The sequence below is a fragment of the Rattus norvegicus genome, chromosome 5 (genome assembly GCF_021556685.1).
Source record: "Rattus norvegicus strain SHRSP/BbbUtx chromosome 5, alternate assembly SHRSP_T2T, whole genome shotgun sequence".
Lineage (NCBI taxonomy): Eukaryota > Metazoa > Chordata > Mammalia > Rodentia > Muridae > Rattus > Rattus norvegicus.
This window is the reverse complement of record NC_141538.1, coordinates 17,718,790-18,285,000: the sequence shown is the minus strand read 5'-3', so window position 1 is coordinate 18,285,000 and position 566,211 is coordinate 17,718,790. Positions and strand designations below refer to the sequence as shown.

The 566,211-nt window shown below is 39.8% G+C and overlaps 1 protein-coding gene, 1 long non-coding RNA gene and 3 pseudogenes across 3 annotated transcripts; 4 read left to right on the top strand and 1 right to left on the bottom strand.

Moving 5' to 3' along the window:
* Positions 1 to 78,973: 78,973 nt before the first annotated feature.
* LOC148005645 (uncharacterized) lies at positions 78,974 to 286,141 on the top strand. The gene is made up of 4 exons (XR_015620111.1): positions 78,974 to 79,076; positions 79,294 to 79,417; positions 176,226 to 176,305; positions 286,064 to 286,141. It is a non-coding gene; the product is annotated as an uncharacterized LOC148005645 (long non-coding RNA).
* On the top strand, positions 278,633 to 404,408 carry St18 (ST18 C2H2C-type zinc finger transcription factor). 2 transcript variants are annotated; one of them, XM_087660513.1, is made up of 23 exons: positions 278,633 to 278,730; positions 286,064 to 286,141; positions 301,034 to 301,076; positions 315,130 to 315,184; positions 317,117 to 317,147; positions 337,541 to 337,728; positions 343,287 to 344,072; positions 349,006 to 349,140; positions 350,730 to 350,820; positions 352,036 to 352,140; positions 359,667 to 359,860; positions 360,922 to 361,133; positions 368,695 to 368,940; positions 374,351 to 374,466; positions 376,809 to 376,871; positions 377,552 to 377,620; positions 379,500 to 379,562; positions 379,670 to 379,750; positions 387,960 to 388,181; positions 391,505 to 391,593; positions 397,378 to 397,481; positions 399,352 to 399,495; positions 401,948 to 404,408. In XM_087660513.1, the coding sequence occupies exons 4-23, from the start codon at positions 315,130 to 315,132 to the stop codon at positions 402,086 to 402,088; spliced, it is 3,135 nt and encodes a 1,044-aa protein (XP_087516639.1). In that variant the 5' UTR covers positions 278,633 to 278,730; positions 286,064 to 286,141; positions 301,034 to 301,076; the 3' UTR covers positions 402,089 to 404,408.
* Positions 404,409 to 434,578: 30,170 nt separating this feature from the next.
* On the bottom strand, positions 434,579 to 461,436 carry Rplp2l1 (ribosomal protein lateral stalk subunit P2 like 1; annotated as a pseudogene).
* A 67,090-nt stretch (positions 461,437 to 528,526) lies between these two features.
* Rps15-ps4 (ribosomal protein S15, pseudogene 4) lies at positions 528,527 to 528,944 on the top strand (annotated as a pseudogene).
* A 2,078-nt stretch (positions 528,945 to 531,022) lies between these two features.
* On the top strand, positions 531,023 to 531,848 carry Tiprl-ps2 (TOR signaling pathway regulator, pseudogene 2; annotated as a pseudogene).
* Positions 531,849 to 566,211: the final 34,363 nt, after the last annotated feature.

Here is a 566,211-nt window from a genome sequence, read left to right as displayed (position 1 = left end):
ATTCATAACTACTATTTTATAGTTATCATCATCATCATTATTATTGCACATAATTATTTATTTAATGTGTCTTAGTTTGAGTTTTATTGTTGTGAAGAGACACTATGACCACAACAACTCTTATAAAAGAAAACATTTAATTGGGGCTGGCTTATACAGTTCAGAGGTTTCATCTGTTATCCTCATGGTGGAAAACATAGTGGGATGCGGGAAGATGTGGTGCTGGAGGGGGAGCTGAGAGTTCTACAGGTAGCAAGAAGAGAACCGTGATTCACTAGACCTGGTTAGAGCTTGTGAGACCTCAAATCCTACCTCTTAGTGATACACTCCCTCCAACAAGGGCATGCCTAATTCAACAAGACCACACTTAATAGTGCCATTCCCTATGGACTTATGGGGGGCATTTTTTATTTCAACCACCACACCATGCATAGATAAAAAATACATTTCTTTATCTACTCACTCCCAATGCATCTCTCCTCGGGGAGAGTTTCTGCAAATATTGTTTTTTCCTGTAAGTTATGCTTTCTGGTTCTATGCAGGCCTTGGATTTATTGGTGCTGGTTGTTTACACTGGGCTGAATGATATCTCATGCATTTTAAGAGATAGAAAGGAACATAAAGGAAAATACATCCTATAGTGTGGTGGTACGAATGAGAATGTTGCCCGCAGACTATGGCATTTGACCCATGGCTCCCAGTTGGTGGCACTGTTTGGGGAGGTCTAGGTGAAGTAGCCTTGGTGGAGGAAGTGCCACAGGGAGCTGGCTTTGTGGCTTAAAAGACATGTGCCTTTCTCTGTTTATCCTCTGCTTCCTGGTTGCAAGTCAAGATGTGAATTCTCAGCTTCTAGTTCCAGCCACCAAGCTGTCATTCTGTCATCACAGACTCTTACCCCTTTGGAAGCATAAGCCCCATTAAACTCTTTCTTCTATACATTGCCTTGGTCAAGGTGGTTTATTTTAGCAACAGAAAAGTAACAAGTACAGCCAGATATAAGCAAACTGTCTCAGGGCTAGGCTCCTTTTTAATGCTAATGCAAACCATTGATAACACTGTCCTGGCTTACATTTACGCCTGTTGAGTTTGAAGGCCAACTGAAAATGAAAGCTTATAGTTGTGTCGGGAATTCCCCTAGCATGGGTTCTGTCTTCAGAAAGTGCTTTCTTTTTCTTTCCCTTTTGGGAAAAAGAAAAAACTCATTTACAATTATTTATTTAATGTATATGGTTTTATTGCCTACATGTGTGTCTGTGAACTATGTGCATCAGAGGCCAGAAGAGGGCACCAGATCCTCTAGGACTGGACTTAGATACGCTTGCTTTTTTTTTTAATTTTATTTTTCTTGGATATTTTGTGTATTTACATTTCAAATGTCATCCCCTTTCTCCCCTCTCCTATACCCACACCCCTGCTTCTAGCATTGCCCTACACTGGGGAATTGAGCCTTCACAGGACCAATGGCTTTTCCTCCTAGTGATGCTGGACAATACCATCCTCTGCTACATATGTGATGCTTATGAGCTAACTTGTGGGTCCTGGGATTGAACCCTGATGCCTTAACTGCTGAGCTATCTCTTTAACCCCCGGACAAGTGGTTTCTGATGACACTTAGTAAGGAAAACCACCCTAAAATAATGTTTAATAACAGCCTCGATTACTGCAGTCTTTTTATAAAGGCAGGCATCTTTGAATGCGGTCACTTTTTATCATTCCTCTTCCTCCCTACGATCTCACTCCCTGGATTTCTCACCTCCTGGTTGTTTGGCCCTGAGTGACAGAGCACATTCGTTTGGTCTCATTCCTTTCTATGAACCAACCACCCTTGTATTGTAAATTGGGCAGCACACAGGAAGCTTTTGCTGTATTCCTTTGGGGGAAAGTCACAGATTAAAGCAAAAGACAATGTTTGGGACCAAGTCATGTTCTGCTCTCTTCAGAAGCAGACAGCCTCACTAGGATATAGGTGATGGTCTTCCAGAGGGCACAACCTAAGGAAGGGAAGCTGAGTAATGTCACCATGATCTGCCTGTTCAGCCACCTCTACTGTACCTGGTTGTACCTCTCTGACTTGTTGAGTTTGGAAATGAGGGGCTCTAACAGTACCTGCCAAGGATTTTGGTGTTCTGGGAAAGAATGGCTCCTGATTTCTACCTTTGCTGACATAATGGCAGGTACATATGCAATAACACCTCATCTGCCTTCTAACCCTCACTCCATTTTAGCATGTTCTCAACCAACCAAACAACAAATCCCTGATGTGTGCCGTTAGTGAAGAGGCTCTGAAAAGAGGTCCTACAGGTGTGTATCACTGCCAGTACAAGTATCATTGCTACCTGCTGCCCCATACGACCCCTCTCCTTTGTTCCTAGGCAAATGAATGCTTATTGTTGATTTGCTGTCAGTGGCTATCTGTTTGATATACACAGGCAACACTCTGTATCAGTCTGTGTATAAGAATTCCCCTAGACAGGACACGCAAAAACGGAGGAACACATAGAGTAGTGGACAGGAGGAGCAGTCAATCTTTTCAGACTGCAGTGCACCTGGGCTAGGTAGCTTTTACCCAAATCACACAAAGGAAGGTGACAAATTGTGCATTAGCCCTGAAAAAGTATTCCTTCCTGGAATACTTAGGCCCATCAAGTTTGTTGTGGGAGAGATTTTCTGTGATAAGAGGTTTTCTTTTTTACTTAAGCAAAACTTTTCCAAAACTAAGCTCAATAGTGTTTTCTAGCATAAAATTCTAGTTCAATGATAAAATGCACAGTCTTCTGATCAAGAATTCAAGTCATGGGGAACACAGACTGACAAGTTCAACACAGCTTGTGCCCTATAGGGATTAGGCGACTTGAAGAATTTTTGTTGGCCCAATAAACTCTTTTGAGAACAGGCACCATATCTTTTGCCTCCGACTAATCCATGGGTGTCCACGCAAGTGGTTTATATTCAGTGTCTCCTAGCAACTTTTCTATTACAAAATATGCACCTGGTTTTCATTTGCAAAGGATGAAACTTAGATCATAAAGATCCTTACAACTTCTACAATATCAGCGACAGGCATATTAGTGAGTTTAATGCACTTCTTCAACAGACTCACTCTAAGTATTTCTTTTTCTTTCTAAGGAACTTTTAAATGTAATGGTCAAGAAGATCCATTAAGACTAGACTGACTTTCAATCTTCCTTTATCCTTGGGACTTGGGGTGAAGTTTGAGATGCACCTCAATCTTCACTGCAACCCAATGAGACAAGACTATTTTCACTCAGTAGTGGGGGTCACTGAGGGATGTACCCAAGGGTGACACAACTGGTGAGTTACCTATCGGCTTGGATTGATGACAGATTAAAATGAGGTGATGCGCACAGCAAAGGTTCAAGACATGGAAGTTGAAGTAGGGGCAGCAGCAGGCCCTGGCTAGGTGTAAGGCGCACAGATGAGCTTGGTACCACCCAGAGAAGATGGGCTTCTGAGTCTAAATGAGATGTAAAGTAGAGTGCTGTTAACGTTCTCAAGGCAGCCCTAAGATCCCAGGAACCTTCTCGGGAGATGACTTTTCAGCAGTTTTAGAGAATTGTTTTATTATTTTGTTTTCTACCTTATTTTATACAAAAGTGCAATGTATGTTCAGCAATTCACCCTCCCTCTTCCCATCTACCCCTTCCCCCCTCTCATATTCATATCTTGTTATTATTGTGTGTCTGTGTGTATGTATTATGTATGCATATATAGTGGTTTGAATGATAAATATCTCACAAAGGCTCTAGCATTTGAACAGGTGGTTCCCAGTTGGTGGCACTGTTTGGGAAGACTTAAGTGTGGCCTTCATTCAGAGCCTTCCCCACATGTGGTCCAAATATACACAGCCACCAACACTAGGTAAGATGGATGAAGCTAAGAAGTGCATGCTGACAGGAACTGGATATAAATCTCTCCTCAGAGACACAGCCAGAACATGTCAAATACAGAGGCAAATGCTAGCAGCAAAACACTGAACTGAGAAAGGGACCCCATTGGAGGAATTAGAGAAAGGATTGAAAGAGCTGAAGGGGCTTGCAACCCCATAAGAACAACAATGCCAACCAACTAGAGCTTCCAGGGACTAAACCACTACCCAGAAACTATGCATGGACTGACCCATGGCTCCAACTGCATATGTAGCAAAGGATGGCCTTGCTGGGCACCAATGGAAGGAGAAGCCCTTGGTCCTGCCAAGGTTGGACCCCAGTATAGGGGACTGTCATGGGGGGAGGTGGTAAGGGGTGGATAGAGAGTGGAACACCCTTATAGAAAAGGAGGGGTAGGGGTTTGGAGGCTTATGGACAGGAAACCGGGAAAGGGAATAACATTTGAAATGTAAATAAGAAATATCCAATTTAAAAAGAAAAAAAGTGTGACCTTTATGTAACTAGGAGGACTCTAGGTGAGGGAAGGGGTGAAGTGGAAACTTAAGGGTTCTTTGGAAAGTTGGTTGGATGGTGTTTTGCTGGAGCAAACATGTGAAGGAACATTTAGTTAAAGTGGACACATGTGCGAAAGGCTAAGGCAGACTCATGAAGGAAGGGTTCACTGAAGCAGCTTGCTAAAGCAAGCTCATGAAAGGACATATGATGAAAGATTCTTTGCTAATGACACACATGTATTGGTTCACCTTACACTGTGTAGTTGAGCTGCACTTGTCAGGATGCCATATAGAAAAATGGACCAAAAACCTTCTGGTGTTGTGCTGCAGTTTGTTGTTTCTTCTAAGGACTCACACTGATCGGAAACATGTGCTGAGGCTTGCTGAAGCAAGACACGTGTTGAGGCAAGACATGTGGAAGACATGATGTTTGGAGGGTATAAATAGGACTCCACAGAGTGACAGAGACAGAGCTTGGCTTGCTGGTATAGCCGACTGTGCAATGATTGTAGATCTAGAGTCTTCACTGATCTTTGCTTCCCTGAGAAAGGCACAGCTGAGAACTTCTCCTGGTACCCCTGCTGGTCCCTCCTGCTGACTTGAGCTGAGGCTGAGGCTTGGCTGTCTCTGCTAGGTTATGCCACTGCTGGTGCTAACCCAACTCTATTGAACTGGACTGCTGATTTCCAGACCACACTGTTGGGCGTTGCTCCAAAGAACCTTTCTAAACAGGTTTATTCCCCCTGCCCCCTTCTCCTTTCTTTCTCACTACCACTAATGGAGAATTCAGAGCCTGAACCAGCCATCTTCTGTAACCAGGCACATGTTCTAGTGAAGGGACTGGAACATCAGCCCAGTCATAAAACCTTCGACCTACAACCTGCTAGGGCAATGGTGGCTCAGAGATTGTGAGAGTGACCAACCAATGACATGGGAGTTCATGGGAGTTCATGCTTGTATGACCTGAAACCAGAACCTGGATGGTCCAGACACACCTAGAATAGAACCAAACAAGACTTTCAAACAGAAGTCAATGAAATGATTCCTAGTGCTATTCTGTCATATTCATAGATCAGTACCTAGCCCGATTGTCTTCAGAGAGACTTCTAGCAGCCATTGAGAGTATATGAAGAGACCCACAGCCAAACATTAGGAAGACTGTGAAAGACTGTGAGAAAGGATCGATGAGCCAGTAGGGTCAAGGACATCAAGGCAACAAGACCCATAAAATCAACTAAGCAGGGTTTAGAGGGGCTCATGGACACTGAAGTGGCCATTACAGAGCATGCATGAGTCTGTGCTAGGTCCTCTGAAAATATGTGATAGCTTAGCTTGGGGTTTTTGTAAGATTCCTAACAGTGAGAGTTGGGGTTGTGTCTGACTCTTTTGCCTACTCTTGGAACTCTTTTTCTCCTACTGCCTCTTTATGCAGCTTTGCTATAAGGGTTTGTGCCTAGCATTACTACATTTTGTTATGCCATGTTTGGTTGATATCCCTGATAAGGCTGCTCATTTATGAAGGGAGATGGAGGAGAAGTGGATCCGGTGTGAAGGGGATGTGTGGGAGAGAGCTTAGAGGACTGGAGGGAGATGAGGAAGTGGTCCAGATGTATGGAAAAAAGGAATAAATAAAAAGAAAAAAGTTTAAAACACGTGTGTGTGTGTGTGTGTGTGTGTGTGTGTGTTTTGAATGAAGTGTGATACTAAAGGTGGGTATTGAGAGTTTAAGGATGCATGATACATATATAATATATATATTATATGCATATTTGCACATATACTAGCATATATGGGCAATATGCAAATAGGTAGAGTATTGACCACTTAGGCTTTCCTCTATAGGAAACTGATCTTCCTCCTTCAGCAGGCATCAACCACCTGGAGCTCTTCAAGTGAGGGTAGACCTTTGTGAACTTTTCCCCATCTATGCTGAAACATTCACTGATGCGGTATCATGCAGGCAACTATACCTTTGAGGCCACAATGTCTCTGTCCTGTCCAGAAGATGCTATTTCAGAGCACTGCTCCTGCTCCCTTGGTGCCTCCTATTTTGTGAAATTTCCTAAACCTTGAGTATAGGGGTTGTGCTATAGATTATATAGGTCCTATTGGGGGTGGGGACTACATGGTTGCTTCCTCTTTGAACTTTTCTAGTTACAGTTCTCTGTAATAGTCTCTACCTGATGCAAAGAGAAGCTGCTTTGAACAGGGAGCAACATTTATCTATGGGCATAAGGATAAACATTTAAAAGACAGCTGGATACTGTTTCAGTTTATCAAAATGGTAGCAATACGTTGTGGATTGCCTTGGTGCTGTTTGTCTTTTGGTGTTAATCTGCCCCAGACAAGGAGCAGATCACATACTCAGGGGATTCCGTGTGAACCTGATCCCCAATTTAACTGAAAGTAAAGGGTAGAGCCTGTGATTGGGCAGTGGAAGGGAAAGGTATGGCTGGAAGTTTTAGAGAGAGACAGAGGAAGGAAAGATGACAAGACCAAGGACAGAGGGAGAAAATGGCGGAAGACAAGGTGGAAGGGAGATGAAACAGACCCACGTGACCTGGAGGAGCCCCAAGTAACAAGGGATCTAACTCATAGCTGGGGAGTAGAGTAGTGTGGGTTATATCTGCCCAATCTAGGCATGCAGCTTATAAATATTATAACTGTTTGCGATTCCTTGCACGGGCATATTGGGGTTGGAGATTTATCAATACAAATCTGACTAGTATAAATATGTCTCTAGTGTTTTCCTTTCATGGGGCTAGAGGGAGCTGAGTGAGACCAGAGTGGTTGTTGACATTCCGAGCTAGCCGTGGGGGCTGGGCGAGACCGCCGCATAGCTGGAGAAAGCATGGCTTTTTAAAATTTCACACAACAGCAGTAGGTTCTCTAAGGTCTATGCCCTCCCCAGCCATGGACTCTTGGCTTTCAATTCCTTCCGATTGAGTAGGCCTTAAGCTCAAACAGACAGCTGTTGGTTACCCCAGAGATATCTGTGTCATTCTTGCATTGCTGGGTCAGTCATTGTTGTAGTTGACAGGATTTACAGCTGGGCAGCACTGTTAATGACTTTTCTCCCTTGGCAGCCTGCATGGTACCTGTTGACATCATGAGTCCTAACCACTAGGGAAGAAGCCTCTATGTCAGTAACAGCTCGATTCTTCCTTGGAGGATTTTTGACATGAGAGTAGAAGGGCACTTCAGGCTGAGGACTGTCGGAGGTAGAAAAAGGACCACGAGGACACAAAGTGATGGCCTCTTCATTAGGGTGTGACTTTTAGAAAGGCAATGATGAGAAACCATTCTGAGAACACAGTGTAAGATTTGATTGTGGAGCCATAGCAGACTGAGTAGTCAGCTTTAACCCTACCTGTCCTGTATGAGTACCATCTTGGGAGTTTCGAGCCTGCTTTTGGCAAAGTTGGACTTAACTGTAGCTCTTGCCCAGATTTCCCTTAACCTAATAGGTGCTAGGAAGAAAATGGCTGGCAGACTCAAGCAGGAGGACAGCTGCTCCTCATAGCGCTCTAAGGACTTCCCAGCAGCTCCCTCTTTAACTCTGGCATCATTTGATAGTGCTTGCCACCTGCTGGGTGGTCTTAGAGTCAGGATGTTGTTTTCTCCCCCTCTCCCCTACTGTCACTCCACAGGCCACTTGGCTTTGTGGAACCATTTTCAAAATGTTTATAATATCTCACTATGGCCTGTTCCATCTGCTCCTCACTCATGGTGGCCTGGCTGCTTTGCAAGGCCTGGAAGTCAGACTCCCAGTGCCAGGAAAGGTTAGAAATGGGGCCTGGCTCTTTTTTATTGGGCTGGTGTTGTGTTTATGTCCACTTAACACAAAGCAAACCTGTCTGGGAAAGAGGATCTTAACTGAGGAATTACCTCCTTCAGATTAATCCATGGCACGTCTGTAGAGGCATTTTCTTTATTGGTCATTGACATGGGAAGGTCCAGCCTGATGTGGAAATACTGTCCCTGTGCAGAGGTGACTAGGCTGTACAAAGGTAGCTGAACAAGCTGGGAAAGGAAGTCAGGAAACTTCTCTGGGTCAGTTTCTGACATGAGATATCTGCTTGAATTCCTGCCTTGGTTTCCCTAGATGACACATTGTAACCTGTAAGTCAGCAAATCCTTTCCTTCCCAATTGTTTTTGCCAGTGTTGTGTCACATCAACAAACTACAGCTGCTTACTGTTTTTTATCTACCCTGCCACAGGCTGCTCAGTGCAAACCCTAATACCCAAACAAAAGAAGGAATACACTTACCATTACAGCTCAATAACTCATTAAATACAATCATTTAATTGAAGTTTTAAAATATCAACTTTGTATTTTCACGTAAAGAAACATTGTTCTTTTTTTTCCTTTTGAAGAGTATCAAGCCATGTTGCAAATATCTGCTAGTGAACATGTTTTCCTAATTTTATTTAATAATTTTTATTAAACATTTTCATATTTGCACATGATACCTATTTGGGGCTACAACATGTTGTTTGCCCACACCGTGACCAAAAAAAAAAAAAAAAAAAAAAAAAAAAACTTGAAGGAAAACAGAAGATTTCATTCTGCAGTAAAGCAAGTCCACCTGTTTTACCCTGTGACAAGAGCTCTGCCTGGTGGCATTGAGCTGTGACAAGAGTGCTACCTAGTGGCATTACTCGGGATTGTCACATTTGCCTGATGAATGCTGCCTGAGGTCTTTCTCTGTGGCTGTAGAGAGGAGTCTTTATACCAAGAGAGGCATACTCAGTTCACAAGGCAATTATTGATAACCACAGCAACCCAGAGTGACCATATGCTGTTCTCTTTCATGGACCGTGCTGCTTTACTAGGGAAGAAATCGTCTAAGTCTAAAGCTGCTCAGACGAGTAGATGAGTAAGTGAACATGTCCGGGTATGGTCCCGATATTCCTGAAATTGATCTAACAGATTTTTAAAAAAGCAGCTATGAAGAAGGATGGTTACAATTGTTTTTAGATTAGAAAAATGATATACACATGCTGGTCATTAATTCTCATAAGATGTATGTATGTATCTATGTATGTATGTATGTATGCATGCATGCATGTATGTATGTATGTATGTGACATGACTGGACCCAAACCCTCACATATGTTAGACAACTGCTCTATCACTGGTCTACAACTTTCCCCAGTACACCTGAGCCCTGAACACATCCTTACTGGTGGACTACAGATAGTAAAGGGTTACTTTTAAAAAATTACATAAAATTTAACACGAAAGCAAGGTGCTAATGTTTATAGCTTAGGACAGTACTATATGTGTGGTGTGTTGTAGTGGATTTGTTCTGACAGCGAAAAATTTGGTGAAGAAGTTGGGCAGTCGCAGTTATCAGACAAACATTCCCTGTTCTTTGCACTTTCCTCCCAGGACCTTGAGTAACTCCTTCTGGGATGTCTCTGGACCATTCTGCTAAAGTCTCATTACTGAATCTAACACTCGGTATAAAGTTCCAAACTGGCCTCTTGGTCTGTGGCTTCAAAATGCCTTTTTTTTCTATATTTGTTACAGCTTCATAGTCCTGACTTCCTTCCCCTTTTAGTATCTGTTCTTGAGCAATGAAAGTTTTGCAAGGTGAGTAGCCATAGAGTTTATCTGGGAGTTTGCCCACTGTTATAAGCAGTGAAAGGGAATGTGAAAAGAACAAAATGCAGTGACATCCTCCAACCATCGCTGATGCTTCCTTTTATCTGTCATTAAAAACATTAATTATAGTCTCTGACATCACCCCATATGTCTGTTTGAGAGAGCTTGTAACCACATTCTTGCCCCAATTATTCCTTTTCTTTTCTCTTCAGTTCTCTTGTTTCCTCCTCACCTTCCTCCTCCTTGTCTTTCTCCTTCTTCTCTCCCTCCTCTCCTTCCTCTTCCTCCCCTTCCTCCTTTCCCCCTCCCCCTCCCCCCCTCCTCCTCCTCCTCCTTCTTTTCTAGTTGGATTTTTGCAACAGGGTTTCTGTGTACAGAGCACTAGATGTGCTGGAACTCACTCTGTAGATCAGGCTGGCCTTGAACTTGAAGAATTGCCAGCCTCTACCTCCCAAGTGCTGGGATTAAAGGCGTGCACCACCACTGCCAGGTTCCAATTATTTCTTAATAGTAATTTACACAGTGCAAATGCCTCTCTGAAACAAAGCCTTTAGTTATTAACTTACCCACATCCTGTAATTCAATGAACATATTTCTATATATTCTATTACCAACTATCTTTCTCTAATTATGACACTTCCTGCTGCGTGCATAACATATTGGATGTGTATACGTTTCCTAAGCATCACTGCTTTGGAACTTGTTGGCTTATTACCACTTTCAAGGAACAAACTCTTCCATACCCACCAGTATCTGAACAAATTTATGACTTAATTGGTCCAGATGGGTTGCTAAATGTAATTAAATAAACACTGTAAAATATAATAGCATCTTAGGGTGGTCTTCATGTACTTGCCATGATTAACTCAGATGACTATTTTGTATGCAGGAAACTGTTCTGAGCAACTATTGTGACAGACTCATTTTCTAATAGCATGGTGTGAGCATAAGCACAGTGTCTGTCCAGAGATCAGGACAAGGGAAAGGGCACGCCATGGCTAACACACACAGATGGATATGCAGACTCAGTACTTTCTTTCTTTGCATTACATTTTACTTCTGATATCTTGCCCAGTGTCCTCCTTAGGTATCAGTTGAAGTTTGGGACAAGGAAATTTTTCCTAACTTCAGTGTCTTCATATTCATTGAGGTTCAAACATGAGTGTTGAAGCATTGTTAAAGCAAAGCTGCTAGGCCAGAGGCCAGGTAGAGCTCAGAGTCTGCATTTCTAACAGTGTCTAGCAGTTGCTGGTGCTGTTGGGTTCCAGCAGATCACAGCTGGAGGACCTCTGGGCTACCAGATTCCATTAGCTTCAGGCTAACCCTGCACTGTCTACATGCATCTCATTTTTCATTAATATTCACACGTCTGTGGTAGTATTTAATGTGTACTGGATTGTGTCGTTTAGCACATAATTTACTTCACTATAACCCCTCAGAAGCAGAGAGCACTCCTGACATTTCAGTAGTATATGTGTCATAATGTGTTGTTGCTCAACAAGTCATTGTCAGTATCACCTGCAAAGAGTTCTAAAGTCTGCCTGTTGACTACTCTGTATGCTAACACAGGAAATCCCAGAAACAGCATCTCAGGCATCAGAGAGACGTAGAATCTGTTCATAGGAATGTGCAGTGCTCCTCTTGAAGTAGCACTGTTTTAAGGAATAGCACTGGCAGTGTGTCGCGCGCCCAATGTCCCGCCAGCAAGAACGACGCGCGGCAACAGGATTCTTCTGCGAGCCAGCCTTTACTGTGTTACAGCTCTTCTTAGTGTTACAGCTCTTCTCAGTGTTACAGCTCTCTTAGTGTTACAGCTCTCTTGAACAGGGACCCCAAGCAGCAAAGTCGCTCGCCTTATATACACAACAGTATGCTAATTATCTCTCAGGGATTGGTGGGGCATGGATCACCCCACTACTTGTCCTCCAGGGATTGGCTGAGAATGAATCACCTCATTAGCATATTAATGGTCAACTGACACCTGGTGCATAAACCGCACATGTGCAGTACCGCTGTTCACCACTAGAGGGAGCCCTAGCAAGGGGACAAGCCTGCACATGCGCAGTAAGTTGTTGACATCCAGACAAGGCTGGATGTTGGCGCCATCTTTGTTTCGCTGCGCCGCTCTCTACAGCAGTGTAGGGAAGCTAACTGGTGCAGACAAGGTCCTTTTCTTATGCTCTTAGGGGTTCTGAAGGAGTTGTTTGGAGGTTCCAGTTCATAAGGATCATAACTCCTCCAAGCTCTTGCACAGTCACAGCAAATAGAGATCAGTTGCCTGCATTCAGTGATGACAGAAGACAGACAGGTTTTCTCCTCCAGGATTTGACCTGGGAATCAGATCTGGTTTCTCCAGGGAAACCAGACAAAGCTCAGAGAAGAAGGGTAAAAATAATCAACCCAGCTACACATTCTTTGAGCTACAATGGTGACTTGCTTGCATGATACGCTGATACACTAGTGTCATAAAAGTTGTGGGAGTAGTAAGCCACTGTCCACTCTATGGGATGGAACACGTGACCAACACCGCTCAGGTGGCTGAGAAGCTGAGATAAGATAGGTCACCAGCCTACAGGAAACCCAAATACAGCTAAAGGAACATAGCAATATAACGACTCCTATTATTTCTTAATAATAATTTACACAGTACAAATGCCTCTCTGAAACAAAGCCTTTAGTTATTAACTTACCCACATCCTGCAATTCAACGAACATATTTCTATATATTCTATTACCAACTATCTTTCTCTAATATGACCCTTCCTGCTGCGTGCATAACATATTGGATGTGTATACGTCTCCTAAGCATCACTGAGGAAAAAACTATAGTTTTTTTCTGCTATAGTCATAGCTCAGAGTCTTAACAAATACAGAGACCCACAACTGAACAAATGTGGAGAGGGAGATAGGCAGACAGACACACAGGTCACACAGGACACACAGGACACACAGGACACACACTCAATCCTATATGGGATATCTGTATCAGGGCTCAGGGAACTCTGTAGAAGAGAAAGGTGGAAAGATTGAAAGAGTCAGAGGGGAGGGAGGACACAAGGAAATGAAGCCTTCTAAACACAGCAGGACCAATGCAACATGAACCCATAGAGACTGTAGCAGCAGGTCTCACAGGGCCAAGCCAGATGGGATTCCAGCTCTGAGAGATGAAGAAAATATAAGTTCCATTCCTAATCCAGAAGCAATCTCCAACTGATAGCCACTTGCAAAGGAAAAATTAGTTTTCTCCAGAGGAGACTCACTGACTATACAAACTACACTCAAGGGTAGGCACCAGGTCCAGCAGTGAATGGCCAACACAAAATGAACTCAATAGTACTTATGGAGATTTTCTTTCTTGTAATATTTTGTTTGGGCTTTTTAAAAAACCTTATTGGCCATTTGCTTATGTATTATGGTTTCTGATTTTGTGTTTTCAGGAGAGAGAGAGAGAGAGAGAGAGAGAGACAGAGAGAGAGACAGAGACAGAGAGAGAGAGAGAGATTATGATGAGTTTTTTTCTTTTTCTTTTTTTTTTTTTTTCGTCTGGTTCTAGTCTGGTTTCTCTCATTTGTCTGCTTGTCTTTCTCTGAAGAGAAAGAAGGCTTGAAGTTGGATGGCTGGGTAGATGGGAAGCATCTGGGAGGAGACAAGAGAGGGGAAACTGATCAAAATAAATTGTAAGGAAAAAAATGTTTTCAGTTAAAAATTAGAAACTGTGCTTTACACGTGAAGGATAACAGGCACGTATACCTTTCAGATACCTCACTCAGTAGAATTTCTTCCCAGTTACATGTATTTCCCTGACAATTTCATAATGTAATTTTTCTTACAAATGAAGACATGTCCATTGAATAAACACACCACGTTTCCACTGTCAGTTGTCTGTCGGCTGATGGACATCTAGTGTCTGATTTTCTCTCCTGGTTATTGTGAATAGAGCAGCAATGAGCATACATTAGCAAGTGTCTCTACTAGGATAGAGAGTCGTCTGGGTGTGTGACCAGGAGTAGAACAGTTAGGCCATACAGTAGTTCTCATTTTAGGCGTTTATGAATCTCCAGATTAATTTTCATAGTGATTATATAAAGTGAAGAAGAGTTCCTTATTCCCCACATTCTTGCCAATCTGTTATCATCTATTTCCTGAATGATAGCTGCTTTGACTGAGATGGGATGGGATCTTCAAAGTACTTTGTTGATGGTTACCAAGCAGTTTTAATTTGCATTTACCTGATGGCTAAGGTGGTTGAACAGGTTAAAACACATTTAGTGGCCGTTTACTTCCTTCTCAAGAACTTTCTGTTTGGGCTGGAGAGATGGCTCAGCGGTTAAGAGCAGTGACTGCTCTTCCAGAGGTCCTGAGTTCAAATCCCAGCAACTACATGGTGGCTCACAACCATCTGTAATGAGATCTGATGCCCTCTTCTGGTGTGTCTGAAGACAACTACAGTGTACTTATATATAATAAATAAATTTTAAAAAAAAAGAACTTTCTGTTCATTTTCATAGCTAATCTTACAATTATAAAAGCGAAACAACAATAAATGGTTTGTTTTTGGTGTTGAGTTACTTTGTTGGTTTAGTTCTTTGTATTCTAGACATTAATTCTATATAAAGATACATATGGTAAAGATTTCTCCCTATTATGTAAGTTCCTTTCACTCTGTAAACATTTTATTTGCTTTACAGAATGTTTTAATTTCATTTGTTGATTGTTGACTTATTTCCTAATTTGATTGGCATATGAGAAAGATATTGATTTTTGTGGATTGATTTTGTATTCTGATAGTTTGCTGAAAGTATCAATTCTCAGAATTTCTAGTGCAGTCTTTCAGCTTCCTCATGTATAGAATTGTCTCATCTGCAAATAAGGATACTTTGTCCCTCTTTCCTCTTTTAGTGTTTTTATTTGCTTCTCTTGTCTTATTCCTGATTTCAATTGAAATGCTTTGAGTTTTTCTCCATTAAGTATAATGTTGGTAACAGGTTTACTGTATAAGTTCTTTTTTTATTTTGAGATATATTTCTTATATTTACAGCTTCTTCAGAGCTTTTAATTAAGTCCTGAAGATTTGTGAAAAGAAGATTTTTGGTCAGTTTCTCATCCTCGAAGTCCTGCATCCAGAATGTGAGGTCTAATCTTCAGGTTCCAGTAGGTAACCAATGGCTATGGCAATAGCCTATATAGTTGGAACCCCGTCCCCTGACCAACAAGGGTTTTTGTTAGTCTATGACTCTTTAGGTGGGGAGCATTGCCATCCTTCTATCAATTATGTATGTATTTATATATACATGTATATTATATTTTTATTTAAATTTTTTACTTTTACATAGATGAAAATTTTTGTCTACATATATGTATGTATATCATGGTATGCTTGATATAGATGGAGGTCAGAAGACAATGGAACCCATGAAAGTGGAGTCACAGATAGTTTCCAGCCATCATGATAAGTGAACTTGGGTCCTCTGTAAGAACAAGTGCTGTGAAACCATTGTGCTGTCTCTCTAGCTCTGTATGTGTATTTTAAAATAAGCTTATAAAATAATGTGTCTTTTGGAAGGGTTTGTGATCATATTCGGAGTTATAATTGAAAGTTGTATATTAAAGCAGTCTAGCCTGTCACTTTATTTCCTATTTCCCTCTTCCTTAACTATTCAAGCAAACTTACTATTTCTTGTCACCTCACTGACTCATTTGTCTTTCTCGTCCACCTGAAGGATGTCTGTAGATCTGGCTTAGTGGTTAGGAATTGCTATAGTTTTATGATTTCGTTAAGAGTCTTTTCTTCTTCATTCATGACAGATAACTTTGCTGGTGTAGCAATCTGGGCTACTAATTGTTATCCTTCTGAACGTAAACTGCATCATTCCTAGCCCTCCTGGTTTTAAAGCTTCTATTACTGTCATTCTGATGAACTTGCTAATGTGTGTAACAAGGTGCTTCTCTCTTGCTACTTTCAGGAATCTTTTTTCCTTCGGTATTTGGTGTTTTAATTATCATAGGAGGGAGTTTCCTTTCTGTTCTATATGTTCTGAGTAACTCCTGTCTTTTCCTAACTTGGGGTTATTTCCTGATATACTTTTATTCAAATTATTTTCTCTGCCTTCACAAAGAAATTTTCTCTTCTGTCTATGCTCATGATTCTTAAAGTTGGTCCTTTTATATTTTCCTGAATATTTTGCCTTCTTATAGTTAGTTTTGTCCTTGAACTGTGTGATTTCTTCTACTTTGTCTCAAGTTCAGATAGTCTGTCCCTTTTTTGGTTTATCCTACTTGTGAGCCTTTCCATGGAGATTTTTATTTTCTGATCATGTTCTCCAATCCTAATAGATCAAAATTATATTTCTTCAGTGTCTATGTGTTTAATTCTTCCTCCATTTCTTATATTAATATCGTTATAATTCAACTATTTATAAGTTTTAAATTATTCATTCAGGATCTTATTTTTTTCTTTGATTTCTTTGAATATATACATAATCCCTGTTCTGAATTGTTTGGGATTACATCTCATTCACTCTCACTAGCGGTGATTTTTGTGAGCTTAATAAACTTAGGAAAGTTATGTTGACTTTTTGTTTAATGTTACTTTTGTTTCTGCATTAAGGCTTATACATATGAGTTGGACATTAAATTAGGTAGTTGATTGAATTTATTTATTCTTAATTCCTTATTTGTTAATTTTTAATTTATGTTAAATAACCATTACTATTTCAGAGTATCATTCAAGAGGGGCTACACTGTTGTCTGGTTGTGATGTTATTTTCCTTAGTTAAACTTCTTGGTAGGATAGTAGGCATAATTTCTAAGACTCCTTTGCTATTTCAATACTGTCAGTAAAATAATTATCGAAGTACAATAAAAACAAATCTTCATTTAAGCACCAATAACATTAGGAGGTCAAGAGTCACTGACAGAAGCATGAGCACTGATATTAGTTACTTTGTGTATGAGTGGAAGGTATTAGGAAGAATCATCACCAACAAAACAATATAAAACCAAGACAGAGAAACAAACAAACAAAAAATATTAATGGTTAGTGTTGAGTTGACAGAGAAAAAGGCAAGGAGAGAAATGTATGTAGAATAGTGAATGATAGGGACATGAAAAGCAATTGTGGGTGAAACTTGACTAAAAGGAGTGAATAAAGACTTACAGGGGGGTGATACAGAGACTTTGCAAACTTCGCCAAGAAATGTTCTTTGTGAGAGAAAAATGGGAAAAAGTAGAAAACTGCAAAAAAGAAAAACATCCGAGATATTACATATGAAAGGAGTTGAGCATGTTTAAATGTTTAATGACTGCTGGATTTTGTCTTAAGTGTCAGATTCTGCTCATCCCAATTCAGCACGCCATCACTATTGGTTGAATGCCAGAATTAAATGATGAGACCCTATTGCTGAAGACAGTGCAAGGGTTGTTTATAAAACATAGAGAAATAAACCTGAAAATGAACAGGAAATCCCCCTCCCTGATGGCTACTTTTTGTAATGCAAGAAGGCACAGTGAAAATTGCTGTTGCCAACATCCTACTCAGGTACGGACTCTAGATGTTACACTATCAAAATGGCAAGCAAGATGTGACTGCAGGACAATAGTTGCAAGATTGCTTTAGATATAATAAGCCAGCTTTCTGATTAGATTTAAGGCCTGGTTCGTATGAGGGCATTCATGTCTGTTATTGCAAACAAAGACAAAAAGAAACATGGCTGTGGAGATTATAGACCATGGGAAAGCAACTAATTTTTTTTTTTTTGTTAAATGGATATGTCATGCATTTTCACCTGCCTTTTAAATATTTGTGTATAAACCTACAGATTACTAATATTTTCAGACACAATTTATCATGGAGGGAAACTTTTCTCACAATGGTGTACCCCAAAGAATCATTACCACTAATTCAGCTCCTGAGGATGAGTGACTGTTGTTGTGGCATAGTGGCCCAAGCTTAGTCTTAAATGGACATCTGTATCACCTCCACCAAGGCTTAGGAAATGTAGAAAACAGGAATAGAAAAAAATGTAAGAGCTGGATGTCGTATAATAACTTTCCCTGTTCTGAAACATGCCATGATGGAAGGAAGCTTATTAAGACCCAGGAAGCAAACAATTCATAAGCCACAGGATGTCCTTGAAACTGATAAGATTGTAGGATATGGTCCTTCCTCAAGGTTATATAACCAATAAAGACTTTAAGGAAACACAGAGCAATCAAGTTGCTAAAGATACTCTCCAACCTATCCAACTACCAAAATGTCATCTCAAGAAGACCAGAGTTCTAGCTTTCAGTGATGCTGCTGCCTTTGTCTCACTGACTTAATTAGAGTGTCTATCACTGTAAAGAGACACCATGACCAAGTCAACTTTCATAAATGAAAAAATTATTAGGGACTGACTTACAGTTTCAGAGGTTTAGTCCATTCTTGTCATGGCAGGAGCCATGGCAATATTGAGGCAGATACGTTGCTAGAAAAAAAGCTGAGTTCTACATCTTGATCAGCAGGCAGCAGAAGGAAATTGTCTGTCACACAGAGCATAACTTGAGCATATATGACCTCAAAGCCTGTCTCCACTGTGACATTCCTCCAAAAAGGCCGCATCTCCTACTGTCACTCCTTATGGCCAAGCATTCAAACACATGAGTCTAGAGGGGTTATTCCTATTCAAACCACCACACTCACTAAGTCTACTATAAGTATACTTCACCTATATTTCTGTAACAATTTCTGTAACATGAATAAACTCATCGGTAAACCTGAGTTGGATTTGAGGGTACTGTTATTACTTTGGTTTGGTCTGCTGTTGGAGTGAGTAGACACTTGAAATGACTCCACAAGAAAGTTTCACACAACTTTTGACATTCCACTTTGGCAAAATGGTTATAATATCGAGAGAAGATTCTTGAGGAAATTAGCGAGACTATAAGGAGTAAAGGCTTAGAATTGGTCAAATAATAGAGATTGACATATCAGGTCCTTTGGGAAGAAAAATACGGTTGTACATGGTTGGCCCTCTGTATCCAAAGGTTGTGCATAGAAAGTCTCAACCAAACTCACATGTAAAAATGTTCTTAAAAGATTGCAAAAACTAACTATTGTACAGCATTTACATTGTGTTGGGTATTATGAGTAATCTTATATTTTTACTTTAAAATGTATTTAAAATACACATGAGGATGTATCTAAGTTAATATAGGTATTAATAATTCACAAATTTGACCCGCGGATCCCGGCCCGCAGCAGCTCTCTGCTCCCAGACCCGGTGAGAGAGAGACCCAACCGCCTGGTCAGGTGGGCACTCCTGAGGCAGCAGAGCAGAAGAGACCACCAACACTGCTCACCCCTGCCCACATCCCTGGCCCAAGAGGAAACTGTATAAGGCCTCTGGGCTCCCTTGGGGGAGGGCCCAGGAGCCGCAGGACACCTGCCTGAGACACCTCCGGAACCTGAAAGAAACAGACCGGATAAACAGTTCTCTGCACCCAAATCCCGTGGGAGGGAGAGCTAAACCTTCAGAGAGGCAGACAAGCCTGGGAAACCAGAAGAGACTGCTCCCTGCACACACATCTCGGACGCCAGAGGAAAAAGCCAAAGACCATCTGGAACCCTGGTGCACTGAAGCTCCTGGAAGGGGCGGCACAGGTCTTCCTGGTTGCTGCCGCTGCAGAGAGCCCCTGGGCAGCACCCCACGAGCGAACTTGAGCCTCAGGACCACGGGTAAGACCAAATTTTCTGCTGCAAGAAAGCTGCCTGGTGAACTCAAGACACAGGCCCAGAGGAACAGCTGAAGACCTGTAGAGAGGAAAAACTACACGCCCGAAAGCAGAACACTCTGTCCCCATAACTGACTGAAAGAGAGGAAAACAGGTCTACAGCACTCCTGACACACAGGCTTATAGGACAGTCTAGCCACTGTCAGAAATAGCAGAACAAAGTAACACTAGAGATAATCTGATGGCGAGAGGCAAGCGCAGGAACCCAAGCAACAGAAACCAAGACTACAGGCCATCATCGGAGCCCAATTCTCCCACCAAAACAAACATGGAATATCCAAACACACCAGAAAAGCAAGATCTAGTTTCAAAATCATATTTGATCATGATGCTGGAGGACTTCAAGAAAGACATGAACACACTTAGGGAAACACAGGAAAACATTAATAAACAAGTAGAAGCCTACAGAGAGGAATCGCAAAAATCCCTTAAAGAATTCCAGGAAAACACAATCAAACAGTTGAAGGAATTAAAAATGGAAATAGAAGCAATCAAGAAAGAAAACATGGAAACAACCCTGGATATAGAAAACCAAAAGAAGAGACAAGGAGCTGTAGATACAAGCTTCACCAACAGAATACAAGAGATGGAAGAGAGAATCTCAGGAGCAGAAGATTCCATAGAAATCATTGACTCAACTGTCAAAGATAATGTAAAGCGGAAAAAGCTACTGGTCCAAAACATACAGGAAATCCAGGACTCAATGAGAAGATCAAACCTAAGGATAATAGGTATAGAAGAGAGTGAAGACTCCCAGCTCAAAGGACCAGTAAATATCTTCAACAAAATCATAGAAGAAAACTTCCCTAACCTAAAAAAAGAGATACCCATAGACATACAAGAAGCCTACAGAACTCCAAATAGATTGGACCAGAAAAGAAACACCTCCCGTCACATAATTGTCAAAACACCAAACGCACAAAATAAAGAATATTAAAAGCAGTAAGGGAAAAAGGTCAAGTAACATATAAAGGGAGACCTATCAGAATCACACCAGACTTCTCTCCAGAAACTATGAAGGCCAGAAGATCCTGGACTGATGTCATACAGACCCTAAGAGAACACAAATGCCAGCCCAGGTTACTGTATCCAGCAAAACTCTCAATTAACATGGATGGAGAAACCAAGATATTCCATGACAAAATCAAATTTACACAATATCTTTCTACAAATCCAGCACTACAAAGGATAATAAATGGTAAAGCCCAACATAAGGAGGCAAGCTATACCCTAGAAGAAGCAAGAAACTAATCGTCTTGGCAACAAAACAAAGAGAATGAAAGCACACAAACATAACCTCACATCCAAATATGAATATGAAGGGAAACAATAATCACTATTCCTTAATATCTCTCAATATCAATGGCCTCAACTCCCCAATAAAAAGACATAGATTAACAAACTGGATACGCAACGAGGACCCTGCATTCTGCTGCCTACAGGAAACACACCTCAGGGACAAAGACAGACACTACCTCAGAGTGAAAGGCTGGAAAACAACTTTCCAAGCAAATGGTCAGAAGAAGCAAGCTGGAGTAGCCATTCTAATATCAAATAAAATCAATTTCCAACTAAAAGTCATCAAAAAAGATAAGGAAGGACAGTTCATATTCATCAAAGGAAAAATCCATCAAGATGAACTCTCAATCCTAAATATCTATGCCCCAAATACAAGGGCACCTACATACGTAAAAGAAACCTTACTAAAGCTCAGAACACACATTGCACCTCACACAATAATAGTGGGAGATTTCAACACCCCACTCTCATCAATGGACAGATCATGGAAACAGAAATTAAACAGTGATGTCGACAGACTAAGAGAAGTCATGAGCCAAACGGACTTAACGGATATTTATAGAACATTCTATCCTAAAGCAAAAGGATATACCTTCTTCTCAGCTCCTCATGGTACTTTCTCCAAAATTGACCATATAATTGGTCAAAAAACGGGCCTCAACAGGTACAGAAAGATAGAAATAATCCCATGCGTGCTATCGGACCACCACGGCCTAAAACTGGTCTTCAATAACAATAAGGGAAGAATGCCCACATATACGTGGAAATTGAACAATGCTCTACTCAACGATAACCTGGTCAAGGAAGAAATAAAGAAAGAAATTAAAAACTTTTTAGAATTTAATGAAAATGAAGATACAACATACTCAAACTTATGGGACACAATGAAAGCTGTGCTAAGAGGAAAACTCATAGCGCTGAGTGCCTGCAGAAAGAAACAGGAAAGAGCATATGTCAGCAGCTTGACAGCACACCTAAAAGCTCTAGAACAAAAAGAAGCAAATACACCCAGGAGGAGCAGAAGGCAGGAAATAATCAAACTCAGAGCTGAAATCAACCAAGTAGAAACAAAAAGGACCATAGAAAGAATCAACAGAACCAAAAGTTGGTTCTTTGAGAAAATCAACAAGATAGATAAACCCTTAGCCAGACTAACGAGAGGACACAGAGAGTGCGTCCAAATTAACAAAATCAGAAATGAAAAGGGAGACATAACTACAGATTCAGAGGAAATTCAAAAAATCATCAGATCCTACTATAAAAACCTATATATAAAAACAAAATTTGAAAATCTTCAGGAAATGGACAATTTCCTAGACAGATACCAGGTATCGAAGTTAAATCAGGAACAGATAAACCAGTTAAACAACCCCATAACTCCTAAGGAAATAGAAGCAGTCATTAAAGGTCTCCCAACCAAAAAGAGCCCAGGTCCAGACGGGTTTAGTGCAGAATTCTATCAAACCTTCATAGAAGACCTCATACCAATATTATCCAAACTATTCCACAAAATTGAAACAGATGGAGCCCTACCGAATTCCTTCTACGAAGCCACAATTACTCTTATACCTAAACCACACAAAGACACAACAAAGAAAGAGAACTTCAGACCAATTTCCCTTATGAATATCGACGCAAAAATACTCAATAAAATTCTGGCAAACCGAATTCAAGAGCACATCAAAACAATCATCCACCATGATCAAGTAGGCTTCATCCCAGCCATGCAGGGATGGTATAATATACGGAAAACCATCAATGTGATCCATTATATAAACAAACTGAAAGAACAAAACCACATGATCATTTCATTAGATGCTGAGAAAGCATTTGACAAAATTCAACACCCCTTCATGATAAAAGTCCTGGAAAGAATAGGAATTCAAGGCCCATACCTAAACATAGTAAAAGCCATATACAGCAAACCAGTTGCTAACATTAAACTAAATGGAGAGAAACTTGAAGCAATCCCACTAAAATCAGGGACTAGACAAGGCTGCCCACTCTCTCCCTACTTATTCAATATAGTTCTTGAAGTTCTAGCCAGAGCAATCAGACAACAAAAGGAGGTCAAGGGGATACAGATCGGAAAAGAAGAAGTCAAAATATCACTATTTGCAGATGATATGATAGTATATTTAAGTGATCCCAAAAGTTCCACCAGAGAACTACTAAAGCTGATAAACAACTTCAGCAAAGTGGCTGGGTATAAAATTAACTCAAATAAATCAGTAGCCTTCCTCTACACAAAAGAGAAACAAGCCGAGAAAGAAATTAGGGAAACGACACCCTTCATAATAGACCCAAATAATATAAAGTACCTCGGTGTGACTTTAACCAAGCAAGTAAAATATCTATACAATAAGAACTTCAAGACACTGAGGAAAGAAATTGAAGAAGACCTCAGAAGATGGAAAGATCTCCCATGCTCATGGATTGGCAGGATTAATATAGTAAAAATGGCCATTTTACCAAAAGCAATCTACAGATTCAATGCAATCCCCATCAAAATACCAATCCAATTCTTCAAAGAGTTAGACAGAACAATTTGCAAATTCATCTGGAATAACAAAAAACCCAGGATAGCTAAAGCTATCCTCAACAATAAAAGGACTTCAGGGGGAATCACTATCCCTGAACTCAAGCAGTATTACAGAGCAATAGTGATAAAAACTGCATGGTATTGGTACAGAGACAGACAGATAGACCAATGGAATAGAATTGAAGACCCAGAAATGAACCCACACACCTATGGTCACTTGATTTTTGACAAAGGAGCCAAAACCATCAAATGGAAAAAAGATAGCTTTTTCAGCAAATGGTGCTGGTTCAACTGGAGGGCAACATGCAGAAGAATGCAGATCGATCCATGCTTATCACCCTGTACAAAGCTTAAGTCCAAGTGGATCAAGGACCTTCACATCAAACCAGACACACTCAAACTAATAGAAGAAAAACTAGGGAAGCATCTGGAACACATGGGCACTGGAAAAAATTTCCTGAACAAAACACCAATGGCTTATGCTCTAAGATCAAGAATCGACAAATGGGATCTCATAAAACTGCAAAGCTTCTGTAAGGCAAAGGACACTGTGGTTAGGACAAAACGGCAACCAACAGATTGGGAAAAGATCTTTACCAATCCTACAACAGATAGAGGCCTTATATCCCAAATATACAAAGAACTCAAGAAGTTAGACCGCAGGGAGACAATAACCCTATTAAAAAATGGGGTTCAGAGCTAAACAAAGAATTCACAGCTGAGGAATGCCGAATGGCTGAGAAACACCTAAAGAAATGTTCAACATCTTTAGTCATAAGGGAAATGCAAATCAAAACAACCCTGAGATTTCACCTCACACCAGTGAGAATGGCTAAGATCAAAAACTCAGGTGACAGCAGATGCTGGCGAGGATGTGGAGAAAGAGGAACACTCCTCCATTGTTGGTGGGATTGCAGACTGGTACAACCATTCTGGAAATCAGTCTGGAGGTTCCTCAGAAAATTGGACATTGAACTGCCTGAGGATCCAGCTATACCTCTCTTGGGCATATACCCAAAAGATGCCTCAACATATAAAAGAGACACGTGCTCCACTATGTTCATCGCAGCCTTATTTATAATAGCCAGAAGCTGGAAAGAACCCAGATGCCCTTCAACAGAGGAATGGATACAGAAAATGTGGTACATCTACACAATGGAATATTACTCAGCTATCAAAAACAACGACTTTATGAAATTCGTAGGCAAATGGTTGGAACTGGAAAATATCATCCTGAGTGAGCTAACCCAATCACAGAAAGACATACATGGTATGCACTCATTGATAAGTGGCTATTAGCCCAAATGCTTGAATTACCCTAGATCTCTAGAACAAACGAAACTCAAGACGGATGATCAAAATGTGAATGCTTCACTCCTTCTTTAAATGAGGAAAAAGAATACCCTTGGCTGGGAAGGGAGAGGCAAAGATTAAAACAGAGACTGAAGGAACACCCATTCAGAGCCTGCCCCACAGGTGGCCCATACATATACAGCCACCCAATTGGACAAGATGGATGAAGCAAAGAAGTGCAGACCGACAGGAGCCTGATGTAGAGCGCTCCTGAGAGACACAGCCAGAATACAGCAAATACAGAGGCGAATGCCAGCAGCAAACCACTGAACTGAGAATAGGTCCCCCGTTGAAGGAATCAGAGAAAGAACTGGAAGAGCTTGAAGGGGCTCGAGACCCCAAAAGTACAACAATGCCAAGCAACCAGAGCTTCCAGGGACTAAGCCACTACCTAAAGATTATACATGTTCTGACCCTGGACTCTGACCCCATAGGTAGCAATGAATATCCTAGTAAGAGCACCAGTGGAAGGGGAAGCCCTGGGTCCTGCTAACACTGAACCCCCAGTGAACTAGTCTATGGGGGGAGGACGGCAATGGGGGGAGGGTTGGGAGGGGAACACCCATAAGGAAGGGGAGGGGGGAGGGGGGTGTTTGCCCGGAAACCGGGAAAGGGAATAACACTCGAAATCTATATAAGAAATACTCAAGTTAATAAAAAAAAAATTCACAAATTTAACAAAGGCCTTGAACATCTGCAGATTTAGGTATGTGTAGCAGATACTGGAACCAATATCTCATGGCTATTATGCTGGCTAGTTTTATGTCAACTTGCTTTAAGTTAGAGAAACCCAAGAGAGGAAACCTCAATTTAAAAAATGCCTCCATTAAGATCTGGTTGTAGTCAAGCCTGTATGGCATTTTGCTAATTGGTGACTGATGAGTGTAGGCCCAACTCTTTGTGAGAAATGCCACACCTGTACTGGTGGTCCTGGGTTCTATAAGAGGGCAGGCTCAGTAAACCATGAGGAGCAAGTCAATAAGCAGCACTCCTCCATGACCTTTGCATCAGCTCCTGCAACTCCTGTCTCCAGGTTCCCTCCCAGTTTGAGTTCCTGGTTTAACTTCCTTTGATGATTTGTGATTCAGGACATATAAGTCAAACAAATTCTTTACTCTTCAAGTTGCCTTAGGCCATGGTGTTTCATCATAACAACAAAGACAGTTATGGAGGGATAGTTGAACTTATTTTACCTTTAACCAAGTATTCTCTTTCCATATAAGTACTGACTTAAAAAAACACACCACAATAGTTTTCTATTTGTTTGTTTTGAGGGGAAAGGTTTTTATTAGTTATTAGATATTAATATAAACTGGATGGGTGCAAAAGATCCCAGAGGCCTAAAGACTTAGATGAAAGGAGGGGATTCTGATATTAGCATGAGTACTTAAATAGCGGAATATGCTAGGAAGCCTGGGGAGTTGAGGTTCCAAGCTATGTCATCTTGTTAATAGCAACAACAAAACATGGAAAGCCATACCATGTTTCTTTACATTCATAGTCATTTCTTAGAATTCCAAGGGATCTCTTTTTGTGGTATAGTTATTACTGATGACAATCAATCTGTTTTTTATAAATTGATAAGTGTTTATCAAACAAACAAACAAATATATTCTTAAAAATAGCCTCATTAGCAATTCTTCTATTTGCTTTCATTAGCAATTCTTAACCATTAAGACAATGAAAGATTATCACACCTTTCCAACAAATGTACTGTGCCCATGTCAAAAAACCCATAGTCACTAGTGTTTCAGACTTGCTGGTTAAAATACCAGTTATACTTGCAGTTTACAGCCAACATATATTAGTGAATTAAAAATGGTATGAAAGACGAACATGGAGGTACATGCATACAATTTCAGGACTCAGAAAGTAGAGGCCAAAGGAGTGTAAGTTCAAGATCAGCCTATGCCTCATAATTAAAAAACAAACAAACAAAATAATCCAAAAACCAAACAACAACTAAAAATGTTACAAAATCCACCAATCAGTTCATCTACTTAATACATTTTCCGTAGTGCTTTTCAGATGTATCAGAGGAACGTGTGCCTGCAAGTGACAGGATCCTCCCGATTGGTAAAACACTGTGGGTTCTCTGTTAACCACCATTCACTTGCCTAAAGGAGGATTTCTGTGATAAGTATTGTCTTTGAAGAGATGGAGTTTGCTGGCTGGCTCCAGAAGTAGCTGTGAGGGAAGTGAGCAGAGGGAAAAAAAGTAAGGAAGGGCCACACAGAAGTGGGCACAACACAGAGAAGAATCTAACCCTCTAAGCTGTAGTTCTGAGTGGAAGGATGGCAGGGTAGGTCTTTATTTACATAGGACCCTTTGTTAAATTTATATGGGATGAACCACTGGAAGGCAATCTAGGAATGTCTAGGAGGCTTTTGTTGAAATGAGGTAAGAGGCCACAATGGCTGCGCCCAAACTATTGACAGTAGAGGTAACATAAATTGGGTTTGGTCAGTACTTTTAAAGTTGATCTGGTGGAGTTTCCTGATACATTGGAATCATGGATCCAGATATAATGAGCACAAATACTGTGAAGTACAAAGAGTGCTCCTCTATGATTGACAGGGGACAACATGGCACAGATGCTGTGGAAGAAGCCAATGTCTTTCAGAACTCGGTACAGTCCTACCATAGCATCTAGCAATCACATGTCAACATGGAGAACTGCACATAGTGGTTGTCTACTGCAGCCTTTGTTATAATTGCTAATTCGTGGAAGTGAGCAAGATGCTCTTCAGCTGAGAATAGAGAAATAAGCCATTTTGCATCCAGAAACTGGACAGAATAGGATTCAGGAATAGAAGAAAAATCAATTATGAAGTCAATGAAGCAAGTCTGCAAAGGTACTATATGATCCCAAATATACAATCTTCTAGAAAGGGCAAACTACATTGACAGTAAAGATTGTTAGCTCCCATGGTTCAACAAAAAGGAGGGGTGGGTAGAAGCACACAGAGAACTCTGAAGGCAGTGAAGCTAGGCTGTATATAAGGTGATGTCCGAGTCTTACTATTTCATAGTTATCCTACCTCAGCAAACCTAGGAAGAAACCCAAAGAAGAAAGAAACCCTCATGTGAACTACATACCTTGTGGTTATTTGTGCCCTGTTCAGGTCACACAGCTGGTTAAGTCAATATATGTTCGTTAAAACGAATGTCACACTCAGATGGGGAATACTGACAATAAGGGAGGCTGAGCATATATAAGAAATCTTTTGACTTGAAACTGTTTTGAAAAACTAAGTCTAAATATAAGTTGGATACTACTACTACTAGAGTATACTATTACTACTAGAGTACTATATTATTTATGTAGTATACTATTGTGCTACATAGAGCATATAGTATATAGTATACTATATATATTGTATATGTTGTTAGCATTCTGTCTAAGCTCCACCCCTGTTGTCTAAGCAACAGCCAACTATGTTTTGCCCCACAGTTATCTGACCAACAGCTAGGTATGCCTGACACTACAAAAGGAGCTGCTTGCCCCCTCCTCACTCTTTTGCTTTCTTGCACTCTTTCTCTAGCCTTCCTGCCCCTACTTTCTCCCCATTCTCCTTTCCCCTCTCTCCCCATGTGCTCATGACTGGCCTCTACTCCTCTATTCTTCTTCTTCTTCTCTATTCTTCTCTATCTCTCTGTGCCTACTGCCCTCTTAACTCCCCTCCCCATTCCCTGTATAAACTATTCTATACTATACTGTGGTGTGGCTGGTCCCTCAGGGAAAGGGATGGCTCAGTATGGGCCTACAGAGGCTCCCTCTTTCCCCATACCTCACCAAACCAAACCACCTCCTTTTATCTTTTTATAGACACATCATATATTATCATTAGAAAAGGTTAAATTGAATTTGTACCTACCTCTGTACATGGTTTTAAGCATGGCTTACATCATTTTTTATAGATAATGCAATTGTAACCTTATTTGATGTGTGAAGTATACTGTGGTAATGACCAAACAAGTCTTAGGCAGAAACAAGGGGCCCACCTTACAAGCCATATTCAAGTCTTTGACTTTCATCAGCCATTGGAACGGACTCTCTGCCTCACTAGTTTGTGTCACTGCCTTTCCTCTCACTACAGATGTAACCTGCTTGACCCATTTTTGGTTCTGACTGTGATCATAGTCTCAACTCGTAAACAAAGATCTGTGAAACTAGACTGTGTATGGTTTTTCTCATTAGATGGAGATGTATTTAGAAAAGGGAACAGCCATCATACAAGTAATTATCCTCAATTAATTAATACATATCGATTAAAAATTCAATCAAAGACTTGGGTGTTGGGAGAGGGAAGAGTTTGTTAAATGTCAAGTTCCTGCACTGCCTGAACCTCAGTGCAAGGAAGGCAGGGCTGAAAGAATGAGGGGATTGTGTCTCCCCCAGCAAATGTCTGTGAAGCTTGGTTTGGTGCACACCCGCTGCAGGTGTGAATAATTCATCTTTTGTTTCAGTCCTAAATGCAGACCAGGAGTCAGCTCTTTACAAATCCTCTTCTCACTGACTGTGAAAATTGTGACCAGGTGCCCTTAGTCTGAGTAATTAAAAAACTCCAGGGCAACAGAAGCCCCTCCTTGAAAGACAATGACAAGCTTGTTATCAAAGAGACTCAGGAGAAGAGGACACACTAAACTATTTTTGCAAGGCAGAATTTTCAGGTTTTCATCAATAGAGAAGGTTATGCACTCCAGTCACATGACCTTGCTCTGGGTATACTGGTCAGCAGTCAGTTCCTCCTGTTCTGGGAGATGGCTTTAGACAGGTGGGTGCCTGGGGTAGGTGCCCCTGCTCTGGGTGTAGCCGTGCTCCTGGTTTCCCTTTAGGCAGCATGAAGATCAATGCTTCAGCATGGCCTTGCACTCTCCTTAGACAATGTGTTTTTACCCTTCTGCAGGCTCTTCAGATCTGAATTTTACCTAAGCAAATGAAGCCATCTGTCCACCCTAAAGTTTTCCTTTGTTCTGTAGTGTAGTGGCTTCATAGGCAAATGAGTAAGTGTTCAGCTGCAGGATAGAAACAAGAAACCTTGCTTTCTTCTACCCCTTCCACCCTCCGCCCCCTGACCTCCTCTCTTTTCATTTTTATCTTTAAAAGTGATAACTAATTTACATCTGAGAGATAAAGAGACGTCTATAGAGTTTAAGGTAAGCAGACTTAAAGAGCAAAGCTAGAATTTCAGTACTAGTTTTTAAAAAAATTTTTTTTTGCTCAAATATTTTGTTTTGGTTGGTGTATTCAAATTTTAAATCGTTTTACAACTTAAAGATACTAGGAAAAGCCTTTTAGTTGTGTCTCTTCCCTGCGGGTCTTGATCTTGGGAGGGAATCTAACATCTCAGCTACACTCCTAGTCCACACCTATTTAAAAACTTACCCACCCATAACTTTACAGATCAAAACAAGGACAATTAAACACATAAGCAATAGCTTTCCATGCTTTGCATGGCAAATTGAATCTTCATTTCCCAGGAATAACACAGAGAAGAAAGCATGAGATCCCTACCTTGGGGTCCCCATGCAGAGCCCATGCCATTAGGGTCCTAGTGGCTCCATTGTCAGGTCCAAATGATGCTCCATCAAAAAGAGCAGACCCACTTAGTCCAAAATTGAGTCTAGGCACAGCTGGGCACAGGTACATTTCTGACAGACAAAAGCCAGCATGCCTCAGGCACTTGTAAAGTGAGTTCTGGTCTGCCAAAAGGAGTTGTTTTCCTTACCTCTGGCAAAAGGGACCTAATAGCTCTCCAATTAGCATTTCAAATCCATGAGAGCATCTTTAGCCTCACCTCTTCTCCCCACCTAAAACCCCTCCAGCTCACAGGCTGTCTTCCTCACACCTCCTCATCCTTCTTATAACCCCTCTTTTTATAACTCTCTGGGCTCCTCTCCTGCTCTTCTTGCTGTGCTTTCTCTGAACTCTAGTTCCCCTGCTACTCTCCCCTCTAGCAGAAAGCCCTGGCCATGCCTAGTCTGCTGGCCAAGTTCAGTCCGATTCATACTCTCACCACTGTGGACTTTCCCAGATGTCTCTGTCTATTCTCATACCTACAATAAAACCTTCCCATGCCATGCATCAGTCTATTGTTAATTTATACATCATGAGTTGAGTGGAGGAGGCAGTGGCAGTACTAGGCAAATGAAAAGTAGACTGTTTCTATTTTGTCATTAAAATTAGTTTTGGATAAATTTCGGTTAGATACTTATCTACATTTTAAAGAAAAATCTAGAGAAATGCAATCCTCAGAGGTGTTATTAAAAATAATTCCATTTGAAAACTAGGTTATTTTGGTAACACACACACAAATACAAGCTGTTAATATTAGCTCATGACTGCAGAATAATTGTCTGGAAAAACATCGTTACTGAAATGTCTTTTGCTAGGTATGGCTGCACACACTTGTAATTCAGGCACTCTGAAAGTAGGGTCAGCAGAACTGAGAGTCCTAGGTTAGCCTGGGCTTCCTCATAGAGACTGACTCTCCATCTCCCTGAAACAAATTACTCCTGGACATACCCACATTTAATTGGTTGCTTAAAAGTTTAGGTGTCTAATCTCTGTGTCAACTAAAAATGACAGAAGTGATTTGACATCTTTTCTAAAATTATTTAAAACTGTCAACTTTCTAAGGAAAGAATATCCAATTAAAAAGAAAACATTTTTCAAAAATTTTAATGAGATCTTTTGAATTCACCTAGAAATTTTCATTTAAAGTTTTTTTTTTATAGTCTCCCTGTGTGTATGTGTGTGTGCATGCATGTCTATGTAAGTGTGTGTGCAGATACATGTAGAAGTCAGAGAACAACTCTAGATGTTCATCAGGGGCTGCCGAAATGCTTTTTGAGATAAGGACTTTTCATTGTCTTGGATCTTGCTAAATAGACTAGTGATAATGGATATCCCAGAAGGCCTAAGGACCTACGTGTTTCTGCCTACTCATTCCAGAGATTACAAGCGCATATTAACATACCCAGGTTACTAGGTTGGTGGATTGAACCAAGGAACATTACCAAGAGAGCTATCTCTCCAGCCCCATGTTGCCAGTTTTATATGCTGCATATGAAAATTACTTGTCTGGACAGAGTGCTTTTCTATTCTATTAATATTTATGAATTTTTATAAGTTATGTTTTGTATCTTTATTGAGTTCACTATTGAATATTGTATGATTTGCTATTGAATATTGATTCTTCAACGCTCTTCCTACTGCCTTGCTGTATTTTGGTATAATTTAAATCTATTCGATCTTATTCTTTACTCTGAAAATGTCTGTGTGGCAGATGTAGGTTGGGGGTGGGTGTGTAGTTAAAGCGGGAGAGTGCCCGATTGGCTTATGTAGGTCTTCAAGTTTTATCTTCAGCAATTCAAAGGAAAATGATGTTATGATTTCTCAAATATTTTTGCAAATTAATCATATTCTCTAAGTGAGTTACATGCTCACATTGTCATTAATTCCAGGAGGAAAGTTGAAATGTATGGGGAAGGGGTCTGGAAAAGTCAAAGTAAGAGGTTATGAGACTTGAGTTGAACAGCTAGCAGAATCAATATCCTGGTTGTGGGTAAATCTGTAACCTGAAGCAATTATCTGTTCCTTTTAGCTGTTTGAATCTTGCTGCAAGTGAGCATTCAGTACACAGAATCTTGAGTTCGGAGTCAATCTCAGATGCTGCGTTGCATTCTGATCCTATCAGCTCACACTTCTTACTTACATGATCATTTAATGCACACGTACATGTTGAGCCCAAACACAAGAAGCACATTTTGCAGATCTTCCCTTCAATGTGAAATTGGCTTGGCCAGTAGAGTATGACAACAGAGCATCTTAACAATTTCAGGGACAGATAAAATATACCTCAGTTCATTAGCTAAATAGGCTAGTGACAGTTTTACCAAGTTTATCCAAATAGTAAAATATCCTGTATTCCATTACATCAGACACCCTCTTTAAGTATAGCATATTCAGTTGTCCCATGTTAGCTTCCACACTTTCTTTAAAATTTGACCATTTAAAGGTATCTCTATTAATTGGCCATTTTAAAATTCTCTTGAATCAAGAGAAAAGATGTTAAAGACTCCATTAAAAATGTTAAATTTTAGGGGTTGGGGATTTAGCTTAGTGGTAGAGCACTTGCCTAGCAAGCGCAAGGCCCTGGGTTCGGTCCCCAGCTCGGAAAACAAAACAAAACAAAACAGAAATCTGTCAAAAAATGTTAAATTTTATATTAACTAATAAAATAATTTAATTAATGTGTATGAGTATTTTGTCTGAATAAATGTTTGTGCACCATGTACATCCTGGTGCTTGTAAAGGCCAGTTCCTGCTGAAACTGTAGCTATGTATGACTGTGAGCCACTGTGTGATTGCTCTTAATTAAACCTGGTCCTCTGGAAGAGTAGCCAATGCTCTCTCTGCAGCCCTGGTAAAAGCTCCTTTCAACCATTGTGTTTAACATTTGTTTCAGGCTTACACTGGAATTTTCCTTTCCATCCATGTGGCTGGAAGGACAACTGTGTGCATGGAGACCAAGGCAAAGCTGCTCATGCAAATCTGCCCAGCGCTGCTGGAATACCGTTCTGCTGATTTGACTGTTCGTTTGGATTTTTCTTTTTCCTTGTTCTGGCTTCCTAATGCACTTGGCTTTCAAATAAATTTTGAAGGTGTTGGCTCACCTTGAAGGATCACTCCTTGATTGTAAAATAACAACTCAGTTATGCATAAAAACAATCCTAATCGAATTAAATGCTTCTCAAAATACTCTAGACAGCAGTCAGCATTTTAAGGCACATTTCAAAAATGTTTAATAGGCCGTGAACCGATTCTTCTGACAAGAAGCTATAAAAAATGAACTTTAGAGTTTGGCATTCTGTTGCTTTTCTAGTTGTTGCTTGAAACACCTGTAAGATAGTTTCCTGGAAAATCCTAATCTGGTTGTTCTGAACTAGAGTTCTACTGCTTTGGTCCTTGTTCTCTTTGTTCCTGGAACGCCAGAGCACTGGCACTCAGTTACAGACATGAATGCTGCCCCCCAGCTGGTCCCACCAAACTGCTTGACTCTCAAGCTGACCATGAACACCCATCCCAAAGTTTTAGAATGCCTTTCCATTATTCTTCTTTCCAGGATTTCATGAACAGAAAGAATTTGAAATAATGACTCATAGAGATGAAAGTATATCATTGTATTTTTGGCCAACAAATCTTGCTGTTTGATGAGAATATACCCGCACAGGACTAAAATCATTAATGGCTCTGTTCATTCTGCCAGTTTCTTGGAAACTACTTCTTTTAAATGTTGCTTCACATTGAGAGCTGTCTTGAACAGCGTGGGATCTCACTAGCCTGTACCAGGATTTTCATACCTTCCAACTGCATTGTTATCATTGTTGAATTAAGTCAGAGTTTCTAAGAACTAATTTGACACAACTTCAATAGTTGTTCTGGAAAAGCAGTCTTAGATCCTAATAAAAAAAAAACAGTCAGCTAATATCACTAGAGATGGAGATAAATATTTACCACTTAGTACCAGCATTGACACTGAGAAATAGGAGTGGACTTTGAAACAACAAAGAGAATAACTTACCTTGAACTTTTTCCACAAAGAAACTGCTTGTTCAGTCTGATCAATTTGGACTGTAGCTAAGAATCTTTACTGACATGGTCAAATTTCTTGGCAGTCTGAAGTTTTTAAACAACAGAAATTTCTTTATAGTTTTTTTCCCTCTGTCTTACAGATATTCACTTAAATGTATAACAACAATGGTCCTTTCTAAGGACAAGAGAAGAAGGGATTTCTGGATTGACCTCGTGTGGCATATTGAAAAGTAGCTTAAGAAATCACTAACTCAAGGACATTACAATGCTAAGAGATGTTTTTGTTTGTTTGACTTTCATTTTTGTTTTTCATGGATATTAATTTCTTAAAAAACTTACCTAATTTATTTGAAACCCAAATATTTAAAGTCATGTGTATATGTATAATGTTTTTGTTTATTTGTTTGCTTTTTGTTAGTGTTATTTTGTTTTAACAGAAGCTTAATAACAAGGTTAAAAATGGTCAGCTACTACACCAAAGAGGCCTCTGCCAGTATACCTCTAATGCTTCTCTGGAGGATCTTGGCAGTTCCTGCTCTGACATCGATTGATCTTCCTAGCATCACAGTTCTTTTTTTTTTTTTTTTTTTTCATTTCTCCTTTCGGGTTTTTGTTTGCTTTTGATTTCATTGAACTACAGCTTTCTTTGATGAGTTAGCTGAAAATCAGGGTAAAGGTATCAAATGTCAATTAGGAGCAGTTTTGGTGCCTCTATAAGGTGACAGATTATAATCTTTGCAGTGTGAAAAGAAAGTCATAGAAGACGTTTAATTTTTCACAGAACATATTACCTAATTTGTGACTCAGGCTTACATAGAGATGTAAATTCAAACCACCTGCTCATAATAAATGAATCCGTGGATGTTAGCATGAAAGTTTTGAATATGAACAAACAGGAGAAAAGGAGAAGTCATTACACAGACTAGAGTTGGTGTCATGTGGTTTCAAAGTTTGTGGAAAGATTTCTTTCCCCTTTTTATGTTCTCTGTGTGCCAAGGTTTTAGATGAAACTTCTTCAGCCTTGTCCGACATTTCTCTTCAGCTGCATTGGAACTGACTTTTCACAAGTAAGATTTTTAAAAAAAATTTAAGAAACTATACACTTGGTATCCAATTATATATCTAGATTAAATATTTAATTGTGGTTGCTGCTAAGAATTTTCCTCTTTCTCACTCATTTTTCTTCAGCCATTGGTGGATGAAGATAGTTTTACAGCCTGGATGAAAACGATTCTTTCTTTTGTTGGTTTGATTGTGCTTGGTGTGGATACTCCTCCCCGACCCTGCTATGTTTGATTGGCTTGTGGTTTCTTTGAAAGGGAACAAGCTATATATTTCATTGTCTAAAATTTCAATGTTCTTCAACATCCACAAACAGAGCTAGGTGAGAGCAGCTGGATGTCTATTCAAGCCTGTATCTATTGCAGCAGTGCCTGATCCACTTTGGATAGGGATAAGAGAGTACATGCACAGCTTTCTGTTAAATTTACAAAGTTCTGGAAAAATAGATATTTTCCAAACCTCGATGAGTCATTCTGTCCTGAAGACTCTCTGTGTTACTCACCAGCACAGCTGCCATTAGATTAGTAAAAGTCTCAGGTTGTGCCCAAAGATGTATCTCCCAGGCACTGGCACCTTTTCCTACTTCCTCTGGAACCAGCTATGAGCCTTCTGATTGTTTCTTTTCTACCCATGTCATTAGCATCTCACAGATATGCTTTCAACTGCTCATCTGACATGAAGAACCTCCTGGGACAAGTATCTTGTTGCCTAGATGTGCAAGTGTGCAAGCCTCTCTAATTCATCCTGACATAATTGACATAGAAAGCATTCTTGCCACACCAGTGAAGTAAGCAGTGATCTGTAGAAGATGGTTGCTCCTTTTTTAGCACCATACAAAAAACCCTCTTATATTGAGAATTCTTCTTATTAATTTGCTGGTTCACATGACATTATACTTCAGCATACATGAAGAATATACCACAGAACATATTCTATCTTCCATTCATTGTTCAAATGAAAAGGTGCTAATTAACTACATTAAAAAACAATCTACAAATCCTGTTGATAAAGATTATATGATAATCTCTAATATTGACTATTAGAAAGTCTTAAATATACTCATACTATATTTCTATGGGAATGTTATACTAATAGGTAGCTGGATGCAGGTCTTTCAATGTATTCATGTTTATTTGGATTATAAGAGACAGGAGAAATCCAATCTTCTAAAAAATCTTTTGGCAAAGTAATATGTATCAAGTACCCTTTCAAAATAACCATGGTCCAATTAAAAACCCATCTCTCCCCTTTTCTTAAAATAAGCTTGAAAAATAATTTTAGTTAACTATATAGGTGGGTTCTTAAGGCATAATATGGTATTAACTATGTGTAATGGCTTCAAATGGGGTGGGCTTGATGATCAATCATAAATCATGGTTGCTTTATTAATGACAACAACCACTGTAAGAGCTAATTTGTGTTAAAATAACTGCAAGGAAGATATGACCCCTTACAATGAAGGAAATGAGATACTATAGAGTTTAGAATGGAAAATGAAGAAAGATGTAAAGAAAAGAAAAAAAAGGCATGGGGTTTGTGAATTCAAAATGTTGTGCAGAATGTATTTCTAGCCCAGCACTGCAGGCATTAAGGTGCTTTCTTGTAACACCTTGGTCATCATAATAACCACACTTCTCATGTAAAAGTAAACCAGGCACTCAAGGTAAGTAAGGAAATTGTTTGGATCTGAAACAAAGTGAACGAAGAAGTTCAAGTACTTACAATAGAAACATTGACTAGAAACTGGGGTATAGTTCAACAACATCCTTATGTTCACATTAGTGAAATTCTTATGCATTTCTTAGAAAGAGTTTTAGTGCATGCTTAGTGCATCTTGTCAGTTCTAGGAAGGAATTTTGTACCCTTATGTCTGACAGTCTACTAAATTCGAAGATAAGTATCTTTTTTATTTAGTTTTCTTTTTATATTTGATGATGTCCTTTACCCTCTCCAAATCATTCTACATCCTCTCCTCCCACCACCCTACACATTAAAACTTCATTTTCTTCCTCCCTCCCCACCTCTCAACAAAACAAAGCCAAAATGAAAATACAAACAAATAAGAAAATAACATACACACAATACTAAAAGCAAAATAAACTTAAAGCTTACCCCCCACCCCCCCAAAAAAAACCAACCAAAAAACATGGAGGTTCTTTTCTATTGGCTAAATATTCCTTAGCATGGAGCTTTGGTTGATATACCCAGGGCACTCCATTGAAGAAAACTGATTTTTCCTTTGTGAGAAGGTTTCAATTCCATACAGCTTAAATAGAGGAAGGACTTTGTATTTACTTCCCTTTAATGCTAGGACTTTGTTTTATTTGTCCAGAACTTGTACATGCTACTACAGTCTCTGTGAGTTCACATGTATACCAGTTCTGTTATGTCTGGAAGACACTGTTTCCTTGGGGTCATCCACCACCTCTGATTTATAATGTTTCTGCCTCCTCTCCCATGTAGATCTCTGATCCTTGAGGAGGTGTTTGATGAAGACATCCCATTTAGGACTGGGTATTCTGGTCTCCACTCTGTTAATTGTCAAGGTGTGCATCTCTATGTTAATTGCTATCCTCTGAAAGAGGAAGCTTCTTTGATGAGGGATCATCAGTTCACTAACCTATGGGTACACCAATGTGTCATTAGGAGTCATTTTATTTCTATGCTCTTTTACCAGAATGATAGATGCCAGTTTTTGCCTAGGTCTATGACCTATTTAAACTAAGGTTCTTGGATGCTTCCGCAGTGTCGAAGGCATAGGTTATATCTTGTGGAATGTGCCTTAAATCAAATCAGATTCTCTCGCTGCCACACACTTTCTTACACTCAAATGGCCACATAAAAAAGACAGGAGGGAGAGGGAGAGAGGCCATGGCAGGACAATATGGCAGGTGATGTTAAGATTCCACGCTGTACCTTTACAGGTTGTTATGAATGTTTTTAAGGGATGGATGTGTATTTAAGGGATGGCTTTGTATGTTTAGGTGGGCAATTATTATCTTATCAATTGGGCCAAAGGTTATTGTGTTGTGTGTTCTTTCATGTAGTGATTTAAGTGTAAGAAAGTGTCTGGTCTGGGCCTCCACAGAGTTTGGGATGTGTGTTTCTGGCATGGAAACCTGCCTTTGGAGCTAGATAGGTAAAGGGATTGCTGCCAGCCTCAGACAGAGGCCTTTGGCAGTGAGTTATAGGATAAAGCAGAGCAAATGAGATGCTTTGCTGACTGAGACTTAAGATATCCAGCAGATATCTTGGGGCACCCCAGTGCCAGACCTAGCGAGGTAAAACACAACCATACTTTTTTACTTTTTATATTTCTACAACAACAGGCACTAGCTCAAGTGTTTTGTATTTGATGACCGAAATAGTGCTGTCGTCAGCAATAGGGGCTCACCATCAGGTTGTGGATAATAATCAATGGTTTTGATAATGGCCTATAATGTTCAAGGTCAGGTGGTCTATGGGACCCCCTTAGCCAATGACTCAATGAGATATAATCTATTCCTGGTAGTTGATCTTTGACTTGCTAGGATATATCGTCTAGTTGGGGTATTCTCTCTCTCATATACGGTGACTTCACTTAAATTTCTTTCATCTGTGTATATATTTTAAAAAACTTTGTGGTAGTTGTCTTCCATATCACTGTTCAAAAACCCTTAAGTGTTAGTTTTTTCCCTCTTTTACGCTGCTTTCCCACCCCTGTCCATTCATGCCTCTCATTCAAGCTCCCCCTTTACCTCTTTGTAACAATATACTCTAGCTCCCTTTTCTTTAAAGAATCTTTCTTCCCTGCTGGTCCTTCACTAGCTAGCTACCTAACTCTGATGGTTATTCATGTTGAAGCTCACATACAATAGTTTAAAAGCTAATATTTACATAGAAGGGAAAGCAATATAGTCTGGGTTACCTTAGTCAGAATGATTGTTCATAGTTCTATTCTTTTACCTACATATTAATAACTTCGTTTCCCCTAGTAGCTGAGTAATGCTTCGTTTGTGTAATGTACCACATTTTTGTTATCCATTCATTAGTTGATGGTCATCCAATCTGTTTCCAATTTCTGGCTATAAAGAATCATGCAGTAAGGATTATGAATGAGCAAGTATTTCTGTAATAGGATATAGAGTCCTTTGGGTATATGTCCAACTGTGGTATAGCTAGATTTTGAGATAGATCAATTTTCAGTTTTTTGAGGAATCTCCACACTGATTTCTATAGTGGCTATAGCAGTTTTCACTCAGTACCAGCAATTAATTAGTGTTCTCCTTTCCCCATATTGTCTCCAGAATGTGCTGACATTGTTTTATTGGTCTTGGGGTAAAATGAAGTTGCTTTAATTTGTATTTCCTTGATGACTAAGGATTTTAAACAATTCTTTAAGTGTTTCTATACCATTTGAGTTTCATCTTTTGAGAATTATGTTTAGTTCTATAACTCATTTTATTTGATCAGTTGTTATCTTGATGCTCAGATTTTCAGTAATGCGTTTTATGAATACCAACCCTTTATCAGATATGTAATTGGTAATTATTTTCCTTCTATTCTTTAGGCTACCACTTAGCACAAATGACAATGTCCTTTGCTGTACCAAAGTTTTTAAAGTTTAAAGCTTCCACTTATGAAATGTTGGTTTTAAGGTCGGTGCCACTGGTTTCCTGTTCAGACAGTCCCTTCCTCTGCCAATGAATTCAATTCTATTTCCTGATTTCTTTCCTATCAGATTCAAAGAATCTGGTCATATTTTAAGAAAGGATAAAGGTGTTTGAATGAATGTCCCCCACCTTCTTTTAGCAGTTAGAATAAAAAAAATGTTGTCAATAAAATATTTTGACTTACTCATGGTCTGTCTGAAAAGCAGATACTTACAGCAGACATCTGTGTTTGGCCTGTTGCCTTCTCTGGGAAGCTGACAAAACATTGAGAGTAGAACCAGAGGTTTCTGAAGACTGACTACAAATGTCTTCCTCCTTTTTTTTAGATCCAATTGATAAGATATAATTGCCCACCTAAACATACAAAGCCCAGTACCATCCATCCCTTAAGAACATTAATAACAACCTGTAAATACACAGAGTGAAATCTTAACGTCTCTTGCCATGGCTTCTCTCTCTCAGTTTTCCTCATTTTAATCATTGTGTTCCTTAAGTCACGTATGCAAAACATCTGTGCATGTATTCTTGTGTATGAATTCACTGTGTACTTAAAAAATACAAGTGGGGGCTGACTCAGTGAGTAAGAGTGTTGGCTGTTTTTAAAGGGATGTTGCCATCAAAACCCTTCCCTCACAGCTCAGGGAACACAGAGGGAGAGGAGGCAGAAAGAGAGCAAGTGTCAGAAGGGATGGAGGACACCAAGAAAGCAAGATTCTCTAAACCAACACGATAATAGCTCATATGAACTCACAGAGACTGAGGCAGCACGCACAGGACCTGCATGGGTCTGCACCAGCTCCTCTGCGTATGCATTATGACTTCCAGTTTAGTGTTATTATGAGATTCCTGAATATATATTCCTAATATATACTTAAGGGAAAAGCAGGACTATTCTAACCAGCTAAGGTACAGACTCTTCTGAACTTGTAAAGAGTTATTTAGATATTAACATGTTTATTTTTCCAAGCATACTTTTTCCCCTTTCAATACAAGTGCTCTTCACATGTTTTCCTGCATGATATTAGTATGTCTGACGCATGGCTAGTGCAGGATTTTCCAACTGTTTTCTGTGCTAAGTACTTTTATCATCTATAGGTTGTAGCACCAGACATGAGCTTCCCAGGAGAAAAAAAGAAACAGCTTATTTTTCTATCTTTAGCACTTGGCATAGTTTTTGGCTCACTCTATCTTTGGTAAATATTTGCTAATCACAATGTGCTAGTCCCTCTCAGGACATCAGTGCCATGATAGTCACATGATAGCTTCAATTTGCCAAATATCTAGGACACGCCATGAAACCAACAGTAACAGTTAACTCAAAATATAGTTTTCTGCGTATAGCAGAGGAAGAGCACAGAGTTCCCAAGAGGCCCTGGAAGATAAGGACTCTATACTGATATCTGAAGGGTATGTGTAGAAGTCATTAGGTGAAAGTAGACCCAGGATGATTCATTCAGAATGAAGGTCCAGGGTGGAGAGAGAGGGTGGGGGGGCACCAGGCATGTTTAAGGCATGTAGAGAAGCCCACTGTGCAGTCACAGAACACAAGAGAGAGGCACAACCCAGCCCTGGGGTGCAAAAGATGCTATTCTGAAGTCATGATAAAATATTCAACAGAAACAACTTCAAAAGTATTTGGCTTGGCACAGAGGGTTCAGTCCATATAGCTTGGCTCTAAGCATTCTGAAGTCATGGCAACAGGAACTTGTCAGGTGGATATCTGTACCTCATTGTGGATGAGAGAGAGGTGGAGGGTCAGGGACACAATATATATGTACACACACACACACACACACACACACACAAACAAATCTCCCAAGGACCCACACCCAGTCCCAGTGATTTCCTTCCTCTGGTTATGTTCTACCCCCTAAAGTTGTCCCTTCTTCAAATAGCATCAGTGCTGGGCTCATGTACTCAATACATAGGCCTGTGCCAGATTTCATATTCAAAACTATAACAGACTTAGAGTCCATAGCAACCAAGTTCACAAGAAGATAGAGAAATACATATGAGACCTCACATGTAAAGAAAGATGAAAGCTTGTAAATCAAACAATGAAGACTAAAGTGTGTAATTATCTCAAAACAATGAAGATCCAAATTATGCTTTAGTTAACTAAAGGAGAAGAGGGGGGAAAGGAGATGGAGCAATTATATTGTGCAAACACTTGTTCTTTCATGTTTAGAGGTCAATAGGAATAATATTTTAGATTATTATTTGGAAATAATAAACTAGAAAATAAAGAAATAGAACTGAAACATGAATTCTTAAAATGTTAAAACAATGACAACTAGAGAAACCACAGTCACATTAAGCAGGCAAACACGTGGAGGAAGAGAAAGTCATCAGTTGGTAGAATGCCATAAAGCCGTACCGACAACAATGCTTGCTTTCCTCTCTGTACCCTGGCCTATAGGAAATTCAGCTTTACAAGCTGGGAGAAAACGGTGATTCTGGTCCAAAGTGAGCAGTTGAGTCTGTCAACAAAAGGTAATATTCCTTTGAGACTGAGCCTTCCTGATAAGCAGCAGATAGAATGGGTCCAAGGTACGAAATCATTCTTTCAACTAGAGTTTCAGGAAGCTGGTACCACATTACTCATGTTGGTTATGGTTCAGCAGTTTCAGGTCTGCCCTGATCTTCTTGTGAACAGGAAAGGCCTGGAAAGGATGCAAGAATGGCAGACTTCTCTGGGACTTGTAGAGTTTGAGAGTAGACAGATGGCTTTTTTAAAAATGTAAATCGAATGACTTCTCATGATACATTAAGTAACTGATACATTGATAGTACTTCTGAAATATTATTTTTTATTTTAAACTTCTTTTGGGATTAATGATGCCAGATCAAACTCAGTACACCTATTTAAGTGTCCAAATTTCAGTTCAGTGGGACACCCAAATCCATTCGAATTTCAGACTGAAAACCACTTTTAGTTTATGTTTTATGCAAAATGTAGGACACATAACTAAAATTTATCATTATTTGTCTGAAATTCAAGTATAATATAGGTTGTCATATACTTTTATTTGTAAAATATGGCAAATTTATTTGGAGATTAAAAACAGCTATGTCGTCGTAGGTTGTTAAATGAACCTAACAGACAAATATAGAATGTTCCATCGAAACAGTGCAGATCACACAGCAACCCTTGGGACTGCCTCTAAAATCTATGACACAAAGACACATCTATCTTAAAAAACATAGAAACATGTGGAAACACTTGACATAATTTGTTGCATTCTGTCTGTCAATGTTAGAATGAAACTAGGAATCAAAAGCCAGAGAATTTGTTTAACATACATAAACTGGAGATTAACCAACACATTATTCAGTTAAGTGGTCATCAGTTAAATAAGATAAGTAAGTGGTCATCAATGAAATAAAAGAGGATATTGAAAATGTCCTGGAATCTAATGAAAATAAAACACACCATACCAAAACCTATGGCAGGGAACAATGAAAGTAGCTGTAACAAGGACACTTATGAAAACAAGGGCCTACATAACATAGAATCAGACGTCTCAAATAAAAAATTATTACAGTGGTCTACCATAAAGCCTATATGAAACAAGGGGAACTGAAACCCCAAACAGTGGGCAGAAACAAATAAGCAAGATTGGAGTAGAAATGAGTTTAAATGGCCATGAGTCAAGCAATATAATGGAACATATGATTTTTTTTGACATCATAAGCAAGACTGGCAAATCTTTAGCTAATCTAACCAAAAGAAAATGAGAAAGTCAGATTAATAAAGTCAGAGATAAAAAGGGAGCCACCATGTCAGATATCAATGAAATTAAGAACATCATTAAGATATACGTCAAAACATATATCTCATTAAATTCTAATAGAAATGGGTGCAAACAATCCAACAATCCACAAATCAAAAACATTTTTGCATAGCAAAGAAAACAGAAGAGAAAACAAAACACAGCAAAGAAAACAAGAGACGGCCCACATAACAGGAGAAAATATTTTCTAGGCCACAGAGAATTGTTATCTAGAATATACAAATAAAGGAACAAGAAATTAAACATCTGATCAAGAAATAACCTAATAAAACAGACAGAAAGTTCTCAAAGTACAAAGTACAAATAACCATTAAATACATGAAAAACTATTCAATTCTCTAGCCATCACAGCCATTCAAATTAAAACTATATTTACATTTTATTTTACCCCAGTCAGGATGGCAGTCATAAGCGGAGGGGGTGGGGGAAGCACAATAAATACTGGCTAGATGTGGGAGGAGGGGCCCTTAGATATCTGCTTGCAAAGATATAAACTAGTCTAACCGCTATGGAAATCTGTATGGTGGGTCATCACAAATTAAATATAGACTTAATATATGATCAGCTATACCATTTCTGGGCATTATCTTAGTAAGTCACCAAGTCAATACAGCACAGATACACATCAACTGTTGTTGAAGCATCATTCACAATAGGTAAGTTATGAAACCAGCTTAGGTGTCCATGCTGGTTAGTTTCTCGTCAGCTTGACACAAACTAGTATATTCTTGGAAGAGGGAATTTTATTTGTGGGATTCCTTCCATCCAATTAAGAATAGGCAAGTGGGTTGGTTTTTCTGATTAATGGGTAGTATGGGAGGGCACAGCTCACTGTAAGTAGTGCCACCCCTGGGCAAGTAGCTTTGGATGACATAAGAAAGTGATTTGAGCACGCCATGGGAAGGAAACAATGCTATTTGATGTTTCTGCTTCAGTTTCTACCTCCAAGTTCCTGCCTTGACTTCTCCCTGTGGACTGTAATCTGGAAGCCAAATAAACCCTTTCCTTCCTAAGTCACTATTGGTCATGGTATTTATCACGGAAACAAGAAAGAAACTAGAATGGTGTCCAATGACAGAGCAATGGATAAAGAAAGTGTGGCGTATGCACACAGATTTTTCTTTAGTTCTGAAGAATGATGTTATGTTCTTCGCAGGAAAATCAAAGTAAAACAACTGGAGATAATTCGAAGCAATTGGAGCCAACCACAGAAAGGCAAGCACTGTGCTTCCTCTCACATCTGCCTCCTAGATTTTATACAGATACACAAAATATGTGGGTATGACATGGAGGTAAAAGCGATATTATCTAGGGGAACGAAGGTGATTAATAGGAGTAATGGCTGACAAATGTGAACGGTAGCTAAACATGGGGGTGCACTCAACTTGTGGTGTGCACTGCTGTGAAAGTGCCTGTATGAAGCACAATACCATCTATGTGTAACACATACGAATACTTTTTCTTAACTAAAGAGAGATTTCCTCTTTTACAAACATACATAATATTTTTTCTGAAGCTGATCAAAATTATGAAATGCCTTGAGAATATATTTTCCTGGAAACATAAGTACCCTGTATTATGTAATCTGAGCCAGTCTGCTGATCTTGGGGACTTTCCTATTTCTTTTCCCCTTGTTTATTCCTCTTGGTTGAAATGATTCCATGGATGGGGGAGTAAAGCCTCTCACTTTTCCCATGACACTGGTCTAATTGCAGATTTAAGGTTCCCCTCTTTAACTCATTAGCTTTCTTATAAAATGAAACAGGTAGAGTGGGCTTAATTCTTTTGCCTCCTTTTTCTCATTTTCAGTAAGACCTTGACAGCAGAAGGTCCCTGGAAAGCTGAATGGTTACTAGTAATTGCTTTGCTTTGGATGAAGTTAGGTTTGGGGATGTCCTCCATAGATCCACGTTGGACACTTGGTTCCTGATGTGACAATACTGAGGGGTGGAGTAGCCTTGAAGACGTGGGTCACAGTAATATAATTGGGTCAGAGAAACATGGGAGAGGCTTTTAGTGTTTGGTGGCCATGGGAGAGGCTGTTAGTGTGTCTGGTAGTTGTGGGAGAAGCTGTTACTCTTAGTAGTACTTCTTATTCCAGTACCAAGTTTCCTATGTCTCTTGGCCACACTGGCTCTTAATGCTTTACCTTTGAGATTCGTGAAAGTCTTCAGCTCTTTCAGGGAATCAATTTTTTAAAAAGAAAAAAACCAAACACATTAAAAATTCCTTTTCATACCTGTTGCTGCTTCATTAACTCATTCTTTACAGTGTTGTTTTGCAGATGAAATAAAATTGTATATATTAAATGGATTTGTGAATAATAAATTCAAGAACAAGGAAAGAAAGTTCCGTGGATCATATTAGGACACTAAAGGCTTGTGTTGAAATTTAACTGAAGGAAAATGATTTTAATCATGAATCATGGCAATTCTAGGCACAAGTTTTGGGTGGTGTTTTGATAACACTAAAACAAATAAATATTAAATACCTTTGTATACTTTCTTTTAACCTTTTCATATTAGCATCCTTTTTTTTTACAAAATATAGTTTTATTGGGGTATTTGCTGTATTTTTGCTATCAGCAATTCTTACAGCTAAGGTGGCATGAGACAGTGTTTATGGTTAGGCCTGAAAGAAAAATTGTGCTAGATTTTGGGACAAATAAGTCTGAGGTGGAATATTAAGAATTTAAAGACATGGTGGTGCCTACCTTTAATTCCAGCAGAGACAGGTAGATTTCTGAGTTCACAGCCAGCTGATCTGGAGAAGGAGTTCCAGGATGCACAGGACTACAGGGAGAAACTCTGTCTTGAAAAACAAAACAACAACAGCAGAAACAAAACAAAAGAAAACAACAAAACAAAAAACAAAAACAAAACAATTTAAGAAATTTCAAATCTTTTAAGGCTAAACTTTAATATTTGCTTGCTAGGTTCGCTGTTTTGTCACTTGTAGAAGAGAAAGGAAGGCCTTTTTTTGTAGATGGATGCTATTTTATATTAATGCATGTCTCTAAGTGAGCCTATTTTTATTAAAATGTGACATTTGTTGGGGACACAGTAGACATGTGAATACAACAGGGACAGCTGTTCTTAGAAGCCTATAAGAGTTAACAACATTAAATTTTTAAAATTTAACTCACAAAATATATCTGCACACTAGTTTCTTTATGGATTGTGGAACAACTTATTTTTGTGTGAAATAGCATGAACATGAATATAATTTTGCCATGTAACATGAATATAATTATGTAATCTAAGACCTCCTTGTCGTTAGTATTTAAATACTGCTCTCAATACAGCACTTTTCCAGGTCTTCTTACTCATTGTCACCAAGATGATATTCTGAGGGAAAATTCAGTTATGACTTTCAGCCTAACCACTTCTCGTACATGGTGCTTTCTGGGACATAGATTGTTTGAGAAGGTCACAGAGCTGCTCATCATAGCACCTCTTACCTCAGGATTGTTCTCTTGTCATATTCTGACTCAGGCCGACCAAGTGTACTGGTGGTGTTGGCTTTATGTCTACTGACTTGATATTTATATTTGGATTGCAAGAGTTAATTAAAAATTCCCATGCTCATCTGAGTATCTGGTGTCCTTCCTTTCCCTCTAAAACCTTCACATCATTAGAGTTTAGATGGTGGCAAACAGGCATTTCATGCATTCAGTTTCGTATAATCTGGGTGTGAATTGCCATCCTTTGTCTTTCACGGAGGCCTTTAGATACATAAGGACTCATTGCCTTCCTGTTCTTCTGGAAGGATCCGTCAGTGTAGTTCTGGTGAAATGGGTCATGTCTCGGTGTTCTTTGTTCCGGCCTTTGAGAAGAGCCCCATGGCATGCAGATAAAATGCTAAATCCTTTGATGGCATTAATCATGACTAAGGCAAAAACTGTTTAAGGGAAGAAGGTTTTGTTTTCACATTGTTTAAAAGCACTGCCTAACATGGCTGAACCATTACAGTGGCAGGAATCTGAGGTAGCTGCTGACATGTACAATATAGCTGGTCATGCTGCCATGGTCTGGGAACGGGGCTGGAACCTGAAATCTCTTTCTCCTTTTCATTCATTCTGGGACCTGCGTCTCTATATTCCATATCTGAGGCACATGATGGAATTATTTCTGCTCTCATGTCATCCATCAGCCCTTTCTCTTCAGTTCTGCTATGTGTATATCTCTTTCCTGGGTGAGCTTCACTCTGTGCCTGCAAATTTTCTTAGGCCTACTAAGGTCCTGACTTCTGAAATCCTTGGGTCTTCTTTACAACTTAGACTTCGGTTTACCAACTTCATGCAATGAAGTTTCAGTACCTCTGCACAGAATCAGACAATCACACACACACTACCTGACTTCAGAGACTTTCTGGAATGTTCGTTCAGTCTTCCTTACTCTTTCCATGTTTGTGCCAAGAAAACTGGGACCATCTGGATGATTAACCTGGCCTTCTTGGATCACAGTTGCAAGTTGCCAGTGTCTGTGGCTGAACGTGGGTAAAAGCCTCTAAGGAGGTTGATTTGAGTTGGCAAGGCCTGGGCATCACTTTTGGTTCACATGCTCTCCTTTAAAATAAGCTCATGTTTTCACAGATTGAAGAAATCCTTAGTGGGTAGAGTCTTGTCCCCAGGGCCCCTCTTTTATTAATCCAGTGAAGGCAGAAGGTCTCCCTGTAGTGGTGTTCATCTCTGGCAGTCACAACTGCTGTCTCAGCACCCACTTTTCCATAGCTCAAACTTGCTCTTGCTCTGTATTTTTTCACCAAACTATGCTCCCTGCCTCTTTCTGCTCTATTTATTGTTCTGTCTCCCTCTAGACCTGGGTGAAAAAGCCTCTATACAGTAGGAATAAAATGTTATTCTGTCTTGAAGTTTCTTCTGCAAGAAAATGAGTATATTACTTTTGAATTTAGCTTCACTTACAGGTGGAATGCAGCCAGATTCTTTGCCAGAATATTACAGAGTGGCTTTGAGTCCTATTCCTGATAAAGTCCCCCTCTCTCCTCTGAAAACCTGAAAGGGGGCCTTTGTTGTCTGCTGCCTCAGCTTTCTGATCTTCTATATGGCTACCAGAAGAGACAAAAAAGCTGTGCATTCTAGGAATTCTTTAGCCTACAGTTCCAGACTTTTCCACATTTCACTTGCAGAGGATTTCAAAGGCCCAAGAATCACACAGTCACCTTTGTTGTAGCAACAAATTTATTCTTTTGGTACTACTTTTCTGTATTAGTCAGTTTACTCATTGTTGTGATAAAATAGCAATCTAAAAGAGATCAGTTTATATTGGCTCTAAGTTTTAGGATATAGTCCATCATGGTGGGGTGGTATGGAGACAGGTATGTGCGATGTCTGGTCATATTGATTTGTGAAGCAGGAAAAGATGAATGGTGATACTTAGCTCCATCTTTATTCAGTCCAGCGGGATAGTGCTGGTTATGTTCAGTGTGAATTCCTTCCTCAAGCACAACTGTCCTGAAACACCCTCATAGACACACCCAGAAGTTTGTTTTGCATTGATCCTAAATCCAGCCAAATTGACAATGATAATTATTGATTGATATTTCTCAAAATTATAGATGTCCAGATACATTAGAAACCCTTATAACTAGTATTGACCGGAAATGCTTTCGCAAGCAATATTGTATCTGCTTTGTGAGAATCCATTGAGGTGAGAGTGACTTGTTGCTACACAAACGCACATTCCAGGATCATTGTATGTGTGAGAGGAACGTTTAGAACTGCTGCATTACTACTCGTCTAAATACCAACTCTCACAGAATATTCTTGATGTTCCAACACAGAGGATGTTCAAGGCAGTGGCGAACATAGTGGAAAAATCTGTACAAGGCCAAATCCTCAGAAGCACTTTCTATCCAATTAAAATAGCCATGGCGATATTTTTCTTTTCGTTGGCGTTGCTGATCATTTACAATATGCAGCAGCTTTTTAGGTGAGGAAGAATGACACAAAATCCTAGTATGATGAGACAAACACACTGGCAGAAGAAAGGGCAAATAAACACAATCGTCCTTCAGTGTGAAATGAAAACTGTCTACATATATCCAGTGCAGCCACAACAGCATCTCCCTACGCATGTATTCAGGTTGATGGAATCTGCTGATGCGAAACTCGTGGCTGCTTGGAGAACATGTCACGTGGGATCAGCTCCACGTGCGACCTGTAGAGTGAGGGTGCTGTGATGTTCCAGAAAAGGTAGGAACCATCAAAGGCCTGAAGTGTGGGTATTATAGGAACAAAGGGCTGACTGAGAGTGGGAGTCCTTAGACCAAGCTAGAACATGGTAGAGCAGCCAGAGCAGAGGCAGGGCAGGCAACCAGGTAGGGGTAGAGTGGGGGCGGTTAGGGAGGGATGAAGACGCGGCGCATGGGTGTGGAAGGTCGAACACCCAGAGGGTTTGTGTAGCATCAGGCTCATGCATAGAAAGGGAACTCAAGATTTGACATCATGCACTCTTTCCTGAAGAAGCCTGGAGGAGCAGATTTTAGACCGTCTATAGCCTGTGGGTGGAGACTCGGGTTTGTACTGTGATGTTTAAAGTGCCTGTGGATTCCTCAGGTAGGGACTGTGGACCAGCATGGCGAGCACAAGTTTTAGAGTGTGACAATGAGTACTTTTGACATAGCTAATAAGCACATGGCACCTTGCTTTTATTTATTTGGAAAAATCATATTTGAGCCAATTTATACAAATGCTTATTAGGCTATGTGGGCCCTTGTTTAGACCACCATTAAACAATCCACACGAGCTCAGTACAAGTTATATTAGCTGCACACTCCCATTATTTACCCCGTCCCCTGCCACCCCTGACTTACAATGCCTGACTTCCATTAAACAACAACAACAAAAAGCTTGTCACAGCTTTTGTCACAGCGAAAGTAGGTAGGCACACAGAATGTTTACAACGATTTTACTAATGTCCCTGGAAAATAGTGAAGAGTGTTTACAAAATTCAATTTTCTTTATGAAGGTTTTTTTTCTTTTCTTTCCTTTCTTTCTTTCTTTCTTTCCTTCCTTCCTTCCTCCTCTCTCTCTCTCTCTCTCTCTCTCTCTCTCTCTCTCTCTCCCTCCCTCCCTCCCTCCCTCCCCCTCCCTCCCTCCCTCCCTCCCTCCCTCCCTCCCTCTCTCTCTCTCTCTCTCTCTTTCTTTCTTTCTTTCTTTCTTTCTTTCTTTCTTTCTTTCTTTCTTTCTTTCTTTCTTTCTTTCTTTCTCTCTGTGTGTCCAACTCATTCTTTAGGCTGCTAGCTATTCAATGTGATGTCCTCCATTTGGAGGAGGAGGAGGGTTCTCAGCACCACTGTAACTACCATCATATACTGCATGGCCTTCTATCTTGAGGAACAATGTGCATAGTAGGAGCTTTATCAGTGATAATTGGGATAGAGATATGTATATTAATTTTTAAGTGGAGTGTGTTATAGTTTAACACTCACATATTTTCTGGGTCAGACACACTGAGATTTTGGAGAATGTTAGTGACAACAAGCTGGCATATGTGTGAGAGGTGAGGAGGCCATCTTAGGTGATGAATTAGAGTTTCTACTGCTGGGACAAAACGCCATGACCAAAAAGGAGGATGGGAGGAAATGGTTATTTGGCATTTACTTCCACATTGTAGTCCATCATTGAAGGAAGTCACGACAGGAACTCAAACCAGGGAAGAACCTGAATGCAGGAGTTGCTGCAGAGAGGGGTGCTGCTTATTGGTTTGCTAGCCTGTCTTGCTCAGACTGCTTTCTTATAGAACCCAGGACCACCAGCCCAGGGATGAGCCTACATACAATGGGCTGGGCCCTCCCTCATCAATCACTACTTAAGAAAATGCTTTACACAGAGGCATTTTCTCAGTTAAGTTTCCCTCCTTTCCGACAACTCTAGTTTCTGTGTCAAGTTGACGTAAGACTAGCTAACACAGATGAGAAGATGCCAGTCAAGCAAGTTTACTAAAAATGAAAGAGTAATATATTTTAAGCTAAAAAAGAAAAAATTACCTTCTTCATGGAATTATTTTCCTTCTAAATTCTATTTTCCTTCTTTGGGAAGAGGAATGAGCAGGGCTGGTGAGCAAGGTATTTGCTTTTGAATTTATGAAATATGTTGTCTAAGTTTTTACTTAAGTCTTTAAACGAAGGTTAATATACCCAGTCAGTGTCCAGGGGCTGACCCTGTATAGCCACAGACAGCTGCTTCTAAAGCATGAAGGTAGAAGGCTTATCATCTCCGCCTGTCCATCATTATTCTACTTCCCCAACCAAAATAACATGCAGTGGTTTTGCACCTGAGATCAATTTTTATTTGAAGTCCATCCATTCTGAAATAAATATGAGGGACAGTTTGCTCCCACTCTGAAAAATTCGGTGAAGGTTAACTTATCAGTGATTCAGGCAAAGCCATATTATAAATGGTTATTCAATTGATAGAAATAGTGCCCATTAAGTTTTTTTCTGTGGGCTGCTAATTGCTATTTTCAGCCTCCAATTTTTTGCAGATGATTTGTTTGAAACCATGATTGTGGCTTCTGCTCGATCCTTTGAAATTCAGCCCTTTAATCCTATGCTATACAAATTGTTTTAAAAGTACTGATCTAATTAAGCAAATTGATGCAAATATCACTTGCCAAGACCAAATTCTTGTCTAATGGACACTCTTTGTTCACATCATATCTTTAATTAAACTCATGGATTCTGATGTGCCTCAACCATTTGTAACATTTTTGCCCATGAAACTGGATTGCCCAAGTTTCATGGCACAGTGGTGATGGGCTGGACCTCCCAGTTTAAGAATATTACAGACAAAGTGGTTTTCCCCATTCTCTTCACTGTACAGTTTTTGGAACCATGTACAAGGGTGATTCAGTGACTTATGGTTAGTTGTTAGAATGGTATATTAATAAGTACAGCAGTATCCTTTTATACTCATGTATTTTCATTTCAGATACCATGTATTTGATATACAAATTGCCTGAATGAGCTATTCCTGTCTTTCCTTCTCATTAAATTGCATTTGTAATTCTGACTATATTCTTGGAAATAAGAAACAAAACCATAGCTGTTTAGCATCTTTATTAATTCTGTAATTTTGTTGATTATGAGACTATCCTGGGCCAATTGATCTCTATTGTGGATCATATTTGCTTGTTCCTCTTCGTGGTAAACTGTAATAGAATGCTGGTTATCATTGGTCATCATGAGGGACATGATGATGTTGAATGTGGTATTTTATTGTGTTTCTTTAAATAGTTCTAGACTGGGTTCTGGAATGCAATTACTTAAAACCATTGGTATTCTCTAGTGTTTTTAAGCTTTGTTGGGTAGAGTCTAGAACAGCCTTTTGATTAGCATAATTCAGTCCTCATTCCAATGCTTTTCTGGGGGTGGATTTCAGATTTTAAGGTGTCTTTCCAGTCTGGTTACTGACTACATAAATTATTCCCTACCCCTATAACTTTCTTGGTGCATGTTCCTTTGCTTGGACAATTTCATTTCCTGCTGGGGGTTCAGTCTTCACATGAGGATTTAAGGTGTGTGTGTGTGTGTGTGTGTGTGTGTGTGTGTGTGTGTAGTGTATGCATATGAGTATGCAGGTGCACATTTGTGTGTGTGTTCAAGTAGAAGTCAGAGGCTAATATCAAATGTCTTTGTCTGTTGCTTTTCACATTCTTTTTGAGACAGGGTTTCTTGATGCACCTAGTACTCACTGCTTGGCCAGATGGATGAGCAGTGAGTGTCCAGTATCATTCTCTTTCTGCTTTCTAGCACTGAGATTAGAGGCATCCTCTGGTGTGCCTGGCTTTTATGTGTATGCTGGGGATTTGAACTCAGGTCCTCAAGCACAGCCACCACTTTTCCTACTGAGCCATATCCTCAACTCCAGTTGTTTGATTTTAGGACAGGATAGCCAAGGCTGACCTCCCATTTGCAATGCTTTTGCCTCTGTTTCCTGAGATTAAGGGCATGTACCATTAAACCTGGCACACACATGCAGTGGGGGATGAGGGCTTTAAATCTGCAGATTTGAGGAGTTCTGACAATATAATACCTGCTTTTCTGTGAATTCCATTTACCTTGTCCTCACTGATGTAGTTTTCTGTCTTTTCAACTCAGCTAAATTCTTAGGCTTCCGCCCTGGGATTTGGAATGCACTTTCCACTGTGTCACAGGCCTGCATACGATTGCCTAAATATTATTTCCTGTTTTTTTTTGTGGCTTTCTAGCTGTTTATGATGAGAAGGAAAGTCTGATTCCTGTTATTCAGTCAAGAGGAGCTTGCTCACCTGTATCTAATAATCTGTGTCACACGCTAGGTGATGAACTCGGAGGCAATTCCATGAATGCTCCCTAAGGACATGTTAAGTCCCATGAAGACTTAAAGAAATATCACAAGTTATTCTTCACTTTCTAAGATACTCAGATGGGAGCCAGGAGATATTTCATGTCCTAAGGAAGGAAACGTGACATGGAATAGAGTGGCAGGAAAGAGGAGGACACACTGACTGTGTACGGCTGTGAGAAGAACTGATATCGAAAGAGAGTGTGTACTTAGGATATGGTGGTACATGTACATGATTCTAGCACCCAGCAGGGGCACTTAGACTACTCAAACTAGAGACCAGCCTGGCCCATGTGGTGAGTTCTAAGCCAGCCAAGGCTACATTGTGTGTGTATGTCTCAGCGACAACAACATTAAAAAAAAAGTGGAAAATAACATTCCTAGTTAGGGTTTCTAAGAAAGGGTTTGGGAAGGTGTGCCAGTGCAACAGGAAAAAACCTCTTCACTGCTCATCTCCCTTCTGCACTCCTTTGCACATCTGCTCCGGGAGCCTGCCTCACTGCTTCCTTGTGGATGATCAATTTTGCCCTAGCCAGCTTGCTTACCTAACATTTCTATGAATATTTTTTCTTACCATAACTGACTTGAATCTACTATGTTTTAATATTTATATTAGTATACAAAATAGTGAGTTTTTCTTTTCTTTCTTTCTTTCTTTTTTTTTTTTTTTTTTTTTTTTTTTTGGAGCTGGGGACCGAACCCAGGGCCTTGCGCTTGCTAGGCAAGCGCTCTACCACTGAGCCAAATCCCCAACCCCTCAAAATAGTGAGTTTTATTATGGTATTTTCTAGTATATGGTCATTGCACTTCGTTCTGATTTGACTCCTCTCCCAATGCCCTCCCCTGCATTTCTGTCTCCACCCCTTACCCTTCCTTTCCTCTCCAGTGTAGTCTCCCCACTTTCTGCTTTTTCATTGAGTACTGTGCATTTCATTACCCTTGTCACCAACCGTTCCTTTTTCCTGTGTCCTTTAGCAGCCAGACACTGAACATCCTATTACAGTGAGAAATAGAGCAATACACAAATCAGCAAATATGACCTTTGCCTTTTAGTCTGCCTCAAACATTCCTTTCCATAGTTACACCAAATAAGATCAAAAGGACTTTTCTAGTTTATCTTTTGGCAGAAACAGTTACAATTAAAGATCCAAACACTACAATGTGAAGAAGTGTTTCAGAGCACTGCAGCAACTAAGATATTTTAAGTTTATGCAAAAAAGATAAATGATTTACAGAATAAAGTGGAACTCCCAGAAACAAACATGGTTTTAAAGGCAGAATTAAGACTATGTTAAGGGGGCGTTTAAAATTCCTGGGGAAGAGGCATTTTCTCCATGATTTAGTCATTTAGAGAAAAGTACATTTTCATATCTGTCTTTATATAGTGAAATCTTCCTAGGCACAAAGTTTATGTATTACAGCCAAAGAATGAACAGGAGACATGTGCCTGAATTATTCAAGAGAATAACACATGAATTAACTAGACTGCACACTAAGCTCAGAATCACAAGAACACGAAGCTGTCAGTGTGGCAGGTAGGGACCCTTTTGTATATACTCCTGAATCTTGAACTAAAGAGCTGAGGTGAAACATTTGAACAGGTGAGAAATAGGAGGGGTTTGTTCTGTGATGTTGGAAGATGGTCATTGTTTTAATGTGTGTTTTAACAAGTTGGTGCATTAAATTCTTATGAAGTGTTATCAAACTCCTAAGAGCACTATGATTTCATTTTCTTAGCTCTTTTATGAGTGTCTTTCATTTGTCTACATCGTTGACACATTAAAATAATTAAAATGTGCAAAACAAATGTTATAAAATAAAATGTGTATTGGCAGTGTTCCTAGTTTGCCAAGAATTATACATAGCTCATATTTTTTTCGTCAGTAGTCTACTAGTTCTTAGAGAGAAAGGATTATGTTTAATCATCTCATACTTCAAATGTTGGTGAGATATCTGGCAATTGAACACACATAGCTACCAGCTATACCCAAACATATCTGCGTGTGCCAAGAAGACACCAAGTAGCATACCAAATACAATCCCTGCCTTTCTTGAACCATGGTCCAGCAGGGTGGACTAGTAACTAAGGGATGGTAATCTAAGGAACTGATATTTCAATATCACTGTCAGAATGTGCATAGAACTTCCTTTGGTCTACCATAATGATCAGGAAAGAATCCCGAGAGGAGTATCATTTATCTACATGCCAGTCATGTGATTCCTATCTGTTGTCTCCTATCCTGCCCCTGATTTGTTCTTATATACTGGTACTGAGTGCCCAAACTACTATCTTGTGACAGTGGATCACTGTTAGCTTCTGCTAGTAAGGAACACAAAGACACAAGAAAGCACGATTAGCTATCCAGCCAATACTCCGGAGTGCCTCAGTGCTGCAGCCATTTCCTTTAGGAGTTGACAGAGCTAACATGGGTGTCTTCTGTTTAGATTGCATACATACACGGTCTCTCTGGATGAAGAATTAGTTGTGTGACTCGTAGAGGAAAAGTGTTTCCAGTAAGGGAAATACGTATATATAGGTGGTCCAAGTCTATTTACTTTTAGAACGATCCATCTGGCTTGACTGTTGGAAAAATCAATTGCATCAGAACAAGATGGCAATAGAAGGTTAAGTCATGCACAGATTCTTCCCGTCTTCTTAAGGAGAAAACATGGGGTTATTTCTGGATACTTTCCTTTTCTTACCAACTTTATTAGCAACTCTTTTTCCCAAACCTCTTTCTTAATAGTCTTAGCTTGGTTGAGACTTGACACAGCACTGGTTACTTAAATAAAACAAAATCAATCAGTTTGTCAGGTGACTAGCCAAGCTATCAACCGCCAACTCACAAACCAAGCAAGCCTCAACTATTCTGCAGGTGCATATGTCTTCTGCTTTGGCTCTTGGTCAGATATCCTCACACTCTATCTTGTATCATGCTTATGAGAAAGCTGTTTGTCATTATAGGATATCACCCTCAAAAGATTCTGAGGTAATTGTTCTGGAGGATGACTTCCAAACTGATGCTGGTGGTGGGCCTGGGTGGTGCTGAAGCTGCAGGCTTTGGGTACACTTTGAGAGATGCTGACGGACATGGTTAGGATGTATGTGACACCACAAGCTTCGCTCTCTGTCATCTCCCTACAATATGTTTATTTGTGGGGCCCTGAGAAAGTGCCCCTCGTGTTGCTGTTTCAAATTCTCCCAGGGGGTTTCTAGCGGATTAGAGGAAATTCAAAGCCCTTCACCACCCTATGCCTTTTTCTCCTCCTGGAGACAGTCTCTTATCAACAAACTGTATAGCGATCCTACAACTGCGGTGGTGAAAAGTGACCCCCCTCATTTGGGCCGTGCTTCACCTGCACACTCAGAGGCAATACTTGATTGTGATGAGCTTGTCCTTCCTGTCTCCTCTTATAAAGCCTGGAACAAGTTTTGCTTTATTTTCAGCCCGGAAACTCCTCGTCCGCACCATGATGTCATCTCACAAGTTTACTGCACTGCCATTATTTGATACCTGGCCATTACTTTTTAGACTGTGAGTGTATAGAAGACAGGGATATGGCAAAAGAAAGTTTTGCATTGATAATTAAATACGTAATGTATGTAACATACAAGATAGAAGCGCTTTGAGAGTTTGTTCCAGTCCTTCTTTAGAATGAGCAGTGTGTTTATTCAGGTGAAGCAATACAAACATGTTAGGATTCTTTCTGTTCTATTTATCGTCCTCTTTATAAAAGTATAGATTACCCCTTCTTTCAGGCTGACTGTGGTTCCATGTTCCTCACACATACTAAATCGTTTAACATAGCCACTCCTGTTATCGTGTTTTATAGATGACAAAACAGCATTAACATAAATGTCTACCGTATTCAAAGTATCTAGCAGAGACTCGGATCCTCTTAGCCTGTACCGGAACTATGCCTCAGGCCTTTGTTGTAGAAGTACAATAGCCCACCTTAAAGAAGTAACCTGCGGTTTCCCTGCAGGATTCCCATATAAATTAATAATGTCTTCTATATTTTGGTTCTATGTAAACTTACAGTGTTAGTGCCAAGCAGGAAGTCCTCATGCTTTCAGCAGTTTTATCATTTTGAGATAAACACAGTCATCAATCCATTTTGATGCAACTAGAACACTCAGGTGCCGTTAGAAAGCACATTGCATTTTTTATGAACCGTCTGCCATGTGCCTAATCTCTACCTTGGCTTGTATTATTAATTGTTTTTGGCCAATCATTAGTTAATGGAAGTGCTTTCAAAAATCATTCTCAATAAGCCAAAGCATTTAAAAAAATAATTTGCTCAACTTTAGAGAGGTCCAACATCTCAAGTACAAAACTGGCAATTAACGCTCATTGTCTGAATACCCCAAAATGATTAGATGCTCCCATGAGGGAGAAATTTGAAGTGGCCACATTTGGTACCAGGTGTTTGAGTAAAGGGTGTTATTTGTCTTGAGATGTAATTGGGGTCAGCTATGCAATAAAGAGGTTTAAACTTTATACCTCAGCTATTATTACTGGGCCCGCCACAACCCCTTTCATCAAAGTCTGGGTTCCATTACCATCACTAACAATCATTTTCTCACTGGGAGTTATCAATAAGATTATAGTTATTGTCAGAACCTGTTAGCCAAAAATTACTGACTCAGCATTTGGAGTTCAACAGCTGCAGACTTTATGTCATTCAGCAGGATTCCGAACAGTGCAGACAGAGACACACACAGTGGGAGGAAGGCAAGAGCAAGAGAGAATTAGTGTATCTAGAGGTGTACAAGATGATTTTAATTTGTAGTGTGTGTTACCCACGATCCACACCTCAGCACAACAAAGCCTGCTTCAAATATAGTTCTAAGTAATTGTTAATTTATTTGTGGATTTCAGAATCCCCTTATTGGTGGAAATCATGTAAATTGGCTCATGACTTCTGTTTATTTTAAAATGCAGTATAAAGAAAGGAATAAAGGCCGTTCAAAATGTAGAAACCTTATTTAACATTATTACATTAAAGTGCACAATTACCTCTGTGTCAGTTGATATGAGGCATGTAGAAGTTATAAGAATGTTGACTAGAATTTGGAGATCTACAAATTGAACAATTACACTGGCTATATTTTTGAAGAAACACATGGTTGTGTCAGCATGTATATATTAGTTCTTTTGGTAGTACTTTACCACTTCTAACCTTCTTTCTGAACATGGGATTCCTAAAGTATTTGCTATGTATCAGTTTAATTAATGGAATATAATCATCACATTGTAGATTCTCTTATTAAAGGGCCACTTTAAAATGTTGCCTAACTGCTTATGGCTCACAGATTCCTGATAGAAACTCTTTCCAGCTGTGGTTATTTTAATGATTCTCACTTTAAACTAAGTCTTCACCATCTGTTCTTCTTTTTATTTTAATTCTAAGAGAAATTAATTTAAAGGTACCATAAACCAGCTATTTTATGCTTGTGACATCTCTGTCTGGGTCCCGACTCTCAGTTTAAAAGAGCATTGGTGATTTCTAAAAACATCTGGAGGCAAACAGCTGTCCTTTGACTTCTGGCTTGGAATTCATCCCAGGAAAGAGAAGAAATCATCTTTAAATGAGTGCATTACAGATGACACCCTTGCCCCCTCTCTGCTGTTTAATGTGTTCTGTCACAATTAAACTTATACAAGAGTAGTGATTTTAGTATAACGTTATCAAGGTTTTGTAATTAAATTGTTTTTATACTCGGGACATTTTCTTCTCTTTAGTATTTTAGCACTTGAAAATTTGACTAATTGAGGACACATTTTTTCCCTAGACTTTAACACTATTTCTGGAGTATATAGAGTAGTTTTGTCAGAAGTTGGAGATTGTCTTGATTGTAGGAGGAAGTCTGAAATGCAGAAAAGTCACAAGGGAAGGGGAATTTGAGGGGATTCCCATCTTTACAGTGGGGCCAGACACTTTATGACTGTGTTGGCCAGAGTTTTATTGTGAGAACCAAAAAGGGTGTCTCCAAGGAGGTTTTTATACCTAGGACACAGCCTGTTGGTTGTAAACACCAAATGCATTGGTGGTGTGACAAAACAGTCCTTGGTATTCAGCAGTATCTATCAGAGCATGTATCCATGCCAATGTGAAGACACCATCACTACTAGCTGCACTGAGACCTGCTCCCACATTGGACTAGTAAATGGTATTGCTGGGTCTGTCTTACAGTCTTGCCACCAGCAAGGGAAAGTTACAGGATAGCATTTTAGGGGACTGACTTCAAGGTGTCAAGGACATAGTTGTCAGTTTTTTCCTATAGACTTTAACCTTATTAGTGACACTCAATTCAGTGAATTACTGTGACTTGGGGTATAACTTGTGCTACCCTGTCCATATCATGTCTTTAGCTCTAAGGCTTCCCTGGAAACAGAATGGCCTGATGAGTGAATGGTACAGACAAAGTGGGAGAGAAGATATGGATGGGGTAAAGTGGCTTTTATTAAAGAGCACCAGGTGATAACATAAAGGATTAATTTAGGATCAACCATGAAAGGAAGGAAAACTTTCAAAGGGCAAATACCTTAAATGGATAGCAGATATTTTAAAATGAACAGAGAATATACTATTGTATATTAAGTAGAAAAAATTCTAGGATCAAAACTCATCCTTCATTAAGTATAGGGAGGGCAATCCCAATCAGAAAGAAGAAAAGGCCTACTGGAAAGAGGAAGATGTGCAATATAAGGTAGGAGCAGAAACTACACGAGGAACATGCTAAATGAGTGACAGTTAGAAAACAAATCCTTAAAAGTCAGTTGTCATGGCATCACCTGTGCTGTGGACTTCTGAGTGCTTCTTGTCCATCAGCATGCTCTCTTCCCTCCCTTCCTCCCTCCCTCCTTTACCCTCCCTTCGACTCTCCTTCTCTTTTTATCTTTCTTTTTTTTTTTTTTTTGAGAAAAAAATCAAGTAGGCTGGCCTTAACCACTCTATATAGCTGAGGATGACTTTGAACATCTGACCCTCCCCTGCTTGCTTGGGTAAGGTGCCCCACACCCACTGTCTCCGGTACTGGAGACTGATTTCTGTGATAGATAAACATTCCAGCAAGTAATCTGCACCCCAGTCCACATTTTGCTTTTTGTGGATTAACTTTGTTTATAAATGCTAAGCTGCCCCCAAACCTAAACTTTCAGGATAGTAAACATTCAAGTGTGTTCAGTGGCTAGTAGGAAATTTAAATGTGTAAACCTGTGGATAGGAAAACAAACAAACAAAAAATTCTATGTCCTTTTTACTGAATTGTGATTTAATACAAACACGTCACACACACACACACACACACACACACACACACACACACACCCCATGTTGTATGTTCTTTTAATGAAGAGAAACCTGACATTTTACTTCTAAACCCACATTTCAAAATAGAGTATCCCATTTTAAATTACGATAACTTAAATTTGACCCCTTCAGTTGATAGAGAGACTTAGGTTAGTTGGTCTACTGGGTGAAAAAATCAGGTTCTCGAGCACCTAGACACAGTCTAGACAGTTTTTTCTTCCTCATGGAAGTGCGCAGTCAGTACAGGATCTTGTGCATTCTGGCAAAAGCTCTACCACTGAGTAACATCTACAGACCAAGACCCAATTTTTGTGAACTGATTTTGATGTCCTGAGATAGTGAAAATTTCTGTTTTGTTTTGTTTTGTTTTTTGTTTTTTTTACTTTTCTTTGTCTAAAATATGGTTTCATGTAGCCCAGGTTGTCCCTAACTTGCTTGTAGCTAAAGTGGCTTGGACTTCTGTTCCTCTGCACCTTCCTCACCTTACGTGTCCTATCACACTTGCCTTTATCACATATTTACATGAAAACATTTCACTAGGATTGGACAAACTTCCATTTGTAACTTTTAATTCTGCCTCAATTATGCTTGAGAAAGGAGACATTCATTGGCTAATAATGCTTGTGGATTTATTTAAATTCACAAAATTTCATGCAGCAACTTTCTTCCTTTATTCTTTACATTTCTTTTAGACTTTTAAATTCTGTGTCTGAGTGCTTTGCCTGCATGTATGTCTGTGCACAACATGTATATGCCTCATGTCAGTGGGTGTCAGAAGAGGAATTAGATCCTCTGGAATCAATCAGTTGTGGGTGGTTGGGAGCCCCATGCAGGAGCTGGGAACGAAACCCAGGTTCTCTGACAGAACAGACAATCCTCTTAAGAACATAGTGTTGCTTTATTCTATTTTTCCTTTTTTAAATTTTATTGAATTTTTAAAATTTGCATTTTAAATGTTATCCCCATTCCCCATTTCCCCTCCAGAAACCTGCTATCCCATCCCCTGCTGCATCTATGAGGGTGCTCCCTCGCCCACCCATTGACCCTCCTACCTCCCTGCCCTGACATATCCCCTACACTGGGGCATCAAGCCTGGACAGGACCTAGGGCCTCTCCTCCCATTGATGCCCAACTAGGTCATCCTCTGCTACATATGTGGATGGAGCCATAGGTTCATCCCTGTGTTCTCTTGGGATGGTGGTTTAGTCCCTGGGAGCTCTGAGGAGGTCTGGTTGGTTGAAATTGTTGTTCTTATGAGGTTGTGAACTCCTTCTAATCCTTTCTCTAATTCCTCCTTTGGGGACACTATTCTCAGTTCATTGATTGGCTGTGAGCATCTGTTTCTGTATTTGTCAAGCTCTGGCAGAGCCTCTCAGGAGACAAGTATATTAGGCTCCTGCCAGCATGCACTTCTTGGCTTCATCAATATTGTCTGGGTTTGGTGACTGTACATGGGATAGATCACCTAGGTGGAGCGGGCTCTGGATGGCCTTTCCTTCAGTCTCTGCTCCACATGTTTTCTCCATATTTCCTCCTGGGAGTGTTTTTGTTCCCTCTTCTAAGAAGGTCTGAAACATCCACATTTTGGTTTTCCTTCTAATTGAGCTTCATGTGCTTTGTGAATTGTATCTTGGGTATTCTGACCTTTGTGGGGAATAGCCCCTTATCAGTGAGTGCATACCATGTGTGTTCTTTGTGATTGGGTTATCTCACTCAGGATGATATTTTCTAGTTCCATCCATTTGCCTAAGAATTTCACGAAATCATTGTTTTTAATACCTGAGTAGTATTCTATTGTGTAAATGTACCATATTTTCTGTATCCATTCCTCTGTTGAGGGACATCTGGGTTCTTTCCAGCTTCTGGCTATTATAAATAAGGCTGCTATGAACATAGTGGAGCATGTGTCTTTATTACATGTTGCAACATCTATTGGGTCCTCAGGTAGTACTATTTCCAATTTTCTGAGGAATCTTCAGACTGATTTCCAGAGTGGTTGTACCAGCTTGCAATCCCACCAACAATTGAGGAGTGTTCCTCTTTCTCCACATCCTCCCCAACATCTGCTGTCACATGAGTTTTTGATCCTAGCTAATCTGAGTGGTGTGAGATAGAATCTCAGAGTTGTTTTGATTTGCATTTCTCTGATGACTAAGGTAGTTCAACATTTCTTTAGGTGCTTCTCAGCCATTCAATATTCCTCAGTTGAGAGTTCTTTGTTTAGCTTTTAAGAAAGGGTTATTTGATTCTCTGGAGTCTAACTTCTTGAATTCTTTGTATATATTGGATATTCGCCCTCTATTGGATGTAGGGTTGGTAAAGATCTTTTCCCAATCTGTTTTTTTGCCGTTTTGTCCTATTGACAGTGTCCTTTATCTTGAGGAAGCGTTGCAATTTATAAGATCCCATTTGTCAATTCTTGATCTTAGAATATAAGCCATTGGTGTTCTGGTCAGAAAAATTTCCCCTGTGCCCATGTGTTCGAGGCTATTCCCCACTTTCTCTTCTATTAGTTTGAGTGTATCTGGTTTAAGTTCCAAGATCCACTTGGACTTGAATTTGCAATAAGAAAGGATCAATTTGCATTCTTTTAATGCTGAACACCTGTTGAACCAACACCATTTATTGAAAATGCTATCTTTTTCCACTGGATGGTTTTAGCTCCTTTGTGAAACATCAAGTGACCATAAGTGTGTTGGTTTATTTCTGGGTATTCAATTCTATTAGATTGATCTACATGTTTTTGTCTCTGTACCAATACCATACAGTTTTTTATCACTATTGATCTGTAATACAGCTGGAGGTTAGGGATGGTGATTCCTCTAGAAGTTCTTTTATTGTTGAGGATAGTTTTCCATATCCTGGGTCTTTTGTTATTCCAAATATATTTGCAAATTGCTCTTATTTTTCAGTATAGAATAGAGTTTATTCAGGGGATTGGGAGGGGAATTGAGAGGGTAGAGAGACAGAGAAAGGCAGAGAGAGGGAGAGTAGAGAAGTAGAGGAATAGAAGAATAGAGGAGTAGAGGTCAGCCATATGCACATGGAGAGAGAGGGGGTAGGTGAATGGGGAAGGGAGGAGGAATGAGTGCCAGAGCAAAAAGACAAGAGCAAGAGAGCAAATTGCTCTTTCTAACTCTAAGAAGAATGAAGTTGGAATTTAGATGGGGATTGCATTGAATCTGTAGATTGCTTTTGGCTAGATGGTCATACTTTACAATATCAATCCTGCTAATCCATAGGCATGGGATCTTTCCATCTTCTGAGATCTTCTTCAATTTCTTTCTTCAGAGACTTGAAGTTCTTGTCATACAGATATTTCACTTGCATGGTTAGAGTCACCCCAATTTATTTTATATTATTTGTGACTTTTGTGAAGGGTGTCATTTCCCTAATTTCTTTCTCAGCCTGTTTATCCTCTGAGTAGAGGAAGGCTACTGATTTGTTTGAGTTAATTTTATATCCAGCCACTTTGCCGAAGTTGACTATTAATTCTCTGGTGGAATTTTTGAGGTCACAAGTATACTATCATATCATCTGTAAATAGTGATATTTTGACTTCTTCTCTTCCAATTTGTATGCCTTTGACCTCCTTTTGCTATCTGATTGCTCTGGCTAGAACTTTATGCACCATATTGAACAGGTAGGGAGAGAGTGGGCAGCCTTGTCTAGTCCCTGATTTTACTGGGATTGCTTCAAGTTTCTCTCCATTTAGTTTGATGTTGGCTACTAGTTTGTTGTATACTGCTTTTTTATGTTTAGGTATGCACCTTGAATTCCTGATCTTTCCAAAACTTAAAATGGAGGGGTGTTGAATTTTGTCAAATGCTTTCTCTGCGACTAATGAGAGATAATTTGCCTTTTCTCTTTGAGTTTGTTTATATAGTTGTTTACCTTGATGAATTTCCATATATTCATCCATCCCTGCATCCCTGGGATAAAGTTTGATCATGATGAATGATCATTTTGATGTTGGTTTGGATTTGGTTTGTGAGAATCTTATTGAGTATTTTTGCATCATTATTTACAAGGTAAATTGGTCTGAAGTTTTCTTTCTTTGTTGGGTCTTTATGTAATTTAGTTGTAAGTGTAATTTTGGCCTCATAGAAGAAATTGTGTAGTGTTTCCTCTGTGTCTATTTGGTGGAATAGTTTGGAGAGTATTGGTCTTAGGTCTTCTGTGAAGGTCTCATAGAATTCTGACTAAACCCATCTGTTCCTGGACTTTTTTTGGTTGGGAGACTTTTAATGATTCTTTCTATTGTTTTAGGAGTTATAGGACTGTTTAGACAGATTATTCCATCCTAATTTAAATTTGGCACCTGATATTAGTCTAAAAAGTTGTAAATTTCATCCAGATTTTCCAGTTTTGTTGAGTATAGGCTTTTGTAGCAGTATCTTATGAAAATTTTTATGGATTTCCTCTGTTTCTGTTGTTATGTTTCCCTTTTCCTTTCAGATTTTGTTAATTTGAATAATGTCTCTGTGCCCTCTGGTTAGTGTGGCTAAGGGTTTATCTATCTTGTTGATTTTCTCAAAGAAACAGCTCCTGGTTTTGTTGATTCTTTGTATAGTTAGTTGGTTGGTTTCAGCCCTGAGTTTGATTATTTTCTGCCTTCTACTCCTCTTGGGTGTATTTGCTTCATTTTCATTAAATTCTTAAAAGTCTTTAATTTCCTTCTTTATTTCTTCCTTGATCAAGTTGTCATTGAGTAGAGCATTGTTCAACTTCCACGTGTATGTGGGCTTTCTGTTGTTTTTGTTGTTATTGAAGACCAGCCTTAGTCCATGGTGAGCTGATAGGAGGCATGGGATTATTTCAATCTTCTTGTATCTGTTGAGGCCTGTTTTTTGACAGATTACATGGTCAATTTTGGAGAAGGTACCATGAGGTGCTGAGAAAAAGATATATGTTCTTTTCTTTTAGGACAAAATGTTCAATAGATATCTGTTAAATCCATTCGGTTCATAACTTCTTTTAGTTTCACAGTGTCTCTATTTAGTTTCTCTTTCCATGGTCTGTCCATTGATAAGAGTGGGGTATTAAATTCACCCACTATTACTGTGCAATTTTGACAACTTTTTGTTGAAAGATGATTTTATTTGTTGTTTGAATGGCTATGCCAGCTTATTTCTTAGGATCATTTGCTTGGAAAAATTTTTCCAGTTTTTTGCTTTGAGGAAGTGTCTGTCTTTGTCACTGAGGTGAGTTTTCTGTATGCAACAAAATGCTGGGTCCTGTTTACATGCCTAGTCTGTTAGTCTGTTTCTTTTCATTGGGAAATTGAGTCCATTTTGTTGAGAGATATTAGGGACCAATGATTATTGTTCCCTATTACTTTTGTTGTTAGGATCGGAATTATACTTGTGTGGCTATCTTCTTTTGGATTAGGTGAAAGATGATTACTTTCTCACTTTTTCTAGGTTGTTGTTCCCTCCTTGTGTTGGAGTTTTCCATCTATTATCCTTCGTAGGGTTGGATTTGTGGAAAAATATTGTTTAAATTTGTTTTCATCATGGAATATCTTGGTTTCACCATCTATGATAATTGAGAGTTTTGCTGGATACCCAAATGCTGGGCTGGCATTTGTGTTCTCTTAGGGTCAGTATGGCATCTGCCCAAGATCTTCTAATTTTCATAGTCTCTGCTGAGAAGTCTGGTGTAATTCTGATAGTTCTACCTTTACATGCTACAGGACATTTTTCTTTTATTTCTTTTAATATTCTTTCTTTGCTTAGTGCATTTGGTGTTTTGACAATTTCTTTTCTTGTCCAATCTATTTGGAGTTTTGTATGGCTCCTTGTATACTTATGGCCATCTCTTTCTTTAGGTTAGGGAAGTTTTCTTCTATAATTTTGTTGAAAATATTCACTGACCCTTTAAATTTGGAATTTTTGCTCTCTTTTATACCTATTTTCCTTGGGTTTGATCTTCTTATTGTGTCCTGGATTTACTGGATATTTTGGGTTAAGATCTTTTTACGTTTTGCATTTTCTTTGACTGTTATGTCAATGTTTTCTATGGTATCTTCTGCCCCTGAGATTCTCTCTTCTATCTCTTGTATTCTGTTGATGATGCTTTCATCTCTGATTCTTGATTTCTTTCCTAGATTATCTATCTCCAGGGTTGTCACCCTTTGTGATTTCTTTGTTGTTTCTATTTCCACTTTTAGATCCTGGATGGTTTTGTTCAATTCCTTCACTTGTTTGGTTGTGTTTTCCTGTAATTCTTTAAGGGCTTTTTGTGTTTCCTCTTTAAGGGCTTCGACCTGTTTACCTTTGTTCTCTTGTATTTCTTTATGAGAGTTATTTATGTCCATCTTGAAGTCCTCTAACATCCTCATGAGATGTGATTTTAAATCAGAGTCTTGGTTTTTCAGTGTGGTGGGGTATCCATGACTTGCTGTGTGTGGTGGGAGAACTGCTTTCTGAAGATGCCAAGTGTCCTTGGTTTCTGTTGCTTATGTTCTTGCACTTGCTTCTCACCATCTGCTTATCTATGGTGTTAGCTCTTCTTGATTTCTCTGACAGTGTTTTGACCCTCTTGTTCGTCTGCGTGTCAGTACTCCCGGGAGATCAGCTCTCTCAGCGTGACTTTGGTCCTGAGAACTGTGGCACAGAGTCAGCTCTGGGTGCAGATGCAAATCCTCCTTGCTTTATTCTTAAGAACTAGAAAACTTTCCTAGTCTGCCTGATAATTGATTTTTTTGTAGGCTGTCTCCCTCTAGTGATACCAATTATTATCCTTTATAAAACACTCTGAAAGTTGGATTCTCAGAAAGATTTATACCTAATTTATACCCCAATCTAGAAAAAGAATATGATTAGTGAAAAGTTAACATGCTCATACTTGGTTGCATAGTTGTTTTTTGAAGAGATTTGCAACTTTTATTTTTTTATGATTAAAAGTGTTCATTCTATAGGATTATGCTACCTTAAAGTGTAACTAACCTAGTAAATGCCATAAAAAAAAAAGGACTGGCAACTCATATATTAATTTGCCACTGCAAAGGATAGAAATGTGCATAGTGCCTTGATCACTTGAGCCTGCATTCCAGACCAGATCTGTCTTAAAATCAGACAAAGAGAAAACCAAAGTGTATTGTACTTGTGACTTAAATGGCATATCATAAATTTAGAGATAAATACAGGGTGTTCTTTCATCGCCAGCTTGTATTCAAGGTAGACCAGGTGAATACAAGGCTGCCATTTTGCTATGTTGTCATGACAGTATAGTCCCTAGAAAGATTCCTGATAATTCCCTGTACTACTTCAACATTCATAGAGCTGTCAATGAGTATTAGCTTAGGGCATAGTCTCTCTAGGGGTCTCTGAACTAAAGGAAATACACACATGGAAGAAGGTTCTTCTAGGTTTCAGAGGGCAGCTATGCTGGGTCGGAATACTTACAAATCTATCAACTTATTGATATCACTTGGCTCTATGACTTCAAGGTAAAGAAAGTGAAAGCATGGGTGCCCTAAGTCAGTGGGAACTGACCTCCAGGGCTGCTGACTGAGGGGAACTGTGGGACCCTAGTGGTGTTTAGTAAAGAGGCCTGTAACCCTAAGGTCTCCTGATCAAGTTTCAGGAAAACACCTCCTTTCTCCAGTATAGCTCACCTCCCAAAACTCAAAAGGCAGAGCAAGCCAGTTATCCCCTCTAGAAGATTCTATAGTGGATTCTATATGAAGAGAGACTAAGAAGGCTTATTGAGCTGCTTCATTAATGTCAACTTGACACAAACTGAAATCACCTCAGAAGAGAGGACCTTGGTTGGGAAATTTCCTTCATTAGATTGGCTTGTAAGCAAATCTGTGGGGTGCTTTATTGACTTATGATTGATGTAGGGAAGCCCAGCACATTGTGGATGGTACCCCTGGGCAGGTAGTCTTGGGTTGTATAAGAAAACAAACTCAGTGACTCCTGGAATACGATTCAGTAAGCTCTCTGTGCTCCCTGCATTACTTCTGGGTCTTCAGGTACCTGCCATGAGTTACTACTCTGACTTCCCTCAGTGATGGGCTGTGAAGTTTAAATGGTAAGAAACATTTTCCTCCTCCAGTTGCTTTTAGTCACTGTTTTATCACAGCAACAGAAGAGAAACCAAGACACAGAGAAAATGTCTGCAAATTAAAATCCTGTGCAGAATTAGCAAAATGGGGTTGGATGTCCTCCCACAGCTCCCAGGCTTCCAATGCCTCTCAACTTTTAGCCTTTTATAGGTTCTCTCAATGGCTGTTAGTTTGGGAAAGAACTAGGGATATTAAGTCAGTGTCCCTTTAATGATTTTTCAAGTGATGTGTTAGGCAGCATTTAGAGAATCAGTTGGGTGTGTATCTATTCCCATCAGGACAAGACCCAGGGAAGAGTTGATGGAGTTCAGTATTCCCTTCACATATGTCTGTTTATGTGCAAATTTTCTTAATAGGGACACCAGCAATTAGATGAAGGTCTTACTTCAAGACCTCATCTTAACTTATTTATACCTATGAAGGCCCCATCACCAAATAGTGTTATACTTTGAGGTAATGGAGTAGGACTTCAACATACGAATTCTGCATAGATCACTCAGATTGTGACATTGGTACATGAAATACTTTGCATTAAAAATAGGGCTGGTGGGTTAGTTTAGTGGTAGAGCCCTTACCTAGGTTGCATGAGGTTCTAGGTTCAGTCCCTAGTGTTGAAAAAAAGGTTCATAAATAAACTTTAGTAACTTCCCATATAGATTTTACGGTGTATTCATACGTGTACCTGTAATGTCTTAGGGACTTGACAATGACTAGTTGATTCTGTGTCAGGTTTAGTTATCATGCTCAACTTGAAGATACTGAAGAGGAAATACACTGAGGTAATGTAATAGTTGTTCAGTGGTGTCACATAAGGACGTAATGGTTCTGGAAACTGAAGCACTGGCATGCTGGCCTGAAGCAGGTAGTTTCTAGTATAGCTTCCAAAGTGACATGCTCAGGTTACTATTAGAATTCAGATCCCTGGGCTCACTACTGGATTTTCTTCTTTTAAATAAAATCTATTGGGAGTTGGAGAGTAGAGGACAACTTTTAAAAAATATTTAATTACCCTCTGTTCCTCTATCAGTATGTCTCTGTCTGCCCCCCCCCTGTGTGTGTGTGTGTGTATGCCACACCCTCACAGACCTATACATTTTATGATTGGAGGGCAACTTGTTTGAATTGGTTCTCTTCTTCCACCTTGTTTTAACAAGCTAGGTTGTGTTCTTTGCCCCCACTGCATGCCCATGCTAACTAGCCTTTCAGCGTCTGATAGAGTCCTCACCTCTGTCTCCCATCTTACTGCAAAAGTGCTGGGTGCACTATCACATCCTACTTTTTATGTGGGCTCTGGGGATTGAACTTGGTTAGTCAAGCTTCTATTATTCACTTTTACCTGCCCCCAAATCCTATTCTGTAGTTTTAAAATGACTTTTTACCCACAACCACTTTAGTGTTTCTAGAATGTTTTTATAAAGTTCATTTAATTCTGCTTTCATTTCCCAGCCCCAGTGTTTAATGGAATTGAGTTGCTTGTGGGGGTGCAGCATTTATTCAACCAACATTCACTCTGTTATTTATGGTTTTCAGTGACACATAGCTCATGGAAACAACTTAAGGGAGGGTTAACTCTGGTCTTTGGCTCACGAAATAAAGTTCACCACAATGGAGAAGGCATGGCAATGGAACCAGCTCCTATCCTTGATAGCTGGAAAGGGAGGTTGCTAATGTCTTAATGAATCAGGCAGGAATCAGGGAGTAGGGAGCTGGCCAGAACCAGGGCTTTGTGTTAGCCTCTAAGTTCCACCCCTGTAGTATGACATTGGTCATCCAGCCTCCATGGCCAGGGGTCTCTACAACTTTCCCAAAGGGTGCCAACAGGTTAGGCTCAACTTATTAAATGGATGAGCTTAGGAAGCAACTCACATTCAAATCATGGTGTTCGATAGCCAGTTTTGATAGGTTCTCTGGGTTTACAGAGGTTGAATCACGCAGGGCTTTCTGTCCAAAGATTATGTAATACTGTCTTGATATTATAGTTTTATTTTATTTGTTTACAATGAGGAATGTATATACCTTACTCTCTTTTTAAAAGCTCTTTTCCAGAAGGATGAGTGCTTCTCTTTCCTATTCTGTAATAGACTTATAAACCATGCATTTTAGATAACTGTTTTAGTTTACTGCTATAAGATGAATAACATACATAATTACCTATAGTTTCTCAAGACTCTGTTTTTGAGAGAATAGTAAATAAATAAATAAATAAATAAAAAAAATAGCTATGTGTTGCGAGCAGCGATAGACTTGGTGCTGTTCTTGGGATCTGATGACTATATTCAAGTGTACAGGGGCACACATGTTTGTCATACAGGTATCAATGTTAAAACGATCATGAACATAGTTCTTTATAAGTAAACACATCATTCTGTTCATGATGAGTGAAATTAATTTTATTAGTACTTAGTGTCTACCTTATTTGGTGGCTAGGATGTGGTTCTGGGACAGAAATGTACAGTGGCAGAGGGCTAAGTGGTTCTGTATAGGTTTGTTTTAGGCTAGTCATTTCTGTTGCATTCCCACAGGTCCCAAGGGTAAGCTCCTCTATGGTTACCATGTGTTGTAGAATTCAATAGCTCCATGAAAGCTCCTCCCTCCTATTCCCTTCCCACTTCCCAGCATTCCCCTCTCAAGTTAAATACATGGTTAGACTTCTATCAGGTAACAACTTTGCATGGGGTGTGTGTGTGTGCTATTCATCACTTCTCTTTCTATTTTTTTATTTATGTATTTACATTCTAAATATTACCCCCTTCTGGATTCCCCTTCTTTGGCTCTGAGTGGGTGTCCTTACCCCCACCAGAATGCCCCTTCCCTGGGGTATCAAGTCTCTTCAAGATTAGGCACATTCTCTTTTCCTGAGGCCAGGCAAGGGACTCCTCTGCTACCTATGTGCTGGAGGCCACAGACCAGCCCATGTATGCTCTTCGGTTGGTACCTCAGTCTCTGGGCCTCTGAGGGGTCCAGGTTAGTTGATACTGTTGCTCTTTTTATGGGTTTGGCATCCCCTTCAGCTCCTTCAGTCTTTCTCTTACTCTTCCATAGGGATCACTGACCTCAGTCCAAGTTTTGGCTGTAAGTATCTGCATCTGTCTCAGTCAGGTACTGGTAGAGACTCTCAGAGGACAGCCGTGTTAGACTCCTGTCAGCAAGTACAGCATGGCATCAGCAGTAGTGTCAGGGTAGTAGTCTGTGGGTGGGATGGATCCCACTTTGGGCCAGTTACTGGATAACCTTTCCTTCAGTCTCTGCTCCATTTTTGCCCCTACTCCACCATTCCACAAGGACATGTGCTCCGCCATTTTCATAGCAGCCTTATTTGTAATAGCCAGAAGCTGGAAACAACCCTGATGAAGAATGGATATAGAAAATATGGCTCATTTACACAGTGGACGACTATTCAGCAATTAAAAGCAAGGATATCGTGAATTTTGTGTCTCTTCCCTTAATGTATGGACTCTTTCTCTATGCATAGTTTGAATTTTGGTGGGGGTAGGGTTAAGAAAGTAGGAAAAGTGAAATTTTCTTGTCCTGAAAGCAGACCTTGCGCTTTTCTCTCTTTTTCTTTCTCAGTCTGTCTTCTCTTTTGAGGGAATGTCTCTATTGGCTTAACTTTATTCCACGAGGTCTGACATTCTAAACCTCCCTATGATGCTATTAGCTGGTGACCAAGCCTCTCCCACAAGGGCCTCTGGGGATAGTTAGCTTCTAAGCCATAACAGAGATGTTTCAGAGTCAAAACTGTATTCCTGCTCTAGGACTAGTTTCCTTTAAGGATTTGTCTGGTACAGCTGTGAGGACAGGGTGTCAGGCCAGTGAAAGCCTTTGTACTGAATCAAGGATAATAACTGAGTGTGTGTGTGTGTGTGTGTGTGTGTGTGTGTGTGTAATTTTGATTGATAGTGTGATTTTTTTATTTTGATTGATAGTGTGTCACTTGAAGTTGTGTATATAATTTAACTCCCTCCAATAACCTAGTCGGTTGGTGGCAGATGGTCTGGAATTCTACCTCTGCAGAGTTGGCAGACTCCTCCCACCCAAGACAGGTGTGGGTCTGTTAACTAATGTCTGGGTTTTTGCTTTCCTTTGAAAACAAAGGAAAAGACTTTGTTGTATAATAATTAAATACAACACACACACACACACACACACACACACACACACACACACACACCAAAAAAAAACCCATTGTATGTAGTCTTTTCCATTCTTGTTTCTTCATTCATTCATTCATCTATGGATTTGTGGTCCAGAATCTGACATGTACACTATCCCTATAGTTTCAAAGTTTTGAATGAACATCTAAACTCATCACTCTGGATGATGAAGTAGTGTTCTAAAAGGTCTTCATTAACAAAAGAGGCCTCAAATGGGAACCCCAGGAAATTTGGAACTTTTTAATTGTTTAAATGAAATGGTATCTTAGACTGATTAAGGGGACTCCTTCCTGGGTGTGAAATAGAGACATATTGCCATGAAGTGGGAAGGGGAAGTATGCACTAGTGTCTGTGTGCTTTGCTCGGGTTATCGTGATATCACCTTACTTATGAGTGGCATGCTTCTAATTTTCCACAAATATTCTTTTAGGCTCACTTTTATATTCTTAAAGGGAATTTTCTTAAATATTCTTAAAGGTGAGCAAGAGCATGGGAATCTCGTTGGCGGTGAGACAGTCACAGTCACAGAGAGTCGACTATCAGGCTGATGTGAAGCCTCTGGCAGTGGTGCCAGGCTTTGGTTTTGCACCCATCCATTTCAGCCATTGCCTTTCCTGCTCTGGACCCTTTTCACATGCCATGGGTGGGTTGAGGAAATCCTCCTTTCCAGTTAGTTCTTACTGCTTTCATTATCTCCAATGAAATATCAACCTAGAGAAGCCCTTCATAGTGCCCTAGAGAGGCACAGCCCAATGTTATTGTCTCTGTAATACTTTATGCCCCTCTTCCTAAAACTGCACCTCAGAGTTGTGTTGTATTTGTTCTTTAGGTTTTGTTGTTGTTGTTGTTTGTATGAGTGCTTTAGTAACCAGACTGTGAACTCTCTGTGTGGAGAAAATTGTCTTTTAAGCAGGAGTCCCCAGCCTGGATCTGGGAGAGGTTCTTAGGGAGGACGAAAGTGGCAGTGAGCTACACAAGTGTTTCCTAGTGCATCCCCTAGGCAGTGTCTGTAGAGCCCTGCTGCTTTGCCTTTGAAGTCTCCTCCTCCTTCTCCTCTTCCTCCTCCTTTCTCAAGCTGCATTCTATAAAGCTGTATATCACAGCTGACCCTCAAGTGTCACTGTACAGCCTCTCACACAGAGCTAAGTCACAAGCATTCTTCTAAGTAGTTTGCATTTCTTGGAAGTTGGCACATGAGCTGGTTCTTTTAAAACATTTGCTGTGTTAACAGAATACCTCACAGGTTGCATAGCGAGCTCAGCAGACTTTGGGCTTGTAAATTGATCTAGGGTAACTGGGCATCAATTACGGTCACTTGGTCCCGACAGCAGATAGGGGACGCTGAAGAGGCAGTGGTGGCAGGTGGCGTTAGCAAAGAGAGGCCCACCATCTGGATCTTGGAGGACGCACTTGCAGAGGAGCGCCTGGCTCAGCACTCCTCTTCGTACCGTCTTCTTCCCCTTTGCAGCTTCCCACTTCCCATCTGTGCCCGCCCACTGGTTTCTCAAAGAATTAAAAAAAAAATTGGCATGGCTTAAGGAAAAAGAATCAGAAATCTGTGGGCTGCCCCTTCCACAGCTTATTCAATGTTAGTGACCGGTGACAACTATGGCCTGGCCTGCGTCTCACACCCATTCTCAAGGCTGTAATCTGGTGTCACCAGCGGGGCTGTGCATTTTGCTGTACCGTGCCGTGGGGTTCCAAGTGCTAGTTGTACTTTGTAAGTTGCCAGAAAAACGTTATCTTTTTCCTTTTTATCCTTGCCAGTACTGCCTGCAGACTCCAAAAGACATTTTCAGAAAGCAGATTCCACAAGTTACAGAATCCAAGCACGAGTAATCGTTACCTATTCTGCTTGAATGCAGTCCTTTAGAGACAGCGGCATTTTCTTTCTCTCTTTTTGCCAGTAGTTATTAGGTTATCACTTTGTCACATTAACTCCTCCAGAAAATATCATTTAATGGATAAACATTAATGCAACCTTTGCTGTTCCTCAGCCTCCTAATCCAAACAAATGGAGTTTTCCAGAAGGAATAACCCACAACAACCCCAGCCTTGGGCAGCAGTTCTGAATGTAACGGAACTATATATGGTTGTTCTAAGGATAATTTGAAAAATGAGTACTTGGTAAATGGCTGTTTTCTATAGGAACACGCCCTTAGAAGAAGCCAGCAAGTGAGAATTGCACAGTACCATTTTGTGGACTGCTGTGTGGGTTCTCCCATGCACTGGAGTGTTCCTACCGTGTTCTGAGCACTTTTGATTTTGTTTTTTAGAAAGTGAGACTTCATCTGGGTGTGGGTAGACTATGTTAACTTCAGCCTCCTCTGACAGTATCCTTAGGATATTTGCAAACATCATGCTTTGTGGGTGGACTGGCAGTAAAGAAAGTGCTAGTGGAGAAGGAAAGGTGAGTTTGCATTTAGGCTGCCCAAAGGCTGTCTGTACTAGGGCGCGTCATCCCACCGCCAACAGTAAAGAAGGAAAAAGGCACAAGGTGAGAACAGGGCAGTTAAGATATGATCCCAGGAGTAAGCCTGAAGGTTGCTTCTCTGAGAGCCCCTGTTCTTAAACACAGTTCCAGTCGGAGGTTCTTCAACTTCTTTCATCAAATTTATCTAGTCCTGGGTGTCAGTCAGCTCTTGTAGCAAAACGTATCTGTCGGAGGATCTAGAATGGTTGATATAAAGGGGGCCTCTTGGCGAATGATGGAAAGGTTTGGGGAGTAAAGGGAGTGAGTGGGCTGTGCTTCATCGGCTGGGTGTCGGGAGTCGTGGCTTTTAATGCTTGAGGCACCTGCTTGCTCTTAACTCTCACCCATTCACACCTAACCTCATCTCCAGGAAGGCTCTTTACCTAGTTATTTCTGAATTATTCCTAAATCCATATTTCATCTGTAAGGATTCCATCTTTTGAGGCATGTCCCTGGGTTACCAGTTTCACATAGCAAGTGGAAAAAATTCTTTAAAATGATGTGTAGGCAAAGTTCTCATGTGAGAAATTTCGGCAGTGAAAGTTCGATTTTGCAAGTTTGTTTTGGGTGAGCAGCATATTTCCCGTGGTTGGTTCAGCAGCAATATTTCTGTCCCGTCATCTAGTTAGGGATGAATGGCATATTGTGGCTTCTCAAACTGAGCCTGCATATGCTTACCCAAACTTGCTCAGTTTGGGAAGCTCACGAGTACGCTTGCCTTTCGTTTTCTTAAAATTTAATTTTTTTTTATTCCCCAGAGATTCTCTCTTGGCCAAAAAGAAATGTCTTACATGTTATTCAAAATATTTAACCTAAATTGCAAGACAGAATAGTGAAGTAGCTAGTGAGGACTTTTTCAGAGATTCTGTGACTTGGGAAGGGTGTAGGAAGTAGAGGGAACACAAAGTCTGTTACAATGTTTGGTATTTTGCTAGAAAATATTGATGTTGGGCCACAGATAAAAGCTTCAGAATAGATATTTATCTAGAATTCTCTAAAATGACCACAATGAAAAAACTTGCCTTAAAGTGAAACAACCAAATCCTAGCTGGGGAACTAGTTGGCGACCATGGGCCAGACACTGTGCCTGGAGGTCCATAAAATGAAATGCCCTGTCTTCTTGGAGAGTCCAGTCTGTCACAAATGTCTATAAGGGATTATGTACCTGAACACTTGAAAGAGCCCAGCTCTTGAAAGAACCACCCTTCAGTTTGCCCTTGCTCTCATTTCTGTCATCCTATTTAGTGGAACCAGATTCCCAGCTGTGGGATAGTGTCCGTGATGTTCTGCTCCGGCACCCCTATTCCCTTCATGTACCAACCTCTAGGATGCGCATGGGATGCATAGCAGGAGTCAGGGCATCTGGAGGAATCTGGATGCCTAGCATCCTGCCTTCTGCTCTGATAGACTCTGCTGTAAGCCTCTGTGAAGGATTTTCTAGAACACTGAATTTGGCACAGTTCTGACAGCAGGCTGCCTCACCCTTCATTCCCATGTTCCTAGGGAAGATGCTATTCCCTTCTTTCAGATGGTCCCCATGTGTTCCTTCCTCAGCCCTGGGCATTTTGAGGTATACTGAAGCATTTTCCTGAATGGGCCTCAGATATGTTTAGAAACTCCTGCATTTTGATTACAAAAAACCTTTGGAAGTCTATCTATAGCCTCCTCGTTCTGTCTTTTCCTTCATGTCTTTTGATGTGGTCAATAGAAACAGTAAGCTTTATAATGAGACTTGACTAGTAGAGCTTAAGAGGGAGTGAGTGAGGGTGGGAGGAAAGGAGAGAGACACACAGAGAGACACAGATAGACAGAGAGAAAGAAGAGGGGGAGAGAGGGAGGAGGAGAGGGAAGTTAGAGAGAGAGGGAGAAGCAGAAGGAGAATAGATGCAAGTTAGGGGGAGACAGAAGAAGAGGGAGAGGCAGAGGCAGTGACACATAGAGAGAGAAGACAGGGACACAGGGGACAAAAAAACTGGGAGAAGGGGAGAGGAGAAGGAAGAGGAGAAGGAAGAGGAAGAGGCACAGGGAGGTTTGAATAGAGGGAGCCTGGGTATGTTTTGTTGCATGGCTCTAATAAGCAGCTAAGTTCTCTGTAACTGAAATTACTTGCTCCCCAACCCTCCAGAAGCAACTCAGCAGCTAGTCAACTAGCTTCGTTTGTCACCTTGATGACATCTTGTACCATTTAGGACAAAGGAACTTTTTGGGAAAGGGCTACTGATAACAGAAACACCCAGCAAATTAGCCCAGAAACAGGAGAGGAAAAGGAGCCCAACTCCACCTTATTTCTTTACATCTGGCTTTGAAGGTCCCAGGCTGTTCACAACAGACCCTTGTAGGATGCCTGAAGGCCGTGCCACTCAGTGCCAGCCCCATAGCCATCACTGGACCACTGGGGATATGACTGTGGCTTGGGACATGAGCCCGCTTGTTCGCTTACTCACAGTGAAAAGAGTTTTGAAATGAGTTCTGAATAGACAGCATTTTCTTTGTGTGATTGGTAAATAACACAGAGCAAAGTTAGCAAGTTGCAGGCTTCTGCATTCTGACTCTATGCAACCTTTTTGTGGAGAGAAGGGCAGGATGTTTCTCACAGAATGTAACCTCACAGGACTACTAGAGGTAAGGAGCAAGAGAATCTGATCTGAAATAACAAATGTGGTTTTTAAGTAAAGCTACAAGAGGAGAAAAGGCTTCTGGCATCATAGTACACAAAAGCCAACACCTCTTAGCACTGTACAAGGTGCCAGTCTCAGTGGTTTGTCTTCATTTAGTCCTGATTTGAAGAAAAATAAATGAACAGACTGTCTTATTATAATTTAACATTTTTCTCTTTTAGACAGTAATGAGATATCTGAATGGATCAACATGGAGAAACCCTAGGAGAAATAGCATAAGAACACTTGGAACATATGAAAGAAAAGATAATTTTCCACATACCTGTAGACATCTACCAGGTACAGGTAAGGGCAAATACTGTCAAAAGTAGATTGTAACTTACACTGGTTTGGGCTTTGGGAGAAACCCAACAGTACTGAGGTGGGAGGACTCAACTGTTGTTTCACCTCTCTTGTGCAAGCATGGCTATGGGAGCCCGGCATCAAGTGTAGCCACTGATAGCCACCGGGAACTGTTGTTATTATTAATGCCAGCTGTGAAGGAGGAGAGCACATGTGATCTGGGTGTAGGGGACACTGAAAACATCAGATTCTACAAACGCCCTGGAAAGTGTCAGTGTGTTTACATTACAAATGCTGCCTGTGCAGTATGGAATGGTACTGAGACTGACTCATTTCTATTTAGAATTTTCTTTCAGAAAAATCACTTTTTAATGGTGCTCATATGAGAAATACATCTGTTGCTTACATATAATAAGTATCAAATATGAAGATAAGTTGAATACTTGAGTGGTTTGTTTGTCGCAATAAGAGACCTAAAACATATGTATGCTGTATGTCTCTTTATTAGAACGCAGGCACCAAATTATGGTTTTCTTCCCTTGAGAAATACAATTTGGTCTTAGTGCCAAGCTTACTTGGGTTTTTAAAACAAGAATATAGCTTTAGAACTCTCGAATGGGTACTTTGACAGATGTTCAGGGGGGCAAAGATTGCATTGGCTATCCTGTGGTACTTAAGACTCTGAATGTGCTTCTTAATGCAAAGCTTAGTAAACACTAATTTGTTAAATGATCACTTCAAGTTGTGAGTATAGAACACCAGCATTAGAACAAGATTTCTTCTGTGGTGTGGGTTGAAATGAAGCTGTTGATTCTCAGGACTGTGTCAGGTCTGAGTCGTGGACTGTTGAAGCTAGTCAGCTCCAAGCAGAAGAGAATGGGGAACAAGGCCCAAGCCCACAGCAGGTGTTTCCACAGAAAAGAATTTCTGATTTCTGACTGCATACAATATAGAGCCTTGCTCTTTCCAATTAATTCATATAAATTGATGTCAGATTAACTGGCATAGTCCCTCAGATCAACTCAGATGACTACTGCAGGAAGAAGTGATTCTCCTGAACCCTTACTCATATACCTAGGAGAAGAATGGAGACTGTCCAGGAAAATTAATGCCACCTTAGGTAAATTCACAACATACGGACTTCTTACTGATTTGTATAAAGCCAAGCTCCTTAGATGGCATATTATCTTTAGTTTGTAACTGTGGAAGTCTTCTGAAAAGAGCAGCATCTCAAACATGAAGTAAAACTAAAATTAAAAATCTCAAACTAAAAAAGCTTATGCTGATTCTTTACATTTTAAACACTGAAGCTCTATCCTCCATATTTGCACATTTATGTACGAGAAGTAAGAAGGGTAGTCCTTGAATAACACCAATAACACTGGTGATGAAACGGGTTAGAGATGTGGGAGGGTGGAGGATTTTCCATAATGTATTTCTAGAAGAATAACAGCAGAGGGCAGCTTAGAGCAATAGAACTCTAAAAAAGTTTCCAACCAGTTATCAGGAAAACAAAACTAACCAACCAACCAACCAACCAAACAAACAAACAAATAAAAATATGTAAAATAAACATCTGCTTAAAATCTGTCCTTTCAGAGGGTGCCCTTTCATTAAACTATAAATTTCTAAAGTAATGAAACACCAAGCCTGACGGTCCCTCAGTGGGCATTTTGCTGTGCAAATCTTGTGGTACAGGAACATAGTGAATTTCCTGAAGCCCCCTTTACATTTTGATCTATCTTTACGTCTACCGAGTGTTAAACAATAGGATCTTGCAAGCATAGTGCTCTGGTATTGAGCTGCATCCACAAGCAGTTGAATTTCTATTTTCTTTTTTGTTTATTTGCGTTACAGGAGTCTAAATGAACTCTACATGAACTCTAATACTAGTAATGTGTACAAATTCTTATAATGCAGCTTTTTAGGGTTACTTTAGAAAAAGTAACAAATTCAAATTCATGGAGGAATCTCTTCTCAGAATATATTTTGGGGCAAAATGTGGATTAGGACAGTTTTCCTATCACAGGCATGTTTCCTCGATAGAACATGACAGCTCATTGTCCTATGTAAAATATTTTTCTCATCAGAATTGCTACAGTGAATATCAAGGCACATTTAACCAACATTGGGACATATGTTTTTGTATTGGAAATCTGAGAAGTAATCACACTCTACACACTTCACACTAGTCTACACTCTAGACCAGAGTCTTGGAAAGACTTGGGAAAGTTCTATGTGAAACCTTTATGTTTTGTTGTAAGGTTACTATAAACCTCTGGGTTAGTGCATAAATATTTAGGAAATTGAAATGCCTTTATCCTGAATGCTGGAAGTTGGCATTTAGGGTTATCATTCTTTTAGGCTAATTAAGAGATTATGCAATCTTTTTCTCTTTTCAAAAGTTTAGTTCTGAGAGCATAACACATTAAGAGTGCTGCTCCCTTTCACACAATTTGCTTGCTTGGTTTTACCTTCTATATTACTTTGGCCCATATTGACTTAAGATATTTGACATATCAAATATTGTTGCTTTCAAAGGTTTCCCAGGCAACTGTAACAATTCATCTGGCTTCCATCAAAAGTGCCCTTGAACTTGCCTCTCATTTTCCTTGTATATTGTAACATGTGCTAAAGGAAAAATACCAGAGACTTCATGTACCAGGTTACTATGCATAATTTGGTGAAGAGAAGGATGGATTTCATGTAAATTACTTATAGATTGACAAGCCTTCAGTTTCCTGGCTCCTTTTTTGTTGAAAAAGTGGTAGAGAAAGGTCCCATACTCTTAGTTGGGTTTGGTTTTTACAGTTCCTAGGCTGACTCTTGAGTGTTCAGATGGTAATCTGTGCCCTAGGTCACTACAGTGCTACACTGGGATTGACCTGATGTCTTAGACACTGTTCTATTGCTGTGAAGAGACACCAAGACCAAGGAAACTCATAAAGAAAAACATTTAATTGGGATTGGCTTATACTCTTAGGAGTTCAGTCCATTATCCTCATTGCAGGAATCATGGAAGCATGCAGGCAGACATGGTGCTGGAGAAGTCTATTATGTAACCATTAGCAGAAAGGTAGCTTTACTGTACACAGCTAGATGAGGAGGAAGGTTATTATATGTAGTGGAACAAGGAAGCAAGTTTAGCTAATTTTGGTGGCAGGTCTCTGGAGAACAGTCTACAGCTGTAAACATTGGGAGGAAGGATTCAACATTTTTGAACGCACTGTGTCAACATCCATATATAGACTGGGAAAGCTTTGCTATTTGCACAGGTCTGAAGTATTGAGATGGTTAACATGGCTGCCTTCCCATCAAATAGTATGCACTCACTCCAGACTTTTTCTTATTGCCACATTGGGATGGAGCTCTCTGGCTCACAAGGGATTTCTCAGCCCCATATTTCTGAGTGAAATTTTTCCTCTGTGCTTAGCTGGCTCTCATCTGCTGATCCTTGAGTTCCAGACCTTATTCTTGTGTAGCTTGTCATGAAATCAGCAGCAGAGTCTCATCCCATTGTGCTCAAAGGAAAGCACTGTGATCACCTCAGGAGCTCTTAAAGTCAAGAAGGAGAAAGTTTGTTGATCCTGTGGTAGCTGCTGCTGCTCTTCCTCCTCCCATGTTATATTGCATTTTCTTTAAAATAAGGAACATCACCTCATCCAATGGGACAGTACTTCACCTTCATTTTTTTATCTTTTAATTTACTTTAGCTGTTGTCTTCAAAGCTGGTTGTATAGTTCCCATACTAGTATATTTAATCTTCAGATCTCACAGTAGAACTCTTTAATGGAACAAATTGCTTTTCTAAGGCCAGAGATCTGTAAGAGTCTCCCAGTCAATGCCACATTGAATCAGTTTTCTGAGAACTCTCTTGATTATTTGGAGAGTGCCGGAAAGGACAGCTATCTTGTTCCAGTCCTCTTCTGTCCTTCCCACCCTTTCTCCTGTATTTTATATTTCGTTGCTTTTAGTGTATGTATGGGTACTTAGACATTTTATTGAACTGTATCTAAGCAGATTTTTGAAAGTCTTTTATGGACCTGCGTGGTATTTTAATAAGGACCTTTCTATGTGTAAAGGAAAGAATGTATGATGTGGCCCATGAATTAGTGTCATTCAGTTCTTATCTTTTATGGGCTTGTGGTGACTGCTTCAAGTAATCCTTGGTTTGTTAAAATTGACAAAGATAAATAAACCTTTAGAGTAGGAAATGGAGTTTTCAGGATGTGAAATAATCAATTTGAATAAATATTTGCTATTTGTTTTCATAAAAGTTTTAATCCTAACAGAGAACTCTGTCCAGAAAAAAGGATGTAGCAGGATCAGTGAAACAGGTGGTATGAGTCACAGAGCTGCTGTCATTGAGCGGATGCGGTGTGCCTTGGCAGCGACTGTGCAACACACAGGTAGTTTTAGAATTTCTTAAGCACAAATCCAGCTGGAAAGTTCTTAATTAAATGGATGTGTTTTGACCATTTGTAACCTATTTGTGTATTCAAAGCACTGATGTTAAGTTTTGGCACCTAAGTCACAGTTTATAAACCTCAGAGAGGTATATGGCTCCCGATATGTGGACAGTTATTCCCGAGCCAGGGGATTTTGTGCAAAGCTAATTTGTATAATAGAGAATCAGTTTTTCATTGTAGCAGTTTGCTATCATGTTTCAATAACTGAATGAACATTCTGAATTAATAAGCATAACGTTTGTGTAAGCTAAAGACTAGTCTAAGCTCTGCCTTTGTTGGGGGAGCCTTAAACAAATGCTCTCCCCACCCCCATCAGCTTGTTCCAAAAGCATAAACACCATCATGAGCTTGTTCCAAGCAGGAACATTAGACTAGTTAACATAGTAACTGGCTCTAAGCAAAGTGACTTGAATATGCTGTTTTCAATTGGAGAATTGGAATGAATTATTTTCTTTTTTATATGTAGATACTTAAACTATCATATAGAAAAAGTTTGACATTACAGTCAGTAGGATTTGCAATTTGTTTTTTATCTACAGCTCTAGTTAAACTGGTACCAGATGATTGGTATTTATTCCTTGAAAAAAATGCTCAGTGCACTAAGAAGAAACGGTAGCTGGTGACAGAGGATTGGCTCACTGTCTTTCTCTGCAGTTCTGCATTGTCTCTTGTTCCAGTTCATTCATATACACAGTGCTACAGTGCTGGGTTGTAAGATCTTGTCTTATTCTGCTGCCATTTCTTCCTTGTTTCTTTCCTTTTTGCATCACCTGCTTTTTCATAAATGTTGTGAAAAGGATGGTGTGAAACCAGAAAAAGACACTGGGCATGTATGCTCTCCGGCCTGGGAAGTGCTGCTCTGCCCAGCTTCAGTCCATCCATTCCTTCTTGCAAGTAGTGTGCAAGTAGTTCTTGGAGTCAAGCCTAGTCTCAACGCTCTGAATGTGCTGTCTTATTTCATCATCTCCAGAATCCTTATAGGCAGTAGTGCTTGCTTCTGTTGTACAGATGAAGAAACTCAGTTTTCTTGAGAGAAGGAAGGAAGAATGTCCAAGAACATGTCTGTATTCAGGATCTAAACAGCGAGCCTCGGCTGCCTGCTTCACTATTTTAACTACCTGGTTTTAGTACATCTGTGTTAGTACTGACGATTCAGCCATGTTATCAGTCTACTCCACAGGGCACCCTCCACCCATTATCCATCCCCTCTTCATTCTACCCTCCCTCCCTCTTTTTCGAGCTGGTGGTGACTTCCATCCTATAAGATGTGTATTTTAACTCCCAATTATGAGTGAGGACATGTGGTGTTTGTTTTCTGTGTTTGATTTATTTTACTTAACATAATGTCCTGCAATACCTTTTAATTGAGAATATTTCCTTACTCTTCTTCTCTTGTGACCCTATTGGCCTTGAAAGTTAAAATTTGCAAAATTTTCTTCTGCTTGGGAATGTCATGATCTGGTTTATGGCATTCCTGTTTTGATTTGGAATGTCAGTAATGGTGCTGGTGCTGGAGTTTCTGTTTTGCACAACTTCAGGAAGGACTGATTTGATCATGATTGTGGTTTGGCTGTTAAGACCACATCTGCTGTATTTCTTTGTTACAGAACAAACATATTAACATCGTTTAGGGAGATAGTCTCAGAATATGTATGTTATATTTTACCTGTTTTTATCTTATCAGTTTAAATATGCATTGATGATTCTTGTCAGAATCTTTTGTTATTTTGGTTGTCAAATGCTGGTGCCTGTTTTTTTCCAAGCTCCAATGTTGACAGATTCTAGTCTTTGTTGAAAGAGAAGTCTATAGCATCTAGTCTTTATCCTATTCTGTGGGTTTTACTATTAGTCTGAGAATATTCAAAAATGTCATACAACCCCTTACTTGATTTTCACAGCATGCTCAGTAGGTAGATATTACCCAAAGTCTGTATCTGGAAAAAAAAAGAATAGCAAACAAAATCAAAGCAAATCACACTAAAAGAACAACGAGCAAAGCAGTAAAATTTCCAGGAAGGATATTTTTATTTTTTGAAGGATATTTTTTAAATTATGTTTTAAAATATTGATGGTACCTCCAGTAATACAATAAAGTTTAATAATTATAAAAAGATCCAAAAGTCAGTGAACAATGATATACAATATTGTAGCTGAATTTTTAAAATTTGACAATAGTTTAAATAGGAGAGACACAATCTTCCTCTTTTCTTTAATGTTGATGTAGTTGAACGCTACCTTGAAGATGTAATGGCAGTCTCCCCAGCTTTGGGAGAAGCCTGAAAGATTGGGCAAAGCCCTGAAGGTCCAAAGCTCATTGCTTTCTCTACACTGAAAAGAGTGGAAGGGAACTAGGAAGATCAGAATAATAAATGTAACATCCACTTTAGAAGGCTATGGCGATTTAGCAGAATGGGCTGCAAAAGAAAATGAGACAATTTGTAGGGAGAATGAGCTCAGGGGACAAGGAATGCAAAGGTCTTTGGAGAATTCCTCCTCTGGAGCAATGAGGGACTTAGGACTGGAGCACTCTATTATTCTTTCCTCACCCACAAGGAGGGAGCTGTGTAACTCTTAGCAGGGAACTTGAAATTGTATCACAAAGGAGCTATGGAGCAGCTATGTCTTGTAGCTTTGATAATCTATGGGAAAGAGCCAGGCTGTCTTTAAGGATGTAGATCAGACTTAGGGTTTTAAAATAAAGACATAAACTAAACCTACACAAAACCTGACTAATTGCTCCTACTGGACAGTGCTCATTGGTGTTAGGCCAAAAGAGATGACCCACACTCTTGTTTACAGTAAGAGAGTGGCAAGAACTCAGGAAGAAGGAAACTCTGGAGGGAAAGAAACTCCTATGTTTGTTTTTTTGTTTTTTTGTTTTTGTTTTTGTTTTTGTTTTGTCCCCTCACCCAAAAATCAGGATTCCCTCAAACCTGGTATAACTGTTCTCTATAGCAAAAAGCTTGCAAAAGTCTCCAGCAACCCCTACATGTAGTCTTTACAACTGGAAACACCTATAATTCTCACACTTGAGCCCAACTTATAGACTACCAGGAGTTGACACATTGCAGTACTCAGGCGAGGGAGTCCCACATTGTGTCATACTCTAACTTATGTCCTACAGGCTATTACTGCTAGAGCATGCACATCTTGTTGGACCACTGAGGCTGTCTCATACCCCACATCCCGGTTGCTACTGTATTTTATTTAACATTAGCTAAATAGAACCTGGCTCCAGTAGATCTGCTATAGCCTTTATGGCACCTGAACCAGTGTAATTCCTGACTCTCCAGGAATGAGGGCTGTTCCTAGGAGGACAGTCATGATCTTGGCACCCACATGCATAATATACCCTGTCCCTGATTAGCAGGAGCTCCACACAGCAGAACAGTTACACCCTTAGTACCTGAGAGACTCTGTTGCCATGCCCTCTTGGCTGATCTGTGACATACCACTCACTAGGCCAAACATCTGTAGCGCCCCATCTTTGTAGATCTGGGATCAAAGCAGCTGAGGTCAGAAGCCCTCATTTCATTTCTCCCAAACCCCTAGGATCTAAGTCATAAGTGCAATGTACATTTCTGGGCCCAAACTACTGCATCTCCTCTTATAGTATTGTAAGGTATCATTCTGGCCCATCAGCCCCAGAGAGGAAGACATAGCAGCTACTGTCACAGGGGCAGCAATAGTTAGCCTAAGGCCCAGCCTGAAGTGGGAACTGAAGCTTCTCAAATCTATCTTCCACCATGTCCATGAGTACTTCTTCATAGCCAGTGCTCGCTTGGAGGAAATGAGGTATGAGTTCCTGCTGGCTGGGGTGAGAGGGACTGAAACCAGGTCAGCACCCTGACTGCATCTTCCTTCATATGCTGTGGGATTCATTCATATCTGTTGCCGCATCACAGAATTACAACTTGTTGTGCCCTCCACCTGCTCAGTGGAATCTGATGGCTCTAACTTGTTTGCTGTCTTGGAGTAACAACTTGAGTTATCATCTGGCAGCAGGCAGGCTGAGCTGATGGCTAAAGTTGTACAGAATCTGATATAGGGCTGGTCCAGAAGAAGTGGTTAATAATATATTATTTGGGTATTGTACATCTACCTCTCTGTGTTTCCCTCAAGAGGGCCTCTATAGAAGGCAGAGTGGTTGGGGATAGTTCCTATCCTAAAGTCAGTTTGCTAACTTCTTATACTAGCTTGGTTGTGGTAGTTTGAATATGCTTTCCCCAGGGATTGGCACTATAAGGAGGTGTGGCCTTGTTGAAGGAAGTGTGCCACTGTGGGGGTCGGCTTTAAGACTCTCCTCCTAGCTGCCTGAGGACAGTCTGCTGCTGGCTTCTTTGGGTGAAAATGTAGAACTCTCTGCTCCCCCCAGTACCATGCCTGCCTGGATGCTGCTGTGTTTCCTGCCATGATGATAATGGACTGAAACTCTGAACCTGTAAGTCAGCCTCAGTTAAATGTCCTCTATAAGAGTTGTCTTGGTCATGGTGTCTTTTCACAGCAGTAAAACCCCAACTAAGACACCGGCTATAGTGGCAACTGCCCACAAACAAGCTAGCTAACTGGCAGAAACAGAATCAAGACAAATTCCAACTGTCCAGTGTCAGGGATCCATTCATGATCTGGACTCCTCCAAAGGCCAGGGTCATTTTTCTAGCTCGGCCTATCTTTTCATCTTTTCATCTAGGCTCTGGCTGACTTAACTCTACTGCTACTGCTATTCTTGCTAGTCATCCTATTGTACTGGGGTTTTCTACTGCAACTAGACTACACTTTCACCACTAGTCTCTCATGGTTTTCTTCATGGTGTCAAGCCTCAACTTCTTTGCATGACACCTTCAGTCCTAGGCCTTCAGCTGCCACTGAGGTTGTACCTCCACTAATGGCCCTTCTTGGCTCTCACAGTGCCAAGAATCAGCCATTCTTCATGACCCCTTCATGCCTTCCAAAACAGTCCACCTGGTGACTCTTACATACTACCAAGTTTGGCTACTAGCACAATGTCTATCTCTGGAACACAGCTTCTTTGTGCTCTCATAAAATACTTCCCAGATGAATTTACCCCAATAATATAGGTTTCTTCTTAATCACTGCTAATTTTTAGTTCCAGCTGATCAGTATCAATTGTCCAAATAATTCCTTCTGTTCTTGACTCTAAAGCCAGAGCCACATGGTCAAAGCTGCCTAGTTCAAAGCAAGTTCTGCTGCTTGATGGGACTGGAATGTGGCCTTCTTATTCTATTATATCTTTACCAGTTTTTATGTTTTTGATGATTTACTTTATTGATGAAGCTTGGCTGTCCTGGAATTTGCTCGGTAGTCTGACTTGAACTCTGCATGTTTCTGTCTCCTGAGTGCTGGGATTAAAGGTATTTTCCACCATGCCTGGACCTAAGCATTTCTTTAATTCCCTTTTCACAAGATCTTTTTTTTTTAAGCATGGCCACTATACCTCAAGATCCAGATCAAAAGCAAAAAGCATGTACCATTCCATATCCAAGTGTGGATCACAGGTATGTCCTCTATTTCTGGATTGTGGTTCATTTCAGATATAGTCAAGTTGGTTATCATAAAACAGCCATCACAAATCCCTTGTCAATTTGATTCACAAATCATAGCCCCTTATATCTAAATAAAAACAATAACCAGGTCATAATAATGCCTAACATGATATAGCTATCCCTTGTTCAACTGTAAGTGAATGCATAAACAATAAGGTTAGATGGATGAGATCTTGCCTTGAAGTCACCATTCTCTTATTTCAACTTAATATCATTTAACAGAGAATTTAGCTCCATTCCACTTCCTGGTGCCATTTAATCTTTGAACTATACTATATTTTTCCCTTTTCAGTTTTCTACATGTGATCAAAGGCTCTTCATAAGAGCAAACCACAGGACAGAGTCTATGATAGACTATTTTGAGATTTTCATTTTCCATGCAATTAATCTAAATATCTTCACGTTAGTCTTGGGCAGACTCTTTGGACAAGGGCAAAAGCCCTTATTCTTACCAAAGTATAACAAGAATAGTTTATAGTGTGTATTGTTTAGGAGGCATCTGGAATACCCCTGACAAACAATTCTAGAAGATCTCCCACCTGGCACTCAGAATTTTATTTGGCAACCTGTGGTCTGGAAGGAATAGGAACATTACTCCTCATGGAGGTTAGCCACAGTTTAATGTATATGTGTCTGTCTGTCGGTCTGTCTTCTGTCTGTCTGTCTGTCTGCCTGCCTGCCTGCCTGCCTGTCTTAGGGTTTCTATTGCCGTGCCTAGACACCATGACCATGACAACTCTTATAAAGGAAAGCATTTAATTAGGGTTGGCTTACAGCTCTGAAGTTTAGTCCATTACCATCACAGCAGGAAGCATGGTGGCACATAGGCAGACATGATCCTGGAGAAGTAGCTGAGAGTTCTTTATCTAGATTGGCTGGCAACACAGAAAGAGAGAGGGGAGTTGGGAGGGAGAGGGAGAGAGAGGGAGAGAGAGGGAGAGAGAGAGACTGGGCCTGACTTGGGCATTTAAAAATCCCAAAACCCACCCCCAGTGACACATTTCCCCTCCGACAAAGCCAAACCTACCCCAACAAGAATACAAATACTCTTCAGATCTCTAATTCTTTTTAACATAATTCTGTCTGGAACTGGTTCCATACCCAGTCTGCAGCTTTTGTTGGCAGGTATCCTACAGTCTGGTATTTTGAATATCTTGCAGTTTCCAAGGCAATCAGGCTTTACCTTCACAGCTTCATACAATGGCCTCTCTGGGCCTTCCTGCAGAGATACCCTTGTTATATGACTGGCCCCAGTTGTTTTTCTTAGCCATGGAGTAGGATTCTATAACTCCTTTCTTGTATCCTTAACTCTAAAGCCAGAACCATGGGGTCAGAGCTGCCGAGTTTGGCTTGCTGGGCCTGGACTATGGCTCCCTCATTTAAATATATTTTCATCAGCTTTCTGTTTTTGATGGTTTCCTTTACTGCTAAAGCTTGGTTGTTCTGGCACTCTCTCTGTAGACCAGCATGGCCTTAAACTCAGAAATTTACATGCTTCTGGCTCCCAATTGCTGGAATTAAAGGCAAGTGTCACCAAGCTTGGCCCTAAGTTTTTCTTTTTTTCATGAGTTAGAAGCTTGGTTAGGTGAGGCCTTACTCTGAGGCTAGCACGTTCTGTCTTCCATTTAGTTTCTGGCTTTTCTTTAATCTGGTTATCTTCTTCAACCTAGGCTTTAGCTCCATTCTACTTCCTGGTGCTCCTTTATCTCCTCAGGCTGTACATTTTGTATTCTTACTTGCTCAACTTTGTCCTTCTCTTTATCATTCTTCATAAGGATAGCTGTGAATAACAAAGCAAGACATTCAATACTACAAAGTCTGAAAGCCTCCTTTGCCAAAGCTCTTAATCGAAAACTCTTCAATTTAGCCTCTGGCAGATTTGGGGGACAAGGCAAGAAAGCGACCACATTCTTAGCCAAAATATCACAGTCTAATATATACATATAGTCTATAGGCCACATACTAATATTTTTATTTATTTATTTATTATCAAACCTCTTGAACACTCATAGTTCAAATCACCCTCACTACCATTACCTTCCAAGATCCTACTTATATGTCACATCAAGCCCTGCTTAAAGTATCCAGTTGATTTTCTAATTTGAATTCCCCCAAATAAAAGCATGGTTCAGCTTATCATAGTAGTACCCCAGTACCTGGTACCAACTCTTTCTTAGGTTTCAGTTGCTGTGAATAGACACCATGACCATGGCAACACTTATAAAGGAAAACATTTAATTGGGTCTGGCCTTCAGTTTAGAGGTTTATTCTATTATGTTTGTGGCTGAAAACATGGCAGCATGCAGGCAGACATGGTCCTGAAGAGTTAGCTCAAAGAGTTCTACATCTGAATTGACAGGCAGCAGGAAGAAAGAGAGACACTTGGACACTTAAAGCCCCAAAGCCCACCCCGTGATACACTTCCTACAACAAGGCCATACTTATCTCAACAAGAACGTGCAATAGTGCTGCTTCCTAATCACTAAGATTTAAGTATATGAGTCTATTGGAGCCATACCTATTCCATCTACTATGTGTGTGTGTGCATGTAAAAAACTATCTTATAAAATAATGGCTTTCCATATAGTTCTCTCAAACATCCTTAGTGTTGTCCATCCCTCCCCTTTTCCCTACTCTCTGGGATGTTTCTAAACGTTGAAGTTTCAAATCATTGCACGTTCTTGCTACAATCCAGTTCCCAAATCCTTTGAATCTGCCTCGTGGCCACATTATTCACAGAAATGATCCTATTTCTCAGTACCAACTTTCTAGCTGATTATTCTCCTTGTTGTCATGACTGAATATCTGGCAAAAAAAAGGTTAATTTTAGCTCACAGTTCAAGAATGAAATTCCTCATATTGGAGAAGTCATGGCAGCCAGAACCTGAGGAAGCTGATTACATCAGGTTCTCAGTCAGGAAACACAGAGAAATGAATATTTTTGTTCTTTTCATTTACTTATTTATTTTCAAACCAGAACCCCAGTCAACAGTGTTGTTCATATTTCGAGTGGGTCTTCCCACCCCAGTCCAACCTAGAACCCCCAGCCCCAGCCTCAGAGATTCTCAGAGGTTTGTCTTCTATATTATCCTATATCCTGTCAAGTGGACAATATTTACCACCATACCCTTCTTCTGTAGGGTCTGATAACTGCTTGAGTCTTTCTTCCCCCTTGCTTCTTTGGACATCTGTTTGCAGTTATGTCATGCTGCATAAGGAATCTGCTGTCCTGTATGTGTCTGCTCACTGATCCACCATCTCTGGGAGTGAGTGGTGGCTTGTCATACAGTGCTATCCACCACACCCCTTCTCTTCAGGACAAGACTTTGCTTACTAGGTATGAAGAAAACATTTGTGAAATGACATGGAACTTTCATGGGAGAATAAGGGAGGTCCTGAGCGTGGGCCTCTAACACAGGAAAGGGAAGGGTATCTGGCTGAGGCCCTGCCACCTGGTAGGAGGGAAAGATAGTAGCACTGGCCAGCTGGCTAGGCAAGAGACAAAGACAAACTTTGCCTTGCTCACAATGGGCAAAAGGCTGGTCCTGGGTACACACTACACACATCTTTTTTTTTTTAAATAAATAAAACAGTTGTATTCATGGTGAACTAGCAAGAGGAAGATGCAACAGGTGCCAAAGATGAATAGACATTATTATTCATTTATTAATTGGAAACCAATCCCAGATTTGCTTCTTCCTTTCCTACCACGTGGCTTCTGCTGAGTGTAATTTTTACTTTTTAGTGCTGTCTGCACCTGTGGCCTTTGGACCTACTGTTTATGACAGATGGGCCCGGCTGTGTTTGCACCATTTAGTGGCTTCCCTCCTCCTGCAGCACTCCATGCTGCCATCATTGGCTCAGGCACACTGGGCATGTTTGCTGGTAAAGGTTTGAATCTATTGCTCAGCTTTTGAACTCGTAGTATCCCCTCCTTACATGAAGAGTGGGTTTCTACATCACATGTCATTTTTCCTTCTTGTCAGGTCTCTGTCTCTCAACACATAATGCTCAATTATGAGCAGATCAGAAGGATGTTGAAATAAGATGAATGGTTGAAGTTCTCAGTAGCTGCTTTTAAGAAGGATTAGATATATCTTGTACCTGGATGTATGGAAAAGGAAAAATTTGTTTTATGTCTCGAAAGACAGATATGTTTTTAATCTGTGCACTTTGGACTTTCTTAGGGAGATTTACCTGCTGGCTTTATTTATTTTTACCTTAACAGATGTTAACTCAGATTTTAGATCAGCACAAAGTAAATGTTTGCCTAATAGAGGTAATAATGATGATGTTTCATCTTGAAGCTATGTCAATCTGGAGAAACAAACTCCACACCAGAGTCAGAACAGTACCTCTACAGTTTTTTGTAAAGATGTATGTATGTATGTATGTATGTATGTATGTATGTATGTATGTATGTATGTATGTATACGGCGTGCTTCCTGTGTGTATGCTTGCATACCAGAAGAGGGCACCAGATCTCATTATAGATAGTTATGGGCCACTATGTGGTTGCTGGGAACCGAACTCAGGACCTTTGGAAGAGCAGCCAGTGCTTTTAACCACTGAGCCATCTCTCCAGCCCCAACCCTTCCACTTTTAACCTGATTCCTCAACAAATGTCAGGATCATGTGCTCATTGCTAACTGGTCATTTAGAACCCACTTTTAGTCAACCAGCTGAGAACATTTTATATTGATATGCTTAAATGTTTATTTAAATATTTTGATATTGTTGAAGTAAATGCACAGAGAAGTGGTGAGTGCTAGCCTTAGTATATATATATATATTTACTGAGAATATATATACTGAGAATCTGGGTGCATGTTCATAATTGTTGGCTTCCCTGTTGCCAGCTATACTACTGCCCCAGGGTACCACATAGATGAAGAAAGGCAGGCTACTTCTATGCAGTGGGAAGGCATGTGAACAAGAGTGAGAAGCGATAGAGCTCTTCAGAGTGAGGATCTTAATGGCTCTGCAGGCCTTCATGATACAGAAAAGTCCCTTAAGAACCAGCTAAGCTAAGGTTAGCCTCAATCCCCTTCTAGTACATTCATTATGCACACAGATCAAGGGGAACTACTGGGATTCCATGGCTGTTCTGCTGATATTCAGATGCATAATAAATACAGCAGCCTGCTCTTCTCTCCATGTCTAGGATGAGTGGAATTAGAACACACAAATTACTGAGTAATGCTTAAAACCTTAAGGGAGAACTCAAGGTGTGGATGGTGCATGCATCAATGTGCATTGAAACCACCACCAATGGATGTTTTCTTCCTTGCCCACGTTCTTTCAGCATCCTTATAGTCCATTGTGCAGAGAACCTCATTGAAGCCATCTCTGGAATAGATAATGCCCAGTCTAAGGAATACAATGCTTTTTGTTAGACTAATGTGTTCCTCACGAAACTCTCTGTACTATCTCCTCTCTTTCCTGTGAATTCTTACTAACAACATGCTCCAAAGGTAGAATCTTTTGTGGAGACTCCAAGTGTTTCTCATTTCTCCCAAGTGATGTCTAGACTCTGCAGATGCCTTCGAGTACCTAAAAATGGGACCTGAGCCACTGTCTCCATTTCTAAACTTGTCTTCTCTAACTTTCTATTTGCTGTTTATATAGGTTACTTTTGCAACACTGTGATAAACACCATACCAAGGCGATTCATAGTGGAAGGGTTTATTTGGGTTTATAGTTCCAGAAGGATAAGGCTCCCTCACTGTCACAGCAAGGAAGCTTGACAATGGACAGGCATAGCCCCTGGGGCAGCTGTGAGCTAAGAGCCCACATCTCAAACCACAAAGAGGAAAGAGAAAGAGAAAGAGTGAATGTGAAATGGTGAGAATTTTCAAAGCCTTAAAGGCCTCTCCACCTAGCAATGCACTTCAACTAGAAAGCCATATCTTCTAAGCCTCCCCAAACAGAATCACTAGTTGGGGAAGAAGTATTCAAATGCTCAACCACACACTGTCTTTGATGTCTTTCTATGGGTTTGCTAGCCAGATACTTTTGGGGACTGCAGTATAGTCTCTTTACTGTGATTTTCCTGTTCCTATCCATCTAACTTAGTTCCTCTTCTTCAAGTTTCATTAGAGTCAACTTTTGAGTCATTCTCACGTGTGTGTGTGTGTGTGTGTGTGTGTGTGTGTGCATGCATGTATGTTTTTTTCTCTTGAACCCTAACATTTCTCTTCCGTGTTACTCATGACATCAGTCAGCTAAGTGCTAATGCACCGTGCAGCACCACCCTCTGGATATCCCAGGCTTCATCACACATAAAAAAACAAAGAGAAACAAAAAAACCTTGTAAAATACTACTGTACGTTTACATGTGGTACATGCTTAAGATGAGAGCTGAGCTATGCAAGACATGGCACCATACCTTGAGAACAGTCGGAGTTTTTAGGAAGGTTTGGGCTAGTGCCCTCCTGTCACAGGTGGAAGAAAACTTCTGAAGTTGGAAGGGAGGAATCAGCAACATCCTTAGTGAGTACAGCTTATGATACATGAAAACTGGGAACCTGAAATCTCAGGTGGGCATGGGTATAGATTTGTGTTTCTATTTGGCGAGACAGAACTAGGCACACTTTATAGTGTTCCCAGCATTTCTCACACAGTATTACACACAAGTGAAGCAAAGTTGCCTTATGTCCTGGATGCTCAGGTTCTCTCTAACATTCCATTTGTATTGGAATAGAATCATGCTCTCAGAATATGTATTACAGCAAAATGTACTGTATCTACAACACTGTTATTTGAATTGGTTCATCAGATTCCCTCATAGGAATGTGCCCTCCTGTAAGGCAAATACTCTGTTCATCTTTTCACAGTCATAGTTCCTCCCTGTGCCTGGCACAGGGGAGGGTCAGTGTGCATTAAGCTAGTAGAAAACATTGTTATGTTTGATCAGCGATCATATAACTTTTACTTAAAACATTTAAAGGTACCTGTGTTAACAGTCTAATTTTTTTAATTTTAGTTATTGAGTGACGATGTAGGGCTCAATAATTGTTTTCTTTTCAAAAGCATTATGGATGGGCCGGTAATTCCAGTAATGGGGAAGCTGAGACAAGAGAATCATGACTTCTAGCCCAGTCTGGCCTAAATTAACCAAAATTTAAAAGTTAGAACCAGAAAAAGATGAAAGAAAAAGATGAAAATGAAACCGTCATAGTTTCTATACCAACACTGCTGCAGAGTCAGAAGGACTTTTCTGGATCCTGGAAAGCATTCTGAAGATAGCCCTCTTACGTTTTACATGACACTAGCCCAAGAAAGCATAGCATTTTGAGTAGTCCTTAAAAGGGATGGCATAAAGAGGAATATGCAAATGGAAACTATGTGTTTTGAAGAGGCCGTCTTCTCCATATAAGCATGGCCTGGAAACACACCACAGTCTTTCAGAACCGCAGTCACAGAAAGAGACAAAGTGTGACAGTCTGGAGTATTAAAGATGGTAACTTTGAGTTTAGTTTGGCCTTAATTCTAGGGTTTTGTTTGGGCAAATCAAACTCATTGAGACCATTGACAAGCTGCCACAGCAAAACTTTCTACTTCAGCCAAGGACCCATGGATGTCGTCCATCATCTGGACTTCCAGAAACAAGAAGAACCATGAGAAGATGCTGAAAATAACTTGGCCAAGAGGGGTAAAACCTACTACTCTATCTGCCATCTGTTCAGTTTTAGAAGTCTGGTTGTTCTTAGTTTATGAACAAAAGAGAAAAATATAAACAGGGAAGATTGAGAAATAAAAGAAAAGAAAGGAGGATGAGAGGAAGAATTTATTTGTAAACCTATGTAAAAACCTCTCATAGAATAATGGTGGGGTCTGGCTTTTTTCTCTTAAAAATTGGAAGGTGATGGTATCTACAGGTTTTTGTTTAGCTAGCACTGTTTGGTTATACTCACCTGGTGAATAAAACACTTGACTCTCAGTTTGTTTTTCTTTTGTGTATGTGTGTTTATTTGAGGAGCAGGAAAAAATGAGACAATAAAATAATAAATTGCCTTTGGATATATAAATGGTTCTGGGGTTTTGGAATTGGTCATTATCGTAGGGTGGTTTCTTTGACTGGCTCATTTGATATAGTCCTAACACAAGTCCCATTAGGAGAATGACTTGAGAGCACTGGTATGTTCAGCTTAATGAAGTATTTGTCTAGTTTGAAAATTCAAACCACCATCCTTCTTGGCCAGGATAATCTGTAGCTACATTCTAAGTATACCCACTGTAAATTTAGCCTCACCCCTCATCAGGGAAACTGCTCTTTGATCATGATGTGACCTTGCAGGGCCCAGTCTCAGTGGATGCACAATAAAACACCTTGTATATCTAATGCTCAGAGAACCTTGCAGAAGAGAGGTAGAAAGATTGTCAGAACCAGAGGATCAGCGAGCTTGTTGTGAGCTTGTGTCTCCTGGTGATATTAAAAGCTACATCCATAAAAATCTGATCAACATGAGTGTTTTTCTGAATATGAGCAGATCAAGGATGACACCAAATAGACATGCCAAGCGGACAGTGGAAAGATCACATGGCTTCAACCCTACACAAAGAATTATAGAGAACTGAGGAATGCTGAGAGCAGGGAAATAGACTTCCCCAGGGAAGATCACACCAACTGGTTATCCACAAAAACATAAATACATGAGTTATTTCATAAAGCCCCATAATTCCCCTTCTTAATTGTTCTGTTACTTTCATTTTTTTAAAATTTAAGATTACTGTATTTCCTTACCAGAGTAACCCACTACTTTTCAAATTGGGCACACATTAAAACTAAAATGGAAATTTTAATTACATGTAGATTTTGAATTATCAATACAGATACCAAGTTACTACACAAAACATCCACAGGAACTTTTTCCATTTTTATTGAATCGTTCACAAACATTTCCTACATCATTCAACACACAACAGAGAAGTGGTACATCGTTTTTCTTCCATTAAACAGTGTGACGCAGTATTCTGGAAAGGTTTCCTAATACTAGAGAAGGACTGAAGGGAGTCCTGCATTTTTCTAAAAAAAATCTGCTTCTCTTTAAAAAGCCAACATTCCTCTGTTTGAAAGGTGTTCAGCATTTGAGGTGTAGTGAAATCTTTGATGCTCACCAGATGTAGTGTTTTAGTTCGTTACAAACAGGGTTTGGGGGAAGGCATGTAAAACTAACAATGATATTTTGAAACAGCAGCAGAGTGATTGACTTTTATTGTTTGTTCATTATTGGTGGTTTAAAAAAATTCCCCACATGTAATTCTTGTGAACACCTTGATTTGTGGTCACTATAATATTGGGAAGGGGAACCAGGAGGAAAGTAACAGTCCACATTTGTTCAGAGCAATGTTCTTAAGATGTAATACTTTTTTGTAAGAACAGTTTTATGATTTTTTATAGCGGTGGTTGTCAATTTTTTAAATCATTTTTATTGTTTTTTATTTTTATTTATTTTTTTAAATTTTTATTGTTTTTAATTTACATTTCAAATATTATTTCGTTTCCCATTTTCCAGTCCATAAACCCCTATCCTCATCTCATCCTCATCCCCCTTCTTCTATGAGGGCGTTCCCCTACCTATCCACCTACCCCTTCTCATCTTCCCACCCTAACATTCCCCTACATTGGGAGGTTGAGCCTTGGTAGGACGAAGGGCTTCTCCTCCCATTGATGCCCAACAAGGCATCCTCTGCTACATATGTAGCTAGGATCATGGGTCAGTCCATGTGTACTCTTTGGATGGTGGTTTATTCCTTGGGAACTCTGGTTGGTTGGTATTGTTGTTCTTATGGGGTTGCAAACCCCTTCAGCTCCTTCAATCCTTTCTCTATCTCCTCCAGTGTGGACCCAGTTCTCAGGTCAATGGTTGGCTGCTAGTATCTGCCTCTGTATTTGTCATGCTCCAGCAGAGCCTCTCAGGAGACAGCTATATCAGGCTCCTGTCAGCATGCACTTCTTGGCATCAGCAATATTGTCTGGGTTTGGTGGCTGATCCCCAGGTGGGTCAGGCTTTGAATGGTCATTCCTTCAGTCTCTGCTCCAGACTTTGTCTTCATATCTCTTCCTATGAATATTTTTGTTCTCCCTTTTAAGAAGGACTGAAGCATCAGCACTTTAGACATCCTTCTTGAGCTTCATGTGGTCTGTGGATAGTATCTGAGCTTTTGGGCTAATATCCACTTATCAGTGAGTGCATACTATGTGTGATTTTTTTTTGTGATTGGATTACCTCACTCAGGATGATATTTTCTAGTTCCATTTATTTGCCTAAACATGAAGTCATTGTTTTTAATAGCTGAGTAGTACTCCGTTGTGTAGATGTACCGCTTTGTCTGCATCCATTCCTCTGTTGAAGGGCATCTGGGTTCTTTCCAGCTTCTGGCTATTATAAATAAGGCTGCTATGAACATAGTGGAGCACGTGTCTTTGTTGTATGTTGGAGCATCATTTGGGTATATGCCCAGGAGTGGTATAGCTGGGTCCCCAGATAGTACTATGTCCAATTTTCTGAAGAACCTCCAGACTGATTTCCAGAATGGTTGTACCAGCTTGCAATCCCACCAACAATGGAGGAGTGTTCCTCTTTCTCCACATCCTCACCAGCATCTGTTGTCACCTGAGTTTTTGACCTTAGCCATTCTGACTGGTGTGAGGTGGAATCTTGGGATTGTTTTGATTTGTGTTTTCCTGATGACTAAGGATGTTGAACATTTCTTTAGGTACTTCTCAGCTGTTAGTTATTCCTCAGTTGAGAATTGTTTAGCTCTGTACCCCATTTTTAATAGGTTTATTTGATTCTCTGGAGTCTAACTTTGTGAGTTCTTTGTATATTTTGGATATGAGCCCTCTATCTGTTGTAGGATTGGTCAAAATCTTTTCCCAATCTGTTGGTTGCTGTTTTGTCCTAATGACAGTGTCCTTTGCCTTACAGAAGCTTTGCAGTTTTATGAAGTCCTGTTTGTCAATTCTTCATCTTAGAGCATAAGCCATTGGTTTTCTGTTCAGTAAAATTTCTCCTGTGCCCATGTGTTTGAGGCTCTTTCCCACTTTCTCTTCTATTACTTTTGTGGAGGTCTTTGATCCACTTGGACTTTACCTTTGTACAAGTAGATAAGAATGAATCCATTTGCATTCAGTTGAACCAGCACCACTTGTTGAAAATGCTATCTTTTTTCCACTGGATGGTTTTAGCTCCTTTGTCAAAGATCAAGTGACCATAGGTTTTGATTTTTAAAACAAGGTTAGTAAGTAGTTTTGGTGATTTTTTTTATTATTATTTTGATTTTGAAATTTTACTTAATCTTTTTTTTAACTCTCCCAGATTTTATTCTCCTCCTGGTACACCCTCTGACTGTTCCACATCCTATACTCCCACACACACCACCTCTCCCCCAGTCTCCACGAAGATGTACACCCCACCACCACCACTAGACCTCCCCATTCTCTGGGGCCTCCAGTCTTTCGAGGGTTAGGTGCATCTTTTCTGACTGAACCCAGACTGGACAGTCCTTTGCTATATATGTTTTGGGGGCCTTGTATCAGCTGGTGTATGCTGCCTGGTTATTGGCCCAGTGACTGAGAGATCTCCTGGGTCCAGGTTAATTGAGACTGCTGGACCTTCTACAGAGTGGTCCTCCTCCTCAGCTTCTTTTGGGTTTACCCTAATTCAATGACAAGGGTACTAGCTTCTGTCCATTTGCTGGGTGTAAATATCTGCATCTGACTCTTTTAGATGCTTATTGAGTCTTTTGGAGGGCAGTCATGGTAGGCCCCTTTTTGTGAGTACTCAGTAATAGTGTCAGGCCTTAGGGCCTCCCCTTGAGCCGGATTCCCCTTTGGGCCTATCACTGGACCTCCTTTTCCTCAGGCTCTTCTCCATTTTTGTCCCTGCAGTTCTTTCTGACAGGAACAATTATGGGTCAGAATTTTGACTCTGGGATGGCAACCCCATCCCTCACTTGATGCCCTGTTTTTCTACTGGACATGGACTCTACAAATTACCACTCCCCATTGTAGGACATTTCTTCTAAAGTTACTTCCTTTGAGTCCTGAGAGTCTCTCGCTTCCTTTGACTCTGGTACATTCTGGAGGATCCCCCCCCACCTCCTACCTCCTGAGGTTTCCTGTTTCCATTCTTTCTGCTGGCTCTCAGGGCTTCAGTCCATTTCCCCCACCCAATACCAGATCATGTTCCCCTCTTACCCTCCCTGTTCCCTTTCTCATTCAGGTCTGTCCCTCCCTCCTCCTTCCTGTGATTGCTTTCTTCTCCCTCCCAAGTGAGATTGAGGTGTCCCTACTTGGGCCCTTCGGCTTGTTAACCTGTTTGAGTTTTGAGTTCTGTGGACTGTACCGTGGGTATTCTTTCTTTCTTTCTTTCTTTCTTTCTTTCTTTCTTTCTTTCTTTCTTTCTTTCTTTCTTCCTTCCTTCCTTCCTTCCTTCCTTCCCTCCTTCCGTCTCTCTCTCTCTCTCTCTCTCTCTCTCTCTCTCTCTCTCTCTCTCTCTTTCTTTTTGGCTAATATCCACTTATGGAGTACATACCATGCATGTCCTTTTGGGTCTGAGTTACATCACTCAAAATGATGTTTTTCTAGTCCCATCCATTTGCCTGGAAAACTCAGGATTGCCTCGTTCTTAATAGCTGAGTAGTACTCCATTGTGTAAATGAACCACATTTTCTGTATCCATTCTTCTGTTTATGGAACATCTGGGTTGTTTCCAGCTTCTGGTTATCACAGGTAAGGCTGCTATCAGCATAGTGGAGCAAATACATGCCCCTGTGGCATGGCGGGGCATCTTTTGGGTATATCCCCAAGAGTAGGTCTTTAGGTATTTCCAGTTTTCTGAGGAGTCTCCAGACTGGTTTCCAGGGTGGTTTTAGCCATTTGCAATCCCACCAGCAGCTCATGTTATGCTTTACATTTTTAATGGGCTTATTACAGGCAGCTGACTTGGAGCTGAGCAAGTTTGATAATAGTTACAAGAAGTAATTATTGGATGTGTGAAAGTAAAGACAGGTAAACTGCATTATGGAAAGAAAGTCCTCAAAGGGCCTCTACCAAAGAATTATAGGCATGTAGTGCCATGCCGTTCTCAACATATACTTTAAATAATGTATATAAAGTATAAAGTATTTAAAGTATATGTTGAGAACAGGGCATGGCACTACATGCCTATAATTCTAGTATTCATGAGATCAATGAAGTATGATTACTACAAGTTTGAGACCAGGAGCCTGGGCCACATAGTGATGTCAAGGTCAGACTAAACTAGTAGTGAACAACAAATGAACAAACAAACACCCTTCTCCCATGTGCTACCAAAAAACCCAGCCAACCAAATTTAAAAAGTTCAATTAGACTGCACAAAATTTGGGGCAGACTGTTGAAGGACAGATGATGAATGCCAGTTTGGACGGAAGGAAGCTTTGAAATTAAACGTAGCTATGAAATATAATTGCTGGATTCTGAGTATAGGCTGGGTTTTGTGTGTGCTTGAATGTGTGTGTGTCTGGCATTGTGTATTTGTCTGAGTATGTGAATTCATTGTATGTGAACGAGGCGAGCCAGGCACAGTGGGGAATGAAATGGGGAAACAGATAAGGGGTGAGGCTGGGAAGAGAGTCTGGAGCCAGGTCACAGCGTTCTCTGACAGCGATCTCTCTCACATTCGTCTGCTGCACAGTAGACATAAGGGTAGACATGTCCAGACGACACCTGGGAATTGTACTGCTAAAATCAGGCTTCTCCTTTGTTTTGTTTTCACAAAAAATGAACACAGACAAGCATTGCTTGCCTGAGTGTAAGCACGGCTGCTCTGCCTGTGTGCAAGGCATGGCACTGTGCTCCTATTCGATACTTCCAGATTCCCGACCAGCTCAAGCCTGGGCTGGATTGGGGCTGAAGAGATTCTGAGGATGTCATGGAGGCATTTCTGTTTTTAAATGTGCTGGCCTCCGGTTTGGTAGTGTAGAGGAAGACAGCACAGGCTTTAGCATGTTAGGGGTTAGTAGAAAGAGCTTTCTGCTGGACAGGTGACAGATTGTGTGGTCTAGGCCTCCTCCCCAGAAGCCAGCTGCTTTCTCACAGGTTGTCCATCTCCCAAGGGTACATGTCCTCCCAGAGCCGTGTTGTCTTGACTGAACCCTATTTTTTGTATTTTAGGAGTCTGACAGTTTTTAGGTTTCCCTTTTATAAGTATATCTGCCTGGATTTCCTTACAGCTCTGTCCATCAGCCTCCCCAAAGCAACTCCCCTCCTTCTTGCTGTTCACTGTTTGATTGACTGTACTCCACATTTGTTTTCACTCTGTGTGAAAATCCCCCTACTTTTCTTTCCTTTCATCTCTGTTCTTCCTCTCCTTCATGTCTTTTGGACAACATGTTTTTGTCTCATGGTTCCAACCAAGTAAGCTCTTCATCTGTTCAAATACAAAATAGGAAAAAAGAAAGAAAAAAAGAAAACGCCTTGAGCCAAGGAAGAACAAATCACTTGCCTTAAGATGAAGCTGAAAATGTTTCCTTGAGCTTCATGGTTCATGTCAGAACATCTGAACAGCCCACCACTTCAAGACAACAACAGAGAGGGTTTTTTAAAATTTTTGCTTCTTGCTTTTTTCTGCCAGTAAACCATATCTGCACTAAGCCAGGGCTACCTTTCAGTGAAAATGGAGCAGGAGGCTGCCCTCTGCCTTCCGAACATGCCTCCAGCCCTATTTATTTATGAGGGGCTTTGTGCCACAATGTTATCCAGCTTTATGGGAGACATCACACGGTTCCGGTAATCTGATAGAAGGCTTTAAATGGATAGGCTCCTCTGCCAGGCTTGTGTGCCAGAAGGTTTGGGCTTTGAAAGGAAGAAGCAACAAACAAACCTCAGACCCCAGCTAAGATTGGATAGTAATGCCCAGGGAAAACGTCCTAAGTTTTTCTGAAGAAGGTTTTCCATAGATAAAATATAGCAAAGAATATAGCAAATAAATAACTTTCAAAAAGTAAAAAAAAATCTCTAAAATACAATTAGAAAGTGATTACTATATTCTTTTAAATTTCATGAAGAAAGCAACATTAAAGAGCTCTTTTGAATACACATTTGTTCATATTTGTAATGTGCTTCCAAAAACACAGGATTTTATTTTCGAGGCAGGGATTTAAGAAAACACTCAGAGGTTATTCTCAGATGGGAAAATGGAGACATCATTAACAAGAACACATACTAGTAACACTCAGTGCTCAGTATTAATTGACTGTGTTCCAGTACTTAGTGCAATCTGCCCACCAGAGTATGAGGATTATTAATGTAATGAGACAACGTGTTGCAGTTATGATATGAATCCAAAAATCTTGGCAGTAGGGGAAGGGCACAAGACATAATGGCCAGTTTACATTGTAAGTGATCCGTACTAAAGCAACATGCAGGACAGGCTACTATATTAGAAAGGAATCAATTTGCAGATGTTTTCCAGTACTTTTGAAATACTTGATGTCTAGGGGTTAAATTTAAGATCTCTCCCTTCAAGGAGTTTTGATTTAACTTGAGACAGTATTGTACAGAACAAAAAAAGGAATGTAAGTCAATAATGAAGTAAGTACCATGGGGTGATGTGATGGTGCTCACTGTATGGTGCAGTTACTTGCAGTGATCCAGGACTATGTGCTGGGCCCTCCCTTTCTGATCTTTGAGTTATCTGGGCTACATTTCTTTATCTATTCCACTGAGTACCTCCAAGAGCCAAATAATGGAGATGGAATAATTTGACTTCAGGTAACTGAGAAGGTTTAGGATAGTGAATTTGGTGTACTTTAATTAAGTCACTCAGCATTGACACTTGGGCAGTCTGTCTACTTATTTTTAAAATAGATATTAAATAAATATTTTCATGTACATTGCATGTGTAAATGTTCATTGTATATGTGTTTGTATACTTGTGTATACATGTGAATGCCAATTTTACATCAAGAATCTTCCTCAATCATTTTCCATCTCTCTCTCTCTCTCTCTCTCTCTCTCTCTCTCTCTTACACACACACACACACACACACACACACACACACACGCACACACACACACACACACACTTACTTCCAATCATTCCCACAGATCTTCCTGTGTCCATACACCTCTCAATTCTGGGGTTGAAAGCATATGTCACTTTGACCATAGTTTAAAGTGGGTGCTAGGGATTGAACTCAGTTCCTCATGTTTTCATGGCAGATGTTTTACCAGTAGAGCTATCTCACCAGCTCCTTTTAACAGTAGTTAGCTTCCTATAAAAGATAAAACCTATTTTTATATTTTCAGTCAATGTTCTATTGCTCTGAAGAGATACCAAGGCCATGCCAGTCCTTATGAAGGAAAGCATTTACTTGGGGCTGGCTTACATTTCAGAGGTGTGGTCCATTGTCAGTATGACAATAAGCATGGCAGCATGCAGGCAGGCATGTTGCTGGAAAGGTAACTGAGAGTTCTGCATCCAGATCAGCAGGCAGCAGGAAGAAAGAGTGAGCCACTGGGTCTGGCTTGAACTTCTGAAACCTCAAAGTCCACCTCACTCACCCACCACTTCTAACAATGCTACACCTACTCAAACAAGGCCACATGTCCAATTCTTTCAAATACTTACACTCCATATTAGCCTTTGGGATCCATTTTCATTTAAATAGTTAAAACACACACACACACACATTGCCTTTTAGTTTTGTATACTTATATGTACAAACATTTTGCTATATTGCCAAATGAAAATTGTGCTATGGAGAAAACTGTTTTAATAGGAGGTGTCAGTTTTCTATTGGTGTGGGCACTGGTGGTTAATATAGAAAGAAGAAAGGGTTCAGTGTGAAAAGAAGGAGAATAGCAGAGGGTGATGTGGACTGAACAGATAGAAATTTTGAAAACTTAGGTTCTACAAATGAGAGTAGACATGCTTTTCTGAATCTGGCTCATTTCATTTACTATAATCCAGTGCTACATCCAATTTCCTGTGAATGACATTGGTTCATTCTTTATGGATGAATAAAATACCACTGTGTATCTATATTAAGTTTTCTTTATCAATTCATCTGTTAATAGGCATCTAAACTGTGCCTTGGCTATTGTAAATGGTGCATCTATGAACATGGTGTACAGATATTTTTGTGATCTGCAAACACATCCTGGCCTTTGGCATGACTTGACTATATGATAGTTCTAGTTTTAATTTCTAAAAATTACTTCTTTTTTGAGATTTAATTTAATTACACCATTTCTTTCTTTCCTTTCTGTCCTCCAAACTCTCCTATATATCCCTCCTGCTCTGTCAAATCCATAGCCTCCATTTTCAGTAATTGTTACTACATGCATATTATGCATATGTATATATAGATGTATTCCTAAATGCACCCAGCTCAGCCTGTACAATGCTACTTGTATTTATTGTTTCAGGGGAGACCATTTGGTAGTAGGTAACCAGTTGGTGTGATCTTCCATGGGGAACACATTTTTTTTTTTGCTCTCAGCATTCCTTATTTGCATGAAGTGCTTTGTGTAGGGTTGAGGGCTCTTGCTTTCTCTCTTGTCCACTTGGCCTGCCTATTTGGGGTTATCCTTGTTCAGCTCATATTTAGGCAGTCATGTTGATGAGATTTTTATGGATGGAGCTTCTAACATTACTAGGAGAAAAAATCTCTAAGCAAACTCCATGATCCCTCTGACTCTCAACACTCTTTTCACTCTTCTTCTGCAGCGAACCCTGAGCTTTAGGTTTAGCGGTTGTAGATGTATCCACTGGGACTGAGCACTGCAAATCTGCATTGTGATTGGTTGTCTTTCTCTGTAGTGGTCTCCATCTGTTTCAAAGAGAAGTTTCCTTGATAGAGGATGAGGACTGAATTTACCAGTGCATACAATATTTAAAGTGAGTTAGGGAGTTAGGGAGTTGTGGTTGTAGGTTCTCTAAGATCCCCGACTTCACTAGCTCTGGGTCGTTGGCTAGTTTTCCAATACTAGGCATGGTTTCCCTCTTGTTGAGTAGGTCTTATGTCCAGTTAGAGATCCCTTGGTTACCACAAAGGTATGCATCCCACAACAGCGTCCTTAGGTTTATTGTTCTATGCTGTCTGGCCATTGTTGTAGTTCACAGGCATCATAACTGTACCTTTGATTGCTTCTGTCCTATGGAAATTTTCATGGTGCCTTCTTGTACCATAAAATCTGGACTTCACAGAAGAGGCTTTAAAATCAATCTGGGTCTGTGAAGAACATGGTGTCCTTATAAATAGGAATTTACTTTCCACGTCTATGGGGGGCGGGAGACAATCAAGGGGAATAACTATAGCCTGCAGTGTTTTAGAAGTTTAATGAACAATGATGACCAAAAACTCAAAAGTAGTATTTTCCTGCCAGTGTTGAGGTTTTTATTAGATAGCTTTTGTGTCTTGGAGGGTACAGTGTCAACTTCAAAACATATGTGAAATAGAAATAATCATTTTTTCTTAGCTTTTTCCCATCCAACCCTTCTCATGTTCCGTCTCTCCTCTCCAATCCCCCCTCACTCCTTCTCAAATTAATGGCCTCTTTTTCTTTGAATATATACTTAAATATATAAATATAACTTGCCAAGTTCATTTAGTGCTGTTTGTGAGTCTATGACTTCAGGGATGATCGCATAGCACTGGATAACTGTTTGGGGGCTCAGCTTTGGTAAAAACTAATTTCTCCTTTCTCAGCAGTCATAAGTTGCTTGCAGTTTCTTGTTCATGCATGGGTGGGGCCCACTGAGACATGCTCTCTACCATGTCACCATTGTCATTCCTGAAGCAATCATATTGCTGGATGTATTATTGGTAAAAGTTCCCTGTCATTTCTACAAATGCAACCTCATGTCAGATTTCCTTATTCTCTGGCTCTTATAATTTTTCTACCCCTTCTTCTGTAATGCAAGTGTTGTGTTGTAGATTTATTTTTGGAGGTTTGGCACACCATGATCAGTTAATATTTGTACTTCGATTACTTATATTCTTTGCTGCAAAGAAAAGACAAGCTCCTTCGGTGAGGGTTGAGAGCTCCAATCCTCTAAGGGTCTAAGGATAAATATTTCGAATGCATTTAGAATTTACTCTGGTTTGTGAAATAAGAGTTGTAAGTTCTTCTCTATGATCCATAACCTCACAAACCTTGTTATTCAGTTAGGTTTCCAGTTTCAGGCATGCTTTCCTACCTGTTGAGCAGACCTTAAATAAAATTAGAGAGCTGTTGGATACATCTGAGATATGAGTGCCTCTGTTGTACTTTTATAGATCCCATGCTAGTCATTGTTGTGGTTCATGGGCAACATAGCTGGTAGATATTTTTTCCTCCCTTGGCCACTTGTGTAGCAAATTCTGATACTGTAGAAGCTTTCAGATCAGACCCAGCTTGACCCTTCTGAGTCCTATGCCTGATGGGTGTGATATCTCCAGAAATAGGAGCTTACCAATTTTTTTTGAGTTCCAGACTGTTTATTAATCTTGGATATTTTTATTTACATTTCAAATGTTATTCCCTTTCCCGGTTTCCTGTCCATAAGCCCCCTATCCCATCCCCCAGCCCTTCTGCTGTAAGGGTGTTCCCCCTCCCCAAGCATCCCCCCTTCCCACCTCCCTGCCCTGGTATTCCTCTACTCTGAGGGGTCCAACCTTGACAGGAACAAGGGCTTCTCCTCCCATTGGTGCACAACAGGGCCATCCTCTGCTACATATACAGCTGGAGCCATGGGTCTGTCCATGTGTACTCTTTGGATGGTGGTTTGATCCCTGGGAGCTCTGGTTGGTTGGTACTTTTCTTATGGGGTTGCAAACCACTTCAGCTCTTTCAGTCCTTTCTGTAACTCCTCCAATGGAAACCTCTTTCTCCGTTCAATAGATTGCTGCTAGCATTCACCTCTGTATTTGTCATGCTCTGGCTGAGCCTCTCAGGAGAAAGCTATATCAGGCTCCTGTCAGTATGCACTTCTTGGCTTTATCAATATTGTCTAGGTTTGGTGGCTGTATATATATATATATGGGCAGGATGCCTAGATGGGCAGGCACTGAATGGTCATTCCTTCAGTCTCCGCTCTAAACTTTGTCTCCATATTCCCTCCTATGAATATTTTTGTTCCCCCTTCTAAGAAGGACTGAAACATCTGCACTTTGTGTGGCCTTCTTCTTGACCTTCATGTAGTCTGTGGATTATATCTTGGGTAATTCAAGCTTTTCAACTAATATCCTCCTATTAGTGAGTGCATACCACGTGTGTGTGTGTTTTCTTTTTGTGTGTGTGTGTGATTGGCTTACCTCACTCAGGATAATATTTTCTAGTTCCATCCATTTGCCTATGAGTTTCATTAAGTCATTGTTTTTGATAGCTGAGTAGTACTCCATTGTGTAGCTGTACCACATTTTCTTTATCCATTCCTCTGTTGAGGGACATCTGGGTTCTTTTCAGCTTGTGTCCATTTTAAATAAGGCTGCTATAAACATAGTGGAGCGTGTGTCTTTGTTATATGTTGGAGCATCATTTGGATATATACCCAGGAGAGGTATAGCTGGGTCCTCAGGTAGTTCAATGTCCAATTTTCTGAGGAACCTCCAGACTGATTTCCAGAATGGTTGTACCAGTCTGCAACCCCACCAACAATGGAGGAGTGTTCTTCTTTCTCCACTTCTTCACCAGCATCTGTTGTCATCTGAGATTTTGATATTAGCCATTCTGACTTGTATGAGGTGAAATCTCAGGGTTATTTTGATCTGCATTTTCCTGATGACTAAGGATGTTAGACATTTCTTTAGTTAGATGTTCTTCATCTGGGAATTCTTTATTTAGCTCTATACCCCATTTTTAATAGGGTTATTTGGCTATTTCGAGTCTAACTTCTTGAGTTCTTTGCATGTATTGGATATTAGCCCTCTATTGGATGTAGGATTGGTAAAGACCTTTTCCCAAGCTGTTGGTTGCTGTTTTGTCCTAATGACAGTGTCCTTTGCCTTACAGAAGCTTTGCAGCTTTATGAGGTCCCATTTGTTGATTCTTGATCTTAGAGCATATAGCATTGGTGTTTTGTTCAGGAAAATTTCCCCAGTGCCCATATGTTTGAGGCCTTCCCCCACTCTCTCTTCTATTACTTTCAGTGTATCAGGTTTTATGTGGAGGTCCTAGATCCATGTGGACTTAAGCTTTATACAGGGTGATAAGAATGGTTCAATTTGCATTCTTCTAGATGGTGACATCTAATGGAATGAGCACCATCTGTTGAAAATGCTCGTTTTTCCATTGGATGGTTTTAACTCCTTTGCCAAAGATCAAGTGACCATAGGTGTGTGGATTCATTTCTGGGACTTCAATTCTATTCCATTGATTATCTCCCATACAGTTTTTATCAGATACTCCTTGAGGTCAGGGATGGTGATTCCCCTAGAAGTTCTTTTATTGTTCAGGATAGTTTTTGCTATCCTGGTTTTTTTGTTATTCCAAATGAATTTGCAAATTGCTCTTTCTAACTATGAAGGATTGAGTTGGAATTTTCATGGGGATTGCATTGAATCTGTGGATTACTTTTAGTAAAATGGTCTTTTTTTATTATATTAATCCTGCTCATTCATTAGCATGGGAGTTCTTTCCATCTTCTGAGATCTTGTTCAATTTCCTTCTTCAGAGACTTGAAGTTCTTGTCATACAGAGTCACAGTGAGGTATTTTATGTTATTTGTGACTATTGTGAAGGGTGTCATTTCCCTAATTTTTTTCTTAGCCTGTTTATTTTTTGAGTAGAATAAGGCTACTGATTTGTTTGAGTTAATTTTAAACCCAGCCACTTTGCTGAAGTTGTTTATCAGGCTTAGTAGTTCTCTGGTGGAACTTTTGGGGTCACTTAAATACACTATCATATCATCTGCAAATACTGACATTTTAAATTTTTCCTTTCCAATTTGTATCCCTTTGATTTCCTTTTCTTGTCTGATTGCTCTGGCTAGGATTTGAGCACTATTTTGAACAAGTAGGAAGAGAGTGGGCAACCTTTTCTAGTCTCTGATTTTAGTGGGATTGCCTCAAGTTTCTCTCCATTTAGTTTAATGTTGGCTACTGGTTTGTTGCATAGTGCCTTTACTTTCTTTAGGTATGGGCCTTGAATTTCTGACATTTGCAAGACTTTTAATATGAAGAGGTATTGAATTTTGTCAAATGCTTTCTCAGCTTCTAATGAGATGATCATGTAGGTTTTTTTCTTTGAGTTTGTTTACCTGGTGAATTACGTTGATGGATTTCCATATATTGAATCATCCATGTATCCCTGGGATGAAACCTACTTGATCATGATGGATGATCTTTTTGATGTGTTCTTCGATTCGGTTTGAGAGAATTTTATTGAGTATTTTCACATCAATATTTATAAGGGAAATTGGTCTGAACTTCTATTTTTTGTTGGGTCTTTCTGTGGTTTAAATATAAGTGTAACTGTGGCTTCATACAAGGAATTGGGTAATGCTCCTTGGTTTCTATTTTGTGGAATAGTTTGGGCAGTATTAGTCTTAGGTCTTCTATGAAGGTCTGATAGAATTCTGTGGTAAACCCATCTGGTCCAGGACTTCTTTTGGATGGGAGACTTTTAATTACTGTGTCTACTTTTTAGGAGTTATGGGATTGTTTAGATGGTTTATCTGATCCTGATTTAACTTTGGTACCTGGTATCTGTCTAGAAAATTGTCCATTTCTTTCAGATTTTCCAGTTTTGTTGGGTATAGGCTTTTGTAGTAGGATCTGATGACTTTTTGCATTTCCTCATATTCTGTTATTATGTCTTCCTTTTCATTTCTGATTTTCTTACTTTGGATATGCTCTCTGTGCCTTCTGGCTAGTCTGGCTAAGGGTTTATATTTTTTATTTTCTCAAAGAAGTAGCTCCTGGTTTTGTTGATTCCATGTATAGTTCTTTTTTGTTTGAACTTAGTTGATTTCAGCCCTGAGTTTGGTTATTTCCTGCCTTCTACTCCTCTTGAGTGTATTTGCGTCTTTTTGTTCTAGAGCTTTTAGGTGTGCTGTCAAGCTGCTAATTTATGCTCTTTCCAGTTTCCTTTTGGAGGTGCTCAGAGCTATGAGTTTTCCTCTTAGCTCAGCTTTCATTGTGTCCCATAAATTTGGATATGTTTTGCCTTCATTTTCATTACATTCTAAAAAAGTCTTTAATTTCTTTCTTTATTTCTTCCTTGACCAAGTTATCAATGAGTAGCGCGTTTTTCAACTTCCATGTTTATGTGGGTTTTCTGTTGTTTTTGTTGTTATTGAAGCTCAGGCAGTCCCTGGTGATCTGATAGGATGCATGGGATTATTTCTATCTCCTTGCATCTGTTGAGGCATGTTTTGTGACTGACTATATGGTCAGTTTTGCAGAAGGTACCATGAGGTGCTGAGAAAAAGGTATATTCTTTTGTTTTAGGATGAAATGTTCTATAAATATTTGTTAAATCCATTTGGTTCATAATTTCTGTTAATTTCACTGTGTTTCTGTTTAGTTTCTGTTTCCATGATCTGTCCATTGATGAGAGTGGGGTGTTGAAATCTCCCACTATTATTGTGTGAGGTGCCATGTGTACTTTGAGCTTTAGTAAGGTTTCTTTTCTGAATGTAGATGCCCTTGCATTTGGAGCATATATATTGAGGATTGAGAGTTTATCTTGGTGGATTTTTTTCCTTTGAAGAATATGAAGTGTCCTTTTTTTTAATTTTTTTTTATTAACTTGAGTATTTCTTATTTACATTTCAGATGTTATTCCCTTTCCCGGTTTCCGGGCAAACATCCCCTTAATCCCTCCCCCTCCCCTTTTTTATGGGTGTTCCCCTCCCCACCCTCCCCCCATTGCCGCCCTCCCCCCAACAATCTAGTTCACTGGGGGTTCAATCTTAGCAGGACCCAGGACTTCCCCTTCCACTGGTGATCTTACTAGGATATTCATTGCTACATATGGGGTCAGAGTCCAGGGTCAGTCCATGTATAGTCTTTAGGTAGTGGCTTAGTCCCTGGAAGCTCTGGTTGCTTGGCATTGTTGTTCATATGGGGTCTTGAGACCCTTCAAGCTCTTCCAGTTCTTTCTCTGATTCCTTCAACGGGGGTCCTATTCTCAGTTCAGTGGTTTGCTGCTGGCATTCGCCTCTGTATTTGCTGTATTCTGGCTGTGTCTCTCAGGAGAGATCTACATCCACCTCCTGTCTGCCTGCACTTCTTTGCTTCATCCATCTTGTCTAATTGGGTGGCTGTATATGTATGGGCCACATGTGGGGCAGGCTCTGAATGGGTGTTCCTTCTGTCTCTGTTTTAATCTTTGCCTCTCTCTTCCCTGCCAAGGGTATTCTTGTTCCCCTTTTAAAGAAGGAGTGAAGCATTCACATTTTGATCATCTGTCTTGAGTTTCATGTGTTGTATGCATCTAGGGTAATTCAAGCATTTGGGCTAATAGCCACTTATCAATGAGTGCATGCTATGTGTGTTTTTCTGTGATTGGGTTACCTCACTCAGGATGATATTTTCCAGTTCCAACCATTTGCCTATGAATTTCATAAAGGCATTGTTTTTGATAGTTGAGTAATATTCCACTGTGTAGATGTACCACATTTTCTGTATCCATTCCCCTGTTGAAGGGTACCTGGGTTTTTTCCAGCTCCTGGCTATTATAAATAAGGCTGCTATGAACATAGTGGAGCACGTGTCTTTTTTATATGTTGGGGCATCTTGTGGGTATATGCCCAAGAGAGGTATAGCTGGATCCTCAGGTAGTTCAATGTCCAATTTTCTGAGGAACCTCCAGACTGATTTCCAGAATGGTTTTACCAGTCTGCAATCCCACCAACAATGGAGGAGTGTTCCTCTTTCTCCGCATCCTCACCAGCATTTGTTGTCACCTGAGTTTTTGATCTTAGCCATACTCACTGGTTCGAGGTGAAATCTCAGGGTTGTTTTGATTTGCATTTCCCTTATGACTAAAGATGTTGAACATTTCTTTAGGTGTTTCTCATCCATTCGGCATTCCTCAGCTGTGAATTCTTTGTTTAGTTCTGATCATTTTTTAATAGGGTTATTTGTCTCCCTGCGGTCTAACTTCTTGAGTTCTTTGCATATTTTGGATATAAGGCCTCTATCTGTTGTAGGATTGGTAAAGATCTTTTCCCAATCTGTTGGTTGCCGTTTTGTCCTAACCACAGTGTCCTTTGCCTTACAGAAGCTTTGCAGTTTTATGAGATCCCATTTGTCAATTCTTGATCTTAGAGCATAAGCCATTGGTGTTTTGTTCAGGAAATTTTTTCCAGTGCCCATGTGTTCCAGATGCTTCCCTAGTTTTTCTTCTATTAGTTTGAGTGTATCTGGTTTGATGTGGAGGTCCTTGATCCACTTGGACTTAAGCTTTGTATACGGTGATAAGCATGGATTGATCTGCATTCTTCTGCATGTTGACCTCCAGTTGAACCAGCACCATTTGCTGAACATGCTGTCTTTCTTTTTTCCATTGAATGGTTTTGGCTCCTTTGTCAAAAATCAAGTGACCATAGGTGTGTGGGTTCATTTCTGGGTCTTCAATTCTATTCCATTGTTCTATCTATCTGTCTCTGTACCAATACCATGCAGTTTTTATCACTAGTGCTCTGTAATACTGCTTGAGTTCAGGGAAAGTGATTCCCCCTGAAGTCCTTTTATTGTTGAGGATAGTTTTAGCTATCCTGGGTTTTTTGTTATTCCAGATGAATTTGCAAATTGTTCTGTCTAACTCTTTGAAGAATTGGATTGGTATATTGATGGGGATTGGATTGAATCTGTAGACCGCTTTTGGTAAAATGGCCATGTTTACTATATTAATCCTGCCAATCTATGAGCATGGAAGATCTTTCCATCTTCTGAGGTCTTTTTCAATTTCTTTCTTCAGAGTCTTGAAGTTCTTATTGTACAGATCTTTTACTTGCTTGGTTAAAGTCACACCGAGGTACTTTATATTATTTGGGACTATTATGAAGGGTGTCGTTTCCCTAATTTCTTTCTCGTCTTATTTCTCTTTTGTGTAGAGGAAGGCTACTGATTTGAGTTAATTTTATACCCAGCCACTTTGCTGAAGTTGTTTATCAGCTTTAGTAGTTCTCTGGTGGAACTTTTGGGATCACTTAAATATACTATCATCTCATCTGCAAATAATGATATTTTGACTTCTTCTTTTCTGATCTGTATCCCCTTGACCTCCTTTTGTTGTCTGATTGCTCTGGCTAGAACTTCAAGAACTATATTGAATAAGTAGGGAGAGAGTGGGCGGCCTTGTCTAGTCCCTGGTTTTAGTGGGATTGCTTCAAGTTTCTCTCCATTTAGTTTAATGTTAGCAACTGGTTTGCTGTATATGGCTTTTTACTATGTATAGGTATGGGCCTTGAATTCCTATTCTTTCCAGGACTTTTATCATGAAGGAGTGTTGAATTTTTGTCAAATGCTTTCTCAGCATCTAATGAAATGATCATGTGGTTTTGTTCTTTCAGTTTGTTTATATAATGGATGACATTGATGGTTTTCCGTATATTAAACCATCCCTGCATGCCTGGGATGAAGCCTACTTGATCATGGTGGATGATTGTTTTGATGTGCTCTTGGATTCGGTTTGCCAGAGTTTTACTGAGTATTTTTGTGTTGATATTCATAAGGGAAATTGGTCTGAAGTTCTCTTTCTTTGTTGTGTCTTTGTGTGGTTTAGGTATAAGAGTAAATGTGGATTTATAGAAGGAATTCGGTAGTGCTCCATCTGTTTCAATTTTGTGGAATAGTTTGGATAATATTGGTATGAGGTCTTCTATGAAGGTCTGATAGAATTCTGCACTAAACCGTCTGGACTTGGGCTCTTTTTGGTTGGGAGACCTTTATTGACTGCTTCTATTTCCTTAGGAGTTATGGGGTTGTTTAACTGGTTTATCTGTTCCTGATTTAACTTCGGTACCTGGTATCTGTCTAGGCAATTGTCCATTTCCTGCAGATTTTCAAGTTTTGTTGAATATAGGCTTTTATAGTAAGATCTGATGAATTTTGAATTTCTTTTCAATCTGTAGTTATGTCTCCCTTTTCATTTCTGATTTTGTTAATTTGGACACACTCTCTGTGTCCTCTCGTTAGTCTGGCTATGGGTTTACCTATCTTGTCGATTTTCTCAAAGAACCATCTTTTGGTTCTGTTGATTCTTTCTATGGTCCTTTTTGTTTCTACTTGGTTGATTTCAGCTCTGAGTTTGATTATTTCCTGCCTTCTACTAGTCCTGGGTGTATTTGCTTCTTTTTGTTCTAGAGCTTTTAGGTGTGCTGTCAAGCTGCTGACATATGCTCTCTCATGTTTCTTTCTGCAGGCACTCAGCGCTATGAGTTTTCCTCTTAGCAGAGCTTTCATTGTGTCCCATAAGTTTGGGTATGTTGTACCTTCATTTTCATTAAATTCTAAGAAGTCTTTAATTTCTTTCTTCATTTCTTCCTTGACTAGGTTATCGTTGAGTAGAGCATTGTTCAATTTCCACGAATATGTGGTCGTTCTTCCCTTATATTTATTGAAGACCAGTTTTAGGCCGTGGTGGTCTGATAGCACGCATGGGATTATTTCTAATTTTCTGTACCTGTTGAGGCCCGTTTTTTTGACCAAATATATGGTCAATTTTGGAGAAAGTACCATGAGAAGCTGAGAAGAATGTATATCCTTTTGCTTTAGGATAGAATGTTCTATAAATATCTGTTAAGTCCATTTGGTTCATAACTTCTCTTATTCTGTCTACGTCTCTGTTTAATTTATGTTTCCATGATCTGTCCATTGATGAGAGTGGGGTGTTGAAATCTCCTACTATTATTGTGTGAGGTGCAATGTGTGTTTTGAGCTTTAGTAAGGTTTCTTTTACATATGTAGGTGCCCTTGTATTTGGGGCATAGATATTTAGGATTGAGAGTTCATCTTGGTGGATTTTTCCTTTGATGAATATGAAGTGTCCTTCCTTATCTTTTTTGATGACTTTTAGTTGGAAATTGATTTTATTTGATATTAGAATGGCTACTCCAGCTTGCTTCTTCTGACCATTTGCTTGGAAAGTTGTTTTCCAGCCTTTCACTCTGAGGTAGTGTCTGTTTTTGTCTCTGAGGTGTGTTTCCTGTAGGCAGCAGAATGCAGGGTCCTCATTGCATATCCAGTTTGTTAATCTATGTCTTTTTATTGGGGAGTTGAGGCCATTGATGTTGAGAGATATTAAGGATGGCTTCCTGTTATATTCATATTTGGATGTGAGGTTATGTTTGTATGCTTTTCTTCTCTTTGTTTTTTTGCCAAGATGATTAGTTTCTTGCTTTTTCTAGGGTATAGCTTGCCTCCTTATGTTGGGCTTTACCATTTATTATCCTTTGTAGTGCTGGATTTGTAGAAAGATATTGTGTAAATTTCATTTTATCATGGAATATCTTGGTTTCTCCATCTATGTTAATTGAGAGTTTTGCAGGATACAGTAACCTGGGCTGGCATTTGTGTTCTCTTAGGGTCTGTATGACATCTGTCCAGGATCTTGTGGCTTTCATAGTCTCTGGCGAAAAGTCTGGTGTGAATCTGATAGGTCTGCCTTTATATGTTACTTGACTTTTTTCCCTTACTGCTTTTAATATTCTTTCTTTATTTTGTGCATTTTGTGTTTTGACTATTATGTGATCGGAGGTGTTTCTTTTCTGGTCCAATCTATTTGGAGTTCTGTAGGTTTCTTGTATGCCTATGGTCATCTCTCTTTTTAGGTTAGGGAAGTTTTCTTCTCTGATTTTGTTGAAGATATTTACTGGTCCTTTGAGCTGGGAGTCTTCACACTCTTCTATACCTATTATCCTTAGGTTTGATCTTCTCATTGAGTCCTGGATTTCCTGTATGTTTTGGACCAGTAGCTTTTTCCACTTTACATTATCTTTAACTGTTGAGTCGATGATTTGTATGGAATCTTCTGCTCCTGAGATTCTCTCTTCTATCTCTGGTATTCTGTTGGTGATGCTTGTATCTACGGCTCCTTGTCTCTTCCTTTGGTTTTCTATAACCAGGGTTGTTTCCATGTGTTCTTTCTTGATTGCTTCTATTTCCATTTTTAATTCCTTCAATTGTTTGATTGTGTTTTTCTGGAATTCTTTCAGGGATTTTTGTGATTCCACTCTATAGGCTTCTACTTGTTTATTTATGTTTTCCTGTGTTTCTCTAAGGGAGTTCTTCATGTCTTTCTTGATGTCCTCCAGCATCATGATCAAATATGATTTTGAAACTAGATCTTGCTTTTCTGGTGTGTTTGGATATTCCGTGTTTGCTTTGGTGGGAGAATTGGGCTCCGATGATGCCATGTGGTCTTGGTTTCTGTTGCTTGGGTTCCTGTGCTTGCCTCTCGCCATCAGATTATCTCTAGTGTTACTTTGTTCTGCTATTTCTGACAGTGGCTAGACTGTCCTATAAGCCTGCATGTCAGGAGTGCTGTAGACCTGTTTTCTTGTTTTCTTTCAGACAGTTATGGGGACAGAGTGGTCTGCTTTCGGGCGTGTAGTTTTTCCTATCTACAGGTCTTCAGCTGTTCCTGTGGGCCTGTGTCTTGAGTTCACCAGGCAGGTCGCTTGCAGCAGAAAAATTGGTCTTACCTGTGGTCCCAAGGCTCAAGTTTGCTCGTGGGGTGTTCCTTATGAGCTCTATGTGGCAGTAGCAACCGGGAATATCTGCGCCGCCCTTTCTGGGAGCTTCCGTGCACCAGGGTTCTAGATGGTGTTTGCTGTTGTCCTCTGGAGTCAGAGATGTGGGCCGAGTGTAGACTCTTCTGGTTTCCCAGGCGTGTCTGCCTCTCTGAAGGTTTAGCTTTCCCTCCCATGGGATTTGGGTGCAGAGAACTGTTTATCAGGTCGGTCTCTTCAGGTTCCGGCCGTGTTTCAGATGTAGTGGATTTCCTGCTCCTGTGCCCTTATCCAAGAGATCCCAGAGGCCGTATACAGTTTCCTCTTGGGCCAGGGATGTGGGCAGGGGTGGGCAGTGTTTGTGGTCTCTTCAGCTCTGCAGTCTCAGGAGTGCCCACCTGTCTCGGCGGTGAGCTCTCTTTCCCACAGGGTTTGGGAGCAATGAGCTGGAGGCAGGGAGCCGTGTCCTTTTTTTTAAAATCATTTTTGATAACTTTTGGTTGAAAGTTGATCTTATTCGATTTTAGTATGGATACCCCAGCTTGTTTCCTTGGACCAGTGATGGAAAATTGTTTTCCAGCCTTTTACTCTGAGGTAGTGTCTATTTTTGTCATTGAGGTGCATTTTCTGTATGCAGCAAAATGCTTGGTCCTCTTTACGTATCCAGTATGTTAGAGTACATCTTTTTAGTGGGGAATTGAGTCCATTGATGTTAACAGATATTAAGGAATAGTGATTGTTGTTTTTTCCTATTTTTGTTGTGAGAGGTGGAATTATGTCTGTATGCCTGTCTTATTTTGGTTTTGTTGCAAGGAGATTACTTTCTTGCTTTTTCTAGGGTGTATTTTTCCTCTTGTGTTGTAGTTTTTCATCTATTTTCCTTTGTAGGGTTAGATTTGTAGAAAGATAATGTGTAAATTTGGTTTTGTCATGGAATTATTGGATTTCTCCGTCTATGTTAATTGAGAGTTTTGCTGGATATAGTAGCCTTGGCTGGCATTTGTTTTCTCTTGGGATCTGCTTGACACCTGCCCAGGATCTTCTGGCATTCATAGTCTTTTTGGGAAATCTGGAGTAATTCTTATAGATCTGCCTTTATATGTCACTTGACCTTTTTTCCCTTACTGCTTTTAATATTCTTTCTTTGTTTTGTGCATTTGATGTTTTAACTTATGTGACGGAAGGAATTTCTCTTCTGGTTCAATCTATTTGGAGTTCTGTAGGCTTCTTGTATGTTTATTGGCATTTTTTCTTTAGGTTAGAAACGTTTTCTTCTATACTTTTATTGAATATGTTATCCGGCCCTTTAAGTTGGGAGTCTTCACTCTCTATACCCATGACCCTTTCATTTGATCTTCTCATTGTGTCCTGGATTTCCCGGATGTTTTTGGGTTAGGAGATTTTTGTGTTTTTCATTTTCTTTGATGGTTGTGTCAATGTTTTCTATGGTATCTTCTGCCCCTGAGATTCTCTCTTCTATTTCTTGTATTGTCTTGGTGATGCTCACGTCTATTACCCCTGATCTCTTTCCTAGGTTTTCTATCTCCTTGGTTGTCTACCTTTGTAATTTCTTTATTGTTTCTATTTCCATTTTTAAATCCTGGATGATTTTTTAAAATTCCTTCAACTTTTTTGTTGTGTTTTTCTGTAATTCTTTAAGGGATTTTTGTGTTTCCTCTTTAAGGGCTTCTACTTGTTTACCTGTGCTGTCCTGTGTTTCTTTAATGGAGTTATTTTATATCCTTCTTAATGCATTTTATCATTATCATGAGATGTGATTTTCAATCCAAATCTTGCTTTTCCAGTGTGTTTGGACATCCAGTATTTGCTGTGGTGGGAGAACTGGTCTCTGATGATGCCCACTACTCTTGGTTTCTGTTGCTTAGGTTCCTGTGCTTGCCTCTTACCATCAGGTTGTCTCTGGTGTTAGCTTGTCTTGCTGTCTGACAGTGGCTTGACTCTCCTGTAAGCCTGTGTGTCAGCACTCCTTTATACCTGTTTTCTTTCAGCCAGGTCTGGAAACAGAGATCTGCTCCTGGGTTTGTGTGTTCTGAAGCCTCCAGGAGGGTCACTTGGAGTAGGAAAGTTGGTCTTACCTCTGCTCTCAGGTGTGTCAGTGCTCCTGGTGACTGACTTTTAGCTCTGGGCTCAGGCAGAAACTGGAAATATCCTGCCTCTGATTGCTCCTATGTTCCAGAGGGCACTAGGCAGGTTCCTCTTGGGTTAGGAATGTGAGCAGAAGTGGAGGTCTCTCCTGAGCTCTCAGGATTGTCAGCACTCCTGAGCATGCAGCTCTCTCCCCCATGGGATTTGGGTTAGGAGCTTACCTTTAATCTCTGTGAGTTACTGAGGGCAATGACAGTGGCCTCATTGTTTTGAGAGTCACTGTGTTTACTCTGACCAAAATCTGAAATTTTTACTGTTTTCTCATTTGCATTGGTTATTTTATTTATTTATATTTCAAAGGTTATCCCTGTTCCCAATTTCCCCTCCACAACACCCCTATCCCCTCCCCTCTCTCCCTGTCTCTATGAGGGTACTCCCCTACCTGCCAACCCACTCCTGCCTCAGGGCCCTGGCATTACCCTATCCTGAGAACCTCCACACGACCAAGGATCTCCCCTCCCAGTGGTGCCCAATAAGGCCATCCTCTACTGCATATGCCGTTGGAGCCATGGGTCCCTCCATGTGTACCCTTTGGTTTGTGGTTTAGTCCCCGGGAGCTCTGTTTGGTCCTGTTAGTTGATATTGTTCTTCCTATGGGGTTGCAAAACTCTTTAGCTCCTTCAGTCCTTGTACCAACACTTCCATTGGAGTCTCTGCACTCAGTCCAATATTTGGCTGCATGCATCTACATCTGTAATTTTCAGGTTCTGGCAGAGCCTCTCAGGTGACAGCTATATTAGGCTCCCCCTGTCAGCAAGCCCTTCTTGGCATCCGCAACAGTGTCAGGTTTTGGTGCCTGCAGATGGGATGGATCCCCAGGTGGGGCAGACTCTGCTCCACCCTTTGTCCCTGCATTTCCTGTTGACAGGAGGAATTCTGGATTAATATTTTTGAGGTGGGTGGGTAGACCGATCCTTCATCTGGGGGTCTTGTCTCTCCAGTGGACATGGTCTCTCCAGATTCTCTCTCCCCATTTTTGGGTATTTTGGTGAGAGCAGATGCTGAGGAAGATGTGGAAACTTAATTTTTTCCTAAATGATAGATTTTCTGACTGAGTGAGATGGAATCTTAATGTAGTTTTACCTTATAATGTGCTGGTGGTTAAGAATTTTGAACATTTCTATTTATTCATCATTTGTGCTTCTTGAGAACTATCTGTTGAATTAATTTATTTCTATTGAATGGATGATTCTTTTGGTATTTACTTATTGTTTCACTTTAATTGATTAATTAATTAATTAATTCACTTTACACTCCAGTCCCTGCCCCCTCTTCCTGATACTCTATCACACAGTCCCTCCCTCCCTTCTTCTTTCCTCCTCTTTTCAGAGAGGGTGGAGGTCCCCCTGGATATTCCCCAATCCCAGTACATCAAGCCTTTGCAGGGCCAGGTGCATCTTCTCCCACTGAGGTCAGAAAAGAGAGCCCAGCCAGGGGAATAGATTCTACAGATAAGCAGCAGCTTTGGGGACAGCCCTTACTCCAATTGCTGGGGGGGACCTACATGAAAACTGAGCTGCAAAACCCTTACATAGGCACGGGATGCCTAGGGTAAGCTCATATATGCTCCTTGGTTGATGGTTCAGTCTCTGAGAGTCTCCAAGGATCCAGGCTAGTTGACCCTGTTGGTCTTTCTGTAGAGTTCCTGTCCTATTTAGGGCCCCTCGATTGTTCCCCCAGCACTTCTATGAGTCCCCATTCTCCATCCAGTGTTTGGCTATGCCTCTCTGCCTCTGTTTTATGCCAGGCTCCTGGCTGCATTTCTCACATTCTTTATACATTCTAGATATTAATCCTATGTTTGGTATATATTTGGAAATTTTTTCTCCCATAAGTATATGTATGATGTTTTGTCAATGTTTATTGATTTCTTGTCTCAACAAAACATTTCATCATTTTGAAGTTTTTATAATAGATGTCTTTCACCTCCATGCTTACCTTTACTTTTATTTATTATATTTTAGCTAAATCTAGCTAAATAATTTTAGCTAAGTATTTATTATCTTTTAAGTTTTGTAAACGGAATTTTCTCAGTTTCTTAGAAAGTTTGTTTTTTTGTATGTAGAAAATCTACTCATATTGTAAACCTTTATCTTTTATCCTTCTACTTTAATGAATTTATTGGATATAAGAGTTTTTCAAAGAAGTTATAAAGGCTTTTTAAAGTATAGGACCATATTGTCTACAATAGGGATAATTTGAGTTCTTCCTTTTCTGCTTGTTTTAGTCAGGCTTCCCCAGAGAACCAGAACTGATATGATGTGCATATATTATAATACGGGATGAACTAGAATGCCTTATAACTTAGGAGCTGGGTAGCTTAACAATGTAGACCAATACTGAGGCATGTCTCTTAACTGATTCTAGACACTATCAAGTTGAAATTAAGGTTAGCCACTATACCATATTTATATTTATTTCCCTTATTTTAATGCTTTAGTCACTATAACAAATAAGAGTATAGAAAGTACGCATTGGAATGAAGTAGAAGCTTCTAGTTTCTTTATAAATTTACTTACGTCAAATGAGGAAAGGTGAAAGGATATCTCGCTAAAGCGGACATATGGAAAACGTTTTTCTGAATTAGACACAGTTGAAAGGATGTTTTGATATAGGAAACACATGAAAGGACCTGGAATGAAGGAGTATAAATATGACCCCACAGACAGTGGGAGATGAGCACTGAGCATTGGTTTGATTTGCTCTGCCTTGATATTCTTTACCAATGACACTCATGTATTGATTTGTCTTACATAGCATAGTTGAGCTCAACTTGTAGTAACACTATTTAAAAAAAAACTCACCCAAGAACTGCTCCTGAGGTTTCTGTGGCAGTTTGCCACTTCTGTGGCCTCACCTCAGGTGGGTTGGTGCGTCTTTTTGCAGTTCCTTCAGGATTGAACTACAGCTGTTGGGTTGTGCATGGTATCTGCCTGCTGAAAGGACTGGACTTAAGCTGCTGGTTCATTTGTAGTGTTTGTCTGCCTAGAGGGCTGATCTGCAGCTGTCTTGCCATATTTGGTGTCTGCTATGGGACTGAACTGCTGAGAAAGAAGATTGAGCCCTCCCCAAATGAACTATTGTTGAACAGATCAACTTCCCCTATATCCTCATAACTTTTCTCTTTCTCTACCTCTGTTGGGTGGTGGACTAGAGGAGAGTTTGAACCCATATTAAAAGTAGGTGGCAAAATAGTTATGCCTACACTGGTGTGTTTCTGATTGGAGAATATTTAAAAAAAATTGAGACAAGGTTTTGCTTTGTAGCCCAGGTTAACCTTAAACTCATGATTCTCCTGCTTCAGCCTTCTGAGTGTTCAGACTTAGGCTTGTACTATCATTCCTGGTCATGATTGTTCTCTTGTACCTTGTTCCATAAGTGACTGGGAGAAAATACCAAAGGGTGGACAGTATTGAGAGTGGATCTGATAGTGAGCATGTCTAAGCCTCACCCTCTAAGTAGTATGTTCTAGCCTAAGTGTACCTAACAATTTCTCATTGCTGCTGTACCCAATCTAGTCATCAGTAACTATTGACTGATTACTTAACTCCTATAAAATTATATAGGTCCTTAAAAACCAATATTAGGTTTAATTATTGGGATTAAATTATTAGGATTAAAGCAGGTAAGATATATGTGGCTCAATTGCAGAAAATCAATTTTTAAGAAAAACATTAATTTAGTATTGAAAGATGGAGCACTCTTTGATGATTCTAAATTTTAGATTATATAAAGATATTTCTAACTTTGAAGCCCATGTTTATGTATATAGAAAGTATATGTAAAGGAGGTAGAGAAAGGAGGTATGGTGTAGTTACTTTGTTGACCAGTGTTACAAAGGAAACAGTCACTTGTTAGTATAAGTAGGAACTCACTTTAGTTGTTCACATATTATACTCTTTAGAGGAAAATGAGTGCATATCACTATTTGCTGTGCCTCCTTTGCTCTGCAGCGAAGTTTCTGATTAGATCTATAGAATACAGGAATTATGACTACACAAAACATGATTGAAGAACACATAAAATTATTTCTTGCAATAGTACTGCAAAGAGATTTTTGAGGTTCATATATATAAAACTTTAAACACTGTGACTTTTAATGTTTTACTTTGAAAAAATCAGATTTGTATTACATAATAAAGACTATTATCCGTCTTTATTTGTTTATTTCAACTTATTTGTCATCTTTTGCTTAAATGCTAGAGAACACACCATGACATTTTGCTCATTTGTACATGTTAAGAAAAAGATATATTTTAAACCAGTGCCATTATTATACCTGAAATCACCAGATTCCCCAGAAGCATCTCGCACCTTGTATCTTTTTAGTCTTGTAACATGTGAAAGACTTTCCTCTCTTTTGTCAAAATACACACTGTTGTGTGTTAGTTACACAGGACTTAAGTGAGTATCTGACTCCATAGCACGGATATCAACAGCAAGCTCATGTCCGGTGATCAATGAATATTTTAGTTTTATAAAATCAGAATGAGTGTGCTTCAGTCTCTGCCACTTCATAGGAATAGCATTTTCAGTCAGATTCTGGATGGCATTATTATCAAATACTACGTATCTTTTGTTAAATTTAGCATACATTGTTTTGTGTCATAGAATACATTTTAAAACTTTTTAGTGATCTCCTTGCTGGATGTGCATTTTTGTCCACATCAGTTGTTTGTGGTAACTCATTTTGCTACTGAGAATAGTTGGACATTTGTTTGGTATGTGAGAGGAAGGAGCACTTGCCCTATCTAGGTTGAGGCCAGATGTGGCTATCTGGCCTCCAGGGTTTTTCTTCCTTTGACTATTTGAAGTAGATGATGAGGTTCTAAAGGATGATGGGGCCACAGCATGAAAAAGCAAGTATGCCTAACTCACTGGGTGGCATCATGTCCACTCCCGTATAAGAAATTCTTCTTTGGGCCAGTCTATGAAAAAGAAGAGCCTAAACACCCTTATGTTTGAATATGATAAGATGTGGAAATGTATTTGTTAATACCACTTTGCCCTACTGTAACTAATACATATTTCTTTTAGGACCTAATTTGCTATTGCTTTTTCTAGCTATTGTGGTTGGGGAACTAAATGTTCCACAAGAAACACCAGAATTTTGATTTCTAAGCAGCTGGTGAACATTTTTGGGTTGTAACATTTCTCCAAATTTTGTTGTTATTCACAAATTCTCCATTTGTTTGTGAATTTTGTTCTCTGTCAAAACATTTAAGACTATTTTCCATCTTTTAGAAATTGAACAGCAGTTTTTCTGACACTGTTTTTTTTCTGATGATAAATAGTTTCTTCTTTCTACTTTTGGGTTTTGAGACACTAATGAAAAAAAACAATAAGTCTGTACTGAGGCAGGAATTTCATATACTACTTGCTAGAATGATTTTTGCATGTTATTGACATTGCAACTTATCATCAGAAAACAAATACTAGGGATCTAGAAAGTCTGCAGCCATATAAATTAAGAAATATGCATAACTATATTATCACATTAAACTCTCTGGTGACAATGATGTCATAATGTTCTATAAGAACACCAACTCAGAGACTTATCAATAATCTTCCATACACTATTGATTTTTACAAAGCCAATTAGAATGTTTATAAAGTCAAGATAACCTTGCAGTTACTTGCTGTCTCCCATCTTAGTTCTTAGATGAGTTCAGGGTGGTAGACTGGGAAGTGGAAGATCAGTGGCCAAAACAAAAACAAAACAAAACAAACCCCCCAAAACCAAAAAACTCAATCAAGTACCATATTGTAACAGTTACTCCTCTTACCTATGGAAAATACCAGCTTATATACCTTGTTAATTGTTTTCAGTCATTAGTTACACTGCAATAAGATATTCTAGGAGATGTATCCCAACCCTAATTCATGGGTCACATGGTTTTAAGCCTTTGCTCTTAATTTTATGGTTTGTTTTTTTCTGGGTTTTAAATTTGTCCTGCTTTAGACAATTACAGTTCTCTGTAAGTATGCATCAGACAAATATGTTGTAAAGAAAATTGTAGCATGTCAATAATCTTTATGTGTTTGTGTGTTTTCTTCTACTAGGGATCGTACTTTCAATATCTAACCAAGAAATCTTTTAGCTCTTTAATTGATCAGTTAATTCTCCATATATAATGATTGGGCTCTGTTTCCCAGGCATGTGTCCAGGTTTGTAGCTGTAGAACAGTGAATTCTACAAAGCTTCTGAACTCATGGGTTTACTCTGCCAGTGGTAACATAATATGCAAGTCAGAAAATGCAAGTAAGATACCTGTGAGACTATCAGGTAGTACAAGAGTGATGATGCACACAAGAACAGGTTGAAGAAACAGGGAACAATGTTTGCATAAAAGGTGACAACAGGATGGCTGGCACAATAACTCAAGTAAAGCGAGAAGTCTAGGACTGGGAATATCACTGGGTAGATTGTCCTCCCTGGTGGGGAGGTCGTATCAAATATAAACACTCTTAAGAGAAGATAAATAAGGCCAATTTTGGAAGACCTGGGTGACCAGCTTGATTGAAACAGTAAATAAAGTTGAAAAGAGAGATTCAGGCCTGGGGACTGATCTGCAGCACATGGGAGTTCTTGTTTTAGTGTTATAAAACACTCTGGTTAAAGCAACTTGGGAGAAAATGTCTTGTTTATTTGCTTGTTTGTTCCTTTTCCTCAAAGTTATTTCCCTTTTACTTATACCAGGTCACAATGCATCACTTAGGGAAGCCAGGGTAGGAACGTGGGCAAACATCATGGAGAAATCTTGCTTACTGGCTCACGTTTACCTAGTTTTCTTATACAGTTTAGAACCACCTGCCTAGGGACAGTACCAGGTTGTATGACCTACCTAGGGACAGTGCCAGTATAGGGCTGGTTGCTCCTATATCAGTGAAGACACTGTCCAACAGACATTCCCATGTGCCAATATGATCAAGGTACTTCTTCAGTTGAGGTTCCCTAAGGTTGCTGATGACTGTAGGTTATACCAAGTTGACAGTGAAATCTGGACAGTGAAAGTCCACTGAAGAGTTCTGAGAAATGGGAGGGAACATAACGTATCTTTAAGTGCTTCATCCACTCTGGCTTCTGTAGACACTGCTGTTCATGAGATATACACTATTGAATCAGTTGACCCCTTGAGAGTATTTCAGGGGTTCAAGCCTAAGAAGAGGAGGCCCAGGAAATATGGAGATTATAACGGGCAAAGTTTCAGGGTGGTGGTAATGGGTAAATTGTGAGCTAACCTGTTGAGTGTAGTCAATTATGATCAAAGTCTAGAAGGGGTCGTAATCCTGTACTTTACATCCCTTCCTACTACCCAGTGGCAGAATTATTGTGGATAGTTGCAAGACTGCGTTTGGTCTCATTTACTCATGTGCACACTGGGAATTACATCCAAGAGATGTCTAAGGAGATGATCCAAGATGCACACTTTAACTGCCACATAATTAAAATAGGTTATACTTCTGTATCTGAAGGTTCTCTATATTTGGATACCACCAACTTGATGGCTTTTGGGGGAGAGGAGAATTGAATTGGGTACGGAACAAATACAGCCATTTTTTTCTCAATTACATAGTATCTATTGTTGACTTTTTAAAAGCATCTTTGTTGACTTTAGGTATGGAAAGCCATCTAGTGATGATTTAAAATGTATAGTAACAGAAACAGATATCATGGAAATACCATTTATTCAGAGCTTGAACATTCATAGATTTTTTTTTTTTGGTTCTTTTTTTTCGGAGCTGGGGACCGAACCCAGGGCCTTGCGCTTCCTAGGTAAGCGCTCTACCACTGAGCTAAATCCCCAGCCCCACATCCATAGATTTTTATATGCATAGGAGTTTTGGAATCAATTCCCCACAGACACAAGGGGATAACTATTAAAACCATGCAAGTGCTCAGTGTGTGTGTGTGTGTGTGTGTGTGTGTGTGTGTGTGTGTTTTGCATGTGTTTGTAGTGTATGTGCACATGTATGCTCCCATGCTGTGTGGAGGTCAGAGGAAGCCATCAGGTGCCCCACTCAGGCACACTATTCCCCTGAAACAGATTCTATCGCTGAAATTGAGGCTAGGCTGCTGGTCAGCAAGCCCAGTGATTTTCCTGTCTCATTCCCTCATGGCTTATAGATGTATAATTGAACACACCCAGCTTTTCCCATATGGGTGCTAGGGATCTGAACACATGCCCAAATGTTTGCTCCTCATATCCTTTTATCCACTGTAGATACTTTTCTACTGGAGCAAAAAACAATGTGAGCAAAAGTAACTTGGCTGGGATAGGGTTTGCTTCATCTTACTTAACACTCTCAGGTCATTTTACAACACCGAGGGAAGCCAGGCAGGGAACTCAAGGCAGGACTTTGGAGGCAGGAACTGAGGTAGAGGACTTGGAGGAGCACTGCCTTACTGGTTTCTTTATATTGGCTTGTTCAGCTGCCTTTGTTCGTTCTCTCTCTCTCTCTCTCTCTCTCTCTCTCTCTCTCTCCTTCCTTTCTTCCTTCCTTCTTGAGAAACATTAGTATTTAAGTTTTATTATTTTTTGTTTTAGATATTAAAGTATAATGGTATCATTGCACCTTCTCTCTTTCCTCTCCAAACTCTTGCATATACCCCACACCACTTTTGCTCAATAATCATTTTTATCTGCACATGTGTATTGTATTTGCAGGTACATTCCTTAATGAAAACTTCTCAGTCTGTGTATTTTATTGCCATAAGCTAAGTAGCCTAAAGGAGAAGGCATTCAGACCAATTCCCATTCAGGGGCCTCTGGGGTCTGTGTCTGAAATGTGTGGTATCTTCATTAATTGTGGCTTACCTTATATCTTTGGGGATCAATCAATGGCAATAACTGTAGCTTGAAGTATTTTGGGATTTTTTTTCTTGGCAACCTTGAGCAATAACTCAAAAGCGGGCTTCTCATGCTTGGTGTTGGCATTTCTGTGAGCTGACATCTGGTTCTTTGAGGGAGCATTGTCAGGCCAGATGAAAAAGTTTTATTTAAACTATGTATGTATGTTTATACAAAGATACATGTTTTTAAGGTAGGTTCTTAATAGTTTGATCACTTCTGGCTTTTCCAGACATCCTTACTGGTTTTTAATTCTCTCTCCTTCTTCTTTATCTTTTATTAGAAGCCCATTTTCTCATTTCCCCAGTAAAGTCACCTCTATTCTGCTGTTCTCCCATCCCCCCATGCTGACAATGGCTCTCCTTTACTTCTCTGGTTTCTGAAGTTACTCCAGGATGTATACTTACATTTGAAGATTTTGAGCTAGAAGGTTCCAATGAGAGAACATGTAATGCTTATATTTGGGGGTGTGAGTTACCTCATTCAGTATGATCTTTTCTAGTTCCATCCATTTACTTGGCTAACTTCTGGAGATCAAACTGAGTGGAGACTTAACTACCTTTCTTATATGGCTCAGGTCCACTTGTGTGGGCTGGGGGGCTACACCAACCAACAAACAAGAAAATGCTCTACAAACATGCCCATAGTTCAAGATGACAGAGAAAGTTCCTCCATTGGGAATTACTCATCCTAGGTATGTCTAGGCTTGTGTCATGTTGATAAAAACTGTGGTACCCACTGAGCCACTCCTCTATCCCTGCAAACTATCTTGATTGATACATTATAATGTAGTCATGAAAATTAATAACATAAGTCTTATTTTAAAACTAATGCATTCCTTTAAAAGAATCATTTGCAAGGAGGAAAGTTACCAATATGTCCTACTTTAGAACATTTTAGTCATAAAGGTTTTAGAAAGTATTTTTTCAGAACATCTCCATTTCCTTTATTTCTCATTAAAGATCTGTTTGTTATTTTTATTTTATGTTTGTGAGTTTTTCCTATATGAACATCTGTGGCCCATAAGCATGCAGTGCCTACAGAGGCTGAATAAAAGAATAATGTCTCCTGGAATCGGAGTTACAGATGGTTGTCATCTCTCATGTGGATGCTGGGAACTAAACACAGGCCCTTGAAAGTGCTATTGATGGCTAAGCAACGTCTTTCACATCAACCTTTAGTTTTCTTTAATTGCATGTCTTATAGCTTATTGGTCCTTATTGTAAAGATACATAAAACATGTCATCCATTTACAGTCTGGTTTCTAGTGACTGGATAGGAAGATCCATTTGCTGATTGCTGGTTCCTGCTATAGTGTAAGCCACTCAGCTATTCAGAGTAATAGGAGAAAGCTTGGTTGAAAGACATCATGAGACGTGAACATATTTCAAGCATTTTGTAAATACTGGATTTTCTTAGTTTCTATTTGCCTTTCCTATATCATGTTTTGAATATACATTGCAAAAATGTCAAAGAAAATTGATATAGGAGTAACATATAGTTGGAACTATGTAATTCTTCAATCCCGAAAGCTGGGTCAATGTGAGTAATGAAGAAAAGAAGGTAACTACTTGCATTTTCTCTCATTACTGGATGTAACCAAAATAAGGGTCAGGACTCTTCCTTTTGTTTCTTACCATGCTGAAACTTAACATACAGAATATGCCTAATATACAGTGAAGACACAGATAAACAGTACCATAGTTGAAATATTACAAGCAAATTCAGATGGTATAATAGAAACACAGAGTTTGTTAATTAAGCAATTGAGGATGTTTATAGCTTATGCACTCATGCCTGTGGCTCTCAGAATCTATTCTTGTACCTACTTTAATCTCTTTATTAGTTACCAGGCTGAGGTTGAAACAGATAGACAAAAGCCAAGAGGAAGCATTCAGTAAGTTAACTTCTATAACCCAACATTCACTGGCAATTAGCAAAAACTCTGAGTGTCTGCTCTCTTAATCACCTACCCTTAAAATATATGAAGAAATGGTATAATATATAGATGAAGTGGACAATCATGGTAAAATCCTAGTACACTTCAGGGAGAAGGATGAGCTGATGCTGAGGTCTAAAAGATGTGGTCCCTGGAAACTAAAGTATTTGGTATACAGTCAGTTGTAGAAGTATCTGTATGCTGATGACTCAAAGTACTTGAATTAGTTAAGAAAAATCTACCAAATACTTAAAGTTGACTAATTAAAACTTAAATAGCTACATGTCAAAGATTGTTCATGTTCCATTGGTGTGTCAGGAAGGGTGATGTAAAGTTCTTGATTTCTGTGGAGAAAATTTGTTGCATATGAATATCTAAGAAGGATTAGACTTTGGCTGTGGATAACAGGCATCCCTTGTTCTCAGTATTGACTGATTTATTTCTCATAGCAAATCTATGTACTTTGTTTGACACTGTATTTTTATTTTCTTTTTATGCCTTTATTTTCTTTTACTCCCTCTATATGTGTGTGTACGTGTGAATGTGTGTGTGTGCATGTGTGTACTCAGGGTTCTGAAACATGCTAGCACATACATTACCACTGAATTGTACTGCTAAGTAGATTGTCTCAATTAGTAGACTAGGAAATCTAGGCAAGAACATAAATTTGGCAAATGCCATAAATTGGTGAAAACAGCATTTAAACTGAAGCCACCTGACAACTGTGGCTCCTGTGTTGTTTAAGGCTGCAGAGTGATGATTAGAAATTTGATTCCTGGAAAATTGTTCAATGAGTGTAATTTTATCTACATTTGAAACTATGATACATTGAATTATTTATATTTATATAATATGCTTTATATACCAATGTGAGAATATAATTTTAAAGTCTGAGAAATGGCATCATATTAGGAAAAGTAGCCATTAGTACAACTGTTGGGTTACCTGTATTGACTGAGAAAACGTTCCCAGTCCACATGCCATAGCAGCATGCAAGGAGGGCTCGTTTTATGACTGTCCCCTCTAGATGAAGTAAAAGCAAGGCTATTGGTTTAATGTGTAATAAAACCTATAAAATTATCAGCAATTCACCTAAGATAGAACCTAAACCTGTAGAAAGCTATTTTCAGACATACTGAGTTTCATCCTGTAAGATTAAAAAAAATGTAGTGTGAAAGCAACAAATGCTTGAGATGATAATAAAGAGCTGATCTTTAATTAGTCGGAATGATCGCTAATAAACAAAATCTAGAAATAAAAATCCCACTTCTCAGCATGATCTCAAATATCAGTTTCTTCATAAATAAGAATCTTTTTCAAGATGATATTAACCCTTTCCTATCCTCTAAGCCTCCTTAATGTTGCCGCAGCTTAGCTAATATTTGAAATTTGGTAAAACACACAGATTATTCACATTGTCTTATGAATTATAAAGAAGTCTTAAAAACAAGAACAAGAAGAATCCTTTAAATGTCACCACATTTAAATGGTAAATGCCCATGACATATTTTTCAGCTTATTGGCAATGAGTGAACCTGTCGACATGGCCTCTTGTTTTGAATGTCCTTTCTCTCCTTCTCCCACTCTCAGGCATCTTCATATCTTCCATATGCCCGGATCAATCTGCTGATTTTCCTCATAGTTACCCATCCCCCTCAAGACTCTAGTGAGTCACTGGAGTCTATTTGATATGTTCAGAAATTAAGAAACTTATTGACTGAATATTTTAAACAGTTTTTATTTACTTCTTGCTGTTCCTTTGATGATTGAAGGTAAATGAATTTAAAAAAACATATGTCAAAGATAATAGATTCTATAGCTATGTAAAATAAATGGTATAGGCTTGAAAATCGTGCCCACAGATACTTTTTCCTGTGGTATAATAAATTTATACTAGCATCGAATTTACTGAAAGCAGTATTGATGGTGGGAATGCATTGTATGTCTTACATGCAGTATGTGGTATGTAATTATGCAATGGTGGAGAGAAAACTTATAACGGAAAACTTCATTTATTTCCTTTTGAAATCCTTACGGGTCTGAGAAGACTGGAGAAAACACATTTCAGTATGCTTGGCAGTTGCTCAAATTTGTGTGCTCTAAGTTTAGAACCAAACTCAATCTGCCCCTGTTCAAGTTCTGTTTGGTGCTGGCAAAATACCCCTTGTGTGTCAAGGGAACGGAGGGAGGGAGGCTCCTCACTCTTGAAAACTTACTGGACATAAACAACAGCTTAGCAATTGTTTTTCTTTTTCTCAGCTGAAATACATCTGAGCTAAACACACATGAGCAGCTTTCTCCTTCTCACAAGTGGAGTATGATAAATAATGATGCTCACCCATACATGTGGAGGGCCTAGAAAAGCCCAACAAGCCCTCACATTTGCCGTGGTTCATGTTTTCACAAAGTTCTAGGATCTCCTAGCTTTTGGTCCTGATTTTTCTTTCATATCCCTGTCTTTTTATATTTTGAGAAAATATTTGTTAATGCATAATAATTCTTATATAGCATTTGAAGTTCACATATCTTGGAATAGTGTGTTGAGACAATAAATGAGATGTGAAAAAGTATTGCATAGTCTATGTATGCAACCTGAGTGAAACACATAAAAATTGTATGTTGATGTATGTATATGAGCAGATTGTCTGTCTTCTACAGTCCCTTTCCATCTTTTGCTATGAGACGTCGTCCCTTACTGAATTGCAAGGCTGTTAATTGGCTAGGTTGGCTGGTCACTAAGCCCTTGACACCTGCCTATTTCTGCTTCACTAGCACTTAGATTACAGGATGCAATCTGTATGTAGACAATGGCTGTCAGAAGTCATGTCTGTGTGTTTACACAGTAAGGACTGTATGCATTGAGTCGTCTTCTCAGTCTGATGTAAATATTTTAAGTAGCTATTTGTTTATAAAATTTCAACCTAAGTATTTCATATAAGTATGCAATTAAAATCATTTTCCACACTGTAATTGTTTGAATGAAACTCCCCCATATGCTCAATATTTGAACACTTGGTCCTCTGTTGGTAATACTTTGGGGGAGTTTGGGTGGTGTGGCCTTGCTTGAGAATTATGTCACTGTAGGTGAGCTTTGAGAGTATAAGTAGGCTTTTGCCTACTTCTAGTTTACTTTCTTTGTTTGGTACTTGCCATTGAGGAGATGAGCTCTTAGTTTCCTGCTCTGACCACCATGCCTGCTTCTTGTAACTGTGCTGACCCACCACAATAAACTCAGCCCTCTGGAACTCTAACTCCAAAATAAATTCTTCTGTATGCTGCCTTGGTCATGGTAGATCTATCAAAGCAAGAGAAAAGTAACTGATATGTCGACCATGTAAAGTATAACAGATTGGTTTGTGTTGCTAGAGGTAAGATGAACTGGAAGGACTTCAAGTTTGAGGGTTAGGAGACTTTCCTGTAAACTCTGGACCATGGTATATATAGTTGCTCTTAAGTCTTTTATTTAGCTAAAAAAGTATGGAGATGGCCTTGATAATATTTATATTTACTTCTTAAGTGAATTTTTTGAAGCCAGTGATTCTAGGAAGAAGCTTGAAAATTACTTGTGATCTTTATGGTTAACAGTCTGAATTTTAGCTGGATTTGATTGCTTTTTACTGTGTCTGTTCGATGTAAACTAGGTTAAATATTCCTTATTCGTTTTTTAAAAAAAACTGCAAATCTACTTAGTTTTTATCTACTTTATTTTAGTTTTTATCTTAGTTTTATCTACTTTAGTTTTTATGACTTGGAATATGCTTCAGACAAATTTAATTATAGCAGGTAAAATGTGTATCAGTCAGGTACTCAGAAATCAGCAGTGTTGTCAGTGTGGTCTACTGTGTCATCTCCAGAGCTGTGATCATATTGTATAAACTCTTTGGTTTTAGGCTTTTGGCTTGGTCACATCGTGATTATTTGTTGTTGAGCAAGTTGTGTTAACTTTTTTGTGTCTCACTGGTTTTATTTGTAAAAGGATAATAACCTATTTCATTGAGTAGGTCTGAGGACTTAATGATTTTGTAGTTAAAATGCTTAAAATAATGCTTATTACATATCCAAGTTTTGACACATTATTTCCATGCTTCTTACCAACCAAAAGTTCTTTTAGAAGGAAGAAATTCATTGTTGTTTCTTCTTCACTAGCTTGTGTCCACTTGTTTTTTAAAATTGAGGTAAAATCCACCTAATATAAAATCTTCCATGTAAAGTGTAAGTTCCTGTCACATTTGGTACCTTTACTCTGTTATGGCAATCCCTCTATCTCCCATGCTCTTAGACTGTTGAATGTGTGTCAAGAAATGATGTCAGATTTTATCAAATATTTTTTTACATTAACTGAAGTGATCACATAGAATTTTCTTTATTTTATTAATTTCATGTAAATGGCAAAGTCTGTATACATGTACACATGAACTTATACACATGCATACATGAACTTATAAAAGTAACCTTTATTTGCCAGATGTTATTTTCATCTCAGAAATTTACTGTTGAACAAGCTCACCATTTCTATTCCTTTCTGAACTCTGGCTGGCAGGTTCAACTCAACTGTTCTGGTTCAAACTTCTCTCCAAGCTGACTGATTCAGTCTGGCTTCTTTCAACTCTTTATTGAATTGTTCTGCTTGGTCTCAAACCAATTCAGACTAATCTTCTGGCTCCTTCTTATTCTCTCAACTGCCTCTGCTGACCTATGCTCTACTGCATGGATTCATGAATGAGCTCGACTCTACTGCACTGTACTCACTACACTGACTACCAACTGATGGACTCTTTCCCTGCACTGCTCTTAAATAGCTTTCCTTGTGAGAGTTGGGTATAACCTATCTCATTCTGTCAAATCTTTCTTAGAGTCATCAGCCAGTCTGCTCCTCAATTAGATTTCTTTGGGATGAAAGGTATATTCTAGCCAGAGGGATTAAAGAGCTATACTAAAGCCATGCCTGCATTTCAGCCTGACCACACCACACAGACTTGAAAGATCTTTGGATGTAACCAGAGCAGCCATGTTGCTGGACTGAAAATTCTCTACAGGACTACTATTGCATTTTGGTAGAAATCACACTTGGTCATGAAGCATAAATTTTTTAAAAAGTTGCACTATGTTTTTGTTTGCTCTTATTTTGTTAAATATTTTTTAATATGTTTTGATCTAGAATTTTCTTGTGATAGGTTTATTTGACATTAGTGTAAGAATAATGCTGTCCTCAGGATAAAATGCATGCCTTCTTAGAAATAATTTGAGAACGATTGTTTTTTAAATGTAAGTGTGTGATAATTACATATTTTAATTACTTATTCTGCTTCTTTACTTTTAAAGCTGTATTCAGGTTTAATATTTGGGGTTTGATTATTTGGTGTTGGACAAGCTGTGAAAACTTTCTCTGTCTCACTGTTTTTATTTGTAAAAGGATATAACCTATTTCATTGGGTAGTCAGTTTTATTAGTTGAGTGCTTCCAGGATTTGTCTGTTTTATCTAGGTTATCTCCTTGGCTGGTGTACAATTTCTCAAAATACTATTTTTGTTTTTTTTAAATTTCTTGAAGTTAACATCAATAGCCTCAGTTTTATTTCTATTTTAAATAAATTGAGTTTTGCTTTTTTTCTGTCAGTCTAACCAGAAGTTGTCAATTTTAATGCCTTTTCAAAGAAGTCACTTTTGGTTTCTCAATTCCATTGCCTCTTCTCATTGGTTATTTTATTTAAGTTCATCCTAATTTTTACTATATATTCCTGTCTCCTTGATTTGTTCTTCCTAGATTTTGACTCCTAAGGTTAAGTGATTGGTCTGAGACACGTCTAGTTTTGAATATAGTCCATTATGACATTGCCTTATTAGCCTTGTTATTAGGGCACAGTGAGTCCCCAGTGACTTTTGGTCTGTTTTCATTGTCATTAGTCTCAAAGTATTTCCTACTCCACTTTTGTTTTGTCCATTGGCTACATATGTATGATTGCCATGCTCTGCTACTGAACTTTGAGTTAGCCTTCAATTTATGATCAAACAGTGACAAAAGTCTCAGGCTCTTTTTGAACACATGCACACGTGCACACACACACACAGACACACACACACACACAGACACACACACACACACACACACACACACACACACACACACACACTACACCATGGAACTCACAGTCCTTCACCCTTTCATATTCTGCCTTTCTCAACCTCCTGGTTTGAGGTCTAAGTATTGCTTGTCCCAGTTATTTTATCTTGCCCCTTGTTCCAAACACTTGTATATTTGAACCTTAGAAGGAAACAGTCAACAAAAGCTTCCCAGAAGGTTGCTGCTAATGGTAGTGTCTTATTAGGATTTTATGGCTGTGAATGGATACCATGATCAATGCAAGCTTTATAAATGACAACATTTGATTGGGGCTGGCTTATAGGTTCAGAGGTTCAGTTCATTATCATCAAGGCAGGAGCATGGCGGCATCCAGGCAGGCATGGTGCAGGAGGAGCTGAATTCTACATCGTCACCCGAAGGAAGCCAGGAACAGACTGAGCATCCTCAGGCAGCTAAGAGGAGGATCTCCAAGCCCACCAAGTGACATACTTCCTTCGACAAGGCCATACCTTCTAATAGTGCCACTCCCTGGGCCAAACATATGCAAACCGTCACAGGTAGTAACACTACACATCAGGGAGAGTAAGCTCTGCATCAGTCCTTCAGGGTAACCAGGAACTCAAAGTGGAAAAGTAATAATGCCCATATTTCTCCCTTTGAAACCTTTAGTTAGTTGTCTAAATCATGAGACTTTTCACCCTTGTTACTTTTGTTCTGTGGCTGCAGAATAAGGCTATTGTCTCTAGGTAAGTCATTCATTTTGCTCTGTTTTTAGGAAACGGTGTATGGAGAAAACCGAAATTCCATCTCCATGTGGGATCTCCCCTTTGGCATTGTAGACTATGAGTTATTGTTGTCGTCATCGTTGTCTCTTCCCCCTCCTAGTTCTGCTTTCTCTTCCTCCTCCTTATCCTCCTCTTCATTTGGTTTTATGAGTCAAGGTTTTTCTGTGTAGACTCAACTGTCCTGAAATTTGCTTTTTAGACCAATATTGATTCTGCCTTCCAAGTGCTGGAATTAAAGTCATGAACCATCACACCCATCTTGATGTGGAGGAAGGAAAAGGCAGTCACACAGAAAAGGGCCATGTCTTTCCCAAATATAAACATGGAGTGAGATGTTTAAACTTACACACACACACACACACACACACACACACACACATACATATATATATATATATATATGTATATGTATATATAAAATCTCTCAAGGTGAAAGGGTCCCAGTCAGAGAAGAAGTGGGTAGCCTGCTACTCCTGTTGCTGAGTCCTTAGAGAGCCCTGAAAAGTCTGAGTAAGTATCAGTTTTAACAAGACCCTTTACAAGGCATTATTCCCAACATAGGAGACTATAACAGATAATTTGATAATTATTTTCTTTTATTGAAAATAGATTCTTTTCACACAAAATGTATCCTGATTATCATTTCACCTTCCTCTACTTCTCCAAGTTCCTCCCCACGTCCCCTCTCATACAGATCCACTTCCTTTGTGTGATTTGAAAACAAAAAAGCAGGCCAGGATCCAATTAGACAAGATGGATGAAGCAAAGAAGGGCAGACTGACAGGAACCGGATGTAGATCGCTCCTGAGAGACACAGCCAGAATACAGCAAATACAGAGGCGAATGCCAGCAGCAAACCACTGAACTGAGAACAGGACCCCCATTGAAGGAATCAGAGAAAGAACTGGAAGAGCTTGAAAGGGCTCGAGACCCCATATGTACAACAATGCCAAGCAACCAGAGCTTCCAGGGACTAAGCCACTACCTAAAGACTATACATGGACTGACCCTGGACTCTGACCCCATAGGTAGCAATGAATATCCTAGTAAGAGCACCAGTGGAAGGGGAAGCCCTGGGTCCTGCTAAGACTGAACCCCCAGTGAACTAGTCTATGGGGGGAGGGCGGCAATGGGGGGAGGGTGGGGAGGGGGACACCCATAAAAGAGGGGAGGGGGAGGGGGAGGGGGATGTTTGCCCGGAAACCGGGAAAGGGAATAACACTCGAAATGTAAATAAGAAATACTCAAGTTAATAAAAAAAAAAAAGCAGGCCAGGTGGTGGTATCACATACCTTTAATCCCAGTACTTGGGAGGCAGAGGCAGGTGGGTTTCTAGGCTTTCAGCATATTTTAAAATCTCAACAAATATATTATTCAACCTACACATTGAACACATTTGCATTTGCTTTGAGCACATAATTTTGTTATAGTTGTTTCTGTCCATATCTTTTATAGTTTATCTGGAAGTTTTCTCAAAGGCTTGTGTCTTAAAGGTTTTATCACTCGTCTATAGTGTTATTTGGAAGTAGTAGAAGCTTTACAAGGTGTAGCCTTGTAAGAGATCTTCTAATCATTAAGACATTCTGCTGGAGATATTAGTGAAACCCTATGTTCTCCTCTAATGAAGTTTTCGGATCTGACACACACTCTCTCTTTTCCTTTCTTTCTTTCTTCTTTCTTTCTTCTTTTGCATATTGACTATAAAGTAAACCATTTTGTCTCTTTATACACTTCCATCATACTATCTGGAAAGAGATCTCCAGAATTGTTAACCAAAGTAAACATTTTTCTGTTCTTAAGTCAGATATCTTGAGTATGTTTGTAGTTAAAGAAAACTAACAAGACATCTTTCTCTCTGAAATATGCATCCTTTGATTCTAGGTCACTTGTCCCATGCATGCTAGTGGGAACACAAGGTGCAGAAGAAAAGAGATGGATTTAGAAGCAGAGAGGACTACACAAATACTGAATCTCCCAGAATAGTTTTGATATCGCAGTGGGGTTGTTTGATTTTGTGCTGATCTTTACTATGATCCTTTAATAAAATTAAGTGTTTTCCCAACTCAGCACACATGTGAGCTGCAGAGGAAGTGCCAGTTAAATGGCAGGTAACTAGGCGATGATTTTTCCCTCTTTTCTCAGTTTTCTGTAAATGTTTGTCTAGTTCATTTTTTCCATCTTAGTACATGCAGAACTGAAATCTAAAAAGTCTAGTCTCTCAATCTACTTGCTCATGAAATACCGAGATTCATGCCTATTTCCAGAGTCCACAGTACATGACACACAATAAATGCCTCTGCGTTGCTCCTGATCCAAGCATCCAAATCCCCATCTTCATCTAAAACATAAGCCTAGTCTTTTCTTCTGGAACCACTGATCTGCTTCTGTTATTTTCACCTAAGATATAGCCATAAATATTTTCCGCAAAGGTTTGCATATCAATGTAGGAAGACAAGCACTAGGTCCCCAGTGTTTTGAGCACTGTGTTGCCCACTTGGATGTTGATTTGTCTTTGTGTTCGCGGTGATTTGGATACAGAAGAAGCCTACATCATACAAGGCAAAATGATTCCAATGCCTGAAGAATGCAGGGCCTTAAAGCCTCATCGAATCAACCACAGCCTAGACTGACTTTGTCTCCGTTGTCCCTCAGTCACATCTCCCTCCTCAAGTCACCCTCAGCATCCATGACAGACTGTGCCAAAGTAGATGGGTATACAGAGAGGTGGGGGCAGGTGTGCTGCTCGGCGTCACAGCCAAATCTACTACGCTTGGCCTTTCTGGCTCTTTCTCTCAGCCAGTTTCCAACACCAGGCACTCTGCAGGCTCAGGTTTCGATTGAAGCCACGTAGACATTGTTGTTAATTTTCACTGCAGCTACTTGCAGACATTTCTGTTGTATCTTTATAAAATCTACTCCAGTGTTTAATGCATATTTGGAACTAAGATGAAATTATTATTCACTGACTCTATGACTATAATCCAAGAAAGTTATTTGTTTTTCTCTCTTACCACTAGCATTTAGATTTCTTTCTTTTTTTTTTTTTTTTTTTTTTTTTGGTTCTTTTTTTTCCGGAGCTGGGGACCGAACCCAGGGCCTTGCGCTTCCTAGGTAAGCGCTCTACCACTGAGCTAAATCCCCAGCCCCGCATTTAGATTTCTAATTTATTATTTTTGTCATGAGCCACCCAAAGGTCATGGTATTTGACCCTGAAGTAAGTCAAAGATATATCAGTAGATCTTTAATTTTTCTATTAATTAATTAGTTTATTTGTTTATATCTAACATATTGCTCCTAGTCCCTCCTTGCAGGGTTCTTCCCCAGTCTCCTGTCCCCTTCACTTCTGAGGTGGTGTCCCCCTTTTCCCCAGCATGTACCTCCCCTGGGGCATCAAGTCCCTATAGAATTAGGAGTATCCTCTCCCACTGAAGCCAGAAAATGACAGTAGCCATAGACCAGCCTGTATATGTTCTTTGGTTGGTGGCCTAGTCTGTGGGAGCCCCCAGGGGTCCAGGTTAGTTGCACTGACTTCAGTTCCTTCAATCCTTCCCCTAACTTTTTGATAGAGGTCTCTGACCTTCATCCAATACTTAGCTATGAGTATCTGCATCTGTCTCAGTCAGCTGCAGGTAGAGCCTCTCAGAGGACAGTCATGCTAGACTCCTATCTGGAAGTACAACATAGCATCAGTAATAGTGTCAGACTTTAATGCTGAGCCTTAGGACAGATCCCAAGTTGGTCTGTCGCTGGTCAGCCATTCATTCAGTCTCTGCACCAGTCTTTGTCCCTTTATTTCTTTTAGACAGGAACAATTTTGGGTTGGAAAATTTAAAGGTGGTTTGTTGTTCCTATCCCTTCACTGGGAGGTCCTGTCTAACTACTGGAGGTCTTCAGGTTCCATGTATCTACTGTTGGGCCTTCTGGCTAAGGTCATACAAATTGAGTCCTGGGAGCCTCCCCTCATTCCAGGTCTCTGGGACTTTCTAGAAGTTTCTGCTACTCCCTCCACCCCCTGTAGCTGCATATTTCTATTCATTATCCTGGCCCTCTGAGCTTCCCTCCTGTCTCCCTCAATACCTGATTCTGTCCCCTTCCTCCCACCACCCACTTCCACCCAAGTCCTTCCCTCTGCCTCCCATATTGTTTTGTCCCCCTTTTAAGTGGAATTGAAGCATCCTCACCTGGCACTTCCTTAATGTTTAACTTTTTAGGGTCTGTGGGCTATATTATGGGTATTCTGTACTTTTTGGCTAATATCCACTTATCAATGAGTACATACTATACATGTCCATTTGCATTTGGGTTACCTCACTCAGGATGATATTTTTAGTTCTATTCATTCACCTGCAAAGTTCATAATGTTTTAAATAGCTGAATGTGGTACATTATGTAAATGTAAATGTAAATGTAGATATACTTTGTATATCTATTCTATGGTTGAGGGATATTTGGGTTCTTTTACTTTCTGGCTGTTATGAATAAGACTGCTATGAATATAGTGGATATAATCAGAAACCCAGAAATAAACCCACACACCTACAGACACTTGATCTTTGACAAAGAGGTCAAAACCATACAGTAGAAAAAAAAAAACAAAACATCTTCAAAAAATGGTGCTGATCTAACTGGAAGTCTGCATGTAGAAGAATGCAAATTGATCCACATTCATCACCTTGTACAATGCTCAAGCCCACAAGGATCAAGGACTGCCACATGAAACCAGATACACAGAATCTCATAGAAGAGAAAGTGGGAAATAGTCTCAAATGCATTGGCACAGGCGAAAATTCCTGAGCCGAACACCAATGACTCAGGCTCTAAGATCAACAACTGACAAATGGGACCTCATGAAACTGCAAAGCTTCTGTCAGGCAATGGACACTGTCATTAGGACAAATGGCAACCAAGAGTTTAGGAAAGGATCTTTATCAATCTTTTATCTAATAGAGGGCTAATATCCAGTAGATACAAAGAAGTCATGAAGTTAGATGCCAGAGAGCCAAATAACCCAATTTTAAAATGGGGTACAGAACTAAACAGAGAATTCTCAAAAGAGGAATTTTGAATGGCTGAGAGGCATTTAAAGAAATGTTTAGCATCCTTAGTCATCAAGGAAATGTAAATCGAAATATTCCACCTTACACTAATCAGAATGGCTAAGATCAAAAGTTCAAGAGACTGAACCTGCTGTTGAGGATGTGGAGAAAGAGGAAGACTCCTCCATTGCCAGTGGGATTGCAAACTGGTACAACCATTCCTCAAAATCAATCTGGAGGTTCCTCAGAAAATTGGGAATAGTTCTACCTGAAGACCCAACTATACTGCTGCTGGGCATATACCCAAAAGATGCTTCACAATATCGTCAGTGGATACTTCACTGGAAGTTTAAAAACTTCATCTCAAATCACTCATCATGACAGATAATTGACGATTACATTTGATATTTTTAGAGCCTTAATTTTCTTTTGTGCTTCGATGTTGTAAAAGAGTAGTAATTCCATTTGAAAGGGCAATTCAGTCATGCTGGTCTCAAGAATTATACAGATGGGTAAAATGTGTCCTGTGTCACAGGTTCTAATAATTTTCAGTACCACAGGTTCAATATACATTTTCTGTGAGGAGGCATGTAGCACTGTGTGGGAAAGCGAGGAGTTGTACGTGAGCTGCTCTTCCATCACTTAGCTAGGGGTGAGAAGAAGTGGTGTGCAGAGGCATTCCTTCAACCTGAGGCAAGCTACCAGTTCACACCTGGAAACACTGCTTGCTTACATCAGTTGTGGAAGGTTCCACTTGAAATGAGAGGTCATTTGTTTTTTGTCTCACAAAAGATTGAGAAACTTGAAAGTATTACCAAACTGTTCTCAACTTTTTCATTGAATTGTTCATTGTTCTTTGAATTGATCTTAAGGGGTGTGTGTGTGTGTGTGTGTGTGTGTGTGTGTGTGTGTGTGTGTGTGTGTGTGTGTTTCCAGGACACATTCATATTTGTGAATGCAACATGCCTGTGCCATCATGCAGCTAGTCTCTGCCTTCCACCTTACTTGAAATAAGTTTTCTTTGTTGCTTTAGTGATGGATGCCAGGCCAGCTGCCTTGCCTGCTCCTAGGGAATTTTCTGACTCAATCTCTCAGCACTGGCACTGAGATTAGAAACTCAGACTGTAGTGTCTGGCTTTTACAGAGGTTCTGAAGAATTTGAACTTCTGTCCTCATGCTTGCACAGCAAGCACTTTACCCACTGATCCATTTTCCAGCCCCCAAATTATTCATGTTATATCATGTAAGCCTGTTTTCATTAGTAATGCAGAAAGAATATTCTTTGATATTCATCTGACATTTATTGAACATCTAGCAAGAAACCTAAAAACATATCTATTATTCTGTCTGAATTACAGCTGATCACACAGACCTAGGTCTTTGGATAGGATCTCTTGACAGAGGAATTAAAATTCCTCCTCACCCACTGGTGTTTGAGAACATGATGCCTAATTCTCTACTTGGAGGTAAATTGCCATTCCTAAATTTGACCCCAAATAGTCTTATCAGGTTGGTTTGTCTTAAGGTCAAAGATCACACATTAATTCATCTCACCAGGGATTTGTATAAAACACTGTCATAATAACCTATGTCTTTACCCTTTCTTAGAGAATACAAGGGGGGTTGGGGATATAGCTCAGTGGTAGAGCACTTGCCTAGCAAGCGCAAGGCCCTGGGTTCGGTCCCCAGCTCCGAAAAAAAGAACCAAAAAAAAAAAAAAAAAAAAAAGAGAATACAAGGACTGGAGAACCTAAACTGTCAGAACCTTGAGTTATATAGTTGTCCCCTTGTCCTGTGTTCCATTTGCTGTGGTTTCAGTCACCCATGCTCAACTTTGTTTTGAAAACATTCAATAGAAAACTTGAAATCAAAATAATTCATAAATTTTAACTTGGATGTTATCCTAAGTAGTCTGATAAAAATCTCACATTATCTTGCTCTGGCCTCTATAGGATACCAGTAATACCTATCTATGTTCAATATATTTCCTTCCCCAGTCACTAATTAGCCATCTTAGATACACTGTTGATTGGTCACAGAGCTTGCAGGCAAATAATTCATGACTTTTATTTCATAGAATACACAGAGCTTAAGACTGTGCTGTGGCTACTGCATATGAGCTGGGTTTTATCCTAGTACTAGTTATTCTTTGACTTTATGGTGTGAGAGCACCCTCCATACAAATAATTGTTTTCTATTTTTATACACTTTTGAATAAATTGCCTGGAATATTACATGTCCCCCATTATAAATCAAATATCTTTATATTGTCTTTTTTCAGTTTTACCATTATTATTTTTGGAAATTTCTTACTGTAACGTGTACAAATTAACTTTAGAGCAGATATGTATAGGTTGTTCAGAATATGTATGGCTTGATAGAGTCTTTATAGCAGCATCCATGAGGGGTCATGCAATGTGTTCTGTGGTGGTTTGAATAGATATGGGCCCCTGTATACAGACTTGTGTCTAAATGCTTGACCCATAGGGAAGAGCACTATTAGGAGGTGTGGTCTTTTTGGAGTAGGTGTGGTCTTGTTGAAGGAAGTGTGTGACTGCGAGGGCGGGCTTTGAGGTTGCCTATGCTCATTTATGGCACACAGTCTTGCTTGCAGATTGTGATGTAGAATTCTTGGCTCCCTCCTCAGCACTATGTCTGCCTGTGTGCTATCATGCTTCCCACCATATTGATAATGGACTAAACATCTGATACTGCAAGTAAGCCCCAATTAAATGTTTTCCTTTATAAGAGTTGCTTTGGCCATGATGTCTCTTCAGAGCAATTAAACCCTAAGACATCTCCCAGGATATAAACTTCTTTTTTTTTTTTTTTTTTTTTTTTTGTGAAATGTCTTTTTTTATTTTATTTTATTTTTTTTTTTTTTTGGTTCTTTTTTTTTCGGAGCTGGGGACCGAACCCAGGGCCTTGCGCTTCCTAGGTAAGCGCTCTACCACTGAGCTAAATCCCCAGCCCAGGATATAAACTTCTTATCAGCAGGTGTGAACTGGGTGGATATTCTGCTTCTTTGTTTTTCCATCCTGCTTCCTGCTTTGATTATTGACTTTCCTAGAGACAGAGATTAAGAAAGGAAAATAATCTGATGTATTGGACTTGGGGCAGTTCCCTGCAGGGCTATGTTGGAAGAACTAGCTTTAGTTCCTGGTAGGAATGTCCTCAGCAACTACTGTTTTCCCTATGTCTCTGTATAATATGCTATTTTTACTTACTAATTCTACCTCCCTGCTTACAACTTTTCAGTCTCTTTATTTAACAGTCCTCCTGTTATCTGGCTTGAGTTTCCCAGCAGAACTCGATGGATACACACAAAAAAAATCAAATGAGTGAATTAAGCTACTAATTTGTGTTAGAATTCAGAGATTTTTTTTTGGTTTCCACAAACTATACTATCACTACTTAGAAATGAATCTAAATTATCCAGAAACCAGTTGTATGATCATCTTTATTTTATTTCAGTGGGAAAAAAATACCCTGTAATATGTACTTTATGACTTACTTTTAGATACGTTTTTTTTTCAGGGTGCTGGTAAGCTTAAATATGCCTTTAAGAAAGTTGCATTTTAAAAGAAGTCACAGTCACACATATTTCAATTGGTTAGAAAAAGGGTTAGTTAGGAGAAGCAAGCCATTAGTTTCCAAACTAATCAGAAAAGAAATGTGTCTCTCACTCACACAGCAGTTAGAAGGTAATAGTGCAAAGCACACAGCTTAGCTTACAGAACATTTAGAAACACAACCTTTTTTAGCCACTTGTTCACTAGTAAGAATGATAAGACACAAAGAAAAACAGAGTACCATAAAAAAGGACATTTTGTCACTTTAACATGAAAGGAACAGGGAAAGGATCCAGTTGTATCAACACAAACACAACATCTCAGTCATGTGTAGTCTGAAAGGCTGCTCTATGAGTCAAAACGTTGAAATGGTGTCTTTGTTAGGGTTTTGCTGTTGTGAAGAGACATCATAATCACAGCAACTCTTATGAAGGAAAACATTTATTGGGACTGACTTATAGATAAAGGTTTAGTCCATTATTGTCGTGGCAGGAAACATGGTAGCCTGCAGGCAGACATGGTGCAGGGAAAGGAGCTGAGAATTCTGATTTGCAGGTAGCAGAAGAAAAATATTTCATACTGGAAAGACTTTTGTTTCTTATACCTTAAAACCTACCCCTACTCTCTATGTCCAGTTCCTCCAACAAGGCTATACTAACTCCAATAAGGCCAACTTCCTAATAGTGCCACTCCCTATGACCAAGCATTCAAACACATGAGTCTAAGGGGAGCATTCCTATTCAAACCTTCAAGATGGTTGCTACTATAACAAAAAGCTTTAATATTTCACTGGCTTAACATAGTAGAAGTGAGTTTTTCCTTGACATATCTAGCCATTGAAGAGTGGTGAAATGTGTGTGGATGGCGCTACTCTATTATGTTTTTATTGGATATTTTTTTATTTACATTTCAGATGTTATTCCCTTTCCCGGTTTCCTGGACATAAGCCCCCTATCCCATCCCCCTCCCCTTCTTCTATACAGGTGTTCCCCTCCCTAACCACTGCCCTCTTTCCAACATTCCCCTACTCTAGGGGTTCAGCCTTGGCAGGATCAAGGGCTTCTCCTTCCATTGGTGCCCAACAAGGCCATCCTCTGCTACATATGCAGCTGGAGTCATGAGTCAATCCATGTATAGTCTTTGGGTAGTGGTTTCGTCCCTGGGAGCTCTGGTTGATTGGCATTGTTGTTCTTATGGGGTTGCAAGCTCCTTCAGCTCTTTCAATCCTTTCTCTAATTCCACCAACAGGGATCCCATTCTCAGTTCAATGGTTTGCTGCTAGCATTTGCCTCTGTATTTGATATGTTCTGGTTGTGCCTCTCAGGAAACAGCTATATCAGACTCCTGTCAGCATGCACTTATTAGCTTCATCAATCTGTATATATATGGGCTGTATACCCATGTGGGGCAGGCTCCAAATGGCCATTCCTTCAGACTCTGCTCCAAACTTTGCCTCCATATTTCATCCTATGAATATTTTTATTCCCGCTTTTAAGAAAGAGTGAAGCATCCACACTTTGGTCATCCTTCTTGAGCTTCATGTGGTCTGTGGATTGTATCTTGGGTAATTCAAGCTTTGGGGCTAATATTCACTTATCAGTGAGTGCATACCATGTGTGTTTTTCTGTGATTGGGTTACCTCACTCAGGATGATATTTTCCAGTTCCAACCATTTGCCTATGAATTTCATGAAGTCACTGTTTTTGATAGCTGAGTAGAAAATGGATACATTTTCTGTATCCATTCCTCTGTTGAAGGACATCTGGGTTCTTTCCAGCTTCTGGCTATTATAAATAAGGCTGCTATGAACATAGTGGAGCATGTGTCTTTGCTGTATATTGGAGCATCTCTTGGGTATATGCCCAGGAGAGGTATAGCTGGTAGTGCAATGTCCTCAGGTAGTGCAATGTCCAATTTCCTGAGGAACCTCCAGACTGATTTCCAGAGTGCTTGTACCAGCTTGCAATTCCACCAACAATGGAGGAGTGTTCCTCTTTCTCCACATCCTCATCAGCATCTGTTGTCACCTGAGTTTTTGATTTTAGCCATTCTGACTGGTGCGAAGTGGAATTTCAGAATTATTTTGATTCACATTTCCCTGATGACTAAGGATGTTGAACATTTCTTTAGGTACTTCTCAGCCATTTGATATTCCTCAGCTGGGAACTCTTTGTTTAGCTCTGTAACCCATTTTAATAGGGTTATTTGGCTTTCTGGAGTCTAACTTCTAGAGTTCTTTGTATATTCTGGATATTAGCCCTCTGTCAGATGTAGGATTGGTAAAAATCTATTCATAAGTCATTCTGGGACCCAGGTACTTTCTATTTTGCAGTTCCTCTCCCATTAATTTCTGAGACTCTGCTCTTTATCCTCTGTTATGGAGAAACAGCAGGATAGAGAACACCCATCTGCTGTAACTGCTGGTCATCAGTGGTTTGGTTTGAATGTCAAATATCCCATCATACACTCACATGTTGAACACTTGTCTTTCAGCTGGTGACACTCTTCTGGGAAGTTGTGGAACATTTAGGAAGTGATATTTACCTAGAGGAGGTAGGTTACTGGATTCTTGAGAGCTCCACTTCTGGTCCAGCTCTCTGGTATGACAGAGTTAAATGTTTCCCATGCATACTGACCCAGCTGGCACCCCTTCCTGCCACCATGTCTTCTTGCTATGATAGACCTCTAAGGAGTATCAGATAATTAGTTGAGTATTCTGGGAGAAGAGATACTGTTAGATAAAACAGAGAAAAGTAGAAAGGATCTCAAATGAACAGTGTCTCTTCTCCCAGATGGCACCCTTTTGCTATGATAGACTCAACTCTGCCAAACCATGGATCAAAACAAACATATTTTTTCCTAAAGTTGATTCTTTAAGGTATTTTATCTTATCAAGACCTTAGGATGGTTTGAATTTGTGATCCTATAGGCTCATGTATTTGAAATTATTGTTTTCAGTTGGTAGAACTTTTGGGAGCTGAATAGAAGGTTTGGATTTGTTGAAGGCAGTACTAGGAGTGGGCTTTGAGATTTCAAAAGCCTATGCCATTACCAATGAGCTCTCTGTTTCCTATTTTGTTTGGATCAAGATGTGATCTCTCAGCTGTTCCAGCTTCTAGGCCTTTGCTCCACCATATTTGACTCTAACCCTCTGAAACTGTTAGGCCAATTAAGTACTTTCTTTTGTAATATACCTTGGACATTATGTATTGTCACAGCAGTAGAAAAGTAACTAATACAGGAGTTGATACCAAGAAGCAGGCTATTGCTGTGAAGAACCTGACCATGTACTTTTTGTGGAAGATTTTGGTACTTTCCAATTAGAAAAATGGTTGAAAATGGAAGCCAGTCTTAATGGACCATCCATTAAGAGGTTCTTGGAAGACAATAGTGATAAGAACAGCATTGCCTGTGGAGGGAGGTCTAGTGTCTTAGAAACCAACCTTGGCAGCTCTTATAAAAGAAGACATTTAATTGGGGCTTGCTTTCAGTTTCAAAGATTTAGTCTATTTTCATCATTGTGGGAAGCATGGTAGCACACAGACAAACACAGTGCTTGAGAAATTGCTAATATATCTACATCTGAAACCACAGTGAGAAGGGAAAGAGAGATACTGGGTTTGGAATGGGGTTTTTAAAACCTGAAAGCCCACCCCCAGTAACACACTTTCTCCAATAAGGACACATCTCTTTTTTTTTTTTTTTTGTTCTTTTTTTTTTTTTTTCGGAGCTGGGGACCGAACCGGGGCCTTGCGCTTCCTAGGCAAGCGCTCTACCACTGAGCTAAATCCCCAACCCCAAGGACACATCTCTTAACCTTTTCAAATAATGCCACCTCCTGGTGACCAAGTATTCAAATCTATGAGACTATGGGGGCCATTCTTATTCAAACCACTACATCCAGCTCAAGAGGCTTTAGCTAGAAATAAGATATTTTGGCAAGAAAAAAAGGTGGCCACCTTCTAGCCTTGTTCTAAGAATTTGCCTGAGGCTAACTTGTAAACTAATAAGCTATTTTTTTGTGTGTAGAGAGATTTAAAGAGAGTTTAACATTTATTCTGTCTTGTGCTTACTAGTAATCACTTTAAAGCAGGTCTGCAATGAAAGAAGATGTAGGGCAAAAAGAAATATAAAATGTACAGTTTGAAGAAGAAAATGGCAAAAATGTTGGGATGCTTTAATTAGGTAATGAGAGGGAATTAAATACAGAAGAAAGATTAAGGAGGATAAATAACAGTAAGGATGTCTTAAGGAATAATACTCATAAGTATCTACCTAAGGATACCTATAATAAACATAAGTTGGTGTGGAAATATACATATATAGTTTAAATTAAAAGTCATCTGTGCTGTCAATACTTCCACTAAGAGCCAAATACCAATTAACTAAAATTGCAACAGAAGGCATTAGGAATCTTGTGAACTGAAAATCAAGGCTGTCCAAGAGACTTACAAAACATTATTGGTCATTGCTTTTTTGCTTGTTTTCACCCAAAAGTGGAAGGTAAGTCCCTATTGATGAAGATACTGTGCATTTGAGACAGAAGTTCAAGAGGCCACTGTCTTGGAATTTACCTGAATGCCTCTTTCTTGAGGCCTACCTAGCTCACCTGGTACCAGAAGATGCCATGATAACTTCTGGAAGAGGAAATAAACCAACAGTCCTCTCCAGCCATGATGCCCATGATATGTAACAACGTCGAGCACTAGATAATAACACTGAACATGTAGTAGGTAGTGGAATGTATGCAATGGCAATAACCAATAGTTCTTTTAATGGCTATTCCTGGTTGTCAACTTGACTATATATGGAATGAACTACAATCCAGAATTGGATGACTCACCTGTGGTCCAGATCTTGAGCCTGTAAAACATAAGTTTTTAACTTGGATCTTGGCATGGAGATCTTGAGACACAGTGGCCATGAAAAGCTTAGGCCTAGGCAAAGTAGTGCACACCTTTAATCCCAGGAGACTGAGGCAAGGAGATCTCTGAGTTCAAGGTTACGCTGGGACAAAGCAAGTCCCAGATCCAGGTGTGGGCCACACCTTCTGCTGGAGGCCAAGATAAGAACATTGGAAGAATGAATATTCACTCTTTACTTCCTTGCACTTACTTGCCAGTACATATGTTGGAGCCTACTTCTACAGAAGACCAGCTGAAACAACTAGCCTCCAACTACTAGATTCTTGGACTTCTCATTCACAGGTGACCATTGTTGGGTTAGTTAAACTACAGACTGTAAGTCATCACAATAAATTCCCTTAATATAGAGAGGCATTCCATAAGTTCTGTGACTCTGAGAACCCTGACTAAAACAGAAGTTGGTATCAGAAGTGGGGTATTCATGTGAAAGCCTGATCGTGTTTTTGGGAGGACTGTGGAAGGACTTTGGAACTTTGAGCTAGAAGAGCCATTGGGATGCTAAGAGCTATGTGGGATGTTCTGGAGCATCTTGGAAGATAATATTGAGAACAGTCCAAATGATGGAGGACTGACTTGTGAGATTTCAGAGAGAAGTTTAAAGACTGTTAACAGGGCCATTGCTATTTTGATTGTGAAGATTTTGTGGTTTTGGTTAGCTGGGGCTGAAGAATCAGCTATGATTAACAAGATAACAGAACTACAAAGGCAAAACCTTTGCATTACTGGGATGATTAATGGTGGTTAGCTGGATCTAAGAAATTAACAATGATTAAGAAGAGACCATCATCAATAAGGTGAAATATTCTGGAGAGTGTTTCCTGAGAGCACAGAAAAGCTGTGTTCCAGAGGCAGCCATGGTTGCACCTCATGTTGGCAGCCAGCCTTGGTAATATATAAAAGTGACCTGGTAGTAATGGTTTTGAAATATGAAGGAGTAGCAGCTGATGCTTGGCACTGTGAAAGTCCAGGAGAGACCATTGGTGAAGGTGCAGCCTCAGTGGCAGTTGAAGGCCCAGGACTGACGGGGTCATGCAGAGGAGCTGAGGATTAGCACCATGCAAAGAGCCTATGAGAGGCTATTTGTGAAAGTTCAGTTACAGCAGAAGACAGCAGTGTTTTGGAGGTAATAGTACCATGAGATGACCACCAAGAACAGCACCAGCAGTGGAGTACAGGCAGCTGGAACCTAGAAGACAAAGTGGGTGCTACAAAGGACAGAGTTGGAGAAGTGAACCAAGCCCTTACAGGAGCCCAGGAGATCATGAGTGGATCCTAGACATTTGATGGTTAGAGTTTGATTTTGCTTTTGATTGTGACAGTGCCCTGATGTTTTTCTCTCTTGAAATAAAGTATTTTAGTGGAGCCCATAATTAAGAGACTGAATTCTAAAAATATTGAATTTCAAAAGAAACTGGATATTTTAAAGAGATTGAAAATTTAATATGTAAGAATTTGTAAAGACTGTGGGATTTTTAAAGTTATTTAGATCTTAGAGATGAATAAGAAAGTAAGGGTTGAGGCTTATTAGTGATGTGTTTGTGTGTTAAGTTGACAAGGGGTCAGTTGTACTGGCTGGTTTTGTATGACAACTTGTCACAAGCTGGAGCTTCCCTTGAGGAAATGCCTCCATGAGATCCAGCTGTAAGACATTTTCTCAATTAGTGATCAAGGGTTGGAGGGTCCATTGTAAGTGGTAAAATCCCTGGTCTGGTAGTCCTGGGTTCTGTAAGAAACCAAGTTTAACAAGCCAGGGGAAACAATCCAATAAGCAGCACCCCTCCATGGCCTCTGAATCAGCTCTTGCCTCCAAGTTCCTAACCTGAGTGAGTTCCTGTCCTGACTTCCTTTGGTGATGAACAACAATGTGGAAGTATAAGCTGAAAAACCTTTTCCTTCCCATCTTGCTTCTTGGTCATGATGTTTTGTCTAGAAATACAAACCCTGACTAAGACAGCTCTAAAATTAGATTTAAGACCTACTCAATAAGAGGGAAATCACAGCTGGTACTGAAAACTTATGAAAGAGCCAGAGTCAGGGCCAATCTGGTGCCAGTGGGAAAATTCCCACCACAAACCTTGAGCACAAGGACCCCTCCCTTCCATGAAGAAAAAAGCTGGTTTAGTTTCTGGAACAGCTACAAGCCTAACTGTTGAACAAAGCTACCTGGGGTTTCCAACCGATCCCCCCACCCTTGGTAAAGTCTTGAATGGTACACTGATTCAATCTGAAAGTTGTTTTGATTCACCAAATGTGCATAGTATCTTGCATAGTTACCACTGTACAAATTCTGCCCCAGTTGATTGCAAGGTATATAACTTCGTGTTAGAGTCTGCTCCGGATCATCTGCCCTTGAAGTGGGATTGCCCTGACATGTCTGAATGATTAAACTCCTCTTGCTTTTACATCAATCACCCCCTCCATGAGTCTCATTCAAGAGGTTCCAGAAGAGGTTCAGTGAAACCACAACAGCCACTTTACTAAACCAGCATAATCCCTAACTATAATCTAAATATTTTCCATTATACCCACAGATAATCATAGTCTTCACCCCTCATCAAAGAAACTTCTCCTTGAAACAGATGAAGAATTGTACAGAAAACCACAACTGATCAAAATGTAGAGTTGTGAAAAACAATCCCAACTGATACAACTACAATACAATTCCTCCAGTTAAGGTTCTGGAACCATTCCAAAAGAGAGGGTAGAGAGATTGTAAGAGCCAGAGGAAGAAGTAGTTTGTTGTAAGATTGCATTTCGTGGTAATGTCAGGAGCTGCAGTCACATGGTGTCATAATGACTACCTAAATATGAGCTGAACAAGGGCAACAGCAGTAAACATACTAATGTTGCCAGAGATGGGAGGAAGCTCTCAAAGCCCAAACCTTATACAAAGAACCAAAGGCAGCTAAGAATGTGTATATAAGTAAAAGGAAAATTAATTTGGAAGCATAAAGAAGGAGGCATTTGAAAGAAAGGGTATGTTAAATGATATAATGTCAAAAACTAAAGTAAATACTTGAGAAAACCAGCAGAAACCAACAAAGAATGTACAGATTGAAGAGAAAAAGAGCACTGGGAAATTTGTTGTTTATTAAAGTAAAGGTTTGTGTATAAAGAGATAAGAAGATTAAGGCCTTATTTCCAGTAGGATAGGGGAGGATGCCCTCAGGGAAAGACCCTACCCAACTCAGCTTCCAACTTGTGGGAGGAAAAAGGCTTAAGGAATTTTCTGCTCCTAAAACCTAACACCAAATAAATGCTGTGTTCCAGGGACTCTACACCCCATCTAAGTAGGCAACTATACTTGGCAGTGTTGTCTGCATGGTTCTCGCAAGGGAGTTATGAAGAATACATCAGTAAAGGTGTTGTAGATTTGTACTCTGTGGTTAAAGGAGCTGCTAATGTCAGATGTATGGCAGGGAAATCCCTGCATGATGTTCCTAAGATGTCATTTAATGAAGCTGTGAAATTGAAGCTTGAATTTTGTTGGAGACCCCAAAATGTTGAGGATGCCAGAGTGCAGGGCCCTAGTTTGGCTATTCTTGCTTCTTGATGCAAGAGAAAGGGGAAACGTGTAGCAGGGATAAGACTTGGTGTTGTGAAATATTTAGGGTTGCTACATAATAAAATATTTATATATTTTAAGTCTAAGTCACTTTGCTTTAGTGGCTGGTCTGCCTTCTGAGTTCCTCTGATGTGAGAAACTGTTTAGCTCCTCATTGGGAAAAAGCAGGGAATTAAATAAAGTAGCCTTTGTTTTATCTCCACAGGAATTGCACAGTCTAATCTCCAGCCTACTAGTTTAAGTTGCAGGAAGAAAAAGGGACACTTGAAAAGTGATTTAAGCCCTTATTTCTAAGTTCTAAAAGGTTTTTAATGAAAGTTCTCTAAGTTAAAGAGGGAAAGGGCTTAATAAAACAGGGAGTTAAGGTTTCTCTCCTTTCTTTGTCCTCAATAATTATATATCTTTCAGAACACCTGATCATGTGGTAAATACTTCATTACAAGTTTACACATAAATTCAAATCATAAATCAAATAAGTTTACAACAGAGAATGTTTACATGCACGTCTTTTGGGAGTAATTATCAGGCTAAATATCCATTGCCTGTCACAGCTCCACAAGTTCATGGAGAGTTAAAAACCATAACTTTTGTGACTAAGTTTTTAGTGACATTTTTTGTAGGTAAACAGTCAATATTTTAACTTCTGTCCTTGTACTTATAGTGAATCTTTAGTTCCCTTTTTACGACCTTTGATTAATGGTTTTCCAATCTCTTGGAATGTCTTCTAAGTTGCAAATTCTTTCTTGCTATCTCAGAAGGACTTAACTCATGACACTTGAAGACTATCAAAGTTTTTGATGCGGTTTTGATATCAGAAAGGACTTAATAGCAGTCCTATTATAAAAGATCTTAAGAATTACTACTATAATTTTAGGAATTTTTATAGGATCATCGTTAATAATTAAGAAATCATCTACTTGGCTTCGTCCCAGGCATGCAGGGATGGTTTAATATATGGAAAACCATCAACGTGATCCATTATATAAACAAACTGAAAGAACCAAACCACATGATCATGTCATTAGATGCTGAGAAAGCATTTGACAAAATTCAACACCCCTTCATGATAAAAGTCCTGGAAAGAATAGGAATTCAAGGCCCATACCTAAACATAGTAAAAGCCATATACAGCAAACCCGTTGCTAACATTAAACTAAATGGAGAAAAACTTGAAGCAATCCCACTAAAATCAGGGACTAGACAAGGCTGCCCACTCTCTACCTACTTATTCAATATAGTTCTTGAAGTTCTAGCCAGAGCAATCAGACAACAAAAGGAGGTCAAGGGGATACAGATCGGAAAAGAGGAAGTCAAAATATCACTATTTGCAGATGATATGATAGTATATTTAAGTGATCCCAAAAGTTCCACCAGAGAACTACTAAAGCTGATAAACAACTTCAGCAAAGTGGCTGGGTATAAAATTAACTCAAATAAATCAGTAGCCTTCCTCTACACAAAAGAAAAACAAGCCGAGAAAGAAATTAGGGAAACGACACCCTTCATAATAGACCCAAATAATATAAAGTACCTCGGTGTGACTTTAACCAAGCAAGTAAAAGATTTGTACAATAAGAACTTCAAGACACTGAAGAAAGAAATTGAAGAAGACCTCAGAAGATGAAAAGATCTCCCATGCTCATGGATTGGCAGGATTAATATAGTAAAAATGGCCATTTTACCAAAAGCGATCTACAGATTCAATGCAATCCCCATCAAAATACCAATCCAATTCGTCAATGAGTTAGACAGAACAATTTGCAAATTCATCTGGAATAACAAAAAACCCAGGATAGCTAAAACTATCCTCAACAATAAAAGGACTTCAGGGGGAATCACTATCCCTGAACTCAAGCAGTACTACAGAGCAATAGTGATAAAAACTGCATGGTATTGGTACAGAGACAGACAGATAGACCAATGGGATAGAATTGAAGACCCAGAAATGAACCCACAGACCTATGGTCACTTGATTTTTGACAAACGAGCCAAAACCATCCAATGGAAAAAAGATAGCATTTTCAGCAAATGGTGCTGGTTCAACTGGAGGTCAACATGTAGAAGAATGCAGATCTATCCATGCTTATCACCCTGTACAAAGCTTAAGTCCAAGTGGATCAAGGACCTCCACATCAAACCAGACACACTCAAACTAATAGAAGAAAAACTAGGGAAGCATCTGGAACACATGGGCAGTGGAAAAAATTTCCTGAACAAAACACCAATGGCTTATGCTCTAAGATCAAGAATCGACAAATGGGATCTCATAAAACTGCAAAGCTTCTGTAAGGCAAAGGACACTGTGGTTAGGACAAAACGGCAACCAACAGATTGGGAAAAGATCTTTACCAATCCTACAACAGATAGAGGCCTTATATCCAAAATATACAAAGAACTCAAGAAGTTAGACCGCAGGGAGACAAATAACCCTATTAAAAATGGGGTTCAGAGCTAAACAAAGAATTCACAGCTGAGGAATGCCGAATGGCTGAGAAACACCTAAAGAAATGTTCAACATCTTTAGTCATAAGGGAAATGCAAATCAAAACAACCCTGAGATTTCACCTCACGCCAGTGAGAATGGCTAAGATCAAAAACTCAGGTGACAGCAAATGCTGACAAGGATGCGGAGAAAGAGGAATACTCCTCCATTGTTGGTGGGGTTGCAGACTGGTACAACCATTCTGGAAATCAGTCTGGAGGTTCCTCAGAAAATTGGACATTGAACTACCTGAGGATCCAGCTATACCTCTCTTGGGCATATACCCACAAGATGCCCCAACATATAAAAAAGACACGTGCTCCACTATGTTCATCGCAGCCTTATTTATAATAGCCAGAAGCTGGAAAGAACCCAGATGCCCTTCAACAGAGGAATGGATACAGAAAATGTGGTACATCTACACAATGGAATATTACTCAGCTATCAAAAACAATGACTTTATGAAATTCGTGGGCAAATGGTTGGAACTGGAAAATATCATCCTGAGTGAGCTAACCCAATCACAGAACGACATACATGGTATGCACTCATTGATAAGTGGCTATTAGCTCAAATGCTTGAATTACCCTAGATGCCTAGAACAAATGAAACTCAAGACGGATGATCAAAATGTGAATGCTTCACTCCTTCTTTAAAAGGGGTACAAGAATACCCTTGGCAGGGAAGAGAGAGGCAAAGATTAAAACAGAGACTGAAGGAACACCCATTCAGAGCCTGCCCCACATGTGGCCCATACATATACAGCCACCCAATTAGACAAGATGGATGAAGCAAAGAAGTGCAGACTGACAGGAGCCGGATGTAGATTGCTCCTGAGAGACACAGCCAGAATACAGCAAATACAGAGGCGAATGCCAGCAGCAAACCACAGAACTGAGAATAGGACCCCCGTTGAAGGAATCAGAGAAAGAACTGGAAGAGCTTGAAGGGGCTCGAGACCCCAAAAGTACAACAATGCCAAGCAACCAGAGCTTCCAGGGACTAAGCCACTACCTAAAGACTATACATGGACTGACCCTGGACTCTGACCCCATAGGTAGCAATGAATATCCTAGTAAGAACACCAGTGGAAGGGGAAGCCCTGGGTCCTGCTAAGACTGAACCCCCAGTGAACTAGACTGTTGGGGGGAGGGCAGCAATGGGGGTAGGGTTGGGAGGGGAACACCCATAAGGAGGGGGATGGGGGAGGGGGATGTTTGCCCGGAAACCGGGAAAGGGAATAACACTCGAAATGTATATAAGAAATACTTAAGTTAATAATAAAAAAAAGAAGAAGTCAAAAAAAAAAAAAAGGAAATCATCTACTTGTACTACAAGACCGTAGATCTTCATTTTTCTCCTGAGATCTGCTCAAAAGGATGGGCCAATACCTAATGATTGTTATATATATTTAATAATACTAGGAAAATATACTAATAGTCAGAATCTTTTCTAAAATGAAAATCTCCTCAGCCTTGCCTAAAGGAGCAAATCCATCATAGATTATTTAATCCATGGCAGACCCATCTCAGGAAGATCACCTACTAGTTTTTAGCCTTTTCTTTCTTTTCTTTTCTTTTTTTTTTAATGAGTATTTCTTATTTACATTTTGAATGTTATTCCCTTTTCTGGTTTCTGGGCAAACATCTCCCTAACCCTTCCCCCTCCCCCTCGATATGGGTGTTCCCCTCCCCATTCTCCCCCCATTACCGCCCTCCCCCCAACAATTATGTTCACTCTGGGTTCAGTCTTGGCAGGACCAAGGGCTTCCCCTTCCACTGGTGCTCTTACTGGGCCATTATTTGCTACCTGTGAGGTTGGAGCCCAGGGTCAGTCAATGTATAGTCTTTGGGTAGTGGCTTAGTCCCTGGAAGCTCTGGTTGGTTGGCATTGTTATTCGTATGGGGTCTCGAACCCCTTCAAGATCTTTCATTCCTTTCTCTGATTCCTTCAACAGGGGTCCCATTCTCAGTTCAGTGGTTTGCTGCTGACATTCGCCTATGTATTTGCTGTATTCTTGCTGTGTCTCTCAGGAGAGATCTACATCTGGCTCCTGTCGGTCTGCACTTCTTTGCTTCATCCATCTTGTCTAATTGGGTGGCTGTATATGTATGGGCCACATGTGGGGCAGGCTCTGAATGGGTGTTCCTTCTGCCTCTGTTTTAATCTTTGCCTCCCTATTCCCTGCCAAGGGTATTCTTGTTCCCCTTCTAAAGAAGGAGTGAAGCATTCACATTTTGATTATCCATCTTGAGTTTCATGTGTTCTGTGCATCTAGGGCAATTCAAGCATTTGAGCTAATAGCCACTTATCAATGAGTGCATACCATGTGTGTTCTTCTGTGATTGGGTTACCTCACTCAGGATGATATTTTCCAGTTCCGACCATTTGCCTGTGAATTTAATAAAGGCATTGTTTTTGATAGCTGAGTAATATTCCATTGTGTAGATGTACATTTTCTATATCTATTCCTCTGTTGAAGGGCATCTGGTTTTTTTCCAGCTTCTGGCTATTATAAATAAGGCTGCTATGAACATAGTGGAGCATGTGTCTTTTTTATATGTTGGAGCATCTTTCGGGTATATGCCCAAGAGAGGTATAGCTGGATCCTCAGGCAGTTCAATGTCCAATTTTCTGAGGAACCTCCGGACTGATTTCCATAATAGTTGTACCAGTCTGCAATCCCACCAACAATGGAGGAGTGTTCCTCTTTCTCCGCATCCTTGTCAGCATTTGCTGTCACCTAAGTTTTTGATCTTAGCCATTCTCACTGGTGTGAGGTAAAATCTCAAGGTTGTTTTGATTTGCATTTCCCTTATGACTAAAGATGTCGAACATTTCGTTAGGTGTTTCTCAGCCATTCGGCATTCCTCAGCTGTGAATTCTTTGTTTAGCTCTGAACCCCATTTTTTAATAGGGTTATTTGACTCCCTGCGGTCTAACTTCTTGAGTTCTTTGTATATTTTGGATATAAGACTTCTATCTGTTGTAGGATTGGTAAAGATCTTTTCCCAATCTGTTGGTTGCTGTTTTGTTCTAACCACAGTGTCCTTTGCCTTACAGAAGCTTTGCAGTTTTATGAGATCCCATTTGTTGATTCTTGATCTTAGAGCATAAGTCATTGGTGTTTTGTTCAGGAAATTTTTTCCACTGCCCATGTGTTCCAGATGCTTCCCTAGTTTTTCTTCTATTAGTTTGACTGTATCTGGTTTGATGTGAAGGTCCTTGATCCACTTGGACTTAAGCTTTCTACAGGGTGATAAGCATGGATCGATCTGCATTCTTCTACATGTTGACCTCCAGTTGAACCAGCACCACTTGCTGAAAATGCTATCTTTTTTTCCATTGAATGGTTTTGGCTCCTTTGTCAAAAATCAAGTGACCATAGGTGTGTGGGTTCATTTCTGGGTCTTCAGTTCTATTCCATTGGTCTATCTGTCTGTCTCTGTCCCAATACCATGCAGTTTTTATCACTATTGCTCTGTAATACTGCTTGAGTTCAGGGATAGTGATTCCCCCTGAAGTCCTTTTATTGTTGAGGATAGTTTTAGCTATCCTGGGTTTTTTGTTATTCCAGATGAATTTGTAAATTGTTCTGTCTAACTCTTTGACGAATTGGATTGGTATTTTGATGGGGATTGCATTGAATGTGTAGATCGCTTTTGGTAAAATGGCCATTTTTACTATATTAATCCTGCCAATCCATGAGCATGGGAGATCTTTTCATCTTCTGAGGTCTTCTTCAATTTCTTTCTTCAGTGTCTTGAAGTTCTTATTGTACAGATCTTTTACTTGCTTGGTTAAAGTCACACCGAGGTACTTTATATTATTTGGGTCTATTATGAAGGGTGTCGTTTCCCTAATTTCTTTCTCGGCTTGTTTTTCTTTTGTGTAGAGGAAGGCTACTGATTTATTTGAGTTAATTTTATACCCAGACACTTTGCTGAAGTTGTTTATCAGCTTTAGTAGTTCTCTGCTGGAACTTTTGGGATCACTTAAATATACTATCATATCATCTACGAATAGTTATATTTTGACTTCTTTTCCAATCTATATCCCCTTGATCTCCTTTTGTTGTCTGATTGCTCTGGCTAGAACTTCAAGAACTATATTGAATAAGTAGGGAGAGAGTGGGCAGCCTTGTTTAGTCCCTGATTTTAGTGGGATTGCTTCAAGTTTTTCTCCATTTAGTTTCATGTTAGCGACTGGTTTGCTATATATGGCTTTTACTATGTTTAGGTATGGGCCTTGAATTCCTATTCTTTCCAGGACTTTTATCATGAAGGGGTGTTGAATTTTGTCAAATGCTTTCTCAGCATCTAATGAAATGATCATGTGGTTTGGTTCTTTCAGTTTTTTTATATAATGGATCACGTTGATGGTTTTCCATATATTAAACCATCCCTGCATGCCTGGGATGAAGCCTACTTGATCATGGTGGATTGTTTTGATGTGTTCTTGGATTCGGTTTGCCAGAATTTTATTGAGTATTTTTGCGTCCATATTCATAAGGGAAATTGGTCTGAAGTTCTCTTTCTTTGTTGGGTCTTTGTGTGGTTTAGGTATAAGAGTATTTGTGGCTTCGTAGAAGGTATTCGGTAGTGATCCATCTGTTTCAATTTTGTGGAATAGTTCGGATAATATTGGTATGAGGTCTTCTATGAAGGTCTGATAGAATTCTGCACTAAACCTGTCTGGACCTGGGCTCTTTTTGGTTGGGAGACTTTTAATGACTGCTTCTATTTCGTTAGGAGTTATGGGGTTGTTTAAATCGTTTATCTGTTCCTGATTTAGCTTCGGTACCTGGTATCTGTCTAGGAAATTGTCCATTTCCTCCAGATTTTCCAGTTCTGTTGAATATAGGTTTTTATAGTAGGATCTGATGATTTTTTGATTTTCCTCTGTTTCTGTAGTTATGTCTCCCTTTACATTTCTGATTTTGTTAACTTGGACACACTCTGTGTCCTCGTGTTAGTCTGGTTAAGGGTTTATCTATATTTTTGATTTTCTCAAAGAACCAACTTTTGGTTCTGTTGATTCTTTTTATGGTCCTTTTTGTTTCTACTTGGTTGATTTCAGCTCTGAGTTTGATTATTTCCTGCCTTCTACTCCTCTTGGTGTATTTGCTTCTTTTTGTTCTTGAGATTTTAGGTGTGCTCTCAAGCTGGTAACATATGCTCTCTCCTGATTCTTTCTGCAGGCACTCAGAGCTATGAGTTTTCCTCTTAGCACTGCTTTCATTGTTTCCTATAAGTTTGGGTATGTTGTACCTTTATTTTCATTAAATTCTAAGAAGTCTTTAATTTCTTTCTTTATTTCTCCCTTGACCAGCCTATTGTTGAGTAGAGCACTGTTCAGCTTCCATGTATATGTGGGCGTTATTCCCTTATTGCTATTGAAGACCAACTTTAGGTCGTGCTGGTCTGATAAGACGCATGGGATTATTTCTATCTTTGTATATCTGTTGAGGCCTGTTTCTTGACCAATTATATGGTCCGTTTTGGAGAAAGTATTATGAGGTACCTTTTGCTTTAGGGTAGAATGTTCTATAAATATCTGTTAAGTCCATTTGGCTCATGACTTCTCTTAGTCTGTCTACATCTCTGTTTAATTTCTGTTTCCATGATCTGTCCATTGATGAGAGTGGGGTGATGAAATCTCCTACTGTTATTGTGTGAAGAGCAATGTGTGCTTTGAGCTTTAGTAAGGTTTCTTTTACATATGTAGGTGTCCTTGTATTTGGAGCATAGATATTTAGGATTGAGAGTTCATCTTGGTGGATTTTTCCTTTGATGAATATGAAGTGTCCTTCCTTATCTTTTTTGATCACTTTTAGTTGAAAATTGATTTTATTCGATATTAGAATGGCTACTCCAGCTTGCTTCTTCTGACCATTTTCTTGGTGGAAGAGTATCACTGGGCTTGTGATTTGAGATTCCATAAAACTCTGCCATTCTCATTGCACTCTCTGTCTCTCCCTGCCTCCTGCTCTTGAAACAAGATGTGAACTCTCAGGTGCTCCTTCTACCATGCCTTTACTCCACTACCATGGGCTATAATCCTTTAAAACTGGGTAGCAATTAAACACTTTCTTTTATAATCTGCCATGGTCCTGGTATTTTGTCACTGTAGTAGAAAAATAATTCAGACAGTCTCCTAATAGAGTCAGAGAGAGTATCAAACCTTCTGTGTATTGTATTTTTTTTCTTTCATACATGGCAACATTACTAGGTACTAGCAGAGTTAATCTGGCTTTGCAGTTTTCGTGGCATGACTCCATTGTATCACACTTTTGCTCCTTGTGATCATAATTATCTGTATCGAACATGCCCAGCATATTTGATATATATGTAAACACTCGTCAGTGTGGTCAGTGGCCCAAGTATGAAATCTATGAGTGTCACATTTTAGTTCTCTGAGTTTCTTTTAAAAATCAAGGTAATAATATTAAGAATAACAATACACACCTTGCATTCAAATTATGGAATATAAAGTGATAAACATAGTTCCTGGCACATGGTAAACCTTGCATAAATATTAGCTTCATTATTATTTGTTAAATTAGTTTTATCTGCAAAGTAAAATATATATTAGCTTGAAAATTTTAACACTTTCAAAAATGTATCTATTGTGATGTCACCTCTTTTATTAGAAACAGTGGTTATCTTGTGTTCATGTCTGTAGTCCCAGGACTCAGGTAGCTGAGGCAAGGGGATCATGATTTGGAGGCTGGACTGACTTACATCATGAAACCATTCTTAAAAAAAAACCAACTATTTGTTATGGAATGGGTTATCTCTAGCTACCTACTGAAGGTATATCCTTGCAGCATGATATATAACTATTAGGCAAAAGTTAAACCAGAAAAAATAGCAGTCATTATTTTCTGCCTTTTTAAACATACAATTCATTATTATTTTCTATAGATATTATATGGTACAACAGATGTCCAAAGATTATTTACCAAGATAGTAAGATAATTTTCAAAGATCTTATTTAAATAAAACCATTTTAATTTTTTTCTACATGTCAAAAACTGTCGAGTCTAATTCTTACACAAAGTCTTTCAGTTTGGGAAACAAATAAGGTTATTTTGTGCTATCTTGCTCTTTGTTAATTGTGGAGCTATTAGGTCACTTTGGGGGCACATTAAAATTATACATCAAAGGAGTATTAATAACTTTTGATAATAACAAAAGTTCTGACTAAATGTAAATTGATTTTAGACCATAATATTAATAGCTATAATGCTATTACATGGCTATTAGTGATGATATAGCTATTACAATTAGAGCTGTTATAATAAATGAGGGAATTATTTTACTGGTCAAACATTACATTATCATCTGTTTAGAATGGCAATTTTTTGTTGCTTGAAAATACTTATTAGTATATCTATATTGTGTGTTTATCCAGTAGACTATAGTATTACCTTTAATTTATTTGAAAATATTAGTACTTTCCATTGAAAGGTAATTGGCTATCTAAATACATCCTAAAGTAGTTCAAGGATATGTAATGAAGATTTTAAAAGGAACATTCTGCAAATCTGTAATTAAATAAGGTAATCCCATTATTCTATTTAACTTCTTGCCAGCAGCCATCCTGCCTATTTCAGAGACTTGGATTTACAGTGACCAGTTTAATTCTTTGTGATACTTTTAACTCACTCACACATAACTGTGTGAAAGGTCATCTCTGTTCTGTCCTTTCTTGACTGTGATTTGTCCACTACTCAGGAGGGACTGGGTTTTGGCCACTGAAACTTGCTCCTACAACTAGCAGAACTTTTAAAAATCACTGTGGTCCTTGCCTTTTATTCTTAGGGGAGATTTTATAATCTAGTTTAATGACAGTTCTGTCTATGGTTGGTACATTCAAGGACATTGTTCCCAGCTCTGTGAGTAAAAGATGTAATCACCTCATATACAGTGGGCTGGAGATGAGGAGTGTGAACCTGAACTACACATTGGGGAGCACTTCCAGGCAGGCGCTCTGAAACACAGCAGTAAAACCCATCTCTCCCGGAGCTTTACTGTCTGGCATGGACTTGTGGCTGAGTTCATTTCTGTACACAGGACATTCTCTTCCATGATACCCCTGCCTCTGACCTGGCTAGAGTGCTTCATTTTCCTGAAACTGCTAGTGAGTCCCCCCACCTGTTCCCACATCCTGCTGCTTAATGCAACACCTGCTTACTTCTCAGGTCAAGAGTCAGTGTGGGGCTCTGGAATTCTGAGTTCTATGTTGATAAATCTGGCAGCAGACTTTCAGATCAAAACCATCCCTTTGTCTCTTCCCCAAAATTGGAAAAAAAATACCTTGTTCTTTCCTTTTGCCGCTTTCAGTGTCTAGAAGTGTTGTTCCTAATATAACGCAACTGAACAGGAGAGACAGGAAGAAGCAGCTTATCTGAAGGAAACAAATGCTTTTAGGAAAGCAGAAGTGAATGCAGTAGTTGAGACAGACTAGGAGCCTTGGGTTCAAGCTCTTGATTCCTCAGTGTCCTCGGAGCAATGGCTTTGGCATCTTAGAACCTGTGGGAAACAAAAGATTGTACATTGCCATCAGACAAGAATAGTATTCTCCAGCTCCTTTGTCAAAAATCAAGTAACCATAGGTGCGTGGGTTCATTTCTGGGTCTTCAATTCTGTTCCACTGATCTATCTGCCTGTCTGTACCAATGCCATATAGTTCTTATCACTATTGCTCTTTAATAATACAGCTTGAGATGAGGGATGGTGATTACCCTAGAAGTTCTTTTATTGTTGAGGATAGTTTTCATTGTCCTAGGTTTTTGTTATTCCAAATACATTTGCAAATTGCTCTTTCTAACTCTATGAAGAATTGACTTGGGATTTTGATGGGGATTGCATTGAATCTGTAGATTGCTTTTGTCAAGATGGCCACTTTTACTATTATTAATCCTGCTAATCCATGAGCATGGGAGGTCTTTCCACCTTCTGAGATCTTCTTCAATTTCTTGCAACCCCAAAAGAACAATGATATTAACCAACCAGAGCTCCCAGGGACTAAACCACTACCCAAAGTCTACACATGGACAGACCCATGGCTCCAGCTGCATATGTAGCAAAGGATGGACTTGTTGGGCACCAGTAGGAAGAGAAGCCCTTGGTCCTGCCAATGCTGGAACCCCCAGTGTAGGAGAATGTCAGGGCAGGGAGGTGGGAAGTGGGGATGGTTGAGGAGGGAGACCACCTTCCTAGTAAAGTGGAGGGGATGGGATAGGGGGCTTATGGACAGGAAACCAGGAAAGGGAATAACATTTGAAATGTAAGTAAAAAATATTCAATAAAAAACATTAAAAAAATAAAATAGTATTCTTCCTGACAATGGAGCCCAAGAGAGCTGTTGTGTTCAAGCTGTAGATCTTGTCCTGGTGGACTGACTCAAGGTGGTTGGTAGAATTTTCATTTTCTCAGAGATTACACAGTATAGTAAAACACGTTCTCCTTGTGTCTGGAACACCAGAAGTAGTCATAGTGCCAGGAGAAGAATAAGCTGAGTCCTGACTAATTCATCAAGCATAGATGTTGGTCTCCTCCCTAGAGCTACTTAGAAATTTCCCATTTGTGACTCTTCGTTCATTCAAAACAACCCCAGGTACCTAAAACACATTTACAAATCAAGCACAAATAATAACTCATAACTTTAAAATACAGTTATTTAGTAAACTATAATTTAAATCTTGCCCTTTACTAAAGATGAAGACATGTATGTGTTTGTTTATTTTTACATAAAGAATAACATTTCAGTTCAGTAATAGATACTGTGAGGTATAGCATGCATTTAATGTCTTTCAAATTTTAGTGATACTTTTTGTTTGTTTGTTTGTTTTGGTGCTGAGGATCAAAACGCGGGCTTCTACTTCACCTCTACTACTGAGCTAAATCTCTTATTCCCTGATAGGCTTTATAATTGTCATTGGTAAGAACCCCACTTTGCATAAACATATAGTATAAAATGGCAGAGGTAGGGCTGGAGAGATGGCTCAGTGGTTAAGAGCACTGCCTGCTCTTCCAGAGGTCCTGAGTTCAGATCCCAGCAAATACATGGTGGCTCACAACCATCTGTAATGAGATCTGATGCCCTCTTCTGGTGTATCTGGGGATAGTGATATGTACTTATATATAATAAATAAATAAGTCATTTAAAAAATGGCAGAGGTATATTTAGGGTAGATTCAGAATTTTCTTAAAATTCTGTTTTAAACATAAGCTAGAATTCGTATAACAACTTTTTGAAAATCAAACTGAAGTCAACAACTCATTTAGAAAATTCTAAGAATCAAACATTCTAGTATTATAATACAATGTAAATATCTACTAATATATATTATTGAGAAATACTAATAGGAAATGTTTAAAGTTTTCATTTTCCATATTTAAAGCACTCTGTTTCTAAAGAGCAGGGAACTTTGTATTGTATGTACTACTGTAATTGTATGTACCACGATAATTCATAACATGTAGCTGTCTTCAATCTGAGCAGGGATGCGTTAGGAGCATTTTGATATTGCATGGCATGAATGCATATACAGTTCAAAGTGAACATGTTGTATGCTCAGAACCAAGACTTCAGTGAAGTCATGTGATACAACTGGGTGAGTACTTCCAGAAAAATCTTGGGTTCGTAATGCATTTGGTTTTGAATTCCATTTTGGCCATTGCATGTTCAGAAACTTAGCTGTTGTTGCTGAGTTTATCACAACATTCAGTTACATGACATCACATGGCATTAAGAATAAAAAGCTGGGTCCTACGAAGTATTTTTACTACATAAGGGATGTGATTGCATGACATCCTACAGCAGGACTCAGGTCTTTTATTTCAATTCATTTTGCTTTGAGATGTTTCATTAATGAAATTTCTTTGTGTTTCTATTTTTGACTCTGGACACAACATTTACTTGGCCTTCATTTTTCACATTTTATAGAATTGGACATTAAACTCAAGATTTTGTAAATCCTCAGCAATTACCCTATTACTTATACCACATATTTTAATTTTAGTTAATACATTGTAATTTTATATGTTTATTTTATGGACAAAATTGTATTTGATAATTTCATATACCTATTCAACATATATGGTCAAGTAACTAATATTATCCCTTTAAAACTTTTGTCATTTCTTTTGAGTGCTTGCCTTTTGTCTTTATGAAATATGTAATAGTTTTTAATGAAATATTAAACTACTGTGCCATAGAATATTAGACTTATTCCTTTGTGCTGGGTTCTGTTATCCAACCTTCATCTATCCTCCCTTCCCTGTTCTTGCTGTCTAATAATTATTATTTTATTGTCTTCTTCTTTGAGATCAACTCTTCATATTTCCACACATGAGTGAGAACATATGATATTTGTCCTTCTATGTCTGGCTTATTTCACTTAGAATAATTTCCTCCAGTTCAATTGATATTGCTGTAAATGTGAAAATCTCATTCTTTTCAAAGGACGAATGATTTTTTATTGTATATGTAGCAACAGTTTATCCAATCATCTGTTGATAGACACCTCCAATTATTTATCTTGACTGTTGTGGATAATGAGGCAATGATGTACATGCAGGTAACTCTCTTACAGTTTCACTTTCTTACTATATATATGCATGGTGGTCATCATGAAACTTTGATATATATACATTGTGGAATGGGTAGGGTGTCCTACTTGATACATGCATTACTTTATATACCTGTATTTTATGGCAAGGACACACAAAAACTATATTCTTGGCAATTGTCAGTGGACTATTATTAAATATTGCAGTGGTTTGAAGGAGAATGACCCCCAAAAGGTACCTGCTTTTCAATACTTGGTCCCTAGTTGTTGAAACTGTGTAGGAAGGGTTAGTGGTGGCTGGGTGATAATGAATGTGTCACCTGGCTTTGAGGTTTCAAAAGACTCTCACCTTTCCCAGCCTCCACTCCCCATCCCTCAGCCTGCTTCACCCTCTCTCCCACTGCTTCTTGCTTTGGGATCAAGATATGAACTCTGAGCTATCCCTGCTGCCATGTCTTTATTGCAACATCATGGACTCTAACTCTGAGATACATAAACTTCAAATACTTACTTTCTTCGGTAAGTTGCCTTGGTTATGGTATCGAATCACAGCATTAGAAAAGCAACTAAGACAACCATAGTTGCTATGATCTACATACAAAAGATCTCTTATACCTTTTCTTCTTTCTAACCACAATTGAGTATTCTTCGAATAACACACTTCACTATGTCTTACTTCCCTATATCTTAAATAAACACATTTCTAAGGCATATGTTCTTTGGAAAGCTTTCTTTATAGTGAGTATTAGATACTCTTTTGCTGCCCACCAGGAGGCTCTAGGGTAGGTAGTATTGGGGCTGAGAAGTCCTGAAGCAGGATCCAGCATCCCAGCTCGGAGACTGTTCTAGAGCTACTGTGCAGGAGCTAACTTCTGGGTTTTTTTTTTTGTTTTATTTAATTTTTTTAACTATGGCAATGGGTAGAAAGAGGTAGAAAAATCTCAGTAGTTGTGCAGTTAAGTTTTATGACAACTTAACACAAATTAGAATTATTTTGGAAGAAGGAACCTCAATTGAGAAAATACTTCCACCAGATCAATCTGTGGGAATGCCTATGGGACATTTTCTTGATTATCCTTTGATATGGGAAGGCCCAGTTCTGTGGGCGGTGTCATTCCTGGACTTAATGGTTCTGGGCCCTGGAGAGGTGTGGAAATGAGAGGAAAGGAAGGAGGGAAGCTGATTTGTATGTTAATCACTTAATTAATTAATGAAAAGTGTCCTAAAAAATAAAACCTAAGCAATCCATGGAAAATAAGCCAGTCAGCCATACTTCTTTATTGGCCTCTGCTACAGTTTCTATTTTCAAGTTTCTGCTTTGTTTGAGTCCTGTTCCAACTTCCTTCGATAATGATCCATAATGTGGAAGTATAAGCAAAATAAACCCTTTCCTCCCCAGGTTGCTTTTAGTCATTTTGTTTCATCACAGCAGTAGAAATCCTAATGAATATAATAGTCTTATCAAAAATAGTCTCAGAGAACACAACCAACTCTTATTTGTAGTAAAATTTACCCAGTGACTTAGGAATAATTTTTAAAATGATGTAAATGTTTAAATGCTGAATAAATTCTAAGACTAATAATATAAATTGAAGCCCCGTGGTTAGATTTCGTTAATTTGGTAGGTAGGAAATACATTTCCTCTTCTGTAAAGAACATGAAACGAATTCAAGAGATTTTTCTTCATATGTAGCAAGTTGCTTTACTGTTTCCAGGGTCCCTGGAGAACCTCAGCTGAGTGAACATCATAAACTATGAGTGTAAAAAAAATCCCTGTCCTGGAATGTGGTACTGTTATGATATTCACACTTTTTAATATTATTTATGCAGTCAGTAGCTTGATTGTGCTAACCTAATATGGTATTATAAGCAATTGGGCTCATAAGGAAAGAACGGATTCCGATTAACAATTCAAATGAATCAATTTAAAATTTCTTTTCGTGAATTGGTTACTAAAGATGTATTAGATGCTGTGTTGTTTTCTAATGTTGCATAACAGGTGACTGTGAACTTCATGACATAAACAAAGCAAATGCATTTCTTTATTCATTTCTTTCTTTCCTCTTCTTTCCTGACCTTTTGCCCTCCTTTCTAAGAGACATAGTCTCATAGAACCGAGTCTGACCTCACACTTGCTGTGTAGTCTAATATGGGCATGAATTCATGATCCTGCTTTGACTGACTTAAGAGTGCTGGTGTTTGAGATGTGTACCACCATTGCATACACAATTTATTTCTGCACATGTGCCACAGGCTAAAATCAGCATGTTACTGGGGCTTTGTTCTTTCATGGACTCTGAGGGACTGCTTCCACACCGACCTAGCTTTTAGAAGTCACCCACTCACAAATATACTCATTTCCCTTTTGCCGATTAAGTAACATTCTCATAACTTCATGAAATTAGCCTTACAGAAGTCTTTAGGGGCTTATTAATCTACCTACCACAAAATGATGCAAAGAAAAGTTCTCAACTTATTATCCAAGTTTTAGAGATAGTAAAATAATAATAATTTTTAAAGATCCATTTCTTCAATTTTTTGTTAAATCAAATCTTATTAATTGCATTTTTCTCAATTCAGGCAACAATATCATGTTAATGATTTCCAGATGGAAGGCTTGAGTCATCATTTTTGAAGTATTTGATCCTGAGATCTCCCAATAGAGAAAAACTCCACATGTTGGGAAAAATGGATTGCAATTCATTTTGAGTGAGTCTAGTGTGGCCTGGGAATCTCCACTTTGTCACGTATACAAGAAGGTGAGGTTGGGTTGGAGTCACGTATACAAGAAGGTGAGGTTGGGTTGGAGAAGATTCCTGGAAGTATCCTCTTCCCTTTGTTTTAGCATGGCATCATATCTCAGCCATTCCAACCCATATCTCTGTTTGTAGAGTTATGTACACAGGAATGTGTGGCCTTTTATACTGTTTAGTTTGTCTTTCTTAAACTTGGGAGAGCATAGGTACTCCCAGGTGCACTGCTTTTCTCTGAGACATCTATAAGTCTCTGCTTTCAAGTTTCACTTCAGGACATTTCTTTTGTCCCTTTCCTTTCTCTGTTTTCCTTTCATTTCTTTTCCTTTCCTTCCTCCCTATATAAGTAAGATGAGTTTGAAGAAACAGAGAAGACAGAGTTCAAGTTGTCCTTAGGAAGAAAGCAGAAAATGTACATCACCCCCTTTTCTGGGTGGAAGGAGCCTTAGTAGAGGGCATCAGAAGGTTGTCAAGAAGATAGGTCAGAGTGAAGTGAGATGAAGCAGATTGTAGCCTTTACAAGCACAGAGTTAGTGGAGATGATCCATCCTTTATGCTCTGAAGTAAAAACGAAGTCATGTCAGGCCATAGACACAGCACTATCATGAGGAGATTTACGTGAGTGTTACAGAGGTATACCTTGTCAATGCTAACTAGCACTTTTGCAGGATGGGACCATGAGCACTCAGGATAATGAGGAAAGGCTGAAGATTTCCTCATGTTTCTGTGTGCCAGAGGTAAACCTTAGCATCAGAATATCCCAAAAGTATAGCAGGAGTTGAGGCAGGTTGTGGAAATCTGCTATTCTGGTGTTGGTAATAATAGCCTTATCTATCAAGTGGTGGCAGTGTAAGCCTTTGATCCCAGCAGAGGCAGGTGGATTCCTGACTTTGAGGCCAGCCTTGTCTTCAGACTGAGTTCTAGGACATCCAGGGCTATACAGAGAAACCCTGTCTTGAAAAACAATAACATCATCAACAAAATAATAAGAATAGCTCCATCTTTAACTCCTTAAAGAGTCTAGATGAATTTTAATGTTGGAAAATTGTTGTAACTCCTTAGAGTTAGTGCTCCAAGTCTTGCTGGGCACGCACACCTTGGCTAGATGCCAAAAGATGAAATTGTTTTTACAAATCAGTGTTGAGCTCCAAAGCAAGTTTTCAATATTCCCTTGCCTCCATCATGAGTTAATAGGCATATGAAAAAGACTTTAGCTCCAAGGAGCCCAACCACCTTCTGTGTAAAATAACCTCACACCATGCTACTTAACACTTTACAGCAGAATTAACACAGGGTTAAAGGCAATGCAACACAACTCACAGAAAACAGCAGTGGTAAAACATTATTTGGCAAATTATTTAAGTGCTTCTAATGCCAATATCAAAGGGTGAGAAAACTTAATAGGCGTGGGAAGAGAAGAGCAATTAAAGGTGTCAGAAGATCCATAAAATGAGTAACATTCAGTCAACTAAAATAGAAATAGGGAAGGGTTGGCAGGGGGAGGGAAAGATGACAGCTCGGAAGCAGTAGCCTCTGGAACACCCTCCATGTGGCTGAGCAGATAGCCTTGGGTTGGCCGAGCTTCATAACCTGAGCCATAATAGAGTGAGCTGAATGGCCCAACTTCAGAACATGGACTTTACCCATGACTCTTTTACATTGTCCTCTAGTCACAAGACTCTGCAAGATCAGCCAGTAGACAGATGGAACCTCAGTTCTTTGATAATAGTCACAATGGTGTGTGGAGGTGGGGTTCTGATGTGACTACTTTGCTCTACGTCTCCTGTGTGATCATTGAGGCTTTGTAGCACAGGGTGCCTGCTGCCTTTATGAGGGTTTGGTCATATTCCATATCTAATTTTAAGAAGGACTTTATATTTAGTTGTCTGTCCTTGTCCAACATAACGTTTATATCTAGGCATACAGCCTAAGAGGAGAGAACATCAGAGGTTTAAGTCTAAGAGGGTTCAATGGAAATGAGACTTTCTGTTGTTACTGTAAGGATATAGTGACAATGTGGCAAGTATGAAAAATGTCCATCCACAGATTAGAGTTGCTTGACTGACAAGCAGCAAGGAAACAGGGACTGGTCCTGCAGTCACCAATAGGTGAATCCTGCCAGGACTTGGAAGAGCAAATGTCCTCAGATCCAGATGAGTCTGGATCCTACCAACCTAAGTCTCTCTGACTTGATAGGCCTATTTGAAGGTCTGAGATACTCAGCTCATGAACTTCTGACCTAAGGAAGCACACAGCCAGTCCATATATGCTGTACGTGATGGCAACTGTTGTGGTATATTACATAGCAACAGAAATACTTACTCTGAGGTCATTTTATAGAGGAACATCTTTTCATGAATGGAATTTAGTGATATGCTTTTCTTTCATGACTCATAAGATATTTTAAATAAAAGTTATCTTAATCATGTGCTAGTAATTATCCTGACTGGAGACAGGACTGAATAGTTAAAAGCCCTTGCAACTACTACAAGGTAACTAACTAATAGCAAAAGAAAATTTAATTCCTTGAAATAGATGTGACTGTCTTTCAGCATTTTTAAAACTTCACCCTGAGAGTAGCATTTCATTTGAACTCACTCAGTTCATCGTGACATTCTTGCCTTTATAGGTGTCATCAACAAATATGGAGCATTACAGCTTTAAGGCTCGTTTGCCACAAAATTTCAGCTACCAAAAGAAAGCAGATGAACGATAACTAGTTAGATTCCCCTACAATGGTGGTCCTGTCTCTGAGACTGCCTGTGGTATGGTTTTGCAGGGGTTCACTGGCCTCTGTCAGCAGTAAAGGTGGCTGATGACCTGAATGAATCAATTCCCAGAGAATTCCTGTGTGTTTTGTGGCTTTAGCTCTCCACTCCTTACCCTCCCCCCCCCCCCCCGAGACTACACTATGCACATGGAAGGCAGTGCAGCACTGCAATATCTAGTGCATGAGGCCGTGCAGATTAATTTCCCTTCTCCATCTCAAGTGAATAATCCAACCATCTTCTTTTAAACCCCTTCTTCTAGCAGATTTTGGCTTATTTCATCATTTCTTTATTTCAGGGAGGAAAATAGAGTACTTTTAGATAATCAAAGAACATGAAACAGGAGCCAAAACCTTTGCCAGACTCAGAGAAACAAATTGCACCAAAAAAAAAAAAAATCATGGCAGACTTGCTGGCTGCTGGGAGGGCAGCCTTATTGTGTATTTCAGCTCTGTCTTTCTGTTTTGCTTATGGCAAATGTTACATTGTTGACTTCCCTTCATGTAATGTCAGGAAGAATGATCATTAGGCAACCTTTGAAAAAACAAACATTTTCCTTTGATTCACAGAGAGTTTGGAATAAAGGAATGTCTGAAATGATGTTTTTGTATTTCAGTGAAGAAGCTTTTGGTCTTCGGGAAGAGCTGGCTGAATTGAAAGCTATGTGCTTTGGTATCGAATCTACATAAAAGGAAGGTAGATAGCATTTCTATTATGTTAAAAACAATGTATTTACATATCTGAGGATTGTGACAATGTTGCAGATAGCATGGTAAGAATCACTGTAAACCAGGGCTCAAATATATTATCTGTAAATGTCAGAAAGTATCATTAATTTGTTTTTAATTGACAAATAAAAGTTCAGTTTTTAGCCCTCATCCTAGTATTTTCAAATATTCCTTCATGATAAAAATGTACTTGTGGTTGATAGGCCAGAAAACCAGACTTATTCTACGTGCTTTCCACTCACAGGAGCCTCTTCCACTGAAGGCTTTTACACAGTCCCATCCTTCGCTACATCAAAGTCACTGCTGGTACCCTCACATTTACCCAGGTGTATATGTCAGCCTTTCTTTCCTTCTTGACTCAGCTCCAGCTCTTGAGATGGCTCTGTCAATGTTTCCCAAGTGAGGCAAGGGTAACAGTGATGGAGCCCATTGACCGCATGTCTGTTTAACAGTGGCAAGAAGGACCAAAAGAGATGAGCAGGCTGTAGAAGAGTAAACACTATGGGCTTTAGGGACCAAGTGAGAAAATAAACTACTACCGAACCGATGACCTTAGGAACTACTTGAGCACTATGACCTTATTCTATCAATAGAGAGAGGCCTAGGGAAAGTGTGGGCCTGGGGTCAGCTCACCTTCAAGAGAGAACCAAGAAAGAAGAGCAGCTGGAATATGGCCCTCAAGAGGAAGGACGGAAGTTAGGAGAGGTAGAGGGAGAAGAATAGTAAAGTGATATATAAGATATATAGGTATAAAGTCATTATAATGAAACTCATTTTGCCCACTAAATATATATAAATAAATAAGAAAAACAAAAATCCTTGATTATATCCTTATAATGAAATATATTTAAGTGAACTAAATATTATAACTAAAATATAAAGATTCTGTTTATCTCAACTAAAGCAGGTATACTATAGCATCAAATATCCTAGACACTGCAGAATACTAATTTTTGTTTGTTTGCTTGAATTTTTCCAGACATTCTTGCAGTGTAACTCAGCATTATGTACTCAGGCTGTTCTTGTGCGGGTAACCACCCTCCTCCTTCATTGCCTGGTTTAAAACAATGTTTCAAACCTAAATGCAGAGTAAGCTTAGGTCAGTCTTACTTTAATGCCGTCTGTGTCAGCAAACACCTGAGTGTGGGGTCTCCCTGTGGCATCCCTTCTGACAGGACTCATTTCCCTTCATGAAAGTAGTCTTGAAATTTGCCTTTTTATTCTGATGAGTACAGTCCAGTTGTAATTATCGATAATCAGTCAATGTAGAAACAGGATGTTTTACAGGTTGTGATGCAGTGACACTAATGTGAGGCCTACCCTTGCTGAGACACAGATTCTTATGTTGCACGCCATGGTTGTGATTTGAGATGAGCAGAGTGTCACAGTTACCAAAGGATCTGTTGCTCTTTTTGATTCTGGATTACCCATTTTCTCTTATTCCCCTTTCTCCTGGCTTTCCTCCATACTTGATTTGGTATCCTTTTTTCTACAGTTCTCTCTTTTCAAGATTGTTAATGTTCACTGAATCTTTCTTCCCCTTTCTTTCAATTCATTGTCATCTTTCAATTGAAACCACAGCCTGTTCTTGAGCCCAGCTGCATCCTAGCTAAGAAATGTGTCTGACTAATTGGTTAAATATAGGCTCCCCTGCCGAGCTGGTAGCTTTCTTCAAAGAATTCTCAGTGGTGTCATCTCAGCTACTTGTCTTTCTTTTTCACTCCTCTTTCTCTTAATAACAAATTCTATACAAGTTTTATTCTGAGAATGATTAATTATACAAGAAACTAAGGAAAACATTCCCTTGAGAGGCATTTAGGATAACTTAGTGTGAAGAATTTCCTAAGTTTCCTTTAATACTTCAAATACACACTTCATTTTATAAGTGCAGCATGGCTCCAAGAACAGTTGGTTCATTGCTCTGATTGAGGTTGGTGTGAAACTGCTTCATGTATTAAAGCTTGGAATCCAAAGTCAGACAGACCAAGGTCTGCATTTTGCCTTCTTGGTTCAGTTGTTGCCTCACATGCAGGTAAAGTTACTCCACCCAGTTAGAAACTGATTGTTTCCTCATTTGCAGAACAATACTGTCTTCTGTGTTATTGGATGATTTGCATGTGTGCCTGGCACACAAGCACAGGCTACAGAACTTACCTTCACAGTCTTCAAATGATAAGCGTGCATGGTTTGGCATGATCTCTTTCTCCCCTCCTTCACTTTCTCCCCCCTCTCTCATCTCTAGAGGTGGCCCTCCCTCTGCTATCCTGGCTTGTTTTTAACAGAATCCTTTTGATTCAAGTTTCTTCAGTAGCTGTGATTAAAGGTACTTACTATCACACCAGACTAAAAAAAATTCTTTGATCTTAATTGTGGAAAGAAACATCATGAAAGTATAAATTTTCAAGAAGTTTCATTCAGCAAATTTTGAGATCATAAGAATGTGAAGACAACCACAGGCGGTATAGCCATTTTGTCCAAATAAGAAAATACTGAAAATTAGGATCTATCCTAACTGATCAACTCCTGGTTCCAGGGCTGCAGGAGTAGTTCAGTGCTTGTGCGTCATGAGCAAAGCCCTGGATCAGTCCTCAGCAATGGCTGCAGTGTTTTAAAAAAGTTCCTATCTTAGTAGAAATATTTTTTAAAAATTGGCACATCAGAATTGACTAATGTTCTGGTTGTTTAATATAAAATATTAGTATGTTTTCTGTATAACATGTAATCGTACATGACTATACTTTGTAATGGATAACAAATTCATTAGCTACATATAGCCTATGTATTATGTCTATACACATAATACTCACTAAATATTTATATATACTTTTTAATATCTTGCTGCTGTTTGAGTAAAATGTTTTTTATGTTTAATATAATATTTAAAGTTTTTCTCAGTTCTATTTTCATGTTTACCTGCATGTGTATCTCCATACTGCATGCATGGCTGGTTCTCTCAGAGACCAGAAGAGAGCACTAGATCCCTGGAACTAGAATCAGATAGCGCTCACCTGGCCTGTGGGTGCTAGGAAATAAACCTGTGACCTCTGCAAGAGCAGCCAGCACTCTTGACCTCTGAATTATCTTTTTATAGTCCCTTGGTATTTATGAGTCTTGAGAATTTCATATAGTGCCTTCATATTAACATCTCCTTTTCCTAACCCTCCTTAAATCATTGCCAACTTTGTAGCACCCCCGAATTTCAGAGAATTGTGTCCTTTTTTTTCTTCAAAAATAACTAATGAAGAGTGTATTGTGGTGACCATTTATTCCTAGGTGGAGGACCATACACTGGTTAACCTACCGTGGTCACACCCGTAAAAGCTGTCCCTCCCTCCCTCCATCATAAACCTACATTTGTTTCCAAATGGTTTTGCATTTTGACACTTATCTCCCACAAAGGACTGTAATCATAAGGATGTTTAACTTATACATGTTTGCTCACTATGTATTATGTAGCTGCATTTTCATCCATTTTACTAGGTTTTATTATACAGGAAGGCATAAATGTGCTTCTAGAAACCATCAGCCTTGTGCCTTCTCTCTGGCCATTTCAAAGGAGCTCAATTTGGGAATATGCAGTTGCTTGTGTGTCGGGTAGGGGCACGACAGTGGTCTGAAAATGACTTTTTGAAAGAGCGGTGTTTTCTCAACATGGATCTTGAAGTGATTTCATATATAAAATCTTCATATTTGCATGTACATATATTACTATATTATTCCTAAATGCAAGTAAATATACATAAATATAAATCTGTAATTATACAAATGAATATTGAGAGGATATAAATACATTGTTTACATTTCAGAACGTCTATGAACATAGGTTGATGAGATATACAGCATGTTAGCAAAGTTTTACCTTGTCCAGCCAAGCTGGCATCTGTCATGTAGCTGGGCAAATAAGTTTAGTAGAGAGGAAAGAAGATAAACTAAATAAAGCTAGTCAATTCCAGGAAGTAGGTGCATAGCAACTACAACCAGGGAAACTGTTTTTTAGAAGCAACCAATAAGGTAGAAGTAGGAGTTAACCAGGAAGTGCATGCATCTCCTGACCATCTCTTTTCTACTCCGTCTATGTCTGCTTCTCCCTCTATAGATCTCCCTTCCCTTTCTGCCTCCTAGCTATTACCTCTTGGTCTGTCTTTTTCTTTACATGTATCCTAAGGTTTACTTACACAGAGGACTTACAAAGGCGGGGTAGGGTCCTTTGCCCTTAGTCCCTCCAGTTCTTTACCCTTGCCCTGTCTTCCTACAAGACTAGACACTTCCCTGCTTACCCCACTACTAGTTACATGAGCTCAGACTATTCTTAGAGAGGGTTATCTGGAAATACTGAATGTGACAGTTTAATCCATAGCATTTGTATTATAACAACATAAACTATAATATAGCTATCACAATAACTTGATTTACAATAAAGGATTCATAAAAAAGTTTCTGGGCCAAACATCTATGTTGGCTTTACATTATACAGTAAATTCTGCATTAGCTATTCTTTGAAAAAAGACATTTGATATCAGAGTTCTGGTCAGGCTTTATATTTTTTTATAGAAGAGGTTTGTTGGACTATAGCCTAGAAATAAATTGTTATTATTATTATTATTATTATTATTATTATGTCTCTTAAAGCTTGGACTGGCAGGTGGTTTCCCAGTGTTAATTAATTAGCTCCAGGCTTTTCTGGCAAAGTGCCTTGAAGGGGATGGCATGTCCTGAGTGACCCTCATATGTACTTTATGCTAGTGATCATTAAACTTGCAAAATTGTCTCACCTGGTTTCTTAGGGCATTAAATGAAGATAACAAGAATAATAAACTAGCCTATTAACACAAAGGAAATATTAATCTACTAGACACATGAAATGCTGTAAAATGCCTTCTGGATCCTAAGGAAAATGAATATTCTAAGATCACTGAAAACTGCTACGGCTGCTGGTTCATTAAGAGTTCTGAGATGACCTAAGCTGTGTTTTATGCAGTCATTTATAAAATAGGTAAATAAATAGAATGAAGAGGCCTTGTATCAGATTCTTACTCTCCATAGCAAAGTGTAAATGGTAACTAGACAACCCACTATCAGGAAAGCAAGAAGTGGTTCATCGTTTGGATAGGGATAAATATAAGAAGAATGTTTTCAAGCGTTGAGGAGAAACATTAGTTACAGTGGGGTTTGGACTCACTCTCCTTGTTTTCCTGCAGCACTCAGGGTTTCATAAATGAGGGACTTGCCCAGAAAAGACCCATCCCTGTCATGAGTGTCTGTATGTCAATCTTCTGGAAGGTGGACTGTGTTTCATGCAGTATACATTACATACCCTTCTCCTGCTTCTAAATTTAGGTATATATTTGTGCTTGGAATAAGATATATAGACGTGCATAGAAAGGAGCACACACAGAGAAATACAGAGAAATGTACTTACACAAACACCCAGGACTATACACACACACAAATTAGAAGATGTGCCAACTAATGAACTGTTTGTGGCACAAAGGGTGATGCTTGATGTTTAAGAACTGGATAGCAAGTTCTCTTCTTGAGCAGCCCCATCCCTGTTTCTGTGTAAATAAGTAGAGATCTTGGGGGAGCCAATGCCAGCAGATACACATGACACATGCACACCCACCAGACTGCAACTTCCCTTGTTTCTCAGCAGCCTGGCACTCATCCACACTCAGTCCACTTTCTCAAAAATGCTGGCTTTTTAGTTTTGATGGAAGAAAGTGAACCTTAAGTTCCCCATCAAAGGATCCACTCATTCTTAGGATGAATGGAGTCACCCAGACCCAAGATAACATTGTGTGCAATAAGATGAAGAACTTTGTACCAGTGAGCACAGGCTTAGCCAGGCCTCTGCACAGACAGCTTGTGCTGTAATTTCAAAATCCTATAAAAATTTTGAACGATTTGGGGGTTGGTGGTGTGGCTCAGTGGTAAGGCAGTTGCTTAGCACCCCTGAGGACCTGGATTTCACACAGTAAATGGGAAGAAGTGAAAGAAAGGATTATGTATATTTTGGAAGACGGTATTCTATCTAAATTATGACTGAGAGGAGTGATACCCATACATGGTATTCTTAGAGTCAGTCAGTCAGTGAGATACATAAGCACCATCATTGTCAATAGATGTGGTTATAAATAGGACAGAGGCACACTGAGCACCCATGTGTCACAGACTTAGAGCCAGCGATAGCTCTCTGTCCTGCCAGCTCCATCTTCCATGTCTCAGACCCTGTGATTTCTCCGAGATCATCCTATTAATAAGAGAGCTAATTTCTTTTTTTCATTGTTGGATACCTTAGAAGATAAGAAAATTCCTGAAGCTTAGTGTCCAACCATGTACCTATATTTACAGTTACTCAAATCGAGAATAAGGTGACTATTCAGAAATGGGTAATCTCTTATCTTTAGAAGGCCTGTGAGATGTATGGAGGTTGTTCTCACATCTCTAAAGGAAGATGCTACCACTCTCATTTCCTAGTTGGGATATAGGCACCCACATCTATCTTAGTTATAAAGCTAATTACAAAAAATAACATATGCAAACTCAAATTAATCAGTGTAGTTAAACCTCGTTTTTTTCCCTGATGGAAGTATTATAGGGGACTGAATCACAGCTAAAATGGAGTGCCTTTGTGTGTACCCTGTAGGGGGGAGGTAGTGCATGGAATCAAGAGCTGGCTCAACTTCATGATGAGAAACCTGGATACCAATGGGGCTTAGTTTGATTGGATTCTGGAACTTATTGCACTCAGTTGGGTATAGTCCAGCAACTGGGTGGCACTGGCAGAGGGAGGCCTGATTCTGCAACAATTAGTGGTCAATTGCGAGTGATTATAATGGCACTGTGTCTAAAACAATATGGAGAAAATGCTTCCCTGGAAAAGATGAAGCACTGGTGCTCCACCACAGAAAGAGGGAGTTGATGGGAGTGTTAGAGCAATAAGGGCTATTGAAAGTTTGAGTTGTGACTCTTGCTCACTTTCAGGAAGAAGTGTCTTTGGTGTCTGTAATCATGTCTTCCAACATAGGGAGAGCACGACACAGAACTTTCTACAGAGCCCCTTTCAGTGAGTGAAGATGTCTGACAGGGAAGAGTGGGGAGGGTACACAATACTGTATCTAATTACACTTACACTAAAGTGATGTGCCCCACGGAGCGAGGAATCAGAATGACAGATGGACAACCTTCAGCACAAGCTTCTAGGATGCTCATGAATCAGTACTTTGTAAACTTGGCCAGTAGTTAATTTTTCTGATATTTGCTCTTATTAGAGTTGTCATTTTGTCTATATGCTCTATTGCTTGTGGCCACAAGAAGTTTCCCAGTGTCTATGTACTATAGATACAAAAACAAAACAAAACAAAAAACCCAAAAAACAACCCCCCCCAAAAAAAACCCCTAAAACCAAGTGCGAATGGAAAGTCTGAGGATAAATCTCCAGAAAATATGGTTTTTAAAGTACGCATTTTCCCTTGTATGTATGAGTTGCTCAGAAAATCAGTTTGGTGGGGCCTGGGGCAGTACACTCCTTGCAGATGTCAACTGGCTGCTACCAGCTCTTATGATGGTTTCCTCTCCTGTGCAAAATTGTGACATGTTCATTCTTGGCAGTCACAATCTCAGACATTAAATCACTTTCCTCAAATTTCCAGAGTTCTGACACATATAATGGACTCAGTAGGGGATTTGCAATAATTCTTTTTCAGTATTTATGAAGCAGTGCACTCCCCCATGGCTTCTGGGCCTTTTATAGATCACTGCCATAAATTTCCCATGACTATCACTTCCTATCTTTAAAATATACACCTTTATGAAGTGCTGTGGGAACGAGGGAGGTATTGTTGACTTTGCCTTTTGTTAGTGAATCATAATAAGTCTTTAGCCTCACCTGTTAAATATATAGTAACTAATGGCCATGCAAACCCAGAATGAGCTTTATCCCTATGCATTTTTCATTTCTGTAAACTGTGTCCTGTGGTTCTTTCAATCACATGAGTCTTTCCACACTAAACCAAAGGTCACACCAATAACTGGTTCCTACATGGCAGCACCAAAAGCTGCCAGGACAGTCTTGATTTTAGCACTCTTTGCCTCTGTCAGTGATAAATTTTCTCATATCTGGTTCTTATAAATGCTTTCCTTCCCTCTTGCTGTCCCTGAATACAGATATGGCTGTTGTGGAAATGGGATTGGATACTAAGATCAAACCTTAAAATGTAGTCTCATTTGGGGACTTTATGTCTGCAGTTTAAAATGTAAATTATCAGAATTATATGTCTTCTATTTGAGAAGCATTTCTGAGTTTTTGTCTGTGCTTTACAATTTTATGCATGTGATATGATGTCAAGCACATGGGGGTGAGAGTCTAAAGTTGGATTAGGGTTCAGTATTAGGTTTTTTTGATACTCCTATGTTCCTGATATTATTTTCCCTCTTATTGAAAATAGATTTTTTCGTACATTTATCCTGATTGTATTTCCCCTCCCTTTATTCCTTCCTACCTTCCCTCCCCTCCAGATCTACTTCTTTTCTGTCTCTCATTAGAAATGAACAGGCTTCTAAGAGATTAACGACCAAATACTGTAGGGCAGTGGATCATGCCAGGAAACTTGGTAAGGTTGAGTGGGTTCAGGCACCCACCTGAGGAGGGTAGGGATTTTCCTGCTCCCTATAAGAGTCCTAGCCTGGAACATCTGACCATACTCCTCACCTAGGGATTTGAACAACGGTCATGTAGATCAAAAGAGTTCTCCACGATAATAAGGTAACTAGATGGGCCTGAGGGTTTAACCAATAAGCATCCCTTCCTGAACACTTCTTTCTGCAAAATGTATTTAATCTCTGGTCTACCTGAGGAAGTGAAATGAACTCATTTTCCATGATGAACAATCAGTAAACAGTTTGGAACCAAGAACCATCTCTCTCATCAAGAACTACCATGGGGGCGGGGCATGGAGGAAGTCTTCATCTAAAGATTCAAGCCAGTCATCTAAGTCTCCTGCAGAAGGCCCCTTGGTACTCTTCAACTTTCCACTGCTGAGCTAAGCTGGAGGCCCTTGCCTCATAGTTCTCAGCCTGAGGGCCCCTTCTGTTCCTGACTCCATGCAGTTTCCAGTGGAGACTGGATGCCCGGAAGCTTGGGAAGCCGAGCTTTGGCCTTGGCCTATGCTGTTTCTGTCTTGGGCTGAGGCCCACATCTTAGGCTCTGCTTCCCCCTAACCCCTGAGTGGTGTATCTGCACTTCCCAGGAACCCCACACCTGATCGCGGCAGAGGTTAAATATAGTCTAGTGTTCCATGTTTCATCTGCCTGGCAGAGTTCCCACACCCTTGCTGTGAGGCAGAACATGGAACCACAAAACATGACAAAATAAAATATAAGATAAAGCAAAAACAATCACATTAAGGCTGAACACGGCTACCCAACAGAATGAAAAGTGTCCCAAGAGCAGGCACAGGAATCAGTGACCCATTCATTCTCACACTCAAGAGTCCCATAAAATCACTAAGCTAAAAGCTATAAAATATACCCAAATGACCTAGTAAATCTGTGTGGGCACTGTGCTTGTTGCTTCAGTCTCTGTGAATTCTATGTACCTTGCTTAGGTGATTCAGGGGGCCTCGTTCTCCTAGTGTCCTCCGTCCCCTCTGGCACTTACACTCTTTCTGCCTCATCTTCCACAGGGTTCCCTGAGATCTGAGGAGAGAAATTTAATGGGGACCTCCCATTTAGACCTCTCTTCACATAATGTCCAACTGTGGATCTCTGTATTTCTTCAAATTTGCCACTGGAGGAAGCTTTTCTGATAATTATGACTAAATAAAGCACTGATTTATGAGTTTAGCAGGTACTTTAATGGTACTTTTTTTTTTTAGATTAGTAGTGTTTTGTTTTACCTTAGGTCTCTGGGCTATCTAGTCTCTGCTTCTTGGTTACACAAGCAGTGTCAGGTATGGGTTCAATCTCATAGAGTGAGCCTGAAGTCAAGTCAGACATTGGCTGGTTACTTCCACAAGTTTTATGCCAAAATTGCCCTAGCATATTTTGCAGGCAGAACATATTGTAGATCACAGATTTTGGGCAGGGTTGGGATTTGTTTCTCTTTTGGTAGCCTGAAGAGTATCTTTTTTCACCAAAGACACTAGAATGTAGATGTGAAGGGCCCATGTAGGCACCAGCTCAAACTTTTGATGTTCAATGAGTTGTATGGGTGGTTCCCTCAGAAATGGGGCCTCTGATACCAGTTTTCTAAGACATCATCTTAGCAACACCCTGGTTTGTTTTGGGTTTCCAGGTGATCCCCATGACCATTAACTCAACTGAATGAAACCCAGTTCCATTACTGGGAGTCTGGTTTGGTGATAAGAGATGGCCTGTTGAGACTCTGTATCCTCCTTTATTGGAAGACTTCATTAAAACCACCTTCATGTATTTTATGAAGTTTCCACTACATTAGGTTTCCATATCATCCCCCCAGACATCCCTCAATTCCATCTGTCTTTCCCTGCATTCTCTCCCTCTACCTATCTCTCCTCTCACTCACCATCTGAATCTCCTATTCTCACCCTCATTTGACCCCAGCCCATTGATAAAAAATCTATTCTATTTCTGCCCACCAGGCAGAAATGTGTCCTCCCTAGACCATTTCTTTATACCTCATCTCTTTGAGTCTACAGATTAGAGCTTGGTTATCATTACTTAACATCTAATATGCACATATAAGTGAATACAGACCATACTATTTTGGGAGGCCTGGCTTCCTGACATTCTTAGAGATATCTCAGAATCACTTCAGTGTGGCTATCATAACACTGATAAACTTTAGGAAGAAATGTTTTCAGGATTACAGACAAAGCTTGAGGCCAGGTTTTCTCTATCTGTGGTCAACTACTTTGCTAAGAGCTCTCCATAGCCTTTGTTGTTTTGAAGCTTGTTTGTTCATTTATTTCATTTTTTTCTGAAATAAGCATCAGAAACACAGAAAAATAGTAGCTCAGATTCTTGCCTGAGTAACTGATGGAAAGTGGGATTATATTATTCTTGACTCCTTTTGTTGTTGTTGTTTGTTTTTGTTTTCAAACTTTGATATAATTTTTCAATAAATTGACCAGGCTGACCTTCAATCTGCTATATGGCTAAGGCTAATTAGTCTCAAACTCATGGTCTTCCTGCCTTAGTATCTTCAACAGTTAAAATTACAAATGTGCAACACCATGCCCAGTTATAATAAGGTAATTAAATAAGAGAAAAATCTACATTAGAGTGTTAGGGTACTGAAGACAAGAGAAGTCATTTTAAACTTAAAACACAAGTAATTATTCTCCACCCTCTTTTCCTTTTTAGAAAATTATGTGGGTGTTAATAGATTAGTAAGGTGTACTGGTTATAAGAGTACATAGATGCCTGCTTCAACTTAAGCACTCAGAGTGCCTAATGGTTAGGGGGATATACCATCTTGTATTTTTATTGAATGTTTCTATTACTAGAGAAATTGAGCATCTTAAGTTTTTTCTTTTTTGAAAAAGATATAATATATCCTCATTATGGCTTTCTTCCCTCAGCTCTTCCCAAGTTCCTCCACACCTCCTCTCTCATCAGGATTTACTCATTTTCTCATTAGAAAAGCAAACAGACTTCTGAGGAATAATAACAGAATACAGCAAAATAAAATTTAGGAAGATAAAACAAAAATTATCACATTGGAGTCTGACAAAATAAACAAAAAGAAGGAAAAGAACCCAAAAGAGTGGGGAAAAATCAGAGACCTACTCATCCATACACTCAGTAATTCCATAAAAACACAAAACAAGAATCCATAATGTATATACACAGGACTTGCTATAGACCCAGGCAGGCCCTGTTCATGGTGCTCTAGTCTGTGAGTTCATATAAGCTTTGATCATAATTTCTCACATCCTATATACTCATGGTTTTCCCTCTCTCTTCTTCTAATTCCTCTACACTCCTCCGAATGGAATCCACTCCCCTTCTTAGATATCTAGTCCTGGTTCTTAGTCACCCAAGCATGGTCAGTTATGTGATCCATCCTGTGAAATGGACCTTAACTAAAATCAGATATTGGTTAGCTATTTCCACAAAGTTTGTGCTACCCTTGCTGTAGCATATCTTACAGACAAGGTACATTGTAGGTGAAAGGTTTTCTCTTTTGGTAATGTACAGAGTACTTTCTTGTACCAAAGATTCTCAAATGTAGGGATGAAGGTTATATGTAAGAATCAGCTTGACTTCTCCATGTTCAATGAGTTGTGTAGATGATGTCTTCAGCAATGGGGCCTTGCTGTCAGTTTGTGGAGAGCAAAATAGCCTGGGTTGTTTACAGATTACCATGGGATGCCTTTGGCCAACAACTCTATCAGATGTAACCTAATCCCAGTACTGGAAGCTTTGTTTTGAGATAGTAAATGACCACTGGGACTCTGTCTCCCCCAATATTTGGTGATTTAATTTAAATTGATTTTAAAGGCATACATATTTTAGGAAGTTTCTACTGTATTAGATTTCCATACTACTGCTCAAACAGCCCTTAATTTTAGTTGTCTTACCCCATATCCACACTTTGTCCCTCTCTCTCCTTTTTGATTATCCTCATCTAGCCCTTCCATGTAGCCCATGTAGCGGTGGTAAATTAGTTAACCACTTTGGCTCCCCACAGGTTGTGCGTGCCCTGCAACCCCCCCAGAGCTCTCTGGATTTGCTAATGAAAGACACACATACCAGCTAATTTTGATATTTGTTGACTAGCTCAATGACTGGACACTTCTAAATTTCGCTGCGCTACAAACACTCCCCGCTTGTATCCCTGTGTTAACATCTTTTAAAATGTCCATTTCATCTCTGCTACCCAAGACCCAATCAAGGAAGAGGCACCAAGGCCACTTTTCCAGATTCTTACATGCCAGTAGGCCTTTAAGTTTCATCTTTCTCCTTCCCTGTCATTGAGATTCTCCATCTCTCCTCTCTCTCCTGGCCCCTCATCCACACAATTTAAAAGTTCTGCCTCCAACTTTCTGCCCAGCCATTGGCTTCATAACAATTCTTTATTACCAATTGAAGCCAGCTGAGGGCAGGGGCCCTCAGGTCTGGAAGCATGGCTTATTTTGGAACTAATCCCCAACACTTCCATCCTTTTATAATTATCTATTCTATTTCCCTTTCCTAAATAGATCTGTCTGCATCCCTAGTCACTACTATACCCATCCTCCATGGTTCTATAGATTGGAGCTTTGTAGTCATGAACTTAACAACCAATATCCATACATAAGTGAATACATAGAAAGTTTGTCTTTCTGGGTCTGGAATGCCTCCCTCAGGATGAGTTTTCCTAGTTCTGTTTAATTATCAATTGCATAATTTCAATTTTTTAACAGCTAAGTAATATTACTTTGTATAAATGTATCACATTTTAAAGCCATTCTTCTTTTGAGCAACATTTAGGTTGTTTCCAATTTCTGACACTTATGAATAGAGCAGCAGTGAACATGGGTAAGCAAGTGTCTCTATGGTATACTGAAGCCTCCCTTGGATTTTTACCCAAGAGTAGTAAAGCTGGATCTTGCGGTAGATTGATTCCAATCTTCCTGAGGAACTGCCACACTGATTTCCATAGTCACTATACAAGTTTGTTGTCTTCCCAGCAATGGAGGAATGGTCCCCTTGATTCGCATTCTTACCAGCAGGAGCAGTCACTTTTGTTATTGATATTAGCCAATCTAATTGGTATAAGCTGAAATCTCAAAGTAGATTTGATATGGATTTCCCTGCTGGCTACAGATGTTGAACATTCTCTGTTTAGATCTGTATGCCATTTTAATTGGGTTAGTTGGTTTTTTTTGGTACCCCATTTCTTTAGTTGTTTATATATTTGGATATTAGCCTCCTATCAGATGTGTAATTGACAAAACAAAAACAAAAACAAACAAACAAACAAACGATGAGTTCAAGAGAATTTCCTACCAGATTTGGTCTATTTGGTTTTATGTCTTTGATTCATTTAGAGTTGAGTTTTGTGTAGGGTAATAACTATGTATTTATTTACATTCCTCCACATTCAGCCCTTCAGATTGACCAGCATCATTTACTGAAGGTGGTGTCTTGTTTCCAGGTTTTTTTTGGGGGGGGGGTACTATTTGTATTTCTGTACTATTTACCAAATATCAGGTGACCATATGTGTGTAGATTTATGACTGGATATTCAAATCATTGCTTTGAGTGAATATTATTTTTAATTGTATAGCTTTGTAGTACAATTCGAACTTGGGATGGTTAATACTTCCATTAATTTTCTTGTTATGGATGAAAAATGAGCTCCAGTCTTTATTGCATAGAGAAAGAAAAAGTTTTCAGTCTTTTATTGCTAAATGAATTAAACCCATTTGTTAGAAAAAAGCTTTGCTCCTCTTTTCCTCCACATTCTGCATGTTGATCTCTTAGTTTTTATGTTACCTTATTGTTTCTAAGTTATTCCATTCTACATTCTCCTTCTAATCTTATTCTCTCTTCCTGCTCTGATGTCACAGTATTCTCAATACCTTTTTTCCCAATGCTATGCCTTTATTTCTAAGATCTTCTTGGGTTCAGTTCTGTCTAAAAAGTTCTCTTGTGTCCTGACTAGAATTCTCAGTTCTGTTCTAAAATGTTCTGTTTAGATCTGTCTAATATTTTCTATTATTTCAAGCTACTGTTCAAGTTGTTATTTTTCAGATTTGTTTTGTGTGATTTAATGTTTCATAATTAATATTTTATTTATATTATGTGACATAGTTATATTAAATATAATGTCAATTATCAACTTAAATATATATTAAAATATGAATTATAAATATAAAATATATTTGTTATAATATTTATAAAATAAATACTTTATATCTTTAGAAACATAATGATATTTTATAAATATTTATAATCAAATATATTTATTAATAAAATTTATTAATTCCTGTAACTCCTTTATAAACTCTGAAAGCATACTCAGTGACCTTCTATAGTATCTTAGTGGCAGAGTATTGTAGTATATTACTGGATTAGAGTTTTCTAAAACCCATCGAAACATGTATCATGTGCTAGACCTTGACATTCTCTTGTAGAAATATGTTGGGTCAGAGTTAGAGAGTGGAGACTCCCAGCTTGGGAATTTGGCATCACAACTTAAATATTAGAGTATACTTTTACTATTTATTTCTTTAATGTTAATCAAGGTAGTCCAATGGAACCAAGAAATAGACTCGGAAAAGAAATCAAGAACAAGGTGATTGATTACCTCATATATTCTCAGGTGATTATGTCACATCAGTGTATCTAAATTATGGACTGAACCCCAAATAGTAACTATGACTAAAATGTACATAAGAACATCTAATGAAAATGTGTGTAGTCTTTAGAATCTTATAAATCATTAATAAATTAATAAAATAACACGTAAAAGTATTACATTCATGGAAAGCTTTCAAGTTTGTACAATTTATAAAAACTCAAAAATTATATTTTACTATTGGGCTAATGAAGGTCTGAGCAAAGTGTTCTTGTTCTTTGCTTAAGGAAGTCCACACTAGCAGAGCCCATGGGTAGTATTTTGGTAATTACTAACAATTTCCAAATATGCATTGTGTGTTGCATGAAAATTCTGCTATTTACTCTCAATAGCCATTTATATGTGAAAAAATCAAACTCCTTTAGTGTTGTCAGACATTCTTTCTGTCCATTAGAGAATGGCTTGTCTGTTAAATGTTTGAGTGATTGTTTATCTGTTGACACCGTGAGGTTTTAATTAGCTAAATAAAGTTGACCTGGGTCAAGAGTACAGCTCAGGATAGAACATTTGTATAAAATCTCGAACACAACAAAAAAACAATAAAAAAATTAAGTTGGCTTATGCATCTAATATGTATCATATATTTCAGTTGAATAATTAAGTTATGAAAGACACACAAGGTACTATTCAGCTAAAATTACAACTGTCATGTTTAACAGGTTAGCTCTATGTTGATAAACAAGCACTGACAATTTTTCAAGACAACCTACCAGACATTGTACTATGTTTTACCTCTCAGAATGATATCAAGCTTTAGTGTCATCTGCTGTTATTTTCATCAGTGTGTATGTGATACATGTGATGCATGTGCAGGTGTACATGTGTTTGTGTGCGTGTTCTGGTACACATACATATGTATGTGCACAAGTGCACAGGTATACATGCATAAATGTGTGTATGTGCCCATGTAGAGGGCAAAAGTTGATGCTAGTTGGCTTCCATAGTTGCTCTGACTTTCATCTGAACCGAGCTCCCCCTGGCTCTGGCTAATTCCTGGGAATCTTCTTCCCACATGCTGACGTTTCAGGTCTGCTTTATACCTATTTACCTAGGCCTGGAGATCTCAACTCTGGTTCTCCTGCTTGCAAGACTTTACCTGTTGAACCATCTTCTCAGCCCTAGTAATCACAAAGTTCTTTTATTTCATTTGAGAAGTTAAAAACCAAAAATGTAGAGAAACTGAGGGGAGGCAGACCAGCAGGAAAACGTTTTTAAAAGTTTTAGATTGAAATTTGATTGAAAAGGATGTGGTAAAGTTGAAGCTATCAGTTAATATATACTTTAAACAAACATTAATCCGGATTGCTTTAATCTAGTGCCCTAAGGTTGGGCACTGGGAATAAGCAGGTAAAAACTTAGAAGCTTCAGCTTCTGTGGAGGAAAGTATACAGTATATGGTTATATAGTGAGACAATTAAGAAGAAATCTAGGAGCCATACATATTAGAAAACAACCAGCAGAGTAAGATGGATATGGGTTAAATTTTTAGGAGAAGTACTGAAGTGGACCTGCTTTAAGCTTCAGTAGAGGTTTGGAAAGGTAAAGGACTCGACTTGAGTTGCTGATGAAACTCAAGTTTGTGCTTAGTTGGTCAGTGGGAGTTGTTCTGTGTGTCTGATTTAAAACGCATTGTCTTTGCAGTGAAGACACTTAATAAATAGCCTTTCTATTTAATGCATCATAATAGAGGATCACCATGGAAATATGTCTTTTAAAACCCCCTTATTGAATAGAGTCTATGTTTTATTTAATTTCTGCATAAAAGTAGAAATTGAACAGTTAAATCCAATAGTGCTTTGTCTGTTCAGTTTATTTTACCTCTGTATGAGCAATCAGGAAATCTGATATCCTGTAAACTGAGTGCCCTTGTGGGAATGTCAGCACTAGGAGGAGTGGTTTCAAGGCAGGATGAAAAAGCAGGGAGATATATACAAGCAACATTACACAGATTGATCAGGTTGTACTTTTTATATTTAGGTATATAATACTTGTAAAATGAAATGAAACATCTGGGAGACCTAAGATGGAAAAGTAATTGTTTCTGCTATAATTTGTTTGATACCTTGCCAGTGAAGCACTAAGAATCCCTTGACAAACATCAACTGCTTGATATCTTTTTCCCTCTCAGCTGGGACTCTGCACTTCTCTGCACTCCCACTCAAACCCCTAGATATGACAACATACATCTTAAAGCCCTGCTCTAACCCTAGTGGCTTCTGGTTTCACCTTATTAGATTATAATTCTATCCAGGAAATCTCTAGAAAATCTTCATGTTTCTTATGAGGAAACTAGAAGTAGCAACCTTCTGACATGTAACTGGAAAGTTATCAAAAGAGTATGTGAAGCCATACTAATGTGAAGACAAATAATTTCTTACTGTCCCCTGAGGAGCTCAGATCTACTCTCTGCAGCCCTTTTATTGCGAAGACCACACACATACTCTTGGGTATTTCTTACTTGCCTCTGAGCATCTCTTTTTCTCTTAGCCCTTTTTGCTTAAGCACATATAACATATCTTTAATAAAAATCACTAACTCTGCTTTATAAAGTGTAGTTCTGGTCTACAGGCTTGCCTATTGTCATCCCCACCATAGTTCCATTAGAGAAGAGAACACTGTGTCAGATAGAAGAATCCCTTAAGAGCATGGGTCATCCCTTTAAAAATATTTATTTGTTTGTTTACTTGTTTATTAACTTAGTGTGTGTATGTGTGTATGTGCATGTGCACACACATGGGCCTAACTATATGAATGTGTACCATATGTATGCCATAGAACAAATGAATCAAATCATGGCATCAAATCCCCTGGAACTAGAGTCGCAGGCAGTGGTAAGAAACCATGTCAATATTGGCAATTGATTTCTGTCTTCTGAAAGAGTAGCAAATGCTCTTACTGAAACATCTCTCCAGCTCCATAATTGGACATTCTTAAGATCTTGCTGCATGCAGTATCAGGTCTGGATTCTGATGGCTAGACCAAAGAAGGGCATTCCTTGGAAACTTCTGAGGCCTAGTTCCATCTACCAAAGGAGCCATTTTCTTCTCACTGGCAGAGATCACAAATGATTATCTGTGTGCCTATTAGTATGCGAAAGTGCTAGCTGGCCACCAGGCTACCTCAGTATCACCAGTACTTGCTACACATTCAGAGACCATGCTGGCATCCTGGCTCTTCTCACCCATGCACCTTACTCTAAACTTCTATAGCTCAGAAAGTTTCTTTACCCCAGCTTCTCCCTCCCCCTCTCACTTTGTCTCTGTCTCCTCATAGCCCCCCCTTTCTCTCTGTCTTCCTTTTGGTGCTCCCAATCCCTTCTCTTGGCCAGGTCTAATCTGCTGACCATATTCAGTCTACTACTTTCTCTTCCTTCCCTGAATTCTTCTAGATGTCTCTGGATATACATGTTAAGAATATAGTGCTGAGGGCTGGAGAGATGGCTTAGTGGCTGAGAGCACTGACTGTTCTTTTCAAGGTCCTGAGTTCAAATCCCAATAAGTACATGGTGGCTCACAGTCATCTGTAATGAGATCTGATGCCCTCTTCTGGTACATCTGGAGACAGCTACAGTGTACTTATATATAATGAATTAATAAATCTTTAAAATAATAAAAATAAAAAATAAAAAGAACATAGTACCGAAAGAGTACTTTGGTGTATAGAGTGTTATAATAAAAATTTTGTGGCAAGGGGTACCTTTGGTGGGCCCTTCCTAGTGGTACCCCAGAGAAATTATGCTATGATTATTATGATTATTATATTATTATATTATTATTATGATCTGGCCTAAAGAGGTTTATTGGGGGAAGGGAGGGGAATGGGGATCTGGGGAAGGGATAGTGGCAGACAAGTGGTCATGTAGACAGGCAGACAAAGAGTAGAGAGAGAAAAAGAGAGCCGTGAAGCATGATGACTGCAGGAGGGGGGATACTCAGGCAGAGAAGTGGGGAGGGAGGGATGGGATAGAGGGAGGGAGGGAGAGAGAGGGGGAAGGAGGGAGAAAGAGGGAGAGAGAGAGGAGAAGAGAATAGAGAGAAGGAACTTAGAGCACATAGAGAGAGCTGCGGTGACTGGTGGTCCTTTTCCCCACAGCACACACCTGGTGTACTTTCCTGGTGCACCTGGCAGTGATTTAAACAGCTGCTAGGTTCCTGACAGCAGGCCAGAGGAACTGCCTGAACACTAACATAGGGACCAAGGACTGCCACAGAGTCACACTATGCAGGAAGCCTCACATAGGAGCCTGGGAGTGTGTGTGTGTGTGTGTGTGTGTGTGTGTGTGTGTGTGTGTGTGTGTGTGTGTGTGTGTAATAGAGAGGTCACCTCAGAATGAGGATGGAGGAGAAAGCAAGCAAGCCATGAAGGCACTATTCCTATAAAGGGGTACAGTGCATGTGCATAGAGAGAATATGCAAGCCGTGGACAGTGAAAATGTGTTGGATTTGGCTGCTAGTGATGATGTGGCCGTCGGTACTGAGTTACTGAAGGCCAGCTTGGTCCTGGGATTTGGATGGTTCTCAGTTTTCCAATAGTACCTTTCCTTATATCTACAATTAAAACCTTCTCTTCAACTATATTGTTGGGTTTCAGACTCAGGACAAGGGACTGAGGTGCATATTTTACATACCAAAGGAGACCTGGCCTCCAGGTTCTCCCAGAATTCTTTAGTCCCTTCCTGGTATACAGTGCCCTTTACCCTGAAATTTCCAGCCCTATGTAATTCAGCCCCTTTTTTTCTGTGTTCTCTTCCTTTCTTTGTGAGTACTCTTTTTTCTCTCTCTTTTCCCTCACCTCTGTTTTCCTATTCATGGCAACTTCCCTGGCTTTGTTCCTTGGGATCAGTGAACTTACCCAGCAGAGAGCAATTTCCCAATAAACTTGATTTTATATAATCTAATCTGGTTTAAAACCTCTCATTTCACCAGTGGAGAAATAACTTATCACATACCTTGGAGTGGTCATGTTGTCAGTTTAGAAAGTCACCTAGCTAGGCACCCTCCTTGAATGGAAGGAACGACAGATTCTTTCCTAAAGGATCAAAGGTGCTAGTGGTCTGTGTCTATGGGCTCTGACCTCAGGGACTGGATTGACAAGTAGCTGTTTGGTTTAGTGAAGTTATCAAATACATCTCCAAGTGTTTCTTGAGTTTCCAAACATAGTATAGTCATCTACAGCACATCAGCTGAAAGTTTATGAAAGAATAAATGCAAGGGACCTCAGCAGCCATGGGCATGTCAGTGTCACTTCTCTGAGCATATTCTTTTACCCAGTCACTCTATGTTGACAGAAACTATGTTAATTTCCAGATATTGTGCTAAATGCCTAAAGGAAGCCTCAAATTTGTCTTATCAGACATGGAAACCTAGACTGAAAGGCCAAACTTACTCCATCTTGGGACTAGCCTCCATTTTAAAGAAAAAAAAAAGCCCTACTCAACCTACCACAGAACCCAAGCCATACCCATGTACAAGGAAGGACCTCGTACAATCAGATTAGTCTGATTGTTTCAGATGAACTTTCAGACCGTTTGTGATTGTACATAGTCTTTCTTCAGACCATGCACCTGTTGGCTTATAGTCATTCTAGTAGATACTTTCTGGACTGGACAATCCCTCCCTCACCTTTTCACTTGCTCCTATATTCCTATAAAAACTGGTCCTGCTGAGAGTTTGAGGGTGCTCAGCCTTTGCTTGCTATCCTGCTGTGTCAGGGTTAGGTTGGAGGAGATCCCAAGCCCAAGGTTCAAGCTTGTAATAAAAAGAGCCTAATGTTTTTACATTGGAAATGGCTCCATGGTTGTCTTTTGGGGTTCAAAAATACTTCCTGGCACAATACCAGTACTTAGGAGGCAGAGGATCAAATGTTCAGCCAGTCTGTGCTATATGAGCTTCTTGTTCCAAACGAAACAAGTCAAAGATGGGTTGGGGTATGGGAGATAGGGAATGGGGAAGGGGAAGGAGAAGGGGAGTTTTATTGTTAAACTGAAACTGGGTTGAACTTGCCATTCCCCCATTTCAGTACCTCAACTTCCCATACCCAATTTCACTTCATTTTAATAAGTCAAGGGAAATGTAGTAAGAGCATGGTGGGAAGACAGGACAGAATGATTCCTGGAATGAGCCTCAGAAGATACTAGAAGCAACAGCAAAGTCGAACTGTTGAAGGATACTTGATCAGAACCCTGAGATTGTGTTATTTACTAAAAAAAAAAAGTTTCTAGTTATGGTATAGCTCAGCCCTTAGCATACACCTTTAATTCCTCTGACTGGAACTCAAACCTTAGAACACACCTTTAATCCCAAATAATAAAGATAAAGTTAGTTTGCAGAAGGAAGCACCCATGTTTGAAAGAGAATTCTAATCGAGTGGCAGACAAAGTGACAAATCAGTGAAAGATCTGACAGATTAGGATCTGCTCAACTCTCATGAGAAGGGAGAGGAAAGAGAGACAACACAGTGCAGACGGAGGAAAGAAGGAGGCAGTTTTACAGAGACATGTTGAAGAGAGAACAAGCTAGACACAGGTAAAGCCAGAAGAAGCCAGAGAATGAGAAAGAACTAGAAGATTAGAACAGATTGCCAGAGTTAGTTTGAGGCTAACAGAGCAAATAATCAGAGGCTAAGAGAAATGCCAGATTGTGTCAGTCAGCTTGGAGGGGAGTTTGAACTAGAAGAGTTGAACCATCCACATAGAATTCAGAAAGAACTAGATAGGGTGAGCTTCTTTAGCAGTAAGTCTCAGAAGATAAAAACATTGTAAGCTTAGATAGTATTGTATGAAGGCTAAAAGCTTCCTGGACTAGACCTAGGTTAACAGAGGTAGAAAGCCTTGGAGATGACCACATCTCCATCTTACAATAGGAGAATAAATCTTATCTTTAAATTGAGCTTAATATAATGTCAACTTCTAAGCAAAAAGACTTAAAATTGGGAGAAAAATAATAATAGTGACTGGGAATATGCACTCAAATGCTCAATTTTGCTCTGCTCTATCCACTGATTGCCAAACACACGATCAACCAATACTGTGACAGCTCTCCAGGTAAAATTTATAAGCAAAACATGTTAAACTCTAGTTTTTTACTTCTCTTTTCTTCTCCTCATGTTCCTGCCTTCACCTCATTTACTCTGGATAGAGTCTAGTAGTTGTATGGCCTTACAGCCTCCTTATGCCCAATACCTTGTGAAGGCTGCTGTTGATATCAGAGAAAGGACCTATAATATATCTCAATTGTTCTTGCATCTTGGGTCTATTTGTTTGTTCACTTATATGTTGTGGAGAGGGACATGACATTGCACATATAGATGTTAGAGACCTTCTTGCAAAAAAAAATCCCTTTTATCACCTGGGTTCCAAGGACAGAACTCAGATTGTTGGGCTCAGCAGCAAATGACATTTTTACTTAGCTATTTTGCCTATGTGACTTTGAGTCATCATTCCTCTGTTCCCCGTTACCCAAGACAAATTGCTGTACGTTGAAGGGTATTCAAGTCCTTTGGCTTACACTCAAAGGTCTGTCTGCATCTTCTGTCTCAACTGGAGGCTACATGAAGACCACAAGGAAGTTATTGGAAACAGCTTTCAGAAGGTATGTTAGGAGGCAGACTATCAGAATCACTGGAGTACAGGATGGAGTCGGTGTGCTGATTTTTCAAAACTCCTCTCTTTTAGAATTGATTTATTTCTGGAGGGTTTTTTTGTCTTACCAAAGTACAGGACACCATAGTAAAATATTCTTACAGCCTTTTGCTTTCTTATGAATTACCTGCTGTTCCTGTGTTGGCTGGTTTTTGTAACTTGACTCAGTCATCTGGGAAGAGGGATCCTCAGTTGAGGAAATCCCCCTTGGGATTGGCCTGTGGGAATGTGTTAGTTAATGATTGATTTGGGAGGACCCAGCCAACACTGGGCAATTCTGCCTTCAGGCAGGTGGTCTTGAGCTGTCTAACAAAACAAGCTGAGCAAGCCAAAAGTAGCAAGACAGTAAATAGTGTTCCTCTGTGCTTCAGTTCCTGCTTCTATGTTCTTCCTTTGACTTCCTTCAGTGATGCACTGTTTCCTGGAGGTGTATGTAAGATGAAATAAACCCTTAAAATCTCAAGATGCTTTTAGTCAGCATTTTTATTACAGCAACAGAAAAAACTAAGGAAGAAAAATAAAAACAAATTAGGACTATTCAAACCCAGAAGCAAAATCTATGTCACCGAGATAAGGGAGTGCACAGGAACCGTGGAACGCCTTCCAGTGAGGGAGAAGAAAAGCAAGAATATGCACAGCAGTTCTGCTGCTGTGGGATAATACATGTCTGCAGTGTAAGAGACTCTGTTTGAAGTAAGCATTGGAGAAACCAGATTATCAATCAAATGGACCTGTTTTCTTCAGCAGAAGGAAATACATGATGTGGAAGCCAAAGTGAAACAGGGTCAGATAACCTGGTGATTCTTTGCGATTCGACCCGAATCCTTCAATAACCTGAGAGGTTTTTTCATGCTTGAATTCTGAAAAGGACAAATCACATCTCCATGAAAGAGACCCCAGGTACTTCGTATCCTCCACCAATAGAATCTATCCTTCGTTTTATCTCCAATCCTTCCTCTAGGCCCTAGACCTAAGCTCTGTATATCAGACAATAGAACTCCTCTTATATTGTAAAGGTCACATGCCACAAGTTCTACTATGTTTAAATGTGTGAAAAAAGTTAGCCGTAAAATCAGTCTCTGGAGGCTTATAGCCTAGTGCCCACAAAGATGTCCTGTTTAGAGTTTCACTCTTTATCTTTTGCTAATCATCCTCTCACTGACCATGAGGCTACAGGGGAGGGGGTTTCCTAACACCAATTGCACCTATTTTCTCAATTTGAAACAAATTGTTGACTATATTTGATGAGAGGTTCTGTCACTGAATGTAGACCTGGACACTTCAGCAATGCTGACTGGCCATCAAGACCCAGGGAGTCACCTGTCTCCACATACCAACTTTTGAGTTACAGATGTATGCTGCCATGCTGGGCTTTCACATGGGTGTTAAATGGTTAGAGATAAAGTCCACAGGCTTGCCCAGAGAGCACTTTACCCCTTTGGCTAGCTTCTCAGGTGGATAATTTGTTAATTTCTACAAGCAAAGAGACAGTCAGATATATTAACTTATTATCAAAATCATAAAAGTAACTTATGATTAGCACACTCTCCATGGACCCCATTCAAATACTGGTTGCTCCCAATTAAGCCTTTAATACTGGGAATGATCTTATACATAGGGAAACACTGCATTTATTTTCATGAATTATTAGATTATTTTCAGTTCCTACATTTTGCTTATCTTCCATGTCCTTGACACTCCTGATGTTACAGATCTTTTTATAGAATGTCAGTATGCTATGGTCTTTTTGTTTTCTTTTGTTTATTACCTAGTACTGCCAAAAAATACTTTACCACTGAGTCAAGCTTGCTTCCAGCTCTCTCAGTATTGATTTAAACTTCATCATGATTGTTTTCAGTTTATGATTCTCTGGTGGGAATATCGCAGAAGCAATACTACTACGTTTCAGTGGATGCTTCTATCTGGTTGTTTTAGTTACTTCTCCTTGCTGAGAAAAAATACTGGACAAAATCATCTTAAGGAAGGACAGGCCTGTTTTGGCTCATACTTTGAAGAGATGTGGTCCATAATGGCAGAAAAGCATGGTATTATGTGCAACATGAGCAATGGGAGCTTGATCATATTTGGGGGAACCTGGAAGTACAGAAATTGGAATTCTTTGACTCTATAATTTGCGCCTTCCCCCATTTTATTCAGTCCAACACTCCAGTCTATAGGAAGAGTCCATCCACATTCACGATGGCTTTTCACCTCTCATTCAGAACTGGAAATGTACTTATAGGCACACCTAAAATTGTGTCTAGTTAATGACATAGACTTTTCTTAATCTAGCCAATTGATAGCTAAAATTAGCCATAGCACTGGGAGACTCTGTGAGGCCCTGTGGACTGTGGCTGGATCTCTCTGGGGAAGCTATCATGTCAACTGAAAGCTTGGGCACCCTGTGCTAGTCCCTAATTCCTACTGAGGGGCTACTACGTAGAGCTGACCTAAATGTGGGAAGTCCTAGCAGGGGGTGTTTACTTGGACACTTTCTTTAACTCCCTTCATTTTTTACTACTAGTGCTAAGATTAAAGGAGAGAAGGAAGAAAGGAAGGAAAGGGAAGTGAGGAAGACAGGAAAATAAGGATGTAAAGGAGGAGGTTAGAGACATAATTTATTATATTAGACACACAAATTTTTATCAGTAATGAACTTTGAATTTTATCAAATGTGTTTTTGTATATTGAGATTACAGTCTGACTTTACCCCTGATTTAGTAACACAGATATTAACACATACCTTAGTATGAGAGTCACTACAAAAGATAGTATTGTTTGAATCTGACATTCTTACTTACATGGTTAAATTGAATTTGTTTTTAGAAATTATTATTTATCTCATCCTTTCCATATTTTCGCATCAGGGTTATACTAATTTTGGAAAATAAATGAAAAGATTTCCTTTCTAATTTATACCTCAAAGAATTAAATGGAATGGAAATTATTTGACGTGAGGATGCCTGCTTATGAAAGCATCAGCTCACATGGTCATTTTAATGGGAAGGAAGCCCATCTCCTTGACAACCTTAAATACCCCTTCCATTGTCAGCAGTCTGTTCATCCTACCTCTTCCCGGTAGAGGTTTAGTCATGTGGATGTCCGTAGAAAATCATCTGTCGAAGAGCGTGGTGATGTGGATGTCTTGTCTTGCACTTACGATTACAGTCCCTGCTAAAGTAGACATCCAGTGCATCTACTTCATGTTCTCCTCGTCTCTTTGGTATTTCTCCTAGCAGTTGAAGCAGAGGTTTGTTTGTTTCAGGAGTATGCACGGGGTTGTGTGAAGGTCCACAACTTGATATACAGGCTTTGTGGATCTTACGACTTCTCTCAGAACTATAAGTTATGCTTTGCAACAGGAGCGCTTCAGGCATAGGCAAAAAGGAGTGAGTATGGTTCTACAGGAACTATATGCCAAACACTGACACTTGAATTTTATATAATTTGCATGTGCCTAAAGTATTCTCTGTCTTTTTTGCTCTCCTATTTCAAACTAGAAAAATAAAATAAAATAACCTGAGTGTTAATACAAAAAACCAGTTTTTAAAAAAGCAAAATAAAACCCAACAAACAAAAAATAAGATTTGGCCTGAAGCCTACTACTCTATGCTATAAATATGGAGGGGAAAAGGGGGCTAAACAAACAGAAGCCTTAACTTTATTATGTTTATACCTAGTTTTATGATCTCTAAATTGTTTAAATGTTTTATAATTTTATTCCTCCTTTCACATACTTTTATTAATAGTGATGTTTTTCTATCTTCTTGAACACAGTGTTTGGTTTTTCTGCTACTTTTTTAATATATACTTAAATTTATACCTGTTTATATAGTAACAAAACAAACAGCATGCTCTCTTTGTGTAATTTAATAAATAAAGACCACAAACAGAATGAGAGGCTTCTCTGTGCATCAGCAAGTTAGGCAGAATTAACTTGCCTTCTCAGTGGAAACCATGACAAACCAAAAGAGCCAGACTGTTTTGAAAGGTACCAGAGAAATAGGTAAACAGAAGGGATCAACAGAAGGCTGAAGACAATTTAAAAAAAAAAAACAGGAACCTCAAAGGATTAATAAAAAGTGTCAGAGTATTCATGTTTGAATGAGACAGCTGCAACGCCCCACCACCCTACCATACAGACACACAGACACAGACACAGACACACACACAAACACAGACACACACACAGACACACACACACACACATACACACACACACACACACACACACACACACACACACTCACACCTTTGCTTTGCTTCTAAGGCTGATAAAGGGATAAAGTGGAAAGATCAAGTGGTCCTAGGTAGTAGACATTTGCAGTAAAGAGCATTTGCTGGACATGACAAGACCACTGAGAACGTGAACTCACAGAAGTTGTGATTGCACAAGACTTCTACAAGATCAAGTCAGCCAAAGTCCCAGAAAAGTCCCATCCCTAGCTGTTGAACTGTTGGCAATTTTTAGCTGCTGGGAGGGAGGGACAGAGGGAGGGACAGAGGGAGGGACAGAGGGAGGGAGACAAACTGACAGAGAGAGAGAGAGAGAGAGAGAGAGAGAGAGAGAGAGAGAGAGACTGAGAGGCTGACTCACATATTTTTAGGGATGTTGTTCCTGAAATGCCATCCATACCTAAGCAGGTGTCCCTTACACATTCAGGCAGTAGTAAATAAACTCAACGGGGTTTTGGTCTTTGTCTTTTTAAAGAGCATATTGTTGGCATTTTGTCTAGGTTCTGGCCCCACAGTTACCTGGCAACAGCTAGGTCTGCTTGACTCACTGTAAAAGGGGCTGCTTGCCCCTTCCTCTCTCTCTTGCTTTCTGGCCCTTGCTCCCTTATCCCATTCCCTCTCTCTCTCTTTCCATTTCCCTTCCCCCTCTCTATATGTGGTCATGGCCAGCCTCTCTTACTCCTACTCCTACTCCTACTCCTACTCCTACTCCTACTCCTACTCCTACTCCTCTCCTACTCCTACTCCTCTCCTACTCCTCTCCTCTCCTCTCCTCTCCCCTGCTTTCCCCCCTCCCCTCCCCTCCTCCCCCCCCTTCTCAACTTCCTCCCTTCTAAAGTCCCTTCCCCATTCCCTGAATAAACTCTATTCTATTCTATACTGTCCTGTGGCAGGTACCTTGGGCAAGAGGGGAAGGGGATGAAATGTCCACACCATGGGCCCACAGAAGCACCCCATTCTCCCACACCTGACTACACATCCATCAAACACCTCCTTATCTTTCTATAAAACACAACACATTAAATTGGAAGGAAAAAGTGGTGGTGGAGATATAAGAAGAATTAGAACAGAGGGAAAGGAGTATGTATTTGATCAAACTTCCTTGCATGCATATATGATGTTATCAAACAATAAAAAAGTAGTTCCAAACAAGGAAAAGTTTGAGCACAGGTTTTGCTTTGTTAGAACTACATGGCAACTTCTTGTGGTCCATTAATGATGCTTTTATCCTTAAAGTGTCCCAGGATGGAATGAGACAATGGGTTCCCGAACAGGGCTGGAGTTCCAGGGACTCTTTCCACAGGGAAGGTGAACAAAATGAAAACAACAGAAGCGGAAATGGGCTTCACAGGGGAAAGGCACTCCTGTGAGAACTGGAATCCATTTCACACTTGTAGTCCCAGTTCATCTGTTGTGCATCTGAAAGACTAAAATTGAGAATTTAAAGTAGTTCAAGTGATTGGGAGAAAGGTGAATGAACGCCTTCCTCCTCCTACAATGCAGATTCAAGAAGGCCTGGACGAGGCTGAGAACGACATGTGAGTCCATACTTTAAAGTCAACAGCAGTTATAAGAAAAAAAAGCCTGAGAAGCTTATGTGCATAGGCACATAGATATTAATAGTGATACTAGGGTCTTAGTAGGAGAACAGTGGTATGTGAAAGGAGGCAATATTCTAATGCAATGAGTTTTACAGAATTGTTAAAAGATACTTAGGTCAAAATCAAAGAATCCACTGATTAAAGCCAAATGAAATACTAAGTCTGTACAAAGTACAATTAATTCTGACTTCTGAAGAGAATGGGCAGTAAGAAAGGAGAGATATGAGTTATGCCGACACCTGTATTTCCCACAATAACAATAGAAAACAGGAGGAGGAAAATAATGCCGAGTGCTGAGAAAACAAACCAGCAAAATAGTATGCCAAGAACTGGATGGAATACAGTTACCCCTCACCTCACTGGAGACCGTACATCTAATTGAAAGTGCGATTGCTGACAGCAGATGTACTAAGATAACAGTGTACATGTACCTCCATGAAGCCCGGCCTCCCCAAACCTGGGGTTACAGGTACACACTTCCATGCCTAGCCCCAGGTACTGTTTATAATTCTTTATGCTGATTACTTTATCCCCCTACTTCTCCTAGCTTCTCTCCACCTCTCTTCCCATCCTGAGCCACACCCTTTCTGTGATTCAAATAGGCATCTAAGGAATGATGATAAAATAAAATAAGATAAATAAAAAATAAATGAATCAGAATACGACAACACAACCAAACGAGAAAAGAACTAAAGAAAAATCATAAGAAACACACACACACACACACACACACACACACACACACACACACACACACATACAGGAGTCCCTTAAAAGCCCCAGACTGGAAGCTTGCATAAAAGATTTACAAGGTTAAAAAGGGGCCCCTAACAGAATTATGAGATGAATTTTCTCCAAGATGACGTTCAGCTTATTCTGTGTTGGTCATCTAAGGCTAGATATGGGCTCTGTTTGTAACAGGGGTTTGTTTCCCTACTGTGACTACCCTGGAGCAAACTAATCTTTTATTTGCAAATGGCTTTCAGTTGGATATTGCTTCAGGTTTAGGGGTGGGGTCATGGACACTTTTCCTCTTTTAGCTCTAGGATCCTCTCTGGTGCAGACTTGTGTGAGTGCTATGCATGCTGCTATCTTTTCTATGAATCTAGATGACTTTGATTTCTTGATGTTATCCATCCTCCTGGCTCCAACACTCTTTCTGCCTCCTTTCCTAAAGAATTCCAAGAGAAAGGATTTGATGGTGACATTCTATTTAGAGCTGTATTTTTCAAGGACTCACTCTCTACATATTGTCTGGCTGTATGTTACTGTATTTGTTCCCATCTGCTGTAGGAGGAAGCTTCTATGATGATAGTTGATCAAGCTATTGTTCTGTGAATATAGGAGAATTTTGTTGAGTCATTTTATTGTTACATTCCTCTAGCACAGTGGTTTTCAACCTTCCTAATGCTGTGGCTCTTTAATACAGTGTCTCATGTTGTGGTGACCCAAACCATAAAATTATTTTATTGCTACTTTGCATCTATAATTTTATACCATTATGAATTATTTTTTACAGTCTTTTTTTTAAATTTAGAGAATACTTTATTAGTTTTTGTAATCAAACCCACGTAGATAAGAACTTACATATTTAATACAGTGTGTTACCCCTTTACAAATGGAAAAAAGTTAAGTTCAACATTTCTGACCAATATGGCTGTTAATTTCTGTACAGTGCCAACTCAACACAGTAAACGGGGATACTTTTTTGCAAAGTTGACAGCACAGCTAAAGTTTCAAAAAATTCAAATTATATATCTGTATATATATTTATATTTATATTTATATAAAAAGACCAATAATAGCAGTGTGTTATGCATCAACAGCAGCAACAGCTTTTCCAGGTTCTGCAGTCATCTGAACAAAACTATAGAGACATCCAGCACACTCCATTAAAAAAAAAAAGTAAAAAAACAAAACCTGAGAAAACAGCACAGTTCTGTTACTCTTGTGGTACCTGGCACCATTTTTTTTTAAATTAGCTTCTCAATCATCATCTGGAAAGAAAACATTCTGAGCAACATAATTAAAAACAGCTCTGATAAAGCACGGTCACTACTACGTATCATAAAGCAGGTACAAGCTATTTTACATCCACAGAGGTATGATACAGTACTGTCCTATATCTATAATACTAGAGGATACAATTTAAAAGGCATTATTTGAGACTTGATTCTACTTTTCCAGCAGAGGGCCCAAAGGATGGTGTGACACAGCTTTGTAAAGAAACATACTCTAGACAGGATTTCCTTTCACTAGTGGCACACTTCTAAGGATTCATTCTCTCCATGAATGTCAGCTAAAACCGTTATTAAAAAAATGAAATATCCCTAGAACAAAACCGTATAACCACCGGATTCACATGAAGATGACCTAGTGAAGACAAGCTGGACCTCACCTTACCAACAAGCTATCAAATCTGTTATGTTTAAACAGTGAGACCTCCAAGGAAGGAGATGCCAAGTAGTGCTTCAAAGCTTCGGACCACAATCAAACACAGCATCCTTTTCAACAGAAGCAGAAGCTCATCTGAATATGCTCAAGGATGCTGACATCAACATTTAATCATCTCCTCACTCATCCAGGAAGAAGGGGAGATCAGTTACTACTGTACTTTATTGTGTTCAACCAAATCACCATGTTACAAAAATAGCAAGCTGCCATAATAAAAAATAAGGCTCCTCTATCCAGCACCAGATAGCATCATTTTACTTTCAAGCCTAGAAATTGCACACTTGTATATAAACCAACCGAAGATGAGGATTGAGAGTTCATCTTGGTGGATTTTTCCTTTGATGAATATGAAGTGTCCTTCCTTATCTTTTTTGATGACTTTTAATTGAAAATTGGTTTTGTTTGATATTAGAATGGCTACTCCAGCTTGCTTCTTCTGACCATTTGCTTGGAAAGTTGTTTTCCAGCCTTTCACTCTGAGGTAGTGTCTGTCTTTGTCTCTGAGGTGTGTTTCCTGTAGGCAGCAGAATGCAGGGTCCTCATTGCGTATCCAGTTTGTTAATCTATGTCTTTTTATTGGGGAGTTGAGGCCATTGATGTTGAGAGATATTAAGGAATAGTGATTATTGCTTCCCGTTATATTCATATTTGGATGTGAGGTTACGTTTGTGTGCTTTTCTTCTCTTTGTTTTGTTGCCAAGATGATTAGTTTCTTGCTTCTTCTAGGGTATAGCTTGCCTCCTTATGTTGGGCTTTACCCTTTATTATCCTTTGTAGTGCTGGATTTGTAGAAAGATATTGTGTAAATTTGGTTTTGTCATGGAATATCTTGGTTTCTCCATCTATGTTAATTGAGAGTTTTGCAGGATACAGTAACCTGGGCTGGCATTTGTGTTCTCTTAGGGTCTGTATGACATCTGTCCAGGATCTTCTGGCCTTCATAGTTTCTGGCGAAAAGTCTGGTGTGATTCTGATAGGTCTGCCTTTATATGTTACTTGACCTTTTCCCCTTACTGCTTTTAATATTCTTTCTTTATTTTGTGCGTTTGGTGTTTTGACAATTATGTGACAGAAGGTGTTTCTTTTCTGGTCCAATCTATTTGGAGTTCTGTAGGCTTCTTGTATGCCTATGGGTATCTCTTTTTTTAGGTTAGGGAAGTTTTCTTCTATGATTTTGTTGAAGATATTTACTGGTCCTTTGAGCTGGGAGTCTTCACTCTCTTCTATACCTATTATCCTTAGGTTTGATCTTCTCATTGAGTCCTGGATTTCCTGTATGTTTTGGACCAGTAGCTTTTTCTGCTTTACATTATCTTTGACAGTTGAGTCAATGATTTCTATGGAATCTTCTGCTCCCGAGATTCTCTCTTCCATCTCTTGTATTCTGTTGGTGAAGCTTGTATCTACAGCTCCTTGTCTTTTCTTTTGATTTTCTCTGTCCAGGGTTGTTTCCATGTGTTCTTTCTTGATTGCTTCTATTTCCATTTTTAATTCCTTCAACTGTTTGATTGTGTTTTCCTGGAATTCTTTCAGGGATTTTTGCGATTCCTCTCTGTAGGCTTCTACTTGTTCTCTAAGGGAGTTCTTTATGTCTTTCTTGAAGTCCTCCAGCATCATGATCAAATATGATTTTGAAACTAGATCTTGCTTTTCTGGTGTGTTTGGATATTCCGTGTTTGTTTTGGTGGGAGAATTGGGCTCCGATGATGCCATGTAGTCTTGGTTTCTGTTGCTTGGGTTCCTGTGCTTGCCTCTCGCCATCAGATTTTCTCTAGTGTTACTTTGTTCTGCTATTTCTGACAGTGGCTAGACTGTCCTATAAGCCTGTGTGTCAGGAGTGCTGTAGACCTGTTTTCCTGTTTTCTTTCAGCCAGTTATGGGGACAGAGTGGTCTGCTTTCGGGCGTGTAGTTTTTCGTATCTACAGGTCTTCAGCTGTTCCTGTGGGCCTGTGTCTTGAGTTCACCAGGCAGGTTTCTTGCAGGGGAAAAGTTGGTCCTACCTGTGGTTCCAAGGCTCAAGTTTGCTCGTGGGGTACTGCCTAAGTGCTCTCTGCGGCGGCAGCAACCGGGAAGATCTGCGCCGCTCTTTCCGGGAGTCTCCGTGCACCAGGGTTCGAGATGACGTTTGGTGTTTTCCTCTGGCGTCTGGATGTGCACAGAGTGCAGTCTCTTCTGGTTTCCCAGGCGTGTCTGCCTCTCTGAAGGTTCAGCTCTCCCTCCCACTGGATTTGGGTGCAGAGAACTGTTTATCCGGTCTGTTTCCTTCAGGTCCGACGGTGTCTCAGGCACAGGGGTCCTGCTGCTCCTGGGCCCTCCACCACGGGAACCCAGAGGCCTTATACAGTTTCCTCTTGGGCCAGGGATGTGGGCAGGGGTGGGCAGTGTTGGTGGTCTCCTCCGCTCTGCAGCCTCAGGAGTGCCCACCTGATCAGGTGGTGAGGTCTCTCTCCCACCATTATGAATTATAATGTAAAATATCTGATATGCAAGATATCTGGTATGGAACCACAAAAGTGGTTGCAATACACAGGTTGAGAACCACTGCTTTAGCAGAACAGTAGTGTTTGATTCATCCTAGTTTCATGGCCTAGCTAGTCTGTGTTTCATTGTTGGGTATGGGTCCATCTCATGGAATGGGCGTTTACTCAAATCAGATGTTGGTTGGTTACTTCCACTTACTGGTTGCTTAGTGCCACTATTGCACTAGTGTATACTGCAGACAGGTAATTCGTGGAGATCGAATGGCTAGTAGATGAGTTGATGTTTACCCTTCTCCTTTGGTAGCATGCAGAGTACCTTCTAATATCATGAATACTAGTCCATAGGGGTGAAGGTTCTAGGTAGGCACCTGCTTGACTTCTCTATGTCCAGTGAGTGGTATAGGTGTCTTTAGCAATAGAGCCTTATCTTCACTATCGGTAGAGATCCACCAAAAGTCTTGACAATAGCCTGGGTTGTTTGAATGAAACCCATTCCTGGGTTACATCCAGGAACTTCAGTTAGTGACAAAAGTTGTCCAGTTCAGGCTCTCTATTTGGCAATTTCGTTTAAAACTCCTTCATATATGTATATATTTTAGGAAGCTTCTACTATATTAAATTTCCATATAACCCCTCAAATGGCCCCTTAGTTTTAGGGTCTCTTCATATATTCTCTTTTTGTTCCTTCTATCTTCCTGTTTGATATTCCTATTCTACTCCTCCTACCTTATCCATTCGTAACTAACTATTTATTCCCCCTTCTTATGGAGATTATCCCTTAATCTATACATAAACTGTGTTATTCTATGGATTATAGTTTGGTTATCATTTAACAAATAATATCTACATGTAAGTAAATACATGGCATATTTGTCTTTCATGGTCTGGTGTACCTCATTCAGGATACTTTTTTATGGTTTTCTTACCTATGAATTTCATGATTTTATTTTTTAATGGCTGAGTATTATTTTATTGTGTACCATATTTACCTATTCATTTGTTGAGGGATGTCTAGGTTGTTTCTAATTTCTGGCTATTATGAATAGAACAACAATGAACATGGTTGAATGTCTCTGTGGTATGATGAAGCATCCTTTGAGTATATGCCCAAGAGTGAGATGGTTGTAGTGGAAGCTGTGCATGATTCTCTAGAGATGGGGCAGAGAAGGAAGGGGAGCTGCAGCCAGTGTCTTGGTACAGATCTGGGGGTGAGACTAGGAACGGAGGGAAAGTAAGGGTCTGAAATTCACCTACCTAGTTCTCTGGTCAGCATGGCTGGAGGGTTCTCAGGGAGGCCTATGGAAGTTGGAAACTGAGATGAAGAGATGGTGCAGTATAAGAACCTGTAGGAGATTTTCCTTGTCTAAAAATTTTCCTTTTATGGGTCTTTTAGTTAGGTTTATTCTAGGATTATATTTTTGAGGCAATTGGAATTGAAATTGTTTCCCTGATTTCTTCCTCAGCACATTTGTTATTGATAGACCGGGAGGCTAGTAACTTTGTATCTTAATTCTCTATCCTACCACTTTGTTGAAAGTGTTCAGAGTTTCTTCTGTATGGAATTGCATCACCTGTAAGAAGATACTTTGGTTCTTCTCTTATTTGTATCTCTTTTATTTGCTTCACTTGTCTTATTGTTATGACTAAGATTTCTAACATTGTATTGAATAAGAATAAGAAAGTGGGATCTCACTATCTTATTTTTGACTTTTAACTGAAGTGCTTTCTAATATTTTTTCCAATTTATAAAATGCTGGGTATATGTGTGTCATACATATATCTAGTATGTTGAGATGTGTTCCTTCTGTTTCTGTTTTTTGCAGGCCTTTATCATTAAATTTTTTATTAGATATATTTCTTTACTTACATTTCAAACGTTATTCCCCTTCCCAGTTTCCTGTCCATAAGCCCCCATTCCATCCCCTCCCCGTCCCCCTCCCCCATACAGGTATTCTCCCTATACATCCCCCTTACTGCCCCTGGACATTCCCCTGCACTGGGGGTCCAACCTTGGCAGGACCAAGGGCTTCCCCTTCCCCTGGTGCCCCAACAAGGCTATTCTCTGCTATATATGCAGTTGGAGCCCTGGGTCCATCCATGTACAGTCTTTTGGTAGTTGTTTAGTCCCTGGAAGCTCTGGTTGGTTGGCATTGTTATTCTTATGGGGTTTCAAGCTCCTTCAACTCTTTCAATACTTCCTCTAATTCTTCCTCTAATTCCCCACAAGGGGGTCCTGTTCTCAGTTCAGTGGTTTGCTGCTAGCATTGACCTCTGTATTGTACATGCTCTGGATGTGTTTCTCAGGAGAGATCTATATCCAGTCCCTTTCAGCATGCACTTTTTAGCTACATCAATCTTATCTAGTTTTGGTGGCTGTATATATATGGGCCACATGTGAGGCAGACTCTGAATGGCCATTTCTTGAGTTGCTGCTCTAAACTTTGCTTCCATATCCCCTCCTATGTATATTTTTTCCCTTTTAAGAAGGAGTAGGAGCATCTGCATTTTGGTCATCCTTCTTCTTGAGCTTCCTGTAGTCTGTGGATTGTATCTTGGGTAATTTGAACTTTTTGGCTAATATCCACTTATCAATGAGTGCATACCAAGTGTGTTTTCCTGTAATTGAGTTACTTCACTCAGGATGATATTTTCTACTTCATTCCATTTGCCTATGAATTTCATGAAGTCATTGTTTTTGGTGGCTGAGTAGTACTCCATTGTGTAGATGTACCACATTTTTTGAATCCATTCCTCTGTTTAAGGGCATCTGGGTTCTTTCCAGCTTCTGGCTATTATAAATAAGGCTGCTATGAACATAGTGGAACACGTGTCTTTGTTGTATGTTGGAGCATCTTTTGGGTATATGCCTAAGAGACGTATAGCTGGGTCCTCAGGTAGTATGATGTCCAATTTTCTGAGGAACCTCCAGACTGATTTCCAGAGCAGTTATACCAGTTTGCAATCCCACCAACAGTGGAGGAGTGTTCCTCTTTCTCCACATCCTCGCCAGCATCTGCTGTCACCTGAGTTTTTGATCTTAGCCATTCTGACTGGTGTGAGGTGGAATCTCAGGCTTGTTTTGATTTGCATTTCCCTGTTGACTGAGGATGTTGAACATTTCTTTAGGTGCTTTTTGGCCATTCGGTTGAATGGCCAAAATGACGAATTTTACTAAAGCCATTTATGTAGCCACTGAGATGATTATGTGATTTCTGTCCTTGTATGATGCTTACATTTATCAGCTTATGAAGTTGAACAACTCCTTCAACTTTGGAGTAAAAGCAACTTACTCAATGGATAATATTTTTATCTCTTCTTAAATTCCAGTTACAAGTATTTTTTTGAATTTTAGGCCTGTTTATATCAGAGAGATTAGGCCTATAATTTTCTGTATATCTCCTTTTAATCTGATTTTTAAAATCCATCAGTATTATACTGACTTCATAAAAAGAGTTTGTTAATATTCCTTTATTTTCTATTTTATGGGGTAGGTTGAGAAGTATTGGTATTATATGTACAGGGCTGTAGAGATGGCTCACTGATTAAGAGCACTGACAGCTCTTCCAGAGGTCCTTAGTTCAATTCCTAGCAACCACAAGGTGCTGACAACCATCTGTAATGAGATCTGGTGCCCTCTTCTGGTGTGTCTGAAAACAGCTACAGTGTACTCATAAATAAAATAAACCTTTAAAAAATGAAATCTGGTACAACTCAGCAATGAATCTGTCTTGACTTAGGTAGTTTTTACTAATAAGTCAGAGAAATTTTTACTCTTTTGGTTTATTTGCTTTTTATACTCATAGGGGATCAGGAAGAAGTTGAGAGGGATATGACAAATTTTGTAAATACTAAAAATATATTTTCCAATTCAGTAGAATCCAAGTTTAGAAAGGTTTACAAAGATAATACCTGCACTTGGAGGTAGAGACAGGAGGAACATGAGTTGAAGACCAGCATGATTCACATAATGAATTTCAGTCATCAAGAACTACAAGTTAAGATCCTTCAGGCTCGTAAAAGGGTTCAGTGGGTAAAGGTATATGTCTGACCATGAGCTTCAGGACATGAGTTTGATATTCAGGACCAAGTTGGCAAAAAGATGACTCCTACAAGCTGCCATCTGACTTTTGTGTGCCACATGAACACCATCTCTGTCCTACACACACATGCACACACACGCACACAGGTGGGGAGAATAAATGTAAAAAAAGTGTTCTGATTGTCCAATATTTTTTGATATCTACCATTGTATATTCCCTTTTTATGAACATGTTTACAACTCTTTTATTATTTGTTATTATTATTAAGGATGAATACAATGTATTTTCATTGTTTCAGTCCATATTCTACCATTCTGTTTCTCCTGCCTATCACAGCTTCTCCCCAAGTTCCAACAAGTCCAATTCTTGCCTCCTGGATATGTTCAAGGGTGTAGAGTCATCCACTATAGCTTGGGTAAACTACCAGGGCCACCTTCAAGAAGAAAAAATGACTTTTTCTTTACTAGTAATGATCAACTGCCGGTATGTTCTCAGCTAGGGGTAAGGTCTTTTGTTCCCATCCCCCATCCATCTGGGGGCTTGACTGGCTTGATCTTGTGTGAATTAGCACAGCTGCTGTGTGTTCATGAGTGAAATGACCCTGTCATGTCTAGAAGACAAGGATTTGCAGCAGTCTTTCCCAGATCCAGGCTCTAACAATGACCCGCCATTTATAACTGATATAATTTAGGTCTTCTTTCTCTTTGGTTTATTTATTAAGAGTTTATTGATATTGCTTAACTTTCCCCCTTTTTGAATATAGCATTTTTATTAATTCCTTGAGAGTTTCATGTATATATGTCATATTTACCCAAACTCCTCTCCATAAGTCCTCCCAAATGCACCTCATGCCTTCCAACTTCATAAACTCTATTCTTGCTTTTGTAACCCACTGAGTCTGATTTGTACTGGATATACATGGGTATATATAGCTTTAACCACAGGAGCATAATTTACCATCTATTCATTGCCTTTAACTCCTCTGATAGGTGGGGAGGGCCTGTGAGGTGCCCCCACCCCAAATGTTGATTGGCTTGATGTTGTGCACATCTCATACAAGCAGCTACAACTGCTGTAAGTTTGTAAGTATTACTGGTCTGCTTATGTCTAAAAACACTGTTGCATCATAGCCTTCCCTGACCTTTGGTTCTCAGAGTCTTTCACAGTGTTCCCTGATCCTTGAGCGGAAGTTGGTCTAATACAGATGTCCCTTTGTGGTTGAGAACCCAGCTGATACTTTGTTTCATTTATCCTTTGCATTTTGCTCATTTCTAATTTTTGGCTTGATCCTAATTATTTATTTCTATCTACCAATTTAGGGTTTGATCTATTCTTGTTTTCAAAGTTCTACCTGATTAACTTTTTATTTGAGACTTCTGGATCTTATTATAGCTATTTATAGATATAAACTATTTAGAATGCTTTCTTTAACATTCCGTTTGTTTCAGTATATTGTGCTTTCACCAAACTTTTGCAAGTGAATTTGCATTGTTATTCCCTAAAGCTCTTGGTGTGTAAGTTCTTATACTCAATATATTTAGTCCCTTCCCTCCAACTTAGATTTACTTTAAGTCTGTGAATATTTTACTGGTATGTTGGGTACCCTGTGTGTACCTAGTGCCTATAGAGGTCAAAAGAAGAAGTTGAATCTCCCTGGAACTAGAGTCACAGATTTTTGTTAGCTGTTACATGAGTTCTGGGAGTTGAACTGAACTTTTTTATAGAGTCATGTCCTCAGTCCCATGAAGACATCTTTCTTATTGTCTATTTCTGAATTCCAGAATTCCTCTTTAGTGTCATGAATCTCTGTAACAATTATATCTACTTTGTGTCTGCATACTTATTCTTCAATTTTAACTGGGTTCCTAATGCTTTCCTTATCAAACTGTGCCCTCTCACATCTTTCTGTTATCTTTGTATTTTCTCACTATAAATCTGAGTAATTACAGTGTTATTTGTATCATAGACCAAATATCATGCCGTCTTGACATTTCCTCCACCAAAACTTAGTCTACTATTTTTAATTCAACTTTTAGAACATAAGAAGAATTTAATTAGATTATTTTCTAGAATATAACATAATGGCCTTTGGTAAATTCCCAATAGAGTTTGTATGCCTCCTCTGAAACTTCTACAGCACATTTCCCACTATCTGCAGTTCTATCAGAGCTCAGACTTTCTAAAATCCCCCAGAATGACATATTAAACCTTGCACGTAGTATTCTAGGAGGGCACGTTGCCCATAGCGCTGCTGCTTCCATAGCCTATTAGCCACATACCCAGGGTTATTGCAGTGATGACCCTCCTTCTTGGTTCTTAGTTATTTTCCTCATTGCCAAAATCAAATACTTGACAAGAAACAATTTAGGTCGGGGGGAGGGGATTTGCTCATGAACTAAGTAGACATAGCTCTACATGTCAGACACTTTGATGCCAAAATAGCTCATGGTTTTGATGACATGAAGATGAGGCTACCTACTTATGTAAAGTGAATCAGGAGGCAGAGTAAAGAAAACTGGAAGTCAGCCAATATGGTTTCTCTTTTAATTCAGTCTGGAGTACCTGGTATGAATTCTCTCTGGGAATATCCTCACAGATACTCCTGGGTGATCCTTGTTCAAGTCAAGTTGGCATTGAGCACTAACCTTCCCAGTCAAAATGCCTTGTTCTTTACTCAAGGATTAGATATTAGCATTGAGAGTCAAGTAAGATGGCTTAGTTGGTAAAGCTACAGCCTGACAACCTGAGTTTGATTCTTGGATCCATAGAATGAAAGTAAGGAGCCTACACTGGCCTCTATACATATGCCAAGGTACATGGATATATACATATACACACATTACGTAAATACATATTTTGAGAACAAGTAAACATACCAACTCACATTTCAAAACTGTAAATAAATAGAAAAATCCATCCCATTTAGTAATGCTTCTTGCATGCCCTATTTGATTTGGCTCTGGCCACAGTCTAGTGAAGTAATACTGATAGCAGCACCCTACTCTAGATATGAAGAAGGCATGCTAACAATTTTTGCAGAATGTTTTCTGTATAGACACAACTGGGAAGTGGGGAGTGTAAGAACTGAGATCCATTGTTTCTACAGCTTTAGCCTACTCTCTGGTTTCCACACATTACTGTGCCCCATCACAAATATGCAAGGCGGGCACTTATAGAATCAATGGGATGTCTTAATACACACAATTGCTTTTGCTTTGGTTTTTGAAACAGAATCTCACTTTGTAGCTTTGGCTGACCTTGACCTGATATTGACCAAGCTGACCTTAAACTTAGAGAAATTGGCCTTCCTCTGTTCATAGAATGCTAGGATAAAAAATGTGAATGAAACCATGCTCTGCTACACACAAAATTTAGTGATATCCTGTGTTCTATACCTGGGATATCATATCTGTCACTTCAAAGCCTTTAGCTCATGTATTATCAATAATATGATTATAAACTGTTAGTAGTTTCCAAGTAATTCATATTAAATGACATTCCCTATTAATCCTCTAACATTTCATTAATTAATTCCTACTTTATCTTTAACTTTTGATGATCCCCTATTGATTTGTTCTTGCAAATTGCAATTCATTCTAACATCTCCATTTTAGTTAATATTCATTTATAGAGCTGACTTAAATCCTGCACTACATTGCAAAATTTTAAAGATACTAGATATTCTTCTCAAGCCTCTGCACTCTAACGTCACAATTTCCAATGAATAATTATCTAGTTTAATTATTTTTCCACTGACATATTTACTGAGCTCATCTCATTTGGTGTATATTATCATAGTATCTTCTATAACCCAGGCTTTTCTTTGAAACATACAAGAATCTAGTAATGCAATAACTTTTATTTAGCTATTCTGCAGGAGGGGATACTAATTCATGAAGGGAAACACGAGCAATAAGAGTCAGCTTGGGTTGGTATGTTCTATGCTCAGTGCACTGCTGGTTGGAGTATGAGACACTGGAAAATGTGAATGTTTGAAACTCCCAGAGAAGACATAACTCTGCTAGGTTTTGAAGGACTGGTAAAGTGTAGGGAAGCAGAAAAGAACCAGCCCTGTGATGTGGGAGAAGAAGCACACAGTTTGTGGAAGTCAGTTGGATACCAGTGGATGAGATGTGCTAAAAATACACTGAACAGGCAAGCTATCATATGAATATGCCATTATTTTAAAAGAACTTTTGATCCCTGATTCTGTATTAAACCCAACTGTCACATTCTGCTTTCTCTAGCATTGTGTTATTCCACTCTCCCCATGCCCCATTATGGTCACAGTATTAAAGCAAAGAAGCAAAAGAATTTGTCCAATAAGTTTGGTTTTCATTTCCCAGGTAGACATGTGGGGCATTGGGAAGTTATGCTCCAAATATTTTCTAGAGAGACATCATAGATGCCTACTGCCATGCTCAGCAGCATGCAGCTGCTCTCCTGTTTGCTTGTCCTAAGCTCCTCCAGTTCTACGGAAGTCAGATGGGAGGCAGAATGTACTGGGAGGCAGGCTGGCTTCACAAGAACAGGGAGGCAGGCTGAGCTACACTGAAGGGGCAGGTAGCCTGTGTCATCCAAGTCGAGCTTAGGCAAACTGTTTCCTATGAGAAACGTTAATACGCAAGAACTCACCTCCCTTAGTTCATAAAGAAAATAAAATCCTGTTTCACTTAAACTCCAAAATTGTCCCCTATATTCTCTTTGCTTTTTAGTGTTTGACCTTTCTATTAGAGATACCATAACTATTCCATTTTTAAAGGGAAAAGTCAGAGATATGTCAGAGAGAGAGAAAATGAAATTTTGCATCAGGTGAAATTTCTGCACAGATATTTCAGAAGGATTCATAATTCTATGGCTGTGTACAAATGATCCATTTTGTTAATCTGAATTTCGAGGGTCATTAAAATTTTTTTCTTTTCTGTGGAGTAGTTTATTACTTAGAGAGAGGCGGAGAAGCCAGTTTAAAACCAAGTAAGGGAAGAAAGCTGACAAAAACATAAATTAGAGGAAGAACTTAATTTAAAAAGTGTCAAAAAGGATAGATAGTCTTAGTTCAATAATAAAGCCTGGTTCAAGAGCCTTCTATCTTTAAATAAAGCATTCAAGAACTCTATTACCTGTATACAACCAATCTTTGATTTCTAATCTAAGTCTATTTTTGCTTCTTGTGATTAGCATACAAATGTGAAAAAAAGAAAAAAGTGGTTACATGCGTGACGATTAGGACATGCCTTTGCCTTAATGTCAGTGGTCTGTCAGGCTGGAGGTAATGAAATGAATTGCTGCTTTGAAGGCCTCTCTGTGGTAAATTTTTTTCTGAAAATGACTCCTATCCATCTCCTCTCATTTTTACCCTAAGTTCATCATGCGAACTGCAAGCATATAAGCATACATTTGTTTTCAATGAGATAAAACACAATAGCACATGGCACCTGGACAGGCTGGGTAAACAGCGCTGTGGCTTGTGTTGTTCTCCAGGAGTACCATCCTCTCTACCAGCCAGGGCCATGAAATGGGAGGCTCCAGCCAGGAATAGCAGGCTTCCCATCAGAGATGCAATATGTTGAGGCGGATCTAGTCCTAGTGCCTGACTCCCTGCACAAGCAGAACTGCGGTTGAAGAATTGTGCTAGGAGTAAGTCTGTTGAAAGGTAGCACCTGTCTGTGTCCTGTTTGAAAACAGTGCCCTATTTACTTTCGTATGAACAGAGACTTTACATACTCCATTGATACTATTAGGAAGGAACATCTGCCAGCACCTGCCTACTAGCGTCCACCTTTTGTCTTCTCCAGAGTCTTTGAAGTCTCAGTACTCAGCCTGGCATCCTCAGGTCTGAGCTATGTGAAGACTGCAAGTTGCTGGGGACTTTATCCCATAAGAAAGGCCTTGCAGAGACAGAGGGTAGATGGCGACATTTGTGGCTGCTGACGGATGGCCCCATTTACATCAAAGGCAGTTATTATGCATGAAACCACTCAAGCGTCATTTGTTTCAGGGAGTTCAACCAGTCAATTTTTCAGTTCCTTTCTGGTTCAGGGTCAGAAGCAAATGAAGGATCTCGGGTTGTTTTCATTTTAGGTCAGTGATGCTTCCCAGCTTAATTATAGCAAATTTGTTTCAAGAGTGTCCCACCTACAAAGTACACCAAAAGGCCCTTTTCTTGTGTTCCAGAGAAGCCAGAGGAAGTATTAACAAGGCATTATATGTGAATGCAGCTTATCAAATAACATGTACCAAAACCCACAAGACAATTGTAGTCATAAGCTGCTGGACATGAGCAGGAAGAGGAGGCGTAATGTGGAGGTTCACATGGGAGACAAGGTGCTTGAACCTCCACATGAAGTTAAATTGCACTAAAGTCTGGAGCCAAAGAGTAATCTTTCCCCACCTAGAAACAGATTGCAGTTCATCCCAGAACAAGAAATAACTGATGTCCTTTTGGGGACCCCTCCAGGGCTTACTAGCTTTTGTGCATTACGTTTAAGAATGGTTCACTATTTGTACAGTGTAATATTTACTCAGTAGAATAGCCACAGGAGGAAACATCATCCTGCTTATCAGGGAGGAAACTGAGCATTCACCAAAAGTAATTAAATTTTCTGGACAAATTAAGGCAAGAAAATAGAACAAAAAGGGGACACAGGACTTACTTTCCATGTAAAGACGTCTGCAGGAGTCATTTCTGGATGGAGAGATGAGCAGGCAAAGCGACGAGTGTTAGGTTGGATGCTGACTTGTGGACAGAAACTGGGCAAGGATACTCAACTTTTATAATCGGGTTGGGGACAGAGGAAAGCCATGTCATTTGAAACTGCAGGCCAAGGATGTCCTAACACTAAGCATGTTTTTTCTCAGTCACCCTTCACAATGCCACACGCTGTGTTTGCCAAATCAGTCTGCTTCTTTCCTTTCTCTTCCTGTGGTGGGTAGAGTGAGAATAGCCCCTGGAGGATCATACATTTGAATGTTTGATTTCTAATTAGTAAACTGTTTAAAAAGGGTTCAGAACTGTGGTCCTGTTGAAGGAGGGATATTACTTGGGTTTGGCTTTGAGGTTTCAAAAGCCCATACCAGACCCACTCTCTTTCTCTGCCTTTTACCTGCAGATCAGGATATAAGATCTCAGCTACTGTGCCAGTGCCGTGCTTGCCTGCCTGCTGATATGCCCCCATTGCATGATGGTTATGCACTAACCCTTTAAAACTGGAAGCAAGTTCCAAATTGAATGCTTTTTTTTTTTTTTGGTTGTGATGTCTTTTCACAGCTACAGAACTGTAGCTAAGATACTTCCTTTTAGGTCTGCCATTGGGCCAGCTCTGGTCCATACATGAAGTCAGGGCTCCTGTATCACCTAGTACCCTTGTCCCTTGGCAACGCCTTAATATCTCCTTTTAAAAGTCATGAAATAAAGAACCAAAACACTTCATAATGTTGAATAATGAGGCTTCTGCTCTGAAACATATTAGGGAAATCTGTTTAGACATTTCAGCATCTGTACACATAGAATTTAAGGTACAGAAGAAAAGCACATAATTGCTAGCTTCTATTAAATTCCAGTGTTTTACAGCAAGGGTTGAAACTGTCATAGGACAATATTTAATTTGTTGAGTTCTATGTGTCTATTTGTTCATAGAAGAGAAGCCAGAATAACTTCATTATACACAGATCTCATATCTAAGACTCTCCTCCTTTATTTGAAAGGAGGAGATTGAATTGATTGACAGCCTAATTTCTAAACATTAGTGTTTTCATATTACAAAACTAAGGCTTTTTGTTTGTTTGTTTATAGAATGAGTAATTGTAGATGAGTCCCATCATTTAAAAACATTCAATTGTAAATCTGAATAAAATAAAAAACAATTAAACTGAATAGGCACACAATGGAGTTAAATGCCTTCTTCATATTCCCAGGAATCACTGAAGGATTGCTGAGCCAAGATTTTTCCCTATAGAATGGTGCAATCCAATTAAAACTTATTCATTTTATGTTAATGATATTCTATAGCCCAAGGTGTAAAGATTTCGTTTGATAGGCGCACACCTGAAGCTATTTTGTGGTAGTAAGTATTTACACTTAGATGAAATATTTTTCAGTGCCACTATATCTCTGAGCAGATATTTTACACACACAAATATATTTAATCAAGCATTTCCAATGATACACACACGGAAACAAATAAGTGTTCCGTCTGTCTTAGCTGTCCGATGATGAAGTACCGTCTGGCATCCAAACACCAGCAGCACCTCTTACATCTCTGCAGCTCTGGCATAGGTAAAGTAACCTTGTTGTTGAAGCATATAAATAGGTAGCTCTTAGGCACTATGTAGAAATAGAAGTTTTATTTGTTTTGTTTTCAGTAGCAATGCATGTGGCACCAGATGGTATCACTTGGCTTGTTTCTAGGCTCCACAGTTAAATTCTTTCCAGCAAAGAGTTAATAGCAAACCTTAGAAATTTTCATTAAGGTTTATGTATATTTTCATCCTTTGTATAAATACTTTAGAAAAAATGGAGAAAAGATCTGGTAAATTTTCTAGAATGTGAGAATTTAAAAGGAGGCATAGTAAGATTTTTCTAAACACCAAGATAAAAACAGGAATATATTTTTGGAGTGAAAGAAAGAACAGTGGCGGGCTTTTCAGCGTTTGGATGTACTTGGATTGTATCTAGTATAAAATCTTCACTGACCACATTATTCAATTGGTTCCAGGCAGAAGTATAACATTAATATTCTACCTAATTTCCAATAACATAAGACATTTTGATAAATGGTTAAGCTAAAATAGTGGTATTTTTCCCTTCGTAATCAAACAATAATAAAAAGGGTGGAACTTAGGCCTCTCTCCAGCACCTTGCCACAAACTGTGGGAATTGAGTAAAGCAGCTTTGAGCTACCACATGTAACCTGTCTCCTGGAGACAAAGATGTCTGGCAAAATATAGGAAGTTTGTTCAACATTTAGATGTTTGGTAGGTATTCATCACTAGGGATGGAGAATAGGGTAGTGAGTAAGGTTGAACAAATTCTATGACCACACTGTGGTGGGCGCAGACACATGCAGGCAACAATGAGTACTATCGTAAAATCAGCTAGTGTATGTGTGTGTGTGTGTGTGTGTGTGTGTGTGTGTGTGTGTGTGTGTGTGGTGTGGTGTGTGTGTGTGTGTGTGTGTAGAGAGAGAGAGAGAGGGAGAGAGAGACACAGAGAGAAGAGAGAGAGAGAGAGAGAGAGAGAGAGAGAGAGAGAGAGCACAGAGCTTTCCTGAAGGCCATCCTACAAGCTAATGATGAACAGATATGTACCAGAAGATCTACAGCTCAGTGTTCATATGAAGCTAATACAGTTGTTGAGATTAGAGCCAAGTCATAAAAACACAGATAAAATGGTTGTATCAATTACTTTTCTATTGTAGTGATGACCAAAGGAACTTATGAAAGAAACTTTTTTTGAGCTTATGGTTTCAGAGTTTTAGAGCCAAAGATGGTAGGAACAGCATGGTAACAAGAACAGGAAGCTCTGAGCTCACATCTTGAACCAAAGCACAAAGTAGAGAGAGCAAATTATAAATGGTGTAAGTCTTGAAACTCTCATAGCCTCTCTCCAGTAACACTACCTCCAACAAGGCCATACCTCCGAAACTTCCCCCAAACAGCGCTACAAACAGTGGACCAAGTGTTCAAATACCTGAGCCAAACCACTGTAGTGCCATGAAGAGATTAGGGAGAAAACTATGAAATTCTGTCTTGAGAACTGACTCTCTTAGAGATGAAGCCATGGAGCTCATGGTGGTCAGGTGCTAGAGAACAAGCACTTCCTAAATCTGGGTTCTATGGGATGAGGGAAGAGGACTAGGTGAGGGGGTTACAGAGAGTTTCTCATAGCTGGTGCTGGTGATCCTATTAGTCTATAATATCAAAATTCTGCCTTTATTTGGTTTCCTCGCTGAAATGATAACTAAGGTTGCCATTAACGTTGCTTCAAATGCTTATGATTCATATTTAGCTTTGTTACCATAAATTTTCCAATAAAATATTTATAAAATAGTCTTTACAGGATGTAGATATACCTCAGTGGTACTCTGTGTAGTACATGTCAAGAACGGAAATCCATTCTCAGTAATGATGTGTGTGTTTGTATTTTCATGTATGTGTAAATATATAGTATATATATATGCATTTTCATATCATATATGCATTTTTGACATCATGTATGTGGATCTGAATAGCATATAGTCTTTTTTTCTTTTTCTTTTTCTTTTTTTGGAGCTGGGTACCGAACCCAGGGCCTTGCACTTCCTAGGCAAGTGCTCTACCACTGAGCTAAATCCCCAACCCCTAGTCTTTTTCATATATTGATTCTTTGAAAAAGATTATGTTAATTTGCCCTCATTATTTAGTATAATAAATAAGTTGTTAAAGGATGAATAAAATGTTGAATAAAAAAGGTAAGATAACTAAGATTGCATCTAGCTGTGTGTGGTTACTCATGCCTACTTTCCCTGTACTTGGGAGGCAAATAGATAAGGATTGGCCAAAGTTAAGGCCTACTTGGGTTATAGGGCAGACTTTGCCTATAACAACCAATTTCACTAGTTTTGGAGACAGTGAGTTACACTACGTGTTCTACCTTAAAATTTTTGTTTTTTAAAATCCCTTACATGTATACAATGTATCTTGGTCTTATCCATCCCCTACTCTCTCCTTCCAACTCCTCCACTTCCTCCAATTATCTCCCATCTTTCTTCTCTGTCATGCTTTTTCTTTCTATAACCCACTAAGTTCAAGGAGTGTTGCTCATGTGGGTATGTGTGTTTAGTCATCCACTGGGGTACAGACAGCCTAACAGAAAAGAGCTCCTCTCTCAGCAGCAATCAACTTCCATTAGCTCCTCAAATAGGGCTGAGATATTGGGAATTCATACTTCCCACATTCTAGATTATTAACTCTCTTGATCTTTGAAGATCTTGTGTAGTTATGATTGCGACAGCTGCTATGAGTTGTGTAAGAGTGAGTGTGTAAGAGGCATGTCTTGCCTGAAGTCAGCTTTTCATATCATTGATACCTCTGGATTGATTTCTGCTGTTCAGTTACAGAAGCTCCTTGAGAGAATAATCAGTTACTTGTCTTAGTATTGCAGTCACTATTAAAGCAGTATTTGATGCAATCCAGGTTATTTCTTTGAAAGCATTCCTGTTAATGTGCATTACCTTGAAATGTTGGGGAGATATTGTGTGTGTTGCTTGTTCAGTACATAGATCCGTAAGCACAATAAACAGACACTCAGCCATCAGATACGCTGCCCCAGCTCCACCCCAGTGGGTAACGAGCAAATGCCCTAAACACCTAACTCAAATATAGCTTAGGAGAAAAAAAATGGTAGAAATGATACTATATGTTGCTAATTTGTAACCTACTTATAAACTCTGATTCATAGCCTCCTCACATACAATATTCAGGACACAGAGATCTTTGGATTGACTCAAGTAAGTTTTGGCTTCTCTGTAACTTGCAAGTTGAAGTGAATTTTTCCAGCTCTTCTTTATCTCTATGCTCTCTATATTGGAATTTCTTTTTCTTATTTTTCTTTTTTTTAATTTTTATTGGATATTTTGTATATTTGTATTTTAAATCTTAGCCCCTTTCCCAGTTCCCCCCACTCCCATTTCCCCTCCCTGTCTCTATGAGAATGCTCTGCCTCCCATCCACCCACTTCTACCTGAACCCCCTGGCATTCCTCTACACTGGGGAAATGAGCCTTCCCAGGACCAAGGGCTTCTCCTAGTGATGCCAGACAATGCCATCCTCTGCTACAGATGTGGCTGAAGCTATAGGTCCCTCCATGTGTACTGTTTGCTTGGTGGTTTAGTCCCTGGGAGCTCTGGGGAGGGAGGGGTCTGGTTGTTCTTCCTATGGGGTTGCAAACTCCTTCAGCTCCTTCAGTCCTTTCTCTAACTCCTCCATTGGGGTCCCCGTGCTCAGTCATTTATTCTATTATTAATTTTTGAGAATTTAATTCATGAATGCTAGCTACATAATTTCTACACCCTCTCTTGCCCTTATTTTTCTCATCTATTTTAATTAATTAACTAATTAATTAATTTTTACACTCCAGATTTTATTCCCCTCCCAGTCCACCCCCCAAGAGTTCCACATTCCATACCTCCTCCCCACCTCCCAAACTTCCCTCCCACCAGAACTCTAGATTTCCTGGGGCCTCCAGTCCCTTGAGGATTAGGTGCATCTTCTCTGACTGAACCCAGACCTAGGAGTCCTTTGCTGTATATGTGTTGGAGACTTCATATCAACTGGTGTATGCTGCCTGGTTGGTGATCCAGTGTGTAAGAGATCTTAGGGGTCCAGATTAATTGAGACTGCTGGCCCTCATACAGGGTTGCCCTCCTTCTTAGCTTCATCCAGCTTTTCCCTTATTCAACCAGAGGGATCAGCAGCTTCCGTTCATGGGCTGGGTGGACATATCTGCATCTGATTCTTTCAGCTGCTTGTTGGTTCTTTTGGAGAGCAGTCATGGTGGGTCCATTTCTGTGAACACCCCGTAGTTTCAATAAGAAATTCCAATATATACTGAAGCTATATTGGAATTTCTTATGTCCTTTCTTTTAGGACTTTGAGAGCACTGTGTTTGGGAGAAGTTAAGAAACATAAGGAATGGATGAATGAGTTACAAGTTGAACTTTTAGAGATATGTTGGTGCTAATACTGGATTTAATTTTTCAGATTTAATTTGTTTTCTGGGCCTTGTAGTTATTCAGTAAACCCCTTAGATCTGTGTAATAATTTAATTGTATAACCCTCATTTGTTCCTTTAAAACTTATACTAGTCTGCCTGCCTTTTAAACGTGTTGCAATAATGTTGCCAAAATATTAACACATTAGTAAAACTTTTCTTGAAATAAATAAATAAATAAGTCACTAAATCCCCCCCCCGTTTCCTTTCTGTGTCACTGCTTGTTCCTTCCTAGTTTTCCTTGCCCATTCTAGATAATCTTCTGACTTCCTGACAGTGATGTGTTCTAGCTTACATCTTGCATCTAGATGAGCAACTTTAAAAACCAGCAAGAGATTCTCCATCTTCACATTTACATACCGTCTCCACCTATCTCTAATTTATATGCATGCTGTTCTTTATCATTTTTGTACAGAATGTTTTGTGGTCATATTCACCATTACCGTCTCTTATCCCCAAGTCATTTCTGCTTGATTCTCTTCTATTCATCTATTCCCCTTACCACCGGTGTGTGTGTGTGTGTGTATGTGTGTGTGTGTCTGTGTGTGTGTTTGCACTTGTGTACAGAGGTCTTATACTGATGTATGTTCCTGACTGTGATGGCCATGTTATTTCCAGAAGACAGCTGTCTCAGTTAGGACTGAGAACTTACTCTAAGCATTTTGACCAGAGAATCTGCATTAACTATCCCTCTCTTTAAGGAAAAAAAGTTTCTCTGAGCCAGGCTGAGAGCAGCATTAGTCTACTTGTGCTTCTGCCCCTGGATCATAATATTTTCCAGTTCTTAATATTTTCCTGAAATTTTCATTACTTTAGTTTTCTTTGGTGCTAAACAGAATTTCATTGTTTACAGTACCACATCTTCAGTATCCCTTCAGCAAGTGGTGAACATTTCATGGGTATTTTCATTTCCTAGTTACTCTGAAAGGAATAGCAATGAACACGGAAGTACTGGTGCCTCTGTCATACACTGTAGAGTCCTGTGGCGTGAATGCCCACAAGTAGTGTAGCTTGGCCATATGCAGTTATCTTTAACTTTTTGAGAACCTCCACGTTGATTTCCTCAGTGGTCGTTCCAGTTTTCATTCCTACCAAGCATGAATAAGTATTTGCCTGCATCTTGAATTCAATTGTTTTCTTTTTCCATTTTTTATTTTTGATAGCAGCCATTCTGACTTAGATGAGTTGGAATTTCCAAGTACATTTAATTTGCATTTCCATGATGGCCAGGTATGGTGAATATTTAAAAAAATGGTTTTTAGTCATTTTTCCTTTTATTGAATACTCTCTGATTAGATCCATGGTTTATTCATTTAAAATTCATTTATAATGTTTAATTTTGAGATATTATTCCTATATCACATGTAGAGCTGGCAAGTTTTTCTTCTGCTCTTTAAGAGGCTTCTTTACTATATTGGCAGCTTTCCTTGCTTTTGTTTTGATTTTATGAGATCTTATTTGTCAGGGCTTTACCGTATTTTATAAGCAACCAATATCATTAAGAGTCTCTTAATTATGCCTATATTTTGTAGTGTACTCCCTGTCTTTTTCTCTAGACATTTAAGGGTTTCTGGTTTGGCTTTGAGGCCTTTGATCCACTTGGACTTGATTCACTGATTGAGGCTATTTTGAATGTGATTGCGTCTCTAATTTCTTTCTCAATGTGTTGTCTTTAGGGCATAGGAAGTTTTCTGAGTCTTGTAAGTTGATTGTGTATCTTACTACTTTGCTGAGAATGTTCTCATCTCCCAGAATTCTCTGGTGAAATTAAGGTGATAACGTATATTATATAATCATTCATATGAGTGATTATATCACCCAAAAATAAGGATACTTTGTATTTTTTCCTTTTATTTGTCTCCTGTCTTATTCTAATAAAGACTGGGCATAAGTAGAGGAAGTAGTTTTTTTGTTGTTTTCTCATGTTAGAGGAAGTATGTCACAGTCTCTCTATTTAGCATGATGTTGGCTGTGGGTTTGTCTCATGTATACATGACATATGTGTGTGTGTGTGTGTGTGTGTGTGTATGTGTGTGTGTGTGTGTGTGTTCCAGACAACACGATCACTCTGTGGTATAAGGGGAAGGTTTTTATTATAGATTTGACAAAGAGAACAGACAGAGGCATATGGAAGAGTGCAGAGCAAAGGAGACTGAACATGGCAGCAGACTGGACTTGCCCAGGGTTATCTGTAAGAGAAGGGGGAATAGCAGATGATAGATGATGTGTTTATAAAAAGATAAAGAGAGGGGGGAAATGTTCTATGGAGGCATGGTGAAGTATGGAGAAGGGGTGCCTCTGTGGACCCATGTTGTCCTCCTCAGGGAGCAGCCACATGACAGTATAGTATAGAAGAGTGTTTATTCAAGGCATGGGGAGGGATGTTAAGAGGGTAGTAGGGAAAGGCAGAGAAAGGGACAGGGAGAGGGAGAGGGAGGGGGAGAGAGAAGGGGGAGAGAGAGAGAGAGAGAGAGAGAGAGAGGAGGAGAGGAGAGGAGAGGAGAGGAGAGGAGAGGAGAGGAGAGGAGAGGAGAGGAGAGGAGAGGAGGCTGGCCATGAGCACATGGAGAAAGGAGGAAGGAGGGAGAGAAGGGTCAGAGAAAGAAGAAGGTAAGAGCAAGAGAGAGCAAGAGAGTGAAGAGGGGGCAGCCCCTTTCATAGTGTCAGGCATACCTGGATGTTGCCAGGTCACTGTGGGTGGAGCTTAGACAGAATGCTAACAGTAGACAGTAGAAAAAACATAGTGAGAGAAGCAGTAACAGAGAGGGAATAGGGAACATGGCTGAAGCAGCAGGGCTATAAGGAAAGAGGAAAGTCTATGAGTTGGAAGGAGGTTAGGGTAGTAGAGCTGATAAGAAGAGCTAGGGTGCTAGCAAGACCCTGAACTGTATAACAGGCACATGTGATACTGAAGTAACCTGGAGGCCAGTATTAATCTTTGATATGGTAATAGGTACCACAGGTAGCCAGAGATAGAGAAAAGACTTTTAGCAAATGGGAACTTGTTTCTGAAGAATGTTGGCTTTTATGTAGCCATCAGAAATCTTGCCATATTCCAGGTTGAGATCATTTTTAGATTTCTGACTGCCTGTTGAGTTTGGGGAATTAGAATTTTCTTTTGACCTGACATTTCAGACTTTTGTCAATGATTAGGAGTGATAGAATCTCTTCTGTAACTATTTCTTAGCTGAAATTAGGATGTTGTTAAAGGCTGGATTACCAGTCAAAGGCAAGGAAGGGGAGGAGGAGATTCAGACAGTGATAAGGGAGCATTTATTCTAAGCATCTGGTTTGCTGACCCCAGCCACTGAAGAGACAAGGAATAATCACACTGGCTGGACTGGTTAACACTGGCTTTCAACAAATCCAGGGCTTACTGATTTAGTAGTACCATCTGAGCATGGGCCATTTTGGAGATGTTTTCCGGCCACAGTTGATTCCTGGATGGCACCTAGCAACTAAGTGTAAATCTACTAGGACAGAGAGATACTGGGGACAGAAGGTAAATTTAAGAAGCTTGTAGGGAAATCTTTATCTTGAAATTTTGGGCCTACAGACTGGAAATTAGGAACACGGAATGGGATTCCAAGACCAGGGGAAGGAAGGAGACCATTCTCAGGGATAGGCAGTATGTGGGAATGCTTAAGATGTTGACTCACTGGAATACTTACCTGGAGCCTGTTTGACCTAAGCCAAGACTCCCTAAAGCTTTCATAAATATTTAAAAATTTACAAAAAGATACATTTTTTTTTCTTTTTTTTTTCGGAGCTGGGGACCGAACCCAGGGCCTTGCGCTTGTTAGGCAAGCACTCTACCACTGAGCTAAATCCCCAACCCCAAGATAAAAGTTTTAAATATATTAATCTAGACAGTGTCTTTTTTTTTTCTAAGTGTTATAGCACTGAGGGGAAAGGTATCCTGACAGTTGGGAGCCAAGGAAGCTCACGAAGGCTCACCATACAACATACCTTACACAAGAGATTTCTTGGGAAATGCACAAGAGAGTGGCTGCCTTTCCTCAGGAGAAAAATTTTTGAAAAACTAAGCAGAAGGCAGGTTAATATATGGTTTCTTGTTGGGTGGGTGGGAATTTTCAAGGTGACCTGGGATTAGTGGAATTTTCTGACCTGAACTTGTGACAAGTTCAGAAATTGGAGGAATCATGTGGCCCAATTTTAGGTGTTCTTTTCTCTGTAGGGCAGAGATTAGCTACCTGTGACTTAAGGGACTAGAGTAGCCATTAGAGTGGTCTGTGGAGAAGGGGGCAGAGCATACCTGGAGGGGCTGGGCCTAGCTGTCAGAGTAGCCTGGGTATATGGACATGGCTCCTGCATCCCAAGGGACTTACATTCCATTCCCTTTTGTTTACTATTGATAAATATCAGGGGTCCGGAAAGGGAGACAATGTTATCATTAGACTACTTCTTGTTGAACTGGTGCTTCGAAGTTTTTGGAGGAAGCTTGATCTTCATATCAGGGTATAGTTGTGAGTTGCAGGGTTCTAGGTCTATAGATAGGGGCTGGTAATCCTGCAATAGCAATGGACTAAAAGTCTGATTAGAAATCTTTTGGATCTGTTGTTGAAGAAATCTAAACAAGTTTATAAGGCAGGGTGCAAGAAGTAGGATTAAGTAAAAGGGAGAAAAGGTAGCTTAAGAACTGTCATATCCAGTTCCACATTGGATCATCAATGGTTCATTGATGGGCAAAGATGGTAAGAGGCATTACACTGTACCTTACTTTTTTAGAGATTCACTTGGAGTTGTCAGCTCTTATATTTTATTTTACCTGACTGGTTAACATAAAAGCAACATTCCTCTCTGAGGAAGAGACATTGTTAGTAAATCTAATCCTCACTGATTTTGTAGCACCACAGCAGCAAGTGAATCTATTTGGCCCTGAAGAGTAAGGATGATCTGAGCCACTTGTTGAAGATTCTGGATAAACTTAGAGGAAAACTAATGACAAATATCTAGGGAAATACACAGTCCTACACCAGTGGGTATACTCAGGATTGTGAGAAAGGGTAGGACCTAAATTGCTCATTTGTCATTCAGTGTTGCTGAAATCCCTGTGATGAGAACAAGCAAGAGTTATTTGCCAGGTACCACTTCTAGTTTTGGAAAAAGGCATACCAAGGCACAAATCCCAGACCACTCAGTGGCTAAGGAGCAGTAAAGCTGAGTGCTGCAGACAACTGAGGCATCATTAATGTTGAGGCATATCCAGTATGCTCACAAAACATGTTCATGAGGAATTAAAACAGTCTGTTATAATGAAGAGAGAAGGAAGAGAAAAGGTGTATTAATTTGGCTTAAGAGCCATGAACAGGCAGTGAGGTAAAAGAGTCTAATAAGCTTATGGGCAATGCTACAAGTGATGATCCTGAGTTTGACCTAACAGGGACACATAACCAACATTTTCTAAAGCAGTCAGAGCATTAACAGTAGGTACTCAGAGGTTAAGTCCTGAAATGAGATAATATGACAGAGAAGTGGAATTGATATCATCTAAAAGAGGTGATGCTAGAATATTCTTATATTCCTTTGAAAAGTGTTAGACTATTCCTTCTACTGTTTCTGTACCTTAGGGTTGAGAAAATGGTTTGTGTACCCTCTGTATTTTGATTGTGCCAGATGGGAGTCTATGATATCTGGGGAGCCATGGGACTTTAATTAGGATATAAAAGATTCCACATTCTACATAAAAGGTAGATTGCCTTCCTGAATATGCATCATGTTGCCTAAAGGGCCAATAAGGACAGCTTTCCTAAGGCTCTGGCCAATATCAATAGTAATCTCAAGTTTGATCACAGAGATTTTTGATCAAAGATATTTTTGGATCATTTGTTTATATAGTGGCAGAAGTCACCACCATTGAAAACCAAGCATGCCAATTTTGGCCATTGAACTGTACTAAGGTCAAGCTTTTTGTAGTAACAGTGAGGCTTTAATAAATGTGAGTCAGCAACAACAACACACAGGGTATGCACTCACTGATAAGTGGATATTAGCACAAAAGTTCAAATTACCCAAGATACAATCCACAAACCACATGAAGCTCAAGAAGAAGGATGACCAAACTGCAGATGCTTCAGTCCTTCTTAAGAGGGAGAACAAAAATATTCATAGGAGGTGATGAGGAGACAAAGTTTGGAGCAGAGACTGAAGGAATGGCCATTCAGAGCCTGCCTCACCTGAGGATCTAGCATATATATGCAGCCAACAAACCCAGACAATATTGATGATGCCAAGAAGTACATGCTGACAGGAGCCTGATATAGTCTGAGAGGCTAAGCCAGAGCATGACAAATACAGAGGCGAATGCTAGCAGCAAACCATTGAACTGAGAACGGGGTCCTCATTGGAGGAGTTAGAGAAAGGATTAAAAAAGCTGAAGGGGCTTGCAACCCCAGAAGAACAATACCAACCAACCAGAGCTCCCAGAGACTAACACACTACTCAAAGAGTACACATAGACACACATGGCTCCAGTTGCATATGTAGCAGAGGATGGCCTTGATGGACACCAATGGGAGGAGAAGCCGTTGGTCCTGCCAAGTCAGGACCTCCCAGTATAGGGGAATGTCAGGGCAAGGAGGTGGGAAGGGGGGATGGTTAGGGAGGGGAACACCCTCATAGAAGAAGGAGAGGGGATGGAATAGGGGGCTTATGGACAAGAAACCAAGAAAGGGAATAATATTTGAAATGTAAATTAAAAATTATCCAATTATATATATATCCATATATATATATATATATATATATATATGAAAAATGTCTCAAGCTCAGAAGTAGGATATTAAAAAAATTTTGAAAAAAATGTGAGTTTTTGGAGGTAGAGAGAAAGGGTTGTTAAACGCACACTACTGAAGGGAGTTTTATAATCTCCAAGCAGAAGCTAGGAAGTAAGAAATAAGCCCAGGAGGGTATAGAGAATCTGTGATACTTCAAAGAGGGAACTAAGGGACAGGAGAGACAAGGTCACAGGACTGAGTAGATGTGGGCTGTCCCAGAACCCCTAGGGAAGGGCAGTCTAGGTACATTGGGTAGAAAGGTGAGTGGCCACATTGGTCCAAGTAAAGGCAGAGATAGTTTTTGACTGGGGATGCAGAGGAATAGAAAAAAAATGGCATCCTTAGATCCAGAAAGAGAAATGAGAGGTCTCTGAGAGGATGGCAAAACGTGCCCTCAGGGGTGAGTTGACTTGGCACCCTATTGCTGAAGAGGGAGAAAGGAAGCCGAGAGAACCCAGCAGGGATAGAAGGGACTGTGGGTTGAGGCCAATAAAAGGGAGGCTCATTAGTGCTATTGAAAATAGTGGAAGAGTCATCTGGTTTTGGCTTAAGAGCTGGGAGGATTTGTTTTTTTCCTGGGTTGCCTTATACCATATGGTCACTTTTAATTAAGATGGGAGTGAAGTCATATGACAAAATCCACCCTTTCCTATCCTACTGAAGATGGTCGTTCATGCAACTGCCTTCATCCTGATGGGAAGGATTGATGCAAAGGATCAGGATGCTAAAAGAGTGACAACTTACATGTTGCTTTATGATTAGCTTCATAAAGATTGTTAACTATCAACCCTGGTGTTACTAGTTTTAAGTCAACAGATTTTACATATTTTCAGTTTCCTCCAACATGCTTACAAAATCTTGAGAAGCAGAAAGTCTACACAACTGTCTTACACGTCTTGAGATAAAATTTATACCTTGGCACACACTTTAGAGAGTTAAACCAAAGCCAAGAGTATGACGTAAGTAGCAATAGTCCTTTTGGAGAATAGTCTGTCCCTTTATTTTGTTTTACAATTCTTTCTCTGTCACATAGTCAGGTGGCTTACCTAATACGGGACCAAGATTTTGGAGGAAATCTTTAAACAGAGGAAGGGGATCCATACCCCAATTCTACAGCCAGCCTATCATTGAAACAGTATAAGAAACAATTTAATGTCACTCCTACCTAAAAGGTACCTGAATCTCTGTAAAACTGAATCCAGTAATCTGAGAAGAAAGAGAAAAAATTTGAACCTTGACTATAGATAGAGTATGCTGCAGGAGGAAGCTGAGAGACACACAAACCAGCGAGAAGTGTCTACAGGGTGTGTGCAAGCTGCAGCTGGCCTACTCTTTCTCCACCTCCTGCTAGGTCTCAATCGCAGCTCCAACTTTACAACAAACTTACAGATCATCGATCAATATTAACTTGAAAGACAGTTCCATAGTGTGGAGGGGAGAACAGACAAAAGCAAACAGGGCTTACAGTGGTGAGTGGGGAAAGCTTCAGTGTAGGGAATGAAGACTGTCTTTCCATTTCCCTGATCACTTGCAGTGTTTGTAAAGGCCCCTAATGTTATAGGGATCTAGGGCTCTGTTAGGCAGCCACTTGGGTTGGTTAAGTAAGGGATATTGAGGCCAGATTTTATTACAGAAGTGAATAAATTTAAGACCCTTCAGGTTGGGTGGCAAGTGAAAGAGCTGTAGGTTTTCTAAGAGGCATCCCAAAGGGAAATGAGAGGGTGTGGAAGACATCATTCCCATGGATGAGAGAGGGGTCAGGGAGGAAAATATCACTGCAGCCTGTAGTCCAGGGCCTTTCAAGGACTCAAAGAGGATTGGAGGGAGACCAAAGCTGTTCAGTGGGTTGTCACTGCACTAAATGGGGGTCTGGAGCTGAGTCTCGCTTAGTCCACTGGAAAGGGTTGGAATAGATATCACAAAAGCCACGAGGACTTAGAGGAGATGTGGGATTATAGGAAGCTTTGAAGGGAAGGCAGAAAAAGAGGGCAGTAAGAAGTGCAATAGTCCAGTTGGGCCTAAAGAAACTGCAGGTTTGCAGATTTAATGTTGGGGGGACAAGGTGAGGGAAAGAGGGCCAGCCATAGCTTTAAACACCATTTAAAGTACCTCCACCTCCAAGTGTACCAGAAAGGAGCTGGATTCTCAAGCTCAGAAATGTTTACCCCATCTGAAGAGCAAACTTATCTAATTGCCACTGGATGGGGTGCCAAGTGATTGATATCAAAGACTGGAGGTGCATTGCTGCAGGTAGACTTGAGATGAGGGTTAGGATCCCAGTGCAGCTCAGACTGCAAGGTCATCCTTGGGCACCAGCCAGAGCCTAAAATAGTCTTGACATCATGTGTTACAGCTCTTAAAGGAAAGATATTCTGTCAGTCAGGAACCAAAAAATAACACAAAGCACAACAAACCCCCACACAAGAGATTTTTTTTGGAATAGAGGGTGGCTGCCTCAGCATGGGAGACAATCAGCAAAGAAGAGGCTATACATAGGGTTTGGAGTAGGGGGGTGGCTTTCCAGCGTGGCCTGGGATTGGTGGGATTTTGTGCCTGGTCTTGGCTAGTTCAGAGATTGCTGGGATTCTGTGGCCTGCTCTTGGGATTTTTTTCTCTATGGCCATTAGACTTTTAGAGTAGTCTTGGGGACAGAGACAGGCCCCTCACAAGCCTCAGGGGCTTAGAGTTTAACCAAGGCTAGATTAATAGTTTATGTAAACTCCATCAATGACAAAACTCTGAACATTTGAAGTCTTAAGATCATGTGTCATTTTTAAGTCACGTACCTTAAATCTCTTCCTTAGATACTCACAACTTGTATGTACCTTAAACCACTTGGACCCTCACACCTTCCATAAACTATCAACCCTTCTTTTCCACCTAGTCATTCCCTGATTACTAAGAGCAGTCACTGAAAAGCAAGTTCTTTTAAATAAAGGAATAGGAAAAAGTAAATTGTTAGTTAGTAATGGCAGCGTACTGGCTTGTGTTTGTTTTCCCATTGAAGTCTGTTCAGTGAGTTTATCTTTTTCACTGTGAAAGCCATCAGCAAAGCAAACCTGTAGGCGAGTCTGCCTTTCTCTGCAGGAGACCTAGCAAACTCAAGAAAAAGCACAACCTGGTTTTTACATAGTAAATAGATATGTAAATATATATAAATACATATAATGGCTACAGCCTTGGCTCTTATCTAACCTCCAGAAATCTTCCATAGTCCAGGTTAAACTCACTTCAGGATATTTGGACTGCCATTTGGAGTTTGGGGATTGCAGTTTTATTTGGACCTGAGCGTTCCATTCATCCCTAACGTTTCTACTGGTTTGTGTTGTTTTAGTTTCATGAATTGATTTGGGGTTTTGTTAAAATCCTTTGCTTTATCTGTTGAGATGATCATGTGATTTATATCTTTGATTGAGTTCATTAAATGATGTATAACAAGGATTAATGTGTGTAGTTGAACCATCCTTGCACCTCTGGAACAAAAGAAACTGAAGTATAATGTTTTTTTTTATTAATGTGTTCTTGAGTTTGTTTTGCAAATATTTCATGGAGAATTGTTATCTATCGGAGTGCTTCCCTTTTCATCTCTAGTCTTACCAATTTGTGTCTGCTCTGTTTCTTTGAGTCACTTTGTACATTTTGTTTAGACCAACAATTCTTTACCACTGCTATGTCCTTGAGAACAGGTCTGGTGAAGCTTGTAAGTTTCAGTGACTAGCCTCGTGAGCTGAATCTCATGGCAGTTTCTCTTCCCTCCAGAAAGGAATGTTTCAATTAGAAGAAAATTACAACAATTTGATCATCCTGGTTTTTTTTTAATCTTATTTGGTTTTAGCATGCTGCTTAGTTATTAAATTATTTCCATTGTCAATCAGCACCTCTTACAGAGATGTATTTTTTTAATTTTTATTATATTTTTATTATTTAAAACACTTAAATTTAAATATATTTTGATCATATTCCCAAGTTCTTACACATCCTACCCCTCCCAAACCACTCAACTTTAAGATCTTTCTCAAAAAAGAAACAAAAAGCCAAATCAACAATAAAACCCCCCAAATCCAAGAAAACAAAACAGCCAAAGAAAAATAAACAAAACAAACAACTCCCCCCGACCCTCGCACCATACTTAGCTCATTAGTGGCTTCACCACCTCACAGTCCCACAGTGTACAGGTTCTTCTTTTCCCAGATGCTCGTGAACTTTTTTTGCCATTTGCTTTCATAGCAGCCATTTGGACTGGAATGAGATAGAGTCACAAAGCAAGTTTCACTTGCATCTTCCCTACGACTAAGGATGCTGGAAACTTATTCAAATAGTTATTGGCCAATTGTATTTTTCTGTCTTTCATTAGCACATTTTATTAATTGGGTGGTTTGATAGAAGTTCTTCTTGGTGTTTATTTTTTATTTTTAATAGAGTCTAGGTATACATCTAGGCTGATAAAAAGTTGGAAAAACTTTTGTTCCATGTTGTAGGCTGCTCCTTCAGTTCCATGATTATTTCTTTAGCTGCCTGTGCCAAATCTTGCCAGTTCATCCTACCAAATTAAGCAGTCTCGTAATTATTTCCTGAGTCGTAGGAAGTCTTTTCAGAAAGTCTTTGACTATCCCTAAATCTTTAAAGGTTTAAAAAAATTGTTTAACTTTATGTGTGTAATTATCTTGCCTACATGTATATATGTATGCTACATAAATGCCAGGAGCCCAGAGAGATTAGATGTTGAATCACCTGAAATGGAGATACAGCTGGTTGTGATCCACCATGTGGTGTGAGCAGCTGAACCCAGGTCCTCTGCAAGAGCAGCAAGAGCTCTTAATCACTGAGCCAGCTCTTTGGCCCTATGTTTGGAAGTGTTTTTCTGTAGCAGTTTGATATGCAAGTCTTACATTATTGTTTTTTAATCATTTTGAATTGGTTTCTTTGCAAAGTGAGGGATATCTTTCTAGTCTTTTACCTGCATATATTCAGTTTTTCTAGCATCATTTGTGAAAGTGCTCCCCTTTCCCCAGCCATGCACATTTTGACAACTTTGTCAAAGATTAGGGGTGCTGGTTTATTTCTGGGTCCTCTATTCTTACCCATTGGTCCACATGTCTGATGTAGTATCATACATTACTGCTTTTGTCAGTATGCTGCAGTGGGGTATGAGACATTCCCCACAAGTCTTGGTCATTTGAATTCTTGTTTTCCGTGGCTTTTGGGGGGAGGATTACAAGGGGGCAGGCTTCCTGGAGGAACTGTGTCACTGGGGGGGTGGGCTTTAAGATTTCAAAAGACTAATGCTGTTTGACTTAGTTCTCTCTGCCTCCTGCTTGCCAATGGAAAACTGACTCTTTGCTGCTCCTGCCACCATGCCTTCACCCTACCATTATGAGATTTAATATTCTGGTTACTGAAACCCAAGTAAGTGTTTTCTTTTATGAGTTTCCTTTGGTCATGGTGCTTTAGCAGCAGGAAAGCAGATAAGACATGTGGCTCTGTAGAATAATCTGATGTCAAGCCCTATGATCTCAGCACTGTTCTTTCTGCTTTGGCTTTCTTTGATGATTGGGTACTTTGCGATGTCATCTACATCAGGCATGTGTACCAATGGTTTAGAATAGAGGACTCAGAAATAAACCAGCACAACCTAATTTATGTTTGTACATCTGTAAAGAATATTGGTGTTTTGAGAGTTCATTGAAATTGTAGCTCCCATTTGAACATACAGCGTTCTTTTTACACTATTCACTCAGCACGGGAAGCAGCCCATCTTTTCCTGCTCTTTTCAGTATATCTCCAGTATTCTGAAGTTTCACTTCAGAAGCCATTCGCCTACTTGCTTATTTTTTTCCTGAGTATTTTGTGGGATTTTTAAATTGGTTTGCTGTTTGCTATTTAACAGATTCTCAAAAACAAGAAAATCTCAGAGCAAATCAAATATTGCCAAACATTACCAAAAACTAAACAAACAAACAAACAAACAAAAATCTGAAGCTGTAAAAGAAGAGAAGGGAAAGGCAACTTGCAAACTCTGTGCAATCAGCATTGTCCTGCTAGGTCTCAACAACAGGAACAAAAATCCCCAACTCCAGTGCCCTGAGGAACAGAATTATACAGAATTTCAATAAAATACCTTCAGGCCAAATTCAAGGACATGTTAAAAAGATCACATTCTATGACCTGCTGTTTTCATCACAGAGTTGCAAGTATAGGTCAGTATAAATAAATCCATAAATGTATTACTACACACAAATAGACTTAAGGACATGTTACATGATGACCTTAAGTATGGCCAAAAAATCCATTGACAGAACATTGCTCCACAATAAAAATATGTATAAAACTAGAGGAGCAAAAGTTGATGTAATGAAGACTACGTGAGACAAACTTACAGTTGACGTCGTACTAAATGTGGAAAAGTGAAAATATTTTTTTTCTAGTCAGGAACAAGAGAATGGTTTCCAACTCTCTTGTCTTATACAATATAATATCTGAAGAAAAAAATAAAAGGGCTTAAAATAGAAAAGGAAGTAAAATTGTTTATAGACATGTCAGAGAAGCTACAACCATTAAGTCTCATCCACATGATTGCTTAAGCCAGACTCAGCAAGTATGACATCAACAGACATGATAATAGTGAGAGGGGACATCTCATCTCATACAGCTTTAATACCAGAAAAAGAACTATAGGTATCTAGGCAATTTTTAATATATATATATATATATATACATGTACACACAGATATGTATGTATATGTATATGAACACACATATTTATATTCTGACCACAATTGCCCCTTCCTCAGAATCCTCCTAGTTTTTAAATGTTAGTAGTTTTTCAAATCTGAAGCTTTTTTTTTTTGCTTTTGTGATTTAATGTTTGTTCCATTTATCAATGTCGATCTTTCATTTTCAAAGATTGCTTTCTTCCTGAGGTATGTTTTTAATGGACATTGGGTTTGTCTCAGAATGGCTTACTGTGCTGTTTAGTTTCTGTTAGCTTAACACAAACCTAGATATACCTTCAAGGAGGGAATCTCAGATGAGGAACTGCATCCATCAGTTTGGCCTAAGGGCGTGTCTGTGGCACATTTTTTCATTACTGATTGATGGTCAAAGTGGAGCCCAATGTGGGCAGTGGTAACACTAGACAGGCAGTCCTTGGCAGTATAAATATTGTAGCTGAGCAAGCTACAAGGAAGCAAGCCAGCAAGGAGTGTTCCTCCATGATTTCTACCTCAAGGTTTGTGCTTTTATAAATTCCTACCATGACTTCCTTCAATAATGGATCTATAACCCAAATAAGCCTCCTCCTTCCCATAGCATTTGATGACAGTGTTTTATCACACAAACAACATCTGGGACACTTACTTCTCCCAACATCGTTTAGAGTTGGAATTGTTTACCTTGCCTCCCTAGCTTTGTGGTTATTTTCTCTTCTTTATCTTCATTTTGGTGGCACTAATCACCAATGAAGGCATCTATTGGCACACTACCTTTTCGTGCAGGTAATCAATGCCTTTCAAATATTCCTATTTATTTATTTATTTATTTATTTATTTAGCAGCCTGGATGGTTTCTATCATGTATGCAGAGGTAAACTTTATTTTACTTGTTCTGACAAGATTTTATTTTAATTCAGAAATATGGGAGGATTTCTTTTTTACCTTTGTAAAACTGCAGGTTCCCAGTCAGCTCATTGCTTCTTCCTCAAACTTCGTTCACTGTCTTCCATCATCTTTTCATTCTAGAGATTTAGCAACCTCTTTGAAACTATCTTGAAATGTATGTGACCTGTTGTTTAGTGCACACAAAGGAAGTATTTCATTTATTTTTATCCCAAGATGTTATGTGAATTCTTTACCTAATCTCCGTGCTCAGTTTTTATATTTATTAGCCATGAATTATAAATGCACAGTTTGGCTTTAATTTTGCTAAGTATTTTGTAGTCTATAACTATTCTTTCTCAAGTTGCACTATTTTGCAATCAGAAAATTTTCTTCCTTTTATGGTTTCTCACTCAGTTTAGAAAAGTATTCTCTCTCTTGCTCAATTATTGTCCTGTGACACATGTAGAAACACTTTTAACTAAAATTTTAACTTGGAGTGTGTGTGTGTGTGTGTGTGTGTGTGTGTGTGTGTGTGTGTTTGTGAGAGAGAGAGAGAGAGAGAGAGAGAGAGAGAGAGAGAGAGAGAGAGAGATTCTAGTGCCAAGCTTATATGGGTATCCACATCCTGTTAACATGTTATCATTTGAAAATGGTCTTTTTCATTTGACAAAATTCAACACCCCTTCATGATAAAAGTCCTGGAAAGAATAGGAATTCAAGGCCTATACCTAAACATAGTAAAAGCCATATACAGCAAACCAGTAGCTAACATTAAACTAAATGGAGAGAAACTTGAAGCAATCCCACTAAAATCAGGGACTAGACAAGGCTGCCCACTCTCTCCCTACTTATTCAATATAGTTCTTGAAGTTCTAGCCAGAGCAATCAGACAACAAAAGGAGATCAAGGGGATACAGATTGGAAAAGAAGAAGTCAAAATATCACTATTTGCAGATGATATGATAGTATATTTAAGCAATCCCAAAAGTTCCACCAGAGAACTACTAAACCTGATAAACACCTTCAGCAAAGTGGCTAGGTATAAAATTAACTCAAATAAATCAGTAGCCTTCCTTTATACAAAAGAGAAACAAACCAAGAAAGAAATTAGGGAAATGACACCCTTCATAATAGTCCCAAATAATAAAAAAATACCTCGGTGTGACTTTAACCAAACAAGTAAAAGATGTGTATGATAAAAACTTCAAGCTTCTGAAGAAAGAAATTGAAGAAGACCTCAGAAGATGGAAAGATCTCTCATGCTCATGGATTGGCAGGATTAACATAGTAAAAATGGCCATTTTACTAAAAGCAATCTACAGATTCACTGCAATCCCCATCAAAATACCAATCCAATTCTTCAGAGAGTTAGACAGAACAATTTGCAAATTCATGTGGAATAGCTAAAACTATCCTCAACAATAAAAGGACTTCTGGGGGAATCACTATCCCTGAACTCAAGAGCAATAGTGATAAAAACTTTATGGTATTGGTACAGAGACAGACAGACAGACCAGTGGAATAGAATTGAAGACTCAGAAATGAACCCACACACCTATGGTCACTTGGTTTTTGACAAAGGAGCCAAAACCATCCAATGGAAAAAAGATAGCATTTTCAGCAAATGGTGCTGGTTCAACTGGACGTCAACATGTAGAAGAATGCAGATTGATCCATGCTTATCACCCTGTACAAAGCTTAAGTCCAAGTGGATCAAGGACCTCCACATCAAACCAGATACACTTAAACTAATAGAAGAAAAAGTGGGGAAGAATCTCGAATACATGGGCACTGGAAAAAATTTCCTGAACAAAAGACCAATGGCTTATACTCTAAGATCTAGAATTGACAAATGGTATCTCAGAAAACTGAAAAGGCAAAGGACACTCTTGTTAGGACAAAATGACAGCCAACAGATTGGGAAAAGATCTTTACCAATCCTACAACTGATAGAGGGCTTATATCCAAAATATACAAAGAACTCAAGAAGTTAGACTGCAGGGAGACAAATAGCCCTATTAAAAAATGGGGTTCAGAGCTAAACAAAGAATTCACAGCTGAGGAATGCCGAATGGCTGAGAAACACCTAAAGAAATGTTCAACATCTTTAGTCATAAGGGAAATGCAAATCAAAACAACCCTGAGATTTCACCTCACGCCAGTGAGAATGGCTAAGATCAAAAACTCAGGTGACAGCAAATGCTGGCGAGGATGTGGAGAAATAGGAACACTCCTCCATTGTTGGTGGGATTGCAGACTGGTACAACCATTCTGGAAATCAGTCTGGAGGTTCCTCAGAAAATTGGACATTGAACTACCTGAGGATCCAGCTATACCTCTCCTGGGCATATACCCAAAAGATGCCCCAACATTTAACAAAGACACATGCTCCACTATGTTCATAGCAGCCTTATTTATAATAGCCAGAAGCTGGAAAGAACCCAGATGCCCTTCAACAGAGGAATGGATACAGAAAATGTAGTACATCTACACAATGGAATATTACTCAGCTATCAAAAACAATGACTTTATGAAATTCGTAGGCAAATGGATGGAACTGGAAAATAGGGTCCTGAGTGAGGTAACCCAATCACAGAAAAAACACACAGGATATGCACTCATTGATTAGTGGATATTAGCCCAAATGCTTGAATTACCCTAGGTGCACAGAACACATGAAACTCAAGAAGGATGACCAAAATGTGAATGCTTCACTCCTTTAAAAGGGGAACAAGAATACCCTTGGCAGGGAATAGGGAGGCAAAATTTAGAACAGAGGCAGAAGGAACACCCATTCAGAGCCTGCCCCACATGTGGCCCATACATATACAGCCACCAAACTAGATAAGGTAGATGAAGCAAAGAAGTGCAGGCTGACAGGAATCGGATGTAGATCTCTCCTGAGAGACATCCAGAATATGGCAAATACATAGGCGAATGCCAGCAACAAATCATGAATGGGAACCCAATTAAAGGAATCAGAGAAAGGACTGAAAGAGCTTGAAGGGGCCCAAGACCCCATACGAACAACAATGCCAACCAACCAGAGCTTCCAGCGACTAAGCCACTACCCAAAGACTATACATGGACTGACCCTGGGCTCCAACCTCATAGGTAGCAATGAATAGCCTAGTATGTGCACCAGTGGAAGGGGAAGCCCTTCGTCCTGCCAAGACTGAACCCCCAGTGAAAGTGATTGTTGGCGGAGGGTAGTAATGGGGGGAGTTTGGGGAGGGGAACACCCATAGAGAAGGGGAGGGGGAGAGGTTAGGGGGATGTTGGCAGGGAAACCGGGAAGGGGAATAACAATTGAAATGTAAATAAATACTCAAGTTAATAAAGAAAAAAATTTTAAAAAGTACAGAAAGAAAATGACCTTTTTAATTAAATAGTTCTGTACTTTTCTATATCCCACTAAAGCCAGGTGCACAACATTCTTTTAATTGTTTTTGGCAGAATTTGTTATCTAGGTCTCCTTTCACAGTGAACTTTTTGTTCCATGTCCTAGACTTGTCAAAAGGAAGAGGTTGCTAAATCCAATTGCCCTTCCCAACTGACATGGCCTTGGACTCATCTTTTTTTGCTTTTGCAGAGATTGCTAAAGGCAGAGTGTCGGAAACCAGACATTGCCAGATTTCTTCAAAATGTCTGTCAGACTCCTGAGCGAATGTGTCTTATTTTTTACTTAATCATTTTGTTATTGTCTTTGAAATTCCATACTTTATTTCCTTTTCATGAGAAAGAAAAGCCATTTATCTCATTTTAATAATAAGTTATTTGGTTTTTACAGCATTAATTCTGTACTAGGCAAGAAAAGAACCTTCCTAAAGGATGATAGATCCTTGTTAGCTTATATGAAAAAAGTTCTTACTAGAACTTATGACAGAGGCCATTTTCATTTAAATATTTAGACTCTGCCTCAGGATAAGTATTCTCAAGTCTATAACAGTTAGTAATTCACAGATGCATTGTGTCTCCAAAGAACACTGTCCTTCAGAATGTACTTGCAAAATACACAATTTGAAAACACTTTGTGCCTTCCTATAATATTGTTCATATCCAAATGATGTGTGGATACTTCAGCAACACACTCTATGGGCCTCCGTGCCAGAGGTTTTCCATGGAGATCTCTGGTCTGGCTAGGTTGGTGGGTCCAGGAGAAAGGAGGAGAACTTGGGCAGGTGTTGTTCTACCTCCGTTTCCGGACAGGCTTAGCCAGCAGGAGATGGACTAGCCAGAGAGGGGTGTAGGAGGGCTTCCCGCAGTGATTTTGGGAGAGCAGATCCAATTGCCCTTCCCAACTGACATGGCCTTGGACTCATCTTTTTTTGCTTTTGCAGAGATTGCTAAAGGCAGAGTGTCTGGTTTCCCCAAGCAGTGGTGTTACAGCTCTTATGACAGAAGCTGTCAGACAACAGTGATTCTTGCACACCTGTAATTCTGAACATGACCCTTAAATACAGATTTTTGGGTGGATCACCTCATCTACATATTTGGAGACATGGTCCTGTCTCTACAACTAATCTGTCTTGAGCCAACGTGACCTGTGGTCACATGCTCACCTGTGGAGGAGTGGCTTGGCGCATAGCTCTATATGACTTGGTCTGTCTCAAACCTCTCCAGAGGAGTTTGTAGGGGGCTACAGCTAGTGAGACCCTGATCTAAGAGGCCGAGAATACACCTGCCATCCCCCCTTTTTTTATTAACTTGAGTATTTCTTATTTACATTTCGAGTGTTATTTCCTTTCCCGGTTCCCGGGCAAACATCCCCCTAATCTCTCCCCTCCCCTCCTTTATGGGTGTTCCCCTCCCCAACCTCCCCCCATTACTACCCTCCGCCAACAATCACTTTCACTGGGGGTTCAGTCTTAGCAGGACCCAGGGCTTCCCCTTCCACTGGTGCTCTTACTAGGATATTCATTGCTACCTATGAGGTCAGAGTCCAGGGTCAGTCCATGTATAGTCTTTAGGTAGTGGCTTAGTCCCTGGAAGCTCTGGTTGCTTGGCATTGTTGTTCATATGTGGTCTCGAGCCCCTTCAAGCTCTTCCAGTTCTTTCTCTGATTCCTTCAACGGGGGTTCTATTCTCAGTTCAGTGGTTTGCTGCTCTGCCATCCCTTTTAAGGTCCCTGGAGATTTGACCTGTCTCAACAAGGAATCAGGGTACTTTTCACAACTTGCTGCCCCACACCACTCTGCTCTCAGTTCTGACCATTCTAAGTTTATATACGGTTGAGGGTAAGTTTAGGCATCTAGAACTCTGTTTCTGATTTTTCAGTTCCAGATTCATCATATGAATTGTGGTGAATATTTCAACATTCACTATGTTTTTAAAAGTATATATTACCTCAAAAATTCATTGTGATGAAGTACTGCGATGGACAAAATGGTATTTAATTCATTTCTTACAAAATCTGAGTGCATCTTGACATAAAAGCCCTTTCCTTGGTTGAGAATTTTAAATTTGTAGTGAAGATAGAACTGTACTAGGCTATTATGAGTATTTATTTTTATTTTAGTATAAACAAAACTTCGTGATTTCCATGATTTGGGGCCTGACACATGAAGAAGTTGAGTTGGGATATGGCTGAGGAGTCAGGCTTGAAAAGCAGAAAAGAAATCCTCTCCATTTCTTTTAGTGGTCTAGCCTTTGACATAGAAAGTATAGAGTGCTCTTTGAAACATCACTTGGGACTTACTTCCTCTGCCCTGTCTGTCCTGCAGATCTACAAGGCATCTAATGCAGAACACATCAGACTCAAAGAATAAGGTATACGAACAATCAAGGAAGATTTCTGACATACTCAGACCTACACACACACAAACACACACATGATTTATGTGTATCTGCATACACCTTTGTATCTACATACACACAAATATGTGCGCTCACACACACACACATCCCTGCACACCACATGCACACATCCATATGCCCATAACACACTCAAATCTACATAAATATAAACATGCACAGATATCTACACCTGCCACACAAATACACAAACACAGAAGACTGAGAAAGATAGCTTTCCCCCAGGCTCTTGTTGCACATGATGTGTTTCAGAACAGTGTGATTGTTTATTAGGTTTCTATGGTATGTGCATACATATGGGATGTATTGTGTGCTGTGTGCATGTATGTAATATAACTGTGTGTTCATGTGCCATGTGATATATGTGGTATACACCTGTGTAGTGTTTATATATGATATACATATGTGATATGCATATGTGATATGAGGAATGTGTACTGTGTGTATGTGTGTGCTTATCTATATACTAGGATATGTTTGTGTGGTATATGTATTGTACATGTATAGCATGTGTCATTGTGTTTGTGTGGCAGTATGCAAATATATGTGATAATATGTGTGTATATAATATATGTTTTATGATATATGTTTCAGGTATGTGTATATGTAGTATATGTGTAGGTGTGGTATAGGGAGTGTGACATGTTTGCTTGTAGGTCTATGTATGTATACATGACTTTTTTTTTAAATGTGTAGCCCAGGCTGGCCTTGAACTCATGATCCTCCTGCCTCTGCCTCCTTCAGCAAATCCTACCAGCGTGCGCCACCACAACCGGCTACATGACTTTTGACATACAGTATTTATTATGTATGATGTATGTGATATTCATGCCTATGCCTGTGTGAGTGTATGGTACATTAGATACATATGTGGTATGTATGGTACATATGTTCTGGGATAATTGTAGGGTGTGAATATATGTGTGGTAAATATTTAATGTTACAGTATGTGTGTGTGGTATGTAAGTAGGAGTGTACAAGACACATGGTGTTGTGTTCAGGAGTATATGTACTATTCCCTGGCGAAGTAGTGCTCATATTCCTCTCTCCACTGTGGTCTCAGTGTTCTTATACTGAAGAAACCCACCCCCTTCTCTCTTTCTCATTTTTCCTGCCAGACATGGCCATGGGAATCACTGCCAGGGTGCTATGGAAAATCTTGGGCATTGAAAAACTAGGTGGGAAAGGGCTCATAAACTGGTCCCCTAGCATTCAGCAGCATCACAGATTGGTTTTTGATGCCCTCTCCCTCAAAAATATTACATGATTTATTATAACAGCTTCATCTTACAGATAAGGTGTTTAGCTTTTAGAAATTTGTAGCATATTTGGTATAACTTCTCCAACTTCTTGGGTAAAGGATAATAACTTACCTAAGATAAACATCTACTTGAACTGTACTTGCATTTCAGTAATGAAGAAACGATTATTGTTTGAGCTTTCAACTATGATGGATTGAGTTTGGCAAAGCTTGATAATATACACACCAAATGTGCTGAGGTAAAATTGCTTCCAAGTTGATAAACTGAAACAAATGAATTTAAACTTGAGCTGAACTTTAACAAAAGCTATTTGTCTCATTTTGGTCATAATTTACTTTTTTAAAAGGACAGAACAGACATCATCATATTCTCGGTGGTGACAGGCAGTGACATTTCTGTTTACAAGGTCAACAAGCTGTCATTTATTCATGAAGCTTCCTGCTTTCACGTGAAGCAGCAAGGTTTAAGTTTATGAAGAGAAACAAAAATATAAGACTTGAACTTAAATCTTCTTTCAGTTAGCATTTATGGTTTTGACTGCATTTCACTTGAAAACTAAAATTGGAAATACTGGTATGTGTTCAGTGTGGAAGAAGAGGTAACTTTCAGAAAGGGACATAACAATCAAATGTTCTAAAATGTCTTACTTTGAGCTCAGTCAAAGATAAAGATACAAATTATTTCCAGTGTATTTCACATACTTGGGCAAATTTAATTATTAAACTGTGAGATAAGCTTTTAATTATCAGACTTTAAAGCATGACTGAAGATCTGGAATTTTACATTTAAATAATTAAAAATAATTACATTGTTTCTCCTTCCCTTCTCTGTCACCAGTTGGTCCCATGGCCCATTTCTCCACCTCCCCCAACTCCTACTCCTTTCAGATTGATCAACAGTTTTTCCTTTCACTATCATTGTTACTTAACTATAAACACACACAAACACATACATAACAGCTTACCGAGTCTGTTTAATGTTGTGTATGTGTTTTCAGGACTAACCACTTGGTATTTGATAACCAAATGGAGATTTATGCATGGAAAAGAATAATGGTTCAGGTTTGTATAGGCAGCCATATTGTTGAGGTACCGTGGGTATAGTGTTCCTGTCATTTCTAGGAGGCACAGTCTCAAGGCAAACTTCCTAGTCTCTCAGCTCTTAAAGGTTTCCATCCTCTTCGATGATGTATCCTGAACCTTAGGTGCTGGAACTTTGCTTTAGACCCACTATCAGATGTTATCAAAATGACCAAATTTTTATCACATGCAGTTTTCCATAATGGTTTCTGTTGGTTGCAAAGAAAATGTTCTTTAGTGAGGGGTGAGAGATTCATTTATCTGTGCGTATAAGGATAAATATTTAGAATACTGTTAAGAATTATGTGGTCTTGTAAAGTGACAATAGTACGTGTCTTCTAAGATCCACGACCTTGTTAGCCTCTGGGTGGTTGGCTAGTTTTCCATTACAAGGCATGATTTCCATCCTGTTGGTCAGAACTGAAGTTTAATTGGCTGCTGGTTACCAAGATAAGTACCAGTATTGAACATGCTGGTCATCATCACAGCTGGGCAGGACTATTTATTGCTTCTCTTCCTAGGCAGATTCCTAAGTACCTTCTGATTCTGTGAAATCTAGGTCTTATGAAGGAGACTTTTAGGTAGATCCAGCCAAAATTCTCCTAGTCCTGTGTCCAAGTGCAGGCTTTTCAGCAATATTGACTTAACCTTCAGCCTCTGGGAGGTAAAGCAGGGCAACTTCAATAGCCTATATTGTTTAGGGAGTTTCTTGACTTCCTTCAACCTTCAAATCAAAAACAAGTTTCTACCCTGGTATGGGTTTTGTTGTTAGTTTTTTTTTTCCTGCTAGATGAGCGTTGTTAGCCCAAGTGACCTAACTTTTTTAAGCATGTGTGTGTGTGTGTGTGTGTGTGTGAGAGAGAGGGGGGGCTGTGGTATGTGTGCATCTGTCTTAGAATTCTAGTAGCTGAAATGAAATATCACAGGCAAAGCAACTTGGAGAGAAAAGGGTTTATTTGGATTATAATTCTATATTCATTAATGAAGGAAGTCAGGACAGGTACTGAAACAGGGCAGGAACGAGGAGGCAGGAGCAAATGCAGAGGCTCATGGTCTACTACTCACCTTGCTTTCTTATAAAGTGACAACAAGCACAAGGGTGGAACCACCCACAATGGTCTGAGCCATCCCACACAAATCCCTAATTAAGAAAATGCCTTAAGGCCTAATCTCACAGAGACATTTTGTCAATTGGGGTGCTTTCCTCTTACTTGACTCTAACTTGTGTCAAGTTGATATAAAACTAGCCAGCATAGTGTGTGTGCGTGTGTGCATATGCACGTGTGTGTCAGGGGCTTCTGGAGGAATGGGACTGTTGTTTGCCACTCCTGCCTGCCCTGTCTTCCCACATGCATGCCCCTCCTTGTGCTATTTTCTGCCTTCATACCACCCATATCCTGCTATTTCCCTCTCAGCTCCCTTCCATGTTCCCTACTTACTTTCCTGAACTCTGTAATTACTCCATATTATATATTCTCATCTGAAGATTTGAAGCTAGGAACCACACATGAGAGACAGCATGCAGTGTTTGCCTTCTGGTTCTGAGCACTTAATATAAGATTTCCTAGTTAATCCATTCACTTGAAAAGTCCATGCTTAATTTTCCTTTATAGCTGAACAGAATTCTTCTGGGAGTATGTACCACATCTTCATTACCCATCACTTGTCAGTGACTATTTACAGTATTACCATTCCTAGTTGTTGTGTACAGGGCAGCAACGAACAAGGCCAAACAAGTCTCTAGTAAATAGGATTTGAGTTATTTGAGCATATTCCAAGGACGATGTGTGGTATAGCTGGGTCATATGGTAGATTTATTTTTTAAACTTTTTGAGGCTTCTCCACACTTGTTTGCAGAGTGGCCTCACCAGTTTGAATTCCTAAAAAGAGTGAATGAGTGTTCTCCTTTGCCTATATCCTATATTTAATTATGATTTTTAGAATGATGTCAAGAGCAGTTATAGGAACTCAATCTTGAGCCTCACACATGTTCTAACACTGAGCTACAATCCAACTCCTGGAAATCTGTTTTCTACATGAAGTTTAAGATTATTTTAGTTTTAACCCACCACCATGCCTAACTGTGAGTATGGAAGCAGGTCAGCTTACACAGACACAGCTAAGAATTAAAGACAACAGGATAAACACAATCTCCTTCTCACTCAGTTATTAAGATTATTGGAAGGGTTTTTTTTTGAGAGAACAAAAATAATTTATCACTGAAACATCATATAACTTGTCTTTCTTCTTTTAAAACTCATTAATTATTCATTAATAAAATTTACTTGAAAGCAGGTTTTTGGAAGCCTACTTTATAAGTAATATAAAACATTTTTATGTATAAATAACTGTATTACATATGGCCACATTTCTTGTACTTCACACACATATATACAAACATTTCTATATGTACATTTTAAACTAATTATTTTTTTGAATTTTCTTCTAATGAAATTCTATACAGAACCTAAATATAGATACTTGCATTTTTTGACACTTTTTATTTCTAAACTTCCCTAATTGTGAATGATACAAAATTGGTTTTGTTGCTACAAATATTTTCTGAAAACTTAATGTAGAGTTATTTTTCCAGGTGTGCAAATGGTAGTATGGCAACTAAGTTTCCATAGTTTTTCTAGCACTAGAGAACATTTATTTATTTATTTATTTTACTTTTTTATGTTTCTTGGATATTTTATGTATTCACATTTCAAATGTTATCCTCTTTCCCTCCTTTCCCATACCCTGGCCCCTTCCTCCTGCTTTTATGAGGATGCTCCCTCTCCCACACACCCAAATCCCACCTCAGCGCGCTGGCATTCCCCTATGTTGAGGAAATGAGCCTTCACAGGACCAAGGGCTTTTCCTCCTATTGATGCTCTGCTACATATGTGGCTGGAGTCATGGGTCCCTCCTATGTGTACTCTTTGGTTGGTGGTTTAGTCCCTTGGAGCTCTGGTGGGGTCTGGTTGGTGGATATCATTGTTCTTTCTGTGGGGTTGCAAACCCCTTCAGCTTCAGTCTTTTCTCTAACTCTTCCATTGGGGTCCCCTTGTTCATTCCAATGGTTAGCTGCAAGCATCCTCATGTGTATCCGTAGGGCTCTGGCAGAGCCACTCAGGAGACACCCATATCTGACTCCTGTCAGTAAGCATTGTCTTCGCATCAGCAATGGTGACTGGGTTTGGTGAGACAGTTGCATTTCAAGAATGAATGGACAAAACTGTATTGTGCTTAATGGTTATACTTGGTATATTTCTGATCTTTTTGTTGTCTAGAACTTTTAAAATAGTTGACATACCCTTTTTCAGCCTTAAGAAAGGGGGTCAAATCATCAGGTTTAACATAAGAGCTACTTATAAAAATCTTGAGGGCAGAGAAAATATGCAGATATGTCATTGTTTTAAAGAGAATCATTTAAGGCAAAAGTAGCAGAGGCTTATAGAACTGCTCAACTCATAAGAAGCATTGTGAAGTGAAATTTATGAGGAATATAGTATTCACAAATAGGATCATAATGAATTTCCTTTTTAGTCCATGTACTGTATATATGTGCAGCATCCTCTGGGCTTAATTAGTGTGCTTGTTGAGTACGTTTATTTTCTGATGTCCATGCTGATTGCTCATTGTCCACACACTGAAGCTGGAAACAAGATCAATCTGTAAGGTGGTAGCTAGTCATCTATCTAGAGACTCCAAGTGCAAACAGACCAAGGTATGTAAAATTAAGTTAGTTATGATAGAGCCCAAGTCGTCTGAGCAGCCAGTGCAACATGATAAACAATGACCTTTTGTCCTAAGGATAAAAGGCTTTGCTCAGAGATTCTTAATCCTTTTAATTTTAAAAATACAAATGCACTTGATGACTTGACCTATGGTGCTTAAACATAAGAAATTAAGAAATAGTTAAATTAAGTCATTCTATTGTACTCTAGAAATACAGCTCATTATACTGTATGGCCTTTAGATAATGCCAGATGGAAAAATTATTTTCATTAAAATTCTATGCTTTGCAAGTTTTGTGAACTTTATTTTTTCCTTTTTTAAATATATGTTTTAATTTAAAACAACTTTAATATATTTTGATCATATTCTTCCCTTCACCCAAGTCCTTCCAGTTTATGTCTACACCTCATCCACCCAACCTTAAGTTCTGTGTCAAAAATCAAAGAAAAACCAAATACAACAATAAAATTTCCCAAAATCAACCAAGCAAAATAAAATAGCACCCAAAAAGAAAAAAACAAAACACCATTAAACTAGCCAAACAGGAGCTCATGTGTGTACCCACCAGTTGTTAACTTTTTCCCTAGTGGCTAGTTTTTTATTCATTCATTTTTTAAAAGTATGACAAAATAAAATATAAGGTAAAAACTATCCAGTTGAAGTAGGACAAGACAAACCAACTGAAGGAGAAGGCACAAAAATCTCCTTTATTCATTCATCTATGAGTGGGCATTTAGGTTGTTTCTATATTTTGCCTATTAGGGATATGCTGCATTCTACAAAACTCAGTTCTGGTAAGTATCCACATACCTACTCCAAGGTGTGATAGACTAGCTCCAAGGTGTGATAAGACCAAGAAGAAAGAGGCAAACATCTAGAAAGAATGTAATTTGGTAAGTGATATTTTTCAGGAAAGCATAAGCCACATGGAAACACGGTCCTGGAAAGAGTGATCCTTGGTATTTGGGTCTACAAGAATGGTGTGTTTAAGGAAGTCAAAAGTGGCTTTTTCTTGCCTGGAATATATCCAGATCATCTTAAGCCAGCATTAAAGAGTCAGACACATTCCTGGAGCTAGGGTCTGGTGTGAAATTCCATATACAACAAGTTTTGTTTATGTATAGTTTGCTAGGATGCTATTCAGGAAGAGCAGGTGGGGTGACAATGGAGCAACTGTGGTAGTCACATGTCAAGACAGCTACACTTCTGCTGAGCTGTATTCAACTATGGTGCAGTAAATGTCCAGTTGTTTGTAGAGATTGCTATTTCAATTCTTTTGTATAAGTAACAAGAAGTGGCATTGTTAGATTGTAGAGCAGTAGTCTACATTAGTACTCCAACAATATTGCACAAGAACTCCCCTTCAGTCTTTATGAATAATTGTACTTACTCTGAATAATAATAGTCATGGTAACTTTGAGACAATACCTCATCACTTAAGTTATAAGTCCCTGCTTATTAGTGATGTGGACATTAAGTCATGGGGAAGACATTAAACTCATGTTAATTCCTTCCACGTTTGGAGATTTTTCCATTGTCAGAGATAACTTTGCAGGTTATTTTCTCTCACATTATGAATTGTGTTTTCAAACATAGCCTTGTTTCTTTTCTATGCAGAAACTTTTGGTTTTGTGCAATTCATTTTATTTTTGTGTTACATCATATAGAGAAAGTTACGATTAATGCCAAGGAGCTTCTTACCCATGTTTTGATCTAGGAGTTACAGAGATTCTGGTTTTACATTTAAATCTTTAATTGATTTAATTGATTTGGGGATATGTTGTAAGATAAAAGTCCTCTAGATAATTCTTAGATTCCAAAGTCATGTGTTCAAAGTTCATTCAATGCTTTTCAGCCTTAATTTGCAAATACTTCAGGAAATTAGATTGTTTCCTCTGCATTCGATAGGTAAATGGGTACATCTATGTTTAACATTTAAGAATGAGGAAACCAAAGTTTCTATTAATGCCAGTCATAGGTAGCACCCTTAAGAAAGAATCTGTCTGTTATTCATGTGTCCCACAAAACTTTATTGTATATATACTTGCTAAGAACCACAATGTCAAAGACAGTGCCTGTTATCAGGGAGAGATGATAGTGGAAAATAGGTTAAGTGGGAAACAAGAGAAAGCAGTTTAAATGTCACCTGGAAGTACTAAGAACATCCTAGTAGAAATTAGAGATCCACAAAGAATCATTTTTGTTATAAAATATAATGTTCCCTCGCATGACTTTTGCAAAGTCAATTTTCTGCAAAACTATAGGCATTATGTCCTGCAAGTTTTGCAGGGGAAAATGGAGCAAGCAGTATTAAATGGTGGTGCTGAGTGTTAGGCGATAAAGCCTTAGTGAAAAATGAAAAAGTACACTGTTGGGTTACTGGTTGACTCTTGGAAGGATAGACTGAAACAAACCCTTCCTTCATTGATGTCACTACCTACATAGAAAGCACACTAGGAGGTACAAATTAAACAGGTCAAATGCTCAGATGCTGTATTGCTTCTGAGGCTCTTTTCTGATGTAAAAAGACAATCAGAGCGTTGTTGAGCTGTCTTCACATACTTGGACCATTCAGTACTACAGCTGGATCAGTTTTTACATAGTTATGGAACTCAGTCACCACTGCCACAATTGTTGACCATGGTCATCTCAAAGAAAAGTTATTTTTGCTGTAGATGTCAATCCTCAGCTCAAATAACCATTCTCTTTTTGTATCTTCTGTTGGGGTATGTAAAATTTTTTTATTATTATATACAGGGTATATTACTTAACTATGTGATATGTGTGTATGTGTGTGTGTGTGTGTGTATGCCACATAGTTAAATTTGTTTTTGTAATGCTGTGTGCATGTGTGCATGCGTGTGCATGTGTGCATGCATGCATGCGTGCGTGCGTGTATATTCTTGTGCTTAAAGAGATACGCACTGCTGGTCATGGCAAACATGTAAAGATTAGAAGGAAATGTTCAGGAGTTGGTTCTTGCCTTCCACGTTGTTGAAATAGAGTCTACGCCTAAGCATGTGCTTCAGTCGAGTTGGCTCATGAGCTGCTGACTCTTCTGTCTCTACCTCTCTTTTAATAGTAGGCATGCTGGATCTTTTGTTTCACATGGGTTCTAGGAATAAAACTTAGGTTGTCAGTCTTGCAGAAAAACCACTTTCCCTGCTGAGGCCATCTTCCCAGTGTGACATAATTAACTGGTTTTAAGTTTTCAGTTTTGTAGAATGAAATGATTTTAGAGATGGGGCATAGTATTGTGGCTTAACATAGTAATAGTTACCATTGACTTAGAATGTTGTTAGAGTAAAGATCTTAAGGGTTCTACTCCTTAAGATCTACACACAAATACACACACATACACACTGAGATTATAAAAGAATAATCACCGTAGCAACATTCATCATAAGGAACCATAGAAAATTCCTGTGAAGAACTGAGTACTATGGATTGTTCTATGGAAGAAATGCAATGAGTCTAAATTTATCTATTCCATTCACTGAAGCATTTAAAGCATGTTTAACTGATTGTAAAGACATAAATGCTATGATGTTAAGTAAAATTGTTAATTTGTACACATGTCCTAATTTACACAAAAATACATATACCACATGTTCATTTATAGCATAAAATACAACACAAACATTTTCTCATATAGGAAAGATTATGGAAGAAAATAAAACAACTTGCTGATTTTTACATTTTTTGTTTTTCAAATTTTCTATAGACATATATTACATGTCTGGAGAAGAAAAACAGACATTAAAAAAATAAATCTGTTTAAATTGGTAAAGTGTGGTTTTTTAACAATTCAAATTTCAGGAGCTTTCTGTGACAGTTAATATTGACTTTCAGTCTAGACAGATATCTGGGTATGTCTACAAAAGTGTTTTTAGATAGTATTAACTGATAAGGGAAAAATTAACCCTAATATAAGTCCAAGATTCCATGAGCTGGGGTCCTAAATTCAAAAAAGAAGAGGACAAATCAAAGACCAGTATTTACCTCTCTTTGCTTCCTGACTAGATGCCATTGAGTAGGCTACCTGGTTCTCCCACTGTCATGCCTCCTGTCATGGAGGGCGACACCCATCAACTGGAAGCCAACATAAACCCTTCTGTTCTTAAACTGTTTTTGCCAAGTACTTTGTCAAAATAAAGAAAATGACTAACATACCTTCTCTTGTCTGAGTTGTCATCCCTGAACATGTGACATGTGAATATGTGAGAATGTTTCTAAATTACTGTAATGAAAGAGCATTTAGTTCTGATAGGAACTTGACCAAAACTGGATCTGTATTTTTTTCCTTTTCTGTAATGACGAATGGATTCCAAAGACACTTACATATACCCCTTTTGATGATATTGTCTCTGTGCCTCATGATATTGGCTGTGCAAGGGAAAGGTTTAATCTCTACACAGTATCCACAACAAGATTCCAAAAGGATCAGTCACAAAAAAGAACATATAGGGAGTTCCATAGTACACTCTGAGGTGCCCAAGAACCAGTCCATTATGTGGATTCTAGATACATCAACCCACTTTTATATCAAATTCATATCTGCCCCAGCTTTCTGATGCCCAACAGACAATGGTGTTTTCTTTGGACTGTTCCTTGAAATCTTAGCAATATGGTTGCCTAAACATGGCCTAAGTAGTAGCTGTACCACTTGACACGCTTACATTGATGAGGGAAGTTTATCAAGGCCTCACCCAAAAATGAAGAGCTATAGGTAATCAGTGGCTATACAAGAGGGAGAATCAGTTTTCTTCTGAGACAAACATTCTGATAAGTTATCAAATCCCAAGTTGTCAGCTTAAATACACATACATATTGATATAACACTAAATAGACTCAATAAGTTGCATGTGTATATGTGCCCGTGTTTCACAGTAAGAAAAAAAAAGAGGTCATGAATTTGAGAGGTAATGAGGGGATACAGGAAGAATTGGAGTGGGAGAAGAGTCAAGATTATATGATATAGTACTCATGTATGGAGATCTCAAAAATAAATAATGTAAAAAGATATAAAAATACAAGCACACTAGACCAAGATGATGTTGAGATGTCTCATAATCTCATGGCATTTGTCATCATTAAGAAATAGATAGGTTTCTGCCTGCACCCAGAATTGAACTGAACCAGTCTCACAACTCTCTGTACCCAAATCCCATGGGGGAGATAGCTCATCTCAGAGAATTGCAGACAATCCTAAGAGCTCAGAGGAGACAGCTACTTCTGCCCACATTCCTGACCCAAGAGTAAGAGACAGCTACTTCTGCCCACATTCCTGACCCAAGAGTAACCTGCCTAGTACCCTCTGTGCCCTCTGGGCACAGGAACCTAGGAGCAGAGAAGGGCAGGACACTTCTGGTTTGTGCCTGAGCACAGAGCTGAAAGCCAGTTGCCTAGAGCACTGACACACCTGAGAGCAGAGGTAATACTAACTCTTCCGCTCCAACAGACCCGCCTGGAAGCTTCACATCAAACAAACCCGGGAGCAGCTCTCTGTTTGCAGATCAAGCTGAAAGAAAACAGGTCTACAGGAGTGCTTACACAGAGGTTTAAAGGAGGGTCAAACCACTGTCAGAGACAGCAAAACAAGTTAACAAACAACATGATGACGAGAGCCAAGAACAGGAACCTAAGCAACAGAAACCAAGACTACTTGGCATCATCAGAGCCCAGTTCTACCAACAAAGCAAATACTGGATATCCAAACACACGGGAAAAGCAAGATTTGGGTTTAAAAATCACATCTAATGATGATGATAAAGAACTTTAAAAAGGACTAAACTCCCTTAAAGAAATGCAGGACAACGTAGATAAACAAGTAGAAGCCCTTAAAGAGGAAACACAAAAATCCCTGAAAGAATTACTGGAAAACACAACCAAACAGGTGAAGAAATTACACAAAAACATCCAGGATCTAAAAATGGAAATAGAAACAATAAATAAACCAGAAAGGGAGACAACCCTGGAGAAAACCTGGAAAAGAGATCAGGAGTCATAGATATAAGAATATCCGACAGAATATAAATGATAGAAGAGAGAATCTCAGGGGCAGATGATACCATATAAAACATTGACATGACTATCAAAGATAATATAAAATGCAAAAAGCTCCTAACCCAAAACATCCAGGACACAATGAGAAGAACAAACCTAAGGATAAGAGATATAGAAGAGAGCGAAGACTCCCAAATTAAAGGGGCAGTAAATATCTGCAACAAAATTATAGAAGAAAACTTCCCTAACCTAAAGAAAGATATGCCCATAAAAATACAAGAAGCGTACAGAACTCCAGATAGATTGGACCAGAAAAGAAATTCTTCCCGTCACATAATAGTGAACACACCAAATGCAGAAAACAAAGAAAGACTATTTAGAGCAGTAAGGGAAGAAGGTCAAGTAACATGTAAAGGCAGGCCTATCAGAATTACACCAGACTTCTCACCAGAGACTATGAAAGCCAGAAGTTCCTGGGCAGATGTCATACAGACCCTAAGAGGCCAACCCAAGTTACTGTATCCAGCAACACTCTCAATTAAGATAGATGGAGAAACCAAGATATTCTATGACAAAACCAAATTTACACAGTATCTTTCTACAACTCCAGATCTACAAAGGACAATAGATGAAAAATTCCAACACAAGAAGGGAAACTACACTGTAGAAAAAGTAAGAAAGTAATATCCTTGGAATGAAACAAAAAGAAGAGTGATACACAAACAATTCCACCTCTAACAACAAAAATAACAGGAAACAACAACACTATTCTTTAATATCTCTTAAGAACAATGGACTCAATTTGCAAATAAAAAGACATAGATATGTAAAAAGACTGGATATGTAAAGAGGACTCAACATTTTGCTGCATATAAGAAACACACCTTAGTGACAAAGACAGACACTAACTACCTCACAGTTAAAGGATGGACAATAATTATTTTCCAAGCAAATGTCCTAATGAAACAAGCTGGAGTAGCCATTCTAATATCAAATAAAATGGCCTTTCAACCAAAAGTTATCGAAAAAAAAAAAGATAAGGAAGGACATTTCATATTCATCGAAGGAAAATCCACCAAGATGAACTCTCAATCCTAAATATCTATGCTCCAAATGCAAGGGCACCTATAGTCATAAAATAAACCAACTAAAGCTCAAAGCACACATTGCGCCTCACAGGATAATAGTGGAAGATTTCAACACCCCCAATCTCATCAATGGACAGATCATGGAAACAGAAACTGAACAGAGACATAGAGAAATTAACAGCAGTTATAAGCCAAATGGACTTAACAGATTTTTTTTTAGCTCAGAATTCTGAGACTTTTTCTTTTTTAATTAACTTGAGTATTTCTTATTTACATTTCAATTGTTATTCCCTTTCCCGGTTTCTCGGCCAACATCCCCCTAACCCCTCCCTGTCCCCTTCTATATGGCTGTTCCCCTCCCCACCCTCCCCCAACAATCACGTTCACTGGGGGTTCAGTCTTAGCAGGACCAAGGGCTTCCCCTTCCACTGGTGCTCTTACTAGGCTGTTCATTGCTACCTATGAATTTGGAGCCCAGGGTCAGTCCATGTATAGTCTTTGGGTAGTGGCTTAGTCCCTGGAAGCTCTGGTTGCTTGGTATTATCCATATGGGATCTCGAGCCCCTTCAAGCTCTTCCAGTCCTTTCTCTGATTCCTTCAAGGGGGGGGTCCCGTTCTCAGTTCAGTGGTTTGCTGCTGGCATTCGCCTATGTATTTGCTGTATTCTGGCTGTGTCTCTCAGGAGAGATCTACATCCGGTTCCTGTCGGCCTGCACTTCTTTGCTTCATCCATCTTATCTAATTGGGTGGCTGTATATGTATGGGCCACATGTGGGGCAGGCTCTGAATGGGTGTTCCTTCTGCCTCTGTTTTAAACTTTGCCTCCCTATTCCCTGCCAAGTGCATTCATGTTCCCCTTTCAAAGAAGGAGTGAAACATTCGCATTTTGGTCATCCCTCTTGAGTTTCATGTGTTCTGTGCATCTAGGGCAATTCAAGCATTTGGGCTAATAGCCACTTATCAATGAGTGCATACCATGTGTGTTTTTCTGTGATTGGGTTACCTCACTCAGGATGATATTTTCCAGTTCCATCCATTTGCCTATGAATTTCATAAAGTCATTGTTTTTGATAGCTGAGTAATATTCCATTGTTTTAACAGATATTTATAGAACATTTTATCCTAAAACCAAAGAATATACTTTCTTTACAACACCACATGGTACCTTGTTGAAAATTGACCATATAATCAGTTGCAAAAAGGCCTCAAGAGATACAAGAAGATTGAAATAATCCCATCCATCCTACCAGATCACCACGGGCTAAGGCTGGGCTTCAATAACAACAAAAAACCCACATATAAATGGAAGTTGAACAATGCTCTACTCAATTATAACTTGGTCAAGGAAAAAACAAAGAAAGAAATTAAATACTTTTTAGAGTTTAATAAAAATGATAGCACAATATATCCAAACGTATGGGACACAATGAAAGCAATGCTAAGAGGAAAACTCATAGTTCTTAGTGTCTCCAAATAGAAACTGGAGAGAGCATACATTAGCATCTTGACAGCACACCCAAAAGCTCTAGAACAAAAAGAAGCAAATAGAACCAGGCGGAGTAGAAAGCAGGAAACAATCAAACTCAGAGCTGAAATCAACCAAGTAGAAATAAAAAAGACTATACAAAGAATCAACAAAACCACGAGGTGGTTCTTTGAGAAAATCAACAAGATAGATAAACCCTTAGCCAGACTAACCAGCGGAGACAGAGAGTATATCCAAATTAACAAAATCAGAAATGAAAAGGGAGACATAACAACAGAATTTGAGGAAATTCAAAAAATCATCAGATCCTAGATTTTATAGTAACTAGAAAATCTGAATGAAATGAACAATTTTCTAGACAGATACCAGGTACCAAAGTCAAATCAGAAGCAGATAAACCCTCTAAACCATTGCGTAACTCCTAAAGAAATAGAAGCAGTTATTAAAAGTCTCCCAACCAACAAAGCAGAGGACCAAATGAGTTTAGTGCAGAATTGTACCAGACCTGCATAGAAGACCTCATACGAATACTGTCCAAAATATTCTACAAAATACAAACAAAAGGAACACCACCCAGTTCCTTCTATGATGCCACAATTATGCTTATACCTAGACCTCACAAAGACCCAACAAAGAAAGAGAACTTCAGACCAATTTCCCTTATGAATATTGATGAGAAATCGACACAAAAATACTCAGTAAAATTCACACAAACTGAATTGAAGAACATTTCAAAATGGTAATCCATTCTGATCAAGTGGGCTTCATCCCAGGGATACAGAAATGGTTCAATATGTGGAAATTCATCAACATAATCCACTCTGTAAATAAACTCAAGGCAAAAAGCCACATGATTGTCTCATTTAATGCTGAGAAAGCATTTGACAAAATTCAGCATCCCTTCATGGTAAAAGTCCTGGAAAGATCAGGAATTCAAGGCCCATGCCTAAACACAGTAAAAGCTATATACAGTAAACCAGTAGCCAACAGCAAACTAAATGGAGAGAAACTTGAAGCAATCCTACTAAAATCAGGGACTAGACAAGGCTGCCCACTCTCTCCCTACTTATTCAATATGGGTCTTGAAGTCCCAGAGCAGACAGACGGGCAAAAGGAGGTCAAAGGGATACAAATTGGAAAGGAAGAAGTCAAAATATCACTGTTTGCAAATGGTATGATAGTATACTTAAGTGACCCCCAAAAGTTCCATCAGAGAACTACTAAGCCTGGTAAACAACTTCAGCAATGTGGCTGGGTATAAAATTAACTCGAAGAAATCAGTAGCCTTCCTCTACTCAAAGGGTAAACAGGCTCAGAAAGAAACTAGGGAAACGACACCCTTCACAATAATCCCAAATAACATAAAATGCCTTGGTGTGACTCTAACCAAGCAAATGATAGATCTGTATGACAAGAATTTCAAGTCTGTGAAGAAATTGATGAAGATCTCAGAAGATGGAAAGATATCCCGTGCTCATCAATTGGCAGGATTAATATAGGAAAAAATGGCCATTTTACCAAAAGCAATCTACAGATTCAATGTAATCCCAATCAAGGTTCCAACACAATTCTTCAAAGAGTTGGAAAGATCAATTTTCAAATACATTTGGAATAACAAAAAACGCAGGATAGCAAAAACTTATCCTAAACAATAAAAGAACTTCTGGTGGAATCACCATCCCTGACCTCAAGCAATATAACAGAGTAATAGTGGTAAAAACTGTATGATATTGGTACAGAGATAGACACAAAGATCAGTGGAATAGAACCCAGACACCTGTGGTCACTTGATCTTTGACAGAGGAGCTAAAAACATCCAGTTGAAAAAAGTTAGCATTTTCAACAAATGGTGCTGGTTCAACTGGATGTCAGCATGTAGAAGAATGCAAATTGACTCATTCTTATTGCCCTGTACAAAGCTTATCAAGGACCTCCACATCAAACCCGATACACTTAAACTAATAGAAGTAAAAATGGGGAAGAGTCTGTAACACATGGGCACTAGGGAAATTTTCCTGAACAGAACACCAATGGGTTATGCTCAGAGATCAAGAATAGACAATGGGACATCATAAAACTGCAAAGCTTCTATAAGACAGAGGACACTGTCAATAGAACAAAACAGCAACTGACAGATTGGGAAAAGATATTTACCAATCCTACATCAGATAGAGGACTAATATCTAATATATACAAGGAACTCAAGAAGTTACACTCCAGAGAATAAAATAACCCTATTTAAAGATGGGATACAGAGCTGAGAAAGAATTCTCAGCTGAGGATCATCGAACGGCTGAGCAGTACCTAAAGAAATGTTAACCATCCTTAGTCATCAGCAAAATGCAAATCAAAACAACCCTGAGATTCCACCTCACACCAGTCAGAATGGCTAAGATCAAAAACTCAGGTGACAACTGATGTTGGCCCGGATGTGGAGAAAGAGGAACACTCCTCCATTGTTGGTGGGATTGCAAGCTGTTACAACCGCTCTGGAAATCAGTCTGGAGGTTCTTCAGAAAGTTGGACATTGCACTATCTGAGGACCCAGCTATACCTCACCTGGGCATATACCCAAAAGATGCTCCAACATACAGTAAAGACACATGCTCCATTATGTTCATAGCAGCCTTATTTATAATAGTCAGAATCTGGAAAGTACCCAGATGTCCTTCAACAGAGGAATGGATATAGAATATATGGAGTACCACTCAGCTATCAAAAATAATGACTTCATGAAATTCATAGGCAATTGGAAAGAAGTAGAATATATCATCCTGAATGACGTAACCCAATCACAAAAAAACACACATGGTATGCACTCACTGATAAGTGGATATTAGCCCAAAAGCTTGAATTACCCAAGATATAATCCACAGACCACACGAAACTCAAGAAGGATGACCAAAGTGCAGATGCTTCAGTCAGAGCATGTCATATACAGAGGAGAGTGCTAGCAGCAAACTATTGTACTGAGAACAGGGCCCCTGTTGGAGGAATTAGAGAAAGGATTGAAGGAGCTGTAGGAGCTTGCAACCCCATAAGAACAACAACACCAACCAATCAGAGCTCCCAGGGACTAAACCACTACCCAAAGACATGGACAGATCCATGGCTCCAGCTGCATATATAGGAGAGAATGACCTTGTTGGGCACCAATGGGAAGAGAAGCCCTTGGTCCTGCCAAGGCTGGACCCCCACCTCCCAGTGTAGGGGAATGTCAAAGGGGAAGGCAGGAAGAGAAGGTGGTTGGGGAGGGGAACATTCTTATACGTGAAGGGGAGAGGGCTAGGATAGGGTACTTATGACCAGGAAACCAGGACAGGGAATAATATTTGAAATGTAAATAAAAAATATCCAATAATAGTAATAAAAAAAAAAGAAATAGGTACTACAAGTTTGTGGTGTGCTGTCATCCCCAAAAGGAAACTTTCAGATAGGAATGATGGAGCATCAATGTCACCATGTTTATATTTAGTGGTGAGTTCTAACCATTGCACTTATTCTGTTCTTTTCTTGGACCTCATTGTGATCTCAGATGTATGTCTGTATATAAATTAGATGCTGTGATGGAATGGAAAGTGAAGACAGCACTAGGGAAAAAACGCAAGGGCACAGGTCCAAGATCAGCACAGGTTATGGAGGGCACTCTTGTTTCTTTCTTTGAATATTGTGACAGCCACAAGTTACTTTTAGATTCCCAGGGAGGAGTGCAAACGTGAATACCCTATACATTTTTATGGCAAAGAACAAGCTCCACAGTTATTCCAGATCACAGTTACAGTAAGTGTTGTACAGTTTTCTGTTAGTTACTAATAGGTGTATTTTCCCAGGTATTAAAGGCTCTAGGGAACACGGAACATCTGTGATCATCTGATGAATAGCAGAGACTAGCTATCAATGAGAGGGTTTTTTTATTCTCTTATTTTCCATTTATATCTGAGGTTCAGGAAAGTCAGTGGTGGTGTTCCCCAGCATTACTTTCTTCTATATCTTTGAAGCATTTCATGTTATTGGAGGTCAATGTCCTATTTTGCTATTCTCTTCACTGATCTAATATATTCTTGAATGATTCAGACCCATGACTATGATCTTCTCTCTTGTTTATTCTTAATAATGCCCTCAGTCATGTGTTTCCCCTTCGTGCATTGATCTCATCCTCCCATCCTCCTCACTGCTAGAGTCCTCTTCTCCTATCCTGCTCAGGGATCATCCTAATTGCCATACCTATGACCTTATTATCAACAATATTTGTACTCCCTCTCTAATCTGTGTCCATTGCCTCCTCTTCTTTAGAATTAATGTGCTCTCTGTACAAGTATGAAACTTCACTGAAAGCACTCTAACCCTCTTCCCAAGGTCCACTCACTCTGTCACACTGGAGACTGCTGTCATCCACTACACCTGTATCCTATCAACCTATTCCTTGTCATAACACATCCTGCGAGATTCCTTTACTGTCCTTCTTTACCTCTGTGTGTCACATTTCTCCTTACTATATACCATTTTAGACTTAATCTTTTGAAAACTGTTTTTCAATGGTCTTTGCTAACAGTCACCAACTCAGTGGTTTCTCCTGTCTTCAAGTTATGTACCCCTCACCAGTACTTTATGAGAAAGACCATATGCTCCTTTGTAGCTTTTTCCTCTTAACTTCTATGGAATTATCAGCTCTTAGGGTTTATTCCTGTGTTTGATCCCAAATGCAAGCCAGATCTGTGGTATCATCACTTTGGGTTCCTGCTCTTCCCCAGTTGTGTTTGTTCTGTTTAGTTTTACTTGGTCCTGATACCTTTAAGTATGTCTACATTACTGTGACACTCGCCTTTATGTTTTTTAAACTAGACTCTCCATTAAAGCCTAAGTATTTCATATTTGCATTAATCATGGTTGAAGGATGGCTGTTTATTTCCCCACCCCCACCGAGGCTTGTTCCTTTCAATTGCCCTTTGTTCCTTCCTCCTTGTAGTTGCTCATGTCCCAGAAAAGAAGTAATTCTCTTCTCACCTCCATTCTGTTTCTTGAATCTAGCTGTTTCCTCATTTCCATGGCAACCCTCCTAGAACATAAGCTACCTTATGCATCCTTTCATTGGTTCAATAGTGTTTACTTGAATGTGTTTTCTTTCTGTCTTCCTTCAGTTTGTTTTTCATACCGTGGCTCTTAAGTGACCTAATAGGACGTGCCAGCTTGCATCCCTCTATCTGGAGCGCTCCAGTACCTTCCCATTGTTCTCACTGTAGCTCAGAATAGAGGTCCTTGCCAGTTTCTGACTTTATCTTCTAACCTTCCCCTCTTTATGTAGCTCAGCCTAGTCCCTTTTCAGTTTCTTTCAAGTGTCCAAGACTTCAGGCTCCTGACTGCACTTGCCTTGTCTTCTGCTGTTTGTTCTCAGAGCTGAAGCTAATTGACTCCCCTTGGTTTCCCAAATCTCATCCCATTTATTTCCAGTGGTGCTTTTCATGGTAATCCCACTCTTCTCTGGTGCTTCTATATTCCATTGGGCATTTTTGTCTCCTTCCCAGCCATCATTTTTTCTGGTTCTTACTTATGCTAGAGATTATGCACCTTGGTGGGAGCTGCCTCATTGGGTTCTCCATTGAGAGAACAGAGAGGACTGAGGATGAAGTACAAATTAACAGTGTAGAGTTTGATGGCTTCCTGAGACAGGACTGCTCCACTATGCTCCCTCTCATGTCTGAGCTTCTGACTCTAGGTTTACTTTAGTTCTCACAAGATGTTTTTTGTTTCCGAAATAAGACAAAAACCTACTCATTGAATTTCTCAGTGTTCATAGCCTCAAATTTATACTCACTTGTACCCAGGCTTCTTTTCCAGTCATTAATCAATAACAGATACATACAAAAGCACTTCATATGTTTGTTTGTATATGCATATATACATATATGATTTTATTTACATATTTAAATTATATAAGTTTTCTATAAGTATCCACTATGAAACTATTACTAAATCAAAATAATAAATATATCTGTCATATTAAAATGTTCCTCTATATCTTCTTTGTAATCCTTTTCAAACCCTACCATACTTGGCACACTCAGGCACCTGCAGATTAATTTCCTTTTTAAAATATCTATTGAAATAATTTTTCAGAAAATATATTATCACCACCCTCAGCTCCTCTCATGTTCTTCCCACGTCCCCCAACCATGCAACTGTATGTTCTTCCTTTTGCTCACTCTTTAGAAAACAAACAAGCATACAAATAAAAACCCAAACCAATTATAAAAGAAACACAGGAAACACAGATACGTACACATCTAACCTATAAAAATGCAAACTTTAAAACCATAATAAACACACAAAAGTGCAACAATACAAAAAATGATGATGGGAGAGTGTTTTGATGATGACATCCCATTTAGGACTGAGTTTCCAAAATCTCTCACTCTCTGCACATTGTCTAGTCATATTTTTTGTGTTAATTTCCCACCCCTGCCGTTCTAATTACTTGGGAGACTAAGGCGGAAGAATCACTTGAGTCCAGAAATTCTGGGTTGTAGTGCACTATATCTAGTGGGTGTCTGTAGTAGGTTCAGCATCTAAATGGTGCCTCGCAAGAGCGGGGATCAGGTTAGAAGGCAAAGATCTTTATCCTTTATCTTTTGTGCCTTATTTCAATATTTTCTTCTCTTGTTTTTATTGGTCTTCATTCTTTCCTCCATTCTTTATTTTTTATATATTATGAAAAAGGGAGTGTCAACAGCTTCCGATTTATATCTCAAAACTTACTAAGATCTTTAAGCTTGGATTCTCTGAGATCAAGTTCAAATTTTCTAGAGAAATATAATAACTGGTCTGTAGAAGTCATCTTGACCTGTGCCTGTGTGACGTGCTATCACTTGGAATGATTTCCACAGTAGACCCATCCACATAAAGGCATTTCTATGCTGCAACAAGAAATTTCCTCCAAAGAATGCCTGTCATTCTAGGCAGATTAAACTGACCATATTGGAATATCTGTACCTGGTGGAAGTTTGTGCCCATCTCTGGCATTCCTTTAACTCTAGTTGAAGTCTGAGGTGACAAATAAGACCTGTGCGCCAGAAACTCTTACAGCCACTAGGCCTCTGAAGTATCCATAGTTTAGACCTTTGACAAGTCATGTTCATTCTGTTCTTCCTCTTGAAGTCCATTTTAGTAGTAAGTATGTGAAATCGGGCTGGATAGAAGTGTGCTGTTTATTGTTTCTTTTGTAGAGAACATGGTTTTACTTTCCAGTACACATATAATGGCTCACGACCATCTGTAAGTCCAGTTCCAGAGAATCAAATATCTCTTTTGTTCATAGGCAGAACATGCCTATGGTGCACACACATACATGCAGGCAAAACACTCAGACACAAAAATAAAAATCTTAAACACAGTATTGTGAGAAAGGCAGAGAAAATTTGGCCCCACCTAGTTTGCCTTACAGCCTACTGCTGTTAAGTGATCTTCAGATCTGTTGCTGACTTGCCTGACAGCCTACTGATGCTAAGTGATCTTAAGTGATGTTAAGTGATCCTTACAGCCTACTGATGCTAAGTGATCTTCAGATCTGTTGCTACTCTTGTTTTGGCTCATCTCTGCCTCACACATTACATTTGTTTGCCTCAATTACAGAATCTAAAATTAAGGTACAATGCATGGTCTAAGTTTATGTAGTGTTTGCTTCTAAAGTTGAATCCCCATTTCTTTTTATTCAATATGTTAGGAGACCAATCTCTTTAAACAAACATTTGCTTATCTAATATAAGCATCAGTTTCTTTTTGGTACTGGTAAGACTACAACATATATTTCCTAACTTTTTTGATATGTAACTTTATAGAAAGCAAGTGACTATATAAGTATTGTATGAATATTTGATATTAGTAGTTTAAATAAGATTATTATCCAGAAAAGATTGTACTATTTACTTATAAGTTATTATGACATGATAGTAACACCACAATAGCCTCATACTCTTAATTTATGACATCTCAACATCATAGTTTATAGAATGAACCATAAAGTAGACTAGATTCACCTGTGTGTATGTACATATGTCTCTAAATATTTAAAGATATCAGGTTAAAGACATCAAGGTTCTTATAAATTAGATAATTATAAACAGCTAAAAGGTCAACAGAAGTTTTAAGTATGCAGAATGCTGACAATATTAAATGCTAGGGAAGGTGTCAAACAACCAGTTCCTACAGCATAGTCAGCTTAGGATATGGTTTGGCAGTTTCTTATGAAATTAAACATACTTTTTACCCTATGATCTGCCCATCACATTACTTGGAATTTACTTAAAGACACTAAAACATGTGCACACACACAGCATTCTGACAGGGTTGTTTGTTTGTTTGTTTATACGTAACAGTTCTATTCATCATTGCTAAAACTTAGAAGGAACCAAAATGTGGATGGATATGCAGCAAACTGGTAATCCTGACACTGACATTCTTCCCTACTAAAAGGAAATAAGCCATCATGACGTGGAGGAAGTAGGCGCATATTACTATGTGAAAGATGCCAATTGAAAAGGCTTCCATACTTTGTGATTCCACGTAAATGACCTTCTAGGAAAGGCAAAGCTCAGAAGCAATAAAAATATTAGTGTTTGTCGGGGTTTACAAGGTTGTAAGGGATGATTAAGTGGGACACAGGTTATTTTAGGGCTGTGAAACTACAGTTTGACACTAGTGTGGTAGACGCACGCCTTCATACATTTGCCAAGATTATGGAATGTACAATACCATGGTGTACACAAATATGAACTGTGCAAACAACTGATAGCCTGTGTCCATGAAGGCTCAATAGTTGCAAAGTGGGTGTTACACTGGTGGGAACATTTGGATATGTATGGGGGAAATTGTGCACAGTAGGGCAGGAAGTATGTGGCAAATCTCCACATCTTCTCCAAATACTATGATTCAAATTTTCCAATAGTTAAGTCTCAGATGAAATTTTAAAATGATTTTTCCATTGGCACCTGAGGACATGTTACCATCTCATCTAATGTTCTCACTCTCCAACGTTTAATTATTGTTCTGATAGGGCTGAATGCGAAGATTTCCTTCTCCCATGGTAAGGGCATTGTGCATATTGGGTGCCAATGACCCAGTTAGCATTTGGACAGTGTTTTTACTGTCCTTAGTATCTGATGTTTTTAATGTTGAGGGAGTCAGATATTCTTTCTTTAAACTACTTGAACATAAATTCAATTAAAAATCTTCAGTGTCACAAGGAGTCGAATATTTTGAAGTGAACTCTAGGAAACTTCTCTTATAAAATCATTTATCTTTTACCAGATATTAGATTTCATATGGAGGGGAAAATATTAATATTAAGTTTGCTGTTTTAAGCTCAGTGATAGAATGGCTTCCTTTGATTGGCATTTGAGTCTATGCCATTGCATATATTCTCTTAAATTCATGTGTGTCAAGTAATGTCATGGCTTGCCTCAGTGTGGGGCAGTTGCAAGCCTCACCACTCAGTTGGCCATGGGATTATGAAGGGAAACATTTGCCACTAAAATACACATGTTGTAAATCATTGTTTTGTGAGTAGTATATTTTTAGCAAATTCTATTTCAGTGGTTTTGTGGATTTATTGGATGGCAAATCTACTGTAAGTTTAGCTACATTTATGTTTGGCATGCTTTTTCTGCACTACATGAAATACTTTTATCTTCTTGGTTATCCACCTGAGAGATAATCTAAAAGGCAGAGCTGTAGTTACCTCCTTATGTGAGGGGAAAACCTGTTTGAATCTTTTCTGCCACAGTTGTATTGTGCTTTCCTCTTGTCAGACTCCCTGCCTGGGTATGTGTAGGATATGGAAACCAGTGCCTTCTTTAAATTGCTAGTTGTGGCAATCTAAAATAGACAACAGACAACACGTGCTGAACTGTGTGCAGAACCAAGATGAGCATTGAATTATGGGACACAGTCACATCCAAGACACCCTCAATTATACCATTTCTTATCCTTGCCTCAATTCCTGGGAGTTGTTCCAATATAGCCTCTGGTCATGTTCTCTGTTCAGCAAAGTGTAAGGAAAACATTGTGTGATCTCTCGAATCACGATGCCTGCTTTACAGTGTTAGAATAGTTTATTTAGATGATTTGTCTTTTTCTCGCCTCTTTAAAAGTCAGCATCAAGCATGCAGAGCACTGTTTTGTCCTCACTTCCATCCCTGGATAGTCAGTGTTGGCCAACAGGCTTGCCCGCTTTGCTCAAGCTGCCTTGATGCTGCCCCTTCTCATCCATCCTGCCTTCACTGTTGTTCCAAATGCTAACGATTCAGCTGTGGAGACACTTATTGAAAACACATTAATGAAACTAGTACAAACTGCAGAGAACTGTCTGTGAGACTGTGTGGCCTGTCAAATTATGGCTAGAAGGCAACCTGAAGTCAAATTACCTAGGAAATGCATAGAAAATGTGGTAATTTTCCTAAATGGTATCATAGCAGGCCCATGTAGTCTCTGAAGACAGGAGAAAGCTAACTTAACATCTCTTTCTCTGTCTCCCTATCTCTCTCTCTCTCTCTCTCTCTCTCTCTCTCTCTCTCTGGTTGTGGGTATAGGTGTGGGGGTGTGTGAGTGTGTGAGTATGTGTATGTATATATGATTTTTTTTAAAAAGGTACCATACAGAGAAACGAGAAAGTAAGGTCCTGAATTGTCCATATAGCCTCACTCCTACCCAGAGCTAGACTTTAAGTTATGGGAAAGTAATGCAGAAAAGTGTTGCTGGATGGGCAGAGGAATATCACTTGGTGTTCCTTTTAGATCATCCCCCATCCATGATCCAAAGCCTCCAGTTCCCCATGCACAAAAAGGATAAAGAGGACTCAGAATCCAGGTTTTATGCTGCTGTAATGCCACATGCCTTATGGTAAATGTGGACAAAGCTGGTGGCGTGAGTGACTAGGTATCAGCAATGCATTGACCATATGCAAGTTAGTTGCTTGATCAAAGATAAAAGCTTGATTTATATGATATCAGTGCCATATTGAAGATAGAAATAAATGTAAGACATATAGATGCATGCATAGATTCATATGTTTGAACAAATTCATGAACTGGTACTCAAGATCCTCTGTAAATATTTTATTACTTACTTCAATATAAATATGCCTTAGTATTTAAATGCCTCCAGAAAAATCATCTGAGAAAATAAAAGAATTTAAAACATCTCCTCAATGTTATTATATCAAATCAAACTTTACACTATTGTCTGATAACACTTTGACCGTCTTGTAGAAGATGATTTGAGGCAACATTAGAAATATTGTTACTGCTAACAATGTCTCCTTAAAATATGAAATGATAAGGGAAAATAATTCACTGAAGTATTTTCTCATAATCATCAGCTCGTAGACGTTTTCACTGGGCGACATGAGGATGCAGGTAAGGATGACTGCCACAGTATTGTGTCGAAACTGGAACATGGACTTTGAAGGCAGGGCCTGAACTTGAATACTAATTGGAAACTTTACTCCTAATGGCGGGAGGCCCTTGGGAAACAGGCTTTAGTACCTCCATTCACAAAAAAAAATCTGTGCAAACCTCAGAACAGTGTGTGCCATAAGAGTAACACTAAAAGTCAGTGCTAGTGAGTTTAGCTGTTGACAATATAGTCACCGCCTTTCCCACCATCTTCCTTGTTGGAATCATAGGCTCTTAAATGTGCCTTCATGCAACATACCTCATCTCTGTCACTATCAAAATGTTGTTTGATTTTATGCTTTTCCTAATATATTATTAAATTGTGCTATATCATGGTGGATATAAGTATCAATACTTTTATATATAGATCCAGGAAATCTCTGGAGTTCTGTATGGAACTTAAGTAATAAAAATGTGAACAGGGTGAGCAGTGTCATTGCATCTTGAGTGTAAACTTAGGTGTGCGGTCTACACTCAGGGTACATAAACTGTGATTTCCTCAAGGATGCTCTGAGCCGCACGCCTCCCAAACCTGTAGAGAGTGAACCCCCTGTGTCCGACCATTCCAGCTGCATCTCAGCAGGCTTCAGAGGGACACAAAGGGATGAACTCTGGCCAACACCATCACAGAAAACACCCCAGGCATTTTTGAAATTTAAAAGAGCAGGGGAAGGATTTCAGTTTTTGTCTCCTTAGGGCTTACTCCAGCGCTGTGCCAGGTATCTGTTAGCTTTTGAGTTAAAAATGCTTTTAAATTGAACTTTAGTGTAGGCTTTGATTTTTTTTTCAAACCCTACTTTTAATACAGGTTTTTCAATGCTTTAACCTCCCTTTTAGCCTACCACCCACCAAAGGCAGTGGAAAAGAAAGGTTATTAGGACATGTGGGAAGTGGACCTATTTAGAAATAATTCTTTGGAGCAAGTCCAATATGCTTTGTCAGGATATATACCAGCAGTCCACTTCAGTAGTTTCAGGATAGCAAACACGAATCAGCAGTGGTGGCACAACCCAGCAGAAACAGCCAGGCCTCCACTGAGTTGGCCAAGTCAGCAGAAGCCACCAGGATCATCAGGAGGACCAGGAGAAGTTCTCTGCCTTGCCTGTCCTAGCAAGGAGCAGCACAGATGAAGATGCAGGCCTGACGAGCATCACAAAGCTATGCAGCCTCCCCCACCTGTCCATTGGGTCCTGTTTATTCTCCCTTCAAACGTCATGTGTCTTCCCACAGGTCTTTCCTTAGCAAAACACTATGTGAGTCTATATCAGCTGACATCACTCTGACAATCAGCCTGAGTCTGCAGAAGCATCACAAAGTCACCAGAACACCACCAGATGTTTTTTTGGTGCCTTTCTTTCACAAAGTCATGACAAATGATTACCACTAAGGAGTAGCAAGGCATGCCAATACCATCGAGCATTGCCCACTGTCTGTTGGGGCCTTCTTAACAACATGCAACCTTTCACATGTTTGTTTTAGCAAAACATCCTTTACCTGTGTCTGCTTCAGGGAAATACTCCTTCATGTCTGCTCCAGCAAAACACCATCCAGCACAACTAACTTTCCAAAGAAGCCATAAGTTTCCATGTCACTTTAGAAATCCACAGATTAGGTAACATCATGGGTGGTGGTGAAAGACTGAAGTACATCCTCCCTAAAATCAGAAACAAAATGGTGTCTGCTCTTGCCAGTCCCATGCTGGAGGGCCTGCACAGGGCAGTTCCACAAGAAAGTAAAATAAAAATTCATCTTCTCATAAGGCACTAGTAAAAGTCTTCTATTTGTAGGAAGATGAGCTTTTATATAGATTTATACTTAGTCAAAAAATTCACCAAAAATGGTCTTTGAGCTAAAAAGTTTAATGAGATAGCAATTCACAAAGTCAAAGTGCAAAAGTAAGTTGTATTTCTACATAGGAACAAGTAAAAACCAGACATGAAGGTGAACACTTAGTCCATTTTCAGAAAGGTCCAAAAGAGTTTGATACACAGGAATAAACAAGCTAGGTAAAAGCTTACTTTTAAGTACTACGAACACTTCTGAAAGCAGTCATGTTCTCCCTGCATAGCCTGGCAGGCATGCTGTGTAACACTGCAGAGAGATCTGAAGGTCCTGTGTGTTCCTTACCCAAACCCAGATGATTTTCAAATTTAGGTGAAACTTGTGAGAGACCTACAATTACAAAAACCATCTTGAAAAAGAGTAACAACTTTGGATAATTCATGCTTCTCATTCTAAACATACTAAAAAGCTAATATGATTAAACGTGGTACTGGGATAAAAGTTGGCACAAATTTATGAGGTATAATTGAGAGTCCAGATATAAATCCTAATGCATATGATCAATTGGATTCAGTAACGCTAATAAGAGAATTCATAAGAAAAAAACATTGTTTCCTACACATGATATTGGGATAAGTAGACCCCCTACCTCATGCCATGTACAAAATAATGGCTCAAAATGAATACCAGATCAAAATGAAACAGCAAAAAAATATAGAACTCTTAAAGAGGAAACATAGAAGTAATTGTTATCAACCTGAACTTGATGATAGTTTTTAGATGTCACATCAAAAAACAAGTGAACAAAGAAAGATCAACAAATTGAACTTCACCCAAACTAGCAACCTTTGTTTTCAAAGGAAAACATCAAGGATGTGAAAAGAAACCCACACAGTGGGAGAAAAAAACTGGTAAATTTTCTACCTAATAAGAAACGTGTATCAAAACACATATGTAAAGAATTTGTATAATCCAATAATAAAAAGAAAACATTATGATTTTAAAAATCAGAAAACTATCTGACTAGACAGCTTTAAAACCCAGTGTATGGAGGACTGGCAAGAACATGAAAAGATACTCAGTCATCAGGCATTATAGAATGCAAAATAAAACCGTACAAGACAGCACTCTGCATCCATTAAGAGCTCCCCCATAGACAAGCCAGCTAACAGAAAGTATTGGTAAGGTGTTGATATGTGGAACTCTCTTATACTGTTAGCAACTATGAATCATGACTTGTGACACTTTGAAACAATTCTTTATTGCCTCAGATAGCAATGGGAATTACTAAATGATCTTACTGGTCTACTCCTAGGAACACATACAAGAGAAATGAGAACAAATTTTATCATGTGGTAAGTAGAAAATGTAGTATATTCAAATAGTAAAATATTAATCCATATTAAAATTAATAAACAACTAATACGTAAAACAAGGGCATAGAGCTTAAACATAACCACCAAAGTGATATTGATCAATAGTAAAGAATAAAATAATAATTTTATGATCTTAGTATTTCAAAAATTTAGTAGATGAAGGTTGGTGTGATCCTGAGGGAGAAAATTGGGGGGCAAAGAGTGAGTGACAGCTGTTAGGTATGGCAAATCTCTTGAGGGTGATGAAAATATCTTGCATTGTAATTATTATGGCTGAATTGTGATTAAACTAAATAAACAATAAGATATATTTCATACCTTAATCAATGAGGTTATTCTTTTTAATTCCTGATGCGACGTGACTTTGTTCAGTCATGTAATGTCTATTGGTGTTACCTAATTTGGTCAGGTCACTGAATTTTGCTAGAAATTCTCCTTGCTGTGTTATACCTGAGTATCACCCTGTGTGTCATGTGATGTTTTCTGTACATTCCCAGGGTGGGAAGTTTTGCATTGGAAAGGTACTCACCTTGGACTGTTGTCTTTAAACAGCACAGTGAAATTGTGCACTGAGCAACTGAATGTGTCAAACACCAAATGTGTCACAGAATACCAATGAACTGATGCTGAATGTCACTTTAGAAAAGGAGGCGGATCTCAGAGCACCTGCCTACAGCCTTGTGGGGAATGTAACTACTCTAAAAGTTAGATTGTCAAGTATTTCTCTATGTGATATAGACCTATCTCTATGTGATATGTGACCAGCTTTTGTGACTAGCATGTTTTTTTTTTCTAAAACAGAATTGTGGATTCTAATATTGTAAGTGTGGCAGCAGGTGTCCTTAGGGGAGAGTGGACTCCCAGGGAATGGGGCCCAGGACTGTGTCTGAGGTTTGTTGAGTTGTAAAATATGAAGTTTCAGGACTTTTTTCTCACTTTTTTCAGCTACCCTCATCCAGGGTCCACATTCCTTATTAAATGTCTGTCTTTAAAGTAAGAGCAGAGTCTAGTTTTCCTCTGCTAGATATCTCCATAGTGCCTTTTCTTAAAAGCAATGCAAAAGGTAAACTCTGGCTTCAAAGGTTTTGATTGTGGTTCAGCCCTTTAAAGAAAAGGATGGTTTTATTAGTCAACATGAAATGGTGTAAGAAATACTTTTTAAAGTTTCCAGGATAATATTTTGATCTCTTCCATTTCCTTTAATCCTGTGTGTTCTTGAAATGGCCCCAGTGGACCTGGCAGTTTGATTAGTCATTCCTTTAAAACCAAGTGGGCTTGTGGCAGATTTTGAAGAATTGATTAATTTTTTCTGAGATTTACATTTTTAAATGCAGTTAGGAATAGAAAGTCTATGGAATATTCCCTTGGAGTCCGGAATAAAAGTACCCCTGTGGGGGGAAAGAGAGCCCTAATGAGAAAGGCACAACCTGCTGCGTGAGAGATGTGTATGTTCCTGTCCAATCCTGACAGCCAGTCATGGAAACAGGCTCTGTGCCTGAACCCAGAGACTATTCTGTGTGCCACTCACAAGGAGGCTAAGCTCCACCCCAAAGTGTGGCTGCCTTTGTCATTTTAATTGGTCTGTGTTTGTGAAGTGGGGCCTCTATTTACTTATAGCTTGGGGCTTGTGTTTACCAAGCCTGGTGGAGGCCAAGTGACAGGCTCCTGCAAGCTCTCCTGCTGTATCTTGAGGCACTTTTCTTTTCAGTATTGGTGCTGTCTAATTCGTGAGCTTCTGTGAAGCAAGCGCAGGAGGGTACAAGGCCTACAGGGAGGAATTACACCTAATTACTCAAATAATTGCTAGGCTGTTGCCTTCTTAGTCACTGAAAATAATTTCCAGGTCCCTGGCTTTTATAGATAGTCTTCTAGAGGCAGGAGGACACAGCCCCCTTTTTAACTCAGCCCATTCACTCACAAAATCAGAACACTCGAGCCTGCAAAATTAATAAGCACCACTTCCATTACATATATTTTAGGTTGTTGTTGCCGTGGCGATAAAGTCAGGGACATTGAATCTCCTCTGTTGAGCCATTGTTATCATCCCTGGCCATCTGCTGCAGAGGAGTGATATTCCATCTCATTTGCATGATGACTGATATATGGGCGGTTTGGAAGGACATATGCCACAGCAATCATGTGATGAAAATTAAAGTGAAAGTTTTGGGCCCAGAGCCGAAAAAAAATCTGTGTGTGCGCATGAGGCTGTTGATGTGCAAATGTGGATCATATTGAGAAGGTCTGAATAGGGAGGTGTGACGTAAGGAGGGCTACACGCAGGTGCTTATCTCCGAGCAGTCAAAGGCACTGGATGTCATATCATGGAAACTACCTTTCAAGGCAACAGCTTTAGTGTCTCCTGTCAGCACACCAGGGAGGAGAGAAATAGTTTTGGAAACAAACACAAAAAAGTAAGTTTAAAACTTTTTATCACATTCTGTTCACCCTGATGTCTGTGAGCTCAGACAGTGAGCAAGTTTCAGGTCTTAGTTGTTAATAGTGACTTTTGTTTCTGACTGGGTGGGTGGATAGGCGGTGGGGGTCGCTTCTAAAGGGTGAAGTGCCCATTTTTTTTTTTTTTTTGGTTTTTTTTCCCCCTGCGGTTTGCTTTGGTTTCTGTTGTGATGTACGTTTGGCATGATTTTAAATTCATTCACCACTACCCACCTCCACTTTCTCACTCTCCTTCCAAAATGGGTTATTGAGGAGTTCAGAATAAAATAGTGCAATTGTGCTTAAGCTGTGTCAGCTACTGCCTTTGTTCATATATATTTCTGAAATGCGTGAACTGGCAACAGAAAATACTTGATATGAGGCGGTACACTTTTTTCTCTGAAAAAAAAGTAAATAAAACTAAATGATGAGGTCACAAAAATTATCAGTGAGATCTCACGTCTTACAAACCTTTATTTAGAATTGAAATTTTTGCAGTGCTGAGAGTTGTTAATATAATTTTGCATTAATAGCCATTATCTAAAAAAAGGGAGGGGGTTGTGGATTCTTTGTGAAAAATCAGAAACCTGTTTTTAGTTACACATTAGATAAAAAGTTTGTGATTGATCGCTAAGATATTTAAATTCATGAGTTGGGCATATATAATACTGTATTTGAATATTTAGAGAATTGAATAAAACTAGTCTCCTTAAAAAATGATATACTTCGTCTTTGATAGATGGACATGTCAGAAGACTGCTGGGAAGTTAAAGACTAATGTTTTAAAAGCTGAACAAGAGCCTTATCCTTGAACAAAATTTTACAGAAGGATGATTTCAGTGAAACATTACCAAGAGAAAACTTTTATATACTTTGATGAGTAATCCTTAGCTCATATTTTGTTGTCAAATGAAACACCTGTTAAGAATGCTTGCTTCAATGTACATTGAATAATCAAAGTTTCCTGTAGGCGTGTTCTGATCTTTTCTTTCAGTTTCAAAGCACACAGCAGTTAATAGGCAAAGTGTATAATGTAACGGCTCTAGTCTAGTTTTCTTTTTAGGAAGTATGTCAAAAAAGGTTGTGTGACATCGCCTTATAGATTAATTGACACTATATAATCCAATGAGCTAAGAAGAAATTTTGATGGAGAAGTATTTGATATAATTCTGTATTCTGTCCTTAGCATGAGGAAATGTTTTTCAGGATATAAATCCAGAATATAAAATAGGATTGAAATTAGACTTTCCCTAACTTTTAACATTTTTCTTTGCTAATATCACCAGCACAATATCCTAGTTTTATCTGTAACTTAAGATTATCCTTGATCTCTTTTTTTCTCATTCTAAATATTCAATTACTCAGTGGCAATTATTATGTGGCCTTCTTGGCTTACTACAATATTAAATTAATATAGATTTCTTATGCCAAATTAGCGGAAATCACTGTTGCCCACAAGAGCAATTCTCTCTTCTCTTAGTCATATTTATGTTACAGCAGGAGCATCAGAGGCCTTACTATTTTAAACTTGCATACACTGTGTCCTGGAGCACATGGGGTTTGCATCTGAAACCTGTAACGTACATTGGAACCTTTCTCAAGAGTCTAAATCAGTTAGGGTTAAATGACAGTCTTTACAGTGACCGCCATCCTTCTGCTATCATCCCAACCAGAAAGATTTCAAAGTTCTGTGTTTCCTTGTGTGTGTTCAACTACAGGTGACAGGAAAAGACAAGGGGTATTGAGAGCTGTCCAAGGTATTGGGCTGCTGAGAAGTTAATCATAAAAATGCATTTCTCTGTGTCCGTGGAATTGATTTGTCCCTATTTCTGAAGTTAGGATTATATTGCTACTAGAGAAACAAACCTAGTGGATGTAGCATTTTTTCAGATAATGTAGAAATCTTGTGTATAATTAAATTTAAAAAAACAAAACAGTTTAAACTTTCATACATTCAACTAGTGCTCTAGTTTACATCTTTGAACTATTCAAGTAGAAATAAGCAAAATTCACAACTACCAGATATAGAGTTCTATGCCATCACCACGGAAGCCTGATGAGAACAGTCTGTGGCATACAGCGGTGTGGACAAACATATCAAAAAAATGCAACTCACAGCAATATATTGCTCTTAAAATTATTTCTTATCCTTATGTGACCTTCCATGTCTGCTATAGAAATCCAAAAGATCATAATTGTTTGATATGAAATGCAAAAGAATAGTTAAGTTGAAAGTTTAACATCATGAAATTCAAAATCCCAAGTGGTATATAAACATTAAAAGAAACTTTGGACTGCTAATCCTAGGAAATGAGTTTTATGGATTGAATTCAACAAGGCTTCAGAAATGGTTCCATCTGCTGCCTAGCAGCTGGTGAAAGGATAAATTTAATTCATTAATTCATTTGGAAAAAAGGATCCAAGCAGTAAAGAGTTCATTGCTCATAATGCATATAGGTGGAAGCACACTGAAGTGTGGTCCTGTTGTCATTGTACATAATGAGCTACCTTGTCTTTGCCTTTTGGTAAAGGTCTTCATCATTTGAGTCAATACAATGTTGATTTTTATGACAATAGCCAATCATTTTGGATTCGTTCAATGCTATAAAACACTCAGGGAAGTTAAAAAGTCTCAGTTTTCAATCTAGGAAAGTATGGGCAATGGAAAAGAGAAGCCATCTCATATTGCATATGTGTCTATGGGAGACCGTGTGTGCATCTCTTCCTACCATATGTACACAAGCATCTAGGTTTAAACATAAATGTGTCATCGAAAAACTCCCTTCAATGACATTTATATTAGGTAGGCATTCTATTCTATTTGCAGAAATGTCCAAAAATATTTAGTATTTAACATTAACATAAATAGATTATATCTTAGATTCAAAATTTGTATCAGCTCACATATTGGAAGGTCAAATAACACACCTTTTTTCACCCACTTTGTCCTCGTAACTTGTCTAGTCTTTCCAGTCATATTCAGCAGCCTGATTTAAAAGATTGGAAAGTTGTACCTGAAGTGCTTTCCTGTCTCCTCTGTGACATTAATCATTTTGGCATAAGTATTAAAAATCTGTAAGACATGGGTATACAATTTAATTGAATATGTTATACAGGATACAGTAGTGCCATTCCATAAAAGTGTAATGGAGTTCTGATGTCTGGTTTCTCAAATCATATTCAATCAGCTTGATCAGGTACTGGAAAGTTTGTGTGGTTTATGTTTAAACTGCAATCACTTGAACAGATTTTCTTAACTGCTAACACTTTAATAAGAGCCAGGTTTCCCTTAGATACAGCTCACCTTTTCTGGCAAGGTAAATACTTCCTGGTTGCCAGTTAGTTGATCGGTGATAGAGGTAAGAGTGTCCCCACGACCAAGGCTGTTTCAATAACCAGTGTACATGTTAGCTATTTTTTTTTCTGGTTGATGATTTCAGGAATGGTGCTTGGCTTTATAACGAGGCCCACAGCTCACTGTGGTGTGTATGCTGGGTTTGCTATAAAGGTTCTGTGTGTACCCTGTGGGCTGGGTTAAGAATCAGGGTTTATGCATTTACTTGTACTGTTGCATTGTTTAGACAGCTTTGGTTTAGTTTTGATCTTTTTTTTTTTCTTTTTGCCTTTGAGGCTCTTCCACAGTGTCAGCTGCTGACTGATAGTAGGAAAACTGCCTCGTGGTGTGAATGAAAGGGACCTAGCGGTTGGTAAACAGAGATAAGGAATAAATAGAGCACAGGCAAAAGGAGATAGTTCTGTGGGGGCCCAGATTGCTGCCAGTCTGTTCAGGGGAGATGCGGAGCCTGTCCTTTTCCCAGATTAAATTAGTGTGCGAAATCTCCAGTGACCTCCTCCCCTTCTCCCCACACTCTTCAGCCAAGCTGCACAGCCTCTGCTGTAAAGTATTCATTTTACCCAGGGACACATGGACAATGGAGCTCTCCCTGATACTTATGGACAGCTGTCGTCATTCAGAGGGCTCTCAGCATTTCATTTTTCATAGGAGTTAAAAGGGCTTTTACCTTGGAAGCGAAAGGGGCAGGATCACAACTTTGCCAGTTCTGAGGCTGTTTGGGCAAGGGGTCTGACTGAGGCAGGAGTCAGCTGTGAGCAAGAAGAATCTGCACAGGGAACTGATTGGTTGTTGTTGCTGTTTTGTTGTTGTTGTTGTTGTTGCTGTTGTGTTGTTGTTGTTGTTGCTGTTGTGCTGTTGTGCTTAATATGATTAAGCTAAGACAAAAATTAAATTTCAACACTGGGTTCTTCATTAGGAGAAAATACCTTTGATTCTGAAAGTTTCATAAAATTAAGGTCATCAGTGCAAAATAGACAATTTGTATCCACCTGATCTACTTTCATTTTGCCTAAATATGCATGCATTTTATTACCTTTGAATAAGCACGGGTAAATATTAAGTCTGTGAGATACCTCAGTAGTCCCATACTTTTTATTTTTTTAGTGATTTACTGCAAATATATTCAGCATTTGACTGATTAAATAGACCTTCGGCAACCTTGAGGGTCACTGTGTAGAGTATGTACATAGAAAATGCATCAGCCCATTGTACCCTGGCAGCTAATGAGATTGGTCGTTAAGTAAATGACACAAAGCCTACAAAAAAAAAAAAAAAAGCTTACAGCTCACTAGAGTATCACAGAGTGTCCCCGCACACCACACAACGACACAAACACTGGACTAACCTAGCCCACCCTGCTTTATTCCTCATCACTGCTTCCCTGATGTCAGCGTGAGAAGCAGAACAAAGGCTAGGAGGCAGCGGTAAGTCAGCCTGGCAATTAAGCCCTAGGGAGAAAGTGGAACAAATCTCATCCTAACCGAGGGGCCGAAAGTCCGTTTCTGGACAAGTGGGTCCAGATGAAGGGATTTTGTTGTTACTTCTAGAAATACTGCCTCAGTGGCCAGGGTTCTGATTGTGTTGTTATTGTTGTATTGTTTTGCTGTCTCACAAAAGTTTGTGAATCTTAGAAGTGCAGTGCAGCCCAAATGGCAAGTGAACATAAATGTGAGAGGTGGGTATTTGTTGGAGAAGAGGTGTGTGTGTGCGTTTCAAAACTTTCAAATGGAGGAGGCAACTTTAATTTTAGTTTGACCTCCTGCTTGTAAAGCATAAAGGAAACCGCCAAGTTCATTCTTAATGGGATAAAAAATTCCCAACCCTTAATGTGTATTTAATATCATGTATGGGATAGTCAGTGTCTTAGAAATGAGTCAATCAATCAAACACAGTAAACCAAAAAAAATAAAAGCTCTTCTTTTACCCAGATATTTCCATTTTCTCAAATCTTGAATTAAAAATTACTATAGAATGTGGTATTGGATGGGAACGGTAGTCATTTGCTTGCTCTAGTTGGAAGGGAAAAAAAATCAAAGCTATCTGACACCGAAGCAGCCCTGGCTTACTCTTTCTTTCATAAAAAAAAATGCATTTGCAGTATTGAAGTGTAACATTGCAGGATCCTTTTAGAGAAATATGGCAGCAGAGAGTTGCCAGAAAGTCTGATTTGCCTTTCTGAAATGTCTGTCTGGCTTAGATGTTGATATTCTGAGGATGTTTAGTTCAAGAGAGAATAATTTTGTTACAAGACATTCAGGTAAATTAAATATTTTATTCTAAGAACTGTCAGCTGAGTAGGTTGCCAATGGCATGATCAACTCTTGTTGATCTCATAGAAAACATTTTAAAAGTATTGTTAGCATAGTGTTGTATTTGTAAAGAGATGTATTCATGATATCATTCGATTTTTAAAGGCACTGCATTTAATATTAGAATGGCATCTCATACTCATCTGCTCATGAATTAAAGCGACATCATGTAGAAATCCGTTTGCTAACTTACAGTTCTTGCACTGAAAATTTGTTATTTGTATAGGGATATAAAGATGGTTTGATTATTAATAATCATTAATAATCATGAGAGATTCATAGGTTCATAAAACAGTCTGAGAGATCAAAGGTTACATGCTTCTTTTTATTTTTGTCTCGAAGAACTTTTCCTGTTACAAATGTGTCCTCAGCTTTCATTTTATTTTTATTATTTAAGACTAATACATGTCTGTGCATAGAACATATTACATACTGCAATTCTGTCTGTTTTCGAAGTAGCTAGAATTTGAAGGAAGGAAATTTTATGACAAGAATTAATGTTATCTTATTGATTTCAGGTGAAATATGTGCTTTGATTTAGCTAACTCGAAAAATCATAAATGTCATCCCTTTAACATGCCTTTTATGTGAGTGGAATCACAGAAAATGAAAAGCCATCTGAAAATGGCCACACTCGCTTCCTAGAAATTTTAGTTTGGGGCAGAGTTATGCAAATAGTTTGCTCTCACAGGCAGTGTGAGGACTTCATATTTTCTCTGTCTGAACATTCTTCATCCGAATCACCTGCGTCATAATTTCTTTTTCCATAGTTGCTAATGCTTGTCCTGTTGATACAAGAGTGTACGTTTCAGAGGGCATACAGTCCTTTGGTTAACATAACTATTTCCACCCCTTCCTCACTGGTACAGCAGAGCATCAAAACTCAACTGAAGTCTCTAAGTTGCTTCTCTGCAGATAAGACTAAATAGATTTACTTAACAGAAATGTAATTTTTATTAGTCAAAGCAAATTAGGGCTGTGTTCTAATTAAAACCAGAGAGCATAGGGCATAGGTCATTACTATTAGTTTATATGAACTTATTTCTACCAGTATTGTATTTGATGTGTGTGTGTGTGTGTGTGTGTGTGTGTGTGTGTCCTAGGAACTACTATTGTATTGGATGATTCCTTTCTTTAAAGAAATTTGAAGTGTTTGATTTGTGCTGAGAAAAAGGAACTTTGTTTTAAAAAACTTTTTACTTCAACTAACTAGTTAATAAATGAGGCTTAAAATTGTTTGGTCAAAAGATTTTAGCATATTCTCTAAGCAGTGTAGAGTCTTTATTACAACCAGAAATCCACTGACAGAGATAACCAACATTTCCTAAATAAAAGGCAGCTGTTATACATGGTCACGTCAGAGAATCGTGGATTTGAACCCTGGGTCTTCAGTGTGTGCTGCTGGCTGTGTTTTCTCTTTTTAAACCTCAGTTTCTTGGTCTGTTTAATGGGGATCAGTACAGTAGTAGAAAATAAATGTGATGTGCAAACTAAATAGGATGAGGTGTGTTGTGCCCCTGTGGATCATGCTTACAGTTTTGAATTTGTGCTTGAGGCTCACAAAGCAAATAATGCCACACTAAGCCACATCACAGTCAATGTTTTTCACTCCCACAGTATAGAACCTTATCCTCTCTTCACTTTCAGAGGCCCCAGTTCTGTGAGAGTCTTTGAAGGACTGTGTCAATTCCATTGTATGTGGCTGGGTGCTCATACCAATCTAAGGTAATGTGTTTAGACTGCTACATGTGTGTCAACTGTTTGCAGCCAAATTGACTTCTTATACAGTTGTTTAGTAACTTTCAAAAGAGCATATTAAAATTCTAAATTGTATTTCAATATGAACTTCCTGTAAAAAATATTTACTGATATTTAAATACATAGTAAAATATCACAAATTTAAACAATTATAGCTAAGTTTCTTAACTCTAAAGATAATAGTTTGATTTTACTCTTAATTTTTTATCAATAAGTTTAATTTCTTGTGCCATTGGAATTTATTTAGTTTTTAGCTTATACTATTTCTTTTCATTTAACCCTTAAATTAAGCATACATTTTCTTTCTTCACACTATAATTATTGAAAAGTACTTTATTCTACTTTGTATCTATATGATACTCGAACTCACTTACTGTTGAGTATTTTTTAGTAACAGATAAAATTCTGTGCTAGTAACTTGTAAGAGATACTAGATTGCATTACAATATTTGAATATTGTTTTGTCAAATGTTGCAACAAATCAGTGAGTTTTTAATAAAAAATAAAGTTTCTGTTTTGGGGAGAATATTGTTGCTGAGGAATTTTTTCCAATTCCAAATATCCTGTGCCTATGGGAAATTTTCTGATTTCATTAATCCTGTGTCTATGAGAGAATATTGTTAATTCACAAAAAAATACTATAAAAAGTAATGTCTTAAATTTTTTAGTTATATACTTAAATTATTATACTTCATATATGATTAAATATAATAATAGAGTAGCTTTTCAAACTGGGGTATTTTAGTTTATTTGATTGATAATGGATAAATACAGAGTTGCTAGATATATATGCCTATGTTTGCTAAAACCTCTTTAATATACTTCTAGTTTGCTGATGAGAAGTATATCCATTGATACTAGTCTAATGAGGGTCCGCAGTTTGGCAATTCCATAAAGAACATAGACACTACAATTTGATAAACACAAAATATTAATTTTGTCTCATATTTTCTAGACTCTCTTTAAGAGGGTGAAAGATACCAGTGTATCCCAAAAGGGTTAAGGAAATGCATTTTGTTGCATCTGCTTACTAAATCCCTTCCTTTAGCAGAAATTCAAATTTTGTAAAGATTATTTGTTTTATTGATGCATATAAACTTACAGAATTTAATTTAATTTCCTAAGTTAAAACATTTTCCTCATGTAGAAAGCATGACTAAATGCTGGTTTGGCAAACCTACCTTTTTCCCTAATGTGTCACATACATGCTTAGTATCTATGTGAGTGAATTAATGCCTGGCCTGAGCAAACTTAGCTTCCATTGCCTACACCATGAGGCAGAACCAGACAGAAAGTGAAATGGTTAATTGCTTAAAAGGAATAAACAACATTTTCCTCCCTAGAATATAAATTAAAGAGAATATGAAAACGGCAAAAGAAGAATTGTGCTTTTAAAAAGCTGATTTGTAAACGACCATCAGTTGGAAAGACACCCTGCTTGTTTCTGTGGTAGATTTGTTATGAATTAGAATGAAAGTGTTTACCTATTTTACATTTTCCTCCTCCAAATATCAAACAGTTGTGGAGAATTAGTCTTAATATTTCTATTCTGAGGGGTGAAAAAGAGGTGAGGATGAAATATGCCCTGAAGAAAATCAAATCAGGAAGAGATTGAGGCTTACGATGAGACTGCTCCAGAAAGAGGACACGAATTTGAGCACACGACCTGCAGCACACAGAGCCCTTGGTGCTTTTGTGTGGGTGAAAGATACCAGTGTCTCCCAAAAGGGTTAAGGAAATGCATTCTGTTGCATCTGCTTACTAAATCCCTTCCTTTAGCAGAAATTCAAATTTTGTAAAGATTATTCGTTTTATTGATGCATATAATTATAATCACAAGCCATCTGCTGATTTGGCAGGCATGGTTAAAATTCTCTAACTCTCATAACCTTTCAAGTACAGTGCCCTTGGGACTCTATTTCACTTTTATATTTTGGAAAACATGTAGGGACAAATAAGGGCGGTCATCTGCAGAATGTCAGACCTGGGGAAATGCAAGAGTGGGGATGGAGATGCTATGGTGGCTCTTATCAATGGTAGGGGAAGTTATTCGCACCCACCCTCCTTTTTTCTGACTTCATGATGCTAGTTTCTATGATGAATTTTGGAATTTTTTTCTCAGGGATTAAAGCTCCCTGTCATAACCCTCCCAAAAGGCAGGTTTCAAGCCTAACCCAAAAGAACATGCCAACAATCTTTCCAGACACTTCTTATGTTGATCTTAACAGATTAATTCAGTATATTTCACCTAGTCTTTCTAAACTGTGGAGTGTTTGTTTTTTATTTTTCTCTAAATAGTCAGTTAAATAACCTTACAGATTAAGATTTTGTGTTGCAAGATAGCTTACACATTTTGATGGCAGCCCTTTGGTTGAAAGACCAAATTCCCAAGTATTTTGACTATGTTGTTTTGGTATGAAATTGTGCGCCGGTCAGATTTCCCACAGCTCAAGTCTTATGTGACCCCTTTCTGCAACTATAAACATTCAGAGCTTGGGGAGTGTCCATGCCTGAATCCCTTACTTCTATGGGAATATTTCTCTCATAATCTGATTTTATCAGCCTTAATACCCCAATGATCTGACTCTATATACAGACAGATCTGAGCAGAATGCTGGCCAGCTTTAGGGAACTTGGAGAAGCCACTGGAGTCCAGGATTTGGCTTCATCAGATAGCAGAAGCATGCACACACACACACCCAGTATGTTTCTCAGTCTCTCTCTCTCTCTCTCTCTCTCTCTCTCTCTCTCTCTCTCTCTCTCTCTCTCTCTCTCCTACATGAAATCATTCAGAGAATTCTTTAATAATAACGTTGCACAGGTCAAGTTTTTCATGGTGGTAGTGAAGTGTTCAACTTGACTATACGTAATAAGAATAACTGTCCCATCTGCCAGATGCTTGCCTTAAGCCAACTTCTGTTTTAAGTTCTTTAATAGATGGTTTTATTTATTATTCAGAATAATCATGTCTCTTAATCTTTCCCCATGTACCATGGTCTCTGAAGCAGAGTATCAGAACAAAGCCAGTGTCAGCAGATGATTCTGGGTCCCAGGTACATATGGGTTCAATTATAGTTAAGTATCATTAAGACATTGAATGACCTGACACACTTTTTTTCCTTATCATCAACATCTGTCACTTTAAAGGTGACCTCTGAAGTTCCTTTGGTCTCACAAATTCTGTAACTTTGAAATTTTTGTAATTAAAACATGAATTTGAAAAATAAGTTAAAGACAACATAAGTACTCGTAATACCTTTCAGATAGATATTTATCATGCTAATTAACCCCGATAGCAGAAATAGTCTGTTTACGAACCACATGGAGTCTAGGTCCAACCTAAACAGTAGATTAAGACTTAAACAGTGGGTTTCACACTGAAAAATTTCAGCTCTGTGATGGAAAACACAAATACTCAGAAGCATCTGATAATTAAATACAACTCTTACATATTGATAGTAATAATATCATGCTGACATAAGTCTAACTACCAAGCAAAGTATTTTATATCAATAAATTTTCACAACTACCATACGTGTCACCAGCCAATAGCACAGAGTCAGTTCTTCTCACCTTGCTGGAGGTCGGAAGCTGCACTGATGATGGGCCAAGCACTGTCGTGATTCCATGCATGGCTGGAAGGGCAGAACCCGGCTGAGGTCAGGAGTCATGACCCTTTGAAGAGACATACAAATGAGTATGTTCTCTGCTTCCAAGTGTTTTCTATTGGCCTCACTTGAGAGAAAGTTCCACTGCTCTGAATAAATGCGTGAAACCCCATATATACTACAAGCTACAGCACTCTTAGACACATCAAAGGCTCTGCTTTTATACTAATCTCAATGAGCTGGTAACTGTTAAAATAATCATATACTTTCCTTAAATCATTACTGAATTAACCTGCATGTGCTTTTTAATCTTTTACGAATGTCATGAGAAAATTATAAGAATAAAAAGTGGGGAGGGGAAAAAAGAATAAAAAGGCAATTAATAAGGTTTAACCAAATCCCTTAGACAATAAACTAGCTTTAAAACTATTTGATCTTCTTATTGACTAAAAGAGAAACTCAGAACACTACTAAGAATGGCTGAAATGCTTGTTAAGAAATAATTTCAGAATGAATCGTTCCAATTTCAGTATTGTATATCTTCTTAGATCAATGCCCATCAAGTAACCCAGAGTTAAAATATATGATTTCAACTGGATAAGATTTTAAGCAATTTGTTTGAGTAATAATGCCCAGAGAGAGATGTGACAGTGTAAATATCAAGGTAAAAGGTTGCTTGGATTTTATATACAATTGATTAGCTATGAAATATTTGTGTGTCTAGGTTTCTGAAGTGTAGAAAAGGAACAGAAGCCTGGGTACATGGCTCTGAGCACACATGAGTCAGCATAGGACAAAGTAGTACAAACAGATCAGTACTCACATCAAAGTAGGTTTGTTAAAACAGGCTGTGGCCAGGTGCAGTTCTCAAACTCTCAGCCTTAAAATGAAGGACTCAATAAAATATGGGAGAAACAAAATGAAGGAACCAAGAGTAGCCCGTTCTACCCAGCCTTCAAAAGATGAAGTTGCAGCCCAAACAGATGGCTCTGAGCAGAGGCTTCATGGAAGATCTTGCTTAGAGAGGGCTTCATGGAAGATCTTGTAGAGACAGCACTGCAGCAACGTTGAATCTATACGTTCAACAGACTCGTTGAGAATCTGCCGTGTCCCACTAACTTGTTAAGCAGTGAGAACAATAGGTGAGGAGTCACAGGACGTACACTATAGTAGGACTAATGTGGAAGGCACAACAAGTCCAGGAGTTAAGAACTAGAAAATATTACTAAGTGAGTACTACAGGTAGAGGTCAATGTATACTACGTACCTAGCATCTAGAAACTGGAGATTAGATCCCAAGTAGAAATGATAGCCTTGGACAACCATGTGAATGATGAATCAAGACAGGATATGAAAAGTATTCAGATGGATCAATGTTGGCCTCTTTGAGGATTATTGAGTTTCAGACAACTGGTGCTGATGGTGAGTAGGTTAAGGTCAAAAGTGAGATCCAGGATGGGAATGGACATTTGAATGGGATCATTAAGGAGAATATTGACAATGAGAAAAGAGTCCAGACTGAAACTGGAGGACCAGCTATGAATAGAAAGATGGAGAAAGTGGGCTTACCAAGGGAAGAACTTAAAGAAGACCACAGAAAAACTGGGATATTAGGAGGAAAAATATAGACATGATTTTGTCAGCTGGATAATAATGTTGACTACTCAGAAAATGACTGAAAACCCAGTTAGCTCTGTCAGAGAGAAGATCACTGGTGGCAACAACCAAAGCAACATCAATGGAAGCCACATGTTCATGTTTAGGAAAATTTGGGTAAGAAAACAAAGTTTTATGATATTTCAGTAGTTTGACTCTAGGGAGGAGAGACAGCAATATAGACAGGAGAAAGGAGTATATGTGGAAATTCAGCAGAATGATAAGAATTTGAAAGACAGGATACATGGAGGGAGGAGGCAGGACACAAATGCAAGGAAATATCTTGGAGAACCCACTCTTACACAGAAGAAAAAGGCCTCTTCCTCTACATCCAGGCAGAAGGCGGCACATATTCATGGAGATTTGTAGTAAGTACAAGAATGAGTAGCACCATTCACCCTTAACCAAGGCAAAGCTGCCCGCACAATTTGTCGATCCAGTATGAAATGCATGACCCACTATGATTCAGCTGTGAATTCCTTTAGCATGCCAGCTTTTATTGCTTACTACATTTATAGAATGAGATTAAAATTAAGACATCTACCTCATAAGAGAGACGAAGAGACCTAGAACTTTTCAATGTCCTCTGGAAGGTAAGCTATCATAATAGATGGACGTAGTTAGGTGGGTTAAAGGAAAGTGGATAATGTTCCTTCAGCTGTTGCCATCTGCAGGAAGGGGTAGGAAAATAATGAGACAGGCTTCTTTCCAGAATTCATCTATGGATGGAAGTGACCAGAGAGGACCTAGATCCTAGCAGGCAGCAGACATTTGACTCTTCTTCAAGACATTTCACCTCATACTTTTGTTTGGTACCATAGGCAAAAGCTTTGCTAGTTTTCTCTTCATGGTTAACATCCCCTCCAATCTGTCTCCTTGTGCCCTGCTTATGTCGTGCCTACAAGCTGGCTTCCCTTATCCAAACCTGTGTGTAAATCAGTTTGACAACATTTTGTCGTGTTTTTTTAAGAATGCAAACTTTTAAAATAGTGTGCATGGCTTTAAACAGATAAACAGATGGGATCTGATTCATATATTATGCACTTTACTCCTTTATAGTGACTTAGGTAGCCTTTAATTTGTGCTAAGTTGCACATCCGTCATCAATGATCATTTTAGAACATTTTTATTTTTCCTGAAAGTCTTCTGTCCTTCTTACTTAGCATCCTTCCAAACCTCTGCTTCCAATTCCACACAGGCAGGAGTCTACTCTGTACCTCTGTCGAAATGTTTCTCCTGAACATTTGTTGTAACTGATCACACCATTTGTGGGGTTCATGACTGACGTATTTCATTCACCAATTCTTACCAATATTTTCAAGGCTTGTATTGATTTCAACACATATCAGTATTTACTTACTTTTATTGGCAAATAAAATTATGCCAGTGATTAAATATACTACTTCCTTATTTCATTCATTAATTGATAGTGTCTTGAATTGTGTCTACATGTTGGCTATTGTGAATTATGCTTCTAAGATCAGTCCAGTATAATTTGTCGATATGTAGTTTTATTTTCATGTATGTAGCTCATAGTTGTGTTGCAGAATCGGAGATTACTCTGCTTGCCTAGTTGAGGGAATACTAGGTACACTTGGACTACTACATTCTTACCAGCAATGTATGAACTTTTTCACATCCTTACCAGCACTTCTTACTTTCTATTTGATTTTTTCCACGTGGGTATAAATTGACATCTCTTTTTCGTTTTCAAGTTGTATTTTCTCTGCGGCTAATGATGCTGAGTGTCATTCTGTGTGCTATTGTGTCACATGTATATTATTTTGGGGGAAATGTTTGTACAATTATTTTCTCCACTTAAAAATTTTAAATGCATTTTCAAACATTTTTTGATTATAACTATTACATCTTAATTGTACATCATAACATTTCTAAGCACACACTCTTCCTTGATTATTCATATTTCTACTCTTTCTTACCCTCCTTTGACCAATTTTAATTGGACTAATTTTGTTATTGGGTTGTAATCATTTACAGTATATTATAAATACACGGACTGTAGATGTTTATACACTAACACATGGATCTCACTCTCTGTCATCTCTTTCTGACTTTGTCTGTCTCTCTCACTCTGTGTGTGTTTGTGTGTGTGCATGTGCATGGCAACACAGAGAGAGTGTTTGACCATGTATGTGTACACCTGTGGGTCCAGGTGAAAACTTGGGTGCCATTCCTCAGCTACCATCAACCTTACTCTTGAAGCACGATCTCTTACAGATCTGGTGCTCAACATGTAGGCTGTCTGCCTGCCTGTCTGTCTGTCTGTCTGTCTGTCTTTAAACATGAATTCTCAAGTTTGATTTCAGGATCATGTGCTTGAAGAGCAAACATTTTACTGACTGAGCCATCTCCCCACCATTGACACATGTGGCTCTTTACTCTCTCAAATCAACAAGGTTGATTTCATTCCTTGATTTAAGCAGCTCCTCCTACCCTCTAACTAACATTATTTTTCTATAGCATGTATTGCTTACTTTAATCTGGGCTGTGCGTTCATTTACTCTGGCTTTGGATATTACCCCTCAGTGGGAACATTGTTCCAGTGCTCTTTATTCCTGCATCTCTATTGTCCATCTCATGATGCTTAAAGACTGTCAGAGTGGAGAGCATGGATCTTAGAGCAAGAGGCCAGGCTCAGGAGTTCTGAGATACTGACTGACTAGTCAAATTTGTAGGTTTTCTGTGCTGCAGTTTCACTTTGGTGGTTAAAATAATGACTAATTTCTGATTGATATTATCGCGTAGGTAGAGTAAATATGAACAATGCATTTATATTAAGCTCTAAGACAAAATAACAGCAATCAGTAAATATTTTTAAATGTGTCTTAATGAATTTCCTTGCTATGTTCATATTCTTTTCTGTTTAGATTGTTAGTTTATAAAGCAAGAAGTTTCATTCTGACATTTCTGCACAGGCATAGTAATGTACTGTGATCACTCCCATTTATGTCCTCTTTTACTTTTATATCCTTCCTCCTTTTCTTTTCTCTTTGGTGTCCCTAGTCTGTCTCCTGTTCTCTTGAAGAACATCTCCAAAGATGTAAGGCCTCCTATCAACTCTGTTGTAACGTGGAGCACACACCTGTGGACTCTACTCAGGAACTACAGTGCATGTCTACAGTGCATCATGGTTTTATGTCTGTATAGCTCATGTAGTACTCACCAGCCTAGAACAAGTGTATGTTATTACCCACACTAAACATGAAAGATTTAAGAGCATTTCAGGGACCACAGAGTACATGTGCCAGATTCAGATCTCATGTCAGACTGCTGTTGTAGGCAAAAAATATCTTCAGTCTAACTCTGCTGCCCCAAGCCCAGGTTCATAGTATCCAGTCACTGTGAAGCAACCCCCAGCTCACTTTTCAAATCTTCTACAGCATACTGCTTTTGTGACTCCTACTTCAGTTCCAGTGTCCTATTTACTATTGCTTTTCTATGTCCCACCTAAGCTATAACTGTTCTCATTGAACCATAAAAGTTCACATTCCAGGAGTAACCCTGTCCTGGGTCTGGGATTTGATAAAAGGCATGTAGGTGATAGGTTTCAACTGCTTCTTAGCCAGTAAAATCCAGAATGAAGAATGGTAACACCAGGAAAGTTTTCTATAAGAACTCTTACAATATAGTGAGTTGATTCACCATAAACTGAACAGTGTCAATTCCCAAAGAATCTGGTCCAGTGTCTGAGATATCGTTCATGTATAAGACTGGAAGCTACCATTATCTCACTTAGTGTCAATGTTCTGAAGTAAATCCATTTGTATGCTTGGGTAAAAACAGTTGTCTTTTCTACTATCCTTTTATTTCACACCTTGTTTCTCTAGAAGTACCCAGTTTAGTTTTCTGAAGCATTAAAACATGTAGTCCCTCTTCCAATTTAATATGACAGTCCTTTAATGCTACTGCTTTCTCCCCTATGTGTCCAAGCTACTAGTTTTGTTCAATGAACAGTATAGTAGTGTTATGCATACTTTTTATATTTTTATTCTCATCTTTGTGCGTGAGAGAGTGATGCACGTGTGCACATGTGTGGAGGGGAACACTCATCCATGCTTGAACATATTAAGAGAGTGATGCACGTGTGCACATGTGTGGAGGGGAACACTCATCCATGCTTGAACATATTAAGAGAGTGATGCACGTGTGCACATGTGTGGAGGGGAACACTCATCCATGCATGAACATATTAAGAGAGTGATGCACGTGTGCACATGTGTGGAGGGGAACACTCATCCATGCATGAACATATTAAGAGAGTGATGCACGTGTGCACATGTGTGGAGGGGAACACTCATCCATGCATGAACATATTAAGCCCAGAGCATGAGATTGGATGTCTTCCTCTGTCACTTTCTGCTTTGTTTTTCATTTTTGGTTTGTTTTGAGACAATGCCTCTTACTGAACCTATTTTGGTTAGTATGACCAGCAAGCAAGCCTACAAGATTTGCTTGTCTCTACTTCTACAAGTCTAGGATGACAGGTACATGTGACTGAACCCACCTTTCACATAAGTGCATGGGGATCTAAACTCAAGTCCTCATACATTCATGGCAAGCATTGAATCTATCAAGTCATTAACAAGGCCCTGCTTTTGCTTATTTGTAAGTAGGTATCTGTTTATTAATAAACTGTGCGTGATATTCTTTCCCACTTAGGTATAGTGGCTTATTATCTATCATCCCGACGCTCAAGAGTTCAAGACAGAAAAATGCTTATGAGTTTGAAGCCAGTCTAGACTATAGTGTGTTCCAGGACAACCTGGACTAACAGTGAGATATCTCAAAAACAAAATAAACCAAAACTAAGAAGATTCTCTTTCCTTTGTAAGTATAGTATCAATAGACAAGATAATCAAGTTTAACTATGAGTTTACTGATTATGTTATCCAGTCTGAATGGATACCTTTATGCTCACCACCTTTGCTGCATGCTGTGGAAGTTTGTTTCATTTGTAAATACTTAGTTTGTTGATTTAATATATTATTTTTTAAAATACATACTACAGAGGTGGTGACATTATCCTGGAGTCCCCTTATCTTATTAATTTGATAGATTGGTCCTCACTCAAATGACATCACTCTGGCTGAACACTTGCTCCTGGAGAAGAGGTGGAGTTGCTCATCCTTGCTCACCGGAGATTCCAGTCTAGAAGGAGCAGGTGGGGCTGGGATAGGGCAGGTGAGGTTTCTCACAGGGACACAGAGCTAGGAGTAGGAAGGGGAAAAAGAAGAGGTAAGTAGATGAAAGGGAGCCTTTCTAGCTAGCTAGAGCTGTTATTTTTATGAGCATTCTTGCCAACTTAGTAAATGAATCAGATAGATTAATTCTTTATGAGCAGGGATCTGTAGTTTCGAGGCATTTTACTTCTGTGTACTTGTTTGCAGAACTTTCATGTGATAGAAAACCAAGAAGAATTAAAGACGTAGAGTCAGACACCTGAGTATTGGTTATGTTGGAGATGGAATAGAAGGGGAGACGGCCAAAGGTCCAATATCTTGGTTATAATAGATGAATAACTGATAAATATTTGAAGTGGTATAGATATGCTAATTAGTTGACTCAGTAATTAAACTTTATACGTATAATGTGCATAACTCTCATTTATCAATACGTAATAAAATAAACAATTCTTTTAGGAAATAATAAAGGTCACCTCCATCAGTATCTATCAGCACTACCAATGCTGATTTGGCAAAAGTCTATTGGTTGATGATGAGATTGTAGACTGTATAAATGACAGAACCAGCACGAAATGAGCTGGCCTGACCTATGAGCCATCCTATGAAGCAGCAAACCTGGAGGTTCAGGTGACCACATTCGTGTAATGAGATTCATTGTAACTCTTAAAATCTATATAAGGAGGGCTGCCAGTCAGTATTGCTTTGCACTCTCAGTTAGAGCTATGAAGAAACAATACATTAATTATATTTTAAGGTCAGGATTTCCATAGGTTTAAAGAATTTTATTCTTGCACCTCCTTTTCAGAAAAAGATAACATAGCCAGCAATCTGTCCATTATGTTTTCTCTCAAACTTTACATTTGTATTTTGGGACCTGGTTTTTTTCAATCAAACCAGTCAGGGTGATTTCTAAGTCATGAATAAGTGAATCTATACCTGTATCTCACACAGCTTACTAGGCTGTCTCTGATTTGCATGACAGGTTTATCTTCCTTAACACAGTGGTAGCAGAGCCTAGAAGCATGCCCTTTGCAGGGGACTTGAGCTCTGACTGGTTTCTCTTCTACAGAATAGGTGCCGAAAGATGACTTTGATTTAGAAGTCAATGGCTTACCTAGGTAATGCAATTCCATACCCAGAACATTAGTTACACAGATATTAAGTGGATTCCTTATCCGTGATGTTATTGTTCTCATAGTTATATGAAATTGACATTCTCTGTTCTTTCTGTGGGACAACAGTACCACAGAAAGTACCTTAAAGTACCTTTAAGATCCTTATCATGTGTTTACTGAACCTGCACACATAGAACCCTATTCTCTGACCTTCTTGAAGTGCTGGTATATAAGTTCACATCCAGGAAAATCTTTCCTGCTAAAGCTTTTGCTGTGGCTTTAGTCATGGTCTACTATTTTGAGAGCCACTCTCCACTTCCTTAATAAAACATACCAGGAAGATATTTCACTCTAATGTATCTTATTACTTCCCTCTTTCTAACAGTGTTGCAGAATGCCATAGTCAGGGCTCTGACAGTGTGCTGCCTACACAAAGCGAAATCAAATATTTTTTTTATTAAAAACAAGTTTTTTCATCCTCCAAGAAGTCTCTAGTATAATGTGTCCTTCAAAGCAGCAGTAATCAATACAGAACACTTCTCATGTGAGTGTGTATCAGAAATACACTGTTCCAGTTAGGAGGATTTACTAGAATTTGCTAATACTGAATGTCCCAATTTGTATCATTGCTTGAGATTTTAATTTCTCTTTATTTTATAATTTGTAATTAATTTATTCACATATTTTATTTGCCTTTTGAAAATTTAAATATTGTGCAAAATCTTCTATTTGTAATTTGTGTGCTTATATTTGGTAATCACACCTGTAATGAAGCACAAAATTACTATGTCTTTCTTGGTCTGAATGGCTTCATCTGAAGGTAAGAGCAAGTTCAGTAATTTATAAAGTGTTTTTCAGGATGTGCTCCAGTGTTGGGACAGAACATTCAGTATTTATCTATTCCTTTCTATCTTGATGTTTTAGTGCTAGAGCAAACAAATGGCTCTGAAATAAAGAGGACATGCTTGTCTGATCCATGTGGGCATTTGTTAGCCTTTGAGTTTGGGGACTTTTTGGTATGTTTAATAATGAGTAGTTAAAGCAGTGGTTCACAAAGTGCAGTCTCCAATGATGAACATTATCAACATCCAAGATGTTAGACATGTAGACGCTCAGGTCTGGTCTCCCTCTGTAACTGGAATCAGTCCTCTGGCCTGAATTAAGCCTCTGCATAATTCTGATGCAGGCTAATGATTAAGTACGGCTCCTGCCTGCTCCAGTTGTTTGGGATCCACGTGAAGACCTAACTGAACAGCTGTCTGTGGGGAGGCCTAGGTCCAGTCTGTGTATGCTCTTTGGTTGGTGGTTCAGTATCTGAAAGCCCCACAGGTCCAGATTAGTTGACTCTGTTTGTCTTCCTGTGGAGTTCCTGTATATGGGATATGTTCTTCTAGCTGGACTGCCTTATCTACCCTCCATGGGGGAGGAAGTGCCTGGCCTTCCAGAGACTTGAAGTGCCAGAGTGGGGAGATAGCCAGGTGGCTCCCACTCACTCGGAAGAGAAGGGGAGGGAAGAAAGAGTGGTGGACAGTGAGTGGGATATAAAGTGAATAAGTAAAAAAATTGTTTATTAAAAAAAAAAAGAACCACTGCTTCATTACTTTGTTGTCAGTGTAGCCTGTGGACTAACAAGGAGCACTTGGCACTTTGTGAGTACTATATGATGTCAAGCCAGACTTTAGGGTCAGACACGAGACCCTGCCTATTAGTAAAATCTGTCCATGATCTCTGTGTGTACAAAAGTCTAAGAGTTTAGGGAGGTAGAGACTGGGAGTTTCCAGCAGAAGAGGATCTTTTATTCAGAGGCAATTGAGTATGTTTAAATAGAGCTCAATGCTACTTTACTGTTTGGCTAGCCCCTCAGCTACCTCTGGATTAAAAGGGCAAAAGAGAATCAAAACTTTTTCACTAAACTGTTCAAATTATATAAGGGCTCACTGTGTCAATATGATATGATGGAAAGAGAACAGTTGTTTGAATAAAAGACCTGTAATATAGGTAGTAAACCATCTATAGGCTGTAGGTATATGTATATCTAGACTTACATATGTATATGCGTGCGTACTGTGTGTGTTCTGTCTAGCGATGATAAAGTATCCAGCAATGTTCTTGACACAGACGTAATTTTGAAGTCTCTTAATTTTTTAAATTTGCTTTGCAGTCTCAAAACTACACTGGGCATCCTTCCCTCTTAATCTCTCTTCTACCTTTGAATTTAATTTTCAGTAACATAACTGTTGTAGAGAAATTTCTTGAAAAGTGAAGGAAGCTGTACAAATCAGGGGTTATTTGTCTCACATTGCAGTGGGAGTTTTGCAATACTGGGGTACTAAAGAACAAGTGACACGCCTTTGAGGAAAGCGATGAAGTTCACCTCCTTCCAAGGCTTTTACTCTTATATATCAATCAGGGATGAACCCTGTTTCCAGGCAGAAAAGTCGCTGATCAAATAAAACCTTATTTGTCAAAAATAATTTTATCATGGAAATATATGAGCAGTAAGGGATTTAAAAAAAACCCTTTTGAAATCTTTACAACACCCCCATATGTAAATAGGTCTGTCACTCCTGTGTTTGTCCACAGCCCCAGCTCCAGATGAACCAGGGTAGTGTGTGGTGGCAGGAACAGCTGACTCATTAGTAGAGAGCAGTGAAAGGTAATTAACCCTGGGAAAAGTACAGCTGCCATGCGGGCTGTTCCTTTCTGTAGGATCTGATTAGAAATTAGTGTTAAACCACTGATTCTTTTTTTAAAGACTATCGTTGGTAATTCCTTTCCCCTCTCAGGTGTGCTCCTAGAAAAGGTTCTCAAAAGTACTTATGTACAAAGGTCTCAAATAGACGCAATGTTTTCTCTTAATAGTGGGCACCTGTTTCTGTTGTTATAGGATAGTCTTTAACATAATGTATCTAGTTATCATATGTGATTCTACCTAGACTCTTATTCTGATACACAGTTTTCATGTTACTCTAAAGCAGGGGTTCTCAACCTTCCTACTGCTGCATCCCTTTAATACAGTTTCCCATGTTATGGTGACCCCCCATCATAAAATCATTTTCATTACTACTTCATAACTGTAATTTTGCTACTGTTATTTAATTCGTAATGTAAATTTTTTTGGAGATAGAGGTTTGCCAAAAGATTCAAGACTCACAGGTTAAGAACCACTGCTATAAGGGGTTTTTTATGCAATAAACAAATGGTAGATAATTGCTATTTAACTAACTTTTCTCTTTTCTCCTTTCCATGTTTTCTCTGATGATGCCCCCTTTGTAGCCATGACATCTCTTCTGTTCAAATTCAGTAGCTGCTAGAAAAGGTAAGTGATGCCTATTTAAAATGAGACTTCCCCTCCAAAATGCCTCTCCAATTTCAGTGCCCTTCCAAAATATATGATAAGTTAAGAAAGTTGATTTTAGAAAACCAATAGAGATATTGTTATTTATTAATATTGGTACCAAGATTTGTGGCATCACACGTATGATAATGAGCTGTACTATTTCTAAAATATTAAGAATTCATGTAAGTGACTAGGAATTGTGGCTTACAGGACAGTTGCCTCCCTCCCAATTAGTACCTGAAACTTTGAGATGGGAAGAAAGGAAAGAGTAGTAGAATTATTCAGAGAGCTAGAGTTGGATAATGTTCAATCAAACCGCATTGCCAGCTTTGAAGACAAAGGAGGCATAGTTAAGGAAAGTATCAACCTCCAGGAATGACCCTCATTGTCATCTTGTAGCTCCATGTTGTCGAGAATAAGGAACTGAACTCTATCAAGCCAGGTTGCTGAGGAAATTGATTATCCCTTACAGCATAGCATGACTTGGTTTCACACTGATAAGACCATAAAAAGACCCTGGGGCCTCCACAACGATAGAATAACAATAGGTCTTTCTTTAAAGCTATTAAGCTTATTAATATTTGTTAAAAAATAAGAGAAAAGTAATAGAGTGAGCCAACCAATAGGTAGAATACATTCTACAGCTAGTAATGTAAATCCTAGGAAGACTCTTCTAGTTCTAAATGAAACAAATTCTTCGGAGGCCAAAATTGATAATGTAGGATTATTTATTTGGGAATATAAGTGATAATTATTGATACACAGTGACTTTATCTTCTATTTTGTAACACTTCAAAAATGCACTGTGTCATATTTCTATAAATATTGTAATTATATCACAGAAAAACAAAGGAACACATGTTTTGTTGACCCCTTCAGTGAGCCTGAGTGAACACGGGCTAGGGTAAGAAGAATATTCTCAAGAATCTGAAAATGATTATTTTGGGCTTACTTCAGTAGTAATGTACTGAGCACATACCATAGCCTTAAAATTGTTCCTAGGTGATACATCACTCCTTCCATGGACCTACCCAAGCCCAAGTAAAAGCAGACAGTCATGAGCAAGTAGAAGGCAAGGCAGAACCTCATTGTCAGAATTGCTGGACCATCAACATTCTCTTTCAATACAAGATTTTTGGGGATGCTATCAATCATGACTGCAGGCAGATTTTGCAGTTCTTGTCCTAAAGTTTTTTGGAAAGTTACAAATAAAATCAGCAAATTCAAGACATTTAATTTCAGCTAGTTAGTTTAACCATCTACTGTCTTTAACCCTTTTGCAGCTGCATAAAAATGTATCTTTAACCCATTGACCAAACCAGTTTGACCACTGGCATCCTTTCAGGGATCTTTGAGAACATTTTCTTATTTTTTTAGGCTTCTCCAAATGTCCCAGGAAGCACAGTCATCAGAATTTGTCTGAGCTGCCCTCATATCCACTGATTCCTCTGTCCCCTTCTCTCTTAGGACAGTCCCATCACATCAGGATCCTTGACTTGCTGATTTGTAATGAGGACGACAAGAGTAGTACCTTAAATTTCATTTTATACTCTTTGTTCCTCATGGGGCAATATGTATATTGCTGTGCAGTAACCGAGCCATATATTGAGCCATTGGTAGTATATTTTAGAAGAAAGATACTTACATGAAAATAATCAGTAGGAAAGATTCAACTTTATAATGATAATAAAAATCCAAAGATTATTTCTCCAAAATCCATTATTTCATTGGCCTCAACAACGAGGAGTCATGCCATTTTTCTTTTAGACTTCAGTAGATTCTCCCATTCCATTTTCATCATTAGACAATGAAGGCAAACGGCTATAGTTTTTCATCTTAATTCATACTTAAAGACGATTATGTAGATGTTAATGAAAACCAAACATTTACTTTTGATAAAAATATCAGACTTGCTAAAAATATTCTAAAGAACATCTTGAAAATTGTAAGGAAACTGGAAAATGTCCAAGGATATCAAAAATAATGTGTAACCATATATATAATGAAATAGCCTAAAGAAATAAAATTCCCTTTGCATAATGAATAGCCTTGTTTTTTAATCAACAAGTGTTCTTTGAACTCCATTAAAAGTGTTTTGACATTGTAGGGATGCTTAGTATAGATTTACTCAAAATAGCATATTTAGTTGTAACACAAGCTTTGAAATGAAGTGCTTAGTGTAACAAAACATGGTTTCCATAGTTACCACAGGAGAACTGAGAATAACTTTATTTCTTTGGAAGCCAGGAAGGGGCTTTAAAGAAAAGATTAAGCAAACAGATCCAGGCAGATTCATTATTTATGGTTCACATCTGATTGCCTTCTTAAAAGAATAAATTCCTGATACTATATGAAATTAGAGTGTTTTCACTAAAATCTAAGGCAGCACATTAAGAAATATCAACCTTCCTGTACTTCAGCCATTTCAAACTCAATTCCGAGTGGAGAAAAGACTGGTGTAACAGGCAGCTGTCAGGTACATTTCTGTCCACGGTACTTTGTGGATAGCTGTGTCATAAACAAGCTGCTTAAAAGCTGCTTGAGGACGGTAGTAACTCGTTGCTCATGGCAGATCAGGGGCCACAGGTAACTTTACTATTCATGATCAGTTGTGTCTTGATGGCATGCCTTACAGAAGGGACCTTGAAATCCATACTAGTGAAGGTGCCTTCAGTACTGCTGTCCTTGTTTTCTCTGAGTGTGGATGGAGGTCACGTCACATTGTCCTCTGCTACATCTAACCCAAGGAGTTTTTCAGTTTCCAGTTGAGACACAGGACGATGGGGTTTCCAGACCCTCAACCTTCGGCTCACCGCTCTTCAAAGCAGTTGTGATTAACAGGACTTTTGCAAAGTTTCTATGTAGTTACAAGGACAGTTTCAATCTTCTGTCATTTTTTTGCATTAGCTATGATTATGCTTTTACCACAAAAATGCATTTGTTTTAAAGGTAACAATACAGACTGGGAGAATAGCTTATGTTTCATCTATATTTATCAGCATTCACTGTACATTTGTGTCTTCATTACCAGGAAATATTAAGGGACATTGTGCCATCTATTCCTGTTTACAGTTTATTATGCAGAGATAGGAAACACTTAGCATGTAAAATGAATGTAGAAATTATTCCTGGATAGAAACACGGACATTTCCCACTCGTTGGCTCTTTCTCCTCCATCACCGGATCAGAGTGTAATTGTCAGTAATCAGGCCTGCTTGCTGCTGATAAAACCACTCTGAATGCTAGCAGCCTTCTTTGTGTGATGACTCAATTATTCCAGAAGTGCCTCATCAAATCTGCCCCATCAGCTGGGCTAATAAATAAGGAGAAGAAACTGGCCCCCCAAAGCAAATTATAAATCCATTTGCATTAACCATTTCGCTGGTCCATGATCTAGGCAGAAATAAGCATGGCAGATTGTGTTAAGCTTATTTGAATATGTTTATAATGTTTACAGCATGCAACTTTTTTCCCACAAGGTGTTGGAATTATCAGTCATGAATAGCATCTAAATGCAGTTATGTTAATTACCACATGGCTTTAAGCATCTTTCAGGGCTATTTTGTTGCTTAAATCAGGTAAAAAGTTAAATCATCTTGAGGGAGAAATAGAGGTCTTATATAAGGTACTGGAATTGTATCAGACTTTAAGGAAGGGTACTGTTATTTGTAAAGGGACTGGAAGCGCACAGATCAATACTAGAATACCTACTAGTATGAGTATAAGCACTCTGTCTGTGGACTGTGGAAGCTACACTTACTTCATTCCTCTACATGACTTCAACCTCCAAGCACAAACAACCTGTTCTGCAAGCAAATCAAAGTGGCTGTAGATCTCCTTGCACTCAAGGTTTCTAGAAATGTTCTGTAGGATAGAGGTTCAACAGCTGGACCGCTAAAAGTCGACTAAATCTCTCAATGCTCATCAGTACATTGCTTGATAGATACTACTTTATCCAACTGTATTAAGTTTGGATTATAAATCAGGGAAACATAAAGTATTGAAGTAGATGATGAAAGGCATTTGGGTAAATAATGTGAAATCTAAGTGAATATCTAGTAACTTAAAATTGGAAACAACCTCACATTGCCGTAGGACCGCTTTTCCATGTGGACCATGCCAGGCTCATAGAAGCTCCCGCTCTAATCAGACACCTGACTGTGGACGGCTTCTAAAGTACAGCTTATGGACGGCAAGAAGCACTTTTATTTGCCTAAAAATCTTGAATTAAACTCACACTTACATTCATTTGTTCCAGAAAACAAAGTGTATTATCTAATGCCAACCTGGAGAGCTCAGCAGAAGAAATTTGTTTCTAACAACATAACTATTATGTGGCAATAGACTCACAGAAATTGGATGCATCATCTCCTAAATAGAGAATTGTGTGCTATAATGGGAAAAAACCTACTCTGACGCTTATTGACTAGAACTGAAAAAAAACAGAGAGACAAACACAAATGGTAACAGGAATTATGAGATGTAAAATGACAAATGGGAACTGGAGTCACCTTGTGTCTACAGGTAGCCTTCAGCATTATTATGTACACTATTAATATATACACAAGCATGCTAGTGTGCAGTATTAACAATGCAAGTATTTATATGCATATGATATAGTGCATCATTACACAAATTTTAGCTGTAATTTAAAACACTATATTGATTAATATAAAATATATCTTGATATTTAGAACTGCAAAGGACTTGTGTTACCTTTCCAAAGACTAGTAATAATGTGTGAAGCTGTTAAAAGTTGGAGCAGTGGATCGGACAGTAAAACTGAAAGACATGGTTAAAGCAGGACCTCAGAAACAGTGATGCAAAAGAAAATACGCTGGTATTTTTATCTGGACTTATTAAGGAAATAAATCTTTCTGACATTGAAATCTTTGGAAACTATATTTGAACTTGCCAGGCTTCTGGGAGGATTTGGGATTGCATTTCCTGACTAGACAGAGCAGGCTACTTTCCCAAGTAGGCAATGCCATAAGATCATTGCCACAAGATCACTAACATGATGGTGAGCTCATGTTAGTCATACCACAATGATAGTCGTGGGGAGTCATGGTAATTAGAACACATTGTCAGTGATTGTTATTTTGTGCTATACCCCATTGGTGATAGTAGTGAGCTCATGTTAGAGCACATCGATGGTGTTGGTAAGTTAATATTATACCACATGGATAGTGGTGGTGAGGTCATGTCAGTTACAACACATTGGCAAATGGCATTGAGTTTATATTAAGCCAGAAGTTGTATGTGGTACACACACACACAATTTGAAAAATTCATTTGACCCTTTGCCAAACTTTTCACTTTACATTTAGTTTGGGAGGTTTAATAAGTGTTACTTCCTTTGGAACTATAAATATGACTATCATTTTCTGTTTGGGGGACAGAGTTGACATATTGATCATCTTGATCCATTCATCTATAAGAACAAAATACCATCTCAAATGTTTGTATTTCTTTTCTTTGAAATAATGTAACAAATTCATCATACTGCAAAGTAGGTTTGCAGAAGCAGGTAGACATCCATGAAGCAGTTATTAAGGCTTGACATCCTCTGATTATTCATAAAAAGGGAAGTCATCACATGGACTAGTGGCTGATGACTTTGTGGAGCTAAGCTACCTGAACATCTGAGTCATTAATTAGAAAGACACTGTGTGGGCCACATCTTGGTTGCAATGTAATTTTACCTTTTAAGGTTGCTGTTTCAGAAAAGTAGGAACTTCCAAGAAAGCGGTACAGGTAGCCCCGCTAAAAGTCCTTGGTCCTTGGTGAAGCCTCCAGGCCTGAGGGTAACTGTCTTAACAATGTGCCTTCCCCATGGGGTATTATGCATTTAAATTGGGAAAAAGTTGTTTTGTTCTGTTTTTTACAGGACATAGAAAACAACTAAAGAGTAGCAAATAATAATTCTTAAAACCTGAGAGTGACATTTAGTAAACGTGGAGGTTTAAAGGTGCCATGGGTATGTGGGAAGAGGGGCACCCAGGTTGCAGTGGGAGACCCCTGTTTGACTGTGGTGGGCTTCCACGGAGGAGCTGGGTGGAACTGTAGTGACAGACCCAGTGAGCCCCTGGAGAGGCCCTGCTTCCCACTTCTTTCACTCTGCTTCCACATCCTGGGTCTTTGCGTGTCAAATCATATTCCTAAACTTATCTTTCCTCAGCACCCTCTGCACACTTCGCGAGCAGATCTCAGCTGTGCTGCCTCCGTTCTAGTCTCCAGGGAGGGAAGCCACAGCAGATGGGGTTAGGGCAGAGGGCTGACGCATCTGACAGCAAACGGCTAGGCTGCAGAGTAGAAGCTGTGAGCGTCAGGAAGCTCCTTCTCCCAGGAGACCCAACTAACCACTGAAGAAAGTTGAAAATGAGCCCTTTGAGAAACGCTATTAAAAGTAGTAAAAAATTGCGATTGTGCAGATGACGTGCTGCTGTGTGCTTATTCGGATGCTAATGAGTTTGACATTAGGGAACTCAGAGGCTTTACAGCTACTCCCTTATGTGATTCTGTTCTTTATTGGCAATCTTTGAGAAAATAAATGGAAAATGTATTGCTAATAAATACATAACACGATAGGGCATTAGACAGAAAGCCATTACTTTCAGGATTTAGAAAGAGCTTTGTTCACCACTATGACTGCTTCCAGGATCTTTTGTTTTAGGTTGGTGTGTGGCAAACAAAGGGAACTAGGCAGGTGGAAGGCTCCAGAACTCTTTATCAAGAGCACAGCAGAATGGGCCAAAAACGTTTCTTTAAAGTTGCAATCAAACACAGAATACGAATTTCCTAGCTGTGGTACTACTTTTCCATTCTTCTACTTGGGCAACTGTGTGAATTTGCTGCCTGTTTCTTCTGCACAGCCACAGTTGCTGACTTGAGTTATAAAATCATCTGCTTTGTCTTTGGTCAAAGCTTACAAGGAACAGGCATGTGTGGCTGAGAGGCTGCTGCTACAGGACACTGCACTAGGTAAAAGGCCAGCGTCAGAAGTCTCCTGCAAGGAGGGTTGGAGACCTGTGACTTAAAATGTCAGAACTGCCAACTGTAAACTTGTAACCATGGGCATGCGTGCTCGTGGCATTGGTACAGCAGGGCCCCCTCTAGGATGCTGAGTGCACTACACTGCTTTCAGTGTCTCCCCCCAACCCCCAGGCTGGAACCAAATACAGGGGATGCAGCCTTGTGTATTGTTATTTGGTGGTAAATAAACGAAAAAACAGGTTGTTTCTCTGAAAAGTGAATTCAAACTCTAGCCATGGGATTAATAACATCTTCTGCTGGCCTCTTTCAGAGCAGCTCAGGTAGCAAGGGAACATTTTGTCTCTTGCAGCTTCTTCACTAGAGCTCAAAGAGGACCATGCCCTGACATCTTCCTTTTGATGGATAAGAGTAATAATAAAAGTCATCATAGGACTAGGGATAGAGCTCAGTGGTAAAGGGCTTGCCTACCATGCACAGGTCCTGGCTTCAATCCCTAATACTGCAAACATGAATCATAAAATTATTAGTAAGAATAATACAATTTTTAGTATGACAAGTTCATTCTGTTTGTATTGTGGCCAACCAAATTATAGGTAAAAGATGCCAACATGTCCTCTGTCATTCACTAAGGTTCTTTTAAATAAGCATTTTTCTGGTCCAGCCTCATAGGCTTTCTTTCTTTTACTTTTTCTCTCACTAGGATGAATTTCAAGATTTTCTACTAAATTGAACAAAAATATTTAGTCACTCTGAGGGGTCAGAGCAGGCAGTTGGCATGCCCAGGTTAACTGCAGAAAGAGTGGTGTGATCTCACTTTTATTAAAAATTAGAGTACATTGAAAGAAAAGTCATTTAATCAAAGAATATAAAGGCTTTTCTAGTCACCAGTGGTCACCTCTGTGCATTTGCTTTGAAATTCGTTGTTGCTGCTGAGTTTAGAATGATGATTTTTTTTCAGTACAACCAACACTCAACTTACTGTTTTAACCGTTAAGTAACTCACATGCTCTAGGGCTGCAAACTGTTGTGTATCTAGTTACTGGTATTTGCCCTTACAGAAATAGTTAATGATTGAACAGATTTAAAAATCTAATGTAGGCTGGGGATTTAGCTCAGTGGTAGAGCGCTTACCTAGGAAGCACAAGCCCCTGGGTTTGGTCCCCAGCTCCGAAAAAAAAGAACCAAAAATAAATAAATAAATAAATAAATAAATAAATAAATAAATAAATAAATAAAATAAAATAAAATAAAAATCTAATGTATGTTCATTTGTATTAAAAATTGGTTAGGTTAAAGATACTTTAAAAATACAATTGTATAAGTATCCCAGATGACTTGCAGGGTTTTCGCCTATGAAAGTGAGAAATTTGATTGTCCATGAGACAAAGTCAATTCGAAATATGTATGTCTTATGAAGAAACTATTTTCTAAAATTTGCCTGTTTTGCAGCAGATAAATTTCAAAATATGAGGAAGGGAAAATATCAAAGGCCTTTTAGATGTTAGTTGTCTTAAGTTATATTTAAATGAGGCATATTTTTAAAATACGCAAAAACATAAAGCTAGCAATGCATCCGACCCCATCCCGTGTCACAAAACTGTGACTTTGAGGCAGCAGTGCTGCAACTGTGGCACACATGCACTTGTTACCTGTGGGGAAAATAGAACTATTTGTTGCAGATATTTGGCAAGAGGATGTAAACATATGGCTCTGGTTTACATTCAACATTGCCACTTGTAGAAGTTTCTAGATAGACTCTACAATAGTGGCAGCCACTTGAAATCAGAAAGACAATGTAACAAAAGTCTCCACTATAAAGTATTTCTTCTTGCTGCTGAAATTCTTGGGGATTGAAGAGCTAGCATCAATAATTGGGTGCCTTAAATAAGTGGGAATTAGAAAAAACTGATAAATGTCACTCTGGGGTGCTATGTGAAATCATTTTGCTAAAGCTTACACTTCTAAAGGTTGACACAGAACATGCTTCTGTTCATCCTGAGCAATCAATAAATGCAAGAAAACAGAATAAAAGAAAGGTAAGAATAGAGAAATGTAGACAAAGTCTAGCTCCGCATCTCTCACCACAAGTCAGCACCTTCCTCTATTTAATGTAGCAGCTCATTTCTTCACAACTTTCCTTCTTTAAAGTAAACATCTAGGCTGCCATTTTATACTGACCCACAGGTGCGTTTAGAACAGACTAGCATCATTTTAAAAAGGACAATTAATACTGGCCTCTTTGTCCTCAAGCTAGACAAATTTTATTCTGATAAACTGGCATTATCTAGTGAATTTATTTTCTTGAGTTCTAGGCCTTTTCTAGTTTCCTAGGTTGCTCTTTTTTTAGTTTTCTAAATTTCACTTCTGACAAGGGAAGTATCCACCAGGGATACACAGCATCCCAGGGAGAAGGCCAAGGACTGTCCTGCACAACACAGCAGCCTCTCCATTTTGCAACAAACTTCTCGGGATTGAATGAACCTGTTGTGAGCTGGGGCTTTAGGTCAGAAGAAAGGCACGTGCCTGGCAAATACAAGGCCCTGAATTCAATCCCTAGTACCACTGTAAATAGAAAAATTAGAGTTGACATTCCACAATAATAATGGAATATATCCAATGATGTAATATAGTAAACTATTGTCATTTTAGAAAGAAACACAGTGAGACAGTTAAGAAGTAAAAGAAATTCAAACACGTCTTGATTGATAAAATGCTTTTTGCACAAGTATGAGGACAAGAACTTGATCCCCAATACCTAAGTAAAATACCATGCATAGCAGTGTGCACTCATAAACTTAATACTGGAGAGATGGAGACAAGAAGGTCCCTAAAACTCACTAGTCTGCCAGTCTGCCTATACCTGGGAGCCCCAAGCCATTGTCTCAGAAAATAAGATGAAAGGCTACTGAGGAATGACACCTAAGGTTGACGTCATGGCTCACACACACACATGGGCATACACATCCACATACGCATGTGCACTCATCCACATGCAGCAACTCCCCAATAATAAAATACACAAATAAAAACAGAAAGCAAAAACTTTAAAAGAAGGGTAATGAACATTGGCTATATGGGGAAATTTCTTCAAAATAAAAGTCCCTGTTTGAGGTAACTGTTGGCACAATGATAACTGTGTAAGAGTTTTCAGAAATTACCTCAAACCAAAGTTACTAGAATGACTTTTCCACATGTTATGAACCTGCTCGTCTCCAAAGAACCAGAGTGTCATAGGGTTCTACATAGGTCTCTGTTGAAGAAAAGGCAAAGTGTAAGTGCAATTGAGTTTATAAATTCTGTGTGATGTTCCTAGAACCTTGTCTTCTCAGAAGACAGCCTGGGACTTGCTTTCAACTCCATAGTAGGGCTCAGATTTCTGCACCAGAGTGTTGAGGGAGAGGTCTATGTTTTTGCCTGTGATATAGCAAACGCCAATAAAAAAAAAAAGCGGTCAAGTACAGTAGCTAGGAAACTGCTCATACATCTCTGTAAAGGCCTGTAAGCAAGCAAAGATGCTAAACAGCGTCTGTCATCAGTCAGCTAAATAGACGTCATCGGTTTTCCTGCTTCATTGGTTATCGGCTTATTCCTCTGATTCTTCTGTATCCTCTATGAAACGTTGTTTATTAACATTCTTTATTTTATTAGTGTTTTCTATACTTGCCATTTGTTCGGATATTTGCTCAGCTATCCAGAAGACCATGTACACCAGGAAGCCTTTTGCAAAAGTTTCCCTGTTGATTTATGTTAGATTCTGAACAGGAACTACCTTTTTTTCTGCTGTAATATTTCACATGGTACATGGGAACTACCAAATTACACTGAACTCCCCCCTGTTTGTTTGTTGGTTTATTGACACAGGGTCTCACTGTATAGCCATCGCTGACATGGAACTTTCTATGTAAACCAGGCTGGCTGGCCTCAAGCTCAGAGGATCCACCTGCCTCTTCCTCCCATATGCTGGGATTAAAGGTGTGCACTACCATGTGTTATTCATATTTATGTGGTTTCAGAGAAAAAAATGCAGTGGCAAATTAGAAGAATTGCTGTAGACATCTCGGAAGCTCTACAAAACCCACAGAACAAGTTTTAAGAAATAAATCTCTCTTTAAAAGAAATCATAAATTTGCAATGTTAACAACAATCTTTTCAATAACATTGTAGTGCCTAAGCAGAAAGATAATAAATATCACTTGCCAGTAGGCCAAAAAAAGTTTCTAAGAACTGTAATTTTCAAGATTACATTACATATTATTTAAATCACTTTGCCTCAATCATGTAACAGTCATGTGCTCCTTTATAATTCATGAGGAATTGGGAAGGGTAGGTACCTCTCCTACCGCTCATCTTCAAACATGCACAAGACAGTGGTTTTCGCACCTTGAATGCACATGATTAGAGCAAGACATCCACTTTAGTACGGTTTGTCTGTAGAAAAACTACCCATGTTCCTTTGCAGTTTATTAAGACCTATGGAGTAATTCAAATGAAGATCATTTAGAAGTTTCTGCTCTCATGTGTAAAGTTCTAGAGAGCAAAGACCTATGTGTATGTGCATGGGCGTGTGTGTGTGTGTGCATGTGCGTGTGTGTGTGTGTGTGTGTGTGTGTGTGTGTGTGTGTGTGTGGTTTTCACAGTGCTTCCTATTACTGAGCTGTGCCATGGTCCAAAAAGATCTGGTTTTGAATTAGAATGGAAGAAAAGATAAAAAACATCTCACAGTTTTAAAAATTCCCACCAAAAAGAAAGGCTTATGTGTTTTAGATTTCTGATTTATTGCCTGCCATGTGACAGACACTGAACTTACCACTGTTAATCAGAATAAAGAAAAAAAGGCTGGTGAAACCGACAGCCTTAAATTTTAGCCTTGTTCCATTGCATGCCTATGAATTGGCCCAAGTTAAACTTCAAAACTAACACTTACATAGGATATATATATATATATATATATATATATATATATATATATACACACACACATATATATAATCAAAAGAAAAAATAATAGCCCAACGAAATACAGTTATGAGGTGAAATTCCAAGGTCAAGGAGTTTTGTACATTCCTGCACCTTCCCCAGGTGGTATTGGTGAAGAGATGGATATGTCAGGTGGCTACTGCCCAGACCCATGGCTGGCTTATCAATGCTGCTATAAAGAGGAATAATATGTTTCTGAAACTTTTGTATATGCCTCTGGAACTCCTGGCAGTCTGTCTTTCAGTTTTGGTAAAGGAACTCATAGAGTTCCCCCTTCCCTCACGTTGAAGGCCTTTTTCAGAATGGCTAGGGAAAGTTAATGGCACCCGTGTTGGAGAATAATAGACTTGCACTATGTGAATGCTTGCCCATGGGAGTAGCTTCCTCAGAAACATGATGTGTTTCATCATTTTAACCCTCGCATGCTACTGATCTCTCTTAATCTAGTTATTTGTGTACCGCACAGAGCTACGTTTGCATGGACTGAACCACTTTATATGCAGCAGAGATCCTCCTGGGAGGAGGGGATTTCACAACAGTCCATGCCGTCCTGAGTAAACCAAGCCCTTTTAATCCTAGGCAGTGTCGCATCTGTCATAAACTCACATGGCTTTGAAAGAAAGGAAATCAACAGGAAAAAAAAATCACCTCTGTTTTATTGTTGTTTTCTCTTATTGTGTACTTTTAAAATATTTATAACAATGAACCATTTTATTTAGACTAAAGTGGCTGCTGTTCAGCCAAAGCCGTGAACATTTTTTGTTTGCTAATTTAAAAAGCAGTTCAATGATTGGTGTGGCGCTTATTATGAAGCCATGACAAAAGAGTTCTGGTGGGTTTAATAGTTTTAGCTTATGAGAGCTGTTGTTAATTTCATCTGTAGTGTTGCAGGTGAAAAAATGCACAATGGATAAATAGTCTATATTGGTTTAACTGAACATAATATATAGTGTGTTCTGGAGTTGTTTGTCTCAATAGACTATAGTAATCAAAAGTAATGAACCTATTATGTGCAGGACCTTGGAGAGCGTCGAATGGCAGTAAAAGTGTGGCACATAAAAGGTTTATTAAAGGAAATTAAAGTCCATCATTGCCACACCTGCTCCCCTATTATAAGTCCATGGCAGGTCAGTGCCTTCAATCACAACCTAGCGTCTGAGTGCGGAGTCTAGCTTCCATTACCATGGCAGTCGCACTGCCGCTGTGCATGTCAGGATTTAAGGACTGGAGCCACGAAGCACTCCTGCTCACCATCTCATTTCTACAAGCAAAGTACCTTGTTTATACTGAAGAATTCTAAAAATGTGCAGAAGTGAATTAAATTCAGAGGTTATTACTGGATTCTTGCAAAATGGAAAATGCTCATGCGGTCAGAGTATATGAAAACAAAAGGGCTTTGAAAGCCTGTATTTCTTTGATAATTTATTTGATTACATTTAAAACCTTCAGTAATGATAGGAATTGATGCTTCCATGTGCCTCACTTGGATTTTATGTTTCTTCTACATTTGGGTGATCTCATGACTGGAGTTTTTCTGGAATTCAGAGAGAAATCGTAGTTTGTTGTTGATAGTATTTTGGTGAGGCACTGCAAGGGTTTGTCTTTTGGTTGTATTTTTACATAGGCAATTGTTTTTCCTAACTTAGAAAGAGTCATAATCAGAAAGCAACTCCAAGGGAGGATGTATTTGAAATCTATTAGTCAGTCTGGATTCTTTGGCTTGATATTTGGAAATCTTCTCATTCTAGCAACACTGAGGATGAGACAACCCCCTTTCAGTCTTTGGAATTCTAGAAGCATGCAAATCATTAGCAAACACTTGTGGACAAGGCCATCTGCCCTCTCGCTGTTTTCATTTCTGGTTTCTAACATCTGTAGATGTGTCTCTAAAATCAGTAGTACTCCAGAACTGTCAGCCAGATTCCATAGAGCCAAAAGGAAATTCAGGAACATGGAAGGCTGCATGCCTTCATAATGACCTCCAGAATTTCTAATTACATGTTTTCATTGACTGGTCAGTATCAAAGTAATGATCTCAGTACTTGTGTTCATTTTACAGATGGATGCAGAGGTTGAAGATAAAGCGTTGCATACTCTCTCAAAAGGAACCGAAGGTGAGTTGGTGAGCAGCCTCTCTGACACTGTGCCAACTGCACCATGAAAGACGGGCATACCTATGCTTGGCCCTTGTGTCTAGTAAGTGAGGACACCTTTGGGTTGCAGGAGTGATGCTCTCTAGTGACTGGGAAACCAGATCGTCAGTCTATTACCACGGTTAATTGTATGTTTATGCTGTCTGGCTTAATAGTCCCAGTCTCTACCTAGTTCAAGAGAAATGATAACATTTGCTTTTCCACCGTTCCTACTGGGAGTTCCAGACAGCTCCAGAAAGTAATGTTTGGAAGGTTCAACCTGTTGGCTACCCCTATTTTTTTTGTAACCAACAGATGGTAATGTAATATTGAAATATAAACAGACCCTTGATGATCTAAACAGCTGGAAAACAGGATTGACTGGCAATTATACCCCTCCAGGAAAATAACTTTTATTGTAATTAGGTATATTTTGTGACCCTGAATTCTAAGTGGAAAACTAGTTTCACCATGGCTCTGAAAACATTCTAGAGTGCTGTCCTTCACACTCATACTAGAGTATTGATGCTGACTGAGGAGAGCTGAGCCGCTGTAACCCTACCTTCCTGGGAGGGTTCGTGATTTATGAGAGTGACTAAGTAAATGTAATGCATTTGTTAGCTATGCATCAACATATGTAGTCAGCATAGTTAATTCCGATTTAACCAAACACAGGGTCACAATGATTTTTATTCAGTCAAAGATGAAAGTGTTTAGTTAAAAATGCATGTGGTTGTCATTGACCACGGCATTCCAAATGCAAAGTAATCCTGACTTTTCTCTGCTGAGACAGAACCTTTGCCCTCTATTATTATGGAGTTTCAGCTTAAATGACTTTTGAAGTGATCATATCCTATATCTTTAAATTTGAAATAATATGTTTTTAGGGCTCTAATTTTCATGCAGCAAACATCTCAATGGGACATTATGCTCAAGAATACGAGTCTATTTTATTATTTAGAATATGTTCTTGCTTTTTCTAAATAGCAGGATTCTAGAGTTAGACTGTTTGGCTCTTATTTTGATGTCTCAAAGCATACCACTCCACCACAGTTTCAAGATGTGGGTCTTTTAATTTGCAATTATTTTTGGACTTTATTTTTTTGGCAATGCACACACGGCCTTCAATAGAGCCAACATGTTCTTTTAGAAGTGTACTACTGTTTCTTGTGAAGCGTGAGTAATTTTGGAAACCACCTGTTGTCTCCCTCCATATGCTGCTTATCCTTGTGTAGGCAGGTATTTACCAACACAAATTCCTTTAGTTCCTAGAGTTTCAGGCAGAAATTCAAAGCTCTTTGAAAAAGTCCCTTATTTTGAAAGGCTGTTAGTACTAACAGTGCTGAAGCCTGTTCTTTTCTCCCATATGTAGGATCTGTTTGGAATAAACTTGAGATGCTTACTAGTAAAGCTTGCAGTTCTCTCTACAAACTTCCTTACTGTCATTAAATATGTATACCGAAGTCTGTGATCTAACACATAGGTAGATGCCTGTGTAGAATCTGTGGCCTGGAATAAAATAAAAGCAATAGTCTTCATAGTCCTTTGAGTAGTTCCCCATCCCAAAGAAAATCAAGTTTTCCTTGTTTCTGAATTTTTTTTCAAAATACATCTAATGTCAGGTCACTGTAAAGTCTAACCTACTAATCTATAAGGAGCCAAGGCTACTCAGTGCATCAAACCTAGGATGAATCTGTTTTGGGGCCATGTTGTCTGTCCTCTTATTTCCAAAAGCCCAGAGTAAAAGAAAACTCATTCCATTCAATGAGAAGCCAAGTGGGGTCTGTCCTAGCCGTTCACTAGTGTTAAAGTTTCAGTCAAACAGTTTTAAAAATAAACTCAATTGAGACTTTCTCTTTTTCTTCCTTCCATCCTTCCTTCTTTCCTTCCTTTCTTTCATGTTTTTGTGAACAGTTCCAATGGATTCTCTGATCCCAGAGCTCAGGTAAGACCTCCCCTATGTGACTCTTTCAAATATTGGTTGGTGTGATTAGTTTAGAATGAGTTGTTTTCCCCAGCTCAGAACCCATGCTTCAGAATGAAGACTAAGCCAAAGAGTGACTTTTCTTGGCTCATTCTAACCCTCAGGGAAGCAGAGAAGGGCAGCAGTTGTGTTGACAATGAGGCTGAAAAATATTTGATCTAATATTCTAATTAAATAAACACTTTTGTATAATGTCGATTATACCTGCTTTTCCTCACTGGCCACCTATTTTCTAGGTGCTGGTATGTCGTGTGTGGCGGGACTTTGCACTGATGGCCCATTGGCTAAATAACAAATTGCCTAGATTCTAAGCTATGCAGTTTTTGCTGTAAATAATTAGGAAATGCCATCAGCTAGTTACTTCCAATTTTAGCCTACACAATGGAAAATAATGCAATCTTTCTGAAGCATGCCCTTCCATTTCTGTGTTACGTATTATAGCTTAGGCAGTGTTCTGAAAATTCTACCTTACTGAGTGATACAGAAGTTCATTAGATCTGCTTTCACAAAATTATTATCGAAGTATAAACTTTAAACATAAAGTACAAAGAAAAGAAAGGACTTCTGGTAAGAAGGAGTACAGCCTTAAGATACACTTTCCTTGAGTAATACAATTGCCCTTGCCAACCCACCAAGTCCCCAATCCATGAACTGGCCTGACTTTCTGAACTCAGATACCTCTATTTATGTGTGTCGGGGGATGTTTGACACAGAATGCTATAGTGCCTTGCCTACTTACCCTGCAGAGGGACAGGCCATGCCGCTCATCCCAGGCACTGTGCTTGCTGATTTCCCTGCAACACGGGCAGTCAATTACTTCCTCTTTTAAGTGAGTTAACTTGTCTGAGTATCCATTCATTTGCTTATTTAGAATTTGGGTTTACTTTTTAGGCAAAAATTGCTATCAGGAAATCTATATGTTTGCCTGGGTTAATGATATCACCATTAAGAATTTAAAATTTTAAACTAGAGCATTTAGAGCACTGCACATGATATGCGAATACATTTGAACCACATTAAAATTATGGAACTGATCACATGTAAAGTATGAGATTGCTTGCCTCATTTCTAATTGTTCCTTTTAAACAGACTCCTATTTAAAATTCCTGGGTTTTTTTTGGGGGGGGGTTGGGACTTGATGTTTAAATGATGAAGGGGTAAGAGAACCTGAGATGTTTGTAGTACCATACCATGCATTTCTAGAGGTTTGCTGTGACCACATAGATGGATTCCTTGTGGCCATAACCACAATCTTTTTAGGGAACCAAGTCATTCACAGAAAGGAAAGGGCCTTTTTAAGTGATAGGAGTTTATAAAAGTGACTTTAAGTGAGACAAGTCTGGAGGAATGATGTGCATGCATTGACCTAGATGGAGTGTCTACCTCAGATGAAGATACAGATAGAATTAAAAGAAGAAAATGTATGGAAATGTCTTATGTAACTTTTTGTAAAAAAAATTCTTTTTAAGTATGCTATTAGCATTAATGACTACAGTAAAATTCGTTTTGTTAAGAACCTATATACCAGATGTTAACTTTATCATCCAATCACTTCATTTAATCCTCACAGTAACCTTATATATAATGGCTGAAATTTTCAAAACAAACATGAAAGTCAATAGCTAATGCCAGTATCCCACAGGTGCACAGGTAAATCATCTGAACTCCTGATTCACAGACCTGTTTCTCTCCTGGGCTGGGCTTCCTCTCCTCACAGTTAATCCAGAGGAAGGTGTAAATCACAGAGCAGCTATCCCATCACCTGGGTGGGACCTCAAGAGGCTAGACCTCAGACTGCCGCAGTCAGCCCGGGGCTGACCTACACCAGACTAATTATGGACAGGGAATTCCTTGTCTTCTAATTATATAAAAATTATTCATATCAAATATCTCATTTTACCTAATCGGCTAATAAAATAATTCAAAGGGAGGATCTCAGTGGCTGGAGAAATTCACAAATTTTCAGGTCTCCTGAATGAGTTCAAAGAAGTACTTACTGAAATTGAATCTCTGTGCTCAGCAGGACAGCCATGCTTGGGATTCTTTACAGTGTAACCTCACCCAGGCCGAGACCCTACCTACCATTCTGCATGTCTTGTGGATGAAACTAAAGTAGTGAGCTATATGAAAACATGTATTGGTATCCTTTTTAGTTTTTCTGTCCAGTTTCCTAGATTCACTTCTAACCAACTCCACTGGCTTTTTGTAATTGAGCATCACAGCCATGTGTCTGAATTCTAAGTGCCACTAAGAAATGTGGAATTCTTTTCCCAACATAGGAGTTCCGAATATTTCATAGAGAAGGTTGATAACTTTACACAGTTCACTTTAAAATGAACTGGGCATGTTACTGCTTTCAGAGTGGTGATTTACAAAAAAGTAGTAATACAAATGAAGCTAATTTCAATATACTGTGTATTGTTCGTGGCACTAATAAAAATTGATACTGACATTCTCATCTCCTTATTATTCTGTATGCCAGCTACTATCATCACCATTAAAAAAGCAATTTATAACCACAGGTCCACCTTTAATCATCTCCCTTATTAGCATTTCCACTTTTCCTCTACCATGTTCAGGTTACAGGCAGTATAGAGAAAGCTCTGCTGGCTTCCCCAGTCACAACCAGTGCATTATCTCTGCCCTCTCCTTATTACCACTCTCTGAGATCTGAACCTATGCTATTGTATCTACTAATTCTGGTAATTGGGTCTCATGTTGGCAGTCAGTCCACCCCCTTCCTCTAATTAGGAAAACATATTCTTACCTCTAAAATGACTTTCTTATGTGACTCCTTAGAGAGACAAATAAACACAAGGCCTTCAGGTACTTTATTGTCCTTCAGTGGTCTATTGCTGTTACCAATTTGTCAACTCAAGTGTTATAATGAAATGTCCACTTTGATGTCTCTTCTTACTTTATTTTCTTGAATATTTTACTTTACTTAAAACACCACCTTTGATATTGTAAGTTTTAAACTGCTGAATCTTTTATGAACTCTAGTCAATAAGTTAAAAAGCTAATGCTTTGATGAAATAGATGAAAACTATTCTAATTTACAAAGTTAGATGGTGTCCGTTTTTCTCATGTTTTCTAACAGCCTCATTTTAATACTTTATGCATTCAATTTTAATAAAATAAAGCGTCCATTACTAGTCATGATGATATTAAAACTACATGAATATTTCTAACAACTAGGTAATAACTAAATAAAATATTAACAGAAACTTACTTGGTAGAAAACCATTTCAAAATTTATCAGGGAAGCCTTTTACAAGAATGAAAACAAAATGAAGTTTGGTGCTTAGCAAGAAAACTCAGTGAACTATTATAATACTATCATATATTTGTCTATTTGCATAAAACCTGATAGCACTGAACTAGTTACTTATTAGCCCCTGAATCCACTCACATTGACTTAGTTCTTGAAACAATATCCACAATATCTAATTGGATCCACATAATAAGCCAGTTAGCACTCAGGACAAATGACATTAACTGTATTTTAGCTTGGGTTCTGGGTCAGGCTCAGGAAGTCCCTAAAGTGCAACCTGAGTAGGAGACTCAGAAGGAAGAGCTTGGGTTCTGTGTGCCCACTACTTCCTGCAGCTTCTCTGTAGCTTCCTGTCGTTTCTACCTACCTCTGCTCTGGTAGACTGTCCGCCATGTCTGCAGTCCTGTGTCCTAGCTACTTTAACTTAAATTTTGTCAGCAAATTAATAAATCAAAGCAAAACATGTCCTGGGTTAAAAACAAGCTCTTCTATGCTTTCATTGTTCCTAGAATGCCAGTTTCAAAGTGAGCACTGCCTCTTTTTTCCAACTGGTTTTCATGCATTGACTCTCATTTCAAGTCTATATGAACATTTCAAGAAATGACACAAATTCCTGTCTTGCATAATTTTTGTTTCTTCATTGGTGAATTATCAAGGGCCTTAGACTTTTATTTTGCATTGTGAAAGAGTTGCTGGGCTAACCATGAAGTCCTAGTCTGTCTCACACCCTTAAATTAAAGTACTAAATGACTCTCGTATCCCTGGGTTCCATGTCTTCAATTCAACCATCAATGTTAGAAAGTATTCTTCAAGCCTGAGAGGTACTGAGCCTGTACAAATATAATTTAAGAAAATTAATCCAGAGCCATATGACAACTAATCACTTATCATTTATGATTTTGGGCGTTAGGAGTAATCAAGGCATGATGTAAACTATCAGGGGGGGCTATATTCAGGACATGTTTGATTACTGTGTGTTTTAGAAATGGGTCTTGAGCATTTCAGGTTCTGGTCTCTGAGGAGAAGTTTTGGAAATTATACACCAAGGATACTGAGGAATTGGTAGATTCCCTCGTGTAGATTATGTTGATAGCTACGGTATTTTTCAGCTTAATTCTGTACTTCCTATGTTATATTATATCTCCTACCAGAAAATACTATAGAGCTAAGAAATAAATACAGCTATTCAAAAACTCTAAAGCAAGTTGCAAACAAAAAATTTTATTATGCCTTTGTTATCTCTTGCTTCCATGCTCAAACACTATCTCAAGGAAATTGGTGATTTCTATTAACCCATTGTTGATATAAGTGAGAAGCCAATGTCACTAGCATCTCTAGAAATCACAATTGTTGCCGAATTCTACTACCCCAGACTATTCAGTTGAGCCACAAGGGTTCATTTGTTGTCTGCTAGGATGTTTTCCAAAGCATGTTTAAATTTTCTGCTCCAACCAAAGGATGAATGGCTTTGATATTTATCCTCTCACTGCTTCTCCTGCACCTGTGCAGCGTTGATACAGTGGACACATAACAAACAGCACCCGCAGTAAAGCCATGGACTCAGGTAACAGCATCCCCAGAAGGCATATAAACAAAGCATTTTCCCAGGCAGTGGGAGAGGTCACTTCTAATATCTTACCCGTTTCCCAGCACATATAAAATACAAACATTCAGACCCTTAGTCTAAAGATACCCCCAATTTTTCATTTCAATCTCATCCCCATAATTCCTTCCAAGAAAACTCTACTCTTCATGCTGTTTCCTCTTTTGCTATTATAAATACAATTTACAGAGAAATTGTAAATAGAGGTATGATATTTATATTTTGTTTACTTTTGAGATTTTAATTTAATTGTGAGCAATGCTTCAAAAAAACACTGAGTAAAAGTTTCTCTGTGAAATACAAAATAAAACACTTTTTTTGCATCTCAATTTTGTTATAGGCTCTGGCTGACCAAATTCTCCTCTTTTAGTTTTTCTGTGTGGAACACGTGTTCATTCTTTACAGCTTAGGAGTCACAACGTTTCCTCTCTGAAGTGTCCCATGACCTCCTAGATGGACTAAATCTTTCTTCCTTGCGTTTCCAAAGCTTCTATACTTCTCTCTTTAAGTCACCAGCTCCTTTGGCCCCTCAGCCCTTTTGTTACACATCCTTCCATTTGTCCATTCACTTAGAAGGAAGTGGATTCTCAGCCTTCAGATGCAAGGCTAGTTTGGAAAGACAACAGAAAGGGAACAAATTAAATAAAAATCTAATCAATTTGATATAATTTTGTCTTTTTATATAAAATCTACTTCTTTAAATATAGAGAATTTATTTCATTCTTCTTTGAATCCCCATGTTACTTTAGAAATAAAATACTCATTCATCATTAACCTCTATATTTGTTTTTTGTCTTTTAGTATAAATCATGTTAAAGGATACATTGTATAAGCATTTCTATTTAGCCTGTTCCTTCTTTATAACTGGCTTCAAAGTGCCAACATGAATGGGAGAAAACACCTAAGACCCTAAGCCTAGAGAAGGAGCTAGTCAGTTAATAGTTGCTGAGAGGAGGAGAATCAGTCTTCTCTAAAAACAAGCCTCTTGATAGGCTATCCAGTGACAAGTGGTTTACAGACACAGGTGCACACACACACACACACACACACACACACACACGGTGGCATGTGCATGTATAAAATAGGAATTTAAAAAGAAGTCATGAATTTGAGAGAGTTCAGTCAGAGAAAGGGGTTGGAAGTAATGTAAATATACTACTTAGATATAAAAGTTTCAAATTTTGTTTAATTTTAAAAAGTGCCAGCCATGCCTCCTCTTCCAATTTCTTTCTACTGACCTATCCCTTCCCTTATTTTTGAAAAAATTTTTATTAAATTGTGATGAAGACAGATGCCATTTTTATTATGGCCATGCCTCCTCAAAGTCATTAGTGCTTCCACTGGTCCCTCAATTGCATGTCAACCAGTTGTATATTCTATCAAGTACTATAGTAAAGTGTTAAATGTAAAAGTGAGTTGCTCTTGTTCTTCTCAATATCTACTATGGCCTGATTTAGTCATTTATAGTCAAGAAGAGAAGACAAAACTTTGAGACAGAAACAAATACCACCAGTCCTGAGCAGAGGGATCTGAGGAGAGGGGCCATACAAACAAGCCAGTATTCCAGCAGGACATGTGAGTACTTGAAAGTCAAAGCCTCAGGCTAGCCAGTGCTGAGGAGTGTAGGGACAGAACCCCACCTGATTCTCTGCACCTTCCTGATGTGGCAACCATGGAGTCAACTGTTCTTCCAGGTTCATCTGTGGGAGCAATTAAGTAAGCCTTGCAGACTCTTCACAGTGCCCACTGTAATAGATGCAGAGCTCCCCATAACCCCTCCAAGATCCCTGAGCCCTCTTTGCATGAGGATAGCACAACATAGCCAGAGGTCAGTGTGTGGGAGGATCACTGAGCTTAAAATAAGAGCAGGAAGGCCAGGCCTCCAGGCATTCTAGAAAAGACGTGTTCTAACTTGGCAGCCATCTTGATTTCCTTCTACCACTTGTGGCCGCTTGTCTTTGATTCCCTAATTACTTAACACTAGGTTCCTCGGGGTATATATTTCTTTCTCTGTACCCATGATTCTCTGATGGTCTTATCTCTTTAAGTACATGTATGTGAAAAAGGAATCTATACCTCCAGCTCTCCTTTCTTCTTTGAACTTCAGCTGCACAATCACCTCCAAAATGAGTTCCCTGGGAGATTGCTTATTACAAACTGATAAGCAGATCCTCTACCATGTGATGAGGATAAACAGGAACATTACAAATGGGAAACTTTCCTTTAAAAACACATTGGGTATTTCTCTAGGTTCCAAATTTTTAGTTCAGGAATAATGGGAAGAGGACAAAATTGTGGAACAAATCTCTCTCAATAAATTGGTACTTCTGTTGCAGGTGTGATGTAGTCACATGTTCTTGGAAAAAGTAATTTGTCTTCGTTTCTAAATTACATCAACAGAAGAATTCACCTTTATGGGTGAATCTCATTGTGCTTTATTTTCTGTCCGTGGGTTGCTGTGACTTTGTTTCTGCCAGCCTTAGGCTTACTGTGTCATACACATGCATGTGCACACTGGCTAGATGGCCCCTTCTTTCCCTCCACCTCACATTTTAGAGTTTCTGTTCCTAGAGTTTTCTCTAGGGAACAGAAGGACATCTTTGAATTACTCTGATCACTGCTAGCTATAGTGCTTCTTAAGCTTAAAGCCCTTCTATATTAACTCCATTGAGTTTGGGTGTTTCTGGAGTTATCACTTCTTCACAAAGCAAAAGTCAACAGCTGATGAGCTGTTTAGAACATATTGACTTTTGCTTTGTGTAGAAGTGGAACCATTTTAATAAGGGAGTACCTGTCTCCCAGACACACACTGGAACATTTAGTGATTTGAATTAAGATAACATTTTATTAATTCATTTGAGAGTTCCATAAAATATAGTTTGATCTCATTCACTCCAACTCCTCCAACATCTATCCAACTTAGTTTTCTGTTCTGTCTCATTTTGTTTTTGTTTTACCCCATCAGATTCAAATGGTGCTTCTCAAATACTCTTAAATAAGGGCCCTGCCCTGGTGAACCCTCTGCGAGGTCATATCCTTAAAGTAAACTGATTCTCCTCTTTATCCTAGTAGCTATCAGACACCAATATCTTTACAACAAAGAGTAAAACACATATGCGCTTACCTCTTCACCACCATGCCATGGTTTTCTTTCTGGCCTGGGTTGGCACAAACTTAATGCATGCTATGATTATTGTGTGAGTATACATGTGCACATGTCCTGTTGTATCTTTTAAACACTGTTTCTCTGTTTTCATCCACCATCTGTCTCTTACAATCTTCTCAGCCCTTCTTCTAGCATAATATCCAAGCCTTGGGATAAAGAGTTTGATATAGAAGTCCCATTTAGAGCTGAGCACTCTATAGTCTTTTATTCTCTGAAGATTAACCAGTTACATATACCAGTGTTATTTACCATCAGAAGTGTCCCTGATTATAGATGAGATATGCACTAATCTATGGGTATGATAACAATAAGTCATCAGGGATGATTCTAATCCTATGTCTACTTGGTAGAATAATAATAGTAGGTTCTTCCCTAGAGCCTATAACCTATCTAGTCATAGGCTCTTGATGCTATGATGGTGTGAGGTATGAATTAGGTCTTAAGTCTAATGAGAATGTAATTTGATACTGCCGTAACATTTTTGCCAATATTGTACCAGTGTCTTCTAGCAGAGTCATTATTGGAGCCCACAAAGTTCACAGCTGGATAAAATTTATTATTAAATTGGAATAAAAAAATTAAGTGGAAAAGGGAAAAAGTAGAGAATTTTAGTCTGAAGAGCAGCAAGTGAAACCTTAAAAGATTAGAGTCAGTATTGTGTGTGCAATGTCCCAAGACAGCACATAGGCCCATGTAAAAGGAGTGCAGGGAAAGCCACATGAAATTAACACAGAAATACAATGGGTCTGGATTGTGCTGAAAATGATATGCCATTTTAGAACTTGTAACTCATTGAGATATAAAGATTCTGTAATGTTTTGAAAGATGACATAATGATTTTCCTGTTAGTAATATTACCCCGGTCTGTGCAGAAGAGGCTGTAGATCATGTGTTTAGAAGCATATAGAGTAGTGAGAAGTTTACTAATCATACCAATAAGAAATTTTGGGTGACTTGGTCTATGATGGTACCTACAGGGTGATGGAAGATTCTGAACACATTTGGAAGAGGAAGCTAACTCACGTTACTGTGAGTGTAGATATGGATACAGAAAGGAGTGAAGACTGGTTTAAGACTTGTAACTGTGTTATCCACATGACTGAGAAGCAAGATTTGAGCTTCCAGATTAGGCTGCACAATCTGGAGCATGTTGAGTTGACATGTTTACTGGCTATGGAAATAGAATATACTCAGAAATATCATATCCAAAGTGTGTCTTGGCTCTCCAATCTCATGAAATCCCCCTCTTCTTGCACTACACTAAAGATGATTCAAATATTTTTATTTTGTGAGAGGGTGAATGTTTCTATCTTCCCTCTTTGCATCCTGGACAAAAACCAAGGTCAATATATAAAATCATCTGGCCTGCTAAGAGTAGAAAGAGCCCTTATGCCAAGTGAGCTGCAGGATCTAGCTACTATTCATGGCAGGAGCTGGAGGAGTACATATGGGCTGGATCCTAGGGGTGCTGGATCAAAGGTATGGAACATCAACTTGGATAAGAAGAAGTTGATGTGGAAGCCATCTCTCATGTTACAGGATTTAATACCCTGTCAAGGAGCCTGGAGGATGGTACTAGCATGCTGATAAATTGGCTCTTGGAAGGCTAGAGAAGCAACATCACACTCTAATTTAGAAAATCTAGAACTGCCACTGCAAACAATAGAAGAGAGAGACATGACCATTCATGGAATCTATGCATAGGCCAGAAAAACTACCCTATAAAATTTTTTATGCCTTGCCAAGTTTGTAGGTCTGAGGAACTTCTTAGAAACCAAGTCCAGTGATTCCCTGTGTAGGAAGTCCTTCTCACAATGATGGCTTCATGGCTATTGTTTCCTTCACCTGTTACCAGGAGGATCTATGACAATGTTCTTGAAGAACAATTGTTCTGGTGAGGAAAGACTGTACAAACATTTCAAGAACTGAGGTATATTATGGTCATACTCTGACTCCACTTTTTACCCTAACTCTTCCCAAATCTCACTGTCACATACCCATTACTTTCCAACTTCATGTCCTTTTTATCTTTTCTTTCATAAATAACCCAAGTCTAGTCTTAGCTGCTTATACACTCATGAGTGTGGATGACTTACCAAAAGAAAGCTGAATTTCCATTCTCCAGAAGTAGAAGTCACCAGCTATTAACAGCTCCTCAGATTGGAATGGAAGCTCATGACCCACCCCAAATACACACACACACACACACACACACACACACACACACACACACACACATGCACGGATGCACGCGCACACACACACTCATGAGGTTTTTTTGTAAGTGCTTTTTGAGATTAAAATATGATAGTATAATTTACCCATTATCTTTCTTCCCTCTAAACCCAAACCCTCCGGTACACCTCTTTGCTCTTTTTCAAATTCATTCCCTCTTTTTTTATTGATTGTTGTTATATAAATATATGTGTGTCACAAAGTGAGGTGAGTGCATTTCTAAATATGTAAATATAATATACTCAGTCTGTATGATGTTACTCATATTTATGTTTTAGGGCTGACCGTTTGCTATTAAATAATGAACTGATGTACTCTTCCCTGGGGGAGATGATTTCTCCCATTCTCAGCATTCTGTAGTTGCCTGAAGTTCTTTGTGTCATGCTGAGGCCTTTTGTGCTTCCTACAGTAACAAACACTCACCCTGTTAGACACTTCCTTGTATCCTCCTTGCTCAGCTCGTTTTTGTCTTGTGGGTAAGACTTTATGAATGGAGCTTCTGCCTTTTTTAGGACAAGGTCTAACAACCAATTCCTTGATCCTCTAGCTCTTAAAATCTTTCCATCTACTCTTCTGAAATGATCCCCAAGCCTCACTTGCTGAGATCTGGATTATATTGTAGTTACTATCTGTTGGGGCTGCATTTTGGCATTCTTCTGTAATGGCCTCTGATAGTTCTAAGTGTCCTTGATGAGAGGTGAGCTATCTTATCTGTGGATATAGACAAATGCTTTGAATGTAGCTATGCATTATGCCGTTTTAGTTCTATGTTCTCTTCCAGTCTCCATGACTATACTAGGCCTGTAGTTGACTAGGGTTCCAGTACCAGGCAGGATGTTCCTCCAGTTGACTAGGACAATTTAATTTTCTTAATGGAGATTTTTCTTGATTTCTCAATGTGTTGAAGATTTGATCTAGCACATCTTCCAAAGACACAGATGTTAAAGGCATGGTGCACAGCCTGGCTCCTTTAGAAGGCGGAAGGAGTATTAGGATGTACTCTGAAGAAGGTTGGTGGCACTGTCCATGTCCTCCTCTTGCACCCATCCATAAAGTAAAAAATTTTGATACATTTTACTACTGCAATGTAGGCAATAGGACAAGCCACTCATGGTGAAACCCACAACCATGAATTGCAATGAATTTTTTTCTCCTTCCAAGCTGATTATAAAAGACTTTTTGTTGCAGTTACATGAAACTGACATACTATCTGAACTCTGCCCCATAAATTTCTGATTCTTCCCTTATTCATCATTTTCCAAAATATTTATCCTCACACATACTAGTGTACCTAGTGTAGAAAATTTAACTAGAAATTTTCATTTTTCTTTTTGCTTTAATAAAAACTCTAGGAAGGGAGATTTTTTCAACTTCATTCAATGCTATATCTTTATTGCCATCTTTATATATATTATTAAAATCCTCTTATAGCTAGTAAACTGAGCCTTAGTACTGTCCATATGCACTACTATTGTTGCAAATTGTTGAGTTGTGTTTTTTCCAAGAAGTATATAAAAAGCCTCAGAAATCAGCTGTACTAATTACTAGTTATTGTTTTAAGTATAGAATGGATTTGTTTTATAATTGTGATGTGGAATGCAGTGGACTCATACATAGTTTCTCACTTTGGGTAATTTGCACTGGATAATCAGACTAATGTACACACCAATGGCACATGGAAACATTTGTAAAACAAACTTCCCTGTAGTCATACTAAGCTCTGTTCTGAGTCCATGAAAAATGACTTCCTTTTCTTGCATCAAAGAAAATGTTCTCTACCAGTAACTCAAAGTAATTGTGTGTCATCCTTTAAGAAAAAGTTGAGGCTTATAATTGTAAGCCAAATAGGTTTTGTCAGTTGGCCTATACAGGAAGCCTGACATTTGGAAATCTTCCTGGGGTCTTCCATGATTGGCTGTCTCAATTCACTGGATTAAGTCTTCTCTGTTTATTAAATCACAACACCAATGCCAGGAAGCTCACTACTTCCTATAATTCCAGCTTCAAAGGACTGAACTCACATCTACTGGGAGAGCAGTTAGCACTCTAACCATTTGACTATTCCAGTCCCCAAGCCACCTGCCCTTTTTTTAAATTGACAGCCTGTCCTTTTTACTGGGAAGAATTCTTTTGTAGCCTATATCATGCTTCATAAGATACATGTTTCAAGTACCTTCCCCTGCTCTGTGGTTTCCTTCTTAATTCTTGTCCTTTGAAAAGTCTTTTTAGGTGTGTGATGTATGGTAGGATGGGTAGAGAGCTGATCTCCATGAACCATGGAAACTGATGGAGACCCAGGGATGGTCTACATCCGAACTGGTACCTTCTGATACCAGAAATTTTACATTTAAATGTGATATAATTTACTAGTTTTGTCCATTAGGTTGGTGTTTTTAAATTAAAATTTTGCATCCCTTAAGGTTATGAAAATGTTGCCTCACACTTTTTATAGTATAAGTTTTAAATCCATAACCCTTTCAGAATTATTTTGATATAGTAAACCACCATTACCCATAAAGCAATGGAGAACATCAACCTAGTTGAGGTATATTTTCCTCAGTTGAAAGAAATGCCTATCTTTGCCATTCCCACATTGAAGGTCACTCTTGCCATTAAGTAAAGCATGGAACATTGTAGGACTGGCCCTGCAGTTCCTCAATAGTCAGTTCTAATAACCAAGATGGTGGCTGAATGTCTAAGGTGAGTATGATTTCGTGTACATGGATACTCTGGACCAAAAACAGAACAGGATAGGGCCAAATTGTATCCTGTACCTCAGAATGGCATAGTTTAAAACATGATTTATTTATTTCCAAATTTTTAAACATTTCTTGATTTGTGATTAATGGTTGATAAAGAAACTGAAAAATAAAGGCTGTAGTAATGAGGAGAAAGTACACAGTGTGCTGGACAGGTATTTGAGGTTTTGCTTGTTTGTTTGTTCCAGAAAAACACCCATTCTACCGAAAAAACAACTATTTCTCCAGTGACACATACCTTCACTGTAAGGTAGCCATGGAGTAGGTCTGTTTCTGTCCCCTCAGTGTGGAACATCTACAGGGTTCCCTCCATCTGCATTTGTGTTTGCGTTGAAAAGGCTGGACACTACCAAGTTGTATGACAAGACTTTGCAGCCAATGCCATCAGCTCTCCAATTTTATTTTTACTCATTTCCAAATAGTTTTTGCTCTTCTTGGGTTATTTTTTATTTCTATAAACTGGAGAATTAATTTTTCTGTTTCTTTTTAGAACTCTCTTGGTGCTTTAATGGGGATTACATTGATCTGGGGAATTTAGAGAAAGATAGGATCTTTTTGTGTTGAGTCTTTTACTCATGAACAAGTTATAGTCTTTCCTTGACTTAGCTCTTCTGTAATCTCAAAAAGGTGTCAGTTTCATGGAAGTTTTGCCCCTCGTCTGTTAGATCTGTCCTTAGGTATTTTTCACATCATGATGTGATTCTAAATGGCCTCATTTATTATTAGTTTATAGACGTGTTGTTATCCTTTGAATAACAACCTCACTATATTTATTTCCTTGTGATCAAATTCTATTTGTAGAGATTTTGGGATTTTCTTCAGATACAATCCCAAGGCTGGGGATATGGCTCCATGTGTAAAGTGCTTGCTTTCAATGCAAAGACCTGAGTTGAAATCCCAGAAGCCATCCATGTAAAATAAAACCAAGCACAACAGCACCTATAATCTCAATGTCCCTATGTTGAAATGAGAGACAGAGACAAGAGATTCCTGGGGAAACTCACAGGACCACTAGCCTGGCATGTACAGTAGCAAGTAAGAGACCCTGCCTATCAAATAGGAAAGACAAGGATTGATATCACTAACCCACACATATATGCACCCACACATGCACAAGAACATAAATATGCACATATATAAGTATCCCTCACACACACACTCAACCAGTTTTAAAATTAAAATCCTATTACTATGAAAAAATGTTCTGTTTTTAATCATCATGCCTTTGTTTTTATATCAATCTTCTTAGTACAGATTCATATCTCTTGGCCCTTGCCAATGGATTTATAGTGTTCTGACCAATTATAAGGCATCCATGAAAATGTTGGATGCAGAGTTTAATAATTGCTACCTATTTTTCTATTTCATTCATTTGTGAGATCTCAAAACAAGTGCATTTTGGATCTATAATTTTAATTGGCTTAATATCTTCTGCTTGCACTGAGAATAGACTACTATTGAAAACAGACTAGAAAGCATATAGTGTGAACCTGGAGTTTCCAGTGTTTTGTGTTTTTTTCTAGAGCCTGAAGTTTTCACAAATTTAACTTATAGAAAACATCCTGTGGTGATTCTCTTGTGACTGTTCTCTATGTGTGGCTTGTGTGAGTGAGTTAACTCGGGTATATGTCTTACAATATAATAATATTTTAAATTAGAATTCCAATTTCTAAATGGAGTCTTTCTCAGGAATGTAACCCCAAAAGTTCTCATGGGTAAATACAGATGCTATGAAACTAGTTTAATAAAATCAAAACCCCAAAATATGATGTTTAAAGTGTTTGGTGCATTGATTAAGTCCCCTGGGGGGCTCAGGGTGTTTAAAGCAACAGTTTGATTGAATAGAACAATAAATGCAGAGCTGACTGTATTTTTCTCTTTCTTTCTCATCTGCTAGAAAAATATAGATAATAGAGCTCATTTATTTTCTTTACATTTCAGAGCTCTGCAGATGGGAAAACACAGCCCAGTGGAAATGATTTCTGGCAACCTTGAGAAGATATGTTAGCATTCTGTGGCATTTCTCTCTGTGACATGTAAAGCATGGCTTTGCCTCATTGCAGTGTCACAGAGAAGTGTCACAATAAAGCCAAAATAGTGTGCCCTCAGGGAAAACTAGAAAGGGACCATTTTCCATGCACACACAAAGGGTAATATTTATTATAAAGCCTTTCATTTTAGCTCCAAATGCTGTCTGGGCTGTGAGTACTTTGCAGCAGAGAAATGCGCAGAATGTGAGATTTAAAGCAAATGTTATGTGTAAACTTAATTTATGTAAATGTAAATAAGAAGTAAAAAATAGAATGTACTCATGGACATGTGTGCATTTAGTCTGTAGAGTGCTGAGAAGTACCTGAATCAGCTGGTGCTGGCTGAGTCCAAGAAACGCTGAATTGTGGACTACACTGCTCTGTCTTGTCAGCACAGAAACTCTTTCTTTAGTCCTTAATATTTATAATATAGAAATTATCTTTGCCGTTTGCTAGATGGGAGATTGAATGTGTCAAAAGATCCAGCAGTTCATGGCAGTTTACACAGCCAGGATCTCTGACTCTGTTTCAGTACCATTAATGGAAGATAAATCTAAACCTGTACTTGTAGATAAATTAAATTTGTTCTTCCATAGTTTCACACTTGTGTAAATGTATTCTGACCACTCTTACTCTACCCTCTATCTCTCCCCTCCTACCTCTGTCATTCCAACTTTGCCTACAAGTCTCTTCCATATCACCTCTTTTTGTTTTGTGACCCTCTGAGTTTAACCAGGCCCATTCACCATACTATCCAGTAGAGCCTGGTGGTCCCATCTGTGGGAAGACAATGATCTTCTCCACCCCTAATATCTATAAATAGCCAGTAATTCCACAGTGATGAGTATGGCCCTGTAATTGACTAACTATTGACAGGCCAATCTTGTGGGGGTTCTGGGTAGGCAGATTCTGTTGTTGTGGGATCATCTTCCAATGGTTGCGAGGCCCAGAAGGTAGTATTTCACAGCCCTCTCCTTTTGATCCAGCTCTTGCGTTCTTTCCATCCATATGTAGTATAGTGTTTCCTGAACTCTGGGGTGGGGTATGTAAATGTCCTGTTAAGAAGTGAGTGCACACTGATTTTCAGCACTTTGAACACCTATGAGTCTGTATTTGCCAGTGTTTGAAGAGAAGCTTCTCTGGTTTAAAAAAAAAAAAGACTAGCATTATTTAGAAAGCATGAATTTGTACTTCTGATTTTAGAAATATGTGCATACCTCTTCATCCCACACTCACAAAATTTTTATTTTTCCAAATATTGAGCTTGCTTTTCATCACCATGGACAGCTATCTCATAACGGCCAAGCTACCTCTTCACTTTAGGGCATTATAAGATTTTACCTATTTAGATATTTAATTTAAATTAATTATGTCTATATATGTATGTCTATGTGTGAGTGCATGCACATGTGAAAGCAAGTGCTGGTGGAAACCAGAAGCAGGTCTTCAATTGCTTGGAGCTAGAATTATATGCAACTATAAGCTGTCTGATGCGGGTGCTAGGGTCTGAATTTGGGTCTTCAGTGGCACCTGCCCATAGTTGAGGCACTGTCTCCCAGCCCTTACCACCTTGTTCATTTTTTTTAATTGCTGTGACTCAATGTGATCTCTAGATGAAGTGTTTCCATGTAAATGCACCTGAACATCACTAGCCAAAGCCATACATCGAGCACCTTCAGCTAGAGAGCGGTTTCTACATAATGTCAAATCCATGCAGAATTTGGCCAAATCTATTGTTCTGGTCTGGCAATATGGGAAATACAACAAGCCTTGAGAGCCTGCACACTGGGTTCAATTGTCGATCCCACCAGATAGTAGTTTTGTGTGTTTGTTTGTGGAATGCTACTTTCTTCGTAACTGAGTAATCTTCTATGATAATATTAAGAAGGATAAAGTCTGAAGGACCAGCCAGCATTGTGCAGCCCTTATCTTTAAAGAAGAGAATTGTATTTCCAGGTTGATTAGCCCTCGCTAACTAACCCCATGATGAAAGGCTTCTGGTGCCAACAAATCCCTTTCCTCTGTCACCTTCATCTTCTTAAATGTTATGGTAGTAATGCTATTTGACATGAAATTCACCTTTTTAATGCATTTTGAATATGTGATACATGTTGATGACCTGAGGGAATTGTGTAACAGATCTCTGGAGTTTCTTCATTTTGCTCAATTTAAATGTTGTATGTTTATTAATAATCTGCCACTCGTTTTTCAGCATAAAAGAAACAATTTTTTCTTATTTATTCTTTGAACTTTTCATACATTTTATGTAATGGCATTTTATCACACACATCTACCAGTTCCAGTGCTCCCAACTTCAAGTCCTCACATTTTTGTTGTTATTAATGACATGAAGTCCAATTAGTGGTTGCCAAATGTGTATGAGTGGGGCCACGCATGCACTATGGCATGGACTACCTACTAGTAGCCATGTCCCCAAAGGAGAGTGACCCTTCCTTAGGAGCCGTTAGTTTCTAATGGCTGGTCCTATGAGGTAAAATGCCTGTGGTACCCACCCACATTCAAATTGGAATTTTGGCTGGCTTCGTATTGTGCAGGTTTGTGCAAGTAACCATAACTGCTATGAGGTGATGTGTACAACAGCCATGCCCTATCTAGAAGTCAAAATTTCACAGCTCTCCTCCTCATTCATCAACTCTCACATTTGATTCATTCATTCTTCAGTGATGCTACCTAGACCTTGGGTAAGTGAGGTTAATAATGATTCAGCCACAGCTGAGCTCCTCAAGTTACTTATAACCTGACCAAGGTTGAGTACAATATGAATCTATGGGTGTAATCAAATATTTAGAAGGCAGTTTGACCGCACAACTATTTGGTATAACAACAATAGTTTACACACTAGGACCTTTGATCTCCCCAATCATGAGATTTTGACCAAATTTATACTATCAGGCATGAAATTTCCCCTGTGGGCCAGACCCCATATCTAAACAGAAAGTAGTTAGTTGTTCCTATAACATTCACGCTAGTATTGCAACATTAGGCATGTCTTGTCTTGCCAGGACTATATGCCTTTTCTCCCCCAGAAGGTAACATAGACTATTTTGACACTATAAAAGTTAGCTAATGGGGAATAACTTCATGGTCAGTCAAGACCACTGCTATTCTTTAATTCTATGAGTTTAATGCTCTTGTGTTACTTGCGTTTGTAAAGGAATTATACACATTTACTCAGTGTATTTATGACTTATTTTGCATAATATAATATCTTCGAGGTTTAGCCATATGATAAATATGACAATATTTCTTTCTTGTTTAAAGTTTAGTTGTACTTGCTGTACATACATAGATTGTCCATTTATCTGCCCATGGAGGTTGAAGTGTTTCTACATACTAGCCATTGTAAGTAGTGCTACACATTCGACATTCAAATCAATAACACGATTCTTCAAAAATAGAGCTATGATTGCCTCACCAGTCCTACTTCTGAGTATTTCTGCAGAAGAATTAAATGACGAGACCATTAGATCTTCATTTTAATATTTTCATTTGCTTCTTTCCCAATACCAATTTAAATCACTCCAATTCTTAAAATCTATTTTCTGTCTCTAACTTTAATATCTGAATGGTCTAAGAGGCTCTCCTACTTTCTACAAATTGTCCTGGATCCTGAGAAGGACTGAATAACTTGACATGAATATTTTCTAAGATTTTTCTGGGACAGGGCTATGGATGCTCATTTGATTTTGGAATGTTGAGTTTTCTTGAACTCTCTTCACGCATTATCTCTTACCTTGTCTTCATGTCTTTGACCTGTTCCTCAAAAATGAGTTCTGTATTAGGACGGTGGGTGGGTGCACAAGCAGTTTTGTAGGCTGGTGCCCATTCTCTTTACATCAGCATGGTATGCAAACTTGTACTTTCTTCTCAGATCAGCAACTTCAATCCACATAGTTCTCTAAGTTCTCTACCTTCTGTGATCCTCTTACCCAGGGGTCTGAGGCTATTAGTGCCATTCAGTCATCTTTCCTGCAGTTTCTTTATGTGTTTAAACCTAGGTTCAAATCTATAAGAACTCATTAGTTTAGTTTGGAAAGTTCACTCATTTCTTCCTATTTCAATAATATTTAGTTCTCTAGTTTCCACCTTTTAAGAGATTCTTAAACTTTAGTTAAAAAGGAAGTTCATTTAGGAAGATCCTTCCTTTTCTAAAAGGAAGATGGTTTAAGAAGATCTTTCTAAGTTCCTTTTCCCATTTCTTCCCTTGGAAGTTTTTGCAACTACATTGTAAACATTTGAGAATGTGCATCTGACTTTACAGACTAGATTTCTTGAACATGTCACCATTTTTGCTTGGTGTTCAGGGGAGACCTTCTGACCAGTTGCTGCTATTACTAAGAATTGTTTTTGGTTTGTTTTTTTGAGCTGGAGTCAATAAATTGTTTCTCTGCTTCCAGGATTTTCTCTCTTGGACTTTTTTCATGTGAAGCTCATTCATTTATCTTCAAAGAGCATTTAACAAATATCTGTCATAGAGTCACTATTGAAATGCTATGATCTTCACAGATCTTGCCAGGAGAGTGTTTCTCTTAACTTCACACAGTAAATCTCCATTAATTGTGAGTGAGGTGAATGTAGGAAATCTGTTTTGAAAGAGCCTCCCTTAGGAACATTTCCAAATGGAGCCATGTGAGAACAAAAGTAAGGCTAGGATATTGGCCGTGTTTTGTGAAATCCAATGTTATATTTGAGCCTTTTATTTGTTATATGTGCCAAATGGGTGAAAAATCCAAAGGCACATTGATGTATGACAACTTTGCACTTTTTTGTGTCACTGGAGATGGGTTGAATGTCCATAGCTTATTCTGTAGCTTGGTGATTCTTTCAATCAAATCAGTGCATAAGACCCACGGTACCTCAAATCTGAGGCACCAGCATGGGAAAGGTAAGCAACTTTAGTGTCATAGCACTATTGGAGAACCTAGTTTTGTTGTTCTGGCATATTCATTGTACGTGGTGGTGTAATTTTCATATTATCTGTTTCTGGAGGTATGCAAACTGGTTTAAGTCTTGTTTCACCTCCTAGAATGTAGTGAAGTGAAGCAGAGATTGGCATATGTTACTCAGGAGTAACACTGAGTTTTTAAATACTTCTGACGGACTGTAAAGTAGAATTTTGAGAGAGACTGCTAGCATTAATTATAAACCCAACACTCCAGGACCCAACGTTCCAGGTGCCTTGAGTTATACTTGGTGAAAATCAAATGCCTAGCAGCAATGAATGCTATTTTACATGTTCTTACCTGCCCTGCTCTGCTCGCCCCAGGGTTGCATATGATTGCTCTATGGCGAAGAAGAGGAGAGCTGAAGAGCAGGCATTGGGAGTGCCAGTTAACAAGAGGAAATCTCTGTTAATGAAACCCCGGCACTACAGCCCAGACATGGACTGCAAGGAAAACCCAGACAACAGGAATGAGGATGATGGCCTAGAAACGAATGACCACTCCACTGCAGGTAGCAAAAGGCATGGCCCAAGCTTTATATACTCCTGTCACCAAACGTCATTCTTAGTACATGAAGAAGACACAGTTCATATCGCTGTTAAACTATATTTGGGATTTGGAAACAAAAACCCAACAATTGTTTCAGTCAATGTTCACTTATTAAGGCTCCATTTATTTTAATCAGATTCTATTTAGGGTCTTTAGTTTCAGTCTGAATGTGTCCTGGACTCACTTCAAATCATGATTAAGTTATACTTCTTTGTGTAGGAAGTAGCCTTAAAACTGTCTGTCTGGGGGTTGGGGATTTAGCTCAGTGGTAGAGCGCTTGCCTAGCAAGCACAAGGCCCTGGGTTCGGTCCCCAGCTCCGAAAAAAAAAGAAAAGAAAACTGTCTGTCTGAGTAAATGCCTAATTCCAAAAGAATGCTTCAAACTACAGGATGGATTTAAGCTTTAAGATAACTCTTCAATGATAAAGGCCAATGTAATGTTCACAAATGTACACACACACACACACACACACACATTTATTATCTATGCATACAACTAAAACAGTAATACATAATTTTTATCAATATTTTTAGTATTATTTGGCCCCAAAATATTATATTAATGACATGACTCAATGTCGGTGTTGTAGGACCTTCATATTTTTATATACTTCAAATAATACTTAGTGCCATCGATTGTAGAGGTGACCTAAAGCTGTTATACTTGAGGATTATTTAATGGGAGCACAAGATAAAAAGGTAATCCTGTGCCTATATCTCTAAAATAAATAATTTAAACTTATCTTTATAACACATTAGTTCAATCCTCTGCACACTCTTCAGGTATTCTGTTTTGGAGGAGTGAAATGTAGCTACAACTTCAATGACTTAGAGTTTATTCTCAATTCTCAGTTGCTGGCAATCACTTGCATCCAGGAGTTGAAGTGTCATTGATTCATGAATTAGAGTAAGGTGTCAAACTGCAAAAATTCTCAAAAACCTATCAAACCTTTAAGGTATAAGGCTTGACTAATAGAAATTTGAATTAGACATGCACTTGTCCTATTAAGTATATACTTTTACTGAATGTGTTTGGGTAAGCAACATATAATAACAATACTATGTGATTTATTCAAAAACATAAACAAAAGGTAGGAATATTTATAGATCATACTTTTACAAATAGAATACTAGAAATAACACTGGATATTATTTTTAAGATATAAAACGATATGGACTGAGGATAACTTTAAGGTCACAGAATCTTCTTCATCTTGGATAAATATTGAAGAGTCCATGGTCAAAACAATGTATTCTGATTGGTACATGGCTAAGAATATTTTTTATCTTTTTTTTTGTATATGATTTTAAGCCTCAGGGTTCATATTTAAATTTTAATCATCTTTAACTTTTTAAAATTTCCTTGATCTGGCCACTTGTATGGGTTGAATCATGGACACAACAGATACAATCTGATTTTAGAGGAAGTTCTTAGTGCCATCCATGAAGCCAAAGATGTTTGCAGATCTCACACCTTCTTTGATTATCATAAATACTTTGTATCAGTTAAGTGCATAGATTGTTCAAATGTATTCAGTAAACTGTTCAGTCACAAGTACTTATAGACATGTTTGTAGGCTTACGAAGGCTAATGGTTACATTAATATTAAAACTACTACTGATAGTGATGCTGAAATTACCATGTTGACTATTAATTTTCAACTCTTTATATATTTCAGACACATAAGTGATATTATTTAGTCCATTTTACAGTGTCACATAGTATGTAGAAACCTGGTCTTAGTGTTATAGATGAAATCATTAGAGACTAAAGAGAGTTAAATTTGAAAGTAGCACAATTTGCAAACTTGGGGAGAAGAAAGTCCTTAATAGACAGTCTGAAAAAACAAGTGAAATAACTCTTAGTTAACTGCTCTGTAAGCTCAGTCCTCCTTTCCCATCCTCCCTTCAGAATGCACACTGAGAAGAGCTTTTGCAAGGTTCAAATGAAGTTTCAGGTTCTAAATATGACCAATCATAAATGTTCTTACCCCAGATCAACAGAGAAAAGATTTTAACTTGCCTTTGGCTTTTGAGGAATTTTAAACAGAGAAGGAAGGGAGCCAAGCTCAGTTGCAACAGCAGACACCAAATTGCAATGCTCCTTGACTCCAGACACCCCAGGTCTTTGCCCTAAGAGGAGTGTGTCTAGTTGAGTCTTCCACGTACAGCTCAGATACTAAGAGGATAAAATACTCATGAATGCTAAGGCTGTTGCATCCTGGAAGTGTTTTGTTCTTCTTTATGGCTGTACCCCACACTCTAACCTGACTCACAAAACCTGGATGTGGTTACTAGTGTGGGTAATACTTTTTCCTAAGAATGGCTGTGTTACATGAGCCATCTCTTAAGGCATTTCTAGGCTTCAGGATACTTGTAGTATGTAATAGAAACAAAGACACAAACTAAGTCATGTGGCCCTTGGTCTGGTCTCAGCCCTCTACTGAATAGCTGTGTGGTCTTGAGCAAGTCATGAGAGACCTGGAACTGCAGGAGATTGACTAGGAGATGGACTAGGAAGCAACTTGTAGATTGCAAAATAGAGAATGGAGCACTGTGCTATATACCTCAGTTCATTGTCCTAGGAATGGTTGCTGGATCATCTATTCATTGGCCCATCCTCATCCTCTGGTACTTCAGACCAAGAGGTAACTAGGATCATGCAAGCAGATGCTGCCTAGCCAGTGGCAGTCATGTTCTCTAGACCTCACATGTTAGCTTCTAGCTTAGAGGGGCAGATGCTGTTCTGTGGTGCAGTCCTCAATGGCTTATATAGTCACCTTGTAGAGCCTTCCTTTCTGTAACCTCTGAAGTTTCTAGGAATGACTTTTAGTGATGAAAGCAGGCCAATCTTATTCATGTTGAAGAGCCTGCTAGTCCCCTGATGTTAGAGCCTTTGAAAATAGCATCTGAGGAAGGGAAGGGAAGCCATCCTTACTGAGTGCCTGTTGTATGTTCCTGTGATCTCTGTACTGGCTCCAAAACCTGTGCTGCTGTCTCCAGCTGCAAATAGAGACCTCAGGCTCAGGCAGGCCAAACAACCTGACCAGCAAGCATAGACACTAGCAACAGAGCTTAAGCTTCAACCCGCTGTGACAGACCATACTACTTCCCAGGAAAATAATACTGCAGACTAAACAAGGGGACCGTAGCAGATCTGGGAGAAGCCAGCACCTTGTCACAGATCTGTCATGTTTAAATGCTAACTTAGAGTTTTTTCTCATGCCCACAGTCAAAGCTGGAAGGGGTTTTCAGAACAAGGAAAGTTGGTTTGTGGCTTATCCCTATCCCTAGAAACCAATGTGTGTGACACATGTAAGCACCCCTACCAGTGAGGCTTCTCTCTTCTGAAGAATAATTAATAAATATTTTCTCTTAGCATATAACAAACAGTTGAACCAAACAATGATGTAAACTGGAAATGACCCAAAATGCAAGCAGTTGGCAGTCACTCAGTGAAGTGCATTGTCGTGCACATGTGCGAGTTTGTCTCCCCGCCTCTCGGGTGATCTGCACTTAATAGGAATATTTTAAACTATGTAGCTAAGCAACAGAGGTAATTGTTGCTTTCTAGAGCTTTTGTTAGCACTCTAACACAGCCCAAATATGCATAATTAGGTATAATGTCTATAAATCATTATTGTACACATGTGGGTAGTTAAGTGGAGTGAGAGAATAGTTCAATGAATTGAGCATATTCACTGAAAATGCTTTTTATTTGTTTTCTGTGGTTCATAATACTTTAAAATTATCATAACCCTTTACACTTTCTCTTAATAGCCAACTGTGATATTGAGAAAAACTTCATTTGCATTTTAGACTATGTTTAATATATTATTTAAAGCTGGAGTTGCTCCGATACAGATTCAGTAGAGGATAGGCCCATCCTATCAACGTTCTGTGCTTGTTTATCCAGCCTCTCTTCTAGGAACTGAAATGTTAAATTTTTCAGTTTGTGTTGAATAGATCCCAACAAAAGACTGCACCCTATAATCAGCATTATTTACAGGGACCAGTGTTGTGACTGAATTCTTCTCCGCATCCAAAAATGCTTTTAGTTACTATGGCAATATTTACTTGATCCTGGCAGTCCAGTGTTGATTTAGGGAGATAATTACCAGAAAGGAAGATGATGGAGATGTATTTTTGAGTGTCCTTGTCAGAGACAATGTTTATAAAAAAAATTGAATGAGACAAAAAAATGCACATTGTCTCCCAGGCAGACACCCTCCGCCACAGCTTCATGGTGAATGCTGCACTTTCTTTCCCTCCGAAGATGTTTATTAAAAAAGAATGCACTTCACTTGGTGTCTTTAGCAGTCTGCAAGGAGGTTTCTCATCCCACTTCCCATCCCCCACTTGCCTTTGAAGTGCAGAAATGGTTGTCTTTTTGTTTGAGTTTTTCTTGCTCTGGTTGGTGTCTGAAGACTCTTGCTGGGCTGTTTGGTAGATTTCACAGCCCGGTGTACACTAAGAATCCACATGCTCAGATGGATAGTTTGCACTCGGGTAGCTTTAGTGAACTGACCATACATATATATGCACATACATAAATACATATATGCATACATACACGTATACATACAACAAGACAAGTAAAAGAGTAGTACTGACAGCTACCTTGGACTGGCCTAGGCACTTACAGGTCTGCTCTTGGTCACAGTACCCAGGTTGTTAACATTTGACATCCTCAAACCACCTGTACCCTTCATGTTCTTTACTTTATAACACAATTACATGCACATAATAAAACAAGAAAGGCATTACTATTTAAAATACCTAGCCTGACAGTTATCCCATTTGTGTTCCCCTGAATACAGCATTGTAATGTGACACAGAAGAGTAAGTAAGCATGAAGACTTGAGAGCTTCAGAGCCCCTCAGTCAGGGTCTCTGTGTAGAGCTGTTTGTGTCTTAGTTAACATTGCATAAAGGCTGAGAACACTCTCCACGGAGAATTTAATTCACATATTCTTTAAAGATACAATGCGATGATCCAGACAGTTTATAGCATGCATATTCAAGTTCCTTCTGGTTGATAAGGTGTAGGAATGTAAGAGTGTATAACAGCAGGAAGCTCATTGTAGAACTATGTTGTCAAAGTACCAATTTCTGTCAGGACAATATACTAAAAGGACTCAGCTCTTCATTTACAGAAGATTACAGAAGCACTAAGCTTATTTTATTCCACAGTATTTATTTTTTCTCATTGTTGTTTTTAAAATGAATAGACACTATACATTATGCATATTTTGTAGGTATAGCAGTATCCATGTACTTACACATGTAGGCATATGTATTTGTGAGTACATGTATGTGAATAGTTATTTGAGCTCCTTAAAATATTTTTGGTGATCTACTTTTTAGAGATAGGACTCACTTGAGGTCTAGACTACCCTTTAGCTTGATAGCCTCTTGCCTCTCTTTCCTAAGTATTAGGATTATAGGTCCCTGCCACTATGCCCAGTCTCTTTAAATATTTTTGTTGTTTTTTTTCAATGTTTGTTTTCTTTTTTCGTAGATGAAATCGTGGTAAAACCCATGGATAAGACTCTTCATTTACCTGCACAAGAAAGCTCACTCCCCAAGGAAGACCAATACGCGTGTTATCCAGAGCTCATGGTCAAATCTCTGATGCATTTAGGTAAATTTGAAGAAAGTGAGTCTGTGCAGACCGTAGGTGAGAACTTAAATGGCAACGGCATCCAGTCTCTAAAAGCAGAGTGTGATGAAGCAAATGAATGCTTTATGGTTCATTCTGATGATGGAAGAGACAAAGTCCACCATTCCCAGCCACCTTTCTGCTCTTCCGGTGACAGTGAGAGTGACTCTGACAGTACAGAGAATGGGTGGGGCAGTGGCTCCAACTCTTCAGAAGACACTGACACTCACAAAGGCCCCAAACGCAAGCTGACATACAATAGAAAGGACCTGCTGGAAGTCCCTGAGATAAAAGCAGAAGATGACAAGTTTATCCCTTGCGAGAACAGGTGTGATTCTGACACCAGTGGGAGAGACCCACAGAACTCTCACATGGAACCCTTGGCTGTGAAAGTCCAGCCTTCCTTCCCAGAGGTTGAAGAGAGTGAGAGCCTGGCCACAGTAATAGCGGAGTCTGCTGAGGTGGAGAAAGCGAAGGGGAGCCTGAGTTTGCTGGAACAGGCTATTGCCCTACAGGCTGAACGGGGTTCCGTCTTCCATCACACCTACAAAGAGCTGGACCGATTTCTCCTGGACCACCTGGCAAGGCAACGGAGGCAACCCAAGGTTACTGATGCCAGTGGAAGGCAAATCTTTAATAATAAACGTAAGCACAGTGCTATATTCATCGCGGGAAGAAAGTTGATTTAGAGTTGGAAAGTATTAAATGTGCTTATTCTTTCTAGATTAGCCTTTTGACAACTTAATGTAATTTAAAAATAAATTCATATTCGTGAGACAGACCATTCCTTCCTTTGCAGCCACTCTTTTGGTTGCTATCAGCTCAAGGTCTGTGGATGCTATGGTATCTTAACACCTGAGAGACATATAGCACATCTGATTTTCTCACTAAGTTAGCTCTTTAGAATCACATCGTGCCTTTTAACTGTACTTGAAAGGACATTTTTACATGATTTTGACATATTTTATTAGACAAATCACTCTACCCCTTGTTCTAGGCTTATGGGGTTGCTTGAAAGCTTCAAAAATAGTCATCAATCACTTGTAAGGCAGGTAGGATGTGATGAGCCTTTTAGGATAAAACTGGGGATTAATAGACTTGTAAGCTGATATTTTTCCTAGCTTACCAGTAAGAGCCCACAGATACCTGGATCAGACTTAGACTTACAGAGAGAATGTGCTTGGAGAAGACCTTAGATTGCTCTACCAGCATCAGGGAAGTGATGCATCTTCCCTGATGGAGGCCTGTGCCTGTTCTCATATGCAAAGCCTACACCGTTGGTGAGTGATGTTCCCAATAGTCCACTGGTGCCCATAAAACATGTATACCATGAGTAAATTCAGGGTCCAGTCAGATTCAAACCTCCAAATATTGCTTTTTGGTTCAGCAAAATTTTCTGGAGATTGTTGGACATCCTAGAATCTAATAACCACAGAATCAGGGAAAGATATAAGGGAATGCTATGGTCAAAGATCTTGGTGGCTTCGAGGACTGGCATTTGCTTCATTAGAAGTTCTGATTGGGGAAAGCGATCCACAAGTGAATTTTTGGTAATTTTAAGTTCATGTCGATACTTACCTTCCATTTAGGAAATACTGCCTTGCAACTCTGAGGAGATAAACTAAGTATGGTGAAGGCTGCTGCTGCTGCTGGATGTCCTTCAGGGGTTTGAGTGGGAACAAATGTGCAGCTAGAGACACTGTTTATGGACATAGTTCATAGCTCTGTACACTCCTATCAGTACATAGTTTGTTGATTTTTTCCTTACTTACCTTTTTTAAAAGATAAATTACAAAATCTGAAAAAAAAGATGACATTCACTCTAAGCCATATTTTATTGGTTTTAAGATCTATATTTCCACCCCACTGAACATCCTAGAAATCTGAAGAGCATGCACCAATTTAAGCTTTAATATTTTTTATTTTTAAATCACATACAAAATAATGTTTCAGCGTACAATAGATGATGTTTTACAGGAAGTGTTACTCCATGTTTGTAGAAGCTTTATTTTAACTTTAAGTGCTTAATCATCTTTTGGTTATTTTATAGGGTTTCGAAAATCATCTATGTTTTCAGAGAGGGTGTGTATAGCAACCCTTGGCAATTTAGTGGCTTGGGGCACTACTGGAGGGAATGGAAGAATGAATAGGATGCCCTATGGCACAGGCCTGGCATTGCTTTAGAGTTCAAAGTCCAGGCTCAGCTGAGGAAGATATGGAAGGTGTGATCCATGTTGCTATGTGTGCATAGATGTCGAGACCTGCAGAGTTCCCACTCTGCATTCACACACACACTCTTCAATGCTCCCAAAACCAAAAGTCTGGGGGCATTGTCCTTTGACCTGCATCTGTATTGGCAGGTGACCAATCAGAGCATAGTTTGCTAGCTTGCCTAAGATGCTCCTCTCATTTGGGAGATGCCTTAGTCGTGGGCTCCTCTTTTAGGGACAGGACATTAAGATCTTAGCATGCTGTTCTACCAGAGTCTGTAGAGGAGCTAGCAGCACTGCAGCAAGTTTGTTAACTCTGCCACTGAACAGTCGGAGATGAGGCTGCAGTGTAAGCACTGTGCTACCCATGTGGGGCACTTGTCAAGTAAGAGGAGCAATAGGAACAATGGGGCAAGTCTGCCTGGTGTGAAGAAGGATGGTCCCAGGCAAACCAGGACACAGTAGCCCCGGGGTATGAAGTCCCCTCATTGTGTAGTGCTATACAAAGAAAATGAAAGAAGAGGCGTCTGTGAAGCTGCCCTGAGCCTGTGCTCTGGTTTCTTATCATGCAAACAGGTTCTGCCCTCCTGAGCATTTCATCTGCAGCTTTGTTTTGGGAGGCCCAGGAGAGAGCTGCAGACAAAGGTGCATGGTGGACTGTCAGTGGGCTCCACCTGGGCAGGTGCCAGCCCTGTTATCTCCAACACCCTTTCTGGCTTCCCTCAGACACACAGTGTGCTGAGGAGAGGAAGTGCTCAGCGCCAACCCTGTCAGTGCTTAGAAATGCGGTGTCACGTGGACAAGATCCAAGAGAGGAAGCACATCAAAACAGACACTGTAGTCTTCTCCTCTCTGAGGGGCTCTTTACAATACCATCAAGCCCCTCGCTCCAACTTGGTTCACTTCGACCAAACTTCAAGGATTTTGATCAGTGTCATGTGTGTTTTACATGCCCAAAATGGACTTATAATTCGGGAATATATTTTCATTAAGTAAAACCCGTATCTACAGAATTATAGAACATTACAATCTTAATATACTTTTTTTTCTCTTACACAGTACAGAAAAGAACATCCCCCCCCCATACTGTTGTTTTAGTTAAATCTTTCCTTTAGCGAACCATGCTGTTCCAGGGGCATCCCTGTCTTTGCAGCAATTATCTTTCAACCTCCTGACTGGTCCTGAACTGTCAGTGCTAGCTACAACTTGGAGGCTCCTCAGCCCCTCCTTCTTTGCAGAAACCATGCCCCCATGTAATTGGATTACACACAGCCTGCTGTGCCCCATCTGTCTAGGACTGCTTGTAATCCAACAACTGGAGTGACTTGGTATCACAGAGACACGTCTGCTCATGCAGTGTAGTGCCATGGAGATGTCTGACACATCCTAAGTCAGTGGCCTGCTCTGGGTGATTCCTTTAGAGCAGGAGGATATGGACTTCCCATCCCCCACGTGACAATGTTTCATCCCTACTCCAGGGCAGCAGCCTTGTGAGTGGGGTCATGTAGATTACTCATTGTCACCATGGGCTTCAAGGGTGCTCAGTATTCTTGTTGATCCATGTTGAGAGTCCATATCCCTTCTGAAGGCTGTGTTGCTTCTTCCTCTGAGGACTCACATACTCCTTCTCCTTTGCTGACAACCAGAAACACAGTGTCTCCCAATGAGTATCATCCTGAGCACATGTTAGGGCAGTTTGGGCCATAACACTGCATTCCTGTGTCAAGTTTAGTTACCATATTGGCCATATATATATGTGTTATGTAGATGTTCATGTGTGCATGTATGTGTATACATGTGTACATATGTGCATGTATTGAAATGTTTATAAAAAGATAAAGAGGGAGGGGGATATGGAGGTGTAATCAGGTATAGGGGAGGGGGTGCCTCAGCAGGCCCATGCTAAGGCATCCCTTCTGCCTGAGGAACCAACCACATGAAATTACAAAATAGAATAGAATTTATTCAGGGCATGGGGAAGAGAGTCAAGAGGGTAGTAGACACACACACACATACGCACGCGCACGCACACACACACACAGAGAGAGAGAGAGAGAGAGAGAGAGAGACATAGACACAGAGACAGAGACAGAGAGACAGAGAGTAGAGAAGTAGAGGCTGTCCAGAGCATGTGAAGGGGAAGGGGGAAGTGAATGGGGAGAGAGTGGGAGCCAGAAGGCCAGAGCATGAACAAGAAATCAAGAGAGGGGAGGGGCACGTAGCCCCTTTTATAGTGTCAGGCATACCTGGTTGTTCCCAGGTAACTGTGGGGCAGAGCTTAAACGAAGTGTTAACATGCATGTGAATGTGTGTCTATGTATGTGTACACACACGTGCATGTGATTATGTGCATATATGCACATGCATTTGCACAGGCATATGTATATACATATGCATGTGTGTGCATGTCTATACCGATCCATGTGTTAGTGCCATTCTATTCTATATCATTCATGTTATACATTTATAAGCCTCTCTAATCCTCAATCATACATACCAGGAACTCAAACTCCTAGTATCTTCAGCTCTCCCATCTTGAATTTTTATCTCATGGAACTGGCACTACCTGAGGGCCCCACCCTCACAAGCTCAGTAGTCCTCAGATGGCTAGGAAGCCCCACTCTGGATACTTCCCTCTCCTCAGATACTCTACTAGAACATTTCCCCCCATAGCTGCTCCTATCACCTCAGCTCTGAGTTTCTGTAGCAGTGCCCACAGCTTCCCACCATGGTCACCTCATATACCCAAGAGGAAAAAAATTCTTTTCTAGCGCTTGGTCATGAAGCATGTCTTCCCCACCCCACATCAGCCTCCTGACTGCTACCCCACCCCCATCAGCTGCTTTGCAGGAACCAAACTCAACTTTTATAGTAGCTAGTCCACTCCCACCTTCACCTGCTGCCAGGGACCCTCAGGAACAAAGCCACAGAGGCCTTCTGCCAATATGGTGGGCTCTTTGTCTTGTAATTTTAAATACGCCATTTCTAAACTCTTTCAATAGAGGATGGTTTGAGGTTAAATAAATTCTCCTTTCTTGCTTTTCTTCTTTTCAGGAGAATGTTCACCTTCTGGCACAAGGTGACGTTTCATAATAAAAATTTAACTACAGTATGTGACATAACAACCTAAAACCATCTCTGTATTTTAACAGTCCCTCGCCCTGTCTCAGCCTTTGCTTAGGAATCCAAGAAAATTGAAAATGTGTTTTGCTTGCACGGGTCTTAGTTGAGGGTTTTATTCAAGGCAACATAAGAAGAATGTTTGTGGTGGCAGAACTGAATAGAGTATGAGTGACACCCGCAAGGCCACTCTATTGAACGATGGGGAAGCAGCAGCATATGAGTGTCTCAATTCAATTTCTCTATAGATTCACCAAGGCCTGAAAGGAGGGAGGCTAAGTGCCCCATTCCTGGCTGTGACGGCACAGGGCACGTAACGGGGCTCTACCCCCACCACCGCAGCCTTTCTGGGTGCCCCCACAAAGTGCGAGTTCCTCTGGAAAGTGAGTATTCCTTAAACCTGAGGACCCACCTATTCATTCAGATGTCCAGCCTCCCATGGAGGTCCTCTGCCCCTCTCTTTTGGATAGAATTAAGGGTGGAAAAATAATCTTACCTCCATGGGTCAAGTAATTTCCATGTAACAATGTGAGGGGTTTTTAGTTGTTGTTTTTCAGATTTTGAGACAAGATCTGGCCTCATACACATGGAGATTGCCTCTCTTTTCCTCTCCTGTGCACAACTTAGCTGTGTGCATTAGAAAAATTCAGGAATAGTAATTTAAGTTGAAAAACATTTGTTATTGAAAAGATAGTTCATTACCAATAGTTCTAAGGAAGTAGGGATCTCATCATTACACAGGGTACCCAGGAGGTAAAGTCAGGAAGACTCTGTGTAAGAGCCCTGGTGCCCTTCTGTGTGAGGCTCAGCAAATCCAGGTTTATTTGTAGCATAGGGATGACTCTAGTCCTCTCATTCCTGACTCTGAGATTATTATACAAATGGTGAGTACCCCAGAGTATGAGGCAGCTGGGGTGTGAACTGCAAAGTTGTTGATTGGGGTCTCAAGAGAACACCTTGTGGACAACTTGCACACCTTTTGTGACTTGGCTGACCCTGAGAAGGACAACTACGTGGTCACTAAGTCAGAAGATGGGTAGAGAAGATAAGTTAGTGTTACTATATAATTTGACTGCATAGTCCTTCCCAGCCTGAGGTCAGCATCAAGTCTCCATTCAGAGGAAGAATGTCACTCTGACCACCTAGCCTGCCTGCAATTTTCTCAAGATGTCCTGTTACATCTGACCCTCCCAGAGCAGCAGCAGCCTCTCCTCCCTCATGCCCACCATAGTTCTTCAGTGATCTGGGCCATAGAGATGAAGGAAGGACAAGCTTAAAACACTGGTTTGTCACATAATCTGTCATGTATTTAGTGGGACAGTTCTTGGACCAGCCCATGGGTAAAAGTGGGGGGTACCTCAACATCCCCAGCTGGGTATAAGGACTTGGCAGGTCACTAGCTTTCCCCTACCCAGTAGCATTATCAGTTGCTCAGTCTGACCATTTGATGCCTTGTTCAACCTTACTCTTACCAGTAATCACTTGGTAAGGGATAGTAGATGGACAGAGGCAAAATATCACCACTTCAGAAATAAAACAGGCTGCATGCACAGAACTCCAAATTATAGGGAAAGGATTGAAAGAACTGTGTGGAAAAAAGTTCTTCGCTGCTGTGTAGAAATGTACTTAGGAGGGAAGGTCAGGGTAAGGAGCTTCTCAGTTGAGATCAGAGGACAGCAGGGTCTATCCTAGCATGCATGTGGCGCCAGAACTACAAAGACTTGTTCCTCAGTTGGATGTGAGCAGAAGCATTTGGGGAAGGGATCTAGGGTTAACACTCTGACAATCAGAACAACTTAAACATGAACTAGCTTTTGGGGTTTCATTCCTGAAGTTCTCACTGGCTTTAGTTGAGTATGAATATATCCCATGGTGAATGCTTGCCTGATGTCATTTGCATGTAGAAAGGAAAAGTAGGTTTGATGGTGTGTTACGTCTCGTTCTTACCTTTAACATGCTATTCTGTGCTTAGTTCTTGCCATGCATGAGAACGTACTCAAGTGTCCCACCCCAGGATGCACAGGAAGGGGACATGTGAACAGCAATCGCAACACTCACAGAAGGTAACTCTGATGACTTGATGATCATTTACATCGCAAAACTTCAAGCGAAACTTTCCACGAATGAAATAATTAGGCCATCTGTTGAGATAACTGTTGTACCTCTATTAAGTGTTATCTCTTGAAATAGCTAATAAGTAGTCTTAATCTCAGGAAATTTTATATTAGCGATCAACTAAAATAATGAAGCAGTTGTACTTGAAGATGCTCAGGCTCTGTGTCCATACAGCCACACACACAGGACACATCTTTCTGGCCCCATATCTCACTGGTACACGTGGATATCAGAGGCCAGCATCTGTATTTCTCAGTAGTTATCATGAACCCACACAAGGGGCCTTTAGAAAGGCTTCACAGGTGTTTTGACTGTAAACCATGCAAGGAGTGGGTGTCAGTTTCATTAATTTTTGAAACTAAAATAAAGCACATTTGTGTGTGATTACATATAAATATACAGTTTGTATATATAGATACTTTAAATTTTTATTTTTAATATGTATTTTAATGTGCACAGGTGTTTTGCATACATGTGTATAAATATATATATATTTGTCTCTGAACCACATGTGTGCAATGCCCACAGAGAGGGTGTGGGGGCTTCTAGAACTAGAGTTATAGATGGTTATGAACTGCCAGGTGGGGGCTGGGAATCAAACCCAGGTCCTCTAGAACAACAACCAGTGTTTTTAAATGTAGAGTCATCTCTTCAACCCTGCGATTTTTATGTGTACATTTTATTTTACGTGTGGAATGTGTAGTTATGAGCTACAGTTTGACTTATAAGAAGATTGCCAAAATGATTTCATATTTATGCTTTCAATTTGACTGACGTATAAAACTCAGCCTCTAAAATGTTGCTAAAGTTCTAAGATAAACCATGGAATTATCGTGCTAACAACGCAGTCAGACAAATGTGTATAGAGATCACTCTGTACTTACTGTACTGAGTTTCAGAATCCTTTCGGTATTTCCCAATCATGTAAGATCTTGATTTTTCTTTAAATGTATTCACTACTTGTCACCTCTGAGATGGGCTAGAGAACAAACATAGACACTGCAGTTTGAAACCCTTTGGGATCTTCTGTATGACAATGGTGCTAAGTGAACTATTAATATGACTTAACATTTGCTGTGTGCCAAGGGTGTTGCATGACTCTGCCAAGGCAGACCACATTGTCACGCTCACTCATGTCCTCCAACTCTTCTTTTTTGAAACAGTCTTTCTGGTTGTCCAATTGCTGCAGCTGAAAAGTTGGCAATGACCCAGGACAAAAGTCAACTTGATTCTTCCCAGACTGGGCAGGGTCCTGAGCAGGCTCACAGGTATGAACCTTCAGGACTTGGCTGACACCTCTGTTCATGTTGGATTCCACCCAGAAGAGCCTATGTTTCTTGTGTGTCACCTCACTGTGGTCTGCATGTCATGTTCTGTCACCAGTAGATTGATGTGGGCAGGCAATTCACAGGGCTAAGGAATAATGGCATCATTCAAACAATCCAGGGGACATATCTTTACAAGGCTAGCATAATATGGGGGAACAAAAAGAATGACGTATGACAAAAGTTCTCACTCACTAATACCAGGTAGGCTCCTATGTGTGACCAGTTTCTTTTCTGCCTGGAAGACACTCAATCAGAGACATTTGTGTAAGTGTGTGATGTTATGTGCTCTCTTTAGGGCCACATATGAACCTAATCAAAGGTTCACTGCTAACAAAGTCTCCCAAGGCCCCTGAGTGCCCAAGTTCCTCAGAATATCTAGTAGTTAGAAAAATATTTTACAGAAAACAAATATTGATATTTAAGGCAATGATAAGTACATTTTGTAACATTATGCAAGTAGTAAAATGTTATTTTGAGGATAGAGAAAAATTATCAAATAACTGTTGCTAATGAGCCAGTAAAATGCAATTATAACTAGTAAGCACGTCAGCGTTTCTGGGGTGTTTAGTTTGCTTTCTGTTTTGTGATAAAAACACTCTGACTAAGCAGAATGGGGGGAGAAATGGATATGTTTTTTTTACACTCCTAGAGCACAATCTATAATGGAGGTGAGTCACAGCAATAATTCAAGCTGGGGATATGGGCTATTGTGGCATAGTGGTTAGAGGTATTGACTGTTCTTGCAGAGGGCTGGGGGTCAGTTCCCAGCACCCCCATGGCAATGTACAGTCATTTATAGCTCCATTTTCCAGCGATCCAGCACACTATTCATGCAGGAAAAAATGTACACAGAAAATAAAATAATAAATCCAATTGGGAATGGAAGAAGAAAGCAAGGCCCACACTACTTACAGGCTCGCTCTCTGACTGCTAGGCTAGCCTTGCTGCACAACCCAGGCCAGCTTGTCTCCAAAAGGGCCCTGTGACAACCACCAACCAAGACAGTGGCTCACACAGCCACAGGCAAGTATGATCTGAGCTGTCCCTCAGTTGAGGTTCCTGCTCCCAAATTAACTCCAGACAGTATCAAGTTGACAAAAAAGCACACACAATATGGAGTCCCTTGATATTTTTCTTCTACAGATTCTCTTAAAAGAATTAAAACTGGCATTCAAGTCATATGAGTGAAAAACATGTCAAGTTAAAATCTCGAATTATTAAATATGCAGCAATAAGAAATTTTAACATGAGTTGTCATTAGTATTAGAATACTCTCTTGATTCTCCCTAAGAGTGCTTCTGGAGAACTAAAATTGAGTTTCTTGTTTACTCACAGATTTAGAAATTATCATTTTAGATTATAGTATTTTTACAACTTCAGTGTAAGTAAGCCAACTTTGCATAAGATTTACTCATCCCTCACTTATTCCTTCATCAAAACAAATTTTTCATAATTTGATCATATTATTTTTGATCATATTATTTCCCCTCCCCACCTCCTTTTCTTTTTTTTTCTTTTTTTTTTTATTAACTTGAGTATTTCTTATATACATTTCGAGTGTTATTCCCTTTCCCGGTTTCCGGGCAAGCATCCCCCTAATCCCTCCTCCTCCCCTTCTTTATGGGTGTTTCCCTCCCCAACCTCCCCCCATTGCCGCCCTCCCCCAACAATCTAGTTTACTGGGGGTTCAGTCTTAGCAGGACCAAGGGCTTCCCCTTCCACTGGTGATCTTACTAGGATATTCATTGCTACCTATGAGGTCAGAGTCCAGGGTCAGTCCATGTATAGTCCTTAGGTAGTGGCTTAGTCCCTGGAAGCTCTGGTTGCTTGGCATTGTTGTACATATGGGGTCTCAAGCCCCTTCAAGCTCTTCCAGATCTTTCTCTGATTCCTTCAACGGGGGTCCTATTCTCAGTTCAGTGGTTTGCTGCTGGCATTCGCCTCTGTATTTGCTGTATTCTGGCTGTGTCTCTCAGGAGCGATCTACATCCGGCTCCTGGCGGCCTGCACTTCTTTGCTTCATCTATATTGTCTAATTGGGTGGCTGTATATGTATGGGCCACATGTGGGGCAGGCTCTGAATGGGTGTTCCTTCAGTCTCTGTTTTAATCTTTGCCTCTCTCTTCCCTGCCACGGGTATTCTTATTCCCCTTTTAAAGAAGGAGTGAAGCATTCACATTTTGATCATCCGTCTTGAGTTTCATTTGTTCTAGGCATCTAGGGTAATTCAAGTGTTTGGGCTAATAGCCACTTATCAATGAGTGCATACCATGTGTGTATTTCTGTGATTGGGTTACCTCACTTAGGATGATATTTTCCAGTTCCAACCATTTGCCTACGAATTTCATAAAGTCATTGTTTTTGATAGCTGAGTAATATTCCATTGTGTAGATGTACCACATTTTCTGTATCCATTCCTCTGTTGAAGGGCATCTGGGTTCTTTCCAGCTTCTGGCTATTATAAATAAGGCTGCGATGAACATAGTGGAGCACGTGTCTTTTTTATATGTTGGGGCATCTTTTGGGTATATGCTCAAGGGAGGTATAGCTGGATCCTCAGGCAGTTCAATGTCCAATTTTCTGAGGAACCTCCAGACTGATTTCCAGAATGGTTTTACCAGTCTGCAATCTCACCAACAATGGAGGAGTGTTCCTCTTTCTCCACATCCTCACCAGCATCTGCTGTCACCTGAGTTTTTGATCTTAGCCATTCTTCACTAAGGTGAAATCTCAGGGTTGTTTTGATTTGCATTTCCCTTATGACTAAAGATGTTGAACATTTCTTTAGGTGTTTCTCAGCCATTCGGCATTCCTCAGCTGTGAATTCTTTGTTTAGCTATGAACCCCATTTTTTAATAGGGTTATTTGTCTCCCTGCGGTCTAACTTCTTGAGTTCTTTGTGTATTTTGGATATAAGGCCTCTATCAGTTGTAGGATTGGTAAAGATCTTTTCACAATCTGTTGGTTGCAGTTTTGTCCTAACCACAGTGTCCTTTGCCTTACAGAAGCTTTGCAGTTTTATGAGATCCCATTTGTCGATTCTTGATCTTAGAGCATAAGCCATTGGTGTTTTGTTCAGGAAATTTTTTCCAGTGCCCATGTGTTCCAGATGCTTCCCTAGTTTTTCTTCTATTATTTTGAGTGTATCTGGTTTGATGTGGAGGTCCTTGATCCACTTGGACCTAAGCTTTGTACAGTCCACCTCCTTTTCTATCCAACTTCATACATATGCTTACTTACTCTCCCTACTTTAAAAAACAAACAAAACAGTGAAAATCAAAATAAACAAAAAAATCCAATAAAACAAAAAACTACCAAAACAAAACAAAATGAAACAAGAAGCACACATGTGTGCTTGTGCATACACTCACACAGCATGGTCTGTGTTGACTAACTACTCCTGGGCACGGGGCTTGTCATGGACTGTGGATGATATAACCAAAACTGTTCCAATAGAGAAAAATAATTTTTCCTTTCCCAGTAAGAATCGACTGCAAATAGAATCTATATTGGGGTGGGACTCTTCGCCTGCTTCTCTTTCCCTATGCTGGGAACTTGTATTTGAACTCATGCAGTCGTGTGCATGCCTGTCACATTCTCTGTGAATTTATGTGTCATCAGTCCTGTCGTGTCCAGGAGACACTGTTTCCATGTATTGGATTCTGTGATTGGTTTACTTACATCGAGTATCCTACAATTTTGGGATGAAGCCAACTTGATCATAATAGATAATTTTTTAGTGTTCTTGAATTTAGTTTGCAAATATTTTATTCAGAGTTTTTGTATTTATATTCATAAATATAATATGGTTTGTAATTTCCTTTTTGTTGGGATTTTCTGTGGTTTTAGTAACATGGTAATAGTGACTTTATTAAAAATAAAAGGAAAATGTCCCATCAGTTTCAAGTTTGCACAGTGATTTGAGGATTATTGACATTAGTTTTTCTGTGAAGGTGTGGTAGAATTCTGTGCTGAATCTTATCTGACCCTGGTGTTTTCGGGAAGTTGGGAAATATAGGTAGGGGTCAAATATTTAATTGCTGATTCTATTTCACTAGGAGATATAAGTGTGTTTAAATTGTTTATTTCATCTTAACTTTAATAGATCATATATATCAAGAAATTCATTTCTTTTAGGTTTTACAATTTGCTAGTGTATAGCTTTTAAAGTACATTCTTATTGAATTTCTTCACTGTCTATAGTAATGTCTCCCTTTTATCTCTAATTTTATTAATTTCTATCTTTTCTCTTTGTCTTTTGGTTAATTTTGCTAAAGGTTTATGAATCCTACTGATTTTTTTCAAATCACCTCCTTGTTTTGTTGATTCTTTATACTGATTGGTCATTTTTGTTTTATTGATTTCAGTTTGATTACTTCTTCCATTTCCACTTTCTGGGTATTATTTCTTTGTGTTTTTCTAGAGCTCTCAGGTGTGTCACTAAGTAATATGAAATCTCTCCAACTTTTCTTTAATGTAAACAGTTAGTGATATGAACTTGCTTCTTAGAACTGTCATTACTATGCCCCATAGGATTGGGTATATTGTTATTTTCATCCAATTATAAAATTTTTAATTTTCTTATGGATTTCTGTCTTCACCCAGTTTTCCTTCAGTAGTAAGTTGTTTAATTTTCATGAAATTGTATGCTTTTTGCTGTTTCTGTTGTTGTAAATATCCAGCTTTAATCCATGGTAGTCAGGTACAGGGTGATATTTCAATTTTCTTATATCCTTTCAAATTTTCTTTATATCATAATATGTGGTCATTTTGGAGAAAGATCCATGAGATGCTGAGAAGAAAGTATACTCTTTTGTGTTTGAGTGAAATGGTCTGTAGGTGTCTGTTAGGTAAACTTGTTTTATGATGTTTATTAACTCCAGTGTTTCCTTGCTTAGCTTTTGTCTGCATGATCAGACTGACTAGTGAGCGTGGAGTACTGAAGTCACCCACTGTTACTGTGTGAGGGACAGTGCATGAGAGTAGATTTCTTTTATGACTTTGGGTACCCTTGTGTTTGATGCATAAATGTTTAGAATTGTAATATACTCTGGTTAAATTCTTTTGATGAGTAGGTCCTTTCCTGTATCTACTGATTAGTTCTTGAGTTTTGTCTTTTAATCTGTTTTATAAGATATTAAAATAGCTACACCTCCATGCCTCTTGGTTTTATTCCCTTGGAATACCTTAAGGTTTTGTTTTTCTTTGAAGATATGTTTCTTGGATAGGACTATGAATCCTGTTTAATAACCCAACCTATTAGTCTGTGTCTTTTTATTGGGTAGGGAATTGACATCATCAATACCGCGAGTTATTAATGGGCAATGCTTATTAACCACCATTATTTTGTTATGTGGGGATTTTTCTCCTCTTTGAATTTACTGTTCTGGCTTTATTTATTCCTTATGTCCTCTCATGTGTAGTTAACTTTTCTCTTGATACTAAAGGTTTCCTTTTAGTGCCTTCCATATATTTCTAGATAGGTGGACATTATTATTTGAATTTGATTTTCATCATGAAATGATTCTCTTTCTCTGCCTAATTATTGCGTTTGTTACTTTTGCTGGGTAGAGTAGTGTGGGCTATCATCTGTGACCTCTCAGAGCTCAGCCAGGTCTTCTAGCTTTCAGAATCTCCACTGAGCACCCAGATGATGTCTAACATGTCTGCCTTTATATGTTACTTTGTCTTTTTCCCTTGCAACTTGTGATATCCTCTCATCATTCTGTACATTTAGTATTTGATTATTGTGTGTAGTGGGGAGTATCTTTTTCTGATTCGATCTCTTAGGTGTTTGGTATGCTTCTTGTACCTTTATAGTCATCTCTTTCTTCAGAGTAGAGATATTTTGTATGATTTTTTAAAAAATAATTTCTGACCTGACTTTGGTTTCTTCTCCATCCTCTATACGCATTATTCACGGTTTGGTCTTTTTATGGTTTCTCAGATTTCTTTTTTCTTTTTTAAAGATGTAACATTTTCCTTAACTGAGGTACCATTTTTACTACCTTGTCTTCAAGATATGAAATTAATTCCCTTTTTCATGTTTTTAATCTGTCAGTAAAGATAGCTCTGAGGGTGGTGGTTCATTTCACTTTGATATCCTAAGTGTCTCAATTGCAGTATTATATTAGTTTAAGTTTTCTTTAGTGGTTCTGTTACTTCGCTAAGTTCTACTTCCGTGTCTTAAATTATTTTCATTATCTCATTCAACTGTTTGTTAGTGTTTTTACTGTCTTCGTTGTGGCATTTACTCACGTCCTCTTTAAGGCCCTTACGTGTATGTATAATTGCTATTTTGAAGCTCTTGTCTTGTTCCTTAGCTAAATTGCTTTTGGTTGAGCCTATTATTATAGGGAAGAGGTATATTTTCTTGCTTGTCAATATTTGTGTTTTTGTCCTGGGATCTAATCATACTGAGTTGCAACTTTTGCATGTTTGTTGGTGCAGATATCTGCTCTCATCTTTTTGGGGTAGGTGTTACATTCTTTGGTTTCTGCTGCTTAATCTATGTCCATACCAAGTGTGATGGCTCTGGAACCCCTGGCAGAGAGATGTTCTATAGGTGGCAGAAGTCACAAAGGAACAGAGTTGAGTTAAAAGGACAGGCTGACAGTGATGTTGGGAAGAACCAGGGGAACTCTGAGATTATACCAAGAGGCTCATTCCCTACGACATTGAGGTGGGCTGTTGGGTTTGGTTGCTATCTACATCAGAAGTAAGAGTAAGTGTAGAGACAGGAGTGGAAGACAAGGAAGAAGATGTAAGTTACCTACCTAAATCCCAGCCTGGTGTTATAGCTGTGGATCAGCGGTGTCATATAGGAAGAGAGGCAAAGGTAAAAGAACTAGGAGATGCTGGGTCTATAACAAGAGACTGAATTCCTTAAGTATTTTTAATGTACCATTGGAGAAGTTTTACCCACTCTGCAAGATATCATCAACATTTTAACATTCATATTTTATTGTAAAATAAAAAGAAAATAGTTTTTATTCTGAGAACCCTGAAAGGTATGTTTGTTTGTGATCTCTGATACATAGACAACAGCTAAATAGAATTCTACTTTCCTTGGCCAGAGCTGGCTCCATAGGTACCATGTTCTTATTTAGTCCAGACATAAAAAACCCACAGGACTGTCTAAATTACACTTGGAATGAAACAGTTATATCAAAACTGTGATGAGTATAATAATATGGTAATTGAGATATATCTTGAAATAAGACAATTTAATACACAATGTCAATATGTTGAATATCTCTGAATGAGGACTGAATAGCCCTCTTTTATTAGGGCAGATTTGAACACGATGATACAGCAGCCCCAGCTCACTATAACTCATAGTATCTGCTCTCCCGTGAGTGCTGGATGTTGTCTCTGTGAACTGACAGGCAAGGGTAATTCCATCTACTGTAAATTCTGACCAACAGTTTCTATTTTCTTCAAACTACTTTTTTTACTCTTACCAGGGTGAATTTAGTGAAGCAAATTGAATTTAACTTCCGCTCACAAGCCATCACCTCTCCAAGAGCCTCTGCATCAAAAGAACAAGAGAAGTTTGGCAAAGTACCATTTGATTATGCCAGTTTTGATGCACAAGTATTTGGTAAACGTCCGCTCCTACAAACAGGACAAGGACAAAAGGCACCACCATTTCCTGAATGTAAGCTCCAAATTTGAATCCCAACATTCATTACCCCAAAGTGCACCTTGGGTAGAGGTTTATTCACACCATTATATAATGTCCTCCTTAAGGATGACAGAAAAGATAGTGAAATAAGTAAGTTAGCCATTACTACTAAATTTATATCACAGTTATACAGAATATTGTAAGTTAATAGTTATTTCATAGATAGTGTCATTGTTGAATCTAACTATAACCATGAGATAATTAGGATCATGGTTAATATATTGAAGGCTATGACAGCTATTACATTATATTAATTCATAGCAACCTAATAAGATAAAATATGTCATACTGTTTAAAATATTACTGAAGTCAACAAAAGCTATCAGATCAAACATAGAAAGAACTAAAAATCCAAGAAACTCAATTCAGGTATCTGAAACTTACTAGGATAAAAATATATAACTTTCAAATTTTTCACTAATTAATTTAAGAATTATTAATACAGAAACCTTTAAAATAGGTTACATAGTATTATTGTTAATTCTGATCCATCCATGGAGAAGGCTGAACTGAATGGCTATACAGAGTGTATACTTACACATTTCACCTTGAGAGCAGGCCCTCTGTGTATTCTGCTCAGCTCACTGAGAACTCTGTCCCAGTTAAGTACAGCTAATGTACAAGCAAGCGTGCATTTTGAGTAATAAAAGTACAACCTATGTTAGTAGAAACTGCAATGAGAGCACCCCCACCCCCAAGCCGTGGTCCTCAGACTGTTCAGCTCATTCACATACTCCTCCTGAGCTGCTGCAGGGTATGATGCCCTGTAACCTTGGTGACGGAGTTTCTGTCACCTGTACTGAAAATACAAGAACTGTTAAGAGAATGGGCACCTTTCAAGGTTCACATCATCTGCTTTGTGACCCTTGCTAAAACCCAACTAGTAACCTCCAGTTAACATACCAACAGATGATCGTTCTGCTTTAACTTACTCTTTGAGTGTTTAGATCAAAGAAATTTTGTCTTTAAAAAAAATCTTTGGTAACTGAAGCCACCGCGTACATGCAATTGCTAATCAGATCTCTCTTCAACAGCAAAGCATTTTTCAAATCCAGTGAAATTTTCTAATGGGCTGCCTAGTGCTGGCGCCCACACACAGAGCACAGTCCGTGCCAGCTCTTATGGCCATGGTCAGTACAGTGAAGACACCCACATAGCAGCAGCTGCTGCTATCCTGAACCTTTCCACCCGCTGCAGGGAAGCCACAGACATCCTCTCCAACAAACCGCAAAGCCTGCGTGCCAAGGTAAGCCAGGCCAAGAGCCTGGAAGATGGGCCAGCAAGCCGAGAGAATCAACTGCCTTTCATGTTCTCAACTGCGTCCATTCACTGCCCCAACTCCCTACTCACGCAGGGATGACCTCTCAATGAGGTCAAGGGAAAAAAATGGGTGCTTATCTTGGTGATATAGTAATTTGGGGAGCAGTGAGTTAAGCTGCTTGAAGAGAATTGCATCCTTGTTTGTGTTCTGAGGCATTTGGTGAAGAAGGAATGGGAGTTACTGTTAAAATGTCTCTACTGTGGAAGCTATTCACTGTGTGCAGCTCGGAATTATCCAAAACAGTGTTGAAGCTGATGGAGACATTGTCCTGTACATATCACACTTCATATCACGAGGACATCCCGGCTCTAGTGTTCTCTTGAGACCCACAGTAAGTACAGATAGTGACTTCCCAGACTGGCAAGACTAGAAGACTTGAGCAGTCAGTCCAGAATCAAATTCCAAGACCTTTGTGAACACAGTCCTTAATCCCATGAGATTAATCATATTTTTACAGCCTTCCTTCCCAACTGTGGGAAATGTGTGTTCATATTCATGATGTCTTACACACATGTCTAAGCATGTCTTCCTTTTCATCACATCATACTTGAGGCCCGGTGAGCCACAGAGGAGGCTGTAAGGGCTCAGTGTTTCTCTCACTGGGAGGCAATAGTTCCTGTTTACACATAAGACCTCACTTAAGGAACATATCACCTACCAAGATAACAAGTCTAGAAACCTGCTGACATAGATTCCCCAGACATTCTCTGTTACAGATTCTACTGCTTCAAATGGGGGAATTCCTAAGGCAATATCAGACCCTGAAACCTGTGCAATGTAAGCAGAGACATGTCCCTTTAAGGGCAGCCCCATCCTTATGCGGTCAGCTGCTCGCCCGTGCTGTGCCAGGCCTTCAGGAGAGCAGGTAACACAGTGCCACCAAGCATTTGACAGAAGAATCAGAATTAGCTTCTGGAAAAAGCCAAGCCAAGTAAACCCCAGGAAGAGGTAGTTGCCAAAATCCACTCAAAAAACAATCTTTAAACAAATGAGGTTCTTAAACAAAGAAAAATATATCCTCTGAAAATACAGCAAAATACCAATCTCTCTGAAATCATAATTCCAGTCCCAGATAACTGACAGGGAGATGATTTTGAGGGATTTTAAAACACAGCTTTATTTTTAAATTGACATTTTAATGATCTAATTTATTTTTCCATTTTAAGACTATTATAGAGATACCTGGTTCTAGAAATACTCTGATGTCATTCTTCCTAGTGCTTTCCGGTGGACTAATTTGCTGTCTTATAGAAAATGGGGTCTGCCACTACAGGTATCCACCCTGAAGCAGCTGGCTGGCAGTGCTAGGATGGATGCTGTCCATTTGCACATGTCCGTATTTTCCTGCTCCTCAGAGGGCTCCTTTCTCCCTAAAACCCTCCAGGTTCCATCAAATAACTGATGTCAAGTAAGTCACACACAGATGACTAACTGTTAAGTGGTGCTTTCTTGTCAGTCTGTTCTCTTTTAAAAACACATTTCTGATCAAGAAAACATGTTTAATCCCCACATTTCAAAAGAAACAGGTAATCCTTTTCTAACGTCTGTTTGTCCCCTCCTTCTGTCACTGAAGCTCTATACAGTAGACCTGGTGTTCCCAAGATAATGTCCTCTCCAACACAGCTCCTACCACTCTAAGCTAATGAGGACAGGGGAGAAAGGGCTCAGATGAACTTCTAAAAGGATCGCATTATGCTAGAGGTATTAAAAACATTTTCTTATGTGAACTGCCCATTCCTCACACAGTAATTTTTAGCATGGGATGAATATGGCTCCCACCAGAATCACTGTGAGCAGTGTTGCTGAACTGCATAACTATCCACTCACATTCCCACACATTAGTACTAATTTGTATAACTCTGTTTTCTTTAGAGTTTGTGTTCCCAAAATAGAACTGAGTTTCACAAACTTACGGAAACAATTCTTTTAGGGGAAAAAAGCCAAGTTAATTAACTCTTCAGACCTGCATCTAAGCAAATCATGCTGGATGCGTGGACTTTGCAATTACTGGTAAACCTGGGATTAGATGCCATCTTCCTGTGAACATTACATGTCAGCCTAATTCTTCCTCCAGTAGATTTGAGTTTTGTTGTTGTTAGTGCCTTTATTTCTGAAAGTTTCTGCTCAGAAGATCCCATATGCTTCACATTTAGAAGCAAACGCAGACAAGCAGGGCTAAGCACTGGGTCTGCCTCCACTACCTGCAAGACAGCAATTCCCGTGCTGTGGGTCTCCGCCCACTTGGGGGTCGAACGGCCCTTTCACAGGGGTCACCTACAACCAACAGAGAGCTCAGATATTGACATTGTAGTTCATAACAGTAGCAAAATTACAGTTGGTCAGGGTCACCACGACATGAGGAATTGTACTATAGGGTCACAGCATTAATAAGGTAGAGAACCACTGGGATAGACTGAGTTTCAGACCCTGGATTCAAGGAACTTCCAGATAAGCAGAAGGTAAGGAATGGCCCTTCCTTGGACATCTGAGGTGTAGAGGTGGGAGTGTGGAGGCTGGTAGCTTCACAGTGCCTCCTATCTGAACCAAGGAAGGCTAGTTTCTCTTTCCTTTTGGTCCCATCATTTGCTGTGAGCATCTCTTTAGCTGCTTAGAGCAATCAGAGAATGAACTAAAGAACACACTGTGACCTGTAGACCAAAACCCTCAAACCTTCAAAGTGCTGAAACACCACCTTGAGCACATACAGATATCTATTTCTGCAAGCACACAACTAACCTCACACTAACTAAGTAGGGTTCTGAGTTAGTGATCTACAAAACACTCAGAGATGCAAAGAAACTGAATCCCTATATAAATATAGAAGAATGACGGATGATGTCTTAGGGTTTCTCATGCTGTTAAGAGACACCATTGCTGTGGCAGCTCTTAAAGCAAAGAGATTTAGTCCGTTATCATCATGGTGGGAAGTATGATAACACAAAGGCAGACATAATGATGGAGAAGTAGCCGAGAGTTCTACATGTTGATCAACAGGGAAAAGTAAGACCCTAGGTCTAGCTTGAGCATCTGAAACCTCAAAGCCACCTCCCAGTGACACACTTTTTCCAACAAAGCCACACCCCCACTAATGCCACTTTCTATGAGTCTCCAGGGGCCATTTTCATTCAGACCACCAGAGACGATATAATATGCACACTATTTTCCACTTAAGCAACCAGTCTTCTCTACACACCAGATATATAGCATACCTGTGCAGAGAACGTGAGGCCATGTCTAGTATGACTGGTTATTTTTCAAACCAGAGCCCATTCACTTTACATTTTAGAAGGAACTATTTGTGTTAAAATAATATCTTGTCTCTGAATAACATATTCATACTATCAGATCTCTTACATGTGGTTTAAGGAATTAAGAGAATAATTTGTGTGTTTAGTTCTTAATGAACATCCTTAGGAGTTAATTTTGTCTGAAACACTAGTTCTCTTTTTATTCCAGCACATTTGTTTGTCCTAAGAATGTCTCCATTTTTATTTGACATAAATATGAGTTTTGAGACATAAATGGGCCACCATATCATATACCTTAAGGTCCGTTTGCCTAGCCACAGTGACTCCAGGTAGGAGTAGAGCGATGGGTGTAGGTAAGAATGAGCATCCTGGGTTTCCTGACCCTTCTCATCAATGCCCTGAGAGCTGGACCAGCCTGTGACAGATGCAGCCCACTTCGTCTCCTCCTATTCTCCTCCACAGAGGTAGAACATGCTTCGAGTCTATCTTTATCCTCAGCACTGCCACTTGCCAAGTATTCTGTTGTTTGTTTTGGTGTTTTCCCCACCTGTTTAGACAAAATGACATATGCACAGTGTGCCTTAAAAGAAAACAAAAAAATGACACTTACTTGAAGTGTTTAAAGTTCAAAGTCTGTTTTCGCTTGAACAAGGCCTAGAAACAGCATGCCATTAGTGCTGCCTGCTCACAGCACTACCAATGGACCCTGGGTGGTTAGAACCCAAGCAGATTTTAACAACTAAACACATTGTACCACACATTGTCAGTGAACAATGATGGAGGTCTCAAGGTACGGATCTTAGGGAACCAACTGCATAAGTATATTATAACTAAATACGTACTAACTGGTTCCTCGCTGGTCATGGTGGTTCAGCCTATAACCTTAGAACCAGAGAGGCTGAGACAGGGTATTGTTAGCTCGAGGCTATCCTGGCTACCTAGCAAGATCCTGTCTCAAAATAAGTAAATAAACAAAAGATTGACTCTTAAGCCCTGTAAACAGTAGCCTAGGACTATGTCTCTTCTGGGAATTGTAATTTACAGAGTACCTACTGTGTGCTAGGTACTATTCATAAACTCTCTGACCATGTGAATCCCTTTAAATCTTCCTAAACACTGTACCAGGGATAATACATTTCCATTTTTCAGTGGAAGAAACAGTGGTACAGAAATATTAAATACTATTCTCTTAGTGGCACAACTATAATTTCTGGGAAAGAAATTTGAATTTGAATTTGAATTTACACATAGCCTTAATTCTTTCCTAAAATACCTTATGGCTCATGTCCTGTCCAACCACCAGGAACTCACTAGACTCTGATTTCAAATGTAAATGTCTGTCTTGTGTGAATAAAGTCTAGAAATTTAGGGAACTAAACTTTATTTCAGTTTCACACCTTAGGTTAGTCATTTCCTCTCTGCACTGCATAATTCTGTGTTATAAACATGTTTCACATTTTTTTATCTTGACAGGGGTAGTACTTACTTACTGCTGAGTAAGGAAAAAGAATGGGCTTGGTTTCTGTCTTCAGTTATATAAGGACTTTCTATCTGCTCTTTGGTCCTCATAATTATAGTTTCACTAACCAGGTAATGTTCCAGTTATCAGAGGTGACATGGTTACATTAATCATGCCCCTGCTCTTGGACATCTAGGCCACTTTTTATCTTCTAGGAGAAATGAAGATTACATTCAGTAGGTCTGTAAACGTTCTGTTTAACCATCATTGATAATAAACTTATTACCCTTCATTACAAGTCATTATCCGTAAAGTAAGTCCTTGAAAGCCAGAACAATCTGTTTTTCAGTTTCTCTGTTCCTTCCACTGTAGTGTTATAATCATACCGTGCATGTCCTTAGTAATGCAGTGAACATACCTATAGCAGTAACTCAAAGGCAGCATCAATAGATGGCCTATGTTGTCCTTCCTGAGCTGAAAACCAGCCCCAAGAAATAAAGTATAAATACGTAGAACAAGGTCCCAGATAGCACTTCTGAGATCTAAGTGTTAGAAAGAGTGAGAGAGAAATACCACCTCAACTGCACCTCTGGCCCTGCCTCTCCACCAACTTCTCCCACTGCCCAGATTTCTGTGCTGACATTTGGAGATCAAAGCAGAGAAATATGATGCCTGGTGGTATCGCTCTGAATAAAAACCCATGCTGTGAATGTGTGATCCGCATCATGGTAGAAAGGGCCCTTCCTGCCACAGTGTAATTGTTGGATGCATCTGCGCAGTTACTTAAAAGCCCATCTGTACTCCTATCCCCAGCACACAGCATCCCCTTTCCCAACTCAGGTGTCCTGGGACGTCTCTTTCAAACATTAAGCCTGAGATTTTTCTAATCAACCCTAATTATGCAAGACAAATGCATAATGGCTCCTAGAATCTCTAAATTTTAAAAAGTATTTGAAATACTTCTACTAAAAACTAATATATACATGTATACACATATATATGAGAGACTTTATTCTTGGAATAGTTGATATTTTTCAAAGCTTGAATCTGCACTATTTATGGGTTTTGCACTATAAAACTCTGCAGCCCAGTCACATGGCTTCTTTTTCCTAAGCCATCTGTCACAGAGGTCTGGAATTTTATGTGAATGTTGGTTGTGCAGCCTTAACCCAAGTTTTTTTTTTTCAATTTTTTATGAAAAATGTCAGCAACTACAATATTTAGCATTTTACTTTACGTTAGCCATTAAACTTGATTACTATTGCTCTGGTTCATTGCTATAGTTACACATCAGCTACAAAGCAAAAAAAAAAAATGTTTTGATGCCCAACTGGCAGAATGTATTGTGAGCTCATGTAAGAAAGGGTCTGGTGGCACCGATACAGTTAATATCTTGGATTTTTTGTAACTGGGGTTTATTAATGCTGGTATAAAAATGTATTTGATTTTATACAGATGGCATAAGATGCTGTGGTTACTATGTTATTATCCCGGATAAGCTGTAATGTCAAATTCAGGGCTTAAAACTATCACAGGAGATTAAACTATTTGCTAAAAAGGGGACAGAAAGATACGGCCAAAGCATCTTAGCCTGTCACGTTAGAAGTGTATTTACCTCCCATAAATGCTGAAGAGCTGTGAGACTAGATGGGAACTTTGCAGGTAAAACAAACAAAAGAAGAGACTTTTATTTCTAATCAAGCACAAGCAGCAACCCCAGCCTAGTTGCAAAGGTATCATGGTGACTGCTTCAAGGAGAGGCATGAGAACGGCTTTGAAAACATATGTCCTGGTCAGGATCTGGTGACTGTAGGAGTTATGGATCCTGCTAACATAATCAAAAGACTTCTTTGCCAACTAAAAAGGAAAAAATCAAGAACTTGTCAAGAAGTTAAGTAAATTGATGGGTGATGTAGCAAGGTTATTTGATCCGTTTGGAAAGTTAAGAAGCATATTCTTCCAGGTTTGAGGAGCTCTGATACTGTTAACAAAAGTCATCTACCATGCAAATCTTGAAAAAGAACTGGGCCACAGACTTAGTCCCAGAGTGAGAGGCTACTCCTCAGAAACAGGGAACCACTTGGTCAAAGGCTTCCCCGGGGAGCTGGGCCTGGAAAGCCTCTTCACTATGAAATCTCCCATGAAACACTAGAAAACATACACCTTTATCCTAGATCTTCACTATAAAACTGAAACCCTAAGTCCCCAGGGTGAAATCAGTCTACACAGAGCACTTCTTCCTCCCCACCCATCACAATATTCCCAAGCGTCTTCAGTTCAGATGATCTAAAGTGCATGTTGCTTTCCTACTCCCAAATACTCCAGGAAATTCTCTTCTAGCTGCTCATATCTACGTATCCATGATATTGATTAATATAATGATTCAGGGAGTCGGGAAGTTATACATCCCTTTTGCTAAATACAAATACTAATATTGAAAATGGTAAGCTTGTAATAATACTCCTGTCATGTAGAAAAGACTTTTGAAGCTAAACTTTAAAAACATGCATGTATGTAAAACTGTTTTAGCCAGTGAATCTTATTCATATTTAGCTTACTTTGTTTAAACCCAGAAATATGATGCACACTAATGGGACTGTTCTTTAAAGTCTGCCTAAGAATGAATGTTACCCAATGCAAACCAGAAAGCTGGATTTATAAGCAGATATTCTACCATAAAAAGCTTCCATTTTAAATTATCCCTTAAAAGCCCTGCATGGCTAGGCTCTAACTGCACACTGCTGAGACGCTTTCTGTTTCTGTTTCTGTTCTCCATCAGGGAGCTGAGATAGAAGTGGATGAAAACGGCACGTTGGACTTAAGCATGAAAAAACATCGAATCCTCGACAAGTCTATACCCCCGACTTCCTCACACACTACAATTGCAACCCCATCCTCATCCCCATTCAAAGCAAGCAGCCTTCTGGTCAATGCTGCGTTCTATCAGGCTCTCTGTGACCAAGAAGGCTGGAATGTGCCTATCAACTATAGCAAATCCCACGGGAAGACAGAGGAGGAGAAAGAGGTATTGTGTCAATGGCTATCAACGAGATTTCTACCCTAAAGTCTCTTTCACATTCCTGTCTTCACAAAAAGTGAAGCCTTGCTTTAGATTTCCATTTTATTTTTACGGGAAAGTTTGCCTCTGTTTATTTATGAATACCACATGCACGCCTGATGCCTGATATGAACATCACAAGAAGGGGTCAGACCCCATGGAACAGGAGCTATAGATGACTATAAGCCACCATGTGAGTGCTGCAAACTGAACCCAGGGCCTCTGTGTGAAGAGCAAGAGCCATTTCCTCAGTGCTGATGCCTTGTTTTGGATCGTAATAAAATAATGCTTTTAAACTTTAGATGAAACTTATTAATGGAGTCAACTTTTCAGGTCATTTGCCTAGATAAACATCATTAAAGTGTATTTTATTCATACAATGGTGGGAGTTGTCCTCACAGCGGCCTGTAAGGATCAATGCATTACTCAACACTAAATGGTTACCTCAATAACACAGTTTAAATCAGAGTGAAACTGAGCTTGGGACAGTAAGAATCTTGAAATGCCAGAGCCATGTGTCTAAGTGTGGGCATGCCTGTGAAAGGTTGTTTGAGTAACTAGAGGGACACATATCCTGGACATGTAGGTGGAATCTATCCCAAAGTCCACAAGACAAACTCATGAGCCAAATTTGTGACAGGGTGAGAAGCATCCAGCCCTCCTTGTTTCTGTAGAGTGAGCTATTGGCTTGGCCTGAGCAGATGCTTAGGTCCTACATAATTACAAAGGTAACCTGCTGATGGATGTAAGAGGTCCTATTGTGATATTGATCAGGTTTGTTGTCAATGAGCTTTCCAGGTGCTGTGTTTAAGGGACTCCAGAAATACTAATGATCTTGTTCAGCTATTTAAGTTTTCAGAGACTTTGGTTGGGACAGGAGAGGGTATCAAATTTGATTTTTTGTCTACTGTCTCAGAAATTAGAGTCAACATCTACAGAAGCGACCACAGGCTAGGAGATTCTCCATTCCTTTTCTCCCCTCTTCTACATATTCCTTCCGGTGTCTCTAGGGATAAGCAGTGAGGTCCAGGAGATATACTAAACAAAAAGGTCTCATCTCCACCAGGGTGCACGCCTGCCCTCAGGCCTGCACATAGTATTAGAAAGGACTCACACCAAAGGCTGGGGTAAAAAGATAAGCATGGGGTACATACCTGCAAGTCTTTAATTCCAGCATGAAAGAATCTAAGGCAGGAAGATTGTGAGTTCAAGGCCAGCTTCAAGGCTCACTACACAGTGAGATTCTTTCTTAATGATCTAGCAAAGGTAGCACAAGCAGGTACCCACTGTGGTGGTCAGAGACAATCATCTGGAACAAACCCTGGCCCCAGGATCCCTTGTATCAACATCATCCATGACGATCTGTACCACTACTTGGAGGGTGAATAGACTAACGCAGTAGCCGCTTCCCTTAGTCTGACACTACTGTACCGACCTAGCTGGAGTTTCTCAGATCTTTACATAGACACCATCAGTTAAATAACCCTAACTGGAAGATTCTGTTATGCTTTAAAACCCCAAAGACTTTTACTGTCACAGGCAGTATATTGGTCTGCAGTGCTGACTACAAACTTCTCCCACTGCCATCCTGTATATGCAGACAAACCAAAGTTACACCCCTCTCCCACGCACCAGTGGAGCCGAAGAGGCAGCAGGCAGGGTGCTGAGAGCTGACATGCGTGGAACAGAATTCATTCCATGTCAAGGGAAACAGGGTGGTACAGCGTAGCTACAACTGCATCACATTCTTCTATGAAAGGAATTCCAGCATGTTCTGATAGCTAAACATCATGTGACAAAAGGCTTTTAAACATTCTCCCCTTGACTATGTGTCTATGATGACCTATCCTTGGTCAGTTTATGTATTAGAAACCTTCCTACCATCTCGGTGCTTTGTGTCAGCCAGGAGGATGTGATCCTGAGTTGTAATGCAGAAAATGAGCCTTGGAGTGTGTGTTTCTTTCACATAGGGTATCCAGGACAGTATGGCTGTCACTACACGTCTGTGCCTTCTGCCACTACCTTCTTGTCTATCATGCTTATAATCAAGTGTCAAAAAATGAGTCTACTAACAACATTTTTATCTTTGCTTTCCAATCGTTTTTATAAAATTTTTTAAAAAGAAACATTTGGATTCATCTTGGTAGTTGTATGTATCCAAATGTTTTATGCTTTTCCCTACACCACCATATATTTGTGACTGTGTTTCATTTCTCTGTGCACGTGCAGGGACACACACACATACACATAGCAGGAGAAAGGAAGAGAAAGAAGGAGGGAGAAAGGGAATGGTTCTTTTTTTTCCTCCATCTTTATTAAATTGGGTATTTCTTATTTACATTTCAATTGTTATTCCCTTTCCCAGTTTCCAGGCCAGCATCCCCCTAGCCCCTTCCCCTCCCCTTCTATATGGGTGTTCCCCTCCCATCCTCCCCCCATTACTGCCCTCCCCCGAACAATCATGGGGAACGGTTCTTCAATCTAGTTCTCAATGGCTTACTTCAGGTCTAAAAGGCACCTTGAAATTCTATCCCAGTGACACAGTCTGGGAAGACTTTGGGATGCTCTCTGTGAATAGACACACCGTGATTTCCTGAGTGAACAAAAATGCTTCATTTGTAGATATTTGTATAGTTGGTGGAGACTCACACAAAAGTGATATTCAATCATTGGAACTCCCTGGTACAGTTACGTATCTTTGTTTTTTGTTGTGTCATCCGTACCAAGGTATTCTCTGAAAAGAGAGTATTTTTCACATACTGTATTGAATCTTGAAGGTAACAAGTATGAGGCTTGATAGATACCATTTTTGAAAAGTAACATGGATTAAGTAATTTGTATTCAGAATCCTTGTTTAGAAGACATCAAAGAAGGGGTTGGGGATTTAGCTCAGTGGTAGAGCACTTGCCTAGCAAGTGCAAGGCCCTGGGTTCGGTCCCCAGCTCTGAAAAAAAGAAAAACAAAAGAAGAAGACATCAAAGGAACACCACATACACTAAGAAAAAAGACAAGGACTCCTTCTGAAGCATGTCACATTATCCCAACCATTCTGTGAAACAAGTTTACTAACATTTCCAGAGAGGAGAATTGATACACAGGAAGGTATGGTTGTTGGTCCTTGTATTACACAAATTAAGTGATCAGCTTGGACAAAAAACAAAAGGAAAGTGGGGCAAATGTATTTAGAAAGAAAGAGAGAGATAAACAGAGAGACAGAGAGAGAGACAGAGATAGAGAGAGAGAGACAAAGACAGAGGAAGAAGAAAGAAACAAACAATAGAGATTGCTAGGGAATACTAAGAAACATTTCAAAGGAGAAAAGAAGTGTCAGAGGAGAAAATGAAAGAGGAAGAGGAAAGAGATTGTTTGGGTAAGGTGTGTGGAAGCTATCTGTGCCTTGGGAGGTCCAAGGATGAGGACTAAAGCCTGATACACTGACAAATCCGTAGGATGTGACTGAGGAAGGGTCCCTTTGCTGTGCTTGTGTAGGGACACTGTGTACACCTCAGTAGTTCATTGTGAATGTTTGAAAACCTGAAAGTATTTTTTCCCATTTGCCCCTACCTCACAGCTCTCACACCACCGGAAATTGAGTGATTATTTCTAATTCATTGTTATCTAGTTCATATGCACAACAGTTGCTTAATTTTTGTGGTAATTTTCAGAAAATATTGTCTATCTCTCTCAGTGAAATAGCCTGTCCAGATGCCCTCTAAAAAATATCCTGAATCTGGAAAAAATTCAAAATATCTCAAAAGGAAAGCACTGAGAAATAACTAGGGCTGTCAGCTTTATTCAACTGTCAGTTCTCCAAAGATTTCAGGGCTTAAAATTTTAAAAGTGCCAGATGCTATTATCTGTTATTCATGTTACCATTATGTTCTGGTCTTTACTGAAATCAATATAACCTTCCATCTGTACATTGAAGGATCTGGGTACACACGTGTTCTCTCTAAATGCACACACACACACACACACACACACACACACACGCACACGCACACACGTGTGCGTGAGTTTTGCTAGGACATCTTACACAGAACAAAATTACTATTTTCAAAACTATACTTTTTTAAGTGTTAAATAACAGTAGGAAAAACATTACTTAATTCTACACTGGATGCTATTTGAAAATTCATATAGTATAATATGTTTCTGTATCAGAAATAATCCTGACAATTCTTTTAGTTGTGGCCACATGTATTTACTTTCTCTGCAGGTTTGCAGAGTAGGACTTAAAGCAAAACCAGAAAATACAAACAATTGAAAGCATAAAAGAGTCTACACTTTTAAAAGTTATAAAATATTTAAAAGGCGAACAAAGCCATCTTGGAAAAACCTTTTATAACACTTTGCCATGCCAAATTAAATAGCATACATCTAACCAACATTGTTTTATATACATTTTAGCTGTATAATAGTTTGAGCTTTAATATTGTTCATTTCCTTTAAAATCCTTCCATAATCCCACATTCTGTAAGACACAGATTTAACCCTCAACCAGAAACCTCCTCGTGCTCGGCTGTAAATGGACATGCTAAGGAGAGGCTAAGCTAGAATGGAACTGCTCCTGAGCCAAATCCATATTAGAGTGAGTGGGAGAATGGGCGGGTGTAAATCTCCATGCTCAGGGAACCTTTCACTTCAGCCATTTTCATAGTAAAGCTTTAAAAACAAGCTTCACCACTTCACTGGCCTACCTTGCTGCAGATGGTGGCGGGGGCATTGAAACAGCCATTCGCTGCAGTTTATACAAGGACACATTACCCTTCCAGTACATATTGGTAGCAACTATTTTTTGATCAGTAAAGTAACACAAAATACTTTAGCAGCACAAACAATCTGAAGGATGGTATTGTTCCACACTGGTGTCTGTTAATTGGGCATAAAATGGCATCAATTGAGGTATTTCTACTAGTGCCTGTTCTGTGGCGCAGTGTTCCTTTTGTTTTGCTGCTGCTATGATAGCTGAACATGGAAAACCATGATTCCTGAGTTCACTGGGGCATGTTTATTTAATGAGAAAAATGTGAGCCACCCTAATATAATATACTAACAGCCCTACAGTTCAAGAAATGTCTTCATAGTCACAAAGATGTGACCCTTTAACAGAGTTTCCTTCTCAATTATAATCCCTCACTCTTCAGATAAAGGTCTATAACAATCAAAATATATCCTTTTATTTATTATCTGTTTATTCTTTATGTAAATCCTTTGCAGTACTCTAGCCAAGTCTTCAAGCCAAGCTCAAACCTGACACCAATAGCTTCAAATCCAGTTGCCTTAACAGAGTTTCCTAATGTCTTCTGCCTCCTTCTCTCCCACTTACCTTTGTTGTTTGTTCGTTTGTTTGTTTTGACTGTTGTTTGTTTTCCAGAAAGACCCTGTGAACTCCCTAGAAAATTTAGAGGAAAAAAAGTTTGCTGGAGAGGCCTCTATTCCAAGTCCAAAGCCCAAGCTCCACACACGAGATCTCAAGAAAGAATTAATCACGTAAGTCATGCTCAGCCGCCTGCCCGAAGAGATTCTGCAATTCAGAGACATAAATTTACAACTGAGAGTGACAGTGGATTATACATGAAAGTTGAAACTATTTAGGAAAGCTGAACTAGTTAGCACGTACCTAGCTCTCAGCACTACACTAGGACCTTCCAATGTATGTATGTAAGAGGTAGGAACTCTGTCCTTTAAAAACAAGATAGACATACTTACAGTTACAGATTTTCAGTTAAAGATGTTTTGGTTCACAGTATCCAAGTCCTGACTTCAGAAAGTCAGCTAACCTTGTAAAACTCTAAAAAAGCATGACTTAAGAAAGGACGATTTTCATTCCTCTTTGGGTTTTTTGACTCAGAAGAGATACAAAGTCTACATGAATCAAACCATCACATTGTACCCCTGTGTTATTCATCCTTTGGTCACTGCTACAAAGTATCAGACTTCATCCATTGAGAAGAAAATAAAGGTTAATTATGGCTTGTGGATCAAAATTTGGAAGTTTTGATCCATGGACACTTTTCTCTGTTGCCTTTGGTCTTGTGTTGAAGAAAAATACCTAGTTTCCACCCTTTAACTTTGTAATTTTATCAGAAATTCCCCCAAGAATATATCACCCTATGTAATATTACATAATATTTTTCACTATAGATTTGAATTGACACCTGATATCAGAAGCCTACAGGAACTCAATTAAGAATATCACTTTCCTGTCAGAAATAATATTGCCACTAGTTATTTATTCTTTTGACCTTATTATACCACAAAGCCTTAATTTTTCATCTAATCAAATTTATATGTTACAGTATCTTCATTGGTAATTTACAGATAATTGGTTTAAAATCAGTATAACTTCTTTGTATCTTTTGGCAGTCTTAATGAACATAGTTGAAAATAAAAGAGAAATAAAATGAACACAGTGCCTTTAGAACACTATTTGGGCATACAAATTTCCAAACACTTGACAGACCTGCATTTTCCAATTAAACAATGTTCAAAGATTTTTTTCTGTATTTAAAGGATAAATGTTTACCAAAATGATAACTCAGCCTGAATATAATCTCCATTACTTTTTTAGTTTTTTAAACATATATATATACATATATATATGCATACATAGTTAGTTAGTTAGTCAGTCAGTCAGTCAATAAATCAGTCAGTCAGTCTATATCCCATCCTGAATCAGGGACAGAAGAAGAATTAAATGGCTCCAATTTAGATCAGTCCCTGAAAAGCAAACATCCCTCTAAAATCCCTAATATTCATATCATCTTTACCTAAAACAATTAATAAGTGCCTCAAGGGGAAACTATTTAGAGGAGGTTAGTATCATAATGTTAATCCCCAAAGTTTCTTCAGAAGAACCTCATTCTCAATTTAATATGCACGAACAGGAAAAACTTTGCTCTGGGCAGGATACCAGTGAAAACGCTATGTATGCCTGAATGATGGAGCTGCCTTTCTCTCAGATCCTTAACGTGACCACAGATAGCAGCTTCAGTCCATCTGTGCACTCTAAATGAGTAATGTCAATAGCATCTAAAGACTTAAGTGTTTAGAAAACTAAGGATTCTCTAATTGGAAAGGTACCTCCTGAGGATAACAAACTTCTTGTGAGGTTTTTTTTAAAAATATAGGAGTCTAAGACAGAAGTCTGTGAGAAATGTGAAGAGACACAGGTCACAGTGGGCTACCTTTGACAGATGTCCTTGAATTTGTTTTGGGACTGGCTGGGAATTAGGAGTTGCTGTGTAGTTACAGCTTTGAGGGAAACTACTCAAGAGGTTTTGTAACTAAATCTCTTGTTTATTTCTCTGTAACCAGTAACTTTCCCCTGTAAATAACAATTTACATATCAGACAGAGGTTTTCTTCTTTCTAATTTCTGAACTTTCAGAGATACTAAGTAGCTTTAAGACTCTGAAGAAAGATTCCTTTTTATAATGTATCATAGGGCTACTGCCAGGATTTCTGTTCTCATTTGGGGGGCTGTGGAAATTTATCTTTTCAGAAAACAGAACAGCATTGAGTGTTGACTCAGATGTTATATGACCATTGTGTTATGCTATGACAACATGTTAGCATCACTTCCCACATTGTGTGAATTGGAAATCTGGACAAAACATTAAAAGACAAAAAACTAAGGAAGTGGCTGGACATGCTATGCTTACTTTTTTCCTTCCTATAAAATCTCCTTTTTATCTCTGAATTTAATGCTTTGGCCTTTGCATTTCCTAAGCAGTACAGGCTTGAAAGGAGAAAATGCTTTGTAATTTGTCAGGAAGAAAACCCTCTCTGAAATGCACTTGATACTCACAATGTGTTTTTCTGCTGCCACAGCTGCCCCACGCCAGGGTGTGATGGAAGCGGCCATGTCACAGGCAACTATGCATCTCACCGCAGGTACCAAATGCCCTTGTGTGTGCTTAGGGTCTCATCATCTTGGTCTGTTGCATCTTGCAAACTCAAGCTGCTCTCTAAATTAGGAAATGATGCATGAGTTAGTTAAAAGTGGAGGTTATTGTATTGTTCAGAGATTTAGATATGGCCCGTGGACATAAGGATTCTTGTTAAAAGGAGTATTCTGGTCCTGGTTCCAGACCAACCCAGGGTTCATGTCAGGTTATAGCCCATCTAGCATTAAACAAAGAAAGCACAGGGGCTTCTCACTATGGAGGTGGCATTTCTGGTCCTGAACAAATAAATAAAGGTGTTATGAGGCTGAACAATGAAAGGATCTCTTTGTTTTCCTGATGTAGCATCTCCTTTCCTGTGGGCTGTGACTGAAAGTGGAGGTTTCACTGTGGATGATGCAGCAGTGAGAATGGATGGCCAGCCACTGCTGATCACTGAGTTCTCAGTAGATTATAGCCCTTCGGTTGATAAATAGCAAATCTAGTTTGCAACAATAATTGAAACCGCCTTAAGACCATGTTCCTTAATAGTAAAATGAGATTCAATCCCAGTTAATTCTTTTCCATTCCTGGTCACCCATAACTTAATGTAAATCACAAATGCAGGACATACTGTGCATCAGATCTGTCGATGTCAGTGCTGGACTTTTCTTCCTCTTCCCTCTGTAGTGTCTCTGGATGTCCTCTAGCAGATAAGACTCTGAAGTCCCTCATGGCTGCCAACTCTCAAGAGCTTAAGTAAGTGCTGGGAGGCATGACCTCTGTGCCCTCCTTCACCCTGGTGGAACCCTCACTGTTCAGTGTCCATGTTGCCTTGTAAAGAGAAAATACACTTGTACCTGACTGAGTAGCAGGAAAAAACATGTGTGAAAACTTTGAAAGGACTGAACCTGAACCTGTATATCCCTCCCAGACTGACTTGCCGGGATTGGAGGAAAGGGGGTGGTGCTTATGTTTTATAGTGATTTGTAACAAACGGCATAAAAACACAATCGTTCTGCTGTTGGTTTCAGAACGTATTTACTAAACCAGACTAATGAAGGTGTAGCAAACATTCACCATCAGTTTGAAGAAATCATGAGGATTTAAAGTCTCCCACCATGGGCTGGAGAGATGGCTCAGCCGTTAAAGGCTAGGCTCACAACCAAAAATAAAGTCTCCCACCTGCCTTTCACTTTGTTAAGCATCATTTGGGCTCAGTTCTACTTTGTCTACAAGGTCTCCTCTAGGTTACATGTATAGTAATGTCTAGTTATTGATGTTTTATATTCCTAACATGTTATATATTCCGATGTGTTATATAAGTATATTTATAGTTATTATGCAATAATTTCACACTATAGGACATCTTAAAGGCTTAATAATGAGCAACATAAAAATCCGAAGTTTTTTAATCCAAAAATAATAAGAATTTGGAAATATGCAAATATTTCTCCCATTTTCAGATGGTAAAGTAAAATTTATTGTGTCAAAATACAGTCTTGAATATTGACTGACATTTTTTTTAAAAAATAGAGTTTTTGGGGGGGTTAGTAATTAAAAGATTGAAATGTAAGGTACAACATATCATCATCCTTGGTCTAAATTTTCCATTGTCACATCTCAATGATAGCTATCACTTCACGAACTTTCTCTAAATTTCATGTGACAAAAACACATAAAGATATTGGAAGCATGTAGATTGAGAAGGTCTATCTCAATGTGAATTACTAGATGTTTCATGCAGCCTAATAAATAATTTATCTGTTTTGTCCATTCAAGAAAAAAATATCTTTCACTAATCTCTTGTTTATATACTCAAGAAAAAAATTCCTAAAAAATACTTCATGATGTAATAGAAAGCACATAAACATGTGTGTGTCATATATAAGATGGATACGCTACTGAAGCACTAAAAGAAAATGTTAATAAAGAGATGGCTTAGCAATTACAGTTTCTGCTGTTCCCGCAGAAGACTCGGTTCAATTCCCCACACCCATGTGAGGCAGCTCATAACCACATGTGACTCTGATTCCAGCAGCCTTTCCTGGCCTCTGCAGCAGCCCTCCACTCAACTCCACAGGCTTGCACAGAGACAAGCATGTATACATGATTTAAAAGTAACTCTAAACTTACTAGAAAAGGTGAAAAACAAGCATGTCTAATGATAGATAATACGTTTCTGTGTGTTATTGATTAAAGTTACAATGCCTGTTTCTCTGACTCATTGGATGTTTGCTAAAATTTAACTGAAAAAAAAAAAGTACTCCCTACTTTGTGTCTTAGTCAAGGCATTCTATGATATCAAAACATCTGTCGGCCATGGTAGCACAGGCCCTTTTTCCAGGACAAATGTCTGTGAGTACAAGGCCAGCTTGATCTACACAGTTCCAGACTAGCCAGCGCTGCATAGTGATACCTTGTCTCAAGAAGTGATTGTACAATAAATAGCAGTATATTGTCAACCAGAAGTCACGTAGCAGCTTTATAGATTAAGTATGAGTTTTCAACATGGGTCCTTAACTGAAAGCCAATTGCTTAAACCGAAAGAGTCCAGCTCAGCCTCTTTAATTTACACGTGTCATGATGCCCATCTCTTCCATAACCAGGCACCCCACTGTGTTCCTGTGTTTTGTAGGTGTCCAACCCCGGGTTGTGATGGTTCTGGTCACGTGACTGGAAACTATGCCTCCCATAGAAGGTAAGACTATCCCCATTTCTCAAAAGGGAACTAATGTGTTGGCAATGATACCCAGTCATAATCTCATAATCACAGGGTCTTGTACTGTTTTTGGTTATTCCTTTTAGCTTGTCTGGTTGCCCTCGTGCAAGGAAAGGTGGCATCAAAATGACCCCAACAAAGGAAGAAAAAGAAGACTCTGAGCTTAGGTAAGTACAACTGACAAAGAACTGGGGTGGGCTGTATCCTGTCTAACTTGGAGGAGCCTCGGGATGTCACTGAGTACACATCAAATCCTGGAGGAGATAAATCACTAAGAGTCAGGATTTCTGACTAAAGATTCAAACTGCTCATAAGTTCAAAAACTGTTTTCTCATTCATAACAGCATGTCTACGCTTCTTTAACAATGCAGAAGTGAGAGAAATTTATCCCTTGTTTATCTGAGTTAAAGGAAAGCAGCATGTAGAAGTTGTTTTATTATGGTATTTCTCTTGGTGTCTATATGTTTCTTGAGCTTTTCTTTGTTTTTTTTTCCAATTCTGGTTTATTTTTTTTTCAGGATAGCTATGGGCAGAGATAACTTTTCTTTTCAACTATGAGAATGTCTACATATTTTGTAGCATGTTCTCATTTTACCAAGGCTTTTAACCATTTCTAACCAGAGTACGTTGATATTCTAACAACAGTGATGTTAAGATTCATTTCTTTTTTTTTTCTTTTTTTTTTATTAACTTGAGTATTTCTTATATATATTTCGAGTGTTATTCCCTTTCCCGGTTTCCAGGCAAACATCCCCCTAACCCCTCACCTTCCTTATGGGTGTTCCCCTCCCCACCCTCCCCCCATTGCCGCCCCCCCCCATAGACTAGTTCACTGGGGGTTCAGTCTTAGCAGGACCCAGGGCTTCCCCTTCCACTGGTGCTCTTACTAGGATATTCATTGCTACCTATGAGGTCAGAGTCCAGGGTCAGTCCATGTATAGTCTTTAGGTAGTGGCTTAGTCCCTGGAAGCTCTGGTTGCTTGGCATTGTTGTACATATGGGGACTCGAGCCCCTTCAAGCTCTTCCAGTTCTTTCTCTAATTCCTTCAACGGGGGTCCTATTCTCAGTTCAGTGGTTTGCTGCTGGCATTTGCCTCTGTATTTGCTGTATTCTGGCTGTGTCTCTCAGGAGCGATCTACATCCGGTTCCTGTCGGCCTGCACTTCTTTGCTTCATCCATCTTCTCTATATGTGTGGCTGTACATGTATGGGCCACATGTGGGGCAGGCTCTGAATGGGTGTTCCTTCAGTCTCTGTTTTAATCTTTGCCTCTCCCTTCCCTGCCAAGGGTATTCTTATTCCCCTTTTAAAGAAGGAGTGAAGCATTCACATTTTGATCATCCGTCTTGAGTTTCATTTGTTCTAGGCATCTAGGGTAATTCAAGCATTTGGGCTAATAGCCACTTATCAATGAGTGCATACCATGTATGTCTTTCTGTGATTGGGTTATCTCACTCAGGATGATATTTTCCAGTTCCAACCATTTGCCTACGAATTTCATAAAGTCATTGTTTTTGATAGCTGAGTAATATTCCATTGAGTAGATGTACCACATTTTCTGTATCCATTCCTCTGTTGAAGGGCATCTGGGTTCTTTCCAGCTTCTGGCTATTATAAATAAGGCTGCTATGAACATAGTGGAGCACGTGTCTTTTTTATATGTTGGGGCATCTTTTGGGTATATGCCCAAGAGAGGTATAGCTGGATCCTCAGGCAGTTCAATGTTCAATTTTCTGAGGAACCTCCAGACTGATTTCCAGAATGGCTGTACCAGTCTGCAACCCCACCAACAATGGAGGAGTGTTCCTCTTTCTCCGCATCCTCGCCAGCATTTGCTGTCACCTGAGTTTTTGATCTTAGCCATTCTCACTGGTGTGAGGTGAAATCTCAGGGTTCTTTTGATTTGCATTTCCCCTATGATTAAAGATGTTGAACATTTCTTTAGGTGTTTCTCAGCCATTCGGCATTCCTCAGCTGTGAATTCTTTGTTTAGCTCTGAACCCCATTTTTTAATAGGGTTATTTGCCTCCCTGTGGTCTAACTTCTTGAGTTCTTTGTATATTTTGGATATAAGGCCTCTATCTGTTGTAGGATTGGTAAAGATCTTTTCACAATCTGTTGGTTGCCGTTTTGTCCTAACCACAGTATCCTTTGCCTTACAGAAGCTTTGCAGTTTTATGAGATCCCATTTGTCGATTCTTGATCTTAGAGCATAAGCCATTGGTGTTTTGTTCAGTAAATTTTTTCCAGTGCCCATGTGTTCCAGATGCTTCCCTAGTTTTTCTTCTGTTAGTTTTAGTGTGTCTGGTTTGATGTGGAGGTCCTTGATCCACTTGGACTTAAGCTTTGTACAGGGTGATAAGCATGGATCTATCTGCATTCTTCTACATGTTGACCTCCAGTTGAAACAGCACCATTTGCTGAAAATGCTATCTTTTTTTCCATTGGATGGCTTTGGCTCCTTTGTCAAAAATCAAGTGACCATAGGTGTGTGGGTTCATTTCTGGGTCTTCAATTCTATTCCATTGGTCTATCTGTCTGTCTCTGTACCAATACCATGCAGTTTTTATCACTATTGCTCTGTAATACTGCTTGAGTTCAGGGATAGTGATTCCCCCTGAAGTCCTTTTATTGCTGAGGATAGTTTTAGCTATCCTTGGTTTTTTGTTATTCCAGATGAATTTGCAAATTGTTCTGTCTAACCCTTTGAAAAATTGGATTGGTATTTTGATGGGGATTGCATCGAATCTGTAGATCACTTTTGGTAAAATGGCCATTTTTACTATATTAATCCTACTAATCCATGAGCATGGGAGATCTTTCCATCTTCTGAGGTCTTCTTCAATTTCTTTCTTCAGTGTCTTGAAGTTCTTATTGTACAAATCTTTTACTTGCTTGGTTAAAGTCACACCAAGTTACTTTATATTATTTGGGTCAATTGTGAAGGGTGTCGTTTCCCTAATTTCTTTCTCGGCTTGTTTCTCTTTTGTGTAGAGGGAGGCTACTGATTTATTTGAGTTAATTTTATACCCAGCCACTTTGCTGAAGTTGTTTATCAGCTTTAGTAGTTCTCTGGTGGAACTTTTGGGATCACTTAAATATACTATCATATCATCTGCAAATAGTGATATTTTGACTTCTTCTTTTCTGATCTGTATCCCCTTGACCTCCTTTTGTTGTCTGATTGCTCTGGCTAGAACTTCAAGAACTATATTGAATAAGTAGGGAGAGAGTGGGCAGCCTTGTCTAGTCCCTGATTTTAGTGGGATTGCTTCAAGTTTCTCTCAATTTAGTTTAATGTTAGCAACTGGTTTGCTGTATATGGCTTTTACTATGTTTAGGTATGGGCCTTGAATTCCTATTCTTTCCAGGACTTTTATCATGAAGGGGTGTTGAATTTTGTCAAATGCTTTCTCAGCATCTAATGAAATGATGGTTTTGTTCTTTCAGTTTGTTTATATAATGGATCATGTCGATGGTTTTCTGTATATTAAACCATCCCTGCATGCCTGGGATGAAGCCTACTTGATCATGGTGGATGATTGTTTTGATATGCTCTTGGATTCGGTTTGCCAGAATTTTATTGAGTACTTTTGTGTCAATATTCATAAGGGAAATTGGTCTGAAGTTCTCTTTCTTTGTTGGGTCTTTGTGTGGTTTAGGTATAAGAGTAATTGTGGCTTCATAGAAGGAATTCGGTAGTGATCCATCTGTTTCAATTTTGTGGAATAGTTTGGATAATATTGGTATGAGGTCTTCTATGAAGGTCTGATAGAATTCTGCACTAAACCCGTTTGGACCTGGGCTCTTTTTGGTTGGGAGACTTTTAATGAGTGCTTCTATTTCCTTAGGAGTTGTGGGGTTGTTTAACTGGTTTATCTGTTCCTGATTTAACTTCTTTACCTGTTATCTGTCTAGGAAATTGTCCATTTTTCTGCAGATTTTCAAGTTTTGTTGAATATAGGCTTTTATAGTAAGATCTGATGATTTTTTGAATTTCCTCTGAATCTGTTGTTATGTCTCCCGTTTCATTTCTGATTTTGTTAATTTGGATGCACTCTCTGTGTCCTCTCGTTAGTCTGCCTAAGGGTTTATCTATCTTGTTGATTTTCTCAAAGAACCAACTTTTGGTTCTGTTGATTCTTTCTATGGTCCTTTTTGTTTCTACTTGGTTGATTTCCGCTCTGAGTTTGATTATTTCCTGCCTTCTACTCCTAGTGTGTGTATTTGCTTCTTTTTGTTCTAGAGCTTTTAGGTGTGCTGTCAAGCTGCTGACATATGCTCTTTCCTGTTCCTTTCTGCAGGCACTCAGCGCTATGAGTTTTCCTCTTAGCACAGCTTTCATTGTGTCCCATAAGTTTGGGTATATTGTACCTTCATTTTCATTAAATTCTAAAAAGTTTTTAATTTCTTTCTTTATTTCTTCCTTGACCAGGTTATCATTGAGTAGAGCATTGTTCATTTTCCACGTATATGTGGGCATTCTTCCCTTATTGTTATTGAAGACCAGTTTTAGGCCGTGGTGGTCCGATAGCACGCATGGGATTATTTCTATCTTTCTGTACCTGTTGAGGCCCGTTTTTTGACCAATTATATGGTCAATTTTGGAGAAAATACCATGAGGAGCTGAGAAGAAGGTATATCCTTTTGCTTTAGGATAGAATGTTCTATAAATATCTGTTAAGTCCATTTGGCTCATGACTTCTCTTAGTCTGTCTACGTCTCTGTTTAATTTCTGTTTCCATGATCTGTCCATTGATGAGAGTGGGGTATTGAAATATCCTACTATTATTGTGTGAGGTGCAATGTGTGTTTTGAGCTTTAGTAAGGTTTCTTTTACGTATGTAGGTGCCCTTGTATTTGGGGCATAGATATTTAGGATTGAGAGTTCATCTTGGTGGATTTTTCCTTTGATGAATATGAAGTGTCCTTCCTTATCATTTTTTATGACTTTTAGTTGAAAATTGATTTTATTTGATATTAGAATGGCTACTCCAGTTTGCTTCTTCTGACCATTTGCTTGGAAAGTTGTTTTCCAGCCTTTCACTCTGAGGTAGTGTCTGTCTTTGTCTCTGAGGTGTGTTTCCTGTAGGCAGCAGAATGCAGGGTCCTCGTTGCGTATCCAGTTTGTTAATCTATTTCTTTTTATTGGGGAGTTGAGGCCATTGTTGTTGAGAGATATTAAGGAATAGTGATTATTGCTTCCTGTTATATTCATATTTGGATGTGAGGTTATGTTTGTGTGCTTTTCTTCTCATTGTTTTGATGCCAAGAGGATTAGTTTCTTGCTTCTTCTAGGGTATAGCTTGCCTCCTTATGTTGGGCTTTACCATTTATTATCCTTTGTAGTGCTGGATTTGTAGAAAAATATTGTGTAAATTTGGCTTTGTCATGGAATATCTTGGTTTCTCCATCTATGTTAATTGAGAGTTTTGCAGGATACAGTAACCTGGGCTGGCATTTGTGTTCTCTTAGGGTCTGTATGACATCAGTCCAGGATCTTCTGGCCTTCATAGTTTCTGGAGAAAAGTCTGGTGTGATTCTGATAGGTCTGCCTTTATATGTTACTTGACCTTTTTCCCTTACTGCTGTTAATATTCTTTCTTTATTTTGTGCGTTTGGTGTTTTGACTATTATGTGACGGGAGGTGTTTCTTTTCTGGTCCAATCTATTTGGAGTTCTGTAGGCTTCTTGTATGCCTATGGGTATCTCTTTTTTTAGGTTAGGGAAGTTTTCTTCTATGATTTGTTGAAGATATTTACTGGACCTCTGAGCTGGGAGTCTTCACTCTCTTCTATACCTATTATCCTTAGGTTTGATCTTCTCATTGAGTCCTGGATTTCCTGTATGTTTTGGACCAGTAGCTTTTTCCGCTTTACATTATCTTTGACAGTTGAGTCAATGATTTCTATGGAATCTTCTGCTCCTGAGATTCTCTCTTCCATCTCTTGTATTCTGTTGGTGAAGCTTATATCTACAGCTCCTTGTCTGTTCTTTTGGTTTTCTATATCCAGGGATGTTTCCATGTGTTCTTTCTTGATTGCTTCTATTTCCATTTTAAATTCCTTCAACTGTTTGATTGTGTTTTCCTGGAATTCTTTCAGGGATTTTTGCGATTCCTCTCTGTAGGCTTCTACTTGTTTATTAATGTTTTCCTGTGTTTCCCTAAGGGAGTTCTTCACGTCTTTCTTGAAGTCCTCCAGCATCATGATCAAATATGATTTTGAAACTAGAACTTGCTTTTCTGGTGTGTTTGGATATTCCATGTTTGTTTTGATGGGAGAATTGGGCTCCGATGGTGCCATGTAGTCTTGGTTTCTGTTGCTTGGGTTCCTGCGCTTGCCTCTCGCCATCAGATTATCTCTAGTGTTGCTTTGTTCTGCTATTTCTGACAGTGGCTAGACTGTCCTATAAGCCTGTGTGTCAGGAGTGCCTTAGACCTGTTTTCCTATTTTCTTTCAGCCTGTTATGGGGACAGAGTGTTCTGCTTTCGGGCGTGTAGTTTTTCCTCTCTACAGGTCTTCAGCTGTTCCTGTGGGCCTGTCTCTTGAGTCACTGCAGGTCACTTGCAGCAGAAATGTTGGTCTTACCTGTGGTCCCAAGGCTCAAGTTTGCTCGTGGGGTGGTGCCCACGAGCTCTCTGCGGCGGCAGCAACCAGGAAGATCTGCACCGCCGTTTCCGGGAGCTTCAGTGCACCAGGGTTCCAGATGGCGTTTGGTGTTTTCCTCTGGAATCAGTAATGTGTGCAGAGTGCAGTCTCTTCTGGTTTCCCAGGCGTGTCTGCCTCTCTGAAGGTTTAGCTCTCCTTCCCACGGGATTTGGGTGCAGAGAACTGTTTATCCTGTCTGTTCCTTCAGGTTCCGGCGGTGTTCTCTGGTTTATTTTTATCTATTTTATTTTATTATTATTTTTGATGCATATCTATATTCTAATAAGAGAAGGAAGGGGTATAAGTTTGTGTGCATAGGATAGTGGGGAGAATATGGGAGGACTTGGGGGAGGGGAATAATAATCAATCAAAATTCATTGTATATTAAATCTATTTTCAATTTTAAGTAAAGAAAAGAAAAAATGGTGGGTAAGAGATTGACTAAATCTCTTAGTAACTAGGTGGCAAGCAAGTTAAGCTCTTACATAAATCTCGTTTTTCCCTGCCTGCAAAATGGAATAACATTCTCTTCCAAAGAGTTTGTGGTGAACATTAAAAAAAAATGATGCCCAACACCAAACATTTATCAACTTAGGAGAGAGCATAGTACAGTGTTCTTGGAGGACATTTCATCTGAGTAGCATCAACTTGTGTGGGCTTAGTTTCAAGCAGTTAAGTTCACTTCCTGTAATAGATCATTGTCTTTAACCCAAGATGAAGAAATGTGATACGATATAAGCATCAGTTTATATCATAGCAATTTGTTCAAACCAGCCTAATTTAATGAATGTGTCAGGCTTTATTTCAAGTGTGATTCTTATGGGCAGCCTCAAACTGTCTAGGAGTGTCATTGATATATGCAGACTAACATAATTGCCCTCTGCTGAAGCAAGTCTTCATCTGTGAATTTGTGTGCAGTCAACTAAGTGCCCAGCTGGGCTGGTAGGCTCAGAAGCGAGTGACTGAATCTCACAGAAGCACACATGGCTGGAACTGCACATACTAAGCACATAGACTTATCTATGGGACACCTGTCTACACCCCATGGCACATGAAATTATAGTGGATGGTTTCTTTTAAATACATTTGATTATGTCCAGTTCTGTAACTATTTTGTTACATCTACTTTTACAATTATTTCTATAATATATTGATATACTTTTTAAAAAAAAAAAGAGGTGATACATTGAAGTTTCTCAGCCTGGAGCCTGCCGATTCTTACTGCCAACACAAAGCTGTTTCATTAGTTGTTGTGTGTCTTAGGCTTTTTCTCTCACTACAGTGAAACACCGAGAACAAAAGCAAGTTAGGGAGAAAAAGGTTTATTGGGCTTACCATTTCAGATCATGGTCAATCATTGAAAGAAGTCAGTGCAGGAATTCAAACAGGGCAGAAACCTGGAGGCAGGATCTGAAGAAATGGATGGGTGCTGCTTATTAGCTTGCTCTCTGTGGATTCTTATAGAACTCAGGACCACATGCCCAGGGCAGCCCTACTACACTGAGCTGGTTCCTCCCACATCAATCACTAATTAAGAAAATGCTCTCCAGGCTTACCTACCACCTTTCTCAGTTGAGGTTCTCTCCTATCTAATGACTATAGCCTGTGTCAAGTTGACATAAAATTAGCCAGCACATGGTGGTGTCCTTTGAAACTTTCTGCTGTTGTTGCTTCTGTGTAGTATGAAGCTGTTACTTCCTGATAATGGTTCTATGGTGTTTCACAGATGTCCTGTAATAGGATGTGACGGCCAAGGTCACATATCAGGTAAATACACATCACACCGCACAGCTTCTGGCTGTCCTCTGGCTGCCAAGAGACAGAAGGAGAATCCCCTCAATGGGACCCCTCTCTCATGGAAACTGAACAAGCAAGAACTTCCCCACTGTCCTTTGCCAGGATGCAATGGTCTGGGTCATGTAAACAACGTTTTTGTCACCCACAGGAGGTAATGCTTCTTTTCTCTCTCACTGTTCTTGTTGTGATTGTTTGTATTGTGAGTTACTTGGGGAAAGGTCAAAACTCTCAACATATTAATTTATAACACTTTAGATATATAACGCCAAGTCTTGCTAAATAGATATTTGACTAGTCTGAAGAATGAAAAATGCATTTTCTCTGTTTCTGAAAACACACTGCACAGACTTCAAGTACTCTAGAAACTCCATTTCTGGGCTGGAGAGATGGCTCAGTGTTAAGAGCACTGACTGCTCTTCCAGAGGTCCTGAGTTCAATCCCCAGCAACCACATGGTGGTTCACAATCATCTGTAATGTGATCTTGGTGCCCTCTTCTGGTGTACAGGCATATATCAGGCAGAACACGGTATACATAATAAATAAATGAATTTTTAAAAAAGAAAGAAAGGAAGAAAGAAAAAAACTCCATTTGTTTCTTTCATCCTAAAATATTGCTTATGTTGCTAATTTTAAGTGGCAGGGTCTTTCAATGCTTCGTTCCAGCTCCAAATGCTGCTATCCACTCTACTACCTCAGGCAGCTGTGAGCTTTCACATATGCATTTCTGTCAGCCTACCTCGCTTGCATCCACCCAATTGCAGGCCAGTGCAGCCATGTTTTGTTTCTGGGAAGATGTGATTCACCCACAGCAGCCTGAAGGATAGATAGCAGCATGTGTGGGTGCTGGTGGGGCACATGGACCTGGAGCTTTGCAATGATGTCACCCCCTCATCACTGAACCCCTGACTCTCAGTGGAACCCTCTGTTGTACAAGGATGATGTTAGACCAGCTATGTGGCTCACATTCCACCTTAAGAAAAAAAGGCTAGAAAAATCTTGATATATTTCTCCAGTCAGTTAGTGTCCCACCCCTTCTAAGTCTTTTAGACTACTTCTTACGGTCTTATGGAAATGTTGATTCCCTATGATCAGTATACTAACTAAGCAAGTTGGGACATTTTGAAACTTTTTCAATTTTAGAACTGGGACAAAACAGTTTTACCAGAAAATAATCCCTACAGGAATTGATCGCTTTCAAGGTGCCAGTAAACGAGCTTATGGAGAAATTTGAAATTTTCTGTGAGGTCAGAGGAAACCCTTAACATTATGCCAGAAAATTATCTTTTCAGGGATTGCTTGTTTTGAAGTTGTCAGTGAAATCTGCTTGGGAAATTTTGTTTCCAAATGATGTATTTTGATGGCTTTCAGTGCAAGCTCATGTCCACTGTGGCATGCCTTGTTTTAATATGTTTGAATCATGATTTCCTATCTAGGAGCAGCAGTCACAAACCAAATATGCCTAAGTTGAGTCACCTACCATTTTGTTCTAAAAAGGCAAACAAGTCTGTGGCCACACTACCCTAAATATACATAATCTAGTATGAGAAGAAATGAAGACACAGCTCACCTCTTTGCTATGCCTTAACTGAATTGCTGATTTTATGGAAATGATATGACTCATGGTTTAGCTTGCTTTTGTTTTGTTTCTCTGCAATGGAGTCCACAGCCCATAGGCCTGCTCCCAGGCCTGCCAGACTTCACTTCCAGATCCATAAAGGACTTCCATCATGGGAGATAGGGGTAGAGTGATACATGCATGTGTGCACTTGTCTGTGAAGGCCTGAGGAAAGATACCTGGAGTGACCTGTGATCTACACACATATGTAGAGATCAGAGGACAACCTCAGGTGTCTTTCCTCTGGACTGTCCATCTTCTGTTTTAGAGAGGATCTTTTTCCGGCCAAAAACGTCAACAAGTATTCTAAGCTAATTGGCTAGTGAGCTCCAAGGACCCACTCACGGGCCTATACCTTCCAAAGCCTCATTTTCATGTCAGCACATACTGTCTCTAAGCTGTGTGATGATGGCTGATGGTTCCTTAGCGTTTTTAAAACAGTATCTACCAGAAATAGAGTGTAAATTGCAAAACAGATATTAGAAGGTGGAAGATGGGGAGTTTCAAATGAAATACTGTCCATTGTTAAAAAAATGGACACCTTCAACATTTCCCTTTACCAATTAAGTATTTATCACCTTCACAACCATTTTCTAAGACCACAGCATGTGAGAATAAAAGAAGACAAACTCATATACACTCAACAGAGAAAGAAATAGTCTTCATGAATCTTATGTAGGCCATGAATGTCAGAATGAGGCTCCAAAGTAGTTTTGACCTCAAGTTGTGCCTCTCATTGTCTTTTCCTTCATAAATAATTTATCACTTATCAAAGATGACCAAACCATATAACACTTTTATAATGTTACCTATTATATATGACCATTAAAGTTTTATATTAGTTTCTATACTTCCTAGAATATTAATGTTGAATAGTTTCCTTATTCTTAAAGCATGCAATGGCTCACATTTATTAAGGACTTTAGTCCAGAAAACCTTCCTTCCACTTGGCATAGCATCTTGAACTTCAGCTTGAAATGATTGTTTTATAGATGAATTGAAACCACATTTCTGTGGGGGAAAAATACTTTAAATGGTTGATTGTTCTCATTTTTGTTTTAATCTGAAAATGGTTTCTACAAAGATATAACAAAACCATAAAAGAATTAATGACTTCTTAGAACAAGAAAATTATTTGTTAATAAAAAATGGAAAACATGTTTTGTTCAGGGTTGTCATTATCACACTGGTGCTATTTAAATAATCAAGTGACATTAAAGGAAAGAAGCCTGCTTCAGAGAGCAGTGATTCAATGGGCAGGGTCATGTGCACCTGAACAGATAATAGATCTCCTTGCCCTGGCTGCACCTGCGATAGCTGCTTTTATTCCCATTTCAGTGGAGAGATTTTTAAAATGAAAAATAATATTTTAACAGTTGAAGAAAAATGTAGACACTTTCCATAAGCAGACTGAATCTTCTGTAGTGAGAGGGAATTTGTTGCTGACTATAATTAAAACTGAGTCATTATATAAAGATCAGACTGTTCTTTGCATGAAAACAGGAAGAACTAGACTCTGGAATGTTTTATGTGGACTTTGGCCAGGTAACAACTGTCTTTGTTCATGACCTTTGTGGACAGTTTTATACCTACAGAAAGTAAAGTCTATACCACCGACCACACATTCATGAGTGTTCAAGACCAGTATTTTGCCAAATGAATGATACCATTTGGGTCAGCAGCAAAAACCTGTACTTTGATTTAAGAGAAAAATGCAAAATACTTTACATTACTTGAGAACCTTTAGATTTTATATATATGTATATATATATGTATGTATCAAGAATAAGTAGCAAAAAAATCATTTAATGAAAAATGACATCCATTTCCCACATGGGTATAAATCCTCTTCTCGCAGCTTATCCGGATGCCCTCTTAATGCACAAGCTATCAAAAAAGTCAAGGTCTCTGAGGAACTAATGACCATCAAGCTCAAAGCAACTGGGGGTAAGTCACCATCTCAATCAAGGTCGAGGCACTGGATCCCACTGACCTCTTTAAACAAAAGTATACACTGTATTAAAGCATACTTTTCAGTGGTGAAGAAAAAAGTTTCCTTAGCTTTAAGCCAAAACCATAACCTATCTCTGAAATTATCCTCCATGTCTCCTCTACTATTCAATAAGGCTTTCCTGCAAGAAAAGGTATGAAATGGCACAGAGATAAGTTCAAAGACACACTAATCGTGTCCTTCAGTCTTTTCAATGACAGTTTTTCTCCCAGGAGCATATGTACCTGCATGTACATGTGTGTACATGTGCATGTCTGTGTTCATTCATATGTGTTTCCAGTGTATATTGCCCATAAATTTTCAATAAACACAATTTCTGGCATTGGTATTTTAACCTTTAATTGTTTTCTGTTTAAAGACAGATGTTTTACGGTGACTCTTGGTGCCCTAGTATCTGTATCTATATCTGTGTCTCTACCTAGTCCTTAGTGTCAGTTTCCTGTCAGTATGAGGATGTGTTAATTCTGAGTTCCCTAGGAGGCTCCCATTGTTATTTTGGTCCTTGAATAGTTTTCAAATGTTTCATTCAGCATTGTTTCAAGTTCTCTCAGCCTTACTCCTTTCCCCTCAAAGATCTTCCTAAAGCATTAAACACACCATGGCAAAGCAGTACTGTGCTTCTGAATAATATATGATGTTGTCTTTGGTAGGTGATTAGAGCTGAACCACAACCATTTTCTTTTCATTTTTGCTGCAGGGGAGGGAAGCCCAGGCCTCTTGCTTGTTGAGTGTTCACTCTCCTGCTGTGCTCAAGCTGAGGAACTTTAATTGTTCTCACATTTCTTTTCTGAAAGTCTTTTGCTTATTTTAATGCAAATATTGGATTTTAAATGGGAGATGTCTGGAAAGAAAAGCTCTCTTGAGCCGCCTATTACTTCCTACTTAGGAAGTACTTCAACTGGATTACCTACAACATCCTGTAGGTGCTTCTCCATTCCCAGGCTGCCCACTGCTAAGACCTTCAGAAAGTCAAAGGTTAAGCCCCTAGATGTTAGGGACAGACCAGCTACCTCCACTGTTTCTAGCACCCAGACGCTAAGCAGCTGAGCTTTGCCTAGAACTCTGGCTGTTTCTTAGAAGTATCTCATTCCTCCAGTATGTCTCCATCAGTGAAATTAGGACACTTTAATGTGTTTTTATCTATATATCACCTTAGCCCTATGTGTATGTGTTTTATATATATGGGGTAAAGTGCACAAACCTCACCGAATAAATATATAATAGAGTATTTGTATATTTTCTTTGATCTATAGCAATACCAAGCTAGTCTGACATTCTACCAACAATGAACTTACAAGAGCACCATTGGCATGCATTTCATTATGTTCCCAAAAACACATTAGTCATCTGTGAGTAGAGGTGACATTACAAATCCTGCCCCCTCTCCCACAACTTCTAAGCCGCCAGTGGTTTCTAAACCACAGATAGTATTAGCCATATATGTACAGACCTGTGCTGCAGTTTAATTTATAAATTAGTCACAGTAATAGATTATCAACAAATAATGAAATAGAACAATTATAGCAACTTACTATAAATCCAAGTTTTAGGAGCTATTTCTGGAAATTTCTCTTGAATATATTCCATCTAAAGTTGAACATGAGGAAGGCACATCATAGATAACAGAGGCCTTGAGTAAGATTATAAGACATTGCTCTGGTGCAGAGAAACATGATTGAATTCCAGCTCAGATATTTAGTTTCCCATCTGTAGAGTGAAAGAAGGAGTGATTGTCTCATGAGGCATATGAATTACTGCTTGATAGTTCAAAGTGAAATTCAAGATATGAGTCCCCCTGTCAGCCTCACTTTATGGGAATGAGGTCCACTGGAGGAAAGGAGGTTGTTCTGTCTCTGTTTGGAGAGGTTCAATATCTCACTGGAAGTCACTAAGTAATACTTACTAAAAAAAGTACAAAGATACAGACCAAATTTAACAATGCTGCTAAAATACCTCCCACATCTCAGAATTGATAATATATTAGCCCCTTCATTTATTAATTTGATGAGAATTATAGAGAGCCAGATTAATAGCAGGCCCTGTCAGAATAGTTGATTTATTTATCATTTGTATATGTATATGCCTCCCTCCTCTTTCCTCCCTTGAAACCCTTCACATACCCTCCTTACTCTCTTTCAAATCTATGGAAGTTTATGAGTCAGTTCTCCCCTCTTGTTAATTCTACTGTCCTGCATACTCCAAGTAAGTTGTCTCAGCCCATCAACCCTCCATAGGAATATTGCTATTCTGGGTGCTGTGGCATCTTATTTTTTATGTGGACTCTAGGAGTCAAACTCAGGTTGTCTGGCTTCCTCAACAAGCACTTAATACTTACTGAGTCATGTTTCTCACCCAATCACCTTTTTAAAGCTCTCTTCCCATGGTCATACTTCCCCACCAATAAGCTGAAGGAACCATTGTTATTGGGAGTCTTCCCATCACACACCATTGACTAAGTAGCTGTGCCCTTGTTGGCTTTCCAATGTGATTTTAAATGACTTGAAATCCTGAGGTTAAAAGAACTGAGATTTGGGTGGGCTCACAACTTTGGAGGTCCCAGGCATGACCACTGATGAGGCAGCATATCATGGTAACAAAATGTGCTAGAGCAAAGCCACTCGCTTTATAACCATGAAGCCAGGAAAGATATGGCTAGTATTTTGTAACCCCTTTAAAGCCTCCAAATACCTAAAGTCCTCCTAAAGGGTCTCACCTCCTAACATCTACACAACCTCCCCAGAGCATTAACCTAGAGACTATGCCTTAACTCATGGGCCCTTGGACTTCAGACAAGAACCAAACTATAGCAGCCATCTTCATTAACAGTGAATATCAGGGAAACATAACCTTAACTGAATCCCATTACCAATTTCTCACTTAGAAGTACTTCTCAAAAGCATTCCAGAACATAGCCAAAATTGAACGTTTAATTATCCTACTGCAAATGTCTGGTCCCTATTCCTTCCTATGGTGAAGGTGTCCCATTATAACTATACCACCTGTTATAGCAAAATTCACCATAGCTTCTTCCTTCTCATTTATTCCAATGTGTCATACGTCTAGCAAATTCTGCCTGCACATTACATTTTGAATCCATCTCTTTCCCTTACTTCTTATCACATGGTCATGTATTGCGGACTAACACCTAATCAGGACTCCAGGAATAATCATTCTGCATCTTCTAGCTTCTGCTCTGTCTCACCATCTGTTGCTTCTCCACAAAAACCCAGATGTATTTTTTAAGGTCAGCCAGATTGTTGAAGATGCAGCTCAGCAGGGTAGCACTTGTGCTGAGTGTACAGGGCCGTACATTTGATGTCTAACACTTTGTGAAAAGAGAGAGGAAGGGAGGGAGCAAGACAGGGAGGGAGGGAGGGAAGGAGGAAGGGAGGGAGGGAGGGAGGCTGGAAGGCTAACGGAGAATACGGATAGAGGGAGAGACATCTCAGCAACTTTCTTCCTTAAAATCATTCTGTGGATCCTACTTCAGATCCCATGAGGTCCCATGACCCATTCCTGTAGTGTACCTGCTTACATGGCTGGGTACACCCACTTCTCTACCTGCATCCTCGTGCTTTCTGTTCTCTCACTGGGACGCTCATCTTGTTCATATCAATTGCCCATGTCTCAATTATGTGCCTTCTCAGTTTTGAAGTCACAGTGAGAATATTCTCCAGTGAGGGGCCTTACAATACTCAGCTTCTGCAAAATACTTCAAAACTCTTCATACTTTTTGCCTGTGTCACCTTACCATTATTTGAAAACATACTTGAAGTAAGATTATAGAAAGGAAAAACGCTGTGTCAGAAAAACGTAGCAAGGGGACTTTTCACTTGCTCAATCGCAGAACTGCCAAGTGCTGACAGTACTCAAATGCATATCTCTGAGAATTCCTTCTTCCCTAGCCACCATCTGTTATCTCCTGAGAGAAAACTGATCTCCCTACAGATGTGTGATGCTTAGAAACTCAGCAGAGTTCCCTAGGTATCATGGTCCTCTTCCCAGGGGGCATCACAGTTACATTAGTATGGGCCTTTGTGCCTGTCCACTCTCCACTGTGCAGCTGTGTCAAACTGTTGCTTCCTATTCAGACTTATCTAGAAATATCTTGGTTGTCTTCTTTTCTATTGAGTGTCAGAATCCAGTGTGAAATCAGTCTATCAGTCTGTTGCACGTTTTCTTTTTTTCTCCCTGGCATGCGCACGCATGCGCATGCGCACACACACACACAGTTAAAAATAAATATCTTTTACAAGAGTCATCCACATCATTATTGGCAGTGGGGAAGTGTCTGGCTTGTTTCAGCATCAGGCTTTTGTGAAGTCCAGCTGTGCACATATTGTGAGTGCATGCCATGTGCACCTTCCTGTCTTAGGCATGCACTTGGGAATGAAATTGCTGGGTCACAGAGAACGTGAATGAACCTTTACCTTCAGTAGATACCTTACTGCGTCTTCAGTTGGTATAAAGAATGTTTGATATAGGTAATTTGTACAGAACAGAAATCTACTAGGCTCCTGGTTTGGGAGGATGGGAAGACCAAGAACATGTCACCAGCATCTGTTGGGTATCTGGTAAGGGAGAGCCCTGCTCTGGTGCCTGACAGCATAGTGGAGGGTATCATATGGAATAAATGTGCTTGTTCCATTCTCTCTTCATAAAGAGTTACTGATGTCACCACAGGGACCCTACTCATGACTCCACCTAATCCCAATCACTCCTTAAGGATCATGCTCCAGCCATTAAATATGACATCAGAAATTAAGTTTTGATAGCATAAGCTTTTAGGGGACATGCCTGAGCCATCACAACAGGTTATGGACTATTCGCTCAGAAATTCACTACAGTAGCTTAGTCCTGGTAAAATAATTGAAAATGCTCCTATAAAATTCTCTTGAACTAGTATGCATCAGGTTGCACTCATTCCTCTCTGTTGTCAGTATAGTATAGACCCATTTCTCCAGACTGGGGAGATCAACTGCAGACCAGGCTATGGCACTCTTCTACCTTTCCCAGACTTTCACATGTGTCAAATGTATTCCCACTCACTGTACAATGGTGGAAACTAACACCTGTTCACTGGACACTATTTCAAGGTCTACATTTGATTTAAATTATTCTCACACATAGATGCTATGCATTTTTCACAGAAATTAAAGTCCAAAGATTAGTAACTGACCAAATGCAAGAGCAACACTCAAACAGTATTCTTTCTCCTAAATTACATGTACTGCCTTGACAAGAGCATGCATAGAAATCTATTCTGTGTTTCTGGTCTCCACATCATCTGCTGGGCACCGCAGTTCTCCCTCTAGGCATGGCTCCTAAGGGTCACCTCAACTAAACAGATATTTAATTGCTGGGCATTCCTTGTGACCTCACTGTCCTTGCAGTGTCTGTATAAGACATTGCATGAATTTGAACACTGTTAGTTCATTTAATTTTTGCCAAGTTATTTTCATTTTAGAGTACAATGGGACATGCTGTAAGGTCTGTAATGAGGGTTCACTGGGTCTTGTGGGGCACAGTGGAGCCACCTGAAAGCTGGTACTTTTCCACTCTATTTTCTTAGCATTAAATTCCAAAACTACTTTCTTTTTTTCAGAATCCTAATATAGTCTGGGTTAAAAAATCTAAACTAAGGTCTCATATTTAAACATAAATTAACCTGCCGATGCATTTGTCTTCTGTTTTCAATGTGATCTGTTGACTCTTCACAGGTATTGAGGGTGATGAAGAAATTAGGCATCTGGATGAAGAAATAAAGGAACTGAATGAATCCAACCTTAAAATTGAAGCAGATATGATGAAACTTCAGACCCAGGTTAAAAACCACTAATTAGTCATTTCTAAAGTGATTATGATCTCTAGTGGGTTCAAAACATTGACCTTCCCGATTCTTGCATCTGAAGCATTGCTAACACCATAGAAAACTGTGTTCCTCTGTCAGGCACTTATTGTAAATCTTGAATGAGTGGCTCATGCCTGTGGCTATTGACTTAGCAGCAGCAGCAGCAGCAAGAGCTACTCCTTTACCTGGCTTAGAATCCCCATTCATGAGCAAATAAAGCAGATGGCTCTACAGACTCCAGTAGAGTATGCAGTGCTTTGTAGAGAACTGTGTAAAAAAGATAGAGTCCTTAGTTTTAGTAAAAATGCAAATGTGACATTAAACTTTTAAAATATAATTCTTCTAGAACAGTGATGTTTATGCTAAAAGCAGATCTTATACAATATTTTATATAAAAACTCCAAGGAATCTCTAAATCTAGACCACTGGGAAATAAAAGTTCATTCAATCTAGGATTTTTAAGATGCTAACACAAATTCTGTTATTGTGGAAGTAGCTTGGTGGTAGACTGTTTGCCTATCCATTGCAAGACTCTGGGTTCAATCCGCAGTATCTCAAAAAGCAAAACAATAACCGATTGCAAGAAGTTAAAAGTGGGAAAAGGAAACCAAGCAGAGAGCACAGGGTCTTTCATGCTGCTTCTCCCATTTGCCCTCCTTCCTTACTCCTAAAGTGAAGGCTTCTTCCCATTGCTCTCTGCAGTCCTCACCTAAGCAGTTTAGCTCCTCTGATTAGTTTCTTCATCTCATCTTCTGAATGCCACAGAAATCCTCAGGAAGAGCTTGATGTTTCCATTTGGAAAGCATGAGGCTCCCCTTAAAACCATTAGTGAGGAACACACAGCCTCTTCTTCATGGATCTTGATCTCAGTGGGGAAGCCAAACAGTATATTGTGTGTGTGTGTGTGTGTGTGTGTGTGTGTGTGTGTGTGTGTGTGTGTGTGTAATCTGATGCCATAAGAAAGGGGGATTTAATATTAAGTAGGATGACTGGGCCTCAAGAAAAATGAAATGTGTCAGCAATGGTGTAGACGTGAAGGAGATAGCCAACTGTGATGAGGAAGACTGTTTTGGACAGACTAGAGCAAACCCATAATCATAAGAAATGTAGAGATTTAAGCAATAGAGAAATATGTCTGGAGGTAATACAGCTGAATGGGGCAAATTACAAAAGGGTATCAGAGATGACACAGGGCTGTTCATGTAGAGTAACCTAGTTGAGGTTGATGGCCTTGGCATTTACTTTGATGAAAAGAGGAGCCTCTGAAGAGTTTGGGCTTTAAGAGTAATTCAGTCATCCTTGATGTAAGTTCTAACATGACCTGGAAAAGTCTAAATTTGGTGGTGTATCAATGAGGACCAACGAGAGACTGTGCAGAGCAAAGGTGACACAAGGTCACCTGTGAGAAGTGATAGCATCACACCAAATGGCTGGGTCTAGATGGCCAAAACATAGGTGGATAGGAGCCTCATCCTGCATATTTTACGAGAAGTTCTTAGTGAACTTGAAGTGCAAGGACAAGAACCTTGAATCTGGGCAACATTCAGGTTGTCAATCACTGTAAAAAAGAGACCTGGTACTGGAGCAAGAACTGGGAAAATAGCAGATTTAATCTGGGGCATATTGACTTTAAACCATGTACAGAAGTTATACCTTCAATTCATGGAAAAGTCTGTGTCAAAAGTACAAATCTGAAGGTGTGAATCCAACACTTACAGCACAAAGGCTGGGCTGAAGTTTGGGATGGAAGCATCCCCTGGCATCTATATCTAGCCTCAGGTTTCCCCCAGACACTTTTTATAAGCCTCTATCTCTGCTTCTCATGTCACTGCTTCTGGTCTAGATAACATCTATGGAGAGCAACTTGAAGACCATAGAGGAGGAGAACAAGCTTATAGAGCAGAGCAACGAGAGTCTACTGAAGGAGCTGGCAGGGCTTAGCCAGGCTCTCATCTCCAGTCTTGCTGACATCCAGCTTCCACAGATGGTAAGACCAAGAGCAAGGCTCTGCTGCCCCATCATCTACCTCATTGTCTTTGTGGCTGTGTCAGCAGTCACCTACCCCCGATTCGTTCTCATACTCAATGATTTCGCCATCTGAAAACATGTTAGATACTCATATTCAGATGATTTAAGGCCAGTGACATTCCAAAAGGCCAGGACTCTTTAAGGATGAAGGTTTACTTGAAGCTATTTTATAAAGTTGTATGAAAGCTGGATGCCAGAGCTCACTCACTGAAAATATGTTTCCAAACAGATGATTCTCTACATCCCTCAGCACTATCTACTCAACTCAGGAACTATAACATTCCCAATAAGCTCATTGTAATATTCAACTTTTCAGGAAACATAGAATGCATCCTTATCTCCTATCCTTTATGCCGTATCCCTTAGTCCTTATTCATAAGTATGCAACTATTTAGAATGCACAAAATGTTTATTCTACATTTTTGCAAATATAAATCAATCTTTGGAGATGGAGGTACATTTGCAGGAAACTATTTTGCTGATGCTGTTAATTTCCTCAGAGCCTATATACTTACACCAAAATTACTAGTTAGCACATAAGAGGGCTTAAAGCAACAGAAAAGTAATAAAAATATAGTTGAGTTTTATTTAAAATACTAAAATTCTCAATTTATCCAACTTGCTAACACAAAGTCTTTACCTCACTCAATCCTAAATGGTTTTGACATGTCTCCCCCACCAAAAAAAAATAATAACTTTAGTTTATGATTATTGGGTATTATCATCTTTCTTTTTCCTATTTTTCTTCTTCAAATGTATGTTTCTTAGGATTTTCTTCTTTGTCAGTGCCACAGCAATTACTGACACAGATAATTGTACCTAACTATCATCCAAGAGCCATGCAAGGCGCTGTAGCAGTGACTGTGGGCTGATCACACAAAAGCTCCCTAGTCCCCGAACACTTAGATTCCCAACCACAGCGGAGAAAGGCATGACTCACCTTCCATCACTGGTCAAGAGTCATAGCTGGCCTGCGTCAGGAGGCTGTGGGACAATAAACTTCCTAATGTAGTCTTTATGCACTCTGCCACCAGATTCTTTGTCCACTTGCATGTTATTATAAGAAACACATGCACAGCAGAGACAGAAACTGAAAGGGAACAATCGCAACTAGCTAGTGCGCATACTCCAGACCTGACCTGTGCTGGACACACAAAATCATCTGCGGATCTAAAAGCTGACTTTCTAAATGGTACTAATAGTAGTCATTTTCCGTACGCCATAGCTATTTACTCATTTTTAAGTCCTTCTTTCCAAGTACCTTTTGCAGTAAATAAGTAATTTGCCATGGGTTTTCAAAAAGGTGGGAATGTGGAGGCACCCTACATGGCAGAGGAGTATTCCCTTTTGTCATGCATTCCCTCCCTCTTGTGCATTCTGTTTACACGCAGCTAGTATGTACCCATTATAAAACATACTACAGGGCTGGAGAGATAGCTCAGCAATTAAGAGCACTGGTTGCCCTTCCAAGGGACCCAGGTTCAATTTCCAAAACCCATGAGGCAACTCAGGGCTGTTATTCCAATTCCAATATATCTGACACCCTCTTCTGGCCTCCACAATCACAAAGTACATATGTAATGCACAGATAAACATATATAAAGCATCTTTATACATTGTGTCTGTCTGTCTACCTGTCTGCCTATCTGTCCCAGCATCATAGGACTCCCCTTTAATCCTAGCATTTGGGAGACAGAAGCAGGTAGATCTTTGGACATTGAAGACCAGACTCATCTACATAAAGAGTTTCCGGCCAGCCAAGATTAAAAATTGAGACTCTGTCTCAAAATATCAAAACAAATTAATTAATTAATTAATTAAACCATTACATTAGGCAGAGAAGATGCCAAAATACGCCCAAGGGTAAAGTTAAAAAAGTCTGGCCCTTCTAACACTGATACTCTCCCTAAAGAAACAGAGAAGGCAAAATGAACTGAGCTGCCATAGTAGAAAAATCTCTATCACAACTATTAGTGAACTACTGGCTTAAATTTATAATCCCTGCCATTCCAGCCAAGGACTGTTAAAGAACCACTTGGCAAAAGCAAATCTTCATCCTCTGAGCATTCTTGCCCCAGACAGCTTGTTTTGTACTGAGCAAGTGCAAATGAAGCCCAGACTCTTCTCAAGACAAGACATGCAGTTTAGAGACCTCTAGCTCAGCAGCTGGATTCATTTGTTAATGGCTCCAGATTGATCCCCAATACTATACAATCACATTCCACTAATGCCGTGAATTAAGAGTGAACAGATAAACCATACACACACATTTTTATATCCTATCCCAAACTGCCACAGTCCTACATACCCTTGTCTTCCTACTTATGTAAGTTGGCAACATTCATCCTCCTGATCATCCTTGGGAAAGCTGAACCTCTGTGATTGGTTTCTGTGTGCTTTGTTTCCATCAGGGTCCTATCAATGAGCAGAATTTTGAAGCATATGTAAATACTCTCACAGACATGTACAGCAATCTGGAACGGGACTATTCCCCAGAATGCAAAGCTCTACTGGAAAGCATCAAGCAGGCAGTGAAAGGTATCCATGTGTAGGACAACAGTATGCAGGAAACGGAGGTCACTACAGCCATGAACTCCCACAGATCCGCAGGAGACCAATACCCCTGGAGCCTGGAGGCTGTCCCCTGCGTTTATAATTGCAACATTGCACTAATTTTTCCCCAGTTGACATAAAAAAGAAAGAAAAACTATGATAAACTCTTTGGATTAAAAGCAATGCAGTCAATTATTAGATCTCATTTATTTTCATATCTTTTTCTTTTCTTTCTTCATTGCACTCTTTATTTTGTAAAATATATGTAAAAATAAATGTGACATTTTATATTTTATTTATTACTAATCAAAGAGTTTTTTTATCTTTTATCTGCATTTTGAAGTCTACCATATTTTTACAGGTGTGTTTATTAATTTATCTTCTAATAGGATTTAAATAGAAATGCTGTTCTCAAATCAAATATCTTTCTGGGTTTAAACGAGAAAAACAAAACAAAAAATGTGTGAGGGAAATCCCAGTGTCAGGACTACACTATGGTCAAGCTTGGTTTCTACTGTGCACTTCCATTTCCCCTTTACTGGTTTTGTTTTTATAAGTGATTTTTGGTAATGTGAGCTGTGAAGGATTATGAAGATAAATGGCGCCCACTAGTGGGAAATCAGCATTCAAAAGCACAGGATGTTAGCTAACAGTGCACTCAGAACTTGATAGCAATAATTAAATAAAGTAGTCAGCATAGTATTCCACATGGCTGCACCGATTTAATTAATCTGAATTATTTATTTGGACTGTTTAAAGCATACATTTATACATTTTAAGTGAGTCCAATTTGTCTTTTTGTTTTTCAAGTAACATTGGCTAGTTGGCAACCCTTTCCCAAGATGAGAAATAAGCTTTGATGTGACCAGCCAGGCCTTTCCTGCTACACATTAGTACAATATACAAGTGACAATATTGGTGTAGATTTGTACTTACAAATACAGACACATCCAAATGGAAATTTTGTAGATACCATATCCCCTGAAATAGCATTTATCTTACTGGGTTAACTGGAAAAAAAATGGAAAACAGAAGGCCTGAAAAAAATGTTATTCCAACCTGAGTGGTTACCTTGAACATTGGCAGCATTGATCTTTGTTTCCCTAGGAAATAAGACAGTTTTCAATTTAATCAAACTCTTGAACTACAAGTGACACAACATATGCTGCACATACACACACACACACACACACACACACACACACACACACACACACACACACACCAGCACAGTCCACACACGTATATGCACACTTATCCACACATGAAATTCAACCTACAATCTCAATGGGGTCAGAGTTCAGAAGGTGCTGTAGTAAAGGCAATGTCTATTTCAGGGATTGTAAAGTAGTTAAGCATTGTTTCAAAAGTTTTTTTATATTTATTTTTTTTAAGGAAAAGGTATAGACAACCAGCTAAACTGCCTTTTTGGTGTGCACACACATTTCATGTGCAGATGTGCCTCTATGTAAAAGTACACATGAACTTTAGTGTGGGCTTAATTTTCTGTGCTATAATAAAAGTGTTTATTTTTGATTAGCCTCATGAATATTTAGATCTAGTGTGATGGCATTCACAGGCTTGAATTCACTGTTACTACTGTTACTTGCTCAGACCCATGAAAAGTGGCACAGTCACCCCACTCTCATGGACATGTGGATATTGTTATGCATCAAGTGGCGCTTATCTTTGGCTTGGGGTTCATTTGAACTCTCGAATCTTAGTTTAGTGAAAATGAGATGTCTGTTCTTAGGTAGGAAAGGTGTTTATTTAAAGCTCAATTTTAAAATAAGCAGCTACCAGGAGTAGTGTCTACTATAAGTGGGACACAAAGTTTCCTATTAAAGTATGTCTTTGAACATTTTGCTACACAATACTTCAAAGAAGCACACAAATGGGCTCACTTATTACAAAGACAGAAGTTTACTTTGCTAAATATTTTAACAAGTTTGTTATATATTTTATTTAAAGAGATCTCTTACAATTCTACATATTTATTACTATAATTTACATAGCTTCAGTTAATTTATTTGTGTTCACATAGTTTTATGAAGTGTGTCCATATTTATTTGCCTCCTTGGTACTTGTGTTTTGTAACATGTACTGAATTATTTTCTTTTCAACTAATGTTAATGATTGATACTGTAAATTGGGTCTTTTGTAAACAGAAACAAAGGCAGCGATGTATGCATTTTTATTTGAAGTAGTTTGTTTGTATACTGTTTCTCCAAATGATTAATATTTCTTACATCAATGCAACAAAATTGTGTTCAGTGCTGTACATTCGGTGTATGGTAGGAAATAAAAATTGATAATGAATTTTGCTGTGATATTTACTTTATCAAGACAGATGTCTCCATGCCCATGACCCCCAGCTCTTGATACCATAGAAAACCTCCAACACAGAACAGTTACAGCAGAACACTTCTACCCCCGATTGAGAGGATTCTTTGCCATTCGATGGTTGTTCAGCAACTTGGTGTAGAACAGATCTCCAAAATGGGGTGTGCCTTTGCCTTCGCTAGAACTAATTCTGTCCAGGTCTAATGAACAGCACCCAGGAGGTCCTTTCTGATACCAGACTCCTGCAGGTCCTAAATATAGCTTGTATTTATTCAAGGTAAATGGGGGAAATGTAGACAATTCTAGGCTACCTGCTTTTGTGTTCTTATCTAAGTCATCAGTCTATTTTTGAGTTTCTAGTCAGGCTACACATCTTTTAAATATGATTGTCCCTCACAGACAAAGGAAAATTTACACAATGAAATCAAATTAACTGAAGGGAAATCTGGATCCAAGAGAGAGCTGGGCTTACATTGGGTTTGCTTTCAGGGAGTACCATCTACCTTCAGTCACTAAGCTTACATGACATGTTCATGTGATGTGTTCTAGGAAAGCGATGCGGAGCTGTTCAGCCAGAATCTTAGTTTCTACTTTACTTAGTATGTTTTACATCCGTCCTTGGTTATCATGGTCTATGAGAAAGTAGTAGCGTCTATTGTTCATGATACAAACTTGTCATAGAATTGTATCAATTCTACTGGAACTTAGGAAGAAATGATGAGAAAAATCCCATCCTTTCCCATCACAGATTTCTGATCAGAACACTCTTACAGAGATCTGGAATTGAGTGGGGACCCTGGGACAAAGATATGACAAAGATAAAAGATATGGTAAAAGATACAGCAGGCAGAGGAACCACAAGTACAGAGTGTGAAGGGAAAGCACCCATGGACAACAAAGAAAGTACAAGTTGAAACCAGATGACTGGTGGCAGAAATTTCAGGAAAGTGGGACAAGGATTCAGTATAAAGCTCCAGGCCTCATGGTTCAAATTCCTAGTAGCAGCCTTTGCTATGCAAAGAAAGGCTGGATTTCAAGGGTAGGTATGGTTCAATAGTAGAGTTCCTACATTACATTTCTGAAGCCTCATCTTCCATCCCTGGCACCTTCCCTGAGAGATTTAACAAGCTGAGGATGGAGATGATTTGTTTAGCAATACAAATATTTCTTGCAACAAAGCAGTACAACTATGTTCAGTATATTTTAAATGTAAAAGGATGTGAAATAGATAAGAACTTTTTCTGTAGTCATTGTCCATCTATTATCATCCCATCAAAAATAAAATAAAATCACAAGGTCATTACAACTCTGACATTCTTCCACTCGATCCAAAGTCCTATATGAAAAGAGCAGGACAGATGAATTTAGAAATTGCCTTGTTCTAGCACATAAGGATTTCACTACTAATGTTTTCTATGTCTCTTTCCACACATTCCACCCACTTCATTGTGGCCTGCAAGTAATGCCTTCTGTTTCCTTCAGCTATCCAGCAGGTGACATACAGTAAGCAGATTGAACTTGCTAATAACTGTCCACACTGTCATTCGCAGTCAGAGATGCTTCACATTCTCAGAAAATCCTCCACAGGAGCCATGTTGCCATATCCAGTGAAAATGATGAGATGGCTGGTTCTCAGGTTTGCCAGAGACAATAAAATTGGACAAAAAGATGCACCTTAGGTTCAACCCAATTTGCTTGAAAAGCTAGTCAAGCAGCTTCCCTGTGTTTTAGGGAAAACCCACTAAAATGCGTATTTTTCCATACACACTGGCCTAAACTTCCAGAAATCAGGAAGCCTTATACACACTTTTGACCATCACCACTTTGACCAACTGAATCTTTTTAGGCATCTGCAGGAGATAACCAGGAATAATATGAAACCACTAAACTAGACCACTCCATGAGGGGACAGGAGTCCTGGGGGTGGGGAGGTGGCAACAGGCAGCAGGAAGAGCCTTACCGGTTTTATGGGGACAGGAGAAGGTGTGAATGAGCCAGAAGAGCCTGAGAGTTAAAGCAGGTGAAGATGGGTGCTGGCATAGCGCCCTGCAGGATAGCATGGATACTTGGAGCTGGGATAGGTTGTTGGAGTCCATCAGGATCTAGGTGCACCTTGCTGAAGGCAGTTGGCTGTCAAGGGTGAAAAAAGGAAGGAATAGCTTTCCTAACAACAATAAATGGTTTGGCAAGATTTCTGAGGAATGCTGAGTTTAGGCTTCTGTTTATCTGATGGTAATCCTTCTATTTAGTCAGAGGCTAATAGCTGAGCTCAGGCCTTCATTAAGTCATGTGCTTTTTACCACTGTGACCCTAACACAAAGATGACTTCTGTAGGCTGTGGCAACGCTGAGAAATCCTTACCAGGAAGGAGAGAATGGGGAAATACAAGAAAGGACCAGTGTTGCTCTAACTACAGGAGTACACCCCAAGGACATCACCCTCCCAACTAGGCCCTGCCTCCTACCTTTGACCTCTTCTCAGTAATGACAAAATTCATGGCGGGACTAATCCATTTGTTAGGGCAGAGCCCTCAAGATCTTCCTGTCTCTGGAAATGCCTCTTACTGGCACACTAACCCATGCACATTTACTATTCCAACTGAATGAACAATCAAAATGGACCATCACACCCACCTGGTATTAAGTGTGGCCCTAAATTCACTGTCATGGGCTCCAAAGCCATATTGTAAGTCAAATTACGACTATGTTCTAAGACACTGGAATTGGGAAGAATAAAGATCCTGCTGGTGCCCTCCCAGGTATGCACCAGGGTCAGGACTCAGCTCAGCTCTGAACTGTAGATGAGCCTGGAGCCTGAAGGACATTCTCGCCACCAGATGACCCCTCTTTTGAGATCCATTTTTATAAGCTGCCTTGGTTCATGAACTAAGAGATGGTCATTTACTCAACACTTTTGAAAAGGGTTCTGAAAGAAGCTTTTCTGTCATGTTAAGAGCAAACCATTCTGAACATTGTTTTAATAAAAGTATATCATAAAAAATATGCTGTCTTCAACAGGTTTGGTGTTCATACTCACTCAGACTGTGACACCATGTACAAGATCTGCACTGGTTCAACCATACAAAAGCCCAGCACAGAGTGGGGAAGAGACACAAAGTCCCGTCCCTAACCAAGAAACTATTTGCAATCCATAACTAGAGGAAGTAGATAGCTTTCTCCACTGCAATGACGTTGGATAGATCACACACAGAACAGAGAAGCACATGGCCTGGTGCTGTTGGACAACACACAATGGGCTCCATGGCTTTTGTTGTTGTTATTGCTTCATTGGATTTTGCTTTGGTATTTTTGTCATACTATGTTTTTGTTTGTTTGATTTTTGTGTTTTGTTTTATTTTCCTTTTGGCGAGAAAGAACATGAACTTGGATGGGTAGAAGGTAGGGAGAGGATCTGGGAGGAGATGAAGGAGGGGAAAATATGGTTGAAATATATTGTAGGAAAAGCTATTAACAAAAAAATGCACTTGCATTGGACATTTGTAAATTTTTCACTCAAAAATACTACTATCTTCAAAGTCGACTTTGGAACAAAAATTTTAAATTTTTTGAATTTTAATTTTTGAATTTTGTATTTTTTAGTTGTAAAAACAAAAAAAAATAGTTTTGTTTTGGTTTGGGTGTGGGTTTTCTGTCATTGGCTGTTTTGTGTGTATGTGACAGTTTTGGATAGGCACCTGACCAACTAACACATACTACCCACTGATGTTTACCAGTTATAAAGTATTGTGCAGTGTAAAGTGTACTTTCAACTGATTATCAGTCACTATGAAGTATTCTGACTGTGAACAGGAAGAAATCCCCTGCTCTTGTGGATATCTGTTCCTCTAGTAGAATTTCATATTTCAGTATGTATCGTCATGTGTAAAGTATTCATTTTTCTTTTTTGACAGACTGCCTTCTTCAGTGTTACATGAAAATGTTGTAATTGTGAGCTATACAGTCTAAAATGTATGAAGCACTTTAGGAATACTCCACTAATAATGCTTTTAGAAGACTAGTATCACAAAAGAACTGACATTCCCTCATGAGTTGTCCCTGGCCACAGCCTGTCCACTAGATCAGTCCTATTAGCACGGGCTCAGTGAAGAATGTATTATTTTAGATACAGGAAGGTAGGTTAAATTTCTCATACATTATATATACTGAGAATATGCAAAGTGTTTTATATACATTACTTAAGTCTCACAGAAATTCTACTATGTATGAACTATGATTTTATGGGATTGTTCCTCCCCAGCTGTAGCCCAGGGGGTTGTGCCCCTCATCTAGCTACCCTACTCCCCAAGCATCCCCTCAATCCACTCTCAGAGCTCCCTCCTTGTCCCAACAGTAGCTAGAAGTACTAAATTTTGACTAGCAGCCCAGGCTGAAATAAAAATATTTATATGCATTGAGTTGAATACAATGTCATTTTAGTGTTAATTTATCTTTTTTTATTGGCTTCTAACATTCAATGTGATTTCTAGAAAAATAAAGTCACTTGATTATTAGTATTGTCAGAAGGTTTCTGGTTCATATCTTCTGAACGAAGTCGTTCAAAAGGGAAGAGTCAAGCAGAAGTGAAGAGGAAGGAAGGAAGAATGGGAGAGAGGTGGGGAGGGAAAAGAAAAGAAAAAAGGAGACAGAAAACACAGAAACAAAGGAAAGAGAAAACTGAAACTAGCTGGCTTTTCCCCTGCCACAGCTTGGAAATCGCATGCTAGTTTACTATTTTTTCTTTTTTGTGGGATAAAATTTAAAAGCAGAAACTAAGATCAGTGAGAATTGTTTCTTAGTTTGATTACAAAAACAAAGTAGTAATCACATCTGAGAAGCTCTCATTTTTTTCTACCCATCCCCCCACCTCCTTCCCACCTTTCTTTTCTTCCTTTTTCTTACAGTTCTCCATTTTCATAGCCAAATTCTGACTTAAAGGATCACTGAAACTCTTAGAGTTGTTTTTAGATGTAACTATATGAAATCCTGAATTCTAAGCTTAGAGAGCGTACTAAAAGTAAGAAAAGCAAACCGAGAGTGAAGTGGTTCACACCTGTCCTCCAGAGACAGAGACAGGAGGATCCTGAGTTTCAGACTAGCCTGCCCCATACAGTACTCACATAAAAGGGGGGAGAGGTTGGAAGAATCCTTTTCCTTTCTGCAAAAGCAGTCATTTTTAATAATAAGACAATGGAGATTGTACTGCCATAATTAGTAAATATATACAGCCATGACAATCTCCATGTCATCTAGAAGAGGAAGAAAGTGTGGCTTGTCATTTGAGAGCATTGATTTCAGAAAGGCCTTCCATGGCAGGACTAAGATTGTAATAGATAATTATGGCTGTCACAGGGTCAGTGGTGAGCTTGACAGGAAGTTTTGGTAAGTAACCCATTAAATTGATACCCTGCGTTGAAAGCTGACAGTTCAGATGTCATGCACATTGATAATTTTTAAGTTCTAGAAATGAACAATAGAGTCATATTCAGCTTTTACCTTGACAGAAGTTCCTGCAATAGTAAATCCTGTGAGTAGACAGCGAACAACAAAAGACATGGTAACTTACACACAAGCTGTGGCAAGGGAGCAGCTGGAGCCATCTTGAAGAAGAATGTGCTGTTAAAAACTGAGCCAGGCTCCCTTGCCCTCTTGTCTAGCTCTCCTCATTCCCCTTTCCCTCTCTCTCCACGTGCTCATGGCCATCCTCTGCTTCTCTACTCTCTTTCTCTGCCTTTTTCTGTCTCTACTACATTCTTAGCTTCCTTCCCCATGCTCTGAATAAACTCTATTTTATACTAAAAATCAAAGAAAAAAAACTGAATCAGACTGAGGCTCTAAGAACAGAGAACATCTGTAGGTCACAGGTCAGAGAACTTCAGTTTGTCCTATTTCAGCCTCTGGGTAAAGGGAGACCCAAGAGGCAGTAGTGGAGAGCAACCAAGCCAGAGAGAGACAAGGACCAGCCAGGTGGCAGGAAGCTAGCTCAGGCTGGGAAGTACATAGGGAGTGTTAAGAACCTGCATTCAATGGTCAAGAGTGGTTCTCACTAACTCAAAAGAGCTCTTCATTGGGTTAGAGCTGATTCCCATGACAGCAAATGCATCAAAATCTGGAGTGACCTAGCATTTACTGCCAGGAAGCCCAAGAACTCTTATGCTGTAGGGAGGTACATGACACCAACTACATCCCAGCAGAGTGATTAATAATGCTCAATTCATATAAAGTTACCAAACTCAAAGTCTCTGAAATAAGTAAAATGATAGGTGAAGACTTCAGAAGTTTTCTTGACTTGAAAGACACTTGTAAGCAAATAGAGCAATTTAATTCAACATCTTAAGAGGAAAGTCAGCAAAAAAAACCAGAAATATATGGGTCCAGAAACAGATGGCTCAGCACTTAAGATCACTTGCTGCTCTGGAAGGATCCAAGTTTGGTTCCCAGCACCCACAAGGCAGCTCACATCTGCCTGTAACTCCAGTTTCAGGGACTCAATACCCTCTTCCAGCCTTCATGGGCTCTTGTTCATGTGCAATCCATGAAAACACAGATGGGCTTACATATATACACACATAATAAATACTTTTTCAGGAGAAGAAAATCAATAATGTGGATGAATAAGAAAGATCACAGTCATGTGTTCAGAGGTTTGGGGCAGGGTAGACACACAGTTCTCCAGAAAAACTCTAACGATATCTGGTTACACAAAACCTTCTCCAGTAGGCTGTAAAATCCCACCAGTCAGGAGTGCCCTGGTTCTGAAGGCCCTTCTTAGAATGATAAAGAAAGCTGTCTTTCCTCTTACAGGTCTCCCCTCCTTCTTCAGTCTTGAGTCTGCAGAGACTTCCAGGGTACGTAATCCTCAAAATCCCTAAGAAGCTTTGTTCTGGGTGCATCAACAACAGGAATGTTTAACTCCCATGACTTCAGCCCTGACTGCTTGGTGTTCGATCGTGTAGCAGATCACACACTCTACCCTGCATGGGTGTCCTTATCTCTTCTTATAGGAGAGCCCTATTAACACCCACCCACCCAGCCTCAACTTGCCTTTCTAAGGACTCTTATCATCAAATTCTGACCCTGGGGTTTGTAGCTTTAATATGGAAGCTGGGGAAGGCAAAAATCAATCTTTAGTACTCATTGCGGGATTTGGTTTGTTTGGGGTTTTTTTTTCAGATTATTTCCAAATATATTATATGTCTTGGCAGGAGAGTAAATGATCAGGTGTGAGGGGCTTGGGCACCAGGCAGTGAACCCTGATGCAGGGAAGAAGAGGTAAGAGGATGAAGACTCTGAGAGTCCCAGAATCTGACACTGAAAGCCAACACCTGCTGAGGCCCAGAGTTGCATGAGGTGGTGAATGAAGTGCTATGGGATTTTAACACACTTTTAAGGATTCTGGGCACCTGTCTTTGAAGTGCTTTTCACCTTACTGATACAGCTAACAGACGGGTTCATATGCTCATGTATTTAAGCCAATGATAGAACGAGTTCAGGACAAAGGAGAGAGATGTGTGCAAGCAAGTCCAATTCATAGGCTGAGGCTCCTAGAGGAGGGGAGACAGGGAGTATGGACTTTAGCGGGGAGTTCATGTATCCTGCCTAATGACTCTTTCTGTTGGTCCTAAGATATGTGTGTCCCTTCTGGTTTGGGATCGCACTCCTGCTTCTGACCACGAGTACAAAACAACTTCAATAGGACTCCTTACCTCTCTGCTTGACCACCAGAGTCTCTGGGTTTGGTGTATGGGCATAAAGCCAATGTAACTTGACTGGGGTTATAGTTGGGACCACTAAACTTCTCCTTTCTCTGTGGTATATTGAAGAAAAGAGACTCGCTGCACATGAAAAGAAATGACCTACTTCTCAGATAAATGGAAACTTAACCGATGGGGACAAAAGGGTACAGGGGGAAGAAATGGAGTCATTGTCCCCTCTGGTTGTAGGGTCCCATAGTTTCACTCCACCCCTGGGCCAAACTGTTATTGTGTCTTGTAGGGGAGCAGAGTGATGTGTTTGTGTCCCCTCCACAGGTCATCCTGTGACGTCGCAGCTCCCTTATTTCTTTTTTATGGGATCCTCAGAGCTCCTCTGTGGGACTTACTCTAGCTCTTCTCTGAGGACCACTCTGAGCTGTCCCTAACTCGTCTCCTAGCTTGACCTCCTTCCCTCATAACACTCTTTCCTCTTTTTATCTTCACAGAACTCCTGGCCTGTGTCTGGAGGACACATCTAAGAGGCCAGGGGTTGCAAGGAACAACAGAGGGAGGAGCTTGTGTCAAACTATCATTTATATTAAAAAAAACACCTCAATGAGATATCTGATGTCTTAGAGATGGAGAACACATGCAACTGTATGAATACAGTTTTTACTCTTTAGCTAAAGGATCTTGGCATCAGTCAGAGCCTGAAAAATACTACAGCGTAAGCCACGTTAGCTAATGTTACATAGATTTAGGAAAACAAATTGGCCAAGGCTCAGGTTTTCGAAACTGCTATGCAATAATCGAATGCTAATTTCTCCACTGCAGTTCCATTTGGACCTGGCACTGAGCAATGAGTAAATCAACTTTGCAGTGGCTTTTTCAGCCTTATCCGCTGACTGAATTATGCAGTCTCCCCTGGTGCTCTCAATTTCAAAACTCATTTCCTATCATAGTGGGTATCATTTTTCTGAGCATTCTTTCATAATTTTGAGACCATTTCTGTATGATTCCTCCACCTGAGTTAGTCAGAACACAGAGTGTAAAGCGCCTTATGTCAACATAAATCTGTGGAGAGGGCTCATTAAGGTGGAGTGGGAGGTTCACATGTATATCATAAACTCTAACATTGGCCTGGCTTTGACATCTTCCAAAAGTCTTTTTTAATTTTTATCTTCTTTGGTTCAATAGTTCTTTTTAGTGAAGCTATGTGATGACCTACCTGACAATTAGTCTTGTTTGTTCTCTGGATTAATTTGTCAGAGCCATGATTGACTTATATGAGTTAATATGTACTCATCTGTTTACTGGACCTACCAGCGCTGCCTCTGTAGTGTTCTTGATACACCTCTCACCTGTTTGAAGCTTTTTCTGAAAACCTCTCACAATTGTTTGCCATTTTTAGCTTAAAGAAATCTACAGAAACCCAGACAAGGGCAGAACATTCTATCACAATACACCTTGTACCATCCAACAAGGTAGACATGACCACCGGTGTGTAACTCTTTTTATGCATTAAGTTCCTTGAGGTTTACTCTTCTGAGACAGAAGCCAAGGAGAATTCATCCCTATAGCATAGGAAGCCTGATGGGTGCAGTCCTTGGGACAAAGGGTATGTTGCTCAGAGATGGCACTGGAGCCAGAACCCCCTTCAGGATGCTTTCCTTCAGATGCTGTCTGCTTAGCCCACAGTGTGACTCAAGCTATTGGAAATAACAGCCACAGAGTAGGCTACCATACTGCAATTTCATTTCCTCACTGCCAATCAGCTGCAAGTTAGGTTTTTTTCTGCACCCTCTGTGGGAATTGATGGTATCTTCTCCAAGTGTGTGTGTGTGTGTGTGTGTGTGTGTGTGTGTGTGTGTGTGTCTGTCTGTCTGTCTGTCTGTCTGTCTGTCCCAATCTCTTCTTATTAAGACAGGACCTTAGTAAATATGATCCATCCACTCTGCAATTTACCTTTCTAAAGAGTCTATCTCCAAATACAGTCACTCTGAGGTACCAGGTTTGTAAGTTCAACATGGGAGTTGGGGGAAGCAAAAAAATCATCCTTTAGTAATCACTAAGGGAGATGCAACTGTGTTTCTACAGTGGGTTTCAAGGTGCATTTAACAATTTAAAATGTTTCCATCTATTTCGTTACTTCTTTTTATGAGTGTGCATTTCTAGACTTCTCAGAGCCTTTGGTTACATGTCTTTTCTCCAGAAACAAATTGCCACATGTACATGAAAGTCCTCAACACCCTTAGTCACCAGAGAAATCACAGATTAAAATCACAATGAGCTCACATGTGTTAGAATGACCAATATCATGAAGACATAAGATAGGTATTATGGAGAAGGAAGTGTAGGTTTTGTGAACTGTAGATGAAAATATAAATTAGTACAGCCATGTTTAAAAACAGTATGAAGCTTCTTCAAATACCCCTAAATAGAAGAACTATGAGACCCACCAAGTCAGTCTGTCAGCCACTTTCCTCACACCACAGTAGAGCACCAGACAGGATCAGGAAGGGAAGGGTTTGCACCTTGGTAAAATTAGGTTCATCATGGCAGGAGATGCAGTCTATTCCTTAAAGCTGGGAACTATGACAGCTTGCTACTTGTGTCCAACCAAGAAATAGAGATCTCATACTGGGAGACCAAACTATTGTGTGAATCACCCCAGTAACTCATTTCGTGGACTAGACCCCATATCTAGGAACCATGGGGGTATTATAGACCACAGCAGCATCTACAAAAAGTAACTGGAGCCAGTGCAAATGGAAGACACCAAGAAAATGGCTCCTTCTAAGCACAATAAGACTGACACACAGATAGTCACACAGACTGTGGGAGCATACACATGGCCTGCACAGGTCCAAGCCAGATGAGTCCCAGGGCTGAGAGGGGAAGTGGACAGTAGTCCCATGCCTAGTTTAGGAGCTATCCCAAAGTGTCAGCTACTTGCAAGGGAAATATTAATTTTCTCCAATGGAGTCTCACTGGGTAAACAAGCTATACTTAAGAGCAGACCCATGTCCAGCTGTAGATAGTCAACACAAAACAAACTCAGTGGTATGTTTGGAGATTTATTTTTTAAGTTTACTGGCCTTTTGCTTATATATTATGGTTTCTGATTTTGTGTTTTTATGGAGTGTGTGTGTGTGTGTGTGTGTGTGTGTGTGTGTGTGATGAAGGAAACCGTGAACATAATATATTGTATAAAATTTTTATAGTCTTTTCTCAAATGATATATCCTGATTATAGTTTTCCCTCCCTCTACTCTTGTAGCTCCTCCCTTCCTCTCCTTCCTTTCAGATCCACTCCCTTTTTGTCTCTCATTAGAAAAGAACAGGTTTCTAAGCAATAACAACCAAATATAACAAAGCAAAATACAATAAGATGAAGCTAAAGCTTTATATAGAAGTTGAATGCTGCAACCCAACAGAAGGAAGAGTCCCAAAATAGACAAAATAGTCAGCGGCCCACTCGTTCTCATAGTCAGGAGTCCCATAAAAATACTAAGCTAATAGCTATTTTACACACACACACACACACACACACACACACACACACACATATATATATATATATATACATATATGTATGTATATATATATATATGTGCATGCAAAGGACCTGATATATGCCCTGTGCTTACTGCTTCATACTCTGAGAGCTCTTGTGCTTCTTGCTTAGTTCATTAAGAGGCCCTGTTCTCCTGATGTCCTCCATTCCCTCTGACTCTTATACTTTCTTTTTAAGAATTATTTTTTATTTTTTAATTGTTTCATTTATTTACACTACAAATGTTGTTCCTCTTCCTGATTCCTCCTCCAAGAGTTCTTTACACCACCCACCCCCTTGCTTCTGAAAGGGTGATTCCCCATTCCATACCCCCACCTGCCCACACACCCCCTGCTCACCCCCACCCTTGCATGACCCTTTCATGGAGCATCAAGTTTCTACAGAATTAGGTGCATCCTCTCTCACTGAGCCCAGACAAGGCAGTCCTCTGCTACATTTGTGCTAGGAGCCACTGATCAGTGGCTTAGTCTCTGGAGCTCCCAGGTGTCTGGGTTAGTTGACACTGTTGTTCTTCCTTTGGAGTGGCCATTCCCTTCAACTTCTTCAGTCCTTCCCCTAACTCATCTATCAGGGTTCCTGACCTTAATCCAATGCTTAACTGTATCTGCACCTATTGCTGTCAGCACTGATTGAGCCTCTCAGAAGATAGGCTCCTCTCTGCAAGCACAACATGTCTTCAGTATTAATGTCAGGATATGTTGCCCACCCATGGGATAAATCCCAAGTTGGGCCAGTCACTGGATGTCCTTTCCTTCAATCTATGCTCCGTTTTTGTCTCTGTATTTCATTTAATCAGGAACAATTCTGGGTCAAAAATTTTGAAGGTAGGTTTGTGACCCTGTCCCTCTACTGGGGGCCTTGTCTATCTACTGGAGGTGGTCTCTTCTGGTTCCATGTCCCCACTGTTGGACATTTCAGCTAAGGTCATCCCCATTGAGCCCTGGGAGCCTCTAACATTCTAGTCCCCTGAGAGTTTCTAGAGGTTTCCCCTGCAACCCCCTTAGCTGCATATTTTTATTAATTTTTCTGACCCTTCTGAGTTTCTCTCTTGTCATACCTGATCCTGTCTTCCCTTTCCCCTGCCTCCCCTCTCCCACTGAGGTCCCTCCCTCCCTCTGCCTCCTCTGATTACTTTGTTCCCTCTTCTAAGTGGGATTGAAGCATCCTCACTTGGGCCTGCCTTCTTGTTAAACTTGTTACATCATGTGGTTGCATCACGGGTATTTGGTACTTTTTGTCTAATATCCACTTCAATCAGTGAATACATCCATACATGTCCTCCTGGGTCTGAGTTACCTCACTCAAGAGGATATTTTCTAGTTCCATACATGTGCCTATAAAATTCATGACATCTTCATTTTTAATAGCTGAGTAGTATTCCATTGTTTAAATAACTACATTTTCTGTATTCATTCTTCAGTTGAAGAAAATCTGGGTTGTTTCCAGTTTCTGGCTATTATGAATAAGGGTGCTATGAACATAGTTGAAAGGGCACAGAGAAGTATCCATATTAACAAATCTGAAATGAAAAGGGAGACACAACAATAAAAACTGAGGAAGTTAAAAAAAATCAGATTTACTAAAAGATGCCTATACTCAACAAAGCTCGAAAATCTAGATGAAATGGATACTTTCCTAAACAGATACCAGGTACCAAAGTTAAGATCAGCTAAACTATCTAGACAGTCCCGTAACCCTAAGGAAATAGAAGCAGTCATTAAAAACTCCCAAACAAAAAAAGCCCAGAGCCAGATGGTTTTAGTGCAGAATTCTACCAGGCCTTCAAAGAAGAACTGATACTGCTCAAACTATTCCACAAAATAGAAACAGATTCATTTCAGCACAATATAAACACAATTATACCTAAACCAACAAAAACCCAACAAACAAAATCTTCAGACCAAGTTCCCTTATGAATATTCATGCAAATTTACCCAATAAAATTCTTGCAAACCAAATCCAAGAACATATCAAAACCATCATTCACCACAATCAAGTAGGCTTCATCCCAGGGATACAAGGATGGTTGAATATATGAAAATCCATCAACACAATCCACTATATAAATAAACCCAAAGAAAAAAATTACATTATCATTTCATTAAATGGTGAAAAAGCCTTTGACAAAATACAACACTCCTTCATGATAAAAGTCTTGGAGAGATTAGGAATTTAAGGCCCATACCTAAACATAATAAAAGCTATATAGAGCAGACCAACAGCCAACATCAACTGAAATGGACAGAAACTTGAAGTAATCCCACTAAAATCAGGAAAAAGACAAGGCTGACCACTCTCTCCCTATCTATTCAACATAGTACTTGAAGTTCTAGTTAGAACAATTAGACAACAAAAGGAGATCAAGGGAATACAAATTGGAAAGGAAGAAGTCAAGGCATCACTATTTGTGAATAACATGATAGTATACATAAGTGAACCCAAAAATTCTACCAGTGAACTTCTGCAGCTGATAAACAAGTTCAGCAAAGTAGCTGGATATAAAATTAATTCTTACACCCTTTCTGCCTCTTGTGACTGATTTCTGAGCTCTGAAGGATTTGATGAAGACCTCCAGTTTATTCTTTGTTTAAATGTCTGGCTGTGGATCTCTAGCAGTTGCCATCTGCTGCCAGAAAAAGTCTCTCTGATAATGACTGGATAAGGCATTATCTATAAATATATCAGAATATCATTAGGAATCGTTTTGTTCTTCATTTTATTTGTTTGTTTTAAACCAGTCATGTTTGGTTTTACCCTAGATCTTTGGGCTATCTAGTCTCCTGTTGGGAGTGATGCCCTTAAAACCTTCCATTATTGATGTTAATAGTATAGTTAGAGTTAAGTATGACTGGGTTCATGGAAAATCCCCAGCCAGCTGCAGAAAACTAATACAAATCTGGTGGTCAGGATGAATAATGATATGATAAAGTTCTGACCTTGCTGAGAAATACATCTGATGTCAAGATACCCAATGGGATGACCTGTAACCTTTCTGAAAAACCAACATCCTGCTATCTAATGATATGACAAACCTGTAACCTTTCTAAAAAACCAACATCCTGTTAACATCATCTGACCACACAAATACTGTGTACTTGGCCTGTGTAAATGTTTCCCACTTCCCCCTCTCTCTGTTACCCTAATAGGGTATAAATTCAGCCTTGGGAAAAAATAAAATTGTTGCCTTGATTAGACTCTTGTCTTGGCATCCTTTTTTGCGTTTCTTGTCACCCATCTTCTTCCAGGTACCCTCTGCACCCTCGTTGACAGTCTCTGGTTCTTGGTTACCCAAGGAGTGTTGAACAACCCATGCTGATGCTAATACAAAGAGTTGCTCTCTACAAATTAAGAGTGGGGCCACGTAACCAAGGGGAGAATCCACAAAAGTCATTAAACATGGAGAAGTAGATGCCTACATAGAACCTTCAGCCTTATGTTCTAGTCTCTTTGGTGTGGAAAGGTGCTTTGCAAGCTACTGGAAAACAAAACAAGAAAAACAAACGTGGACACCAACCCAGCCACCAAGCCTTTGACTTACAATCTGTTCTGCCTGAAAGTCATGCTAGGCAATTGTACCAAAGAACTTCTGAGAGTGGACAACTAATGTCTGATTTGACTTAAATTCCACTCCATGAGAAAAAAATGTATTTCAATAAAAATGTTTTTTAATAAGAAGGAATTGGAATAGACATAATGAAGAGATATCTCACACCCATGTACATTAGCTCATTGTCCACACTGACCATGCTATTAAAATGTACCTTGTCAGGTGTGTTAAATGGGTAGATAAAGTAAATATGCCTTCATAGACAAAATATCACCACCTTTAAAACAAAGACAGTCCTGTCATTTGTGTAACATGAATGTGACTGGAGGACAATATACTAACCATTGAATAAAGGAGACAGCCAGGAAAACAAGAGACATATTTCAGAGTCTTCCATGTGGGGAGGAAAGAGTGGGGGCTATAGAACTCTTAAAATGCATGCCTACCAGAGGTGGGGTGAGGGATTGCCATGGAGAGAGGTAAGGGATAAACAATGATGGCAATCCCAAACCCAGCCTCTAGTAACCATGGTTTTATGGTTTCTATCTTCCCTACTCTTTCCTCCCCAATGTATGATTTATGATATATATGTTGCTTTCCTGATTTTCTCGTTTTCTCAATGTTTGTTATATTGTATACACATACATAATCAGGTGGCATATTTGTGGGATCACAGGATAAGTTGAATGAGCTAATTCTCTCTTTAAGCATGTGGATCCCAAGATCAAGCTCAGTTCCTCAGGCTTGCCTGAAATCACCTTTAGCTGATGAGCCATCTTGATAACCCTGCATGATTTTTTAACGAAAAACAATTTCTTCATTAGAAAATATCAAGAATTGGAAAATGAGATTAAAGATGAAATTAAGAAAATTCTCCATGTGCTAGCTAATTTGTATTATCAACTTGACAAAGTCTGGAATCTACTAAAATGTAAGGTATGGGAACACCTGTAAGGAATTTTCTTAATCATAACATTTGAAGCATAAAAACCTAAATAGAAGTTATACCTTCTGGCAGCCCTGATAAAAAGGCATGGATGAAAGAAACTTTGCTTTTTGCCTGCTTGCCCTCACTTTAGATGGAAAAATGATTCTATCTTGTTGCTAGGGCATTCCTTGGTCTGTATTAGAACTATCTACTTTGAGATTCCAACATAGACTGAACATCAGCAGCTCTCAAAGAATCCTCTGAGCTACCAGAGACAGATTAGAGGAGTATAGAGCTATCTAGTCTCATACTGAGCAATTGAATCTTGGTCTTTCTGCCTGGAGACAGCCCATTGTAAACTACATGAATTCATATATACCTTGAATCACACACACACACACACACACACACATTTATTTTATCAATTTTAACAGTTCTGATCTTCTGATCAGGGCATAAAACCCTGATCAATATACTCCACAACCAAGAGAATAATCACTAGAGTGAAGACAGACCCTAAGAAACGGATACCGTTCTGCTGACTACACATGGAAAAGGCATCAAAGTAACGTACAAGTAACTGTGAAAATTCAAGGGAAAAAGTAAACATCCAATAAATAAATGAGTTTGTGGATTTAATAGACAGTTTTCCAAAGAAAAATCCAAATGACAAATAAAAAACTTTAAAGAGTGTTCAGCATTCTTTGCCATCAGAAAAAATGCAAATTAACTACTTTAAATTTCTATCTCAATGCACTGAGAATGACAATCATCAGGAAAACAAATGACAGCACGTTCTGGTGAGAAGAAGTAGAAAGAAAGACCTCATTCATTGCTGACAGCATTGTGAGCTTATGCAGCCCCTGTGGAAGTTATTGTGTAAATCTCAAAAACTTGAAAATAGATTTGCTATATGGTCCAATAGAACTTGTGGAGGTACCTGAAAATCTCTGAGTCAAGACACCACAGGAACACTTATACGTTCATGTGTATAGCTAGACTGTTTACCAGGAAGAGATGTAGTTTAGATTTAAAAAATGAAGAATAAGGATAATTGAGTAAAGAAACAAAGAATAAATAATAAACAATACGTGGTGCATATATACACAGAATTTTATATAGCCACAGGAAAAACGAAGTCCTGACATTTGCATAAAATGTATGGAATTTAAATTCATTGTGTTGAGTGAAAGGCAAACACCACATTTTCTATTATACGTTTGACTAAATATAAAATTGCACTTGTATATGTGTAATTTGATATGTGTTTGTTTAGTCACAAAACTAGAAGGGACATATAAGGGGAAGGTTAAGATCTTAACTGAGGTGTAAAATAGAATAGAGAAATACATATAAAAAGAAAGCAGAACTAACTCGAAAAAGGCAGACCACCATCCCAATGGTGGAAGGAGGAAAATGAAGGAGACGACTGAATTAGAAAAAGGTATAATGACATGTATGCATGAAGAAGCCACTGTGTCTGCTAACCTAAAATTTAAAAAAGAAGAAAATGGCCTACATACAAAATCACTCACTATTATTTATAATAGTATAAAGACTAGAAATAACCTAATGTTGCAGTGTTGTTAAAATAATTATTTAAAACTGTACAGAGAAATACAATGTAGTCATAAAATAGGCTGGAGCACCTGTTTACAAATGGACTTTCAACAATTTATATGACAAAATATTCTAAAAAGCATGATGTATAACAGTAAGTACAAGCAAAACTATCGAACATGGGTCAGATATAAACACAGGATCACAAACCCACTGGCCTACATCAGCAAGCCCTTCTCTTCCCAGAGATGAGGGAGCTATAATTGATTTCAGCCCAGAGTGGGCATGCAGAAAGGACTAACAGGCCTAATTCTCTCTTGCCTTTCAACAAATGTAAATTTTCTAGAAACTGTCACCCCATTTACAAAGAGTACCCCTGAGATCCGAAATCCAAGGCACCAGAACCAGGCCTCATTGGGGGGAAAAGGCACATACAGGTCCCTAAGGAGACTTCATTACTTGGGTGGAATACACAGGGATAAAGGTGAGGTCACATGACTATACTGTCACTCCAAAATGCACAAAGTAGAAAACAAGATAGTTTGATTTAGGCTGGGCGGTGGGAGAATGCTCTCTTACAAGTATTCAGAAAAGCAATAGGCTGCCTAGAAAGAGAGACACTATGCTCAGACTCCTGGAAATTGGGGGGTGGAGAAGTAGGAAGTAGGATGCAGGACAGAAAGACGGATCTTTTCTCAGATGAGAGGTAACTCTTTTCGTTGTAGGAAATATTACAGAACAAAAAGATCAGTAGGAAAATTTTATCAGGAGCAAGAGGATCACATGGAGATAAATGGTTGCCTCAGATTGGAGGAGAGGCCAGGAGACAACAAGGAATGGGACCATGAGGGAACACGGAACATAAGAACTGCAACGAGTTGACTTTGTTCTTTTGACCAAATCACAAATTATATGAGTGCTAACGCTTATCAGGTTAGATATTCAAATATGTAGTTTGACATATACTGAGTATGACTCCAATAACGTTGAAAAACATGCTAGAAGATTTGCCTGACTGATGTCATCTTTCTTTTCAGGACTCACTCCAATTTTTAGAAGTACCATATTGTACTAACCATTTCGTAGGTCATATTACTGTTAAAAAGACAGACTGCATGAGATACACACTATGCTTGTATCTTTCCTCCTCCTCAGGTTTGGCAATCAGAAGAAAGGGAAAGATTGTTCATTGCTTAGAGATGTCAGAGAGGAAAATGACCAGTAACCTTTATTGTGGAAACAAAAAAAAAAAAAACAACTTAGGATAATCTCAAGAGGTAAAATTATTCTAGGGCGCTTGAGAGGTGGCTCAGTGGCTAAGAGTGCTCACTGCTCTTTCTGAAAACCTGAGATTGTTTTCCAGAACCCACACTGGATATCTCACGACAGCCTGCAATTCCAGCCCTAGAGTCTCCAACCCTCTTTGACCTTCATAGGCTTCTGCAGGACACTCAGACACACAGACAAGCACACATGCTTGCACACGTGAATTTTAAAAAATATCATTCTAAATATCATAAAATCCTACCATTGTTAAGAATGCTTAAAACTCAGTAGCTTGACTGACATTTCTATTTTCGAATTAGTGATCCTCATGGTATTATGAAAGAGTGGCTTTTTGCATTGTCTAGCTTTATTAAATGCAGTTGATGAATTCCTTGAATTTAGTGATTAAGTATTAAGTTTTGTCACGTATATTTAAGGTTAAGTCATTGGTCATTAACTTTTATATACTTTGTCGTAAACAGTTTCAAAAATCATCTAGCTTCTCTTTAGTTGCTGCTTCTCAGGGTCAAGAGGATGGAACAGGGCTGGAGAGGTGTATTAGTGATTACGGGCACTTGCTGCTATTCCAGAAAACCAGACTTCTAGTCTGGCGCTCATGTTGACAGGTCATAAATGCCTGTCACTCCAGTCCCATGGGGTAAAGGATCCAATGCTCTGTTCTAACCCTTGAGGGCACTTGAATAAATATACGTGGCACGCGTGAGCACACACAAACACACACATAAATAAATAAGTAAATAAATAAATATCTCTTAGAAAAGAGGAAATAGAGGACCCTGTGAAGATGGTGTATGTTGCTGGGAATGTGCTGTGTGCAGAAGAAAAGATAGTACACAGAGTAAACATCAGATGGGGATCTTAAGATACCATGTTACAAACTATAGAAATGATCCCAAAGAGTACGCATGGACAGACCCATGGCTGCAGCTGCATATGTAGCAGATGATGGCCTTGTCGGACACCAATCAGAAGAGAAGCCCTTGGTCCTGCCAAGGCTGGACACCCCCCCACCAGTGAAGGGGAATGTCAGGGTGGATAGATGGGAAGACGTGGGTAGTTGGAGTGGGGGAACACCCTCATAGAAGAAGGGGGAACAGGGATAGGGTAGAGGGTGTATGGATACAAAACCAGGAAAGGGGATAACATTTGAAATGTAAATTTTAAAATATCCAATTAAAAATAAAGAAATAAAGTTGTATTATATACGTGTGTGTGTGTTCAAAAAAAAAAAAAAGATACCACCATGTAAAGAGGATTGTCTTACAATGACTACCAGAATGTCATCCTGAGTATAGTCTAGATGTACAAGGGGAACCTATTCACTGTGAATATTATTTCTAATTTTGGATGGAGCTTAGCATGTCTTTGGAACATCTGGGGGAAATGACCAGCTTCTATTTTATAAGAAGTAGACATCAACAAAGGCCACTGTCTGACCAATAAAACCAGCAAAAGAACCCTCCCCAACACACTCTCTCTCTCTCTTTCTCTCTCTCTCTCTCTCTCACACACACACACACACACACGCACACACACACACACACACACACATACACACACATACACACACATACACACACACACACACACACACACACACACACTCCAAGTAGAAATATGTATAGTAGGAATTAATAAAAACTACTTAGTCTCTGTTCTTTGGGTATGATGGTTAGTTTTGGTCAAGTTGATACAGACTAGACTTTCCAGAAAAAACAGACCCTCAATTGAGAAATTGCTACCATCTTATTGACCTGTGGGCATTTTCTTGATTAATGATTGATGTGGGAGGGCCAAGCCCACTGTGGTTGGTGCCACTCTTGGGCACATGATCCTGAGGTATATAAAAAAGCAGGTTGAGCATGCATTGGAAGGCATGACATCTGCTTCAGTTACCGCTTTAGGTTCCTACCTTGAGATCCTACCCTGACTTCCCTCTGGGATGGACTGTAACCTGTAACCCAATAAACCCTTTCTTTCCCAAGTTAGTGTTTTATCACAAAACCAGAATGCAAACTAGGATATGGAAATGTTTTATGACTCTAGATTCATGTTTTCCTGGAGAAAAAAATCATTCTCTCATTACATAAATTGATAAAACTGATGGAAAAAATTGGAAGTAAATTATTAAATGATAATAGGCAGAACCACCTGGTTTCTGACAGGATTCAAGGCCTGCTCTGTCAGAGGGAGGGAACCCTTTCCTGGTACTGTAAACCTGTTCAAGAGGCTTTGGCTGGGGTGGTCATAAGCTCCAGGAGTAACCTACTGCTCTTCTTTTGCTGAATGAACATGCTGCCTAACTACTCTTGAAGTACTCACGTATATATCCAGATCAGAGCTGCTTCAAGTCTTCATCAGACAAGCTTATTCTAGGGGAAGGCTCTCAACTGGTTTAAGTGTGAAAAGTAAGGAAGAAACAGAATGAAGCCCCCAGTGAGGCATCTGCATTCTACCTCCTGTTCTTAGGGAACATTGGAGCAGAGAAAGCAGAAAGACTGTAAGAGCCAGTGGATAGGCAGATGTCTTGAAAAAGACCCGCCTTCAGGACATTGACATGCGCTCTACCGGTGAACTCAAGATTGGGTCAGTCAACTTTCCATCACAGATCAAAGAGGGGCTCCAGAGGCTGCACCTTGGACTACTGATGTCTGTGATTGATTGGGAAGATTGATTTGGTCAGTGGTGGAGCCACTGTTAAGTTATGCCACCCTGACACAGGCAACCCTTTGGTGGGCCACATCCCAAAGACATGAAAATAGAATACAGATTTGTTGGAAGAAGAGATGAAACCCAGTAGGGGGAGGGGTGGAAATGAATAAAATTTATGTGTATTATGAGACAGCCAAGGAAGCAAACAAACCAAATCCAACAACTGTATTTGAAAATGGTGATTATGACTGAATAGATCTAAAACTGAAGTGAAAATCTGCATGTGAAAAGGCTGCCTTCCCTTTCTATTAAAATATACAACTCTTTCCAATAAATAGGGGTTTAATGAGGTAAATTACTAAGGAATGCCATATATAAACAAGATTGGTTGGGTTTGGACTTTGAGTATTTATACTAAAACCCAGGGCATTCAACATTCCAGGTGAGCACTTTATTATAGAGCTACATTCCCACTCCTGTAAAACTGTTCTGGAAAAGACCAGACATCACTAGTAACGAAAGTTTGTATTTCATCCTATAGTCTTTGAGGAAATGTCATCTCTTGTAATTTTAGCCTGGTTCTCTGTTTTCAAACTCCCAGTATTAGATCTGGACTTACTCTATTCAGTAGCTGCTCCTGAGGGCTTTCTCTCAAGTCTGTTTACACGTCCTCAAATGCTGTTCTCCTTCCAGTGTAACTGTCTCTTCTTGCTTCTCACCCTCGGCCCAGGATTGCCATTTATTTATTATTACAAATTGAATACAATATGTTTTTGACTAGGTCTCACTGGGCTGCACGTAATGTATGTGACTACAGCTAGAATAAGCAAGAATACATGTCATCGAAAATAATAGGTGTCTCTAAGCTTAAGTCATTGGCTTCCTGACTTGATGAGCCAATTTGCAAGCCAGGATCCTCCTATTGCTGTACTCTGCTTTCTCAGATATCACAGTTTAGGAGGGATGTTATCTAGAATATGAAGATGGTCAACTTTTTCCTGTGGCACTCCTTTAGTCACAAGAATGCTTCCATAGAACATCAGCCCCGGTCATTTCCTCATCCTTTCTAGGAAGTCAGAGATCAGCCGGACCCTTGTGCTGTCTTTTTCCTCCTCTCTAGCTGTGGACTTTCAGTACAGAGCTGACCATGTGCTCCTCCTCATACTTCCAGTGTCATAGTTTCTTAATTTTTTAATTTCCATAGTTAGCACCTCTCCAAAAAATCAGTCTATAAATTTGAACCTATCAAATCAGCTGATTTTAATTGGGTCTCATTCCAAAATCTTTCTTTCATCTCCTAGCCTTCATGACCAAGCTGCATAATGGTTGATTACCTATATAAGCCACTATACAGCCAGTTGCCCAAAGTCATTCAGTGAATCCTAAGAGCTCATCAAAACCTGTAGCTTCACAGGTTATGCCTGCCACAGAATCTGCAGATGCTCAATTCAGTGGTAAACAGAGGTAAACGAAAGTATCTGGGCATGTATAGAAAACTGCTAATTAAGGTTGAAATCCACCATGACTGGATAGCCTCTGGGTTTTTTTCCCTCTGACCTTATATGGGGAATTCAAAACCCCTACCTGAGAAATGTCATGTAGCTTTAGTTTAGTTACAGGATCAATTATCTTTCTCCTAATAAAACCTATTCAGCCAGGACCTAAGATTCTTGAACTGCTTCCCCACAATAATGAGGCATTCCAGGTACTCTAAGGCCCCAGCCAATGACCTTTGCCCATCCTAGATGTCCCTAATATCAGTCCTCCAAAACTTTATTAGCTTTTAATCACCCTACGTAAAGTTGATCTGCCTCCTGAATGCTGGTCCTGGTATTGTTTACTCACTGTATATTCTCATAGGACATCCAAACAACCACCCCACCCTCACCCCCTTCAAAGTCTCTGCTTCCACTGCCCTCATGATTTATATCAGCCTACAGTCTACAAGAGTGGGGAGACCCAGTCATGGTGTTCTATAACTTTATTCTTCAAGAATTTATTGCCATTCGATATGAGGTCATTTGAGTTGGCATCCTCTCACTTCACCACAAAGAATCCTGGGTAATCAATCACTATTGGATGGATCATCAAGGCTTGAATCCTTACTGAATAAAATTCATATCTTGGTCTGAGGGCTTACATGGATCTAACTCGTCCAGGTTCTACCGAACAACTGGAGTCCTATAAACCAAAGCAAAAGGCTTATGGAGCTTAGTACATCAGGAAGATAAAATGCTGGGTCTAAAGGCGTGGGAGTTAGATCCTCAAATGAAAGTAGAAACAAGTACCAAGAGATAAGATCAGAGAAAGAGATATTATGAATGAACTAGGAGAGTGGCTTGGTGCATAAGTGTTGCAACCAGGGCTGCAGGAAATTCCCAGGGTTGGTAGTTTTCTTCAAATAGGACCAGATAGCACTGGCCTCCCAAGGCAGATGTCAACCCTTGTACTGAGGATGTGATCAAGCTAATAGTGGATCTTGCCTCATGGGCTTTTGTCACACTGATTGTAATAATGCATATGTGAATTGTGGAGTGATGACATGTTCTGTGTCCTGAATTAATCAAAACTCTAATTTTTCCAGCCTCTGTACACGTGGAAACAGATGTTCTGCGTTATCAGCAATCTGAACCCTGCCAGCCAGCCAGCCTTCTCCATCAGTCTCTTTTCACCTTTGTCAATGTCTTGGCTTTGAGTCAGAATTTTAGAAGAAACACAGGCTGTGTTATTACTAAATTAATGGGTTATCTAATTAACATCATACTTTGGAAGACTGACTTAATATTTCATTATTATTACTATTATATCATTAGGAAGTAGAGTTCAAAAATAACAACTTCTAAAGTAAAAATATACTAAGAAATTGTGTTAGGTCAGAAGAAGCATGTGGGCCAGCAGAGGTTTGTTAATCTGCCACAGTTTATGAAAATACACCAATTTTTAAAAGTCTCCTGTCAGTACAGTCTCTCCATAAGGAGTTCGTTAGCTAGTTTTCCCACTTTAATTTCATCTCTTTAAGAAGTAAGGGGACCAGAAAAAATAATAGTAAAAATAGAGTAAGTTAATTATGACTTAAGTAGGTGCTACATATGTTAAAATAGTAAATAATGTAAGGAAATTCAGAACAATTCAGTTAAATTCTTTAATAAACCAGGTTTACATTACTTAAATTTATTTCAAAGTTCAGCATCACGTAGTATTACTAAAATTATTTGGTAATTCATTCCATATGTTAATACTTTCAGAGGTCAATATAATTCAGAAAACTGTACTCAGAAAAGGAAGGGGATGAGAGAGATGGAAAGAGAAATTGGCAAAGAGACAGATGACGTATGGCACATGGATGGGTGGATGGATGAAGACCATTGACTTGAACTCATTAACCTGTATTATAGTCTTGTACCCACAACTGACTTTGATTAAGCCATTGATGTCTCTGAATCAACTTTCTACAAAACCCAAATCAGTTTAGATTTTATAATCTCTTGAGCATTTTCTTCTTTAAGGAGATATTATTAAAATCCCTCTAATGAAATAATACCAGTCCCCGAAGTCATCTCATAGGCATGCTACTGCTCCCTTTATGCTTCCCTAGGAAGTTCCTTTCCAATGCCAGCCTATGATAGAAGCTAATGTTCTTAACGGAGTGTATCTGGCTAAGCTACAGCTTATAATGGAGAACTTGAACAAATCAGAGTAAGGAAGGTTGTTTAAATGATACATTGAAAAGCAAAAACAAAATCCATGCCCATTAAGCGAATTATTATGGAACTCATAAGCTATGAAATTACTCATGTAATCTAATTATTTATATGAGTTATCTAATAAGTTTGTTATAATATGAATTTTATTTGTGACTTGGCCACATGAAAGCTTGTTTATGAATGAACAGATCAAATCACTATCTTCATTCTAAAAGGCTCAGCTGCTTTCTTAAAATGCCCCAAGGGAAGTCATTCTGGAATGACAGATTATATTAAAATATCAAATTCACAAAATGCAAATATTATATTGTATATTAAAATTTCTTAAAAGTAAAACCTTCCAACATTTGAGGGATGATCTGGAAATTATTTACCATGAGGAAGCAACTTAATTCCATGATATTCTTCATGGGAAGAAAAATACTGATATTTAACTTTTACTACCATTGAGTATTTTGTGATTAGGCAGAAGCCTTTGGGATTTGTCAAAACCAATGACATGTCATTTTCCAGGTAACCTAACTTTTGATACTCTGAAAACAAGCAATAGAAGGATATTCAGTGACAATAGGTCAAAGTCACCCAAGTTTTCCTATTATGCATTTATCTTGTTATGGGGGCATGGGAGATAAATACCTACTCAACATTCAGGTAACACTCAGATAGTATGTATCTCCATTTCTGCTTTCTGTTGGAGTGACTTACCAATCTGCTAGAGTGTTCCCCACAAACTAGTTATGGGCCCTGATGAAGGACAAATAGGAGGATTTAATGCATGGCCATTAGACAGGGTGAGTCATTATACAATTAGGCATGCTGCTTTTGAAGACTGCTCAATAGCTCAGTGTTCAATGCTCCCTTCCTTTGATCTAAAAGGATCACAAGAATTAAAACCATGCATCTTTACAATATGCATGGCAAATGTTACAGAAGACACTTTCACCCCAGTGAATTCCATGGCAAGATGGCAGGTAACTGTGAAGACTATTCCCACAAGAATAGAAACAATCATTCCTATAATGGCTGCCTACACCTAGCAATATACATGGGGCTAGCACTGTTTTGGTGGACAGGCATGATAAAAGGGACAGAGGAAAAGTATTTTTACTCTTGGCCATTACTTTTGTGTTTCATGTCCGCAGTTCTGTAAATAACCTTCATAATTGTGTCTGGATATCGCTTTGTCGCTTGGGTTACCAAAAAGAGATCTCTCCAGACAGAAGTGGTGCTCCTAACTTGGTTCAGACTGGCTTTGCACTAGTTTAAGTCCCTACTCAGTCTCCTGACTCTTGAATGCTCTCCACTGCCAGCTACTTAAAGAACAGGACAGCACTGATGTTCCGTGAAGGACACCTGCTCATCACTGTGCCAATAAGGGGCAGTCACTCTGTGCTTCCAGGTCACTCCTACCTGTGCTCCCTCAAGACAGTCACAGCCATGCTCACCTTATACACATTACATACAAACCTGACCCAACAGGACTGTAAAGATGCTTAAGAAATAGCTAATAAGCAAATTGTAGCAAATGGACAGTGAATATTCACAAATTTCAGGGTTGAATCCCATAAAATAGATGGGAAGTTGATGGCTAAGGCTATGAACATGCTGAAAGCACAGACTCTAGTTAACATTTTTCTTTTAGAGTTGATCTAAGACAATTTCCCATTGAGATTCTATCCTGATTGATATTGCTTTGTTTGCTCAATTTCACTACCCAGGCCTCCTGACCTGCCAAAATTTACCTGTCATGAATTCCTAGTAGTCTATCTTAGCAGCCCTAGTGTTAGCTGGCCATGTCTGAAATTCCCATCACTTCCCTTTACTCATCCTTGATGGGATGAGTTCTTTATTTTTTTTAGATTCTATTGATAAGATATAATTGCCCACCTAAATATACAAAACCCAGTACCATCTATCCCTTAAGAACATTTGTAACAACCTGTAAAGGTACAGCGTGGAATCTTAATGTCACCCGCCATATTGTACTGCCACAGCTTCTCTCTCTCCCTCTCCTCTCCTCCTTTCCATTCCAGTCTCCTCCCCTTCCTTCAAACTTCTCTCCCACCCATCCTTCCTTCTCCTCCAATAACAGACCTCCTTCTATCCTGTACCTGCCCCTCACCTGTACTTTACAGATTCCATGGGGAGAAGGTTCTGATGAAGTCACTTGATTCCTGAGTACATGACTAGGCAGCTGTCCTTGGGGCAGTGGAATTAGCATCAAAATACAGATAACTCCAGGGAAAACCATAACATTTCCCCCTTTTTGTCCAGTTAAAAAGCCTTTTCACTTATATATAAATTGAGTACAATTATTACCATTCTACAATTTATAAAGCATATGATATACTCAACACCCAGTCCATCACTATATCAGTTAAACAGAGCATTTAGTTACCCATTCCAGCTTAAGAAAGGCTTAAAATCTATATTATATCTTGGCTAGCTTGTATACTATCTGATAACTATCCAATAAAATATGTATATTCAGAATTAAACAGACTGATGTTTCATTCTGTTTTCAGTTCATCTGGTTTAAAAAAAAGATTAGAGTATACCTTAAAATGTTAGTGTACTAGAATAATAACTTTGAAATGTTAACTTTTAGAAGTTAAAATGAATTATTTATACAAATAAATAAATTTTTATTTATTCAGAATATTGGGCAAAGAATAGAAAAGAGACAAATTAATATTGACAAAAGATTTAAGAAATAAAATGTGTTATTGTTCTCAGAAGTATAAATTGCTATGTTTAAGGAGAATTTGGTCATTATATATCAAAAATGTTTTACCTTTAACCCACCTATTTTATTTCTGAAAATAAGAATGAATTGTTATGTTTTTTAAAAATAAGGAGAGAAGGGATATGTTTGGTGGTTGTGCAGTCAGTTGTGGGGCAAGAGGGTGCCTCTGCAGGCCCAGGCCAAAGCATCACTTCCTCCTGAGGGACCAGTGACAAGAAGACAAGAAGGTATGGTATAGAATAGAGAGTATTCAGGGCATGGGGAGGGGAGTTGAGGGAGTAAAGACAGGGAAAGGCAGAGAGAGAGAGAGAGAGAGAGAGAGAGAGAGAGAGAGAGAGAGAGAGAGAGGAGAGGAGAGCAGTAGAGGCTCTGCATGAGCACATAGAGAGAGAGGGGGTAGGGAAGTGGAGAGAGGGGGTAAGGGGCAAGAGAACAGAGTAAGAGCAAGAAGGCAAGAGAAAGACAGAACAAAGTGAGTCAGGCATAACTGGCTATTGCCAGGTAACTGTGTGGCAGACCCTAGACAAAATGCCAACACTAATAAAGATATCTACAAACATGTTCACTGCAGAATTGTTCATAAAATTATAATGGAAATATCTTCATAGATAGTTTATGCACTCATGACACACTTATACAATGAAAAAAATTATTCTACTTGAATAAAGATAGAAACGGAGGTCTTTACCTCTGAAAAATTCCTAAGCTTTCTATCCTTACCCTGGCAAGTGTTATACAATCGAGCTACCACCATTAACACCAAAAGGATTAAAAAAAATCTACAAATTAGCAGCTCGATAACATAAGGGGATGGAACTTAAAAAAATGATACAAAGTAGACTACAGCCATCACAGTCACCGCCAGGAAAACAGAATGTCCCTGTTATTAGATTGATGCTAATCATTATCAAGGCACCAAATGGCAGCTTGGAGAGTTACTGAGAGAAGACTTGCAGATTAGTTCTCCCATTTGAGTCAGGCTGGGACAAAGCACTTCGAGGAATTAAATTAAAACACCATAAAGGAATTTGTTTGTCTTCTACAAAGTTTATTCAGCACTGGTTTCAGTTCAGGGTAGCACTCATAACAACTAGTGGCACTGGGTGCACAGGATGCCAGAGCAGCTGGGACCCTACTCCTGACCGTACAGCTACATCATACCTTAGTAGTTCCCCACAATAGGCTGGAAGAGGACACTGAGGTTCAGACAGAGCACGGGGTGCAGAGGAACCACTAAAGCTTAACTGCAGATTCAGGAGATGTTTTAAGGGTGGCAAAGCATCCGCAACAAGGTGCTTAGTGTTCACTCATTCATTCAACCAATGCTATGCACTGCAAAGGTGAGCAGAGCAGGTAGGCTCTGAGGCATGGAAATGCAACAGTCAGGAGAAGATATGCAGCCTTTCTCCTAGCAGTGGAAAGTAATATAACAAGGGATGCTGTGATGTAGGTGAAGACCTCCGTTTCTATCTTTATTCAAGTAGAATAATTTTTATTATTATTTAGTAATATGTGGGTCTGGAGAGAAGCCTTGACAATTAAGAGCACTCAATGCTCTTGTGAAGGATCCAGTGTCAGTTACCAGTATCCATATGGTGACTTAAAACTGCCCATAACTCCATTTCCATGGGCTCTGACTCATTCTTCTAACCTCTGCAGACTTCAGACATGCACATGATACACCAACATAATGCATACAGGCGAAACACTCATGCAAACAAAATAAAATAATCTAAAAAGAGTATTTTTTACATGTCATGTATGTCCATAGGTTTAAGTTTTAACGTTTTCTCCCACTATATTTTGAATCAGGGTTTTAAGTTAAGCAGCATCAAAATTAAAACTAAGTTGGCATATTTTTGGGTCTAGAGTGGCATGGGTGGGTCAAACCCAGGACCATGTGCATCCTAGGCAAGTTTATCAGTGAACTATATCCCCAGCCTGAAATAAGTCCTTTTAAGTTAGAAGTTACAGCCAAGCATGCTAGCTCAGGACAGTAATTCCAACACTTAGAAGGCAGAGGCAGCAGGATCGCCACAAGTTCAAGGTTCAGCCTCTATTATTATGCCAAGTTCCAGGTTAGTCAGGACTGCAAAATTAGACTCTGTCTTAAAATTAAATTAAACTTAATAAATACAGCTAGAAGTTGTAGTTAAAGGTACTTCATCCCCTCATGAAACCACCTGCACACCTTGTCCTTTCAGTTGGCTCCATTCCCTCCTAATTTCCCCAGATCTGAGAACAGTATGCAAGTTCATGTGCAGTTTCTGCAGTTCACTGAACCCCAGTCACCTGTTTCCTTCCTGGAATTATTCTGACACAATACTTCCCAATGACCAAGTTATATGGGTTTTTGTTTTTTGGTTTTTTTGTTTGTTGCTGTTGTTGTTGTTGTTGTTGTTTATTGTTGTTGTTTTGTTAACATAAAAAGGCTTTATTTGCTGGGGAGGAGGAATTTAATCGAACAAGCCAAATCCCATGTCGTCATCTGACTCCTCGGCCTCCCCCTTCTCCTCTTTCTTCTCCTGTGCTGCAGCGGGGGCAGAACCAGCAGCTGGAGCTGCTGAGACAGGGGCAGCAGAAACAGCTACAGCCCCACCAGCAGACACACTGGCCAGCTTGCCAGCATCCAGAGCGATGACATCCTCAATGTTTTTTCCATTCAACTCACTGACGACCGTGTGGGGTCGATCACTGTCCTTCTCGATGCCCATGCTGTCTAGTATTTTCTTAATGTCTTTGGCACCAGGAAAGGAGTTGCCCTTGAGGGCAGTCAGCAGAATAGAGGTGACATAGCACGTGTCAGCTGCAATTTTTATCTTTGAGGTTATAATAATATTACACCATTTATTCTTCCATTCCCACCAAACCCATTTATATAACTCTCATTTCTGGCTTTCAAATTAATAGCCTTTTACCATTAATTGTTATTACATGTATATGAATATATATTCCTAGTCCATCCTGCTTAGTCTGAATAATGTTACTTGTATGCATGTTTTCAGGACTAACAACATTAGGTACTGGTTAACCAGCTTGCATTGGTGAGATAATATATCTTGATCGTGATTTCCCTTCCCTCTACTTCTCCAAGTTCTTCCACTTGTCCCTCCCATTCAGATCCATTCCCTTTCTGTCTCTCATTAAAAAATGAGCAGACTTCTATGGGGGAAATAACAAAATAAAATATGGTAAAACAAAAACTAACACATCAGAGGTAAGCAAGACAAACAGAAGGAAGAGAACTTAAGAAAAGATACAAAAAACAGAGACCTTTGCATTTGCATACTCAGGAATCTCATAAAAAACTCTAACCTTGAAGCCAATATATATTCAAAGAGTACCTGTTGTAGCACCATGAAGTCCCTGTACATGCTGCCTTAGTATCTGTGAGTTTATGTGTGTTTTGATCATGTTGATTTAGAGGACCTTGTTCTTGTGGTGTCCTCCATCCCCTCTGGCTCATACACTATTTCCTCCTTCTCTTCCACAGGGTTCCCTGAGTCCTGAGGGGAGAAACGTAATGCCAACATCCTATTTAGAACTGAGTGTCCCAAGGCCTCTTATTCCGTGCATAAAGACAGTGTGTCTCCGTATTTGTTCCCATCTGCTGCAGAAGGACTGTGGCTGAATGAAGCACTGTATGAGTATGTCTGAATGCCATTAGGAGTCAGTTACTTTTTTAGAAGAGTGTATTTGGATTCACCTTCAGACACAGGGTATCCAGTCTCAGGTTCTTTGTCACCCAAGCAGTGTCCCCAATATGTCTTTCTCTCTTGTGAAGTGGGTCTTAAAACAAATCAAATATTGGTTGGTTACTCCTGTGAATGTTGCACCACCATTGCTCTAATATACCTTGCAGGTACAATACCATTTTAAATCAAAGGGTTGTGGCTGGGTTGGTGTTTTCATTACTCATTTGGTAGCATGTAGAGTACATTCCTATTCCAATGACAGTAGAACACAGGGAAAAAGTCTCTATGTAGGCATCAGCTCTACTTCTCCATAATCAATGAGCTGTGTAGACTTTGTCTTCAGCAATAGGACCCCATGCTGTCAGTTTGTAAAAAGCAATCTATAGTCGTAGATGTAGTCTAAGTTGTTTGCAAATTCCCATGGAACACCTTTGGCTAACAACTCAATTAGACTTAACCCAATCCCAGAACTGGAAGCTTCATGTGGCAAGAAGAGATAGCTAGTTGGACCTCTGTCTTCCCTATTATTTGGCACCTGCAATTTGATAGCCTTCATATATGTATACACTTTTAGAAGCTTCTATATTTTGTTTCCAATGGACTTTAAGTTTAGCTGTCTCTTCAATTATTCCCTCCCTTGCCCTCCTCTTCCATATCCTCCCAATTTGATTCACCCCTTGCAGCCCCACCACACCCACAATCCATCCATTTTGCTTTCCTGATAAAATCAATCTGTACCCGCTAGTCTCTTTCTCTATACATAACCTCTATAGTTCATTTACCTGAAACTTTCATGATTTTATTTTTAATGGCTTAGTAATATTCCATTTACTGGGTAAATATACCACATTTATTTAGCCATTTTTCTCTTGAGGAACATCTAAGTTGTTTCCAAAGTTGGACCATTCCAAATAGAGCAGCAATGAACATGGTTGCACAAGTGTCTCAGTGATAGAATGAATCGTGTTTGGGTAAACACCTAAGAGTTAGAGGTAGCTGGATCTTGAAGTAGATCTTCCATCTTTCTGAGAAACAACCATACTGATTTTCATAGTGGTTATACAAACTTTCACTCCCATAACCAATGTTGTTCCCATTACGCCACATCCTAGCCAACAAGAGCTATCACTTTGTTTTATTGATCTTAGTGGTTTTGATCAGTGTAAGATCAAATCTCAAGGTAGCTTTGATTTGCACTTCTCTGGGGGCTAAGGATGCCGAATCGTTCTTTAAGTGTTTCTCAGCCATTTGAGTTTCCTCTTTTTAAAATTCTGTTTAAATTTGTACCACATTTTTAAATGAGTTGTTCATTTTCTTAATATCTTGATTTGGGAGGAGAGAAGGTAGCAGTTAAGGAATTCAATTGGCTTCCCTGCTTCCCTGCACTGTGCAACTGGTGTGTTCTGTTTGCACATTTTTTATAATAAAGTTCATAACACTTTTTAAAAGACAGAATTAACTTTGTAATTACACAAACAGGGTTGACTTCCTAGCTTTGTTAGTTACTCTTTAATAGTGATGGATATTACTTTTCTCTAATTTTTTTTCTGTAAGATAGAAATAGTAACATTCATATACCTATTGAAATCACATTTTTGCTGGTAAGATGTAGTGTCATGATATTTACCAAGTACCTGTCCTGGCTCAGTACCTGTCCTGCTCCATTCAAACATACCCTGTCTCTTTGTGTTACAGTTCAGATGGAAAGGCATCCTTCCAGCTGAAAGCCAAGGAACACCACAAGTCATACCACATAACAAACCTTACACAAGAGATTTTTTGGGGAGGGAAAAACCCAGAAGGGAGCCTACCTCTGCTCAGGCAAGAAGCATCAGAGAACTGAGCAGAAGACAGTTATCTTGAGGGTGGAACTTTCCAGGATTAGAATTAGTAGGTTTTTAATTCCAGACTTGGGTTGATACTCTGTAGGGTAGAGACTGGGTCCAGCAGTTAGAGCAGTTAATGTATGGAACCTGGCATTTGGATGTCCTCAGGGGTGGAACCCAAAGTGGCATATGGCTCAAAAAGCTTACATTGCCCCATTTTTGTTTTATTAACTTGAGTATTTCTTATATACATTTCGAGTGTTATTCCCTTTCCCGGTTTCCGGGCAAAAATCCCCCTCCCCCCTCCCCTTCCTTATGGGTATTCCCCTCCCAACCCTCCCCCCATTGCCGCCCTCCCCCCAACAGTCTAGTTCACTGGGGGTTCAGTCTTAGCAGGACCCAGGGCTTCCCCTTCCACTAGTGCTCTTACTAAGATGTTCATTGCTACCTATGAGGTCAGAGTCCAGGGTGAGTCCATGTATAGTCTTTTAGGTAGTGGCTTAGTCCCTGGAAGCTCTGGTTGCTTGGCATTGTTGTACATATGGGGTCTCGAGCCCCTTCAAGCTCTTCCAGTTCTTTCTCTGATTCCTTCAACAGGGGTCCTATTCTCAGTTCAGTGGTTTGCTGCTGGCATTCGCCTCTGTATTTGCTGTATTCTGGCTGTGTCTCTCAGGAGCGATCTACATCCGGCTCCTGTCGGCCTGCACTTCTTTGCTTCATCCATCTTGTCTAATTGGGTGGCTGTATATGTATGGGCCACATGTGGGGCAGGCTCTGAATGGGTGTTCCTTCAGTCTCTGTTTTAATCTTTGCCTCTCTCTTCCCTGCCAAGGGTATTGTTGTTCCCCTTTTAAAGAAGGAGTGAAGCATTCACATTTTGATCATCCATCTTGAGTTTCATTTGTTCTAGGCGTCTAGGGTAATTCAAGCATTTGGGCTAATAGCCACTTATCAATGAGTGCATACCATGTATGACTTTCTGTGATTGGGTTAGCTCACTCAGAATGATATTTTCCAGTTCCAACCATTTGCCTACGAATTTCATAAAGCCGTTGTTTTTGATAGCTGAGTAATATTCCATTGTGTAGATGTACCACATTTTTTGTATCCATTCCTCTGTTGAAGGGCATCTGGGTTCTTTCCAGCTTCTGGCTATTATAAATAAGGCTGCGATGAACATAGTGGAGCACGTGTCTTTTTTATATGTTGACATTGCCCCATTTTTTATTATTGATAAACAATCTGGGGTTCTGACCAGATGGAAGAGTATCCTGGGAGGCTTAGGAACCACACAGCTCTAAGGTAAGACCAAGGGAAGGGTATCTTGAGACATAGAGTGTCCAGGAACCACACAGCTCTGAGGAAGCCTCCTCAGCAGAGAGTTGCAGCTCCCAGGGGAGGTTATCTCCAGTTGAGCTGAGGAGCTTAGGACCCTCATCCCTACTCCTTCCTCACTTCTCTTTTCTTCTTGGCTTCTTCTCAGTTTCTTACCAGAGCCACTCCAAGCAGTAAGTCTTATAATGGAAATTCTACTGCAGTAGAATGAGGCATCAAAAGTTTTGCTAATGTGGACAGCTCTTGGGTGGAAACAGTGATGTACCACAGTACCAGAGTAGACATCATCCAGGATGATGAGGAACAAATCTAGGGATGGGGATGCCCTCTGCTCCCAAGAGTGGACAGCAGGGAATTGAACAAATAGCAGTGCTTACATAGGATTTCTGGGGATGGGAAGTGCCTTTCAAAGCAGAGATTTCCAGATTGAGGATTGGTAGGATTTCAGGTCCCTGAGCTCAGAGATTGTTAGATTTTCCTGTTCATGGATTGGTGGGTTTCCTGCTCAGGAATTGGTGGCTTTTTATGGGAAGTTCAGGGATTGGTGGGTTTTTCTGCTCAGGGATTGGTTGCTTTTTATCACAGCTTATTCTCGGCATCAGACCCATGGATTTGGGACAGCTTCGTCAGTAGTGATTCATCAAGACTGTAGGCTGAGGCAGGAAAGAAGGTGTCACCACTGTGAACAGTTCATGACTGCAGTAAAATGAGGCAGTAAAGGTTTTGCTACTGTGGACAGCTCTTGAGGTGGAAACAGGGATGCACCGCAGTACCAGAGTGGACAGCTTTTGCCTGTGATGGCTGCAGGCTGAGTTGTGGTGCCGCCATTTTGACAGAAGCCTCCATTTTAGACAGGCATTACACTACTGCTGTAGGCTAGGGCAGGAAGGAGGGGTTGGCTGCTACTTTGACGGCTTTTCTGGTGCAGTGCTCAGGGACTACAGCAATGTTATCATTAGACTACAACTACTTACAAATAAGGACATGGACACCCTTGAGATAAACAACTTTACCATCAAGGTATAATTGAAAGTTATAGGGCTCTGGCATCCTAGCTAGGAGTTGGTAATTCTAAAATAGCAACTGATTAAAAGCCTGGTTAAAAATCTTTTTGATCCATTGTTGATGAAATCTAGACCAGAAGTTTTTAAGTCAGGGTACAACTAGGAGAATTGAGACAAGTGAGAAAAGGGGGGTTAAAAGGGTACTATCCAGTTCCATATTGGTCTGTCAATGAGCTACTGGTCAGAGATATCAAGCTGTCTTTTATATTTTTGGACATATACCTGGAGTTGTCAAATCTTGTCTTTAGTATACCTGAGTGGTTGACATAGAATCAACAATCTGAAAAAGAGACAAAGACCACCTCTCTCACTCTCTCTGCTGTTAGTAAATTTAATCCTTACTGATTTTGTAGGACTTATGGTAGACAGTGAATCTATTTGGCTTCAGAGAGTAAGGGTAGTTATAAGCCACAGATTGGGAGATCCTGGATGAACTAGAATGAAGTTGGATGGTAAATAGCTAAGGAACTAGTCAGTCCCACCACTTCAGTAGACACCAGCTGTTCTACCTAAGACTACAATAAAGGGTAGGATCTGAACAGCTCATTTGTCATGCCATGTTGCTATAAACCCTTTGATGGGAATGAGCAAGTGTTCAGCATAAGATACTACCACTAATTTTGGAAAAAAGAACACTGGGGCACAAATCCCAGACCTACTAGGCAGCTGTAAATCTTAGTGCCAGAGAGGATTGAGGGGTTGTGAATTTTCAGACCTAAGGGCTGGGTGGCAGTACACAGAGTTAAAGTATTATTATAATCTGAGGGATATGGTGCACTAATAAAGTATGTTTCTGAGGAGTTAAAACAGTCTGTGATACAAAAAAGAGAGACGTAGATGAGATAAGAGGTAGAAATGGTATCTGGTTCCTAGCAGTTAGTGAGAGGTGAGGTGAAAGATTATAGCAGTCTAATGGGTGAGACTTTAAATGGTGGTCTGAGTTTGACTTAGGAGGGACACATAACCAGTACTTTCCAAAGTGGCTAGGCAGAGTATTATTCAGTAGCTGATATGCACCTAGGATGGCCTAGATTCGTCTCATGGTATTTGCAGAACCAATATGAATATTCTCTTTATGTTTCTGGCCATTTATACAGTGATCTTCCTTTTGGCAATAGAGAAAACAGGCATAGAGTATAAGCCTTGGTGAAGGAGAGATGGATAAAGAAACTGAATAGCTTGATATAGAGGAAATTCCCAACATTATTAGGACATACTGTTGGCTAGAGATAGAGGTCTCTTGGACATTTGACATTCATATGTAAGAGCTATCCCAGACAGGTATAAAGAGGGAAAATGGAAGAGGAAAGATCAAGTTTAGATACCAAATCAGCAACTTGAGTCAGTTTGAATTGTTCAGACTTGGACATGGCTGAAAGGTAAGTATTGCACCCTCTACCAATGCTACCTGGAGAGAGAGAACATGGGAAGAGAGGAGTGTTTGAAGAACCTTGTTTGTTAAAAGGTGGGACAGGTGGTAAGGAGAGAAGGCAGTAATAAGGGACCTGAAGGGTAACTTCTTCGATTTATGTATAAGACGTTCAGTTGTAGCCAGAGACATATTCATGAATGTGAATGAGTGGAAATACAGCTTTAATGCCTTTTTAAACAAGCATTATTATTATGGGGTGGCAAATCCTTTCAGCTCCTTCAGTCCTTTCTCTAACTCCTCCAATGGGAACCCCATTCTCAGTTGAAGGATTGGCTACAAGCATCCCCCTCTGTATTTGTCATGCTCTGGCAGAGTCTCTCAGGAGACAGCTCTATCAGGTTCCTTCTTGGCATCAGCAATATTGTCAGGGTTTGGTGCCTGTATATATATGGGGTGGATCCTCAGTTGGGGCAGTCTCTAAATGACCTTTCCTTCAGTCCCTGCTCCAAACTTTGTCTCCATATCTCCTCCTACGTATATTTTTGCTCCCCCTTTTAAGAAGGATTGGAGCATCTACACTTTGATCATCCTTCTTGAGCTTCATGTTGTCTGTGGATTGTATGTTGGGTAAACTGAGCTTTTGGGCTAATATCCACTTATCAGTGAGTGGATACCATGTGTCTTGGTGTGTGGGTGTGTGTGTGTGTGTGTGTGTGTGTGTGTGTGTGTGTATCTGTGTGTGTATCTGTGTGTTTGGGTTACCTCACTCAGGGTTGTATTTTCTAGTTCCATCCAATTGCCTATTAATTTCATGAAGTCATTGTTTTTGATAACTGAGTAGTAGTACTCCACTGTGTAAATGTACCGTATTTTCTATATGCATTCCTCTTTTGAGTGACATCTGGGTTCTTTTCAGCTTCTAACTATTATAAATAAGGCTGCTATGAATATAGTGGAGAATGTGTCCTTGTTATATGTTGGAGCATCTTTTGGGTATATGACCAGGAGTGGTATGATTGGGTCCTCAGTGCTATGTCCAATTTTCTGAGGAACATCCAGACTGATTTCCAGAGCAGTTGTGCCAGCTCGCACTGCCAACAAGAGTGGAGGAGTGTTCCTCTACCTCCATATCCTTGCCAGCATCTGCTGTCACCTGAGTTTTTTATCATGGCCATTCTGATTGGTGTGAGGTAGAATCTCAGGGTTGTCTTGACTTGCATTTCCCTGATGACTAAGGATGTTGAATATTTCTTTAGGTGCTTCTCAGCCATTCGATATTCCTCAGTTGAGGATTCTTTGTTTAGCTCTGCACCCCACTTTTAATAGGGTTATTTGATTCTCTGGAGGCTGACTTCTTGAGTTCTTTGTATATATTGAATATTAGCCCTCTATCAGATAGAGGGTTGGTAAATATCTTTTCCCAATCTATTGGTTGCAATTTTGTCCTAATGACAATGTCCTTTGCCTTACAGTAGTTTTGCAATTTTATGAAGTCCCATTTGTCGATTTTTGATCTTAGAGCATAAGCCATTGGTGTTCTGTTCAGGAAAATTTCCCCAGTGCCCTCACTTTTTCTTCTATTAGATTCAGTGTATCTGGTTTTATGTGGTGGTCTATGATACCCTTGGACTTGAGTTTTTTACAAAGACTTAAGAATTGGTCAATTTGCATTCTTCTACATGCTGACCTCCAGTTGAACAGTACCATTTGTTGAAAATGCTATCTTTTTTCCGCTGGATGGTTTTAGCTCCTCTGTCACACTATAGGTGTGTGGTTCATTTCTGGGTCTTCAATTCTATTCCATTGATCTACCTGCCTGTCTCTGTGCTAATACGTTACAGTTTTTATAATTATTGCTCTCTAATACTGCTTGAGGTTAGGGATGGTGATTCCTGCATCGCCACCCCTCCCCCATACCTCCCATCCCCACCCTCCACCTTGTCCAAGTTCTTTTATTGTTGAGGATAGTTTTGACTGTTTTTGGATTTTTGTTATTCCAAATGAATTCGCAAATTACTCTTTCTAACTCTATGAAGAATTGAGTTAGAATTTTGATGGGGATTGCATTGAATCTGAAGATTACTTTTAGCAAAATGGACATTTTTACAATATTCATCCTGCCAGTCCATGAGCATTGGAGATCCTTCCATCAAATGCTTTCTCAGCACCTAATGTGATTATCATATGGCTTTTTTCTTGGAGTTTGTTTATATAGTGGATTATGTTGATGGGTTTCCATATATTGAACCATCCTTGCATCCCTGAGAAGTCTACTTGATCATGGTGAATGATCATTTTCACACGTTCTTAGATTTGGTTTGAGAGAATTTTATTGAGTATTTTTCCATCGATATTCATGAGGGAAATTGGTCTGAAATTCTCATTCTTTGCATGGTCTTTGTGTGGTTCAGGTATAAGTGTAATTGTGGCTTCGTAGTAGGAATTTGGTAGTGTTCCATTTTGTGGAATAGTTTGGACAGTATTTGTATTAGGTCTTCTCTGAAGGTTTGATAGAATTCTGCAGTTAAACCCATCTGGTCCTTGGCTTTTTTGGCTGGGAGACTTTTAATAACTGTTTCTATTTCTTTAGAAGGTATGGAACTGTTTAGATGGTTTATCTGATCCCGATTTAACTTTGGTACCTGGTGTCTGTCTAGAAATTGTCCATTTCATCCACATTTTCCAGTTTTATTGAGTATAGGCTTTGTAGTAGGATATGATGATTTTTTTAATTTCCTCAGATTCTGTTGTTATAGTCTCCCTTTTCATTTCTGATTTTGTTAATTTGGATATACTCTCTGTGCCCTCTGGTTAGTCTGGCTGAGGGCTTATCTCTCTTAGTGATTTTCTCAAAGAACCAACTCCTGGTTTTGTTGATTCTTTGTACAGTTCTTCCTGTTTGTACTTGGTTGATTTCAGCCCTGACTTTGATTATTTCCTGCCTGTGCTACTCTTGTGTGTATTTTCTTCTTTTTGTTCTAGCGCTTTTAGGTGTGCTGTCAAGCTGCGAGGTAATGCACTCAGAGCTGTGAGTTTTCCTCTTAGCATTGCTTACATTGTGTCCCATAAGTTTGGGTATATTGTGCCCTCATTTTCATTAAATTCCAAAAAGTCTTTAATTTCTTTCTTTATTTCTTCTTTGTCCATGTAATCATTGGTTGTTCAGCTTCCATATCTCTACGGGCTTTCTGTCATTTCTAGTCTTATTGAAGATCAGCCTTAGTCCATGGTGAACTGATAGGATGCATGGGATTATTTCAACCTTCTTGTATCTGTTGAGGCCTGTATGGTGACCGATTATATGATCAGTTTTGAAAAAGGTAGACTGAGGTACTGAGAAAAAGGAATATTCTTTTGTTTTAGGATGAAATGTTCTATAGATATCTATTAAATCCATTTGGTTCTTCTCTTAGTTTCATTGTGTTTTGTTTAGTTTCTGTTTCTATGACCTGTCCATTGATCAGAGTGGTATGCTGAAGTCTCCCACTTTGGATTATGTGAGGTACAATCTGTGCTTTAAACTTTAGTAAAGTTTCTTTTATGAATGTGGGTGCCCTTGGATTCTGAGCATAGATGTTCAGAATTGAGAGTTCATCTTGGTAGATTTTTTTCTTTGATGAGTATGATGTGTCCTTTTATTTGGGAATAGGGTCCATCGTTGTCTCCCTTTGTGGTTTCTTTATTGTTTCTATTTCTATTTTTAGATCCTGAATGGTTTTGTTCAATTCCTTCACCTGTTTGGTTGTTTTCCTGAAATTCTTTAAGGGATGTTTGTGTTTCTTCTTTTAGGGCTTTTACTTGTTTGCCTGTGTTCTCCTGTATTTCTTTAAGAGAGTTATTTATGTCCTTCTTAAAGTCCTCTAATGTCATCATGAGTTGTGATTTTAAATTAAAATCTTGCTTTTCTGGTGTGGTGGAGTATCTAAGGCTTGCTGTGGTAGGGGAACTGCATTCTGATGATGCCAAGTGGCCTTGGTTTCTGTTGCTTATGTTCATGCCATTGCCTCTTGCCATCGGTTTATCTCTTGTGTATCAGTGCTCCGGGAGACCGGGTTTCTCCCAGCAGGATCTGAGTACAGATAGATGTGTCACAGGGTCAGCTCTGGGACCAGGTGGAAACCTGAAATATCCTGTCCCAGACTGCTCCTTGGTTCCTGTTTCCAGAGGGTTCCAGGCAGGTTTCTCTTTAGCTAGGAATGTGAGCAGAAGTAGTGATCTCACCTGTGCTCTCAGGATTGTCCACGTTTCTGAGAATCCAGCTCTCTACCTATAGTATCTTGGTACAGAGAGCAATGTCACAGGGTCAGCTCCGGGTGCAGGCAGAAAACAGAAGCTGCCACAGATTTTATAGGCTTTTAATCATGTATGCTTACAAATCTTGAGGTAAGATTTATACATTAACAAAAGTTTTTAAAAGAGCATGAGATGAGTAGCAATAGTCCCTTGAGAGTAGTCTGTCCCTTTATTTTGTTTTGATCTCCTTCCTGATGAGCTTTTGAGGAAAGCTTTAAATAAGCATACCTGAGTCTAGAGGAAGGGGAGCCATACTTCAACTCAGAGAAGCTTTTACTTGAAGCAAAAACAACACAAATCATAAACAACAGTCTGATGCTACTCATACCTAAAAGATACCTGAATTTCTGTAAAACTGAATTCAGTAAGGAAGATCAAAAAAGCTTACAGATAGGAAATATTTGAGCCCTGGCTGTAGACAGAGGACTCATCTGGACAGAGTTGAGATGTGCACCAGTCATTGAAGAGCAAAGAATGTGTGCGGGGAGTATGCATGTTGTAACTGGCCTACTCTTTTGCTTCCTCCCCATCCTGCTAGGTCTGACTACTGGCTCCTACTTTCCAAACTTATAGACCCATCAATTGTAAGTTTAAAAACAGGATATTAGCACAGTGGGAGAGAGTAGGGGAGACTAGACAAAAACAAAGAGGGCTTGGAGCATAGAAAAAAGAAATAGGGAATGGGGAATCTATTTCCTTACTCTGCTTCAAATATTGCAAAGGTCCCAAATAATATTACAGTCTAGGATGTTATTAAGCAGGCTTTTGGATTGCTTATCTAAGAGAGATTGAGGTCAAGTTCAATTGCAAATATGAAAAAATGTAGGGCCCTTTCAAGTCCCAGGCCAGGTGTAGTGACTGCAGATTTTTAAAAGACATACCAAGACTCAGAGAGGGCTAAAAGAGGACCAAGCCATTCAGTGGGCTATCACCACAGGCAAGAAGGAATTAGGGATTTAGCCTGGCTAAGCTAGAAGAGAAATTCAGCACCTGATACTAGGGATTTCAAGGAGGCCTGAAGGCAAGGAGGAAAACTGAGCTCTAGAAGGGGTGTTCTCATCCACTGGAAAGGATTGGGGAACAGAGTTGCAAAAACCACAAAGGTATAAAGAAGCTGTGAGATAACAGGCAGTTCCAAAGGGAATGTGGGAAAAGAGAGTAGGAAAGGCCCAGAAGTCTAGTTGTGGCTAAGAAAACTATAAGATTGTAGCTCCGATGGTGGAGGGACAGGGTCAGGTGAAGAGGGCCAGCTGTAACCTTAAAGACTGTGGCTGGGTACCAGAGGGGCACCAGATGCTCACTTCCCTGGACTGCAGGATATGTTTTCCCCAACCAAGAAGAAAACCTACCTAATTGCCACCAGTGGATGGGGTGCCAAGAAATTGTTGAGCAGGAAAGTGAGTCTGTTGAGGGTGACTGGGGATAAAGAGGATAAGGTCTCAGTGCAGCTCGGACTTAGAGGGGGAATGCAGGTCTCAGGAGAGCCTATGAGGTGAAAATTATGCTGCCAGTTAAAAGCCAGGGGATACCACAAAGTTACATTGCACAATAAACCTTACACAGAGATTTATTGGGAGGAAAAGCCCAATAGATTGGCTGCCTCTGCTTGAGTGAGAGGAATCTGTGAGCTGGGCAAAAGATAGGGTTTATGCAGGATTTCTTAAGGGTTGGGGAGGGTTGTTCCAGAGTGGAGTTTTCCAGGGTGGGAATTGGTGGGTTTTCAAGTCCAGAGCTTTGGTGTTTTGCTTTGTAGGGTGGGGGCTGGGTTGTTGTTTTAATTACAACAGTTAAATATCTGAGTAACACTAAGGTTAAAAAGAAAAAGGACACATTTAACTCAGTGGAAGTACAAACAGCCTGCACAGGCTCTTATGGTAGATAGCCCTAGTACAGTGGGGTTGCGAATATGCAGTTATATTTCCAGGACAAAGCATCAGGCATCAGGCTTGGGGTTTCATGGGGTTTTTCATTGTCAGAAGGGCCTGAGACCACACAGATGCTGCTCCACACTATTCAGGGAGTCTGCCACTAATCTCTCAGCTACCCTGGGTCTGGAACATCTCCTTATTGCCAGTTTGGTAAAGGCTTGGTCATCAACTTGACACTCCAATAAAGCACTAGAAACCTCTAAGAGGGACCTATAGGGCTGAGTCTGAATGTACCCATGGAGAGAATTGTGGAATATGGCACTTTTCCCTCTTTGTCCCCTGCTATCAGAAGGTAAGCAACTTTACAAGCTTTTGTTCTTGATATGCTCCTTGCCCAGGCCCAGAAATACAGGGTGTGGTAGTTTGAATATGCTTGTCCCATTGAAAGTGGCACTATTAGGAGGTATAGCCTTGTTGGAATAGGTGTAGCCTTGTGGGAGGAAGCATGTAGGCAGACTTTGAGGGCTCCTAATGCTCAGGCTTTCCAAGTAGAGAGGAGAGCCTCCTCCTGGCTGCCTGCAGTAGACAGTCTCCTTTTGCCTGCTGTTGGATCAAGATGTAGAACTCTCAGTTCCTTTTCCAGCACCATGACTGTCTGAACACTGCCATGCTTCCCACCATGATCATAATGGACTGAACCTCTGAAACTGTAAGCCAGCCCCAACTGAATGTTATCCTTATAAATGTTGCCTTGGTCATAGTGTCTCTTCACAGCATGAAACCCTAACTAAGACACAGGACAAAGTAACCTTGATCTGAAAGCTATGAAACTGTAAGCCACAATGAACATTACCTTCTAATGTTGAATAAATGCTAACAAACATGCCATACCTCTCAAAAGCCCCACCTCTCAAGATTACACTCTGTAACCCACCAGCAGCACATGGAGGCTAAGTTCAGATTTGGCCATAACAAATCTAGAAACTATAACCATGCTTCCTTCTTGGCACTAAGACTTTCTTCTTGGCACTAAGACAGTGTTTAAAGCTTTATCACAAAGCTTGTGTATTTGAAAATTTTGCATAATTCTGCAAAGAATTGTGCATATAAAGGTCTTCTTGTCATAGTTATTTTTTTTCATAGTTATTTTTAAATTGCTGTTAGAATAAATTCTGGTATGACTTTACTAATAAATGGCAAGACTTCAGAGAAAGCAAACATTGTTCTGCCCACTGCAAAATGCTATCTGCATGAATCAAAGGATAATTAACAAAGATTCAAAAGCTTTCATTTGGAGCTCTCAATTCAAGCTTTGAATGTTTACGATTTCAATGTTATGCTGACTTCTTTTGTTCTAAAGAGTAATTTTCATTTCTAATAATTTTAATACCAAAAAATTCCCATTAAACACAGAGTAGAATAATGGTGTTAAGGAAAACATGCTATTCAAAACATTAAGAGAGAATGTAATTTATTTTATAATTAATGGTTCATAGCATAGAAAAACAAGAGTTTTAGGAAATAGATAAGATCCCCTGGGTGTGATCTAGAAGAGATGGAAAAAGAGAACTGATTTGCAGCTTAATAGAATGACAATGATTAGGAGAGAAAACTGAGAGGCTCCGGCACCAAGAGAGATGTGAAGACTCCACCAGAAAGCACTCCCAGCCACCAGCCGCCTCTTAGCTTGCAGCCACTTTGCATCTGATCCTTCTGGATATTGTGTAATGCTTCCTTTTGGTTCCTGTGATCTTAGGTGCTTTAATGTGCTGTAAGCCTAGAGCTTCAGTCTGATGCACATTTGTGTACTCTTGCAAATGTTTTTTGTGCAAAATCTGCCCTCAAATTTAAATCTACAAAAAGATGCTTAAGTCAAATTTTATAAATTAAAATACTTCTCAAGCACACTAGAGCATTCGTAGTTTTCCTGACACTCTTGGCATGAGCTCAAGAGTAATTGCACACTGCATTAATATTAAAGTAAGCCCTTTAAACAGTTTTCTGAAGGTGGTAATATAATTTCAGCAACTTTTGTCTGAGAATACCTGTGTGAATACCAAATTGGCTTAGCACTGTTAAGAGCTGAATCCTAAACTTTACCTCTTCTACTGAGCCCTCAATATACTATGGGGAAGTCATCATAACTATGACTCTGAAACAAATTGTGTGGTTGTGCTGGTCATCACCAGTTCCATTCTTGAGCCATGAATTCCAGCCACAAAACTGAAGGCAGGGTGTCAGACTACGTGCCAGTCACAGCTCAGAGATGTACTGATAAAACTGCTTGCTACCTGTTGCTCATCCAGAACAAAAGTAAACATTAGATTTATGTGCTGGTATAGGAGCCGGTGATGGCAACCTTATGGAGTCCCAACATCTGGATGGTTTAAGCAATAACACTTATTTTCTCACAGATTTGGAAGCTGGAGTCAAAGACCAAGATGTTGATGATATTGGTTTCTCCTGGAGCTTGCAGATGGTGACATCTTCATATCACAAATGTGTCATCTGTGAATGCATGTATGTGCCAGGTATCTCCTTCAGGGTTCCAATCTTTTCTTTTACACATTAGGGGGCCTCACATGGCCTCATTTTGCTTCAACTACTATGTTACAGATCTTATCATCAGCAACGAAGACTAAATAAGAGAACTCATACCCAAATATAGCCACATCCTAAAGTACCAGGGTTAGAACTTCAGTGTATGAATCCTAGGACATAAGTCTTCAAACAACACTCACAAGGGAAGAAACACTTTAGGAGCCCCAGTTGAGGTCACATACTCACTATACTGCTAGGTGCTTACCTATGGCCAGCCTAAGAGCTTACCAGCAGGGCATTCCATTGCAGTCCTCTATAAAACACACCTTCTAGAATGGGGGAAGAAGTTTGCATCCATGAGACTTGCAGTGAGAGGGACATAATCAAGGTACTTCTATGTTGCAAAGGCTGGCCAGAAGCTCCTACATTCCAGTGCTGAGTCATGCTACAATACTCCATTGTGGAGATCCCTTTGTTTTAACCCAACATGATGATTTATATGTTTGGTCTCCATTGTTATTAACTACAGCTGAGTGAAAGGTTTCAGTGAGTGTTTCCAGCTCACGCAGAAGACATTCACCTTAATTCCCCGAGGCTGCCAAGTTTAGGACCCCATGAGCCTTTTATATTTCTGATATGGCCTTGGTCTTCATTCTGGAAACACAGTCCTGTTAACAGAGAACCCTCCAACAACCCCACATGAGGCCACTACACTTCTATGCTACAGGTACAGTTGACAAGGCACCTGGCTCTGGCGTTCAGACAGTGTGTGCACCAGTAAAAAACCAGATGAGGCCCACTTCAGTGAGGGAGAAGTTCTGAGGCCAGGAAGAAAGGAGGGTTAGACCCTGTCTTTGGTCTTTTTTAATTATTATTATTTTATTTTTCTTGGAGATTTTATATATTTACATTTCAAATATTATCCCCTTTCCCATAGTCCACCTCCCCTCCCTGCTTCTGTGAGGATGCTCCCACTCCCAACCACCTACTCCATCCTCAACACCCTGGCATTAACCTACATTGGGGAAATGATCCTTCACAAGACCAAAGGCTTTTCCTCCTATTGATGCTGGACAATGCCATCCTCTGCTACATATCTGGCTGGAGTCATGGGTCCATCCATGTGTAAACATTAGTTGGTGGCTTAGTCCCTGAGAGCTCTGGTGGGGTCTAGTTAGTTGATATTGTTGTTCTTTCTATGTGTTGCAAACCCCTTCAGCTCCTTCAGTCTTTTCTCTAACTCCTCCATTGGGGTCCCCTTATTCATTCCAACAGTTAGCTGCAAGCATCCTCATCTGTATCAGTAGGGCTCTGGCAGAGCCTCTCAGGAGACACCCATATCTGGCTCCTGTCACCAAACACTTCTTGGCATCATCAATAGTGACAGGGTATGATGGCTGCAGATGGAATGGATCCCCAGGCAGAGCAGTGGTTGGATGACCTTTCCTTCAGTCCCTGCTCCGCTCTCTGTCCCTGTATTTCCTCCTCTGAGTATTTTGTTCTCCCATCTAAGAATGAATGAAGCATTGACTTTTGGTCTTCCTTTTTATTGGGCTTCATATGATCTGTGAATTTTTTCACAGGTATTCCAAGCTTTTGGCTAATATCCACTTATCCATGAGTGTATAACATGTGTTCTTTTGTGACTAGGTTACCTCACGCAGGATAATTTCAAGTTTCATCCATTTGCCTAAGAATTTCATGTAGTCACTGTTTTTGATAGCTGAGTAGTACTCCGTTGTGTAAATGTACCACATTTTCTGTATCCATTCCTCTGTTGAAGAATATCTGGGTTCTTTTCAGATTATGGCTATTATAAATAAGGCTGCGATGAATATAGTGGAGCATGTGTCCTTGTTAAATGTTGGAGCATTTTTTGGATGTATTCCCAGGAGTGGTATAGCTGGGTCCTCAAGTTGTAGTATGTCCAATTTTCTGAGGAACCACCAGACTGATTTCCAGAGTGGTTGTACCAGCTTGCAATCCCACCAGCAAAGAAGGAGTGTTTCTATTTCTCCACATCCTCACCAGTATCTACTATCACCTGAGTTTTTTATCTTTGCCATTCTGACTGGTATGAGATAGTATGTCAGGGTTGCTTTGATTTGTATTTCCCTGATGACTAAGGATGTTGAACATTTCTTTAGGTGCTTCTCAGACATTCGATATTCCTCAGTTGAGAATTCCTGGTTTAATTCTGTTCACATATTTTAATCAGATTCTTTGATTCTGTTGAGTCTAACTTCTTGAGTTCTTTATATATATTGGATATTAGCCCTCTATTGGATGTAGGATTGGTAAAGACCTTTTCCCAATCTGTTGGTTGCCATTTTATCTTATTGACTGTGTCCTTTGCCTTACAGAAGCTTTGCAATTTTATGAGGTCAGATTTCTCGATTTTTGATCTTAGAGCATAAGCCATTTGTGTTCTGTTCTGGAAACTGTCCCCTGTTCCTATGTGTTTGAGGGTCTTTCCAACTTTCTCTTCTATTAGTTTCAGTTTATTTGGTTTTGTGTGGCGATCTTTGATACACTTGGACTTGAGCTTTGTACAAGGAGATAAAAATGGGTCAATTTGCATTCTTCTACATGCCAACCTCCAGTTGAACTGCACCATTTGTTGAAGATTCTGTCCTTTTTCCATTGGATGGTTTTGGCTTCTTTGTCAAAGATCAAGTGACCATAGGTGTGTGGTTCATTTCTGATTGTTCAATTCTATTCCATTGATCTACCTGCCTGTCTCTGTACCAATACATACAGTTTTTATCACTATTGCTCTGTAATACTGCTTGAGGTCAGAGATGGTGATGCCCCCCAGAAATTCTTTTATTGTTATGAGCAGTTTTTGTTATGCTGTGTTTTTGCTTTTCCAAATGAATTTGCAAATTGTTCTTTCTAATTCTATGAAGAATTGAGTTGGAATTTTGATGAGGATTGCATTGAATCTGTAGATTGATTTTGGCAAGATGGCATTTTTACTATATTAATCCTGCCAATCCATGAGCATGAGAGATCTTTCCATCTCCTGAGATCTTCAATTTCTTTCTTCAGAGACTTGAAGTTCTTGTCATACAGATTTTTCATTTGCTTTGTTAGAGTCACATCGAGGTATTCTATATTATTTGTGACCACTGTGAAGGGTGTCATTTCTCTAATTACTTTCTCAGCCTCTTTATCCTTTGAATAGGGGAAGACTACTGATTTGAGTTAATTTTATATCTAGTCTCTTAGCCTATGTCTTTTTATTGAGTCTATTGATGTTGAGAGATATTAGAGACCAATGATTATTGTTTCCTATTATTTTTGTTGATTAGGGTGGAATTATGTTTATGTGGCTATCTTCTTTTTGGGTTAGTTGCAAGAAAATTATGTTCTTGTTTTTTCCAGGGTGTAGTTTCCCTCCTTGTATTGGAATTTTCCATCTATTATCCTTTGTAATGCTGGATTTATGGAAAGATATTGTGTAAATTTGGTTTTGTCATGGTATATCTTGGTTTCTCTATCTATGGTAATTGAGATTTTTGCTGGACGTAGTAGACTGGGCTAGCATTTGTGTTCTCTTAGGATCTATCTGACATCTGCCCTGGATCTTCTGGCTTTCACAGTCCCTGGTGAGAAGTCTGGTGTAATTCTGATAGGTCTGCCTTTATATGTTACTTGACCTTTTTCCCTTACTGCCTTTAATAGTCTTCCTTTATTTTGTGCCTCTGGTGTTTTGACTATTATGTGACAGGAGGGATTTGTTTTCTGGTCCAATCTGTTTGGAGTTCTTGTATGTTCATGAGCATCTCTTTCTTTAGGTTAGGGAAGCTTTAATCTATAATTTTGGTGAAGATTTTACTGGCCCTTTAAGTTGGGAATCTTCCCTCTCTTCTATACCTATTATTCTTAGATTTGGTCTTCTCATTTTGTCCTGGATTTCCCAGATGTTTTGGGTTAGGAGCTCTTTGCTTTTTTCATTTTCTTTGACTATCGTGTCAACGTTTTCTATGGTATCTTCTGTCCCCTTTTTCCTAGGTTTTCTATCTCCAGGGTTGTCTCCCTTTGTGATTTCTTTATTGTTTCTATTTCCATTTTTAGACCCTAGATCGTTTTGTTCAATTCCTTCACCTGTTATTTGTGTTTTCCTGTAATTCTTTAAGGGATTTTTGTGTTTCCTCTTTAAGGGCTTCTACTTTGCTTGTGTTGTCCTGTATTTCTTTAAGGGAGTTATTTATGACCTTCTTAAAGTCCTCTATCATCATCATGAGATGTAATTTTAAATTCAAATCTTGCTTCTTAGGTATGTTTAGATATCCAGTATTTGCTGTAGTAGGAGAACTGGGTTCTGATGATATTGAATAGTCCTGGTTTCTGTTACTTAGGTTCTTGTGCTTGCCTCATGCCTTCTGGTTTTCACTGATGTTAGCTGGTCTTGCTGACTGGAGCTTGTCCTTCCTGTGGGCCTGTTGGCCTGTAAGCCTGTGATCTTTGGAATGAGAGCACTCCTGGCCAACCAGCTCTCTGCCGGCAGGTTTTGGGTCCAAGAACTGAAGAACAGCCCAAGCTCTGGATGCAAATGGAAACTGAAGGGTCCCATCCCAGGCTGCCCTGCTGATCCAGAGTCCTGTGCACTCTCAGCGGGTCTCTCTTTGGACAGTCTGTAGAGATAAAGTGGGGTCCTACCTGTGGGCTGTGGGCTTAGGAGGGAGAGTGCTCCTGGCAGACCAGCTCACTGCTGGCAGGTTTTGTGTCTGAGGGCTGTGTGACAACTCCAGCTCTTGGTGCAGATGGAGACTGGAAGGTCCCTGTCCCTCTAGAAATGCCAAATTTTGATGAATTAGAAACTTTTTTTTTCATTAACTTGAGTATTTCTTATTTACATTTCGAGTGTTATTCCCTTTCCCGGTTTATGGGCCAACATCCCCCTAACCCCTCCCCCTCCCCTTCTTTATGGGTGTTCCCCTCCCCATCCTCCCCCCATTGCCACCCTCCCCCCAACAATCACATTCACTGGGGGTTCAGTCTTAGCAGGACCCAGGGCCTCCCCTTACACTGGTGATCTTACTAGGATATTCAATGCTACCTATGAGGTCAAAGTCCAGGGTCAGTCCATGTATAGTCTTTAGGTAGATGAGTTAGAATCTTATGTCTGTAAGTCATATGCCTTTTACTATTTTTATTTTCATGTATATATAAAATGGAATTTCACAGGAACATCATTTTATATCCTGAGCATCTGCAGCATTGCTCACTTCTGTGAATCAGTCATAAAATTTACGTGATGATGAAGGATTTTTGAATATCTCCCTTCTCTCACAGCTCCTAACAGTCTTAAGTCAGTCCAAGGCCAACCATGTGAGTGCGAGTTCTCGGGATGATACTACAAGGCCAAGGAATCAAATCCCACAGAGCCATAAGGAACTACAGAGCAGAGGCATAAGAACCATGGGGGTTCTGCTGGGTAGAAAAGAAAATCCTCTCACTTTCTGTCAAGGCGGCTTGCTCTCTCTCTCCCCCTCTCTTTTTATTCCCTCCCCTCTTATTTCCTTTGCCTCACCTCCTATTTCTTTCTTCTTTCTTGGGTTTTTGATGGTAAGGGCTGTTCCTTTCCTATTGAATAGAACCATCAATAGAACCATCTGCCTCCCATCCCAGGTCATCTTCCTTTAAGGCTTATGCTCTGGTAGGGAATAATTCTGTCTTGTGAAGAGGGGAAATTGTGGTCCTGTGAGGCCATAGACATGAGACAGCCTTCAAGATGGTATTTTTCATGAAACATTCTCTCACATACTTAGTTAATCCTAAGCAGGAAAGAAAATACATGAGTTTTCATAGTTTCCAGTAAGTATATTAGACATGTGCTCTACACAGAGGCACAAAGGAGGCTTGAAAGATGTAGTTAGAGTGAGGTTTCTTTTTGTAAAACTTGATTTGAAAGAGCTCAGATTGTCAAGTTTGTGCTGCAACTGACTGTCTGGTAAGCTTTCTGAGTGCTTACATATACTCACTGAATGAAAAACAAAATGAGATACTTCAGAAGTTGGCAGCCCGGGGGTCTTTGCTTGAGATAGTGACAGCCATGACTGTCAGGGACACCTGTTTTTTGTCAGTGTTGCCTGTCCTCCCATCAAATACATTGGAGTAGTTGAGCTGTTTTTATTAGTAACTTAGCTTTCTTACATAAAGATTGATGGCAAAACTAGAAAGAGAATGAAAATTATTATGTACCAAAGAGAAATTAGGTTGCAAGGTTTGAAAACACATGGGAAGATGTAAGTGCTTATTAGGAAATGAAAGGAACCTATCAAAAAGGTCACGTACTATAAGATCCAGCCATACAATATTCAGGAAAAGCAGAACTCTGGAGACCGTAGAAAGATCAGTGACTACTAGGTCTAGAACTAAGAGAGGCACTGAAAAGAATTAATGGGTGCCTATTTTATTTAACCTGTCATGAGGACAATTAAGTTATTGTATGCAATCTACTAGACTGGATGCCATGTTGTGCTGGAGGCTCTCTTGGCTACAGTAACTTCTGCTCTGATGGCAATCTGAATTGGGTGAGTTTCTGTAGTCATTAGGGTTAGTGAATACTCTGCTATGATTAGGGAAAGAAGGAGTCCTTTTCAGGCCCATGGCTCCAGCTGCATATGGAGCTGAGGATGGCCTTACTGGGAGGAGAAGCCCTTGGTCCTGCCAAGGCTGGACCCTCCAGTATAGGGGAATGTCAGGAGGGCAGTAAGGGGGTTAGTTGGGGAGGGGGAACACCTTTATGGAAGAAGGGGAGGGAGATGGGATAAGGGGCTTACAGCTGGGAAATTGGGAAAGGAGATAAAATTTGAAATGTAAATTTTAAAAAAAGACAATAAAAAAAGAAGGTTGTCCTTTTAACTCCAAACCAGAACTGGATACTGTCTGAAACCAGGGTTTACAAACATATGTGCTAAAAATTGAATTGCTGTACCTCCCATCCACAGACTAAAACGCAACATCTAGGGTGATATGTGGAGCCAGACTTTGAGGGGTGATGAGATCATAAGTGTGGAGTCCCAAAGGTTTCAATTCATGTTCTTATTGAAAGAGTTTTAAAAAAAATACACAGAAATTATGTCTGTCACTACAGCATGTGAGGACACAGCAAGAAGGTATCATTTGTGAACCTGGAAGCAAAGCGTCACCCAGAATTCAGTCTGCCAGGATATAGGTTTTGTACTGTAAGCCTCACAAGGTATGAGAAGCTGGTTTCTGATGTTGAAGCCACCAGGCTGTGGTGGTTTTGTTTGAGTCTGACCTACAGCACCGAGTGAACGTCTGCCAGATCTGACAGCTCTTAAGATGGATATACTATATAGCCAGACACGAAGTTTCCAACTCAATGGGTATGGGATGGGCCCTTACAAGTTCCCTATCAAGCAATGGAGCAGAGGATGACAGTGTCCCTGATCTGTCATTGAATCCATGTTTTTGGTAAGCCTGACAGTGAATTGGAGCTGGAGAAAAAGGCAGGTGGCTAGTGTGATTATCTACAGAAATTGAAAAGCAAGGTGTATTTAAAAATTGCTGTTTCTGGCAGGTCCAGAATGCTCTGATACACAGTGCTTCTCTAATGGCAAAATCAAAACAGTATGGAAAACACAGTTCTTTATAGACTTTGAAAGGCAACTTGCGCATATATATATATATGTATATATAAAACAATATACACACAAACATATATATAAAACAATACACACACACATACACACACATATATATATAACAATACACACACACGTATATACATATACATATATATATTGTATATATATATATAAACAAACAAAATAGACTAGGTAAAGCATTCCTGAACAATAAAAGAACTTCTGAAGGTATCACCATCCTGGTTTCAAGCTGTACTACAGAGTGCTATAGTAACAAAAGTCACATGGTAAGCTGAACATGGGGGCACACACCTTTAATCCCAGCATTCCAGAGTAAGAGGCCAGCAGATCTCTGTGAGTTTGAGGCCAGCCTGATCTCCAAAAAAAATGTTCCAGGACAGCTAGGGCTGTAACACAGAAAAACTTGTCTGGAAAAAGAGAGCCAAGCAACAAACAAAATACCAACATGGTAATGCCATAAAAACAGACACATCAATCAATAGAATCAAATTGTAGATCCATATGTAAATCCACACACCTTTGATCACCTGATTTTTGATAAAGAAGTCAGAAATATATGATGGAACAAAAACAGCATGCTCAACAAATGATTGATCTAATTGGTCTAATTGATTGACTGCATGTAGAAGAAGGCAAATAGATCCATACTTAACACTCTACACAAAACTCAAGTCCAAGTGGATCAAAGACTTTAACATAAAACCAGATATACTGAACCTGTTGAAAAAGAAATCTGGGAATAGACTTGAAAACATTGGCACAGGGGACAACTTCCAGAACAGAACACAGTTAGCACAGGCACTAAGATCAACAACTAATAAATGGACCTCATAAAACTGAAAAACTTCTGTAAGTTAAAGGACACTGTCAATAGGACAAAACAAGAGTCTACACATTAGGTTAAGATTTTCATCAACTCTACATCTGATTGAGGACTGATATCTAAAATATATAAGACCTCAGGAAATTAAACATCAACAAATCAAATAATCCAAGAAAAAATTGGGTGCAAATCTAAACAGAGAATTCTCAATAGAGGAATCTCAAATGACTGAGAAACACTTAAGGAAGTTTCAATATCCTTAGCTATCAGGGAAATACAAGTCAAAACCACTTTGAGATTCCCACTTACACCTGTCAGAATAACTAAGATCAATAGCACAAGTTCATGTACCAAGGATGTGGAGCAAGAGGAACTCTCCTCCATTACTGGTGGAAGTACAAACTTATACAACCACTATGAAAATCAATACAGTGGCTCCTCAGAAAACAGGGAATCATTCTACCTCGAGACTCAACTATACCACTCTTGGACATATACCCAAAGGACATTCCATCCTACTACAAAGGCATTTGCTGAAATTTGTTCCTAGTAGCTTTACTCATAATATACAGAAACTGGAAACAACCTAGATGTCCCTCAACTAAAAGATGAGTAAAAAGCATGTGGTACATTTACACAATTGAGTATTACTTGGCTGTTTTAAAAAATGACTTCATGAAATTTTCAGGCAAATAGATGAAACTACAATGAAAGTAATCCTGAGTGAGGGTAAACCAGACCCAGAAAGGCAAACATGCTATGTACTCACTTATAAATGTATATTAGCTGTTAAATAAATGATATTGATGACATGACCTACAGACCCAGAGAGGCTACATAACAGGGAGGGCTCTAAGAGGGATGCATAGATGTCTCTGGGAAGGAGAAGTAGAATAGATCTTCGGGGTGAACTGTAGATGGGTGGGAATGGAGCAAGAGAGATCAAATACAGGAGGAGGGATGAAGAGAGTACAAGAAGAGACACTGGAACTACAGGGTAACTGGGGGCTGATTGGAAGCCTAGTACAATAAAAAAATTCCAGGATCCTAAGAGAATGACACTAGGAAAGAAACCTAGTAATAAAGGATATATAGCCTAAACTGGGCATCTTCTATAACCAGGCAAATTCCAGTGGGTGGAATTGGGATACCAACTCATCCACAAACGTCCAACCTACAATCTCTCCTACCTGTTAGATGTGTGGAGGCAATGGAGGCATAAATCTTGTGGGAATGACCAACCAATGACTGCTCTAGTTAAAGACCAATGCCACAAAAGGGAGCTCATTCCCCTCATTCCCAACACCAGGGGTTGGACAGCTCAGAGACCTAGGCTAGAAAAAACTCAGTAAAATTATTCCTAATTAAAAAGATGTATGGACATACATAGGCAAATTCTCAATTTGCCACCTTTGAAGGGACCATGATTCATTTCTTGGTTTGTTTTGTTTTAAATCAAATTTCTAAATCTTCAGTGGAATTTACCAGATGTGACAATGGAACAGCAGGAGAAATACTGAAGTTACAGACCACCACTTTAGAAAAAGCATATGGTGTACACAGTTAAGGGAGAGCTTCAAGACACATATACTTGGGAATCCTCACAGAGTGGAGAACAAAGAACCAAGGGAGAAGCTCAAGCAAATAGGGGACAGACTTCTCTGGAGGAGCCCCAGGGTTGGGATTTCAGCTGAGTCCTCCAGCTCCTTCACATCAGAGACTCCAGAAAACTCCATCCAAGGGTACACCATCGATCTAGTGGCCAAAGGCAATGTTAGCAGCCAAGGTAGTGCACAGGACACTACTCCAGAGATCAAAGAGATCAGAGAGCCCCACCCACAACTCAGCCCCTGGAAGGTGGCTAAAGAGAAAGACAGCACTGGTAGTGACAGCTGTGCCTCTAGAAGTTCTGTACCTGAAGAGGGCTACACAGGTCAGCACACAGGTACCACCTGGATGAGCAAGACAGGGACTGGAGAGGAGAACAGGATACAGTCAACTTTTGGAGCAAAAAGACATGTGATATATATCTGTATGAGTAGAGCACACATAGGTTCTCAGGAAGTAACCCCAAGTCTAAGGAAGCAAAAATCCAGGAACGTTCTTCATGCCTTGAGAACAGCTATCTGACCACGGTTTCTGCCACTGGTCAGCTCTCACTATCGTGAGGGGAGGCATCTTTCCACCTGACTTATGCAGGTGCTGAGGAGAGAGAAGAAAGGGCGACTGGAGTTACTGCAGGGCCTATCTGTGACCAAGACTCCACTTTATGATCACCAGTAATGCACAGAATGTGACATCTATTTGGGTTCTTTGTTGACTTAACTATTGCCCCACTGTCATTTCCCTACTGTGGAGAAGAAATCACACTGGGTAAACTGTCATCTTTGAAACCTAAATATGGTAACAACTCTGTCTTAATTACCCCTCTATTGCTCTGACAAGACACCATTACCAGGAAAACTTACAGAAGAAACAGTTTACTCGGGAGTTATGGTTTCAAGGGGTTGGAGTCCACCACAGCAGGGACTGCTGTGAGCTTATATCTTCATCCGTAAGTAGGAGGCAAAGAGCAAGAAACACACTCAGAATGGCACAGGTTTTTGAGCCTTCCAAGTTGACTACTAGTGACATGCCTCCTCCAACAAGATCACACCTCCTGACTCATTCATCCTGAACAGTTCCACCAACTGAGGACCAAGTACTCAAACATATAAGCCCTTGGGGGGAGACAATCTCACTTAAACCACCACAGGCTCTTATTGGATATGGCAAGGTGATGGTTTAAACTTACATCATACAGTTTACAGCTTACAGCCTCCATTTGAAAGTCTCGCCTCTCCACATCTGCCATCACTAAAATGCCTGGGGGTGAGTGCTATGGTGAGGCTTCTGGTCTGTCCCTTCAAGGGATGCTGACATTCACTGAACCTTAGCTGACAATTGCACCCGTGAGAGAGGTAATAGAAATGAAATATACATCTCTAAGTTCCAAATTTAAACCTTGGCCTTGACAACCCTTCAACCACTACTGACAACAAACTTTGCAAGGCAGCCTCCCTTCATCTAGCAGTGTCCCCTCCCTGCTGCATGCACGGAGCTACCCTCTCTTCTGTAAATTGCCCATGCTCCCATAGAGACACAAGCCTCATTCTAATGTGTCACAGGAAGGTATGCCTCTTTGCTGTTTGATCTAAGCCATGTAAAGCCAGTGGCAGCGATCAGCCTGAGGACTGCTTGTCTCCAGGGCAGTTATCTTGCAACCTGATGCAAGTTTGTTCAGGAGAAGGTTTCACCTCCTGTCAAAGATATGTGAAGAGCTCAGCACTATGCCACTGTGCAGTCATCCTTCAGGGAACTGTTGCCCACCACCCACAACTGTGGATCGCATCTCAGATAAAAGCTTTTGATTAAACTGGCCTTTCTGGCAAAGACGCCTCATGTCACTGGCTGCAAAGTGTTGCCAGGACCTGAAAGTGAGCCAGGTCCCATCCGGCTTCTAGATTTCAATAAACATCAATACTCATATGTTTAAAATGGAAGCAAAATCCCTCAAAAGATCTTAAACTGTGTAGATGTGAAGATGAAAGACGGTGCTGATCTAAGAGTTGGCGAGGCGCAGAGTTTCTGAGCTCTTTGATAAAGACTGAATGGGCTGAGTTGCCTAGTGGAGAACAACATGCAGTCATACAGTCAAGATCCCTTCCAAGGGTGAAAAAACTCAGACCAGCATGTAATGTCCCTGGGATCAGTGTGCAGCAGCTGGCCAGTGGTTGAGTTTGATCAGAACATGTATTGCCCTAGCTCTAAGATTGGACTGACGGCCATAACACCCCAGGAGACTCCGTTCACAAGCTGTCAAAGCCAGTAGTGGCTTCACATGCCAGATGCCTTCACCAGAGCAATTAGATGGAGGTGATGGTCCAGGCTTGACCAAGGCCAGAAAAACGGGGCCAAAGGGGCACTGCAAGACCCTGGGCCAGTACAGTCATGCAGAATGGTAGCACCCAGCAAGTGATAGGGACTGGAGCTGTGCACAGGGCAGGGACTTTCCACAAAGCACGGTCCTATGGAGAGGGCATAGACATGTAGTCAGGACATGAACCTGTGGGGAAAGACAACATTTTACAAAGCTCATCTGCTTGATCAACTTGTTTCTAAACAAATTATAGATTTGTTTGGCATTGTAACACTTACTTTCCAGAGTTTCTTCTACGTTTTCCTTTAGGGATAGAGGCAGACATAGAGTGAAGTCTAGGTTTGTGTCCACTAAAAGGAAGATATAGTCCTTAAATCCACCTGACAGAGGAAGGATGCAGCAAGTGGAAACTGGAAGGCAGCTCTACTTTGGCAAACTCCGCAGCTATGAGAAGATTCAAGTCTTGTCTCTGCAGAGGTACAGCAGCTCTGCTCTAAGGACTCATGGGCTGCTCTACAAATCCACTGAGGTGACTAAGTGGCCCCTCACTTGTGCTTTCACTTGCCTGCAGAACTGCAGTTCAAAGCACCAAAATCTGCCTCAGCTCTTTCAACCCAGAGAATCCAATTTCATGTAATTTTTCTATTTCCACTTAAATTATCACACAAAGTAACAGATTTAGTCTCCGCATTTTCCAGACCTGTGTCTAAACTGTCTTCTAACTCTTGCCCCTTTCCCACTACTGTCAGGCAAGATGCTCTGCTCTGGAGGACTCTCCCTTCTGCTCTCAGCACAGTTTTAAAAATATTTAAACTACTGTAGTAGAATTCTCTCTTATTACTTGTAATAATTAATGTTAATTTCTGACTGTGACTACTTGATAAGTGAAACTTGTTAAACAATATACATATAAAGAAAAAACACAATGTAACCAGACCTGGTGACACCTATGAGCCCAGCACTTGTGAAATGAAGGCAGACAGAAAGATTGGGAGTAGGAGGTCATTCTTGGCTGCATTAAAAAGCAAAAAACAAAAAGCATGTACATAGAGAAAGAAAAAAAGGAAAGAAAAAAGGAAAATCAAACTACAATATACATGTATGTGGTCCGGTGCTATTTTTCGTCTCTGGTGTCCACATGGGCCTTAGAACATCTCCTACAGAGAAGTAGAGATAATTGTAATCAAGTACCCGTGTTCACATATAGACAAATGCCTAAAATAGTCCCAAAGATAGATGAGAGCATACCATCACTGGTCCACATCCACCAACACTGCACCAAGTTTTGCCAAAAGGAATGAATGTCTGTGATGTTTTCAATAAAATCACAATAAGAGCTGTGGATGTTTCTCAATGACAGAATGTTTGCCTAGCATAGCCAGGCCCTACATTTGAGCTCTAGCAACTTACCTACACACCCGCCTCAAAAAGAAGAAAAAAACTCACATACTAAATAAATAGTTTTTGCATTGCAAATAAAGGGAAACTCTACCAAATCTTCTTGTCCTGTGGAGCTAAGCAAACTCGAAAACAACAAAGCTTTCTGAGGATGTGGCTTTGAAAAGGTGGGGATTGGTCAGTGTAAAACAGTGTGGCAGGTGTGTGCAGGAGCACGCACCTGTCTCAGAAGCCTTCCGGTGTCAGCCCCCACACCCAGGCTGGCTGATGCTAAAAAGGTCGCCTCAAGTGCACAGGAGTCTTGACAGCAAGCCAGCCACAGGCAGTTTAAGAATGTGGTCTGTATGACCATTTCTTTTCACGTTTTTCTTTTCCTTCCAAGGGCAGTGGATTTTTCCTATCTAAGGGTCAGCTCAAATGAGAGTAAAAAAGCCTTTCACTTCGGCTTTCCTTCCTCATCTCTTCCTTTCTCTCTTCTTGGGAATTTTCAGGTTTGTTTTTCAATTGTAATTTAATTTTGTTGGAAAATTACTTAGGTTCCGAAAGAGTAGCCTGTAGATTCAGTAGATAGCTTTTAATATTAGTTAAGAATTTCCCAAAGGACTGTTTTTATTTTTCATTGGCTATATTTATTGTACATGTTACATAAGTATATACGGTATGTGGAACACATCCCCTAATACAGTTGCTCCCCCTTTCTCATCCTTCCCTGTCCTGTTCATTTCCTTTGTTCCACTAGACGATTTGGCTTCAACTTTCATGAAGAACTATAATTTTATCATAGCTGCATAATCCTTAAACTACAAAACATTCAGTGACTTACTTGAAGCTGTGGGAGTGCTGTTCATATAGATCCAAACTCATGCTGAATGTGTCCCCTTTTAAAAACAAGGAAATGACCTTCAGCAACTCTAAAATGTAGAGTTTGGCATTTTACTAAATTTCATGGGGAGAAAACGTAATGAGTCAATAAACCCAATTTGGAGGCTGGTTATTGTCACATAAATTAATTTGCCTGCTAAATGATCAGATTCACATCCACCTTTTCCCTACCATCTGCCTCACAACAAAGTTGGCATTGTACTCCTTTGAGGGTGGACTGCAAAAATGTCAATATTTAAGGCTTATTATCCTCAATTTCTGCTAAGTTCTAGTTCCCCACACTTGCAGGTGACCCAAGTAAGGACTATACATGGAAATTTTCAAAACAGACTACTAGTCTCCCAGTAGCAGACCTGGAAGGCAGCTCCTCTCACTGGGCTCTGGAACAAAGGAGGAGGGATGCAGGGTGACCTTGGACTCCAGCTAGCAGCCCACTCCTGCTCCCTGCTCGGTAAAGTCACAGCACTCAAGTTCCCATGGCTTGCTTTTTTTTTTTTTTAATTGTTTCTCCCAATACTTGTGATCTGTGAAATCTCGCCTGACTGTCACACTGAGTAATCCCATCCCATTTCTCTATACAATCAGGATCCTGGCGGCTCTGCCTCATAGAATGCTGGTTAGGGAGCTGTAGGCAGCAGCCAGAACCTGCTCCAGCCAAGCCCTAAATGTGACCCTGATGGAATCCAAAGGCCAAGACCATCCCGATTGTGATCTTCATTCAGTCCTTGTTAGATGATGGGAAAAGGTAAAATATTTTCAGTAGAGGAAACATGGCAACCATTAATGACCTGTTTAATATTTAATGACTTTAAAAACCAGCAACTAAATCCTAAATTGTAAATAATGACCCTATCCAGAAAAACAAGAAAAAAATTACAGGTGATGGTTGACTCAGGCATTGAATTTTTTTTGTTGTTATTGTTGTTGTTGTTTGTTGTTTTGTTTGGGACATAGAGATTTACTGTGTATCCCTGACTTGTGATTCTCCTGCCTCAGTCTCCCAAGTCTAGAGTGCTGGGGTTGTAGTTGTGTGCTACCATGTCCAGGAGTTGTGATTTTGCTTTGTGTCCACTCATATATGACTCTACCAGTCAGGATGGCATCTGTACCAACCTACTAACCGTCCATCTGCTACCATTTCAGTCTTGCTGCTATAACAGGATGTGATTTAGTTAGATAATTCAACTTTTTCAATGTGGTATGTGTAAAAGTCTTGTCCAAAAACTTAGTGATAATTACATCCTCCAAGGAAAAGACCCTGGGCATTATAGTTTGACCTCATTTTCAAAAATGCAGTTTAACTCTCCTAAAGGCTTTAAGGTTTTACTATGTGTAGAATAGACAAAGCAAATATAATCTAAAGAGAAAAACTGCATCCATAGGGCTTCAGGAAGAAATTCAATAGATGTAATATACACTAAAAAGAAAATAACACATTAAGTCCGCTGGAAGGATAGTTACAGTGATCATGAAAGGTTCCCTGGTAGTGAGGATCTGGCCTCCAGACATGAGGAGCCTCCTCATAAGGAGTTTGCATATGTCACTGCAGCCTACACTCAGGCTTCAAGGTAACAACCACCAGACAAGTGATATAATAAAAGAGAAGTTGAGAATAAGCAGAATTAAATTTCCATGGGGTTCAGAGGCTAACAAAAGGCATAATAATTTGTCTAGTTTTTGTCTAGTTTGTCATTTCAATTATTTGCTTTTTTTTACCATGGCAGAGATTAATCCAAGGCTTTGTATGTTCTAGTCCACATCACCAACCTACACTGAACAGTGCTAAACAGGAGAAGAAGAGGATCGGAATATTTTGATGCATTTATTGTGCCAACAATGTAATGAATTAGTTGTGCCAGTATCTGATATTTGATGTGTGGAGACTAAGTCATAGCCTGAAACCTATCATGGGTGCATCTGAATAGAAGAATAAGGAGTAGGTAATTAGGCAATGACTGCAGGAATGACAAGAAGGAATGATCAAAGATAAAGAGACGGACGTACTATAGTGAGTGCTCTACAGTGACTGGGGGAAGCAGCATACATGGTTGGCGGAGAGGTCACAGAGATAACTCCAATAACTGTAGATGTCAACATCACAACAATGTGGAATAAATCTCCATTTCCAACATTAGCTGTATAATTTGAACGTTGAGCTGGAGCTAATGAAGAATTTAAAGAGCTCTTCCTGTTCTTCCAGAGGATCCCAGTTCAGTTCCCAGGATTCATGTCATGCAACTCACAACAGCCTAGAATTCAAGCTCCAGAGAATCCAATGCCCTGTTCTGGTTTCTGTGATTGTCTTCATTCATATGTGTGTGTGTGTATACATCTATATATATGTATGTATATATGTATATATATATGTATATATATGTATATGTATATATGTATGTATATATGTATGTATATATGTATATATATGTATATATATGTATATATGTATGTATATAAATGTATATATATATGTATATATGTATACACACACACAAATATTTAAAAGAAAATCATTAAAAAGCATTCAAAGCAATAGAAAGTTAAGTGACAGCAAATTTTGAGTGTATTATCCTAACAGCTCTGCCTCATAGAATGCTGGTTAGGGAGCTGTAGGCAGCAGCCAGAACCTGCTCCAGCCAAGCCCTAAATGTGACCCTGATGGAATCCAAAGGCCAAGACCATCCCAATTATGATCTTCACTCAGTCCTTGTTAGATGGAAAAGAATGTTTGATGGAAAATAATGAGATTATATTCTCCCACATAGAGAAGGAAAATAAAAAGCACCTAATGACCAAATATCACTTATTTTCAGCCATGTGGGGAAGCATTTGGAGAAATTAGAATCAAACCCATAACGAATGTTTTTAAGAAGGACAAAAGGGAAGTATTTTTGGATCTTAATTTTTCAATATAGGTTAGAAGTCAATGATAGGGAACTAGGTGTGGCAGGGCACACATTTATTCTCAGCACTCAGGAGGCAGAGGCAGGAGGATCTCTGTGAGTCTGAGAACAGCCAGGATGACAAGAGAGATGCTGACTCAAAAATAACAAAAGAAAGACCACATGGAGAGACCCTGATTCATAAAGAACAAAAAAAAAGAATGAGAGAGAGAAGAGGAGAGAAGAGGAGAGGAGAGAAGAGAAGAGAAGAAAGGAAAGAGAAGAATAAAAGAAATAAAAATCAATGAGAGGCCAGATAAAACATTGTGACATGATGTGTGTCTTAATTAGGGTTTTTATTGCTGTCAAGAAACATCATGACAGGGCTGGAGAGATGGCTCAGTGTTCAAGAGCACTGACTGCTCTTCCAGAGGTCCTTAGTTCAAATCCCAGCAACCACATGGTGGCTTACAGTCATCTGTAATCAGATGCCCTCTTCTGGTGCATCTGAAGACAGCTACAGTGTACTAATAAATAAATAAATAAATAAATAAATAAATAAATAAATAAATAAATAAATAAATAAATCTTAGAAAGAAAGAAAGACAGAGAGAGAGAAAGAAAGAAAGAGAGAAAGAAAGAAAGAAAGAAAGAAAGAAAGAAAGAAAGAAAGAAAGAAAGAAAGAAAGAAAGAAAGGCCTTGTCCACGGCAACTCTTATAAAGGAGAACATTTAATTGGGGCTGATGTACTGGTTCTCAGGTTCAGTTCATTATCATGTCAGAAAATATGGCAACATCCAAACATCCAGACAGGCATGGCACTCAAGGAAATGAGAGTTCTAAATCTTGTTCCAAAGGCAAACAGGAGAAAACTTTCCCCAGGCAGCTAAGAAAGGGGGTCTCAAAGCCCACCTCAACAATGACGCACTTCCTCCAACGAGGTCACACATCCTAATAGTGTCAATTCCTGGGACAAGCATATTCGAAGTACCACAATATGCCTGTCAGCTTTCTGCTACTATGCCAAAATATCTGAGAAAATTTACTTAAAGAATAAAGATTCATTTGGGTTTCAAGAGTTTCACTTCATGATCACTTGGTATGTGATCTTTTGTCCTGGGATAAAGTAAAATACAGTGGCTAAATCTCATCTCAAAAGAAATGTTGTGGGCTGGAGAGATGGCTCAGTGGCTAAGAGCACTGATGGCTCTTCCAGAGGTCCTGAGTTCAAATCCCAGAAACCACACGGTGGCTCACAACCATCTGTAATCAGATCTGATGCCCTCTTCTGGTGTGTCTGAAGACAGCTACAGTGTACTTACTACATAAAATAAATAAATAAAAATCTTTTTTTTTTTTTTTTTTGGAGCTGGGGACCGAACCCAGGGCCTTGCGCTTGCTAGGCAAGTGCTCTACCACTGAGCTAAATCCCCAACCCCCATAAATAAAAATCTTAAAAAAAAAAAAGAAATGTTGTTTTAGTCAGGGTTTCTATTCCTGCACAAACATTATGAGCAAGAAGCAAGATGGGAGGAAAGGGTTTATTCAGCTTACACTTCCACATTGCTGTTCATCACCAAAGGAAGTCAGGGTTAGAACTCAAACAGGTCAAGAAGCAGGAGCTGATGCAGAGTCCATGGAGGGATGTTACTTTGCTTCCCTGGCTTGCTCAGTTTGCTCTCTTACGGGCCCTGCCCCCTTGATCACTATTTGAGAAAACACCTTACAGCTGGGTCTCATGATGGCATTTCCACAACTGAGGCTCCTTTCTCTGTGACAACTTCAGCTTCTGTCAAGTTGAAACATAAAACCAGCCAGTAGAAATGTCTTACCTTATGTGAACTGAAAGTATAGAGAAAGAAGGACTGGAAGAGTCCCAAATCTCAATGTACTGTTGAAGGGCATGTGCCCAATTCCCTCACTTTCCTCTTATTGCCTAAAGTTCCCTCCACATTCTGAATGTGCCACAGACTGGTAACCAAGCCTTCAGTGCACAGGCCTTTGGGGGAACATTTCATGCTAACTACGGTTCTTCTGAATAGCAATGGGAGGGTATTAATATCAGCTAGGAAAAGAAAATGTTGACAGTAGCTCAAAAAATAAAGGTTACCCATCTACATGTAAGCCACTCTAGCACAGAAATGTGCCAGTCCTAAATAGGTGGCCAAGGAGTACATGCCCCATCCTGATGTCGACTATTTGTCTCCCAGCACATCAGTCCTTAGGTCCCATGTTTTGATAAAATGCTGTTATTGTCAATTTTCTCTGTAAGAATCTGAGACATCTAGATGCTCTGGGAATTTAGAATTGGTAAACTTAGGAATACTTTAGAGAACGAAAGAACACTGAACTTGGTTTCAAGGTTAATACTTGTGGCTGGCATGAAATGTGTTAGGTTGATTCAGACTGTAGACACTGTTATAAGCCCAATTTTACCAACACTTATATCCCAATGATATTCTAGGCTGAGGTCCAAAAATATGATCATATTTTGAGATAGAGTCTTATAAAAAGTGATTAGGTTAAAACAAATTTGATATAGGTAATCCGTAATCACTGATTATGGAAATGTTATAAAAGACAAAGAATCATCAGTATGAAGTTCGCATTTAAAAGAAATGGATCTATCATGATGCTAGTCCTCATGAGTTTACAGTATTCAAGACTACTTACCTACACGAGTAACTCTAGTACTCAGTAACAATTTCAAATCTTGTGCAACTCTCAGGGATAGAGCACTTGCCTAGCATGTGCAAAGCTGTGACTTCTATCTCCAGCACTCAAAAGCTAAAATATCTGAGGCCATCAAGACAGTTCAGCAAGTAAAGGCTACAGTTGCCAAGCTTAATGACCTAAGTTTAATCTGTGGGACTAGTATGGTGAAAGAGGAGAATTGACCGCTGTGAGTTGTCCTCTGACCCTCACAAGCTTACTGTGTTACACAAGTTTGCACATGTATATACATAACACACACATACATACACAAACTAAAGAAAATAGATAAATTAATAAATGTAGCAAATAAAAATCTTTACCCGCTACTTTGTCAAAACATTTATTTATGTATATCAGTGTCTTGTCTACATGTATGTCTGTATACCAAGCATCTGCTTGGTGCTTGAGAAGGAGGCCAGAGACGGCATCTGATCACCTGTAACTATAGTTACAGATGGCCATAATCTACCAAGTGGATGCTGGAAATCAAACTCTGGTCCTCTAAAAGAACAGATAGGGCTCTTAACTGCTCTCCAGCCTCTGAAAATATTATTGATAGTTTAGATATTGTAAACATAAATAACAAAAATGAGGGCAAGAAAATCCACGTGAACTAGTTGTGTTTGATATTTAATTTATATGAACTCTAAATCTTTACTTTTAGAAGCTGCCAATTCCACAAAATAAGCCAACTTTCCCAAATATTAATACCAAGTTACATGCAGGCCTCATTCAAGATTCAATTGTATTTTAAATGTGTTGGAAAACACGCATTTTTCCTCTAGAGAAGAGCTCTGATTGTCAAAACATGAGTGTTGCCTCATTTTTTATGTGGAGCAAATTCAATTTATATCAGAGAGCTCAGAAAATAAAGTGGGGTTTTCTAAATCATATCTGTGCTACAATTTTTACAATAATTTCTGAATTCTCATGGGCACTGCATTCTAATTTCTAGTATCTTCTTTATATTGACTTGCTAATATTATTCTTGTTTTTCTACAAAAAAAGTTTAATGTTTCCATAAATACTATACTTTTGACAAAATAGTTATACTTTGATTTAATAAAGAATGAATTTAGCACAAAGATTGTGATGGATATCCTTGGTTGTCAACTTGACTCCATCTAGAATTAACTAAACCCCAAGCAGCTGAATGCACCTAAGAGGGACCGAGTCGTGTGAGCCTGCAGAACTCTGGGCCACATAAATACGTGGTGGCAGCTCCCATAAAAACACATGGAAGAAGGAAGATTTTCCTCCTTGTCTTTCCCTCAGTCTTCCTGGTAGGAGATATTTCCACCACTCAAGTGCCAGGGAAGGCCTTCCCTGGTAGATTTTCTTTGCAAGTTTTGTAAACCCTCAAGGCATGAGAGTGGCTAGAACTCCACCTGAGGACTTTCAACAGTCAGACCCTTCCCCAAGACCTCCCTGACTCTAACAGTGTTTCCAGCCGTTGTAATGATCACAACGGTCATTTTCAGCTCCTCAATGGGACCCTTCCCAGATTACACTAATTTTAGGTGAAAAGCCACCAATCCTTGAGTAGTAAAACCCAGTAATCCCCGAGCACGCGGGCGTGCACACGTGCGTGCGCGCGCACACACACACACACACACACACATTCACACACACACATTCACACACACACACATTCTCTCTCACACACACACATACACACACACACACACACACACACACACACACACACACACACACACACACAAAAACCAATCCCGAACAGGAAAACCCATTAATCCCTGACGTCCCCCAAGCTCAGGACTTGAAATCCGACCAAACCTCACCTTGGAAACCACTACCCTAGAAAGCGCCATCCTCCAAGAACCCCAAAATAATCACTTCCTTTTATCCAACTGCTTACTGTCTGCTCCCTCCTGGAAGCATAGGCAGCCACTCCTGGATTTGTCTCTTCACACACTGTACCCTCCAATAAACTCTTTTCTGAGATTTGCTGCCCTTCTTGGTATGACTCTCATTGGAGGAAGACAAGAAACGATGAAGGGAAGAAAAGAAGGGAAGAGGAAAGGGACTGAGTCCCCTGAGCTCTTCAGCTCAACTGAGGATACCCTCCCATGAGAGGTGTAACGCCTTTGCTAAGGAGGCTTCCTCTCAGAACTATATGATTCCTAAGTTCCTGGGTCTCAGGATGCCTTTGCACTGGGACACTGTTCCACTTCAGAACCATATGGTGCTTTCTTCCAAGTCCCAGGACACCTGGGATGTGTCAGGTGGGAAATCTGATCAGGAAAACCAACACCTGGAAAGTTCATTCCTTCACTGGCATTAAGGCCTGCTTCTTCAGGATGCCAGTATATACTGTAGAAATTTGTCTTTTGTGTGGTAGTGTGGTGGAGCCCAGGGTTTTTTGTACAAGCTAGGCAAGAGATGACCTACTGAGCCACACCCAGATTTCCTTTAAGGAACATGATTTAGGTGTTCTTTTTAAAATTAATATGCTCCTACTGTGTCTCCAAGTCAGCAAGGTATTGTAGAGGGCCACAATAACATTCGCCACCACTAGATGGCGCTGGCTTCCTCTACGCCCCACATGGAAGGCCGAGCTAGACAAGATGACGCTGGCCTCCGCCGCACCAGCCGACATCCTTTCAGGAAGTTAACTGTGTGCGCATGTGCAAGAGTGCCTTCGTGCCAGGTCTTTGCCCACTCCGGGGAGTGCCTAATGAGATCATGGGTAAGTGACCAATCAGGTGTGGATGCGCCGCGCTAGGGTGTATATAAGCCGCGCCATGCTGGCGTGCGGGGCTCTCCTTAAGATTCAATAAACGTTTAGCTGTAGCAAGGATTCGTATGTCCCCGTGTGTTTTCTTGCTGGCGAGGTCGCGCGGGACATTTGGTGCCGAGAACCCAGGAAACCACGCCATCGCCAGGTGCCGAGAGGTCCCTCCGTATGCGGAGAGAATCCAGAAGCTGCAGGACGCGGGTGAGACCCTGAGAGACAATGTTTAGCCTTGATCTGTTCCACCTCACTCCCTTGCTAGATGCGGCGGAAGCCTCTATTATTGTTTTGGCAGCCCTCAGGTTTTTTCTATTGACCTTTGAGTTTCTAGCTACCGCCAGGCAGCGTCAGAGGTCGCATGGGATCCGCCCAGCTGTAACAGCAAAGCAAAGAGCGTGGGAGGAGGGGCAAGGTGGCATGTCAGAAACAGGGTTGGATAAAAAATTAAAGAGCTCAAGGAAAAAAACAAGCAGACAGTCTCCTCCAATGTGGAGGTGAGAGAGTGGGGAAAAGACGCCCCGGGAGAGATAAAACAGAGAAGGGAGAAAAAGGTCTTGAAAAGGAGAAGTCTTTATCTGGTAAAGGATTCAAAGACTTCAGAGCTTGATAGCTCAGAGACAGACGAGCTTAGCTCCTCTGAGGAAGAGGATTTAGAAGATGAGGCAGCTTGCTATGAAGAAGAAAGATATTACCCAGATGAACAACGAGCTAACAGCTTGGGTAAACAAAAGGAAGTGGGAGGTGGAAACCATGCGGTTTCCCAGCCTATAAGCCCCAGCGCCCCTCCATCTTATATGGAGAGATTTCACTCAGATTCCTTCCTCACTAAAGAGGAACAGAAAAAGATACAGCAGGCATTCCCGGTGTTTGAGGCCGCCGATGGAGGCCGCGTTCACGCACCAGTAGAATATGTTCAAATTAAGGAACTTGCAGAGTCGGTCCGTAACTATGGAGTTAGTGCCAATTTTACTATTGCTCAAGTCGAAAGGCTTGCCACTCTGGCCATGACTCCAGGAGACTGGCAGACAACAGTGAAGGCTGCGCTCCCTAATATGGGACAATATATGGAATGGAAAGCCTTGTGGTATGACGCCTCTCAGGCACAGGCCAAAGTCAATGCCATTGCTGAAGGCAATCAGAGAGACTGGACACTTGATCTGCTAACAGGACAAGGGAAGTATGCCAATAATCAAACTAACTATGACTGGGGAGCATACGCTCAAATCTCCGCTGCCGCCGTTAAGGCATGGAAGGCACTTTCCAAGAAGGGAGAGTCCAGGGGACACTTAATGAGAATTATACAAGGCCCCCAGGAGCCATTCTCAGACATCGTGGCTAGGATGACAGAGGCAGCAGGCAGGATCTTTGGAGACCCTGAACAGGCAATGCCTTTAGTAGAACAGTTGGTCTATGAGCAAGCCACACAGAAATGCAGAGCAGCTATTACACCTAGGAAGAGCAAAGGATTACAGGACTGGCTGAGAGTTTGCCGAGAACTTGGAGGCCCGCTTACTAATGCCGGCCTCGCGGCTGCTATCCTACAGGGCCAAAAGTGCTCAGGTACAGGTGATCGAAAGGTCTGCTACAACTGTGGCAAACCAGGACATTTGAAAAAGGAGTGTCAAGCCCTCACAAGGAAGAGAGCACCAGGACTGTGTACTAAGTGTGGGAAAGGCTATCATTGGGCTAGTGAGTGTCGCTCAGTTAAAGATATCAGAGGCAGGCTTATTCAGCCCGGGCCTCCCCAGGCAGAAGGGGGTGAAAACACTCCAAAAAACGGGTATCTGGGCCCCAAGTCTCAGGGCCCCAAAACATATGGGACTCCAGCTTACAACAGATGGACACCACGGTTCGCAGAGCCACAAAAGGCTCAACAGGAGTGGACCTCTGTTCCACCACCCAATTCATATTGATGCCACTGATGGGTGTGCAACCTGTCCCCACTGACTACAAAGGCCCCCTACCCATGGGAAGTGTCAGCCTTATTATGGGTCGGTCCTCCTTAACTTTAAAGGGACTTATTGTTCACCCTGGAATAATAGATCAAGATTACATGGGAGAACTTCAAGTTCTCTGCTCTTGCCCTCAAGGCGTTTTTTCCATTTCCTCAGGTGACAGGATTGCTCAGTTGATTATTCTTCCAAGCTTACATGATCATTTTCCTTCTTCCGGGGTCCCTAGAGGCACCGCGAAGTTTGGCTCTTCCAGGACTGATTCTGCTTATTTAATGATGGACCTTAATTCCAGACCCTCTTTAGAGTTGAATATAGAAGGGAAAACTTTTACGGGAATTTTAGATACAGGGGCTGATAAGAGCATTATCTCCTCTAGTTGGTGGCCTAAGGCATGGCCTGTCACTCAATCATCCCATTCCTTACAAGGACTAGGGTATGAGGCCAGCCCCACTATCAGCTAACGCTCCTTGATCTGGCATGCTTCAGAAGGCCAATCAGGAAGGTTTATTCCTTATGTCCTCCCTCTTATTGTTAACCTTTGGGGGAGGGATGTCTTACAGGGTCTAGGTCTGACATTGACCAACGAGTACTCTCAACAAGCTGTTGAGATTATGAAGAGAATGGGCTACAAGGAAGGAAAGGGATTAGGAAAAAAGGAACAAGGAAAATTAGAACCGGTCCCACAAGAAGGTAATATAGGAAGGCAGGGCCTGGGTTTTTCCTAGGTGCCATTGAGGGTTCTATGCCCATACCCTGGCTCACGGAGGAGGCAAAATGGGTTCCTCAATGGCATCTATCCTCTGAAAAATTAGAAGCTGCCACTAAATTGGTTGATGAACAATTACAGCTTGGTCATTTAGAACCATCCATTTCACCATGGAATACTCTTATTTTTGTGATAAAGAAAAAATCAGGAAAATGGAGACTTCTCCATGATTTGAGAGCCATTAATGCACAGATGCATTTATTTGGCTCGATCCAACGAGGCCTACCCTTACTCTCCGCCTTACCTAAGCAATGGAAGATAATAATTATAGACATTAAGGAATGTTTCTTTTCCATCCCCTTGTGTCCACAAGACAGACAGAGGTTTGCATTTACTATACCAGCTATTAATCATCTTGAACCTGATAAGAGATTTCAGTGGAAGGTCCTGCCTCAAGGCATGGCCAATAGCCCCACTATTTGCCAACTATATGTGCAACGAGCCCTTGAACCTATAAGGAAGCAATTTCCATCTTTGCTTCTGGCTCATTACATGGATGATATTTTAATGTGTGATAAAGATTTAACAACCTTACAGACCTCATATCCCATCTTAATCAAAACATTGGGACAATGGGGACTACAAGTCGCTACAGAAAAGGTTCAAATTGCAGAAATTAGCTCATTTCTGGGATCGGTCATTTATCCTGAAAAAATAGTTCCCCAGAAATTAGAGATTCGCAGAGATCATTTACATACCTTAAATGATTTCCAAAAATTATTGGGAGATATAAATTGGCTGAGACCATTTTTAAAGATTTCCTCTGCTGAGTTGAAACCTTTATTTGATATTTTGGAAGGGGACTCTCATATCTCCTCTCCGAGAGCATTGACGCCAGCCGCAAACCAGGCCTTACAAGATGCTCAATTACAGCGCATTGATGAGACCAAGCCTTTTGACTTGTGTGTTTTCAAAACTATGCAATTGCCAACAGCTGTCTTGTGGCAGGATGGGCCTTTATTATGGATCCATCCCAATGCATCTCCTGCTAAGATTATTGACTGGTATCCCGATGCGGTTGCTCAGCTTGCACTCCGCGGGTTGAAGGCAGCTATTACTCATTTTGGGAAAGAACCCAAAACTTTGATAGTACCATATACAGCCATTCAGGTTCAAACATTAGCTGCTACCTCAAATGCTTGGGCAGTGTTAGTTACTTCCTTTGCTGGACAGATTGATAATCATTATCCAAAACACCTGATCTTACAATTTGCTTTAAGCCAAGCCATTGTGTTCCCACACATAATGTCTCAGAAACCACTTGTTGATGGGGTTGTAGTGTATACAGATGGGTCAAAAACTGGTATAGGTGCTTATGTGGTCAATAATAAGGTAGTATCTAAGCAGTATAATGAAACCTCACCTCAAGTTGTGGAATGTTTAGTGGTGCTAGAGGCCCTTGAGACCTTCCCAGGCCCGCTTAACATTGTGTCAGATTCCTCCTATGTGGTTAATGCAGTTAAGGTCCTTGAGGTGGCTGGATTAATCAGGCCTTCCAGCAAACTTGCTCAAATTTTTCAACAAATTCAATCTACCCTTCTTGGCAGGAGATTCCCTGTATTCATAACACATATTAGAGCTCACTCGGGCCTTCCTGGGCCAATGTCCGCGGAAATGACCTAGCGGACAAAGCTACAAGAGTGACTGCAGTTGCTTTGTCCCCTCAATTAGATGTAGCAAAAGAATTTCACAGACAATTTCATGTGACGGCTGAAACTTTACACCACCGATTTGATTTGACTAGAAAAGAAGCTAGGGAGATAGTTACCCAATGTCAAAATTGTTGTCAATTCCCGCCGGTACCCCATGTGGGAGTTAACCCACGAGGAATCCGACCGCTACAGGTCTGACAAATAGATGTTACTCATATCCCTTCTTTTGGAAGACTTCAGTATCTGCATGTTTCTATTGATACATGCTCTGGCATTATGTTTGCTACACCTCTAACAGGAGAAAAGGCCTCGCATGCAATTCAACATTGCCTCGAGGCGTGGAGCGCTTGGGGTAAACCCAAACTCCTTAAGACAGACAATGGACCAGCTTATACTTCTCAAAAATTTCAACAATTCTGCCACCAGATGGATGTGACTCATCTGACTGGTCTCCTGTATAATCCTCAGGGACAGGGCATTGTAGAACGTGCCCACTGCACTCTCAAATCCTATTTTATTAAACAAAAAGGGGGAATCGAGGAGGCTCTACCCTCAGTACCAAGAGTAGCTGTTTCCATGGCACTCTTCAACCTTAATTTTTTAAATCTTGATGCCCAAGGCCATACTGCAGCCGAACGTCACTATTCAGAGCCTGATAGACCAAAAGAGATGGTAAAATGGAAAGATGTTTTGACTGGTGTATGGAAAGGCCCGGATCCTATTTTAATAAGATCCAGGGGAGTGGTTTGTGTTTTCCCGCAGGAAGAAGACAACCCATTCTGGCTACTGGAATGACTGACACGGAGAATTCTGATGCCTAGAAATGACTCCCAGATGGATCCCTCGGAAACAACCTCTAGCCCTCACAGTGCCTCTTTGAATTTGGATTCCTAGTACTTCAAAGAATGTGTGGGGGTTGCTCTGTTTGGTGCAGCCCTATGCTGTGGATTAGTGTTCATGCTATGGTTGGTTTGCAAACTCAGATCTCAACAGAAACGTGACAAGGCCGTTATCACTCAAGCACTTGTGGCCATTTGAACAAGGGGCCTCCCCTAAAATTTGGTTATCTATCTTCAAAAATTAGTCGGTATCTGAGTTCTCTGCTCTTGCACCCCATGGATCTGTGGATCCATTGCACTGGGATGAGAGAGACTCAATGATTCTTTGATCAGCCCTTCTACATCGCTGAGGTTTCCTCATTGCACGCGATAGGGTGATCATGATCTCCCCACTAACTCACCTTCTGGCTGGCCTCTTTTTAGAGTTCGCCCTAGGTCATTAACAGTTACTGTCATACAGCCCTGTGGTATCCAGAGATGGGCAACTTTCCTCATGCACAGACCAATCTAAGACACGGGGCCCGGTGGCGATAGGGTTACCCTTCGATAGATAAGGCTGTGACATAGAGGAACGACCTAAGACAGGAGCCACAGCAGATGGACGTAACTGCAGGGACCTAGACCAGTCTAGACAATAATTTACTGTTATTAATTAATAAAATAATAAGGGGGAGATGTAGAGGGCCACAATAACATTCGCCACTACTAGATGGCGCTGGCTTCCACTGCGCCCCACGTGGAAGGCCGAGCTAGACAAGATGGCGCTGGCCTCCTCCGCACCAGCCGACTTCCTTTCAGGAAGTTAACTGTGTGCGCATGTGCAAGAGTGCCTTCGTGCCAGGTCTTTGCCCACTCCGGGGAGTGCCTAATGAGATCATGGGTAAGCGACCAATCAGGTGTGGATGCGCCGCGCTAGGGTGTATATAAGCCGCGCCATGCCGGCGCGCAGGGCTCTCCTTAAGATTCAATAAACGTTTAGCTGTAGCAAGGATTCGTATGTCCCCGCGTGTTTTCTTGCTGGCGAGATCGCTTGGGACAAGGTATGAAAAGTGCAGGTCATCCACTCTTAGCTCCACCTGAATGTCTTAGTAGTTGGAACGCTGTCAGTTTTTGGAGAGTGATCATGCATGTAGAACACTGAAGCCATGTTTATAAATATGGTAGTAGTTTTGAGACGATAAGGCTTTAAAGCCTCTCTGTCCTTCCTCAGAATACCAATCCTAGATTTGGTTTTCAATCACTTAATAAAGACCAAATTTAAAATAAAATGAAAGGGGTTGGGGACTTAGCTCAGTGGTAGAGCGCTTGCCTAGCAAGCGCAAGGCCCTGGGTTTGGTCCCCAGCTCCAAAAAAAAAAAAATAAATAAATAAATAAATAAATAAATAAATAAATAAATAAGTAAAATGAAATGTTTCAAATCTACCTTTTCTTCTAAAAGTTAAGCTCATTTATATCCCTCCTTTGATGCCTTTCCCCCAGTACATCCAGATCCTTTCTGTGAACATTAACTATGACAGCATTCTCCCTTGGATAGTTGCTTCTTTTATTGCTTGCTCAGAGAAAAGGATTCAGGGGGAAGAGGGATGGCCACAGGAAGGTATAGCACAGAATAGAGTTTATTCAGGAAAGGGGGAAGGGAGTTAAAGGGTAATAGAGACAGAGAAAAAGAAAGAGAGAAAGAGGGAGAAGGAGAGGGAGAGGGAGAGGGAGGGGGGAACAGAGAAGTAGAGGCTGGCCATGACCACATGGAGAAAAGGGGGGATGGGAATGCAGAGACGGGGGTGGGGGTAAGAGGACAGAGCAGGAGCAAGAAGGCTAGAGCAACAGAGAGCTGAGGGGCAAGCAGCCCCTTTTATAATCAGTCAGATGTACCTGGCTATTGCCAGGCAACTGTGGGGCAGAGTTTAGACAAAATGTTGGGGGTGGGGGGAGAGAGGGGGTTGTTTATGTGGTGTGTAAGACATAATAACCAGCTTGGCAGAAATGATACTATTTTAAGAGGGCATTTGTCTTGTTCTGACTATCAGACTATTGAAAGAACAGACCCAAAGAAAAGGGAACTCCCCAGGAATCTCACTCTGGATGAAGAAGAGTGGGCAGCTAGACTTGGAAAGAGATGTCACACACTTCTGACAACTTATCAGACCACATTTCAGGATAAGACTGGAGTCCAGACAATAATGGATCAGTAGTGGGTGGAAACCACTTTGGGATGCTTAGAGGTACACATTTGTGCCTTTATATTTAATCTTTAATCTTATCAGAATCCTAAAGATGTACTTGAGTCACTGAACTTTTTGTCCCTCTTCCTATTATGACCACATTGAAGAAGTATCTTTTATTCCTGCTTTATACTATAAATTTGGCTGTTTTAATTGGCTTCTTGAGGGCAGGTAGCTGAACTTGGTTTCTCAGGTACAGATAGTGAAATCTAAATTCAGCAACATGAATGCCAATTCGGATGTGCTGCGGTGCTTGTGGAGAGGTCACAAGAGTACTTTAAGAGTTGGCTCTCTTCTTCCACCATGGGTTCCAGGGACCCATCTCAGTCTTTCCCAGACTTTTCTCTGCTGAGTCTCCTTTCATGCAATCATCTTCCATTTTAAGACAGTTTCTCTTATTGACCATGGAACTCATGGGTTGTCTAGTCTGTCTTGCCAAAAGCCCTGGGGTTCCTTTGGTCTCTGCTCCTACGTGCAGGGTTTTCAGGCATGTGCTGTCATCATAACTGTTTATGTGAGTGCTAAGGATCCAAACTCAGGTCCTTGTGATTGCTCGGCAAGCACTTTGCGAACAGAGTCACTTTTCTAGCCAAGATATGGTCTTATATTCATATTTATTTTCCTGAACGACAGCCAGTCATTTGGAGTGTGGTACATATAAGATGTCCCAAATGCTGAGGTGCCCCTGGAATGACTAACTACAAGCTCTTCTGTGCTTAGGAACTGCTCTGCAAACTTTATCATCATCATTGTCGTCGTTGTCATCATCATCATCAACATCATCATCACATCTATTCTCAGTTGTACAAGCAAACATAGGGACAAAGAAAAAGTAACCCAGAGAGATGATTTCCTTTTGCAAAAAGTATGTGTCATGATCTACCCTGAACTAGAAAGCACACATGACCAAGATGGTCATTGTCTTTCATTTCTAATGCATTGGAGAACTTGGCTGTGTTTAGCATCACAATCTACACCTGACTGTCTGCATTGGAAAATGTACAAAAAGAATGAACATGTGAAATGTGTGAAAAGGGTAGAAAATGGTATAAAAAGGAAAACAAAAGGACTAGGAGAGGAGGAATGATAAAGAAATGCAGGCCCATAACTATTAAACCTAAACCAAGGTGCCTCCTTTAGCTATTCTACCTGTGAGGCAGTACAGAAGAACCAAGTCTTACCTCTCAAGATGAGATTTAAAGGTTAATGGGCAACAATATGGCTTGTGTGGGCTAAAATGGCTGGGTGAGGCCATGTGTATGCATATCTGCAGACTGTGTATGTGGAGCTTAAGACTTGTCTCAGTGCACCATTACCTGATGCTGGGAGATGTGTGGCTTAGTGCCATTCTGCCTGGAACACATTGCTCCTGCCAGCCGGGCACTAACAATTATCACCCAATCCAGGACTTAAACTGTGGTAGAGTGGCTGATGTTTTGCCTTTAAATGAAATGTCCCAGAGGATGGGACCACTGGTTAGCTGACATGGACTAGATTCTCCACCGGTTGGAGGCAATATGGTCACCCTGCTGCCCAATCCTGACCTGGAGCCACCACAGCACGAGTGTCAAGCACTGGCAGAAGCCCATGGGTGGAGGGAAGACCTCTGTGACTGACAGATCGACCCCTGCTGAAAGCTGAATCTACCTTGTCCACAGACGGGAACAGATCTCTTCATGAAGGTCAGAGATAAGTGGGTGCAGCCATGGTGGACAACACAAATGTCATCTGGGATGGCTGAACCTCTAACCACCAGCACATCAGCGCCGCAGATGCCTTTGCCATCTCTTGAATGCCCTGGTGAAGCCAGCAACTGCTAAAAGACCTACAGGTGATACAGAAAGAAATCTGCTCACAGCTGGCAGCAGCCTATGCCCCGGGGACCCCTGAGACATCTCATCAGTTCCAGGTCAGAGACTTGGCTACATACGATGGCACTGAACCCGGACACTTGAGCCTCACTGGAAAGTACTGTACCTGGTGCTGCTGACCACCCTGACAGCCATCAAGTCTCAGCCCTCACCAGTCATGTACTAGCTATTGGGGCTGAGAGCTGGGACCTAGAGGGACACTCAGATCTGCAAAAAGCTCCCTAGACTTGCACATCAGATAAGTGGATAAGATAAGATGTGCCTGGGAGGTTGCTATATTGCTCACTTGAGGAGTGTGCTTTAGAAACAAGAATTTCATGTTTGCCCTGGGTTCCATTGGGATAGGTGTGGGGATAGGCTTGATTTTTCTATTGCAAATGATATAACATCCCCTTACTATGAAGGCATTATGTGCGTTAGTACTTCTAACACTTCTTGGGACTGTGCCTCAGGGATCATAAATTTAGAGGTTCTAAAAGACAGTCATGACGTTGTTGTGTAGGTTTAGATAGTGTCCAGATTGGAATCCTGATGCTAAAGACTTAGTAAGACACAAAAAAAAGAGTTGAGAATTACTTAGGGCTATCTTAAGGCTGAGTCTAGGTGCTGCAGGGGCAGCTACAAGGATATCTGCTGTTACCCTGCAACACAAGGCTTATGGAGAATTCAGAACTGCCATTGACTTAGATATGAAAAGAGTAAAAAAGATTTTTTAGCTGACCTCCAAGAATCCCTAACCTCCCTCTCAGAGGTAGTCCTTCAGAATAGGAGATTAGACCTGATATTCCTTAAAGAAGGAGGTCTGTGTGCTACACTAAAAGAAGGAATGTTGCTTCTATGTAGACTATTCAGGAGTTATTAAAGACTCCATGAGTAAACTTAGAGAAAGGTTAGACAAAGGACAGAGAGACTGAGAAACACATCAGGGATGGTTCAAGAGCTGGTTTAGTAGATCTCCTTGGATGACTACTCTGATATCTTCCCTTATGGGACCCTTCTTAGTTTTGCTTCTGCTTCTGATTATAGGTCCATGTGTGTTAAATAAACTAGTTACCTTCATTAGAGAAAGAGTGAGTACTGTTCAGATTTTGATGTTACGCCAATGTATCATGCTTTAGGAGGACAAGAAAACCAATATTATAAAGGTCCTAAAATTTAGTTCTATGATTAGAACTAGCCACTAGAAGAAGTGGGGAATGAAAGAATAAGAAATACAGCCAAAAAGTCAGAAGTTTAAAAATGCAACCTCACCCCTAAGAAGCCCTAAATACCTCAAATTCCAGACCCTGCCCTCTACCTGTAAGTAAGTAAAAGGTCACATTTCTTGAGCCTGCTCTCCCAGGAACTAGATAAAAGGACTTAAGATAAGGTCCTTAGATATGCGATTCCAGATCTAGTAAAGATAACAGAAAGTTTCTTCCAGGAACTAGCTGAACATAAAGTTAGATTAAAATCTTAGAGAACAACCTTGAGAAGCAGTAAGCTTCTAGGAACTAGCGGACCATAACGTTAAGCAATCTTGAGAGACAGGAAGCTTCTCCTTGTGATTTTCCAATGACGCTATCCCTGCCCCCTTGGGTTGTGGCTTCTTCCTTTAAATACCCTTTCTCCCGGCCTCTCGGGGTCGAACTCCTGTGCCCCTGCATGGGATATGAGTCTCGACCCCCGTGCACTGGTTCCTATCAATAAACCTTATGTTTATTATAGCAAAAAAAAATGGGCAAGTGCTATGCACTAAGCACTATTAATATTGTTGGTGGTACCAAAGGTTAAGCACCCCAAAAGGTTGTTTTCCTGTAAATAAACCAGAGCATTGGGGAATGGTGTAATTTGACTCCCTAACCATTGTCTGCTCCCTCACTGCCCAGGCTACCTTGAACAAAAGGGCCATCAATCAAACAGCCTATCAACCCAGATTATGCTAATGCCAGCACCAGCCATCTGAAACAGTCTAAAAACTCCTTGAGAAACCACACCAGGCTGTTACTTCTGATTGCCCTGGCTCCAGAAGGCCAAAGTGCAGCCAGAGCTGTTTGAAAGAGTTTGCTTTAGAGTTTTTGTTTTTGAAAGACTTGGTGAACTCTTCTGTGACCCAGCAGCTACCTCCACCTAGGACAGAGGTGAAACAAATCTTCTGGAAGTCTTACAAAAGGACCCCAGTGACTGGTGCTAAAGAATCAGGGCTAAACGTCTCAAATACAAGCTTTCATGATTGTCATTGATGTAAGAGGCAACACTATGATTGGACCAAATGGCCCTTCTCTGATTATGTAACTAGATGATGGAAGCTCATTTAATGGCATCTTTGTGGCCATGTTTTGCCCATAGGGCCTGAGACAGTCACGTTCAGAAGAAGAAACAGACAGCAGAACAGTAATTGTGGCAGAGGCAGCAAACTCCTGAGTAGACAGCAGGTTGATCTCTGAAAGTGATGAGGGAGCCAGCTGATGAACAGCTAAAGAAGCATCTGAACAATTCAAGGACAAGGAAGAGGCGATATAGGTAGAGAACCAGGAATAGCGAAAACTATCCTCAACAATAAAAGAACATCTGGGGGAATCACCAACCCTGACCTCAAGCAGTATTACAGAGCAATAGTGATAAAAAAAACTGTATGGTATTGGTTCAGAGACAGGCAGACAAATCAGTGGAATAGAATTGAAGACCCAGAAATGAACCGACACTCCTATGGTCACTTGATCTTTGACAAAGGAGCTAAAACCATCCAGTGGAAAAAAGATAGCATTTTCAACAAATGGTGCCAGTTCAACTGAAAGTCAGCATGGAGAAGAATGCAAATTGGCCCATTCTTATTGCCCTGTACAAAGCTTAAGTCCAAGCAGATCAAAGACCTCCACATCAAGCAGACACACTCAAACTAATAGAAGAAAAAGTGGGGAAGAGGCTTTATTATCACATGGGCACTGGGGAAATTTTCCTGAACTAAACACCAATGTCTTACACTCTAAAATCAAGAATCAACAAATGGGACCTCATAAAACTCAAACTTCTGTAAGGCAAAGAACACTGTCATTAGGACAAAACAGCAATGAACAGATTGAGGAAAGATCTTTACAAGTCCTATATCTGATAGGGGGCTAGTATCCAAAATATACAAAGAACTCAAGAAGTTTGACAGCAGAGAATCAAATAATATGGCTCAGAAGTACCTGAAGAAATGTTCAACATCCTTAGTCATCAGGGAAAGGCAAATCAAAATAACCCTGAGATTCCACTTTACACCAGAATGGCTAAGATCAAAAAAAGTGACAACACATGCTGCTGAGGATGTGGAGAAAGAGGAACACGCCTCCATTGTTGGTGGGATTGCAAACTGGTACAACCACTCTAGAAATCAGTCTGGAGGTTCCTCAGAAAATTGGACATTGCACTACCTGAGGACCCAGCTGTACCTCTCTTGGGCATATACCCAAAAGATGCTCCAACATATAACAAAGACATGTGCTCCACTATGTTCATAGCAGCCTGATTTATAATAGCCAGAAGCTGGAAAGAACCCAGATGTCACTCAAAAGAGGAATGGATACAGAAAATGTGGTACATCTACACAATGGAGTACTACTTAACTATCTAAAACAATGACTTCATGAAATTCATAGGCAAATGGATGGAACTAGAAAATATCATTGTGAGTGAGGTAACACAATCACAAACAACAACAACAACAACAACAACAAAAAGAAAACCACTTGTTGTGCATTCACTGATAAATGGATATCAGCCCCAAAGTTCGAATTACCCAAGATACAATCCACAGACCACATGAAGCTCAAGAAGAAGGACTACCAAAGTACAGATGCCTCACTCCTTCTTAAAAGGTGGAACAAAAATATTCATAGGAGGGGATATGGAGACAAAGTTTGGAGCAGAGACTGAAGGAATGGCCATTCAGAGCCTGCCCCACCTTGGGATCCAACCCATATGTATACAGCAACCAAAACTAGATAATATTGATGAATCCAAGAAGTGCATGCTGACAGGAGCCTGATATAGCTGTCTCCTGAGAGGCTCAGCCAGAGTGTGACAAATACAGAGGCAAATGCCAGCAGCAAGCCATTAAACTGAGAATCGGGTCCCCATGGCAGGAGTTAGAGAAAGGACTGAAGTAACTGAAGGGGTTTGCAACCCCATAAGAACAACAATACCAACAAACCAGATTCCAGGGGCTAAACCACTACCCAAAGAGTACACATGGACAGACCCATGGCTCCAGCTGCATATGTAGCAGAGGATGACCTTGTTGAGCACCAGTGGGACAAGAAGTCCTTGGTCCTGCCAAGGCTAGACCCCCCAGTGCAGGGTAATATGGGGGGGGGAGGCACAAACGGAGGATAGTTGGGGAGGAGGAACACCCTTATTAAAGAAGGGGGAAGGGGATGAGATGGGGGCTTATGGCCAGGAAACCAGGAAAAAGAATAAACATTTGAAATATAAATAAAAAGTATCCAATAATAATAATAACGAATACTGATATAATTTTAGGAATTCTAAAAATAAAAGAAGAAGTGACCAAAGAAGTATAAGAAGCTGTAAGGAGCCAGAGGATATAATGTTCAGGCTCTGGTCAGGCTCTGGTCACCAAGAATTCTTTTCAGAATGCTGTTAGTCTTGTATAAAAAGATAAGAAAGAAAGAATATGTTTGGAGGAGGCGTGGTAAGGTGTGGTGGAAGGGGGTGCCTCTGTGCACCCATGCTGAGTCATCCCTTACCCCTCTGAGGGACCAGCCACAATATGGTACAATATAGACTAGAGTTTATTCAGGGCATAGGAAAGGGAAGAGAGAGAGAGAGAGAGAGAGAGAGAGAGAGAGAGAGAGAGAGAGAGAGAGAGAGAGAGAGAGAGAGAGAGAGAGAGAAAGGGGGTGGGAGGGAATGGGGAGAGATAGGATAAGGTGTAGGAGCGAATCCTGTCTTCCCAAGATGGATGAAGCAAAGAAGTGCAGGCCGACAGGAACCGGATGTAGATCTCTCCTGAGAGACACAGCCAGAATACAGCAAATACAGAGGCGAATGCCAGCAGCAAACCACTGAACTGAGAACGGGACCCCTGTTTAAGGAATCAGAGAAAGAACTGGAAGAGCTTGAAGGGGCTCATATAAACAACAATGCTAACCAATCAGAGCTTCCAGGGACTAAGCCACTACCCAAAGACTATACATGGACTGACCCTGGACTCTAACTTCATAGGTAGCAATGAATAGCCTAGTAAGAGCACCAGTGGAAGGGCAAGCCCTTGGTCCTGCCAAGACTGAACCCCCAGTGAACGTGATTGTTGGGGGGAGGGTGATAATGTGGGGAGGAATAACCGGGAAAGGGAATAACATTCGAAATGTAAATAAGAAATACTCAAGTTAATAAAGAAAAAAAAGAAAAAAAAAAGAATCCTGTCTTCCTAGGCCTACATGTAAGTCACAATACTGTCTCCTGGAATTTCAATATCTATGCTTGCCCAAAAGTCTCAATGTCATTTATCAAGAACTGCAGAATCTTGCCTCCTAAGCCTCCACAAGAACTCCATGTAGAGGCCTAAGGTTTCTGTAACCAAGGCCTGCACACAAAGACAGACACTTGAAGCACACCTGTTGTAATTCGCACCTGCTGCAGACAAACATGAGGGTAACTGAAGCTCTAAAACAGCGATTCTCCACCTGTGGGTTGAAACCCCTTTGGGGATCAAACAATGCTTTCACAAGAGTCATCTAAGACCATCAGAAAACACTGATATTTACGTTATGATTGATAACAGTAGCAAATTTACATTATGAAGTAGGAACAAAATTAATATTAAGGTTGAGGGTCACCGCAACTTGAAGAACTATGTACTAAGGGGTTGCACCATTGGGAAGGTTGAGAATCAGTGCCATCTAAAGGCTTGAACTTGTAGAGCTGTCGTGCTCCATGGATGTTTCTGTCTGGATGGACAAAAGGAACCAGCTAGTTGATTGTCAATAATGACACTTTAACTATTTTCTAAAATGTTGGACAGTCCTCTCCCATGAAACTATTTCTCTTCTAATTCTGGATTCACAGACTACTTTCAAACTCACAGTAAATGCTCTTAATATCTTGTAAATTCTCATTGTGAGGTAAAAAACGTAACACTTACTGGGTATTGTACGTCTTGATTTTTTGTCAGTCTTTATATGAATATATAACATATATTAGCTATAAATAATCAAAAAGAGATTCTCCCATAATAAACTATGGAAGAATTCAGGAAGGTTATGGGCGGGGGTGGGGGAGTCTTAAAGGTGAGAAGGAAGATGGTCACATAAGCTACTTCAATGCAAAACAGAGATGATTGGTCTCAGAAGCTCAAGAAAGGAATTGGTGGCAACCCACTGACGGATGCGCTATCACTGAAGAAATTCTGCCTGAAATATTTGGGCTGAGTTGTTACAATTTCAATGAATAATAAAAGTAAGTTTTGCTAGATAAATGTGCACATATATGCAAGACTTGTAATGCATCCTGTGCCTACACAGAGAAAAATCACTTTAGGGCCTTTACAAAGTCCAGACACAGCAGGATTGATGTGTATGTGAATTCACTGAGACCAGAGCAGCATGCACAGGGCCTGTACAGGTCCAAAACAGATGGGGCCTCAGCAGTGAGAGTGAAAAGTGGACATGAGGTCTCATCCGTAACCCAGAAGCTATCTCCAACTGACAACTGCTTGCAAAAGAAAAAATTACTTTTCTCCCACGGAGGCTCACTGTGCATATAAACCACATTTAAGGGTAAACCCTGTGACCAGAAGTGGGTGGACAACACAAAACAAACTCATTGGTGTTTATGAAGGATTTTGGTTTGGGTTTTGGTTTGGGTTTTGTCTCACCATGTTTTATTTGGCCATTTTTTTCTATCTTGTCTTTTGCTTATATATTATATGCTTTTTTTTTTGCTCTTTAAATGTATTTTTTAATGTACTTGTTTATTTTCTAAAGAGAAAGAGGGTGTGATGATCTGGGTGGAGATGCAGGAGAGGAAACTATAATCAGAATATACTGCATAAAATTTACTTTCAATTAAAAGAAAAAAAAGAAAGTCCTTATAAGGGCTAAAGGGACAGCTAAGTAGTTAACAATGCATTGGGCTCTTTCAGAGGACCTATTCTTAGCACCCACATCAGGTAGCATTAACTTCATATCCACTTGTAACTCCAGCTCCAGGGGATCCAACATCCTTTTCTGGAGTCAAAGCCCTTGTAACATAGCTGTGGCCAACAGGCTCACATGACTTTAATCCACATCTCTATGTAATGTTCTATGTAGTTTTACATAATCTGGTAACAACGACTTACTTATATAATTTTCATAGAACATTTAAGAATTATCCTCCCAAAAAGGAAGAAAATGATACTGTAAAAGATGAGATCTTTTTCTGAGGTCTACAGCAAGGTGGTAAGTAGTGATGAGATGGGATTCTACAGTCATTCTGTGCCTCCTGCCTTTCAGGTACATAGTACTGCATGATAAATGATGCTGCTTGCACAAAAAGATCAGTAGAGATGAATAAGGCGAACAGCTTTTATAAATTTAGAAAATGAAGCCAGTTGCACAGGGGCCAACACCTAGAGGCTTGGGCTGGGCAGGAAGAGAAATTGGGTCCAGCTGTGTACACAGATGTCAGAGCCCTGCATCCTACTGAGCACTGTATTAGGCTCCCTCCCACACACAGGCACTGACTGGAACAGTGAGGGGGTGCATGCATGTCTTTGCTCTCTGTCTGCAGGCCATGCCAATGCATCCTGGTTGGTATTCCCTACCTGATCCTCCATGGAGCTCCAAGTGGGAATGGCAGAACTAAAATGAAACTTAGCTTTACTTCCAGTTCTGTGAGTAACCAGTCACTCCATGCAGAGCTCTGCTCTTCTTCATGCAATTGACTGGATAAGACTTTCCTTTCTGAGTATAATCTGGTGATTTCTATACCCAGCCCTCTCCTTTTAAAGGAGCACTTTAATTTCTATTCAGTAGTAGTAGTAATAGTAGTAGTAGTAATATATGTGACTGTATGAGTAGGGGGGTGAGTGTGTGTGTGTGTATGTATGTATATATGTATGTGAGTATACTGGGTATATTTGTATGAGTGTGTGAGTGTGAGTGTGAGGTGTGTGTGTGTGTGTGTGTGTGTGTGTGTGTGTTTGGAAGGTAGGATTTGCACACATACCACAATACACATGTTAAGGTTAGAAGACAACCTTTAAGAGTTCATTCTCTTCTCCCACCCTATATGAGTTCCAGGGATTGACTTCAGGTCATAAGGGTTATTTGGCACTAATTCCTTTGCTGGCTGGGCTATTACCAGCCTGAAAGAAGCCTTTAAGTCTTCCTTAATGATCCACAGAAGAATGTCTTTTGATGTTCATTGTGCTCTTGAGCCATTCATACACCTAAGAGAACACAGAGATTTCAGATGGGAATCCTGGATACAAAGTGTATTCTTTAGCACTGAGCTACATCTCTGCCCTTGAGGATTACAATATAGATCCCTAACTTAATAAAGTATTGTTAGGTTTATGAGAATGGAAAATGGGGAGAACATTATAGCAACTGTATACGCACATGTGCTGTATTTACTTCTAAACCCATAGTCAATCAAAACTGATCTAAGGAGTCTGAGAGTGTACTTCAGTAGCAGAGTATGTGGTTAGCATGACCAAGGATAATCCTAGGTTGAATTCACAGCACACTCAAAAATATTTTTTGAATTTATTTTTGAACCGTCAAAGGAATATATTTGCATGACTTGGAAACAGGTTAGAAAGACATAAAATTAAAAGGAAGAGAAAATGTCCCTCATACATAAGGGTGTGACTTATGCTTACCCTTAAGAGTCAAGAATTTTTGGAATGTTCTATGCTGGCAAATCAGATCAGTAAGTAAAAGCATTTGCTGCGAAAATCTGACAACCTGAGTTCAATCCTAGCACCCATGGTGGAAGGAAAGGATCAATTCTCCAGGGCTATCCTCTGACTTCCACATATGTATACACACCCAAATACATTGACACACATACAAAGGGACAGACAGATACACATAGAGAAACATACACATACAGACATACATAGAGACACACAGAGAAAGACACACAGTCACAAATAAGATATTTTTCATTTGTTCTGCTCATACATACATACATACATACATACATACATACTTATACAGACACATACAGGTGCACACAGACACACAAAATATATATTATATAGATATATATTTATATAGATATATATTACCTGTTCTGCTCCCTGATCCACCGAACTATAAGCCAGCAACTGCTGTGTACTCCTATTACTGTAAGCAATTGGTTATCATGCTTTTCCATAGTGGATAATACCCTCTCGTGCCATGAGCTATAATAAATCTTACCTCTTTTAATTTTCTTCTTATCAGATACTTGGTCATATCAAGCATAAAAATAAGACAGAAAAAAAGTTCCAAAATTTGGGGTCATTGCAATAATATGGCTTTGTGCAATAGTCCTTTGGAACTTGTTTTGTAGTTCTGGGCTATGGAAGGCCTGGAGTACAAGAAGAGTTCAATAAGCCATCCCAGGGAATTTGCTAGTTCAGTATGATAATTCTTCCTGATCATCAACTTGATGGATGTAGAATAACTTGGTATATTTATGTGTGTCCAGGAGAAGTTTGACTGATGTTGAAAATTTCAACCTGAATATAGACAGCACCACTTAATGGCTACCCTCCTAGGTAAAAGCATGGAAAGCAACAACACTTGTCTGATTTCTGGCTGTGGACAGGACAGTGTGGCCGGGGAGCTCATGCTTCCGCTGTTACAGCTGGAGTTGGTCTTACAATCAATCACACCTCAAACTTTAAACCAAAAGAAACTCTCCCTTAAGTTACTTTAACCAGATTTTTTGTCTTAGCAATAAGAAAAGTAACTAATGCAACCAAGGTTCCATGAAAACAATGCCCTGTGTTTATAAGATTTCAGAGCATAAAGGTTCTACAGTTACTTGGCCTAGGATCCATATTTGTTATATGCTGGCAAAGAATATGAGTACGGTCTGCTGTATCTTGAAAATCTGAATGTGGCTTAATTCAAAAGCAGTGGACTAAGTTATTTGGCAAAGGAAATTTCAGCATTCCAGCTGTGACATTGTTAGTGATTACTGCATTTACCCAGTGAGGAAGAGCAAACAGTGAAAGAGGAACCTATGAAACTATGTACTTGGGTTAGGAAAGGTCCCAAAACCTCATTACATCATAGACATATGATGCATATGACTGTAAGAGAAGGAAGTTAAAGCTGCAGGCAAGTTAAGTACAAAGTATCTGTAATTGTTAAAGAAAATAATGCCATTGAGAGATTCTGAACAACAGAAAAAGTTCATTGAAGGCAAGACTTCATCAAAATGAGTAATAGAGTTAGAATTGTAAGCCAGTACCAATTAAACATTTTCTTTTATAAGAGTTACCATGTTCATCATGTCTCTTCACAGCAATAGAACAATGGCTAAACCAATATTTTTCTGAAGAAAGCAGCAATCAGGGAGAAGAGTAGCACTAAAACGAAGCCACATCTAATTCAGGCAATAGAGCTAAAGACGTAGGGTTCCCAAAGACAAATGAGCCCAAATGATCCCATGAGAGCCTTAGATGATGGATATGGAACCACAGGGTCTTATTTTTCCCTGCTAAGTTTCTCTCTCTCTCTCTCTCTCTCTCTCTCTCTCTCTCTCTCTCTCTCTCTCTCTTGCTTTAACTATACTACCATATTTCCTCTTTGAGAATGGAAAGTTTTACTCCGTGTCCTTTATATAAGCAACAAAACCTTTTTTTATTAATGGGGCTCAAAATTAAGAGATTATTCTCAATCTTTGGAAAGTGTTTGAACTTAGTCTTCCAAGCAATGTGAGAACTATTAAGACTTTAAGGACTCTAGTAAGGACTAAATTCATTTGCATTATGAAATGAGTATAAGACTTTCAGAGACAGTAGGATAATATGACTTAACAGTTGGGCATATTGGTATCAAGTTGACAAGGTATGGACTTGTGGTATTTAATCTTGTCAACTTGACTAGGTTTATAATTACACTTATGGTGTACTTGAGAGGACAATTTCAAACTTGTTTAAGAGAAGAATAAAGACCCTCCCTAAATATTGATGGAAACTGACCATTGTACTAAGGCCCAGATGGAATAAAAAGACAAAAGGAGAAACCACCGAAAGCACAGTACTCCTTATCCTTACTTCCTAGTGATAGACTCAAGGTGAGCAGTCACCCACTACTATGCTTTCCATGCCATGACAAATGAGATATCTGCAAAAGGCAATCACAAATGTATCCTTTCTTACTTATATAAGAATTTTAACAGACCACCTGCTGCAGCCTCTCCTTCTCTGTCTTTATTACAAAGGGACTAAGCAGATCCTCTCCTACAGCCATTTTTCTCTTCCAATCACTTTATCTCTCCTGATAAGACCCAAGCTATATCCCAGGCAAACCAATGGCCACAGGTATCAGGGAATCATGTAGTCAATTTTTACTCTTTCCTGTCTTCCAGTGCCAATTCTCAGTCTCATACCTAGCCCTGTAGCTGATCACCCACTGGGACCTGTCTTCCTTTTCTTTCCCTATTCCCTGAGGACTCCAGAGATCCTATTGGCAGACCTGCCTTAATCATTAATAAGATAGAAATTGCACTGAAAAGTGTCCCCCTCTCCCTCTAGAAAAGAGCCCGGGGCTAGGTGGATTCAATGTAGAATTCTACCCAATTTTCAATACCAATACACTCCAATTATTCCAAAAGAAGAAGAAGAAGGAGGAGGAGGAGGAGGAGGAGGAGGAGGAGGAGGAGGAGGAGGAGGAGGAGGAGGAGAAGAAGGAGAAGGAGAAGGAGAAGGAGAAGGAGAAGGAGAAGGAGAAGAAGAAGAAGAAGAAGAAGAAGAAGAAGAAGAAGAAGAAGAAGAAGAAGAAGAAGAAGAAGAAGAAGAAGAAGAAGAAGAAGGAACATTACCTAATTATTTTTATAAGGCCAGATACTCTGATACTCAAACCACATAAAGACCCAACAAAAGAAGAGAATCACACATCAGATTCCCTTATAAACATAGATGTAAACATCCTAAATAAAATATTTGCAAACTGAATCTAAGAACATATTATAAGATCATCCGCCATGATCATGTTGGCTTAATCCCAGAAAAGTAGGGATAGCTCAATATATGTAAATCAATCAGCATAGCAGACCAGAAAACAAAAACCACATGATCTTATCATTAGATATAGAAAAGGCCTTTGGCAAATTCCAACAACCTCTTTATGATAAAAGTTCTGAAGAGAATAGGATTATATAATTAAGACTATTTTCATTAAGCCCACAAGCCATGTCAACCTAAATGGAGAGAAACTCAATGCAATTCACTAAAATCAGCAATAAGTCAAGGTTGTCCATTCTCTCCATAACTATCCAATATAGTACTACAATTCTTAGCTAGAGCAATAAGACACCTGAAGGAGATAGATGCAATACAATTAGAAAAGAGAAAATTCTAATTATCCTTGTTTTCAGATATGACTGCATATATAAATGACCCTAAAAATTCTAGCAAGAAACTCCTATAGCTGATAAACACTTCAAGCAAAATACCTGGATACAGAATTAACTCACTAAAAATAGTAGCCCTCCTATATATGAAAAACAAATTCACTGAGAAGAAATCAGGAGAGAAAAATACCTTTAACAATAGCCTCAAAACAAAACAAAACAAAACAAAACAAAACAAAAACCCTCGAGGTATTGTTGTGCCTAACCCTGGTGTTCTTTGTATTTTGATGCTAATTTTGCTTCCCCACGAGGGGTTACCTGGGATGATGAGTGAATCAGGTACTCAGGTGACTTCATGTGAACCTTCCCCTAATGAATAAAGATTCCTAGGAACCAATCACTAGGCAAGGAGTAGGTGGGACTCCAGGTCTGAGAGGGGAAGAGGGAAGGCAGGAGAAAGAAACTTCCTTTTGAGTGGGAGACAGCCTGGAGACCAAAGTGTAGATAGGAGAGGCCTCTCATTTAAATGGTGGGTCTACCAGGATTCACCACTGGAGGAGTTATACTTAGAATAGCTTACAAAATTAAGATGCTAGTTGCTGTGCCCAACGATTGAGTTACATGTTGATTCTAAACCAAGATTGTGTGGTGTTTTCCTTCAGGCACTGACTCAGCTGGGTTCCACAGAGAAGGGTACAGTGGTGGGGCACCCCAGCCAGCCATGGGAATTTGGAAGCCTGGCGGCAGCTGGCCATAATAACCTGGCGAGCCAGGTGGAGAGATTTCAGAGCTCTGAGAATAGGTGAGACCTACCTGCCAGAGCCCTGCTGGTGCTCTTTTATTATTTCGTGCTATAGGGTTACTCTAACCAAACAAGTGAGAAATTGTGTATATAAAAATTTAAAGACATTGAAATAATTGAAAAATGTATCAGAAGATGGAAATATCTCCCATGTTCATGAATCAGTAAGATTTATATAATAAAAACTGTCATCTTAGCAAAACAATCTATAGATTCAGTGTAATCCCCATCAAAATTTCAACACAATTTTTCACAGAAATTGAAAGGTTAAATTTTAGTTTCATTTGAAAACACAAAAACCCCAGGATAACTAGAACAATCATGAAGAACTGCTGTAGGTGTCTCAAATTGTACTACAGAAATAATCATAAATTCAGCATGGTATTGCCATAAAGACAGGCAAGATGATCAATGTAATCAAATCAGAGACACAGGCATAAATCTACATACCTATGGACACATAATTTTTATATAAAAAGCCAGAAATACACACTAGAAAAAAAGAGCATATTCAACACATATTGCTTATCAAACTGCATGTAAAGGAATACAAACAGATCCATACCCATCACACTGCACAAAACTCAAGTACAAGTGAATCAAAAACCTCAACATAAAACCAGATACACAGAACCTGATAGAAGGGAAAATGGAGGCAAGCCTTGAACTTACTGGCACAAAAGACATTCTAAACAGAATGGCATTAGCACAAATACTAAGGTCAACAATTAATAAATAGGACCTCATAATAAGGAAAAGTTTCTGGTTGGCAAAGGACACCATCATTTGGACAAAACAGCAACCTGGAGAATGGGAAAAGATTTTTACCAACTACACATCAGATAAGGAGCTGCTGTCTTTTTTTTAAAAATTTTATTAGATATATTTCTTTACTTACATTTCAAATGTTATTCCCCTTCCCAGTTTCCTGTTCATAAGCCCCCGTTCCCTCCCATCCCCCTCGTCCATATGGTATTCCCCCTATACATTCCCCTTATTGCCCCCCCATATTCCCCTGCACTGGGGGTCCAACCCTGGCTGGACCAAGGGCTTCCCCTTCCACTGGTGCCCCAACAAGGCTATTCTCTGCTACATATGCAGTTGCAGCCCTGGGTCAGTCCAAGTATAGTCTTTCTGTAGTGGTTTAGTCCCTGGAAGCTCTGATTGGTTGGCATTGTTGCTTTTATGGGGTTTCAAGCTCCTTCAACTCTTTCAATCCTTCCTCTAATTCCCCTCAAGGGGATCTGTTCTCAAGGAACTGCTGTCTTAAATATGCAAAGGACAACTAAAAAAGAAAACATCACTAAAACAAATAACCAAATTTAACAATGGGGTACAAAAATAAGCAGAGACTTCTCAAAAGATGAAACAAATGGCTAAGAAACGGTTAAAGAAATGTGCAGTGTTCCTTGTCATCAGGGAAATGCAAATCAAAACTACTTTGAATTTCAATGAATTTCCAGAATGGCTAAAATCAATTTTAAAAAATGACAGCTCATGCTGGCGAGATTGTGAAGTAGAAGAAATACTCATCCATTGATGGTGAGGATGAAAACTTGCACAGCCACTCTAGAATTCAGTATCATGGCTCTCTAAAAACTTGGGAGTAGACCTAGCTCAAGATTCAGCAATACCAATCTTGGGCATATCCTCAAGGGACTCTACAGCCTACTACAGAGACACTTGCTCAAACGCGTTCACTGTTGGTCTATTTAGTTCATCCATATCTTCTGTATACTTTCATTTTGTCTGGATGGTTTGTGCCTGAAATAATGTAAGCTCTGTGCAGATGGTAGACTGTAGTTTTAGGAAATAAGGAGAAGTCAAGTCTCCATATGTTCAATACAATGTTTCACTGTCCGAACAACACTTCAGTACCCAACTGGTTAGCTATTAAATGCAAACCCACAGATCTAGAGGATCCAATGTCTACATTTCCTTTTTTATCACCTTTATAATTGACTCCTTTTTCCCAATAGTTTGCATATGTCCCTATCATTAGTTCTTAAAGTTGCCACCAGTATCATATAAGGACTTTGGAATGTAATCTTCCACGGTTACCACATGTGCTTACTACTTTTTATGTTTTGACACTAGCTATAGTCATCTGAGAGAAAGAAAACCTTAGTTGAGAAAATGCCTTCAGAAGATCTGGCCATAAACAGGCAGGCCTATAAGGGAATTTTCTTAATTAGTGATTAATGAGGGATAGCCCAGCTCAATGTAGGTTGAGACACACCTCTGTGCTGGTCATCCTGGATTCTGTTTTTAAAAATAGAGTTGTATTAGCCTGCGTTTGTAGAGGAGTAGAACTGATAGATTGAATCTATATGTAGAGAGAAAGGGGATTTATTAGAGTGGGTTACAGGATATAGTCTAGCTAGTCCTCCAATGGTTGTCTACCAGCAGAAGGTCTAAGAATACAATAGTTGTTCAGTTCACAAGCCTGGATATCTCTGCTAGTCCTCAGTACAAACCAAAATCCTGAAGTAGTAGATCTTAAGGGCAGTGAAAAAGAGAGCCAGTGAGAATGAAAGCAAGAAGACAATGAGAGAGCAAGCTCTCTTCTGCCACAATCTTTATATAACTGCCAGCAAAAGCTGTGACCCAGATCAGTGGTGGATCTTTCTACCTCAAAATATAAGGAAAAAAAGTTCCCTCACAGGCATGCCCAGTTACTAGGGATTTAGTTAATTACAGATGTTGTCAAGTTGGTAACCAAGAATAATCATCACAAAGGCTGAGCAAGCCATGATTGGTTAACTAGTAAATAGCACCCCGACATCAGTTCCTGCCTCCTGGTCCCTGAATAGTTTAAGTTCTTGTTTTGTGTTCCCATGATTGTAATTTGGGATATATAAAGCAAAATGAACACTTTTCTCCCCACATTGATTTTTTTTAAAGATTTATTTGTTTATTTATTTGTTTATTCGATGTATGAGTACTTTATCTGCAAGTACACCTACATGCCAGAAGAGGGCACCAGGTCACATTGCAGGTGGTTATGAGCCACCATGTGGTTGCTGGGAATTTAACTCAGGACCTCTGGAAAAGCAATCAGTGCTCTTAACTACTGAGCCATCTCTCCAGCCCTACCCACATTGATTTTGGTCATGGTATATTAGCATAGCAATATAAATCCTAACTAACACCATGCATCAAGTAATAGCAAGCCCAAATTTTGTTTTCAGAAGAAACTGGCAGAGCTTCATGACTCTGATACACAGCTCCTTGAGAGATCACGAGTTTGTTATCAGTGCAGCATTGCTGGCCCTCTGAAACTAGCCTCTGACTTCCTTCTGCCATAAACTTTGGGGCTAAGAGATCACATATTCTTTTCTATCAATAAGATGTGGTTGCCTCATAAGGTTTTAGAGAACTCCCTGGTATGGTACCATCTTCTTTATACTTCCACATTGTATAATTGTTTACTCCATGATTATGAAAGGCCTGTCTTCCTAACCTCAAGCCCAGTGCCAACACTGTACTGTGTGAACTCTAGTTTTTCATGCCTTGTCTTAAAGACACACAAATTCTGATGACTTTAGACTCTTTTCTTTGTTATTCCTCACCTTTAGGAGACATGTTCGAGTATGGAAGACATATAACCCAAAAACTAATGCTTTCTTAATTTGGAAAAAAAAAGCAAAAGCCCACATTAAAAAGAAATTCTTAGGAGGACTCAAGCTGCAAGTGCCCTGTGGTCCAGAGTGCACCCGGAACTGTAGGGACCCAGTCAAACAGCTCCCTACACCCAAATCCTGAGAGAGAGAGAACTAGACCTTCAGAGGGGCAGACACGCCTGGGAAGCCAGAGGAGACCACTCTCTGCCCACATTTCTGATGCTAGAGAAAAAGATGTAACAGCATCTGGGCCCCCTGTAAACAGGGTCCCAAGCGAAGGTGGGGCAGGCCCTTCTGGTTGCTGCCCTCACGGAGAGCTGAAAACCAGATCTGAGAAGCGACTCCAGGTCCGAGACCAGAGGCAAGACTAAGTATTCTGCTCCAAGTGACCTTCCTGGTGGACTCAGAACACATGCCCACAGGAATGCCTGAAGACCAGTAGACAGGAACGACTACAAGCCTGAAAGCAGAACACTCTATTCCCATAACTGGCTGAACCCCATTTTTTAATAGGGTTATTTGTTTCCCTGTGGTCTAACTTCTTGAGTTCTTTGTATATTTTGGATATAAGGCCTCTATCTGTTGTAGGATTGGTAAAGATCTTTTCCCAATCTGTTGGTTGCCGATTTGTCCTAACCACAGTGTCCTTTGCCTTACAGAAGCTTTGCAGTTTTATGAGATCCCATTTGTCGATTCTTGATCTTAGAGTGTAAGCCATTGGTGTTTTGTTTAGGAAATTTTTTCCAGTGCCCATGTGTTCCAGATGCTTCCCTAGTTTTTCTTCTATTAGTTTGAGTGTGTCTGGTTTGATGTGGAGGTCCTTGATCCACTTGGACTTAAGCTTTGTACAGGGTGATAAGCATGGTTCAATCTGCATTCTTCTACATGTTGACCTCCAGTTGAACCAGCACCATTTGCTGAAAATGCTATCTTTTTTCCATTGGATGGTTTTGGCTCCTTTGTCAAAAATCAAGTGACCATAGGTGTGTGTGTTCATTTCTGGGTCTTCAATTCTATTCCATTGGTCTATCTGTCTGTCTCTGTACCAATACCATGCAGTTTTTATCACTATTGCTCTGTAATACTGCTTGAGTTCAGGGATAGTGATTCCCCCTGAAGTCCTTTTATTGTTGAGGATAGCTTTAGCTATCCTGGGTTTTTTGTTATTCCAGATGAATTTGCAAATTGTTCTGTCTAACTCTTTGAAGAATTGGATTGGTATTTTGATGGGGATTGCATTGAATCTGTAGATTGCTTTTGGTAAAATGGCCATTTTTACTATATTAATCCTGCCAATCCATGAGCATGGGAGATCTTTCCATCTTCTGAGGTCTTCTTCAATTTCTTTCCTCAGTGTCTTGAAGTTCTTATTGTACAGATCTTTTACTTGCTTGGTTAAAGTCACACCGAGGTACTTTATATTATTTGGGTCTATTATGAAGGGTGTCGTTTCCCTAATTTCTTTCTCGGCTTGTTTCTCTTTTGTATAGAGGAAGGCAACTGATTTATTTGAGTTAATTTTATACCCAGCCACTTTGCTGAAGTTGTTTATCAGCTTTAGTAGTTCTCTGGTGGAACTTTTGGGATCACTTAAATATACTATCATATCATCTGCAAATAGTGATATTTTGACCTCTTCTTTTCCGATCTGTATCCTCTTGATCTCCTTTTGTTGTCTGATTGCTCTGGCTAGAACTTCAAGAACTATATTGAATAAGTAGGGAGAGAGTGGGCAGCCTTGTCTAGTCCCTGATTTTAGTGGGATTGCTTCAAGTTTCTCTCCATTTAGTTTAATGTTAGCAACTGGTTTGCTGTATATGGCTTTTACTATGTTTAGGTATGGGCCCTGAATTCCTATTCTTTCCAGGACTTTTATCATGAAGGGGTGTTGAATTTTGTCAAATGCTTTCTCAGCGTCTAATGAAATGATCATGTGGTTCTGTTCTTTCAGTTTGTTTATATAATGGATCACGTTGATGGTTTTCTGTATATTAAACCATCCCTGCATGCCTGGGATGAAGCCTACTTGATCATGGTGGATGATTGTTTTGATGGGCTCTTGAATTCGGTTTGCCAGAATTTTGTTGAGTATTTTTTGCGTCGATATTCATAAGGAAAATTGGTCTGAAGTTCTCTTTCTTTGTTGTGTCTTTGTGTGGTTTAGGTATAAGAGTAATTGTGGCTTCATAGAAGGAATTGGGTAGTGATCCATCTGTTTCAATTTTGTGGAATAGTTTGGATAATATTGGTATGAGGTCTTCTATGAAGGTCTGATAGAATTCTGCACTAAACCCGTCTGGACCTGGGCTCTTTTTGGTTGGGAGACCTTTAATGACTGCTTCTATTTCCTTAGGAGTTATGGGGTTGTTTAACTGGTTTATCTGTTCCTGATTTAACTTCGGTACCTGGTATCTGTCTAGGAAATTGTCCATTTCCTGAAGATTTTCAAGTTTTGTTGAATATAGGTTTTTATATTAAGATCTGATGATTTTTTGAATTTCCTCTGAATCTGTAGTTATGTCTCCCTTTTCATTTCTGATTTTGTTAATTTGGACACACTCTCTGTGTCCTCTCGTTAGTCTGGCGAAGGGTTTATCTATCTTGTTGATTTTCTCAAAGAACCAACTTTTGGTTCTGTTGATTCTTTCTATGGTCCTTTTTGTTTCTACTTGGTTGATTTCCGCTCTGAGTTTGATTATTTCCTGCCTTCTACTCCTCCTGGGTGTATTTGCTTCTTTTTGCTCTAGAGCTTTTAGGTGTGCTGTCAAGCTGCTGACATATGCTCTTTCCTGTTTCTTTCTGCAGGCACTCAGCGCTATGAGTTTTCCTCTTAGCACAGCTTTCATTGTGTCCCATAAGTGTGAGTATGTTGTATCTTCATTTTCATTAAATTCTAAAAAGTTTTTAATTTCTTTCTTTATTTCTTCCTTAACCAGGTTATCATTGAGTAGAGCATTGTTCAATTTCCACGTATATGTGGGCATTCTTCCCTTATTGTTATTGAAGACCAGTTTTAGGCCATGGTGGTCCGATAGCACGCATGGGATTATTTCTATCTTTCTGTACCTGTCGAGGCCCGTTTTTTGACCAATTATATGGTCAATTTTGGAGAAAGTACCATGAGGAGCTGAGAAGAAGGTATATCCTTTTGCTTTAGGATAGAATGTTCTATAAATATCCGTTAAGTCCATTTGGCTCATGACTTCTCTTAGTCTGTCTACGTCTCTGTTTAATTTCTGTTTCCATGATCTGTCCATTGATGAGAGTGGCGTGTTGAAATCTCCCACTATTATTGTGTGAGGTGCAATGTGTGTTTTGAGCTTTAGTAAGGTTTCTTTTACGTATGTAGGTGCCCTTGTATTTGGGGCATAGATATTTAGGATTGAGAGTTCATCTTGGTGGATTTTTCCTTTGATGAATATGAAGTGTCCTTCCTTATCTTTTCTGATGACTTTTAGTTGAAAATTGATTTTATTTGATATTAGAATGGCTACTCCAGCTTGCTTCTTCTGACCATTTGCTTGGAAAGTTGTTTTCCAGCCTTTCACTCTGAGGTAGTGTCTGTCTTTGTCTCTGAGGTGGGTTTCCTGTAGGCAGCAGAATGCAGGGTCCTCGTTGCGTATCCAGTTTGTTAATCTATTTCTTTTTATTGGGGAGTTGAGGCCATTGATGTTGAGAGATATTAAGGAATAGTGATTATTGCTTCCCGTTATATTCATATTTGGATGTGAGGTTATGTTTGTGTGCTTTCACTCTCTTTGTTTTGTTGCCAAGACGATTAGTTTCTTGCTTCTTCTAGGGTATAGCTTGCCTCCTTATGTTGGGCTTTACCATTTATTATCCTTTGTAGTGCTGGATTTGTAGAAAGATATTGTGTAAATTTGGTTTTGTCATGGAATATCTTGGTTTCTCCATCTATGTTAATTGAGAGTTTTGCAGGATACAGTAACCTGGGCTGGCCTTTGTGTTCTCTTAGGGGCTGTATGACATCAGTCCAGGATCTTCTGGCCTTCATAGTTTCTGGCGAGAAGTCTGGTGTGATTCTGATAGGTCTGCCTTTATATGTTACTTGACCTTTTTCCCTTACTGCTTTTAATATTCTTTCTTTATTTTGTGCGTTTGGTGTTTTGACAATTATGTGACGGGAGATGTTTCTTTTCTGGTCCAATCTATTTGGAGTTCTGTAGGCTTCTTGTATGTCTATGGGTATCTCTTTTTTTAGGTTAGGGAAGTTTTCTTCTATGATTTTATTGAAGATATTTACTGGTCCTTTGAGCTGGGAGTCTTCACTCTCTTCTATACCTATTATCCTTAGGTTTGATCTTCTCATTGCGTCCTGGATTTCCTGTATGTTTTGGACCATTAGCTTTTTCTGCTTTACATTATCTTTGACAGTTGAGTCAATGATTTCTATGGAATCTTCTGCTCCTGAGATTCTCTCTTCCATCTCTTGTATTCTGTTGGTGAAGCTTGTATCTACAGCTCCTTGTCTCTTCTTTTGGTTTTCTATATCCAGGGTTGTTTCCATGTGTTCTTTCTTGATTGCTTCTATTTCCATTTTTAATTCCTTCAACTGTTTGATTGTGTTTTCCTGGAATTCTTTCAGGGATTTTTGCGATTCTTTCAGGGATTTTTGCGATTCCTCTCTTTAGGCTTCTACTTGTTTATTAATGTTTTCCTGTGTTTCCCTAAGGGAGTTCTTCACGTCTTTCTTGAAGTCCTCCAGCATCATGATCAAATATGATTTTGAAACTAGATCTTGCTTTTCTGGTGTGTTTGGATATTCAATGTTTGTTTTGGTGGGAGAATTGGGCTCCGATGATGCCATGTAGTCTTGGTTTCTGTTGCTTAGGTTCCTGTGCTTGCCTCTCGCCATCAGATTATCTCTAGTGTTACTTTGTTCTGCTATTTCTGACAGTGGCTAGACTGTCCTATAAGCCTGTGTGTCAGGAGTGCTGTAGACCTGTTTTCCTCTCTTTCAGTCAGTTAAGGGGACAGAGTGTTCTGCTTTCGGGCGTGTAGTTTTTCCTCTCTACAGGTCTTCAGCTGTTCCTGTGGGCCTGTGTCTTGAGTTCACCAGGCAGCTTTCTTGCAGCAGAAAAGTTTGTCTTACCTGTGGTCCCGAGGCTCAAGTTTGCTCGTGGGGTGCTGCCCACGGGCTCTCTGCAGCGGTAGCAACCAGGAAGATATGCGCCGCCCCTTCCGGGAGCTTCAGTGCACCAGGGTTCCAGATGGCCTTTGGTGTTTCCCTCTGGCGTCCGAGATGTGTGTGCAGAGAGCAGTCTCTTCTGGTTTCCCAGGCTTGTCTGCCTCTCTGAAGATTTAGCTCTCCCTCCCACGGGATTTGGGTGCAGAGAACTGTTTATCCGGTCTGTTTCCTTCAGGTTCCGGCGGTGTCTCAGGCAGGGGTCCTGCCCCTCCTGGGCCCTCCCCCACGGGAGCCCAGAGGCCTTATACAGTTTCCGCTTGGGCCAGGGTTGTGGGCAGGGGTGGGCAGTGTTGGTGGTCTCTTCCACTCTGCAGCCTCAGGAGTGCCCACCTGACCAGGCGGTTGGGTCTCTCTCTCACCGGGTCTGGGAGCAGAGAGCTGCTTCAGGCCGGGATCCGAGGGTGTGGGACTTCCGGTAAACACAGGACGTGCCCGGTCCTAGAGGAATTCTGCCTCCGTGTGTCCCGAGCTCACCAGGCAGCTTTCTTGCAGCAGAAAAGTTGGTCTTACCTGTGGTCCCGAGGCTCAAGTTCGCTCGTGGGGTGCTGCCCTCGGGCTCTCTGCCGCGGCAGCAACCAGGAAGATATGCGCTGCCTCTTCCGGGAGCTTCAGTGCACCAGGGTTCCAGATGGCCTTTGGCGTTTTCCTCTGGCGTCCGAGATGTGTGTGCAGAGAGCAGTCTCTTCTGGTTTCCCAGGCTTGTCTTGAAAAGCTCTCAGGGAGAACTTTCCCTCGGGATGGAGACCCTCCAACTCTAAAGACCAGACCGAGACACCACAGGATGCAATCAGCAAGAGGATTTGGTTTATTGTCGGGATACACAGGCACAGGCACCTGCGGGCGCTTCAGTCACTCGGGGGACTGGCGCGCCCCACGGAACCAAGGATGGGCTTTTTATAGGATTTTGGGGAGCAGAAGCAAGCATACAGAAGCAGATGCATGGTTACAGGGATATAATTGGTGGCAAGGGTTCAGCCCGGGGGCAAGTTTCCTAGCTACCTTCCTGAAACATAATGACTGACTCGGGCCCCCCAAGGGTTCAGCCCGGGGGCAAGTTTCCTAGCTACCTTCTTGGAACATAATGGCTGACTCGGCCCCCCACCAGGGTGTGGGACCTCTCCCGGGGCTTTTCTCATTGTCAGGTGCTCAACCGCAGTCATCCTGTTGCCAGGCCTTCAACCAAACACATCCTGCTTGGCAGCCGCTTTGTACTCAGTGTTTTAACCTTTCTCTGAACCAGTCATCTTAAGTACAGCCTTGTAAAATGGCGTTACTGCTGCTAAGCTGGGGTCTTTCAGTCTGCCTCTCTGAAGGTTTAGCTCTCCCTCCCACCGGATTTGGGTGCAGAGAACTGTTTATCCGGTCTGTTTCCTTCAGGTTCCGGCGGTGTCTCAGGCAGGGATCCTGCCGCTCCTGGGCCCTCCCCCACGGGAGCCCAGAGGCCTTATACAGATTCCTCTTGGGCCAGGGATGTGGGCAGGGGTGGGCAGTGTTGGTGGTCTCTTCCACTCTGCAGCCTCAGGAGTGCCCACCTGACCAGGCGGTTGGGTCTCTCTCTCACGGGGTCTGGGAGCAGAGAGCTGCTGCAGGCCGGGATCCGCGGGTGTGGGGACCAAATACTTTCTAATAGGATCTGAAGTTCACTCCACTGGAGGGATTTCATGACTGATAACATGCCCGTAACTTGAGATATCATTGGCCCAAGGGAAGAACTTAATGCTTGTTGCCTCACTAAATGGATATGTCATCAAACCTCCTTAATATTGATGTATATATATAAATTATACTTCATTCAACATTTGATCAGAGAAACTTCTTTGTGCAGTAAATAATGATAATACTGAGACATAACTGATCAATGTTCTGAGAAACAATGACTGTCAGTGTTCATTCAGCCATAGAACTGTCATGTATCAACCTATCCACATCCAAGGCTCAGGAAGAATATAAAAGGGCAATGGAAAATAATGTAAAAACTAGAGGATGGGCATAGGTCCTCTTTGCGTGTGATATGAGCACTGCTTTGATGAATTCACAGCAATTGTGGTTACCTGCAAAACATGACATTAATAAAAACTCCAGCATGGATGGCAGAGGAGGTTCCAAGGCTCTACCCTACCTAAAGAACTATACTAATGACTGCTACAGGCTGAGTGTTGTCATTTTAATTTGGGGATGTGGCCACTGGTGGGGATGGCCCCACACTCAAGTACATATGGTCAGCATTAAGTGGACTCAGAAGCCTATTATAATAATAACTTATAAAAAAACATTAAATCCTGAAGGAGATGGGCTCATGGGTCCCAGATAGAACTGAAGGGGGGTAGTGAAGAATGTAATATCAGAATATAGTAAATACATGTATAACAATTTTAATGAATAAAAGACTAAAAGAAAGGTAAGGTTATAGAGAAATGAGAATTCAGCATGTAGCTGGAAGAAATATGGAAAACAATATGAGGCTCTCTCAAAAAATGAAAATAAAACTACCACATGATTCAATAATCATTATTGGATTATTGAATATTGGTTATTGGGTATATATCCAAAGGAAAATGAATTATATTTCAAAGAGATTTTGTACTCCTGTGTTGATTACAGCACATTCTCAATGGATAAGAAATGACCCTCTGTCCATAAACTGGTGAATGAATAAATAAAACACAGTTGAGTACCTCTCATTGTCATAGTTAGAGTTTCTATTGTTGAGACAAAACAACATGACCAAAAGCAAGTTGGAGGGAAAGAGGCTTATTTGGCTTACACTTCCATATTGCTTATGTTTGAAATCAGGATAGAAACTCAAAAAGGAGAGGATGCATAGAGACAGGAGCTGATTCAGAAACCATTGGTGGCTGCAGCTTTCTGCATTGCTTCACCTGGCTTTCTCATCCTGCTTTCTTATAGAACCCAAGGCCACCAGTTCAGGGATGGCACCACTCACCATGGGCTGGACCCTCCTCCACTAGTCGCTAATTAATAAAATGCCTTACAGCTAGATCTCATAGAAGCATTTTCTCAAGTGGGGTTTCTTCCTCTCTGATAACTTTAGCGTGTGTCAAGCTGACACAAACCAGACAGTACAATTATAAAACAGAGTGAAACAAAACATGAGTCATTAAAAATGTAGAGCATCTGAATAGGACTTGTGTGCTTGCTTGAAGATAACTCCACTTGAACTCACAGGAATTCTCCTGCCTCTATCTCCTGAGTACTGAGAAACTAAAGGTGCACGCTATGTCTTACCAATTCATTTATTTTTGAAGATTTATTTTGTATTTATGAATGTTTTTAGTGTATAAATGAGGTTACAGATGATGTGAGTTGCCACAGAGGTGATGGAAATCAAACCTAGGTCCTCCAAAGGAACAAGTTCTCTTTACATTGAGCCATCTCTCCAGCACCAGCATGTCTCATTTTCATAAAGGAATACTCCTTGTGAGAAAGTGGTGGGTATGGGCAGAGAGAGAGTAGACTCCAGGACCTAACCCCAGCCCCAATTGCAGGTGTTTCTCCAGTGCTGAGTTCTATCCCCCTGCCTCACCCAGTGCCCTTGTTAGGCCTCTGTTCTCCTACTGTTACAAAGAGCATGACCAAAGGGAACTTGTTGAGAAAAGGGGTTTATTTTACATCGTGGTTCATAATCTATCATGAAGCATAGTCAGGGAAGGATCTCAAGCCATGGAGGAATATTGCTCATTGACTTGCTCTGCCTGGCTTGCTCAGCCTGCTTTCTTATACCATCCAGGACCACTGGCCCACATGTGGCACTACCCATAGTGGGCTGGGCCCTCCCAAATCATTCACTCAATCATTAATCCAGAAAGTGTCTCCTAGATATTCCTACTGGTATATTTGATGGGGGCATTTTCCCAGTTGGGGTTTCCTCTTCCCAGATGACCCCAGCTCATGTCATGTTGAGAGTAAACTAACCAGAACAACTGGTAGTGCATACTCTGGAGTCTTAAAACCCTTGTTAGGGTAGGCACTGGCAACCTCTTTGACATTCTTCTGTCCATCTCAGGCCATTAGCACTGCCAGATGTGCCACAAGTTGCCATGCAGCTCCATCTGTTCTATATGATATGCAATGTTACAGCATTCATTCATCTTCATGGAGAGTTAAAGTCAGCACATCATTCACTCATTTTGCCTTTCACTTTGTTATGTGGAAGGCATTAAACAGTGAATCTCCCAGTAATAGCTGATCTGCCTCAATACTGCAGAAGAGCATTGACTCTCCTCTCCAAACCTTTGTGTCTGCATTTCCAACTTTTCTTTTTATTTCCATGCAAAAAGAAGAGCCTGTGAATGTTCTTTCAATTCAAATGAAAATATTAGAATTTAATGTGATTCATATGGAGATGCTTGTGCTACCTTTAAAAATTATTCTCAGGGGTTAAATAATTGATTTTTTCCCTTTTTTATTTTAAAAAACAGTTTGCATTGAGCCATTCTTCAAGATAGTGGAAGGAAAACACCCAGAGAGGAAGCTTGCATAGCCAAAGGATAATACTCAATATTTTGACTGTGTGCATAGAAGAAACGTGGGTGAGCTGTCACAAAGGACAGCCAAAAGCTGGCAGTCATAGTAAATAAAACTTTTGTATTTCTATCTGAATATGAATAGTGCTGCGTTTTCCCCAGCTCTGGATTTCCCCAGGCCCTGAGCCGGCACACATTTGTGGGAAGCTATTCACTAAAATGCACCTGCTTGAGTGACAGGGAGTTGGCTGTCCCTAAAAGACACTGATATTTTACCAAGGGATTATTTATCTCTAGCTTGAACTTGGCTTTAAAAAAAAAGACCTAAAACAAAACCAGCTGACCAAACAAAAACAAAACCTAGTTTCTTAACTGCTTAATGTTTCTTTATGTCCTTTTCTTCCACAAAATGCATGATTTTGTGAGAAAGCACATCCAGTGAATAAGGCATGTAGGTGGTGTCCAGGCTGGAATGAGGTCCTCTTCTATGCTTCAAGACAGATATCAGTGTCCTGAGGCTCAATTTACTTTGCGATAATAATAAACAAGGATAACCAGACATTGAAATGATGGAATTAATTTTATACGTCAACTTGACTGGAGTCTCCATTTCTATATGTGTGTCTGTGAGGGTGTTTGTGAATAAGATTATCTTTTAACAGATGATTGACTACAGCATATTGTTCTCCCTATGAGGTGCACCTCAACTGATGAGGGAGAGATTTGACTAGAACAAAATCCTGGGCCTCTTCATCACCTCTTCCAGATCCCACAACAGTGTTGGCCTTTGACACAAAGTTGGACATTGGCTCTGCAGAATTTTGCATCATCAGCCTACATAATCACATAAACCAATGCTTGTGATTAGTGTCTTTCTCTGTATGCACATTCTATTCTCTTTCTCTGTGAGACTCTATCATACTATTATGAAGATATACAAAATTTCACATGACAACATGACTCAGTCTGAACTATCATTAATTAATGAAGACAGGGATAGCTGCTTGGAATGCTGCAAGCACTTAATTCCTTCACTTGACAAACATGCAACATTTCCCTCTGCTGAATCTGACTTATCCTAGGGTCTGAACAAAAGTTGTTCTTTTGTGGAATTATTCTGCATTGGAGTGTAGGGAGATGAGAATGTGACCAATGAGAATGATGGAGGAGAGTGCTTATGGAAAGATTTGCTGACTGAAGACATTGGATCAGAATCTCAAAGAAATAGAAGATCAAAGTAAGCAGAAGATCTACTAAGTTAATTACCATAGCCCTCCGGTAGGAAAAAAAAAGAGGTCAGGCTCTTGAAGCAGACATTGTAGGGGATGATGCTAGAAACCATGACCAGCTCAGGAGATGTTTGAGTCTTGAGAAGTCTGAAGTACTCTGGATTTGACATCAAGAGCAAGAAATCTCTGGTTGTGTGTGTGTGTGTGTGTGTGTGTGTGTGTGTTTTCATATAGTAAGCTGTTTTCCAATTAACCTATCTCCCTAGCCCCTATTGGATGCTTTTGAACACACAGTATTATTTTCTTTTGGTCACTGGATTCCAGGTGAGTATTAGTCTAAAGAAGAAGGGAAGAAATGTAATTTAATGTATGTGGCATTTTCATCATTGTTACTACTGTTATTCACATTATAAGAAAGAACTACATTTGACAGAAAGATGAGTATCTGGGATGAAAATGTCATGGCTAATGCTTCCCTGTAGTGGGCACAGGAATTCTTGGGTGGCCTGTCTTACTTAGGGTTTTATTGCTATGAACAGACACCATGGCCACAGCAACCCTTATAAAGAAAAATATTTCATTGGGACTGACTTACAGTTCAGAGGTTTAGTCCACTATCCTCATGGTAGAAAGCACTGTGGCAGACAAGAAGACATGGTGCTGGATAAGTAGCTAAGAATTGTACATCTAGATTCATAGGCAGCATGAAGAGAGAGACACTGGCCCTGGCTTGAGCTTCTGAAGCCTCAAAGCCCACCCACAGTGACACAGCTACTCAAACATGGTTACAGTTCCTAATAGTGCCACTTCCCTGTGGGTCTACGGGGGCTATTTTGATTCAAACTACCAGAAGGTCTGGTCAAACATAATGTCTGAACCCACTGTAGTGGCATAGGCTTATAACCCCAGCTACTCCAGGAGCTGGGATAGAGATTGCTAAAGCTAGGCATTTGAAATCAGTCTGGACGATACAGTGAAATCCCATCTTAAAAAACAAAACCTCAATGACTAAGTGGGTCAGGTGCTTGCTACCAAAACTTAGACCTGAGTTTGGACATCTAGTGCCCACATAACAAGCCTGACATGATGCCATGTGCCTGTAATTCCATCACTGGGGTAGAAAGAAAGCAGAGATAGGCAGATCTTACTGGCCTAACTCTCACTCCCCCTCAAAAAATGAGCTTCAATGAGAAATTCTATTTTAAAAAAATAAGGAAGATACTGAATATCTATTACTGGACTTAACACATCTTAGGGGTTGGGGATTTAGCTCAGTGGTAGAGCGCTTGCCTAGCAAGCACAAGGCCCTGGGTTCGGTCCCCAGCTCTGAAAAAAAAGAAAAAAAAAAAGAAAAAACAAACAAACACATCTTAGTGTTCTACTGTTGTGAAGAGACACCCTGACCTCAGCAACTCAAAAAAACAAAAAGGATTTAATTTGGGGCTTGCTTATAGTTTCAGAGGTTTAGTGGATTATCCTCATGGTGGGGAGTGTGGCTGCACACAGGTAGACATAGTACCTGAGAGTTCTATATCTGAACTAAAGGCAGCAGGAAGAAAAAGCCACTGGGCCTACTTTGGGCTTTTGAAATCTCAATACCCACCCTCAGTGATACATGTTCTCCAACAAGGCCACTTATACTCCAACAAGGTCATAACCCTTAATCCACTCCTTAATGACCAAGCCTTTTCTTATCCAAGCAACCACAACACACACACACACACACACACACACACACACACACACACACTCAAAATAAAAATAAAGCATCAGAAAGGAGTGTCCACCACTTCCTGACCTAGGGCTTCTGATAAAGCTTATCTAGAGTGGAGCCAGGAATAAAGATATTGAGCAAATTCCCAAGGGCTGCTGCTACTGCTGCTGGTAGCCTATGTCTATGCAAATTACATGGATCTATACATTACATTTTTTATATCAATCATAGAATACTTAGTTGGTAGAAGGAATCAGCTCTATTAAGTAAATATTTTATTTTAAACAAATAATTGTTGGTAGGTAAACACTAACTTACAAATCTGAAATGCTCTGCAGTTCAGAAAGCATTCAGTCTCATTTGTTCTCTGAATATAGGTCAGATGAGTAAGGAGTAAGATGTAAATTAGTCTTCTAAAGAGGTAGAGACAATGAACAAGAGCACCTGAACTAGAAGCCAGGTCTCCAGCTGACATACAAGATCATTTTCCATTAAGTCTTGCTGTTCATCTACAAAGACCGGTTTAATTTATTTCTTTTTCTTCAGATAGGCCAATTTCAAACTCATGAAAATCCTCTTCCCTCAGCCTGCAAGTGGTGGGATTACAGATGTGAATCATCTCTCCTACCTGAGATCACAGTTTGACACAGAAAAATTAAAGGTCAGTGGGCTTCAAGGTGTAGCACAGTTGGCAGAGTGCCATTCCCAGTACCTCATAAACCAGATGTCATGGTGCATTACCATTGACCAGCATAGACAGGAGGATCAGCAGTCACCCTTAAGGATGGAGGAAGATTGTCCATGGCTACATAGTGAATTGATGGCCAGCTTTGGATACACTAAATCCTGTCTCAAGTAAATACATAAAGGAATATAGGAATGAGTAAACTTCAAAAAGAAAAAATGGAATTAAAGTCTGAAAGATATTGCTGATCAGATAATATAAGTTAAAATTCTTTCTTTGTACAATTTTATTTAAAAAATTCCATTGCTTGTCTCTTAACAATACCCCTGTTTTAGTGTATACTCCTGGAAACAATCAATGGTAATATTCGAGGTTACTGGTAACTGAAGAGAAGAACCATGCTTAGACATTGGCATTGTTCAGGTAAGTGCATGCAGCCACACCAGTCCCAGGACCTATCCATTGTTAGACACTCACACTCTTGTAGTATTGCTCAAAATAATGCTAACATTAATATCCCTGAAAAACAATCTTTCCTGTGTGTTAGTTAAGACTGTGGTGAGCAACAGAACCCATGGTAAGTTGCTCTCCAAAGTGAAGAAACTGCTGTGTACAGGGTATGATGTTCTTATGAGCACAGGTTTCTCTATCAATCAGGGGTGTGTATAGCTGTTTTCCATCCAGAATGCTGGAGTAGGTTTATCGAAGACTCCCTAGACCTTTTTGTCTTTAGTTTTTTTTCTCAATCAATAGAACCTAGGAGAGACGCCACATGCACTTTGTAGCCTGGTGTCCTCTACACTCTCTCAGAGACACACTAGATCCTAGGCCCTTAAGCTACACAGTCTATTTATCTGCATGGTAAAAGTCATATGTACTTTGAAAAAGAGTTTCAGTATAGTCATACCTTAAGCTTACTGTGCAAATGGGATTTGGGGAGTGAGAATAATTGTTATTAAGAAACTTTCTGGCCTGGAGAGATGGCTCAGTGGTAAAGAGCACTGACTGCTCTTTGAACCTGTTTAATTCCCAGCAACCATTTGTAATGAGATCTGATGTCCCCTTCTGGTGTGCCTGAAGACAGCAACAGTGTATTCATATACATGAAGTAAACAAAATAAATCTTAAAAAAAAAAAAGAAACTTTCCAAAATTGTACTGATCTTAAACATGTCTAAAAGAAAGGGTCTGGTGTCAGACTCTAGAAGTTTGAACCAGCCCAAATAAGTTATGCTGAACAGAGTTTCCTTCTTAGTTCTGTTTTTGCTGTCTGTAGAACATGAAGAGGACCCACACACACACACACTGCAGAACTAAGCTGTGGGCACAATGAACCCAAGATTAGCTCTGAGATTTGGATAACCAATGTGAGTGCATGGCTATACTTCAAGACACAATGCTAGGGGAGATAGAGAAAACCCAGTTGGGTGAAATAAGTCACCATGGATCGCCTGGAAAAGGATAATACCTTGGTTTACATCTAACATGGCTGAGACAATGTGAGGAGTTATATCCTCCTGCAAAATGAGGGTGCTGTGACCAGAAGAAGGAACAGACCTGGCAGGCAAAATGCCACCCTTTCTGGTTCACAGCCCGGGCTTATTCTTGGTGTTGCTACATGTAAAGTAGCCAAAGCCATTCTGTGCAATTTCCTGATGCACCTTATTCCTAACAAGGGGGAAAAATGTGGCTTAATCACCATAGAGCTGGGTGAAATCCCAAAGAAGTTGAAATCTCCAAGCCAGTGGGAAATCACTGTTTCATAATTGTTGTGGTTTTCTTCCAGAGAATGAAGCTATCAGAGCTGAATGGGACATTAGGAGCTCTGTAATTAATGGTCTGAATTAGGTTTGATTTTGTATGTAACCAAATTTCAAATGGTGGAGGACTTCTGAGTTATAAATTCTGAGTTTGAAGGCTAGACGCCAGTTGTTTCAGCCTGAAATGGTTTTATACAAGCAAATCAAGGACTTGGATTTGGACTTCTGGTTCATTTCTCTAATCAGAAGTCAGAAGGAAAATATACTTTTATAAAATGATAAAATACCATTCAGGATCAGCTTGAGTTTATATACTGGGTTAAACGTTAAGTCCAACTAGAGTTTGTATATGTACAACAGTCTTATTAATAGTTACATTTATATTAATATAAAATATATCGACATACATAGTGTTTATATTATTACATGGCATTTATGTTATTACTAACCATTGGATTGTTTTTTCTAACAAGACATATATTCAATCTGTGTTGTCCTATTTTTTATTAATTTAATCTATTGAGAGAATACTCTATGCTGGACTCTGCCAGGGTGCTGTAATACAAAGAAACAAAGAGGAATGGTATCTTGAAGAGAACACAGTCAAGGCAGAATGAGAGCAATGTGTCTATTCACTGGCTCTTACATAACAATTCTCTAAGATAAGTGTAAGTACCTCTACAGTAGAGATGGTCTCAAAGTCTACAGAGCTTTGGTTGGTTAGGCTCTACCTGAACTTTGCTCTAAAGCTTGTGCTATTTTCTGTAAGCAAAGCATTCTTGGGAGAGTTAAATATGTATCCAAGAGCAGAGGCTTTGAACGAGGCTATAAAAGTTAAGTGCAAACAATGAGGCTTTGTCGCGCCCACCTCGTCTGGCAAGGAAGACGCAACACCGTCGGATCCTTGTCAACAGCCTTTATTGCAGGACACCTTCATTGCTGATACGGGGACCCCAAGCGGCAAAAGCGCTCGCCTTATATACACAAACAGGCTGGGGCTATGCTAATTGTCTTTCAGGGATTGGTGGAGCACGAATCACCCCACTATCACCCCACTATCACCCCTGCTACTTGTCCTCCAGGGATTGGCAGAGAATGAATCACCTCACTAGCATAGTACCGCCCCCTCAGTAGCATATTACTGGCCAACTGACACCAGGTGCAAAAACTGCACATGCACAGTACCGTTGTTCACCACTGGAGGGCGCCCTACAAGGCTTTGCATGTAGAAGAATGCAAATGGATCCGTTCTTAACTCCTATACAAAGCTCAAGTCCAAGTAGATCAAGGACCTCCACATAAAAACCAGATACACTGAAAACTAATAGAAGAGAAAATGGGGAAGAGCCTCGAACATAAGGGAACATTTTCTGAACAGAACACCAATGGCTTATGCTCTAAGATCAAGAATCAACAAATGGAACCTCATAAAATTGCAAAGCTTCTGTAAGGCAAAGGACACTGTCAATAGGACAAAATGGTAACCAACAGATTGGGAAAAGATCTTTACCAATCCTATATCTGATAGAGGGCTAATATCTAATATATACAAAGAACTCCAGAAGTTATACTCCAGAGAACCAAATAACCCTATTAAAAATGGGGTAAAGAGCTAAACAAAGAATTCACAGCTGAGGAATACTGAGTGGCTAAGAAACACCTAATGAAATGTTCAACATCCTTAGTCATCAGGGAAATGCAAATCAAAACAACCCTGAGATTCCACCTCACATAGTCAGAATGGCTAAGACCAAAAACTCAGGAGACAGCAAATGCTGGCGAGGATGTGGAGAAAGAGGGACACTCCTCCATTGTTGGTGGGATTGCAGACTGGTACAACCATTCTGGAAATCAGTCTGGAGGTTCCTCAGAAAATTGGACATAGTACTACCTGAAGACCCAGCTATACCTCTCTTGGGCATATACCCAAAAGATGCCCCAACATATAACAAAGACACATGCTCCACTATGTTCATGGCAGCCTTATTTATAATAGCCAGAAGCTGGAAAGAACCCAGATGCCCTTCAACAGAGGAATGGATACAGAAAATGTGGTACAGCTACACAATGGAATATTACTCAGCTATCAAAAACAACGAGTTTATGAAATTCGTAGGCAAATGGTTGGAACTGGAAAATATCATCCTGAGTGAGGTAACCCAATCACAGAAAAACACACATGGTATGCACTCATTGATAAGTGGCTATTAGCCCAAATGCTTGAATTACCCTAGATGCCTAGAACAAATGAAACTCAAGACAGATGATCAAAATGTGAATGCTTCACTCCTTCTTTAAAAGGGGAACAAGAATACCCTTGGCAGGGAATAGAGAGGCAAAGATTAAAACAGACACAGAAGGAACACCCATTCAGAGCCTGCCCCACATGTGGCCCATACATATACAGCCATCCAATTAGACAAGATGGATGAAGCAAAGAAGTGCAGACCGACAGGAGAGACACAGCCAGAATACTGCAAACACAGAGGCGAATGCCAGCAGCAAACCACTAAACTGAGAATAGGACCCCCGTTGAAGGAATCAGAGAAAGAACTGGAAGAGCTTGAAGGGGCTCGAGGCCCCTTATGAACAACAATGCCAAGCAACCAGAGCTTCCAGGGACTAAGCCACTACCTAAAGACTATACATGGACTGACCCTGGACTCTGACCTCATAGGTAGGAATGAATATCCTAGTAAGAGCACCAGTGGAAGGGGAAGCCCTGGGTCCTGCTAAGACTGAACCCCCAGTGAACTAGATTGTTGGGGGGGGGCGGCAATGGGGGGAGGATGGGGAGGGGAACACCGATAAGAAAGGGGAGGGGGAAGGGGGTGTTTGCCCGGAAACCGGGAAAGGGAATAACACTTGAAATGTATATAAGAAATACTCAAGTTAATAAAAAAAAAAAAAAAAAAGGAGAAGGAACAAAATATCCATGGGAGATAGAGGGCGGGAGGAACTTGGGAGGAATATAGGAAGGGAATGGGAAAACAGGGGGTAGGATCAGGTATGGGAGGAGATAGGCATGATATACAGAGGGTCAGGAATTTGAACAGAGGTATGGAGCGATGGGGGATGGGGAACTGGGGGTAGCCACTAGCAAGACCCAGATGCCAGGAATGCAAGAAGCTCCCAGGATCCAACAGGGATGAGATTAGCTGAAATGCCCTACAAAGGGGAGGGAGAATCTGTAGAGACCATATCCAGAAGTTAGGCAAGGCCCCTGTTTGGGGGATGGGGCCACCCACTCATCTCCAAATTTTTAACCCCAAGTGGCTCCTGTCTAAAGGAAATACGGGGACAAAGTGTGGAGCAAAGACTGAAGGAAAGGCCATCCAGAAAAATGCCCCCATCAGGGATTTATCCCATATACAGACACCAAAGCCAGACACTATTGTAAATGCCAAGAAGTACTTGCAAACAGGAGCCTGATATAGCTGTCTCCTGAAAGGTTCTGCCAGAGCGTAAAAGGTACCAAGGTGGATGCCACAGCCAACCATTGGACTCGTAAAGGCGTCCCCAATGGAGGAGTTATAGAAAGGACTGAAGGAGCTGAAGGGATTTGCAACCGCATAGGTAGAACAACAATATCAAGCAATCAGACTAAACCACCAACCAAAGAGCACACATGGAGGGAGCCCATGCCTCCAGCCACATATATAGCAAAGGATGGCATTGTCTGGGATCAGTAAGAGGAGAGGCCCTTGATCCTGTGAAGACTCGATTTCCCCAGTGTAGGGGAATGCCAGAGTGGTGAAGTTGGGACGAGTGGGTGGAAGGGTGTGGATGAGAGGGGGAACACCCTCAAATGCAGGGGGAGGGGAGATGAAATATGGAGATTCCAGAGGGGAAACGGAAAGGGGATAACAATTGAAATGTAAATACATAAAATAGTCAATAAAAAAAGAATATAGGGGCTGGGGATTTAGCTCAGTGGTAGAGCGCTTACCTAGGAAGCGCAAGGCCCTGGGTTCGGTCCCCAGCTCCGAAAAAAAAAAAAAGAACCAAAAAAAAAAAAAAAAAAAGAATATAAGGAATTGCATTACAATGAGTGACCTAGGAATCAGACAGCTCACAAGAAACTACCATCTCTAGCCATATACCATCAAGCTGTAAAACCTAGAAGAAATGGAAAGTTCTAGAAATGAATAACCTACTAGAACTAGCTCATGAAAACCAAAAATCCTAAATAAACTTGTAACAGGTGCAGAGACTGAATCACCATCAGAACCTCCCGAGCAAGCAAAGGCCAGGGTCCAGATGCTCCTGGGGCATCTGTCAAACTTTCAGTAAATATCCAAAACTAGTTGTCTTCAGAATCTTCCAAACACTAAAGACACAAGAACACTTCAGTTCATCACCTTTAAGTCAAAGCCAGACAGTACAAATGGTAAAACGGACCAAGGCAGCCACCAGCATCTCGACAAAAGAGCTGCAAACCTCTCTCATTCTCTTGCCTTCTTGCTCTCTGTCCTCTCCTGCTTCCCCTATCTCTCCATTCCCCTCCCTCCATTTCATGTGCTCATGGCTGGCCTCTACTCCTCTGTGAGTGCTCTCTCTCTCTCTCTCTCTCTCTCTCTCTCTCTCTCTCTCTCTCTCTCCGCCTTTCTCTGTTTCTACTACCCTCTCAGCTGCCCTCCATGCCCTGAATAAACTCTATTCTATACAAAAAAAAAAAAAAGCTGCAAACCAATCCAGCAACAAAATAAAAGGCATTATATCCAAGATGCCCGAGTAATTTGATTTATGAAAATCAATTAGTTTGTTAAAATGACAGTAAGAATAAATAATAAATTATATGATTGTCTTAGTAAATGTAAAGAGAAAATGACAGAACGCAGTATACTTTTATGACAAATCTCAATAAATTAAGAACTGGAAGAAAATGCTTCAACATAAAAGAGGCTCTGGTAAAAACCCGGAATCTTTTCATTAAATATCAAGAGTGAGGCAAGGATGTCAGCTCTCGCCACTTCTGTTTAACATAGTGCTGGAAGTAAAAGGCATCCAAATTGGAAAGGAAGAAATCAATTATCCCTGCTGGCAGAACACATCGTTTTATACATATTAGAAATATTCTATCTTTAAAAACAGAACTAATAAATGGATTCAATAAAGTTGTAGCACAAAACATATCAGAATAACAAAAACCAGTTATGCTTCTAAATGCTAAAAAACGAACCATCCAAAGAGAAAATTAAGAAAACAATTTTCACCATAGCAAAAAGAGCATGATGATTTTGCTAGCTGAGAAGCCCAAAGTATTGCTGTGACATTAAATGGGGCAAAATAGAAATGACACCATGTATCTGTTGGACAAGAAAGGTCAATCTTATTAGAATGTCAATTCAATCCACTGACTGTATAAAATCCCCCCAAGACTTTTGGGGGAAGGCATTGGAAACAGGGTTTCTCTGTGCAACCCTGGCTATCCTGGAACTCTTATAGACCAGGTTGACCTTGAACTCAGAGATCTGCTTGCTACTCATCCCAAAAGCTAGAATTAAAAGCATGAGCCAACACTACAAAAGAAGACTTTTTTTTAAGTAGAAAAAAATCTTATAATTTAAGGGGAAATACCAAAGACTGATAACAGCCAAACCAATCCAGAGAGAAAGGAGGGGGCCACAGCCCATGCTGATTTCAACGTTAGTGTGAGTCTATAGTAACAACACCAGGATGTTTCTTGCAGACATGTAGACCAGTGGAGCAAAATGCACCAGGAAAAATCTCACCTACAGCAAACTGACCTCTCACAGGGGTGACAAGACTGTGTAAATGGGAAAGAGAGTATTCTCAATAAATACTCCAAGAAGGTTGGTTATATGAATGTAAAAGAATGAAATTGAACTCTCACACTGTAAACAAACACCATCTCCGAATGGATTAAAGTCTCACATGTAATTGCAACTTTAAAGTGCTGGGAGAAAGGCATTGGTCTTAGCATTCATTTTCATAAATATGACCCCAAAAGTACAGGCAATAAAAACAAAAATTAACAAGCTTTTGCACAGTGAAGAAAACAAAAGGAAAAGTCGACCTCAGAAGTGATGGGATGCATTTCATGTAAGAAGTAACTGTCAATAGCCTGGTTTGAAAATGGGCTAATGACTGAACAGACATTTCTCCAAAGAGATGTTCAAATATCCAGCAGTAAGATCAAAACACATTCACTGGCCCTGACATTGAAGAAAGGCGAATGAATGAAAACCATGAGGATGTATCCGGCCACATCTGCCAGGATACCTCTTCGTTTTTAAAAGACAAAGAGAATGCACATTGGCAAGAATGAGGAAAAATTAGAATCTTTTACGTATGAATACAAAATAGCATGGCTGCTAAGGAATCTGATATATAGAATTTATTTTTAAAAATTAGCACTAGAGTTCATGGGAAAGCTCGCTGGTAAGAGTACTTGCACCTACGGTAAGTAAAGCTCTAGACTGAGTCCCTGACACCGAACAGCCTCTGCTTTCTAGCAGGGTGGTACTCCTCTGCAATCCCAGCACCAGTGAAGCTACAGGATCCTAAGTTCCATCCTGGTGCAGGCTATGCGGCAAAATTCAGGCAAGTTCCAGGCCAGTCTGGGGTACATAATGAAGCCTTGTCTTAAACACAGCAAAATGAAGAAGAGTTACCATATTATCTAGCAGTTCTTCTCCCAAGTACACAGTACACCCACACCCAACGGAACTGAAATTATAGCTTCAAAAATGTGACATCAGCAAGACCTGAGAACAAGCTAGATAGGTCAGCCATAAAAAGACCAGTACTCAGTTGGGGATTTAGCTCAGTGGTAGAGCGCTTGCCTAGGAAGCGCAAGGCCCTGGGTTCGGTCCCCAGCTCTGAAAAAAAGAACCAAAAAAAAAAAAAAAAAGACCAGTACTCCATGACTCCAGTTACAGAATATCTGAATTATTCAAATTCATGAAATTCAGGGCGTCTGAATGGTAGCTACTAAGGGCTTGGAGACAGGCTGAAGTTCAGTTAAGTGAGCAGAGTATGTTCTAGGGAGCTGCTTGCTGTTCAGAGCACTGTCACATTGCCAACAATGTATTTGACACTTGAAATTTGTTAAAACGGTATGTTTCCTATTGAGTATTTGTACCACAGCAAAATTATTTTCTCTCAAAAATAAACATTTTTTTTCAAATTCCAAAATGAATGACCAAAGATCCCCCTCTCCTGGCTAGTACAAGTAACTGCTCCTTCTTCATAAATATGCAGTTCAACCTTCTCGTTTTATAAGAAAAAGGTTGGGGCTATCCAATTATAAAATCGCACCTGCTTCCAGATAGTGTCAGTCTTGGAAAAGCCTATCTCCTTGAACCGCAGCTCACCACTTGCTAACTCAAACTACTTAACCATTTCTCTACAAGCCCTCATCTGCTTACAACAAGCAATACCTGTCTTCATCCTGGGCTGCATTTCTAGGCTCTCTAACATTTCCGCAGAAAGCAGGGGCTGCCTTCCCTTATTAATTGCGAAACTGGATAAATGCTCTCTTATCACAAAAGTCAGTGGTGTGTTTTGTATTGTCTGTGGACCCTTTGTGTGGTATAAAATATTATTGAACATGAGACCTAGCATCATGATTTAAGTCACAATCACCCGAGAACTACACAGTGGGGAGAAGCAAGCTCTTCCTCAAACTTGCCCCAGTTCACAAGAGAGTAGGCACTTTCCTTGTTCAGACTGACAGGCTTCAAATGCATGATTTTGGGGGGGGGGGGGACAACTCAAGTGTTTGAATGGAAAACCTTGCCCTCGGGCTGACAGATGGTAAAGGCTCTTGCCGCATAAGCCCAGAGACCTGAAAACAATTTGAAGGTGAGAGGGGAAAACTGACTTTATAACTTCATCCTCTAACCTCCACATACATGTCATGCCACCCCAACACAAGCACACCCAGGCACACACACAGTAATTAAATTTTGACAAAAATCACTAATGATTAATGATTTTTTTTCTAAAAAGGAGCATTAGTCCTTGGAGACTCTGGGAGATTGTCTTGTTTAAACAGAGATTCACCTTTATCCTTGAGTAATACACTTTGTAGATGTCTGGTTAGCTGTTGTGTCTTTACATCATTAGAGTCTGTCTTGCATGTATTATATTACTGGTTATAAATAGAATTCCCAAGGCCTTTCTTATTGACAATCTATAGCTTTGTGTGATTTGTTGTCAGATGTAATTAGGTTTTTTTTTTAATCTGTGTTGTGATAGGACCAATAATGAACTTGTTTTATTTGAAGAGTGAGTTGACTTCTCTGCTATTTTCTTATTGAACCCTGTATTTTATATTGTTGCTGATATCATTAGTCCATGCTCTTTTTGTAGGAACCTTTTAAGTTTTCAAGTTCATTTTGTAACATTGGTTTAGCTAACACCAGAAAGTGTTTTCTGTATGAACATTTCACTGCTGAAAGAGACGTGAAACATCACCGTTTAAATCCCTTCAGTGCCCAAATGTACAAAAGCAATCTAGGAAAAAGTTAATATGGCATTTTGAATAAATTTGCTAACACATTATATAACTTGGGAACAACAGAGGCTTAAGCCCAAGCACAGTCTTCGTATTCCACACAAAAAAGCACTGCAGAAGTAAAGTTTGTTTAAAAACATTAAAACTCAGGTTCATATAAATACAGTTTTGCTTAATCTGTGCTATGCCAAATAACCCCCACTAGCTCCTCAGCCTCAGGTGTCCATTTCTGGCTGTATCAGTGCAAGAATGGACACTGCTGCATGTGCTTTCAGATACGCTTATACATATAAATACAGATCACGGACATCTGTTTTTAATACGTTTCCTTAAAACCCCTGTCTCTAAAAATAAATACATTAAGTAAGCTGCTTGTTAGTAGCCACTTCTGAATTCCCTCACGAGCCAATCAGAACAATTTTCACAATGGCAGGGACCGCTAGCTGCCTTTTAAACCTCCTGTGGAGAGTAAACATGGAAGTGCAGCCTCGGTAGTGAAACACCACGCCCAAGCTGTAGCAATGGGAGCAACATCTTCCTGTCCTCTGTGATCCGTCTCTGCAATGCCTCTGTATCTGTCCAGTGGGAGGCCAGCATTTCCTAGAGACAACACTTTGTTCAACTGACATTGCCTTCTAGGCAAAGCTGCCACTGCTTCTGACGCATTGTTGCAGGACATAACACAACGGCGGTTGTGTCTGATGCTGCTCAGATCACAGTGAGGAGGTAAAGCAGGAGGAGCCCTGCTGTCTGAAGGGAGCAATGCTCCCAGAACAGCACCAGCACATAAGGGACCTGGGGCTCTGAACCCAAGTGCCACAAAGGAACTCAAAACCAGTGCCAGGATGGGAACACCAGACATCTGACACCATGGTTCAAACAAGAGAAATAGTAAGATGCTCAAAATGGTTCCTAAAGAAAGGATTCAACTCACAAGGAAATGGAGCTATGCTAATGTTTTACATACCACCCTCACAGACAACAAAAGCAAAAACTTCTTAAAATGGTATGCCAGACCAAACTGTTTAATGTACATAATACTTGACCTTGTCATTGCTCAGAATATAAAAAAGTCAAAAATATAAGAAATCCACGATAAGTTAGTGAGAATTTCTAATGCCACTGCCCACATTTTAAAGAGGAAAACTTAAAAACCAACTTTAAAAAACTCAATATGCTTACAGCTTCAGATTGCTAGTTATGAATCAAATGTAAAGGTGTCTATTCACATATAAACAAGGCCTCTATTTCATTAACTTCAATATGATTAAACCTTTGGATATTTCAATCTGTAGACTCCACAGGGTAAGGCTGAATTTATCAGGTATAAATAAAATATCTAGGTCCATGATGTACTGTAGTTCTGAGAAAACAAGTATACCAAATATGTACAGGCTGACTGATGTCTTCCCTTAAAACACATGTACCAGTACCAAGCCACACTGTCTCTTCAGTTTCTCTGGTTGAGAAAATGAGACAACAGCATTCTTCTTCCTCTTCTCTCATCTTGAGCGAGAGGTCAGAGGCAGGGACTAGGTTGGCCGGTGCAGTCGTTTGGGCATGAGCTCTGAGTCAGGGTCCATGGGATACTTTCACTTCTGTCCCTGAGCAGCCGCTGCACATCTGTCAATGAACTCGAACAGCATCTCCTTGGTGACAGGGTTTGAGATACTATTGCACACGGCCATGGCTGTGTTGTAAGCATTTGGGAAACTTTTGTCTATTCTCTGTCTCATGAAGACCCAGCTGTTGTTCTCAAATTTGCATTCTATAATTTTGTTGTCGTACTGTTTTAGTTCTTTTGTCACCTGCCATGGCTTCCCTCCCTCTCCCTCCTGTCTCTTCCTCCTTTCAGTTCCAGTCTCCTCTTCCTTCAAACTTCTCTCCCCACTGGTCTCTCCTTAATCACTGTTAATTTCTTAGCTCCAGCTGACCAGCATCAATTGTCCCAGTAATGTAAAGGTTTCACTTTAGTAATTCTAGTATCTTGTTAATCACAGGATTCTTCAGTTCCAGCTAACCAAAACCACAGAATCTTCACAATCAAAATAGCAATGGTCTTGATTTAATCTTCCCTCTGAAATTTCATAAGCCTGCCCTCGATCATTTGTACTGTTCTCAACATTATCATCCAAGCTCTTACAGAACATCCCACAGAGCTCTTAATGGAATTGCTTCCGATAGCTTGCTCAGCTTGCTTTCTTATAAAATCCAGAACTAACAGTGCAGGGATGACACCATCCACAATGGGCTGAGTCCTCCCACCTTGTTTACTAGTTGAGGAAATGCCTTACAGTTGGATCTCATAGAGGCCATTTCCTCAACTGAGGCTCCTTTCTCTGTGATAACTCCAGCTTATGTCAAGTTGACATGCAAAATTAGCATACATACAATATCATAGTTAGATTGGGGTGGGTTGAGATGGGAATAGGAGGGATCAGGTGGAGCAAAGAAGGGAAAAAATTCTAGGAAAGACAACTGGAACCCAGGGAGAAGTTGAAGTAGAAACCTAGTGGAATGGAAACTCCCAGGAATCTATGAGGGTGAACCTAGCTAAGACTCCTAATAATGGGAAATACAGAGTCTGTACCAGCCTTTAACCAGGCAAGACTTCCAGTGAAGGAATTGGGACACCAACCCAGTCACAAAACCTTCAACCTAAAAAATTTTCCACCTCTATGTTGTGCTGGGGTAAAGGTGGCATAGAAAATCATGGGAGTTGCCAGCTAATGGTTGGTTCATCTTGAGATCCATGAGATAAGAGGGATCTCACCTGAGACTGCCTGGAGAGGGCCAGGAACCAGAGGCCAGATAACCTAGGATAAAACCAAGCATGCTAGGAATAAAAAGAAAGTACATGAAATAATTCCAATATTTTGCTGTACTTGTAGACAGTAGCCTAGCATAATAATCATCAGAGAGATTTCATACAGATGCAGAGACCCATAGTCAAACATTAGGTGGAGCTCCATGAATTCATCAAGAGAGGAAGGATTGTAGGATATAAAGAGTCAAAGTCATCCCAAGAAAACTCACAGACTCTACTAACCTGGGCTTAAAAGGGCTCAGAGACTTAACCAACAATCAGGGAATCTGTATTGGTCTGAACTAGGCCCTCTGAATATATTCTATGGCTGAGTTGCTTGGTGTTCTTGTAGGACTCCTAATGTGGGAGCAGGGCTGTTTCTGAAGTGTTTGCTACCTTTGAGGCCGTTTTCCTCCTACTGGGTTGCCTTACCTAACCTTAATATGAGGGGAGATGCCTAGTCTTAGTATAACTTATTATGCTATGTTTGGTTGATATTGCTAGGAGGCCTGCATGCCCTTTTCTGAAAGGAAATGTGGAAAGAGTGGATGGGGAAGAGAGTTGGAGGAGAGGAGAGAGGGGAAACTGGTCAGGATGTAATATTTGAAAGAGTAAATGTATTTTTTAAAAAAGAAAAGAACTTAAAGTGCTCTTCTACTCCTTAAAATGCCCTAGGCTAGCTGGTGTATCATGCAGCCCCCTAACCTCAAGGACAATCCAATCTACCAAGGGTTCTGAAATGCAAAGATAGACCTCAAGAACCCAGCATCCTGCTTCTTTGGGGAATTATTTCACACACTCTCCCAGTTACATCCATCTTCTGTAGTTTCTGAGTCTCCTCAGACCTTCTGCAATATCACTCTTTCATTCATTCTCATTGGCTTCCTCTTCAAAGAGCTCTAAGATTAGCCTTGGAGTTGCCACCCTTTGAGTGTGATAAAGTGGTCTATAAAGAACTGTGGTATTAGTCTATAAAAATCTCTCACCGTTTCCCTTTCCTGAGCACTCTCCTTTCAGTGTGTCTTCCTAATATGAAATGGGAACCAGAGAAACCTTGTTTTCTAGGATGGGCCTAAATGACCTCAATTTACAATTTTTATTGGTTAGCAACTGTAGCTTTTAAGTCGAGAGAATACTAATTAAATCAGAACATTAATGATATAATTTTTAATCATTACTTGACTCTGGGATATTTTTTATGTGTTAAGCAAAATATAGTTCAATTCATTAGGTTATAATTATGTTAATTATACTAATTTGCTAAATTAATTATCAGCATATCGTAAAATATTTAAGATGGTTTGAAAGCGAGCTTGCAAATGAGAAAGTGACGGTGGGGCTGGGAAGGAACTCAGTTGGTCAAGTGTCAACATGTCATGTACAAAGACCTTATTCCACTTCCAGCACCACAAAATAAAATAAAATAAATAAAATAACTGTCTATTGATTTTCCTTAGCCAAATTTTTAACCTGAAGTTAATCCTAAGAAAACTCTCAGAAAAATCACCAAATGTAAAATAACTGGTCTGTACTTCACAGAAAAGTCAATGATATAAGAGATAAAGGAAGTGAGGAGGAAGAGAAGGAGGGAGACACAGAGAAAACAAGAACTCACAATTACATAAAAAGGCTAAAGATGGGCAAAATAATCCTGAAGAAAAAATCCAACATGGATCACCACACCTGACTTCAACTTATTCTACATGATATTGGTAACACACACACACACACACACACACACACACAGAGAGAGAGAGAGAGAGAGAGAGAGGGGGGGGGGGGGAATAAAATGGAGAATACAGTCAAAACTCTACACAACTATAGCTACATTTTTTTGACAAATGCAATGAAAAAGCAAACAGCATCTTCAATAAATGATGCTAGGGGACTGGGTGTCAATATAAAACAGAAAAGAAAAAAACACTAGATTTCTATCTTTCACTCTGTGCAAAGCTCAACTTCTAAGATCTCAAGATAGAACTTGACACTTTAAAAATACTAGGAAAAAAAAGAGTATGGTATGCACTTCAAGATATAGGCACAGGACAGGTCTTTCTGAATAGATACTGGGGACTCAGAAAGCAAGACCAACAACCAACAATTGGCAGCTCAAAAAATTAAAGCTCCTGGACAGTACAGGAGACTATCAATCAAGTGAAGAGACAGCACACAGGCTAGGGGAAGACCCTTGCCAATTATACATCTAACAGAGGATTGGTGTCTAGAGTGTATAAAGAATTCAAGAAACTAAAATATCAAGGAAGCAAGGTACGTACTTAAAACATGGACTGTGGAACTGAACAGACGATTCTCTGAAGAAAGATATTCAAATGGCTGGTAAATACTTTTAAAGGAGTACAGCACCCTTAGCCATCAAGAGAATGCAGGTTAACAGTATTTTAAGATTCTACTTCACCCCAGTTAGAACAGCTATCATCCAGAACACTATGAGAGCTGGAGAGATGGCTAGCTCGATGGTTAAGAGCATCAGGGCTCAGTTCTCAGGACCCAGATGATGGCTCACAGCTGTGTGACTCTGGTGCCCTCTTCTGGCCCCCACAGGAATTTTATACACAAGTACACAGACATGCAAACAACACTCATACACACAAAATAAATTAATTAATTTTAAAATATACATAAAAATGATAACAAAATCTGTCCAGAAATTGAGTAAATAATGCTTAAATGTTGCTAGTAAGAGTGGACAAAAGTGCATCCTTTTCTGAGCAGCCACCAAGACAGCTAAAGTAGAACAGAAGAAACTGACTTTCCACAAGTTCACCTACTATGGCATGGACCTGAACCAACTGCTGGACATGTCCAGTGAGCCGCTGATACAGTTGTACAGCCCACCAGAGGCAGCGCCTGAAATGTGGCCTGCAGCGTAAGCAGCATTCACTCACTACGCAAGCGCTTGAGACAAGCCAAGAATGAGGCGCCACCCAGAGAAGCCGGAGGTGGTGAAGAGCATGAGGGGCATGCTCTTCCTGCCTGAGATGGTTGGCAGCATGGTGGGTGTGTACAATGGCAAGACATTAAACCAGGCAGAGATCAAAACAGAGATGATTGGCCACTACCTGGGCGAGTTCTCCATCACCTACTTATAATCACGGCCGACCTGATATTGGTGCCACCTACTCCTCCTGCGTCATCCCCCTCAAATAGCTGAGGCCAACGAAGACTCATTTTTAGTCAAAAAATATTAAAAAAAAATAATGGAGCAAGGTGTGATCATTATGGAAGCCAATATGGAGGTTTCTCAAAAAAGCCAAAAACAGAACTACCATATGATTCCACCATAGGTATGTTTGCGCATGTGTGAATATTGATGCTCTATTAACAATAAATGAATAGAAGTGGAATCAGTGTGTCAACTGATGAATGGACAATGAAACTGAACTGTGGTAAATAAATACAGTAGAATTTTAATCAGCTATTTAAAAAGACAAAAGATTTGTATGAAATAGATGGAACTGGAAAATATCATACTCTAGGAGGTAACCAGAAAATAGATTTTCAGTCATATGTGGATTCTAGCTTTGGATTTATAGATTTTTGTATTTACATTGGAGTGTGTGTGGAAGCCAGGAAGAAAGGAATTGTGAAAAAAGGAGAGATACTAGGAATATAAAAGTGTGTGTAGAGGTGCGTTAACAAAATCAATGATACATAAAAAGCCATAGAGAAATTTACTGCTTTATTAGCTAAAAAATACAATTTAATATTTAGGGCTGGATATATGACTCAGTGGTGAAGAGCACTTAGTATTCTTCCAGAGGACTGGAGTTTAGTTCCCAGTAACCATTTCAGATGGCTTTCAAACTTCTATGACTCCAGCACCCTCTTCTGACCTCCCTAGGCACCTGCATACATACAGCATACAATCGCAGACACACACACATATGGAAAAATACTTCTGTAGGAAAAAAAAACTTCTTTTTAAACTTAAGAATCAGAATAATAAGCTCTGAGAACAGCTGGTTTCCTCAAGAGTAGATAATGCTGTTTCCAGAGATCATATGCTTTTAAATGAAAATCCCAGCACCAGGCACAAAATACTTAATGAGTTATTGGTCAGTAAGTACCAAGAGGCCTCAAACAGAATACTGGCTATTTCCAGCCTTTGGTTGACCAAAAACTATATGACAAGACGCTACTGCTGCTGCTGCTGTCACCGCTGCTGCCACCGCTGCCGCCGCTGCTGCTGCAGACACAGTACATTTTGGAACAGGATACAGAGAACTGAATTTAGAACTGAGCTGGAAGCTCCCTCTCCATCCTGGCTAATATCCATGTTATGGGAGTTGCTGCGGGAGAAATCTCAAGTCTTACCTGCATACAGACTAAGTTTGCTACAGTACCCACCTGATAGTCTGGAAATACCCTATGCCCAATGAGTGCATTGAGGGTAACCAACCGCTTTGAGATTTGACTGGAGCCCCATGTCACAGAAAGTAATACATGTGTGGTACTATAAACTTACTTTAAAACCTCTGGCTGAGGAGGTCATGGGCCCAGGCAGGAAGAAAACGTATCTGTAGAGTAGTATCACTCTCAACCTGGAGCCCTAAATGAAACTTCTATATTACCCTGACCCAAAGGCCTAGGAATATGACAGAGGAGGGTAGAAATATTGTTAGCACCAGAGGATGCATAAAAGTGCCATGAAATACCACCACTCGGATACGACACAATTATTACAGACATGAACACGTAGCAACAACGAATACCTACATGAGATCAGGCCTTTTAACATGCACTATGGATAGAGACATTCATGAGGCCCAACCCCCTCCAGAGGAGATAAAGATGGTAGTGGTTATTGCAGAAAGGGTTTTATTGTCTTAGTTAGGGTTACTATTGCTACAATGGAAAGACGAACAAAGCAACATAGGGAGGAACAGGTTTATTTCTCCCATAGTTCCATAGAATGATCATGACCAAAAGCAGTGAGGGCAGGAACTCAAGCAGAGTGGGAACCTGGAGGCAGGAGTTAATGCAGCAGCCATGGAGGGGTGCTACTTACTAGCTTGCTTCTCTTGGCTTGCTCAGCCAGCTTTCTTGTAGAACCCAGGACCCAGGGCAGGGCCCTCCCCCATTGATCACTAATTAAGAAAATACCTGGGGCCACACCGCAACCGCAGACACTTGCTCCTAGTAGTCCAGCGGCTCCGCTTCTGCCTTGATGATCCACGGCTTTCAGAGACTACCAGGACTTCTTCCGGCCTTGGAAGCTGACGGCGTCCAAGACCCACATCATGAAGTCTGCAGGTGTGGAAAAGTTAGCTGACAAGCTGTATATGGCATCCCTCCCTCCCTCCCTCCCTGAAATGATGTTTGGAGATAACGTTCTAAGGATCCAGCATGACTCTGGCTTTGAAAGAGTTCAATGCTACAGATGCACTGAGATGTGTGAACAACTACCAGGGCATGCTCAAAGTAGCTTGTGCTGAAGAGTGACAGGAAAGAAGAACGGAGGGTGAACATTCCAAAGAAGCTACTAAACCATGTGACTGGACCTATACAACAGATTATAAAGAGTCATTGCTTGGAGAATCTCTTAAGTTAAAGGTTGTACCTACAACAGATCATATAGATACAGAAACATTGAAAGCCAGAGAACAGATAAAATTTTTTGAAGAAGTTCTCCCTTTTGAGGATGAATTGCATGATCACAGAGTTTCCAGCCGGAGTGTGAAAATTCGAGTAATGCCTTCCAGCTTTTTTTCTGCTACTGCGGTTTTTCCTCAGAAAAAAACTGATGGGGCGCTCATCCGAACAAATGACACAAGGCTTTACCATGAAACTGACAAGACCTACATGTTACGACGATATACATCCAGAGAGAGCAAAATTGCTAATTTAATGCATGTCACATCTTCCCTCTTCACAGAACCTAACGAAATAGCACAGTATTTACCAATTAAGGAAGCAGTTTGTGAGAAGCTAGTATTTCCAGAAAGAACTGATCTTAATCCTGTGCCCTCAGAATCAAATGTGATACAGCATACTCTCCATGTGGAACCTGACTGGGTACCTTGGCTCTTCATAGGGGTGCTTTTATTATGAGAATTAATTTCCTTGCTTATGAGTAGATTTTTCTGTAGCCTTAAAGGAAAATAAAAGATTCTTGCAGGCAGGTTCCACCCAACTCCTATTTATCCTCTTTTCAAGTTCCTACTCCAGAGAGATACATGCTCTGGGGCTTAATTTGGGTTTTTAACTCATCACAAATTGGGACCTCAGCAGTGATCTTTGTGTGCCTCAAGAGGGGGAGGTAATCTGCATCCATCCTGAAGATCATCTACGGAGAAGAGGCTGACTTGTAAATGCCATCACTGAGCCATGATGCCCTGTGACCGTCACAGGATTCTGACTACATGCTCTTGTGATACTCTGGCTCTTGGCTGTGGGTTTTCTGGTGTTTATTCACATTTCTGGAGAGTTGTGACATGTCACCTACATAAGTAATCTTGTGTTATTCATTAGTTGGAATTTCTGGACAGCATCATATTGTGTGTGTTTGTACACACATGCATTTTTTAAATCTTTTCTTTTAAATGTCTTTGTCTCTGAGTAGTGTTAGATTATTTATTTTGATAATTCATTGTTTAATTGTGGAGAATTAAATTAAATAATTGACTTTTTAAATTAAAGAGTAGGCAGTAGAGAGGAGTGTGCTTTTGAAAATTGTATTAGTGTATTCCTGTGAGGAGTACAAAGGTGTTTCCTTGGCCATTTCTAAATATGACATATGCTATTTTCTTTTCTTTTCTTTTTTTTATGCTGATGGGTTATCCCCATCTTTTTTTTTTTAGTGTGGATGATTTTCATTTTTTTTATTTATTTAATACGTAATAATAATTCTTTGGTTTCCGGGTAAATATCCCCCTCCCCCCTCCCCTTCCTTAACGGTGTTCCCCTCCCAAACATCCCCCCATTGCCGCCCTCCCCCCAACAGTCTAGTTCACTGGGTGTTCAGTCTTAGCAGGACCCAGGGCTTCCCCTTCCACTGGTGCTCTTACTAGGATATTCATTGCTACCTATGAGGTCAGAGTCCAGGGTCAGTCCATGTATAGTCTTTAGGTAGTGGCTTAGTCCCTGGAAGCTCTGGTTGCTTGGCATTGTTGTACATATAGGGTCTCGAGCCCCTTCAAGCTCTTCCAGTTCTTTCTCTGATTCCTTCAACGGGGGTCCTATTCTCAGTTTAGTGGTTTGCTGCTGGCATTCGCCTCTGTATTTGCTGTATTCTGGCTGTGTCTCTCAGGAGACATCCGGCTCCTGTCGGTCTGCACTTCTTTGCTTCATCCATCTTGTCTAATTGGGTGGCTGTATATGTATGGGCCACATGTGGGGCAGGCTCTGAATGGGAGCTCCTTCAGTCTCTGTTTTAATCTTTGCCTCTCTCTTCCCTGCCAAGGGTATTCTTGTTCCCCTTTTAGAGAAGGAGTGAAGCATTCACATTTTGATCATCCGTCTCGAGTTTCATTTGTTCTAGGCATCTAGGGTAATTCAAGCATTTGGGCTAAGAGCCACTTATCAGTGAGTGCATACCATGTATGTCTTTCTGTGTTTGGGTTAGCTCACTCAGGATGATATTTTCCAGTTCCAACCATTTGCCTACGAATTTCATAAAGCCGTTGTTTTTGATAGCTGAGTAATATTCCATTGTGTAGATGTACCATATTTTCTGTATCCATTCCTCTGTTGAAGGGCATCTGGGTTCTTTCCAGCTTCTGGCTATTATAAATAAGGCTGCGATGAACAAAGTGGAGCACGTGTCTTTTTTATATGTTGGGGCATCTTTTGGGTATATGCCCAAGAGAGGTATAGCTGGATCCTCAGGCAGTTCAATGTCCAATTTTCTGAGGATCCTCCAGACTGATTTCCAGAATGGTTGTACCAGTCTGCAATCCCACCAACAATGGAGGAGTGTTCCTCTTTCTGCGCATCCTCGCCAGCATCTGCTGTCACCTGAGTTTTTGATCTTAGCCATTCTCACTGGTGTGAGGTGAAATCTCAGGGTTGTTTTGATTTGCATTTCCCTTATGACTAAAGATGTTGAACATTTCTTTAGGTGTTTCTCAGCCATTCGGCATTCCTCAGCTGTGAATTCTTTGTTTAGCTCTGAACCCCATTTTTTAATAGGGTTATTTGTCTCCCTGCGGTCTAACTTCTTGAGTTCTTTGTATATTTTGGATATAAGGCCTCTATCTGTTGTAGGATTGGTAAAGATCTTTTCCCAATCTGTTGGTTGCCGATTTGTCCTAACCACAGTGTCCTTTGCCTTACAGAAGCTTTGCAGTTTTATGAGATCCCATTTGTCGATTCTTGATCTTAGAGCATAAGCCATTGGTGTTTTGTTCAGGAAATTTTTTCCAGTGCCCATGTGTTCCAGATGCTTCCCTAGTTTTTCTTCTATAAGTTTGAGTTTATCAGGTTTGATGTGGAGGTCCTTGATCCACTTGGACTTAAGCTTTGTACAGGGTGATAAGCATGGATCAATCTGCATTCTTCTACATGTTGACCTCCAGTTGAACCAGCACCATTTGCTGAAAATGCTATCTTTTTTCCATTGGATGGTTTTGGCTCCTTTGTCAAAAATCAAGTGACCATAGGTGTGTGGGTTCATTTCTGGGTCTTCAATTCTATTCCATTGGTCTATCTGTCTGTCTCTGTACCAATACCATGCAGTTTTTATCACTATTGCTCTGTAATACTGCTTGAGTTCAGGGATAGTGATTCCCCCTGAAGTCCTTTTATTGTTGAGGATAGTTTTAGCTCTCCTAGGTTTTTTGTTATTCCAGATGAATTTGCAAATTGTTCTGTCTAACTCTTTGAAGAATTGGATTGGTATTTTGATGGGGATTGCATTGAATCTGTAGATCGCTTTTGGTAAAATGGCCATTTTTACTATATTAATCCTGCCAATCCATGAGCATGGGAGATCTTTCCATCTTCTGAGATCTTCTTCAATTTCCTTCTTCAGTGTCTTGAAGTTCTTATTGTACAGATCTTTTACTTGCTTGGTTAAAGTCACACCGAGGTACTTTATATTATTTGGGTCTATTATGAAGGGTGTCGTTTCCCTAATTTCTTTCTCGGCTTGTTTCTCTTTTGTATAGAGGAAGGCTACTGATTTATTTGAGTTAATTTTATACCCAGCCACTTTGCTGAAGTTGTTTATCAGCTTTAGTAGTTCTCTGGTGGAACTTTTGGGATCACTTAAATATACTATCATATCATCTGCAAATAGTGATATTTTGACTTCTTCTTTTCTGATCTGTATCCCCTTGACCTCCTTTTGTTGTCTGATTGCTCTGGCTAGAACTTCAAGAACTATATTGAATAAGTAGGGAGAGAGTGGGCAGCCTTGTCTAGTCCCTGATTTTAGTGGGATTGCTTCAAGTTTCTCTCCATTTAGTTTAATGTTAGCAACTGGTTTGCTGTATATGGCTTTTACCATGTTCAGGTATGGGCCTTGAATTCCTATTCTTTCCAGGACTTTTATCATGAAGGGGTGTTGAATTTTGTCAAATGCTTTCTCAGCATCTAATGAAATGATCATGTGGTTTTGTTCTTTCAGTTTGTTTATATAATGGATCACGTTGATGGTTTTCCGTATATTAAACCATCCCTGCATGCCTGGGATGAAGCCTACTTGATCATGGTGGATGATTGTTTTGATGTGCTCTTGGATTCGGTTTGCCAGAATTTTATTGAGTATTTTTGCGTCGATATTCATAAGGGAAATTGGTCTGAAGTTCTCTTTCTTTGTTGGGTCTTTGTGTGGTTTCGGTATAAGAGTAATTGTGGCTTCATAGAAGGAATTCGGGAGTGATCCATCTGTTTCAATTTTGTGGAATAGTTTGGATAATATTGGTATGAGGTCTTCTATGAAGGTTTGATAGAATTCTGCACTAAACCCGTCTGGACCTGGGCTCTTTTTGGTTGGGAGACCTTTAATGACTGCTTCTATTTCCTTAGGAGTTATGGGGTTGTGTAACTGGTTTATCTGTTCCTGATTTAACTTCGGTACCTGATATTTGTCTAGGAAATTGTCCATTTCCTGAAGATTTTCAAGTTTTGTTGAATATAGGCTTTTATAGTAAGATCTGATGATTTTTTGAATTTCCTCTGAATCTGTAGTTATGTCTCCCTTTTCATTTCTGATTTTGTTAATTTGGACACACTCTCTGGGTCCTCTCGTTAGTCTGGCGAAGGGTTTATCTATCTTGTTGATTTTCTCAAAGAACCAACTTTTGGTTCTGTTGATTCTTTCTATGGTCCTTTTTGTTTCTACTTGGTTGATTTCCGCTCTGAGTTTGATTATTTCCTGCCTTCTACTCCTCCTGGGTGTATTTGCTTCTTTTTGCTCTAGAGTTTTTAGGTGTGCTGTCAAGCTGCTGACATATGCTGTTTCCTGTTTCTTTCTGCAGGCACTCAGCACTATGAGTTTTCCTCTTAGCACAGCTTTCATTGTGTCCCATAAGTTTGGGTATGTTGTACCTTCATTTTCATTAAATTCTAAAAAGCTTTTAATTTCTTTCTTTATTTCTTCCTTGACTAGGTTATCATTGAGTAGAGCATTGTTCAATTTCCACGTATATGTGGGCATTCTTCCCTTATTGTTATTGAAGACCAGTTTTAGGCCGTGGTGGTCCGATAGCACGCATGGGATTATTTCTATCTTTCTGTACCTGTTGAGGCCCGTTTTTTGACCAATTATATGGTCAATTTTGGAGAAAGTACCATGAGGAGCTGAGAAGAAGGTATATCCTTTTGCTTTAGGATAGAATGTTCTATAAATATCTGTTAAGTCCATTTGGCTCATGACTTCTCTTAGTCTGTCTACGTCTCTGTGTAATTTTTGTTTCCATGATCTGTCCATTGATGAGAGTGGGGTGTTGAAATCTCCCACTATTATTGTGTGAGGTGCAATGTGTGTTTTGAGCTTTAGTAAGGTTTCTTTTACGTATGTAGGTGCTCTTGTATTTGGGGCATAGATATTTAGGATTGAGAGTTCATCTTGGTTGATTTTTCCTTTGATGAGTATGAAGTGTCCTTCCTTATCTTTTTTGATGACTTTTAATTGAAAATTGATTTTATTTGATATTAGAATGGCTACTCCAGCTTGCTTCTTCTGACCATTTGCTTGGAAAGTTGTTTTCCAGCCTTTCACCCTGAGGTAGTGTCTGTCTTTGTCTCTGAGGTGTGTTTCCTGTCGGCAGCAGAATGCAGGGTCCTCTTTGCGTATCCAGTTTGTTAATCTATGTCTTTTTATTGGGGAGTTGAGGCCATTGATGTTGAGAGATATTAAGGAATAGTGATTATTGCTGCCCGTTATATTCATATTTGGATGTGAGGTTATGTTTGTGTGCTTTCATTCTCTTTGTTTTGTTGCCAAGACTATTAGTTTCTTGCTTCTTCTAGGGTATAGCTTGCCTCCTTATGTTGGGCTTTACCCTTTATTATCCTTTGTAGTGCAGGATTTGTAGAAAGATATTGTGTAAATTTGGTTTTGTCATGGAATATCTTGGTTTCTCCATCTATGTTAATTGAGAGTTTTGCAGGATACAGTAACCTGGGCTGGCACTTGTGTTCTCTTAGGGTCTGTATGACATCTGTCCAGGATCTTCTGGCCTTCATAGTTTCTGGCGAAAAGTCTGGTGTGATTCTGATAGGTCTGCCTTTATATGTTACTTGACCTTTTTCCCTTACTGCTTTTAATATTCTTTCTTTATTTTGTGCATTTGGTGTTTTGACTATTATGTGACGGGAGGTGTTTCTTTTCTGGTCCAATCTATTTGGAGTTCTGTAGGCTTCTTGTATGCCTATGGGTATCTCTTTTTTTAGGTTAGGGAAGTTTTCTTCTATGATTTTGTTGAAGATATTTACTGGTCCTTTGAGCTGGGAGTCTTCACTCTCTTCTATACCTATTATCCTTAGGTTTGATCTTCTCATTGCGTCCTGGATTTCCTGTATGTTTTGGACCAGTAGCTTTTTCTGCTTTACATTATCTTTGACAGTTGAGTCAATGATTTCTAGGGAATCTTCTGCTCCCGAGATTCTTTCTTCCATGTCTTGTATTCTGTTGGTGAGGCTTCTATCTACAGCTCCTTGTCTCTTCTTTTGATTTTCTATATCCAGGGTTGTTTCCATGTGTTCTTTCTTGATTGCTTCTATTTCCATTTTTAATTACTTCAACTGTTTGATTGTGTTTTCCTGGAATTCTTTCAGGCATTTTTGCGATTCTTCTCTGTAGGCTTCTACTTGTTCTCTAAGGGAGTTCTTCACGTCTTTCTTGAAGGCCTCTAGCATCATGATCAAATATGATTTTGAAACTAGATCTTGCTTTTCTGGTGTGTTTGGATATTCCATGTTTACTTTGGTGGGAGAATTGGGCTCCGATGATGCCATGTAGTCTTGGTTTCTGTTGCTTGGGTTCCTGCGCTTGCCTCCTGCCATCAGATTATCTCTAGTGTTACTTTGTTCTGCTATCTCTGACAGTAGCTAGACTGTCCTATAAGCCTGTGTGTCAGGAGTGCTGTAGACCTGTTTTCCTGTTTTCTTTCAGCCAGTTATGGGGACAGAGTGTTCTGCTTTCGGGCTTGTAGTTTTTCCTCTCTACAGGTCTTTAGCTGTTCCTGTGGGCCTGTGTCTTGAGTTCATCAGGCAGGTCACTTGCAGGGGAAAAGTTGGTCCTACCTGAGGTTCTGAGGCTCAAGTGTGCTCGTGGGGTACTGCCTAAGACCTCTCCGCGGCGGCAGCAACCGAGGAGATCTGCGCCGCTCTTTCCGGGAGCCTCTGTGCACCAGGGTTCCAGATGGCGTTTGGTGTTTTCCTCTGGCGTCTGGATGTGCGCAGAGTGCAGTCTCTTCTGGTTGTCCAGGCGTGTCTGCCTTTCTGTAGGTTTAGCTCTCCCTCCCACGGGATTTGGATGCAGAGAACCGTTTATCCGGTCTGTTTCCTTCAGGTTCCGGCGGTGTCTCAGGCGCAGGGGTCCTGCCACTCCTGGACCCTCCCCTGAGGTTCCGAGGCTCAAGTGTGCTCGTGGGGTACTGCCTAAGACCTCTCCGCGGCGGCAGCAACTGAGGAGATCTGCGCCGCTCTTTCCGGGAGCCTCCGTGCACCAGGGTTCCAGATGGCGTTTGGTGTTTTCCTCTGGCGTCTGGATGTGCGCAGAGTGCAGTCTCTTCTTGCTATTTTCTTTTTATTTGTCCAAGTGTCTTTTTGTAAAAGCAGAATAAATAATAAGGAATTATGAAAAAGAAAGAAAATACTTTACAGCTGGATCTTATGGAAGCATTTTGACAATTGAGAGTCTCTCCTCTCTGATGACTCTAGCTTGTGTCAAGTTAACGTAAAACTAAGCAGCACGACTCACCCCTTGTCAATTTGACACCCAAACACACTGCTTTTCAGTTAGAATCTTTATTTCTCACTTATCCCCAACATGGAGTGTTAATATTAATATTACAATGTAAAACATAGATAACTTTAAAAGCTCCACAGTTCTTACAAATTCAAACATATTAAAAGTCTCTTTAAAATACCTGATCCCTAAAATTTCAAAATCTCTTTTAAAAATTCAAAGTCTTTCTGCTGTGGGCTCTTGTAAAAATAGAAACTTTCTCAAGAGAGAAGAACCAGGGCACAGTCATAAGCTATACAAAGCAAACCCAGGCACAAACAGTGTAAATACTCAATGTCAAGTTGTTGGGGATTCACTAATGATCTTCCGGGCTCCTCCAAGGGGCTTGTGTCACTTCTCGAGCTCTTCCCTCTGCATTACACACAGTGAAAGGACTCAATTTCCCTGACCCCCATGTTCAGGCGCCAGATGTTGGGGTTCTTTGCAGGAATCACGGAAACTAGCCATAAAGAGGTAAGAATGAAAACTTAATACCACTGGACTTGGTGAGTCAAACTGGATCAAAATTCTAAAGAGTCTTATCCCATGATTTAATTTTCTTACACCTTTAAACACAGTAAAACTTTGTGGGAAATGTCTCCATGTGACAGTTCTCATAAGAAAGCTTCAGGGGTGGCTACATTAAAATTCCCATTGCAAAATTCACCACTACAGCAGAGCACCTTAAACCTTTATCATTACAATGAATTCTATTGACTGGGAAAGAGAGCTCAAGGTTAGGGCCTAGAGGGGAAGAACTTATAATAAGTATAAGGATGGATTCTAATGAGGAAGGACACAAGTTCATGGTGCCTCTGTCATAAGGATGAACTTTATGTACTGAGAGGCAAGCCCAGGATAAAACCATAACAGTTCTCAGGGTTTGGGGAAAATTCGTGTGGAGGTTTGCTCCTAATAGAATATCAAAGGATCACCATGTTGTTTGACCATGTTCACCCAACATTCCAGACCACCAGTCATCAAGCTTCCTTCCACTGAAGAATGCAGGCCTGCATGCTTAACAATGTAGAATGCTTCCTACAGAGGCAGGGCAGCCAGATGGGAGTTACAAAAACTTGAATGTTCTGAATTTTAAAAACTAAATAGAATTACAAAGCACTATTTAATGTGGGCTGCATTTTGAATTCTTGAACTAACTGATATAAAGTTAATTTTAATTTTTTCTTTATTCTTCTGATTTTTGACATGTGATCATGATGCAAGTGGTACTCATGAGGACCCATACCTCCTTGGGGAGTGGAGAGTGTTTAGTGAGTACTGGTGGCTGGAGTAGCCACTGGTAAGTTTTCTATCCACCTGTAAGAAGTTTTTCATTATGCTTCTTTAAGTAACTTATAATTCACTGGGTCACAAAAACAAATTTATGAATGTAGAAAGAAGAGAAAAGGTCAACACAGGAGGAAATGAGGCAGAAGCAGGTAATGGGGGTGAACATGATCATATATTATACGATGAAAATGTCCTGTATCTAATATATCATTACTAAAAACCGAAACACTTTGCTTGAGAAAATTTTAATGCAAAAAGAATTAGAGATGAACTGAGGGATTTAACAAAATGTATTTTAAAGTAGTTTTAAAATAAAGTTAAAATGTAAGTATCACATTATATAGATATATTGATAAACTGTCGTAAAAACCAGGCTGGCATATACTCAAGGCTGGTCTTTAACTATTGATCCTCTGGCCTCTACCTCCAAGGTGATAGGATTATAATAGTACCAATATGGCCATCGCACTCTCCGAGTTTCTTGTGCTGGCTAGATTTATGTCAACTTGACACAAACTATGGTCATCTAAGAGGAGAAAACCTCAACTGAGAAAAAGCCTCCATAGGATCAGGCTGTGGGCAAGCCTGCAGAACATTTTAGTTACTGACTGATGCAGAAGGACCAGCCCATTGTGGGTGGTGCCACCTATGGGCTGGTGATCTTGGGTTTCATAAGAAAGAAGGCTGAGGAAGTCATGATGAGCAAGCCAGTTAGCAGCACCCCTCCATGTCCTCTGCATCAGCTCTTGCCTCCAGGTTCCTCTACTGTTTGAGTTCCTGTCCTGATTTCCTTCAACGATGAACCGTGATATGGAAGAGTAAGTCAAATAAACCCTTTCCTCCCCAACTTGTTATTTTATTTTAGCAGCATAAAACAATTGTGGTAGCTCGGGACAAAATTTGGGGGTACCACCCTCTAGTTGTATAGCTTTGAGGCTTGGATTGCAGCATTTACCTAGCTTCGTAATTATTAAAATGAGAATACTGCTTACAACTGTGAGGACTGAGTGATAAAATTCAAGTTTTTAGTGGAAACAAAAAGAGAACACTGTAAGGATCCATGATTCCTCAAAGAATGATATCCCCTTCGCTAAAAGTATGTAAACTCAAAGAGTGTTTTATACTGCAGAAATCCAGCATGCTGGGGTCTTAAAATACCAAGATAGAGAGACAACCAAGTGAGCTCAAAGGCCTGATTTAAAGCCTTTCAAATCAGGGGGGGATTCCAGGGTAGGTGACTTTTATCTTACCCTATCTCTAGGGACATTCCATTACCAAAGTGTGGGGTCTGAGAAGGTCTAGAAATTGCTGCTGAGCCATTATCCTTGCCTCAGGCCAAGTGGCTGGGCAGCTACTAAGGACTGGACTTGCCTGGCCTTGTTCAGTCCTGAACTGCTTATTAGAAGCCTGTCATGAAGTCAGTCTAGCCTTCTCAATACTGCTTACAACTGTGAGGATTTAATGGTAAAATTCAAGTTAACAATGAAAATCATAGCTCAAAAAAAAAGAAATAGTTTTCTATTTTATAAGTCAATTTACCTCTGAGAAAACTATTCTTGTTGATGTTGGAAAAAATTTAATCTTGACAGCCAAAGTCATTACTTCTAGTATAACCCATGTACATTAGGTTAACTCCAAGACATTCTTTTTCAATTAGGAATAAAATAAAATAAAATAAATGCCCTAAAGGAAAATCTGATTGGACACAATTCCTCAACTGAGGAATTTGACAACCAAGATTAGTCATTAGAAGTTCATCCATTGGGCCGAAGAGACTGCTCAGTGGTTAAGAGTACTGACTGCATTTCCAAAGATCCTGCAACCGCATGGTGGCTCACAACCATCTGTAATGAGATCTGATGCCCTCTTCTGGTATGTCTGAAGACAGCTACAGTACATATATGTTCACCCATTATTAATTTAACACACAAATACATCCTTACTATACCACAACCTTTCCTTTCTAGTTTGTCTCAACATTTAATTTTAATATCAGAAGATAAAGCATAGTACCCCTTTAAAATTCTTACCCTCTTTAAAAGTTATTTCTTGTACTGTGCCTTCCTTCTTGGTCTATTTGGATCCTAGATTAATAGTAAACTCAAACAATTTGTGGCACCATCCTGTGCTCGTGTCTTTTCTGAGACCTTTTTGCACATCCTTCTCCAGGTATATGACTGTCCATGATCTCTACTATACGGCTTTGGCAAAATGAATCAATTTTGATGACAGTCAGCAGATTAGACAAACAATTTTACAACTATTCCCCATGCAAGCTAAAAAATCAATCATCTTCCGGGAACCTTCTATATTCCCCAGTCAAAAGCTCTGGAAAGACAGGGAACTTTAGCCATTGCTCCTGACTGTTAACATGCCATGGTTTCTGCTCTTTCTCAATACACGAAAGGCATGAAGAAAATTATCTCAGAGCACCTCAAGACATGGTAGCTTTGTAGGAAGAGTGATATGAAAAGGATCTTCCCTCCACTTCAAGTTAGTCTATACTATTACAAATTATTATTGTGTATGGCTTATATTTTACTTTAAAGGGGCACAGAGATTGTCTGAGCAATAGAATTCTTCTTGCTTGCTTTCTTGCTTGTTTTCTTTCTCCACCTCTTCCTCCTCCTCCTCCTCCTCCCCCCCTTCAATAGCTTATAAAAGTTTTTCTTTAGTTAAAAATAATAATAAATTGGCTAAAGGGGGCACCTTCAAACTTGCAACCTGTGGGTTTCATGACGAGGCCCTATAAGTCCTAGTGTGCAAAGCCCTTCTAGGTTGCAGGCCTTTGTTAACTCTGGTAGCTTAAGCACTCTGAACAAAAAGCATTCAGTTTAGGAGCAATAGGCAATCTGCGTTCCAGTAATTTTTGGGTTTCCGTCACACAAAGAATATTACAGGTTTGTGGTAGATGAGACTTGATTCAAGTTTATTAGACATTACTCTATGAATCTTTCTTCATTGTTCCACCTGTTTATGAAGGATGATGTGTTTAGTAGGCAATAAGCAAAATGTAGCTAGGGAGTTTACCAAAAAACAATTGATTTAAAACCATGCTTACTGATGATTTTCCTTATTAGAACAGAGACAGAAAAGGTTCTATATTAGCAAAAATCAAACTGTGATTTAAAGGCATTCATTTAGTTAACCAAATGTATAGGTGTGATTAAAAAGCAATATTGCTGTGATTATAATGCAATCAGCAAATTATTAAACTGCTATCAAAATGTAAATAAGTCCTATGTTTTTGCCAGAAGTCTCTAATTCTTATTGTTTTACCTGGAGCTGTAAATGGTTTTTAGTAAGTAGATTGTTTAATATGTCTCAGCTGTCACATCTTTTTTTGTTCCTCTTAATTTGTTAAGTGAGAGAAAATATTAACAACACATTATTACAGAATGTCTTCTCAATGAATTTTAAAGTGTATACAAATCCAGTTTTATCTATAATATTCTATGAAGTCTAATTAAAAGTCAAAAAGTTAAGCATTTGATTAAATATTTTGTGTATGTAAATGTTTATTTGCACTTATGTTTAAATGCCACATGCATCATGGTGGCCAGGAAGGCCTGGAACTGGAGTTACATATAGTTATGAGCTGTCGTGTGGGTGATTGGGTCCCCTTGCAAGAGCAGCTAGTGCTGAAGCATCTTTCCAGCCCACAGCTCACTTTTTACAAGCTAACGGGGCAGTGTAGAAGGGCACACTGGTGCACTCCTGTAACCTCAGCACCCAGAATCTGAAGGCAGGAGGCTCAGGAGTTCACAATCATCCTCATTTTAAACATAGGAAGGTCAATGCTAGCCCAAGCTCTATGAAGCTTTTAAAACACAACAACATATAAATGTGCTCTTTCCCCTTAACTTTAACTATGATCACTTTTAATAAATTAGTGTGGGTGTTTAGGTGCTAAAATTACAAAAATCTGTAAAATATAACTGTCAAAGTAATCCTAAATTATACACACACAAGAAAAAAAAAAAAAAAAAAAAAAACCTCTCCAAAATATTTCAGCCATCCTATCAAAGGACATGGAGGAAAAGAAAACCTCAACTGTTTCTGGCAGTTACTTCATCTTAACCAGAGGGAGTGTCTCAAAATTGTGTGGGTGTGGTACCAATCGATGATGCCTGTGAACCCAGCACTGAAGAGGCAGAGATGGGACTGTCACAACCTCAGGACTGTTAGGATCACAGGGCACAACTGCAAAGCAAAACACAGAAAGAGTAAATGAAAGGGTTTTGGAGCAAGGCTTGTTGGGGCAGCCCACATTCCAGAAGCAGATGTCCCTCCCTCCCCTAGCCTGCCTTTACCAACTCAGGGTCAGCAACTGACTTCATCACCAGCCCTCAAATGCGATTAGTGAAACCTAGTCCAACCTTCACAATTCTCTCTGTCTCTATCTCTGTCTCTACCTCTCCCTCCCTCCCCTCTCCCCATTGCTCAGAAGCAGCCTGTCTCTCTCTCTCTCTCTCTCTCTCTCTCTCTCTCTCTCTCTCTCTCTCTCTCACACACACACACACACACACACACACACCAATAAATCTCTGCAGTGAGATATATTGGGTGGTGTGACTTTGTGGTGTTCCTTGACCCCCACCTGTGTCTTCCACTGCTAAACTCTATTGAGTACATTGACCCAGGAATGCAGCAAAAATCACATCAGGTCATAGATATCACGAAAGAGATTTATTAGGGCCAGTGAGGGGTGGGGGGCAGGCCATAGGCAGCCTTTGAGGAGGGATGAGAAACATTGGCTGGAAAAGCCAGCAGAAATTATCATCATCACATAACTTAGAAAAGTCAGATCAGCAACTTGGTTCAGAGCAGTAGAGTTACTTAGGAAAGAGAACTCGTTTAAGACACTCCAGGTTTTGGCACCAGATGAACATGAACCCGAGAGAGGGGGAAGGGGAGAGAGAGAGAGAGAGAGAGAGAGAGAGAGAGAGAGAGAGAGAGAGAGAGAGAGAGAAAGCTCCTAGGTATGGTGGGGGAGAAAGTTTATTATAGATATATGGGAGTCAAACGAAGACACATCTGTAAGAGTCCAGAGTGGAGAGAAGAGAAGGGTAAAGGAGAGAGGGGGACCAAGTACAGAAGCCAAGAGGCTAAAGGTACAAAGGGGCATATAACCAAAATGTCTGCATCATGTAGGGAAGAGTCTCTGAGGCAAGAGCAGCCTAGTCTCTGAACTGGAGTGTTCAGGAGGGTAAGTATGCCAGCCATACTCTGTAACAAGTAAGGAATAAGGGGTGCTGAAAGACCAGGTCCACTTTGTTAGTTAAATAGGTACCTCAGCTGCTTGTCCAGGGTTTGAAACTTAGCATGTGTATGTGTGTGTATACATGCACACTTACATACATTGGAGTGATTTGAAGAGGTTTGGACTCATGTGTTTAAATGCTTGGCCCACAGGGAGGATGACACTATTAGGAGGTGTGGCCTTGTTGGAGGATGTGTATCTCTGTGAGGGTAGGATCTGAGGTCTTATGCTTAAGCTCCATACATGGCAGTGTAGGAGAGCGTCTTATCTTTATTTGTAGAGCAGGGAGTTTGGTAGTGGCTAGCTAGTTCCTGGAACAATCTCTTGACCTTGTTTTTAGGATTGGCCGGGCATGTCTCAGGCCCGTTCTGTCCTGTCCCTTTATCTGTTGTTTTTTTATAGTTTTTATAAAGTTTTTATTTTAACTCCTTCATTCTCCTCTTCTTTTATTTATTAATTTTAATCTTAGAATTCTTAGACATTGGTATTTTTATACGGGGAACGGTAGTCTTCCTCTTTTTTTATCCTAGCTATAGGATGGTATTGGCGTTGGAGGACCATTAGTTGTACAGCATTTATTTTATTTTTAACAAAAGCTAATCTTCTGTTTATCAAACAGGAGCCAAACACTAAGAGCAGGAAAATAATAGGAACTGGCCCAGCAAGGGCAGAAAATAATGTAGTGACCCATGGAGACTTGGAGTACCATGATTTAAACCATCTCTGTTGTGTTTTATGGTCTCGCTTTTTTTTCTCAAGTCTTTTTCTTAATTTTTGTATTGAGTCCTTGACTACTCTAGTATGATCTGTATAGAAACAGCACTCTTCTTTTAAGGCAGCACATAGTCTTTCTTTCTTTAAGAACAACAGGTCTAAACCTCTTCGGTTTTGTAACACCACTTCCAATAAGGAAGTTAAGGATTTTTTTAAGGCATCTATAGATTTTTTTAACATCTCTAAGTCTTTAGTCATGGCTTTTCTCAAAGACTGAAGGGAGTGAGCTCCCTGTCTGTCTTTGCTAAAGCCATCACTCTCGTTCCTATCCCTATAGCAAGTCCTGTTCCCAGGAGCATGGCTAAGGTAATAGAGACAGGTTCTCTTTTAAACCTTCTACTGAAATATTCATCTTCTAGGCGGGAAGCAGGATGATAATATACTCGCAGCAGGAGCTGGATCATGACACAGAAATCACGAGAGGGGTCAAAAACATTAGTTGACAGGCAAGGGGTAAGCCCTGTGTTGTAGGCCCACCAACCAACAGGAGATGGCATAAGATAATGGCTGTCATCAGTTCGGGCTATGGAGAGAGTTCGACCACAAAGGTGATGGTGAGAAAGGGGGGGGGGCGGTCCTAGACAAAGACCAGGACCCCTCCCTGATACAGTTACATCAGTTAAAGTCAGTTTCTTTCTCGACCCCCATGAGCAGGAAGCATGATTGTTGGTTTTATTAAAGTCACCATTGTATGTAATTCTCTCATAATAAGGGGGACAAACACAGCCAACACTCAGTAGTAGCCTCTGGATCAGTGTTGTTAAGGGCATAGAAAGCTCCTTTAACCAGGTTAAAGAGTCTTTGTCCTGTTGATGGGTGAGTAAGGTCCGCAGAGGAGGATTCATAAGGAATACCAGTACTAACAGATCTTATTGAGGTTGATGGAACCATTGTAGGAGGTGGAGGCTTAAGCCTGGCAGGGGGACCTCTTTCTGGGAGGATCTTGTTGGGCCCAATGGGCACTGGCGGGGGTGCCCCAAACATTAGCTCAAAGGGTGTTAAGCCTGTAACTCTGGGAGTATTTCAAACCTGGAATAGGGCATAAGGGAGAAGGGCTGTCCAATCATTTTTGTTGGTCTCCAAGGTCAATTTAGTTAAGGTCTCTTTTAGCGTTTTATTTATCCTTTTTACCTGTCCTGAACTCCGGGATCTATAGGCACAATGTAATTTTCAATTAATCCCCAGTTGACTGGCCAGTCCCTGACTTACCTGGGTGACGAAGGCAGGCCCGTTGTCTGACCCGATTACCTTAGGTATTCGAAAGCAAGGGAAAATTTTTTTAAGTATCTTCTTGGCAACTATATTCACTGTTTCTCTCTTTGTGGGGAAGGCTTCTACCCAACCTGAGAAGGTATCTATAAAAACTAGAAGATACTTATTTCTGTACCTGGCTGGTTTTACCTCAGTAAAGTCAATTTTCCAATAAGTCCCTGGTCTGTCCCCCCGCAGGCGTTTTCCTCCATGAATCTTGTTAGACCCAACATTAGTGAGCATGCATGTTCGACAGTTCTTTACTAGGTCTTCCACAGTTTTCTGTAGTTGAGGGATGTGATAAGGGAATTTATTAACTAGCCTCACCATCTTTTTGGCTCCCAGGTGAGTAAGACGATGTATATTGGTTAAATATTTTAGCCCCTCTTCTTCTGTGAGAGTCTGTTTTTCTAGGATTCCTCCTTCTGGAGGAGATGAGGTTCTAATTACTAGAGTCAGAGGCCCTTGAGCTGTCTTTTTAGCCACTTGGTCGGCCATCTGATTTTTACTTTCTATTGATCTAGTTCCTTTTTGATGTCCTGGACAGTGAATGATCGCCACCTTGCGGGGCAAATGGATGGCTTCAAGTAGGCTAAGAATTTTTTCTTTATTTTTAATGTCTTTTTCAGCTGAAGTCAGTAATCCTCTTTGTCGGTAAATTGCCCCATGAACATGAGCATACCGGCTGTCAGTATAGATACTGATAGTCTTCCCTTCTGTACACTTTAAAGCCTGAGTTAAAGCAATAAGTTCTGCTTTTTGAGCTGAAGTCCCTTCAGGCAGGCTACTGGCCCATATGACAGACCTTCCATCTACTACCGCTGCCCTGGCTCTGCACTTACCTTCTACCACAAAGCTGCTTCTATCAGTGAACCAAGTCTCGATCCCCGGCAAAGGTTGATCAGTCAAATCTGGTCAAGTTCCAGTTTCTTCTGCCAGTATTTCCTCACAGCGATGTAATGGGGGCTTCGTCAGCTTTAGGTAGTAAGGTAGTGGGGTTAAGGTTGGCGGAAGGGGCAAAAGTTACCCACTCAGTCAGCAACAGGCTCTGGTAATGGGTCATCTGTGCGTTGGTCATCCACCGGTCTGGGGGCTGTCGAACAACACTCTCAAGGGCATGGGGTGTCACTATAGTCACATTCTGACCCGTAGTTAGTTTGTCAGCGTCTTTTACTAAAATAGCGGTGGCTGCTATTGCTCGGAGAGAGGAGGGCCATCCGCTGGCCACAGGATCCAGTTTCTTTGATAGGTAAGCTACGGGGCGTCTCCAGGGTCCTAGGGTTTGAGTAAGGGACTCCTCTTGCCACTCCATTTCTCTCATCTATGTATAAGGTGAAAGGTTTCTTAAGGTCAGGTAGTGCCAGGGCCGGAGCCTGTAGCAGCGCCTTTTTTAGAGTGTCAAAAGCTAATTAATGTTCCTTAGTCTAAATAAATTCTCCTTTCTCTTTAGTTAAGGGGTATAGAGGGGCTGCGAGGGTAGCAAATCCAGGAATCCAAAGCCTGCAGAACCCTGCCATTCCCAAGAATTCTCTTACCTGGCGAGGAGTCTCCCCTAATCTTCGTCATCCTCTAGGGCCAGCACCTTTGTCCCTTGTCTCTTCTTGGGACATTCCCGAGCCCAGTGCCCTCTGCCTTTATAATGTGTACATTGGTCTCTTTCCAGTTGTGGTCTGTCTTTTCTGGGTCTCCTTGGCCCCTGCCACTTTCCGTCTCCCAGGTCCCCTGTCTGTCTAATCTTATCTCTCTTATCCTTGTCTACCACTGTGGCCAGTATTCTGGTCAAAGTCTTCTCCTGTTTCTTATCCCTTCTGTCCTCATCTTTTCTCTTTTCTCTTTTTTCTCTCTCCTGTTTCTCTTCTTTAGTCTCTCTCTCTTGTGATACAGTTTCTCAGCCTCCCTCACCACATCCCTTATAGTATAATCTTGTAATCCCTCAATTCGCTGTAATTTCTTCTTAATGTCAGGGGCCGACTGCCCGATAAAGGCCATAATCACGGAGGCCCTCTGTCCTTCAGACTTGGGGTCGAAAGGAGTGTACCTCCAGTAAGCTTCCATGAGTCTTTCCAAAAAGACCGAAGGGGGCTCAGTTGCCTCTTGCATGATCTCTCTTACCTTAGCCAAATTAGTGGGCCTGTGTGTAGCGCCCCTGAGACCCGCCACTAGAGCCCGACGGTAATTGGACAGCCTTTCCCTACCTTGTGCCGTGTTGTGGTCCCATCTGGGATGTGTCAGGGGGAATCCTTTATCTATTTTAGCCGGGGTCTGGACAGGATGCCCAGCTGAGTCTCAGACATTCTTCCGAGCCTCAAGGAGAATTATTTTTTTCTCCTCAGTGGTGAACAAAGTCTGTAAAAGCTGTTGGCAATCATCCCAGGTAGGCTGATACGAGAACATCAGGGACTAGATCAAGCTCGTGAGCCCTGCAGGATTTTCTGAAAGAGGAGGGTGATTAACTTTCCAGTTATAGAGATCAGAGGAAGAAAAAGGCCAATACTGCAGAAGTTGTAGACCTGTCGGATCATCTGGATCTGGGGGCAGCCCAACCGCCCTAAGGGGAAGGGCTGCCATGGAATCTGGGGCAGCTCCTCGTCGGCTTCTTGTCCCAGTCGAGTGGCCTCTCCTTCCTTCCCCTGGAGCCAGTAAAGGGACCGGCGGGGCTGAGGGCTGGGGTTCTGGTGGGGGAGCTTGGAGATATGGTGGGGGAGGGGAGTGGGCCACTCAGAGGGCTCGTCTATCTCAGGGTAAATCTTAGGAATGGGGGCTGGTGAAGAGCCTCGTCCGAGTTCTTCTTCAGGATGTAGTTTCGATTTCTCATCCGCATCCCCTTTCCGGACGGCCAGAATCCTAGGGCCAGGGTGGCGGGGAGGGAGGAAGGGCTGGACCCACTGAGGTAGGGATAGTGCCAAATCTTCCCACACCGTGATGTACGGCTGCTGGTCAGGATGTGATCCCAGTCCTTCCTGAAAAACAATGGCCTTTACGGCCCTCATAGTAAGCGAATCAAAAGTCCCTATGGGTGGCCAGCCCACCCCAAATGTGGGCCATTCTGAGGAGGAGAAGGCCTGTCAGGGTCCTTTCTTAACTTTTACAGATAAATTCTGTCCTCTTGCCCTAACGTCAGTCCAATGGTATGTGGTCAAAGACAAAGGGGTTGTCACAGTTTGTCCCATAGTAAGAAACAGTAGGCACACAAACAGAATACTAACAAGAGACACCAACACGTCCAAACACACCCGTGCATGCTTGGACTTAAACAACCAGCCAAATGTGACCTCTGACGGAGCGGGATTCCACATCCACTCCCTTTTCAGAAAAAGGAGTATTTCGTCTCCTTCGTTCTGAAAAGCCACAGTCAGGTCCTCCTGGCTATCTCTCACCTTTGGAATGTCTTCCAAGGTTGCAGCTTGCGGTCCTAGGACATCTCCTTCCGCAGCCTCTGGGTCCTTACGGCCCACAGAGGCAGCTGCTAGTAACTTATGGAGCAGGATTCCACGTCCACTCCCTTTTACAAACAGAAACCAAGACACACAGACACAGACACACACACACACACACACACACACACACACACACACACACACACACACACACACACAGCAGCGCCACTCCCAAACATACAAGACACACACCAACGTACCTCCAATGGGTCTTCGAGGTTCTTGGGGGTCGCACAGATCCCGGACGAGCCCCCACAATGTAGGAGAGCGTCTTATCTTTATTTGTAGAGCAGGGAGTTTGGTAGTGGCTAGCTAGTTCCTGGAACAATCTCTTGGCCTTGTTTTTAGGCTTGGCCGGGCATGTCTCAGGCCCGTTCTGTCCTGTTCCCTTATCTGTTGTTCTTTTATAGTTTTTATAGTTTTTATTTTAACTCCTTCAGCAGAAGAGTGAGTCTTCTTCTGACTGCCTTCTGATTAAGAGGTAGAACTCTCAGTTCTTCTCCAGCACTGTGTCTGCCTAGATGCTGCCATGCTTTCTGCCATCATGATAATGGACTGAACTTTTGAAAGTATAAGTCAGCCCCGATTTAATATTGTTCTTTATAAGCATTGCTTTGGTCATGGTGTCTCTCCACAACAATGAAAACTAATAAGACATACATACATACATACATACATACATACATACATACATACACACATACACACATACACACATACATACACACATACACACATACATACATACATACATACATACATACATACATACATACACTGCATTGTATAGCGAGAATTTTCTGAAAAAGTTTGTTTTTTAAAAGTTATTTTCATGTTGTCCTGAATAGTTTTATGTGGATTTGACCCAGACTAACATTATCTGAGAGGAGAAAAGTTCAGTTGAGAAAATGTCTCCATAAGACCAGGCTATGCGCAAGCCTGTAGAGCATTTTCTCAATTGGCTTAATTGATGGGGAAGGAGCCAGCCCAGTTTGGGTGAAGTCACTCCTGAGTTGTTGGTCCTGGGTTATACAAGAAAAAAAAACAAAACAAAAAGGAGGCTGAGCAAGTCATGGAAAACAAGCTAATAAGCTGCACTCCCCCTGGGTTCTTCAGGTTCCAAATTTCTGCCTGGTTTGAGTCCTGACCATGGTTTCTCTCAATGAGCTATGACTCCATATATGTAGGCCAAATAAACCCTGTCCTCTGTAAGCTGTTTTTAGTCATACTGTTTTATCACAGCAATAGGAATTGTTACTAAGATAAACATTTACAAGTAATTTTTAATTATGTATGTATGGGTATGTATAGGTGTATATATATATTTGGTTTTCAGGAGAAACATTCTAAACCCAATTCCTGTCAACCTAGAGATTTTGAGAAGATTGGTGTTTATTCTTTAAAATATTTACTTACATATATCCCATAGTCCAGAAACACAGTTTAATATATGTGCAAGTGTATTTAAGATATGATATCAGATTACAGATTTAGAGTATTTTGTGATGGCCACATCTGTAATACCAGCATGGTCCAGCCTGTCTTATGTATCGTAAGACTCTGTCCCCAAAATGGGAGGAGGGCAACTCTAAAATCAGTGGTGGAGAAAATTAGCTTCATGAAAATAATTTAGAATGAGATGAAAATATGTTGGTTCTGTGTTTTAAGAAAGAGAAGTAATAAGTCTTTAGAATTATTAATCTTTAAGAGTTCCTGTGATTGGAAAGATGACTCAGTAGTTAAGAATATTTGTTTGCTGCTCTTACAGAGGACCACATGGCAGCTAACAACTGTCCATTACTCCACTTCCAAATCACTTGATACCCTTTTTTGACCTTTGCCAACACTATATACATGGGATACACAGATGTACATGTGGGTGAAACACCCACACACATAAAATAAATTCTTTTTAAAGGAGTTCCTCTGCTGACATATTACTAAGAAATAGTGAAAGACTTTCCTGAGACGTGTGATTGTGATAAGTGTAACATTCACTGAAACCTTTTCCTGCCCAAGATCAACCAGTTCAGAATGAGTCAACTCTTCTGCTGAGACAAAAACAAAACCAACAAAAAGCAAAAGAGCATCAGGGAATCTGTTTATTGACTAGATCTGATTATCTGTATAAGCAGATACAGATAAGCTTGGACTGCCACTTGCAGATCATCTGTAGCTCATGTGGGCTATCTTTTGTTAGTTCTTTTTTTTTTTCCTTTTTAATCATCATTTTATTCTTTGAAACAGGGTCTCATTTAGCCCATGTCTGTTGTAAACTCACTGTATAGGATGACTTTGAATCATTGATCCTCCTGCCTCTACCTCCTAAGACAGTGTTTCTCAAACTTCCTAATGCTATCATCCTTTAATACAATTCTGCAGGTTGTGGTGAACCCCAATTATAAAATTGTCATTGCTACTTCATAATTGTATTTTTGCTATTGTCATGTGTAGTAGTACCCAATAATCTTACTCAAATAGACCCTGGTGGTGGTGGCGGTCGCTTTCCTTGCTACCCACCCTGGTGGGTTTTTTTTAATGAAACACACACACACACACACACATACACACACACACACACACACACACACATCACAGCCTTATATTTTGATATTCTTTTAACAGCTCAATGGTTGAGCCACTTCCAAACCTCTCCACATAGCTAACAACACCCCCGCCCATATTCCTAAGTTATAACTTACTAATCATCCTAAACAGGTTGCAATAGCAGCTATAGAAGGACTGGATCTAAGCCTTGTGTCCTTAAATGATTTGTATAGGCAGGTAAAAGTGCATGCTCAGAAGTTCTGGTCCTTATGTGGATGGGGACAACCAGAACCCTGTCATCCAGTGTGTTGTGATACTGGCAGATACAACTGTATCTAGCCACTGCTTGCTTGCTTGCTTGCTTTTCTCTCTCTTTTTTATTTTATTTTTTTGGGGGATGGGCGTTTAAGATAGAGTCTTACTATGTAGCCATGCTTGAACTCACTCCATATCCCAGACTGGCTCCTCAACCTCCTGACCACCAATTAGTTTCTTTTTTTAAAGATTTATTTATTTATAATATATGAGTACACTGTAGCTATCTTTGGACCCACCAGAAGAGGCCAACAGATCTTATTACAGATGGATGTGAAACACCACGTGGTTGCCGGGAATTGAACTCAGGACCTCTAGAAGATCAGTCAGTGCTCTTAACCACTGAGCCATCTCTCCAGCCCCACCAATTGGTCTCTTAACTTAGGTTCTGTCAGAACAAGAAGTTGAACATGGAGTAAATCAACAGATTTGAACGGTGATTCTAGGAAATGCCACCACAGAGTCGTAGGAAAGTGAGACAGGGAGGGAAAAAGGCAAAAAGGACTATGATATCAAATCTGTCTCTGGGGGCCCTCTGGGGACCTTCGGACTGCAGGATACATAGTAGGGTATAAGTATTGTGCCATGAGGCTCTAAGGTACTTTACTCAGCAGCAGGTGAGCTATAAGTTTACTGCCTATGTTCACTTCATTTGGGAAGTAGGATATGAGGTGCACACTTTGGCCAAGTGTGCAAGACCCCAAGCTTGGAAAATGAAAGAATGGGGAATCCTATATGATGAATTTTGCCTTTGATTAATTACTCAGTAACCACAATGGCAGAAATTTAGGGAATTAGCCATGGGAGAAAAATCAGGGCCACCTCCCTAGGGCAACGGAGGAGGCTTCTGAAGAGAATTAACACAGAAGTACAGGAAATCTAAAGGGTGCAGGGCAGTTGTCCCAGAGGAGACCAGATGACCTAGGAAAGGACACCATCCTACCTGTCACAAGCACAGAGGGCCCCAGGACAGCCTTTATTCTGGGGACAGGAAGTACAGTTCCCAGGGAAAACAGCTCTTGCTGCAAAGTTGCTGGTGATGCTAAGTGCAGAGTCAGAGCCTCAGATGTAAGGTGGGAAGAACAAAGGTAGAGGTAGGTAACAGCAAACCCTTCCTTTGTTCATAATTGGAAGGTAAAACAGTAAATAAACCAGGCCTGCTAGTTTGCACTGTGATCCCAGTTACTACCAAAGCAAAGACAGGAGGGTTGTGGATTCCAGGATAGCCTGGACAACATTGTAAGACACTGCTTAAGAAAAAGAAATAGAGAAAAAAGAGCGAAGAAGTAACAAGTAACAAAGCTGACTTTTCTTTTTTTTTTTTTTGATGGTTGATGGTAGATAAATAGAGGTTTATTGATATATATATAAAGATAAATTAGATAGTCTGAGAATTGTTCATGTTTAGATAGAAGATATAAAATACAAACAGATGATAGATACATAGATAAAAGATAAGAGATGATAGCTAGATGATAGAGGATAGTTAGATAGATAGATAACCAGACAGACAGGCAGATAGATAGATACATAATACATCGATAGATAAAAATGGATCTGGTCCTGTACCTTTTACAATAGATTTTTTTTCATATAACATGTTCTAGTTTCAATATCTCCTCTCCCACATCCTCTTAGATCCTCCTCAGTTCCCCATCCACTCAAATTCACACCTTTTCTTTACATTTGTCATTAAAATATAAATAGGCATCAAAAATCATCATCATCATCATCATCATAAAGTAGTAGTAGTAGTAGTAGTAGTAGTAGTAGTAGTAGTAGTAGTAGTATAAAATAAGATAAAAAATCAGAATAGGGTAAAACAAACAAACAGGAAAAAAGGAAAAGCATAAAAAAACACACCTAGACACTGAGACACACTCATGTGTACATTCAGGAATCCCATAAAAACAAAATCAGAAACCATCATATATAAGCAAGCATCTATAAGGAAAAAATTATGCCCTTACAAAGCATTATGAACAACAAAAACAACAATAACAAAATACCCTTTAAATACCATTGAGGTCATTTCCTGTTGGTCATCCACAGCTGGGCCTGGAGCATGGAGCCTGCCCTTAAGAGTGAAGATTGTATTCTCAGTGAGACTCCATTAGAGAAAACTAATTTTGCAATGATTAACAATTGGATAACCTGTGTAGGCTAAGGATGGGGTCAAGAGGTGACTTCCTTCTCAGCACTGGCAACCCTTTTAGTTTAGACCAACAAAGCTGACTTTTCAAAGGGCAGCGAAGAGCTGGGATGGAGTGCAGGCAGGGACATTTGCATAGTGTGCTCAAGGCCCTGAGGTCTCATCGCCAGCTCCAGGGAAGAAACCCGATATGTAGACACTAGATCACTAAGCACAGATAATTAAGCTAATAGTACTGTAGACAGTGATGAAACCCTGTGTACAAACATGTGCTACTTCATCAAAAGTGATGGGGATTAGCGATATGAGTTCCACCTCACAGCTCAGTGCTGCAAGGAATACAGCCAATCCAGTACTGTTATTTCCACAGTGTTCTCAGGTGCTTTTCAAGAGCCTTGTCTCCCTCTAATGACAATTGGGGGTTCCGATTGGTAAAGCAGAAACCTATCCTTTCTTCTTCAAAAATTATCAAAATTATAGTCAATAATGGTTCCCGGATATGCAGTGCGTTAAAAGTTTGTTCTGTGATGGCTCCATGGTTAAGAGCACTTACTTCTCTTGCGAAGGACCTGGGTTCAATTCCCAGCACCCATGTGGCAACTCACGACCATCTATGGTTGTAGTTCCAGGGCATGTGATGCTCTCTTCTGGCCTCTATGGATACTACACATATGCATACATGTAGTGCACATACATACATACATACATACATACATGCAACTAAACACTTAAAAGCATATTTTTTTAAAGTTGTCCTTAATCTGCTTAAATAACTTCCTATAAGCACTGCCACTTTGAAAGTTCCTGAGGTAGGTCAGTCAGTCAAGTGTTTATCCTGAAAATACGAGAACTTTAGTTTGATATTAGAACCCATTTTTTTTTTAAGCCAGATGTGCTAATAGCAATAAAAGCTTGGTATGGCCCCCAGTGCTTACAATCCCAGCACTGAAAAGGTAGAGACAGGCAGATCCCCAGACTCACTAACCAGCCAGCCTAGCCTAGTTGGTGAGTTCTAAGCCAGTGAGAGACTCTGTCTCCAAATAAGTGTATGGCACTGGAGGAATGATACCTGAAGCTATCCCCAGAGCACCACAGGCAGCCACATACATGTACACCTTCGAACACACACAAAAGTAAATAAAAATGTAAAAATGTTTAAATGAGAAGAAAGCATTAGCCCACTACCACTGTGTAAATTAAATTTCTACTAAATTTTTAGAGAATACATGAAGAATTAAAATTACTATTAATAATAATAGTAATAATAACAATAATAAACCATAAACTAAACACACACATAGAAAAAACCATTCAGCTGTACTGTGGAAACAGGAGGATCAGAAACTCAAGGTCATCCTCAGCTACAGGGTAAATTTTCAAGGATCCTGGATTGAAAACCAAGACTATTATTTCCTTCAGTGCAATCCCTGAATTTGCAGTGTGTGCCACAAGGTGGCAGTGGGTCTCTTGCTTCATATAACATTACTGAATACAAAGAGGACTTGCATACTCCAAGATACCGTTGAGATGGTTGTGATTGTAGATGTGAGGGAGAGTAGAGGCAGAAGCACCTGGAAGCGGGAGGGGGTAGGTTGTTAAAAGAGAGCAAGAGGAGAAACTGAAAGCCAGGAGATGAGAACTAAGAGAACCAAGAGCGAACAAAGAGGTCAACATGTAGAAGAATGCAGATCGATCCATGCTTATCACCCTGTACAAAGCTTAAGTCCAAGTGGATCAAGGACCTCCACATCAAACCAGATACACTCAAACTAATAGAAGAAAAACTAGGGCAGCATCTGGAACACATGGGCACTGGAAAAAATTTCCTGAACAAAACACCAATGGCTTATGCTCTAAGATCAAGAATCGACAAATGGGATCTCATAAAACTGCAAAGCTTCTCTAAGGCAAAGGACACTGTGGTTAGGACAAAATGGCAACCAACAGATTGGGAAAAGATCTTTACCAATCCTACAACAGATAGATGGCTTATATCCAAAGCATACAAAGAACTCAAGAAGTTAGACCGCAGGGAAACAAATAACCCTCTTAAAAATTAAAAAATGGGGTTCAGAGCTAAACAAAGAATTCACAGCTGAGGAATGCCGAATGGCTGAGAAACACCTAAAGGAATGTTCAACATCTTTAGTCATAAGGGAAATGCAAATCAAAACAACCCTGAGATTTCACCTCACACCAGTCAGAATGGCTAAGATTAAAAACTCAGGTGACAGCAGATGCTGGCGAGGATGTGGAGAAAGAGGAACACTCCTCCATTGTTGGTGGGATTGCAGACTGGTACAACCATTCTGGAAATCAGTCTGGAGGTTCTTCAGAAAATTGGACATTGAACTGCCTGAGGATCCAGCTATACCTCTCTTGGGTATATACCCAAAAGATGCCCCAACATATAACACAGACACATGCTCCACTATGTTCATAGCAGCCTTATTTATAATAGCCAGAAGCTGGAAAGAACCCAGATGCCCTTCAACAGAGGAATGGATACAGAAAATGTGGTACATCTACACAATAGAATATTACTCAGCTATCAAAAACAATGACTTTTTGAAATTCATAGGCAAATGGTTGGAACTGGAAAATATCATCCTGAGTGAGGTAACCCAATCACAGAAAAACACACATGGTATGCACTCATTGATAAGTGGCTATTAGCCCAAATGCTTGAATTACCCTAGATGCCTAGAACACATGAAACTCAAGACGGATGATCAAAATGTGAATGCTTCACTCCTTCTTTAAAAGGGGAACAAGAATACCCTTGGCAGGGAATAGAGAGGCAAAGATTAAAACAGACACAGAAGGAACACCCATTCAGAGCCTGCCCCACATGTGGCCCATACATATACAGCCATCCAATTAGACAAAATGGATGAAGCAAAGAAGTGCAGGCTGACAGGAGCCGGATGTAGATCGCTCCTGAGAGACACAGCCAGAATACAGCAAACACAGAGGCGAATGCCAGCAGCAAACCACTGAACTGAGAATAGGACCCCCATTGAAGGAATCAGAGAAAGAACTGGAAGAGCTCGAAGGGGCTCGAGACCCCCTATGAACAACAATGCCAAGCAACCAGAGCTTCCAGGGACTAAGCCACTACCTAAAGACTATACATGGACTGACCCTGGACTCTGACCTCATAGGTAGCAATGAATATCCTAGTAAGAGCACCAGTGGAAGGGGAAGCCCTGGGTCCTGCTAAGGCTGAACCCCCAGTGAACTAGATTGTTGGGGGGAGGGCGGCAATGGGGGGAGGGTGGGGAGGGGAACACCCATAAAGGGGGATGTTTGCCCGGAAACCGGGAAGGGGAATGGCACTCGAAATGTAGATAAGAAATACTCAAGTTAATAAAAAAAAAAAAAAAAAAAAAGAAAGAAAGAAAAAGAAGAAGCACACAGAAGAATGGCCAAAATGGCAGGGTTTCACAGGATTGGAAGCTGGTGTCAGGGAAGAGAAACCCCTGAGCTGGAGGAGTTCAGGAAAGGGCAGAGAGGAGTTACTGCTACTGAGCGAGCCCAGAGGCCCCCATCTGCTCTGCTCTGTTAACAGGCACTTCAGTTAGTCTTCTGTGCCAGTTTTTCTTTTGCGACCCGACAGCCATCGTTTCCAAATCCTTAAGAATGTTCAGCAAGCCCCTGAACTTCAGATAAAGATGGAATCGAAGGCTTCTTCGGGCCATAATCACCAATATGCCCACAAACGCCTATAAACCCAGTTCCTGGAAGACAGGAGGGGAGGAGGGGAGCAAGAATTCAAGGTCATGGTTTGGTTAATTGTACATTCCAGGCCATCCTGGGCCCCGAGAGTCACTGTCCTCAAGTAACAAAGCAGAAAACAGCTTCCTATAGTAGAAGTGGGGAGGGGTTAATTTGATCCTCTTCCTGATAGGTCTAAGCAGTTCATCACTGTATTCTGTGGCTACTTTTGTCCTGGAGCCAAAGCCAGCAACTCTCTGTTCAGTCTCCTGTATCTCGGAGCAAATTGGAGACATTTTGTTGTTATTCTGACCATGGAGTACAAGGCTTCACACATATGAAGCAAACTCTTTACTGGAGCTATACTTCCAACGCCAAAGTTTTGTTTTTATCGTTTTAAATTGTTTAATGCTTCCTCATATTACAGATTGAACCCAGGGCTTCACTCATGTTAAGCAAGCACTGTTCAGATGACAAGGCCAAAACGCCTTCAGAAGAGATTTGTTTGTTTGTTTGTTGTTTTGTTTTTCAAGACAGAGTTTCTTTGTGTAGCTCTAACTGTCCTGAACACACTCTGTAGACCTGGCTAACCTTAAACTCAGAGATTTCTGCTTGTCTCTGCCTCCCCAGTGCTGGGATTAAAGGTGCATGACACTACTGCAGGGCCCCTTCTGAAGAAATTTAATCAGCTGTGTTTGGCACCTTTAAACCTTCAAGAGTATCCTTATGGGTTAAAAGTTAAATAAAGGGTTGGAGAAATGGCTCAGAGGTTAAGAGCACTGGCTGCTCTTGCAGAAGACCAGGGTTTGGTTCCCAGCACATAGATCACAATTAACTCTAAATCCAGTTCCAGGGCATTCAACTCCCTCTTCTGGCTATTTGAATACCAGACATCCTAGTGCACACACATACTTGCAGGCAAAACATGTATACACATAAGATAAAAATAACTATTTTAAAAATTACTTTAGGGCTGGAGAGATGGCTTCTGCAAATTGTCCTTTTGCCTCCTTGTATACCCACACAGCTCTCTCTCACACACACACATGAATGAATGAATAGGTGTAATTAAAATACGAATTAAATTAGAAAATTATACTCCTCTTCCCTGTCATGTGTACAGATTCATCCTTGTGTCATCCTTCTGTACCGTCTCTAGTTCCTTCAGGGTTATCTGTGGGTGTTCTAAGTTCAGAGGTCTTTGAGCACCCACTTTAAGTACTGCACTGTCTCCATCCTCAAAAAAAGATGTGATCCAGGTGTTATAGCCCATACTTGTAATGTTGCATTTGAGAGTCAGAGACTGGAGGCCTATTAGAAATTTAAGGCCAGCCTAATCTTATTTATATAGAAAGTGGCAGGACAACCAGGGATACACAGCTAGATGCTGTCTCAAAATTATACATACATACACACACACATACACACACACAGAGAGAGAGAGAGAGAGAGAGAGAGAGAGAGAGAGAGAGAGAGAGAGGGAGGGAGGTGGGGGAGGGAGAGAGAGAGAGACAGAGAGACAGAGGACAGAGGGACAGAGACATACCCAGGTAAATTTGCACACAGCTCCAAGAAGTTTGTACATTTCTAAAAGTCTTTCGTAGAATGAAGGTTCCAAAGTATTTCCTTTGGACCAGATATTTCGATATATCTAAGGCATCTTGTTCAAAGACTTGAGGAAGCTCAAACCAAGCAGTAAAAAAACAAGAGTTTGGTTCAAAAGGTGAAACAGGTCAGACAAATGCAGGACAGCAGGTGGTGGCTGGTGCTAGAGTGCCCAGATTTTCCTTCATGGGTCCAGGATGAGGCCACTAATGAAGTAGTAGGGGTAGTTTTTTTTTTTTTTTCAGTTGATGGGGTTAGGTTATGTGTAAGCCCTGATTCATGGTACATATACTTTCCCATGATGTATCTGATTTTAACCATAAGTATACTCAATCATACATAGGCATAAGGTAGTAAATAAAGGGTTTTCCCTAAATGTTCACACAAAGGACAGTTAGTTTGACTTTGCAATCTGGATCCACTGCCCTGGCTCTAGGGGGTATACCCAGATGTATTCCAAGATGTGATCAATAGTAATAACTCTTACTAAAGAGTTGTAAAGAGGAGCTACTTAGCACATTGTTTTGAGTGAAGTAGGTGCAAGTAAGGTTCCAAGGTGCATTATGCATTGAGAAATGGGAAGTATATACCTCTTCAGTATTAGATTCCCCACTCCCTTATTTTCCCCCCATTCCAAGCCTTGTTTGTTTTTGTCCTGTCTTCCTCTATCCCCCAAACATACAATTGTGTAAAGCCCTGTCTTTAAATTACAGTTGACAGATTTGTAAGTTTGTTGCTAAGTGGGAGCACAAGGTGGGTTGGGTGCGGAGGGTACAAAGGAGCAAGTCTACTGCAGTGTGTACACACCCTCCCATGTAGCCTGTGCTCTGAGTCAACTTTCCTAAGGTATGTACAGATTATTTGTTTATGTATCTGATTCCAGTTCTTGCATTGGATTCTTCAGCTGCTGCTTCCCTCTGGCCTGTTGTGCCCTCCATGTGGGCACCTATGTCCCCTACTCCTACATGGCCTTTTACTTCTTCCCACTCCAATAAATCTCTTGCATGGTATTTTCTCTGCACATGTTGGCCCCAAACGCCGATGTATTTCTGCCACAAAACCCTAACACTCAGGCCAAGCTGGACAGTGCTAGGCTCTCCCATGCTTACTCACCTCCTTTCTAAGTCTTGATTTTCTAAATACATTGTTTTTTAAATCACTTTCAAATTTTACTTGGTATTTCAATGAGAAATGAAGCAAGCTAACAATTATTAATAAACTAACTCTCTAGACAAATTAATATTTTCTTTAAATCTTGATATTAAAAAAAAAACAATTCAGGCATGTGGAAAAACAAGGGGGCTGGAGAGATGGCTCAGTGGTTAAGAGCACCGACTGCTCTTCCAAAGTTCCTAAGTTCAAATCTCAGCAACCACATGGTGGCTCACAATCATCTGTAATGGGATCTGATGCCTTCTTCTGGTGTGTCTGAAGACAGCTACAGTGTACTTATATATAATAAGTAAATACATCTTTTAAAAAAAAGAAAAAGAGGGGTTGAGGATTTAGCTCAGTGGTAGAGCACTTGCCTAGCAAGCGCAAGGCCCTGGGTTCGGTCCCCAGCTCCGAAAAAAAAGAAAAAAGAAAAAAAAAAGAAAAAGAAAATTGGTTTGTAAAAATGCAAGCAACTTACTTTCTTATTCAGATTATATATAACTATTTAATTTTTAATGTCTTCTGAAATACAATCTTGAGCATTAGATATATAATTTTATGTAAGTTTTTTTTTAAATTGTCAATTTTTCAGAGTAAAATAAATGCAGTTCCCAGTATGTAGGAAGCACAGCTCAAAATAAGCACTGGAGAAACCAGACTGTCAATCATTCCAGCCTATTTTCCTCAGCAGAAGGAAGTGAATGACGCCTCCTCACCTGGAAGTCAGAGTGAATTGTAGTCAGACAGCCTGGTGATTCTTTGGGATTCTATTTGGAGCCAAACTCTACCTGAATCCCCCAATACCCTGAACAAGCTCTAATTATACACTAAGTAGAATACATCCATGTCGTTGGAATTTCCAACTCTAATAAGTCTGTATAAAGAACACACAATCTAGATATTTTAATTATAAGCTATATGCCTAGATTAGGCAGATCTAGTACTATACTAACTTATTTGTTAGTACTATAAAACTCCTTGTTACTGGACCATTCTGGTCCATTGTAACCTCCTCCTTCTCCTCCTCCTCCTCTTTCTCCTCCTCCTCCTCCATTCTCCTCTCTCCTTCTTCCTCTACCTGCCACCCCTCTTCATCCTCCAGTCTCACCTTTCCCCTCCACTGCCCAGTCACAGGGGGGAGTGAAGCATGACGTCAGTCTCTGGAAGTCACTGATAGGCCACGAGGCTTGTGGTGCTCCCTGATACCAATTTCAGTCATTTCCAATTTTTTGAAATATATTGACTATGTTTGATATTTTTTCTTACCGTCACAGTAGGAGAACAATTGCTCCAAAAGAAAAAAAATTATTTTTGGACTAAAATGGTTTTATATAATCTAACTAATTATGTTCCCAAGGCAATAGAAAAATCTCTAGGGAAAGCTATGGTGACCAGAGAGAGTAAAGGAGCCTCTCTTTTGAAGAATGAAGAAGGATAGAGGCACAGAGTGAAGGACATAAGAAGTGAAACCTTCTTGAGACTCGGAAATCATTCTGTGTGACTTAGAACAATGTAATGCTTGGAAGATAAGGAGCCAGACTTGAGGTAGCTCCAATCTGAGCCAACCCCAGGTGGCTCCAATACGTTACCTAATCATCCTGAAGCTGTGAGCACAGAGTACAACTAGCAATGCTAGTAAAACCAGAACAATTAAAAAAAAAACTTAAATTTGGAGGTGTCCCCAAGGTCACACTGCCTTGCTACTCAGACACAGCACCTCAAGCCTTTGTGAAGGGACTGTGAGACTAGCCACCGTGTGATTCTAGCTCATGTGACCTGCATGTTTCTAAGTTTACACATGCCTACCACTGACCCACATTCTCAGCAACCTTCTAGGGACTCCCAACAGTGCCATCCTCCTGGCCTCTGATAACTAAACCCCAGCCTACCCCTCAGCAGATGCTTTAGAAGTGCCCTCACCTGAGAGGATTCCCCAGGAGAAACCTGAAGCACTTCTTACCTGGCAACCCTCCTACCCTCTGAACTTCTGAACACGTATTCCACCAGTGGTGTCTCGAATCACACAAAGCTTCTCTCTCAAGGACTGGATACTAGCTACTTCTAACATTATAATGTCCTCTGCCCCTGAAGACATCCACGGACAATGTTGCCCGCTAGGATGGTAGGGTGTGTTATGATGGCATACGGGGAGCTAGGGACAGGGGTTCTCAGAAGGTTTCTGTGAAGCTTGGGAAAAAAGACGGTTCATGGTCATGTAAAGTGGTATACATCTTTAATCCCAGCACGTGGGAAGCAGAGGCAGACATATCTCTGTTAGTTCAATGCCAGCCTGGTCTACATAGCAAGTAGCAACTTCTAAGCTAGCAGGACTGCAAAATGAGACTTTTTTTTTCTCCATAGGAACAAAGAGAGAACCCTTGAAATAAGGTGTTAGCATTCTGTCTAAGCTCCACCCCACAGTTACCTGGTATGCCTGACACTATAAAAGGGGCTGCTTGCCCCTCCTCACTCTCTTTCTCTTGCCTTCCTGACCCCACTCTTTCCCATTCTTCTCCCCCACTCCCTGTGCTCATAGCCAGCCTCTCCTCCTCCTCCCCCTCCTCTTCCTCCTCCTCCTCTTCCTCTCTCTCTCTGCCTCTCTCTCCCCCCTCTCTCTGTCTCTGTCTCTCTGTCTCTGTCTCTATCTGTGTCTCTGCCTCTCTTTGCCTCTCTCTCTCTCTCTCTCTCTCTCTCTCTCTCTCTCTCTCCCTCTCTCCCTCTCTCTGTCTCTCTGCTTTTCCTCTGCCCCTACTACCCTCTTAACTCCCCTCCCTATGCCCTGAATAAACTCTATTCTGTACTATACCATCCTGTTGCTGGTCCCTCAGGGAGAAAGGATGCCTCAGCATGGGCCTGTGGAGGCACCCCACACACACAGACAGGTCAATATAGCCCTACCCACGGCTCTTTATCTTTTTATAAACACATCATATGGTGCCTGACTCAGATTTAGAAAATCTGCAGGTTTGTATTCCCCACCCCACCCCACCTCCAGCTATCACATGGAGATCCAGCGCTAGCTAGCCTAAACTTCAGAGAACTGGTAAGCCCCTTCCACACAATGGTCAGAGTACATGTCCCCATGGTCCCAGGGGAGAGTTCTACCTCAGAGCTACCCCTGTGATGCCATTGAGGATGGAGCTTTTCACTGACTCTCGTTCTAGAGCTTTTCCTTGGGTGAGATTTTCCTCTTTTTTTTTTTTTTTTTTTTAAGATTCGTCAAATTCAGGCACTTAGAACATTTAGGACAGCTACAGAGAAGCGACCTACAGATGCTTCAATATTCTCTCACAGACACAGACACTTCTATTGGACCTGTTCCTTCTGATCTATCCTCAGATGGTTCCACAGATCCTGGACAGCAAGGAAACAGCCTACTCTAAGACTGGACAAACATTCCATACCGACTTTTCTAGGTTCCCTAGAGACACTTCGCCCAAAGCAAGCAGGAAGTAGTCAGAGATCACAATGACCCTATCTATTCCTGCTTCACCATTGCCTCTTTCTAATTT

Excerpts from the sequence above, each read along its gene's own strand:
- St18 (XM_087660513.1), top strand. The coding sequence starts at position 315,130 with ATGGATGCAGAGGTTGAAGATAAAGCGTTGCATACTCTCTCAAAAGGA. Across the intron at positions 349,141-350,729 it reads AGTGCGAGTTCCTCTGGAAA|TTCTTGCCATGCATGAGAAC; the intron begins GTGAGTATTCCT and ends TTCTGTGCTTAG. Across the intron at positions 377,621-379,499 it reads GCCAACTCTCAAGAGCTTAA|GTGTCCAACCCCGGGTTGTG; the intron begins GTAAGTGCTGGG and ends TGTGTTTTGTAG.